This window comes from Pituophis catenifer, unplaced genomic scaffold (genome assembly GCF_029215685.1).
Source record: "Pituophis catenifer annectens isolate HBS135680 unplaced genomic scaffold, rPitCat1.0.hap2 SCAF_2, whole genome shotgun sequence".
Lineage (NCBI taxonomy): Eukaryota > Metazoa > Chordata > Lepidosauria > Squamata > Colubridae > Pituophis > Pituophis catenifer.
Genome location: NW_027256882.1, coordinates 255109011 through 255685726, shown reverse-complemented (window position 1 = coordinate 255685726; position 576716 = coordinate 255109011). Strand labels below are relative to the sequence as shown.

General features: G+C 37.9%; 5 protein-coding genes across 6 annotated transcripts; 1 reads left to right on the top strand and 4 right to left on the bottom strand.

The window, feature by feature from the left end:
• Positions 1–131672: 131672 nt before the first annotated feature.
• CETN3 (centrin 3) lies at positions 131673–137279 on the bottom strand. Its single transcript, XM_070935771.1, has 5 exons — positions 137109–137279; positions 135740–135875; positions 133873–133987; positions 133188–133379; positions 131673–132055 (listed from the first exon to the last, which is right to left on the bottom strand). Exons 1-5 carry the CDS (start codon positions 137123–137125, stop codon positions 132012–132014), a joined length of 504 nt encoding a protein of 167 aa, XP_070791872.1. The 5' UTR covers positions 137126–137279; the 3' UTR covers positions 131673–132011.
• Positions 137280–142786: 5507 nt separating this feature from the next.
• Positions 142787–152148, bottom strand: MBLAC2 (metallo-beta-lactamase domain containing 2). Its single transcript, XM_070935770.1, has 2 exons — positions 151623–152148; positions 142787–145612 (listed from the first exon to the last, which is right to left on the bottom strand). The coding sequence occupies exons 1-2, from the start codon at positions 152125–152127 to the stop codon at positions 145227–145229; spliced, it is 891 nt and encodes a 296-aa protein (XP_070791871.1). The 5' UTR covers positions 152128–152148; the 3' UTR covers positions 142787–145226.
• Positions 152149–161330: 9182 nt separating this feature from the next.
• Positions 161331–464341, top strand: ADGRV1 (adhesion G protein-coupled receptor V1). Its single transcript, XM_070935769.1, has 90 exons — positions 161331–161835; positions 193264–193448; positions 193731–193880; positions 195509–195604; positions 208827–208931; positions 210233–210346; positions 210686–211251; positions 213048–213318; positions 214137–214466; positions 217960–218136; positions 218685–218908; positions 223601–223727; positions 223823–224008; positions 225842–226022; positions 226733–226896; positions 227293–227416; positions 228228–228491; positions 231291–231417; positions 236329–236546; positions 237140–237865; positions 240219–240592; positions 241604–241780; positions 242781–242961; positions 247502–247704; positions 248082–248211; positions 249352–249426; positions 250223–250362; positions 250857–251466; positions 252362–252577; positions 253768–253983; positions 255318–255562; positions 256096–256277; positions 257157–257968; positions 258416–258625; positions 259328–259458; positions 261339–261438; positions 262318–262497; positions 263904–264067; positions 264595–264688; positions 265632–265710; positions 267535–267673; positions 268980–269121; positions 276479–276741; positions 277371–277546; positions 278734–278858; positions 279619–279785; positions 280193–280339; positions 281320–281427; positions 282906–283158; positions 283552–283674; positions 284603–284825; positions 285697–285901; positions 286971–287117; positions 299083–299338; positions 299809–300011; positions 301340–301516; positions 303530–303712; positions 304627–304806; positions 307175–307339; positions 308020–308137; positions 310468–310591; positions 312729–312867; positions 313458–313643; positions 315546–315778; positions 316619–316767; positions 319067–319268; positions 319972–320191; positions 321649–321888; positions 322230–322379; positions 323043–323516; positions 324177–324320; positions 324908–325079; positions 330120–330255; positions 330607–331454; positions 333237–333354; positions 334328–334499; positions 335271–335516; positions 337534–337941; positions 338451–338635; positions 338985–339231; positions 341399–341538; positions 342626–342786; positions 343636–343736; positions 387994–388110; positions 392637–392815; positions 406462–406619; positions 419155–419276; positions 442890–443081; positions 453471–453648; positions 464000–464341. The coding sequence occupies exons 1-90, from the start codon at positions 161331–161333 to the stop codon at positions 464116–464118; spliced, it is 19119 nt and encodes a 6372-aa protein (XP_070791870.1). The 3' UTR covers positions 464119–464341.
• LYSMD3 (LysM domain containing 3) lies at positions 167686–173845 on the bottom strand. The gene is made up of 3 exons (XM_070935768.1): positions 173703–173845; positions 172130–172417; positions 167686–170352 (listed from the first exon to the last, which is right to left on the bottom strand). Exons 2-3 carry the CDS (start codon positions 172400–172402, stop codon positions 169777–169779), a joined length of 849 nt encoding a protein of 282 aa, XP_070791869.1. The 5' UTR covers positions 172403–172417; positions 173703–173845; the 3' UTR covers positions 167686–169776.
• A 95979-nt stretch (positions 464342–560320) lies between the features above and the next one.
• ARRDC3 (arrestin domain containing 3) lies at positions 560321–575533 on the bottom strand. 2 transcript variants are annotated; one of them, XM_070938780.1, is made up of 8 exons: positions 574888–575533; positions 570651–570732; positions 568533–568680; positions 566061–566163; positions 565222–565478; positions 564950–565106; positions 564044–564198; positions 560321–562768 (listed from the first exon to the last, which is right to left on the bottom strand). In XM_070938780.1, the coding sequence occupies exons 1-8, from the start codon at positions 575165–575167 to the stop codon at positions 562712–562714; spliced, it is 1239 nt and encodes a 412-aa protein (XP_070794881.1). In that variant the 5' UTR covers positions 575168–575533; the 3' UTR covers positions 560321–562711. The 2 variants fall into 2 exon arrangements, with proteins under 2 accessions (XP_070794881.1, XP_070794882.1); XM_070938781.1 differs by lacking the exon at positions 560321–562768 and having other exon boundaries at positions 564105–564233.
• Positions 575534–576716: the final 1183 nt, after the last annotated feature.

Below are 576716 nucleotides of genomic sequence, written 5' to 3'. Positions count from 1 at the left end.
GTGGTGTGAATTAGTCTTCTTACATTGGATCAAGAATGATTGCTCGTTTCCCTTGCAAAGCCCCGAATTTGCAAGTTGTTTGGCTAAAATTTCTGTGACAGCTTGAAGAAAACTGATTTTTCTGACTATAAGTTTTGATTTGGGGGAGGAATACTTTCTTTCACTTTAAAAGCATGTGTTGGGGTGTGTGTGAAGAAATAGAAGAAAATGCATATGCACGTTATCAGAAAAAAATGTTGTTGTTTTTCCAAGGGGCATTATGACTAACTGGAACAGAGAAAGTAGACAAAAACACAGAGAATCAATATTTGTAGATATAATAGCAATTTTCATTTCTGAAAAGTTTCTTTATTCCTTTGCTCTTTTAAAAAAATTACAACTCACCATAGATGTTTCTTGCCATGAATCCACTGAACTGAATGGAACATAGCTCACAGTAATCCCAACTGGATATGGAAAGGACAGAATCCTCAGTGGATTGTGAGCATTGTCTTTGATTCAAGGTAAGGAAATGCAAAATATTTTTGAAAACAACGATTGCTAGATGTGCCAGTTGGTTTCTGTGGCTTGAAAGGACCCACTTTTCTCCATAAAGTGCATTATTCATTTATTTGATTTCTATAGTCACCCTTCTCAACAAGTGACTTTGCCTGGCATACATCATAAAATATTTAAACAATTAGAACATTTAAAAGAGTACACAATAGAATATATAGCACCATGTAAACCTGTTACTATGGACGTTAATGTAGCCAGAAAATGGGACCTTTAACTGTTTCAGAGATCCAGGCCTGGGCATACAACCAAGCCTTCACAGCCTTGCCAAAAGCCAACTGGGTTGGGTCATCCTTATATCTGAAGGGGTATTCCAGAGGGCAGGAACTGCAGCACAGAAGGAACATCTCCTTGGCTGATAAGACCAGGAATATGCCTGTAATTGGGAGAAGGCAGTCCCTAAGATGACCTTTCCCCAAGTCATAAAGCATTCTAAAGGTGATAAGCAGCACCATGAATTATATCCAGAAACACACTGGCAACCAATGCAGCTCACAAAGTAGTAGTGTTATGCGTGTTGAATATCCAACACTCATTTCTACCCATGTAACTGCAATCTGCACCAGTTGAAGCTGCCAAATGCTCTTCAAGGGCATCTCCATACAGAGTGCATTAGTCCAGGTGAGAGATCACAAGAGATTGAGTCACTTTTTCTGATTTAGAAACAGGTGTCCTGAAAGATGTGCAAAAGCCCTCCAGACCACAGCAACCATCTATGGCATGAAACATGAGTCAGAAAGAAGATAGAAAGCTGGGTATCATTGGCACACTGATGATACTTCACCTCAAACTGTTGGATCACCTTACTCAGCAAGGTGATAGTAGATGTTAATATCAGTAGATGTTAAATAGGAGAGAGAATTGAGCCATGGAGCCCCTCACAAAGTAGTAGCTGTGGACTAGATTTCTCCCTCCTATTAACACCAGTTGGAAGTCACTCCAGAGGGGGTCATTTCTTGAATCTCCTAGACCAGGGGTGTCAAACTCGCATCATCATGACAGCATCATGTGATATATCAGGACTTCCCCCCCCCCTTAGCTAAATCAAATGTAGGCATGGCTAACACATGATGCATCCGGCCTGCGGGCCATGAGTTTAACAGCCCTGTCCTAGACAAAAAAATTGCCCCTGGAAGTTGGTGGTTATTCTTTTATAAATAACTATTTGAAGGTGAAGATGAGAATGGCTGTATAAATCAATTTGGAAACTGAGGACACTATTTGGATCTTTATGCTGCAATTTTAATAAAAAATGAAAAATGTAGCAATGCTGCCAGATGAATCTCTTGGCCTTCTCAATGTCATAAGAGAATAAAACCACAAGCCTCATTTCTGAGAAAATGCCTTCTCTATCTATATGACCATAAAACTACAGGAAATGGGGGAATGGGGTTACGGAAAACATAAATTGGAGTGATGTAAGAGACACAAAGCCTGAGTCTTCCAAATCTCTTGGTTTGCTAATGATGTCTTCCTGTAGAAGGAGATGAAGGCTGATGGTCTTCACTGTGTTCTGGAAAGCCTTAAGCATTGTGAATGTTTCATGTACATGGGCATATGATCACAACTATGCTTAATCCCTGATAAAATATATGGCTCTAGCATTGAGCCTCTGCCATCCATGTGAAGCATGGATACATGAATCAAAGAAGACTGCACATATAGATGTTTATACACAAGTCCTTTCACAATTCTTGGAGGCATATGAGATCAGAATTCTCCGACATAGAAATTCATACATGAATTGAGACCCATGTTGTGCATGGCTTTCTGTTTATTTATTTTTAAAACGTGTTATGACTCTGTGTTGCTTTAAAAATACGACAATAAAAATGTGCAGTAAAAAAGAAAAAGAAAACCAACAATAATATCAAAACATCACACACAAAGAGCATTTATACCAGGTCCTGTGAATACAGCCAACTTTAATGTCTCATTTAAATAGAGGTAATACAAGGCTATATGAATCTCATGGCAAGTGATGTTCCAAGGCACAGACACCATACAAGAACTTTATGGTTCCCACCAGGTGGACATTGTTTAATCAATGAGGCCCAGAGCATGCTAACTCTGTTAGACAATGGGGGAAGGGGAAATAGAAACAGTGGGAAAAAGAAGCCCATGAGATAACCAAGCCTTATGCTTTGAAGTGCTTTATAGGTTATAACCAGCATTTTTAATTGTATCTGGAAGCTTACCAGCAATCAGTGCAACTAATGAAGCAGAAGTGTCATATGGGCATTGCCATGGCTTATCCATGACATAACTATCTGTGCTACTGCGTTCTGGACCAGCCGCAGCTTCCAAGTGGTACTCATGGATGTGTAGAGTGCATTGCAATAGATCAATAATGAGGTGGACCAAAGCATGAGTGTTTTAAGGGCCTTCTGATCAAGGAATGGGCACATCTAATGCAATATAGAACTTTGTACAAGGGCTCTCTTGATCACAGCTTCCACCTGCTGCTTGAGGGCAACAGAACAGATTTGCAATATGCAAAGTAGGCCATTTTATTCAGATCCTCCAAGCAAAGCAACAACCCACTAGTACTTCTGTGTAGGTATATGGGCATGTGTGTGCATAAAGTAATGAGTAAATGTAATGTGATCACACATATTTAAATGTTTAAACATGCTTCCGTTTTAGAGTCCTTTTGCAGTGCTGAGGAATGACTTTTCTGCAGTTATGTGACAATAGAATTAAAACGAAAGGTGTTACATGCATCTTAATATTGCGCAATGTGATCTCACTGTAAGTCCATTCCATTGAATCTAGATAGGTAGATATTGATAAAAAAAGCTATTATTTATCCCTTGTGTTACCTCACTTAATAGGCCCTATGTTAATTTCTGTTCCAATTGGATGAGGAATTTTAATTGCTCAATTATATATATTTTTTGGTTGTTTTTCCGTAGCACAAGAATAGAAAAAAATGAAAAACAAATAATATAAGCCTTGTCGTAAGAACAAAAACTGATACAATATTGGAATAATTCAGGAGAATATTTATAGAGGAATTTCTGGAGTGATGCGGTGGCCTAGGTGAAGATGCTTGCCTCCAACTCAGAAGGCTGAGGGTTCAATCCTAGGCAGGGACAGATACTTCTCTATCACTGTGCAAAGAGAAAATATCTGTTATGAATTTAGTGTAGGTATCAGGAAGGGCATCCAACCAGTAAACCAGCTCAGCTCCATTCAATCACCCTGGCTTCACCCCAAAACAAGGGATTACAGGGTAGTAAAAGTAAAAAAAAAAAATATCATAGAGGAATGTTTGGACTATTCAGATCTCAGCTTTCAGGAAATAAAAAAAGTCGGCTAATCTGAAAACAAAAAGTGTTTTAATATGGAGAAAACAACTCTTCTAAATAAAAAAAAATTCACAGTAGTATATCTGTACATCCTAGGCAGGAATTATGTTCTATAACAAAATAATTATCACAAATAATATCTGAAAGAAACATGGTGGGACAACAGCAAAATATTGGAATACAATAGTCTGGCATATTGTCTGGATAAAAGGCAAAACAACAACAACAACAAAAACAGAACAAGGAAAATATTGAATAAATTATGCCCTTTGCAGAGTATTGTGCTAATTTAGAAATATATTTTGAGTTTTACAATATAAAATTCTCTTGATGAAAGTATTTATCAACTACAGGTAGTTCACGACTTACATTTGTTCAAAGTTACACTGCACCGCTGAAAAAAGTGCCTTGTGACAATTTTTCACACTTACGACCGTTGCTGCATCCTCATGGTCATGTGATCAAAATTAAGGCACTTGACAACTGGCAGCTATTTAAGATAGTTGTACTGTCCTGGAGCATGTAACTGTCATTTGTAACCTTCCTATCTGGCTTCCGACAATCAAAGTCAATGTGGGAAACCAGATTTGTTTAATGACCAAATGATTCACTTAACAACTGCAGTGATTTTCTTAACCATTATGGGGAAAAAAATCATACAATGGGGTAAAACTTACTTAACAACTGCCTTGCTTAGCACAGAAATTTTGGGCTCGGTTGTGGTCATAAATTGAGGATTACCTATAATTTAACTTTTAAAGCAGACAGAATTCATCAATTCTCACCAAGTAGCTTTAATTTATGTTTGTTTTTTGGCATCATCTTCATAGCTTCTTTATCACCAATAGACCCTCCTCACACACCGGTTCTCTTCCACTCTTTCTGTCTTGAAAGTAGAAAACAATGTTTTGGGCCAACACAGTTTCCAAATAGTCAAACATCTCATCACAACTCCCAGCTACTCATTACTTTACATTTTCAAAGCAAAGCAGTGCCAGTGTGAAAGCAATAGGCAATCACTTTTAAATATGATTTTAATATGACAAAATAAATCTAACTCTGTACTAGGCAGGCGAGTGGCAGGGGATAACACGAGCAAAGGGAATAAAAAGAGCTCTGAAGAGCCCATACCAGTTGCTAATACTTAATCTCTTTAAATAATGAATTAGCTGCTCATATCTACTGTCGCTGCTAAGAGAAAGCACTTTCTTTGTAGAGTGTAGTAAAGCTTGAATACCCATGAATTATTCAATATAAAGTGTGCCACTTAAAATGCCCTCATATTGGAAGGCAAGTGTAAGATTATCTTTTGTCTGTCAGAAAGCATCGCTCCCAAGCTACTGAAACTTGAGGGGCTAAGAAAGGGAGCCAAGATACATCAGGCCAATTCAAGGTGTTACTGCAGTTCAAAGAACTTATCTTATTTAAACTGACCTTCACTCAGAAGCTGTGCTAATACTTCAGAGCTCTCTTCCCTTTCTCCACTCCCATCCTCTTCTTTCTGCACAATTCTTTCCTGGATTCTGCAATTCCAGCATAAAGTGCCAAACAATGCATACATTTAGTGATGCAACAAAGCAGTTTCAAGATTTTATTTGTTGTTTCCCCCCCCCCTTCTTTTCATCAACTCCCCCTTCCTCCTCCCTCAGCATAGAGTACCAGCTATTGATCCGCCAGTCTTGCTTACATAGAGAAATGTATTTCCTTACTCAGGTTTCTAACGGCTTCCAGAGCTAAGTGATGACCTTTCTTGTGCAAAAGAATTTGTAATCCACAAAAGTAGAGGGAGGGGGACACAGCTGAGTGCATTGAAGCTTGATAGCAATAAGCTCCATCTTCCCAACAATCTAATCCCTATGTATCCCAAGAGCAACTCTATTGGATAGAATTGGGTTGATTATAGAGCAGTGATGGTTAACCTTTTTGCCGTCATGTGCCAAAAGTGGGGGGAGTGCAGGGGGGTCGCGCGTGTGTGTGCCCACACCCATAATTCAATGGCCCCCACGCCACGACCCCCTGTGCATGTGCACGTGACCCCCCCCTTTCGTGCTTCCCCCGCTTTTGGCACACAACGGCAAAAAGTTTACTGTGGGCCTGGTAGGCCCGTTTTTTCACCCTCCCCAGGCTCCAGAGGTGTTTTTGGAGCCTGGGGAGGGCGAAAACAGCCTTCCCCACCCCCCTGGAGGCCCTCTGGAGGCCGAAACTAGCCAATTTCCTGACTTCCGGTGGGTCCGGAAGACCTGGAATGCACACTGGAGCTGACCTAGGGCAACGCTCACGTGCCCACAGATATGGCTCCGTGTGCCACAGATTGCATGCGTGCCATAGGTTCGCCATCACGGTTATAGACTAAACATGCATAGGTTTGTATTGAAAGTAAGATATACAAGGAAAAAAATTGTACAATCCAGGCATCCTGTGAAAATCATAACTTCTGTCTGCATTCAGTATCATAGTATTTACATATCTTATTATGATTTCGGTTTTAATTCCTGACTTAATGAATAGGTATCTCTTAAAATGTTACTCTGTTTTAGCATATCGTATCTTACAAATGATACGATTGTCCTATCCTCACTTTCACTTCTTTTAAGTTAGATTCACATCTTCAAATTCAATAATTTCCGCTAATTCCCTTTGCTTGTGCTTAATTTCATGACAGTCAGTCTGGTGTAGTGGTTAAAGAGATCAGGTTAGAGACTGGGAGATGATGAATTCTAGTCCTGCATGAATCCAGTTGGGTGACCCCTGGGCCAATCACTTTCTCTCAGCCATAGCAAGCAGGCAAGGGCAAATCACTTGTGAAAATGAGGCAGACAAAAATGCTTTTCCAAGTAGCCCCCAGTAAACATCTCAAAGGCATCTCAAGTTTAGTTCCATAAAGCAGCATCACCTTAATGATGCTTTTCTAAAATTTGGCAAATTTAGTTGGATGTTCAAACCATAAATTGAATATTGTCTTGTTTGAGATTATTGAAATATGATGACATTTTGATCATCTTTAAGGTAATAAAAATTGCCTTGAAGTCTTAATGATGAGAATTGCCTTTCAGCTTTAATAAATTACAATGCCATTAGAAGAATCACCCCTAACCTAATGGACTCCAAATAATATTGGGACTACAATATATGGGATTTTCTGGGTAGAGCTTACAGGAACCTATGACTGAATTCATTTGAATACCAAGTTGAAGAGGACTTCATTAGAAAAAGGCAATCCAAGTCCTACTAATAGTGCTACTACACTATTACAAGAAATAATGTAGAGTTTTCTTAAAAGGCCAAAGAGGTCATCTAACCATGATGAGCTTAATGAAAAATAACTTGAGACATAAAACAGGCTTTCTGGTTAGTTCACAAATTAATAAATATTTAAAATACACTATAGAATCTAGGCAAACTGTACCGTATTTTTTGGAGTATAAGACACACTTTCCCCCCCCTAAAAGAATGTGAAAATTTGGATGCATCTTATACACCAAATGTAGCCCTGCCCACCCAGTGGCCCCCACCTTTTGGCCTCTGCATCCCAGCAATTTACCTCCTTGCAGCAAGCAGCAAACAGCAAACAGCCCGTTTCAGCTTCAGCACAGCCTGATTAGCACAAGCAGTTGATTGCTGGATCGACCAGCAGTTGGATCGACCTCCTGATCCCTAGCTGCAGGGGTGAAAAGCTACCAGTTCTGATTGGTTCAGCTGAACTGGTAGCAATGGTGGCGGGTGATTCGGAGAACCGGTAGCGACGGCAGCGTGAGGCTCCGCCCACTCACCCGGTCATCATTCCTGGTTAAAACCAGGAAGTAACCTGTTTTTTACCCTCTGCATATGCGTAGAAGTGTTTGTGCATGCACAGAGGGTCTGCGGCGCATGTAACATGTGCATGTGCACTTCTGAACTGGTAGGGAAGGTAAGTAGATTTCACCCCTGCCCAGCTGTTTCAGGCTGCAGGGATTGCCATTGCCTATTGCTGCGTGGGCCTCCACTTAAGGAGGCAAATTGCTGGGAGGCAGATTTTTTTTTCTTGTGCTAATCAGGCTGGGAGCAAATTGCTGGGAGGCAGAGGCAGATTTTTTTTTCTTGTTTTCCTCCCCAAAAAAGGTAGGTGTGTCTTATAGTCCGGAGCCTTATACGGACTATAAGACGAATAGTCCGTATTCTGAAAAATACGGTAATTAAAATTCAGCCATCATAAAATTTTGGTGGCTGGATTGAAAGATAGGCATTTTTAAAAAGTGTTGCATGAGTTAAAAATGGCTTGATCCAGCATCAAAAAGACCTTAAAGATATCCCAAGCTCTGTTTCTGAAAGAGATCTGTTTCTACTAGACTCTTCATAGTGGTAAAGAAATATGGATCTGGTCTGTGTTTGTATCACTAGTATTTAATTATTAGTCTATACCGGGTATCTGAAACCTGTGGCTCTGGAGCCACATGCGGCTCTTTGGGCCCTCTGCTGTGGCTCCCTGTTAGACGATCCCACCACTGGCTGGCCCCACCCCTCACCCTCCCCTCTCAGTCACTCCTCACCTGGGCTGAGAAAGTAAGGGTGACAGCAGGGGATGGAGAAGAAGCCAGGGCAGAGACAGAGAGATACAGATGGGGGGGGCGGGGAGAGAGAAAGAGACATAGAGGGATTGTTGCAATATTTTCAGGATCAGACTCAATAAAGATAATAGAAGTTAGAGATTTAAATATATCTCTTTTTATTCATAATAGGCATTCTATATTCGCTGAATATTTAAGATAGAAGCAAGGAAAATGGGGAGGATGGCTCCTTTTATATACAAGGGGCGGAGCCAGGAATGGGAGTGGTAAATTATGAATACATTAAAGCTCAAGTAATAAGTTAACCCCTGATGTTCCATATATACATTATTTACACATTAGAGAATAAGGCATTTACATCTGACAAATCCCCCTCTAAATGCCGGTTCGTTATACAACACCAGTTACATTCAGATTCAGGACAATATAATACATATAATTTAGAAGTTAAATATTTGTGTTGTTTAGAAGGTAAGGGTTTTGTTAATATGTCAGCTAATTGTTCAGAAGTATCACAATGTATTGCTTTGATGAATCCGTCTTGAGATAGTTGTCTCACGTGCTTAAATTTTATATCAATATGCCTGGACCTTTGTCCAATTGCATCGGATCTAGAAATTTCAATGGCCGCTTTATTGTCTTCATGCATAATAAATGGTAAAGTAGGTTTCTTCCAAACATCTGTGATCAAATCATTGAACCATACAAGGTTATTTGCAGCTTTAGACAAGCAAACATATTCTGCTTCTGTGGTAGAGGTGGCTACCAGTTCTTGTTTACCAGTATACCAGTAAACTGGACAATTGTTCAATAGAAAAACGTAACCAGAGGTACTCTTTCTGCATGATGTATCACCAGCCCAATCTGCATCAGCATAACAAGTAATTTTTGGTTCTTTGTCATTATTGGGTTCCAATATTAAACAAAAATCTAATGTACTTTTCAGATATCTTAAAATTCTTTTGACAGCTTCCCAATGATACAAGGTTGGTTTGCTAACATATCTTGACAATAAATTGAGAGGTAATGCAATATCTGGCCTAGTCCAATTAGATATATAAAGGAGTGAACCTATAACTGATCTGTAAAATGTGTTGTCTTTAAACTCAGGGGAAGATTCATCATTGTTTCTAAGAAAATCAGTTTGCATAGGTGTGTCACATGTTTTGGCATTATTTAAGTTACATTTGTTTAGGAGTTCAATGATTTTATCTTTCTGAGTAAGTTTGAATCCCCTTTTTGTTTTGTTAATTTGTACACCAAGGTATTTATTCACTCTACCTAGTGATTTCAATGAGAAGTGTTCGTTTAACTTATTTACAAAGATTTCCCTGCTCTCTTTATGCTTTCCAATATATAAAATATCATCCACATAAATTAATACAAATTCAATATGATCATTACTCTTTTTTACAAAGAAACAGTTATCAGCAGTGGTGGCGTTGAAATCCATGGTCTTTAGTACTTTTACCAAACAATCGTACCATCTTTTGCCAGATTGCTTCAATCTGTACAGACTCTTATTTAGTAACCAAATTTCGTTCTTATTAGTGTATTGACTGTGTGGTGCTCTTACATATATTTCCTTATCTAATTTTGCATGTAAGTATGCAGTCTGTATGTCATATTGAAACACGTCTAGATTGAGTGCAGATGCTACTACAAGAGCTGTTTTGACACTCTCTGTTCTCACTGTGGGTGAATATGTGTCAGTATAGTCTTCTGGATATTTTTGTGCATAACCTTGTGCAACTAGTCTGGCCTTGTATAAGGTATTACCTCCTTCTAAATTCTTAATTTTATAAATCCACCGGGTACCTATAATTGTTTTATCCTTAGGTGCGATCGCAGGTGTGAATACATTTAATCCTTGTAAACTTTTCATTTCTTTTTCCATAGCTAGTTCCCATTTTTCTCTTTCTTCACGGGGAAGTTTCAATACTTCCTCATATGTATTAGGTGTTATTTGTTCTCCATCCATATGCATAATATAATCTTTGTATTTATTTGGTATTTGGTTTCTATTATTTCTAATATTTCTTTCAGGTTTGCTATGGTTGTCATGCAAATATCTGGCTTCCTTTTTTGTTAATGTGTCTGTCTTTATTTTATGCTGACTATTTGTCCAAGTTTTGGTTTTGTTCTTACTTTTGTTAATATTTTGATTTTCTGTTGTTCCTTCCTCGCAAGATATATTATCTTTGCTTTTATTAGGAAAAATTTCATTAAGGTGCAACTTAGACCAATTGGCCTGCTCATGAAACACAGCTGTTCTGGATACTATAAATTTGTTATTATTATCGATGAATCTGTACCCTTTGGTTCCAGTTTCGTATCCCATGAATCTTAATCTCCTGGATACGTTTTCTCCCTTTCTCCTCAATTGTTTAGGTATGTGCACGTCTGCAGTAACTCCAAATATGTGCATGTGTGCTAATTTAGGTTTTCTATTGTACATCACCTCATATGGTGTCTTATTCACAATACTGGACCATGTTCTATTTTGAGTGTAATTTGAATAATGTAAGGCTTCTGACCAAAATTGTTTGCCTAAACCAGCATCCTCTAATGTGCATCTAATCATGGTTTGTAGTGTGGAGTTCTTTCTCTCTGCAATCCCATTTTGAAAGGCAGAAAATGGATTGGACGTGAAATGTAGCATCCCTCTATCCTTTAACCATTGGGAGAATTCTTTAGACATGAATTCACATCCCCTATCTGTCATAATTTGTTTTATTCTGATATTATGTTGTGTTTCTATGCGTTTGTAGAATTCCTTAAATTTCTGAAAGGTTTCATCCTTGTGCTTTAATGTGTAAATAAAACCATAGCGACTGTAATCATCCACTATTGTTAGGAAGTAACGTTTTCTATAGGTAATTGATGGAGTTAATGGACCAACTAAGTCCATATGTACCAAATCAAAAATATTGTTAGTTGATCTGTTAGATTTTTTTGGTCTAGGACTGGTTTTTAGTTTGGTGGATTTACATACTGAGCATTCTAAATAATTTTCACAATTTTTTATTTTTACACCTTCTGCGTGTTCAGTCATTTTTTGTACTACAGGAAAGCTTGCATGTCCTAACTTCCTATGTAAGATATGAGCACACTCATCATGAATTGGTTTACCTATTTTTGGTTTCTTCTCATTGTGTGTATTTTTGTTATCATGAGTTATTTTACATTCATCATTGTCACTGTTACTGACATTTTCATCATCTGCTTCAATACAATCTTCCATATTTGAATCAATGTTATGTAACCATCTTTCTTTGGTTATCAGATAGGGTAGACCCCCTTTTATCATCACAGTGCCTACATTTGTTTTGTTCTTTTCTATAGTTGCTTTCCCCTTTGAGAAAACTATATTGATGTCAGATTCTCTGCTTAGTTTTATAGCACTTAGTATGTTGTGAGGTATTTCTGGGATTAATAATACCCCCTCTATTTTCCCTAAACCAGGCAAGGTCACATTTCCTCTGCCTAATACTTGAACCTTTTCTTGATTAGCTACCTTTATCACAAACTTATCTTCTGTAAATGAAGATAATATACTTTTGTTATTAGTGGTGTGATTTGTTGCACCAGAATCAATAAGCCAATTATTGTTCTCATCTTGTTGTGTTTTGGTGCTGTCTTGTTTATTTAGCCCATTTAGTGACCCAGATTTTCTCTCTTTTGAATTTTCTCTACCCCCTCTACTTTCTCTGTAGTTTGGTGGACTTCTATATTTGTGTCTATCTGTGGAAGATTGTCTGTAATTGTATTTGTTCCTATATTCTGGCCTATGTCTCTCCCTTGGGACTTTGGGACAGTCTCTTCTACTGTGTTCCCTGGATCCACAATTGTGGCATCTAAAGGCCTCATTATATTTATCTTGAAAGACTACTTTCCTAAAAGATTTGTGTTCTGTTTGGTTACTGGAACGATTTTTTCTTGAATTGTCTTCTGCTATCAATTTGTTAGATAGACTTTCTATTGATAAATATCCCAAATTAATGGTATCTAAGTGTGACATAAAGCTATCCCATGATGGATCAAGTGAATTGATAATAACACTTTTCATAGTTTGATCTGAAATCACTTCCCCCCTCAATTGCAGCTCAGCTCTTATTTTGTTTAGATTTATCAAATGTTCACTTATAGAAACCCCTGGTTTCACTCTAGAAGAAAAGAAATCCTTAGACATTCTTGTGGTTGTGGCTACGCTATCGCTGTGAAATAGATTAAACATGCATTGAATTATTTCTGATACAGTTAGGTTTGGTTTGATGCTATGATACATTGCAGGAGACACGCTAGAAATTATTATGAAAAATGCTCTATGATGTAAACAGTCTATTTTTAAAGTCCAAGGTCTTCTTGGAGGACTAGTTATAAAGAATAGTAAATTTTCTTTCATAAAAATAACCTGAAGCTGTTGGTACCACTCTTGTAAATTAATGCCATCAACTCTAAGTTTTGGGAAGTCACTGGGTAAGTTCCCCACATTATTTTGTCCATTACTTACAACCTGAGGCAGTCCGTGGTCTCTCAAGTGCAGGAAATTACAGAACGGCATTGGGATGCTTGTAACGAGTCTGCGCGGTTCTCTGGCCAGTTCAAGTCTTTCGGGGCCGTCTACGTAGTTTTGCACATGCGCGTTGCTCATTTCTTCTTTGGCGCCGTTGTGGAAGGTTCTCTCCATTTCAGCTCTCTCGATCCGCTCCTCTTCAGATGAGTCGGTCTCTGGCTCGGTTTTTGGGGCTTTGGTGATGGCGGCGGTTCTTCTCTTTCTCTTGTGTGTGCTGGCACTCGATTCTGTCTGCGGTGTAGGACGGAATCGGCATGGCTCTCTGGGCTCGGGTGTCGTCGTTTTCGAAGTCAGGATGGGAGCGTGCAGGTCTTGAGTTGTCGGTTTGATTGCTTGCTTCTTCGTTGATGTCTTAGAAATTTTCAATCTTGGCCCAAAAGCAGCAAAAAGTGTTTTCATTGCTGACTCTACTTGAGACTTTGTTAAATCGTCTTCACTTTCTGATTTTGGTTCATCTGAAGAGTTTGAGACTTCTTTTTCACTTTCTTCGTCTGATAGCGTTTTTCGCGCCAGAAATTTTGAACTGAGCGTTTTGATTGGCTCTGCTTCACTCTCTTTTGAAGTTCGTTGAAACCAAGATGGCTGCCGTTCAAAATTTCGCGCGGGGTCACATCTTTTCTTTTTTACAACTATTTTCTCAGTAGTCATTTCACTCACAGTTTTTTGATCTTTGGGTTTTTCTTTAATGATGTTTTTCTCTCTCGCTGCTCCGCTGTTCCTCAGCATCTCCTGGAGGTCCGCGATGAGGCTTTCATCATTCTTTTGGCTTTTTAGTATTTTTAATATTTCTGACCTGAGTTCGTTATTTTCTATCTCGATTTCTTCCTGGTCGTTATTTTCACTCATCAGTTCTTCTTCTTCAGTGGTGTATTCTTCGGATTCTCTCGAAATCGCATTAGTGGATTCGTTGATCATCTCTTGATCAGTTTCTATTTCTTTGCTGTAGGCCCTGGTGTTGGGCCTATCTTTCTTGGACATTTTTAATTACTTATTGAGTCAATTAACCATCCTCTGCTACCAGCTTGTTGCAATATTTTCAGGATCAGACTCAATAAAGATAATAGAAGTTAGAGATTTAAATATATCTCTTTTTATTCATAATAGGCATTCTATATTCGCTGAATATTTAAGATAGAAGCAAGGAAAATGGGGAGGATGGCTCCTTTTATATACAAGGGGCGGAGCCAGGAATGGGAGTGGTAAATTATGAATACATTAAAGCTCAAGTAATAAGTTAACCCCTGATGTTCCATATATACATTATTTACACATTAGAGAATAAGGCATTTACATCTGACAGGGATACAGAGAGGGGGGTGGAGAGATAGATCAAAAGGGTTTTGTGGTTCCCGTTGTTTTTTAGCAACCAGTTCTCTGCCCTAATGACCGGCTGGGTAGGTGTGGCTAGGGGGTCATGTGACTGGTGAAAGTGAGTGATGTCGAGTTGGCAACGCCCCCCGAGGTTTTGTGGCTCCCAGTGTTTTCTTTTCTGTGGCAAATGGGTCCAAATGACTCTTTGAGTGTTTAAGGTTGCAGAAACTCTGGTCTATATCATAGAAATTCCACAAAAAATGAAGTCATCTCCTTCAAGTCATGTCCAACATGATTTCATGGATCCAACATTATATTTCCTGGGAAATAATATGGAAAGGGTTTGCTGTTGTATTCTTCTGATTTTGGTTTTGGTTTTTTCCTTTTGTTTTGTTTTGCGTTCTGATTTGATTTCTATAGCTGCTCATCTCAGCAAATGACTCTGGGCAGCTCACAATTCAGAAACATACAATTAAAATGTTTAAAACATTTTAAAACAATAAAAAGCATAAAAACACTAAAACCTAATTTGAGTACATATAAACCAAGACATCTCACTTGTTAACAATATAGCTAGAAGGTGAGGCCTTTGATATATGCCCCAGATTCTTCTTTAAAGCCGGGTTTTTAAAGCTTTACAGAAGGCTAACAGGGGCCATTCTAATCTCTGAAGATTTTTGTTATATTAGTATGCAATTTACTCAAGTGGATTTTTTTTTTTTGAGTTTTTTGTTTGGGAAATAATTTAAGATGGACAGTAGCAGAACCCATGAATTAGATGCCATTAAACAGCCAGGTGTCATACTAGTTTAATATATTATTTATTGTCTTATACAACAATGTGAAATCACAGCTGCCAGTTCTTTAGCTGATGTTGGCCTTCATATGCATCAAATTCTTCCCAAGCACCTAAAGTAAAGGTAAAGGTTTCCCCCATCCAGTTATTTCTGACTCTAGGGGGCATGCTCACCTCCATTACTTAGCTAAAGGAGCCACCATTGTCCAAAGACATTTCTGTGGTCATGTGGCCAGCATGACTATATATGGAGGTACATGGAATGCTGTTAGCTCCCCACCAAAGTGGTACCTATTTATGTACTTGCATTTGCATGCTTTCTTGCTGCTAGGTGGATAGAAGCTGGGGCAAGTACGGGAGCTCACCCCATTAAACAGTGCTTGGATTTTGAATCCAGGCTGTCAGCTTTCCAGCTGGCAATCTCAGCATTTTTAGCCACAGAGATATCACGCTCCAATTCCAAGCACCTAGGATGTCATAATGTATTGGTGTGGTATATGTGCAGATCCAAGCAATGTGGCCTTTTTTAGTTGGCAGATGGAAATTTGATCAAGGCACAGATTTTCTAAGTGCCATATAAGAGTTTTTGTTATGGCACCCAGTGTGCTGATAATCACCAGAACTACCATAGCCAGTTTATGCCATAATCTTTCAATTTTGAATTTCAGATCTAGATACTTTCTGATTATTTCTGATTATTAATTATTCAGTTTTGTTAGATCACTCCATTCTATTTAAGAAGAAAATTGTGCACATTTCTGTTATAGTAGTCATTCATCTCACATTATTTCTGAAAATATTTACAGCAGAGTTTTTGAAATAGATCTTATTACTCTGTAACTAGGTATAAAAGGCTTCTTAACTAAATCTAATCAGAGAACTTCTAGTCCTTTAAAATTAAAAAAAACACTCCATAATTTTGCTCAGAAATAGACTGAAAACTAATGCAGTCCACAAAATGCAAGCTTACTGTGGTTCATCATTAAATTGCATGTAATAATCTTGTAGTCCTATTCTAGACCAATGTACTGATTCTGAATAATGTGTAAATATATCCCGCATACAATTTGTTGTAAGAGTATAAATAGGAAGCCTGCAGAATAGAGTGGCACTCTGCAGTGCCAAGTTATCACTATTCAGGTAAGGTTGCAACTGGGATATCAGCCAAAACTGATAAAAAGTCCTTTAACCCACAAAGGTCACTGGAGCATCTTACTACAATCAGCGCTGAGGTTTTTTGCTACACAAGTTAGAAAAGAGTATAAAATAACAGATATTTAACTACTGGTGTCAAGAATCAATTCTGGGAGACTGGAATAAAAAAAACAAGGGCAGAGGACAAGGTTTCTTTGGAAACATCAGTGCCCCAAAAAGTGATAGCAATTTGCAAGAAGTTTCCATCTTTAACCAGACTGCAGATCAATCTCTCACTAAATAAAACTTAGTTGGGTAATACCCTGTTTCCCCTAAAATAAGACATCCCCTGATAATAAGCCCAATCAGGCTTTTGAGTGCATGCGCTAAAATAAACCCCCCTTGAAAATAAGCCCTCCCTAAAAATAAGTCCGCCCTGAAAATATTTAAATGCATGCACAGCCGGTCCCCGCCATTCCCTCTGGTTAAGGTTTAGGGAGACAGAGCTGGAAATCAGGTAAGATGGCAAGAGGAGCCCCATTTTGCTTCACGCCCCCCAAAATAATAAGATATCCCCAAAAATAACGCCAAGCGCTTATTTCCAGGTTCAAAAAAATATAAGACAGGATCTTATTTTCGGGGAAACACAGTATGCGAGCCAATCTTTAGATTTGGAATGAAAGAAATTAACTTTCCTTATCCTCCTTGAAGAAGAGCTTTAAAAGAAAAGAAATTGTTTAAATTATATCACTACTAGAACAACTTTCCTATAGCTATCTCAGTGCAGTTGTTCCCTTTTGACTGGTTCAACTATCCTTCTTGATTCCAGCTATCAGTTCATGCTTTTTGTGTTCCTATTACAGATTCTTTGAAGCATGAGATCAGATAACTTCATGTCTACTATACAATTAGCCAATTCAAATCTTAAAGAAGCCAGAACAAGATTATCTTGCTTTTATTCCAACTTGACTGCCAAAACTGAAAATAGAAGTCTGACCATCATTACTGTCTGCCTGTGGGTGAAGCATCATTGGAGATCTGAGGCTCTATTAGGATAATTAGTAAACAAATGGTGATGTTTCATGATATTGGAAGGTACAGGAATAAATTGGGGAAAAGATTGTACATGTATCCAGTACTGTATCCAATGATAATGAGAGGCCAGTGCTCTTAAAAAGAAGGATACTGAAATCAATACAGATCCAATTTTGAACAAATAAGTGATTCTTTAATTATGGGCTGAATGTGTTCTAACATTAAGAAAGATATAGAAAAGGCCAAATTATTTGTTTTTAATAGTTATTTAATGTAAATAAATGAAAAGCCACCTTGCAATATAATTTATAAATCACCATTTATCCTCATTAGTTTACAATGCCTCCAAACTACTGAACAACTTACACCCCAATGGACCAAACTCTAATAAACATATATGTCTATTTTGTCTGGACTAATTTGTACATATATCTGATATATCCCATTATTCAGGATTGGCCCAATATATGCTTCAATTTAAGCCAGACAAGCAGGGGTGGGTTCTACTTACCTTTACTACCGGTTCATAGCGGGGCCGCGTGCACAGATGTCGGGGTTGGTGGCCGGAGCCTCCCGCCAATTTTATTACTGGTTCTATAGAATCGGTGCGAACCAGGGGCAACCCACCACTGCAGACAAGGGTGTATGCTCTTCCAAATTCACATAAAATAGACCACTGAATTGGCAGTAAGTGAAACTTTCTTTAATATCTGCAATGGGATTTAATCTTCAGTTATTTCTCGGATGCTTACCTGCTTTCAGAGCCACTGGTCTCATTGTGGACAAGCTATAAAATAAGGAAATTGGGGAAGGGGAGAAGCCACAATTTTCTTCAACCCTGGCAATCTGAAACCATTGTCTTGTTCAGTTAAATGATGGAGTTGGTCAGGCTGTTATCAAGCCAAACTGTAGGATAGCCAAGGCTTCATGTATACCAAATACTGAAAGTAGAGTTCCTACATGTTACAAAGAGGAGACATCTATGCACATGTTCTGGGAAATTCACCATTTGACACTCATGCACAAAACATGGTACAAAGTAATGGCAGGTTAGGCAACACAGAAGAAAAGGAAGGCAGATACAAACAAAGTACACCAACAGTGCGATGCCTATTCTATTTGCCTTTATGAAATGGCAACCTCATGAACTTCTTTGCAAAGCATACCCAAAGGGAGATGAACAAAATGAAAGATAGAAACTGGATATAATAATAGAATGATAATATTTTTGACAGCCAGCTTTATGTAGTGGTTAAAGTATTAGGAGTAAAGTATTAGAAAAACCAGGAGACATGAGTTCTAGTCCTGCCTTAGGCACAAAGCAGTTTGGTAACCTTGAACCATTCACTCTCTCTCTCAGCACTAGGAAGTTGGCAATGGCAGATCATTTCCGAAAAAATCTTGCCAAAAAACCTGCAGGAAGTTGTCTGTGGATCAACATTGACTTGAAAGCACAAGAGAAATATGTATTTGGCAATATGATTAACAACAACAAAAGAAAAAGGATTGGATCATGTTTATAGGTGATTAACCTTACTTCTTTCTCAGTACCAAAAGACAGTCTTCATTTAAGCCTTACTGTCACAGTTTCCCTTTAGTTTTTCCAACTCATGCTAAGTAGTTCTTTTTAACAGAAATAAGTAGCTTCTATATATCTAGAAGACACAAGATTTCGAAAGCTGGCCTAAAGTAAAACTCATCGTTTTCAGCTACAGTAATAAGAACAGTGGCCTTTTTGAACAGCGAGATGCTCAGATGGAAAATAAGATTTTTAATTGAAATATGTTTCACAGAAGATATTTGCACCTTTTGGGCACCAAGCCGCCTTCCATTTTTGTGAAGTTAAACAAATACAGGCAACATTTTCTTTCTTTCCAAAGAAACTGTTTGTGTAATTACGAAGCGTATGAAAAAAAGTCCATAGCAGAAGGATAGGATAAAATAGTATGGACTTCTGTTATGAACACCTTTCCTGCCTTTTAAAAAGTACACTTATTGCTAATTAATTTTTCTTAATTGGTCTCTTTTTTTTCTGCTGATCATCTTCTTCTATCCAATATGTGACTATATTTTCAGTCTGTTGCATTTATAATACTTCTTAAATACTGAAAATAACACATTTCCATTTTTTGTTGCTCAATTTAAAACTACATTGAAAACAGCTCAAAGGAGATATAAAGTGGAAATCCAGCAATATAAATGGATCTTAAGAGAAAGATGGATTTTTTTTTAGCAATATTTAGTTACACTGCCTTCTAGATCAGACTAGGAGAATATATTCTGAATGCAGATCTTGAAGAACAAAGAAACTACTCGTGATACCATATACAACTGGAGGTCTGTGAGCTCATCCTAAAGCACGTTGCACATTTTAGTCATTAAAAGGGACTCATTGCTATAATCCCATTTGGAGGTACAGCATTGGGACCTTGTCTGCCCATTTTTAAATTATTCTTTTGTAGAATGGTCTGTTTTTAGTTCTGCTTTTCTGAGATCACATTGAGAAAAGCAACCAATTAGTTGTGACATGGCAACACATGAAGAAGAATTTGTGTCTTTTGGGCTGCAAAAATAGCCCAGTAAGAACATTATAATATTTATTCCATGGACTGCTGATGGAAGCAGAACTTTCCTTTTTACCTAGTATGCTGTGCGCAGAACTGCAGAAAATGGAAAGCTATTTCTTGCATTTTGACTTCACAGTTAATAATTTTATTTGTCATTACACATAGATATATATGACACGAATATCATGTGTGAAGAACCCGTTTTATGTATTTGGCAAAGTGCCCCTCATAATGAATTTCAAAGCATGAAACACTCTTTGTTGGATTTGCTGAAACAGATGAAAGTAGCCACTTCTCTGGAATTTATTCTCTGTTCCTAACAGAGAACTGGGCTAGAAATCAATGACCACAGGTACATATGAAACCTATTCATACCTTTAGCAGGAATGAGATACTGATTGGTGCTTTCAAGTTTTTTAATATTCTCTAGATAAGTTCTTTTTAATGTGCAGCTCATTGTTTTGTATTGCAAATGATTCACAAAAGGACATGATAATCAAGATTAATTGCTTCTCTGTGGCACTCTGAGATGTTGAGTTTATACAGTCCCTAGACAGTGGCAAATCACACCTGGAGGCAGAACATTGGATTAATTGCATGATGCTTTAATCCTTTCTGTTCTATGATTCTACAAAAGTTTCTTGCTCTCCAATATTAAACTGTATCTTTTCAATGTATTAACATATCACATTTGCAGTGGAACTGGTAATATCCACATGTGATGATTTGGCAGTACATTTTTTATATTAAGAGAGTAAAATAAACTCTAACCTGGAGGTTATTTTTTTCTCTCCTCTATGGCTACTTATGATTTTGGGGATGTGTTTGTGTTTGGTTAAATACATAATCCCCATCTACCAAATCATTTCCTTCATAGTGCAGAATAGAGGAGGGATCATTTAATGACCAATTCTATTCTGCTACCATTTTCTAATTCTATTCCAATTCTCATACTGCTACCATTAGGTAGCTAAAAGGGTTAAGGCTAGAATAATGAAAAGACACATTGCTTGAGATTGTATTAGTATTATTTCCAGTATTTCTGGAAAGTTCTGGCCTTTTTGATATACCCATGTTTCCCCGAAAACAAGACCCTGTCTTATATTTTTTTTTTGAATCCCCGAAATAAGCGCTTGGCCTTATTTTCGGGGAGGTCTTATTATTTTGGGGCGCATGGAGCAAGATGGGGCTCCTTTTGCTGTCTTATCTGATTTCCAGCTCTGTGTTTAAATATTTTTGGGAAGGGCTTATTTTCAGGGGGAGGCTTATTTTAGCACATGTGCTCAAAAGCCTGATTGGGCTTATTATCAGGGGATGTCTTATTTCGGGGCAAACAGGGTAGTAATATATAATAATACAAATTGTTTCCTACTCTCTCTCTGTCTCTCTTTTCCCCCCTCTGCCTGCTTTTTGTTCTATTTTGCCAATTTTCTGTTTCTGATGCTTGTGTTGTTTAATAAATAAATAATAATAATAATAATAATAATAATAATAATAATAATAATAATAATAATAATAATTTTATTTCTATACTCAGGGACTCAGGGCAGTGTACAGCCTATTTAAAAACACAAAACAAAACAACAATTAAAAATTTAAAATCATTAAATAGATTAGGCTCAAATTAAAATCCCAGAAATTTAAAATACCCCAATTTAAAATTATTATGTTGATAGCCCGGCCTGGTGGAACAACAGGGTCTTCAGTGCGCAGCAAAACACCCGGAGGTCGGAGATCTTACGTATTTCCAGGGGCAGTTCATTCCACAGGGCTGGGGCTCCCACAGAGAAGGCCCTCCCCCTGGGTGTCGCCAGCCGATATAACTTGGCCGATGGCACCCTGAGGAGACCCTCCCTGTGGGAGCGGACTGGTCGGTGGGAGGCTATTGGTGGCAGAAGTCGGTCTCGAAGGTACCCGGGTCCTATGCCATGGAGCGCTTTAAAGGTGGTAACCAATAAAAAGGTATCTTTTTTTCTTTTTTTCTAGCTATCCTGAATGCCGTGTTAGCTTTCTCTGATCTCTATATAGGAACTGGGTGAAAACTAAACTGGAAATTACCCAAGTCATTTCCCACACTAAACTGGAAATTACCCAAGTCATTTCCCATTTTCCATGATCACTTTGTCCCACTACAATTTCCTCAAGTGAAAACAGGAGGTGAAAATGTTGCACCAAGGTTTCATTGGCTCAAAAACATGTGCACAAGCTTTCTGTAGTTTTGAGGCTATAAACAAAATGGTATTGCAAAGTGCAAAGAAAATGAAAGCATAATCAAAACACCTTAAGAGAAGACGGAAATATATACCTCATTGGAAACTTATATTTCACATTCCATATCTGATTTAGCAATGGTTTCCATCTGTCTGGCTTGGAGAGTTAGGGGTTGAGAGTGAAGCAACCAGTGATTATAATTATGGTGTTTCCCCTCTTCTTAAACCATCCCTGAATTCACAAATATAGAGATCCTTGAATGAAACTCATGCCATACCACATACAGTATCTGCTGTGAATATGCATCCAAATCTATTCATTTATAATGATATAAAACACATTTTCTCTGGGGTTTTTTCTTGAAATGATTAAGGGGGCTATGAAAAAATAAGTTCAACATAATAGGCTATTTTAGATTGGAAACAGGTAGAGGCATGGTTCTTTCTACCAAGGTTACTTCTGCACTCGTCCCAAATGTCTTCAAAGAAAAACCAGAAAGTCCTGTTGCCTTTTGAAAAAACACCTTTCGGACAACCATGACCTGGATGACTGAGAATCTCCATAGACACTTAATTCTGCACTCCTAAATAGATCACTATGAACACAATCTTAATTGAAAATGAAACATATTCTGGGTACTATCACTGTGGTACAATACTACTATATTGTCAAAGTCATTTAAGATGCAATCCTATTCTTCCTTATTGGAATGTGGAATTTCTTCCCATCGACAATGAGCACCACTCTGCTAGATTCTCATGATATCATCAAGCTTCTGTAGCAAATCAATTTCCTGGTTTGAGGTGACATAGAAAGAAGCTGTAAGAACAGCTCAAGGAATTGTGAGGTTGGCAATTTCCTGTTAGAGTCAAGGTGCAATAGCACTTTGCTACCATTTGTATACTCTCTATGTGAGTGTGTGTGTTTAAATGAATGAGTCTCCCTCTTTTCTGTGAAGTCAAGGTTCCATTATACCTAAATAACATGTCATGGCAGTTTTAAACTGTAAACAGTTTTATTTTTCCTCACTATTAAAACAAGTACAATAAGAGAATGATAAGGATGTGAGCGTATCTCTCAGTCCTGCCCCAACCTGGTCCCTTAAGTAAGAATGACTCTCAACTCCATTCAGTGTGAAAGGTTTACTTTACTAAAGGCCAAGTGGATCACAGTATAGCAAAGCCAGAACTGAAGTTCACACACCAAACTTTCCTGGTTAACTTTCCCCATCCAGTTCCTCCCCAGTTCCTCCCTCTTGTTGGTCCCTTATTGTCCAATTAAATTTGAATAAATTGTTTTGGGAACTGTCTCTTCAACAGTGGGCTGGTTGGTGAGCCATTGCATTTCAATCCCAGCACTTTGATCTTAAATGCTCTGTCTTACACATTGGCAAAAAGAATCAGAACACAAAATACAAGCTGTGTGGACACGACCCTCACACTGTCAAGGACCTTGGAGTATTCATATCTAATTATCTAAGTGCCAAAGCCCACTGTAACATCATCGCCAAAAAGGCATTAAGAGTTGTAAACCTAATCTTGCGTAGCTTCTTCTCTGGTAATATCACACTACTAACCAGAGCATACAAAACATTTGCTAGACCAATTCTCGAATACAGCTCATCTGTCTGGAACCCGCACTGCATATCAGATATTAATACAATCGAACATGTCCAGAAATATTTCACAAGAAGAGTCGTCCACTCCTCTGCTCGCTCTGCTCATATCACAAAATGCCTTATGCCACCAAACTTGAAATTCTGGGCCTAGAAAACTTAGAACTACACCATCTTCGGTATGACCTAACAGTAGCTCATAAAATTATCTGCTACAATGTCATACCTGTCAATGACTACTTCAGCTTCAACCACAACAATACATGAGCACACAATAGATACAAACTTAAAGTGAACCACTCCAAACTCGATTGCAGAAAATATGACTTCAGCAACAGAGTGGTCAATGCCTGGAATACACTACCTGACTGTGGTTTCATCCCAAAACCCCAAAAATTTTAACCTAAGACTGTCTACTGTTGACCTCACCCCATTCCTAAGAGGTCTGTAAGGGGCATGCATAAGAGCACCAGCGTTCCTACCATCCCTGTCCTAATGTTTCCTCTACTTGTATCTATTTTATGTATTCAATTCATGCTTATAATTATATAAATTACCTAATACATTCTTGATAAATAAATAAATAAATAAATGGTGTCTCTGGAAGATACAATGAGTAGTTGCCCCCCCCCCAACCAGCTTCCCCCCGCCCACATAGTTCATGGCAGACCAGCAGCTAGTGATTGCGAAGTTTAAGCATATGATGACAGTTCTGACAGTATTGATGTACGAAGTTCTGATTGGAAATAAAACAGTACCACATTAGTAAACTGGAGGAAAGTCTACTCAGTATTGGTGAGGTTGGCAATGATAAGGATGGTAGGGTAGGGACAAAATTGTTTGTGATGATTTGGAGGATAAGGCTAGTGGTTCACTGGAAGTGACAGACTTAGCTCTGTTTTTGCTGAACCAAAACTAGCCAACCAGATTTTTAACTGAGCATTGAGCTACAACTGGGGGGGATGCAAGTTCAAAAGACCCATTCTGAAATTTCATTTTATGGGGACCAATCTTGAGCTGATATGAGACTTACAAAAATAATTGCATAATAGTACTACAAATGTTTATTCCATACTCCCTACATTCAGTGAGACCTGCTCATTCATCAGGATGCTTGCATTTATACCTCTGGTGTAAAATAAAGATGACTACTTTTTAAACTTGGCAAGATGATGGTTGATCTTGACCCTCATCCTTTAGTTTATGAACAAACCTTTGGCTCTAGGTCTTATGTAAACATAAAGTTTTTGCAGAAGAAAGGAAGGATGTCACCTTCTGATTGAGAAGCTTTCTTTTTCATTTTTCAGAAGCTGCTTGAATTGCTCTCTTCATTTTGAGTAATCTCTCTTCTTCATGATTCCTACAATGAACAGAATGATAGCTTTGTAGGCTGACCTACTTCCACAAGTGCAATGCCAGATGTCTTATGCTTCAAAACATCCAAAGCAATACTAGAAGTACTATTACTATTTATGTAGTAATCAGCTGCTGCATTGTCTATTCTCATTTGAATTTGTCTTGCTTTTGACATAACTTCAGGAAAACAAATAGCAAAAAAGGGGGAGAGAGAATCAGAGAAATAAGCCCATAATACCTTACCTAAGGCAGAGAAATCTTTGTAAACTGACATCAATCAAATACAATCTTCGAAAGAAGAGAGAATGTTTGATCTCTACAGCGCTGTTTTGAGAAGACAGAATGCACTTCTGGGATCTCACTTTATGCCTGAGGTTAGAAGAATGTAAGTTTTTCTTGATAAAATGAGATTAAAAGAATCTCTTTTTTTTCCGCTCTCCCTCCACTTCCTATGGACAAATCTGTCAGATGTCTTGTCCTTCTATAGGGAATTTGGATTCTTTCAGTTCTGCAAATGCTATTCTGCCTACTCCAAATTTTCTTACATAAGTAGCTGAATGACCTTTGTTTTATTCTCGCTGGTTTCATGAACACAGCAACAATGAATGTAAGATTTAAATAGCCATCTATTGATTCTGCATGTGTAGTAGAAGCCTTAATGCTCCAATCTGAGTTTATTCATAATGATATTTTTTTTAAAAAAATTATTTTGATTATAAGTGATTTAACATAGACAACAAAACCATCACTTTCAATATCTTAAACTTTTTCTACCAACTGGAATTCGATGAATAGGACCTTGGAATCAAGCATCTTTGTGGATGCTATTCATGGAAACTTTGTGCTGAACAAAAAGAATCCAGCTTTCGGAATTTACCTTAAAATTACATTAATATTGCTGAGCACATTGTAAGCCGCCCTGAGTCTTCGGAGAAGGGCGGCATATAAATCAAATTAAATATATATATATATATATATATATATATATATATATATATATATATATATATATATATATATATATATATATATATATAAATTTTAATGCTTTTATCAATATATTTAAAGAAATTGGGGTTTTTTTTCTCACCAAATTCACTAGACATGAATAAAAGAAATTTTAACTCAGAGCTGAAGACTTGATCTGCTTTGCTTAGGTTTCCACTAGAGGAAAAGTGAGGGACATTTTTCCTTTTTTTAATGGGAATATTTGTTCTTTCATTCACTGACTTATTAATTAGATTTATATCCTGCCTTTCCTCTAGGAGATCAATGTATATTCCTTTGGAAACTTCTTAATATCTTAAATAAATATGGCTTGCAAAAATGTATTGCATTTGGAGTACTTCTGAATAGTATTCCAAATAATCTCTTCCTCAAAGATATTGTGTTATTTTCTTTCTAATTCAATTTTCCTTTTTCCCCAAAAATATAATTTTAAATTTTAATAGTTTCCCCTATTTTTTCAATGTTTGAATAATGGAGAGAATGGAGAGAAAAAGTGTAACTGAAATTCAATAAAAATACATAGTCTGTTAAACAAAGGGAAATGGTTTGGCTTGGCCTTAGCCTATTTATGAACCAAACCTTTCACATACTATGTACTTTATAATAATTTGGAACAGAACAGAATATGATTATTCCTATAAAGGTATTCAAATTCTTCTCTCTCTTTTTCCTTTTCTCCATTCACATATGAGTGTTTGAGACAATCATTATGAGCTGAACCTCAAATTGCATAGTTATGAGCCCAGAAATACATGTTACCCAGAATTACAGCTGTTCAGAATTTTGCAGTATAACTTTCAGTTCCAAAGACATATCAAAAGGAATGACTATCCTGTTTCCCCCAAAATAAGACATCCCCTGATAATAAGCCCAATCGGGCTTTTGAGCGCATGGCAATAAGGCCAAGTGTTTATTTCAGGGTTCAACAAAATATAAGACAGGAATTTATTTTCAGGGAAATACGGTAGTCCACAATATATTTAATGAGTATTTTGAAAAGTACATTGAAAAATAAGTATTTAGAGGTAGAAAGATATGAATTTAAGTACGTATTTAAATATGAGGTTTGGGGTCTTAACCTTAGTCTACACTGAGTCAGTTCTAACATGATCCCTTTCCTTGCTTATCTATGTATGCAGGAAGGCTTCATACCTGATAGAGTTTTTCAACAGTAGCAGGTGAAATATATGTTTCAGAAAAACAGATAAATACGTGTCATAAACAGATAAATACGTGGAGACAGAATGGATATCTGTATCCAGATTAATTTTACAAATGGATACCTCACTTTATAGGCAATTCATTTTAAACAGGAATTATTATTTTTTTAAGTTTTTTATTTTTTAAGACAAACAAACATTTAATACATCAATCATCCCTCCCCTGTGACATCTCGGTGTTGACTTCTTCAGTTCTTTTTATTCTTCTTGTTCCAACAGTTTCTTCTATCTTAATCATCATCCAAACCACTATAAAAGTTCATTCCTATAACCATATTCTTGCCATCAAATTTTTACACATAGTTATAAAATTAATCATTTATATCTCTTTTCCAACCAACAATAAAAATAATTCCATATTCTAAAGTATTCTGATTCTTCCCTATCTTTAATCAACAAAGTTAATCAGTTCATTTCTGCACAATCTAAAATCTTTTTTATTACTTCATCTTCCAAAGGTATTTTTAATTATGTTAATATTACTCTAAATGTTTGTCATGGCCCTGGGTGCAAACATATACATTTTCTTGTGTATTTATTCATTCATTTATCCTTTTTTTGCACTTGAATTTGATTGTATATTTAGTAGATGTAGACTGGGTAAATTCCCATTCTTACACTGTAATTGAGATCTAGTCAATCTAGGTTTAGTACTAGTCATGAATAGATTCCAGAAGATGAAAACATTTTCCATATATTGCTCCCTTTTCAGATAATGTTATCCTTGCCTTTTAGATTTAGATTTTCCTTTAATTTCTCTTAAATACACAGACACATTTATCCCTCATCCCACTGAGATCTCAAAGAGAAAATTACAATGAGAATACCCTGAGAAACAGGCATGAAACCATTTCCCCTACTCATCTTCACAGAACCGGCCTATTTTGACTAGCCAGATGCAGATAGCCCCCCAATCTGAGACAGCTGGTTGAGCAGCCTCCAGGGCAAAGCAGCTCCAAAAAGAATTTCTTCACCATGTACATCCAGAATCTCTGAGCTAATTATCAGGGTTGAGATTCTTAACTTAATCATCACTCTTCAGTCTCTAGAGTGTGAGAGAATCAAAGAAATAACCCCTGCCTTGTTGGACTGAGCACGCTGCAAAAGAGCAAAAGTCCAATGCAATTATCAGCTGAGCAACCTTGTGGTTGTGATGCAGAACATTCCCCACAGGGACATGAAATTAGCTGAAATTCAAACCAAAACCACAATGTTAAAGAAAAGAAGAAAACTCATTTGCAGAAAGCAAAGTGTTTTGTTCATTAAAAAGTTCCGAAGAGAGCAGAAGGATACTGCTTTCTTTGTTGTAGCATCAATTTGAACTCAGGTTCTTCTTACATAGTAAGAGTCTGCCTTTCATTGTACATGAACATTAGGAAGAAGACAGCTAGTTATTTCACCAGATGACAATAAAGTCTGTGCAAAGCACATAGAATTAAAAACAAACTTCAATGAAATGTATACAATATTTTCTCTTTATCACCCTCATTAACTTTCAGTTTGACAGGAAATCCTATCACTTAATTATCATTAGATTTTTAAAACTTCCTAGTAGATCTGCAAGCAGTCCAGTCCAGCAAAATAAACATCATTGGGTAGAACTTCTTTGTAGAAAATCAGTTTTGTATCATGATTAAAGACACTGGGCTCCACCATGGACTGTAGTCCTGCCTTAGGTACAAGTGGCCAAGTGACCTTAGGGCAGTCTTTCTCCTTCAAGCCTTAGAAAGCAAGGAATGGCAAATCACTTCCAAAAATGTTGCCATGAAAATTGTAGGGACTTGTGCAGGCAGTCAACAAGAGTCAAGGCCCAAAAGATGATGATAGAAGATGATAGATAGATAGATAGATAGATAGATAGATAGATAGATAGATAGATAGATAGATAGATAGATAGATGATAGACCTCTCTCTCTCTCTCTCTCTCTCTCTCTCTCTCTCTCTCTCTCTCTCTCTCTCTCTCTCTCTGTGTGTGTGTGTGTGTGTGTGTGTTCTGAAGGATCCTGCATTCAAGACAAATTTCCATATGTTTCTGTAGAGGGAATTAGGGAATCAACTCAAGGTAAAGTTGATCTGGATGGTTGGAAAATACAATCCTAGATAAATAGTCCATTTAAAAAAAAACTTCATCTACCAAAATGAATTTTAAGTGACTTGGAGAAAGACAGCACTAAATTGTACTTTCTGATAAAAATGCTACCTACCTCAATAGAAACTGTTTCTGGAGTTGTCCAAAAAATTAACTGTGTTAGGAAAATTTTATTTCTGTGTTCCTTTGCAAATGTTAACCTAGAATGATGTTTTTTTTTCTTTGCAGAACAAATCACATTACACTTATTACTATATCCCATCTAACTGGGAGAGCTTAGGTAGAAGGGAATCAATTCAAAAACTGCACACAAGAGAGAGGGAGAAAGAAAAGATATACAATCATTATATTACATATACAAATCTTTAAATATTTGAGGCTTACATAATCCAAAAATTCCATAACTAAAATTTAAATAAGAGTTCTACAGCCTTTCTAAGAATGAAAGGCAGATTTGAATATTGTAAATAGTGGCACTAAAGGTAAAGATAAAGGTTCCCCCACACATGTGTGCTAGTCATTTCTGGCTCTAAGAGTGGTGCTCATCTCCGTTTCTAAGCCGAAGAGCCAGAGCTGTCCAAAGACATCTTCGTGGTCATGTGGCCGGCATGACTAAATGCTGAAGGCGTACGGAGCGCTGTTACCTTCCCACCAAAGTGGTCCCTATTTTTCTACTTGCATTTTTATATGCTTTTAAACTGCTAGGTTGGCAGAAGCTGTGACAAGTAATGGGATCTCACTCCGTTATGTGGCGCTAGGGATTTGAACCGCTGAACTGCTGACCTTCTGATCTTAGCCACTGAGCCACCATGTCCTTTTTATATTGGCACTAGACCAGAACAAAGGAGAGGGGTGTAAAAGCCAAAGCAAAGCAAAGTTTAATTGAAATAAATATAATAAAAATAAAGTAATTAAAAATAATTGATATGATTGCTCTTTGTGTATCTGGTAAAGTTTCCCTTCTGTCACATTAACAATTACAATCATAAAATAAAGTTATCCAATATAAAACTGTTTCTTGGGTATAAAGGATATTTCCCTTCCTTCATGTTAAAAATTGCAGCAGCCTCTAAGTGGATTCCTTGAAGTAAACCTTTGGCCATAGATGTATTTCTGATCTGAATACTGAATGCTTTTGCCATGCTAGCACGACCAACATTCAGAACACTTTTCAAGGTTTCAGAAGGTCATTTGCTATAACATCTACTGACTTAAGTGTGAAACAGAAACAAGCCAAGCATGTCTTTTATTGCTAGAAAAGGTAAAGAAAGGGGCATATGAAACAATTTGGTTCCAAAGGATCAGCTAAAATATTTTAATGGGGAAAAGAAAACAACACTTTGGACACTTAACCCATGCATCACTGTCTACCTTAAGCTCTCATGGGTTACCATTCACTTCATCATATGTATAGATAAAGTGACTATATATCTGATGAAGTGGATTGTGTTCTGCAAAAGCTGGTGTGATAACTATTGAATGAGTCTTCAAAAGGTGAAAGATTATTGACTGTAAAAATAGCAAGACAATGGAATAATTAATCTCTGAAGAAAGGTTATAATATTTAGGGCCTCTTATATAGTAGAACGGGACATGGAGAAACAGGCATATGCAAGGCATAAAATATGCATTCTGTGTTAAATGTAACAAAGTCATCCTTTGAAACTGAGTTACTAGGATATTTAGTAATACTAGCGATAGCAATAGCTACAAAGGTTGATAGACTTAGAAGTCCACTAAAGAGAGAAGATGTCAAAGAAATAACAGGCAATAGAGAGACAGCAGAGTTCCCTAACTCATTCTTTGCATCAGTCTTTATGCAAAAAGAAACTATAGCCCAACCTACCAAAAACGTAACAGTAAAGAGACTTGAAATAAAAATTAAAATAAACAAGAAAATGGTAAGAGAACACCTGTTTGATGTTGATGAATATAAATCATTGGGACCTGATGGATTACATTCCAGAGTTTTGAAGGAGCTGGCAGATGTTATTTCAGAACCATTGTACCCTATCTTTAAAAAATCCTGGAGCACCAGGGAAATGCCAGAGGATTGGAAAAGAGCTGATGTGGTTCCCATCTTCAAAAAAAAGGGGTGGGGGAAACAGACCTAGGAACAGACCAATCAGCCTGATATCAATACCGAGAAAGATATCTGGAAACAAATAATGTCATAACTAGTAGCCAGCACAGTTTTGTTAAAAATAGATCAGGCCAAACCAATCTTTTTTCATTCTTTGACAGACTAAATTAGTAGTTCATTGAAATGCTGCTAACATAATATACTTAGACTTCAGCAAGGCATTCGACAAAATAGACCACAACCTTGATCAGGGGTTGGTTCTACTTACCTTTATTACTGGTTCGCAACAGGATCGCCGATCTGTGCCGCATGCGCAGATCGCCGATGATGACATCTGGGGTGGTGGGCAGAGCAGTGGTGGGTTGCCCCCAATTCACACCAGTTCTATAGAATCGGTAGTAAAATTGGCAGGAGGCTCCGCCCACCGACCCCGACGTCACCAGAATGCTTCTGCGCATGCGCAGAAGAGCACGCATGCGCGCAATCAAAGCAAGCATGCACGCACAGCCATATTGCGAACTGGTACTAAAGGTAAGTAGAACCCACCCCTAGGGCAGAGCCTCCCACTGGTTTTACTACCAGTTCTTGTGAACCAATCCAAACTGGGAGCAACCCACCACTAACCTAGATATATTAGGATAGACAGCATTACCACCAGATGGATTTATAACTGGCTGACAAGGCATACTCAATGAGTAGTCCTTAATGGTACTGCATCTACATGGAGGGAAATAAGCAAGCTTCCATTTTATGAGGGAATAGAAGGGGAACTCATCAAATCTGCAAATGACACTAAGGATCAGGATCCAAAAAGATCTTGACGGATTTGAACAATGGACCCTACCCAACAACATGGAATTTAATGTGGAAAAAAGCAAGGTTTTACATCTACAAAGGAAAAACCAAAGATACAAGTACAGATTAGGCAAAACCTGGCTCAAAAACAGTAACTCTGAGAGCGACCTTGGAGTCCTAGTGGACAATCATTTACACATGAGAAAGCAGTATGCAGCAGCCGCAAAGAAAAAAGCTAATATAATTCTTGGTTGTATAAACAGAGGCATATAATCATGTGAAGATTAATTCCACTTTATAAATCCTTAGTAAGACCACAGTAAGACCTGGAATACTGCATCCTGTTTTGATCACCAAATTACAAAGATGATATTGAGACTTGGGAAAAAGTGCAAAGAAGAGCAACTAAGATTATTAAGGGCCTGGAGACAAAAACATATGAAGAACGGTTTCAATAATTGGGTATGGCCAGTCTAGAGAAAAGAACGACTAGGAGTGACATGACAGCAGGATTCCAGTATTTGAATGGCTGCCACAAAGAAGAGGGGGTCAACTTATTTTCCAAAGCACCAGAAGGCAAGACAAGAAACAATGGATGGAAACTACTCAAGGAGAGAAGCAACCTGCAATTAAGGAGAAATTTCTTAACAGTGAAATTTGACAATTAACCAATGGAACAACTTGCCTTCAGAGGTTGTGGGTGCTTCATCACTGGAGGTCTTTAAGAAAAGTCTGGACAGCCACCTGTCTGAAATGGTATAGGGTCTCCTGCTTGAAGACCTCCAAGGTCCCTTCCATCTCTATTCTGATTAATGGGAAGTTAGATGCATCTGTGGAAGTGAATCTTTTAACGTTGGAACTGTGTATAAAGGTTCTGTATGCTACCCAAGATCAAATATATTATATCCATGTTTACCAGTTTTATAAATAGCTTCATACTTTACATATGGGCTTCCAAGGCTTCACATTGGTCCTTGTAAGATACTGCATTAGCCCTTCATCTGATTCAACAGGGCCGGAATCCCAACCCCTGGTCTGTGGACCAGCACCGGGCTGCAGAAACTGGACCGTACAAACAAGCGAAGCTCCATCCATGGGATGCAGGAGCACATGAAAGGAGGAGCCCCCCTCCAGTCCACGGAAAAGCCTCTCTCCATGGAACCAATACCTGGTATCCAAAAGGTTGGGGGCTGCTGCAGTAGGCATTCCATACATATGTGGGCTGATGGCGTGACAAAAGATTTATATCCACTTATATTCATTCAAACATATAGACACGTGTTCTGATATAAAAGCACAAAGTTAGCTGTTAGGATGCAGAGTAAGCAGGTTTCTTGATCCCCATAAATTATTGGACTTCTGCTCAGTTGTGTGCAGGTTAACTGGTGTGGTCCCTAAACTAATGGATCTAGCAAACTACTGTACTCTGCATTAGTAGCCACATAAAATGGGCAGAACATAAAATAAAAACAAAGGCACAGAATACAATATGAAGAGATTAGAAGAGGAGGAGACTCATTTTAGTAGTACATCAGAGAATTAGACTTTAATTATGATGCCTTGTAGAATTGATAAACAAACAAATAAACGTATGTTCCTGCTTCCAGATTGCTTCCAAGGAGGGACCACAACTTGCCGTAAAATAGTATTGAACATGGTGCTAGAAGGAAATGCATGTCTGCACTAGACTCCCAGCAGACACACCACAAAAGATGTGCATAGGATAAAATGAAAAGAGCACCCTGAGCCAAAAATGTAGAACTTAAAACAAAGTAGTTAGAAAACTGAACAATTAAAAGAATTGAAAGGAACCAAGCATTTTTTAAAATACTGCAGTTATTTAAACAGCCATGATAAGAAGCAGAAAGAAAGCCAGGGGAATGCTTAAATTATTGTCATGGGAAGTAGCAGGTCATGGTAATACATCAGCATCTTTTAAATAAACTGAATCCACAAACAAGATAGCAAAAGCAAATAGAGCTCGTATCATGACTATGCATGATATGAAAATGGAAATGGAAAGAGGCTAAATGTTTATTATTATTATTATTATTATTATTATTATTATTATTATTATTAACTTTATTCATTAAACATGAAACTCAGTCAACTGAACATTCAAAAATGCATCACAAATACCATTGACTGGTGCTAATGGTTGATACGGGTTCTGCCAGCGTCCTAGGTATCAACCAAGTACCTTCTTAAGATGTACGATGTTCCAAGTAGTGCAGTTTTTTGCAGTTCTGCAGTAGTGCAGGTGTTATTGCAGGAAGTTGGAATTTGCTGATGTATCTTATAAAATTCTTGGACATGGTACCAAGTGCCCTGATGACAATGGGTATTACTGTTACATGTTTCATCCATAGCCGTGTAGTTTCAATGGCCAGGTCGCGATATTTCATTATTTTTTCCAGTTCTTTTTCTTCGACTCTGGCATCTCCATGTACTGCGATGTCAATAAATAGTTTTGGTTTTTGACAACTGTGATATCTGGCATGTTGTGTTCCAAGTGACGATCCGTCTGTATACAAAAGCCCCCCAAGATCTTCACCTTCTCATTTTCTAACTTTTTCCACTTTATGTTCCCATGACTTTTTGGATACAAGTAAATTGTATTTTTTACATAATGACCAGTGGATTAATTTAGCAACTCGGTTGTGTCTAGCTTTGTAATCAGTTTGTGCGATTTTGCTGCATTCACATATGAAATGTGAAACAGTTTCGACTTTGTTGTTGCAAAGTCGGCAGTTTGGATTGTCAGTGGATTTTTGTATCTTTGCTTTCATGGCATTAGTTTGTAGTGCTTGTTCTTGAGCAGCGAGGATTAAACCTTCTGTTTCTTGATGGTTTCCATCTTAAGCCATGCCCTTGTAAAGTTGTCATCACATTTTCCTTCAATGTTTTTCAAGTGCTGTCCATGCAAAGCTTTGGTTTTCCGTCTATTTAATCTGTCATCCAGCTGTTTTTCCTTATATTCTGCCTTTGTTCCTGTTGTTTTTATAATGTTCTCCATTTTCACAGCCTGCAGCAATTTTTCTGTACTTTGGTTCACATAATCATTCAAACTTTGTTTTTCTTCTTCTACAGTATGATGGATTTGCAATAGTCCTCTGCCCCCTATTTTTCTTGGCAGGTACAACCTGTCGATGTCACTTCATTTTTATTTTATTATTATTATTATTATTAGTAGTAGTAGTAGTAGTAGTAGTAGTAGTAGTAGTAGTTACTTTATTCATTAAACATGAAACTCTGTCAACTGAACATTCAAAAATGTTCATTAAAAATTTAAAATGTTGTTGTTGTTGTTGTTGTTGTTGTTATTATTATTATTATTATTATTATTATTATTATTATTAGAATTATTAGAATTATTATTAGAATTAGAATTAGAATTAGAATTAAGTAATAATGCAAACATAAATATCACTTTTCTCCAACAATTGTTCTATCATATTAGTAGGTACGAACTGGCTATTTATGTTGATACTTTGTTCTCAATAATATTAACTACAAGACCTGTCCCTAAACCTAGAAGTAATCTTGTTCTTTTAGCACTCAATAAGGTGGGGACAATGCAGAAGAGGTGCTAATATGCTAAAAAAAAGAAGAACACTGAAAAGAGCAAGGCCAGCTAATGAAAGGGAATAATATAAAGGATGAAAAGAGGTAACATATAGATAGAAAAAGTCACTGTGACCAGGACCACAGAGAGGGAATTATGAAAATCTTTCAAATGAAGAGTGAAAGTGATAAAAGAAGAAAAAATTAAGAACTGTAGGTTTTATAATGGAAATCATGAGCACAAAATACCAGATGTGAAATGGAAAAAAAAATTCCCCCTCACCCAACAGGATAAATGGGAAAAAACTGTAGAAAACTCATCTCTCATTCATTTTGATACAAATGATAGAAGATAATTAACATACTGTATATGTTGCATTCAAGGTAAGGAAAAGGACAGAGAAGATGGTGCATATAGCTTGTAAGAAGATAGGGAACATTGTATGAAGAGCAGATTGGGTACTATCCCAAAGTCAGATATGATTCATCTGAACTCGAGACAATTTAAATATCTTTCATACACTAACAAATTGGTTTTGTCAGTGTTCTTGGAGATTTGACAGCTTCTCTAACAATGTCATTGGAAGGACAAACTGTCTATCAGAGCCCAGATTCTTCTCTCTTAAAATGCTATGTGCGAAGAGTTGAAGATTCATCTGCAGCTATTAAGCACCAATCAGATGGATTAACTAGGGGTGTCAAAATGACAAGGAGCCTTATTAAGCTTTTTTATTAGTCTTGAAATTGGTTTATTTCTTTTCTTGTCTGTAGATGAGGGGATGGGCTGGTTTCAAATCTTCTGCTCTTGCAACATTGATAGAAGATTTGGTTGCCTTGGAATGGAAATACAGTCCATTCCTTCCGCATTGGTCTCGAAATTGTTTCTTTCTGAGATTGAAGATTCCTGTTTTGGAAAGTTTCCACAACTTGGGAAGGAGCATGAGTCAGGCAAATCTGATGCAGCCCCCCACCCCACCCCGCCCAAGTAGGAGACCCTATACCATTCTGATAACTGTACAATCTCTTTTTAAAAATCTCCAGCACTGGAGCATCCACAGCTTCTGAAGGCAAGCCATTCCACTGGTTAATTGTTCTGACTATCAAGAAATTTCTCCTTAGTTCCAGGTTGCTTCTCTTCTTGATTAACTTCCATTCATTCTTCTTGTCTTGCCCTGAAGTGCTTTAGAGAAAAGGATGTCCACCTCTTTTTTGTGATAGTGTCTCAAATATTGAAATAGTGCTCTCATGTGACCCCAGTCCTTCTCTTTCTTACACTAGACATACCCAATTCCTGCAACCATTCATCATATGTTTCAGCATCCAGCCCCTTAAGTATTTTTGTTGCTCTTCTCTGCACTCTTTCCAGAGTTTCAACATCTTTCATCTAGCAGAGTGATCAGAACTGGACACAGTATTCCAAGGTACTATATAGTAAGGTACTATATAGTGGTACTAATACTTCGCATAATCTTGATACTTCTCTTTTGTTGCTGCATTCTGGGACTGCATTGGCTATTTTGACAGCTGCAGCACACTGCTGGTTCATACAAGTGATTTTTCCACTAGGACTCGGAGATCCCACTCACAGTTACTACTTTTCAGCCAAGTGCTATCTATTCTGTACCTGTGCATTTGGTTTTTCTTGCCTAATGTTAGACCTTACATTCTCAGCATTGAATTGCATGTTATTGGATAGGGCCCAGTGTTCAAGTCTATCAAGGTCTTTCAAGGTCTTGAACCTATCTTCTAAAGTGTTGACTATTCCTCCAAACTTGGTGTTATCTGCTAATTTGATGAATTCCCCTTCCATCCCCTCATCTAAATCATTTATGAAGATGTAAGGAATACTGGATCTAAGCAGAGCCTTGGGGTACCTCACTATATACTTTTCTCTATGTAAATGTAGTTCCATTGAGGACTACATGTTGAGTGTGGTTTTCCACCAGTTATGAATTCATCTGGTGCTGATGATGTGTATCCAACATTTTTCTATCTTACCAAGAAGTAGATTATGGTCTACTTCATCAAATGACTCACTGAAGTCCAAGTATATTATGTCCACAACAATTCACTGGTTTACTACTTTAGTCACTTTGTCAAAGAATGCAATAAGACTTCCTTGGCATTATCTGTTTTTGATCAACACTTGTTGGCTTCTAGAAATAGCTTTCCTTGCTTGTAGGTGTTCACGGATCTGTTGCTTGATTATCTTTTCCAGAACCATCCCAAGTATTAATATAAGGCTGACTAGTATTTAGTTTCCTGAATCCATTTTTTCCTTCCCTTTCTTGAAAAAGGAACCACATCACCTCTTTTCCAGTCCTCTGATAGTTTCCTGGTACTCCAGAATCTTTGAAAGATATGGTTCAGTGGTTCCGAGGTCATGTCTGCCAGTTCCTTCAGAACCCTGGCACGTAATCCATTTGGTGCTGTTGATTTGAATTTGCCTAAGGTGGACAGGTTTCTCTTACTATTTTCTTGCTCATTTACCTTATATTTCTAATCTGTCTTTGATGGTTCTGTTGTTATAAATTGGGCTACTTCTCCCCCTTTTTGTGATGATAGATGCAAAGAATGAATGAAGCACTTTTTTGCCATCTTCTTCCCTTAGTGGACCTATTGATTCCTTGATTTTTTTACATACTGTCCCACCCAATTTTACAAACTTTTTGCTATGGTTGTTAAGCTAATTACTGCAATTGTTAAGAGAACCATTTAGTTGTTAAGCAAATCCAGCTTCCCCCATTAACTTTGCTTGTTGGAAACCAGCTAGGAAGGTTGCAAATGGTGGTAACATGATCCCAGGACACTGCAACCATTGTAAATATATGCCAGTTACCATGTGCTTGAATTTTGATCACATGACCATGGGGAGGTTGCGGCAGTCATAAGTGTGGCAACTAGTCATAAGTCACATTTTTCAGTGCTGTTGTAATAACTTCAGTTCCTAAATGAATAATTGTAAGTCAAGGATTACTTTTATTGGGATGGATTCTATACTGAACATGTCAAATTTTAGCAGAATGAAAACTACATTGGGGACCATTTCATAAAGACAATTATCTTTGAAATATTGGGTCAGTTTCATAAATGTGGCAATAAACCATTGTTCCCTGCCAATTTTAAACTAAACTACACCTTCATTAAAGGAATATGGAATATTATTTTAGCCCTAAAAATAAGCACAGAGGAAACTGGTCAGTAACTATAATAAATATGTTTTGCTCTGTTCATCACTCCCCTCACAGCAGTTTCATTTGAGTCCCACTTTAGATTTGGAAATGCCATTCTACCAAAATTATTCTCCTGACAATAACCCCTCGCTTCTGGGTTTATTCACTTTGGACAGAAGAAAAAAATCTAAACAAATTAATTAGAAAGCCTTAAATGCAAAAAGCCACATCCTATATTAAACTTAATTAAGCAAATAATCCTGCTTGATCCCTTACAATTAAATCTATAGAACGAAAAGGAACATTCCAAGAAAGTCATCAATACCAATTGATACTATTAAAAATAAATCCTTCAGGCCATGATAAAATACCTAGAGTATACTTTGTCAAAGAAATATAGGGTGGACAACAGAGGTGGGTTTCAGCAGGTTCTGACCAGTTCTGGAGAACCAGTAGCAGAAATTTTGAGAAGTTCAGAGAACCGGTAGTAAAAATTCTGACTGGCCCCGCCCCCATCTATTCTCTGCCTCCCAAGTCCCAGCTGATTGGGAGAAAATGGAGATTTTACAGTATCCTTCCCCTGCCATGCCCACCAAGCCACACCCACCAAGCCATGCCATGCCCACCAAGCCACACCCACAGAACTGGTAGTAAAAAATTTTGAAACCCATCACTGGTGGACAGGGTTAAACTGAAAGCAGTTGGGCTTAACTCCACTTTCTGGGCTTGACTCCACTTTTTTGCTAGAAGTCATTCAAGAAGAACCTAAATGTCAAAATTGTTGAAGCAACCTCGCACAAACTGATCTTGGTTTTTTCCAGTTTTTGTGACTGCTCTTTATTTTCACAGACAACCATCCTTAAAGGAGAGAGGGGAGGAGAGGAGAGGAGAGGAGAGGAGAGGAGAGGAGAGGAGAGGAGAGGAGAGGAGAGGAGAGGAGAGGAGAGGAGAGGAGAGGAGAAGAAAGGAAAGGAAAGGAAAGGAAAGGGAAGGGAAGGAAAGGAAAGGAAAGGAAAGGAAAGGAAAGGAAAGGAAAGGAAAGGAAAGGAAAGGAAAGGAAAGGAAAGGAAAGGAAAGAATGCATGGTACCCTAAACTACTTCTGTTCATTTTTAAAAAGTGCCGAATGTTCCTGGTGACAACTCATTCTCATTTTAAGTTTCAGGTCAAACTACAAAACCTTGGATGCAGAATATAGTACCTTAAAGGTAAAGGTAAATGTTCCCCTCACACACATGTGCTAGCTGGGACAAGTAACAGGAGTTCATCCCGTTATGCGGCACTAGGGATTTGAACCACTGAACTGCCGACCTTTCGATCTTAGCCACTGAGCCACTGCATCCCAGATGTGGTGTACCTTTGTACCTTAGTAAGTACCTTAGTACTTAATACCTTAGCAAATAACAAAATTTATTTCTCAGAATTTTCAGGCTGGTATTTATTTAAATATGATAACTCTGAAAGAATAACCAGTTGTTTTCTAGAAATAAGAAAGATGAACTAGTGGATGAAACCATGAAACACAAATTGTATCTTATTTAAAATGGACTCCATATAAGACAAAGGAGTTGTATTTCAACTTAAGCAGAACTTAACTTAGATCTGCTTTTACTGGTTCAGCCATAGTGTTTTCATTTGGAAAACTTTACATCATAGCCTTGGCAGACAGCCAGATGTTCTCCTCCGCAGTCTGCTATTTTTCCTTTAGCTTGCCCAAAATAGCCACTCATAGATTTAGTGTCCTCAAATTACTAATGCTTACAGTCACGAGTGTTGTCAACTTTCAGCTGGGTAGCCAGAAATTTGCTAGTGAACAAAGAAATATGAGTGGAGACTCCATACATATTTACATTCCAAAGACTGGCATTTCATAAGGTATTTCTGGGTGAACTTAAATTGGCTGACAGATATAATTGGCCTTCCTTTTAAATATATTCACCTGCACACAGTTCAGATGATGGTGTTGAAAGCAGAAGTTTGTACAGATAGTCCTCAATTTACAACCATAGTTGGGACTAACATTTTTGTTACTAACTCTGCAGTTGTTAAGTGAGTTATCACATGATCAGTCTTGATTTTATAACTATTTTTACCATGGTTGTTAAGTGAATCACAGGGTTGTTCAGTGACTCCAGTTTCCCTCATTTACTTTGCTTGTCAGAAGCCAGCAGGAAAGGTGACTATTTATTTATTTATTTATTTATTTATTTATTTATTTATTTATTTATTTATTTATTTATTTATTATTAGACTTCTATACTGCCCTTCTCCTGAAGGAGTCAGGGCAGTGTACAGCCATATTAAAACACATAGAATTCAAAATTTAAAACCAATTAAAATCAAATATATAAAATGGCTCAAAAATTTAAAACATTTAAAACATACACACACCCCTTAAAAATTCATATTAGGCCAGTCCGGCTTGCTGGAACAGAAGAGTCTTCAGGGCGCAGCGAAACGTGCGCAGATCAGGGCTAAGATGAAGCTCTAGGGGGAGCTCATTCCAGAGAGCCGGTGCCCCCACAGAGAAGGCTCTCCCCCTGGGTGTCGCCAGTCGACATTGTTTGACACCCTGAGGAGCCCCTCTCTGTGGGAGTGTACTGGCCAGTGGGACGCTGTTGGTGGCAGAAGGCAGTCTCGTATATACCCCGGTCCTAAGCCATGGAGCGCTTTAAAGGTGGTCACCAACACCTGATTATATGACCACAGGAAGCTGAGATCATTGTAAAGACAAGCCACTTGCCAACTGCTGAAATCATGTTCACTTGATTATGGAAATGATCATAACTTTGAAGATTTTTTTCAGCACCATTGTAACTTGAACCATCGTTAAATGAATGATCGGACGTTTGACTAGCTCTCCAAGGTCCCTTTCAGCTCTATTCTGTATTCTATTCTATTCTTAGAAACTGTATTGATATCTGTGGCCAGGTGGCTTATTGCCGGCTGTGGCTTCCTGACCTAGCACAATATTAGCCCTTTATCCAATGACATCATTGCATTTAAAAAAGGGATCTTAACTAGAAATCATACAAATAACTTCTTTAAGAGAATGGAATCTTCAGAAGCTGTTGACTACACAGTTTCCTCTAGAACAGTGTTTCTCAACCTTGGTAGCTTGAAGATGAGTGGACTTCAATTCCCAGAATCCCCCAGGCTGGGGGATTCTGGGAGTTGAAGTCCACCCATCTTCAAGCTTCCAAGGTTGAGAAACACTGCTCTAGAACATGGGTGTCAAACTCGCCATGTCACATTGCCATCACATGATGTTTCGCAATGTTTTTTCCATTCGCGGAGCTGGGGTGGGCACGTCCTGTGCATAAGTCATCCGGCCTCTGGACTGCCAGTTTGAAAACCCCTGCTCTACAACATGCCATTATGCCACTTCGTAGCTTTGGCATTGCCTTAAAATAGTGTCCAGTCTCTCCTGCTGTTATTACCGGACATACCATTAGCTCAAGGTACAGTATTAAAGTGGTAGGAAGTGTTCCCTATGCCAAGGAAGACATTAGAACTCAGAGCCAGAAACCTGAAAAACATATTTATACTAGGCAGTTTCTTGGCTCCCAATGACAGTTTCAGAGTGGCTATGATAAAATGAAGGCAACCAAAATATATTTCCAGTTACCAAAGACTTTCTCCTCTGTTTATTCTGTAACAGTTTTATTTGAGCAGGAGTTCTTGACAAAACCACCACATTTGCATGAAGGCAAGACATCTAAGGAAACTGCCTACATGCTTTATTTTGTGTGTACTTTTTTTTCAACAAAATGTTCACACTATTTCTTCCAATAAGACTCAAAAATTAACAAACACAAAGTGAGAAACTCCATATAGCTCCCAGAGGGCTAAAATAGTTTAGTTGGCTGTGGAATACTCAATCTTTTACATCAGCCTCATGGCTCCAGAGTGGATTGATTTTAATTCAAATAATTGAAATTGTGTTCTAAACCGTGTGTGGGTGTGGGTGTGGGTGTAAGAGAGAGAGAGAGAGAGACAAAGACAGAGAGATAGAAAATAGTGAGTGAGAGAGAAAGAGAATACATATTTCATCATCAATGTCAGCATTAACATTAGGTGTACATATGGTAGCAGATACATATTTTCATGCTAGAAATAGAAAGTGGAGTGATAATTGGTCCAAACTATCTTATTAATAATTTCAAAAGAAAAAAATTGAGGAGGGAAAAGTCGCTATGCCTACCAAAATAAAATATTTTTACCTGGTTTTTTAAAAAAGGGATAATCTTGCATCATTGTTTTTATTTTATTTTTTATTTATTTATTTATTTGTCAAGAACGTATTAGGTAATAAGTATAAACATGGATTGGATACATAAATTAGATACAAATAGAGGAAACATTAGGACAGGAACAGTAGGCACACTGGTGCTCTTATGCACGTCCCTTACAGACCTCTTAGGAATGGGGTGAGGTCAACAGTAGACAGTCTTAGGTTAAAATTTTGGGGGTTTTAGGATGAAACTACAGAGTCAGATAGTGCATTCCAGGCATTGACCACTCTGTTGCTGAAGTCATATTTTCTACAATCGAGTTTGGAGCGGTTCCCTTTAAGTTTGTATCTATTGTGTGCTTGTGTATTGTTGTGGTTGAAGCTGAAGTAGTCATTGACAGGTAGGATATTGTATCAGATAATTTTATGAGCTACGCTTAGATCATACCAAAGGCAGCATAGTTCTAAGTTTTCTAAGCCCAGAACTTCAAGTCTGGTGGCATAAGGTATTTTGTTGCGAGCAGAGGAGTGGAGGGCTTTGGCACTTAGACCATTAGATATGAGTACTCCAAGATCCTTGACAGAGTGAGGGTCATCTACAAGGTCATGTCCACTCAGCTTGTATTTTGTGTTCTGATTCTTTTTGTCAATGTGTAAGACAGAGCATTTGTTGGTTGAGATTTGGAGTTGCCAATTGTTTGACCATTCTGACACAAAGTCAAGGTCTCTTTGAAGGGTAGCAGCATTGTCTGTGATGCTAAATATTTTTACATCATCGGCAAAGAGAACGCAGGTGCTTTTGTAAAACTATTTTTGTAAAACTATTGTAAAACTATTTCTTTCCATTTTCCCAAATTTGCTGCTAATGAATAGTAGTGATGGGGATCCTGATCAGCTTCCTGGTGGCAATTTCATCTGAGATTGAAAAGATTGAGATATCTTCTCAAAAGCACAAGAAGAAGATCTTGAAGGTGTTTCTTTTTCAAAGAGCTATTGAAATACAGCTGATGAAGCCTACTGACATGCCGGACTGGCAAAGTCAAATCTCTTCAGCAAATGAGGCAAGATGACTTGATGTAAGGTTTCACTCAAGCCAGTCAAATTGTTATTTTGGGAAATCATACATTTGTATTCAGTGTCAGAGTGTCACTCATTAAATCATTATGAGGATGATTAGAAAATTATCTTAATGAAAAAATGTTAGTCTGTACTTAGCTGCCTAAAATATGCTATTACTTCACTTATGATCAGATGGCCACTGATCATTTCACTAGGACAGTTATTCACTAGCATTTCCCTATTACAGTTCTTTAAGCAAAACTTGTTCATGGTTTAAACCAGAGGCTTAATTCTCCAAAAGGGCAAGTACCAAGTGAGCATAATTTAGCAATCACTAAAAAGAATAATGGCAAAGATAGCCCTGGGGATGATAACAGCATTAATATTTGAAAATTTAAATGATACAGATCTTCCTGGTAGGGAAGTACTGTGTGTGTAGAATGAATAAAGTTAATTTGGATTGATGTCAGTTTTGTATTCTGGAAAGATCCCTTCAAATCAGTGGAATTTAAGTCAGCCCCCTGAGACATGCCGCCTCACCCGGATCAGTTCTGCAGGAAAGACTGTCACTTTCATTCTGCCATTAAAACAACCAGGACTGTAATACTGAAGTGCCCTCCTCACCCACTGGCTCCCTCCCTGTTCTAAAACTTGGGATGTAGCCAAAAATAACTGACTCAGGCCCCACAGATTCTGCTGGATTCCATTCTAAGTACGGCTAAATCAGAAACCAAGATTTTCATTTGTCAGGTTCAAATTCTATTTGCCAGGGGCAATTAGATATAATTGCTAAAAGTTGGAAAGCAAGAAATTTCATTTGACCTGTCCTGAAGTACCTAAATTGGATTACTACCCAATTGTTGTGGAGGATCCTTGCTGCTGGAGGATTGCCAGAGATCAAATAAGATGCAATGGTCAATCCAATCAACTGCAATGGTGAAAGAAAACTTATTGTCACAGGAGACAAATGTCCTAGATCAAAGTTTCTCAACTTTGACAACTTTAAGATATGTGGACTTGAACTCCCAGAATTCTCCAGCCACCAATCTTAAAAATGTCAAAGTTGGAAAAACACTGCCCTAGACCTCTGATGGTGAACCTATGGCACATGTGCCACAGGTGGCACACAGAGCCCTCTCTGCGGGCACGCCAGCTGTCACGCCAGCCCAGCTCCATCACTTATGTGCACACGCCAACTGGTTTTTGAGTCACTGCTGCACATGCGCAGGGGGTGGGGCCTTCCCCAATCTCCACAGGTTCCACCCAGGGCATTCTACCTTTCTCTTCTATTTCTCCCACCCGTGCCTTCCTCGATCTCTGCAGGTTCCCCTCACACACACAGCATGCCCTACCTTTCTCCTCCATTTCTGCTGCCCGCAGCAACCTGGAAGCGAAAATGGGGCACAGGGATCTCTGCAGTTTCTCCCCCAGGGGCGGGTTTCAAAACCCATCACTACCAGTTCGCGCATAGGCGACACTTCTGTGCATGCGCAGAAGCTTCTGCCCATGCGCAGAAGTGTCCAGGTGGGTGGGCAGAGCCTCCCACCACCGCTGCTACCAGTTCACTCGATCTGGGGCAAACTGGAAGCGACCCATCAGTGCCCCTCCCCCAGTGCACTCTACCTTTCTACTCCATTTCTGCTGCCCGCATCAACCTGGAAGCCAAAATGGGGCACAGGGGGCATGCGCAGGGGTGGGGGCGCATGCATGGGGGTGCTTGCATTACATTTTGGGGGTTCAGCCATGCGCACGTGCATTTGTGCACTCACATGCATGCTTTGGGCACTTGGCACCAAAAAGGTTAACCATCACTGCCCTAGACTGACTGTAGTGCAAACCAGCATTTGTTCCCAAATTTAGATTTACATGTAGTACTAAGTTAGAAATAAACCAAGAATTTCAATTATGTTTTAAATTCTATTCCTTGATCTAATCTTGATTCAATGTGGATAAAACAAATCCTTCTCTTGTTTGGTTGGTATGGTGTGGATGACATGAACAGAAAAAATAACTTCACAAGGAAGCCTTCCCTCTTGTTATACGAAAGATGGTATTTATCTTCAGAGTCTTTCAAAAGGCACACATACAATGTAGGATTTTAGCATGAAAACGAGAGGATCGATCCAAGATAGTGAGAGATGATTGGCAGAATAAGATATTTTAAAACAAAGCACATTTGTAGAAATGCAAACATCCTCCATTCCGAGTTGTTAATTAACAGTGCATGGTTTTATTGTATATGTAGAACACAATGTATGTTTGTGTTATCTGTGAGTGTTCACTACTCGTGGGTTTAATCTGAACTGCAAACTACACTATTCATTCAATGTGTTGGATACCTTATCCCCATCCACCAAATTGTTTCCTGCAGGTGCAAAATAGAGGCAGCTTCACTTGTAATCCTACTTATCATTGCTATCTGTTGCTGTTCTGTACAAAAAATAGTTAAGGCAGGTGTAACCAAAAGCTACTCCTTTGGGATTATCCCTGCAAATTATGCCCAATATTCTTTCTAGTGTTTCTGGAAAATGTAGCATGTTTTGACAGAGAAAGATATAAAGTACTAATATAATAAAGTAGATACTTTCCTGTTGTTTATGACTCCCTGCTTTTACCTGCTCTGTGTACCAATGTCCCATATAAATGCCTTTCATGTTTGCTGATATGTAATACTGTAAATAAACACCAAGCATCACCACACACTTAAAATGATGTGAGGCTTTAATTGCATGTTGTAGCTGCTATCATGATTTTTTTGACTCCTTCCCTGCAAAATCTCTGCAAATTAAACGCAATTTGATGAAATAACTTATCTCGTTTCAGTACAAGAATTTTGCATGGGCATACATAGGAGGAATTAAAAAAAAGATGACACATGTAAACAAAAGGGTGTCAATCACATGGCTGTCACTTTGACTTTCTTTACTTTCTTCTGCAGATAGCCATGCTGATCCTCCATGTTCAACTGCATTTCAACTTCGCTTTATTTATTTTTTTCTATCAAACTGTTTCTGTTTCTTACTTAAATGGGCAAGAGCATGATGTACATCCAAGAAGTAGAGACATCAATAGAAATGGAATCTGAGAAGTGGCAGGCAAACCATAGGAACCAAAACCTGCTGTATCACCTGGCAGGATAGAGAAGGACTGTGCTAATTTTAAATATTATGGTTATCCCATTTTACAAAAACCTTTTTCTCCCATTTGCTGCCTCTGAGAGAAGGAAAGGTGCATCAGTAGCACCAGAGGCAATATAATCATCTCTCTTCTGTTCTGAGTAGACTTTGGATGTTGCAAATGATCCAATTGCTCCCTGGTTATATCATTACCAGATTCCAGAATGATCCCTTTGTATGTTCTCCAGTATGGATAATGGAAGCCCAGTGGCAGCAGACCTGTCTAGGATAGCCAGGAAATGACTTCTAAGGTGAGAGTCACCTTCTCTTTAGATAGATCTCCATCTCAGCCTGTACACAACAGTCTATGACAGACTCATTCTGGGAGCCACAGGGAAAAAAACTCAATATAATGTCCGCCTTATTTTCGACATCATTTGATTAATAAACTGATCAGCTCTGTTCTTCTTTATCTTATCTTTCATTTCAGTCTCTTTTTTTCTTTTTGTCATTGTAAATCATCATTTAACAATTTATTCAATCATCTCGGTCATAAATATATCTGCTTTTTTCCTACATGATGCAGCTGAGTAAAATGATGAAATCTCAGAACATTCAGACAATATCTCCAGAACCAGGAATTTGGGGTGATCATGAATTGTTGTTAAACTTAAGGTTCAGGTCAGTGGCTCAGCTTCCATTTAAAAATGGATCTTACCTCCTCTATTTCTTGAAGTTTGAAATGTGTTGAAAGCAGATAGAGAAAGAATAGGATAATATGGAAGCATTGTGGTGTTGCAGTATAGTTTATTGCGTAGCTCTTGTCTCTGTTTCAAGTTTTTTCTCTGGCAATTTCTTGTTTGGAGTATTGCAAATATATATATAAACTTATTTTATACAAGCACTTCATAAAGTAAATCCAAAACAGAATTGTTAGATTTGTGAGGCTGGGCAAGGTGATCATGTGAAATGCTTCAGTAAATGTTCAGCAGGTACATTGGCAGTCCACACACTGAAAGATCTAATTCAAAGTCTTTGAATGGACCATTGACACATGAATGGCTTGAAATCAGAGTAGAAGAAATGCCAACTCCCATATGTACTTCACTGGATGTACAATTTTAGAACATACCTTTACATGAAATTAAATGAGAAGATATCTCTTTTGCTGGGCTATTCTTATGAAAGATTTCTGCAGAATGACACACCTATAGTGACAATGTTGTCTTTTGGGAACCAAATATATGAAACATTTAGATTTTGATAGTTAAGTTTTGAAATCCAAGTTACACATATATCAGACGGACGAGAGATAACTCATTATTGTAACTCTGTTTTGGTATCTTATTATTTGCTGGATTATTCATAATTTTATCAGTTTGGTGCAGTGTTTGGGGAGAAAATATGCAATCCTATCAGCAATCATGACTGTTGATGCGCTGCAGCTCATCAGTTAACCGAATGCTTAATATACCACAGCTTAATCTATGGAGACAAAAGAAAATTTCAAGGAAAAACTAAAAGAACCTTCTTATACAATCCAGCAACAATTAAGAAGAATATTTACAAAGCAAATGCTACAGAGATGAGTAGATTTACTGAGGTCCATTATTATACACATTTACTCAATCTCTGACTTGTGAATTTATACAAAAAAAGGAACATACTTGTATGCTGAAGTACACATTTTCTGATATATTGCAAAGCCATTTACAACTTGAAAAAAGTGCAGGAGAACTGTACACTAAAAACCACATACCTTTTTATACCGGTACAAATCACACAAATCTTTTTTTGAATTTTGTCATATTCACAAACATGTGCAGAATGGTGCCAAAATGATCTTAAGGTTAATACATTCTTTAGCAAAACTGATATTGATAGATTCACCATTTGGTCTACTATCACTGAAGAGTTGCCACTGCATCATTCTTCAGGAAGTCTTTTAAATCTGAGAACTACTGTATTTACTCAAAGAAAGAAAAGATATTCTGGGCATAAGGAGAGTTTCCTATAATCTCCCCAAACAGATGGCATGGTTCTCCAACATGGGATCGAGCTCTTTAGACATTAAAAAATGGCAGTGTGTCCATTTAAAGTATGCATTCTATGCTACAAAAAGCAAAAAAATCTTTCTCCTTATTGTACATTTCCTGCCTTCCTTACTCTGCCACAAAATCTTTAGACAATTTGTAAAATAACACAGAATTTAAGGGGGGTGCTTCTTTAGCACAGAGCACAGCTGCTCAAATACTTATCAACAGAGTTGGCACTGCCCGATTAGCACCACAGTTTGATACAAGTCGCAAAAATAATAAAAGGAGCAGCTGCTTCTGTTGCCTGATGCCTTTATTTTCCATGAGAAAATGTGAAATTTTAAATTGGAATAGTACTCTTACTTATTATTCCAGTATGGATATTATAATCAAAACCAGAAATGCATGCTTAATCAAAGCAAGGTTGAATTTATAAAAACAAAAAGAAGGCAATGATTTTAAAAATGTGCTTTCATGCTTTAATTTAAACATTTGATTCTTCCCCCATTGTGGAGTCTTCTTCTAAGGAAGGATAGTACTCCACTGCTTAGATCTGAAGGGTGGAAGTGAACTTGGTTCTTCTTCCTTTTTTGCCCTCCATTAATGTTAACATCTTATGTCCAAAAAGGTTTTGCTGCTGCAGACCAAATCAACTGATGTTACCAAATATGTTTGTTGTGATTATAGTGTGTATATTAGTACAGCTAATTGTCAATCATTGATTGATAATCTGAACAGGAACCCAAACCTATCTAATAGGAGAAAAGGCTTAAGATGGTTGAAATAAGTGGACATAATTAATTGGTGTGCAAAACTCACAGGTCAGTAAAAAGGGAGCCACAAATTTCATTCATTAAGTAGGACCATCCCAATTTCTCTTGATTCATTCCAAGTTGCAGCTCTTCACATGATGTCACAAACTGTTCTGAAGAGTCCCCAAATTTTAATACCACTCTTCTATAGGCAGGATGGGAAATGGAATAGAAAAACAGGATTCTGTTCATGGTTTTTTAGATATATGTCCATTTTTGTATCCGTTAAGATGAGAAAATAGTAGGGCATTGAAATTATTTGATCAGTCTTTTTCTTACTACAAAATGGCATCTGGACAGATAGCTATAAAGGATTATATCAATAGAATAGAAAAGACTTACATAGATGTTCAAAGACAGACCACAGAGGCACAAATATTTCTGCATAGAAAAATAAGAGCCTTGAAGGGAATACAACAATTTATACAATTCATCACTTCTACTAGAGTGTGGGGCCAGCCGTCAGGAATGGGGTTAATTCCATCATCTGTTCCAGACTGAGTCTTCAATTTGAGAAGCTCCTCCTCTTCCTCTTGCTTCCCAGATTTCAGACTCAGTCGAACTGAACGGACAGACTTCGCTGAGCTGCCCATTCTTGACTGCCTTGGCAGTGCTTTAGCTCCCAGTACAAGGGAGCTCCAGCTTTTAGGGATAATTTTCCCTGTGGCTAGATTTCTTGGGCTGGGTATAGCATGGAAGTTTCAGGCCTGGGTATAGCACGGAAACGGTATTGGTCGCATTGGTTGATGATCTCTGGAGGGCTCGGGACAGGGGTTGTTCCTCTGTCCTGGTCCTGTTAGCTCTCTCAGTGGCTTTTGATACCATCGACCATGGTATCATGCTGCGCCAGCTGGAGGGGTTAGGAATGGGGGGCACCGTTATACGGTGGTTCGCCTCCTTCCTCTCCAGCCGTATGCAGTCTTGTTGGCAGGGGGGCAGAGGTCGACCCCAAGGTGCCTAGTTTGTGGGGTGCCACAGGGGTCGGTCCTCTCGCCCCTCCTGTTCAACATTTATGTGAAGCCGCTGGGTGAGATCATCCGTGGATTTCCATCAGTACGCTGATGATACCCAGCTGTACCCCAATGATGCCCTTGAAGTGATGACCCAGTGCCTGGAAGCCGTATGGATCTGGATGGGGAGGAAAAAGTTCAGACTTAACCCCTCCAAGACCGAGTGGCTGTGGTTTCCGGCGTCCCGTCATAGCCAGTTGACTCCATCACTGACTATTGGGGATGAGATCTTGACCCCTCAGAGAGGCCTCGCAACTTGGGCGTCCTCCTGGACTCTCAGCTGTCCTTAGAAGACCATCTGACGGCTGTGGCCAGGGGGGCTTTTTATCAGGTTCGCCTGATTTACCAGTTGTGTTCCTTTCTGGACCGGGACTCCTTACGCACAGTCACTCACGCCCTCGTCACTTTTCATCTGGACTATTGTAATGCTCTCTACTTGGGTCTCCCCTTGAAGAGCACCCAGAGGCTCCAACTGGTCCAGAATGCGACCGCGCAGGTAATTATGGGAGCGACTCGACGCTCCCATGTAACACTGCTCCTGCGTGAGCTGCACTGGCTTCCAGTGGCCTTCCGGGTGCGATTCAAGGTGCTGGTTGCCACCTTTAAAGCACTCCATGGGTATCTATGAGACCGCCTTCTGCCACCAATAGCCTCCCATCGACTGGTATGCTCCCACAGAGAGGGGCTCCTCTGGGTGCCGTCAGCTAGGCAATGTCGGCTGACAACCCCCAGGGGGAGAGCATTCTCTGTGGGGGCCCCTATCCTCTGGAATGAGCTGCCCCCGGAGATTCGTAGGATTCCCGACCTGCGTACCTTTTGTCGCACCCTAAAAACATTATTATTCCAACAAGCATGGCTGGCCTAAATAATAATAATATTTTACTATTTTAACAGGTTGTTTTATTAGAGTTCTCAACCAATTTATTTAATTGTTTTAAATTGCTTTTAATTTTTATATTGTCATGATTTTATTTCTGGCTGTACACCGCCCTGAGCCTTTGGGAGAAGGGCGGTATAGAAATTTAATAAAATAAAATAAAATAATAAAATTTACTGTCTCGCAGGGCTCCCAGGGACCTGATAGAGCCCTGCTTTACCAGCGCGAAGGGAATACAACAATTTATACAGTTCATCACTTCTGCCTTTAACTTTGTACCATGTTTAAGTGTTATATTCATAACAATCTTTCTTACAACAAACAATCAATATTCAGTTAAACCAACAACAGGCAAGTTTTTTGATTCCAAATTAACACTGATTTTTTTGAAGAAGTATCAAGAGGATTCCTATAAAATGACTATAATGGATCCCAATAAAATGACCATTTTGTGGCATTCACAAAATGGATTGCCATGGAGATGTTTCTAGTCACAAAACAGGATAGGGTAGATCCTAGTATGGTGGATCTATGCAGACATACAACAAAGAAGTAAAAATTGGAAGGAAGGCACACTTTAATACTTCCTCTGAGGATTATGATTTAAGCATTCAAGAAGAAAAAGTAAACCAATAAAAAAGAGGTAACAATATCTAAAGAGGTTTCTAAATCTGTTAAAGGACAAAACTTCAACAAAAGATGGATTTTCTTGAAATTAGAATATTAGATGATTGTTCTTATAATGGCTGGAGCCCCAGAAAGCTTTCAAGGAAATGATGTATTAATTGTGTCTGAGAGTTTGGTTGTTCTTTCAGCTTCAATTCTAGATTAATTCAATCATTACAAGGAACATTATAAGGGTGATAGGAGGGACACACCCAAGTAAATTTCCAGTTTTCAGAAATGTATACATTCACAAAAACTTGCATTGGGAAATTGAGTAAAAAGATAGGTGGGCAGTTGGACTTTGGATCAATTTTTTTTAAAAAATTTTTTTACCCTAACCCCAACCCTATATTATTTTTATAAATAATTCAAGATGGCAAACATACCTAATACTCCTTTCTTCTCCCATTTTCCCCACAACAACACCACCACTGTGAAATGAGTTGGGTTGAGAAAGAATGACTGGCCCCGTTGGCTTTTATGCCGAAAGCAGGATTAAAACTCACAGTCTCTTGGTTTCTAGCCTGGTACCTTAACCACTACACCAAATTGGCTTTTCCATTTTCTTCCTTCCATTTCCTCTATATCGACAATTACCAGACATAATACTCTCCACATGTACTTCTCCAGCTAACGAAGGAAATGTGAAGGCCTGGTGCTCTCTGAGCTTGGTTGTTGTCTTGCAGACAATTCATTACCAGGTGATATCATCGGTATTAGAAGGAAATGGGGTTTTCTCTCTGCTGATATACAGGTGGCTTGTTTCTCAGAGTTGGTGGGAGTGTTCTTGTGGTTCCTTGATTAAGCTATTGTTCACTATTTGCCTGAATTGGTAGCTCCTTGATTGGGGTATTGTTTATTGCTTGTTTACTGGGATATTGTTGGTCTAATATTAAATATTAATATTAAATTTGATGTAAATCTTTGCTTATCTGGGTGTTGATTGCTGTTAAATAGATAGTTATCCAATGAGCAGGCCTGGGAGAAAAAGCAGGAACCATTTTCAACTTTACTTCTAGGAATGCTGCCGCCTAATAAGAGGCACAATGACCTATTCCAACTTCCAAACACATGAGAAACATTATATTATTAAACCAATAATAAGGAAAAGAAAGAATTTATCATACATCAGATTCAGATGTGTTTAGAATCAAACACATCAGATGTGTTTAGAATTTGATAACTATTATCCATTAGTAAATCTCACTGGATTGTGAAAAAAATATGTATGGAAATCAATATTGAGGCATGATACACAATGGTTTTTTATCTGAAAACTTTGGTGGTATAGTAGTGACAAAAACAATACATTTCCATGAATAGTAAAATACTCCAAATATACATTCACTACTGTAATGAATGTTGATTTTAAGAGCATGAATTGCATATACACTTTTGTATATTATTAATCTATAGATACATAGATATACAACCAAGTACATGTCAGTATTACATGTATACAAACATTAATAATTTCTATAAAAATGTTTGTATTATTTTGTAATATTTTCTTTACAATTCTATATAAGATTTCTGAAACAATTATATTTTGCATATGTCTTACTTAATACATGTATTTTGGATGCCGCTTTCACATATACACTATGTAGTGCAGTATAACCAATTTTGAGCAAAATATGTTTTGTGATGGATATTAGTAGTATTATGAGCCTGTTTCTGTTTGAAGGCTTTTGGAGGCAGATTCCCATTTCACTTGAAAGAAATTAATGACAGCTGTCTCTGACATCTCTTCCACACGCAGAGCCCAAGCTCAGTGGAAACCTCTATGTACGAACAAGGTTGTGTTGCTGTGTTTGGTCCAGCACCCAAAATTTTTCAGGCATTCTAGAATTCCATGACTACTTGGTATAAAAGAGACTACAGGATGCATTAGTCCTCTGAATCCCTATTCCCCTTTTCATGCCACATTGCAATTGATGGAGATGTTTGCTTTTTCGAAGTATTGTAGACTGCAACACTTTTGACTATGTATTCTGTATTACTTAACCTTGATTATTACATCTGAAAGGGATACAGTGATAGAGGATACAAGGATGAAGCTGTGAGAAGTATAATGCAATATGAACTACATTTCTGAGAAATGTAGTATATCTCCAGGGAATTAACTACAGCTATTTTTTAAAAAAACTATAAATACTTATTTTTTTAATCTTTCTCTTTATTTTTCAGAGCTATATTAATTGGTATTAAGACTTTTTCTACTTCTGGTGTTGAGAATAGAATTATGATGTTGAATAGGGCAAGTATATTTCTTTCTGTGACTACAGAGAACCACAACCTGTTCCAACAAATAATGCTAAGCTAAATGGATAAATATTCAAATTGGCATGACAGTGACCTGTACTAATTTGATTATGTTACATGTTATTTTTGTGACAGAGATACAGAACTCCCATCAGCTTCCATCAGTTCTACTTCCATCAAGGAACAGAACTCCCAAGGACTTTCTTTCAGACAATATATACCTTACATAGTATACAAGGGCAGAATAGAGGGGTTACAGTTCATAATAATATTAATGGTTGACTTCCAAGCAGAAAATTAAAGAAGAGAAGGAAAAGGAGAAAGAATTTAAGGCCCAAAGACATCACTATCCATCAACTGTCCTACCATTACTACTTCATTTCTTGAAATGCTTATCTTCTCTGAACTAGCTGCTTCGAGACAACAACCTGGAATTTAGATATATATTTTATGTTCCCTTGTTGTGGTTTACTCTGATGTTTTTGTCAGGCCAGTTTCTGAGCATCCTGCCACCATGGCCTTTTTTTATCATTATTGGCACAGCTTTTTGGTACCTAGTTGAGTGGCAAGCTTACAGCTGTAAGTGCTGAAGCTGGTCCTGATTATTATATTTAATGTCCCAGGGCTGGTACTTGACCTGAGTATTTGGAGATTTCAACATATCTAGTTTAGCCTTTAGGGAGCAATGGAGAAAATGGAGGAGCTCATGGCCACTATTATATCCATCGGCTTGTTTCAGATAATATACTGTATGTTCCCATTTACCAAACTGGACATACCTGGAAGCTGTTTTGTTTGCCTGAGAAAAGTGCTCTGTAGATGGAGAATTAGAAGTGAGTCTTTTATTCTGAACAGATCACATTCTGCTTTGATTATGATGAATAACTTCAGCCCTCCCCCATAAAGGCATGGGACCAGTTTGAGGACTTTCACAGACTGACACTGGCCAGATTTGCTGATACATCAAAACTCTCAGTCAAGGTCTTGGTGGCAGGTTGAAATGACCAGCTGTTCTAGGTCAATGATTGATTGAACTCCTAGGCATCCCATAGCCAGCAGAGATTATTGAATACTAATCCACTAATTATGAATTACTCTAGCCATTATTAGAACAGGAAATTGTCATATATATAATAGTGTCTTGAAAATATCTTCTTGTTAATCATGAGCTTCAGTGATTTGCTCTTGCTGCACAAGTAACAAGATTTATGTCAATGGTAATGATGGTCATTCTTCCTATTTTCATCCATTTCTTTTTCTCACATTTCACTGTTTGAATTGCCTTCCCTGGCCACCCCTCCCCCCCGAATATTCCAAACTGACCATATAAAAATGAAATACAGAAAGCTGAAAAGCTCTGAAATGAGAAATGTCTTTTCCACCAAATATTTTGAAATAATAAAGGAACAGTCACAGATGGAACCTTTTTACTTTACTGTTCCTTGTAAACAGCTTTTCTTTCTTTTCATTTTTTTAAACTGTAAGAAATGAAAAGATGAATCTCATTTCTGGAACAACAAGTACTGGCTCGTGTAAGACCTTCAAGAGTTTGCTATCGTTTGTATGTTTGCTCTTTAAGAGAAATGCATATTGCAAATAAATTGTACACGTACAACAACATGCTGCTCTTCAAAGGGAAACTCAATTACAATAGTTGAGCATCATGGCACTGTCAGATTTTGCTAACAACTATTGGCCATTTGGTTGTGAAGCAGTAAATACTTGTTAAAAACAAGTGCCAAATAGCAAGAATGAAAAGAAACATCCTTTTATGTTTTGCAAATACTGGAACACACTATGCACTCATTCTCTTAAGGTATTCAAAAAATTAAGTGGCTTTTAGGGAGAGAAGGTTCATGTTTGCTACTCCCACTCTTTTTGGTTACTTTCCATGTGTTTGGGACAAGTGCTAGTAAAAAAAAAAAAAGAACGGTGTAAACCTGCCATGCAATTTAGGATGCTGATTTCCCAGGTTGTTCATTCATATGGAAAGCCTCCACAGACAGAAAAGGCCCTCCACTACAGATGGTTGCCCTCAACAAGAGGGCAATATAGGAGGGGCAGGGCTTGCTTTCATTTTCTCACCAGTCCAAAAGAAATGAGTGTTCTTGCCAATTTCCTGAATGCTCAAAGAGGACTTCTTATTTACTTGAAATACTTTTACTCACAAAATATTCACAAAGGGGTATTGCTTCTACAGCTACGGTACCATCATCTCATTAGTCAACATCTAAGTGCTCTTGCTTGCCTGTTGCACATACTGTATTCATTTTGTCTGCTGCTTTTCAGATTTTTGTTATATTTTAATGCCAGCTGCTACATGGAGCTCAGTGCATTCCCTTTTTCCTCTCATAATCACTCTACAAAGTAGCTGTAGAGTCAACATTGTCCAGTCAACATAATGACTGAATGGACATTTGAACCTAGATCATCTGGTCTGGTTTCATTCTAGCCAGTGTGGCTTAATAACACGAAATCCTGAAAATGAAGGAAAGAAAATACAGAAAGAATGCATAGAGGATTTCCTCATTTATAATTATATACATACCATCCAATCAATCCATTTCTATGCAATAATATTTTACTAAATTCATTGGAACATAATAATAATGGTGGTGGTGGTGGTGGTGGTGGTGGTGGTGGTGGTGGTGGTGATGATGATGATGATTAGACTATTAATAGACATAATGTTCAACATCTTCTACTCAGTTTATAAAAATCAGCATATTTGTTTTAGAAATTTAAAAGCAGTCCAAAGAGGGAAATGTGTAATTATATGGCTAGAGACTTCTGGCAAAAAGGATTGTTATCATTTTCAACTAAAAGTGAAAAAATAAAATTATATAAACAAAATTAAAATAGAAAAGTCAGTCATGAAAGATACATTTCATGTATAAACAACCTGAATAAATTTTGTAATGTGTTTTGTAAAGTTATTTTTAAAAATAGAGAAGCACAGAAGCAATAGAAGCACATCAAGAAACAATAGAGCCTACCCAAATTCAGAACCATAGTCAATATTAAATCAGTTCATCAAATAGCATTAAGTGTCCCACAAGAAAATGTATTTAGATTTTTTTATTATCTCCATAAACTTTACCTTAATCATTATCTTCTTGGCCTTCCTATTCATTTGTCTCCATAAATCTGAATCCCTATAATATTCAGAGCTCTGTTTGGTCTAGATTAGGAAGGATGTATCCCTGCTCCTTTACTACTGAACTACTATTTCCAACAACCATTGGCCTCGTTGGTAGACTCTTCAGGAAATTCTGGCTTAGCAAGAGCTGAATTTGCCAGCTCCTGAATTTGACAATACTTGCCTTGATTATCCTTCTGTAAACTCCAGCAATCTTAGGCTACAACTTCCAGAATTTCCACTCTGAATAGTAATAATTTTGAGAGCTATATATCTGGTACTCTTGGCTAGAAAAAACTGGGGCTGATTGACTCACTGGTTTTTTTTAAGGATTAAGTTTATTTCCTTGTACTGTCTCCTTTTCTTTTCTAAGCATAATGCTTAACTCTTCTCAAAAACCAAGCAATATTTAACAGATAGTAATACTATTCTAGAGAGTCAGTTTAGGATTAAGGTATTAAACTAGAAACCAGGAAACCATGTGTTCTAGTCCTGCCTTTGGCAGGAAGCCAGCTGGTTGACCTTGGGCCAGTCCCATTCTTTCAGGGCTAGAAATTATAATCTATTCCATTGCAATTCTATGGCTCCATATTATGGTGATTTTATTATGGTTTTTATTTTAATTTAATATATTATCTCCTATATAGTATTGTCCACATATCATATATATAAAGCTGATGTTTTATTTAACCTAAATTTGTATATCGGTGATTACATGACCTCTGTAGATGCCATATGCTAAATAACTATGCTAAATTAATACACTAAATAAATAATCCCAAGGAAGGAGGCAATGACAAACCACTTCTTGTCCAGGCATTCCCTGAGAATCAGACACAATTCAGTGGTGGGTTGCCCCCAGTCCACACCAGTTCTATAGAATCAGTAGTAAAACCAGCGGGAGGCCGACCCACCGACCCCGACATCATCAAAACGCTTCTGCACATGCGCAGAAGAGCGTGTGGGGGTAAGTAGAACCCAACCCTGACACAATTGAATGGAAGAACAAAAAAAAAAATCTACTGTATAACAGAATGAATAGCATAGCAAAAGATCCATCACTTTTTCATCCCAACCTTTTAGAAGCACTTCAGTTATATCCAACTTCCTGGCTGCTGCATGTCCCTCAAAATCAGCCTTTTCCAAGCCTGTTGCATTGTCCAGTAATAACTATGAATACAGAGGATGGAAATTTGATCATTTGGTTTTGACACAAAACAGAAAAGAGGTTAGCATCATGCACACAACATGGTTTCCTGCAATAGATTCAGTCCATCCACAAACAAGGATGTATACAGTATGTACTCAAAGAACAGTACGCCTACTTCAGAAGCAAATGAGGAACAGAACTTGTAGTTCTTGAATAATGTTACATTTCATTGCATCTACTGCCCTCCCATTAAAACAGAGGCTGTGCATACAATTATTTAGAATGGTGAAGCATATCTCTGCTTAATCCATTGCCTTCCCATCTCCACCTTTAAACTGTCCCAACAAGGCACTCATCCCTTGTAGAGTTACAAGTGTGTATGATGTTATCAAGGCTCCTAGCCCATGACAACCAAACACCACCCACTGCTGTTGCTCTTTGTACCTCATTTCATTCTCTGAGCAAAATAACTCCAGCAGAAACATTTACTTTCTCACCTTCCCTTTTCACATCCCCCACAATCTGTAAGAGCAGTGGTATGGAAACAACACTTGAAAATAAAATGAGAAAGGCCTGAGAACGAAATAATGCTGTTAATTAGAAGAGAACAAGGGGGTGAACAAAAGGTTATTCAATGTTTTTAATCCCATTTTTTCCCTGAAATGTCTTTCTCTCCATGTTTTCCTCTTTCCATAATACAAATGGACATCATCCTGCAGCCTTAGGGTATATATTTAGGCCTCTAAATCTTTCACCACCATAGGCTCAGCATCCTGGGTTATCATAAAGCTGATTTGTTAAGCACTATTTTACAAAGCAGTATGTCAAAAAACCAAAGGGCAGTAGAAAAAATTAAGGTGGAGAAAAACAAAAAGAAAATGATATGTATCAAAGAGGGAGGGAGGGAGGGAGGGAGGGAGGGAGGGAGGGAGGAAGGAAGGAAGGAAGGAAGGAAGGAAGGAAGGAAGGAAGGAAGGAAGGAAGGAAGGAAATGGATAGGCAGGAAAAAGAAGAGATATATGATGCCTCAACCTTGTTAGCCTCCCAGAAGACCATGATGCCATGGCTTTTGCCCCAGACAGTGGGGCTGGAATAATAATGGAGCCTTAGCCTTTGTGGGTATTTATATGTGTGATGTTGGCAATGAGTTTGTTTCTAGGGGGCTCAACTTGGTTTTTTATTTATTTATTTATTTATTTATTGGTTCGATTTATATGCTGCCCTTCTCCGGAGACTCAGGGCGGCTTACAATGCGTTAAGCAATAGCCTTCATACTTTTGTATATACCTGCTTAGTAGGGCTTTCGCCCCCCCCCCCCCAAGCGGTGTTCTTTTTATACAAAGTCAGCTTATTGCCCCCACAATCCGGGTCCTCATTTTACCTACCTCGAAGGGATGGAAGGCTGAGTCAACCTTGAGCCTGGTGAGATTTGAACTTGCAGTAATTGCAGGCAGCTGGTGCTACTTAACAGCACTTTGGTCTGCTGTGCCACCAAGGCTCTTACCAAGGTTTTACCAAGTTTCCTGGATTATGAGTTATAGTATGTTTTTATCTTTGCCACTTAGCGTTCCACTGGTTAGATGACCAGCCCTAGATAATTGTTAAATAAATAAAACAATGACTACATTGGGAAAAAATTGACCAAGTGACTTTCATGCCTGTTCCCCAAGTAATGAATGTAATAATAAGTGACAGGCAATACCCAGGCCTCTGATCTTCCATCTTATATATCTTTAAACCAGTTTGAACTAACCTTCAAATATAGGACATTTTTAAAGAGAGGATTATTATTGTAGTTTGTATTGCTGCCTGGTTTTCCTCTTAAAACCTGGTCAATTCCCACCCATTGGCCTCTTCAGTTTAACGATTTCTATCTTCCCCTGAAAAGGCAAGCATGAATCAGGAGGGGAGAATGGGGCTGCATACCAATTATATCTTTTTGCCCTCTTCCTTCCTCTTCCTGACCATGAGGAAGGTGGTATGTAGAGAAATTATACTAGCATTCACTTGAATATCTACACAAGAATTGGTTCAAATATGGACCCTTTTTATTATGGTCTCTAATAAAATACAGAATGGTTGTTAATAGCCACATGTGACCAGTGATCAATATTTGATCACTAAAGAAGAAATAAAAAAGTTCTAAAATATAGAAACTTTGAAGAGTACAAAAATATAAGGCATTGGGTTAGAATGTGCAGTCCTTCTTGCTTCTCATGAATCAAGAAAGAATCAGGACCTTCTAGCATTTCCATTTCCAGTGGGACTTCTATTCAAATTTCTAGGGATACACCTACTATTATAACATATGTAAATGAATGAATGAATGAATGAATGAATGAATGAATGAATGAATGAAAAGAAGTAACTATTCCAACCTGCAGCTGCTACAAGACACTAATAACTTTAATTACCTTTCAGCCATTCCTTGGGCATTCCCCTCTGTAGACAAAAGTCTAAATGTCACAATATTGGGTGAATCTAGTTTTCATATATAATGGAGAATAGTTTTCTTTCGCTAGTGTTATAGTTTCATCTACTAATTTAGCTGATTTTCTACATAGAAAAAAGAAGGTGTACTATCTCATTAGGTTCCTTTAATTAATGGGACCAAAGGGATTAATGGGAATGTCAATGAATGGGACCAAAATGATGGGCCTTTTCTATCATACCCTTTGGAACAAGATCCCCAGGAAGAACTGCATTACACCCCTAACCTGCTTTTAAAGTTCCTTTAAAAATCTGGATTTTCGTGCAGGTTCAATCTATATCAGGGGTGTCAAACTCAAGGCCCATGAGCCAGATCTGGCCTGCAGGGTGCTTAGATCTGGCCCGCAGGGCTGCCCTGGAAACAGCAAAGGACCGGCCTGCATTGCCTGTGCCAGCAAAAATAGAGGAGAGAGGGCCACATGTGGCCCTCCTGAGCTCTGGTTTTGGCTGCGATGGCCTCCTGCAACCCTCTGCCAGAGAAAACAGAAGTCAGGAGGGCCGCACGCAGCCTTCCTGAGCTCCATTTTCACTGGCAGAGTGCTCGGGCCACTACAGATGCCCCAACATGAGTGATGTCAAGATGGACACACCCACTCTGGCCATGCCCACCTGGCCCCCCCGAGATCAAACACAACCCTGATGCAGCCCTCAATGAAATCAAGTTTGACACACCTGATCTATGTGATTTACGCTATATATTGAAAAACCGGTATGAGTTCAGCTGTCCTAAGAGAGAGTGAGTGAGTGAGTGAGTTAGTTGGTTAGTTGGTTAGTTTGTTTGTTTGTTTGTGTGAGAGAAAAATTCCCTCACAGTTGCTGTGCCTATTAATGGCTTTTGGCTTAGACAATTAAATAAGCCAATCAGAGAGCAGCTCCTGGCTTTGAATCTCCCAGGCTTTTCTATGTCCTCCCCTAACTGCCATTGTGACAGTATAAAAGGAGATGCATGCCAGCAGAACTTCTCTTTGGGATCAGAGGCAGAGCTGAAGTCACTAAAGCCTCTTCCTTCTGAGGAAGAAAAGCCCAAACTCCAATCGCACAGAGCGATTGCACCAGAGAGCTGACAGGACACTTAAGAAAGAGAATGACATCTAATATTCCTTTTGAATAGACCTTGTTTTATTTTATGTAAATAAAAACAGTTTAGTGTAAACTGCTTGTGAGGCTCATTTGTTCTAGTAGATTGTAAAAGAGATAAGATTACAGTCCATTGAGGCCCCCTCCATCACAGTTTGCTTGCTTGTTTGTTTGTTTGGCACAAGTGAAACTCTGATTATAGTTTTCCCTTGCTATGAAGGGAAGGAGAAAGTTACTTTTCTGGTTTCTCTGTTTTCACACACTTACAGGTGTCTCCTCTGGGCAGTTCATAGACCCTCTGGAACATTGTACAGCAGACAGCATTGTGAAGAATGGAAATAAGTGAAAATAAAGTTCTTTCCATCAACAAAAACCCTGTTGGATCAGAATTCCTTTTTACTCAAGAAAGCACAATGCAGGATTTAAGCGACAGTTTGTTTAAGACCTGCTCCTTTTTTCAGCACAATAATAGAAGAGAAGCATGTCCAAAATTCCTCAAAAATTATATATAGGGCAAAAATAAAATTTACAAATATATGAAAAATATTTTTTAAGAAATCTGGGGATGTTGATCTCATTCACATGTAGAACTGAGCTTATAATGTGATGTGTTTGTTTTTGGTTTAAGACCAAAACAATTAGGCTTATGGTCCATTGATTGAGCAATGAAACCTTATGGCCCTTTTTTTCTTTTAAATGCCTCTGACGATCCAAGCTGAGTTGCCTGATCAGAAGAGGTTTTTTTTTTAAGCCTTTGACGATCCCAGCTGAGCCGCATGATCATCAGAAGCTTTTTTTTTTACTTTTAAAAGCTTTTTTTTTTTTTTGTAAAAAAAAGCCTCTGATGATTGTGCGGCTCAGCTGGGCATGGGGGGGCAGGGATTTTTGCTACCGGTTCTCTGAACCACCCGCCTCCATCGCTACCGGATCAGGTGATCCGGTCCGAACCGGGAGCATTTCACCCATGCTTATGGATAAGTCAGACCAATATGGTTTGCTCAGCCAAATATAGTTAGAAAAAAAATCCATGTTTACTATTGTGCTTGAAGCCATTCATTCAATAGGCAGAAGGAAATATCTTTATCCATAATTTCAATAACCCTGTACTCCTAATTATTTTGTTAGCAGAATTTAAATATATACAAAATATATGTGGGCAGTTCTAGGAAAAAGTAGGATATATTATTATAGAAATAATGCCTATATACACACAATTTGTGTATAAGTTCAATTTACAAAGGAACAATGAAGACTGGGAGCAGAAACAATAATTACATCAGTTCTTTCTCCATAATTCCAACTTCTTCTAAATTACATGAAAAGGATTCTATGTTTTCTACTACACATTTTTATAAACATTTTTATATAAAAATGAATCTAATTCCCAAGCAGATGATGTTCAATCCTGTATTGGGAATCTTAGTTATTGAGATATGATGTTTTGAAAGGCCTGTACAATTAGAGAATTTAATTTATGAAATCACCTACCATTCACTGGTTGTTGTATTTCTTTTTCCCCAGAGTTCCTCTGCCTTTGAAATATATTATAAAATCTGGAATGGACTAACTTGCAATTATTTCAGGTACCCTGGAACTGTTAGAAAAATCAGGAATTGCATCCAACATAAATACTACAGAGGTTAGCCAGCTCTATCTGAAAATAAAAATCAGTCCTTGTGTAATTTTTGCAGTAGAATCAATTTACATCATTAAGTAACAGATTAAATACTGGACCAGAAAGAGCTCTTCTGTTCTTATCAATAAAGCTTTACATTTCCAAAATGTTGGAAGGGAAAGTAGAAAATTGCCATAGGTTACCTCTTCTCTTAAACGAATAAGAAAGCTCATTTATTTGTTTATTTTAAAAAACTAATTATTGACTCATTTCCATAGCTAACTACTTTATCAATCAGAATAACATTAAATCATTTAAAAATAAGAATAGTTATATATCAAGTGTTTAGCTTAAAAACAATAGCTTATGTTATTGTTCATGTTCTGCTTGATTGAGCAATGAAACTTAAGGAGTTCCCAGAGGCAAACTCCATAAGTAGTCATGCTGTAGACACAGTGATCATTTGGAGACGCAACAGTGAGTGCTTAATTCACCTTGAGAATGGTATAACTAATGCCAGAATTATAATATGCTAAAAAAAAATAGAATCTTTAGGAGGGATCATACTAACATTGGCAAAACTATTCCCTGTGACAATTCATGCATAAATTAATACATCTATTTATTCATGGTAGTGATGATGTTATGTTGTTGTGTTGTGCTGTGCTGTGCTGTTCTGTGCTGTGCTGTGCTATGTTATTTGTTTGCCATTTGGATTTATACGCTGTACAATCCAGACTCTATTTGTGGACGTTGTATTAGAATAACAGTACTAATTTTCATCTGATTTCATTTCAACTGCAGTGATTATTGGATTATCTGAACTGAATCTCCAGTGTATTTGATGATAACTTCCATTGTCCATTCTTTCTGCCCTGTTAAATTTGCTCCATATCCAAAGACATCATTTTTTCTGCATTATTTTTATTTTCTCTCTCATGCAACGGCATGTGCACCTATCCATCCACTAGCCCCCGTCACTACAGAGTATGAGCTTGAAATACAAAAGATAATTAGAAGCACAGATTCCACAGAAAAACCATACAAAAACAAAAGGGTCATCTTCCAAATGACCTAATTAAAAAGACCTGGAGTGTTTGGCATCAGCATAATGGGTTTACAGACTTTTTTTTTAACCCTGATTTCCTGTTTTCAATCAGTTTATTTTAAAATTCCTACAAGTACTACAAGAATGAATTGGCATTTTATTCCCGCACAGTTAGACCTCTGGCAAATGCCTTTCTCAAAAGTTTCCCAACATTTGATTTACTGTCCTGCAGAAATCCGATGCTCTGAATTTCTGTTAATTTCAAAGAGAGACTCAGATGGTAGCATTATGTTGGATGGTAGAAACAACTCACATTTCTGAATATGGCTCCTTTCTGGAGTAAAAAAAAAAAAAAAGTCTCAGGGCTACTTCCAGCTCGTCAGGCCCCATGACTTCCTCCTCATTTCCCCTCACCTGTCATTTTGAACTGGTAAGAGGGATGAGAGAGAGAGAGAGAGAGAGAGAGAGAGAGAGAGAGAGAGAGAGAGAGAGAGAGAGAGAGAGAGAGAGAGAGAGAGAGAGAGAGAGAAGATTTTTTTTCAAATGTAAAGAATTATTGTAGATCCAGTATATATTGCTGCAATGGATACAACAAGGCACCCAGAATTCTTAACCTTTGAATTTGGATCCCTCCCCAGTTCAAATGTCTTCAATCCAGGTAAATGTTTGTCAGGTTGTTGTTGCCAGGAGGTTGAAGGTTTATTGGGTTTTGTATTTTGGGATTTTATTTCTGTTAGCCACTGGGAGTCACCCTCTATGAGTTGGGCAGCCATATGAATTTTCTTAATAAATAAAAATAAATAATAAAAAGCAAGAATGTTAACATCTTAAAACAAGAATGTACAATTTGAGGATCTGGGCCAAAAGTTCTTCATAATAACCCTGAACAAAACACCTCCAAAAGTTGACAATAGGATGGAGGAGAACCATGGTAATTATATCCAACATACTGAGTCCACTGGAAAGGGGCAACCAACAAATGTAAATTGTAATGTAACAATGCAGTGCAGTGCAGTGCAGTGCAGTGCAATGCAAAAATTTTATTTTCTTTTTTCCAATTTTCTTTTCCTTAGTCCTTCTAAAATCAGGTGGCTGAAAAAGTAGCACCCTATGCTAAAATATTACTTCTCTCGTGGACAGGCTTGGGTGCCTTGAACTGGCTTGTAGAATATAACATGATTTCAAATATTGAAATTGACAAATGTACATGCTAATAATCTGTTCAACATAGTAAATGAAGAAAAACAATTCTCATTAGCAAGCTATTGGTCAAAGGGGGGTGGGGAATCTCTTGCACATAACTTAATGGTTTGAATGCAATTTTTTTTTTAACCTATACAGTGTGAAAACTTATGCTATACAATTAGAAAGTCTGTATCCTTGTCAAAATTGCTGACACTTTCAGCCGCCTAGGAGTGCAAGAATGAAAAATCTTCTCTTAAAATGGGAAATCGTTAGTTGGTATGTGGGGGTGGGAAAGGGAGAGGAAATGAAATACTGAATGCAGAATTAAAGAATATTATAGCTTGTTTCAATTATGCCTGAAATCCATCCAGACTTCTAGCTCCAATGCAGCACTGGTAAAGACAGAGAATTGGAGCAGTGAGCCCTACAGAGAATTTATATACTTTCTTCTCATCTTCTCAACCTAGTTATGCAGAATAATAAGCTAACATTTTCCAAATGGAACATCATTTTTTAGATTGGCAGGGGGAAATCTTAAATACAAAATGCAATCTAATGTTACCATGTGGATTGTGAAGATCCACTGTTTCTAAGAAACCTGTTGAATAGCACCAGGAAAAAAGATACAAGCAAATTATCAGATTCCATTACTGGGCTCCTCTAATGTGGTTTAATTTTTATTCTAATACTCTATATTGCAATTCATTCCTTCAATTCATTAGCTCACTAAAATGTTATACTGATTAGGGTTCATATATCATGGTTGAAATTCAGCTTTTTTATTTCTCTTAAAACAAGGGTTTATGTAAGCGGCAAAGTCTAAACCAGAAAAAAAAAACCTGCTTTGTTTGGCAATGGAAATAATTATTTCACAGGTTTTAATTTTCGCTTTTCACATTTTTTAAACTTAGCCAGATGACTCGATTGGGGGCAAAATGAATAAAAAGGGGAACACGATCTGCCTGGTCTAATACATAAATATGTTTCCTTTGTAATATCATTGCAAAGTTTATTTTATTATTTATATGTCTGATCCAAAGTCCTTTTAACTCATATAAATCCTGCCTGTTAAAAGAATTAATGTTTTCCTTATGTTATATTTTTCCCTTCTTTTTTTTTTTTTAAAAAAAAACATTTTAATTGAGCTGAGCAAAAAGAAGTGACAACTCCTGCTGCTTTTCCTTGTTGACAAGTGTACAGGTGGTGAGGTTAGAAAGGTTACCAAAAAGAAATCATTTGTTTCTGCCCACACATCAGACTGAGAAAATATTTCTTGTCATAAACCTTCTTGTAATACTAACTATTGTAAAGAGTTCAATTACACCCTTTGTTGTGCCAGGGAGGGAGGAAGGGAGGAATGGGAAGGAGGGAGGGAGGGAGGGAGGGAGGGAGGGAGGGAAGGAAGGAAGGAAGGAAGGAAGGAAGGAAGGAAGGAAGGAAGGAAGGAAGGAAAGAAAAAAGAAAGAAAGAAAGAAAGAAAGAAAGAAAGAAAGAAAGAAAGAAAGAAAGAAAGAAAGAAAGAAATCAAATTACCCTATATGGACATTTATCCCAGGCCTAAAGACCTTTATTTTTTAAATTGAAAGTTTGATAACTTATTGTGACTTCAATATATATTATGAGCACCACAGCAAAAAACCTGGAAGTGCAATAAAAGAATCCAGCCCTAGGAGGTTTTTTTTTTTTTTTTTAAAAAAAGTCTGGAATTGGTTCTATTTTAAACTCCTTGGTTAATATTCATGGTAAAAATACCATGGAAATCACCTTCACATGACTCCTTTCTTTAGAGTAATGCATTTAAGAGAATCAATGTGATGTAGCAGACAGAAAGCTTGCCTTAGATTGGGATTAATTCCTTGTTTAGCCAAAGTTTCCAGAATGATCTTTGGACAGTCCCTATCACTCAGTCTAACCTAATCAAAAATACATTGAAAAATGCATGATTAATGGTGAGATACAGATGTAAAATCATTATTGCTGCTATTTTTTTTTTTATTTGATTTATATGCCACCCTTCTCCGGAGACTCAGGGCAGCTTACAATGCATTAAGCAATAGCCTTCATACTTTTGTATATTTACAAAGTCATCTTATTGCCCCCACAAACTGGGTCCTCAATTTACCTACCTTAGAAAGGATGGAAGGCTGAGTCAACCTTGAGCCTAGTGAGATTCGAATTTACAGTAATTGCAGACAGCTGGTGTTAATCACAATGCTATCAGTCTGCTGAGCCACCAGGCCCCTGTACCTGGTGGCATTTTTTTTAGAAAGAGAAGGAACAGCTGGAGGAACAGGGGAGATTTTGGTAGAAGTTTGAGAAAGGAACATTTCTCACTCCCAGAGTCTAATATTAAGGTGAGTTTGATGAGCGTTAAAAAGACGGGGTTCCATACTTTTAAATATATAACTTCTTCCTACGGAAGACAACCAAATTACTGATAGAAGTTGGACAGTAAGTAGCCAGTGGGGAGAGGGTACTTTCCAGCATGCAACATAAAGTGATAAATGTATGAGTATTTGCCTCTTGGACATAATAAATGGCTTTGTGCTGCTGTAAGAAATTCCTGACTCTCAGGAGACAAATTTGAGAGGAAAGATTTGAAACAAATCTCTGAAACCAAGTGGTTGAAACCAAGCTGGCTTAAATAGTCATAAGGATATATAGATGATATCTTCAAGGATATGAAAGCTGGATGCTACTCTCAAGAAATACAGGCCCTTGCTATCAAGTAAAACAAGGGCTGCAGGAGGCCACAAATGTAAATTTGATTTCGTGATAGGTTACCACCCACTTTATCAAAGACCCTGACAGTGAAAGTATTAGAGACACCTGCAAAGCAGAAAGCTGAGGTAACAGTAGAGGACTTCAATCCCTACATAAAAATAATGTTCAGATGTTCAGAAATTGCCAGATAGGCGGTAAGAGGGGTCACGCAAGAGCTTAGTTTATAGTCCTTGCTTAGCCACAAAAGGCATAACCTTGGTTTGCCTCAAGATTCATGAAGCTTTATCTGGTCAAGCTTCTAGGCAAGCAATCTGGAAAGATTGTTATAATTTAGGTAATGAACAATAAAGTTGCTTACTTTAGTTATTTACAAGGGCCTCTGGTTGCCTGCGCCTGACATACAGAGGAATCATGCCAAAAAACTCACTTTCTAAATAACCTAAATTGTTAAGCTATAGGAATGTTAGTGTTAAAATCAGTCAGAAGGAATTTCATGCTAGTCAGCTTAATGTTTCTTAATGGCACTTCGTTAGAAAAGTTTATCAAAACCCAAATTAACTAATAACATAAAGAACCAAGACTTGATGAAGGAAGATGAGAATGGATGTGATAGAAATAAATCCTGCCTCCCCAGTGTTCTAGAATTCTTTAAGAATGCCAACAGCCACATTAATGAAAATGACCCTATCCACATTTACACTTGCATTTTCAAAAAGCTTTTGAGAAACATCATAAACAAATGAAACAAACATATATTTTTAATGGATTAAGCAATCAGAATACAAAAAAGCAAAAACAAAAATGAATTGCAATTTTCTCAATGGAAGCAAGTAAGGGGGGAATCATTCAAGGATATGTGCTAGGACTAGTATAGCCTGAATTCTCAATTTATAATGCAGCCTAAAGGGTCTTCTTGTGAACATTCTGATTTTTTCCCCTTTATTTGTAGCATAACAAAGATAGAAAGATATTTGTTTCTTTGAAAATTTAATGTCTCCAGTCAGATAGCCATGCAAGCAGATTTCAGCTAATGCAAACAAACAGATCTATAGATCCCTTCTGTGTATGTTTCAGAGAAAGTTAGACTGTAATAAATTTTTTAATCTAAAAACCTAAGTGATTTACAAGTCAGAGGTTAACTTCTTTCTCTCAACTGTAGTGCTGCTGCTGCTAAAATGATATTGTGGGTATTGTTATACTAAATCCTCCAAAGTGTTAATCAAGAATTTCAACTAAACATAACTAGTAGCATCCTGAAATTTGCAACATTATTGGTCTTCTACCTGGGAATATATCTGCCTGGACTAGACCAGTGTTGGTGAGCCTTTTCGGCACCAAGTGCAGAAATGGGAGCGCATGTGTGCATGCACGCGCCCAAGCACCGGCTGCCTGGTCTTCTGGTTTCTGGCGCGCATGCATGCATGAAGATCAGCTGGCTGGTGCGCATGCACGTGTCAGAAACCAGAAGACCAGCCGCTTGGCGCACATGCGCGAGCTGGGAGGATGATCTTCTAGTTTCCTGTGTGCACATGCATACTATCCAGTTGGTCTTTGCTCATGCATGCGTGCCAGAAACCAGAAGACCAGGTGGCCGGTGCTCATGAGCACACCAGAAACAGGAAGAGCAGCTGCCCAGTGCGCGCATGCACACCGGGCAGCTGTTCTTCCAGTTTCCAGCAGACACACACACGTGAAGACCAGCTGGTTGGCACGCCGGAACCAGGAAGAGCAACGGGTGACAGCTCACATGCCCAGAGAGTTGGCTCTGTGCACCACTTCCGGCATGCGTGCCATAGGTTCACCATCACAGGACTAGACTAATCACTTATTATTTTATCGTCCTTGCAGAGTAATCTCTATACTGATTCCTTGTTGGTGGTCTTGAATACTCCTGGAACCTGCATCTTTCAACAAGCCCAAGACTCTGATTCCATCTTGCTTGCTACTTTTTTTCTTTCTTTCCCACTCCCTTTCTCCAAATTGAATTCAACTCCTTTATGCCAACTTCTTAGCTCATTTCACTTCCTTTTCTCTGTGTGAAAAGTTTTCTTTTCTTATCTGTGCTTTTCTCAGCTATTTCTCAGACTCAGGTTATCAGTCACAACTACAGTTTGTCTGGGTGGTCATGTGACAGGATGGCATTCAATATTTGCCTTCCACATACTGTCACACTCGTTCATAAATAATTTGAGCCTTGAACATGTAGCAAGGTAGCCAAGTTTGTACATGTTACTAAACTATTCCAGTTTGTGAAAAGTGAAAGTGATGATGAAGAGCTCCAGAAGAATCTCTTTAAATCGGGTGATTAGTCAATCAAACGGCAAATGTGATTACAGTTAAGAGAGTGCTAAGTGATGCATACTGAGGGGAAAAATTCTCTTTAAATATACATTAATAGGATCTTAGCTGTCTGTAACGAATAGAGAAAAAGATCTTGGGAACAATGAAGATGTCAACTCAGTGAACTGTAATTCTGCAAAAAAAAAAAAAAAAATTAAAATCCAGACTAGAGTCCATTTGGGAAGGGATTGAAAATACAGCAGATAATGTTGCAACGCACTTATACAGATCAGTGGTGTGACTATATCTGAAATACTGCATACCATTATGGTTGCTACATTTGAGAAAAGACATTAAAATATGACTTTTCTCAAATATGTTTGTTATGAGAAAAATATGGTTCCTTCATCTTAGAACAAAGGCAAGGATGCATGTTTGAAGTGTGTTATGTCATATATTGAATAAGAAAGTGGATGAGATGTCCTTCCTTTTTTGAAAAACTGGAATGTCCAATGAAGCTGATTGGGAGGAAATTTAGAACAGAAAGAAAAGGCATAGCACATATTTAATTTGTGGAATATACAACTACAAGATGTATTGATGGTCACTAACTTGGAGGAATTCAAAGGGTTTGGATAAATTGCTATGAGACGAATCTCTCATTATCATTAAAGAAGGAAAGTGTAGTGGAGGAGGTTCTTTGCATCCATAGTCATGAGGAAAAAAAACAAAGTGTCACTGGGCCAGTCACACTCTCTCAACCCATCTTAGTTTGCAAGATTCCATTCCAAAGAAAAATTAGAGCATGTTTTTCAACCTTGGCAACTTTAAGATGTATGAATTTCAACTCCCAGAATTCTCTGGCATCATGCTGGCTGGACAATTCTGAAAATTAAATCTGCATATTTTAAAGTTGCCACGGTTGAGAAAAACTGAATTAGAACATGGAGTTCTTGTGTGTGTCGCCTTGATCTCCTGGTGGAAAGGCGGGATATATATTACACAAACAAATATCCCCAGGGAAAAGAGAACATTGTTCTTGGTTGCAGGGAGGGGTAAAATGTGTGTTACTGTAGTGGCACCTACCGGTGTGTTTTGGAAATTATTGTGTAAAGCAGCACAATACTGTGCTTCATTGCACAATACAGTTCTGGCCAACTCTGCTAGTAGAAAAGCAGAAACCAAATTCCTTCCCAGTGCTGATAATAAAGAGTTGATACCACTTTAGCAAGAGATAAAAAGCTAAATAGGGTAAAGATCACATGACCAGAAAAATAACAGGAATACTAATGATGCCAAACACTAACAAGCTGTGACAAATAACCTAAAAATTCAATGGCCCTAGCTATCTTTTGCATTTGTATCTTGAATAGAACAACTAGATCAACTAGTTTAGTTTAGATCAACTAAAAAAAACCCCAAATCTTGCAAGTTGTGGGTCAGAAACGTCTGTGGATTTTCACTGGAAGTACTGAAGAATTTTCCATTCGCTAAAGCACATGTATTTACACCGTTATCTAAATAGTAACTAACATGATATTTGGTGGTATTTCAGACTGTTTGAGGATTAGTTATAAATAAATTTGTTCAATGAGACTTCTGAAACATAGGCTCAAGGAGACAAAGGGATGCTTTCTATAAAACCTTTAATTTCTGATCCAGGAAAGAGGCACAAGCAAGGGCCAGTTTCAATGTAAGCATATGGCATGTGCTTGGACAGGTACTGACTATAAAACTTTAAACCATGGGAAATGTTTATGCTATGCCTGCACCATTCGTTCTCTCTGCTGAATGAATGATTGGCGAGGTGCCTGGAAAAGAAGAAATGTGCAGCAAGGGACAAACTATCCCCCAGATAAGGTACAAAAGTATGTAAATTGTTTGCTTTATATTAAACCAATAACAGGAGGCTACATAGTATGCATGAAATCACCCAGTTAGTTCCTTGACCAAGCAGAGGACAGTTCAGTCAGTGGTTAATCCTATTCTTATAGTTATGCTGGTAGTATACTAACAATATCAGGGCTATCGGTTCTGAGCTACAGAACTCCGAGCTATCTGTAGGTGGCAACAAAGAGCTAGATTTTTCTGAATTTCTTTGCTGCTTTTACTAGGTCGGAGTGGGCAAATGTGACTCTTGTACAACCTGTGAACTTCAACTCCCAGAATTCCTGAGACAGCCAAGCTGGCTCAGGAATTCTGGGAGTTGAAGTCCACAGGTTGTAAAAGAGCCACATTTGCCGACCCCTGTACTAAATTGTCAAGATTTTTCCAGCCGAGATCTGGTAGCTTTATGGGATTGTATTCCAAGAAAATATACTTATGGAGCAGTTCTGATCAAATATAAATGTGGAAGATCTGTACTTCGGATCTCTTGCAATATTAATTCATTGATTGACTGTCAAGTCAATCAGCTGAATTGTTCCCCTAGTATAAATCACCTTCTAACTTATTTGTTTCATCAGAAGGTGATACTATAACCCACAATGGATAAATGGCTGCAAAAACTGATGGAGTTACAAATTGGCTGTTTTGATTAAAGAAAAAAACACAACTAACTTTATTTCTACTTGGAAACTGCTTCTGGACTTTGTGCTTGAGGTGGGGGAAAAAAATGAAACTTTGATTTTGGTTTTTTACCAATTAGATAGATTTGTTGTTATAGAAATAGCTAGTTTATATTATTATGAAAAAGTAAAAAGTTGAGGGTAGATGTTAATGCCTTATTTTACTGCTCCAAAGGAGTCAGAAGTCAATGCCTTTTTTTTTCTTTTTCTTTTGCTTTCCCCCACTACCCACTTCCCTTTTCCCTTCCACAATTTCCCTAATATTTACTTTTGTAATCTCTTGGTATGTCATATTATAAATTTTTATTATATACAATTTATATTTGCTGATAAAGAAATAAAGGGGAAAAATAACGTAGGGAAAACCTGGCTAGAGTAAAAACACACATAAACCCTACGAAGAAGTAAGAAAATAGATACTATACCTTTACAGGGAGGATACATAAGATGTGGGTGTGGCCTACTGATGAAAGCAAACGAGCTGGAAATAGATCTATATAGGTCTCCCACCTAGCAGGAAGAGCTTGCTGGCTGCTAGAAAAGAAAAAAGCCCAGAATCGAGTGGATGTGATTCTACTGAGCTGGGGCTGCAGAAAAACCTTGGTTACGTAGGGAAAAACTGGCTAAAGGAAAAACACACATAAATTTGCTCCCTTCTAATCAGTAGCAAGGGAGGGGAATTTGGCCCTGAATTTGTCACATGAAAACTTAGCTCTCTTGTCTTGATCCACCATAATTCACTTTTAGACTTTGCTTGAAACTCTGACATAATTGGACCACCCAACATTTCCCTCTTGCTGGGTAAGAACTCTAGGTAAGAAGCTAGTAAGGTTTAACATTGAGCAATTGCTCGTGTGAGATGTGATGGATTTGCATGATCATAATCATACTTTATTGACGTTAGTAACAATTTACTAATTATCAGCAATAGGTTTCTGAAAAACATTTTTCTTTCCATTAAGTTTGTTTCATAGTGCACCTCAGAGGTAGAACTGAATATTCATGTGTACATCAAATCACAGCTAATTTGGCTCATCAATTTTTCCCCAGACAGACTCCCAGCCCATCATTTTTGTGTACTGCATTTGCTCAATGTAGAAACTCTTCTTGGATCTTTTTCATTACATAGAAAAGGATGTGTTTAAAGCAGAAAGTTTTATCCATGGTTCTGGGTATATAAATCTCTTCTGAAGCTCATATTTCTACACTCTCTGGTACTGTGAACAGAAATATCATAGATGAGAATGAGAAGATGGACCATCTCTATAGAAAGAGAACTAAAATGCTTTGTTCTCCTAGCTTTCCCCTGCTATGGAGAGTCATTAGTTCTTTTGTGGTATCAGCAATCATTAGGGAGATCGATCAGAGTTGGCAATAACCCGAGCAGCATCATAACCTGAGCAGCACCCGGCAGAGCTCTGTTGGATTTGCTGAAAGTAACACTAAAGCAGCAGGCACACTGGAGAGCAAATCTACTGTAGAAAGCCATGGAAATCACTTTGGGGAAACGAGGCAGAGACAATAACAATTATGTAAACAACAGCATCTTTTAAGCCTGGGAAGCCTAAAGAATAAGAAAAAAACCTCAGATTGGCTCTTCCTTAATTCACCATAGGAGAGGGAAAAGGGAAGGTTTTCAAGATTCTGTTAATATAAAATATATGAATACAGTATAATTCCCATCAAATGTGGAATCTGTTTCTTGACTTGTCCTACTGATGCCTACCCATTATTATTTTTTTATTCCCTGGGTGGGGTTTTTTATCTTCTATATTAAAAACTGGAGGCATTGTGAGAAAAGAAGGCTGATGGGGAACTGCTTCCCTGGATGATGCTTTGCTGCTTGTAGTTTAAAACAAAAATTAAACTAATCAAGATGAGGAGAAACTTTTATGCTCCTCTAAGGAACCCAACAGAACAGTGCCAGTCATGTGAAATCTGATGCTGGTTCTGCAGTGTCATTAGAACAGTTGGCATCATCTTGGATCTACAGTATTTGCACACTTAACATACTTGAGAAAGAAGTTAAGAGCTCTGGGCACAAGAAGCTTAGAAACAAATAGTCAAAAGAAAATGTGCTCAGCCATTGATGAGCAACTATTGTCTGGAAATATAACCCTTTTGCAGTGCATGATTTGTGGTAACAATAAAGCTGATAGTTTCATAGAGGGTGAGGAAAAGCATAAGGGAAAGTAGTTCTGCCATTTGTCAGAATGGGTCTAAGTCTGTGGTGGGTTTCAAATTTTTTTACTACTGGTTCTGTGGGCGTGGTTTAGTGAGCATGGCATGGCTTGGTGGGTGTGGCTTGGTGGGCATGGCAGGGGAAAAATACTGTAAAATCTCCATTCCCACCCCACTCCAGGGGAAGGAAACTGTAAAATCTTCATTCCCTCCCCAATCCAAGTGAAAGTTACTGCAAAATCCCCATTTTCTTCCAATCAGCTGAGACTTGGAAGGCAGAGAATAGATGGGGGCGGGGCCAGTCAGAATTTTTACTACCGGTTCTCTAAACTACTCAAAATATCCGCTACCGGTTCTCCAGAACTGGTCAGAACCTGCTGAAACCCACCTCTGGTCTGAGTGCAGATGGAAGGTGATGTGGAGAAAGCAACAACTATCCCCCGACATGTCAAGTCTTATGCAGGATACAACTGTTTTTTAAACTAATCTGTTACTCACAGGTAGATTTAAGAGGAATATTATAGCACCAGCACTGAAATAAAATTCCACTGCCACCTCAGTCAGATTTTTATGTGAAATGTTGCCACCAGATCTGAACTACAGAAAACTGGCTGACTGCTACATGGTAATAAAACGTGAAGAGTTTTGTATAGCTTGTTGCTGTCATGAAGCAGCTGCCCTGATTTCTACAGCAGAAATCTGGTAGTCATAAACTTGATAGTCCCTGTTTTATTATCATTTATTTATTATTTATATGGCTGCCTATATCATGGAAAGTCACTCTGGCCTCAGCAAGCCAATAAAACTATGGATATACAAAACAATCATTGTCTAAAATTTTATATAATAATTATTTTTAAAAATGAAAAGCTATAAAAGCAGAACTAAAGAAAAAAAAAGATGAAACAATGTTAACAATAACAGAGCCACCTCAGCAATTTACTTGCCCCTAGAGTCCCCAGGTCTGCTGGCATAGCCAGGACTTGAGAGACCTCCAGAAACTCAGGAATGACGAGATTGACTTCATCTCAGGAAGGAGAAGACTACATAATGTGGGTGTCACAGCATTCTAGCCCACTGTCTAGAAGAGGAGATAAACAACTGGGTATCAGCAATGTACTGATGATACCTCACCCCACTAGAATAAAGGATGTCACCCAGTGGTCTCATATTGAAGTTGAATAGAAGAGGAGAGTGCGTGAACCCCTGCAGACTCATACAGTAGAAGCCAAGAGTGGGATCTTCCCTCCCCAATCACCATGGAGGAAGGACAATACAGTTCTATCCACTCTCAACCCTCTGAGTCAATTCAGAGGATTACCATGGTTGATGATATTGAAAACTGCTAAGACATCAAGTGAAGCAAGGATGGACGAACTAGTACCCTCACCCACATCACATCATCCAACAATGCAACCAATGTTGTTTCCATTCTATACCCAAATCTTAGTCCTGAATGAAAAGAACCCAGATGTTCTGATAATTATAATGCCCAATGTTTGTTGGGATTTTTGCTAAAAAAATTTCAACTCATAGGAGAATTACCAAGAAGCTAGGTTTAGATGTAAGAATTCATTGAAGCTTATATTGTACATAATGTTTTGAAGTAAGAACCTTTCCTCAGCACTTCTTTATTTTTTATTTTTAGTAAGAGTTATGAAGTAGCAACTGAAAAACATACTTAATGGAGAGGAATAGCTTAAGACGTCTTGCTGCTTGACTGTTCAAAATTGACCTCCACAGGAACATATTAGGGTGCTTTCCTCCTCTAGATTTTATGTGGTTCATATTTCCATCATAAACTGTTACACAAATAATGAAACAGCCTAACAATAATTCCACAAGTTTAGAAATTGCAATGAAGTGCCACTAATTATCTAGCTGACACAAAGTAAACTGCCTAAGAATAGTTGTTTATTAGTTTAGATGTTAGAAGTATGGGGAGAAGTAACATTAACAACTGATGTGTTTATTTATTTAATTAAATGAAGACAGAAATGTAATAGGAAATTATTTATGCAACATCCAATTGCTGATAAATTATTAATAAAATTAGAAAGATGTATGCAAGTACATCTTATATAAATTTATTGTCGTTAATTACTTGTTATTGTTTGTCAACCAGTTAGTACTTTTCCCTCAGAAAATGACCTTATTTTGATTTTAGTAAATCAGTTTTTTTAAAAAAAAAAAAAAACATGTTTTATGAAAGTTTGGGAAATATTCTACCTGGAGTTGCATTTGCCTGAGCTGAATAAATAAATAGATCAGTAAAACTACTAAAATCTCTCAACTTTTTGAATATCACTGAAAAGCCAGGCATGTAGTGGCAATTCATTGATGGATATCTGCAGGGATGATATTGTAAATATCATGACAAGCAAACATAATTGTGATTTTGTTTCCAAATGACTGTGAAAACAATTATGACCTAATGGCAAACAGGTAAGTTTTAAGTGAGAGAGCCAGTTTGGTGTAGGCTAGAAACTGGGAGACCATGAGTTCTCTCACGACCTTGACCACAAGGCAGTTGGGTGACCTTGGGCCAGTCCTATTCTTTCAGGTCTAGAAAAGAGCAATGTCAAATTACTTCTGAAAAACCTTGCCAAGAAAGCTACAGGAACTACAGGGACTCTCCAAGAATTAGGCACAATTGAACAGAAAAAGAAAAAAGTGTTAAGTATTTACAGTCAGAATGAAAGTCTTTCTCAATACTGTTTTAGAATCACTACCAATTATTTGTGAGATAACCACTATTCCAGGACTAAATGTCTTTGTTCTGCCCCAGCTCTGGATTCCCGAGGATATTGACACACACCAACGGTCCTTATCAATTTATTAAATAGCAAGAATAAACCAAAGTCCGGCAAAGGTTGGCAACCAGCCCAGAAAACAAGATACGATAAGACTTTTCCAAAAATGCTCTGATGATAATTACAAGTTGTTTCCAGCAAGAAACTTACTAACGGCGTGTGACTTAAATAGGCTAAGGGAGTGGCCAATTATCCTCAAGCCTTACTCTCAAGGAGACCTCCTCCTCCTGAGTAGCCACTCCTGCCTTTTGGTAGCCCTGCGTGCTCGAGCATTGAGAAGAGGCTCCTCCACTTCGCTCTCTCCACTTGAAGGAGCCTCTGGAAGTTCTGAAGGCCCTGGCTGAGTCTCTGCCTCTGGCACCACATCCACTTCAGCCTCCTCATTGTCTGACGTGAGCGCCGGCTGCGCAGGCTGCTGGTGCGACACCACACCAGCCTCCTCGTTGTCGGGATCAGCCACAATCCACGCAGGCCACTGGCAGGCCACAACAGTCTTTTAGCTTGCTAAGACAGTGTTCTTTATTTTTTTATTTAAGGGTTGTTCATTTTATTACTCATAGTTTGATTTTAAAATGTTCATTTCTAAATTGCTCTCAGATCCTGCCAGAGAAACTACAGGCCAGACAAATAATAAAATATAACTAAATAATAAGGCTTAGAATGACCTGTATGGCAATTTGCTTACTTCAAGCCATCAAAACAGCTGAGCCAATAAAATTTGCACATGAAATAATCTATAAACAAGTTCATAGATTATGAGAGCAGACCAAGACGATGGAAGCCAGCACAATGTGACAATCTTCAACAAAATGGCAACAATAGATCTATCTTTTTTTTTATTATTGGATTTTAAACAAAGATATAAAGACAATACAAAAAATACAAAGACATTACAAAGACAAACAGATTCCCACCACCTACCTACCCACACCATATTTTACATATATGTTTTGGTCATCATCAGAATATATATTGCTTTGTAAGTTAATATATGAATGATACATTGTCAATTCAGGTGTTTTAAATTAGAAATAATCTTGCATCTCCTCTTTATTCATTTCCAATTTTAAATTTTCTACCCTATTTTCTTTCATCTATATTTGTACTGATTTTCTTTTCCAGCCATTGATACCACTGGTGCCACACAAGATAGTATTCACTTTCTTGCTTATCCTGGAGTACCAGTGTCAATCTATCCATTTCGGCACACTCTATTATCTTTGAGATTAATTTGTCTTTGGTTGGGAGTTGGTCTGATTTCCAATTTTGCGCGAACAGTAACCGTGCTGCTGTCAGAATGTGTATGATGAGATATTTTGTCTCTTTGTTGTGCTGTGTTGTTATCATTCCAAATAAAAAGAATTCTGGAGTGTTTTCTACTTGTTGATTTATTATTTCTTCAATAGTTCCCTTTATGTCTTTCCAGTATTGTTGGGCCTTTATACATTTCCACCAGGCGTGGTAGTATGTCCCCTTTTTTGTTTTGCCTTCTAAATATAAAGTTCTTTTGTTGTCCAGTTTCATCCATTCTTTAATCCAGGTCAGTCCAGATGCCTTATAGTAGAGTTCCCAATCTGGTATTGCTAGGCCTCCTTTGTCTCGTGAATCCTGTAGAGCTTTGATTTTAATTCTGGCCTTCTTTCCCTGCCATATGTAGTTCATTGTTGTTTTGTTGAGGTTCTTAAAGAAATATTTTCTGGGGTGTATTGGTATCACTTGGTATAGATATAATACTCTTGGTAATATATTCATTTTTATTGAGGAAATTCTGCCCATCAATGAGAGTTGTAATCTACTCCAAATTTCCAGGTCTTTTTTGATTTGTTTTAGCAATTTGGTATAATTATCTTCTTTGATTGTAGTTACTTTTGCTGTCAACCAAATACCTAAGTACTTTATTTTCTTTACTATTTGAAGTCCTAATTCTTCTTCTAATTTTAATTTCTGTGTTTGGGTCATATTTTTCGTCAATACTTTCGTCTTCTGCTTATTTATTTTGAGGCCCGCAACTTTCCCGTATTCCTCTATCATTGTCATCAACCTGGTTCCAGATCGTATTGGGTTTTCCAGTATGAAAATCACATTGTCTGCAAAGGAAAGTAGTTTATACTCCTCTCCCCGGATCTTAAGACGTTCTATGTCTTCCTCCTTCCTAATTTCCGTTAATAAAACTTCCAGTGCGATTATAAATAATAGAGGTGACATGGGGCAGCCTTGTCGTACTCCTTTCTGAATGTCAAAAGTCTGTGTCATGTCACCATTTATTGCAATTTTGGCTGTTTGACAGGAGTAGATTTTTCTTATCAATTTAAGGAATTTCTCTCCGCAATTCATCGATTCGAGTTGTATTGTAAGAAAGGACCAATTTAAATTGTCAAAGGCCTTCTGGGCGTCGAGAGATATTAAAGCTATTTCCTTGTCTATCTTCTTGTCATAATATTCCAGAATATCTATAATCATTCTCAAATTATTTTTAATCTGCCTCCTGGGTATAAAGCCGTTTTGGTCTGTGTGTATGTATTTATGAATTATTGTTTTAAGTCTCTGCGCTAATATTGACATAAATAGTTTGTAATCCACATTGAGTAATGAAATGGGTCTGTAGTTTCTAACTTGGGTCGGATCTAAGTCTTCTTTGTGTATTAACGTAATAATGGTTTCTGTCCATGATTTTGGAATTTCAGCTGTCAATAACTCTGCGTTGAAGACTTGTAGCAATATTTCATCTATTTCTTGTTGGGAGTATTTATAAAATTCAGTAGGAATTCCATCTGGTCCTGGGGTTTTATTGTTCTTTTGTTTTTTGCGAGCTTCGGTCAATTCGATCATTGTTATGGGGCGGTTCAGGGTCTCTCTATGCTCTTCTTCGAAATGTGTAATATTCACTTTACTAAGATATTTTCGAATTTGGTCTTCCAGGACATCTTCCTGTCGATAGAGGTTTTGAAAGAATGTTTTGACTATGTTTTTCTTATCTAGGTGTATGTGGAGTAAAGTTCCTGATTCATCCTGGAGTTGGTGTATAATTCTTTTGTCTGTTTGTTTTTTTAATTTATGAGCTAACCAGCGTCCAGTTTTGTTTGCATGTTCAAAATTGGTCTGTTTTGCCATTTTTATTTTTTGTGCCAAATCAACTTTTGTAGTCAAATTCAATTTGTATTTAGCCAAATTAAGTTTTTGCTGTGCTATCTTGTTATTAGGGTGCTGTTGTAATTTAGTTTCCTCTATCCTGATTTCTTCCAATAAGTCGTTCCTGATTCTTTGTTTCTCTTTTTTTCTTTTTGCCACGTATGCAATGGTTAAGCCTCTAATATAAGCTTTTGCTGTGTCCCGTAAATTTTGTAACGACGTTTGGTCCTTTGTGTTAATTTGAAAAAATATCTTGGTCTCCTTTTCTATCATTTGTAGATACTCTTTTTCCTTTATAATACTTGTGTCCATTTTCCATCTTTTTTGTTTTCGGGAGCCTTTCCAAATTATTTTAATGGGATTGTGGTCGGCCCATATATTAAGCATAATTTCTACGTCGTGTGTTTCTTTACTTAGTTGAGGTGTCATCCAAGCCATATCCAATCTTGACCACGATTGATGTGGGCCAGAAAAGTATGTATACTGTTTGGTTTTAGTATTTAATTCTCGCCAAGTGTCATGTAAACTCATTTTTTGTACCAAATCCTTGAATGTTTGTGGCAGTGTCTTCCTTTTGATTTTATTCTTCCTGTTACTATAGTAGTCTTCTCGTGTGTTGACAATTGCATTAAAATCTCCGACGATGCAGATATTTTCATAATCCAGCTCTTTTAATTTATCGTGTAATTTTTTATAGAAATCTATTTGGTTTCCATTTGGAGCGTAAATGGCTACTAACAGTATTATTTTTGTTTCCAGTTTTACTTCTATTATTAAAACTCGACCCTCTTTGTCCACATATATTGGCTTTGTTCTTATATGGTCTCTAACATATATTACCACTCCCCTTTTTTTACAGTCGCCTAAGGATGTGTACATTACTCCTAATTTTTTATTTTCAAGTATTTTTTTCTATTGTTTTTTTATGTGTACCTCTTGTAATGTGATTATATCTGCTCCTGATTTTTGGAGTTTAGTGAATGTCTGATGTCTTTTGCTTGGTGAGTTTAGACCATTTATATTTATAGAAATGAGTTTTAGTTCTTCTTCCATTCCTGCTGTTGTTTATTTGTCTGTTATTTTAAGTTTTGTTGTGTTTCTTGTGACTCTTTGTGTAATCCCCGTCATTTCCTCCTTCCCCAACTTTCCCCTCTTCTGTTCCTTGTCCTCCTTGTTTGTTGCTTGCTCCTCTTGGTCACTGGGGTTTGAATCTTCTCTGCCTCCTCTGCTCTCCTGTTCTCCTTCATATCCTAAGTGTTGGTCTGCGAAGTCCTGGGCTTTTTCTATGGTATCAATTCGAAATTTTCTTCCTTCCCAAGAAATGAGTACTCCTTCTGGTATAAGCCATCTAAATTTTATCTTGAGTTTATTTAACTGTCGGATTAAGAAATTATATTCTCTTCTCCTATCCCTGGCCCTTCTCGGTACTTGTTTTAGCGTTAGAACTTCCCTCCCTTTGTACATAACTGTCTCCTCTCTCATCTTTCGGTATATTTCTTCTTTCATTGTTTTTTTTTCATAAATCTGACGTGTACTTCTTTAGGAAGTTTGTTTCTTCTTGCATAGTTTGTGAAGGCCCTGTAAATTTCATCGATACCACTTCTTATTTCATCTTTATCTTTTTGTGTCACCTCTGCCAAGATTCCGACCATGATTTCGCCCAAGTCTTCATCTCTCTGTTCTTCTATATTTTGGAATCTTAGGTAGAAAGATGCCTTTTCCATTTCAAGAAATGTCAATGCATCTTCGGTATCTCGACTCCTTATCACTTGTTGGTTCTCCATCTGTTCCAACTTGGTAGCTGTGGCTTCCGCCTTTTCCTCAACTTTATGGATTCTCTGTTCGTTTTCGGTTATATTTTGTTGAATTTTCTCTATTTTCTCATCTATATTTCTAATCTCATCTTTGATTTCCCCTACATCCAATCGCATTTGTTCATGGTTCCTTTTAGTTTCATCATGGTTGAGGGTCATCTTATCTTCCATCCTATTCATTCCCTCCTGGATCATTGCAAGGGCAGCTTGGATGTTCTGGATACCTATGGTAGTCTTTTCTTTATCTGTTGTTTCCCCTGTCTTCTGCTGAACCGGGGAAGCCACCAATAGTGTTTGAGTTGGAGGTATTTTCTTGGTTGATTTAACAATAGTTGGTATGCCTGAGGTTGCCATATCTATTATGCTTATTATTTTTGCCCACAATTTCATAAAATTCTCTCATATAATGTTTATAACCTGGATGCAGGATTATTTTTACAAGGTTTTTTCAGAATATTTCTAATTAATAATACGATATTGGGAAAAGAGCAAAAGGCAGGGGGAGAAGCAAGAAAAGGGGGAAACAACAGGGAAAATGTAGGCTTCTAACAATTCATTAATTACCTTATTCTTCAATTACTTACAGAATAAAATGTATTTTATTATAATAGTTCTAAAATATAATCAATATCAGTTTAATTATTATAGTTCTATCTGATTATTTAAATTAATTTACTGTATATGGATAAATTGATTAAATATAATTAAAGATGCTATGCTATAATTGTTTGATTAACTTCGAATAGACAAATTAGACAAACTGCTTAAGAGAAAAACTAATAAGTTATTAAAGGTTATTTTCCGGGTCCAGTATCTTATGATATATAGTATAATATATAGTATAATAAACTTAAATCAAACCAAGCATATATATATTGTCCATTAACTATAGTCTTTTATCTTTCTTGGTGTTATGTAAACTTATCTTTCTTCCAACCAAATACAGTTCCAAAGGTCTGGATCACCCTGTTCACTTTGATTATTCCACCATCCAATTTAATCTATAGTCCTCTGTGTTATTAGAATCCACGTCCGGTCCCAAGGGTGTAATGTTCAATATCTAATATCCTCTTTTTAAGTCCTTATCGTCTGGTTCATCAGATATTAGTCAATATTTAAATTGTTTAATCCAAACAGTTCAGTCTCTGGTAGTCAAATAGGCAAAGTCTCTCACACTTTGTACCAGTTTTGTATCCTAATCTTCACAAGAAGTATCACTAAAAGATAGTTTGTATAAGTCCACTCCAGTCAATTTTACTGGAGTTTATCCCAACTCTCTCCGCACTCTCCCACAAGCTATTTCTTTCTCGAATTATCTAGTTCAATCCACTCTGGCAACTCCGCGTCAGTAAAATCCAATACGATCAGTTTGTAAAGGTCCGTCCAAGTTCCTCTCCTCTCCTCCGATCTCCGGCACTCCACGCTGCACACACACTCTCTCCGCTCACTCCGATGCTGCACAGTCCGTTCTTGTTTTGTTTTTTATCCAATTCTCTCCACTCAATCCAGTCCACACTTATACAATCTAATGATAATATCCAAGTCTTTTTAAATTAGTCACTATTCTCGTCGCAGTATTCATAGGAATTACCTTCTTCCACTCTTCCGCTCTCACTGTACACTCAGCTGTTCAGATTTTGCGCTGTCACTTTGCTTTCAAAATGGCTCCATTCCAATCTATCTTCCGTCGCCGCTTATCCTCTTTCTTTTTTCGGGTTTCTCTTCCACCAGCGCTGCTTCTTACAATCAGGTAGTTTTTTGGGTTTTTCTAGATAATGGTCTTCTGTTGATGACCTCTTTTAGTTTTCAATCTTCGCTACCCTCTTATACAGTTATCAGCGCCTCCGGCCAGCCCCATAAGGCTGGTTTTTTCTCACTCTGGATTAAGGGCTTTATCTTGTACCTTCGGAGAAGTTGCGATCTCCTCCGAGGTCCTAAGATGTTCCCCTTTAAGCTATTGATCACTATGAGATCAATAGCGCCTGTTTTGGCTCCAGATGTGGGATTGTTAGGGACTCAGGAGCGGAGCTTCGCCCCTTTCATCCCTAACGTGCTGAGATCGCCCTGCAACAATAGATCTATCAATTAATCATGTTCATTATGGGATTTAGCACATCCAGAATAATCAGTAGTAAAAATGTTATGAAAGGAAAAAAGGGGGGACAGAATCCTTTTTGAAGCAGCAACCCAATTGTGTATCTTTCTCCCCAAGAGGTTCAAGTATCCCTCCAATGTATCTTTTTTATCTTTTTTGATGCTAGACCTAAATCTTCCCAGACATTTAAAATGATGTTATTAAGCAAGTTGATGTGGGCTGTTCCTGATTTTTACTGCAGAGGTTGTTTTATTGTACTCATTGTACATAGCATAATACATAGCTTTCATTAGATTCTTTATGCCATGCCTTTCTGATATCATAAGACGAAGGGTAGTAATACATATTTTACCTTAATAAATAAACTATAGTTTTGCTTTTCAAATACTTGTCTCTTCTAGCTGAAATTCTTGCAAGAACTCTTAAAAGTACTGATTGCAGAAAGCTCAACAGGACGTCAGCCCTGCTGCCTGTTTCAAAAATGCTCTTAATTAGGAGCATATTATGATGGATACAGATTGTAATTAATGCATAGTTTAGTGGTTATTCTTTGACAGGCTATACATTTTGTATAATTTCCTGGTTTGCTGTGCTGCAGAAGTGCATGCAGTCTTGTTTCAGCATCATCATGAACTTGGGGCAAGCAAGGACTACGGTTTTAGGGTTAAAGGCCACACAGCTGCATGCCATGGGCTTACCACAAAAGGGGAGGGAGAAGGCATGACAAAAATTACATTCATGTAGCTAATGTGAACAATCTTTGTGTTATTTCATTATTTCCCCTTTCTATGACATTAAAAGTATGGCTCATTAGCAGAACTGAGCAGAACTGAGGATTGTAGCCAAGACTTTGGGAAACTGCTTGCAGTTTTAGGGCTGCAGGATGTATACTCTAAGCCCAGTAGGATAGAACCACGGAACTCCTTTGCTCTCAACTAGGCCAATCTTTGCCATGATCCATGCCAAGAGCTCACTCCTCTCAAATTGAGCTGTGTTTTATTCACCTTAAGTGCTTAGACCAAAAACATTTAATTATGAATAAAGAGAATGAACAGAACAAGAGCTTCGCTGCACTCAAATGTGAGAAGAGCAAAGGTAGTCCTTGATTTACGACCAAAATACAACTCAAAATTTCTGTTGTTAAGTGAGACATTTATTAAGTGACTTTTGCCCCATTTTATGATCTTTCTTGCCACAGTTGTTAAGGGAATCACTGCAGTTGATATGTTAGTAACCTGGTTGTTAAGTGAATCTGGCTTCCCCGTTGCTTGTCAGAAGGTTACAAAAGTTGATCACATGACCTTGGGACACAGCAACAGTCATAAATATGAACCAATTTTCATCACGTGATTATGGGGATGCTGCAAAGGTCTTAACTGTGAAAAATGGTCATAAGTCACTTTTTCTAGTGCCATTGTAACTTTGAACGGTCAATAAATGAATTGTTGTAAGTCGAGGACTACCTGTATTTAGATCTTGCTACACAAACTAAAATCAGGGATTCTATAGGGGAGGGTCAAAAACGTCAAGATGGTGCCCATACCCATCCTAATAAAATCTCACACCTTTTTTACATTATACACCTACAAACATAAGTTTCATCTTCCACCTTGACTTTTTTGACACACACCCCTCTTTGGGCACCCCTGGATTGAGGCCTAGAGATGATATTCCCTGATGGTAGGGGCCTAGAAGTGACCCCCTCTATCAGATTCTTTTGAATCGACAGATAACATAGGGTAGCATTTCTCAACCTTACCAAGATGTATGGACTTTAACTCTCAGAATTCCTAAATCCAGTAATACTGGCTGGGGAATTCTGGGAGTTCAAGCCCACATGTCTTAAATTGCTGAGGTTGAGAAAATCTATTATAAGGAATTGTTGCCTTAAGTCACGGGTGTCACACTCAATCGCATCACGTGATGTCACGTGATGTATCATGACTTTTTTTTGCCTTTGCAGAGCTGGGGTGGGCGTGGCCTGCATGTGACGCATCTGGCCTGCAGGCCACCAGTTTGACACCCCTGCTTTAAGTTTTGAACATCATGGCTATTTCAGAGCTAAAACTGAATCCCCAAGAACTTAAGCATTTCAATTTTCTTTTTGAGGTTGTTGCATTTCTTACATTCAGGGACAGGCTTAAGAGTCGATTTCCTTTTAGCCTTTGGCATCAATAGTTTTCAAAAATTTTCAGCTAAGATTCCAAACAGAATTAAGCACACAATAAAGCAATAACAATTCCATAATAATTTCATTTAATCCCAGGCAGAGATTTACTGTGTTAATGATATTTTGACCCATTCTCTAAACTGGACTGTAGCAGAGGACAGAAATAAAAAAAAAAAAAAAAGCCAAGCACCAGTCTCAACTTCTATCAATCTTGGAGATACTTTAATTTTAATTTTACAGGTTGTTGCAAGCCAGAAGTCAAGGGAAATGAAATATTGCCTGATGACACTTTTAAAAAAAGAATAAGCATTCAGTGCTAAAACGGGTAAGGCCAAATGAATGGTTTCTATTTTATTCCCATTGTTTCCTCCACTAAAACAGTTAATAATGCCACATTGTTCTGCTACTAGTAAATCTTGCTGTTTGTCTGTCTGCTCCACCCCACCGCCTCTGCTTCTTTTTGGCTTACTTCTATCCTAGTTTGCAGCTCTAGGAATATAGAGTGGGAGAAAAGGGAAAGAGACAGAAATATTGTGCTCTGACCTTTAGTTGACTGTCTGCAAGAGTGAAAGGAGCTCCTGTGTAGAAGTGATCCTTTGCCCTTGCGGTTACTACACTGCTCTCCAGACTTTCTGGGGTTGTGGCTACTCTATTGTTCCAGCAGTTCCATGCATCAGATTGACTCATTTCTTGGCTATGGTCCTTGTGAAAAGAAGAGCCCATCTAAAACTTTAATTTTTGTAAGAATACTTTATACTTACTAAATAATTGTATGGGAGTACCGTACAATAATGACAGGATGAAAATGTTACTTGTTATATGTGGATCCATTTCTACAAGGAATTCTGAATTCACAGTTTTCACACAGAGACATAGCCTTGCAATCACTTTGTGGGTTGAAAGTTGGTGATTGGCTGATCTCTGATGATTGGGGAGTTCAGTTGCAATCTCCCTACTCTAACTCTATCCACACTGCTCTAACGTTGCCCGTTGAATTTATTTGAAATCTGTTTAGAACCAGGGGTGAAATCCAAATCAGACCGATAATACATTGTCAGTCTGGTAGTACAGGATTATATTTGTTGTATCACTAGATTAAAATAGTAGAACCTGGAAACAAATTTTGTTTTTTCACTATAACAAAAACAAAATTCAAGGCAGCCAGGCAGTTTTCCACAAACTTTTTCTTTCCATCCTTTTCCAGACTGTAATGTTTGTGGAAGCCCAATTTAGTGGCCACACACAGCCATTACTTTTCATCCTATCCCTTCTCCATAATTTGTAAGTTAACAAGAAAGTGCTTCATGACAGACCATACAGTAGTCAAGAAGTACAATAAATCTTTCCTTGATTGTCTCCTTTTGAAAGCACATACATATGGCAAAAGAGGTGAGTGAATCTTGTTTCCATTATGAAGGGCAAGCTCAAATGGAGATGTGGAGTATTGAGGGGACAGTGTTGATTTTCAAAGTCTGACTTTCCCGGTCTGATTACCGAAGTTAAATATCTCTGCTTTTTCTATTCTGCAATGTTGGGAATGTGGTGGGAACAGAATGGAGCAGGAACTCAGCTGGAAAATATCTCAGATAGATGAAATATTTGTCAAGGCATTTTCTCATGTGAATATGTCTATAGCTGGTGTATGCCAGGCATTAGATGAGGGCATTCGTTTCAACTCAGTCTCAAGTTGTTGTTTGTATATTTCTTTAAAAAGAAAAATTGCTGCATAAGGCAGAAGAAACAACAAAGCAATGTAAGTTTAAGAAAAGTGCCAAGCTTCAATATTTTTCAAGGTCTTTTCCCTTCAATAATACCAGGGTAGAAAAAGAACCTTGGAGTTTGTCTACCCCGCCCATCACTTAGGTTTACATCAATATATTATTTGCCCAAAAGACAGATTTTGCATTTTCTTTCAATAATATGCATATTGATAGCTTCACAATTCAAATAAGACAACTCAAATCTGCTATAACAGTCTTCTTTTCTTCGGTTGTTTGCATATTCAGGGCAAAAATGTGCAAAAATATTTTTTGAGGGCTATTTTGTAATGAAGAGACATGATTTAGTCTTCCTAGACTAAAGTAAAAAATTGTACTTTTTCAATTTTCAGATTTTACAGTGCAGGTCTTGCTCAAAAGTATATTAAGATGTATATTAAGAATCATATAGAGACACGTGCATTAAAATAGAATATGGTTAGAAATGTATGTGAGAACAAACCTTAATGTAAAAGTGAAACAGCAATATTTATGAATGAACATAATATAGGCCAAAAATTAAATAATTGAGTATACAATGGTGACTCAACACAGACAGATTTATAGCAGATAGATAGTATGTAGCCAAACTTCCCTTAGACATAAAAATGAAATCAGAGGCAGACATGCTACTTAAAGGGAGATGGAAAAGAGAACCTGTAATCATGTTCGATTTTTCCTACCTAAATTTTTCCATGTCTATTTCTGTTGAAAGTCATCTTGCTGATTTATACCCATGATTGTTCCATCTTATCAATATACTACTGAATCTTATCTTCTAAATACAATCCCCTATCTGTCTATTATTTATATATGTTTTGAAAAATACATAACCTAGAACAGAATATATTGTGTAATACCCTGTAATATCTCACTTATCACTTCCTTCAGGTCTAACAAGGAGCCACTGATTTATGTTCATAGGGCAGGATTATTGAACCATCTTTGCACCCATATAATAGGTCCCTCCCACATTTTGCCAAACGTTTACTAGAATTTTACTGGGAATTTTGCCAAATGCCTTGCCAAATCAAGATATACAATGTCCATCACAGTCCCATGCTCAACTAAATTGGTCACTTCTATCAAAAAATGTTAGGTTGGCTGATGCATGACTTGTTATTATGGACTATGGTGGCTTTTTCCCCTAAATGCTCAGAGATTGCTTAATAATATTTTTCAGGGTGTTGTTCAGTGTCAGAGTCAATCTGATTTATCGCTAGTTATCTAAATCTCCCCCCCCCTTTTCTGAACATACAAACAGCATATAATATAGTCTTTTTTACACTTCTGGTGCTATGCCCATCCTCTATGGATTTCTCTAAGATCATAGAAAGGGGTTTTGAGCTTGTGGATTGTCTAACAAGGCTCTGCAATCTTCTTCAAAATCTTCAGATGTAACTGACCAGATATGGGGACATAAACCCATTGATGTAGGTAGGTGTCCCCTAACTTTTTCTTTGGTTACTACTACTTCTGCCCCTTTGGCACTTGTTCTGTTTAGGTCCATTTGCAACCCCTTCATCCATACCCCTCAGAAGGAAATTTACAACTACAGTTTTCAACTATAGCTACCAAAACTCTGAGACCTCAACAAGCTGTCACCTCAATACATGAGAAAAACAGCAAATTGAAGAAGAGATTTCTTTTAAACATTGACATTGGTTAATCAATGGACATTTAATATTGGAAGATTTGGACTATTTTTTACTGATTCTTGCTTATAATTTATTACCACTTACTGTAATCAGAGTTTATTTTGGACATTTTATTGTTGTTCAATTCTGGTAAGCTACTTCTGAGCTTGTTTCTGATCAAAAGATGCTAAATAAATGATAAGGCAAATAAGATATCCACTGAGCAGAAACAAGAGATCCCTGAGAAAAATCAGTGGAAAAAGCTTTCCGTAGCACTGATATTTGATATAAGCAGCTAGCCTGCACACAGGCAATTGTCCTGCAGTAGTCTTCTACAGATGATGCTAAAACAATATATTTCTGCTTACTCAAGAACATTATGAGTGCAAAGTCTTCTAGAGCAGGATTCTCCAACCTTGGCAATTTTAAGCCTTGGTAGTACAGTGGTCTAAGGCACCCTGTTATTAAGCTGGTTATTAAGACCAGCTGCCTGCAATTACTGCAGGTTCGAAACTCGCCAAGGCTCAAGGTTGACTCAGCCTTCCATCCTTTCTAAGGTAGGTAAATTGAGGACCCAGTTGTGGGGGCAATAAGCTGACTTTGTATAAATATACAAAAGGATGAAGGCTATTGCTGAGCACATTGTAAGCCACCCTGAGTCTCCGGAGAAGGGCGGCATATAAATCAAATTTAAAAATAAAAAATAAAATTAAAAAAAAGCCTGGAGGACTTCAACTCCCAGAATCCCAGCAAAGCTGGCTGAGGAATTCTGGGAGTTGAAGTCCACAAGTCTTAAAGTTGCCAAGGTTGGAGACCTCTGCTCTAAAGCACTCAGTGGTAGGAATCCAGATATGGATTTCTCTTCTCTGAAATGCTCAAATTGGTCCAGTCATCTCTTCTTTCAGAAACTGAAGTCCATGTTCTTCTTTCAGGCTTTTGTGGGACAATTACTTTGCTTTTCTGCTTTTTTAAAAAATGAATTGTATTTTGAATTCATTGTTTTTAAGCATTGTTGGTTGGTTTTATTGTGCTGCCTGTGTTTAAACTGTTTTTATTGTTCTCTTGTAAACCACTTTGGGAGGAAGACGGGTGCAGAAATAAAATAAATAAATACATTTGTTTGTATATATTGCCATCTTGAGAGCCATCTGTTGGCAGAAAGGCAGGATATAAATCCCCAAATAAATAAGAAATTTCCTTGGTATGTTTCTTTCCAAGACATGCCGAATAAGACTACTGCTGCTGCTGCTCTCAATATTTGCCAGGTTTTCCATCATGGCCAAAATCACCTAATCACTGTATGGTAGAACCCACACAGTATTCCAAATATGAGTATTACTGTTAGATCTTCTTGCAGATTGTACTCTAGTTGTAATCCCAATTTTTAAAAAAGTCACTATGTCAATAGCCTAATGTTTTATTGCTTTGTAGTCTGCACTAGTAGCCAAGCAGAAACAAAATAATTATCACTATGTCTCTGTTTCATGTGGGAACAAAATCAAAAAGAGAAGTAATTGGATTTGAAGAATTTAGACTTTTTTAAAGAAAAAAATTAACAATAAAGCTATTAGCTCAAGGATATAATGGATGAATAAGAACATGGAATGATATACAAATAATTCACTGTTTTTTTGCGTGGATGTGTGGTGCAAACCAAAACCCACACCGATGATGAGGCACGACCACAAACCAGAAGCCAGACCACAGCTGCATCATTAGCCACTTTAAACCCCTCCAATCCATACATGAAGCAAACTGACACCCACCATGAAGATGTGGCATGACCACAAACGCGAAGCCAAACAACAGCAACACAGCTCACCAGCTCAAATCCCCCTGCAACTCAGACTAACCCGAGCACAACCAAGCCCCCACCCAAACAGAACACACCCCCAGCCAATCAGAGCACAGCCAACCCCTCATCCAATCAGAGCACAGCCAAGTCTCCAACCAATCAGAACACACCCCCAGCCAATCAGAGCACAGCCAACCCCTCATCCAATCAGAGCACAGCCAAGCCTCCAACCAATCAGAACACACCTCCACCCAATCAGAACACAGCCAACCTCCCACCCAATCAGTTCACACCCCCACTGGCAGTTAAAAGGAAGAAACAGCTGCGATCACACATTGCTCCTAGAAGCACGAAGCCGAAAACACCAGCCTGAAGATGAAGAATGAGACTTCGTCGAAACGTCGCCAAGACACTTCCAATTTTATGCGGAAGAAAACCCGAATAACCAAAGACCTACATACAAACACCCACGAAAACCTCAGAAAACATATATATATATATATATATATATGCAAAAAATTAAAATCTCGGGTGTTTTCCCGTGTCATTGTAAATAAGTTGGTTAAAATATTTAAAATTCTGGTTAAAATCCCAGCTTAAAATCTTCTAAAAATCCTTACAGAGCACTCTGCAAGGTCTTTAAAACCTCAGCTAAAATCCTACCAGTGACTTTAAAAGTTTTTCTTATAGCAACGTTTCGACAGGCTCACAAACGTTGCTATGAGAAAAACTTTTAAAGTCATTGGTAGGATTTTAGCTGAGGTTTTAAAGACCTTGCAGAGTGCTCTGTAAGGATTTTTAGAAGATTTTAAGCTGGGATTTTAACCAGAATTTTAAATATTTTAACCAACTTATTTACAATGATGCGGGAAAACACCCGAGATTTTAATTTTTTGCATACGCACACCCGCGAAAACTTAAGAAGACATATATATATATATATATATATATGTATATGTATATGTATATATATATATATATATATGTATATGTATATATATATATCTTAAATATTAAATAAATGTATTCCATATGCATATGGAATACAATTTATACAAACATTTATACAAACATAATTATTATAAATGAGTAAATGAATATTATGTTTGTTGTTTTGAGTTACTTATAAAATAATAAAGGCAAGATAAAAATCTAATGAATAAATAATGCTAACACACATGCTTATAAAATCTCATATCAACTTATAAAACTTTACAAATACACAAATTTACACAGAATAAATGACAATTATGCATATTGGTTAATTTGCTCCATTCCAGCCTACAGAATATCGAAAATGTCCAGATTGGTTCTAGTCAATTCAGAAGAACTCTAATTCATCTCAGGGAGACCAAGAATCTGCCCAAACTAATCTAAATTGGTGATATGATTAGCAGTTTCCTAGTTAGTAGAACTAAAGGGTAAAAATATGCTATCTATAAATTACTTCTGCTCTCAAATGATATTGTGACCTGACGAACCAGACCAGGAAGTAGCAGAAGGACAAATATTAGAGATTTATTTGAGCAAGCTAACCAGTTCTTGGTCTGAAAGCTTATAGTATTGGCTGAAGATTCTTGGTAATTATTAGCCTGTTTATTGTTGATTGGTAAGGATTTGGGAATAGGGAGTGGAAATTCAATCAAGTCTATAGTCTTTTTGGTTGCATCCCCATTTTTTTTTTCCTATTCAGTGCAGGTTCTTGAATATATATAAACTGCAACTAGAACAAGATGCTCTACCAAGATTTATTTGGAGAAAACAATGAATGAATGTATTAATATTAAGGGTGCCCTGAGAGGCAAAATAATCAGGTTGTCCACAATTGAGTGATAGTAGCCCCATCTCTTTTTCTTATGCATCATGCAAGTATATTAAAAAAAAGTGGTATATCTTTAATCACATAGTTGCAGCTACCAATTTGACTTCTTTTATAATGACCCCCTGTTGCAGCCCTGGGCAATGGATACATCTTTGAACAAGATGGTTCCAGGAATTAACTAGACCACATTTGCCTCCACTATACCAATAGGCTTCTCTTTTGGCCCCTGGCATGGCCCATTTCATACTGGTTATTGACACTTAAATTACCTTAAATTTAAATATACAATAGAAGCTAACAGTGAACAAAGTTCTAGTTTTAGACACAACATTTATTTCCATAAATGTCTGTTGCCTCAAGACTGGCCTTTCTTAGAAAATGAAAATGGAGAATAGCTGCATCCTTATACTTTGGCTGCAAATATATCTACTCTACCTGAAAACCAATCAAAATAAAACAAAGGTATGCAGAATTGGTACAGAAGAAACTGGTGGGGAGATTAGCCTTTTAAAGGGCCATGAAATCCTGGCTCTTCACCCAAGCATGGGCTAGGATGTGCTTGAGCTGAGAGGCTATCTATTCTGGTATTGGAGGAGTGTGAATTTTTGTTTAAGCAATGTTTTAATGGATGTTGTGAACCACTAGAATCCTATTATGAAATAGGTGGCCATGTAAGTCCTGTAAGTAAATAAATTAAATAAATAAATAAATGATGATGGGAAAATTGATGAATAGATAAATCCCATGGCAATCATTTTACTATAGTAGACATTTTGTGAGAGTGCCCACAAAATGCTCTCCAAATTCTAAAAGTGCCCTTTAGATTCTAAAAGAAATGACAACAAATCTCCAAGGACTGAATTTTTGGAACTATTGATCCAGCTGAAGACCACTGCCATTGTGGACCTTGGAGAAGGCAATGCTGTGGTGTCAGTGCTAGTTTCAGCAAGAGGATTCATTAAGCTTTCTGTGATTGGGATAATATAGCAAGGACAAAATTGTCCAAAATGGTTTTTCATTATTCACATGCAAACTTTGTGCTGTTCAGAACATTCCTCCAGGGACAAAGCAAAAAATATAGGTTCCCTTTGGGAAATACAGCAGCCAAGAAGAATAGGACAGGTTATTCTTCCAGAGCCCTCTGGTTCTCACAGCCCTTACATAAGGCAGATCAGGCAAAGCATCGGCAGTTATTATAACCATGGCCCTATATCAGGGGTGGGTTCTACTTACCTTTACTACCGGTTCGCAACGGGGCCGGGCATGCGTGCTCGCTTCGCTCGCATGCATGCCAGAAGCATTTTGGTGATGTCGGAGTCGGTGGGCGGGGCCTCCCACCTGTTTTACTACTGGTTCTATAGAACCGGTGCGAACTGAGGGCAACCCATGACTGCCCTATAAGATTAATTCTGAAAAAATGCACAGGAGTCAAATATGCCAACCAAAGTCAAATATGGTAGTGTAGTTGTTACAGCCTTATTTTGAGGTGAGGACTACTGTCATCCTGGACCTAAATATATACCAAAAAACAAAAACAAAAAACCTTGTAGCAGCCTAGTTCCTAGTATTCTGGGCAAATACCACTCTAAAGAATGCATAATTTCAAAGGACTTTAAATGCTTTGGACTGAGAAAAAGCAACAACTTTTCTGGGTGGTTGATCTTCCAAAGTGTTACAATCAACAAGAGTAAAAGTAAATCTTCACCTGTCACTTGGGCTCTACTCTTACATGCACTAGCTCAAAAAAGAGAGAGAGAGAGAAAGTTGCTTGAGAGACATTTTAACAACTTTACAGAAAAAAAAACACAACTAGCAATCAAAGAGAATGCCAGGACCAGAAGGAGCCATCAATCCAATGAGTTTACATGTCAGAGTTCCTGAGAAAAGGGGGAATGTGACTCTGTATCTCTCCTGCCTTCCTAAGAAAGCTGCAGAGTGGTAGCGAAGAAAACTATTTACTGCTACTTAGAAAAGCTCATTCCTTTGATAGGAGGCTTTTAACCCTGAGAATGGGGCTGGGGGGTGTGGGATGGAGGGATGGGTGGGTGGGTGGACAGACAACAGTTCGCCCAGGACTTGGTGTGGAACAGTTTTGAGGCTGTGAACAACATTTCCTTTTGTACATTCTGCTGTTCAACTCAGTTTGTAACAGTCAGTGGTCCCTCTTTTTATGCTCATATTTTGAAAGTGCAATTTTGACTTTAGTTATTCCATCAGGTTCCACTGAGAGTCATGGCTCCAGTTCAAAGAACAACAAAATTGTAAATCAATGCCATATTGGACCAACAGTAAAAAAAATAAAAAAATAAATCAGGATGTTCTAACAAAATCAGACAGATTTGCAATGAATGGTCCAGGCTTTCTGTCCCATCACTAAAGTAGAAAATGCCCTTACCCTCTAAATCAGGATATTTTAACAAAGAAAGTTAGGGAAACCAAGAGTAATTTCTATTCATAAGCATTGCAATTCAATTCTATGAGCCGCAGTGGTGCAGTGGTTAGAGTGCAGTACTGCAGGCTACTTCTGCTAACTGCTGACTGCCTGCAATTTGGCAGTTCAAATCTCACCAGGCTCAAGGTTGATTCAGCCTTCCATCCTTCTGAGGTGGGTAAAATGAGGACGCAGATTGTTGGGGGCAATATGTAAACCTCTTAGAGAGGGCTATAAAGCACTGTAAAGCGGTATATAAGTCTATGTGCTATTTCTAGTTTAAGTGCTATTGTTATAATAAGCACAAATTGCAAGATCATGTGTTCAGGGGTATTCTGTTCTTTCACCAGTATTTTGTACTAGATATAGTTAGCTGGTCTTCTAGTTATAATGAAATATAAAGTTGAATCTGAAAGCTTGAAACTCACTTCTATATCCTACACATACTTTAATAAAATGGTAACTTATATGGACATAAACAGATGTGGACTTTTTGATGCTCTCTGACAGTTGTTTGTTTGCAGATATTTCATTACCTGACTAGGAACACGTGAGTGTACATTTTGAGAGCAGTACACTCATAAACTAGATTAAGGACTGCTCTGCCCAATCATTACTGTCCCTGGTCATGGACAAAATGATTTGCACCCACTTCTCTCCCGCTGCAGATGTGGCTCTTTGTTCAAATATGAAAGCTCTGCATATAAATACCAGTAGCCACCAGAGAAGGAGCTTCCTTCATGGGGCCATTGGAAGCGACAGCCTTTCCCCAGCATCTTGACTCCAAGTGAGTTGTCAACCTTACAGGACAAAATAAAGGGAATGGTTATCTGAAATTTCCCCAGAGTTAAATAATTAGTGATAAATAAAGACTTTAATAGTAGTGGGGTATGCCTTTGTGCATGCAGAAAGCTATTTTTTGGCAGCACAGTTTACCAGATTTATATATATTGTTTACTATGTTATGATTATATTATATTATATTATATTATATTATATTATATTATATTATATTATATATCATATCATATCATATCATATCATATCATATCATATCATATCATATCATATATCATATCATATCATATATCATATCATATCATATCATATCATATCATACCATATCATTATATAATATCTGATGTACTGCCAAAAAATAACTTTCTGCATGCATATGCAATTACTATTAAAGGGGAACAATCTTATTTATGATTAATTATTAACGAATACAGTGGAGGCAGGTGATGCTTTTTATGTCTAAATTTCCTTTTTATGGAGTGGGGATCCTCTTAAATTTGGGGGCAATTTCTTTTGTGTAAATATGGTGTTTTCAGTAAAATGTATATTTGGTCAACATTGTAATTTGCCTGGAAGTCTTTAAGGTGTCATTTTAGGTCTAAGTCCTTTTAAGTTCCTTCAAAATATAGCCAAGAAGCAGAGAACAGACAATTAAGAGATAGTAAAATAGCCATCTTCAAGCCTTTGAAGGTTGCCACATCAGTGTTGTATTGGACTTTGTTTCAGATGCTTCACAAAGAGGGACAAAAGCAGAGGGGGTGACAAACAGGACAAATTCAACTAAACGGCCCCAGCACCATAAACAAAGGCTTCTCGATTCATGTCTCAAGGCATTCCTGTCATGCAGACAGAAGTGACTGTCTTCTTGCAGACAGCCAAATGTTTTATTGGTCTGCAGTCTCTAGAACAATGTTTCCTGTCCTTGGTAACTTTAAGCCGCATACACTTCAATTCCCAGAATTCCCTAGACAGCCATGCTCAAACAGGCCTCCGTGTCAGAGAGAAATGCCTTGTTTGTACTGTCTCTAATCCTTTTCATCTCATTGTTGAGAGCCTGGCTCCAGAAAGTGTCTCCATTTTGGATGAGACCTGTGCTGCCAAGCCCACAACCAGTAATGTGGAAGAGCTCAATGTATAACAGTAATCTCCCTGATTTTGTAAATCTTGGGGTCACATGTGCTATTTTCTACTTAGAAATCAATATGCTAAGTAAAAATACATAACATAGCCTGAAGTGATTTGAATAATTCTCATATGTATAAATCATACCATTTGCTAGAAAAGAGATGCTAAACTGCTCCATCTATTAAAAATTGTTGTTGCTTGTTTATATTTTAGAAACAAAGCAAATCACTTCATAAATACTCTTCATAAACAATGCCAGAGGCATGCAGTATTATTCAATGATATAAAAAATGGCTGCACCTTCTTGGTTTATAAAGTATTTTTGCATGATTACTTCATGGATTCTTATACTAACATAAACATGAGTAATAATATTGTAGATTTCCAGCTCATATATTTACTGGGACCCAGGAAAGACTGAAAGTTGTTGAAAAATGACAATAACTGCCTTGCTTTCCTCATAACTCAAGGAAACCTAATAAATTAAAGTTTAGTAACTGACTAAGTTAATGATATGATAAAATATGAAGAGAGAAGGAATTGGGTATATTGTTGATTTTATTGTCATGTGTAGCTTTAGGGATCTTGCACACAAATCTGTGTGTGTGCACAAGCAGCATATGTACACAAACACATCTGTAAAAAGGAAATAAAATATGACAGACCGTGAATAATATTCATATTTTAAGCCTACATTCAGGATTATCATTGAGTTTATTTCTTTTATTTGCATATGGAAATCAATTTCTGAAAAGGAACAATGCATTTTCTACTCAGACAAGCTCTGTTCATGCTCCTGATACCACTAAGATACCACTAAAATGAACAGAAAAAAACAGCATGCAAAGGATCTTGTTTTTTAAAATGTTGTTTCACCTCCATATTTGTTCCAAAGAAGAATGACCTTCCCAAGATTGGGTACTTTAGTCAGTGAATAAGCTAGAATTCCCAACCTATATCCTCTTTCTAAGATCAGCAACGATTTATTGAAAGGAGTTCACTGATTCATTATCCCTACTGACCAAGCCAAATGTTACAGTGCTGTTTCTTCTTATAGTGAAATGTAACTCCTGGGTGCACAGCTACAGTCTCAGACCAACTTATTAATATACATTATATTCTGTATTTGGGAAAAAATGTTATTCGTTGGCGTGCCAATGCACTCAGTAAATACCACTGGTTCCCTGTGAATGTCTTCTGACCTGGTGGTCTGAGCCTGTCACCAACTGATGTACATAATTCTCTCAGCACTGATCCATTACTTCTGCTCCGTATTAAGGGTCAGACCTGTGGTGTAAAGTCAAAGATAATTAGCAGCCCTATCAATAACCAGCTGCAGAACTGCTGCCCAAGTGACAGCCTAGGAAAATTGGGGGAGGGGGGCTTTGAAACACATGAAAAAAGTGGAAAGAAAAAATATGCCTTTATAGATTTAAGAGTCTGAGCAGCTGCTGTGGACTGTTGGAATAATCAGGAGACCTCCGTGATTAGCATGAATTCAGATGACAAATGTATACAGCTATTCAGAGGCTCATTAATTTGCATAGCATTCATGACATATTAGCGAAATATTTAAATGTCTTTTGTGGCAACAGGAGCTTGGGTACAGAACTCACATTGCTAATACGAAAGTGTGTTTATTAAATTATGAAGTGTGATCGCTATATCGCCACATCTTTTCTAGCAGATGAAGTCCAGCATGCTTCAGCACCAGAGCACATGATTTGTACTGATACTTTACGGTCAGACAAATATGAAGTCTTAAGACATGAGACCGGTTGCATCTTCCACTACATGTAGGCTGACAGCTCCCCCTTCTGGATAGATGATTTACCACATAGTTTTTTGGGGAGGGGAGGTTATATATTTTTTTTACTATCTTCAGGACTGAATGTAGTCTTAGGTAGAGGCTTTCATTTACACTGCATAAAGAGTCATCAGAAGCTTCTTTTTTAAAAAAAATCAACCATGATTATAGATGGTCTTTGTAATGCCACCCTCATTTAGATCAAGATATTTATAGAGCACAATGTTCAAGATATAAAAAGCCCGAATTACCAGTAACTTGTTTAAACAATTGCTTTGTTTACGTGTATTGACATAAAATTAGAACACAAAGTTTTAGAAATAGCTTAGTCAGAGTGCTTTATTCCACAACCGTAACTGAGTTACAACTGTAAGATAGAATTTAAGTACAGGGTAGTAGCTACTATTCATCTTGGAGAAGGTCTATCGATGTGGTCACTAAGAGTTGACGCTGGCATGATAGCACATAATCAATCAATCAGTAGCTACTATTCTAGGGAAACCCAGGACCAGCGTCTGCAGCAATGCGTCATTTGTTAAATGCTGGGTCAGCCTGCAAAGTTAACACTGGCTAGCTTGCGGATGGCAGTATAAGTTGATCTCTGTACTGTTATTTTCATTTTATTTTATGTTTTGTTTTTTACTGGTATTTTTATCTTTATATGTCTCCAAACTTTGTTTCTGGTGGTAAAGGTGGGGGGAATTACACACCTGCAAAAAAGATAAACAAGCAGCCCTTCATGGATTGGAACCGTATCCCATAGTGCAGTCTGCAGTGGCTGTAGCAAGGCGATATTCTATCCAGAGCAATGACATAGTAGAGAGAATGGAATGGCATTGCATGGAGAATAGTATGTCTATGAATGTTAGTCACTTCACTATCATTTTCCTTATACCACCAGCCTTTTGCCTGGTAGACATTTGGAATTACAAGAAGAGGGCCTGTCTGTTAAATACAAATAAGTGTCTGTATAAGCTGCAGTCTCACAGCTCTTGGGAAGAACTATTATGTCTTTGACAAGCTTCTTTTCAAACTGTCCCTTGAACACATAAAAAAAAGAATACAATCACAGGAAAGGGCTAGCATGCACAGATCCACTTTCCATATATTAATATAGTAATATTTTGCTGGAAAGATAAATGCTGGATGGGGCCCCTCTTGCATGCTACACTGACAGTTTAATGTGTAAGCCTGTTACAGATCAACTGCATAGTAACAATGATCCTTGGCAGTTGTAACTTTAAATAGCTGTCTATTTGAAAAGTAGGTTTGTATTTGCTCAGCCATTTCAAGTTACCAACCTTATTAAGGACAATGACCATATATGAATTTTTAAAATATTCAGTGATTGACAGCAAGAAATTATATATTTGATTCAAATTGGTTTAAAAATCGGAAGAACCCACAACAGCTTTCAGCCTAAAAAACAATCTATTTGAATGGCAATCAACTTTGGTTTTATTTTGTGTAACCCACTTTATACTTTAGATGTGGAGAACTTTTAGTAGCCTGCATTAAAACAAAATGTGATGAAAACAATGTGAGAAATGAAAGTGTACGACCACCCACCAAAATAAAATTGGGGCCAAAATAAAGGCAGAAAGGAGCAATGTTTGCAAGCCATTGACATTAGCAATGTTAATATTTTCCTCGTGCAAGGTATGTTTATATTTCAAATGGGAAATTATTAGTTCTACTCAGCACCAAGGGCAATTAATTCAAGGCTATAGATTCAGTATATTATTGGTATGAATAATTCAGTGCTAAGATGTTTAAGCATGATTTGTAAAATAAAGCTGCTGTCTTCTATTTTAAAAAAAAGTGTGGGAAATTTGATGACTTGTTGCTCCTCCTGCAGTTACTCCTTCTCCAATTGAAAAAAAAAACCAGCTTCTTAAAATTAGATAGAATAGTCTTAGCTTCATCAAGAGGAGAACAAATGAAAAATAGAATATTCAAAAAAAGTGTACTTTTCCAAAGACCCTTCCCATTTCCAATGGATTTTACTCTTAGTTTGGGGCTGGGGGAGTAAATTGCAAGGAGACAATGTCCATAGCACATGCTTAACTTTCCAAGTGAGAAAAATGGATCAGAAATGTTGGAACTCAAGTGTAACTCCAAATAATGAAATAAATTGGGCATTTCCAAATTCCCCGGAATTATGTTTCCAAAGGTAGCCTAGATTGTCTAAAATATCCAAGTATAATATATGATCAAGCTGCCAGAGAAGGTTGAATTTTTATCCTGCACTTGATTGTACTCTGAAATGACATATTTGAGATAAAATGGCCATAGCATTCAAGTATAGGATTGAAGATGAAATAAGTTTCCAGTTACATGAGGCTTTACCATCAGCCACTTCAAAAAAGTATTATTTAGAAAAGATCGTCATATTCTCACAAATAACAACATTAAACATAGTGTTGTGACTGAGTATAATAAAAACAGGATGACTTCTAGAAATTCACTGCAATGAACAGAAGAACCAAAATATGCTAACATGCCACAGCCAGATCATTGACAAGCAAAGGGAACATATCAGAAATAAGAGAACTTGTACATACGCAGTATTATTATAACTCTTCAGATAGCAATCCTTTTTTGAGAACGTGCTAGAATTTGACAAGCCAGAGGCGTAAAGCAGGGGTGAAATCCAGCAGGTTCTGACAGGTTCTGGAGAACCGGTAGCAGAAATTTTGAGCAGTTCAGAGAACCGGTAGCAGAAATTTTGAGTAGTTCAGAGAACAGGCAAATACTACCTCTCCCTGGCCCCAGAGTGGGGTGGGAATGGGGATTTTGCAGGATCCTTCCCCTGCCACGCCCACCAAGCCACACCATGCTCACCAAGCCACGCCCACAGAACCAGTAGTAAAAAATTTTGGATTTCACCACTGGCCTAAAGAACCAGAGCCTCATAAAGGGTAGACAAAGAAAGACTTCATTTGCAATCTGGAAGAGCTTGTGAAAAAAGTCATTTTCTCAGTTCTGACTTACTTGCTTTGAGACATCCACAAGCTATAATGAATAAATGAGCGAACAAATAGCACTCAGGATTAGCTGAGCTCATAGGCAACTCTTAAGAAGCTTTTCTCATATTTTATATTATCTCACATGCTTCTATCTACACTTTACAGGTTCCCTAATTTAAAAAATACTTAACAATCTTAGACTGTTCTTATGTTTGAACAGCCCTCTCAGTCCATCCTGCAGCAGAAGCTTGACATCTCTGCCCTACTTGAAACTAAATATAAAGTAAACCACAACTGCACATAACAGGGATAGGTCTAATTTGAAGTGCATTGGACTGCAAATACATTAACAGAGCTTTGAACTAGCCAGTATTTACTTGCTAGGAAGCCACTAATATCAATATCATAACTCTATGGCAAATGCTAATTTGCCAAGCCTCAGTATTGTAAAGAGTTCTTCAACTAATTGGGGTGGTTTACAAATACTGTAAATTTTTTTAAAAGGTGAGTGGATAATATTGATGGAGACTGTTTTCGAAAACAGAGTTTGCTTTGCCAATTCTTTCACTAAAATACAGACATGGACTTGGGAAAACTCTGTGCAATACTTGATTCCTAGCACATAAAATTGATCAGAAATTGAAAGGGAAGGCAAGGACTAAGCTTTTTTAGCTACTCATGAATAAGGTGACCAGAGGTCCCGCTTTTGGCGGGACAGTCCCGCTTTTGAGCAATTTGTCCTGCGTCCCGCGGCGTTTTAAAAAAGTCCCGATTTTTCATTCTGCCTCCTGAGTCCCGGCTGCCTCCTGAGTCCCAGCTGATGGCTAGAGGGAAAAAACCTGTTTAAACTCTTGCCGCGGGGCTTCAAACGGCCGCCCTACGTTGATTAGCTCGGCTTCCCCCTCTCAGCTGATTTGCGCAGGGCTCTGCTCTTGCTAAATTGCTCAGCAGTTTTTTTTTTCTCTTTGTGCAAACCAAGCTCAAAACGAAACTGAAAGTAAAACAGGCTGTTGGCTTTGCGGTTTGCTTGCAACGTTGGAAAATTAGGCAGCAGATTTATTTTCCTTTTCCTCACCAAAAAAGGTAGGTGCAATTATTAGGTATGGGAAATTATTTAGGGCAAAAGAGGAGAGTTCAAGATTTTAAAACACAAAAGAAAAAAAAGCTCTTTTTAACTAGGGAATTGTAATAATTGAGATACTATTAATTGTATACTGTGTTGAAAGCAGAAATGGTTAAGTTGTGGTTTGGAGGAATATATGGGGGAAATTATTTGGTTTATTATTATTGGTAAGTATAATTAATTGATTTGTAAGAAATTGGATTGCATGGAAATAATTGGAATATTCATGTTCATATTGATTAATATACAAAAAAGATAGTTATATAACTAATTGATTTATATTAAAATGTTGAATTTGTATTAAACAACTGTATTACATAATTACATAATTAAACAATGTGAGGATGGATATAAAAATAGATGACAATGGGAAGGGCTATAATATAGAATAGAAGGGAAAAATTGAATTTGATTAAGATTAGAGATGAGGATGAAGGGTAATATTGTTTTTTTAAAAAAATAGATGAGGAATAAATATGGCAAAAAGGAAATATAGAAATTGTAAATTTAATTGAAATGACTAAACACTGTTTAAATTTGTGAACCAGCCAAATATTCTGTTCAAAGAAAATACATTGTATGTTTGTATGTGTGTTTCTAATTATTGCTATTTATTCATATTTGTTCTCTTTTATTCTTTAAAGTTTAACAATTCATTCTTTATCTTAATATCTTTATATTTGTTTGGGGTTGGCTTTCTTCCCTTTCATCTTTTTTATTGTACAGCAATCTTTCTCCTCAAACCTACCACCTCTCTTTTCTTTCCTTCTTACTTTCTCTTCCCCCCACCCTCTTCTTCTCCTCCCTATTTCCTCTTCCTTTCTCCTTCTCCTCCTCTCTTCCTCCCTCTCTTACCGTCACTCCTACTCTAATTTCCCTTCCCTTCCTTCATCCCTCTCTATTACTGTATCCTTTTATGCATATGGACTACTCAGAGGGCTGAAAAAGTTATTTTTGATTGGTCCTCACACTTTTGACCAGTCCTCGAACTTACGACTGTCCTCACATTTTACATTTTTGCCCTATCTTGTCATCATGGTGAAGAGAAGCAGTTGTGAAATGAGTGACATGGTTGTTAAGAATGCTGCACGGGCATAAATGTGAGGATGGTCATAAGTGTGAGGACCAGTCAAAAGTGCGAGGACCTGTCAGAAATGACTTTTTTCAGCCCTCTGGTTAGTCCTTTTGTGCATATGGACTACTCAGAGGGCTGAAAAAGTTATTTTTGACTGGTCCTCGCATTTTTGACCAGTCCTCGAACTTACGACTGTCCTCACATTTTATGTTTTTGCCCTATCTTGTCACCATGGTGAAGAGAAGCAGTTGTGAAATGAGTGACATGGTTGTTAAGAATGCTGCACGGGCATAAATGTGAGGATGGTCATAAGTGTGAGGACCAGTCAAAAGTGTGAGGACCTGTCAAAAATGACTTTCCAGCCCTCTGAGTAGTCCCTATACACATAGCCATGGCCACCCGGTCACATGACCAGCTAGCCATGCCCACCCAGTCACATGGCCTCCAAGCCACGCCTACACAATAAGCCACGCCCACAATGGTGTCCCTCTTACCAATGTTAAAATCTGTTCACCTTACCCTATACACATAGCCATGGCCACCCGGTCACATGACCAGCTAGCCACGCCCACAAAATAAGCCACGCCCACAATGTCCCTCTTTACCAATGTTAAAATCTGGTCACCTTACTCATGAATGATACGCTCCTTAGAGAAAACAGTGGAAAAAATACTTTAAGAAAATAGTTTGAAAGTAAAGATCTAGGAAATATACATTTGACTTTTTTTCTTTCACCTATAGGAGTAATGTGTCAAGAGAGAGATATAAATCTCTCATTTTATCTACTGAGAAAAGCAAGTCAGTGTTTTAATCTAGCAGTCCCCTCTGTATGTGACTTGCTCGTGAAGTTATTCAAAGATGTTGGTAATTTAAAGAATTGTCAGTGTTGTCTCCCTTTCTTTCAGAAAATATTCTTCCTAAATGCATCATTAGGAAAACATGTCTTTAATTTTGGAGACTTTAGTTACAATCTAATGCTTAATTTACACTCACTCCAAACAAATGCTTGAATAGATATTGGATGCAACATTTAGCAGACATTCTTCTTCATATCACAACCCCCCTCCTTTTTTCTTTTTTTTTCCCATTTGTGCTCCCAGTGAGTGACTGCTAAGTGTGCAAACTCGATCATAAAATGTCACAAGGTCACTGGCTTTAGAAAGGCTAGATCTTGTACCGAACAAGTGTGGGAAGGGAAAACTTGAAAAATGGCCAATGGGAAATTGCGTGGAAGGCATTTTTATTGCCTGGTGTTTATAACTTGTACTATCTCAGGTCCTTAAAAATCCATCATTTTACCCTTGCAGCAAATGTCATTGTATAGTAACTAAATTACCCATTTTCCCAAGGAAAATATAGGCTGAAATGGAAAGGTCCACATCAGAATATTTTGGCAGACAGTGATTTTGTTTCATTGATTGTTTTTTTAGTTGGAACAAACCAGGAGAACCAGGACAAATCTGACAAACCAGATATAACCTCTATCTCTGACTTTAAAAAGGACTGTTTATTTTAATACAAGTAATTGATATTTCAGTTAAATATATATTGAATACATTAATTTTCCAAATTTTGTAAGCAGCCTAAAGAACATATATTTGTGAATGGATTAAAAATACAACAAAGAAACAAAACAACATACTGATTGTTGTAAAATATGATAGATAGATAGATAGACAGATAGATAGATAGATAGATAGATAGGAGACAAGACACACCCAGAGAAAAAGAGAGAGATGTGGAATATATTTAACAGCAGCACTAAATAACATTTCATTTATATGAGAAACATTTCATTTATATGAAAAACAGAAGCACCATGAGTACAAAGATGAACTAAGTTCTAGAGCAGTGATGGCTAACCTTTTTGCCATCATATGCCAAAAGTGGGGGGAGTGCAGGGGGGTCGTGCATGCGTGCCCACACCCATAATTCAATGAGCCCCACGCATGCGTGCACAACCCCCCCCCGCGCTCCCCCTGCTTTTGGCACACGATTGCATGGTGGGCCCAGTAGGCCCGTTTTTTCGCCCTCCCCAGACTTCAGAGGCTTTCTTAGAGCCTGGGGAAGGCGAAAACAGCCTTCCCCACCCCTCCCAGAGGCCCTCTGGAGGCCGGAAACGGCCCATTCTCCAACTTCCGGTAGGACCAATAGTCCCGTTGTTCGCTCTCCCCATGCTCCAGAGGCTTTCTAGGAGCCTGGGGAGGGTGAAAATGGCCTTCTCCACCCCTCCGGAGGCCAGAAACAGCCCGTTTTCCAACTTCCAGTGGGCCTGGAAGGCCCGAAAATCAGCTGGCTGGCGCTGGAGCTGAGCTAGGGCAATGCTTGCGTGCCCAGAGATATGGCTCCACGTGGCACACGTGTCATAGGTTCGCCATCATGGTTATAGTGCAATTGTAATAGATACAAGAAGAGGATAGTTTGTCCACTTGATATGAGTTTTTGTGTAATTACTATATATGAATATAGGAGGCAGTGTTTGTTTAGTCTGTCTTCCATACTATCTTCACTATAAATGGAAATTGACAGGGCATTACCAGATAATCCATAAATTCTTCCAACAATATGATACCGAGACTGGGTACAAGGCATATATAAATAACATGCTTACAGATCAGTGGCAAAAGATGTAATCCAGATTGGTAACCATATTCAGTGATTGTTTAATGACTCCAGAAGGTATTAATCTACAAGTACATAATATGTAGTCCTAAAAAGCCTCCAGTGAACACCTCAAAGACTTTGAAAAATTGGTATCAAATTGAAATATTTAATGTGATGAGGAACGTATTAAATATTAGACTGGAAAGTAGTCCTATATTTTGCATTTGTTAAATGTTAAAAGCAAAATAAAATAATAAAATTTAGTTTGGGTCCTGGTCTCAAGTACTTTTTTTTTTATGAAGTTGGCACCTGGTAAGATCCTCGAAGGGAATCTCTTGGTTTAGAAAAAATAGTGCACTCACTGTTTAATCATATAGCATGTATGGAAAATTGGGTTGTCTCTCAAGAGTGTTCAAAGCAGCAGCAGCAGCTTGTACATCTATTTGTACTTGATTTGAATTGCTCCAGGTATTCTTCTAAGTGCAGTTCAAAGCAATGGTTAAAATCTTTGGATTTAGCTTGGTCTAGCACAGTGGTTGGCAAACCACGGCTCGCGAGCCACATGTGGCTCTTTGGACCCTTGAGTGTGGCTCTTCCACACTCATGATGCTCTGGCCAGCTGTGGCTGAGCCAGGAGCGTGCGCACGCGCAGGGAGACCCTCTTCAAGTGAGCGCCGAAGCTCAGGAAAGGTACGTGCAGGGTGGGCAGCGGCTTGCTTAAGGAGGGTCTCCCCATGTGTGCGCATGCTCCCGGCTCAGCCACAGCTGGCCAGGGCATCACAAGAGTGAGAGGAGGAGGAGAGTGCAGGAGAGAAGCTGCCCTGTACCTATCTTCGCGCCACATTTGCACGTAAGGCAGCCTTTACTTCCTGCCACTTCAGGCTGGAGTTCGCAGCCTAGGCGGGGGAAGTGTAAACAGCAGCTACCTTGAGCAAGCCACAGCACTATTACACAGGGCTCCAAGTGATTGGAGAAGTGGCAGAAAGAGCAGCCATGGCTGCGCTTTCAGCGGGTAAGCAAAGCTGCCTCTGCTTTGAGGAACTTTGGAGAGAGGGTGGGGCAGGCTGTGGGAGCAGCCTGTCTCTTAGCTGGCGAGAATGGCCACAGCCTTCTCCTGCCCTCTCTCTCCAAAGTTCCTCACAGCAGAGTCAGCGTTGCTTACCTGCTGAAAGCGTAGCCCTGGCTGCTGTTTCTGCCACTTCTCCAACCACTCGGAGCCCTGCGTAATAGCACTGCGGCCTGCTCAAGGTGTTGCTGTTTACACCTCCCCCGCCCCCTCTTCCTCCGTCTTCTCCTCCTTGAGTTGGAGCCTCGTGGCATGACCGAGGCTGAGGAGGGGTGGGATAGTAGCTGCACGGATCCCCTGGTGCCGCCCTTGTCCCCTGCCCTGCAATAATGAAGCACTTTGCCAAGGAAAGCAAAGTCTCTCAGCCGGGTGGGAGGCGAGATCTGGCATCGCAGGCATGGGAGACTATGACAGCTGGGCAAGCCCATTCTCTCTTGGCTACTTGGAGAAAGCAGTGAGAAAGCAAAGGATAAGGAAGTTGGGAAGCCATGAAACGGGATTGAGGGAAGGGAGGGAACAAATAATTTAAGTAGTATATTGGTCTTTCCGTACAACGGAAGGAACAGCAGACTGGGGCTTCAATCCCTTCCCCCGGACTCTGGAGGTCTGGGCCATGCCAAAAGCCCGCTCGGGCGGGGAGACAGGGAAGCCCTGGACTGCCTATTCTTGCCAGCACCCCCCCCCCCTTTGCCCCCAGCAACAACAGTTCTCGTGCTGCCACTTCTCTGGCAGAACCCCCAGACCAGCTGGTGGGGCAGAGAGAGCGGGGGGAGAGAGACAGAATGGTTTTGTGACTGGGTAGGCATGGCTAGGGGAGGTCATGTGACTGGGTGAGTGAGTGACATCGAGTTGGCCACGCCCACCCAGGTTTTGTGGCTCCAGTGTGTTTTTTTTCTGTGGGAAACGGGTCCAAGTGGCTCTTTGAGTGTTTAAGTTTGCCGACCCCTGGTCTAGCATACTCACAGTTTCCCAACTGAGTCTGTGCATATGTTGTGACAATAAGGAATCCTTAATTTCCTTAATTTCACAACACATGGTTGGACTCAACCATGGAAAACTGAACATCCTAGATCCAAAAGCTAAATCCAAAAATGCTAGGGAATTCCTGGAAGCTTGGCATTCAGACAAATCAGCTATCAATAGAAGCATAGAGTTAGACCATGTTTATACACTATTCAAAAGAAACAATAAAAAAGCTAAGAAGGAAACAAAAAATTCAGAACACAACCTCTCCAGCAACAAACACCCAGAAAAGCAATGATTGACACCAGACAAACAATCAAGTACTATTGATGTTACCTAGTCACGTAATAAAATGTCTACAAACAACCAAACTCAGAGAGCACCAAGAGTTCCACAGTTCAATCCTGAACTACATCTATTCTCTTTTAGTGAAATAACAGAGGTGAAGCAGCTTTGGAATACTAAGCAAATGGTTATTCACCTTATTCTTTTTCTTCTCTCACATTACATTTAAATACATAATGACATTTCCTCAAATGGTTAGTGAAACCATTCAGAAATTATGTTTACAAAATTGTAACACTCCTTCCCCCCCTCTCTCTCCCTCCCTCTCCCTGCTCCCCCCCCCACAGCCTTTGCTTCTGTGTTAAATGCATCAAAAACAACCTCAAACATATAGTACATAGAGTCCCAATTTAACTCCTAAGAGATATTGAAAGAACCCCAAACTCCACCCATTAATAGCTATTCAATCACCTTGATTGTGATAATAACAAGGTAGTTAAAAATGTTTAAGTAGTAAATCCTTAACATTAATGTTCTTGAGAGTTCTTCTTAAACAATTTACAAATGAAGATTTCTGAAAATTAGAAATTATATATTAACTCTGCTAAACTTTCGACCTACCTGTCTAAAATATGTTTATTGCACTGCAGTCTGTATTCCTTTACAATCGTACAATCATTCCCCTTTTGTCTGACATAGTCATCAAAGAAAAAATCCCAATCTTTCAATATGTTATCTGTTTTAGATATTTGATGACAGTAATAGTTTCTCTAAACTAAATAACAGACAAGTCATTTATTATTTGTCTTGATTAATTCCTCTCTAATAACTGTATTAATTATATTCAGCTTGTTCTTTTAGCAGTCTATTACTGTTTATAGAAACTGGTACAATTTATACCAAGGGAGGTGGGAGAGCCTCATTAAAATTAAGCAAGCAAACAGGAGAGACATGTGTTGAACATAATTTACCATACAAATTTGATGCAAAAATATTAAATTCAAATCATAAATAGAATAGTACTAAACCAGAGGAAGAAACTTTTGCATTCACCCAAATGACAAATCACAGCGAGCATAGCAAAGTATTACTAGCTACTTTCTGTACTATCACAGTGGGTTTTCATATCACATTTTAAGTTGGCTGTGAAAAATTAAGTCTGTTTTCCTAGCTATTACCTTGATAGAATTTAAGACACAGCTGCTCATTAAAAGTTCCTGAACTACAATTAATCTGGAAACCTCTGATCCAAATTTCCTAAGCAACTACTAACCTTACCTCTGAAAACTTCATTCCAGGATCTTTGAAAGATATAGTTAAATGGTTCCAAGATCATGTCTGCTAGTTTCTTCAGAACTCTGGAATGTAGTTTTTTTCCCTTTCATTTCTACCTCCTTGTTTGATTGGTTGTTTTGGGATTAATGCTTGGTATTAGTCCTAAGGATCTTAAATTCATCGTCCCCCTCCCCCAGTTTTAGTTTAAAGCCCTTTGGATAAACTGAGCCAGTCTTTTTCCAAACACATTCTTCCTGGTTCTTGTGAGGTGCAGCCCATCCCTTGCCAGAAACCCTTCATGTAAGTAATACAGACTGTGATCTAGGAATCTGAAGTTTCCTTAAGCCACTAGTTTATTTCTAAAATCCTTTGTTCCCTTATTGGAAGTTGACCTTTTGTTGAAAGTACAGATGAAAACACTACTTGTGCTCCTACCTCCTTAACTTTCTTGCCAAGCTGCTCATAATTTCTTAATATTGTTTTCAGATTCATTGTCCTGCCATTTGTCCCCACACAAAAGAGAACAAAGGGATAATAATTTGTGAGCTTCATTATTTGGTAAGGCTTTCAGCCATATTTTTGATTTTAGCTCCAGGGAGACAACATACCTTCCTAGTTGATTGTCTGATCTACAGACAGCTGATTCTGTTCCCCTGCAAAGTAAATCTTCTATCACCAACACTCATCTTTCTTTTCCTGGGAAAGTCTGGGTACTTTTCTTCTTGTCACGGGAACAATTTATGATTTCCCTTCTCCAGGTGTCTGCATGGTTTCTTCTAGGGGCAGATATGATATCAATTGGTCAGCTCCAGTAAGACTACACTGGACTGGGCTGAACTAGACAGCAATGACATTGCTCTTGGTTGTTGCTTTCTTCCATGAGTGACATACTATATTTATATTGGTCTATCTCAATTAAAAACATCCCATTGGTCTGTAGATATTTCTCAGCCCTCCTTCTGATCCACACAATATCCAGGTCTTCTATGGAAGACTGGCTGGTTGCAATTGTTCTTTCTGTAGTCCTAACTATCCATTAGAACAGGGGTCTCCAGCCTATGGGCCGCGGCCCATTAGTGGGCTGTGAGCTGTTTGAAACCAGGCTGCAGAAACAGCAGGTGAGTAGGCATGCACACACATGCATCCCCACTTGAGCGAGCAGGCAAGTGAATGCATGCGCACTCCATTTGGGTGAGCAAAGGGTGTGTATGCATGCCATTAGTGCAAATGGATCTGCGTGTGCCTGCTGGCTGCTCACACACCCATCCCCTCCTCCCTCCCTTCCAGTCCACAAAACCAGAAAGGTTGGGGCACTCTGCCTTTAGAATCTGTACCTGTCCTGTTTGGTTGCTGTACCAAATTAGATCGCTATAGAAGTACAAATGACAGACTCCATAATTCATCTGTAAAATTGTATCAATAGCTCCTAAGGCAGCCTGAATTTCCTGAGTTGATGCAGGAACAACATTCTTTGTTGTGTTTTCTTAATGATATTTCTAATATTAGGTGTCCATTTCAAATCCTGAATGATTATAGAGCCAAAAACCTGAAGGATTCTACTGCTGATACTGTACAAAATACTGTATTTTTCAGAGTATAAGATGCACCAGAGTATAAGACCAGCTTAGTTTTTGGGGAGGAAAATAGTGGGGGGGGGATCTGCCTACCAGGTATTCATCTGGCTAGCGTCCTTAGTCTGGTCAGATTCAGCACATTAGTTTGCTGGCTTTTTATCCCCTGCTTGGAGATAAAAAACAGCTTCTAAGGCACAGTTGAGAGGAAGCAGTAATGAGAAAAGCAAGCAAAGCACAGGGAGATCACTTCACTCAGCTAGCGCCTAGTTAGGGCTGAAAAAAAGCTTCTAAAGCACAGCTGAGAGTTGAAGCAAAGCATGGAGATCGCTTCACTCGCTAGCACCTCGTTAAAGCACAGCAGAGAGTCAAGGGAGCAGGCAAAGCTGGGAAGATTGCTTTACTCGCTAGCACCTCGTTAGCGCATCATTAGGGCTGAAGAAAAGCTTTGAAAATGCTACATTCAGAGTATAAATGCACCCAAATTTTCAGCCTCTTTGGAGGGTGGGGAGAAGGTGCATCTTATTCTCCAAAAAATACGGTAAATAAAAGCTTGATATAAATTTAATAGTAACAAAAACTGGAGAATTGTCAGATGGGTATTGTTGGTTTTGTCACCAATGAGTGCATTATAAGAATTCTGTTGCTTCTGCTGGCAAAGAATTTTGCACACCGTAATTTTTAAATGTATAAAAAATTATCTTCTTACTTTGGAAGGGAGGGACAGCAGCATTTTGGCTACTTCATGGATTACATCTGGGTGATGCTGGCTACCATCTAGTGCCATGAGCACTGCCATTCTTTTGCAGCAGTAGTCAAGGGTAGAGCTGACTCATTATTGATCACTCTGTCTTGCCTTTCTCCATGCCTGTTAGTCTGACAGATAGGTCAAAGATTAGCAGGTGGTGCATGGAATGAATTAGAAGCCCTGCTAATGCTCCTATTTAGCACATCAGGAGACCTCCCTCCTGCTTCACCCTTGTCATTTCTTTGCATCTATAACATTACTTGGGCATTTTGTCAAATGGCTCCACCTGCCATTCATTAGATTCACCCGCACTTGCCCAGTCCTGCTACCCCGCACAAGGGAAGAAACTAGTGCTTGGTTATTTTTTCCCTACTAGGAAGTGAAGGTCTGTGGGAAGGCAAACAAAGTGAAAGAAATCCAACAATTCTTTCATTAACTAAATTAATTAATTAAGAATTAATTAATTCTTTCATTAGATACGGAATATCCCTGATATCCGTGCTTTCCGCCGTGCCCTCAAGACCCTGATGTTCCAACAGGCAGGGCTAAACATATAAACATGTGAATGATTTTTTAAATGTTATCTAATTCTGGGTTTTATTTAATTGACCAAACTAAGTAATAATTTTAATTAGCAATTTTATGATGTTTGTGTGTCTATATTTTTCTTGACTGTACACCGCCTTGAGTCCTACGGGAGAAAGGCAGTATAGAAATATAATAAATAAATTAATTAATTAATTAATTAATTAACGTTCCTCACATTAAAACTAAGAGCAGTGCCACTTGCTAGCCTCAGCACTGAGGCAGAACAAACCTCCTGGCAATAAATAGCAACACCTTTATTATTGCTTTTATATTGTTGGCTGTTTGGTGAGATTACTGAGCAAAGTACATGGTGGAAGCATTTATATAAATAAAACTAGAGAATAATAGTATCACAACATAAATACACATGCAGTCAGAAAATCTTTTTCCTGCCTATTATACATGGCCTGATACTGGCATCTCCAAAATTGAAGAATCATAGTAGTCTGACAAATCTAATGTGCCTTTTTTTCTCATTGTCATTGAGACCTAAAAATAATTGCCTCTGCTGAAAATGTTCGGTATGTGAATTTAATCTTCTAAAAGTATCTAGAATGGGAATATCATAATTTGAAAAACAGGAACAGCCTAAATTCCAAGTTCTTTCTCAAATACCTCCTGAGACATGACCCCACTGCTGACATACATTTTATCATTTAACCCTAGGCCATCATTCACATACTTGTCAATTTCCTATATCAATTAACAGATAATAGCGCTTTACTCACATATCTTGGAACTTGTCTATCTGCGTGAAAAGACATAGTTCCAATCTTCACAAGATGCTGGTTGTGAGGGGAATTACGTAAGTGATGGTTGTGAGGGGAATTAAGAATTATTTCTCACAGAAACCCTTCAGTTGGCATGCGTTTGTAGATCCATATCAGTTAGTCATCCTTTTGTGACACAAAATCTGATCCCAGCTTTCTCAAGTATTTCTTTTTGTCTGTTTGAAAATATTAATATCCCACCTTTAATCATATTCAGCAGCTCTGAAAAAATATTGGTAGAGCAAGTAGAGCAAGAAACATGCACACATACAATAGCCATGTCAGCACAGATTCAATTTACTGTCTCACAAGCACGGGAGAACTGAACTAAAAAAATAAAGAGTGGTTCATTGCAACCTGTACATAAGTTGTATATTGGCTATTGTGTTGAGTAAACTAATGTTGTTAAAAATGTTTTTTTTTTCCATTTCAAATTCATGCATGGGGGGGAGGATCATGACATTTTCAAAGTAGTAAATGATTCAGCCAACTGCATTTTCTCAAGCAATATATAGGTATTTTTCAAAGGTAACAATACAATTAATGTTAATTGACTGCTAACAGTATGTTGGTGTTTCATTATATTTCTTGTGATTATTAACTCAAAATAATCACGTCATTCAACATACAACAATCACAGTTCCTTTTTGAATAAAAATGAAGTTTCATTTTACTCCCTAGCATTTAAGTATACAAACCATATGGCTAAATTGTCTATAGGAACTGAAAGTTGTTCCTTTTTCATGCTGTGGATCTACATTCTAAGAAATGTTTGATTTTACAAGATTTCGTCATTTAAAGCTTTTTCACTGTTACAGTAAGAGAAAATCATAAGCAAGACTGATGCCCTCTGCATGGTGCCACCACATAAAATCTCTTTGAAATGTCTTCACTCCAGGAACACTAGTTATCCAGGCCAACCCTTAGTAAAGTATAAAAGAGGCATTAATCACGGATGGTGAAACAACAGTGGCATAGTGAAAATACATTCCTAGAATATGGACTTGTTAGAACTTTAGAATATTTTTAAAATCAATAGTTCTTGAGCCAGTTAGACCTGTAATGTGAAAAATATCTCAGATTGTCATCATTTTGTTTCAAATTTTGGTAAAAATGTCTAATATATTCAGTTTTAAAATATTAATGTTAAGAAATATAAAGGATTAATGAATGGAATACAGTTGCAGGTATATAAAAACAACACAATATGCAAATAGTAATGGTGGAAATATGTAGGATTCAAACTCATTAAACTGAGATTTAACCCTTTCAGGCATGCTCTTTTCCTCAAAAAAAGAGATACTGAAAGCAATACTGCTTTACCTAGTGGTAAAGGTTTCAGCCTTTTTGGATTTTGGAAGGCTGGTGAAATGTTGAGGGAGATATTCAGAATCTATTACAAAAACAAAATGGGCAGAAGTATTCCTTGAGACCATCAAGGAGTCTCAGACTGGTTCCTCTTTTATTCATTGGGTGAGGGGGGAGAGGAGACAAAAACACAATCAGACTTGTAAGATTCTATTAATAAGGCCATTTTTTTCTGTTTTGGCAACTTTAAGATGTGTGGACTTTAACTCCTAGAATTTCCCAGTCAACATCCTATAGATCTTACTAAGGCTTACCTCTAGTCTTCTTGTGGAGCTTTTTCCTAATCTGGATAAGGGCTGACAAGAAACCTACGGATTCACATTGGTTTTTTTTTTCTCCACCAAGTTCACTAATTCCTGTATATGTCTATGGAGATTCTCAGTCATCTAGGTCATGGCTGTCCTTAAGGTACTTTTTTCAAAAGGCAACTGGACTTTCTGAAGAAGAAGCTTCTTCAGTCCTGTATACTGTTATCTGGCTATTAAGGTTTGTTGAAGACACAGGGCAAGGAGCAATGCTCCCCAACCCGCTTCACCACCTTCACTAGCTCTCCTTATGTAAAATATATGTAAATTTTAAAGTTTAAAATCCCTCCTGCAATAAAATAAGGTTCAACTGCAGGGACAAGATGTTCCATTATCTAGATTTGTGTTGGCGAACCTTTTTGGGACCGAGTGCCCAAATTGGAACACATGTGCATGTGTGTGCATGTGCGCACATCGGACCACCGGAAACCCAAAGTCCAGCTGGCCGGCATGCACATATCTGTTTTTTGGCTGGTTTTGGGACCATTTTCAGTCCATTTTTGGGGCCATTTTCCAGGCCGTTTTCAGGCTGTTTTTTGGGTCATTTTCAGGCTGTTTTCAGGCCATTTTTCAGGCCATTTTCAGGCTGTTTTGGGGCTGTTTTGGGGCCATTTTCCGGGCCATTTTCAGGCTGTTTTTCGAGCTGTTTTTGCCTTGAAAAATGGCCTGAAAACAGCCTGAAAATGGCCCCAAAAGACAGCTTGAAAGTGGCCCAAAAATGGCCTGAAAAATAGCTGGAAAACGGCCTGGAAAATGGCCTGGAAAACAGCCTGGGTTTTGGCCATTTTCAGGCCATTTTCCGGCACTCCTGCACCCACGAAGACCAGCTGGAAGAGCAACTGCTGATGGCGCACATGCCCACATACAGGGTTCTGCGTGCCACCTATGGCATGCGTGCCATAGGTTCACCATCCCAGATCTAGATCCTGGAATGGAAAAAAAGCAAAAAAAAAAAAAAAAAAAAGTAGAATCAGCCATTGATGTTATTGTGTACTTGTGATGAGACTTTTAACCTATGTCTAGACAAAGATGTAAGACTGCATGGGTGCATGTTTTAAGCAATAAGTCGAATATGTTGAATTAAACTATATACCACTTTCTACTGTCTTTAAACTTGCAGAAATGTACTGATATGTTGACTTTTAAAGTTTGTTTCTATTGCCTGAAAAGTTGCTAGATAACTATACAGTATTGGAAGAAGTGTTAAATAAATAATAAATGCATCATTTATAATAAATGGAATCAAATGACACTTCTGTTATCCCTCTGTTCCAAATGACTTTTTAAAAATCTCATACCTGTTCTAAAGTTGTTATCATAAAGTGTATATAGGGATAAAAATACAACATATTTTCCTTTTTAAAGTTCATAAAAAGAAACAGCCAAAATTGCACTTTATTTTTTCCCCATTCCTTCCCTAAATATATACTATAGTTCATACCAGTTTATGCTTCAAAGACATTGCTCTTTTAGTAAGTTTCCCAATATGTAGCATTATAATGATGTAACTTTGAATGCAGCAAATTATACACCACACACTGTAACCAAATGCTCTTAAAATATACTCAAAGGATGCTAAATGTATCTTGGGCATTCTTTGCTAACAGTACAGTATTTAGTCATTGATATATGTTCTACCAAGTATTTAAAAATACTCAAGCCATTTAAGAGATGGCTGCAATTTCTTTTTACTCTTTGTTGTTGACGACCACAAAAACCAGTTGAAAGATTCAGCGATGGTACCATTCAGGAAGTCAAAAGTGGGAGAGAGAGTCTTAGAAAGCCAGAGCTTGTTTTGTTGTTTATTGGCTGCCAACAACCTGTGGTACCAAGAAACAGATTAAACTCGTGGATAAAAGGCAGCGCATTGACAATATGTCACGTGTGCAGTTGTAATTTTAATGTAAACAAGCAAAAGAGCAAAATCTGGCAATCAGCTGAAGTATGGAAAAAATATTTTTTTCTGGGTTTGTGGTGGTTGAAATACAGATTGAAACAAATTCATTAACAATATCAAGAGATACTTTAGAATATTCCATGTAACAAATCTTACATGCACAGGAGTCATGGCATCCTAAATGTTATCCTGCTAAGATTGGGAGATCTTGCCAGTAAAAACAGGACACATAAGAGACTAAAAAAAAAAAAAGTACTGACCTGCAAAGTGATGTTAGCAATAATAATACCTTTTAATATACATAAATTGCTATACATATATGACAGCATATTGGGTTGTATATAAGCATTTGTGTTCATTTACATTTTGCATGCTCAGTCCCCTGCTGCTTGTTTTGGTCCAATTCCTAATTTTTCATAACTGAAGAAAGAGATCCAACTGACATATGCAATATCTTTGCCTAACATTCTTTCCAAAAAAAAAAAAAAATCTTTCATTCTGTCATTTTTTTCAACATAGACCTTTGAAAGAACAGCTGAGGTTAAGTTAGAAAATAATTCCTTTATTACCCTTGTAGAACAAAGACCTCAGGTAATATAGCCAGGTTCTATGAACTGTTTATGATAAAACATAAATTCTGCTTCAGGTGGATTGAGTCTGAGTACTGATTGAAGTTAATAAAATATTATATGTGTTCCGATATATTATTTTATATTATGCTTCAATACTGATGTATCTATTTTATTATTATTTCTTAAAGTTGCTCTGGTCTAGGACCATAACAAAGGGCAAGGTTTCATTTTTTAATTTATCACCTAAAGAAACATGGATCATTTGAGATCAGTTCAGTACTGCTCCTCTTCTTCACTTGAACCACTATGCCACTAGGGCAGGCGTGGGCAAATGTGGCTCTTTTAAAACTGGTGGACTTCAACTCCCAGAATTCCTGAGCCAGCTTGGCTGTCTCAGGAATTCTGGGAGTTGAAGTCCACCGGTTGTAAAAGAGCCACATTTGCCTACCCCTGCACTAGGGCTCCTGGAGAAGGAATAGAATAGAATAGAATAGAATAGAATAGAATAGAATAGAATAGAATAGAATAGAATAGAATAGAATAGAATAGAATAGAATAGAATAGAATAACAGAGTTGGAAGGGACCTTGGAGGTCTTTTAGTTCAACCCCCTGCTTAGGCAGGAAACCCTACACCACTTCAGACAAATGGTTATCTAATCTCTTCTTAAAAACTTCCAGTGTTGGAGCATTCACAACTTCTGGAGGCAAGTTGTTCCCCTGATTAATTGTTCTAACAGGTATAAGAAGTAACATAATTAATTGTTCTATAAGGTATAAACAGTAACACAATCCATTAGGAATAGATCAAAAAGCTAGGATAAAATGAAGACATTTTCTTGGGTCAAGATGAATTGAACCAAGAGACATGGTGGCCTAGTGGTTAAAATACTGGGCTTGTTAACTGGAAGGTTGGCAGATTGAGACCCAAATACCATATGACAGGGTGAGCTCCCATTTTCACCTCAGCTCCTGCCAGTCTAGTAGTTTGAAAGCATGCAAATGCAAGTAGATACATAGATACCACTTTGGTGTGATGGTAACAGCATTGACCATGGAAGTCAATGCTGGCTCCCTCGGCTAGGAAACAGACATGAGCACCACCTCCAAGAGTCAGACATGACTAAAGAGGGGGAAATCTTTACCTTTTAAAAAAAAAAAAAAACATTTTTACAAAATGTAAATGCCCTACAGAGTTGGAATTTTTATTAGTTAGATCTCACTCATCTGTTGATGGGGCACACATTTATTTGTTTGTTTTAGATTTATATCACACATTCTTCTTGGATCAGAAACCAGCATACATAATTCCCAATTTTTACCCCAATAACAACAATAACCCTTTAGTGTAAGTTGAAGTAAAAGGAATTTGATTGATTAAAAATCTGTCAGTGAGCTTGCTGGCCAAAGATGGACTTAAATCTGGACTTCCCAGGATTTAGTCCACATCCAAACCATAGGTCCACGGTGGCCCAAATGTGACTGAAGAATTTCTCATGGATGGATTGCTTGTAGTTGCAGAATTCAAAGGAGAATATAGGTAATCATATTCTCTTAATTGTTGTAGTTGTTGGATTTTGTAGCATTGCTTTTAATCATTGGAGCTATGGAAGCAAAGATAGACAATAATTTTCTTATTTGCACCAGATGAGTCACTGGGAACTTGTTTTGCATGAGTGCTACATGGGTGATTTGGGTGGGTGAAATAAGCAGAAGCATTGCTCATTGCCATCTGTGACAAACGGTTACCAGATTTTGTCTAATGTGAGCATATGTCCACAGTAAGCGTGTACAGTATAAGTAGAACTGCATTATAAGAGCTCACAAAAATAGCAAATTATATAGCTATGAACCTCTTCAGAACACTGTCTACATCTATGGATATATATGCAAATGCATATGTTTCAGATCAAGAATTAAACTCTGAAAAAAATGTAAGAAGAAGGAATGTTTTATGTTCTTAAGGTAGCTGTAAGGGTTTTTCTAAAGCAGAATAATATTGTTTAATAGTAACAATGAAAAAACCTACAATCACTTTTATGTAGACTATTCAGTTCATCCGAGGAAGCCCAGTTGATATCACCCTGAGTGCCTTTAAGAGTCTAGATAAATACATAAATTTATCTAGATTCTGGATAAATACATAACCTTAAATAAATTTTAAGCAGTTTATCACATTTATCTTAGGCACATCCATTCAGCCTTCTTGCCCCAACATTAGGATGCTGGAGAATCGGTAGCGGAAATTTTGAGTAGTTCGGAGAACCAGCAAATACCACATCTGGCTGGCCCCAGAGTGGGGTGGGAATGGAGATTTTGCAGTATCCTTCCCCTGCCACATCCACCAAGCCACGCCCACCAAGCCATGCCCACAAAACTGGTAGTAAAAAACTTTGAATCCCACCACTGTGACGTATATGGACATGTGACCAGCCATTCCCTGGTCACATGTCCACATGCCCCACCTGAACCTTAAAGTGAGGCAGAAGGAGAAGCAAAATAAGTGAAGGCTTAATTTGTTGTTCTTGTTTTAGAAGACTGGAGCATAGCATTACTCTCTCGTTTTTGAAATGACATTTGGATGAGTAATCAATTGTTGACTAAATGACAAGACAGAATCTCCCCCTCCCTGCTGTGAACTTCCCTGCTCATTAAATTCTGCATCAGAATTCTGCTCAAGAATATGTAGACTCATGTTTACAATGTCTTCTTCAGCTCCATGCACAATCAACCTCATCCTTTCTTGACCTTATGCAATAGCTGGGCAGGCATGGCACTTTTTTTTTCACTGAATCAATGTTTCCTTAACATTGCATGGATATCTGCAAGGGCTTCAGTTGCAGTATGGGTAAGTCAATCAACTGACTTTATGAGTTGAGCAGTTCATAGTGTTTCCAAAAGAATAACAAATAAATAAATAAATTTTAGCAAGCAGACAGTGTGTCAATTGGTGATGTCCTTGCAACAGGAGCTGATATTAACAAACGAAGAGTAATCCATTGCTAATCATGTTCCTTGCTCAGATGCAAGGTAAAGGTTGTGAAAAGCACAAATTTGAGTGGCACAAAACACACTCTGTTTGGGTCATGTAGGGTGGACTGTGAGAGCACCCAAATTTAGTGCAAAGTAAGTTCTTTCTGTCTCCAGCATTGTACAATAATAGAGTTTCAAATATTTTTCAAGAAATTACAATTACTTCATGGTGGTGACTGCATGAGTACAGAAGAGAAAAGGGTGAATAATTTATTTATGTGAAGCTAATATATTTGAATTTTTAATTTCGATTTCAAGAATTGTACATTTAAATCCTTAATGTATTACTTTTGACTACTATTTCTGATGATAGAGTTGATGATCAGTTTTGTCTCGTCTGCTTCTCCACTTATCTGTAGCATCAACAACAACAAAACCAATGAAACACTCTGGTTAAGCTTTGTGCAGCACCATTTTGACTTTGTCTCATTTATAAAGTCTAAATAGTATTGGATACGTCTGGGACTTACTTGGGAAACCTTTAGGAATGTCCTCAGGCTATAGGTTAGATCAGGGGTCTCCAACCTTGGCAACTTTAAGACTTGTGGATTTCAACTTCCAGCAAGCTGGCTGAGGAATTCTGAGAGTTGAAGTCCACAAGTCTTAAAGTTGCCAAGGTTCGAGATCTCTGGGCTAGATCTCATTTCTCTGCCTTGGCAATTTTATAGTGTGTGGACCAGTGGTGGGTTGCCCCCGGTTCGGACCGGTTCTATAGAACAGGTAGTAAAACCAGAGGGAGGCTCCGCCTACCGGCCCCGACGTCATCAGAACGCAGAAGAGTGCGCATGTGCCTGAGCGAAGCAAACCCATTGCAAACCGGTAGTAAAGGTAAGTAGAATCCACCCCTGGTGTGGACTGCCTGAGAAATTCTAAGAACTGAAGTCCACACATATTAAATTTGCCACAGTTAAGAAACACTGGACTAGACTATGAAGTCTCCTTTTTTTTAGTACGTGTCACTCTCACAACACATGGAGTGCGATTTAATCACAGATTTGCAGCTGCCATGGCTTTGTTTTTTACTCTGCCCCACACCTATAGATGCCTATGGGTGTACATTTTCTAGAAACCACAGGCAACCTGACTGGAATTGAAAGGACTTTCTGAGATTGCCATCTCCACACATTTGAGTAGAAGCAGGGTGTGGAAGGCTGACATAATGCCACAACAGGGAGAAAGATGTAGTCATCCCACTTCAACTTTTATTGTAATATAAATAAGGATTTATTATAATGTAAATCACAAAGCAATTTTATCTTGACAGATATTATATATTGTTAAAAAAAATCTTGATGAATTTAGCAATGCATTTGCTTTTTCTTTGCAACTGCTGTGCAAGTTGGACTTTAGCCCAGAAAAAAAAAAAGATAGCAGCCTGCTTGTTTTACCAGGAATAGCTTAAATCTCTCTCTTCTCCCACATCTTTTAAGAGATCAGAAATGATAAAATACAAGTAGAAAGGATACACAGTGCCTGAACTCTGCCCTCCCTCTAAGGGGAAGCAAAGAGGCCCTTTATATAGAAACATGGTTTTTTTTAAAAAAATTAACAGATTAAAGGAGAAAACATGAAAAGGGAATACAATAGGTATAAAGGAAATATAAAAAAATAAAACAAATACGTAGATAACAAAGGATCCAAAACAGGGCTATCAAACTCCCGGTCCATGGGCTGGATGCGTCACGTGCTGGCCACGGCCACGCCCAGTTTAGCAAAGGGGGAAAGTCCCGATATGTCATGTGACGCCGCCGTGACGTGAGTTTGACACCCCTAATCTAAAATATCAAATGGACTACTAATATCTAGAGTATATTGTATACACATAATTCAAAATGTAAAAAGTCTTTCTGCATACAGAAGAGATCCAGAATGTTATGAATATATTACTTAATATATTAAGTATTGTGAACTAAAAATGAAGCTAAAACTGTCAATAATTTCCTGCATACAACTTCTTATGCAACTCAAAGCACAGGAATGCTGTAATACAGGTAGTCCTCGGCTTATGACACAATTGAGTCCAACATTTCTATTGCCAAGCAAGGATGGTCAGTTTTGCCCCATTTTATCACCTTTCTTGCCACAGTTGTTAAGTGAATCACTGCAGTTGTTAAGTTAGTAACATGGTTGTTAAGTGAATCTGGCTTCCCCATTTACTTTGCTTGTCAGAAGATTGCAAATCTGATCACATGACCCGGCGTCTACACTGTCATAAATATGAGCCAGTTGCTAAGTGTCTGAATTTTCATCACATTACCATGGGGATGTTACAATGATTGTGTGAAAAACAGTCATATGTCACTTTTTTCATTGTTGTTGTAATGTTGAACAGTCACTAAATGAATGGAAACACAAAATCAACTTTTTAAAAGAATTTTACACCAGTGTTAGCTGATTGTTTTGGCTTACTAATTTGTGTGTGTGTGTGTGTGTATGATTTCTTACTATGTATGTTATGGCATAGCAAGAGAGCAAGACTAGACTTGAATATATTAAATCTTTGCTTTTTGCTTCCAGTACTGCAGAGAAGCTTAAGAGTACTTAAAAATTTAGAAGTCTAGAAATTAATTAAAGGTTATTATGGTGGAAAACTCTGCATCTTTTAAGGTGTCAATGCATTGACAGAGTTAAAAGACCATACTATAAATTGTGTCAAATTGGTTCAATTATTGCTTCTTTAAATCGACTTTACAACAGCAATAGGTCCCCCTAGTGGATAAAAATTAAGAGATGCTGTCCTACTTCTAAATTTGTCTTCGCCAATCTACCATAACAACCTTGATTCTTGTATTCAAAATTCTCTCCCACTCACAAACTGAATGCATCAGGAGATTTAATTAAGCTTTCTGTGTCATTTTAATAATATAAGGCATGACATGCTATTTCTTTGGTGCAGAATTGCCTCATTAAGTGATCATGTCACAAAATCTTCCAGTCCACAAATACAAAATCTATGTTCTATGTATTTCATAACAGAGCAAAATATTCAATCCATCACATTGATATGCATCAAGATCACAAAATAGTATAATATAGTTTAAAATAAAATTAAGGCAATGACTACACGTTGGTATAAAAGCACTTGTTGATGTTATAATGGAATTAATATGTGTATTTATGCTAAATATGAATTCTGACATGATTGTGCCTGAAAAAAGAAAGAAGCCACTTTCTTTAATTTTGTAATGGGTTTGCCTCACAAATAATATGGGGAATTTCTGGATCTGAAAGCAAATACACAATTATTTATTATTATGTACATATATACATAAGATATACACTGACGTAGCAAGCATATGTTGCTTTCCTTTGAGAAGTACTTTCCATTGATGATCGAACAATTACTAAGGCTTGCTTCCTCTATCAGGGTGCTAAAATTTAGGGAACATTGCTCAGTTGTCACATCTAGAATACCAAAGACCAGGAAAAATGTAGTGATGTGTTCTCGTTATAGCTTTCATTAAAAGCAAATGTATTTAAAGCAAGACTTCCATATTTTTCGGACTATAAGGCACACTTTTTGTCTCCCCAAAGGGGGCAAAAATGTCTGTGCGTCTTATAGATCAAATATTGCCGAAGCCCTGCCCACCCACCAGCCATTTTTTTGGCCTCTGCAGGCCCTGTTTTCGGGCCTTTTTTTGGCCTTTTTCAGGCCCTTTTTTGGCTCATTTTTGAAGCTTTATTCAGCCTGTTTTTGAGGCTTTTTCAGCCTGTTTTTGAGGCTTTTTTCAGCCCATTTTTTGACTTTTTTTCAGCCCGTTTTTCCCAAAAAGGGGCTGAAAAAAGCCAAAAAATGGGCCGAAAAAGCCTCAAAAATGGGCCAAAAAAGCCTTGATAACAGCCCTAACCCCCCCCCAAACTGGCCAAAAAAGCCCCCAGAATGGGCCAAAAAAAAAAAGCCCAGGAAACAAGCCGAAAAAAGACTGGAAAAGGGCTGAAAAAAGGCCCGAAAAAAGAGAGGCCAAAAACTTTTTGTTGTTGTTTTCCTCTTCTAAATTTAGGTGCGTCTTATAGTGAGGTGCATCTTATAGTCTGAAAAATATGGTAATTTCCTGAATCTTTTGGCCTCATTTCAAAGCCCTTTGCATATGAAAACAGATATCTGGCAACAACAGTATGGGAGGGAGGGAGGGAGGAAGCAAGGAAGCAAGCAAGGAAGGAAGGACGGACATTGTCTATTTTGGCTCAGTCTCTGCCCATCTTTGACTTTATCATTGCCTAAACGTCCCTTGTCCACCTCTTCAATATTTTACATCCAAAAAATGTGATTAGCAAGAAATAAATAAATAAATCTGCCTTTAAAATAAACAAATTTTGACATAAACAGAAATTGCTAATTTTGTGAACTAAGAACAACATCTGAGTGAAAAAGGCTAGGAAAAAATGAAAACAAGGGAAAGCCATTGTTTATTTGAATGCAAAAGTCAATCTTTCAGACAATATTCCATGTTCAAGAATGTAGCATGCCTCAAACAAACATAATTAAACATAATAACCATGAAAGTAGGTATCAAGTATCACACAATTCAGTCTAAACCTGTTTAACATTTTCTACAGTACTGCAATTTACCAGAGAATTCTCTTTGCCAGAGAATTTAGATTTTTAGTAAAATGTTACTCCTTGCTTCTCCTTTGCAACATTTATTTTAACATACAGATCATGTACTTGAATATGTTCTTCTATATTGTTGAGAGAAAAAAAAACTAAATGCACATTCAAAATATAACAGGTAACAGAGCATTTTGACCTGCATCTCAAATTTGAAGAAAGCTCAGATTTAGGATAAAAGGCAATTTGACTGTTAAATCTGTCTCCGGCTTGATCATGAGAACCTTATATTTAAATACCTTATTTTAAAATATACCAATTATGCCCCACATTCCTTAGGAATATTTTCTATTGTTTTCATGTCGTTATTTTTAACTTCTATTCTGTCTAGTAGTCTCAAAAATCAACACACATACACACACATCCAGATTTAAATCAAGAGATAGTTTGAAATTTTTTATTTTCAGTTCTAGATAACTTTACAGAATAGTCACAGATTAGGTAACATACAAATATGTAAAGTCATGATAACATGAATCAGAATAAATATTTCACAGGAAACATACGGTAAATTGTAAGTGGCATTAAATAGTAAGCTCTGTCCTCCGAAATATCATTTTAGTAGTTCATAACAAATATATAATTAACATGTTAGTGTACAGAATCTGGTTTTGTTCAGCATCTTAAGTACCATATTGTACAAAGAAGGAACAATTTTTAATGTTTGAATGGATATTTTTTCCTCTGATTTCTGCTAATTTTTGACATTGTAGTAAAACTATCCAACTTGATTTGTTCATTTTTTCTTGATATAATACAGGTATGTGATAAGATCTTAAAATGCTGGCCTCTCATTTTTCTCAGAGATAGTTTTCTTTTGTAAACAGTGATGAATTTTTTCTGAATGTCCCTACAGACTTACCTTATTAGCAATTATTTTCAAATCAGTTATAGAAATAATGCTTGGAAAGTTTTGATGTAGAGTCACTATCAATGAAATGTTTGACCTTAAAAGTATAATAACAATAATTGTTAAAAAAAAACACTAACTCTGGTTTCTGAACTGAATAATCCTGGTATGAAAAATATTGTGTTCACTTGTATACTGGTTATTGCCTTATTTATGAAGACAATTCAGCGAAGAAAAAAAAGTCAATTTAACTGTAACTCTTCTGAAACTGCTTCCTCTGAGTAGATGGTGGAATTCAAAACTAACTCTGTCAGCCCAACAGGAGAAAGACCAACAATAGAGATTTACATTAAGACATAATACACTATATTTGGTTTGTATATAGTATGTTGTGTGAATACAGCCAGTGGTTGATATATTTATGTATTTCAGTGTGTACATAAATGTGTGTATGTGTGTGAGTAGTCTTTGACTTATGACTGTCTGTTCAGAGCCTGTTCAGAATGGTGAACCTATGGCATGCAGCGCCAACTCTGATGGCACGTGAGCCGTTGCCCCAGTTCAGCCCTGTTGCGCATACACGCACGCCTCCCGCTGGCTAGCTGATCTTCTGGTCTCTGCCGTGTATATGGGGAGGGGACACATGCTTGGGGGGTGGAGCGGATGCAGGGGGCCACGTATGCATTGTATTTGGGGGGTTCAGGCACGTACTTTGGGCACTCAGAAAAGGTTAGCCATTACTGATCTAGGTCCTGATTTTACCAATCTTGAAAGGATGGAAGGTTGAGCCAAACTTGAGCTGGTAAGAATCGAACTGCTGGCAGTCGGCAGAATTAGCCTGTAATAAAGCATTCTAACCACTGCGCCACCATGGCCAATCCACCTTCCTATTCAGAGGCCTCATGGTGCCATCCCAGAACTGGGCATCATTTTGGAAATGGCTGCAATTCTCACAATCTGAGAATTATGGCAGCTTCCAAAATGGTGTCCACTTCCAGGACAGTACCATATTGGAAAGGAAGGTCATGGGGCAGATTGCATGGTTCTTTTTCCTGAAGGTGATCTTGGAGATTCCCTCAACACATCAAGTGGTAAAAGAGGAAGTAAAAAAGAAATTCCTTAAAATCACAGGTCACCTTTTGAAAGCAGAACCAGCTGATCTGACCCATGGCTTCTCTGTAGGATGACATGGTGCTATCCCAGTGACCAGAAAGAGATGGACTAAAAAGACAGCACTAAGGCATTAATCAAAGCAGCACAAGAACAGGCATAAAATACCAGATCCATAGAAGCAAGATCCATAGACTGGACCCAAGGTACAGACTGTGCAGAGGCCTCAGAGATAGTCCAACACTTAGTAGCAGGAAAATTCAAAATTCAATTTTATGACTAAAAACCTAGGTAGGAAGATATGCTTTCTCATTATTAAGAGATTGCACAGAAATATAAACCTTTGTGTACTTCTCTAGATCACTAGACCCTTTCTTCAAATTTATTTCAAAATGGCTGTAGAGATGGTCAACTGCATTCATAAAAAACACTGCATTAATTTATAAATGTTAGGATTATTTTATTAAGATGATACATTTTTGTATGACTAGAATTACTTTATTTTTATAACCCCCCCCCAAATAACTCAAGGAAGCATTTTTCCTTAATTTTATCCTGCTGCTGCTCATAAAAACTAATGCCCTATACTCATGATGGCAAACCTATGGCATGGATACCAGATGTGGCACATAGAGCCCTCTCTGCTGGCACGCGCACCATCACCCCAGGTCAGATCTCTGTGGTGTTTCTTTAGTGAGGTTCTGTTTCCCTGCAAATGACGAAACAGAAGCTCATGAAAGGAAAAGATCTTACTTGTTGCCACGCTGCCGGTGTTGGGATGCCCCGCCTCCTGCTGGCCAGCTGGTCTTCGGGTCTCTGCTGTGCATGTCTGCGTGCATATCCGCACATGCGCCAATCATGCATGCTTTCACGCATATCCGCACATGCATGCTTTGTGCATGTCTGCGCATTCACACGCATCTTTCCTTTTTGGAATGCGCACACACGCAGTTTGGGCACTCGGTGTCTAAAAGATTCGCCATCACTGCCCTATACCTTTTTATTCCCTTTAAAATTCACAAATACTATTGAATCAATAGCTACACAATTGTAATGAAAATGAAATGAATGCAATGAAATCCACAATTCCACAACCAATTCTTGATTTAGAGAGAACCATAATATGGTTAAAGTGCTGGACTAGTAGCAGGTAATCGCAAATTCTAGTTCCCCCTTAGGTAAAAAGGTCAGTTGGGGCCAGACTCTAGATTAAATACTCCAACAAAGTTTATAGAATATAAAAAGAAGACTTTATTAAAACGGGTGTCTGATAAACTTTTATATAAAACTAAGGCCACAGCTAATGCTAAAATAATGTCAAAAAGTTTTATGATTTAATTTAAACATTTTATACAAAGCTATTTTACAAATGAGTACTCAAACAAACATGCTTATTCTAAAATTTAATGATATAAAATATTACCCTCTCAATACATATACTTTATATTTATTTTGGTCCTTTAACGATTTTTTTCATGGCTCCTGCTATAGATATTAACTGAAATAGAAATGTTGCAGTTCTGAAAACAATCCTTCCTTTTTGTATCAAGTTCGTTTCTTGAAATATTAAACATCACCAGTCATAATAGCAATAAACTCCTCCTGATTGACTGTTAAAAGAAAAAAATATATATGTACCACATTCTTGTTCAAAAATTTTTCACTCACATTAGCCTCTCAAACTTATTTCATTCAGTTAAGACATCTTATCTTGATATTTTTTCTAAAAAGAAGTAACATAATCTAATTTCAACTAGAAATCTTGTAGTGCATCCTTTTAATGGAGGGACAGTATTTAATAGTAGAGGGAACCAATTATTATTAAGAAATTAAAATAACATAACCATCATAAGGACCTCAAATTACTCCGAGACAAGTAATTGATTTCAATTTTTTTATAAAAATTGTTATGCTATATACAGTTACAACCATAAGTAATTACCACTAAAGATAGTCCTCGACTTACAACATTCATTTAGTGACTGGTCAGAATTACAACACAACTGAAAAATATGATTTATGACAGTTCTTCAAACTTACAACCATGCAGCATCCCCATTGTCACATGATCAAATTCAGATGCTTGGCAACTGGCCAATATTTATGACTGTGTAGTGTCCTGGGATCATGTGATCCCCTTTTGCAACCTTCTGACAAACAAAGTCAATGGAGAAACCAGTTGCATTTAACAACTGTGTTACTAACTTAACAACTGCAGCAATTCACTTAACTGGGGCAAGAAAGGTTGTAAAACAAGGGAAAACTCACTTAATAACTGTCTCACTTAGCAACAGAAATTTTGAGCTCAATTGTGGTTGTAAGTCTAGGATTACCTGTACCTGTCTTAGGCTTAGACATATTTTGTTGGCATTTTTGCTTTGTTGGTGTTATGCTAACACCATCACTTTTAAATTGAAAAGTAAATTTCATGCTTATTTTTCAGTTATTTATATTGTAGCAGAAGTTAATTCCAGTATATCTATTCATTCTACACAAAAGAAGAAAAACAATGGACAGACCATTGCCATCAACATATGCCAAGGAAATTTTCATTTTGAATAGGAAGAAACTACTGCTGTAGATTGTTTTTCTAAATACACTGGAAGCTTATAGGATTTGTGTTTTTTGGATATTAAATTATTTCCATAGGTCTCATCATGAAAATATTTCAAAGACAGAAAACAGAGTGCACAATTTTTTTTCTCTGATCCAAAATTTGAATTATACATATTCAGAACTTACTTTCTCCATCACCATCCTTATCGAATTCTTCAATCATTGCCCGAAGTTCTTCATCACTCATGTTTTCCCCGAGTTCTCTAGCTACACGACGCAGATTTCTTAAACTTATTTTACCTGAATCATCATCATCAAACAATTTAAATGCCTTGAGTATCTCCTCATGTGGATCTCTTTCAAGTATCCAGTCTGTCACTAAAATGGAAAAAATAAAACGTTACATCTTTTACAAAAACATTTTTTACTGCTGGAATTGTATTCTCCCCAGAAATAATTTTATTTTTGTTTCATACATCAACTTTATGACTTAATTTAAAAGATGTATTTTTACCATCAACCAAAATCAATCTGTACTTGCATGCACATTGGTTTAATCTCTAATAAAAGCAGTAAAATAAATCTATGGTTCTTATTACATACAGACATGGTGAGAAGTTATATTAAGAAAAAATATAAAATATTATAAGGCATGATTAAAGTTACATTTTCCCCATAAGTTAAATAAAATAATAGAAAAATAGCTTTCATTTTGAAATCCTGATGGTTTGTTTTCTCCTGCCTAATATATTAAAAAAGTCTCTTTGTCAATAGCTTAATGTTTCCGTATCTATTAAAATACATATAAATTAAACTTTGATTACCAATTATTGCTTTCTTATCAGTAATTTGTTTAAATTCCAACACCTACCAACTTCATTAAAGTCATCAAAGGAGATTTTCCCACTTCCTTCCCGATCATAATCTTTAAGTATCTTTAATACATCTGCCTTTTTCACATCAAAACCTAAGGCTCTCATTGCCACCTTCAGGGGAAAGACAGAAATACAACATTTCAATTTGGCACATAATAACTTTTCTTTGTAAATTAAATTTAGGTAAGAGGTACTATAGTAATAAGAAAACCAGAAAAAATTGGGAGAACACCATTAATCCATTATTTTCCAGGGACACAACTATTTATGTTCTAAGTGAAGTTCTTTTCACCTTGATATCAATAACAAATTAAATGTGACAAATAATTTAACTGATTAAATACATTTTTCAAATCTCTTACTTTACTGATTATGTAAGTAATTGATCAGTTCCAGGAGACTAGCAGGAAGGCAAATGTTCTACTCTGAGGAATCTAGCACTGCTGAATTCAGAGATAGGAGAAACCACCTAAAGACCTTTCTTCTTTCATTTCCTCTGATTTGGAGTCAGTCTGAAGGTAGGGGGGGAAGCAAGCATGATAGTATTTCCTTCTAACAGGATATATACATTACTGTAGAAGTTACTGCAACAATTAAATAAAAGCTATTCATGTATCTTAATTAGTTCTCATTTATATTACAATATTATTTACAGCATACCCTGCCAACATTGATAGCTCCTAGATGTGTGGTCTTCAATCCCCTAAATTTTAAATAATAACCAAGGTTAGTATAAATTCTAGATTGGTCCTTATATTAGGAAACTGCCATAGTTGGAAATTTTTGAAAAATGTCTACAATGTGAATTAGTATGCAAGATTGTAATTATTCTTCTGAAAAAAGTTTGATGAAATTAACTAAAAAAAATCCTGTCCTCCAATATGAATTCACTCACAATCTTAAACTATAATCTTATCAGTTATATAGGAATAAACCATCCTGAAGTCAGAGAGCCATATTTAGTAGCAAAATTGAATAATTTTATACTTCATATAGATTTGAATCTCAATTTAATTTGTGAGAAAGATGACAATACAAGTAAGGTGACTCAATATTGGTCCTTATATTAGGAAACAGTTTCTTTCTAGTGTTTTCTTCATTTTTAACATTTTTGACTGAAGTAGTGTGGAATTGAAATAAATGTGGGTCTGCTCTAGACCTCCCCCCCCCCCCCATTCTCCTAAAACCTTTACTGAATTGGGACTTAGTTGAATTGACAAAGCCTTAGTGTTTTACTTTTTGTCTCTATAAGATATAGTAAGGCTTTAAGGCTTTATTGCAAATATTGTTCTTGGCCATACTTTCATCTCTATACTTCAAAAACTCTCCTGTCTGTAACCTTTAACTGGGTGATAGGGCAAAGCACTTTGAAACAAAATACCTTAGGTGGACCAACTTATAGAATGCGTCCAAAATCCAGGACCCAGGACTCTGATGGAATTGAAATTTGGCAAACTTTATAAAACATTTTATGATATAAAATTATCATAAAGCATTTTATGACATAATACAAAATATCATAAAACATTTCTTGTGGTCAACTCTTGATGTTTGACTGTGTTATACAGGTCAACATGGAGTACTTTCAAGGCAAATACATCTCTCCCTGAATTTTTGAGAACTTTTCAAGAACATTAGAAGCTCTGACATAGTTGAAGAAATACCTCTGAAATGATCACCCAAGGAATCACAAGTTGTCTAATATAATATTCTAACAGCTTCACTTGCATTCTTGTCATTCCCAGATTAACATACAATTAACTACCTATTGTAGAAGTGCAATATTGCATATTTGAATACTAAGCCCAGTAATCCAAAACATTTCAAAACAAAATATTAAATTTTTAACAGAAAATGGATTGCCTTTAGCTCATGATAATCTATAGCATTATCTTTATCAGTGTCGAATAGTTCAAAAGCATCTTTAATTTCTTGCTTCTGTTCTTCAGTTAATTCTCTTCTTTTTTTTCTCTTGGTTTTTTCAACAGAAAATTCAGCTCTAAAAACAAAGAAAAATGTGTGTAGCCATTATACAAAAAAATCATTTGTCTGAATTACCAATTAGCAAACAGTGTGTCGATCTTGAACCCGTCTTAGTAGATGGATTTTATGGGATTTTTGATCATAAGCAAATGTCACTTCCCATGAGATCTGATTTTATATAATATCTAGCCATAAAATTCATATTTATAATATTAATATCCTTCACCTGAATTAAACTATACATATACTCCAAACTCTGAACTCCAGACTTTTAAACTTTCTGATTCACATTTACTTTGTATCTTTTGCATATATTAGCCTCCCAATCCTCACTTGCCCTGCTACTATGTATTGGCAATGCTAATTGCATTACTACTGTAACAAGATACATGGGAAGTTACTTATAATGTGATTATGCTAGTGAGTTTCCTACTTTTGCTTTAATAAGTATAAATATCCATTTTGCATCAACATTCAGTACTAAAAAAAATACCTTTTTGCTAAATTTGTGGATAATCTGCTAATTCTGATGAGATCTAGAATTTCCCATCTCTAATTCATCCCATTCCCCAAATCTATCTCTAATTGCGTCATTTGCCACATGATTGGTTCTACTGTTTTAAGATTTTCCCACTGACACTTCCTTTTAAATTACAACTACCAGCAGTTATAAAGTTGAGGTGTTTTCATGTAAATTGGTATTTTAAAGCTATCAATTCTGTGGATTGATTTTAAAAAAATGGGAGTGGGGATAAAGGAATTGCAAAATCTGATGGGCAATCATTCCAAGGTGAAGATTCCTCTGACTTCTGATAAACAGAAGAGCACATGCACGATTTTTTTTTTTTAGCAAAAGCATGGCAACGGTTTACACTGCCTTCTTAAGGAATTTGCTTCTCATTTTCCTTTCTAATCTACAGCTTTGGTATTTATTTCCCCATCTCCGTTCTAACCAAGTCCGCTTAGATTCTCTTTCGAGATTCTGAATCAACTCAGAATACAGGCAGAAATCATTAATCCTGCAATGGGGGGGGGGGCCGGGGGAGAGAGAAAAAAATGTGTAGAAAAACCCCTCAGCACAATAAACACGTGGGGACAGCGCTCCGCTCAGCTTGTTCCCGCAACCATCGCGCGCTACGGCAGATATCGCGACAAGCGTCGCACGCGAGGGGAGAACGTTACGTTACCATAGCAACAAGAAGCGAATCGTTACTTGCGCTCTCCCCTCCCTCCGAACGTTTGTACCCACCTCGTTACCAAATTCATTCTCCCGGTCTCCCACCCCTTGAAACCGGACACCAGGCGGGGGAAAAGAGACGTGTCTCTTGTAATTTTGGTCAACTAAACCCGAAATTCAGACTCGACAACAGCCTTATCTCAAAAGCGAGACGTAAACCCAAGTCTCTCCGCCAACAATGCCGCTTCCCTCTTCAGATTTCAGCTACAATTGGACGTTACAACGCCACTTTTGTGTGTAGCCCAAGGCGATTGGCTAAGCCGCTGTCAATCAAGCTTCAGGCCTCCCTCCTTGTCTACTATTAGGTTGGAAAAGCGCCAGAAACTACCCAGAAAACACTGCGAATTTAACGTCATAGTGAGGGTAAGATAGAGGAAGGCAAGGGGTGTGAGCAGTGGTGACGTAGAGGCCCCGCCTCTCCGAATTTGAACGGTTGGAGTTCCTGGAGTCCCCTTCCTATGGATTCTCTCATGAAGTTCCTGATTTAGTTTGTTAGCGTCTCTTTCCGTCTTGAACAGTACAACGGCTTTTTCGGGAGCAGATCTGTACTATTGTATAATGATACAATCAAAGAAACATGCGTGTTTTGAGCATACTGTATATGCTGTGGCTGGAATGGGTGGTGCGGGGTTATGCTTATCATACAGCGAGATAAGTATGTCTTGAAAATATTTTGAATTCTGAAGATCAATAGAAAATAAAGGGAAGTGGACAATGAAACTGATGCAACTGAGCTCAGTGTAAATTACAAATTAAGTGACTTGCACCAGGGATTAGATCCTAAAAGGAATTGGACTGGGACTGAGTTATGCTAAACACATGCACATTTCTATTACGCAACTGTAAAAATTCATTTTATCTTGCCTTTTATTTTACAAGACCATGTTCCAAACTTTTCCTTTGGGTAGAAGATTATTATTACGTTTTAAGGAGGATTGACGGGGCACCAAGAATTACATGACACATTTTATGCAAACCTTGCAAATCAGTGTTGTTTACAGGATTTGATACCAGACAAAATATCACTTGGCAGTTGCTACTATTTTATCTTCATTTTCTCTTTTTTGAGGTTTTTTTAAAAATCTTTTTTTTTTGTTTATCTTTTAAACTTTGTACTTTTTAAAAAACTAGTAATACTATATCAAGCAATTTTTTTTCTTTCTGTATGATTCAGGCATGCAGAGAAAAAATAGTTGTTGACTTACCAGGAAAAATCCTTTATTATCATCAATTAAAATAATCAGAAGTATGCAATGATTTGTACTTCCTAATCAACTACATTAGGAAGGATAATACAAAACATGAGAAAGGAACAAACTGTAAAAACTGCTTTGAGGCCATGAAGTTTTCTGGAGCAGAGATACTATATTAAGGATCTTTTTTGGTTATGCCAACATGTTGCTGTCACATCCCGAGCCCACTACTCAGGCAGCCCATAATTCCCCTTCCACTTGGCAAGTGGCATTTTCTTTCTCCCAAGCAAAAGCTTGTCATAAGGGATGATCTAAAGTGCTCTGGCAATGAGTTTGGGGATACATAGATATGAATAGTCATCGCTAAGTTCCAGTTGAACTGACAAGTCTGATGTAGTAGACAGCATCTTCACATAGTTGCGGAGCAATGGGCATCCGTGGTCATTTGACTTTGGTTCTGAGGAATGAGATATTCCATTATTTTCTCTTGTTGAACTCCCAGGAGTTTGATCGACCAGTCAATCAGGAATTCTGCTATCTGGTACATAAAATGTGTATACTGTATATTCGGATATAAAAAAGGGAGAAATGTTGACACATAAACATACATTTAAATAGGAAGAAGGAAATAGAAGGAGGAAGTTCTTTCCTGGCGAAAAACAACACTGACTTCAGGAAGAAAGGAAGAAACCTGAAGAAGCACAATGGCATTAAGCACTTTGGTTCAGGATTATTTCAAATTAGCTGAGGCAGATTAGGGGCAGGGTTTATTTGATAGGGTTATTTATCTGAGTAGTGTGCTCCCATGTTCCTGCAGTAATCTGGAGGATCTCTAGCAGCAGTATGCTCAACATGGAACATTAATAGTCTTGTTAGAAACAGCCTACAGCAGAAAATAAAGGCTAAATAAATCATAAAACAAAGATTTGAACTCCCAATCCCATCCCACCAAAAATTCAGAAAACCAGATGGTGGTTGATTTTCCAGCCACCAAATCACTGTCCTAAAATTGCCTTTAATTAAATTCTTTGAGGATAGCAAAACTTCCCAGCATTATTGCTAAAGTGCAATAATGTAAACTGGGGACAATACTGTTTGTATCAGTATGCTTTCCTCCAATTTAAGGCAGAACAGAACATTTAATATAGACCCCAAGAGCCCATAGTATGTTTATTAACCAGGGGTTTTATTTAATGATAAAGAACCAATAAAAATGTATGTGACACATACATGCATACATATTGCACATATTCCTGAGTATGAGTTATTTGGGTCACTCTATTTAGATATAACAGAACCCCCTAGTTGCCCTTTTAGATACTTAGCTTCTGCCATAAGCAATGCTGTGTGTTTTGTTGTTCAAGAGATTTGACTGAATCAACAGTGAAAATTTCTTCTTCCAAACACCCAATGCTGTCTAGAATTGCAGATGTTAAAGATTGATGTAAAATGCTGTGACTGAGAGCTATATTAATTGATCTTAATTGATGAGCCAAATCGGTTTAATTATTTTAAATTATTTTTATTTTACATTATATGTATGTTATTCTGACTGTTCACCGCCCTGAGTCCTTTGGGAGAAGGGCGGTATAAAAATAAAATAAAATAAAATAAAATAAATAAATATTAATTGAAGCACAGTTGACCCTTATAATTTCTCAAATCCACATCTTATATGAGGTATCTGAATTACTGATTTCAACATGAAGTCAAGCTCATTTTGCATTTAAGATTTCTTTCACTGATTTTCCAAAATTAAATATTTTTGTTCTTATTTCACAACTCAGATATATAATTATTAAAGTTCATTTTATGTTTCAATTCCTTATAAAGTATTAATCTCTGTTCCAGTCTTACATATCTTAAAGATGCTGCAATGCAGGTGCAACAGAGGCTGCTAAAATATTTGAGCCATTCTGTTATTAATGCATTTTTCAACTGTATACATTGTCAAGAAAATAGTATAGATAAGGGATATATATGCAGCACATAATCTTTCAAATGTCTTTAAAGCAACCATTAGAAATCAATTGAAATATACAGTACCTATGGTTTAAAAATGAAAGTAATTCATCAGAAAATGTTATTTCATATTTATTAGTTTCCCAAAATAATGTTTAAAATGAATAGTTATTAGATTTTTGAAAATAGTTTTGTAATCAATTTTAAAATTCTTTAACACTATTTGGTGTTGTCCAGTCATAGCCTTATTTTGATTTCAATTCTCTACATATGTAAATACAATTTTAGAAAATCATAGTTAACATGATACTAAACTATATTCCTAAAGCATGGAATTTGTCATCTTGTGAAGAGCTTTGGCTCTGTCAAGGTTGGGGCACAACCAAGAGGACAATTTTATAGAATCGGAAAGAAGCTTACTCTCTTAATTTTAAGAAATGCCTTCCAGAATATGAGTATATCATTTATTTTTGTAATATCTCTGTAGTTTTGAAAGGATAAATGAAAATGGAAAAAACATTTAAATTTCAACAACAATTTAACAAATGTTAATCTTTTATTTTGCCACACTTGAAGACCATATTGCAGCCTATCTTACTTGTGTATATACAACTGCATCAGCAGATGGCAGCATAAAATAAATTGTTCAGCACATATTCAACAGACTGGAATTCTGAAATCTTAAATGATTTCACCCTGCTTAATCTTTAGTAAGATTATTTGCTTTCATGGTGGCAATAAATATATATACCACTCAATTTCTATATAACTTTTGAGAACCAAGTTTTAACTTACTGATCTAGAACAAATGGACAAAATCATATATTCATTTTTAGGTATTAATATGACTTCAGCATAAGAAAAATTCCAATACCAGCATCTTTCATATATTCGGTTAAGCTCCTGAACCTCAAATAATTCATCCCAAACAAATTAATGTATATATTATGCACCTCATGTTGATTAAGAAGCATTCTCAGTATTTAGAATGGTTATCAAAAAGATAACACAGAAGATATTTTAAAAATATTAAATATTTTTTAGATATTAAAAAAACCAATCAGTTCAAAAGAACTAAGGATTTGATGCAAAATAACATTGTACTTAAAATTTTGACTCTGAAAACCCCTACATTTATATTATCATGAAATGAAGAGTTAAGCCATAATTTTTAAAAAGGAGATAACATGCAGTTGATTATACTAGCTTAATGTCATTAATTGTGTATTGCACTCTCAAACATTTGGGGTGAAAACTATTTTGTAATACTCAGATTAGTTTCAGTTTCAGTTTATTTAGATTTATATACCGCCCTTCTCCCAAAGGACTCAGGGCGGTGAACAGCCAAAGATAAAACACATACAATATAAAATTTAAAAAACAATTTAAAACATATTAGATAAATTTGGCCCATACTAATTAAAACACCCCTTTTTTAAAAACAAATTAAAATTAAACAATTAAAAGGAGTTAGGCCAGCCCAGCCTATTGGAATAAAAAAGTCGAGATCACGGTGGAAAGTGCGTAAATCCGGGATCCTCCGTATCTCCGTCGAGAGCTCATTCCAAAGGGCAGGTGCCCCCACAGAGAAGGCTCTCCCCCTGGGGGCCGCCAGTCGACACTGTTTGACCAACGGCACCCTGAGGAGCCCCTCTCTGTGGGAGCGTACTGGCCGGTTAGAGGCTACCGGTGGCAGAAGGCGGTCTCGTAAGTACCCAGGTCCTAAGCCATGGAGCGCTCTAAAGGTGGTAACCAATACCTTGAAGCGCACCCGGAAGACCACCGGGAGCCACTGCAGCTCACGCAGGAGAGGTGTTACATGGGAGCGCCATGTCGCTCCCATAACCACCCACGCGGCCGCATTCTGGACCAGCTGGAGCCTCCAGGTGCTCCTCAGGGAGAGCCCCATGTAGAGAGCATTACAGGAGTCCAGGCGGGACTACTAACTAAAAAGAAAATCAAGATTGATTAATGGTTACTGTAGTTAATACACTTACAATAAATGTAAAAAGGTCATATCTAATACAACAGCAAGATATGTAAGTCTTATAGAAACAAGATCATCCTGAAAATGATACAAATGATATCACTATAAGGAATAGCAGAATTTTGAAGAATCCAAAAAAGCTTCATTCTTATTTAATGTATGGACAAGTTTGGAGTGGGGGGGGTGCCCACAGTATGGAAATATTTATCAATTGCTTCATCCCTCTCTTTCGACTTTGCAGGCTAACAGTGTGTCCCTGGGATTTCTGCCATTTATTTCAATTTGTAAAAATGCACAAAACAATTTTGGAGATGGCAATTGGTATGCTCAAGCTATCATCCCCGCTCCACCTCCAAAATGTTGATTGTTTATACACCTATTGTTCCGCTTACCTCTCCTAAGGGAAATAAACATTTGCCTCTCATTCAAAAGGAAAGGAATAAATCAAAAAGAAAAAAAAAATGAAATCTTATTGGAGAAGCCTTTTGTGTCATTTTTTTTATTATCAATATCAATGATAAACAATATAACTGTTTTCTTGAAACCAGTACCATTAGTAAATTTTTATTAGTATGGTGCATTACAAGTTTTAAAAATTGTTTTAAACCATACATTACAGCAATATTCATGACCCAGTTAAATAATATCTCTCAAAGTGATATCATATCAACATGGCTGAACTTCAAATAACTATTTCAACTTGAGTTTTTAAATTATCACAAACAGATAAATACAGAATCCCTTAGTGGTTTCAAACTTTTTTTTACAAATAATAGTAAATGTATGATCAGTATCATTTTTAAAAATGCTTTCTTTCAGAATTAAACTTTATAATATAAAAATATTTAAAACAACAGATCAGATTCTATAGCATTCTCTCTCAGGGATAGTGTTTTACTAACCGATAATAATCACAAGTTGAACTGTGATCCAGTCCTAGGTTGAAACTTGAATAAAACTACAATTCAGTACTCACTAGGAATAAAATCTCACTGAATTGAGTAGTATTTATATTACAGTAAGGAAGGTACTTCCATTCTGAATATTTCTCTCAGTACATGTAATTATTAGCTTCAGTAGATAAGTTTACTCTGTGATACCTAATCAGATTGAAAAAAGACAGAGATTTTCTTTAAAATCAGCCAATTTTATAAGTAACTGCTTGTTTGTTTGCTTACTAACTTACTAAACTAATAGAAAAGTTTCAGATCAGTCCTTCGCCACAAGTCTGACAATTGAAGGATTCCTTACACTGAAGTACTCTCATAGTGAGAAATCAATACTTTGGTAAAATAACTTTCAAAACACTGTCAATGGGCAAAGGAAGAGGAAAGGACAGAAAGTCAAAAGAGGATTATTTTATCTATGGATAAAACTGTTAATGCCTCAGCAGTATTTCATAACAAAATCAGTTTGTAATGGTCCAGGCCAAAAAGTCAACCATTCTGTAGCAGAAATAAACAAGGCACTATAAACTCACATGGATTCCAAGATGGTTGAAAATCTTGATTAAGCAGGAATCAGATTAATTTTGATTGTGCTTAATACTGCAGCTGATACTGTGCTTAATTGTATTCAACTCGAAGAAGAAATCTGGTCAAAAAGGAGATGACTATGAGTACATAATATGGCAATATGCTCCTAACCTTTGGACCACACTTGTGGCTCCTCAGTGAAGATTACCCAGTTTCAATAGCATACAAGCAGCATTTGCTAATTTGTGATTGTACTACTAGATACCTCTTTCCTATTTTTCAAAGGTATTGAATTAATAGTTTTTCTTAGTATAGGCAGCAATTCTAGTGTTAATTGCCAAAATGATGCAGTATTTTAGAACAGGAAATAGGCACTATTAACTTTTTAAGAACTAACTGTACTTTCATAGGATACCAAGTGCTGAACACTGTGGTATTAAGACTCAAAGTGCTGCTTTGATCTTGGGGAAATATTGTGCAATAGAATTCAAAAAGAAAAAAAAAGTGTAATGGCACAATATTCAACTAAGTTACAGTTCTTACAGGAAACAGTCATTTTTAATATAATTCTTACTGAATTCCAATAATCAAATTCTGATGCAAGACACAAGTTCTGCATCCAAACAAGAGACTAGTAATATCTTAGAAAATATTAACTGGCAGAAATGTTTATTAGACTGGTTGAAAAAAAGCACAATGCAAATTGTGGAAAGAAGGAAAGAAAAAAAGTGAAAAGAAAAATGAAGAAGTATGAAAAATTAAATCTGACCTACATGTAATGTGCACCTGACACAACCTACCACCCACTATCAATTTGCTAGTTTTATATGCCATTTTGTTTACAACTGTTGTTTAATCAGCAGCTCACACTTACTGAAGTGTTTCTGCAACTGTGGTATTACAGGAATTAAGAATCTTGGATTATAGGTGCATGTTTTACTTAAAAATGGTTATACACTCACACAGCATTAGTTATATTTGAAAAGCAAGCAATATACTTAAACTATTAAATGACATTTCATTTGTTTTAAAACCAATACCTAAATGCAACACAATTCAAGAACAACAGTAACATAGAACAATATTTGATATGAACATTTGGTATTAACTTCAGTTTACATTCATCCCATACAATAAAAATTACTTAGGTACTTAGTGCATTCAACATGACAGTGGAATGTTCCAATAGCCCCTTCTTCTCACAACCCTTGCTTTTGTATTTCAGCCATTTAAAATATGTTTTCAATATAACTCCTAACTGAAGGCTGCATTAGAAAGATTGACAAAAGGGCAAAACTTTTATTTTAACAATATGTTTCAAAATGGTTCAAAATACAAACTAACTTATTTAGAACATCTGTCAAATAGCATTCAACATATGTGCAAACTCGCCTTTGAAAAGACACAAAAAAAGATGAGTAGCTTTGGCACAGCTACTGGTATGTAAATTGGCATTTTTAAAATATAAATTAATTAGATAAAAATAAGCATCTTCATGGCTATGAAGTTAAGACTATGAAGTTGTTCTAGAATTTGTTGCACGAAGTGCTAGGCTTGCAACCGATCTCATCGCACACATAGAAATCTTGTGACAAACCCCAGCATTTGAAATATAGTTGGAAGCTAAACGATACAGTCGTTCAGATCCAAATGTGTTAAAATGCCCTGGAAGGACTTTCTCTACAAGGCCCCTATTGACTAAGTCTATTAATCGCTGGCAGGTTGTAACGTAGTCATTTATCCGGCTGTAGGGAAGCCAGTCAATCATTGAGCCATCATATACAACATCCCCACTGAACAGAATCTTCCGTTCTCTGTCATGCAAACAAATGCTTCCTCTCGAATGGCCAGGCATGTGCATGACAGTGAGCTGTCTATCACCAAGGCTGATCACATCCCCTACAACAAGAAACAAAATTTTATGGACAAACCAATTTTCAAAAATGCAACCTTACATTTGTCTCTGTTACAAACTCATGCATTAAAACTGTAACTGTAGCCAAACAATGCAGGAAAACATATACTGTATTACTCTCCCCCTCCCCTGACAAAGATGAAAGCCCACACACGGTAGGAAGGATTCTGGGAGCATGAATACTTACCTTAGTTTAGGGTTCAGTGGAAGGGGGATAGTAAAACTATGAAGAAAAAAAATGATTTTTAAAGGTATTTTCCAATCACATCTGCAGATGAGCACCAACATGGCCAGGCTATAGTCCACTTCAATGTTTCACAATTTTAAGACACACTAACTTCCCCAACCTTAAAGCTGCCAAGATTGAGAAACACTGGTCTCCTAGAAGGTCCATCATATCATGCATGTTTAATTTCATCCTTATTTCTCATAATGATTTCTATGAGTTCTATTAGACTGGACAGCTTGTACTTTTCCTAACTCTGCTCTTTTCCATTACCTCCAACTGACAGCCAATTGCCTCTAGCTGCACTCTCCTTATTCATTATAAAAGAAAAGAAAACAACTGTCAACTTGAAGCCTATCTCTCCCAGAAGCCATAAGTAAGCAATCTACAATTGACTGAAGCTCAAATCACAATAGTAACATCTGACTTATGGTCTACAATATTTAGTTACATCAGTTCACTCAGTATTACTCACAAATCACAAAGTTTATTGAACAGAAAAAGCAGATTATCTGGACTCCTTTCAAATAAGATATAGGCTTGGGTATAGAATTAAAACTTGATGACCCCTGAGAAGGCTGGGATGGAAGGAGTATAATTATACTAGTCCTGCTGGATTTGTGAGTGGCCTTCAATATTATATATCATGATATCTCCCTGCAATTATTTAAGCATTTAGACATTTTGCTGTGAGAATTATTGGACATGCTGTATTCTTGATTGGTCAGTTCCCACAGTGGTAGGGGCATAAATCAGGACCTTGGCTTCTGGATTGCTGCACAGCTAAGCTGTCTTCCACCTATAATTTAACATCTACCTGAAGCCCCTGGGAGAGATCATCTCCAAAATGAATTGAGATATCAATAAATAGGCTGATGATGTTCAATTACATATTTTACATCTGAATCTGGGCAACATATGTGGCGAAGGTCCTAATTCAGTGATTGGAGGTTGTTAGGATATGGATATAAGAAACAATTTGAACTGAATTCTATCAATTCTGGACTTAGAAGATGACTTCGTCTATTTTATTTTGTTCAACTTTCTTCCTGGATATGATAAATGTTTTCCCATATCGAGTTGACCTATAATTTGTGGTTCAACATGGAATGACACTCCTACTTGCTGTGGAGACAAAGCAAGACAGTCAGTTACAGTGGCTAGGTGTAGCCTTATTTAAATCAGGTGGCTTTATTCACAATTATTTATGAAGCTGGATTTTTGTTATGTAAAATACATGGAATTGCCCTTGTAGATCATTCTGAAGTGGTTACGTAGTACAATATGCAACAACCCTAGTTAGCTGCATTCAGGTTCACTCATGTATTATCACTACTACAGCCTGCACTGGCTGCCAATGAGTTTCAAAATGCAATTCAATATGCTGAATGTCATCCTTAAAGCCCTAAATGGCTCAGGGACTGAATACTGTGTTACTACAACCTCTGAGTTGAATCCATCCATCCTATAAGACCTGGGAATGAGGACTAAGGGGTCCTGCCACCAAGGGAATGCCCTCTTTATAGAACCTAGACCAAGTGATGTTCTCCTTCCTTTGTAATATTCAAATCACATCAGAAAAACATTTAAATCCAAATAAGATCTTGCTATTCCCAAATGGTGATGCATCAGATGGACTGTTTATGGTTTTATTACAGTAAGTGATTTTTAAAAATCTTGTTATATTGCAAGCAACTTGGTATCTCTGGAAATGGAATAGCATATGAATTTATGTATAATAAAGAACTAAAACTACTATTTTTGTATGTAGTATACAAATATACTACACAATATAGCATATCTTTCATTATTCACATCTGTCAGTAGCAATAGTGGATATTGGCTAAAGTAGGGGTCTGATAAAGGATGAAAAACACAAAAGAAGGCAATGAAACCTCATCAATTAGATTTCATATTCACTTAATTGTGTATATTTTAGCAACTGAAAAAATTACTAAGTCATCATTTTGACAGTCAATGAGCTAAAACTACTGGCTGCTTGAATTAATTTCACAAGATTTCTTAGTCATTTGTTCTTAATCTCAGAAAACATTTTTCCTCAAAGTGGAAGTTACAATCTCAAGGCTTTATTGTGGCTAGTACAAAGGGATGTGTATACATAGGTATATGTGTATTTAGTCTGATTATTTTTATTTAGTTTATGGATTATTTATATTTTCTCTTACCTATTCTAACCTTTCTCTCTGATAAACCAATATATTTAAAGTATTTGGTATTATAATATAATAATATACCAACAAATTTATTATTAAAGGTAGATAATTTATCATGCCTCTTTCTCAAAAGAAAATACTTTGAACAGGGAAAAGAAAGTTTCAAATTAAGTTTCTTTCTGGCCATTTTTAGATATATATATTGCAGTTTTCAGTGCAAGCATTGAAAACTAATACCATTTGCAAGTAGACTCAGAGTCTAATGTTCCAACTGTGGACATTAATTCTTCATAAAACATGGATTATATAGGTGGAAATTAAATTCTGAGTTGGAAGCTCTGTCTCCTTCCTCTTCCCCTTAATACCAGCTTTAGTTCTATTACCCTGCCTTAAACCAGAGATCTTCATTGTATCCAAAACACATTACTATATTGAATCAGTCAGCTTACTGACTGAGATATTAAGTCACAATCTAAAGTATTTTATCAATTCATATGCCATAATTTAGAAATTTGAAAATTCACATCCAAAACAGATTACTATGCATTTCTTCTTGTGTAAGCTATTCTATGGGTGCTTCAGAGGAGCCACACAAGGTTCGATATAAAATGAGCAGCTATATAAATGTTATAAACAAATATATGAATAAATAAGTGTGCATCACCTGGAAATGTAAGCAGACAGATTGTGAATGCATATGTCCCTCTAATCTTAATGAAATGACTTTCTATCTGAGCTTTTCTTGCAATGCTTTTATTGGCTTACTCACCATCTTTGAGAATGCCATCTTCCCAGAAAAGATATAATTTCAACTAGTTAAAGCATAACAGATATTTTGTCTACTTTCAATGTTAATGGATCCCATAAAAAATCAAGATGGAAAAATTACTTCATTATACATAGTGGTAACCAGTAGCTTGCTGTATTATAGCCCTGACCATAATCTATTATGCATTTTAATGTTCAATTAACAAGAATGGTCAACAGATCCATTAATATTACTTTGGATGTACTTACATTTCATGGATATTATGATTCAAGTCTTCCCAAGATATTTGCTTACATATGTAAAAGCTAAAGTGTGTACAAAGTGGAAACAAAGTATGTACCCCACCATTGAAATACTGCTCTTTCCTCAAATATGGTACAAAATGGTTTAAAATTAGTGTGTGCCCTGAGATAGTTTTAATAAAGCACTATAGTGTTCAGATGCATGAATCTGTTCATACCTATTGTACTGATGCTCTATGCAGATGTTTATTTATACATGAAAACATATAAAGGGAGAGGGTTGGTGTCATGCTACAACATACATTCATAATTTTGGCATCATCATAATTAAAAACAGATGCTATGATTACAAAAGCACTGGTAGCAGTAATTTAGGCAAAATAAAGATGTTTCTAAGTCAATTACAAATGGTTGCAGCTTCATGGCAGAGAACTTGTGCTCAGACAGAGATATCCATATTCAAGCCACAAGCCACATCTCCTAATAGTCCTGGGAAAGACTGGAAATGGAAACCTTTTGGAACAACTGTTACTGTCAAGATAAAAATGAGAAAGGTGGATCAAAGGTATAATGCAGTTTTCTGCAATTTTACATTAAATATAATTAAGGTGGGTCACAAATAAGAAAACATCATCAAAAAGCCATAAGATTTTTGCTCCCAAATCCCAGCACTTTTTGTAATTCCTGAAAAGTTAACCTGGCCAGAGATAAATAGAAATGTAGCTAGGGGCATATTAAAAGTGAAATCTAAAATAATAGGTGTAATGAGCAAGTGAAAAGAGTCAGATTATCAATCTAATTTGGATTATGTCTATGTAGTTTTTCATGCCTATTTTATAAATTAGATATCAAACATATGGATTGAAATGTTAGTGAAGTGTTTTGGGTTGTAATATGTGAAGCACTTAATTGGAGGAAACATGCATAAAATGTTACTCCTAGCCTAGGCTATAATCTGTGGATAATATTAAAGGATTTTGGTTTCATTTTCTTAAATATAACCAGCTAGTCCAAAATGTTGATAGAATTGCAGAGTGGACAGACTGAAAAAGATGCTGAAAAAAAATCTCACAAAATGTTACACACACACATACACACTCAGTGTACAGCACAAATATTTGATGGATAAATGTTCAAAACTCATTGTTCATAGCAATGTTACTATTTGGCAAAATTATATTCCTAGACATTTTTCTCTGGCTGATATGCTTATTTATTCTTTTTTCACCCCACAACAGGGACGTCCTAGAGAAGCACAAAGTATTAAGAGTCTTAGTGAAATGCTCTACCATGTACTTTGTATATCACCCATTCTTCAGCAGATGCTCAAGATGTCCCCACCCTACCCTTTCTTTCAGACTCTGACAGTGCACATTCACATTTGTATGACCTTTAAGAGGCAGACATCCAATTTCAATGGCCTGTGCATGGATTTTACAAAGATGCTCTCCACCTGTCTTTTCAGAGATACATTTTTAACACCAAAAAGATAATTTCAACATCATGGATGAAAGATGCATTTAGCTCACACATTTTTTCTTTAAGAAACCAATAACACTGCTCTGTTTCTATGGTCCCTTCTATAATCTCCTTTTAAAACATTTTATAAAAGTACAAGGATCACATAATGCTGTGTTTTTCATTCCCATTCCACTTCCACTCCCCATATTTTCCTTCTCTTTTTCTTATATATCTATGTCGTAGTGATTTCAAATCTTGAGAGAATTTCTCCACCCTTTGCCATATCCAAAGAACTGGAGCTATAAAGACAGACTACTAATGTTATTATTTCCCTGTATCACCAGAAATTCCCTTCCTTTTACACTTTGCTACTGAAATGGCATAATACACCTCTCTCATGCCTTATTAATTCTGTATTCTGAACCAAAGAACATTAGGGTTCAAAATCCATCTGCCTCCATCACCAAACCTTTACGAATTAGTACCTTCACTACATGCACTGCACCCAAAAACCAGAACTTTCCGTTTTCATGTCACATGGCTCCAGACAATACTCTTGATTTTTTGGTAGGCAAATGATAATACCCACTATTTATTTTCAGTAACAGAAAAGTTGCTGGACTCGAACAGCCCCTCCTTTCTGTACAAATAATCCACTTCAGCAGGAACCCAGTAGGCATGTGCAATACAGAAATAACGCTGATGATATTCAACCCTGCCTGGTGTAAGCCTGTCCAATTTACTATGACATATCAGATATTAAAGAAAGCCAAATGCTGCAGGTGGCAGAGATGTTTTTTGAAGTAATAAAAAAAGGGGGGAAGACAATGATAAAAACACCCCTCCAAATGTATTATATTGCATGCAAGAAATCACTCAGCCTAGTGTTTAAAGAAATAATTAATCTGAAATCACTATATTGGCGTCCTTTGGTGACTTGGATGAGAAAGCGGCTCATAAAAGAAAGCGTTGGTCAATTCAATCAAGGCTGTACACCTGGTCACAACAGCTCGGTTCAGTTGGGGTACGGGAGCTGCCTGCCTTGCTCCAGAAAGGCGCCTGCAGAATGAGATGCGGGTCTCCCTTGCCAGCCCACTACCCTCTCCCCCTCCCCGCTCTTACCCTCCTGCAAGACGTGAGTCGGCTGGACGGGTCGCACTCGAAACTGCCTGGCCCTCCAGCCGGGGCTGGGCTGCCTCACCACCTCGCTGTCCGAGAGCCAAGTGACGGTCTCGTAGTTATCGCCGCGGCGCAGGGCTCCGGCCTCGGCGCTGTGCACGGCCACCTCCTCGAACTGATGCAGTCCGCCCGAGTGGTCGAAGTGCACATGGGTGGCGATGGCTAGCAACGGCCGCCGCCGCCGCCCACTGCTTGCGGGTTCCTTCTCCGCTTCGCCGAGACCGGCTCCCTCCTGGTCGCCCTGGGCCGGATCGGGATCCAAAAGCCCAGCCAAGTGAAGGTAGTCGGGGAGGCTGCGCAGCCCCAACCCCGTGTCGATCACCACGTCCCGCTGGGAGCCGCGCACCAGCCAGATGTTGGCCCGGTTGCCCGACTCGTAGAAGCGTTCTTGGATCCAGTAGATACCTCCGCCCAGAGACTTATGCGCGAACCACTCCAGCGCCGACATCACAGCCGGCCGCCAAACGAAACGCTGCGGCCACACGACCCGTCTCCTGCCTGCGGTGTTTGGGCTAGGATCGCGTGTTGCGAACGGCCCGGACGCGCAGCTTAGACGAGGAGGGCGGATCAAGGAGGAGGAGGAGCTGGAGGCGGGGACTGAATCACCAGCTCCTCAGCGTAACCCGAGTCGGCTTATCGGGTGGTCCCCCACCCGGCTCTTTCCCACTGCAGTAACGCGTCAGACGGAAGGAAGGGGGGCCGAGGGTTTGCCTTGGAAGGGGATGCGGTTGCACGTGGGGATTGCCTGCGAGACTGAAGATGCGGCTACACGACAGCTGATACAGCAAAAGCGCTCTGGGTTGTGCTAAAGAAAATGCAAGTCTCTCTCACTTGGTGTTTCCTAAGTGCAGTATTTAGGAAGGGATCTGGGTAAAAAAAAAAAAAGGGTGCTTAAACTCATGGATTTTCTGGATTTCATACGATTTTTAGATTGGATCCGCATGCAACACGCTTGTCTGTATTATACCAAAAGCAAAGGTGATCAATCTGTGTCCTTTCAGATCCTCTCTCTCTGTTTGGTGGGATATAAAGAACACAAATCCTGTCCCTGAATTAAGCATTGAGCTCAGAATCTGCAATTAAATGCAATACTATTTGGATTTTAAAGAACCTTCCATTGCCCATCTCTGATTAAATTCATTACCACCCCTTAAAACAAGGAACGGCAGACTAACGTTTATTACTGTCCTACAGATCTTAGATGCCTTTGCACAACTCTGTTGAAGAGGAATTACTATCAAAGTAAAAAATAAAAGCCACGTAAAACTGGCTGGAATGATCCAGCATTTTACTAAACAGTAGAAGAATAATTGAAAGAGACAGTCTGGCTAGTTAAATCACAAGGCTAGAAACCAAAATGTGAGTTCTAGCCCCACTTTAGATACTGTAAGCAGAATCCCCACCCCTTTTAATATAAAAAGCCCCCATATTAGCAAAGAAATGCCTCCCACCCATGGAAGAGAAAAGGCTTTCCTGAAGTTAAACCATTCAAGCACCTGATCCCTGTGATTGGATATTTAGTTTCACAAACTATTCATAAACGAAACACCTTCAGCTACAGCCTCCACAGAAGGCTAGAATTGATCAGATTAAAAAAGCAGACAGACAAAAGACACCTAAAATCTACATTCCCTACCCAGCTCCAAGGGCAGGGCAGGACCTCCTAGCCACAATAGACGTCAGGCAACAATAATTAGAATACTAAAAGGGCACACACAAGTACAGATTAAAGTACATTTCATAATGAACCTGGGCATCTAAATCACAACGCCCTAGAACCGTGATGGCGAACCTATGGCACGCGGAGCCATATTAGTGGGCATGCCAGCTCAGCTCTGGGGCGCATGTGTGCGCCGGCCAGCTGATTTTCGGGCCTTCTGGGCCCACCAGAAGTAGGAAAACAGGCTGTTTCCTGCCTCTGGAGGGCCTTGGTGGAGGGGAAGGCCCGTTTTTCTTTCTTACCTGGCTCCAGATCCTCTCTATGCATCTGGGAAGGGCGAAAACAGCCTTTCCCACTCCCTTGGAGGCCCCACGGAGGCTGAAAGGGCCCATTTCCCAACTCTCGGTGGGACAGGAAGTGACATTTTTTGCTGTCCCCAGCCTCCGGAACCTCTCTAGGAGTCTCTAGCAGCCTCTAGGAGTCTCTGGAGGCTGGGGACAGGAAAAAACATTACTTCCTGTCCCACCGGGAGTCGGGAAATGGACCCTTTCAGCCTTCGTGGGGCCTCCAAGGGAGTGGGAAAGGCTGTTTTCGCCCTTCCCAGATGCATAGAGAGGATCTGGAGCCAGGTAAGAAAGAAAAACGGGCCTTCCCCTCCACCAAGGCCCTCCAGAGGCAGGAAACAGCCTGTTTTCCTACTTCTGGTGGGCCCAGAAGGCCCGAAAATCAGCTGGCCGGCGCACACATGCGCCCCAGAGCTGAGCTGGCATGCCCACTAATATGGCTCCGCGTGCCATAGGTTCGCCATCACGGTTCTAGGGCGTTGTGATTTAGATGCCCAGGTTCATTATGAAATGTACTTTAATCTGTACTTGTGTGTGCCCTTTTAGTATTCTAATTATTGTTGCCTGACGTCTATTGTGGCTAGGAGGTCCTGCCCTGCCCTTGGAGCTGGGTAGGGAATGTAGATTTTAGGTGTCTTTTGTCTGTCTGCTTTTTTAATCTGATCAATTCTAGCCTTCTGTGGAGGCTGTAGCTGAAGGTGTTTCGTTTATGAATAGTTTGTGAAACTAAATATCCAATCACAGGGATCAGGTGCTTGAATGGTTTAACTTCAGGAAAGCCTTTTCTCTTCCATGGGTGGGAGGCATTTCTTTGCTAATATGGGGGCTTTTTATATTAAAAGGGGTGGGGATTCTGCTTACAGTATCTAAAGTGGGGCTAGAACTCACATTTTGGTTTCTAGCCTTGTGTTTTAACTAGCCAGACTGTCTCTTTCAATTATTCTTCTACTGTTTAGTAAAATGCTGGATCATTCCAGCCAGTTTTACGTGGCTTTTATTTTTTACTTTGATAGTAATTCCTCTTCAACACAGAGTTGTGCAAAGGCATCTAAGATCTGTAGGACAGTAATAAACGTTAGTCTGCCGTTCCTTGTTTTAAGGGGTGGTAATGAATTTAATCAGAGATGGGCAATGGAAGGTTCTTTAAAATCCAAATAGTATTGCATTTAATTGCAGATTCTGTCACAAGTAAATGCCTTATTCTCCAATATGTAAATTGTATATACTCGGGGTATTAGGGGTTAATTTATTCTTCCTCATATAATATATTCATATGTAACCACTCCCATACTTTGCTCCGCCTTGTGTATATAAAAGGAGCTGTATGCACCTCCTCCTCATTTCTATCTGCAATTACTCATAGAATATAGAATGCCTACTATAAATAAACAGTGTTATGTTTGAATACTTTATTCTTAAATCAATTATTGAGTCTGATCCTTAAAATTACGCAACAATCTGGTAGCAGAGGATGGTTGAATTGACTCAATAAAACTTTAGATATGCCTAAGAGAGAAAACTCCAGAAACAAAAGAGAAAGACCCAACACCAGGGCACACAGTAAAGAAATGGAAGCGGATCAAGAAATGATCGATGAATCCACAACTGCAATATCGAGAGAATCTGAAGACTGCACTACAGACAACGAGGAGATAATGGATGAAACTGATGACCAAGAAGAGAACTAAATAGAAAACAACGAACTCAGGTCAGAGATATTGAAACTCTTGAAAAGTCAAAAGGATGACAAAAATCTCATCGCGAACCTCCAAGACATAATAAAAAACAACGGAGCAGCGAGAGAGAAACACATTGCAACAGATGAACCTAAAGAATCAAAAATGGTGAGCGAATTATCTGTAGATAAGAATATAACAAAAAAGAAGACTAACAGTCCCATTCAAAATGTTGAATGGCAGCCATCTTGGTTCCAACAGACCACTAAGATGAGCGAAGCAGAGCCAATCAGAAAGCAGAATTCAAAATATCTGGCGCGAAAAGCCTTACATGATGCAAAAAACAAAAAAGAGAAAATTTACTCTTCAGAAGAATCAGACACAGACATCGAAGAAACTTCAATAGAAATGCAAATAGAATCAGCAATGAAAACGCTTTTTGCAACATTCGGTCCAAAATTAAGAATTACAAAAGAATCAACAAAAGCTAGCAACCAAGAAATAAAGAAAAGACAAGCAAGCAAGCAAACGTCTCAGAATCTACCCGCTTCTATCAAAACGACGAGAACACCGACGCCTGAACCCAGAGAGCCCTGCAAATACCACCCCACGCCACAGACGATCCCAGGAACCAACGATCTCAACAAGAATCATCTCAACAAAAAGAAACGAGCGCCTGCTGTCACCTGGACACCCAAGATCGAACCGGAGACCGATTCATCGGAAGAGGAACGCTACGAGGGAGCTGCAGCAGCGAGAACCTCTCCCGACAGCTCCAGAAGCGAAATGAGCAACGCGCATGTGCAGACCTACGCAGACAACTACGGAGGACATGAAGAGCAGAGAGAGCCGTTCAGACTCGTTGCAAGCATACCCACACCATTCTGCAACTATCAACACTTGCAAGATCACGGACTACCTCCAGTTGTAAGTAATGGATCTAACAGTATTGGGAATTTGCCCAATGATTTCCCAAAACTGAGAATAGATGGTATTAATTTGCAGGAATGGTGTCAACAACTTCAGGTTGTTTTTCTAAAAGAAAACTTATTATTCTTTATTACTAACCCCCCCCAAAAGACCTTGGACTCTAAAATTGGACTGCCTACACCACAGAGCATTTTACTTATTAATATCCAGTATATCTCCTGCTATGTACCATAGTATTAAGCACAATTTGACTGTCTCAGAAATTATTCAATGCATGTTTAAATTGTTTCATAGTGAAAGTGTAGCGACTACTACAAGGATGTCTAAAGATTTCTTCTCAGCTAGGATAAAGCCAGGGGTTACTATAAGTGAACATTTAATATCTTTAAACAAAATCAGAGCAGAGCTGCATTTAAGAGGAGAGGTAATTTCAGATCAAACAATGAAGAGTGTTATCATTAACTCATTAGACCCATCATGGGATAACTATATATCACATTTAGACACAATTAATTTAGGATACTTATCCATAGAGAATTTATCAAATAAGCTAATAGCTGAAGATAATTCAAGAAGGAGTCGCTGTAATAACCACATAGAACAGAGACAATATAAGAGAGTAGCATTCCAAGAAAAATATCGTGAATCAATTGAATGCCACAACTGTGGGTCTAAAGAACATTGTAGAAGAGATTGTCCTAAATTCCTTAGAGAAAGGCAAAAAACTGACTATAGAAGTAGATACCATAACAAACAATCATCCATTGATAGACATAGATATAGAAGCTCACCCAACTATAGAGAACATAGAGGGGGCAGGGATAATTCAAAAGATAGAAGGTCTGGTTCACTAAATGGATTAAACAAACATAATACATCTAACATACAACAGTCAGGGGACAATGATTGGCTCATTGATTCTGGGGCAACTAATCACACTACACATAACAAAAGTATATTATCTTCATTTATAGAAGATAAATTTGTAATCAAAGTAGCTAATCAAGAAAAAGTCCAAGTTATTGGTAGAGGAAATGTAAACTTACCCGGTCTAGGAAAAATAGAGGGGGTATTACTAATACCAGAAATACCTCATAACATACTTAGTGCAATAAAACTAAGTAGAGATTCTGACATAAATATAGTATTCTCAAAAGGAAAAGCAACACTAGAGAAAAACAAAACAAGCTTAGGTAGTGTGATTATCAAAGGAGGTCTACCATATTTAATCATAAAAGAAAGATGGTTACACAACATTGATTCCAACATGGATGATAACAATGATATAGATAATGGAGACAATAGCAATAGTGATAATGAGGAACATGAAACAATTCATAGTCACAAAGACACATCTATTAATGACACATCCAATAACAAAAAACCTACAATTGGAAAACCAATTCACGATGAATGTGCACATATTTTACATAGGAAATTAGGGCATGCTAGTTTTCCTGTAGTACAAAAGATGATTGAACATGCTGAAGGTGTTAAAATAAAAAATTGTAAAAACTATTTGGAATGCTCAGTATGTAAGTCCACAAAACTCAGAACTAGCCCCAAACCAAGAAAGGCAACAAGATCAACTAATCAAATTTTTGATTTGGTACATATGGATTTGGTTGGTCCATTAACACCATCAATCACGTATAGAAAACGATACTTTTTGACTATTGTAGATAGTCATAGATGACTATAGTCGGTACGGATTTGTCTACACTTTAAAACACAAGGATGAAACCTTTCAGAAATTTAAAGAGTTTTACAAACGTGTAGAAACACAACATAATATTAAAATAAAACAAATCATGACAGATAGGGGATCTGAATTCATGTCAAAAGAATTCTCCCAATGGCTAAAAAACAAAGGGATGCTACATTTCACGTCTAGCCCTTTCTCTGCATTTCAAAATGGAGTAGTAGAGAGAAAGAACTCGACATTACAAACCATGATTAGATGCACATTAGAAGATGCTGGCTTAGGAAAACAATTCTGGTCAGAAGCATTTCAATATTCCAATTATACACAAAATAGAACTTGGTCCAGCATTATAAACAAGACACCATATGAATTAATGTACAGTAGAAAACCCAAAATAGCACACATGCACATATTTGGAGTCACAGCGGATGTACACATACCAAAACAATTGAGGCGTAAAGGAGAGAACGTGTCCAGAAGACTTAGATTCATGGGATACGAAACAGGCACAAAAGGGTACAGATTTATTGATAACAATAACAAATTTATAATTTCTAGAACAGCTGTATTTCATGAACAGGCCAACTGGTCTAAAATACATCTTAATGAAATATTACCAATCACAAATTCAAACACTGAGCATCAAGATAAAATAGATAGAGAAGAATGCAACCACAACACACATAGAAACAAAAATAAAACATGGACAAACAGTAAACACAGAATAAGGACAGATTCGTTAACAAAAAAGGAGGCAAGATACTTACATGATAACGATAGTAAACCAGAAAAAACAATCAGATGTAACAGAAATCAAGTGCCAAGCAGATACAAAGATTATGTAATGTATATGGATAGTGAAACATCAACGCCAAACACATACGAGGAAGTATTAAAGCTTCCCACTGAAGAAAGAAGAAAATGGGAATTAGCCATGACCAAGGAGATGGACAGTTTACGAGAGTTAAATGTATTCACACCTACACCTGCACCTAAGGATAAAACTATTATAGGCACCAGGTGGATATACAAAATTAAAAATCTAGAAGAAGGCAACACATTATACAAAGCTAGATTAGTTGCACAAGGTTATGCTCAAAAACATCCTGAGGATTACACAGACACATACTCTCCCACAGTAAGAACTGAGAGTGTCAAAACAGCTTTAGTTATAGCATCAGCACTTAACCTTGATGTATTCCAATATGACATACAGACTGCGTATTTACACGCAAAACTTGATAAAGAAATATATGTAAGAGCACCTCATAGTCAATACACAAACAAAAATGAAACGTGGTTATTAAATAAAAGTTTGTACGGATTAAAACAATCTGGCAAACGCTGGTATGAATGTTTGGTCAAAGTACTCAGAACTATGAATTTCAATGCTACTACTGCTGATAACTCTTTCTTTGTCAAAAAGGAAGGTGACTCATTAGAATTTGTGTTAATTTATGTGGATGATATTTTGTATATAGGTAAACATAAAGAAAAAAGAGACACATTTGTGACAAAACTAAATGAACATTTTTCTTTAAAATCATTAGGGAAGGTAAATAAATATCTTGGAGTTCAAATCAGTAAAACCAAAAAAGGATTCAAACTTTCTCAGAAAGATAAGATTATAGAACTCCTAAACAAATGTAATTTAAATAATGCTAAGCCTTGTGACACTCCTATGCAAACTGATTTCTTAAGGAACATAGATGAATCATCCCCTGAATTTAAGGATAATACACTCTACAGATCAGTTATTGGTTCCCTTTTATATATTTCTAATTGGACCAGGCCAGATATTGCTTTGCCCCTCAATTTGTTATCCAGATATGTCAGCAAACCCTTAATGTATCATTGGGAAGCCATTAAAAGAATATTAAGGTACTTAAAGCACAGCTTAGACTTGTTTATTATTGGAACCTAATAATGTCAAAGAGCCCATCCTCACTTGTTACGCCGATGCCAATTGGGCAGGTGATACTATATGTAGAAAAAGCACATCGGGTTATATATTTTTTCTTAATGATTGTCCAGTTTACTGGTACACTGGAAAACAAGATTTAGTAGCCACATCAACAACTGAGGCAGAATATGTTTGTTTGTCTAAAGCCTCTAACAATCTTGTATGGTTTAATGATTTATTGTCAAATACTTGGAAGAAACCTTCATTACCATTTATCATACACAAAGACAACAAAGCTGCTATTGAGATATCTAGGTCTGATGCTATTGGTCAAAGATCCAGACATATAGATATAAAATTCAAGCATGTGAGACAATTATCTCAAGATGGATTTATTAAAGCAGTTCATTGCGAAACATCAGAGCAAATAGCTGACATATTGACAAAGCCTTTGCCTTCTAAACAACACAAATATTTAACTTCCAAATTGCAAGTTTTATATTGTTCTGAATCTGAATGTAATGGGGGATTTGTCACAAGTAAATGCCTTATTCTCCAATATGTAAATTGTATATACTCGGGGTATTAGGGGTTAATTTATTCTTCCTCATATAATATATTCATATGTAACCACTCCCATACTTTGCTCCGCCTTGTGTATATAAAAGGAGCTGTATGCACCTCCTCCTCGCTTCTATCTGCGATTACTCATAGAATATAGAATGCCTACTATAAATAAACAGTGTTATGTTTGAATACTTTATTCTTAAATCAATTATTGAGTCTGATCCTTAAAATTACGCAACAGATTCTGAGCTCAATGCTTAATTCAGGGACAGGATTTGTGTTCTTTATATCCCACCAAACAGAGAGAGAGGATCTGAAAGGACACAGATTGATCACCTTTGCTTTTGGTATAATACAGACAAGCGTGTTGCATGCGGATCCAATCTAAAAATCGTATGAAATCCAGAAAATCCATGAGTTTAAGCACCCTTTTTTTTTTTTTACCCAGATCCCTTCCTAAATACTGCACTTAGGAAACACCAAGTGAGAGAGACTTGCATTTTCTTTAGCACAACCCAGAGCGCTTTTGCTGTATCAGCTGTCGTGTAGCCGCATCTTCAGTCTCGCAGGCAATCCCCACGTGCAACCGCATCCCCTTCCAAGGCAAACCCTCGGCCCCCCTTCCTTCCGTCTGACGCGTTACTGCAGTGGGAAAGAGCCGGGTGGGGGACCACCCGATAAGCCGACTCGGGTTACGCTGAGGAGCTGGTGATTCAGTCCCCGCCTCCAGCTCCTCCTCCTCCTTGATCCGCCCTCCTCGTCTAAGCTGCGCGTCCGGGCCGTTCGCTACACGCGATCCTAGCCCAAACACCGCAGGCAGGAGACGGGTCGTGTGGCCGCAGCGTTTCGTTTGGCGGCCGGCTGTGATGTCGGCGCTGGAGTGGTTCGCGCATAAGTCTCTGGGCGGAGGTATCTACTGGATCCAAGAACGCTTCTACGAGTCGGGCAACCGGGCCAACATCTGGCTGGTGCGCGGCTCCCAGCGGGACGTGGTGATCGACACGGGGTTGGGGCTGCGCAGCCTCCCCGACTACCTTCACTTGGCTGGGCTTTTGGATCCCGATCCGGCCCAGGGCGACCAGGAGGGAGCCGGTCTCGGCGAAGCGGAGAAGGAACCCGCAAGCAGTGGGCGGCGGCGGCGGCCGTTGCTAGCCATCGCCACCCATGTGCACTTCGACCACTCGGGCGGACTGCATCAGTTCGAGGAGGTGGCCGTGCACAGCGCCGAGGCCGGAGCCCTGCGCCGCGGCGATAACTACGAGACCGTCACTTGGCTCTCGGACAGCGAGGTGGTGAGGCAGCCCAGCCCCGGCTGGAGGGCCAGGCAGTTTCGAGTGCGACCCGTCCAGCCGACTCACGTCTTGCAGGAGGGTAAGAGCGGGGAGGGGGAGAGGGTAGTGGGCTGGCAAGGGAGACCCGCATCTCATTCTGCAGGCGCCTTTCTGGAGCAAGGCAGGCAGCTCCCGTACCCCAACTGAACCGAGCTGTTGTGACCAGGTGTACAGCCTTGATTGAATTGACCAACGCTTTCTTTTATGAGCCGCTTTCTCATCCAAGTCACCAAAGGACGCCAATATAGTGATTTCAGATTAATTATTTCTTTAAACACTAGGCTGAGTGATTTCTTGCATGCAATATAATACATTTGGAGGGGTGTTTTTATCATTGTCTTCCCCCCTTTTTTTATTACTTCAAAAAACATCTCTGCCACCTGCAGCATTTGGCTTTCTTTAATATCTGATATGTCATAGTAAATTGGACAGGCTTACACCAGGCAGGGTTGAATATCATCAGCGTTATTTCTGTATTGCACATGCCTACTGGGTTCCTGCTGAAGTGGATTATTTGTACAGAAAGGAGGGGCTGTTCGAGTCCAGCAACTTTTCTGTTACTGAAAATAAATAGTGGGTATTATCATTTGCCTACCAAAAAATCAAGAGTATTGTCTGGAGCCATGTGACATGAAAACGGAAAGTTCTGGTTTTTGGGTGCAGTGCATGTAGTGAAGGTACTAATTCGTAAAGGTTTGGTGATGGAGGCAGATGGATTTTGAACCCTAATGTTCTTTGGTTCAGAATACAGAATTAATAAGGCATGAGAGAGGTGTATTATGCCATTTCAGTAGCAAAGTGTAAAAGGAAGGGAATTTCTGGTGATACAGGGAAATAATAACATTAGTAGTCTGTCTTTATAGCTCCAGTTCTTTGGATATGGCAAAGGGTGGAGAAATTCTCTCAAGATTTGAAATCACTACGACATAGATATATAAGAAAGAGAGAAGGAAAATATGGGGAGTGGAAAATGTCACTTCCTGTCCCACCGAGAGTTGGGAAATGGGCCCTTTCAGCCTCCGTAGGGCCTCCAAGGGAGTGGGAAAGGCTGTTTTCTCCCTTCCCAGATGCATAGAGAGGATCTAGAACCAGGTAAGAAAGAAAAATGAACCTACCAGGCCATCATGTGCCAGGAGCGGGGGTGGGTGGGGTTGCGTGCGCATGCACATGGGCACGTGCGCGCGTGACCCTCCCCGCCCCCCCTCTCCTGGCACGCGATGGCAAAAAGGTTAGCCATCACTGCCCTAGAACCACATAAAAACCCATCCACTCACCAGACTCTTTTGTCAGCTATCCCATAACTGATTACTATGTCACTTCGTGTCCGATTCCTAATAAATGGAATCTCCTTTCCTGCAGCCTGCTTCCACTTCATTTTTCCAGCATCTTTCTCCTGGCTTGGAACCGGACCAGATTTTACTTCCAATGGTACAAAGTCAGCTGGATGACCTTGAGCCAGTCGATTTCTCTCAACTCTAGGATGGAAGTAATGGCAACCACTTCTGAAATGGCAAGAAAATTGCCAGGAGTTAACCCTCACTCAAAGGCATGTGCATACACATGCACACGTACAAAAGATATGTCGATAAAATTGGCAGTGCAAAAGGACATTATCAGTTCTCTCTACCAGTTCATCACAACAGGGACATAAATGTTTTAAGAGGAGAATTTTATTAAATCTTCGTAATAAAGCTGAAGGGAGAGAATCACTGCAAACCAGAGTAAAGGAATTTAAATGGACAGGGACTATATTAGTGTCTGTCTGACTATTTACTTTTCTGTATAATTTAGGCAGCTGCCTATCTGAACCTTGTGAATTTAGCAAATGTAAAACACAAAAACATAGGAAATCATAGAAACATTACAGTGTAAATGAGGACTATAAAAGATATATTTAATCAATATTCCATACATTTTGGTGTGGCCCCACTGCCAGGAGAAAAAGCAAGTCTTCAAGGCTTTCTGGAAGGATGACAGTACAGAGTCGGGGCCATCTGGATCTCAGTGGAGAGAGATTGTGTTCCATAGCGCAGGCGTTGTGAATGAAAATACATAATGCCGTCTAAATCCCACTAGATGGCATTGTTTCGTAGAAGAGATTTGGTGCATGCCACCCTGTCAGATCTGATAGGTGAGGTGGACATAACCGAGGTCAGACAATCTCAAATAACCTCGCCATGTGGGGCATTATAGGTAGCCAGCAGCACCTTAAATTGCACCCAAAAACCCAGCTGGGAGCCAGTGCAGTAGTACCGTGTTTTCCCGAAAATAAGACCCCGTCTTATTTTTTTTTAACCCCAAAATAAGCGCTTGGCCTTATTTTCGGGGAGGTCTTATTATTTTGGGGCATATGGAGCAAGATGAGGCTCCTCTTGCCCTCTTAGCTCTGCATTTAAATATTTTCGGGGAGGGCTTATTTTCGGGGATAGGCTTATTTTAGCGCATGCGCTCAAAAGCCCGATTGGACTTATTATCAGGGGATGTCTTATTTTCGGGGAAACAAAGTATTTTGGGAGCATTCAAAGGTACACCCAACACTGCAGGTATTACAGCATTCAGAAGCTGATCCAATACATTCGGCACTGCTGCATTCTGGAGTAGTTTCTGAACACTGCTCAGGACAACCCTAAATCTCGTATAATAGTGTGTGTTGCACCAGAACAACTGGGAAAGGACTAAGGCATGAGTGACCCTGAGTGCAACCTTGCATGCTAAGAATGTATGCAGTTGGCGTACGTGATGCATTTATATAAAAGGGCTACTAACTATAGCTGTCCCCTGCTCAAGGAGGAACTGTTGAGTCCACAAATATCCCTAAATTGACAGAAGAATTGCATCCCCATCCAGATTCAGAATTCTCTAGACTTGGGAAGTTCTACAACTTAACGTCTCTCTGTCTTGCTAGGACTGAGTCCAGTTAGTGGGAAAGACCCTTGACAATACCATTTTTTTTTTTAATTTGATTTATATGCCGCCCTTCTCCGGAGACTCAGGGCGGCTTACAATGCGTTAAGCAATAGCCTTCATACTTTTGTATATTTATACAAAGTCAGCTTATTGCCCCCACAAACTGGGTCCTCATTTAACCTACCTTAGAAAGGATGGAAGGCTGAGTCAACCTTGAGCCTGGTAAGATTCGAACCTGCAGTAATTGCAGGCAGATGTGTTAATAACAGGGTGCTTTAAACCACTGTACTACCAAGGCTCCTTGAGAAAGACACAGCTGTATCACCAGCAAACTTATTGTATTTAACCCTGTGCTTGTGGATGATCTCATCCAATGGCTTCATATAGATGCTAAATAGAGGTGGGGAAAGTCAGGCCCTGGGGTATCTCACAGTCCCTATGGCCAGACTTTCCCTCCCCGCAACACTGACTGGAAGACCCTATTTGCCTGAACTGCCTCAGCACCAACTGGTTTTCAGAGGGAGTTTGCAGAATTTCTCAAGGCTTTACTTCAAGCTTGACTGAAACCCTACTCACACCTTTGGATGAGAGGGTGACAATGACTTTAGATTGGATTGACTCCATACACCCTCTTTCTGTCTGTGGATCTTAGTGGATTCAGTAGTCTTTAGAAAAGCTCAAGGAGATGAAACAATAGGGTTGAAAATGAAGATGAGTCTGAATAAACACATATTAAGAGTCCATACTAAGGACTACATCAAGGCAGGAAGAGTGGCAAAACTTTATTTTTCCATTGTTATTGTATCTACAGAATGCTAGCCAGTGGTACTCTTTAAAATGACTCATTACTGGCCAGAGAACAAGCAGAAAAACATCTGTAGGGTTCCTATGACAATTATTTTAGACATCTGATAGGAAATTGCTCAGATCTGATTCCTATTACACAGCCTATGGAGCTGATTAAACCACTGTATTGTATGACTTACGTTAGTTTGAGCCCCCCTGCTTCACTTAAGGAAATGGACAGGTTCTGAATATGCTATCAGTTTATAAAACCAATGCCCTTCCTTATTGATTAATCCTCTCTAGGAATATGATTGAGTACAAGTAGCCATGAATTCAACAAGTTAAACCACTGGTTTTATCAGCCTATATGAAGATAATAGTCTGTCTCCTCAAGAAATCATCCTTAGGTTTAGTGTGTTGGATAATTTCTGACCCATCTACAACCTCCTCTTGAATTAATGCCACGTGCATCATGACTTTTATCATGCAAATTACATAAAATATGTAATTTGTCAATCACATCACAGAAATTACATACTTAATGTCATTTGCTCAAAGGCCTAATGGTGCATGTGAGGTTATCATGTCTTCTGTTGGATATCTATGGACTATGTCATTCAGCAGTATTTATCTTTCAAAAGAGATAATTATCTCAGATTAATGCATCAAGCTAAAAACTAGACATTGTGAGCCCAAGGCATAGATTTTCTTTTTGTTTACTATAAAGAAATGAGACATTCACTTCTATCCTCACCAGTACAATATATAATGAATTATTTTGGATATTATGCTGACATTCTTCAGTCTCTCAGTATAATTGAGAATTTTTCAGTTATAGGACTTGAGTTGAGATTCCTATATACATACATTTTTCTTTTAGCGTTACAATTGAATACTGAACTCCCAGAAGATTGATAAATCTAGTAGGCAGGAATGCTGCTATGTAGCAAATGTGTCTGTGTGCTTGAAATAGAATTGAAAGAAAAATTTAGAGGTACTACAATTCAGAGAAAGTCCTGGCTTAGGCTTTTCCACTTTGTATTTCAAAACACCTCTTCTGATCACATTTTGTGTGGAAGGTTTTGTTTAATATACCACTCTTTTAATTTCTTGACAAGACTGTCAGTTTCCTTCAACAATCTGGATGATTTGGGGAATAATTTTGATTAGTACTCAGTAAAATAACAAAACATGGCTAAACAAATAAATCATAAAAATTAAGACTTGAATCTCCAATCCTGCCACAAATTCAGAAAAGCAACTGGGGTTTGGTTTTCTTACCAGTAGGGGATGCTGGAAAGGAGTGGATAGGGCAACAGGGAATCCACAACCCTGCTATGAAACTACTTGCATTAAATTGTGATTTCAGAAACACAGCCAGGTCTAAAGATAGGTTACAGGAGAAGTGCAATTAATGTTAATGTGCTTTCCCCTGACTTTTTCAATTTAAATATCATAAAATGTAGAGTAGGAAAAGGAGTTATAAAGTGTTATTTTCCATAAGAGGTCGAAATTAGTTCAAGAGCCAAAGGTTGCCCAACAGTATTTGGTCAGGCAATTCATGGTTTGCCCAATCTATGTACAGTAATTAGATTTGGCACAAGCCTTCCGTACTAAACCATGGGTCTTTTTAAAAGTGATGCCACTGTCATATTTTATGGGTGACATAGTGGAAAAGGGAAAGCCACTGTCAATTTCATCTTTCAACTACAAAATTTGGTAGTTTGCCAAAAAATTAAGACTGGTTGAAATTTCTCATCCCCCAATACAACTGCATAATAGACATGATAACTCTGAATATCAGTTCACCTTAAGATAAATCCTAGGATGCATTTTATAAGTAGAAAAATATTCTTGAAGAATATATATGATGGATTATATATTCTATGGAGTCACAATATTTTGTAACCCTTTTAATAATTTTAGGCATATAGAACAAATCTCAATTCCCCTTTGCATAATTCAGTGAGATAAAACAAAACTATTTCTATGTATATTTCTATCTGAACTGTACTTGATTTTAATGTATTTCTTTTTTCTTTATAAGTTTATTGTTTAAACTCTTTATATAACAATTTATAATTTACAATTCACAAGCTTTCTTTAGACTTTATGGAATAAATATATGACACTCAAACTCATTACTAAATATATGCATTCTACAATTCATATGGTTGATTCATCACTCTGAACAGAATTAGAAATATATAGGTATTTATTTATATTCTTTTTGAAATAATACTCTGGCCAAAGGCCTTTTGATAAATTCTGAAACTTACATAAATCTCATTTTGTGAAAATTTCTTTTCCAAATGACAATTAAGCTATTTCATATGCTTCAGTTATGTAGTATACTCACAAACCTGATATTCTGAACTTAATTGCTTTGTTTTAGTGGAATTTCTTAATACTCCAGGTTTTTTCTTTAACTTGATGTTATCTTTTCAGTCTTTTCAGTCCTTCACATGATGAAAATGTAATTTGGAAAAGATAAAAAAACATAGCAACACTGCATAAGAAATTATAGCTTACACGTTCTTGACCTTAGTTTCAAAACTGACTTGTTTAACATAATTTTTATGAAGAAACCTTCCATTTGTAAGTATACTACTTATTCATGAAACACTATAGATTTTTTCAGTTGTAGAAATAAGGCACAACTCCTGAGCTGTAAGACCCAAGCTGTTTAACCTATACTTATATTGTATCTTCCTTTAATATTTTCTTTTCAAACACCTTAATTCAAGTTATAAGAAAAGAAAAAAAAAAGTAGCATACTTGAGGTACTCAACTTCTGGTACTTCAAAAAGTGTAGATGGTTGAAAAACATTACTATATGCCACCCTATGTTTTATGGCATAGAGATCTTTAAAATAGTCTTGCACAGCTTATTATTTTCTTTGTTTTTTAGTTTTATCAGTCAGCCATACTTGACCTTCTAATGCATTCATGTGCCAATTGTAGAACATGTCTTTAAATTTTCAGAAAGATTCCATTTGTATTTCTTTACTTTGCAACTAGTTATATGCTAAAATGAAAAGAATGACCTTTTCCCTCTCTTAAGCATACACTTGTAGTACACTTCCAATAATGCCCTAAGGAACAATAGGTTTGCTTTCCAAAATAATATTGATTAGGTAGCTAGTGCAAGAAGACCATAAATGGGTGCAAAAACAATAGAAAAGTTCCAAATAAAAGATTTAAGAAGGAAATAAGCCACTAATACTGCATTTGTTTAATGGAAGGAATTAATGTATTTTTATACATTTTGTGTGGCTGCCATCCTCTAAGTCTTATCCATGTACAGAATTAGCTTTATAAAGTGCACTAAACCATAGCTGCTGAACCATGGTTTTCCACTTTAAAAAAATTAACTATCAAACCAAGTAAAAAAGGTTCTTTAAATTCTCCAATGGTTAGGTTAAAATAATATACCAAATGAAAGCCCAAGCATTTAATGGCTTAGCACAGTATTCAGCCCAACTGTACATGTGATACATTAGTGGCAATGGATTGTTTAACTTCCACAATGTCATTGTTATGACCTTGAAAGAAATCTGATATTAGATTACCGGTCCTGGTTTCCTGCAAGTAGCTAGTACTCTTTCACTTTAATTCTAAATCATTTATAACAGAAAATGGAGTTTGTGCAAACTGCTTGTGTAAACAGCTCTTCTGCATTTGAAGATATGCAGTATTATACAATACAACGAGCACTTTAGGAACAAAAAAGTTCAAAGAATGTAGAATTCTTTCACCTTTTTCCTGTTTAAGTTTTCATTCTCTGAAACTCACTGCAGTTAGAACAAAGGAATTATATGAATCATTGCTTCCTTTTCATTATATAGTGCTCTTCAAATAATTCAAACTGATTATCCTGTTGAGCAATACCAAGCAGTGTGCTTGTTTAGTAAATCTAATAAACCAAACTATTCCTAATTCCACTATACTATGATAGAAGGTATTATTCCTTGATATACATAGAATCTCCATACCATTAAAGCCAGACTAAACATTTTTAAGTAAATATGAAGTTTGCTGTAACAGACTTCTTAGATTGATTTCAGTTGTATTAATTTCAATGGCAGGGTGGCAGCTTAAATCCATATTTTAGCAGATCCAGATAAACTTTTAATTTTTCAATATATTGACAACTTTTCCACACACACAGTATATTATCATCAGAGATAGCCACTTTACAGTTCCACTCAGGACATGTTCATGCTTCTTTGCAGAATACACGGCAAGAATGCTCAGACATTTAGCATGTAAAACCAAAACTTAATCGTCATGAAATAGGCTGCTTTATCTCATTTTCTAATGGCTTTGACTGAGATGGTGCAACTAATGAATATTCCACTGTAGAATGATGACTGACATCCACTTTGACCAAAACTTCATAGTATAAAAGATAAAAAACAGGTGTTATAATGCCTACTACCACCATTATTACCACTGCTGTCCACCATCCAATTCCCCAGTCTGCACCATAATAAGGATCTTTCTGTCTGACAGGTTTACCATCTGGTTCAAAGTTCAATTGTTGGGTTGATAAAGCAGAAACAACTTCATTAAGATTTTCTCTTTTGGTAGCATTACACTTCACTATTTGTTCTATATCACGGTCCACTTCTTTCAAAAAGTTACCAGCTGTTTCAGTAGACGAGAACAACTCAGGTGCTAGTGATGAATCTGAGAATTCTGTGGAATATGAAGAGGAGGCAGATCTTGAATTCTGTCTATTTTTTGGAAAACAGTGTGTCTCCGTCAGAAGGCTGAACTTTTTAACTGGAATTTTAATAGTTCTTAGTGCAAAGAAGTCCTGATCTGTGATAAGATTGTTCACCCGTTTGATATCTGCTACCTGAAATGTTATAATAAAATAAATTAGCTTCATTTAAAAAGTTGACTGAATCACTCCTGTTACTTTCAACTCATTTTAAAAAAAAGAACCTGTTCTGTCAATATTGATACAAGTCTTGCTTTCACTATCAAACTAAATTATGTCAAAAAGTCAAACTGCAGATTACCAAGAATAACAAGTACCGGTTCTCCTTAGTTAACAGCTATTTTGAAGCTACTAAGTTTTTCTTTTTTAAAAAAAAAGTCAGAAAGGATAGAAGGGATGAATCACCATTTCTTGTGGGACAACTGTGGGAAATGAATCTAAAATAATCAGGATGTGGCTGTGTGTTCAGGACTGGTTCTTAACATGTATGTTGTTGTTCACTTGATTTTGACTCAGCATGTAGTATAAAACCAATTGTGAATCAAGGTTAAAGGCCAGGTCAGTTTGCTTAAAAATTAATGACTGAATAAAATGCCTAAACAATTACGATTTAATCATAGTTAGGCAAACCATGGCTTGAAACAATGGCAATCTGAGTCATTGTTTTAATTTAAAATGCTACACAGATATAATATTCCATTTACATCCAGTCTAAATGCATTTAGTAAACTAATACTATTATCAAACAAAAATAACCACTGAATGTAAGAAAGCCATCTGAATAAGGCCTTAATCTTTTGCACAAATAAGCATTTTACCTATAGTCTGCAGTAAAATTATTTGATCCTGTATATCTTGCACTTCATTTTTCATAGTTTAAAATCAATTAATTGTAATTAAAATCACAATATTTTATACAAAAATTCTTGCTATTTGTACAAATTCACATATACATACATACATACGACCACTAATAGAAATATTTATACAAATATGTACACACACACACTGACCACTAAGAGAAATATTTTAGAACATGAGGACAGGAACAAAACTCTTTTTTGCAATTCTTTAATGCAATCATTTCATTTCTTGGAAATTCATAGTTGTCTTCCACAATTATTGCACTGAAGCTAAAGACATGAGATAGGTGCTACCTCTGACATCTTCCTGCATTGCAAAACATTCTATTTTTTTTTTTTTTTGAGTCTAAAATTATGCACAGGACTAAACATTATTTCAGCTGTATTCAATATTCTTTCAAGAACATACAGCCCCATTTCATTATCTACTAGCCATCTGATTTAAGATAATTATACCATTGTATATTTCCTATTCTTAATTTTTTTTAGAAGTACGGTACCTTATGTATCCTTAAAAACTAATGAAAGAACTCTATAGTTTTACTTATATGTTTAAAAAGATACTCATCAATTTTTGATAGTCTTAATTTTCCCTTCCCCCCAAATGCTAAGTGCTAAATTTGGTAAGTTTAATAAAATTATTTTGAGTATCCCCTCCCCTTAATTCTGCTTATCTCATCAGGTAGCCCCATTAAAGTCCAACAAATAAAATATAACCACCAGCTGGAGGAAAGTTGACTTTGTATGAATAAAAATAAATAATTCTAATCCTATACAATCTTCTAACTTTTGGAATTTTCTATATCAGTTTCATTAATATTGTTAGAGAAGAAAAATATTGAAATTTTAGTAATTACCAAAATTTATAATTGAAAAACCATATGCTTCTAGTTGGCAAACATATACTGTATATTTGTACAGTCCAGAATCTAATACTGTAAGTAACCTTTTAAATTGTGTTTATTGCATAATTTTATTTAAAACATTCTACATTTATGTGTCTCTAACATATGATACAATTATATGCAACTGGAAAAAGAGAAACTTACTGAACAACTATACTGAAGAGCTAATGCATTTAATGTATCTCCTTCCTGTATATCTTTAGTTATAAACACAATATCATCCATTCTTTCTCTTGAAGTGCTTCTCCGAGTTTTCTCTTTTCCCCGAGGTCGCAGTTCATATATTTCAACTTCATCTTCCAAAACATCACTGTCAGAACTAAGATTGTTCCCAAATGGATATACGTGGCTATCCACTGAAGTGGGCTGTACAACAGCTGGGAGTTGGAAACTTAAAGTCTGGCTTTTTCCTGTCATTCTACCAGGAGAAATCTAACAGTGAAAAGAGAATGAAAAGAGGGCAACTAAGCACAAATATTTTTAAAGATGTATACACATTATTTCATTCAGCTCCCTATTGACATATTTATTCCTCTAGATAATAATTCAATGAACACAGATCCTTGGTTCATATTTTTTAAAAAAGATAATAGAAATAAACTGATGAGACAGCATTATTTCCATATAGGACTGGAGCTAGCTATAGCAGAAGAAAGCAGCTATTACAGAGTAAATCACGACCCAACTAGCAATATGATAAAAACTTTGTACTAGGATACATTCGAAACAGCATTAGACAGGTACCATGAACACTTGTTTGCAACAATCTTTGATCAAAATGTTTGAGAAGTCAGAATTCAAAATAAAGAGGCTTAGATAAGACATCTAAGGACACCCTTGTTAGTAACAAGTGTGATCAAAATAAACTGAATATATACACTCCTGCCTCCTGCAATTAGACATCAAAAGATTACTATGGATAAACAACTTCCAAGATGACCTAAAATCCCCGATATTAAATACAGGAAACCGGGCAATTGTTCCCTTCTTCTGGATCAAGGGCTGCACCTGGTCTCTGATGGCTATGCCACAGGCCCCTCTCCAAAAAGAGTTCAGTTTTTGTGTTGCAAAAACTGAAGGTGAACTTCATTGACACAACTATTATTGTAACCCTAGTTAAAAATCAAATAGTTGCTATGATGATTCACCGGTTGCATTTGTCACTATTTACATCTGGCAAGAAGTTCCCGACGTCTCCCGCAATGCTTTTGAAGCCTCAAGCACTTACACGTAGGCAGGAAGGAGGGAAATCCTCGGACCAAGGGAATCTCCAGATCCCACCACTATGGAAGTTATTGAAACAGTCCCACTAAGTAAAAGGCAAATGAAAACTCCCAGATGATAAACCTGTCATCTTGCAGGACTCCTCTTGAGCTTTAACAACAAAAAAAAAAACCCAGTAGCTGAAGCATTTCCCCACTCTAAGAATAGAAGGACAAGATACAACGTCCTGATGCCACGCATCAAAAGCCGGGAAACTGGAACAGGAAAATAGGATTCCAACAAAGAGGATGGGCGAGTTTGTGATGGAAAAAAAGCACCGGGGTCTGTGGCAGATCGGCAAAGCTGTTCAGTGCCCCCCACCCATCCCCCGCACCATCTCTCGCCCTCGGCATTTGACCAGCCCCCGCCCGACTCCAGAAATTATTTTTCTAAAAAAACTGCCCTCCTTTTTGTCATACATACATACAGGCAGACTGGCAAGCAGATTACTTACCAATCTACCCAGGAGCGGCCATTTGCGGAGGGCGCGTTTTTCGGCGCCGGCTCAACGTTCTCCGCGGATGCCACTATGAGAAGCCTGGGAACTGAAACGAAATACGGCCGCTTTGCAAGAGCGAAAGCGCCCGCGCGTCGACAAGATGGCGGCCACTCTGCTCGCCTTCCTCTCGTGAGATCTCAAAATCCCACGACGGCATTTTCCAAAATGGCAATACACTAGTCTCGCGAGATTTCGCAACTACTCTTTTAGAGAGTTTTCCTCTCCCCAATAATTTCGTGATATTTGTGCTTGAAGTATTCTCCGCCCATAGTGTAGATAGTCGTTAGTATCGTGATATTACAGAGTTTTGTATACTGTACATCAGTGTTTTCAAATTCGGTTATTTTTAAAATGTGTGGAATTCTGGGTGTGGACTCCACACATCTTTGCTAAATTGTTTTAAAAGCACTTATTACAGCAACCTGATGTGTCTGTCTATTTGTTACTACGCACAGGAAATACTGTGAAGACTTAGTCTCCGTTTCAGAAAAATAGTACCGTACCATGAAGCTGAAGAAAATGCAGAAGAGATGAACAAAGTAAATATAGGAACTAAAGCATCTCCCCCAATAGAAAATAATTATGATAGTTTTTAAAGCTTAGAAGAAGTGTAAGAGGATGTGTATAAAAGTGCACGGGGGAAAAACATGAATCTTTTAGGCAGGGTTATCTAGCGAAGCTGAATTGTGGAAAATTAAGAACAGACTAAAGGACTCTCTTAGCATATTGATGTGTAGCTAATATGCATTGCTTCTATCAAAATGATATTCAGTCAGTGAATTTAATGACAGCTACGGTATTATTTCTTGTGCTCAAGTTGCTGGGGAAAATAGTGAAGGGGATATTATTGTGCTTTATTTGCTGCTGGTGTCCTCATAAAAGCTTTGTGTGTATGTGTGGTGTTGGGAATACTCTTCAACATGAAATCCATATAGTTTTCTTGACATTGCCCTGTCTCTAACTGAAATAAAATATGAATGTTCAGCTGCACTAGCTGTTTCTTCCTTCTTTTGTTCCCAGGCCTCTTTTTGAAATCTGTACTTTAAACATTTCTAGAGTAAATTTTAAATTTTAGCTGGAATTGTTGGTTAATACAATGCAATTCCATTTCACAAGTACATAGGAAAAAGTGAACAGCATGTGTGAACAACTAGGAAGCCTACAAAGAAAATTAAATTTTATTTCAGTGGTGTAGATACACTTCTTGGTTGTTTCTGCAAGATTTAGCAAGATACATGAACCCATAAGCATCTATGCTACTTCATGTTTGACAGAGATCTGAAGCAGTTTTCATAAAGCATTCAACCACAATACTGTATTTAAAAAATGGACATCTAACATCAAAAACGTCATCAAAAAAGCACAACAAATGATATTCTTTCTGTGCCAACTCAGAAAGTTCAAATTGCCCAAGGAGCTGCTGATAACAGTTCTACAGAGGAATGATTGAGTCTGTCATCTGCACCTCTATAACTGTCTGGTTTGGTTCTGCAACCCAACAAGACAGACACAGACTTCAGAGGATAATTAGAACTGCAGAAAAAACAATTGCTACCAACCTGCCTTCCATTGAGGACCTGTATACTTCATGAGTCAAAAAGAGGGCTATGAAAATATTTACAGATTCCTCGCATCCTGGACATAAAGTTTCAACTCCTACCCTCAAAACGACACTATAGAGCACTGCATACCAGAACAACTAGACACAAGAACAGTTTTTTTCCAAACTTCATCATTCTGCTAAACAAATAATTCCTTCAACGCTGTCAAACTATTTACCAAGGCTGCACTACTATTAATCTTCTCATCGTTCCCACCACCCATCTCTTTCCACTTATGACTTTATGACTGTAACTTTGTTGCTTGTATCTTTATGATTTATATTGATAGTTTTCTGATTGCTTATTTGTGCCCTATGACTATCATTAAGTGTTGTACCTTATGATTCGTGATGAATGTATCTTCCTTTATGTAAACTCAGAGCATACAGTACGCACCAAGACAAATTCCTTGTGTGTCCAATCACACTTGGCCAATAAAAAAATATATTGTAAAAAGATAGTAACAAGGACATATATGACTTATCTGTGTAAATTATTGCAAAAATATAGTTTTATGACTGGTCAAAAAAGCTAATAGAAATTAGTACAGCAGCAAATAAATTTGAGGAAAGTAAATGCATATAATACCTTGGCACTAATTGTTGTAAATAATTATTTACCAGATCATTTTTTAAAAAGTTTTGGATGATAATGTAAAAGACAAATTAATTTCAACATTTCTTCTCTTTATAATTAGGATTTGTCAACTTTTGAATTGAAAACCAGAGGTGGTGTTCATCAGGTTCTGACCAGTTCTGGAGAACCGGTAGTGGAAATTTTGAGTAGTTCGGAGAACTGGTAAATACCACCTCTGACTGGCCCCGCCCCCATCTATTCTCTGCCTCCTGAGTCCCAGCTGATCAGGAGAAAATGGGGATTTTGCAGTAACCTTCCCCTGCCATGCCCACCAAGCCACGCCCACATAACCGGTAGTAAAAAAAAATTGAATCCCACCACTGCTGAAAACCCATCATGCTTGGATAGGCAAAGAGACCACTCTCAGAACTCAATTTAGGCCTTCTGACTAATTGTACCTATGCAAACTCCAGCGAGTAGTTTTGTTGCCAGAGAGTTTAAAAACAATAATATAGTTATTTCTTGCCTAATGTTAATTCTAGCATAGTTGCTTCTTCTGAATATGTATTGATTTTAGAGAATTATGCTCTCACAATGTTTGAGAAGTGTGCTTTAAACAGAATCTACAGTATGGAGTTAAATATTACTAGAGCTATGCACTTCTATACTAAAAGGACCTACCTCACTCCCTTCTTTTAACCATTTGTACCTAGTGACATTTTCCCATCAGTGTACAAAAGAGTATATTTCCAACTTGATGAACAGGACAGTAGCTGCACAACCTGTGAATACTAATGTAGATGCAGTCTTTCTCATTCTTGATGTAAATTACTTCATTTATCTGAATGCATGTTAAATGACTTAGCAAGGGCCAGTATTAATCACAGCATGACACCTGTATGTGCAAGTATTTTAGAAACTTACTCATTGTGAGCAGGATATAAAAACCAACAGCAAATGCAAAATCTGAATAAGAACTATGCATACTATTAAAACAACTACATAAAATGGAAATCAAAACAAAAAATTGCTATAATTCATTTTAGTTATCAACTCAGACTCTTGGGGTTTTTTTGCCTGCCAAGTTATTTTTGTGTTTTGTGAACCAAATTATATCCACTTATTTCAGCAGTCTTACATGTTTTCTCCTGCCAAATGGGTTAGGATTATTGATCAATGATTGGCAGTTACTTCCACAAATATATGTACCTACTCTACAATCCTAACAAGGATATTACCCTCAATCCATTACCTCTACAGTGAGCAAAAAATATTTTGGACATAAACTTTTAACTAGAGGCAAGTAAAAAATGAACAAGAATCTTAACTCATATTAATAAAATTGAGTGTGTGTGTGTGCTTTAATTCTGGTTTCACTACTTTTTTATTCTATTATTTTTCCTTGGTCATTGGAACTAATATATAGCCAAAAACATTCCTTAGCCCACCAAAAGCTTGCCTGCTCTTCAATGTGGTCTCTTAGTTACCCCCCTGCATTTACAAATATTATAAATGATTAGAATAAGTTGGTTCATACCTGCATACAGGTAAAACTGTTGACAAAACTATTTGACATAGTGTCACTGTACTATGAAGTAAGTTTATTTCCAATTAAGTATTGGATTAAGTATAGGAATTGCAACCCTGTGAGCTGTCCAGAATCATGTATATGAGATGAATGGCTTATATACATTTAGTACATAAATAAATAAATCTATATGTTTAAAAATATTTAATAAAAATATTGAGAAGTGAGAAAATTCCTAAATAGTTAAGTGCAAGGGACTTTTCTAACAATTTTAAAAGCTTTTTTGAGGGATTTTTAAGCAATTTGCTCCACTCTCATATTCTATTCTTGTGTTCTCTTTGTCTTTTTATTAGATTCATCTTTATGGCAATCTGCTTTAGAAGTTCTTAAGTTCTTTTCACATAGTGTCAGGAATGTTAATACCAGGATCTTATGATTAGACTTTCCATAAGGAAAAAGTAGTAACATTACTTATTGCACACAGGAGTTTACAAGGTCTTAATATATGCTTAACAGGATGGAATGAACTGATGGAAAGAAACAACAAATTTCTTTCATTAGTTTTGTCTAAGCTCCTGAATAATAAATCTTAAAAGCTTCAATATTGATTCAAAGAAATGAATGGCTGAATCGCTTTAGAAGGGTCTTAACAATTGGACAAATGCTTCCATGGTTACCTTGTGCTATGTAATGCGGTTGCCCAGCATTGTTGGTTTCCTCCCTCCACTGTTGAAGAAAAATAACAAACTGCAGGGAAGTGCCACACAGGGGGCACATAAACAAGAAGCATCATAAAACATCAAGATCTAGACAATCTGACACAGATATCAGATAAGCTGGTTTTATCTAGTATATTCAAGAAAAAACACTGCATCATCTAAATGGAACCTTTTAATAATTTGTTTAGGCCAATGTATCATTATACTTAAATGTCATTAATTACCACTTAACACTTGACAAATAAGATACTGTACTTTTTCAACTGAAATGTTTCCATTGATTGAAGAGTTTAGCTTCAGTTAATATTTTTACATTATTAATGGTTGAAATAAATTTATTTACAATGATAGAGAAAACTGAGGGAATAAAATCAATTTTGGTTTGCATTTTTATTCCATGTATTAAAGCCTAAAAATCCATGCACTGCAATTGCATTGGTCAGTGAATAAAGTACATTGTCTAATGGTGCTAAATATCTGACGAAAACTACAGTATGGTCTAAATTGGTCTGAATATCAGTTTTAGAGAACAAATAGAGGACTGGCCTGTGAGCTGCCAAGAATATATGACTAAACATTCACAGAATGTGAACTAGATGGTTTTTGGTCAGATCCCTATATGGTCAGAATGAAAAAATCCAGCAAGAGTTACAATACTATGCCTATACAATTCCATTCAGAAGTAAGTCTCATTGCAATTTATGAGGCATGTACCTTGTTAAGTGGATATATTTTTGTTTGGATATAATTTAAAATTGATACAGAGGATGCAAATAATTTAACAGAAAAAAGAAAGGATATTAATATTGTAGTGTTGAAAAAAGCCAAAAATCTATTATACCATCATTTATAAATATTGAAGATAAAAAATAGGTTTTAATGACAATTTTTGCACAATTATGATTAGCCAAATATTTCTTGTATTTTCAAACTGGAAATTATTTCAAGAAGATACCCATTTTTGGCAAGAAATAAATTGACAAACTCAAAGAAAGGGATTTTATAATACTATTTAGCATTATCTTAGAAGTTGGTACATCCTGAAAACTTCTAGCTAAACATTTACTTGCAAACTGGGGGCTGACATTCCCTGAGTACAACTTAAAAACTAAATTTAAAGTTTGCTAAATTAGTGCAATTCATATATCACAATTCAAAACTCTTAATCAGGTTTACTAATCCAAGTGACTGGGTGTAGACATTAAGTGAAAATCAAGCAAATCACGTTGTAGCTTTGTGCTACATACTAACACATTTACATCATTCTACACTGGAGCAAATACATCCAGGAGATCACTCCTAAAGACACAACTCCAGGGCACCCCTCCTCTGGGTCACTTTTTTTATTTTTCCAAAGTGCCCATCTCTCTCAAAGAGGGGCTCTGGGTGGTGTACAATATAATATAACTGATAAATAAAAAAACATATAAAATTAATGCTAAAAATAAAAAAGGGCTAATTTTTAAAATTATAGAATAATGACAGTTAAGCATCAAAGGTGGGGGGGAATCCTATGATGGCCATTTAACATTGAAGTATTACAGGTAGAAGGGGCTCTCAAGGAACTTGCTAACAAGGCTGCAGAGCCAAGTTTTGACCCCTTTGCAGAACACCAAGAGATTGGGGGCTTTCCTCACATCTGGGGGCTGGATGGTCCACAAAGCAGGGGCAGTGGCAGAGATTCTTTAACTACTTCTTTAATCTGCTCTGCCTTGTGAAGTACTAGATGGGATCTGTTGCATCCATCTGGGTGGATTTTTATTGCTAGCACAAAACCGCTTAAAATCAAGTAGCTAGTTATTCTTTCTTCTCCAAGTTTTGTTTCCTCCACCCACATTATTATTTCAAGTCCCTCTTTTCCCATGACTTCATTCATGCCATGCCAATAAAAGGAAAATAGGAAAGCCTTGAAAACAAACAAACAAACTGGAGGCTGCTGCTTTCAGTGTTGTTTTGTCTTTCTCCAAGACTTTTTACATAAAAGTGAAAGGAGTAGTCCAACTACCCCATTTGAACTTGGTTTGTTTTCTGCAGACACAATTCAATGGGGGATGGGACAACTGTCAGAGGGAGATCTTTTTTTTTATAGCAAAATCAGACATTTTAATTTTCATTCTTAAATAGTTGCTGTGGGGAACCTAGGATGAGGAAGGAGTATTATGTTTGTTCACCACCTTGAATTATTTAATAATAGCGAAGGTGGGAAAGTAATAAAGGCAGAATTTAAAAAAAAAAAACTTAAATTGTTTTTAGAGGTGTAAGTTGTCATGAACATCATATCAACAGGACTGTCTTTAAAGTAACTTTAAAGTAAAGAGTATATATTTGAGAGAAAAAGGGACTTTTTCCACCGCTGATTTTTAGTTCTCCATCCGATTTGATGTGAAGCAATTGCAGCATAAATTGCAGTGCTTGTTTCCAACCCCTAAATCTTTCCAGTTTCATTGGTAGATGGTGTTGTCCTAATTTATGAGTGTATTACTTTTTATAGGCAACATGATTTGATTTTTTTTCCTGGATTTGCTGCCATCCCATTTTAGCAAATCACTGAACCTGGGGAAAGCATCCACTGATTGGAGCACTGCTGCAGATAATGGACTGAATTAATGGATTTTTGCCATTCCTCTTACACTAGGGTAGAAATAGCCCAGAGAAAGGGAGGCATCTGTTTATTGGATTTATATATCTCTCCAATTCAATCCATTCTAGGCTGGACTCTCTTAAAACATTTGCCAGACTCATTGGACGTGAGATGAGATTGACATTACTTGTCCAAAGAAAGTTGTCCAAGATAAAGTTAGTACTGTATAGCAGTGGTCCCCAACCTTTTTATCGCCGCGGACCAATCAGCCTTTGATAATTTTACCGTGGCCCGCTGAGCGCGCGCAGGGGTGGGGGCTTTGGGCCACACGTGCGTACCTGCGCGGGGCTCTCTTCCCTGGAGCCTTTGCGCACGGCCCAGGAGCTTTTGCGCACGGCCCAGGAGCTTTTGCGCACGGCCCAGGAGCCTTTGCGCTGCAGCGTTCATGTCCCCCGGCCGCTGCGCGGCCCGGTGCCAGGTATTCCACGGCCCGGCACCGGTCCGCGGACCGGGGGTTGGGGACCACTGCTGTATAGCATAGACCTGAGAAAAGTTAACAACCACAGCCAGATATTCCCGTATTATTACTACAGTATTACATTTATTACTCTTACCCACTGAACACTGTAGGATAAGATGGGGGAGAGCCAACATGAGCAAAACAGAGCCTTGTTAATTCTACTTCCTCCTCCCTGGATAAGATTCTTAAATATGCTAGTTTGGAATGATGGCCTGTCATGAGTATCTAGGCCTGTTTCTTAATCAAAACCCTCTCGAAAGTTGAAAGCCAAAATCTGGAAAAGACTGTGCAGTTTTTCATTTGAAAAATATATTAAGGAAAGCTTTACGTAAGTGAAGCAAAGTTGGTTGATTGAGCTGTGTTTATATTTCTTTGATTTGCAGGCTGTTCTTGAGTTCATAGGCCTTGTTCATAGAGCAGGACCAGAAATAAAATTACAGTACAAAGTTTAAATATTTATGAGAGGAATCATCCAGTCGTGTTCATGATTGTGGCCCATTGTATTTTGCCTGACATTTGTAATCTGGACCCCATGTTTTAAACTGCAGTGCCTTTGGTAAAAAGCACACAGCTGATCAATTGTCTGGAAACTAATCCCTACAACATATTTGATGGAATTGGGTATGTTTGTTTGAGAAAAGAAAACCAAGAGGCTCTTACCATTGATATACTTAAATTACTTTTTCTTACAGACTTAGTGCGGGAGAGAATGAGATAAAATGGGGAGACAGCCATCGGTACAAAACCTTAAAGATCCTTTGCATATGTCCAGATTCTACTTTGACAAGTGGATATGTATTCCCAAATCCACTACTCTGATTTTAATTTCCAAGTGTCCCGAGCCTCCCCAACAGTAGCAAAAGGAGTATAAATGGAAGGGTGAGAACGCCAGTCTGCTCTAGGGAGGCCTCCAACTTCGCTTTAGAATTAAATTCATTGCAAAGCCGGCCTCTTTGAAGAGGGCGGCTGATTGGGTGGCCAAACTCTCCTCTCCCACCAAGCCGGCGAGGAGCAGGAAGAGGAGAGCCGGAGCGGCAGCGCCATCAGACACCCAATGAGGGCTCGCCCTGCGGGCATGCATAATACAGGCGTGTGTGACAGGGAGCTGCGGGCGGACGGAGCGACAGCTGGCTGGCAGGCTGGCAAGCGAGTCCACGGACGCTGATGTCAACACCTCTGAGTCTAGGTAGGTGCTTCGCGAGCGCCTGTGGATGAGAATCCCAGCTCCGCTGCAGAGGAAGTTGCGAAGTTTCTTTTGTTCCCTTGCTTGCCTTGAGACACACACACACACACACACACACACACACAGAGAGAGAGAGAGAGAGAGAGAGAGAGAGAGAGAGAGAGAGAGAGCATCTTTCTCTCCCAAGAGCGGCACCTGTTGCTATGGGGCGAGCGGGCTGCTTGGCTCGAGAGTGAAAGCCGGTCAGCTTTCAGCTCAGGTTGGGGAAAGAAGAAAAGGAAACCTTCCTCCTGGCTGAGCTACAAGCGCGTCAGAACAGTCACTGCCTTGCTGCCCCTTCGGCAGGTAGGGGAGACCGGCGCTCACGGCGCTTAGCGGAGCCCACTGCGGTGGAGTGGCTTGCGGGCGCGTGGCATCAAGCGCCGAAACCGACCTCCTGCAGCTGTTTTCAGGGGGGGCAGCTCGTTCATCTAGAAAAGCTGGCCACAGAAACCTCTCCTATCCCTTCTCTCCCTCAGGCTTGCCCCACCGAAGCCCCTTCCCCCCCCATCGCCTTCTCTGACCTTCGCTCTCCTCAGGCTTGCCCCAACGAAGCCCCTTCCCGCCCCATCGCCTTCTTTATCCCTCGCTCTCCTCAGGCTTGCCCCACAGAAGCTTCTTCTTCTTTCCCGCCAAAACCTCCTTTTTATATCGCCTCCCCCTCTTTTGTCCTACGGGCATGCCACCCTCCGGGGCTCTGGCGGAGCTCCGTCATCCGTCGTTGCCCCAGTCTCAACCCAGCCACCCACCCACCTGCGGCCACCCTCTGCCCAGCTGATCCCGGGACTTCAATCCCGCGGCTCCAGCTGACTTCCCTCAAGGCCTGTGTGTGCACTGCCGCCGGCGACAGCGGAGGCAACCAGAGCTCCGGACTTGCACGTCCTGCCGCCGGCGACAGCGAAGGCCACCGGAGTCCGAATTTGCACCACTGTACCTGCAGAGCTCCAGCACTGCTGCCGCCACTTCGGATCAATCCCCCCCCCCCCCAAACACACGCTACATTCCTATCATTGCTCTCAGGTGAAATGCATAGAGTGGAACCTCCCTGCATCAAACATGAGATTTTTATGGGGTGAGGATGTCTTCCCATTTTGCCGTTTCCCTCTTGTAACGCTACCATATTATCTAATTCTTAGCATACTAGAATATCCAGTTAGGAGCTGCACAGCACCTGCTCAGGCATCTTAGAAGCATTGTGGCTATTTATCAAAAAATGGATTATAAGGTATTTTGTTCTCAATCCACACAATTACTGACTGAGGCGAGACGGCTGCAGCAATCAACAAACTTTATTCAGAACGGCAACTAACTTGAAAACAACAACGGCCGCGCTTTTGACAGCTCCCTTTTATAAGAGCTGTCAACGCGGCCAACCAATCACAGAACAGAACAGAACAGAACAGCTAAACCATTTGGGCCAGTTGCTGGGGGGGGGGAATCCTTTCGGCAGATTTAATATTCAACATAAGGGATCATATTGCTAATAATCTGTCATTGCATCATCCAGATAAATGGTACTTCAGCTGCATTCTTGGTGCAATTTGCTACATGTTCCTTGTGACATATCTATCCTCAAATAAAGAGGAAAAGGGGGAAAACAAGTACTACATGTATATACCAATAGTGAACAATAAAGTCTGAACCTTATTCACTGCATATATTCAAATATGAGCCCTAGTAGCGCAGCAGACTAAAGCACTGTTATTAACATCAGCTGCCTGTAATTACTGCAAGTTCAAATCTCACCAGGCTCAAGGTTGACTCAGCCTTCCATCCTTTCTAAGGTAGGTAAAATGAGGACCCAGATTGTGGGGGCAATAAGCTGACTTTGTATAAAAAAGTATACAAGAGTATGAAGGCTATTGCTTAACGCATTGTAAGCCGCCCTGAGTCTCCGGAGAAGGGCGGCATATAAATCAATTTTTTTTAAAAAAGTTTCCTATTCTCCCTAAGGCTTCAACTCTTTATCACAGATGCAGTATTACACTTTGAAGGCTAAGAAGCATGTAACTTACTAGATGTGAAAGCTGTAATTTGTGTAGTGTGTCACACTAGATAGAGCTTGTCTCTTTGAATGAACAAAATAATGTGTAAGATGGTTAGGTTTTGTTGTAATTTCCTGATTTCATTAGAAAACTAAATTTGAATTTCACCTACATAAAAGTCCTGGGATCTACAGCCCAATCTTTTACTCTGCAATGTATTCAACTTAGTTCAATGATACTATCTAATATATGTTTACAGGATCATATTCCTAACTGCTTAATTTTGTTTTGGTCACATTGTGTTGAACTTTGATGCATGTTTCTCACAAAGAAACACTATATATTAAGTTCTGAGCATATGTATATATGAATACTTAAGCATTACTAAAATTGCTTATAAATGTTATCCAAGAGGTTATTACCAGGTCATGAGGATGACAAGTTCTAAATTTGTTCTTTTATGCTTGATAAAGAAATGTATTATTTTACCTGACTGTAAGTTTGAACCAAGTTTTTATTAGAGTATTTTCACAATCTGATCAATATCTCAGATAACACTCAGATGAAACAGAATATTAATTTGTCTTTATTGAAATAAAATGGAAAAAATGAAGTATGGAAAATACTTTAATTAAAGCAAAAATTCTTATGTGGAGAAATGGAGTGTTAATAAGCAGTTGTAAATTCAACTAAAAGTTAAATATCAGATTTCTATTGAGATTGGAAAGAGGCTGATAAAATAAATCGTTAAGACTTTGTATGCACTTTTAATTAAAAATGCAGACAACATGAAACATTTTGTTTCACTGTTTAATAACAAAAGCACATAGATACAATTTTAACCTGCAGCTAAAAAAATACGGCAGGGACTGTAATTAAGGAAAACTTTCCATTCCTGGAAATAAGTCTAAGTGAACTTAATGAGTCTAACTTTTGAATAGACATAGCCTTGTTGCAAATATTTAATGTGAACTGTATTATACCTGAGTTAGGAATAAAACATATTTTCCTCCATCTAAATTGTTTAAGATTAATCATTTGGAAATATGGGAGCCTATGTCATTTAGTTAATTTTTAGATTATCATCAACTTCAGGAAAAAAATGTTTTTCAAAGCACAAATCAGATGCATGTAAATTATGTGAATATCCTGTAACATAAAACTGACTACCTTGATGAATAGTTAAATATATATGGCTTTGGGAAAGCACCCATAAATGATATTAATGGAATTCTTTATTTCTTAAGATGCTGACAAAGATAGAATTTTGATGTGTTTTGAAAAGTTTAGTATGAATTTGGATAATATATTTGATATTTCTCATCAGTATCCATTATACAAATATCATTTTAAGAGAAGATACAGTATAGTGATATATATATATATAGGCAGAAGCAATAATGTTCTTCTACGAAGAAGCAGTTTGTTAAACTTGTCTTCAGATTTATATATTTGGGATTGTCTGTTGAACTATGTTTTATATATAGAAAACTAATATAATCACAAATTATTCTCGGTGGGTATGTATCAAACAAAACTGATTTATGATATTAATATATATTAATTCTGGCTTGGGCTAAAGAGAAAATATCTTCTCTCACCGAGTACATTGGCTCAATATAATGAATGTATTTCATTGTTAAATTTAACTTGACTGCTAGAAAATTATTTTACATTACAGTATGTATTATGTATGCCCAATTTTGCTTGAGGAAATGGCTTCTGAGATTGGTTAAAATAAATGTCTTCGTTGAATTACAACTGTTACTTCTATAAAAAAGGTCTGTCAGATCAAAATAAATATAAAATAAGGTCTGTAATAAACAATTTTACTATAATAATCCAAAGGTTTATGTATATGCATTACAATAAGAAAATTTTATATAAGTAACCTTACTCTTAGAATTTATTTATTTATTTATTTATTTATTAATCTTTGAAACAAGAAATTTTGAATAATGGAAATTCTCATTGTTTGAATTGCATTCATTGAAAATAATTTGCACAATATGAAGGCTTAAAAGACTCAGGGCTCATTTAAAAATGATTGAATAATGCTAAACATGTCACAGTTGCTTCTAAACAAAAGAGGAGGAAAAGCACATTTTGGAATATTGGCATTTCATCCAACTGTTGAAAATTGCTTTGAGTTTCAGAGCATCTGTAAGTTTATGCATGAAAATATTTCTTCAAAATATAATTCCCCATTTGCAGTATATATTAACACAGTAATATAGAACAGGATGGTGTACTGCAATTTGCTTAACATCCGGTTCCTAATGTATTGTTGGGAGTATTTTTCTTCAACTGCTATCACAAAGCTAAAGTATGTTAAGGTCTGAAAAAGTTATGCTCCATCAATATTAATCAGATTTTGCTAATTTATGACTGATGTCTCATTTGACCCATGAATTGCTCTTCTTTCTCCTTGCAGCAATGCAAAGTTACTCTGGGCTGCTCAGAGCTTTAGTGGAGATTTAACATGGCCTTAATTCAGCCATCTGTTACACATTTGGCAGACCAAAGTGATCTGAAGCAGTAGTCAGAACTTTAGAGATTTCTCACATGTTTAGAAGTTAGAGAAATCTTTTGAATCATTCTTTACCAGACAATGATGTAGAACAGAAAGGAAAAAAAAAGAGAATAATTCCCATGAAGTTGAGGCCTCACTGTCTGCCTTGAGCAGTCCTGAAAGGCAATTAGCATTTCAACCAGCCAATTTAGTTACATGCAATGAAGTACTCGGGCCTGTAATTTGCTTTTCTCAGCTTAGTGCTGTTGAGAACTAGACCTTGTGTAATCCTCTCAAAGTACCTTTATTTCCTGCATGGTTATTGTTGCTAGCCTTAAATAATTAATCAACAAAGAGGTTTCCTTGTCTTGAACTCCAGGGGTGCCATGAGGCAGGAGAAGCAAAGTAGTTGGCTAATAAGAGAATGATTATAATGATTAAATAGTAGTTATTAAATTGTGGACTAGATTACAAGATTTAGTAAGGCACTAAAAAAACACCAGTGATAAGAAGGTGGATATTTTCCAGATAACATTTCAAGCCTATATTTTCTTCAATAAGCTGCAATGCACAATACAAGCACATTACAGTTAAAAATCAAAATGGGCAAATGAGGCAGTGCAATTAGTAAAAATGAATGGAAAATATAAAATGTGATTGCATCTTAAGAAAGTCAGCAAGATGAAAACCTTCACTTTTTTTAACATACCGGTAATTGAATAAACAAATAAAATTTGAATACATTTCTTTGAAGTACATTAGGTTTAGAACTCCTGAATGCAACTACTAGCATTTGATTATACTTGCACAATTGCATTGTACTTGATAATGAGCTATGGCACTTAGCAAACATTTAATATATGTTTATTATAGAACTGGGTAATGAAACGTCTGAAAACAAACAAGCTCAGAGAATACCAAAGACTCCAGATTTAATATGAATTGTGATTCATATTATGCTTATTCATTTGGAAAGAATTAATTAACAGAATGTTAATTCTTCTGTTAGACAAATAGTTCTAGTCACGTCTTGCATAATGGAATGAAATATTATAAATAATTGCACATAGAATTTTAGGGGACGGGCACCGTTAGCCACTTGTAGTCTTTTCTACAGCTGCTAAATACAGCAATTGGAAGGTTTCCTCCATTTTAGTAACATGCTGGGGAGAATCAGCAGTCTGCCCCATTTACCATTTATGTGTATTTCATGTAGCATACCATAGCAGTCATTGCTTCTTTACGAGCAACCTTAGGAATCCTGAAATGAGTACATATTTTAAATAAGATAATTGGTTTGGATATTGATAAATTAATTTTTGTTCGAAATAATATATCTTTCATCTTTATCATCTCAGCATAGTTCTTCTTGGTGTTTCATTTTAGAAGCTACTGTAGAGTCAAACATGCCTCTACCATGAGATACAATCGTTGTGTTCTGTTGCAAGCAAATAAATTGAAATTATGACAGAATAGCAGTAGTGATCAACTATGCTACTTTTTAATCTTGCACTATTACCTGATAAATGACTGATTCTTGGAGCATCAGTTACTTAGAGAGTTACTGATGGTTTCCTGGGAAGATTGTGTTAAATTTCTGATAGAAAAATGATAACAATAAAACTGCTCCATGGACATTATAAAATTGTCTTTCTAAAGTTAACAAGAGAAAATTATTTTGTATAACTTGCCAGCTTTTATATATTTTCATGTATATAAATCCTAACATTCTGGAGATGTTTTTTCAGCTACCTTCAGCAATTTACGTAATGCACAAATTGTTTGAAATTACTTAATACAATGCATCCTATTGAAAATGTAGAGTTTATGCTCTAGTCTATAACCAAATATGGTATATACCAGAGGTGGCATTTAGCAGGTTCTGATCAGTTCTGGAGAACCGGTAGCAGAAATTTTGAGTAGTTCGGAGAACTGGTAAATAGCACCTCTGACTGGCTCCACCCCCATCTATTCTCTGCCTCCCGAGTCCCAGCTGATCGGAAGGAAATGGGAATTTTGCAGTAACCTTTCCCTGGAGTGGGAAGGGAATGGAGATTTTATTTATTTATTTATTTATTTATTTATTTATTTATTTATTTATTTATTTATTTGTTGTTTATATTTATATACCACCCTTATAACAGCCAACAGATAAAACACAAGAAATACAAAATTTAAAAACAGTATTAAAATCCAATTAAATTAATTTGGCCCACAATTAAAAGCACCCCTGAATTAAGACCCATAATTAAACAATTTAAAAATTAAAACAATTTTAAAAAATTAGGCCAGCCCGGCTTATTGAAATAAAAACGTCTTTAGGGCACGGCGAAAGGTGCGAAGATCCGGGATCCGCCGTATCTCCGGGGGCAGCTCATTCCAGAGGGTAGGTGCCCCCACAGAGAAGGCTCTCCCCCTGGGGGCCGCCAGTCGGCATCGTTTTACCGACGGCACCCTGAGGAGCCCCTCTCTGTGGGAGCGTACTGGTCCCACAGTATCTTTTATTTTACCCCTGGAGTGGGGTGGGAATGGAGATTTTATAGTATCCTTCCTCTGCCACGCCCACCAAGCCATGCCATGCTCACCAAGCCATGCCCACAGAACCGGTGGTAAAATTTTTTGAATCCCATCACTAGTATATACATTGGTTAAAACTGTAAGCTACAAGTATTTCTTTATGTATGTTTTAATGTGTGAAAATAACAAAGAATCACATGGAATCCTAAAGACCAGAAGATTTATTAGCATATAAACTTTTATGGAAAACTGAAATTGATTGTGGTCCATAACAGCTGATGTAATATCTGTTGCCTATATATAAAGTTACAGCTACATACATAAATCCTATCCTGCTGTAATGATATATAACACAGAGTTGAGAGACAGGACTATATGATGCCTATGGAGTGGTCAGATAAGACAGGTCATAACCTGCAGATGCACAGTGGGTGTACAAGATCGCTTTCTGCCACCGATAGCCTCCCACCGGCCAATACGCTCCCACAGAGAGGGACTCCTCAGGGTGCCGTCGGCCAAACAATGTCGACTGGCGACACCCAGGGGGAGAGCCTTCTCTATGGGGGCACCTGCCCTCTGGAATGAACTGCCCCCGGAGATCCGCATGATTCCCGACCTACGTACCTTTCGGCGTGCCCTTAAGACTCTTTTGTTTCAACAGGCTGGGCTGGCTTAGAAAATGAATTTTAATTGGGTGTTTGTAGTTTTTAATATAAGGGCCAACTTTTTAATATATTTTAAATTGTTTTTAAATTTTGTGGGTATATGTTGTCTTAATATGGCTGTACACCGCCCTGAGTCCTTCGGGAGAAGAGCGGTATAAAAATTTAATAAATGAAATTTAATAAATGAAATGAAAAGGGACCCTCCCTAGCTTTTTAGATTGTAAGGGAGATGGCTGGAGGGTTGTACTTTTAGGCTTGCAAGATTTCTACAATAAAGTAGAATTAGCTCATCTTGTTTTATCTTATTTGTACCCTATGACTATCATTAAGTGCTGTTCCTTATGATTCTTGATGAATGTAACTTTTATGTACACTGAGAGCATATGCACCAAGACAAATTCCTTGTGTGTCCAATCACACATGGCCAATAAAAAATTCTATTCTATTCTATTCTATTCTATTCTATTCTATTCTATTCTATTCTATTCTATTCTATTCTATTCTATTCTATTCTATTCTATTCTATTGTCATATTTCCTATGTGGTTTACCTGGGAAGACTAACATCTGCCAAAGTAAACGATGGAAATATCAAAATTTGGAATTACTGAGGTCAAGAACAGATTTTATTTTAAAAAATTGGAGTACTAGTTGAATGGTTTAATAACCATTAAATGTGCAAATTAAATGGTTTAATAGTTTAATATCCATTACAGGTGCAAAACATTCTCTCCCAGAAACCCTTTACAGGAGGCCTCAACTTTGCTTATGGGTTACAGCCTTTCAAGGCATTTTGGAGTTGTCTAGATCTAATTTTTAAGACACTGTCCATAATTGGAATAATTTTATGAAAGTTTGGTTTAATATATTTTGCCATTTTTCATATGTATATCTATATATAGAGACATATTCATATATGACATACATATGCATATGTATATGTCACAAATAAAATATAAGGAAGAATTTTTGTTAACTGAATAATTGATGTCATGGTTATTAGTCTCTTGTTGCACAGCAGTAACTTTATAGTTTTAGTAAGATAATAGAATTCAAGTACTGTAACTCTAAACGGGGTTACCTTGCTCTACAAGGATTGTGTTTTCAGGTTTATTTTAGCAAGGTATTTAGTATGGGAAGATATTTGCTTCATCTTAGGTAAGTTCTGAAGTTAAAAGATCAGCCACCTTAGTTCTTTAAAGAACAATGACTACATTGCAAATTAATTTGATTTTTCTCATACTTTACAAGGACAGCAATTTATATTCAAAAGGCAAGGTTTTAAGTTCAATTAATAATTTCAAAATTACAAATAAGATGCATTTCATTTCAACAAAAAGTTATCACTTTAATAATTTTTATGCTACCTGTCTTGGCTCATTCTTTACTGAATTTCAAATTGTTAATGATTAATATTAATTTAGATTATCTTCCTGGAAATAATAGAAATGAGAATCTTCTTTGCTGACATGCAATTATTATTTTTGTTTCTGACTGCTACAAAGCTACAAACTATAAATTTACACACAGTCAGCCAGAATTTCCATTTTTATCCACCTATTGAGTTTTTCCCAAGGACTTGAGATAGTTGTTGTTTGATGGTGTTAAAGGTATTATCACAAGATGTAAGCTGTTCCAAATTTTTTTATTATTATTGTTGTTATTTTTTGCACAATCAGCCGGTATTTAGACTGAATTTGCCATTTTTATCTACCTAGGATAGGCAGATATTTCATGGTGTTAAAGGTATTATTGCAGAATGTGTTTCAAGTAAAACTGCCTTTTGCAATTGACTGATGGTGATTTTGTCAGTGCAGATGGTATTCAAGTGACTTTCCAGATGTTCTGGGTTGCACCCAAGATGCCTATTTCTATTAGTATTACCTTTGTTTTCTTTTGCCACTTAAATTCTACTATTTGCAGATCTTTGTGTCTTGTTATCTAGTTTTCTTTTTTATTCTGCTGATTCCAGGTTCTGCCAGGACAACTATTCAGATTTTTTTTTTCTTATCAACAGTTGTTACGTCTGAGGTATTATGTGACAGGTGCTTGTCTGTTTGAATTCTGAAGTCTCAGAGCCCTTTATCTTTTTCATTTTCTATTACTTTGTCTATTTCGTGATCTCACTAGTTCTTGCTTGCAGGCAAATGGTATTTCTTGCAGATATTCCAGTGCACCATTATTGCTAGCTTGTCATGCTGTTATTTGTAGTCAGTCTGTATGTTTTTCTTATTATATGCACCAAAATGTAAAATTACATCTGCTACATCTGATATTGGCCTTCACATTCATCAAGTTCTTCCTGGGAATGTGGATATTATAATGTATCAGTATAGTATATGTGTGGATCCAAGTGGTGTGACCTTTTGTGATTGACGGATGGAAATACATAATAAAACAAGCCCATCATCCATGTTATACATCCAAAATAATGAAATTGATAATCAATCAAACCAATTTCTGGGTAGCCCAGTAAATCCAGTAAATAAGGGAGAGTGAATAAGGGACATGAATAATGCATAATGAGTCCCATAAGACAATTTAATGGCTGAGAAAATAATTCCATTTGTGATAATTCCAGTGGATTTAATATATAGATGTTGATCCAACTAATAAATACCAGAGGAAATCCATATTAAAAAAAACTTGTTTCAAACATTTCCATTAAACATATCAAAATCCTTTTTCATGTCTAGCAAAACTATGTAATAATATTAATTAAATTTGGGTAAGGCAATATTCTAATACACAATGGCAAACCAAAGTAAAGTCCTTAGCAAAATAGATGTACAATACATCTGTATATCTGTATTATATTTAGAATGACTATGATAATTAATACATGCAGTACATTAAGCATTCTCTCTCTCTCACACCCAAAAATCTTCTGACTCCATTACTTCAGATAATTGAAATAAGTTATTAGCAATTAAGCAAAATACCTATAGATTTGATTTTCCACTTCTTTTGTATATATATTTGACTAGCCCACCCTCAAGAAGAAGGCATAACTTCTAAGGGAGAATGTAAGATTCAAGTTTAAAATTTACCTTTTATGCCCCCATTTCACTTTTGCCTTCTTTTGTTTCAGGGATGCCCTCTGTCTGTTTACTAGTTATACTTCTTTTATCACTAATTATCAGTTTGATTTCTGGAGAAACAGAAGTAAAGTTTACAGGACAAACAGAATTTGTAGTGAATGAAACAACTACAACAGTTATACGTCTTGTTATTGAAAGAATAGGAGACCCAGTGAATGTCACAGCAATTGTATCGGTAAGAAACGTTTCCAATCTAATTGCTCTAATAGCAAATATTTATATGGTTTGCTTTCTGAAGTGGAATTTTTTACTTAGAGGCAAGCAGATTCACTTTTTCTTGATAATATGCGAAGGCTAACTTTGATAATTTACTAGAATGAATGGCAGAAATATATGTTATAATCCAAAGGAAATATGTCAGACATAAAGATGTTTATTTTAAGAGTGTGATAAGGTGCGAATGAGCAGAAATAAAATGCATTTGTTTTTAATTTCTGTATGTATATATGTATTGCAGATTCATGGTGAAAATACAGGTGACTTTTTTGATACATATGCAGCAGCATACATATCCCAGGCAGAAACAAATCGAACTGTTTTCATTTCTGTGTGTGATGATGATATTCCAGAGGCTGATGAAACATTTATATTTTATTTGACATTACAGGTAGGCATTATTTTTTCTACATTACATATATACATTCACACACACACACATATACTGTATCTGTCTGTTGTGTGTGTATTGATATTTTTTAAATGTTTTTTCTTACTGTCATTGTGTACAAGCTGTTCTTTATTGTCTCAACCATTCTCTTTAATCTGAGGGGGGGAAACCCTCAATTTTCTTGAGAGGTAATTTTAGAGAAAGTTACACTGATATAAGGATCTTTTATCTTCCTTAATTACAAAGGGAGTCTACCTATCCTTCATTGTTACAATGTCTCTCCAGCAATCTGCAGCCGTACTAGCTTCTTATCTTCAATTTAATATTTAGGAAATTAAAAGTCTTTATGAAGAAAAAGGAGGATGCACAGCCAGTGAATTTGTGAAGTAATGGACAAAAATGGAACCAAAACAAGAATATTAAGAGTAACTTACCACCTCAGATCAGTAAAGCCCCAGAATACTGTGAAAAGTATTTCGCTTTAGTGATCTGAGATGGCTTCTTTGACGAGAGGCAGATGAATGCTAGATTCACCTCCCTCCCTTCTATTTTAGAATAGAATCCAAAGCATTGTAGTCATCACCTCCCAGTCAAATCCCCTCATAACTTGTATTTGAAATATTTTTTGGTACTGATTCCCCACTTTAAATTGATTGTTTTTAAAATAAGAACATTTAAAATTTGACCTTCCTCAATTTCATACTGACCTATAAAATTTTATACCAACAATCTCATTCAGTGTCTGAATTAGATAGAAAAAGAAAATTGAATCCTGATCATTTGCAAGCATCTCTTTACCTTCCTAGCATATTTATCAAAATATAGATTTATTTGTCTGAGATGACAAAATACACATGTCTATAATAACTTAAATCATAGGCAAGTTTATAGTTTGATGTTAACTAAAATAAATTATAAGATTAATTATGACCCACTAAGTTGTTTAAAACGTGAAAATTAGAGTAGTTGATTCTCAATTCAGAAAACCCATTCAAAAACACTGGGGACTTCTTTTTATTCATTTATTATTATTTATTAAATTTGTTTGCCACCCATCTCACCATGAGGTGATTTTCATTCTGTTTTGTTATTCTGACCTCTAGCATAAGGAGATTCAGATCAGTGCATATAGATCACTAGTTAGTATGAAGTAATTACTTAATGAACTTCATTATTATCTAATATGCCTTTACGTTTTTCCTTTAACTAAAGTAAAATTGATCAATGAAATACATAATTGCTTTAAATATAATCAGTGTGATCTCTCTCTATTTTTTAGTCATAACTGCAAAATATTTATTTCAGTAGTGTTTCACACAAAAGCTGTTCAAGTTCTTGAGGAAAGGAATGCATATTTTTCATCTAGCATCTTATTGCTATGGTATCATTAGCTATGATTAATGATTGTCAAAGTTTGAGTCAGACACTTTTTTGTTTAACCAGACTGAGTCTATAGGATTTGAGTTCCATGAAAAATGCTTTTGCAGTATTTCCTTCATTTGAGTAGTTTCCCTGGAATGTGTCACAAACATTTGTTTGCTCTGTAAACACAGACATTAGTTTTCTCCTGTTATATAGATGGGCTTGCTTACCTTGATTTTCTGTTTTGTCTGCCATGTTTGTTTTAGAAGCCGCTTCAAGAAGTAAAGCTTGGATTGCCTAGAGCTGTAACTGTAACAATTTTATCAAATGACAATGCTTTTGGAATTATTTCTTTTGATATGGTAAGTTTTCATTTACTGCATCTATTTACTTAAATTAGAATGATAAGAAAATCTCTCGGACAGAAAATGTGCTTGCTTATTATTTCAGTGTATATCCTTTTCAAATGAAAAATCATATTTAAGTTTATAAATAGAATATATAAATGGAATATTTTAAGCTGCCCAGAGTCACCTACCGTATGTGTGACTCTGTAATTTTCTTTAATAAATAGTGTGAGAAATACTGCAAATTCATCAAGCAAAATCACATCAGTAAGAAATAAATAATAGCACACACAGAACAGCAACAAAACAGAGTAAAAGCCAAACATTTATTTGAATTTTAAAAAATAAATGTAAGGAGCTCTATCAATACAGCATTCCAGAGCTAGTAGCTGTCACCAAAAAAACCCCACTCTTATTTCCCCAGTAAAAATTCCTGATAGTTTCATCTCAGAAAGGAGAAATTTTGTTTAAAATATTTTGAAAATTGACATAATAATGGACATTCAAAGTATTAGGATTGATAGTTTATTCTCAAACCTTAAATCCTAGTTTAGCCATAAATGTCATATCTACTCAGTCAACAGCAGGATGTTGCTATTTGAAAGTTATTTGTATAAATGCATTCTTTCACTATTTAAATTAGCAGTTGTTTGTTTTGGAATTTAAGATTGGATGTTTACAGTTTTCTTCAGCAACCATAGGTCTTCAGCAACCATATCTAAAATTTGTTACTACTGGTTCTGTGGTCATGGCTTGGTGGGGGGGTAATGTGACTGAGTGGGCGGGGCCAATTTTTTTTTTAACTTTTAAAACCATTTTTTCTACAACCTCTTCGGCAAAGAGGTTGTAAAAAATGCTTTCAAAAGGCTCTGATGATCCCAGCTGAGTTGCCTGATCGGCAGAGGCTTTTTTTCTTTTAAATGCCTCTGACGATCCAAGCTGAGTTGCCTGATCAGCAGAGGCTTTTTTTCATTTAAATGCCTCTGACAATCCAAGCTGAGTTGCCTGATCGGCAGAGGCTTTTTTAATCTCTTCAGAGGTTGTAGAAAAAATGCTTTTAAAAGCCTTTGACGGTCCCAGCTGAGCCGCGCGATCATCAGAGGCTTTTCTTTTTTTACTTTTAAAAGCATTTTTTCGGCCGAAGAGGTTGTAGAAAAAAATGCTTTTAAAAGTTAAAAAAAAGCCTCTGAGGATTGTGCGGCTCAGCTGGGCATGGGTGGGTGCAGGGATTTTTACTACCAGTACTCCGAACCACCTGCTTCCATCGCTACTGGATCGGGCGATCCGGTCTGAACCGGGAGCATTTCACCCCTGATACACACACACACACACACACACACACACACACACACACACACCCCTACCTATATTATCCAGAAGGCTGGCAGAAGGCTGCGGAGTGGGTCAGGAGTGGGATGATTCAGTTGGTCTGTCCAATCCCTGAGTCGAATTGTTTTGGCCACGCCTCCTCTGGCCTCCATCGCCTCCAGTTTTATTCGACTCAGTGGTTCTGACCAGACGTCTCTCTGAGTCTCTCACTCCTGATGGAGCTCAACATTTCATTTCTTTGCGATTTCGGCGCTGTGCGAGCTGGCCCCTTCAGTTTTAGGCTGAAAACGCCACCGACGCGCTGACGCTGCCATGCCATCATCAGCTGAGAGGCGGTAGTGGTTTAAGTGCGCTTTGGCATTTCGCCGCTTTTACCCTGCCGGGGGTTGCTGCAGCCGGACGTTAATCAAAGGAAGATACCACCGATCCTTCTGGCTCATCAGCTGAGAGGCAGTAGCACAATCCTGTGAGTTTCGCTTATTGCGCCACCGACGGCTGCTATCGCAGATCTGCTGCAGCCTGTCAGTTTGTCAGCGGCCATTGCCCCCACGTCACCGCCGCCAACGCCGCAGCATTTGCCGCCTCATAGCTGAGAGGTGGATACAGCTATTCCGAACGATCTCTCTCACCGATTCCCGATATATCAGCTGATAAAGAACTTAAAATAACGCTGGATATTTATCCGTTTCGGTACATCGGGTCTTTGGGTGAACCGTCGCCTTCTGAGGCAATTTGACAACTGCGGCAGCCATTTTACCTTTAAAGGAGCGGCATTCCTCGTGGGGCGGCCATTTTGTTAGCGAGGAATTCAGCGGTGGCCATTATACTAATGCAGCAGTTATCCTGCTGAGCGATATTTGTCTGGATTCATAAGCAGCTTCTGGTGCTGGCATTTTTCAGTTTCTGAGACAGCCGCCCAGCATTTCCTTTGTGGGCAGGCCACTGCTGCCACTGCTGAGCCTTCCTTTCCAACATGGCAGACCAGCCTTCTACCAACAAGGCTAAACCTGGCCGCAAGGCCTCATCTAAATCTGCTTCAGGCAGAAAATCTCACCAGCCATCACAAAGTAAGATGCAGGATCTCCAAAGGCGACAGAAAGCATTGGAGCACCACCATCTACAAACGGAAAAGGTCAGAGTTGATCATGAGGACAACTCAATCAGTGCTCCATGTGATCCCCAAGACCAGGGGTTGGAGGATGACCCTGACTTATCCAGGGCCCTATCTCCTGAGACACCGGACCAACAATCTGCCGGCTCTCCATTTGATAAAGACAGGTCAAAGGGGGATCCCTTTGCTTGTTCGATCGCACCTCAGGATCCTCTTCCTGTCCCACCAACAGCTCAACATTCCACCACTTCGGAACTGGAGGATCTTTCTGAGACGCTGCAACAATTGATTGCCAGAGCCATTTCGCATGGCATTGCTGCTGGCATTAGAGAGCATCGCTCTGCTTCATTAATTTCAGAGAGCCTCCATTCTAGGCGTTCCCGAGTCTCTCCTTCTGCCAGCCTAACTGGATCACCTGACTGGTCCCCAACGAGATCAGGCGGCAGCGCTGACCTCAGATTGGATGACGAGCCACAGAGGGATACTGACCTCTCTGATGACGAAGGTGCCCCTCCAGATGTTCCGGCCTTCACGGACTTATTTCCCCAGGGGCTTTTCAAGTCGCTGCTACACAAAGCCAAAGTCACATCTGGTCTTTTGGACTCTGTTTCTGATCCAGCATCGACTTCTGTTTCAACCGGCCATGGTATCTTTTTGGAACCAGTTGCCGAACAACTTTTCATCCCAGCCCCCAAATTATTTACGGATGTCGTCTGAAAGCAATGGTCCAACCCTGTTTACCTTCCTACACCTAGTGGTGCTGACCGTCGTAACTATAATATGGACCCTTCCTTGGCTAACGTCTTACAGGTACCTACAGTGGATGGCCCTGTGGCTGCCCTTTCTTCTCCTTCCCCTTACCTCTCAGGGGACTCATCCGAGGGCCTTAAACCTGAGGACAAGAAATTTGACTTGTCATTTAAGAAAACACACCAAGCCTCAGCCTGGGTGATACAGGCCGCTACTGCGGCATCTTTCTTCTCCCGTTCATCCCTATTATGGCTCCAACAGTGCAATCTCATTTACCTACACAAGACGCCCAGGTCCATCAGGACCTTAACAAAATAATTGCTGCCACTCAATTTGCTTCCAATGCCATGCTCAATGCAGCTAAGTACGCCTCTCGGGCAATGGCATCATCAGTCACCTCGCGTCGCCTGTTATGGCTGCGCCAATGGCCAACTGATCTAAAGCCAAATGGCGCCTCGCTTCAGCCCCATATATGGGGTCTAAATTGTTTGGTGAGTTTCTCGAGCCTTTACTATTTGAAGATAAGGATAGAAAGAAGATACTGCCTTCTGTCACCAGGCGGGCAGATTGCTGGGCTACTCCCTACTACTATAGGCAGCCATCTCGCTTCTCCCCTCAGGAGGGTACTAGTCAGCGCCCGTATTCACAGGGCTCCTTTCTTAGTCAGGATTGGAGTTCTTTTCGGCACAAGCCAAAGTCCTTTGGTCCTCCAAAAAAGGTCGTTTCGTGGAATTGGTAACTGCCAGTTCCGCCGCCAGAAGTGACTCACCCCTTAATGCTCCCACAGAGGGCAGACTGAGCCTCTTTGTAGACAAGTGGACCTGCATTACAACTGACCAATGGGTCCTTCACACCATCGAATTCGGACTTCCATTGGAATTCCTTTCCAGCCCCCCAAACCACTTCGTACCATGCCCTGTCTCCAACTCCCATCACAAGCGCAGGCTCATGGAGCTTGCCATTCAACATCTATTAGATATCAATGCTGTGGAGGAGGTTCCTCCTGACCAGTGGAGACAGGGATTTTACTCAATCCTATTCGTGGTACCGAAACACTCTGGGGGCTGGAGAGCGATACTAAACTTAAAATCTCTGAACACTCACCTAGTCTACAGGAGGTTCAAAATGAACACTCTAAAATCCATTCTGGAAGGGATCAGGCCCGGGGACTTTCTAGCCTCCATAGACCTCTCCGAGGCCTACCTCCACATCCCACCGGCGTTACCTCAGGTTCAGCTACATGGGGCTCCATCTCCAATATTGTGCCCTTCCATTCGGCCTGGCATCGGCCCCGTGCAGCTTCACCAAGGTTCTAGTAGCCTATCTTCGATCCGTCCCGGTACGGCTTCAAGCCTACCTGGATGATATTTTGGTCCAGGCATCCACTCTCCAGAGGGCTCATGCTGATTTAGATCTGACTTTATGGGTTTTGCAAGACCATGGGTTCTTAGTCAACCTACCCAGGAGCCAATTAGAACCTTAAACCTGCCTGACGCATCTCGGCACAATAATCGACACTCAGGCAGGGCAAGTGTTCCTCTCTCAGGAGAGGAGAGACAATCTCTGACTACTGATACGTCAAATCGTTCGGGAACCGACAGTGACCAAGCTCAATCTTTCGAGAATACTAGGGAAGCTGGCATCGTGCATCAACATTGTGCCTTGGGCTCGGCTCCATGCACGAAGTCTCCAGTGGCTCCTGCTACCGCACCAACGGTCAAAAACCGCGGCTTCCCATACCAGGATCAGGGTTCCCCTGTCGGTTCGCCGGTCATTGCACTGGTGGCTGTCCCTGGCCCTAGACAAAGGGTGCATGTTCTCGGACACCCAACCAATCCTCATTACGACAGACGCCAGCCTGTTCGAGTGGGGGGCACACTTGGGCTTGCAAGTAGCCCAACGCTGTTGGTCTCCCTCGGAATCCCAATCCAGCATCAATCTACTGGAGCTACGAGCAATACGCATGGCTCTTCAGACTTTCCAACGGACTATACAGGGGCATCACATTCTAGTCCTTACCGACAACGTGGCGGCGTTGTTCATTGAATTTAGGAGAAAAAATAAGAAGCAGAAGATAATACAGAAAATAAAACATTTTCCCATTAGTGCATTGTTACTTAATAAGTCTTATAAACTCTGGTACTACTCTACTCTTAAAAAATGTTGATATAATGTGTTTACAGGAGGTACACATAAAAAAAGAAGAGAGTAAATATTTAGAATATAAAAAATTCGGTCAAACATTTGATTCGCTGGCAGAGAAAAAGAAAAGGGGGGTGGTAATTTACGTAAAAAAAGGAATTGAAGCAGAATTGAAATTCAAAGATACAAAAGGTAGAATCCTCATGATTGAAATTAAGAAAGGGAATTCCAAGGTATTAATAGTGGGCATTTATGCCCCAAATAAAAAACAGGGAGAATTTTTTAAGAAACTCCATGAACAATTAGTGAAAATGGCATATAACGAAATCTGTATGATAGGGGATTTCAATGGTATTGTGGACCCGGAGAAGGATCACAAGAGCAATAAAGAAAAAAAAAATAAAAGGACAAATCTACCGAGAGCTTTTTTCGAGTTAGTCGATGAACTAGATTTAATTGACATTTGGCGTACCTTGCATCCAAACGATAGGCAATATACCTTCTTTTCAAATGCACAAAAGTCGTGGTCCAGGATTGACATGGCATGGGTTAGTAGGAATTTGGGGTTAGAAATCGGAACAGCAGTAATTAACCCAAATGATTGGGCAGATCATAATCCGCTAGAAATTAGATGGAAGCTTGCTCAGAGGAAATACCAACGGAGGTGGAGGTTAAATGCTAAATTATTGGGCGATAAAGACTGTATACAAAAATTCAAAGAAGAAATAAACTTCTTTTTTAAGGAAAATGAAAACAAAGGCACATCTCGCGCAATAGTATGGGATACAATGAAGGCCTATCTGAGAGGAGTCGCGATTTCATATACTGCACATAAAAATAAAGAAGAAAGGAAGATTCTGGAAGACTATTTAAATCACATAGGAGAATCAGAAAGAAAACTCCAAGATAACCCAGAAGATGAAGCTGCCAAAGAAAATTGGATGATGTGGAAGCATAAAGTAAATATTATGGAGCAAGAAGAGCTGGCACAAAGAATGAAAAGAACGAAACAATATCTTTTTGAGAATACTAACAAATCGGGCAGGTGGCTGGCTTATAAATTAAAAAAGGAAAATGAAAGGGGAATAATCCATACCTTAGAAGACTCTAAGGGCGAACTATTGTCTAACGAGGAAGGAAAACGGGATAGGGTGAGAGAATACTACGAATCCCTATACAAAGAAGAGGAGATACCGGATGACAAAATAGAACAATATTTGATAAAAGCAGAGCTCCCACAAATAACTGAAGATGAGAAAGAAATGCTCAACAGAAAGATTACAATTGAAGAACTAAAAACAGCCCTCTCCAAATTGAAAAATAATAAAGCTCCAGGACCTGACGGATTCCCAGGGGAAATATATAAAAAATTAGAAGAAATACTCCAACCGAAATTAGTAGAAATTTTTAATGATGTATTGTTAGATCAAAAAATCCCAGAGTCATGGAAAGAGGCGCATGTTACACTTGTGCCGAAAGAAGGTGCCGACCTAAAACAAATTCAAAATTACAGACCAATTTCGCTCCTAAATACTGACTACAAATTATTCATGGGTATAATGGCAGAAAGAATGAAAAAGATTTTAAATAATTGGATATACAAAGACCAGAACGGATTTTTACCGGGGAGACAAATTAGGGATAATTTGAGAATCGTGCTAGACACACTAGAGTATTATGAAGAGCACCCCGGAAAACAGATGGCTCTGATCTTTGTTGATGCTCAAAAAGCATTCGACAATCTAAATTGGAAATTTATGATTAAACAAATTGAGATTATGAAATTCGGAACAAATTTTGAAATGATGATTAAATCTATATATAATAACCAAAAGGCGAGCATCCTGGTGAATGGGGATAGGACCAAAACATTCCAAATTAGTAAGGGAGTAAGGCAAGGTTGTCCCCTATCCCCCTTATTGTTTATTTTGGCCCTAGAAGTTCTTCTCCGGAAAATTAGATCTAACGAGGAAATAAAAGGTTTGAAGATCAGGAAGGAGACCTACAAGACGCAAGCATTTGCGGACGACGTAGCTTTAATCCTTGAAGACCCCATAGAATCGGGACCTAAAGTATTAGAGGAATTAAGTAAATACGGAGAGGTGGCAGGCTTTAGACTGAACAAAACTAAAACCAAAGTATTGATCAAGAATACAACTGAGAGTCAGAAGAACGAGATAGAAGAAGCATTAGGATTACAGGTTGCCAAAAAAATTAAATACTTAGGAATTTGGATTACATCTAGATGTTCGACCTTGAAAGACGACAATTATATTCCCCTAATTAGAAAAATGAAACAAGACCTAGATAGCTGGAAAAAAATAAAACTATCACTTTTGGGCAAGATAGCCACAATTAAGATGAACATCCTCCCCAGAATATTATTCTTATTCCAAAATATACCGATAAATCTAAACAAAAAATTTTTTTTAGAATTAGACCAAATCATTAGAAAATTTATATGTGAGGGAAAAAAACCGAGATTTTCCATTAAAATTTTAAGGGGCAAAAGAGATATAGGCGGATTTGGACTCCCGGACTGGGAAACATACTACAGGGCAGCTAAGCTAGTTTGGTTAAGAGACTGGATCACCCTGGAAAACGAGAGGATTCTCACTTTAGAAGGCCATGACTTGCAAAAAGGCTGGCACGCCCACATTTGGGACACGGAGAAGAAAAGGAAGACACATTTCCACAGACATAAAATTAGAGACTCCTTGGTTCAAACATGGACTCAGATTAGGCAGAAATATTACAAAAAAATTCCAAATTGGCTCTCAACGATGGAGGCCCTGACCCACCCAAATAGGTGGGAGAGGGAGAAAATGGGCAGATACAAAGATATTTTGGACGAAGGAGGGAGGCTTAAACCAAATGACATCCTACGAGAGCAAGGAATAATCCTAGATTGGTGGACCTATTCACAAATAAAATCCAGATATCAGAGAGATAAAGAACAATACGGTTTAGAACTTGGACCAAATGGATTGGATAAAGTCCTGATGGGAACAAATAAAAAGATTCTGGCAAAACTATACAATTATTTATTAGGCGAGGGTAAGTTCGAAGATGTCACAAAGAACCAAATAATTGCATGGGAGAAAAATATAGGGCGTGATATAAATTTTGGGGAATGGGAGGAGGCATGGAACAGAAATCTTAAACTTACTAGAGCGGTGGCATATAAGGAAAACCATTACAAAATGTTGCATAGATGGTACCTAGCCCCGGCCAGACTAGCAAAGATATATTCCAATATACATCCCAACTGTTGGAAATGTGGCCATGGTCAAGGCACCTTCTTCCACATGTGGTGGACATGCCCGGAAGCGAAAGGATATTGGAATAAAATTAGGAGGTGGTTACAAGAAATAATTGACGAAGATATTGAACTAACACCAGAGATTTTCCTCCTGGGAATAATAAAGAAACCATATAGAAAGGAAATGATACATTTAATGATCCACATAATTACAGCCGCTAGATTGGCATATGCACAGTACTGGAAAGAGAAAACTCAACCACCAGAAGAGCTTACAATTAAGAAAATACTCGAGTGCGCAGAGATGACTAAATTAACTTATGAATTAAATGATGAGAAGTCAGTTTACTATATGGTATGGGAAAGGTGGTACAAGTGGTTGCATGACAAAATGAAAGAAAGATCTAAAGGTGTATTAAATATTGGTTAAAAGTGAGTTGAAATGTCACCAAATACTATTTATGTAAATAGTTAAAACACTGCACATCCGATACTAATTGAAAATGTTATCATATTTATGTACTTCATGTTTTATGTTTCTGTTTGAATGTTTGTTTTTCCTCTTTTCTTTTTTCTATTTTTTATATTTTTTTTTTGTTTTTTGTTCTGTAAAAAACCTCAATAAAGTTTATTTAAAAAAAAAAAAAAAAAAAAAAAGAAGCAGAAGATAATACAGAAAATAAAACATTTTCCCATTAGTGCATTGTTACTTAATAAGTCTTATAAACTCTGGTACTACTCTACTCTTAAAAGGATGATTTAGCATTAAATATATTATATTATAAATATATAATTTTTATTTATTTATTTATTTATTTATTTATTTATTTTTCATATTTGTATACCGCCCTACTCCCGAAGGACTCAGGGCGGTGAACAGCCATAATAAATACAAATACATATAGAAGTTAAAAACTATTAAGAAACAGATTAAGTAATTTAGGCTCAAAGATTAAAAACATCCAAATTTATTTAAAGAGGTTTAAAAGCCAGTTTAAAAGCCAATTAAAAAGGGAGAGTTAGGCCAGACCAGCTTGTTGGAATAGAAATGTTTTCAGGGCACGGCGGAATATGCGTAAGTCTTGGATGTTTCGTAACTCCGGGGGAAGCCCGTTCCAGATGGCAGGTGCCCCCACAGAAAAGGCTCTCCCCCTGGGGGCCGTCAGTCGACATTGTTTGGCCGACGGCACCCTGAGGAGTCCCTCTCTATGGGAGCGAACTGGTCAGTGAGAGGCTATTGGTGGCAGGAGGCGGTCTCGTAAGTACCCTGGTCCTGAGCCATGGAGCGCTCTAAAGATAGTAGCCAAAACCTTGAAGTGCACCCGGAAGACCACTGGGAGCCAGTGCAGCTCGTGCAGGAGGGGGGTTACATGAGAGCGCCACATTGCTCCCATTACCACCCGCGCGGCCGCATTCTGGACCAGTTGGAGCCTTCGGGTGCTTCTCAAGGGGAGCCCCATGTAGAGAGCATTACAATAATCCAGGCGTGAGGTGACAAGGGCGTGAGTGACCGTGCGTAATGAGTCCCGATCCAGAAAGGGATGCAACTGGCGAATCAGGCGAACCTGATAAAAAGTCCTCCTGGCTACGGCTGTCATATGCTCTTCAAAAGACAGCCGTGAGTCCAGGAGGATGCCCAAGTTGCGAACCCCATCTGTGGGGGCCAACGACTCGCCCCCAATAGTCAGAGATGGTGCCAACTGACTATATCGGGACGACGGAAACCACAGCCACTCGGTCTTGGATGGGTTGAGTCTGAGTTTGTTCCTCCCCATCCAGATCCGTACGGCCTCCAGGCACCGGGACATCACCTCGAGGACATCATTGGGGTGGTCTGGGATGGAGATGTACAGCTGGGTGTCATCAGCGTACTGATGGTACTTCACCCCAAAACCACGGATGATCTCACCCAGCGGCTTCACATAAATGTTGAATAGAAGGGGCGAGAGGACCGATCCTTGTGGCACCCCACATATAAGGGGCCTCGGGGTCGACCTCTGCCCCCCTGTCAACACAGACTGCGACCAGTCAGAGAGAAAGGAGGATAACCACTGTAGAACAGTGCCCCCCCACCCCAACCCTTCCAACCGGTGCAGCATGATATCATGATCAATGGTATCAAAAGCCGCTGAGAGGTCTAGTAGGACCAGGACAGAGGAGCAACCCCTGTCCCAAGCCCTCCAGAGATCATCAACCAATGCGACCAATGCTGTCTCAGTGCTGTACCCGGGCCTGAATCCCGACTGGAACGGATCTAGATAATTCGATTCATCCAGGTACCGAGGCAGTTGTCGTGCAACCACACTCTCAACAACCTTTGCAACAAAGCGAAGGTTGGAGACAGGACGATAATTTGCTAACACAGCTGGATCCAGGGAGGGCTTCTTGAGGAGGGGCCTCACCACCTCCTCTTTCAAGACGGTGGGAAAGACACCCTCACTCAAAGAAGCATTTATAATCTCCTGGAGCCAGCCTCGCGTCACCTCCCGGGAGGCCAGTACCAACCAGGATGGACACGGGTCCAATAAACATGTGGTCGCATTTAGTCTGTTCAGTATCCTGTCCACGCTTTCGGGAGTCACAGGATCAAACTCTTCCCAAATAATATTCTCAGGACCTGCCCCTGTCATCTCCTCTGGATCAATCCAGTCAGAGTCCAGCTGTTCACGAATCTGAGCAATTTTGTCATACAGATATTGTACAAAATCCTCAGCTCTACCCTCCAAGGGGTCTTCCCGCGTCTCTTGATGGAGCAGAGAGCAGGTCACCCTAAACAGGGCGGCTGGGCGATTATCTGATGACGCAATAAGAGTAGAAAAGTAGTTACTCTTCTCTACTCTTATCGCCACTAGGTAATTCTTAATATGAGATCTTACCAGTGTTCGGTCGGATTCAGAACGACTAGCCCTCCAACTGCTCTCTAGGCATCTTTTCCGGCACTTCATCTCCCTCAGCTCCTCAGTATACCAAGGAGCCAGGTGAGACCGGCGCCGGGTCAGAGGCCGCAAAGGCACGACTCGGTCTAAAGCATCAGCCGCCGCCCTATCCCAGGCGGCCACTAAGTCCTCAGCCGAGTCGTGTGCTAGAACCTCAGGAAATGGCCCAAGCTCCATCTGGAATCTCTCAGGATCCATCAGGCGCCTGGGGCGGAACCACCTGGTCGGTTCCGCCTCCCTGCGGCGGGGTGTGGCGGTTCGAAGGTCCAGGCGAAGGAGGGAGTGATCTGACCATGACAAGGGTTCAATCACTATATCCCCTATCTCGAGATCACTCAACCACTGTCCAGAGACAAAAACAAGGTCCAGTGTGTGTCCCCCCATGTGAGTAGAGCCATAAATTAACTGGGTCAGGTCCATAGTCGTCATGGAAGCCATGAACTCCCGAGCCACCTCAGATGTCTCGCCAACTGATGACAGGTTAAAATCCCCCATGACCATAAGCCTGGGGGTGTCAACAGCCACCGCGGCTATAACATCAAGCAGCTCAGGCAGGGCTGCTGCCACATGGCAGGGAGCCAGGTACGTGACTAGCAAGCCCAACTGCACCCTATGACCCCACTTCACAAGAAGGGACTCACATCCAGCCGTCTGAGGAACAGTGGCCTCCCTTGGTCCAAGACCTTCGTTAATAACAACCGCCACCCCTCCGCCCCTCCCCTGAGACCTTGGCTGATGGAAAGCACGGAAACCTGGTGGGCACATATCAACAAGGGGGGGTCCCCCTTCCTGGCCCAACCAGGTCTCCGTAATACCCGCCAGGTCCGCACCCCCCTCTTGAATAAGATCACAAATGAGGGGGGCTTTATTTACCACGGACCTGGCATTGCACAGCATCAGCCGAAGGCCTGGGGCCCGAGGTTCCATACAACCTGGGGAACGAGAAGAGCTTTGAGGGTTGGAGCGCGCCACCGCTTGTAAACAGCGAGGACGCACTCCCGTAGGATGATGTGGCCCCCTGCTTCTGCCATATCTGCCCCTCCCACCTACAGTATCGATGTTATGGGCATCTGTATCGTAAGATCTAATCATCTCCTTGACCCCAGAGTTCACACCTCCCATGCCACGCCCTACGGCTGGCCCAGATACCCTCCCCCGCGGGTCTTCCCCCGAACCCACGTAATCTACCCCCCTCCCAGAATCCCTTAAAATCTTATTAAGAAATTTCCCTAAAAAACCCCATAACCCTCTTTTTGCTGTATGCCATCTCTCCAGACTCCAAAGTCCGTCATCGAGATAGGCCCTCAATAAAGAAGAGGGCTAGACCTGCGAGAGGGGGGCATCTCGCAGTTTGAGGAGTTCTCCCAATGAGTACATTTTGTAGCTATATAATTTATTTATTATATTTAATAAATCAGTAAGATATATAAATAATAGAGTACTAATTATTTGTAGCACATGTTTTAAGTAAAAAAACAGTCATTAACAATGTTGAAATCTTTGATATATTTGATTATCAGAATTAATTTGTTGTTGAAAAACAGTACCTCATTATTGGATGAATTCATAAACTGAATTAATTTATCACTAGGAAGATGTACATGTGTAAAATAGCCTTTTATATATTCGGTTCCCTAAATATTTCATTGATGCCTGATTTTTTTTCTCCCCCTCCCCCCAATCTTCAATCCCATATCTGAATTTTAGCCTGCCTTAATTACACTGACTGAGCCCAGAGGTGATAATGAATCTGTGCCTTTTACTTTAGTTAGAGAGAAGGGAACATATGGGTCTGTCACTGTGTTCTATGAGGTAAGCATGCTGAAATAGGTTTACCTTAAAAACATTATTTTGAATAAACAAAAAAGTTTGAATCATTGTGGTAAATGAATTTGACATTTCTTAAATGAAGTAGAGCTTGCCATTTCCAAATATTCCTACTTAGTAGGACTATTTTCATTTTCAGGATAGTCGCCTGACCAGATCACTGTAATCAGATCATTATTAATATCTATCCTGCCCTGCTGAAGTTGGGTTTTGATCTCTTGGAGCATTCAGCACGATCAGGGAAACATTGGTCCTAAATTATGTTATTGGAACAATTATGTTATTGGAACAATAACAACAGAAGATTTTCAGGGCAAGAATCAGTTTTTTCAGGACTAAAAAACATACTGAAAAAGACATATATTGATGTAATAATTTCACTTGTGTTCTAACATTCCATGCTGGACTTGATAAACATGGTCTTTCAGCCAAAGCTACAGAGATTTTATAGTGATCTTGTTTGGAGCTATAAAGTCTGACACACTAGTGGTTTTAAATTTTGCTCCTTTTTTTGTCCAGTAAGGATCTTAAGAGATGAACAGCTTTTAGAATTGGCAGATTAGTTCAAAGTCAGTTTTTGCCATTTGCAGATATGGAATCTAATAACTCCTATTACGTGAATAGGTATTTGGAGAAATCCTTCTTGGCTGTAGGCATGATACATTTCAGAATCATAAGAATTTCATTCATTTCAGAATGATAAGAATTTTTAGGCAAATGCTATAAAAATATGTCACAAATTAACTACAAAAGCATAAATAACCAGTTTTTGATAGATCCACATCAAATTTATATTATCCTTCTGAAAAAACAATTTCTACCTCATAAACCCCGTAAAAAGGACACATAATAATTAAAACCCTTCTTCCTTCTTGTATTTTGAGTTTATATAGGGTTTGGTATGAGTTCCTCAGTATAGTATCCGATTCAAACTACCTACATGTATTAAATCCATCTCCTGATTCTTAATGTATTAGAAGAAGACTTGCCATTTTTATTTTTGTTTTGTTTGTTGTTCAGCAACAGTTGAACGTGTACAAAACTACTTTGTGGATAAATATGGATAAATATTTTAAACTACTGTATCTCCACTTCAAAGAACCATTTCCTAGTTTTTTTGAATAACTGTTATTGATGCAGTTCTCAGGTTTCCTTCAGAAATGATTGTCCAGACATTTTGGAGATCTTGTTTTCTGAACATTTTAATTGTTGAAATTAACAATATGTATTTTTAATTGATATAACAACTCAGTACTTCTATTAAACATTTTCAGCTTTCTTCATAGGTACAAGGTGGCCCAAATTCTCCTGTAGAAGATTTGAGTCCAGTAAAGGGAAATATAACTTTTTCACCTGGCACAGCTGTCTTGATTTATAACTTATTTGTTCTTGATGACCAGGTAAAGATATATATCAATTATATTTACCCATTTGATCAATTAGTAAATTAACAAAAAAGATAAAAGAAAATTTAGTAGCGGAGTTAGAGATTCCTTTGGAAGGCGGTTGGCTTGCTTGCAAAGAAGTTACAGTCTTTCAGTTTTTACCATCAAGCAATCCTTGTAATTAATGTTTCACAACTTTTTTGAATCTTCAAAGGAATTAGGTAGCTGAATTTAGTGGCAAGAAAATAAAGCAAAACCATTTAAGAAATGTTTTTATCTATAAAGTACTAATTACATGTCTCTTAATGAGAAATATAAATTATGCTTTAGTAATGTATATCTTACTTATTCTAGGTATCAGAAAATGATGAAATATATATTATACATTTAAGAAGCGTGGAAGGAGGAGCTGAAATTAATTCATCAAGAAATTCTGTTGAGATTATTATTAAAGCAAATGATAGTCCAGTGCTATTCACTCAGAGTATTTACATGGTACATGAAGAAGATGATATAATAGCAATCACAGTAGTTCGAGGAAAAGATGATAGTGGAAATAGAATTGGACCAGATGAAAATCAAGTTTCCATATGCTACATCATTGTAACTGGGAACTCTACACTACATGCACAGCTTAACTTAGACTTTCTAGATCTACAGCCAAATACAACTATTGTTTTTCCTCCTCTAGTGCATGAATCTTATATTAAATTCAAAATCCTTGATGATGCCATACCAGAAATTGCTGAGACGTTTCATATCATGCTACTTAAAGACACTTTGCAAGGAGATGCCATTTTGAAAAATCCATCAATTGTCCAAGTTACCATTAAACCCAATGATAAACCATATGGAGTACTATCCATAAATAGCATCTTGTTTACTCAGACAGTTGTTATCAATGAAGATCAAATGCTGAGGTATTGTATTACTTTCAACATTATATTGATAATATCAGAATATATAATTTTAGTTTATAATTTAACTAATTTTTCTTAAATACTTTAATTAAATCATTGACGTTACTTTAATATCAGTGGGGTTTTTTTCAGAATTTTCTAATTTTTCTTTTACAGATTTGTAAAATGCTATTCTTATTTTAGACTATTTTAGACTGGCTTTCATGAAAATGAATGACCATATTCACAGAAACACAAAAATGTCACATAAAAAACAGGAAAATGGGTAAATTAAACATTTTTTAAATTCCAGTCTTTAATCATTTAGAAAGAATATTGAAGTCAGTGGCATTATAATAAATAAAGGGCTCTCTACAAATGATAAAATGTAGAAGGTTTTGTAAAGAGAACCTTTCTAGAACATCTTAAAACATGGTGAAAGTGGGATAGATTGATATTCTCCTTCTCTGTGTTTGGGTTCAAAGCTATTTAAGACTTTAAAGATAAAACACAATTCTTAAAAACAGGTACTGATTTAGGCCAAGAAATAAAGCAGTTAAGGGTGTTGGGAGGGAGGAAATCAAGGCTATTGAAACCATATTATCCCAAGGGATCAAGATAGCAACTGAATCGTGTGACCTGGACCTGTTCCTTTTTAACATTTGGCACTCCCCACTGACTGTCAATCAAAGCAGTACAGTTTTATCAAAGTAAGTTTAATGAGATTCTATTTGGTGCATCAGCTTCAAGAGATAGTACACTTTCAATTCAACATATAAACCAGACATTTATCAAAGCATATCTAAATAGGCATGTCTGGGTCAGTTGATGATGACACAACATGGAGATGACTAAATATGCATCACAATGTTGCAAAGTTACATACTTGTATGCAATGTTAGGATACAAGTACAAAAGGTGAGATTTCTGTCATGCAGTCCCAATTCATGATTCATTATTCCTGATTCACTAGCTTTTTTATTGAATAGCTCTGCCTATCATAAATAGTCATAAGTGAAAAGCTAGAAAATTTTGGGCTCAAATACACAGAATGATTGAGAGGATTTTAAAGATTAATATTCAGTTGAAACCAGAACTTCTCCAACCAGGACTGATGCATAAACAGAAAAAAGCCATGGAACATTTTTTTTTTTTGTATATGATAACTGCAGCAAGATGGAAAGATTTGGCAATGTCTACAACAGAGGAAGGTTTGGTGAAGATGATGGGGCTTTCTGGATGGCAAAATTGACTTGTTTGATTAGAGAAAACACTATCTACATTTATTGGTGACTGGAAACCCCTTTCGTTAAAAAAATGAACATGATTAATGGCTTTATGATTAGACAAGGTTGATTATGGAAAGAAGAAAGTCATGATGTAATGTTAGAGAAGTTAAAATACAACTGACAGATCAAAAGCCACTTCTTTATAGCTTTTCTTTTTCATCTTTTTTACTTTCTTTTTTGCAGTTTTTTATTTCTTTCTATTTTTCTTTTCTGCTCTATTTAGTTTTATTAGTTCTTATTATTGTTATCAAAATTCTCAATTGTGTCTGTGTGCATTCATAGTGGAAAAACAGCTTAGAGCTTCAATGATGTAAATGGAAAGTAATAAAACTGTGCAATACTTTGTAAGAGGCTTTGGAAAATACAGCGCATACCTGAGACTCTGCCTTCGTGTTCTAATATGTTCCACAGCACCTCTTTCAAATCAAATCTGAAGCATTTTAGAGATCTAGAATGGAGTCAGTACTGCAACTGGTACCAGTCAATGTTACAGATATTACTCTTATTAATTTTTTGTGCATCGTGTAGGTATGAAGGCATCACTGTTGTAAGGAATGGTGGAACACATGGAAATATTTCAGTTTCCTGGATTATAACTCGCAATAGCACTGATCCTTCACCTGTGGCAACAGATCTCACTCCAGACTCAGGGGTATTATATTTTGCTCAGGGGCAGTTATTGGCATCCCTCCATCTGAATATCATTGATGATGATGTCCCTGAAGAAGCAGAGCCATATTTGCTTCAAATTTTAGATCATACAATACAAGGAGGGGCAGAAGTGAGTGACCCAGCTGAGGTAAGTCTGCATTTATTCTTCTAAAAAGCTGAAAGCACTGAGGCAGTGTTTGGGTAAAAATAATGCATCGAAAAATAATGCTTAGAAAATAATGCTAAGATGTACCCAAGAATAGCATCTTACTTTTAATCTATAAAATGATATTTACTGGGATAATATTACAAGGATTATAAATTGTCCTGTGCTTTCCTGTAGTAGAGCAGTTCTGATCTTGAGAAAGAAATGTTTTCTACCATGAGGGAATCCTATTTTTGGAAATTTACCAAAAAACAATAGGGACAATAGAATAGAATAGAATAGAATAGATGGGATGTTAAATTTTGATGTAAATTGCGTAGGAATGCTTAATGCTAAGGTGGATCATAGCTATTTTTCAATATCTGCAAAAGTTTGCCTGCTTGCTAAAAAGTTCTTGTTTTTAGTAACATGGTGTTAAGTGATGTTTTACTCTTAGAGAGTATCTAAATACCTTTAGTTTGTGAACAGTACATTTAAGAGTATAGTAATAAAATTATATCCTTAAGGTTTACATTTAAAACCTTTCTTGGTGATATGGCCACTTACGTTGAATTGCTGTTAGTAGCTCAGTTCTAGCCAGAAGTTGGAATATTGGAAAGCTCTGGATTGATTTCAATGTCTCTCATGCGCCTTCATATTAAATTATGAGCTAATGACAGTCAGAATAGCAATTGTTGAGTTCTTAGACTTTATCATGAGATAGCTAAAATATCAATTAGAAATATAAATGATGAGAAAATATAATTGGGATTGAATTAGAAATTTGCTTTTAACAAGGATTTTGTTTGTCCTTCTTGTAGCTTTTGTTCTACATTCAGGACAGTGATGATGTTTATGGTGTAATTCAGTTCTGTCATTTGGAGAATCAGAGGATAGAAAGCAGCCCAGATGGACGCTTTTTGTCCCTTAGCTTTGCAAGGCAAAGGGGAACTGTGGGAGATGTGAAGCTCTTTTATATTATCATGTATATTCCTTCTGGACCTGTGGATCCTGAACGAGCTAAAGAAGGTGTTTTAAACACTTCCAGAAGAAGTATCCTCTACTTTCCAGAAGGAAAACCTAATGACACCATTAAAGTACCAATAAGAAATGATGCATTTCTTCAAAATGGAGCCCATTTCTTAATACAGGTATATAAATTATATGCATAAAAGTCACAAATAAATTGTGATGCATAATATGTCACAACTGTTCAATGAGATGTATCAGCATGCCATGATTTGCCATTCAAGTGATCTGTGCGTTCCTAATATCCAAGCAATTATTATTTTTTTAAACTTACCATATGAGAAAGAAATCATTAATTGTACTTCCCAATATACTACTCTCCTGAAAATCCTGAAAATTTTCATAGGACTTATGTTTCGATAAAACTCTACAATTGATGAATGGTTATGGTTATGGGTTTTGTTTTTGTTTTTTGTTTTTTTGTAAAAGGGAAAAATTATGTGTGAAATTCAGAGCAAGTAAATTTGAAGAAAATGGGAAGGGAATGGGGGAAGGGATTGAAAAAGTGAGAATTATTATCACAAGGATATTTTGAATGGATTATTTCTTGATATATCTCAAGAGTTGTGATACCATTGTGGTCTTGTATATATGTTAGGACTCTTCTTGATTTCCATGTATTATAGCCAGACTGTGGTACACAGAGAGATGGGAAGTAGAAAAAAAGTTCCAGGTTTTCTATATCAGTGAAGAAGGCATTTCCACACAGCTCCATTTCTATTTCTAGGTCTCCTCAAAATGTATGGAAGTCAGCCATAGAATTGTCTTTACTCCTGAAAATTTTGGAACAAGCAGCACCATAACTGATCAATGTTTCCTCTCACTTAGGAGTAGTGTAAAAATTACCATCCAGTCAACATCCTGCCTCATAGGGTAAAGAGGAAAAGAGAAAGAAAGAAAAATAAATTGTAAAATGCCCCTCTCCACCTCTTAAATACATGTTTTCTGCATTTGTCTGCAAAAACCCTAAGCTATTGGTATGAATTAAAATTGTCTAGCGCTCAAGAGACTTACTGCCAACGAGTAGCAAGATATCTTTCCAGGAAAATAAGGAGTGTTGTATTGGTATACTGATAATATTCAATTGTACATCCCTGCCCTGGCAAATTAAGTGATGCTGTGGACATCCTATCCCGGTTTCTGGAGGCTGTGAGGATCTGGATGGGGAACCATAGCTTTTAACTGAACCCTGGCAAGACTCAGTGACTTTGGATTTTGAGCCCCTTTGGTTCTGGGACTAAACCATCTTTGTTACTGGATTGGGTTCACTTCCCCAATCAGATCCTATGTGCAATCTGGGGGTCCTCCTGCACTCACAATTTCTGCTTGACTGATTCAAGGTTGTCTCAGCCTTTCATCCTTCCAAGGTCGTTAAAATGAGGACCCAGATTGTTGGGGGCAATATGCTGACTCTGTAAACCATTTAGAGAGTGCTGGAAAGCACTGAGAAGCGGTATATTAGTCTAAGTGCTATTGCTATCGAAAAACAGATGGCAGTTGCGACTAGGAGGGCCTTTGCACAACTTCATATTGTGCACCAATTGCATCCTTTCCTACATCAAGGGGACCTACTCATGGTCACTCATGCCCAGTTACTAGTTTGTTTCCAGGTTGAATTCAAGGTGCTGGTAGTTGACCATTAAAGCCCTTCATGGTATGTGATTGGCTTATTTGAGGGATCCAGCAGGGAGCACTTGTTATGGGTTCTGTCACCTAGGGAACTATATTTGGTGGCAACAGGCCTTTTCTACTGTGGTGCCTGCACTGTGGAATTTTGTCCTCCCTGAGATGAGGTTGGTCTCATCATTGTTGAGCTTTCAGAGATTCCTCAAGAACTGGTTATGCCAGCAGGCTGGGGACTCGGGGGACAGGTAAACTAGTGAGGTAGCTCCACTATTTTTAATTCCTTTTGTCTATTATTCTATGCTTTTGTTTGTTATTTATTCATTTATTTGTATCTTGCATTTATTATTTCTACAAATAATGCAAAGCAATAAACCCTCCACCTCCTTTTTTCTCACAAGAACAACCTTGTAAGGTGGGTTGAGGAGAGAGAGAGAGAGAAGGAGAGAGATCTTAACAACTAGACCAAACTGGGTCTCAGTTTTTAATACTTTTTAATTATTTCATTGATTAGATAGATAGATAGATAGATAGATAGATAGATAGATAGATAGATAGATAGATAGATAATGATAGATAGATAAATTTGCAATGTTTTAAGTGCTTTTCAAGCAACAAATGGGAGGGTATTCCAAAGGTATCAGATTTCCAGTATTGTGCAGGTGGATTGAATCCATTCAGCATGGTGGAGGAGGCTAGATGCCAATACCTCTACGATCCGGTTACCCTTAATTACTGGATCTTCACCCATACTGGATAGGTAATACTTTTCCTCTATCACTAATGCAGGGAGGAACTGTTGAGATTCCTATGAACAGCATTAAATCCACTTTACTTGTCATTTGTGCCTTGAGTGAGAATTTTTGGTTGATGATCCATGTGTTTCTTGTCTATCCACAATATTTTCAGGACTCTTCTGTGACAGCAAAATTTAAAAGTCTTAATAGTTTTCCTATCTTGCTTCTTTGTAGTACAACTTTAACTTCCATAGAATGTCATAGGGAATACCATGGCTTGAATGAGTCTGATCTTTGTACATATACAAGTAGTACTCCACTACTTGTTCATTCATTTAACAATGTTTTACAACCTGTATAGCACTTCTGACCATCACAAAACTTGTGGGTCAGATTATTGCAATCAAGATGCTTGGCAACCTGTTCAAATTTATGACTGGTCCCTAAGTGTCAGGCAATACTATGATTGCCATCTACAGTGACCACTTTGCTCAATGACTGAGATTATGGGCCCAACTGTGATAATAAGTCAAGGACTACCTAAAGATACATCACAGCATTTGACATGCTTGATAGACCTTTCTATAGGCAGTGAAGCTCATAGTGACTTCTTTTGTATATTCTTTAGCTTCCTCAATTATCTAAGAAGCACCTACTCCTGTACCATATTCAAATTTCCAGGCTTATTTCTATTTTATATTTACTTATTTATACAAGTCACTACATGGATCCATCCAGATTTTCTGCTTGGCAAAAATGTGAAGTGATTGGCTACTTCCTTCTTTTGAGATTGCACCTGGCTCCCAATTTTCTATTTAAACATTTATAGTTATAAGCTTTTTTTTACTGGTCCCTTCATCCCAATGCTATCTAATTTTGACACTGCTTAATTTTTTTAAAACCAAAAAATGTTGTCTGCTATTCATAGATAATTTTTAGATGACTTCCTATTTCTCTGTTTCTTTGTCAGTGTAGCTGATTCAATATTAATTTGTGCTGCTTGTACAAATATAGTGATCGTGCTGTTAAAAATCTTTAATTCTGAGAAAGTTAGTAACATGTCTGTTATAATTAAGATAATTAAGATAAGCTTGATTTTTTTATTTTGGGATTAATTTTTTTTAATATATGGAATATTCATATAGCAAAAACTAAATCTCCAGTATCATAAATAATTCTAATAAGTAACAGCTAAATATGTTCTATTGCATGTCGATTAATAAGAGAAAATTTTTAAATCTTTTTCTTATTTCAGCTGGAAAAAGTTAAATTACTGAATATTATTCCTCAAATTCCTTCTATAAGTCCTCGATTAGGTGAAATCAAAAATGTATCTTTAAGAATTACGCCTGATATAGCAAATGGAGAAATTGGCTTTATCAGCAACCTTCCAATAATTTTACCTGAGCCAGAAGATTCTCTTTTTGCAGTAGTAAGTTAATTTTTCTATGCCTTGCTCTTATAAATTAAGCACAGTATTTAGAAAAAATAGCATATACCTTAATGCGGGAAAGTTTTGTAACAAGTATCTGAAATATTTCTACTGTAATCATAGTCCAGAAAGGAATGATTATTTTAGCAAGTCTGAATCATAGTTTTAAACTTTAGTTTAGAATTCATTCTTGATTATGAAAAACCTTGTGAGCATTTAAAATTGTGAGTTTTGTAGGTACAATAAAAATTGTACTTTCTCACTTCAGCTAAAATCAAGTGCCACTTAACTTTTTTTTTGTCTTATAATTTCATGGTGATGATCAAGCTAACAGTGTTTAAAGGGCTACTTTATCAATGCTTTTTATTTTTTATTATGCACAAAAAGTTGCAGGGTAAATAAACAAACAAACAAACTGAGGACAGATATGTATGTACAATATGTCCTCAGTTTCAGAACTATGTTGTGAAATTTTAGATTGGTTCAGCTTGGAAAATCAAGTGTTTGATCAAAGATATTCAAAATTACAAGTTTGGTATTTGTTCTAGAGCTCCATTCCTTTGCATCGAGATGGGACAGATGGACAAGCCACTGTATACTGGAGCCTAACACCTACAGGCCTCAATTCAAAAGCTGTGACTATTGATGACATATGGCCTTTTTCTGGTTCAGTTCTGTTTTTATCTGGACAAAGTGACACAGCAATCAACATTACTATTCAAGCTGATGACATACCTGAAATGAATGAGACCCTAACATTATCTTTAGACAGGTATTCTTTGATAATTTTTAAAAAACAAATTAACATAATGCTTTCTCCTGATGCAGTAATATAAAAGACTTATATAAGACTTAACCATAATATAATAGATGGCACATATATAAACTGTAATTTTCGGCATACTAACCTTGCATTCAGTCCAGAAAGCACAATGGGATTCATTTTTCAGAAAATCTGAGAACTGAAGCAAGCAGTTGGCCTAACTGGAATTAAAAATAAATAAATAAAAAAGCAGTTACAATTACCCAAAAACAATGAAATGAATATTATAATCATTTGCCTACCTATCATTAACTTTGCTAATAAGATTGTATAGCAAAACAACTTTTTTGCCATTCATCTTCACCTTAAACCTCTTCAAAGATTCAGTCTACTTTAAAATAAAGAATTATTCATATCTGCAAAATTCACAAAGGAACTTAGAAATTTGCATGTCCTTGAGAAAAACATGCCAGGTATCTTTCCGTATCTCTGTTCTCAAAGGGAGAATGTTTACTAAAATAAAGCTTGATGTTCTGTCTTCTGCTGCCCTATAAGGCAGATTCTGAAATATTGCTTATAAAGAATACCTTTGTCCTTTCCAAAGACAGAAAATTTTAGCAATGTTTTACAGGCCTGCATTGTCTACAGAGAGTATGCATTAAATATATTGCACTTTTTTTTTTCATAATCCATGCCAATGAGGACAACAAAGCATTTTGAATGCCATATGAATTAACATCAGAGTCACCCTTGTGAACTAGCCACCTGACTGTTAGCTGATCACAATTTAATTATTTTCTTGGAGAGGATATGTTTAGGTAGAGTTTGTGGCAGCATCCTTTAATAAGTTATTTGCTGTTTTTTTACATTTCTGCAGAGTAAATTTAAGCATTTTATCTGATTAAACTTTCTTTTACTTTACACTTGACATGAGCCTATATAGTTTAGTAATTTATAGATATATACATTAACTTAATATTACCTAATTATTATATTATACTTTAGGAACTATATTTTATCATTTAGCTAACCTTGTAGAAACATACCATTTTACTTATAACTTGGTCATTTTATGTTGATCTTTGACTGAAATAAAGATTGTTGCTCTTTTCTGTTACTTTATGTCTAATTTGCTTATAAAGTGTTCATCATCTGATTTGAACTTGTTTAGTTGAAATAGTAACAAAGCAAAGTTTCAGTCAGATTTCCTTCTCAGTCATGCCTGATTCTGGGATAATCTTGAAAATGTATTCATTTAATTATATGCTATAATACTGAGAAACAGACCGTGCTGCAGTCTAACATCATCAGAATAAAGATAATTATTGGGTTACTAAAGTTATAGCAGAAATGAAATTGATAGACACTGTTAACTAAAGATACATGTCATTAAGCTTTTAGCTCAAGTATGGTATAGCTTTTAGCTAGATATCTTATAGCATAAGTTAATTTCATAAGAAATAAGATGTAAATGTATATATTGCTTTGCTTTTATCTAGAATCTAGATCTCCAAGACTATATTTGTTGTATGCAGTTTTCCCATTTATCGTTATGTTCTTGTTTCTGTACTGTGAATGTGTAATGATTACCGGTATGTCATCTACATAGATGATACATTCTATATTTCTAAAATGCTTTCTCATCTTCCTCCCTCCCAGATGAATCCTTAATTTTCTGTGTTTTCTTAACTGTTGTATTTCTAAAGGTTCTCCTAATGTAGTGGGAGCTCACATTTCTAGGAAAGAATTCTAACCTTCTACATGTACAGATATAACAAATCACAGAAATAGAGACAGCAATTTATAATTAATCAAAGGAACTGTTGTCTTACAATATTAGGGGTAGGATTAAAAGTTTTATTTCATTTCAGATTTTTTAAAGGAAAAAAATCATTCTTTGTTCAGTTCTAACTTTTTGTTTTTAGATGAAATTCTTATAAGCTTGGAAAATGTTTTTCTAATTTGTATCATTCTTATTATTAATTAGCACATCCACATACACCCATCAGTACAACGTTAGACAAAAGCAACCTCTGTCTTTCATTATTTTACACAATCAGTAGGACTGTTTAGTAGATTGACAGGTGCTGGAGGCAATACACTTATGCACAAAACAGACTTTTTTATCTGATCCAAAGCACTGAGTACTTACAAGTAGTCCTGAATAAAATTGTACTCAACTGCTGGGCTTCTCTGCCTGAACACTGTACTAGGGCAGCCAGCAACTAACTCTTTGAGCAATGCTGTAATGAAGGGCTTAAAGAGTCCTTGACATCCCAATTGGTCATGGGGTCATCTGAATTACAAGTGCAAATTCCTGAACCTCTTGCTAGCATTGCTGGAACAAGGATTCCCATAAATAAACAGTAGGTCTCTGAAAAGTGCTGTATTATAATCTTTCATTTGGTTTCCACCATCTGAAGAGCTCTCATACAAAGAACTTGGCCAACAGTGGTTTTATTTCTGTCCCCCATTTCTTTCTCTCTGCATTGACAGGGTAGAGACAGAAAGGTTTGTCGTGTACTTTGGGTAAGTGCCGCAAGCTGTGTCTTTGTTTTCAGTGAACTAGCTTTTTTGTTTCGGAAGTGGTTGGTCTGGACAGGAATCTCCTTTGGGTTTTCTTTCTGTCTTGCAAGCCTTCTCAGGGAAAGCATGCTATTTAGTGCCCCTTTGTAACATGTCTTGGTGGATTGAAAGCATTTTGGGGGGAGGGGGGATTTTAAGAACAACAACAATAATGGGTGTGAATGCATGGCTTGATGTTTGAAGATAGTCCAGTACAGTAGATGCCTTGAAAAACCTGTACCCCAAATCTCTTTTCACTGAGCTGTAGGAACCAAGTATGTAAAAAGAGTTATTTACATAAGCCTTTAATCAAATTATACGTTTTCATTGCAGCATTTGAATCATGCACAGCACAATTCAATGACTGCTGTTTATTTAGAAGCAAAATGGCTGCATTCAGTATGATTTGTCCTTAGACAAAAGTGTACAGGTTGCAAACTTAGCAAAGGAGCCTGCACACATTAGTACAACAGGCTTTTAAAACAGACTACTGTTACATGTAGGTTGTACTTTTTTATACAATCTGGCATATAATTAGGAACCTGAAGTAATGTTTAACAAGATTTAAATTAAATACTTGTACACAAAAGTCCTGGCAGTGAAACAATTAAACTCAGTTCTATTTGCCATGCAGCTTTACTGAACTGGAAGCAGTCAGTGATTAAAATTTTTTCCCCTCTTTGGAGTGTCCACAGATTAAGTACAAGTCAAGATGGCAGCTGCAGTTGTGTGCCTAAAACTTCACCTATTTTTTAATGTGTATTATACACATGGACTCCTCTGTTTTGTTATGTAATGTGGAACCTGTTTTCTAAAATCCAAATAATCCTCAGAGGGGATTCTATATGTGATATTGAATACTGAGAAATATTTAATTTGATTACTGTCAGTATTAGCAGACTGTTTTCTTACAAATTACACTGTCAGTGTAAAAGAGATTTTTTTTTCCTTAGGCAATGTTAGCATACCTTTCGTAGAGCAACAGTTTTATCTATCCTGAACAAGCCTTTTTTTGAAGGGTACGGGAGAGGGCAAAAATCTCAGTTGAAGGTGGTGAAGTATAGAACCGCCAATGCTTAAATAGTTACAGTGACCATATAATAAAAGATAATCCTTCACTTTAGAAAGTTCTTCTTTAGATTTATTTATTTTTCAAAAATTTACTTTTGTCCTTTATTTTGGTCATTTAACTTTTACTATACAAAAGGTACCATTTAATGCACAGTCTTTCACATTAATGAACTGAATTTTTAAAACTAAATTTACACATACTATTTGATTTTAGATTTTTTTTATTAGAATACAGTTTTTGGTTTTGCTCTTGAATTTTCTTTTGTAAAGCATTATGCTATGAATATATGTAGGTAGGTGTGTGTGTGTGTGTGTGTGTGTGTATATATATATATATATATATACTTACTTTTCGTAGGTTTTATGTGTGTTTTTCTTTTAGCCAAGTTTTTCCTATGTAGAAAAATCTTTGTTACGTAGGAAAAACCTGGCTAAAAGAAACACACACACACACACACACACACACACACACACACACACACATATATATATATATATATATATATTTCTCTTTAGCCAGGTTCTACCTACGTAAACCAAGATATTATGTAGCCCTAGTTCAGTGAAATCACAATTCACTAGTTTCTGGGCTTTTTTTTCTTCTGGCAGCCAGCAGACCCTTTGCTGCCCATGGGGAGACTAAGATAGATCTATTTCGGCCTTATAAGGCCTCATCAGTTAGCCACACCCTCATCTCATGTATCCTCCCTGTAAAGGTACAATATTTGTTTTTCTGTCTTTTTCGTAGGTTTTATGTGTATTTCAACTAGGGCTGCATAATATCTTGGTTTACGTAGGTAGAACCTGGCTAAGGAGAAATACTCATAAAACCTATGAAAAAGAAAGAAAAACATACATACATACATACATATATACATACATACATACATACATACATACATACATTCCTAAATTTCTTATGAACCTCTTTTGGATTTTTCAGGTTTGTCCTTTATTTTTTTTCCAAGAATATATGGTCCCTATATTTGCACTTTACCATAGACTTTGGTCCATTTAATTGCAAACAATCTGCATATTCCAGATGTGTTCAATTTTTTTCTTCAGTGTGAATGTGGAAAATCAAATCCTGAAATCTGGATATACTAGTCGTAAATTGATCATTCCAGAAAATGATGACCCTGGAGGGGTGTTTGAATTTGCTTCATCTTCCAGAGGTCCCTATAGGATAAAGGTAAATATTTATATTTGAATTTGAAGAGAGCCATATCCTATACAATACTGATCTTTTGCATTCCATTTTTTAAAAAAAATAATTTTATTTTACAGGAAGGAGAATCTGTCGAACTCCGGATTATCCGTTCCAGAGGAGCACTTATGGAGCAATTTCTACTCTACACTATAGAGCCAAGAGACAGCAATGAGTTCTATGGAAATACAGGGGTCCTGGAGTTTAAACCTGGGGAAAGAGAAATTAAAATTACTTTGCTAACAAGGATGGATGAGATTCCAGAGGTAAAAAGAGGAGGGGAAAATTATTGATGTCTCTTTTAGACTAATAGTAACCAATACTGTTTAATTGATCCTGTTGGGTTTCAGAAAGAGCTTGGGATTGATCTTGAGCTGGGATCTGATCCATGGCTTAACAGGCCCTCACCAGTGGCTGAATTAAGGGGTGTCCATGGTCTTGGATTGTGCTTTGTGGCCTCTCTGTGTCCATAAATCCCAAAACATTTTCTCATCATTCTGACTTGCTCTGACTTGCTTTGATTCCAGCTAGGCATGTCCCTAAGAGATGACTAAGACATGTTCTTAGCTAAGAAGGTTTGAATCTTTTGAACTTGAGCAATTTGAAATGCTACACAGGTAGTCCTAACTCAGTAATCACAATTGGGACTAGCAACTCCTTTGCTAAGTGACACAGTTGCTTACTGAAACATTATGTCAATATAAAAGGCTTATAACCTCATTTCCCTTTGGTTATTAAGAGAGTCAACTCAGTTGTGAGCACGATTTAAAAATGTACTCCCATCCTCTCTATTAACTCTGCTTGTCTCAAGCCAATTTGAAAAGCATACAAATAGCAGTCAAGTGGCTGCAGAATGCAGCAATGATTGTAAATACAATTTCTAGTTGGTTTTGGTGGAGGAAAGAAATCTAGTGTGGTCAGATCCTAGATTTCTGTGTTAGAGGTACCCTGCAGGACTCTATTCTCCCTCCAGTCTACATGAAACTGCTGGACAATGTCATTTGTTGATACAGAGGCAGTGATGATACTCGGTTATATATCTCCACCCTAGACCAAACAGGTTTTGCTGTCAGGTTTCTTTCCCAGTGTCTGGAAATTATGATTTACCAATTGGATTAAGTAGGAATTGCCAATCCCAACATTTTAAAGTTATTTTCTACAACTGAAGAGAAATGTGTTGCTGATTTTAAAGCTGAGTGCATTTTGAAATACATTCACCTTTGTTGTGCTAGTCTTCCTTTAGTTAAATGTTCATGGTTTTGCAGCCAGAAAATACCAGTAGGAATTCACCAGGCTAGAAACCAGGAGACTGTGAGTTCATCCTTCCTTGGACATGAAAGCCAATTGAGTGATGTTGGACCAGTCACTCTCCCATAGCCCAACCCACCTCACAGGATTATTGTAAGAAAATAGGAGGAGAAAGAAGTATTAGGCATATTTGCCACTTTAAGTTATTTATACAAATAATAAAGGCAAGATATAAATAAAAATTAAATCTATGAAAGCATAAATATTGCATAGGATTTTATTTTGTCAACATTTTATGTGGAATTAAAATCAGCATTCTCGATTAAAACAGAATGTCCATTAAATTAAAATAAAATTTTACACAAGCATAAAATGGCATTTTTCCCCCTGTGTATTTTATGTACTGTATATTTGCAGCATAGTATGAGTAAAATGATGAATAGGATTTTGTGCATGTGTAAAAGGATATAGGACATGGACAGATTTTGTCCATTATATTGAAAATTCAAGACACTTAAAATCAAAGGTGTAATAATAGTATTATCTAGACTATACAGTGTACAAAAATAGGATATATCTTACTAATTAATCTATCACAGTATTTTTGCTTTATCTCTTCCAAAATGTAACTTGATATCACTGAAATTGCACTAGGATTGTACTGTGGCAGAAAAAAGGGGTGAATGAATCATTAACCATTTTGAACTTGAATGAAATATATGTGAATGCTGCCTTTCTAAAACCAGTAGTAGTAAATGTTCACGTTACTTTGAAGCACTCATTCAAATATCTATTCATTACTATGTTGCTAGTTCTGTCCCTATTGTTCTGATTCAGTTTCCCTGTTCTAGTTAGATGAATTTTATTCAGTGCTCCTCAGTAGCCATGGTGACCTGCCAAGTAAGCTGGGAAATGCTACAAGAGTCAACATCACAATTCTGAAGAACAATGATCCACATGGAATTATTCAGTTTGTTGACAATATGATGACAGTAACAATAAATGAAAGTAAAGGGGAAGACTTCTATGCTGGTAATTTTCATTGTTTTCTTCATATAAAATATTTTCATAAATGAGAAAGTATATGAGTATACTTTTAATAAGTAAACAAAACTGTTAACCTTTCTATTATTTATTTACTGAAGTTCATTTTTTCTGTCTTCTACCTGAGTCATAAATATTACAAGAGACATTGTGACACAACTTTAATTAACATAATTAAACTACACTTTATGGATTTAATATTTGCCACTGGATCAGGAGTACAGATATCTGGAATCAGTTTCATGAGAAGAGTTGATTTGAATTGCTATTTCTCCAACTAGACCTTGGCATTCCCAATCAGCACAAACTATTTTTACGTACTTTATTATGCTATTTTTTTTCCTTTCTGTATTATGTATGGTATGAATCGAATCACTATGCTGTACTGGTAATACCTAGATTTATGTTTTGCATTATATTGTATGTGAACCCAATCATGAGGGTAACAAATCATAGTCATAGCATTTAAACTATTAAATTCATTATTCAATTGTACAACACTGACATCCAAAGTACTTTTTAATGTTCATTTTGTAGACAGAATAGTAATATGGACAATTTGTTCATTGTTTCTAATGTACATTTATCTATGTGATATTATAACATTAAAAATCAAACCTCATTTATCTTAGTTTTATATTAAGTTTTTCTTACCTGTCTTGGATGTTACCTGATGAAGGTATGCTTGTGTTTCAAAGCTGTTTTTAAAGTAATAAGAAACCAAGGAACCTTTGGGAGTGTGAGTGTATCCTGGGCAACGGACTCAATTTCTACGAAAGATATTTTTCCAGATCGAGGAACAATTTTTTTTGGAAATGAGGAATTTTCAAAAGATATCACCATTTATTCAGTTCCTGATGAGGTAGTCATTTTTACAGTAATTGTTATTTGTGGAAGAGGGGCAAATAAATTTATAACACAGGAAGATGATTATAATTCCAAGAGGAGTAACAATAAATTACCAAGTATTCTCTAAACTTAAGTGTAAAAGATCAAAAAAGGTATACCTGCATTCTTGAATGAGGACTCGGTTGAAACATTCCTTTTAGCTGATTGGGTGAAAACATGAAATGGAATAAAAAAAACAATGTATGCTTTGGACCATATTTAAATTATGTCTAATACCTATATAAAATGTTTTATCAATCATAAGATTTAAATTTCATTATTATTACTATGCAAGTAGTCAATTAATGAGTGGCATCTTGAGGTTAATTTAATACTATTAATACATACATTTTGTGGTTTTTTCCCCAAGATACCTGAAGAAATGGAAGTATTCATAATTAGTCTTTTCAATACTACAGGCGGTGCTAGCCTAGGAAATATAACCACAGCAACAATGCAGATCATCAAAAATGATTGTCCAGTTTACTTTGCAGGTTAGTGTCATTCTACTAGCTTATGTTTAAATACAAGAATAGTAATGTTATAGGAAGCTCTGGAGCCAAGAGTGAATATTTAGAACTGTATGAGTTGTGCTGAACATTATGTTCCACTGACCTATGGTTAGGAACATTAATCATGGTTTATTTAACAAATCCTTAGTAAAATAATTAAAGCCTGATTTGTCTCTTACTTCTCCCACCTCTTTTTTTACTTTAAAAATCTGTTTTTGCCTTGATAGTAGGAGTAAATATCTGTGACTTTTAGATATTATGATTTACATTTTTTTCATGTGTGTTCCCCTGAGTTTATTATTGATTCCTGATGACTGTCTGAATGAATCCCTGCAGTTTTCTGGACAAGATTTTTGGAACTGGTTTGCCATTGTCTCCTTCCTAGGGCTGAGAGAGTGAGACTGGCCCAAAGTCACTCAGCTGGCTTCATGTCAATTTCTCATTGCCTTTAACCATTCCATCAGACTGCCTCTCTTACAATTTTTACACACCTCAATTAACATGGCCAATAATAAGAATTATTAGGAAGTATGGTTCTACAACATTGTCAAGAGCAACAATCATCAACTTGGGGTTAGATTTTAGATGGGGTACAAAATCAAACAAGAGCAAGCTAGAAAATCACCAAAAGTAGATTTTTAACTATGATTGACATAATCAATGTTTTAATGTGATATCACAAGCTAGGCATTGAAATTCATATAACAATTATTTAATATAAGTTTTTGAAAAGCAATGTATGAATATTGATGTTTTGCATGCTTTTACACATAATGACTTAACTATGTTTCAGATCCTGTTATTCTGAAGGTTCACGAAGGTGGCATTGCAGAATTTGTAGTTGTAAGAAATGACTCTGGTGCTGATGCTGTTTCTGTTTTATATGCCACTATCGATGGAAATGCCAGTGCTGAAGAAGATTTCATGTCTTGTGAAAAAAATGGAGTGCTTTGGTTTGATATTGGAATAAAAGAACAGAATATAACTATGTTTATCCATGATGATGATATTCCTGAATCAGATGAGGATTTTTATATAATTCTCTTCAATTCTACAGGTTCAAATTATTATTTAACCTATATAAACTAATCAACTGTTGTTTCTTTAGATTGTTTTCTGCCCCCTGATATTATAGGCAGTTAAGGATGCTTAGGCAATACCTTTTGACATTCTTCACACTAAAGTGCAATATTTTTTTTATTTAAAAAAGTTTTTTTTATTTTATAAACAAACAAACAAACAATACATAATCAATCATTCAATATATCTTCTGAATACATCTTTTAAATCTTCTTTTTGCTCCCCCAATATTTATCATATCTTAAAATTGTAAACAAACAAACAAACAATACATAATCAGTCATTCAATATATCTTCTGAATACATCTTTTAAGTCTTCTTTTTACTCCTCCGATATTTATCATATCTTAATATGGTCATTTCCTTTATTATAACATTTCCCCCACTTTTCTTACTGCTCTATTAATACCTTAATCTATCTTTTAATTTTATTAAAACTTAGACAACCATTTTATCCCCACATAACTTTCAACCCCCCCTCCCCACCCCCACCCCCGACTTCCCAGAGCAAAAACAGGGTATAGCATTAAACTAAACATAAGCTAAAATATACTAACTTGCTACAAGATTCAAAACTCCCTCACCCTCTTTAACTCCTCTTTTAAAAATTGTTCATCAGCCTCCCCTTTTAAAATTCTAATTTAAACATTTTAAAACTTTCTTTAAAGCATATTTTTTTAAGAAAAACAAATTATTTTGTATCCATTCAATTTTAAATTAACCATTTTAGTGCTTCAATAAGTTTTTTTTAAAAAAACACTTCAATAAAATATTCTTCAGAATATAACCGTAAAGATACTATTAATCCATTGAGTTAAGTTATTTCTAACTCTTGAATTCATTCTTCAAAATATCAATTTCAAAACTTTCAGAAAACTATCCATTAACTTTAAAATTAACTATTTTAATACCTCAGTAATTTTTTTAAAAAGCTATCCATTTTTAGTTAAACATTTTTACTTAAACGTAAAAAAAATGCTAATTTCAATAGACTTTTCAAATTTATTATTAAGTTCCTCCCCAAAAGAAATTAATCTTCAATTCTTCCTTTCTTTCTATATTTTTTCCAATCCTTCTTCTTCAATAATACTTTCTCCTTCAGCATTGCTCCTCCCCCTGCTTCTATTTTCGAAAATTTTTGAATATAGATTTGAGACTGATGCATCTTTGAAAATCGCTCTCTTCTAAAAGTTATCTCCTTCAATTTGAAACCTCCATTTCGACTCTTCCTGCTTATATAATCAGTCACTTCCTTCCTTAAAAATTGATTCTGTCTATAAAGCCAAGAACTGTCATGATAAAGTTTATCAGTCTGCAGGAAAGAGTCTATTTGCTGCTTTTCAGTTAACTGCATAGAAGCCTCTGCCAAAACCTGTTTTCAGTGTGCTAACTTCCATCCTGATCCTGACAGCCTCTTTTCTCTGCCCCAAAGACAAATTAGCTTGATTTTCTTCCTCTTTTCCAGCCAGCAAATCATTGTTGTTCTCCAGATTATAATTTTGAATAGTTCTTTCAATTGATTCCAATATAGCAGAAGTGTAGAAATTTAAAAGTTCTTGTAAAACCTTTACAGTCACAACTTGTGAATTTGCTGGCTCATATAGTAATGATCCTCCATCCTTGATGTCAGCCATATTTCAATTTCCACTTTAAATTTATTCAGCTATCAGGTCAATAAGTCCAATAATTTTCCACACAATTTAGAAGTATAAAGTAGTTGGGGTCAATACCATAGTCTTTTTCATTTCACTAGCACTTTAAATCTTTTTCTTGCCATGTAATCCACTAGCTTTTACAATGTTGCAGCTTTAACGATCACTTTCACTTGTAAGTTTCGTTTTAACACCCTTAAGCGCCATCTTTTTTCTTTCTTTTAAACGGAGTTAAAGTTTAATACTTGCATTTTCTGTTTCCTGATTTTGCTCTGCCAGGGTCCAGGTTCAAATTTTCTCATAATCCTTAAAATTGCACTGCTGGTGTGGTCGCGACCCCTTGTTCTGCATAGAGCAGAATTGTCCCGGATCCGGAGCACTGAAGGGCTTTCAGGGAGCTCTCACCCTGCAAAAAAAAAAAAAAAAAAAAACTGGGGGTCTAGGGGAGCTCTACCCAGACCCTTCTGCTCTTCTGTCCCCCTTTTTCCCTGGGGGAGAGTTTCGAGCCGCTAGACAGCTGATTTTCGCTGTTCTAGCGGCAAACGGAATCACGGGGCTGGAGCTCCTAAAGGAGCATCCATCAGGGAACGCGGAGCCACCAGAAGTCCCAAAGTGTAATATTTTTAAAGCCTGTGTATACTACAGTCAGGTTATTTTCCAAAGCACCTGAAGGCAGGACAAGAAGCAATGGATGGAAACTAATCAAGATACTTAGTGGAAACAACCTAGAACTAAGGAGAAATTTCCTGACAGTTAGAACAATTAATCAGTGGAACAACTTGCCTCCAGAAGTTGTGAATGCTCCAATACTGGAAGATTTTACGAAGAGATTGGACAACCATTTGTCTGAAATGGTATAGGGATTCCTGCCTGAGCAGGCAGTTGGACTAAAAGATCTCCAAGGTCCCTTCCAACTCTGTTATTCTGTTATATTTGAAGCATATGTTTAGGGTTATTTATAACATAGCTTGTTCACTACTGTGACTAAAGTATAAAATAAATTGTATAGTATTGTCTGGTTTTCTATTTTTATGCCTTTTGATTTTATAACCTACTTGGATAATATTCTCCAGCTACAATTCTATCTGTTTGTTTATCTATCAACAAAATCATTGTTTTTTAAGGAGACACAGTTGTTTACAAACCTAGAATGGCAACAGTAATAATTGAAGCAAATGATGATCCAAATGGAATTTTTTTACTTGAGTCTACAGGCAAAGCACTGGAAGAAGGCAAAACCAATGACTTTTTGTAAGTAACTTTCAAGTAAATATCCTTTGCCAATTTCACTAAGTATTTTAAATCATACTTTGACATATTTTTCAGTGTGACTTACTTTTTATGATAGTTTATATAGCATGCAAATTGTGTCAAAAACAATTTCCATGTCCACAGTTAACTAAATGAAGAGTTTTAAACATTCACAAGGCAAAATTAAAAATGCAACTGTAGCTGGAATCTTTGCAACCTTTACCCATTTTTGGAAGTGGATATGGCTATAACTTTTTGCCATTTTTCTTTGAATGACATGATTGCACAGACTACAGCTTCTGGACTCCACAAAAACTTTGTTGAGGGTTCCAAATCTCGAAATGTTGCACCCAAATTGTAATTTTTTGCAATAGTATAATGGGAAATTATTAAATATATGAGGAATCAATTTCATTATCAAAATGATATTTAATTAATTTGCTGACAAAGGGAGATCAATCACTTCATGTTTCACTAAAACATAGAAAAGAATATTAAAAAATTAGGATGCAAGAAATTATGACACAAAATGTAATGAACAAAATGGGCATGGGGATCGCAACACGTCATGATGAATTATCACATGCTAAACCTGTGCAAAAATATAGCAATTTATCAAGAGTTTTTTCCCCTCTGACATTGGTTTCTCTGCTGTCTTAAGAATAAGGTACTTTCAGATATTATTATTATTATTATTATTATTATTATTATTATTATTATTATTATTATTATTACGATAAGCACAAAAATGTGAAATCACAGCTGCCAGTTCCTTAATTGATGTTGGCCATCATATGCACTGCATCATATGAGTTCTTTCGAAGAACTTAGGATGTCATAATGTATTGGTATAGTATAATGCAGATCCAACCAAAGTGCCTTTGGTAATTGACAGGTAGAAATTTTGTCAATATGCAAATTTTCAAAGTGCCGCCAGTGTGCTGATAGCACTCCCTCTTCAAGGGATTTGACTGGTTCAGAAATATAACATATATAAACAAACAAATAAGAAAATACATTTTCAGGTTTCGGATCTTGATATTATGTGATTTGTCCAAGTTTTTGTCTTCTACTGTATTATCTCCTGTATTGTCATATCAATTATCCACACGTTTTCAACCATTGTTAAATCTGATCTGTTACAAGCCAAAAGTCTATCAGTTTGTATTTGGAATTTCCACAATATTTTAACCTACTCATTTTCAATGACTTTTTCAACTCTGTGTCCCCACCAATTCTTCATTACTGGCTCGTAATAATTTTTACAGATGAATAATTATTCTAGTAAATAATGTTGCTGACAGTGTCATTGATTATAATTAGTTTGTGCAATCTTCTTGCAGGAGCTGAGTATACTGAGTATCTACTGTTTCTTCTGCTTCTTTGCACAATCTGCACTTTTCTTTATTTGATGATTTTTTTAATGTGGACTTGATTGTATTAGTAATTACTATTATTGCCATCATTATTGTGTTGGGATTCCTTTATTCTGAAACTTTTTTGAGAGTTTACACTGCTAAATCTGAAAAGTCCTACTGGGAGATTTTTCATGTCATCCTTTAGATTTGAATAAAATCCAAAAAGCAATGAGCAATGATTGTTCAGTGAAAGATAAGCATAGTGAGAAATATTGTTAAAAATACAAATCTTTATTGATTTATTATACTGATTTTATAAAAATAAGAAGAAATTCTTATTATAAAGAAATTTGAAGAGAAATATTATCTAGATTATCTATTTTAACATACTGAATGGAAACACTGACCAACATACATATTGCTTTGTAAACTTGCTTTAAAAAGTTTTTTATATTAAGAAATATTTTACCTGTATTTTCATTTATGAATATTTATGTTAATATGAATGTGAAATCAGTCTGGCATGTAAGAAAGCTTCTATAGTTTCAGATGTTAAATATATTATTAGTGCTTATTCATGGGTACACCCTGCACCAGCAGTTTTAAACGTTTATTTTGGTTTAGATGATCACTTTTGTTTTAGTCCAATTAACTCAGCAGGAGGTGTATACTTTTTAACAAGTGGATTCATAGATGAAACAAATACCATGTTTCCCAGAAAATAAGACAGGGTCTTATTTTCTTTTGAACCCCAAAATAAGGGTTTGGCTTTATTATCGGGGGTCTTATTATTTCGGGGGTGCAGGAGGCCCTGGACAGCCTGTGCACTCACAGCCGGGAGTCCGGCAGAGAGAGGCTCCCTTTGCGCACTGCCATCAAACCCCTCTCCTCCCGCGGGGTGTGTGTGTAGAACGAGAGCGGCCCGAAGGCACCAAGCCGTGTGAGTGACTGTAGCCACCCCCTGCTTGCACACCTCCCAGGTCTTACCTCGTCAATGTGGACAAAGTCGGTGAGCACCAGGTCCTTTAGGAGCTCGTAGCCAATGCTGCTGGCGCCCACCACTAGCACCCGTGTGGAAACCATGACCTGGGCGAGCTTTCCCTGCAGGGTCCAGCTCCAGCCATCACCATAGAGTGGGAAGCACACTCCCAGAGCAGCCACTATCCTGGCTGGGGTTTGGAAGCCGCAGAGGCAGAGTTTGGGGGAGAGAAATAAAGACTTCTGCTGTTTCTGCTTTTGGCTGCATGCAAGGAAAGCAGCAGAAGTCTTTCTTTCTCTCCCCCAAACTCTGCCTCTGCGGCTTCCAAACCCCAGCCAGGGCAGTGGCCACTCTGGGAGTGTGCTTCCCATTCTGTGGTGACAATCGCTGGAGGCCTCCCCTTCCCCCCCGCTCCTCTCTGCTCCGATTGCCTGACAACTGACTGACCAGAGTGCCCTCTGGCAAGCCCGGGAAGCCCCTCTGCCTCGGGAGTCACCAGACTGGACGGCGATCAGGCCAGACTCTTCCTGGGGAAGGGAGCCTTGTGGGACCCTTGCCCTCCCTTCCTTCCTCTTGCAGGTCCAGACATAGCTTGGCCGGCCCAGCCACTGCCAATGCTCCTCACCCGTGGTTGAGCTTGGCTGCAGGGGGACGCTGGGCCTCTGCAGGTGGCGGCGGCAGTAGCAACACCTGCAGTGTCTCAGCCATCCCCGATGAGACCTGCAACTGCTGTTGTCCTCCGTGACTGCCCACTACACATGGAGGCCTCTCTGCTGCCAGTGGCCACCCTGCCATGGAAGCCCCAGGGTGGCGATGCTTGCACTAGGGTTGCTGTGACGGGCACTCAATCCCGCGGGCTATGCGGACATAGTGCCTGGGCGTGGGGACGAGAGCGGGTGGGCCACCACCATGGCACAGGAGTAGGAGCAGGTGCTCGAGGTCTACAGTCAGTGCCGCGGGTGGCGAAAGGGGCTGTGGGTGCAGGAGTTTGCAGGGATATAGCTGCCTTGGGAGGGTTGGGGGGGTGACGGACCTGTGTGTGTGTGAGGGGGGCTTATTTTTGGGAGAGGGCGGATATTTAGGCCCACCCCAAAAATCAGGCTTGGCCTTATTTTCGGGACATGTCCTATTTTTGGGAAAACACAGTAAGTTAATGAAACTCACTGAAAGAGAGTCTTCCTTGGGTTATTTAAAAGTGGGGTTGCCGTTTTTGGTTTCTCCCATTTCTTTTAATATGATTTATAGTAAACAAAATAAGAATGCTAATCGTAGGACAATATCTAAAATGTATTTTAGGCCAATGTCTTATGGAATGGAAAAATGCTGCTTTTATTCATGATCAGAGTTTAGATGGAACACAGGAAAAGTTGAATATTTAAGATGAATTCCACTCAATGTTTTTATTGTTAAATCAGTGTTGAATTACATTAAATCAATGCTAAATCAATATTGTTAAATATTGTTAAATCACTTGGCAACTTTAAGATGTGTGGACTTCAATTCCTGGAATTGCCCAGCTAGCTTTAGTTGAAGTTCAGACATCTTAAAATTGCCAAATTGGAGAAACACTGAGTTAGATTATGTCCAAGAGTATCTGTAGCAGTGGTGGGTTGCCCCCGGTTCTCACCGATTCTATAGAACCGGTAGTAAAACCGGCAGGAGGCTCCGCCCACCGACCCCATCAAAATGCTTCTGTGCATGTGCAGAAGAGCATGCGCAGGAGCGCACACGTGGCCCCACTGCAAACCGGTAGTAAAAGCAAGTAGAACCCACCCCTGATCTGTAGGGTTGCTTAGACAAAGAAGCAACCAACAAAAATTCTTCAAACTGAAACATCTTGCTTGATTTTGTGTGTATTCTATTATACTACTTTACCAGATGACTTTAAAAAACAAACAGAATCTTTATAATTAGGAAGATTCCATTAGATGATGTTGTACAAATTCCTGTTGTAAAACATAATCCCTTATAATACATTTAAATATTCCAAGTCCCAGCTGTTTAAGATTATGCAAACAATCAGATGCTAATGTAAAAATATCAAAAGATTGCAGTATATCACCAAAAGATTTCAAAATAATTATTTCAAAATAATCTGTATATTGCTCAAATGCTATATCATAACCCTGTGTAGCATTACCTGGGGAGGGATACCAGAACCCATCCAGCTATTTTCATGTCCCAAGTACTGTGTGTTTAAGACAACAATGATACTATGGCTTGTTTATAATGGTAAGGAATCTTTTGCTTGAGGAAACAAAAAAGAAAATTCTCCAAAGTCATAGATTGCCTTTTGGGCACATCTAAAGTAGCTCTTTGGATTACAGCCAGGGTTTTTAATGACACTTTTTTGATTCATTAAATGTTCATACTGAGCTCCTGTCTTTGTGAAAACTCAAAGGAGATAATTGTATATTCCCAATTTGCATTCCATTGAAGAGTTCCTATAACACTGGGAATATCACATATGTTCATACTATTCTTTATTGCTCTCTAAAAATATACTTTAGATGGCTCATGTAGAGAATTGAAAAATGTAAGTCTGAAAATAGTTTTCTTTGTTCTACCATACAGGATCCTGAGGCACAGAGGCTACTTTGGCAATGTTTCTTTGGTCTGGCAGCTATTTGGCAATAATTCTGCTTTAAATCCAGGACAAGAATTCTATGAAGTGTCTGGAACTGTATGGTTCATAGAGGGTGAACAGTCACAGCCTATAACTCTTCATGCTATTCCTGATAAAATTCCAGAATTCAATGAATTTTATACCTTAAAACTTGTGAATGCTTCAGGTACATTTGCATATTTGGTGATCTATTTAATGTGCCACTTCCTGCTATGATTGTATGTGGTTTAAAAACATGCATGTGGTAAAAATACATTAAACACATATTACATGAGAAAAGATATATCATGAACCTCAGAACATACTTTCTGGTGTGGTTGCTTGAGTTTTATTTGCAACCTTCATCTTGAAGACCCATTTGGATTGGCTTTTTGATATGTTGCAGAAAAGGAGCCTCAGAGGACATGGTTTTGTAAGTGGCAGCTCAAACTGAGGAAACCTTTTTCTGGATTCCTTCTTGTCTATCATGGAGTGGTTGGGCATAATGTATCAGGGTTATGCAGTCCCAATGCTAACAAGGACTGGAGCCAGAAAACGTTTCATATGTAATAACTCCCTATTTAATCATATTGTTCACTGGGTGGTCTTCGACCAGCTAGCTGGTCTTTAGACTTGCTTACCTCTAAAGATACTGTAAAGATAACAATGGGAAAAAGAAGGAGCATACATCAGTAATACTGATTAAATAAATAGTTAAATAAATAAGCTGATAAGATTGTGTGTATGAGTTATAAAAATAATTTCTTGGCTTTCTTTTAGGTGGCCAGTTATCAGAAACCAACCTTTCTGTGACTGTGATGATCCCAATGAATGATGATCCGTATGGAGTGTTCATCTTAGATCCTCAGAGCCAAGACAGAGAGGTAGCAGAAGACATTCAGTCTGAGGATGACATTTCCTGCATTACCAGTTTTACAGTATGGAGATATCAGGGAACTTTTGGAACTGTCAGGATTGGCTGGGAAATATTATCTAGCACCTTCAGAGAAGGATTACCTCTAATGATTGACTTCTTATTGCTTGGAAAATTTACAGATTCAGTTAAGTCAAAGCCTCACATGCGACGGCATCACACTGGAACAGATGCTTTATATTTTAGTGGTGAAGAAGATGCATATGGGATAATTGAGCCAGACGTCCATGTTAGTAAAAACAGTATACTTAGTGTCTTCACATTTTCAGCATGGGTACTTCCTAGTGCCAACAACGATGGATTTATAATAACAAAGGACAATAGTAATGGATTAATATATTATGGAGTAAAAATAGGCACAAACGAATCCCATCTTTCTATAGGGTTCTATTATATGCCGTTGCAGTCTAATAAGACATATATAGCTAAGATCACAATTATGAAATACTTGGAAGAAAATATTTGGATTCACCTTCTGATTATGCTCAATAATGGCACTCTTGAGTTTTTCATTGATGGCAAACCTGTTCCTGGAGGCATTAAGAGTCTCAAAGGAAAAGCAATTGCTGATGGTAAGCAATGTGTTAATTATTATTATTGGTTTGTTGCGCAGTCAGACAGATGTTTAAACTCGATTTGGCATTTTTGTCCACCTGTTGAGTCCTTCCCAAGGACTTGCAAGATGCTTTTATTAAATACTAATTAAATATTAAATAATATTAAGGGTATTGTTGCATGATGTAAACTGTTTTAATGTAAGTGAAGCTACCTTTTGCAATTGATAGATGTAGATTTGCTCCAGATATTTTGTATTTTTTCCCAAGGCATTAATTACTATTGGAGCTGTGTCTGTTTTATTTTGTCACAGTGGTTCTATTTCTGTTATTCTCTGTAAACAACAATATGAAATGATAGCTGCTAATTCTTTAGTTGGATTTGGCCTTCATACTCATAAAGTTCTTCCCCAAAACCTAACATATTGTAATCTATCAGCATAGTATATATGTGGATCCAAGCAGTGTGGCCTTTTGGACATTTTAATGAGAAGATTTTCAAAATGCCATCCAAAGGTTTTTTTAGTATGGCACTTCGTGTGCTGATAACAGTGTGACCACCATGGATAGCTTATGTCATAATATTTCAATTTTGTTTTTTAGATTTTTTGTGAACACCATTTTTTGTCTCTTATTCTACTATCTCCTGGTATTCAATTAATAATTAATAATTAATTAATTCATTATTTAATAATTCAGTTATCATTATCATTATTACTGGTTGGTTGCACTGTCAGCCAGATGTTTAGACTGGAATTGGCATTTGTGCTTTCCAAGAGAGAGGAAGGGTTTTTCTTTATGGTGTTAAGGGTGTCATCACCAGATATAAGCTGTCGCTGTGAGGTGTTTTGAGTTCTTGTAACTGAAATTTGGGATGATCAAACTCCATTGAGAAGTGAAATTGCTGAAGGAATTACATATTTTTCTTTCATTAGATAAAAATTCATCCCCATTCATTTAAAATTACATAAATATATGGTTTTTATTATACAGGTCTGAAACAGATACTTTCTGTGCGATAAGTATTTGCTTTTTAAAAAAATGGATTGCAGAGTTATATTTGTCTAATGCTGGGGTAATTCATTCCAAACTTCCAGTTTCAAATAGCTAACTTTGCATTCTGGCCAATCTATTAGCAGTAGGACGGGAAAAGATTTTACAACTTTTTGTTATGACTGGAAGTGTGGTATGTATACCTTACAAGCTTTGTCAAAATGTCTCAGTATAGATGGAATTTAAATCAGTTTGGAGTCAAACGGCATGAGGCAGAAGCAGCTTAAATAGTAAGCATGGATATGTCCTAGGTAGTAGCAGCTCCTGTATTTAACAGCACCTGTCATGAAATACCTCTATATGCGATCTGTCTGAAAAATAAGGATGCTGCCTATACCTAAATCTTTTAGTAATCCAGAAGGATACCATAGCAAATAGATACCATCACAACCCAGATGCAAAATATTCTATCCACAAAGAACTCTTTAAAAGAAAACTCTTTTCTTAGAGCAAATTTTCATATTTCACATTTTCTGGTGAAATATGAATGTTCAGATGCAATAGATGGAGAATTAAATTGTACCTACTGAGTGCATCTCATGATACACCTCTTTCAGTAGGAAAGCGTATATCCAGATTATATCAATCCACTAAAACTGGATTATAAACTTCTCAGATTTTCATTCTACATCAGAAGCTCAGCATCAAAAGACTGATCTCTCCTGAGGCAGATCATCCTAGCCACTGGTCATACTAGTTGCTGCACCACTAATTTATCTTCAGCCATCTATGTCCAACACACCACCTCTCGGGTAGGTGGGGAAACCTGGCTGGTGAAGCAGAACTTCGTAGCTATAATTTAGCAGGATAGTAATAAAAGCTACAAAAAAGTTCAGTAGGTCCTCTTTGCTTTTTTAAGATGGAGGAGAACAGCCTTTATAAATTAATTCTTGAATCCTGTTTATTGCTCCCTTGAAGTATTTTAACAGAAACCAGATTTTTACAGTATAGTAAACTTTACAAATCACAAACATGTAAGTTCATTCAATTTACAGATTTTCATTTTTGCTTTTTAATAAATCATATTTGTTATGCCTAGTTCTATTGGGTTCAAATAATGGCCAGATAAAACAAATGAAAGCAAAACATTATTCCATGAAGTTTGAGCCAGAAAAATCTGTTTTAACTACACTGGACTGGTTATTACATAAAGATTAATACATGCATTTAATTTTAATTACATTGAAGTCAGCTTTCCTGTTTTAGATAATGAAATTCAAAATGAGTGATTATGTATAGTACTAACCAATTTAATTTTGTAAAACCTAAAGTTGGAACATTAAAAAACAATATTTATTTGTGGGTCTGTTTTCCCTAGGACCAGGAATAATGAAAGTTGGTGCTGGAATAAATGGTGGCAGCAGGTATAAAGGATTGATGCAAGATGTGAGATTTTATGAATGTAAATTAACAAAGGAAGAGATCAGTGAACTTCACGCTATGCCGGCAAGGTCTGATTTGTATCCCATCTCTGGATACTTAGAATATCGACAAGGAGAAAGGAATAAATCATTCATTGTTTCTGCCAAAGATGACAAAGAAGAGGAAGGAGAGGAGCTGTTCATTCTAAAGCTTATTTCAGTTTATGGAGGAGCACAGATTTCACAAGAAAACACAACTGCAACATTAAGAATCCAGAAAAGTGATAATGCCAATGGATTATTTGGTTTCACAGGAGCATGTATTCCAGAGGTAGAAAAATCCTATTAACATGATCCATGAAAATCCTTAATTCAAGCCTAACCAGTATACATACTAGATATGTAGAAATACATAATGTATTTTCATTTAGCGATTGCCTCTTTTAGGGCTGTTTCATCACAATAGTGATGAAAAAGTAACTTTACAATAAATCTCTGCGTTTATGACCTTCACAGAGCAATAAAGGAAAGCTGAAGTAAGGTCATAAACACAGTTGTGGCTTCACTTAGTGATGCTTTGCTTAATAACTGAGTTGCCAGTCTCAGTTGTGTTGCTAAACTAGAACTAATCATTTTCTTTTCGATGTCAGCCTACCCAAAGCAATATGGAGATAATGATACTGACCTTGCAATCTTGATAGTACATTGCTATCAAAATGCAGTCCTCATGTTGCTTAATCTTGTTAGCATAAAAGTCTTCATACCAGCAACATCTAATCCTGGAGAAATATTGGAAATGGTTTAGCAGTTATCTGGGGAACTGTTAATTGGAAGTCATCTTATAAACAGGTATAAAGCAAATACACCATGGGGAAAGAAATGAAATTAAGATAGAGGATTTAACATGGGCAAACAATGGATACAAGGCTTTTTTCTACTGAGGAAAGTAGTATTTTTGTTTCTTACAGTAGTTCACAGATGATTATTATACAAATTCTGACTTTAAAAACAGGTGCCTCCTTTTCTTATTTTCCTTCCATTTTTTCCTTTTATTTCATATATTTTATATGGTAATCTTGCTCATGAGAAATGTCTCTCCATTAATCATTGCTAAAGTGCTTAGAGAGCTTTTAGAGTTGATGAATGGGGCAAAATAACTATTGAACAAATGAACATGTGTATAATGGGATTTCCCCCCCAAAATATGAATGTATGCATTTTAAAGCTGAATATTGTTTTTATTGTAAGATATCAATGTGACTACATATTTTATTTCCATCCAAACCTCAAAATTTTCAAATCTGTTTATCATAATGTTTATTGCAATTCTTATTATTCGTAGGTCTCTAATGAAGGTTCTACTGTATCTTGTGTAGTGGAACGCACCAGAGGGGCCTTGGATTCTGTTTTTGTGTATTACACTATCTCTCAGATTGATTCTTATGGGGTTAATTATACTGTTACTGACTTTGCTAACAGTAGTGGAATGGTAACATTCCTTCCTTTCCAGAGATCAGAGGTAAATCATACATTCCTTTTCAAGTTAATAATATAATTGTTATACATTGCTGCTTTGAAATTTGGATAATATTTTTTTCTATCTATTTTCCAGAATTTCGGTATGTTTCTGGCTTTAACTGAAGGTTCATTGTACTAGTTATCGATGTACCTAATTTGTAGTTATTTTTATTTATTTACACTTGAATGAATGATGAATAACATTTAGAGTGTAAATGCTATAAAATCTTTTCAAAGAATAGGAAGCATTAGATAATCTCTGTAAGACTTTCATCATATTAACACTAAATTTTGTGTATTTTTTAAAAAATTAAATGATTGTGATAGTTAGGGAAGTATCCTTTGACATCTGTATCTTCTATGATTCTAAACATTCATCTAAAATAACTTGCCTGATATTCATTTTAATGTTCTTTTATTAATGTACAAATATCCTTAATTTTTCCCAACCCTTTTAAAATCACAATAGAGTTTTTAACTGTATTTTTGCATGCTTTATTTTTTTCTGTTTATATTTCTTCTAAGTATTCCTAAATTTGAATGATATTTAATACTGTATTTAATAGTTTTGCCTTATGTTGTTCATTTTTAAATTTCTCCTTTATCAGCTTTTTAAATAATGCTTTATTTGCATTAGTTTTAAAGTATTGAGATAGGATAACCTAGGGGTTTCAAACTCACATTGTCATCACATGATGTATTGTGTCTTTTTTCCCTTTTGTTAAACCGGGGGTGGGGGTGGCCAGCATGAGATGCATCCGACCTGTGGGCTGCAAGTTTGACAACCCTGGTTGTTGACCAATGAGCTCTTGACTCTATTAGAAAAACTTGTCAGGTTAATATGCCTTTAAAATTGGTTATAATATATTCTTGAATATATTCAACAATGTTTATGTAAAATTTTTTACACTTTTGGATTTGCTTTTTTAAAATGCAATGACAATACTTATATTTAATTTGGGTTTCTGTCTGTATCTTTATCTTATCACTTCCTGCCCCAGGTTCTGAATTTGCATGTACTTGATGATGATATACCTGAACTAAAAGAATATTTCCAGGTGACATTAGTATCTGCAGTTAGCGGGGATGGAAAAGCAGGTTCAACCCCAACTAGTGGAGCTAGCATTGATCCAGAGAAGGAAACTACTTACATCACTGTCAAAGCTAGTGATCATCCCTATGGTAATCATTATAGAAGTAGTGTTCACACCTTAAATTTCATACTTAATTTGTACAGATTATTGTATAATTATTCACATATAGCATTCAAAATGCAGATAGTTGGTATATGCTATAGATAGTTTTCTGGTCTGCAATGTAATGCTACATTCCTGTGTTAATATAAGACTATTGAATTATTTAGCATTTTTCACCCAATGCTATATGTTACCAAGAATAAAACACCTGCCTAACTCTCACAGCACTTCAGACAGAAGACTAAACATACTTAATGTGGAAACCTTGTAAAATTACAGCTATTGTTCTACTAGCTATGCATCCTACTGTATTTAATAAAACAGGCATAAATTGTACTATCTAGCAAAAAATTTCCTAAACCATGCTAATTTAAATAAACTATTATATTTAGTTTTATATATGGTTGTGTCCCATCAAAATCAGTGACAGGATGTAAGAATATTTTTAAAGCTGAATAAATATATCAGGAATCATTCTTTGCTGATTAAAAGGGGCATTGGTCCTACCTGAATGCCTTTTTTCAGTGGCTGCGGAATAGTCCAGGAATGGATTGCTACAGTCGGATCTGCCTAGAGACTGAGTCATAATTTTTTGGCCACACCTCCCCGCCTCTCTCTCAGGCCCAGTTTTCTGTGGTGTCACAGCTGAAAGAGAAGCTCTGCCAGAAGATTAGTGCAAGTCCGGCTCCAGGCCCACGAGTACAAGGGTGGGGCTGGATTATTCCACAGCCACTAAGAAAAGGTGTTCAGGCAGGACCAACGCCCGCAATGTAGCTGCCAAATAGTCTAGGAATGGGACATACAAAAAGCCTGGCTGTCCTAAGGGTGGGTACCTGATGGGTCTGGAGCCCCCAAGTCCAAATGCACCCTCCTTCCAAATGAAGCCTCTGCGGATGTGAAGACATCCAATTTATAGGATAAGAGCCTTGGTGGCGCAGCAGACTAAAGTGCTGTTAAGTGCTGTTAAGTAGCACCGGCTGCCTGCAATTACTGCAAGTTCAAATCTCACCAGGCTCAAGGTTGACTCAGCCTTCAATCCTTTCAAGATATGTAAAATGAGGACCCAGATTGTGGGGGCAATAAACTGACTTTGTATAAAAAAGAACACCACTTGGGGGGGCTGAAAGCCCTACTAAGCAGGTATATACAAAAGTATGAAGGCTATTAACGCATTGTAAGCCGCCCTGAGTCTCTGGAGAAGGGCGGCATATAAATCAAACCAATAAATAAATAAATAAATAATGCCTGATGAAAGGTGAAGGAGTAGTCCAGGTAGCCGCCCTGCAAATCTCCTCAAGGGAGGCCTGCGTGGCCCATGCAGCGGTGGTAGCTGTGCTTCTTGTGGAGTGCACAGTGATGCGCCTGGGTAGAGGCAGTGATTGCGCCTCATAAGTCCTGGCGATACATGGCTTTATCCACCGGCCAATGGTTGAGGAAGATACCTTGGTGGCTAACTATGTTTTGAAAGGAGACAATGAGAGCCTCAGATTTCCTGGTGGGCACCATCCTCTTAATGTAGATCCTGAGGGCCCTCCTTACATCCAAGGTATGCCACCTCCTCTCCAAGACATGGAATGGCCTTGGACAGAAGTTTGGTAGTATGACCTCCTGGGCCCTATGGAACCAGGAGTTGACCTTGGGGATGAAGGAGGGGTCGAGTCTCAGGATCACTTTATCTGAATGGAAAATGCAGAGGTCTGCTCTGACAGATAGGGCTGCCATCTCGGATATGCGCCTTGCTGAAGTAACAGCAACCAGGAAGGCCACTTTTAAAGTCAAATATCTGAGGCTTGTTGTCCGCAGGGGCTCAAAGGATGTCTCAGTCAGAGCACCATGCAGAAACCTGCGGATGATGGGGTGGTGCGCTAGAGGCTCACTTTCGGTACCTGACAAAACAGTAGACAAGGCTGCCACGTGTCATTGAATAGTGCTGTGAGCCAACCCTTGTCCATGCCCTCTGAGGCAAGTGAAGCTGAAAGCTGCTGCTGTAGGCCCGATGCACTGCCCTTAGTTATTGCCTGTGAAATCAGGATCTGAATATTCTTGGGCAAATCAGACAATTGGTCCACAGTAAACCTTGACGCAGCCGCAGAGGTGCTCTGAAAGGTCTCTGGCACATGGGCCCTGATGTGATCGGGCCTATATGCCACTCATGCTATTTGGCAGGCAAAAGGATCAATATCTCTAATTTGTTCCCTACCTCCATCGAGGCTGGAGCTGGGGATAGCTCACCATCGCCCTCTGGTGACCAGGCCTGTGGTGAGTGAGATGACTGCTGTTGCAGTAAAGGGCAGGAAACAGAATGCTCACTATATAGTGATTGTTTTTCTATCTCAGCCTGCTTCTTCTCTGCCTTGGAGACCTGCTTTTCCAGGGCCCTTTGTCTCCTGTCCAAGTCTTTAAGTGCTGCCTTGGAGAGCTGCTTGCCCTTGGTACCCTTGTGGGATTTGCAGAATGCCTTCCTGCACACTGAGGCCACAGCTTCCATATCCTTAGATCGTTCCACCATTTTAAATGTGGCAACGGTCATGTACTGTGACTAGGCTGCTCCTCAAATCCGATTAATGCCGAGCAATGGAGCAGGGGCTGGCTCGTGGATGAGATTTAGCAATGGTGGCTGTGCCGGTCACACCAGATTAGCCAGCGCACACGCGAGCAGGCCTGGGCTGCTCAAACGAGCGGCAAACCTAGGGCTTGCCAGTTTCTGCACACCCCTTCTGAGCCTAGGGGACCAGGCACAAGCAAAAAGGCCAAGAAAGGCCCTCCTTGGGAGGACAGGCGCTAGCGGCTCACTTTACAGCGGCGACACGCTGATTGATGAAAGGCTACGCTACAGCTGACTGGCGGGAGCCTCTGAAGAAGCTGCTGTTACAGTAGTAAATGCAGCGCCACGCTACCGCTATCCCCTTACCTGGCGTGGAATGCCCGCTAAAGCGCCATCTGGAGAGTTCAGGCACGTGGGAGGGCGCCGATAGTAGTGATCAGCCTCGCAGCACGAGAATCAGGGCCACTTGACAGGTGACCTCATTTGAGCTGCTTGAAGGTGCCGGCAGCTTTGTCAGCTGAAGCTGAACTAGCCAGCATGAGAATGCCTGCCTTTGGAAGAGCAGGTAGACCGAACGGATCAAAAAAACCTGAATCCAAGAAGTCTAGGAATGGGTTGAAACGCAGAAACTGCCAATATGTCTCTTCTCAGGCCGACTGAGTCAAAAACTGGGCCTTAGAGAGAGATGGGAAGGTGTTGCCAAAAAACTATGACTCAGTCTCTAGGCAGATCCAATTGTAGCAACCCATTCCTGGACTATTCAACAGCTACAATGGAGAATGCATTGTCTCTCCCCCTATCCCCAAAACAAATATGTGTCAGACACAGATTTAACAGTTAAAGGGATAAGGTGGTGGGGGAGGGGGAAGGTTGCAGCTTAATTAATGGAATCTATAGGGAAGGACATGTTCCTGAGATTGAAGTGTCAATTATTTAGAGCAGTGTTTCACAACCTTAGCAACTTTAAGATGGCTGGACTTCAACCCAGCTTTGCTGGCTGGGGAATTCTGGGAGTTGAAGTCACTATCTTAAAGTTGCCAAGGTTGAGAAACACTGATTTAGAAAACATAAATTTGGTCTGCAAAAGAGGCCATTAGAGACTGCCCTATCAATGCAGTGTTATAGATTTTTGGGTAACGCAGGCCTCTTCCATCTGTGTGCTTGTAAGGCCACATTAGTATTACCGGCTATTGGGTTCAAATCAGGGATTCACATTATAGAATGAAGCATCACTGGAGGATGCAGTGATGCAATTTCTATTACTGTTGGAAGCATCAGCTATATCCAAGAACAGCAGCAAGTTGTCCTATAGTGAGTTGACCATGACGAATTGTCCCACGGGGAGTTGGCTGTGGCGAGTTGACTGCGACAGGTTGTCCCATTCTGGGATGTAACTTCCTGTGGCTTGTTTCCTGGCTTGTGGCATATACAGTATATTATTTATTATTGTTTTGCTCTTGGAATAGTTGCTTTATATCATTATAGATAGATATTGTAGATAGATGTATACATAGATAGATTTAATTAATTCTTATAAATAATTATTTCAATAATTTATACAATTCATCTCTAAAAATCAGCAGACAATAGCGCCTACTTTTCCATCTTTTTTCTTTCCAAGAGAGAAAATAGTTTTCTTGAAATGAGAAAACATGGAAAAGCAGACACGGAAAAGCAGACACTATGTAGAATGTCTGCTAATTCTTAGTATAACTATTCACTATTAACCTATGCCAACTGGAGAAAGCAGGTAATCTTTTTTGCTGGAATTTATTGTCCAATTGCAAAATTGCATACTTTAACATATTTTCCCATAGCTACATGCAGATTCAGTATGATTCAGATTCAAATGTAGCCCTGTCCAAATGGACATGGATCTTTATATATTAAATTTATGTATCAGAGACAAATGCATTTTTATTAATGTTTTTTGCCTGCACTTAAGGCTAAATAATACAAGATATATTTTTTCACCTTTCAGGTTTGTTGCAGTTCTCTGTTGGGGAGCCTCCTTCAGATACTGATGAAATCATTCTTTCAGCCACGACAGCACCCCACATTACTGTCAAGGAAGAAGTAGGACAAGTCAGCTTGCTTGTTGTTCGAGCACAAGGCTTACTTGGGACAATTGTGGCACAATACAGAACAGTTGCACTAACAGCATTCAGCCCTCAAGATTATCAGGTATATGAGCAGCTCTCTAAAAGGGTTGATAGAGGCCAGTTAGCTTCATCTGTATGAGTTTATTATTTAAATAGTACAGTATATCCGATGTGTACTTACGGTATCAATGTTTCAGAGTAAAGGAAATAGTTGGGATTGCTGTCCCTGGTACCTATGGGATTCTTGCCTCAACTTCTACATTTCATGACTGGATTGGCCAAAGAGTTCCTTAGGCTATTGGTGCCTGGGGGTTTTAATTTGACACCCTTTGAGGCTAAGTTCAAGGTGGCTCAGAGGTTTGTGGCCTCCATGGCAACCATAGACCGGTCCCAAGTAATTGATGGCTTGACATATGGTGGTCTCATGTAGATCTTTTAATAGATTTCTTCCCCTTGCAGGGAATTACAGGGACCTTGGGATTTCTGCCAGGAGAAAGATACAAGCACATTCTTGTCAACATTACAGATAATGCTATCCCTGAGCTAGAAAAGGCTTTCAAAGTAGAATTGCTGGATCCAGATGGGGCAGGTAAAGGTTTATGGAATAATACTAACACATTATGTCTCTTTGGGGACTGAAATTTATTTATATTTAATTCATTCTGGCAAAACTCTTTTCAAAAACAACTTGAATTTCCTTTAAAAACACATTAGTTATTAAATTTTCTTTTGAAAATATTAGCTGCATATCTTCACTATTGTTAAACAAAATACTCCACATAAATTAGGTACCCTATAGTATATGTTGTCAGCAGAGGTGCTATTCAGCAGGTTCTGACAGGTTCTGGAGAACCGATAGCGGAAATTTTGAGTAGTTCAGAGAACCAGAAAATACCACCTCTGGCTGGCCCCAGATTGGGGTGGGAATGGAGATTTTGCAGTATGCTTCCCCTGCCACGCCCACCAAGCCACACCTACAGAACAGAAAAAAATTGAATTCCACCACTGGTTGTCAGGTACATGGTAGAAGAGTATGTGTCAAAACCCTCATTTTATCTGACACGTGTTTATCTGAAGCAGCTCCAAAACGTGAAATAACAAATATTCAATAGCTTTGTGGAAATCCCAGAATCTAAGCCAGTTCCTATAGTTGACTACCTCTGATGCTATGAAAATATTATTGCACAGGAACTTCTTTGCTGAATGTATTCTTGGCTGATCTTTAAAAAAATATAACCTGGTTAAAAAGGCAGCTGAGACACCCCCAGGAAATTCCTGTACAGGCTGTATAGACTAGACTGTGAAGTAAAAAAAATCAAGAAGATGAAAGCAATGTGAAAGCACTTCTGCTTTGTTGCAAAGAAAACTGCATGGAATTAAGCTCAGTTTGAGGAAGTCTACTCTGTAAATAAATAAATATCCTTATTTGTTCTAGCATTATTTCCAGAACTTACTAATTCAGAGAATTTTGATTTAGAGATTCTGCCTTTTACAATTTCTTTGCTTTTTTCACTTATCAAGTATCTGTCACTCTTAGTTAAAGATAGTTGATACAGGTAGCTAACAAAAAAAAAGCATTATTTTTGGCTTTTAGTAATTTTCCTTAAGGTTTTGAAATTCTCTTAATTTTTTTCAAGTTTATCTTCATTTGCTTTTGTCCCAAATATTTTGAAATGCTGTCTATCATTTGCATTATATATGTGTATTATGTATCTTTGTCTTTTTAAAGTTTCTGAATTCTTTAATGGTGGCAGTGGTAGTGGTGATGGTGATTTCTACTTCCTTCCTCCTGTCCATCAATATGGTAAGCAGTGATTTCTGGAGTTTTCCCCACTCTCAGAAGTATGGTTCACTGTTTTAAAACAGTGTTTTTCAAATTTGACAGCTTTTAAGATGTGTGGATTTCAACTCCCAGCATTCTGGCTGCAGAATGTTAGGAGTTGAAGTCGGCATATTTTAAATACTGCTTTAAAGGAAACTGTACAGTAATGTACAATCATAACTTAACTTAGCCTTTTTTCCCCCTTCTTATTCAAAGCTGGCAGATTGTTTATTTTCAAAATATATTACCAGATTTCTTTCCTAGAGACATCAGGAGAGCTGTCTGTTCCAAAGACACTTTTCAGATCCTATCTTACCCCTGGTATGGAAAGAAAGCTCTCATGCCAACTAGTCACATTTCTGTCATGATGATTTATATATAAAATAGTTTTAAAGACTTCTCTGTCCCCTAGTTCTTCCCCAGACCCAGAAAAGGCAGGGAAACTTGCTGAATGAGTTAAGCAACTGAGTTGGAAAAAGGGTATCTCTGAAATACCTCCATTAAGTATCTTCCAACCTCTGGAAGAAGATTTTCAGTGTTAGATGAATGTTGTGGGAAGACAGTGGTAGAAAAGCTGCCTTTGCTAAATAATATTTGTCTCAACCTACCTGTGTGTTTAGGGTTGCAATTCAAAGCTTTTGGGAAAATTAAGTAACCATACTTCTGTTTCAGTTCAATTGCATTTATTTTGATACAGGATATTAAACTTTGGATATTATATGTGATCCAGTTGTTAGAATTAATGCATGATATATATTTTTGTCCTTGATATCAGCAGGCAATCTGGGAATAGCATCTCATATCATAGTGACTATTGAAGCCTCTGATGATGCACATGGGGTGTTTGAGTTTAGTGCTGAATCCCTCTCTCTCAGTGGAATGGAACCTGAAGATGACAGAGGAATCATCTCATTTGAGGTCTACAGATGTAGTCCCATATACTGCTCTTGAGTTTGCATACTTTACTTGTTATAGAAATCCTCCATGGCTGTATTCTTTTTTTTCAAAGATAGGGTTTCTTTTGCTGATAGCTGTAGTTGTCATGATCTCTATCCCCCCTCTCTCTAATATGGAGGGATACTTGGGTTTTATGACAGGAAATTGGAAATACCTTATCTTTTACTCATTTATAGCACTCATATTAGTGATACTCCAGTTCAGTATCAAGATGCAAGACTGACAGGATAATTATATACAAGGATCATGAGATAGGGAATTATGGCTGTATGGCAGAAATGTTATAAAAACTGCTGAGTGCCTAAAATCTTGTCTCAAATTCATTTTGCTGATTAAAATTGTGAAGATGCATCTGTGTAATATGTAAAGTGGCATAGGAACCTTTTTCTAGCTAACTGATTTAGTTATTTGTCTTACATGATACACTAATGATGAAGTATTGCTTTGCTTTTCAGGTTATTAGACATCATGGTGCATTGTCCCAGGCGATGTTATATTGGTTCATAGTGCCAAATGATACTGAAGATGTGACTGCAACAAGTGGCAACATAACATTCCATGTAGAGCAAAGGAAAGCAAATTTAACTGTACATATTTTGCCTGATGAAATTCCAGAACTAGACAAGACATTTTCAGTTTATATCATTAACGTTACACATGGGCAGCTTGGAGTTCACACAAATGCTACATTGACTATTCTTGCAAATGATGACCCTTATGGATTATTGATTTTCTCTGAAAAAAATAGGCCAATTAAAGTTGAGGAAGAAACCAAGAATGTCACCCTAACAATAGTAAGGTTGAAAGGTCACTTGGGAGTAGTCAAGGTTACATATAGAACCATGTGTGATGAAGATGACTCACTCTATCTGCTATCAAATATTGCAAGGGCAACATTGGGAGAAGATTATCTGCCCATTTCAGGATTTGTAATCCTTCCAGCCAATGAAAGTGAAGCTACACTACACCTCCCTATTCTGGATGATGATGAACCAGAGCAATCGGAATCTGTATTTGTTGAGCTTCTTGGTGCTACTTTGATAGGAGAAGTCTATCATCAGCCAAGTAAGTCTAACTCTGTCTTTTGTTCAGTAATGTTTAAAGCATAACCCAAAATTATATTTTCTTTACAAAACTATATTTAGCAACATTATACATGACTAAAATCACTTTGATTTAATGGTTCAGGTACTAAGCTTGGACTGAGAAAATCTAGTCCTGTCATAGGCACAGAAGCCAGCTGGTTGACTTTGGGCCATTCTTTCTCAGCCCTAGGAAGAAGGCAATCATTCTGAAAAAGTTACCAACAAAATGGATGGACTTGTCTATGTAGTCATCAAAAATCAAGATTAACTCTCTCATTTACACACTTTCACACACAGCCATGACTATTCTGTGTCTTGGGTTGTTGTTTTTGTAACTATGGCAAATCCAATTGTAAAAACTGCTGCTGATTAATGACAGATTCACTTTACTGTAAAACAAAAGTTGGCTAGTAGAAACAATTGAATAATAGAGGAAAGTATTGAAGCTAGAGCAGAGCATATAGACTGAGATGTGCGTATCCTCACCACATTTCCATAACATAGATACCACATTGATAAAGAAATGGAATTATTTCTATTAGCCTTGAAGTGACAAGATCCATGCTGGTATTTTTAGAAATGATGTCTGATCTGGTAATAATCCAATGGAAGTAAGCCATGAATATTGCTTTAGTCCTGTATTCCCTCACCCTCTACATTTATCTTCCTCTCTCTGTATATTGAACATGAATGGTTATTTGGACTGTGCAGGTAACATTGCTATAATTATTGCAAATCAGAACAAATGTCCTTCAAAAATCATTGCTTATCTTTCCACAACAATAGATATAAGGTTGTTATTTTATTGTGAAATTCTAATGTATTGCTATTGTAGAAAATAAATTGGAAATCCTTCAAATTATTCTGTATTTCAGTTTCAGATTCTCCTCGCCTTGGATCTACCATTTATACAATTGCTCATATAATTATCAATGCCAATGATGATGCTTTTGGAACATTACAGCTCTCTGCACCAGCTGTCCAAGTACCTGAAAATTATATTGGACCAATAATCAATGTCACAAGGACTGGAGGAATCTTTGCAGATGTTTCTGTGAAATTTAGAGCAGTGCCAATTACAGCAACTGCTGGTAAGAGAGTGAAGAGATTACAATGCAATGGCAAAAATGTACAACAGTGTACATATACTTTCGCTATAAGCAAATGGCAAGAATACTATACAGTAGAACCTCTGGTCATGACCATAATTTGTTCCATAACTTTGGTCACAACCAGAATTGGTCGTGACCCGAACCTAATTATAGAAATTTGGTGCTTACAAAAAAAATGGTGTGGAAGGGGAAATTGGCCGCGGGGAAAAAAAATTGTGAATTTTTTGGTTGGAACCCAATTTGGTCATGGTCAGAAGTGTTCGTGATCAAGGTTCTACTGTAGTATCAGAAAGCCTTATATATGCCTGCATGTCATAGAGTCCTTAAGCATGTTCAGAATTTTTTTTTTTTGGTTATTTGAGCATTTGTTGCTCATCCAGTTCAAACTACTGTATATCAATGATAAAATGGAGTTGTGTTCATTGATCTGTTCCCATCACTCATTTTTGTTAACTGCTTCCATACATTGAAGCAAAAGATCTGAACTGGGGAACCCACTTTAAATATATGGTCAAGCTTCCCTCTTGATGCCATCTATCTCAATGTGTAGATGAGGCAGGAAGCCTTTTGTGACAGGTGACTGAAATGTTTACCTACCTACTTTATTCTGATATCTACTAATATGGCTTTATAATGTGGTAAGATATAGAAATGTTTCAGCATGGAATAAGCAAAAGAAAAACATATAGCATAGCAAATACGGTCCTTTGCTGAATTCAGGTTTACATGATCATTCTGTCACATGTTTTAATTTAAATTTGCATGTAACCTGTTATTGTGTTAATTAACCTGAGATGGTTTTCCAGATATATTGTTCTCATGGTAAAACAAATCAGTTTGATGATAAGGCATGCCAGCTTTTGAAAAAAAACAATTCAGAGCAGACAGTACCAATTATCTATATGCACACTATTTTGGGTACCTGTTTTCAGTAGACCATGTATGCTAACATTATCTCTTCAAAGAAAGTTTGGGTTGTAGCAATATGAAATATGGAACGGCTAAAAACATGAATGCCAAATGTTTTTATAGGATAAAATAGTTGGTATTGTTTCAAGCATATTCTTCTCCAACTTTTCTCATAGATTCTGCTCATCAGACCTGAATTTCAAATAATATAAAGAAATAGTATCATAATGTTTTTGAATAGGCATCTTTGTTATACACAGGTGAGGACTACAGCGTAGCTTCCTCAGATGTTGTCTTACTAGAAGGAGAGACCAGCAAAGCAGTGCCAATTTATATAATTAATGATATTAACCCTGAAAGAGAGGAGTCCTTCCTTGTGCAACTGCTCAATCAAACAACAGGCGGAGCACAACTCGGGAGTCTAACTCAGGCACTTATAACTATTGAGGCTTCGGACGATCCATTTGGATCTTTTGGTAAGGTGGCATTTAAATATTAATAAAACCATCTATGAATTTAAAAATATCACATTAAATTTAATTAACAAATTTAAATCTACCTTTCATCTCAACAATATTTCTTTTCGTAATATTTTATCTTACAACTGGCCACTTCTTCCTTTTTTGAAGACACTTTCTCAGAAACCATGATAAAGTACTGTAGATTATTGTCAGTACTCTCACACTGGACTTTACAATTTAAAATTTAAGACTTAAACTAAAGATTACAGCCCATGTAATCCCTTTTTATCTCTTGAGAGGTACTGTGACCCCAGAAAGAAGACTTTAGTGCGTCTCTCTCTACTCCCCTCTCTGCCTCCTTTCCCTAAATCTTAATCTGGTGTCTTGTACACTCTGTGATATCAGATATCCTTTTGTGGTGTTATATAAGACTTTACAAAAGCAAGATGAATACAAATCAAAAGAGAGAGGGGAAGAGCAGACCCTATATTAAACCTACTTCTTAGTCTACTTCACAGTGTTCTGGTGAAATTAGAGTGGAGTGGAGAATGGAATGGAGAGTGGAGTGGAGTGGAGTGGAATAGAATAGAATAGAATAGAATAGAATAGAATAGAATAGAATAGAATAGAATAGAATAGAATAGAATAGAATAGAATAGAATAGAATAGAATAGAGCTGGAAGGGACCTAGGAGGTCTTCTAGTCTAATTAAAAGGTTTGTATTTTTCCTATTCACCTCAAGCAATTAGTAATCAAATTAGAATATAAATATTTAAATGCAGTGATATTAAGGGCATAGACCATTGCTTATTTTTGTTAACCAACAGTTGGAGAAAGATTTAGCCAACTAGCATTCTGGGCCAGCATGGAAATTCTTCAATACCATTTAGAATTGGATTTGAAACATGTTATGAACCTTTTCATTTTCCTATTCTTCAAGTTCCATTAAAGAGAGATTATTAAACAAAGACATTTGTAGAAGATTCATCAGTACTGTCTCTACCTGAATGTCATCATATTCTGTTTTGTGGACTTTGCTGCTGCCTCTTGCTTGAATGAGGATGAGGTTAACTTGGGCAGCAAAAATGCAGGTGCTGCATCTCTGATGCTGGGTTTCCACTGATTCCCCCACTTTTGCTCTAATGCAGTTGGAGTGGACAATACAAGCGTTGATTTTTAATTTAGGAAGACCTATTCAAAATTATAATATGCAGTAGATTTAAAAATCTACTGATTATTTTCCTTTGATTATAAAAATTAAATTTCTATTTAAAATACGTATTAAAAATATGTAACAAACAGAAAAAATAAATTACAGTGGAAAAAAAATTAAAGTTTTATGTTGTTAGTTTTCCAGACCACTAATATAGTTGTCAAAGAACCTGAAGCCAATACACTGCTGATAGATCTGCCAGTTATTCGCAATGCTGGAACACTTGGCAATGTGACTATTGAATGGATTGCTACCATTGATGGGCAATTTGCTGCCAGTGATTTGAAAGTCTTCTTAGGCAACATTCAATTTTCCCCTGGGGAAACCATGAAGAACTTGATATTAGAGATTCTGAATGATGATATTCCAGAAATTGAAGAGGTAAGCTGAGAAATAAGACAAAACGTGAAAAGAACTATATGTGTGTGTGTGTGTGTGTTTTTAAAAGTCTTGTTTATAAAAAACATAAGTACAAATATTGGACTTGTGAAAATGCAATGCTTTGGAATAATGGTGATGATAGTTATAATAATGATAATAATGCTATTGAAAATGGAAATATCCATTGATTTGTGGGGAGAGCAGGAATCAGAAAACTTTTTGCTAGGGTAAAATAATTGCTGAATTCCCAGTTCTCGAATGCTGATCTCTAGGTCTCTTACCATCTAGAACAATTTTTCAAAAACTACACTGAGCTGCTGCAGGGTGGAAATTGTTTCCTTGTGTATCACTAAAACTTTCTTGAGCAAAGGCTTGAGAGAAATTTACATTTTAAATTGCTACTACCTTGAATCTCAATAAGAACTTACATTTTGTTTAGGAATTTTGTGGCCATGTTTAATTTTGGAATCAAACCATAGAGCTAATGATATTTTTCTGCACCAAACTAAGTGTTTGTCCGAAATACATCACAGATTATCAGAGTGGAATTAACCCAGGCTTCCAATGGAGGTACTATTGGACTAGACAGAGTGGCAAATGTTGTAATTCCTGCCAATGATAAGCCATATGGAACAGTATCCTTTCAACAAAACTTGTATCATATTCAAGAGCCATTGGAGAGAAGTTCAACTGCAAACATAACAGTAAAGAGGAGGTCTGTTTAATATCCTAATACTTTACTAGGTTATGGCTAATAACTACTTTGTTTCCCTGTAACACATTATTTATGGCAATATATTACAATTTACAGTTTAGAGAAAACTCTGTACATAAGAATGAGGCAATCTTTTTGAGTAAACCAACACAAACTCAAAAACCTGAACTGTAGGAAGAGATTCTAAAGTATTTTTGCTTCTGAAATTGCTTGAGGCATGTAAAAAGTTTGCTGCAAGGAAGAGAATTCTGCAGCTTATCTCATGAATGTTTCCTCAAAGCAGTAATTCCTACTGATTGTAATATTATTTTTCAAATAGCATGCGTCATATATTAATTTTAATTAAATGTATCTATGTGTTTGTGCATATTGCTGATTTGTAAGCATTAATAGATACATAACGAATAAAATATATTAGATATATTTTAGATATAAAATATATGTAATATATATTTATATACCTCCCATAGATGTAAAATCACTCTGCCAGCGAAAACAGGCTCCCGAGCTCCATTTTCATCTGTGACGGCCTCCTGAACCCTCTGCCAGTGAAAACAGAGCTTAGGAGGGCCACATGTGCCCCCCCCGCTCCATTTTCACTGGCAGAGGCACCATGGGCCAGTCCTTTGCTGTTTCTAGGATGGCCCATGGGCCAGATCTAAGCACCCTATGGGCCAAATCCAGCCCATGGGCCTTGAGTTTGAAACCCTTGCTATAAAGTATCCTGTTTAAAACATAAGAGTTCAAAACTATGCTTTGTTTATATATTTTTTGCATTCCCCACCCCGTCAAATTTAATTATAACAACTATAACAAATTTAACTATATCAAGAAAACTCTTTTAATCATTATTTAATTTGTCATTTATTTAATTTGTAGTGGTGGAAGATTTGGTCAGCTGAAGATATTTTACAGCACTTCAGACATGGATTTCACAACTCTTGTACAAGAGCAAGGGCTGGATGTATTATGCTATTATGAAGCACCTATACAAGGAATTCCAGATGAGAGTCATGTGACCAGAGTTAATCTTTCACTAGCCAATGATTCTCTCTACACTTGTGCTATTCTTTGTTTGAAAGAGCAGGCCTGCTCAGCTTTTTATTTCTCTGGTACTTCTGAAAGTCCGTCATGTTTTTGGGCGGGATCTTGGAGTAACTCAATAACCAACAACACAGGATTCTGGATATACAAGAAAAATCTTACTACTTTAACTGCTATTTTCAGTACACAAGCAATTGCTAATAATGACTATGAGCCTGTTACCAGCCAGTGGGTGATCATGGAAGAAGGAGAAGAATTTGCAAACCTCACAGTCTCCATATTACCTGATGATTTTCCGGAACTGGATGAGAAGTTTGCCATTTCTTTGTTACAAATTGTGCTGATGAATGTCACTGCCAGCATTGAAAATCAACCAGTCGTAGGGCAACCAAACACCGCTACAGTTCTCATACAAATGAATGGGGATGCTTTTGGTGTGTTTGTAATTTATAGCATCAGTTCCCATACAACTGAGAATGGTCTTTATGTGGAAGTACAAGAACGGCCTCAGAATACAGTGCAGTTGATGATACATAGAACAGAAGGTAGTCTGGGACAGGTGATGGTGGAATGGAGCATTAGTGGTGGCACCGCTACCCCAAATCTGGATTTTATAGGTGATGGAGAAGTCCTGATTTTTGCAGAAGGTAAAGAATTTGAGAGAATCCTCTAATGGAAACTTAATATGCTACTATCCTGAACAATCATTGCCATATATCAAGCTTTATAATGACTTACAGGAAGATTGTAAGGAAAATACACATGACATCTCTCTGAAGGTTATCATCCATAAATTATAGTTTGAATTCCAGCATTTTAAACTCATTAACTATAGATATTTTATGCCACTTGAAATGTAAAGTCTAAAAAGGATTTTATACTACTTTTTTCAAAATTCATAGGAGAATTTTAAGACACATCATTGACAAAAGGAATATAAAGGAACAGTTTTAAGTAGTACGGTATGCCAGAGTTGCTTTGTTTATATGCTTGTATTTAGAAAGTTTCTTTGTTTATCTAAGTGAAATAAGTGTTGTTCTAAACATTGGAAAGGTTGCTACATAATCATAAAGTGCTCTAATTTTTCTTATCAGGTGAGACAAAAAAGCCTGTCACTTTGACTATTCTAGACGACACTGAGCCCGAAGATGATGAAAGCATTCGGATCACTTTGACCCACACTGAAGGTGGTAGCCGTATTTTACCCAATTCAGATACTGTCACAGTGGTGATTTTAGCCAATGACAACGTAGCAGGAATTCTTAGTTTTCAGTTATCCTCAAGATCTGTAATTGCTCATGAAGGTGGGTTCATCTCCATTTTCACTTCCCTTTCTTTGTGAGCTAGTATTATTAGGCTTTCTCTCAATTTGATCAATTTATTGTTTGGAAAAACAGAAAGAAGAATTTGATCAATTTATTTGCCTTCGTTTGATCGATTTATCCCTTAGAATTTTTTTCTATCCCTAGAAATTAATATTGTGGAATAATATACAAATGTACAGTATGTGAGTAATTGCACAGTTTTATACTTCTGCTTATCACCAATTCTCCATATTCTGACAGACCTCAAAACATGAATGAAAAAAAGGCTGGAGTTTGTTATCCTTGATGAAATATACTGCAGTTGTATAGTATATACAACAAACATTTACCTTAATACTTGAACAATATATGGTGATGAACATTCTTTGCATTTGCTGATAATATTTTTTCTTTTATTTAACTCAGCAATTCTACAGTAGCTATTACAGTTAAATAAATGGTAGGTAGGTAGGTAAGGAGATAAACAGATGAGACATTGCAGTTTTTTTCTTATTTACATATATTACAGTCATTTAACAGCAAATCAAGATAATGGAAATGATTAATCAGAAAGGCATATATTTATCTTGGAAGCAAATTAATGGAAATTCTAATTGTTTAGAACTTTCTATTGTCTTAGGTGCAAATAAGATACTGGCTTTCCTTCATTTCTTATGATATTATGTGTTCTTTCATTTCTAGGAGAACTGTTACAATTTCATGTGCTAAGGACTGCACCAGGAGCTGGCAATGTAACTGTTGACTGGGAAATTGTTGGCCATAATTTGGAACAAAACTTTGAAAATATTTCTGGCACACTCTATTTTTTAGAGGTAGTTACCATTTATTTGCTTCAGATGCCATAATAAAAAGAAAGTGTGAATAGTTGCACTTGATTTGAGAACAGATGGACAACTTTATTGCCTTATTTGCAATGTAAAATTATATATATCTGCTCAGATGTAAGCCATATTTAGACTAATGCAGTGGGACTTATTTCTAAGCGTGTAGCACTGTACCTTTTTCCCTAGCTGTTTTACAAGCCCACTAAGCTTTTGCTAGAATAAAATATACAATAATATTTGGATATTAATCTATATAAGCGAAATACCACTCATGCATCATCACAGAATCTCCAGAACCATAAAACCTACAAACTTGAAATTTGCCACATATTTTCCTCTTGGCTTCTAGGTGCTCACTAAGAAAGGATTTTTTAGAAATGGCCATTAGAGCATTAGTATTTCCTATATAATGATTAACCCGTTCTGGTGCTAAGGAGTTCTATTCCCCATCCCTACCTGAAAAGAAATCTGTTCCAAATGCAAAACACAAGCAGAGGAGAGGAGTTCAGATTCAGTTTCACAGCAGCAAACAGCTTTACTATAGAACAGTTGAGCTAAGCCATGGCCAGGTTCCTTCCTCTCCCCTTCTTGTTCACACAGCAAATACTGTTTCACTTTCCAAATAGCCCTCTGATGCTACTCCCCCTCCCCACCTGAAAAGAAATCTGTTCCAAATGCAAAACACAAGCAGAGGAGAGGAGTTTCAATTTCAGTTTTACTTTCACAGCAGCAAGCAGGGAATGGGGAGGCTTCTGTGGGGCAAGCCTGAGGGAGAGAAGGGGATAGGATAGGGAAGGCTTCTGTGGGACAAGGCTGAGGGAGAGGGGATAGGATAGGGGAGGCTTCTGTGGGGCAAGCCTGAGGGAGAGAAGGGGATAGAAGAGGATAGGCTTCTGTGGGGCAAGCCTGAGGGAGAGAAGGGGGATAGGATAGGATAGGATAGGATAGGATAGGATAGGATAGGATAGGATAGGATAGGATAGGCTTCTGTGAGGCAAGCCTGAGGGAGAGAAGGGATAGGATAGGATAGGATAGGATAGGATAGGATAGGATAGGATAGGATAGGATAGGATAGGATAGGATAGGATAGGCTTTTGTGGGGCAAGGCTGAGGGAGAGAAGGGGAGAGGAGAGGCCAATAGTAACTACTCATTAATTTTCTAGCTGTAAGTGTTGATTTATTAAGCCTGATCATACAGTTTAGTAGTGGAACATGGGTATTCAGCTAGTCTGTTATATCCTAAAACCTGCAGACTCTGCTAAATTGTGAATGTCACAGTAACTTTGTGCCCATGTGGAGCCTTTTAATAATGGAATGTTCTTAATAAGGAATACCTTTCAATGTATCTCTCAGAAAATGGTCCAGGCTAGTATTATTTTAATAAAACAACTTAGTAGGTGAAAAGGTGATTTGTAGAAATGAGTTTCAATTTTCTTTCAGGTAGTCCTCAATTTACAAACACAATTGAGCCCAAAATTTATGTTGCTAAGTGAGACATTTGTAAAGTAAGTTTTGCCCCATTTTATGATCTTTCTGGCCACAGTTGTTAAGCACTCATTGCAGTTGTTAAGTTACTGTAGTAATATGGTTGTTAAATGAATCTGGCTTCCCCAATGACTTTGTTTGTCAGAACATCACATGACCTCAGGACTCTGCAACCATCATAAATATGAACCAGCTGCTAAGCGTATGAATTTTGATCATGTGACTACAGGGTTGCTGCAATGGTTGTAAGTGTGAAAAATGGCCATAAGTCACTTTCTTCACTGCCGTTGTAACTCTGAACAATTACTGGACAAACATAAGTCGAGGAATACCTGTATTATTATAGTTGTTAAATAATTCTCCTTTTTTGCTTTAACAAATAGGGGTCATTAAATGCAACAATTTATTTATACCTGCTGGATGATCAAATCCCTGAAGAAAAGAAAGAATATCACATAATTCTGCATAATATTAAAACTCAAGGTATCTGTCTTGTAGATATATAGCAAATCAAGATTTGGTCATATATGATGACTAAATTATTTAATATTTTGTAATCTGAAGATGAATGTATTAGCAGATAAAATCCATCAGTCTGAAATGCCATGAACAGTCTGTCTGTCTGAGTTAGTCTGTTCACAGTTGCAAAGAACCATTTAATGCTTCAGTCTAACAGGAATATTGGATCAAACTGAAGTCCTATCGGGGCGGGGGGGGTCCGTGCTGCTCTCCGAGCTTGCTTGTTTTCTTGCAGACGTTTTATTACCCAAACTAGGTAACATCTTTCAGCCCTCCTTAGTAGCACTGATGAGGTTACCTAGTTTGGGTAATGAAACGTCTGCAAGAAAACAAGCAAGCTCAGAGAGCAACAAGGACCCCTGATTTCAACTCTGAGCTACAAATATTCTCCTTTAGTGGTCCTCTAAGCCAGAAACTATGGTAATCTACCAGATTTTGAGGACAATTGTTTTATATACTATGGGGGAAATTATGTTCAGAGACAATTTACTTTTGATTCCAAAAATAAGATACGATGTCTGATAATCATCTGATAAACATAATCTTCTTTATTACTTTTTATGATATTTTATCATAATATGATATAACCAACTAGTCATTTTCTCTAGCCCAATAAGTGATTATTTTATGTGGGAAGAAGGAGGAAGGTTGCCATGTATGCTGTCACAATCATTGTGCACAGACAGCAGAACAATGGAATGTAAAAGTTAATATATCATGGTTTTATGAAAAACATATTGGAATATCTTGCCATATACCACCAAACATTTTTTCTATTAAATTAAAGAGCACTTTCCTATGGAGAACCATGCTTTTTAACATCATTTTTAAATTTCTTTTTAGGCGTCACTTCTACTGGCAGTGCTATTTTGGACCATCAAGGACATGAAGCAGTTTTGACAGTAGAGGCTAGTGATGAGCCATATGGCATTCTGAATTTTGCATCTTCCTCTAGAACTGTATTAATCCAAGAGGAAAATAAGACGATTCAACTTTTCATTAACAGAGAATTTGGATCTTTAGGTTTGTATAGAGAAGAATATAGGCTCTAAAACATATTTTTCTATACACAGCTTCATTATTATTACTTTCTTACCCATGATGTTTCACAGTATTATGTCATAAATGCAGAAGAAAATGCATTAACATCCAAATAAATAAATCTGAAACTCTGAAAAAGGAATATACACTGCTCAAAAAAATAAAGGGAACACAAGCAGAAGACAACCGAGATCTGAATGAATGAAATAGCCTTATTAAATACTTTGTTCATTACATACAGTAGTTTTGTGTTCCCTTTAGTTGTTTGAGCAGTGTATAAACTGCTGTATGTAAAGAACAAAGTATTTAATAAGGCTATTTCATTCATTCAGATCTCGGATGTCTTCTGCTTGTGTTCCCTTTATTTTTTTGAGCAGTATATTTTCTATCTAAGAGCTAAATTGGTTCTGAGTAGGTATATTAGGTACCATGTGTCAATAGTGACTAGAGTCTGTTCTATTAGCACCCAACAAGCTTTCTTTTATTCTCATACATAAATATACTGAAGTACACTATTCTCCAAGTAGTTAATTGCAGTGTTGTAAATGGCTTTTCCTTTCACATGATAAAAGAAATGATGGAAACAGCTGGGAGAGTCTTGTTTGAGAATTGGTGAAATTTTAATTTAAATAGTGGGTTTTCTAAACTTTTACTAAAATGATAAAAATAGGAGGGATTTTTATGGAAGGAATGTCATAAGGACATAACATAGCAAAAAGACAGTGCTTTTTTGCTTTTTGCAGTTCTAACCAGCAGAATTCTGACCATTCACTGGCCTGCCCTAACATATAAGGAAGAAGATAGACAGTCCTAGATATCAAATACCTAAATATTTGCACATGTCCAAAAACTAGTATATTTTATACTGTAAAATTTATATCCTTATGTGAACATTATGTCATAATCACTACATCTCACTTTGCTATTAAAAGAAAGCAGATGCAAAATATAGTAGTCATTTTTTAAATGCTACACTTCAGCTTAGCTGTAATTTTCTAAGAAACAAGAGAAACAGCAAGCTTAGAAAAATGCAAACATTTGAAAAAAATGCACAAAGTTGTTACAGAAAAATCCGAGGCTTTTTTTTTTTATTAAAAAGCATCCCAGTAGACATGAAATACCATGCTCCATGAGCATGGATACTGAGCATGATATGATTATCAAAATCCAAGTATAATGGATAAATAAAAGAAGCATCTTGATACAAGTCAAAGATGTAGCTATAATGCTGGACAGAAACTCATTACCCTGCCCTTTTATCTGCATGTCTCACATCTCTGATATTCATAGATACGTGATTATACAAATCATTATTTGATGTTTTTGTTTGTTATAAAATATAGGTGTATTTAATTATAATCATATCTGAAAATCTATATGTTTACCAGGTGTTGTCAATGTAACCTACACAACAATTTCAGAATTTCTTGGTTTAAAGAATCAGACAGAAGGGGCATATGCTGAACCAGGAGTTGATTATATACCTATATCAGGATCAGTTCTTTTGGAAGAAGGTGTAACAACAGCCACCATAAATATTACTATTCTAGAGGTAAATTGTAATTCTGCTCAGTAAAGGAAAAAAAAGAGTTTGATTTTGATGAATGCAGGATTTAGGCCATAATTTCTAATGTTCATGGGAAAATTCTTTGCTCTATTGGTTGATGGAAAAATCCAAGAGGAACAGTTAATCACAAAAAGAGAACTTAGATTTATACAAGTGGAATAAATCTGTTTCATTACACTGGTTTCACTACCATGTGCCACATTTTATAATCTTTAAAATGAATAATGCATTGTTCCATATTTTTTCTGTTTCATTTCCTGATTACAGTATTTGTAGTAAATCTTGCAGTTGGAAACAAGCCTAGCTAGTATTATATTATTTTAAAATTTGTAATATTTCATTTGACATGCATAATATGAAAATTCTTCAAGCCTAGTAATTCCATTAGGAATGAGGATGATGGTAGTTAGACATAGTGCACAATAGATAAGTGCAAAGTAAACTACTGCTAATTTAAAAGTAATTTTCAAGTGGACAATAACATGAGCCTGTGTTGTCTTTTTGTTTTACAGGATGATATTCCAGAAATGCAAGAATATTTTTTTATTAATCTAACATCTGTGAAACTAGTCACACACCCTTTGACATCTTTTCCTCCCAGACTTGGTAGAAATCTCACAACTTTCTTTTATGAATTCTTTATATCTCTCTGTCAAATTTATACATTTAAAAATTATTTTGCACAAATGTTAATACGTATAAAAATATTCATTACTTTCTTTATGCAAACTTTCAAAATATACTTTTCTAAAAAAGATAAAGCTAACAGTAAACTTGTCAATGGCATTTCAGAAGTAAATTTAATTAGTCACAGATAATAAAAAAACATTTTTATTAGTTACAATAGTAAATCTTGCTTATTGTAGAGGAAGAGTATTCTGATGCATGCGTCCGCATTGCTGTTCTACAGTAGGACATCTATTAAATCAACCAGTGGTTACTTTATTAAAAAAATGGCATGTACCTCATGTACAGCATTAGTACATATCTCATTCATGTTCTCTGCAAACATCAGTGTGATGTAAGAGCCTTGGAAACATAAGGGAAGAAAACCCCAACATTTGCTTCAGGCCCAAAAGCTTCCAATTTATAATTCCTCATAAACTTTAGGCTGGTATATTAGATTTGGTTTTGTTCAATATTTCCAAGACACATGATGTTTCCTATTACTGGTGCTACAAAAATGTATAATCTAATATTATCAATTTGAACTTCATTTTGCATTTCTATAGAACTGACTGAGTTAATTCACTGCAAGATAAATAGAAAAAATGTGCCAATAGGATTCAGATTGATAGCACAGAAAATATTTAGGAATATTTGGATTTCTATCTTCTGAGTAATTTTAATTACTTAAAATTAATTAATTAATTTTATTCATTAATATTTACTTTTTTCCAGGAACATTTGGGAAATATTATACTTAGTTAATATTATTAAGTAACAATTAGCATAAATTGATATTACAAATAATAATTTACCATGTATATCTAAGCGTTTACTTATAGATCCACATTACTATGCAAAATAATTTTCTTGCTATTTTTAGACGTGGATGGTTTAACAGCACAGATAATTATTGATGCTAATGATGGAGCAAGAGGAGTAATAAGTTGGCAAAATACAAGGTAAGTTTAATTTTCTGTTCACATTTCATTTTTTTCAATTGTTAGTTTGCTCAGCTGAAACCTTTTATGACATGAATCATGATGGCACCAAAGACAGTAGGAAATGTAGTCAGCCAGTCCTGGAAGCCAAATATTGGCTCTAAGTAGTCCAGAATAACCAAAGTATCTTTATTAGGAATGTACCTATTTAATTTACATTTAAGTGCTACAGGCAGTTTCAAGGATCTCAAAGTGTAGATAAGATGGCGGCATTAATTAGAGTGTTTTACATATATTAAATATTGAGAACACATCTATACAAGAGAGAGAAATGCTACTTGAACCAAAATGGAACCAGGATGTTGGTCCATTCCAGTAAAGTGACAGAGTAGCTTTAAACAGATCTGTGGGAGAAGATCACCAAATACTGGGCAACATCCAGCTGAGAAAAGTGTAGAAAATACTATAGAATATCCATCAAGACACATTAGGTAAAGGGTGATGAGGACTTTAAGGAGATAAGTAAGAAAAAAAGCTTATGAAAATGCTAACACAAATGGTAACATTTGAAAAAGGATGTATGTTATAAGCATTTCTGATGAATCAGATTATAAATTAGAGTAGCAGGGCTTAACAAATTCTGACCTTAAAACTCAAGAAACAGGCTGTTAGATACTGCATTTCAAAATGAAGGTCACAAAGGGCAGAACCTGCTGGACAATAGGCATGCAATTTGGAGAGCCAAGTAATCACCCACTTCTAGCAGAAGAATAGCAGACTGAGTCAGGTATCTTAGAGCCTGAATAGGAAAAGAAAAGCCCTCACACATGCATAAAGTTAAACAAATACCCATAGGTGTAATATACCAAGCTTCTGGCATAATCAAGCTCCAAGTCTCCAAGCTTTATGGGAATATCCTTTGAAAAATATGCTTTTATTCAGTTGGGTCCATCCACCAGTACTGGTGCTGAAATTTTCTGTCTTGCATCATTTTCCAGGCCCCTTAAATGTGCTGTAAAAGTCTGGATTTTTTCAGTCAAATTTATGTCAGCTTCGTGGGAATGTAAGAAGGAGAGAAAGAAAAACTCTTTTTTTCCATTAAAGAATCTCCCAAATTCTTTAGTCCATTCATGGGATAGTGGCTGTACTATCTTTCTTGGAGGCTTTAGCAGCAATACAGTAACTCATTCCTTTATCACTCACATTTGGAGGACTACAATTCATTCTATATGAGCTTCCCTTAAAGATACAATTTGTGCAAAATTCAGCCTCCTTCCCTCCCCCGCTGAATGGTAGAAGATGCTATAGCAGGATAATGCCATTTTGGTGTGAGCTTCATTAAGTAGCTGTAGGCTTTTGGATCAAGAGTTCCTTGTCACTTCTGAAGCCCTTTGTAATTTGGATATTTCTTACTTCCAGAGTAATATGGCCAAGTAGAATCCAGCTGGTTGACAAATGTAGACTGGGAAGGGATGCTATAGATGACTGTACCAGAGATGTTAAAAGGGTGGGCGTCCAGATGCAAGCTTTCTTAGTCATTACCCCTTCAGCCTCAACAGCTGTTCCTCTGAGTTAAAATTATACCTTCCATACTATAATTTACTCTCATTTTGAAAAGCAATAAAATACATTTTTCCATATTGCCTTTGCACATATTGGATGATATGACTGTGATAATTAATGAATCAGGGATGCTATCTTGCTTTTGATAAATTAATGTTTTGCTTTTATTTTGGATGTCCATTTATTTTAAGACACCTAGAACTATTTGATAAGCTAGCCAATAAGGATTTAATTTAAATGATTTATTTAAATAAATAGGTAACTTTTCTTTTTTTCCTTCAGGTTTGAAATAAGTGAACTGAATGTAAACTTAACATTAGTGATATTCCGGGACCGAGGATTGTATGGTAATGTGTCCTTATTCTTGTATGCTCAGAATCTGGAAGCATATCAGGGACTGGACTTTAATCTTTCTTCAAGGGTAAGAACAAACCATCACAGAAAACCATTTTTCTATAATATCAAATGTTTTATTTCAGTGAAAAGTGTAAGCAATTGTACCCTGAATATTAGGGCTGTGGAAGGCTTTAAAGTTTATTCCATTTCTTCAGTAATACACTTTTCAGTTAAAAAAACTTCAGTATGACACTTGTTGATAAATGCATTTATATAGTTTATAAATGCATTTATATAGTTCTTTAAAAGAGCCTTGGTAGTACAGTGGTCTAAAGCACCCTGTTATTAAGACCAGCTGCCTGCAATTACTGCAGGTTCGAATCTCGCCAGGCTCAAGGTTGACTCAGCCTTCCATCCTTTCTAAGGTAGGTAAATTGAGAACCCAGTTGGGGGGGCAATAAGCTGACTTTGTATAAATATACAAAAGGATGAAGGCTATTGCTTAGCGCATTGTAAGCTGCCCTGAGTCTCCGGAGAAGGGCGGCATATAAATCAAATTTAAAAAAAACAAAAAACTTCCAAAGAACAATTAGATGTTAGGATGTGTAACTGAGTTATATTTATTGTATGTATTTTATCATTATGAGGACCCAGATTGTTGGGGGCAATATGCTGACTCCAGGGGTGAAATGCTCCCGGTTCGGACCGGATCGCCTGATCTGGTAGCGATGGCAGCGGGTGGTTCGGAGAACCAGTAGCAAAATTCCCTGCCCTCCACCCCCCAATGCCCAGATGAGCTGTGAGATCATCAGAGGCTTTTTTTTTACTTTTAAAAGCATTTTTTTCTACAACCTCTTCGGCCGAAAAAATGCTTTTAAAAGTTAAAAAAAAAGGCCTCTGATGATCACGCAGCTCAGCTGGGATCGTCAGAGGCTTCTAAAACCTTCGATCGAAGAGGTTGTAGAAAAAAAATGGCTTTAAAAACCTCTGGCGATCCCAGCTGAGTTGCCTGATCGTCAGAGGCTTTTAAAAGCATTTTTTTTGCAACCTCTTAAGGTTGTAGAAAAAATGCTTTTAAAAATAAAAAAAAAAGTTGGCCAGGCCCACCCAATCACATTACCTCCCACCACCACCAAGCCACGCCCACAGAACCAGTAATAACAAATTTTACATTTCACCACTGGCTGACTGTAAATTGCTTAGAGAGGGCTATAAAACACGGTATATATGTCTAAGTGCTATTGCTATTATAAGATGACGTGTACTTTTTTTGAATATTTCTATAGCTGCTATGTAAAAGTCACAAAGAATTTACATTTTTCTGTACATTTTTATGCATTGCTTTTCAACATACAGTATTTAAAGTCATTTACACTATGTTTCATTAATAGACTCTTTGTTTTGCTGATGGAGAAAGATATAAATATATTGATGTTCAAATTTTTGATGATGAGATTCCTGAAAGAGATGAGCGATTCCAGCTAATTTTAACAAATCCATCCCTTGGATTAGAATTGGGAGAAAATACTACAGGTAATATTAATTAATTTGAAATTAGTATTTTGTTTTGTGTTTGCTATGGATAGGGCGTTGGTCCTACTATGAACGCCTCTTCTCCAGTGCTGCGGAATGGTCCAGAAGTGGGTTGATACAGTGTAATCTGCCCAGAGACTAAGTCATAATTTTGCTGGCCACGCCCCCACTCGTGTCTGTTGGGCCCAGTTTTTGGTGAAGACAAGCCTGAAAGAAAAGCTCAGCCAGAAGTTAGTAAGGACCGGCTCTGGGCCTGGACCATTCCGCAGCATTGGAGAAGAGGCGTTCACGGTAGGACCAATGCTCTTTCTCCCAATGGACTGCGGAATGGTCCAGAAGTGGGACATACCAAAGGATGGCTGTCCTAAGGGTGGGATGACGTGGGGACTGGAGCCCCCGGGGCCAAATAAGCCTGCTGAAGGATTCTCCTTCCAAAAGACGCTTCCGCAGAAGCGTATACATCTAATTTATAATGCCTTATAAAAGGCGAAGGAGTAGTCCAGGTGGCCGCCCTGCAAATTTCCTCGAGGGATGCTTGCGTGGCCCATGCAGTGGTGGTAGCTGCTCCTAGTGTTGAATGCGCAGTAATGTGTTTGGGAACTGGTAGTGACTTAATTTTGTATGCTCGGGCAATACACGCTCTGATTCAGTGACCAATTGCGGGAGAGGAGACAAAGAGAGCCTCAGACTTCCTGGTGGGCGCAGTTCGCTTGATATAGATCCTTAGAGCCCGTCAAACATCCAAGGTATGCCACGCTTTCTCCAAGACATGGGAAGGCCGAGGACAGAAGTTAGGCAATATGACCTCCTGGGCTCTATGGAACCAGGAGTTCACTTTGGGAATGAACGAGGGGTCAAGCCTCAAGACAACCTTGTCTGAATGGAATACACAAAGGTCGGCCCTCACAGAAAGGGCTGCCAGCTCAGAAATGCACCATGCCAATGTGATGGCCACCAGGAATGCCACTTTAAGGGTGAGGAATCGGAGGCTCGCTGTCTTCAGGGGCTTGAAAGATGGTTCAGTGAGTGCCTTCAGTACTCTGGGTAAGTCCCAGGTAGGATAACAGTGAACAACCGGAGGTCGGATGTTACTTGCACCCCGCAGGAACCTGTGGATGATTGGGTGGTGTGCCAGTGGCTCCCTGCCTGCAATCGACAAGATGGTGGAAAGGGCGTGTTGATGGTGTTGTGTGCTAGCCCTTTGTCGAGGCCCTCCTGCAGAAAGTCAAGCACCTGTGGAACAGAAGCTGAAACAGGTTTAATATGGTGCTGGGCGCACCAGGCAGTAAATACCTTCCAGGTTGAATTGTAAATCCGGAGAGTTGACTGCTTCCTGTCAGCCTGAATGGTCTGAATGACTTTGTGAGAAAGGTTCTCCTTCTCAAGAGGATCCCTTCAAGTGCCAGGCGGTCAACTGGAGCCACTGAGGCTCCGGATGAAGCAGGACCCCCTGGCTGAGAGAGATCCTCTCTGGAGGAATTCTCCAAGGCCTTGACGCGGATAGATTGAGTAAGTCCATGAACCATGGTCTCCGAGGCCAGTAAGGGGCCACCAGAATGACCTCTGCGCCTTCCGTGATGATCTTGCAAATCACTCCCGGTATCAAGGAGAAAGGCGGAAAGCTGTAAAGGAGGCCGGGAGGCCAGGCGCAGCGGAGGGCATTGGTCCCTTCTGCCCCCTGGGTTGGAAACCTCGTGATGTAGCAAGGAAGATGAGCATTCAGGCGTGCTGCAAACAGGTCCACTAGTGGTTGTCCGAACCAGATGCAGATGTCCAAGAAGATGTCGGGGTGGAGACCCCACTCGGCGTTGTCCACCGTAGTCCTGCTCAGGAAGTCCAACTGAGCATTCTTTGTGCCAGTGATGTGCTCTGCCTTGAGGGAGCAGACATTGGCTTCTGCCCACCTGCCCAGACTGAGGCTTCTTTCATTGACGTGTGCCTTTGCGGCAACGTTGTCTGTCAGTATGAGTATGCAACGTCCCGGACCAAGCACTGAAAGCGCTTCAGAGCCAGATGGATCACCCTCAACTCCAACCAGTTTATGTTGTTGGTGAGGTCCTGAGGTGACCAACGACCCTGCACTACTTGGGAGTTGAGGTGGGCTCCCCAGCCATAAAGACTGGTGTCCGATGTAAGAATGATCCTTTGAGGCTCTTGTATGATGGAGCCTTTGTCAATGGCCGGTGATGCCCACCAGTGTAGGGATCTCCTGACAGTGAGGGGAACCCTGACCTTCACCAGGGAGTTGGAAAAGCCCCCCCCCATTGGTATGGTAACAGGAACCATTGAAGGCTCTGAGCGTGAAGCCGAGCCCATGGCACAATTTGCATGCAAGAAACCATCTTGCCTAGTAACTTGGACAGCGTGGCCAAGGGAACCTTGGGGTGTTGTTGAATCAGAGTTACCAAGTTCCTTATGCTGTCCCTCCTTTCCTGGGACAGGAAAACCAGCCTCACCTTATCCTGCAGGATAAGCCTGCAGCCTCACCCGGGATAATCGCAGGTGGGCTGCAAGGGCGGCTAATACTTTCGTGAAGCAGCATGGGGCCGATGCCAGGCCAAAAGGCAAGGCATGGTATTGGAGGTGGCGACCTGCGTAACAGAATCTTAGGAACCTCCGATGATCTGGTAATATTCAAATGTGGAGGTAAGCTTCCGAAAGATGAATTGAGGCCATGAAATCTCCGGGACGAATCCCTTGGAGCAGGAGTGGGCAAATGTGGCCCTTTTACAACCTGTGGACTTCAACTCCCAGAATTCCTGAGACAGCTTGGCTGTCTCAGGAATTCTGGGAGTTGAAGTCCATAGGTTGTAAAAGGGCCACATTTGCCCACCCCTGCCTTGGAGGATTGACAATAGTGAGCACATCTTGAACCTCCTGTAGACCAAATGGGTGTTGAGGGCTTTGAGGTCCAGGATTGCTCTCGAGCTCCCCTAGCGCTTCGGTACAACAAACAGGATGGAGTAAAATCCCTGCCTCCATTGTTGTGGTGGAACTGGCTCTATAGCCCTGATGTCTAGGAGGTGCTGAATCACACGCTCCATGAGCTCCCGCTTTGAGTGGTTGTTGGAGACAGGGCAGTGCACAAAGCGGTTGGGTAGGCAGGAGAGAAACTCCAGAGATAGTCCTTGACGGATGGTTGAGAGAACCCAACTGTCCGTTGTTGTGAGAGTCCACTGGTCTACATAGAGGCTCAACCTTCCTCCTATGGGAGGATTGGGAGGTAAGTCATTTCTGTCTGCGGAACTGGCGGTTGCCAGATCCGCAAAAGGGACTTCTTTGGGTGCCAAATTGTCATGAGCGGTCACGACAGCCCTTTCGCTTCAATGCACAGGAAGGTCCCTCCCACCAATGCCTTTACATGCAGGTCTGGTTGTCGTGCTGGACCCTGCATGTAAGGGCCTTGGTGGGAGGGACCTTCCTGTGCGTTGAAGCGAAAGGGCTGTCTCCTATAATAAGGAGTGGTCCACCTGTCCGCCCTCCTGGCTACTGAAAGCAGCACCTTTAGCTTCTCCTTATCCTCTACCAGAAGAGGGTCAAGAGACTCTCCAAATAATTTGCATCCCGAGTATGGGGAAGAGTCCAGCCTCCATTTGGCTTTGAATTCTGCTGGCCACTGTTGGAGCGATAATAATCTCCTGGAGGTGACTATGGAGGCTAGGGCCCTGGAGGAGTATTTTGCAGCATTTAATGTCGCATCCGCCGAGAATTGAGCGGCGGCTATAATTTTGTTGAGGTTCTGATGTAAACGGACCTCATTAGATGACAATCTGGCCTGTAATTTTTGGAGCCAGATGAGGGAAGATCGATTGAAAAAGGATGCTGTAGTGGAGGCTTGAATGGCCCAGGCAGCCTGGTGTGTTTTTGGAAGGATAAATCCAATTTCTTCTCCTCCGGCTTTAAGCCTTCAGAGGGGTCCCCGGCCAGATAGGGAGAAGGGGATGCAAGAGCAGCAACCAAACCATCAACAGAAGGTACCTGTAAGAGTTGGGCAAACGACGGTGCCATGTTGTAATTCCTTCTGTCCATATCACTGGGAGTGGGAAGAGATGCTGGACTGACCCATTGGTTGTGGACGACATTGATGAAGAGCTTGGGAGCAGGAATGTAGAGTTGCTGAACCACAGGCTCAGAGAATAGACCATGTCCTTGCCCCTCAGCAGGCTGGAATTTGGTTGCTGAAACTTCCTCTTGAAGTCCAGAGGTGACCTTTGCCTTAAACAGTAAGGACTTGAAGAGGCCTGAAGGAAAAAGACAGGTAAATGCTGGCACATCAGGAAGCGCCCCCTCATCATCTGAGAGATCCTGTTCTGTATGGGCCTCCTCCCCCAGAAATAAACCATCACTACCCCCCCCCCCCGGAATGGTAAGGTGACAGATCGGGTGGCTCGGTTAGACTGGCAGAAAAGTGGTTGCGCGAAGAGAATAAGAGGCAGAAACAATAGAAACTGCTCTCTGATGTTGGATCACTTCCGCAATGCCCCTAGAGATTGCCTGTGAAATTAAAATCTGGAGATTTTCAGGCAAGTTGGATAATTTGGGTGCGGGGGCTTGAGATGGCTGAATAGGCCTAGGATCCTTTGCTGCGATAGTGCAAGCGAAAAGATTCTCTCTTCTGACATGTTTTGCTGCAGTTGTTCCATGTGGTAGTGGACCAGCATTCTCAGGTGACCAGGCCCTTGTTGCAGGTGCTGCCTGTTCTTGATGCAATGATCTGGAAACTGAGTGGTAACTGGCCAGTGACTGAGTTTCCAGGTGACTCTGCTTTGCCTGCGTTTCAGCAGATTTCTGCTTGGGCTCCTTCCTAGAAATCTGCTTGTCTTGGAGATGTGGTGCGATTTACAGGACGCCTTCCTGCCCCCTGAGGTCCCGGGCTCCTCCCTGGACCTGGGTTCCTTCCTGGACCTGAATTTCTCTGCCATAATGCTTAGGAAGAATCAAGGAGACCCAAGCTGTGGTGGCTATGCCTGTTCCCAGGACTTAGCCAGCACACCTGCAAGCCAAATCAGGCTGTTTCAAGGACAGCTTGCCTAGGCAAACCTAATAATTGCCAGATCCTGTGCAACTCCCCCACCCCCAAAGAAGCCGGGGCGTCTCAGCGCGTTGGTAGTAAAGTGTCTCTGGGTGTCCAGGAGACTTTAAGCCGCCACCGCAGCACTTGTGAGCCAAACGGTGGAATGAGGGGGGGCAGCGCAAAAGCGCTGCATTTCAATTAAGGCCGGGGCCTGCTCCTCAACTGACGAGGAGATCGGGCGGGTGGGGTGCTTCATAATGGCCGCTATCTAAATCCCCAGAGTCAAAATGGCCAATCCGCAATGGTGGAAACAGCAGTGAGTTGGAATTGGATGGCGCGAAAGTGGCTCATCCTCACAGGCCGCCCTGCTTGAATAGGATGAGGGCGCTTCAGCCGAAAAGCTGGCCAGCCAACGTCTAAGAGCGCTGCAGCTGCAATCTTTGAAGGGGAACGATCAAAGCCTCCCTTCAGAGCAGAATGACTAGCGGCGAAGCGGCCTGGATCGCTGTAAAAGTTTGGCGGGGCTGTCACCTAAGCTGAGCCTGCCAGCACAAAACTCCAACTAGGGGCTGAAATTATGGAAAAACCTGATCTGATAGACTGTCCAAACGTCCAGAAGTGGATTGAAGCAGGAGCAACGTGAAAACGTGTCTCTGTCAGACGACTGAGTTGAAAACTGGGTCCAACGGACATGAGTGGGGGCGTGGCCAGCAAAATTATGACTCAGTCTCTGGGCAGATTGCACTGTATCCACCCACTTCGGGACCATTCCGCAGTCCATTGGGAGAACAGGAGGCTTTATTCTCAGTTACTCATGCCCTGGTCACCTCCAGAATAGATTACTATACAATAGCATGTTCTACATGGGGCTATCTATGAAGAGCATCTGGCAGCTACAGGTGGTGCAAAGTGTGCTCTTCAATTAGAACAGGTAATACCTCTATTCTGTGAGCTGCACTATTCAGGTTCTATTCAAGGTACTGGTGATGACCTATAAAGACTCTATGGCAAGGTGCCATCAAGGCTGGCATGAGGTACATGTTATGGCTCCTGTCCACAAAAACACATCATCTGACAGGCCCAAGAGGAGAGCCTCTTCTGCCACAGTACCTACCCTTGAGAATATCATTCCCTCCCCCCCACCCCCCAAGGTTAGGCAGGTCCTGATCTTGCTGACCTTTTGGGAAGCTCTCAAGACATGGTTCTATCATTATGCTTGGAGACCAGTGGTGGTATGGAACATGTTAGACAGCTGTGTGATTAGTGACTGTATTGGCTGCCCTCTCCTATTAAAATTTTTAATTGTTTTATTTGGTTTTTAATTGTTTTATTTTGCTTGTTTATTTCTATTTATTATTTTCTGTTTTTAATCCTGTGAACCATCTCACATAGCTACATAAATTGAATGAATGAAAGAGTGAATGAATAAAGCTAACATTATTAATAACAGCTGATACTTGTGCATTATTCTTCATAGTTATAAGCAATTTACATAATTATTTAAATTACTGATAGTTAGCAATGATTGGCTGGCAGTTTGTCATATTGTTTTGTAATTGCCTATATTGTGCATTTTTTTAAAAAAAAATAACATTTAACATGTAGGATCCACCCTGGCTAGGTGCTGAAAGAAAAGAAAAAGCAATAATTTATCCTCCTCTTTTACACACACACACACACACACACACACCATGTGTGTGTGTGTGTGTGTGTGTGTGTGTGTGTGTGTGTGTGTGTGTGCATAGCACACAGAAAGTAAACGGTTGTGCAATTTTTTGTGGGTTCTATTGTTAAAAGGTTTCAGTTCTTTTTAGTATTGATAGGACAATATAACAGGACAATATGAAACCTGTTGACACTTAAAACATTCTTTTCACTTTGTAGTTCATAATGTAGAAAATTAGGTAGATTTCATATTATTTAAGCAAAACTAATAGAGTCAGTAGAGTAAAACCAGTAGAGAAAAATTTATTTATTTATTTATTAAACTTATATTTATTTTGAAACTTTTTTCTTGTTTGATGTAACTTTGATATACTGAATTTTAGTTAAGTTCTTCAGGACTATATTTTTCAAACCTTGCAAAACAAAACTGGAGCACAAATTTTCATTGTAGGTATTAGAGACAGAAGTCTTGATTTATTGTTATTATGATTAACTATTTATAATCTACATAAACTTTGTTATCTTCCACAAATTTACTCAATATCTCAAATATATACTGTACCTGAATTTAGATACCAATATTGATAATAGTGTGATTTATTAAATTATATAGAATCATTTCCCAATGAATGTATGTTGTGTATTAAGGTAATCATTTCATTTATTGTCTGTTCAAAGCAACAATTACTATTCTGGCCAGTGATGACGGTCATGGAGTTTTGTCCTTCAACAATAGTGAACATTTTTTCCTAAGGGAACAGACAGCACTCCATTTAATGGAAAGTGTTGCGATACTGAATATTATCAGAGAACCACCTCAAGGAATATTTGGAACAGTGACTGTCCAATACATAGTGCGAGAGATAAATTCTTCTGAAGCATCAGTAGATTTGACTCCATCACAGGGCTATATTGTTCTAGAAGAAGGAATAAGAGTCAAGGTAATATGCAACAAGTAGTTTCTACAAAATGTAAAAAAAAATATTGTAATATTATTTAAGAAATAAAATACATAAATTGGTTTATATTAGTAAACGTATATTACATGTATATTGTACTACTTGCCTTAAGGACCAATTTTACATATTACAGAGGATGATTGTACTGATTTGGATAGTAGGCAGAAGAGATTTAGACATTCAAAATGTTTTGCCCTTTCAAAAACAAAGGTTTTTTAGCTGACAATACAGTACACGTTTAATTGGAAATATATACAAAAATAGCAATTATATTTTATTGGACACCTTCTTTGGCAAGTTCTGATGAATTATTACAAATAGTTGGAAAAGATGATATTTATCTGCTTCTGTTTCAAAATAATAGTGCTTATTAAGAATATCTATAATTGCTTTTGAGATGTGAAATTATTGTAGTTTCATTGTTGATTATAGATCCAAGATTTTGATACTTGATTTTAAATATAATATTTTGAAGAATACAATTTTTCTTTTAGGTTATAACAATGACAGTTTCTTCAATCCTAACATGTCCTCCTTGATTTCATTCCATGTCTTAATGTAATTATACTGGTATCCAATATTTTAATACTAATATGTTGCCTTTTATTCAGAATCTGCATATTAGTGCCATCTTGGATGCTGAACCAGAAATGGATGAACATTTCATCGTTACACTGTTCAATCCAAGCGGTGGAGCCAGATTGGGTGCAAGAACAGAAACATTGATCACAGTGTTGCAAAATCAAGCCCCTTTGGGACTTTTCAGTATCTTTCCAGTTACAGAGAGGTAAATATTATGCTAGGTCAGAAATTAATTTGTTAGTTATATATAAAAGTTAATGTACTTTAGTCTTTATTCTCCTTAAATTTCTTGATATTTATAATATAACACAGAAAATGGCAAATGTCAGTTACAGATATCAGAAGAATGTTAAGATAATTAGAATAAATAGCAACTGTAAATGTTGATAGTAATTTTTTTCATTGCTTATTACCAATACATTTTCAATGGGAGGCAGTATACAAATATTTTAAATACATACATTAAATAATAGTTATACATTTAGTTGTTTCTATATATTGACCATCTTTTCTTTAACAGTAGGCATTTGGAGATTTCATTAATGTTTCCCAACTTCAGTTTTTATTCCTGGCATTTTATCTGTTTTTATTATTGATGGAATATGATTCCATGTCAGTTCTATTAAAATAAATCTGTGTAATTCTCTGTTTTGCTTTCTCTGGATGCCATGGCAAACAATGTGCAGCATAAACTAGGAATGTGAAAAACCATTCTGGAGATGCCTTGTGCTGCAAACAAAGCAAACCTACTGCTCAAGAGTGTTGAAATGACATCTCTTCTAAATGGCTTAACTAGTTTTGAGGCTCCCACTTGGACCGACTACGTGTGAATGCATAGAGTAACACAGCTTTTAGGATGACTGGTGATCAACCCCGGGGCAGTCCTGGAAGAACTATCTGTGCACATGCGTGGCCAGAGACAAAGTTGTGAGACCCTTGTACTGGCCTGATTCCATTAGTGCTCCACTCAGTTGACAAAGCACTCTCCAGATATTTTTGTACAATCAGTTCTATATTTACCCAAGCCAGTGACATTTATTTCCAAAGAAATATCTACAGTGTTATCTTTTGAGTACACTGTGAAAATTCTAAAGAACCACAGATTACATTTCTAAATGTCTTGCTATAATTTATAGAATATTTACATTATAATTAGCATCTATTCTCAGAACTACTATGAAAAAGTCTGCTATTTTAACATCAGAATATGGCAGATTATACATGTGGTGAAAAGCAGTACAAACAGTTTTACAAACAGTATGCCAATAAAATACCTTCCTTATATTTTTATTTTATCATTTATTTAGTTGTATATAGTTGTATAGCACTTAAGGAAATGAATCTGAAAAAGGAGCACTATTTATATATTTATAAATCTTCCATAATCCTTAGGACAAATTCTATTATAGCTGAGGAAGCAAACACTACAGTCTACTTGAAAATATCTCGAAGCAATGGACTCAATACATCAGTGAGTGTGGAATGGGAAACACGACCTGATTCTGCATTTGGTATAAGTAAGTCAATTCATGGGCTTTGATAGGTTATACAGGATAGGTTTTTATAACTCATGTATTGTAATTTGATTGATTCAATCACAAAGAAATAAAGCCCCTTCCATAGACAATGACTGTATCCATCCAAAATTGGCTTTGTGCCTTTTTGTGCCTTATATATATGTCTTGGGATTCTATGTTGTCCTTATAGCATCCCAAGAAATATATAAGTCTTGGAAGCTGAATCAATTAACTACTGGATTAGCTTTCCCTGTAGAAAAAAATCCAAGAAGTCTGCTGTTTTTTTCTTCTTGGGCTGTAGATCAAGCAGTTTCCCATTGGAGGTGTCCATCTGATTCTCTTAATTTCCTTTTACCTGATCCCTTTCTCTCCACAATGTGGCTTTTAAAGGTTTTTTTTCCTTACCTGTCTTTTTTTCTTAGTAGTTACAATATGATCAGAGAAGTACAAGGATAGGTGCCAGTTGTTTGCTTCTTTGATTTTCTCCCTGTAGGCAATTGGAGTAATTTTTTCCCTGGGAGGGTACAGCAGTGAGAGGCTAGTGGTTTTGTAGGATTGTCCTGCATTGTTTCCAAGATTCTGGAATGGTTTGATAAGCAGCTGCCTGTAGACTTGATTCTATTTGCCTCTTTTCTTCTAGGTAATGCAATTTTAGCAGCTCATGGTCATTAGGGATAAACCCATTGGTCTTTCAATATGGACTTTCTTTGTTTTATGCCAATATATGCTGTTAATAGTGTTAATTTTCTTTTAATTGCAGAGGGTGGGTTAAGTGTTCTGGCCATTTTACAAAGTTTTGAGGAAGAATCAATATCTAGCTGGTGTTTCTTTATGGAAGGAGACTTTTTATATGGTTTATTGTTGAGAACAAATCCAGCTGTAAAGTCTTCAATATATCAATGGCGGGGAGTTTTTGTTCCTGTTGAGGTAAATACTGTAAAAAATCAAACTGATATCAAAGAATATTGGATCATAGCACTGTTTCAAGCTATGTGATACACAGATAGACCTTGTTTAAAAACCACAAATAGGACCAGCAATTCAGTTGTTAAGTGAAATGGTTGCTAATTGAAACCATGGCTATGCTTATATCCCTCAGCTTTCCTTTGCTTTACAGACTTGTAAAGGTCATAAATGTGAGGATTGATTGTAAAATTAGTTTTTTCATCACCATAGTAAATTTGAACAGTTGCTAACTGAGGCAATAATTAAAGGAGGGCTATCTGTAAATCTTATTTCAATAGAGAGGAATGTTAAATATTTTGTCTTAAAATAATTCATGGATTTTATTAATTGGATAGTAAAAAAAAGCTATTGGTTTACTTTTTGCTTAGGAATTCAGTATTGAGAACCCTCATCATTGTACTGCATTTCAAATCAATGGCTCCTCCTACTTAGTAATTACTCATGGTGGAATAAAAGAAGATAGACCATCTAACAACACGGTGTTCTTGTTTACTTCTGGATTTCATCTGCTAGAGGTATTGTTTCATTATCCAAAATTCCTTTCAACTTTTTTATGACACACATACTTGAATTGAAAAATCTTCTTCCTGATAATATCAAAGATAAATTAATTAAAGCTATGAATAATGAATGCTAGCACTTCTTTAAAAAGTATAAGATGAATTTATTCCTACGGGAAAAATAACCTTGTTCTGCAAAAACTTCCAAAAAGTGCAAATATTTTTTCAGTCTGGAGTGGCAGTAGTATAACAAAGTTATTTCAATCTTAGAACCAATGAGTAGGTTTAATGAAAAGCCACAAGGCAGCAAAATGTTCTCACTACTTTTTATGGAAAAACTGTAGGAATAGGCCTGAGCTTCACTCTGCAAAACCCAACCTTAGTTTTTGGTTTTGTGAAACATACTCTAGAATGCTATTTTAAAAAATAATAAATAAAAAGAATAAAGTGTTAACTATGCTTGTGAATTTGACAGCAAGATGAGGAATGAATGTGACTGGAAATAACAAGAGGGGGGTTAGATATTTGAGTGATTGGGAATTTTTATAGTTCATCTTTCTTAACCACTCATCTCCCTCAGAGATGGAATTCATTTTCAGACAAGCCAGTTCTATATAAAAATATGGAGTGCATTTTAATCATGATGGTATCAGTTTATTAGTGTGTAATATCAAAAGTGTGACAGAACAGCTTTTAAAGTAATTCCAAGGGAAAACTCAAGGGATTCAAGGAACCTAATTTTTTGAAGAATCAGGTGACAAAAATGAATATTTGTATAACTGTTCAGAGGGAGGATATATATTTGTGAGAAATGAATATAGTCAGTCAAGAAAGGCACAAGTTCACAAAAATAAAGCTCCAAGTCACAGAAAATCTAAGAACCATTTTATTTACATCATGTTGCCTTAAGTCACATTGCTATATTAAAACAAGTGAGATACATTTTGAAGGTTGTATTAGATACATATGACTGTATTTCCTTTTCTTTCTTTCAGGTACAGTCTATATTGGTGCCAGCCACCAGTGATATAAAATATTTCAATTTGAATCAAAGGCATTATTTGATTATTGCAAGTTGTAGACCAGAATCTAAATCTACCCAGGTTAGGAGAATCTTCATTTTATTTCCTGTGTTTGCCTTGTTTGTATATTTACCTAATATATTATCTAGTAACATATTCAGAACCTACACAGCCTTGTGAATTCTTTAAGGGGATGCATACAAATCAGGCAGCAAATTCAAATGTATATATTTGAATCATATGGTCACTGGAAATATTTGAAATTTAGACTTTTTTCTACTTTTATGTTTCTATTGCACATTAATAAATGCAACTTGAGTACCATCTACATAAACATGTACCTGGCTGTTTTTGCATCCTCCTTCAGGACATGTTTTTGTATTCATATCTGCAAATTACTGTTCTTTGTTTAAAATGATGATTACATATGAATCAGCTGAAGTGATAAGCAATTAATGGTTAGAAACTTTTCTCAGTTGGAGCTTTGCTTTAAATATGCTCCTAACCTTCAGTGATTCTTATTACTGTGGCTGATCATGCATCTCATTTCTGGATGAATCTTGCACTTTATGCTTATATTATTGAGCACCATATCTATATTGTGGCATATAAAGGTTTAATTCAAGCTCTGGTTCCCCTGTGCCAATGAAGACTCCAAACCATTCTATCTTTCTGCATCCAACATACCTTCATCCAGTGGTGATGCTTCCTCTTTAGCAAGATCTATTAATTAATACTCAAATGTGCAAAGTAAAATGCATGTCTGTCAATGTAAGCTCTCCAAAGATTGTTGTAGTACTTGAACAGAGACTTCACATAGAGACGTCAAAAGTGATGTTTTATGGACTGGAAGGGAAACAAAGTTTATTATCTTAGCACATATTTAATTGTATACATTTTGCATACATTTCAGAAAAAAAGTGCTTTTCAGCCTTGAGTTGTTTTGAAAAATTTCAGTCAATTAATGAGTTATATTTACAGTCAAAAGCCCCCCCCCCAACAATAACACCTTCAGAATTCTCTTTGCTTTTGAGGTGCAATAAAAGTTCTGGTGGTGTTCTTGAACTTACTTTCCAGTTGAAGGTAATTGAGAATTCTGTTGCTATAACAGCCCTGTTTTCCTTTTCTGAAAAAAGAGCCATGGTGAGAGGTTCCTCAGGATATGTTCTTTTCAAATTTAATTGAAGTCTGTAAGCTTGCAGACTGCCAGAGATGATGATATATTGTAAAAACAAAGCATTCACACACATACCTTGGCCAACCAGTAATGAAATAAGTGCAGAAGTGTCATGCTCCACCACGATGATGATGATGATTATCTTTTCTTTCAAAAAGAAAATTTAAAGCCAATTATGTAAAATTATATGGGACAAATTTAAAAAATTGCTCTTCCCGTGAATAATTCCTATGTCTATTTATTTATATACATAATGAACAAGAAATATATTCTGTATTCTATATTTTCCTTATTCCATACCACGTGTCATATTTAGGACAAAGATAACATATTTGATTTCTTCCAATTTTAGTTACAACTAGAGCTCTTTTGCATTTTACAGATTTTCCAGTGGAATAATGGCATCTTTATATTCCATAATCAACTCTCTGTGAATGGAGGTTTGAGTCTGGATCTTTTCCCCAGGGGAAGTACAACATACCTTGTCATTGTCCCTTGTGAATCCATGCATACACCTCTTTTATTCAAGTGGTCAGAAAATGATTTTATAAGGTTTCAAGAAGTGCCAATCAATGGAATAACACAAGTCAAAGCTGTCGTTTCTGGATCTGACGTCTACCTAATTTTTGCAAAAGGTACTCATATTTGATAGAATTACATTAAATATGGAAACTGAAGCAAGAAAAAACTTTTAATGATTCTTATAATTAAGTTATTTTGTTTATTAATGATCTTTTGATAAGATTTTAAAAAGGCCAACTATGTAAAGTTGATGATATATATTGGTGGGATTGTGCTAGTTGTTTTTTCCTTTTGTTTCAAAATTTGTCAATGGTTTCTTCTGATATTAGGGACATAAGACAAAATTATTTGTAATGAATAAATGAAGGAAACACGGTTCTAGTTCTATAATCCACAGTGTTTCCTAAAATGAACTCGTTTATTAGATGTTACTATTTATTGATTATGAGTACATTAATTATAAATACCCGTATTCATAGAAAGCTGTCTGATTTTACTCTCCATAGAGCTCAACAGTACATGTGAAATTTTTATCTGGGAGGCAGGGCAATTTTCCTTCAGATATTTTCAGTCCATTTCCATCACAGCAGTAAACGCAATCCATACTTCTTTCCCACCTTCAGGTTTAGGTAAGTATGCCAATTATCTCTAATACTGCATTAATTCACACATGATTTCCCACCACCACGTGAGATATAATTTTCCTGTAGGAAAATTGTATACACCATCATCATAAATAATACTATTGGCCTTTTGGATGCCGTGAGATGTACAGTTGGCCATGATTTTTCAAAATAAGCACTTGGAGCATTTGGATATGGATATTACATGCATCATAATGGCATTGTCAGATATAAAATGGCCTTTAAAAAGTCATTATATTTGTGCACTTTGTTTCTCAGCCTAATATCATTAGTAATAGCAGAGTCATTCTCACAACCCAAACTTCCTGAGAGAAAACAAATTTACAGAACAATTTTTAACATGTATCTTAATCATGTGTTCAGAACTGCTGATTTATAGTAGACAAAATTACTTATTTTTGCCACAGCAAAATTATGAACCTTTGTAGCCTCAGGAATGTCTTGGGCTTGCTAGGGGAATAAAGATTTTTGTTGTTGATTGGCAGAAAAATGAGAGCATTCTGCATTTGTTGCAAAGTACAAACATTTCTTCCCTCCTTCAGGAATGCTTTGCACAGTTGCTTGCACAAAACTTTCCCTGATTGTCTAAATGTGGCTGTGCATTCACAATCGCTTTGCTATATTTATGATATCAACAAAAGTGTTGTCTACATATATACATTCAGATGAATGATGTGGTAAACCTTAGAAGCAGCATCCAGAAGGCATGGTTGCTTCAAGGACTGATGTTTATTCATTTCAGTGCCCTTTTGGAGCACCCTTTTAAATGCTTTGTACATTTTTAAAACAGAAAGTGCTAAATAAATGCAAAATACACCTTGAACAAAACCAATTACATATTTTTAAAAATTATTTAACATAACATGTTAACATTTTTCACTAACATTCTTATCTTCTTTGATTCTTGGTGCAGTGCATGTACTCTTTGCTAGCAAAGATAAATCAGCTCTGTATTCCTGGAACTCAGAAATGAATCGGTTTTCGCTGTTGCTAGAAGCTCCTTCTGCCAATCATATTTCCAGTATCAACGTAAAGTCTCTTAATTCTAACAAAAGTCTCATTGTTGTGACTGGAGATTCCTATTCCTATGTTTACGAGCTAGCTGCAATTTCAAATCAGTCAGATTTTATACCTAGGTATGATTTTATTTTTTTATATTGATTATGAACATATTGTTACTTTAGTTAGTTACAGTTTATAAAACAATGTTACAGTCATCATATTATTGTTATTTCTTTTGCTGTAAAGATTTGAGTTCCTAATATAATTCCTTCCATGTTCTGAATCTTTCACTTTCTAGTGAAAACTCTACAGTGAGAAAATGATAGTCAAATCAACAACTGAAAACACTACCTTAGAATTATTCAGAAATATAGGAAAGAATACTGTCAAAGCTTATAAACAAAAAATGACAAAATTAAAGATGATAATGGAATATATAGTAGCCTAGAAAGGTGATAGAAGTCTGCTGACTAGTTTTTGATTGACTAATTGATTGATTGCTGAGAGATATTTTTCCTTTGGGATAAAACTGGATAAAGTTTAAAAACAATGAGATTGGTCTAATCTAAATGGAATGCAGTATATGTTATTTGCTTAAAATATGTATGAAGTACTCTACCTGGCAAATGAATGGCATGCTAGAGTAATATGGAGACAGAAAGCTGCCACTCCGCACTGCTACATACATAGTACATTTAAAATCTGTTTCAGTGTGTGGAATAATTTACCAAAACTGACTATAAAAACTTCAGGATTTTACAGATAGGAGGAAAAGGATAAATTATTCTATATAAACGTAGGTCTACTTGCTTATTGTTGAATTGACCTCACATGTTTCCTGTAACACTTGAGTAAATAGCAACAACAAACTAGTAACTGATAGAAACTGTTTCTTTAAAGAACCTAAAATTACATTTTTTTTCTGTATCAAAACTGATTTTACTTTGTCTCAGAAGATCAATTGTTTAATTATAAATATGCTGTACATCTGTGTTTTTATGCTAGTTCAGGTGAACTGATATTTGAACCAGGAGATAAAGAAATTGTGATAGCAATCAATATTTTTGATGACACAGTCCCAGAGGAAGAAGAATCTTTTAGAGTATGGTTGAAAAATCCAAAGGGTGGTGCAGAAATAGGTCCTAATGGTTATGTGACCATAGTGGTACCCTCTAATGATGATGCTCATGGAGTTGTTGTATTTGCCCAGGTAAAATTAAAATATTAAATTAAGTATTTTTAATAATAATCTCCTGTTAACACATATGGAATGTGTGTATAGATTCATATTTATAATGTTGTAAAACACTACACCAGTATCATAAACAGCTGTCTTAGTAACATATCTCACCATATTATTCATTCGTCTTTGGATAGCAAGATGGATGGTATATAAAAGTAACAATAAATAAAAATAAAATAAATAAAAATGCATTGGAACCTGCAATTTCCCTCATCTTTTAATTGTGAATTCTGTTGTGATGGCTTATAAAATTAAGAAAATGTATTGTTTTACTAATCAGATTTATATCCCAGCTTGCCCAAGGCAATTTAGTAATTTACACTGATGACAATAGATAAAAATACTGCATTGTTAAATTAGTTTGACAGATCACTGGTTCAAGGATACCTGAATCCAAGTCCAGCAATCTGTTCGCTACCACATAATGGTGTCATGATGGGTGCGAACATCTTTATAAAAACTGGCCTAACTTATTTATTGTTTATTTCTATCATGAAATTAAATATAAGGAACTCAGTTTCTTCACTGGCCGCATTTCAGCCATACCAATTTTCTCTGCTGTAGAAGGTTGTCAAAATGGGAACCAACATTTCTCAGGCTAGATAGAACTTTTAAGTAAACATTGATCAGAAATCTCCTAATCTTAAGGCCAGGAAAACTTTAGTAGAGCTACAGGAATTGATTTCAAAATTTTGCAGTAGGCAGATCTGTATGCATATGGAGAAAGAAAGGAAAAAAAGCTTCTATCTATTGTGGAATAAAGCCATATCACATCTTTGAGTGTAAGTGGATTTCTGAGTATGGGTTAAATATCTAGGGAGTATAGTCATATTGCTGTGCCTGAAGTGAAGATTTACTGCTTTTATTAAAGCAAAATCTGATAGTCACACCTTTTCAGTTTATATTATGATTTTAACTATTTTTATACATTTTTTAATATATGGTTATTCTTTTTTTGTTAGTGTTTAAAGAGCAGAAAAACAAGATATATATATATTAAACTATGTATTATTTTTCACCATTGGTATGTTTTTAGAATTCTTTATTTAAACAAGCAGAAGAAATGGAACAGGACACCTTGATCACCTTGAATGTTGAGCGCTTAATAAGTACATTTGGACATGTTATAGTACACTGGGAAGCTAGCGGGAGTATTAATGACATATTTCCAACTTCAGGGATGGTATGTATTTTGCCAAAACTTTAGCTATTGAAACTGCCAACTGGTTTAATTGCTAATGTATTACTGATTTAATTAAATAAGAATGAAATTGACTAATATTAATTTAGAAGTTTTCTTCCCTCATATTGTCCTTTAATTTCTTGATCTAAAATTTCAAAATCATTTTGACTTATGCAAAGAACTTTTCTTCCTTTGCTTTCATGTGGCATTCTTCATGCCACATGATAACTTTATCTAATTTTCTTTAAAAGAAAAAGCAAAATTATGAAAATTAAAATGTAAAGCAAACTAGTAATTTGTTTGATCATAATCATAATAGTAGTATTGTTTAATATTCTTAAATTAATGCAATAAGGCCATTAAGCTAACCATGTTGTTAAATGAACCCATTATCCTAAATGGGTGTCTTTTGTCAGAAAATGGCAAAAAAACACTTAAAATGATCATAAATGCAAGCCAGTTGTCAAAGCGCCCAAAATGCAATCATGTGACCACAAGATGAGTACAGCAGTTGTAAATTTGAGGATAGGTCTTGACAGGGGTGGGTTCTAAATATTTTTACTACCGTTTCTGTGGGTGTGGCTTATTTTGTGGGCGTGGCTTGATGGTCATGTGACTGGTTGAGTGTGGGCAACTCAATGTCACTCATGTCAAGGGGTTCCTTGCCTGGCCCCTCCCCTCCCAGCCATTCCTTTTCACACCCAGCCTCAACGTATCTGTAGTTCTGTAAAAATGTTGTTCACCTTTTTTCAACTTTATTATCTACATACTATAGATGTACTTTCATGGACCACTGAAAAGAGGAAAGGGCTCACATGCTTTGCTCAAGAGTGTGATAGGCAACAGGCTTTTAAGGGGCTGCCAGAAGGGGGGACAATGTATTTTCCAAAGCATTAGAAGGCAAAACAAGAAGCAATGGATGGAAACTGAACAAAGAGAGACGTTAATTTTTCTCCTAAAACTAAGGAGAAATGTCCTGACAATGTGAACCAATATAGGTGCAGAAATATTTCAGTCATAATTTCAATATAAAATAGCCATTTGTGCATATTGTTCAAAACAGTAATTAGTATTATGGCTGATGTTTGACAGCAAGCGTAAAAGTCAAAGATCACAAGAGGGCTTCTTTCTCTGTATGTATACAAAACATCACATACCAGGAATAGTATATTAAGATGGACTTATGCAACCTGATGTACAAAATAAACAGACACATATTTATGCTCTGGACTATAGTCATTGAATGCATGTAAATCCCTGAAAAATATGTGATAGCCCTGGGCAAAAGAAAGGCAGTAAAATCACTTTAGATGTAGGGACAGTGTAAAATATTAATACATGATAAATAATGGAACAATTAAAAATAATAGCACAGAGGGTTTTTTTCTCTCTCTCTCTTCCTCTTTCTCTTCTATCTCTCTCTCCTTCCCTCTTTCTTTCTGTCTGTCTGTCTGTCTGTCTCTTTCTGTCTCTCTCACTCACTCACTCACACACACACACAAAAACACACACACACACATACACCTGGTCTGGGCACAAAGTATCTGTTACAGAAGTTCTCATTTTTCTCTATAATATACCTCATACTAATCGATACCGTATCTCTCAACTATGTAAAGCCTATGCATGTTTACTTGGCAGTAAGCTACTCTCTTTCAGTGGGAATTACTCCTAATAGATACACATGATTGCAGGCAAACAGTTAGCTCAGTTGTTTAATAGGCTGTAAACCTTCTACATTAACAAAATTTATACCTAAACAACAGAATATAGGAGCAAAAAATCATAGCAATAGTCTGAGCTATGCTTTTCTTCTTTAAATGGAAGTACTATACTACCCATTTTAACCAGACATTAAGACTCATTAGTTTGGAATACTAGTATGGCTTGCACTGAACCTTGACAGTACTTGTTTTCCTTACAAACTAGCTCAACTTTCTTTCTTTAAATCTTCTTTTTGTTACACACCGCCCGCTTCGTTTTTAGGGAAAGAGAATGGACTGGAGGGGGGGGGGGGCTTTGGAAATAAAAGCACAGCAAGAGAAAAGGGGAAAGTCTGGATTCTGGACTATAAGCCTTCCCTGAGCCGGGAAGTCTCTTCATTCTAATTCTTCCCAATCCCTTCCCTTCCCACTCTTGAATCCTTCTTCCCCCCCTTCTTTTGCTTGAAACTCCTTTCAGGGTGGGAGGGAAAACCAAATAAAAACAGGAAGGAGGCAAGGACAGAAAATGGTGCATGGCTGCAAAACAGCCACTTTCTGGGACTGAAAAGTTGAGGGGACCCAAGGAACCAGCCGGGACTAAGAAGACCCCCGCTCCCACCCTGCCTTCTTTTTCTCTCCCTGTCCTTGCTCTTCTCTCTCCCGGGAAGAAGGGAATTAACCTTAAAAAAAAAAAAGAAAGCTCTGCTGCTGAGCAAAGAAAGCAGTAGCTGGGAAGGATGTTGCTACGGAGTTAAAACAATGAAAAAATTGCCCTTCCCCTGTTCCTACGCTCCCTCTTTTTCTCCCCACCAGTTTCTTTTAGCTTTGGCTCTGGTGCCAAAAGAGAGAATTCTCTTTTGTTTGTGAAGTCCCCCTCCTTTTTTCCCCGCCCAGCTGGAGAAAGACAGGAGAGGACTGCTGCTGCCCCTATCACTCCCAGTGCAGTATCTGCATGCAACGCCACTGACCAGCAGGGAGAGGGGAGCAAAGCAAAGCAAAGCTTGCTGAGCTCTCCCCCATCACCTGCCACCCCAAATTATGCCCCACTGCGAGACGCGCATTTTACCGGAGAGTGGCAGCTGTGGGTCATCTCTCAGCCATTGAGTGCAGGGAGTGCGAGGCAATTACCTTCTCGCACTCAGGAGAAGTTTTTCTTTACTTTGCAAGGTTTTTCCCTGCACACAACGGCTGCGAGGCGACCTGGAGCTGCCAGTCTGCGCTCTGCCAGGCGAGCAGCAGAGCGAGTAAGCCAATGATCTGCCGGCTTCCTGTAATCTGCAGTTTACTCATGAGCACCATGCTCACGAGTAAAGTTGCTCACGAGTAAACTTGCTCCACGAGTAAACTAGTAAACTTGCTCATGAGTAAACTACAGATTAGAGGCAGCCAGCAGATCGCAGACTACCTCCTGCCTCCGTGCGTCGAGGCCGAGCAGCAGCGTGAAGAGCACGGGACGGGAGGCGCAGGAAGTGGTTGCCAGCAATGCCCTCAGGTGAAGATGTTGTGGGAGGGGAGGCTTGACCCCCCCCCTTAGGAGCCCCAGTTTACTCGTGAGCACCATTGGCATTTCTCCCTGCCTCTCCCGGCCAATGTTGCTCATGAGTAAACTGCAGCTAAGGTCTCCCACGTGCTTCCCTTGCAGGCCAGGCTAGCTGGGGGAAATGCACGGGAAGAGCTCCAGTGACATGATCTTCTGTGCGCTCCCCTCCCTCCCTGCGCGCATCGGTCCACCACCTGCTGCTGGTATCACCCCTCCACCAGCTCTCCCACCCCCACCCACACGTACCCTTCAGCCTTACCTTTGCCAGCAGCGGTAAGCAGAAGTATGGGGAATTAGAATTAGAATTAGATTCTTCAAGTAGTGGCTTGGCGGGGCTTTGCTCGCATGCACGCCAAACTTACTCTCCCTGCAAGCCCGTTAGCAATCTGCCCAGCTGAGGTGCGGCAATCCACTCTGCCGCACCTGTCAGCTGAGCTAAACAAAAAAGAAATAAAAAGTAAGAATGACGCGGGGGTAGGGGGCAGGAGAGCCCAGCTCCTGGACAAAGAGAACCGGTTCGGTGACGTCATATCGTCACGGCTACCGGCTCGGCCGAACCGGGAGGAACCCACCACTGGGTCTTGAGTAGTTTTTTTTTGGTGGGGGGGAGGAGGTTGATTGTAACTTTGAATGTATGAGACATGCTTTTATATAAATTGTGAATTTACTTTGGTTGAAAAAGTGCTTTCTGTGTGATGTTACTTCAGTCCTTCCTAGGGGAAGTAAGTTGTGATATACACTATTTTTTAGAAATCCAGTATCAATACCATATTTGAGGGAAACAATTAAAATATAAATTTATACTACAATGCATACTGATACGATACTCATACTCATACATACTATAGTATACATACTATAGTATATTAGTACTATATGTATATAGTATGTATGTATATAGTATAGTATGTATATAGTATGTATGTATAGTATGTATAGTATATAGTATGTATACATACTATACATATATATAGTACCTTGGATCGTGTCAATTTACAATGCTGTTTATGAGTACCTGCAGGAAACTATTTAATATTGTTGCACTTATTTCTTAATAAGCATGGATTGATTGTATAGAAAATGGACTGAAGTGGATCTAATTTATTGAAGACAAAATTGAATGTCACTCAGATAATACAAATTATACAATAGCACTTTCTTACTTGCTGCTGCATAGACTCAGTGAAAATTCACTCATGAAGAGGAACACACCCCTTGAACAATATGAGTTTGGGTATAAAATGGCAAGAGATGACTTTTAGGAAATACCCAGATTTCTTTTCTAAATTGAAAGTTTCAGTATTGCTGTTTGGGTAAAGAGGTTGTGCTTACTCTAGAAAAAAATTCTAAAATGTTATGAGGTTCCCTTTATAAGTACTCAAGATTATAGTCAGTTGCCATTGCAAAGGATTATTGCAGGAAAAAGTGTGTTTTTTATTTCTTCTGAATGCCAATGCAACTTAGAATTTTAATACAAAAAGCAAAATAAACTTTGTTAGACATAAGAAAAATCCAAAATCATATTAGCATACTCTTCCTCTCCAACAACATAAAGTTTCTATCCGGTAAACAAAGCAAAAGTTGCATATTTAAGCTATGGAATTTGCAATAGTCTTAATAGGAAATACAGGAATAAACTGCAGATATTAAAATATCCTCTTCCTAAATTTGAGTAAGGTAGTATCTGATATTTCAACTTGCTTCAACCTGCTTTCTTCAAAATACGTTGGACTACAGTAGGAGTTACAGTCCAGCTTCCCTGTAAGTGTGAGATGTAAATGCCTTATTCCCTAATGTGTAAATAATGTATATATGGGACATCGGGGGTTAACTTATTCTTTGGTTCCTAATGTATTCATAATTCACCACTCCCATTCTTGGCTCCACCCCTTGTATATATAAGGAGCCACCTTCACCATTTTCCTTGCTTCTATCTGTGAATATTCAGTGAATATAGAATGCCTGTTATGATTAAAGAGAAATATATTTAAACCTCTAACTCTTATTATCATTATTGAGTCTGATCCTGAAAATATTGCAACAAGCTGGTAGCAGAGGATGGTTAATTGACTCAATAAATACTTAAAGATGTCTAAGAAAGATAGGCCCAACACCAGGGCCTACAGCAAAGAAATAGAAACTGAACAAGAAATAATCAACGAATCCACAAACGCGATTTCGAGAGAATCCGAAGAATACACCACTGAAGAAGAAGAACTAATAAATGAAAATAATGACCAGGAGGAAATCGAAATAGAAAATAACGAACTCAGGTCAGAGATATTAAAACTATTAAAAAGCCAGAAGAATGATGAAAGCCTCATCGCGAATCTCCAAGAAATGCTGAAAAACAGCGGAGCAGCGAGAGAGAAAAACATTGCTAAAGAGAAACCCAAAGACCAAAAAACTGTGAGTGATATGACTACAGAGAAAGTCGTTATGAAAAAGAAAAGATGTGATCCCGCGCGAAATTTTGAATGGCAGCCATCTTGGTTCCAACAAGCCTCCAAAGTGAGCGAAGCAGAGCCAATCAAAATGCTCAGTTCAAAATTTCTGGCGCGAAAAACGTTATCAGACAACGAAAGCGAAAAGGAAGATTCAAACTCTTCAGAAGAACCAGAATCAGAAAGCGAAGACGACTTAACGAAATCCCAAGTAAAGTCAGCAATGAAGACGCTTTTTGCTGCATTTGGGCCAAAATTAAAAATTTCCAAAGCGACAACGAAGAAGCTAGAGAACAAGCCGATACCTCAAGACCTGCACGCTCCCATCCTGACTTCGAGAGCGACGACGCCCGAGCCCAGAGAGCCATGTCGATTCCGCCCTACACCGCAGACCGGATCAAGTACCAACGCACACAAAAGAAAGAAAAGAGCAGTCGCCGCCATCAAAACTCCTAAAACCGAGCCAGAAACCGACTCGTCTGAAGAGGAGCGGAGCGAGCGAGCTGCAATGGAGAGAACCTTCCACGACGACGCCAAAGAAGAAATGAGCAACGCGCATGTGTGAAACTACGTAGACGGTCCGGAAAGACTTGAACTGGCCAGAGAACCGCGCAGACTCGTTGCGAGCATCCCCATGCCGTTTTGCAATTTCCTGCACTTGCGAGACCACGGACTACCTCAGGTTGTAAGTAATGGACAAAATAATGTGGGAAACTTACCCAGTGACTTCCCAAAACTTAGAGTTGATGGCATTAATTTGCAAGAATGGTATCAACAGCTCCAGGTTGTCTTTATGAAAGAAAATTTGCTATTCTTTATCACTAGTCCTCCAAGAAGACCTTGGACTTTAAAAATAGATTGTTTACATCATAGAGCATTTTTCTTAATAATATCTAGCGTGTCTCCTGCAATGTATCATAGCATCAAACCAAACCTAACTGTTTCAGAAATAATTCAATGCATGTTTAATCTGTTTCACAGCGATAGTGTAGCTACCACTACAAGAATGTCTAAGGATTTCTTTTCTTCCAGAGTAAAACCAGGGGTTTCCATAAGTGAGCATTTGATATCTCTAAACAAAATAAGAGCTGAGCTGCATTTGAGGGGGGAAGTGATTTCAGATCAAACAATGAAAAGTGTTATTATCAATTCACTTGATTCATCATGGGATAGTTTTATGTCACACTTAGACACCATCAATCTAGGATATTTATCCATAGAAAGTCTATCTAACAAATTGATAGCAGAAGACAATTCAAGAAAAAATCGTTCCAGCAATCACACAGAACACAAATCTTTTAGGAAGGTAGCTTTCCAGGAAAAATACAATGAAGCTTTTAAATGCCATAATTGTGGGTCCAGGGAACACAATAGAAGAGACTGTCCCAAAATCTCAAAGGAGAGACATAGGTCAGAGTATAGGAGCAAATACAATTATAGACAGTCTTCCACAGATAGACATAAATATAGAAGCCCACCAAATTACAGAGATAGTAGAGGGGGTAGAGAAAATTCAAAAGAGAGAAAATCTGGTTCACTGAATGGACTAAATAAACAAGACAGCACTAAAACACAACAAAATGAGAACAATAATTGGCTTATTGATTCTGGGGCAACCAACCACACCACTAATAACAAAAATATATTGTCTTCATTTACAGAAGATAAATTTGTAATAAAGGTAGCTAATCAAGAAAAGGTTCAAGTATTAGGCAGAGGAAATGTGACCTTGCCTGGCCTAGGAAAAATAGAGGGGGTATTGTTAATTCCAGAAATACCTCATAACATACTAAGTGCCATAAAACTAAGCAGAGATTCTGACATCAATATAGTTTTCTCAAAGGGGAAAGCAACTTTAGAGAAGGACAAAACAAATGTAGGCACTGTGATGATTAAAGGAGGCCTACCCTATCTAATAACAAAAGAAAGATGGTTACATAACATTGATTCAAATATGGAAGATTGTATTGAGGCAGATGATGAAAATGTTAGTAACAGTGACAATGATGAATGTAAAATATCTCATGATCACGCAAATACACACAATGAGAAGAAACCAAGAATAGGTAAACCAATTCATGATGAGTGTGCTCACATCTTGCATAGGAAGTTAGGACATGCAAGTTTTCCTGTAGTACAAAAAATGACTGAACACGCAGAAGGTGTCAAAATAAAAAATTGTGAAAATTATTTGGAATGCTCAGTATGTAAATCCACTAAACTAAAAACTAGTCCCAGACCAAAAAAATCCAACAGATCAACTAACAAAATTTTTGACTTAGTACATATGGACCTAGTTGGTCCATTAACTCCATCAATCACTTATAGAAAACGTTACTTCCTAACAATAGTAGACGATTACAGTCGCTATGGTTTTGTTTACACATTAAAACACAAGGATGAAACCTTTCAGAAATTTAAGGAATTCTACAAACGCATAGAAACACAACATAATATCAGAATAAAACAAATTATGACAGATAGGGGATGTGAATTCATGTCTAAAGAATTCTCCCAATGGTTAAAGGATAGAGGAATGCTACATTTCACGTCTAGTCCATTTTCTGCGTTCCAAAACGGGATTGCAGAGAGAAAGAATTCCACACTACAAACCATGATTAGGTGCACATTAGAGGATGCTGGTTTAGGCAAACAATTTTGGTCAGAGGCCTTACATTATTCGAATTACACTCAAAATAGAACCTGGTCCAGTATTGTGAATAAAACACCATATGAGGTGATGTATAATAGGAAACCCAAATTAGCACACATGCACATATTTGGAGTCACTGCAGACGTACACATACCTAAGCAGTTGAGAAGAAAGGGAGAAAACGTATCCAGAAGATTAAGATTTATGGGATATGAAACTGGCACCAAAGGGTACAGATTCATTGATAATAATAACAAATTTATAGTCTCCAGAACAGCTGTGTTCCATGAACAGGCCAATTGGTCTAAATTACATCTTAATGAAATATTTCCAAATAAATGCAAAGATACAAAATCTTGTGAGGAAGGGACAATAGAAAATCAAAATATCAACAAAAATAAAAACAAAACCAAAACTTGGACAAATAGTCAGCACAAAATAAAGACAGACACATTAACAAAAAAGGAAGCAAGATATTTGCATGATAACCATAGCAAACCCGAAAGAGCTATTAGAAACAATAGAAATCAAGTACCAAATAAATACAGAGATTACATAATGCATATGGATGGTGAACAAATGACACCTAATACATATGAGGAAGTATTAAAACTCCCTCGTGAAGAAAAGGAAAAATGGGAAATAGCTATGAAAAAAGAGATGGAAAGTTTGCAAGGATTAAATGTGTTTACACCTGCGATTGCACCTAAAAATAAAACGATTATAGGTACCAGGTGGATTTATAAAATTAAGAATCTAGAAGGAGGCAATACTCTATACAAAGCTAGATTGGTTGCACAAGGTTATGCACAAAAATATCCGGAGGACTACACTGACACATACTCCCCCACAGTGAGAACAGAGAGTGTTAAAACAGCTCTAGTAGTGGCATCTGCACTCAATCTTGATGTATTTCAATATGACATACAGACTGCGTATTTACACGCAAAACTAGATAAGGAAATATATGTAAGAGCACCACACAGTCAATACACTAATAAGAATGAAATTTGGCTATTGAACAAGAGTCTATACGGATTAAAGCAATCTGGCAAAAGATGGTACGATTGCTTGGTAAAAGTACTTAAGACCATGGATTTCAACGCTACCACTGCTGATAACTGTTTCTTTGTAAAAAAGAGTGATGATCATATTGAATTTGTATTAATTTATGTAGATGATATTTTATATATAGGAAAACACAAGGAGAGAAGAGAAACCTTTGTAAATAAGCTAAACGAACATTTCTCGTTGAAATCTCTAGGTAAAGTAAACAAATACCTTGGTGTACAAATTAACAAAACTAGAAGGGGATTCAAACTTACTCAGAAAGATAAAATCATTGAACTTCTGAACAAATGCAATTTAAACAATGCCAAACCCTGTGACACTCCTATGCAAACTGATTTCCTTAGAAACACTGATGAATCTTCCCCTGAATTCAAGGATAATACATTTTATAGATCAGTCATAGGTTCACTTCTTTATATATCTAATTGGACCAGGCCAGATATTGCATTACCACTCAACTTATTGTCAAGATATGTTAGCAAACCAACAATGTATCATTGGGAAGCAGTCAAAAGAATTCTAAGATATCTGAAAAGTACATTAGATTTTTGCTTAGTATTAGAACCTAGTAATGATAAAGAACCAAAACTTACATGTTACGCAGATGCGGATTGGGCTGGAGATATATCATGCAGAAAGAGCACTTCTGGTTATATTTTTCTATTAAATGACTGTCCAGTTTACTGGTACACTGGTAAACAAGAACTGGTAGCCACTTCGACCACAGAAGCGGAATATGTTTGTTTGTCCAAAGCTGCAAATAACCTTGTATGGTTTAATGATTTGATTTCAGATGTTTGGAAAAAACCTGCTTTGCCTTTTGTTATGCATGAAGATAATAAAGCAGCCATTGAAATATCCAGATCCGATGCCATTGGACAAAGGTCCAGGCATATAGATATAAAATTTAAGCATGTGAGACAATTGTCTCAAGATGGATTTATCAAAGCAGTGCATTGTGATACCTCTGAACAATTAGCTGACATATTGACGAAGCCTTTACCTTCTAAACAGCACAAATATTTAACATCAAAATTATATGTCTTATATTGTCCTGAATCTGAATGTAATTGGTGTTGTATAGCGAACCGGCATTTAGAGGGGGATTTGTGAGATGTAAATGCCTTATTCCCTAATGTGTAAATAATGTATATATGGGACATCGGGGGTTAACTTATTCTTTGGTTCCTAATGTATTCATAATTCACCACTCCCATTCTTGGCTCCACCCCTTGTATATATAAGGAGCCACCTTCACCATTTTCCTTGCTTCTATCTGTGAATATTCAGTGAATATAGAATGCCTGTTATGATTAAAGAGAAATATATTTAAACCTCTAACTCTTATTATCATTATTGAGTCTGATCCTGAAAATATTGCAACAGTAAGATTTTATTTTGTACTATAGCTAAACAAAATAACATTGAAAAGAAAACCAGCATTACCAATTCAATTATTGGTTACAACTTGTATATTTCCAGTACTACAAAAGTATCTTAGATATACTTCATTTGTTTGTTTGTTTATAAAATGTATTTGTTGCCCATCTTACTGAACGGTATCTCTATGGCAGTGATGGCTAACCTTTTTGCCATCGCATGTCAGGAGAGGGGGGGGGCGGGGGAGGTTCACGCATGCGCATGCCCACACCCATAATTCTATGCATCCTGCCCTGCTCATGTGCGTGCAATCCCCCTCCCCCCGTGCTTCTGGCATGCGATGGCCCGGTAGGCCCGTTTTTCTTTCTTACTTGGCTCCTCCTCTCTATGCATCTGGGAAGGGCGAAAACAGCCTTTCCCACTCCCTCGGAGGCCCTCAGGAAGCCTGAAAGGGCCCATTTCCCAATTCCCGGTGGGACAGGAAGTGACTTTTTTGCTGTCTTCAGCCTCGAGAGCCTCTCTAGGAGTCTCTGGAGGCTGGGGACAGCAAAAAATGTCACTTCCTGTCCCACCGGGAGTTGGGAAATGGGCCCTTTCAGGCCTCCGGAGGGCCTCAGAGGGAGTGGGAAAGGCTGTTTTCGCCCTTCCCAGATGCATAGAGGATGTGGAGCCAGGTAAGAAAGAAAGAAAAATGGGCCTTCCCTCCCTGCCCCAGGCCCTCCAGAGGCAGGAAACAGCCTGTTTTCCTACTTCTGGTGGGCACAGAAGGCCCGAAAATCAGCTGGCTGGCACGCACATGCACACCAGAGCTGAGCTGGCGTGCCCACTGATATGGCTATGCATGCCACCTGTGGCACGTGTGCCATAGGTTCGCCATCACGGCTCTAAGGGCTTACAATATTATTTACAATTTATTTATGTTTTACTATTACATTGCAAGTAGTTGAATAAGCATAGATAATTATGTAACTTAAAAAAAGTAATGACTTTTAAAAGTCATTTTAAAAGTAAGCAATATTGATACGGCAATTTGATTAGGATAATTTGATTAAATGTTTCCTTTAATTGATACAAAAACTGCTAACTTTCACTTGATTGCATCTTAAACTGTTGTGTTAAGCCAACAGTTATGTAACAAATATAAAGTTGTATATTCTCTTGTTAAATTCTCTAGGTGGCATTTTCAGAGGGTCAGGCTTTGTCAACAGTAACATTAACAGTCCTTGCAGACGTTATTCCTGAAGCTTCAGAGACACTGATTATAACTCTCACTCATATTAGCACCGTGGGCATTCAAGACCCCCAGAGAGGAGCCATAATTGATAGAAGTCGAGCAAAAGCTATACTTACTATTCTGCCCAATGACACTCCCCTTGGTGTAGTGGGATGGCACACAGATTCTCTTTTTAATAAAGTAGAAGAGCCTGAAGGTGAGTCAGTTCTGAGAATATCCTAGAGAAATTCAAGTATATATTTCCAGATTTTTTTTTAAAAAAAAAGGTTTTCTGATATACAATGTTGCAGTTACATCTATAGATTTTAAAGAAAACATTTCTGAGTATAGTTTCAAACATTTTATGTAGAGTACAATATATGAGTAGCAAGAAATATGAGTTATAATTTTGTATTTAAGTGAGACATTTCACTGATTTTTTTTAAAAAAGCATTTGAAATGTTTGAAAAAACTATGTTTAGAAAAGTGTGCTTACAGTTTTTTAAATTTCTTAATTTTTATCATAACAATTTTTTTCTTGATCCTAGAGAAAATGCAATTTATGGAAGTAATATGAGTTATTATTATTATGTAGTTCATTAGCTATAATCATATTAGTTTTGGTTGGAAAAAACAAACTCAAAATAATATATATATTCATTAACTTTAATATTGTTTTTTTCCTAGGGACATCAACTACTATTACTTTACATATTTTCAGAGAACAACCATTTGTTGGTGATATTAGTATACACGTAATATCCCACCCTATCTTTTCACTCCCACTTGTTAATCAAGCCATTGAAAATGAAGATTATAGATTGGAAAACAAGACCATTATTATGACAGAGAATATAACATTAGTTTCAATTAATGTAACCATTTTACCAGTGAGTATTTGAAAGTATATAAATAGTTTGTAAAAAGCCTATATGTGAATGACATGAAAAGTGAAAATACTTTTCTGATTAATATTTCTGCATAAAAGTAGGATAGTACTCAATAATTTAATGTTATCGTTCCCAATACATCTAAATCTGAATTAATTACATTCCCTGTATTTAAAAATCTATTTTTTCACTGTATTTTAACTTTACAGTATATTTCATACTTCAAATGTTATTTACGCTAGTTGAAAATTCCCAAGTTGATTAATGTTTGAATATTATTTATGCGTGAGAAAAAGTTCAGATATATCTATGTGCTTTATGATTGATTGATTGATTGATTAATAAACCAGTTAATAAATAGAAAACTTGCTGGTGTATTGCCCTCTATAATTTATAATCTCAACAACTTCTAGATTTTATCTACATGTTCTCTCAGTAAATGATATGGACTAGTCTATCATATTTATGAAGTACTATTAGTAATAATAATTTATTAAATTTATGAACGCCACTTTGATGTAGTGATTAAGACATCAGGCTAGAAAACAAAAGACAGTGAGCACGTGGGCAGGAAGCCAGCTTGGTGGCCAGTCATTTTTCAGCCGTAGGAAGGAGGCATTTGTAAACCACTTCTGAAAAACTTTTCAATACAATTCAACAGAACAAAAATAAATTCATATGCTGCCCAACCTCCAATGATTCTGGTTTCTATTAAAACATTCCATGCTTATTTTCTGATGCTACAATTTTGTACAATCTCTGCTGCACCTCATCTGGATAGATTTTCCTCATTTTTGTGAAGGCAAAGTGATTCCAATCTAGTATATTATGACATTTCTCTACAAGCCATATCATCTTTTGGGCCAGACAAGGCTTAATTAAATTCAAACAGAGGATTTGAATTCAGTTTCACAAAGTGACAGGGCCAAAATCATTTATTCCTATTATAGTGCAATTGCAGGTTTGATGGAACAGGTAGATACAATCTGGGAGAAGCTGTCCTTAGACAATCTGAACCCTTTATCTGTAATCTTGAACCTTAAATTAATGAATTTAATTTATCTTTAACTTTTCCTTAAATGATATACAGATATACAGAGAAGAACAGATTTTGATACAATGAAATTATATTTTCAGCAAAGAAAATATAATTTTTAACAACCATTTGTTTTTAAATAACTAATCTTCTTTATATTAAGGGAATTGGTTGCTTGGTCATCCATGTCTTTACTTTCCATTGAAATAATTGTAACTTGAAATGATTTCTCTTACTAGTCTATCCAAAATCTGAATCTGCAAAAGAATTTAAAACATTTTTTATCTTACAGGATAATATTCCAGAATTACAAGAGGGATTTTTAATCAATATTAGTAGTGTGCAGTTACTGAATTCTTCTCTTACTAGAGGGCAACAGAGCATGAAGAAACTTGGTTTAGAAATAGCTGAGATTTTAATTGAAGAGAATGATAACCCCAGAGGAATATTTCAGTTCAATATTAACAAGGTGAGAACAAACTGAAACATCTCAGTATCAAGAGCAGTAGAAACTATTCTTATTCTAAGCTGACCATTTCAAGCAGTGGGGAAATCTGAACCGTTTTGCCACTGGTTTGCTGGCTGCGCATGCACGCTGCATGCGTGCATGCGCAGTGCGCACCAAACACGTGCTGCACATGCACACATGCGCAATATGCCCTAGAAGGCTTGGGGAGGTAAGTAGACAACGAGGGGGAGGAAATCAGCTGTACTCTGGTAGTAAAAAATGCTTTTAAAAGGTAAAAAAAGGTTCTGACGATCACAGCTGTGGCGGTTGATTTTCGGAACCTTTCCCCCCCACTTTTTTAAAGCATTTAAAACTACGGGTTTACCAGTAGTAAAAAATGCTTTAAAAAAGTTTTTTAAAAGTTTACCAAGCTCACAAGCCACAACTGTGATCATCGGAACCTTTTTTTTTTAACCAGTTCTGATGATCACGCGTCACTCAGCTGATCTTCGGAACTTTTCTGTTTTTACTACCGGTTCGGTGAACCAGTAGCATTTTTTACCACCAGTTTGGGAGATCCGGCCTGAACCGGTAGCATTTCACCCCTGATTTCAAGGTATGTAGGTAATAATACATAGGTTAAAACGTGAAATTATAAATCTTTTACTGATGCTTAATATGCCCATTGCTATTATGTTTTCCTATGATATAATGAAGCCAAGTGGTTCATAATTATAATTTTTCCTATTTATTTATCTTAACCTGAATATAACAAGATTAGTTGACAAATACTTGCTAAGCATCTATTGATCCTTACCACTAAAGGTCTTGAATCTTATTCATTCAATCAATTTCATTACAATCTGGTGACTTTCAGCAGTTTACATATATAATACATGCTATATAAAATAATTAAATATTATTCCTGTAAGATCTAGGAGGTTGGTTACTAGATTCTATTTAGAACAGGCATTTCTACAGGTACTCAGATGCCAAACCATAAAGGTCAAAACTAGCAGAATAATTTATACCTGAAAATCAATTGTCGCTCTATTTAGGTCTATAAATTCCATATTATGTATTTCGAGCATTGAGAGCCGGTGAATTATTTGTAATTTTTAAGTAGTCTTTATGGGCAATCCAACCTAAAGTAGGTTGTAGTAGCCTGTTACAGTGGTAATGAGGGTGTGAGTTTTAGCCTACCAGGTAAGGCCACAAGTGGAGCATTATTTGAACTTTGGTGAAGGCATTTCTACTTGCTATTCTACCTTCAAGCAGGAGCTGTGAGTGTAGATGGACCCCCAATTGTGAATCTGTTCCTACATTTGCTTGTGAGATAACAGAAGTAACACTACAGTTGATAGAGAATCTTAATGTACAAACTATAGTTACATCTTTCTTAGATTAAACTTCAAGCTGTTCTCTCCCATCCAGACCCTTAAAATCTCCAGGCAGTAAAAATAGAATATCAATAGTATTTCACCTACCTCTCCATCTGTTCCCCTCAATAGACAGATTAGGCAGATATCCAAAGAACAGGTGGCACAATACAACATTGACAGATTCTTGTCCACTTCACAGTATTCGTAGGCTAAAAGGATTTCTGATAATATGCCATGATAAAGAACAACCACTATCAAAGACACTCTCCATACATTTAAATGAAGAAATAGAAAAGCTGTAGCATTTCTCATAAAATATGCCATTAATAATTAACTCATAAAATAGGTAATAATAATTAACTAAATAATTAAGTAGAAGCTTTTATTAAGGGAGGAAGCTCTCAACTATTTTGTGAGAAAATCCAGAGGGAGAAAGTGGGTCTATTTATGTATGTGATAAATGCGTTTGTACTTTTGTTATTACTACTCTCACTTTGGCCTAATGATCCCTGAAAGAACAATTCCTAACTCCTAGAGATATCCTATTATATATAATATATTATTTATTATCTCTCGCTCTTTCTCTTCTTCCCCCTCCTCCTTCTGAAATACAGGCATTATTATATTTTTAATAAAATTGTTCTCTTTCAAGGATATGAACAGGACAGTGGCTGTTTATGAAGTACCACCACCAGATAATATTCTGAAGCTGTCCATTGTTCGGAAAGCAGGAACATTTGGATCAATAAAACTTGATTGGGAAGCCACACCTGCCTCTGCTAGTCTGAAAGACTTTTCACCATCATTTGGAAATCTTATATTTGCTGATGGACAAGTATGTAACATATTGACAAATCATCCCCTCCCCACATTTTTTTATCATCTTATTCTTATGATTATAGTATGTTCCTTTTAAGATAATTGCTGGCTAATAATCACAGGATGCTTTTTCCCTTTCTTTTAAGTACTTTAAAGCACATGTCTATGCATAAATATTCAAAAATAAGTGTCATTGACTTAGTGAGGTAACTGAATAGATTTTAGCCAACAATGTTTGTGGTTCTAATACAGGGTGGCAAATAAGTTCCTTTTTTGATGCTTGATTGCGATTGGAGAGTCACTAACATATACTCATAAATGTATTATACTATGCATACCATTAATTGCTGCAAAAATGAGAGCCTTATTGAAATCTGAGTAATGTTCATATTAAAAGTATTGGGCAACCTACCAAACTTCTGGAAGTCGGTGTAACTCTATTCATATTTTTTTCTGAGCAATTTTTCTGTTTTGGATATATTATCCAATGCAATTAAAGTAAAGAAACAATGCATTTTTATATAGATACTGTGTATTAAAAATTAATATTTTATTTCTAAATGTGCCAGTGAATCCTGCTACATGTAGGGGTTTTCCTACTTCTTTGACTAGGTGGACTTTGCTTCAGAACCTGTACGGAAATAGCTTGTAGCACCTTGCTGCTTGTCTTTAAAGGACAGTGGAGACTATTTTGTAAAAGAGTTTTGTGGTATGTTTTTAACTGTTTATGATATGCATTATGCCAGACTTGTCTTCTTTGAGGTTCCTTTTATCTATTTATTTATTAACCAAATTTATATATTGCCCACCTCACCTGGATTTTCATTTCCATTTCTATTTTGCCTCACAATTAAATCTAAATGACTTGAGCTTGAGCATGCTCATGGTACTTATTTCATCTTTGTTTTTATTTTTAATTTATTTCCTAAGGTTACAGGAGTGATAGAGATCACTATCATAGATGATGATGAGGTTGAATTTTTGGAAATGTTCACTGTTACCTTACTCAGAGTGACAGGTGTTGCAAGACTAGGTGATGATGTGCAGGTGATGGTTACTATTGCACCAAATGATTCACCTGCTGGAGTTTTCAGCTTTGAAGAAAAACATGTAAGTGAAAGTAAGATAGTATATTTATTGCCATATACCCTTTGATCACTTGCAATTGCAAACCTTAATAGATAGATATGTCCAGCTAGATGTCCCAATCTAGATAAGAACAAAAGTGGTAGTAGATATAAATAATAAGCAGCTGAAATTAGCCAAGACATTTCCAAGAGAGGACATGTTTTCACAATATACTTCATCCAATGCATGGGGGGGGGAGGGCGGGAGGGGGGGAGAAAGAGAGAGAGAGAAAACCCATATATACATCACCAAGTAGATATCTGAAAGCAAAATGTCTATTTAAAACTACTCCATAAATCTCAAAATACATATAATGTTGGATATTTTTCATTGCATCAGATGTAGATAACCAGATGTTATTCTCCTTCACATGACTATATACAGAGCAATTGATTTTTAGGAACTATCCAGGTTCTGGTACAGAATATTTTCAGGAGGGGATGTATAAAGGCTTTTGTGATGGAGGGGGCCTCAATGGACCATAACCTTATCTCTTTTACAATCTACTAGAACAAATGAGCTCACGAGCAGTTCACACTAAACTGTTTTTATTTACATAAAATAAAACAAGGTCTATTCAAAAAGAATATTAGATGTCATTCTCTTTCTTAAGTGTCCTGTCAGCTCTCTGGTGCAATCGCTCTATGTGATTGGAATTTGGGCTTTTCTTCCTCAGAAGGAAGAGGCTTTAGTGACTTCAGCTCTGCCTCTGATTCCGAAGAGAAGTTCTGCTGGCAAGCATCTTCTTTTATACTGTCACAGTGGCAGTTAGGGGAGGGCATAGAAAAGCTCGGGAGATTCAAAGCCAGGAGCTGCTCTCTGATTGGCTTATTTAATTGTCTAAGCCAAAGGCCATTAATAGGCACAGCAACTGTGAGGGAATTTTCTCTCACAGCTTTCACAATGGTATACACATCAACTTCCTTTAAGCGCTTTGAACAGACAGTTATAGATTCTTTACATGACTTCTATCCCATTCCCCTATCCCAAGGGGGATGTAGCTCTGGATAATTTTCCTCAATAAATAAATGAACAAGTATAATTTTTGACTCATTTGTTAATTGGGTTTTCTTTAGTTAGTTTTAGGGCTAGTGTGGAAAACAGATCATGTTTTAGATCATGTGTATAGAAAAATATTGAAAATTCCAAAGAATTCACCAACATCTAAGCACCACTGTAGATTATCCATCCTTCCTTAGTGTTTGTGTTCAGATTTAAATAAGGGGAGCTGTTCTACTTAGTATAATAGTAGCCACTTAGCAAAATCTAGAAAAAATGGTGCAGGAAAAAAACTCTTTTTTTCCCTGGCAGGCTCTGTTGATAATTGGGATACCAAAAGAAGTGTAAGCTATTTTAAGGACCTCTAAGTATCAACAATTGATTGTAAAAGTAAAATTGAGATTAGGCATATTTTTTTAGGAGTTTAAGTATAAATTCCACATGAGTTGGTTTCAAAGCTGGCAACTCTCACATTGGATTAGCAGAAGTGATACCACATGTTGTATGCAATAGTTGTTTTATCAAGTGATCGTGTTTATCTAACAGATAGACCTGTGTTTGCACATGAAGGTGATAAATGGGACAAGAGAATAAATAATGCTGCTGCTCCTGGAAGCAGAATTATTACTATAGCTTTTCATATATAACAGTTTTGTTAATGAATTTATTGTGAAAGAGGATGTTTGATAATTAAACACAATTTGTAGGTAGAATTCTAACATAAATATATTTTGAATCATCCTCAAATTAGTCTTTGTTTACTAATTGGAACAAAAGAAAGATACTTATGTTCACATGAAAACGTCACTGTACTATACTGAACAGACTCAATGTTTACTTATTATACTTATAATTTATAATTCTTAAGGATATAGAAGAAACAATTGGATTGCTTTATAATTGTAGGCTTTATTTGAAAAACCAAAAGAAAAAATAAATGGTCACAAAGTCTACTTTATTTCATTATTTATGTACTACAATTATTTTATACCGCTCTATGGTACAGCTCTGGGCACTGTGCAATAACTATTGCTATTAATGGGCTTCTTTGAATGACTGCTTGTTTGAATCAAATCATTTGCCACATTACAGTTTTTAAAAAGGGAATATGAGTAAACAGAGAAAGTCCCTTATGCAAAGATCCTCTTTAGTCTTTTATTGAGAGAGGCTGCATGTGTGCATCTCTCCTGCTTGTTGGCAGTTTCTGGCAACAGGTACTCACAGGTATGCTGCTGGTTCCAGCAATGGATCAAAAGTGCAATGTGTGAGACATAAAGGAAGCTCAACACTGACATATTTTGCTTGTTATTCAATATTGGTCTCCCTAATACCAATGCTTTTCTTGTTTCAGGTAACAGTGAAAGAACCTCAGTCAATACATGATCCCACAGCAAATGTCTTTCTTACTGTAAGTCGAAGTTCAGGAGGCCAAGGAGAAGTCCAGATTCTTTGGAAACTTGAGGAGTCAGCTAGCTATGATCTCACTCCTCTCAATGGTACTCTTTTATTTTCTGAGGTACAGCCCCTTTTTCCACCTTACTTTTTAAATTTTGTGTTATTATTTATTGTTTTATTTTAATTCAAGCTTATGTATATATGTCATATTTTATGTATTCTCATTGCTTTCCTTTTCATTGTTCTATTATTTTGCTTCTGTTTTGTTTGCACTTCTCTTCATTTCTTTCTTTTTATTGTTGTAAGCTGACTTGAGTAGCCCCATGGCAAGATAGGTGGCAAATAAATTTAACAAACAAACAAATAAATTCATTTCACAAATAATTTTTTAAAAACTGCATATTTTCTGTGATTAAATAATCTATCAGATTTATTCAAATAAAAAATATTGATGTGAACCTAACATATTTGCACTGTTAGCCACATGTAGAAAGTAGAAATGCAAATATACAATTATGAATTTGATATGACTCTAGTATCCTAAGAGAAAAGCTCTTATTTTTTTCCCCTATGTTTTAGTGATTTTCTCCTGTTTAACAACATTGCCCACTGGATATATTTCTTAACAGGGTTAAAATTCTATGCTTATCTCCTAAAAGATATTAATTTAATTTAGTGTTTTCCTCTTTTGAAACTAATTTCATTTGATGATTTCAATTTCATTTAATATTAAGTTTTCCTTTTTCAGTAAACCAAATTATAACTCTAAAATATATAATAATCTTTTCCAATTTTATGCAGATGGAATGTCAAAAAACCATAATTTTGCATGCAATTCAAGATGATGTTTTGGAAGGTGATGAACATTATTCAGTTCATCTGGTGTCTACTGATAACACAGAAATATCACCTGTAAATGGTAAACACACTCATTTAAAACAGCATCCAAAGCTGTAATTGCAGCAATGCCAGACAGGTTTAATTACCTTTATTTTTTTCCTTTATCTGCGGTGCTTAGAAAACTATGGGATGCCATGATTAGATTCAAATAAAGAAAATACAGGGAATGTGGCTTGTTGACTTTATTCACAAGTTCTCCCATGTTAAAAGATTAATTTGTACTATATCGGAATGGTAGCATTTTTGAAAAGTGTTTAATTCTTAAATAGAGGTGGTTTTTTTTACTAACTAGTTACATTTACTATTTGAGGCTTTGGAAAAAAAAGGTTGAGGTTAAGATTGTTTTTCAACTATAGATGCTGAATGTTGTCCTGAATATTGGCTTTGATTCCAATATTTCAGTGCCCAACTGTACTGCAAACAGAAAGAACAAGCTTTTGATAAGTAGATTTATTGTGGAAGAATTAACAAAACCATAATGAAAGAATTTGCATGATTTTTATGTCTCAAATACAAGCGTTATTTGAAGAGAAATAATGGTTTAAATTCTTACATCACACTCCCACCCACAAGGTTTTAATTGACTTAAATTACTTTATTATATTATGTTACATTATTTAAATTAAATTTAAAAAGTGGATCAAGGAAATTCTGTGGATATAGTAATCTTAAACTTCAGTAAGATATTTGATAAAGTAGACCACAGACTATTGCTTGGCAAGATAGAACAATGTGGGATAGACAGTACCACATCAGGCCCTATACAGCAAGATGCAGTTCAGTAGTGAGAAAAGATCCTGCACTTAGGAAAAACCAATGAATAGGTACAAAACAGGCAGTATCTGGCCTAACAGTAGTGTTTGTGAGAGGAATTTAGGTGTCCTGCTGCATCAGCGCTTAAATATGAGTCAGCAGTGTGCTGCATCTTTCAAAAACGTCGGTGCTGTCCAAGGAAGGCCGTGATAGCTATCTTCCAATATTTGAAAGGCTGTCACAGGGAAGAGGGGGATGATTTATTGTCCATAGCATCTGAAGACAGTACAAGAAGCAATGGGTGGAAGCTCATCAGAGGGAAATCCAATCTGGAAATAAGGAATTTCCTGACAGTGGGAAGAATTAATCAATGGAACAGTTTGCCTCCTGGAATTGTTGGTGCTCCATCACCAGAAAGTTTTCAAGAAAAGATTGGACAAACATTTGTCCAGAATGTTATAAGTACTCCTGCCTTGGGTAGGAGGTTGAACTAGAAGACCTCCAAGGTTCCTTCCAGTGCTATAATTCTACGATTCTGTGAAAAATTAGTTACCTTACTAGACGAATTATAATTGGCATAACTAGAAGTTACTCCTTGGACAGAAGGGACAGTTTCACCTGTCCTTTGCTTTGGAAATAAACTAGACCGGTGGTGGGTTTCAAATTTTTTTACTACCGGTTCTGTGGGTGTGACTTGGTGGGCGTGGCATGGTGGGCCTGGCAGGGGAAGGATACTGAAAATCTCCATTCCCACCCAGCTCCAGGGGAAGGATACTGTAAAATCTCCATTCCGTCCCTAATCCAGGGGAAGGTAACTGCAAAATCCCCATTTCCTCCTGATCACTGGGACTTGGGAGGCAGAGAATAGATGGGGGCGGGGCCAGTCAGAATTTTTACTACCGGTTCGCCAAACTACTCAAAATTTCCGCTACCAGTTCTCCAGAACTGGTCAGAACCTGCTGAAACCCATCTCTGAACTAGACATATAGATTACGGTAGTTTTAGCTGTTTTTATCTGGCCTGTTGAGAAGTTGTTCCTATAGGCGTAATGACTAACATCTTCAATTAGAATGAGGAGAACTAGTTATAAATCCACTTTCAACTATGGAAGTTCATTAGTTTATTTTGGAACAGTCACTACTTTATAGCCCAAATTCACAAGACTTTTGTTGTATGATACAAAATCAGAGAAGGGAATGATATGTACACCACCTTGAGATCCTGAAGAAAAAGCAGAATAGAAATTTTAAAAATAAACAACTATATAGCTCTGGTAATTAACATATGTTGAATTAGTTTTCCAAATAAAAATATAGTATTGTATCCTGAATGTAGCTAACATTGATTATGCTGGGTAGGTATATTGGGAGACTAATCCAATACAGTTGGAAACCATCCAATTGTGATCATTAAATATTGACAGTTAATAATGGAACTTTGCTAATTTACTTTTTTTAAAGAACTTGATGGTAATATGTTGAGAATAGAATGAAAACATGTAATTATGTAATAGTTATCATTATTGCTTTGTGCTATGATTTTAAAAAAAATCTAGCATCAATCAACTTTTATTGGCAATCTCTTTTATGTTTATAGGTATAGCAACTATTACTATACTGGCAGATCAAGGAGCTTCTGGAGTTGTTGGATTAGCTTCACAATCCACCCATGTCCTGATTGGGGAACCCGTAGGAAAATATAATGGAACTGCTTTTATTAGGTAGGCAATAATTGAATTTTGTATCTTCGTTGTAAAAATCATTTGTAGTTTGTGTAAGTATTTAACCACAACTCTAAAGGTGTGTCTTGATAGCAATTATCTGCTTTAGGGTCATTAAAATGCTCCAGGTTTTCAATGTTGGTTCCTTTATCCTTTGGTAGTTTTTGGTATATATATATAAAATAATTGTAAATTTTCCCATTTATCATAAAGAATTCTAAGTACAGGTAATCCTTGAGTTGCGAATGTAATGGAGCCTGCCCATTCCATTCGTAATCCGAGGATTCGTGGGAGTGAATCTCGTACCTTGAACCTCCTTTCCCCCACAGGTATTTCAGGGTGGGGAAGGCCATGGGGGGGGCCTAGTGATGGAACAGGCCACTTGCCTAAAACCACTCAAGACCTCCTCAACCCACTGAAATATCTCATGTTCCCACAGTTGCTTTCCCTCTCCCCTCACCCAACCTGCTGCACTGGGTCACTTACCTTGTGAAGATCGACCAAGCAGTCCCCAGCCTCTCAGCCACATGCCCCTCTTCCGCAAGCCTTGCCCGGCACATTGCCAGCTGAAATAGAGCTTCGGGGGTGGGTGGGGTGGATCTCTCCCCCCACCCAAATGCTCTGTTCGGGCTCCAGAGGCCTCACCCGGCACGTTGCTGGCCGAAATGGAGCTTCTGAAGGGTGAATGTTGAAGAGCCACTGCAGTTGTTAAAGGGGAACAACTGCCATGGTGCTGCAAGATTCGTAGTTTTGGGACTTGTTAATAAACGCTAGGGGGTGTTTATCACGTAACTTTGAACATTTGCTAAGGGAACGCTCATAACCCGGGGAGTACCTGTATAGAGCTTCTAAAAACAACTATGTACAATGCATGCAGAGGGACACTCAGATATAGTTATTGTAGACACCAGGCTATCATGGAGACTGGGAGATCTAGTCTTGCCTTAGGCACAAATTCAATTGGATGACCTTTAGCAGACATTCTCTTCAATCCTAGAAAGAAGGCAAAAATGTTGATGATGGGCAATGCACAGCCAGGCAGGGGGAGGCCTCAAGTACAGAACTAGCCTCAAATCCTTGCACAGCCTCAAAGAGTCCAGAATTGATCCTTCTTTATCTCTATAAACCTTATCTATCTATTCCCAGGTGAAGACTGGCATCTCTGGAAAGATTCCTATATAATAGGCAGAATGTAATTATAAGTAACATCTGGTTGCTTGTGTCTGACAGTTGCCAAAATAACTGTAGAGGTTTGCTAAGTAGTTGCTAGGAAGAAAATATGCCTATAAATTCATTGGCATCTATACATGTTTTGGTATAAAATCTTCAAAATTGTTGAGAATGTCTTACATTAACATCTAAAAGGATAATGCTAATTATTTCAAAAATTAATTATTGTAATTACCAATAAATATTTAAATATAAGTTAATTACATTTATTTTAATTTTTTACAGTCTTTATTTCTTTTTTAAAATAGCATATTTGAGGTCATTACCTCTTTTGAGGGGAAAAATGTGTTTGAAGCATATGGATCATTCAAGTTATACAAGTCATACTTTTAAAACAACTTCAGGATGAAAGTTTGAAAGGATGAAAGCTTCTTAAAGCAACTACAATATGAGCCTGAGAAATGTCATGCTTGATTTAAAGAGATGTAGGCAGATACCACATGGTTTTTTTGCATATGTTCCAAAGTACCTTTTTATTTTGGTAAAAATAAGAACTATCCTGCTAGATGAGAGAATGTAGCAGTTTTAAAGAAAATCTGGCCTAATATGCTCATGACACAACATATTATTGTTTTGGAAAAGTTCTTTCCAGTGATATCTTGTAATACAAAACACCATCAGAAAACTGTAGAATTGGTGGTTTACAACTGCAAATCATACGTGTGAATTATTAATACAAATAAAACAAAATATTTTTATATTTCATGGTTGATTCATATAAATTTAGATATGGCTGTTGAATATACAGTAAACTTATTTAGAAAAATATCAAGTTATTTTGTTATTATTCAGAAGGAAAGAAGAAAACTGTGCAGAATTGGTTGAAGTATTTGTACTTGATATCTGGGAATGGTATTGGACCAATACCGAGTAATATTTTAAACATGATCATTTATTTTTTTGGCAGTCTAGTTCGTGGGCCAGGGATCTTTGGAGAAATCACAATCTCCTGGATTATAACATCACCTGATCAAAAGGAATTTGCTGATGTATCAGGAACTGTCACCATGAGAGATCAGCAGTCTGCTGCTGTTATACTGATTCAGGTATAAATTGTTTCCAGTAGTCAGTGCTGACTTGGAGACACAAGTACAACTTTAATATTAGGAATGGAAGTCCTTTGTTCTTTTTTTAACATTTTTGTTTGCAGTTTGTGAAGTTTGATCACTACTAACCAAATGATTTGAGTCATATTTATTTATTTAAATTTTCAAGCTTGACTTTATTTTATGTGTTACTGCTTTTAAGTTGCCTTTGGTAAGATTTTTTGGGAGGTATTTTTTTTTAAAGGAACTCAGAAATCTTTTAAAGAGGAACATAAAATATTGTTATGCATTTCCTGGTGCAGTGCAGCACTGGTAGAGAGTCTTGCCAGCATATTTGTATTGGTAATGTTAACATATCATCCATAGATAATAGCACTATGTCTGCTGTGACAGTTGGTTTTCTAAGATAAGGAACTTTTTGCTATACCTTATACTGCCTCATTATTGTTTGACAATTTACCTTTCCTTAGAGGATCTTGTTATTCAACTATATAACTTGACTCAGACTTAATAACAAATATCTGTTATTCCACGTAGCATAGTGAATATTTTTGTATGTTTTTCAACTTAATGTGTTCACTCTCATCTAGGCTCTCGATGATGATATCCCAGAAGAAAAGCGACACTATCAGTTTCAGCTGACTGGTATTAGCAATGGCGGAATCATAGATGAGGCAGCCAAAACAGCAAATATCACAATGGCTGCTAGTGATTTGCCATATGGACAATTCACATTTTCTCAAGAAGTACTGCAAACAACAGAAGAAGAAAATTGGGTAGGCAGAGTTTAAATCCTAATTTATTAGAACAGCTTTTCATACATTGTGATTTAAGTTCTGTCTTGGAGATTAATGCCAAGGACTATAAGACAATAAGTGTTCCAAATATTTAATTTTATTTTTAATTCTATTTTAATTTAGATATCAATTATTCTCTGTTTAATTAAATTGTGTTTACCAGAGAAGTTTCTGAGATATATTTTTCATGTTATATTGGGGTGGGGATATTGCATGAGGGACTCAAAAAAGAAAACATACGGCCTTTTAGTTTTCTAGTAATCTTTGGACAATGGGCAAGTTTTACATATTGGTTTAAAAATACATTTATTTCAGTCCAAAATATAGTGGAAGTTGCTAAGGACCTGGTTAAAACTATAAAATCTAATTCTTACCAAGAGAGCTGACAAGTAGAATTTTGTTTAATACTTTAATATATTTATATATTTTTTCCTTTGCAAAGCATTTCAGAGCATTTACCTCAAAAACAACAATGCTAACAGTACTTTAAAGCAGTGGTTATCAAATCACGAGTTGCAGCAGAGCAGGAGGTTGCTCTGATGATGTTGAATGATGGTCACATTTAACTTACTTCCTACTTTGCTTTTGTAGACTTGCAGTGGGTATGCAAAGGCAAAGTGAGAAGCAAATCCTACAGCCCTGTAATTGGTGGATATTCCCAGTTAATGATGACTTCTAGCTTAGCATGCAGTAGTCATCAGTCCTTTATTATAGCCAAAGACCACAATTCTGCTTGCAGTGTTATTTCTGTCTACAGGAATGTATTGTTAGAGAAGTTCAGTATTTTTATCTATTATTTTAAAGTTCTAGTCTTTCAAAATGAAAAAAGGGGAAAATAAGAGTAAAACTAATGTTCTACTATTAGTTTGATACAAAAAATAAACCTAACTCAAGAAAATAGATGACTATGTATAGCTCACTGAGTTGAATATTGATTTATTGCCTAATATAAACCCCAATGAAATTACATAAAAGCTTCCAAAGATATCAATAAAGAGCTGAATTTTCAGTACCCAAAATACCCAAAAGATTTAATGATACCCAATTTCACATTTTAATTGCATTGTTAATTGTATCTTTTATTGTTTTATGAATTCTTGTTTAATTGATGATTTTATTAGCAATTTTGGTAGTGTATTAAATAGATATGTCTTAACAGATTTTCCTGGTTAGTGACTCTAAATTGTTGTTTTTAATTAGGTTGTGTTTTTATAATATTATGAGAAGTTTCTAAATACAAATTGTCTCTGACATTTTGATATTTATATATTATTTTGAATGGTTCTTATATATGGTAGCTTGTTGAAAAATACACTGCAAGATAATAAGTTGTTGTTATTATTTTCTTTGTAAGGGTGAGAAAGGTTATGCAGTTGCTTAGCACACCATCTAGTGTTCAAAACTGTCCTAATACTCAACTTATTTTCAGACCCCAATTTCACCCAAAGTTATTGATGTTGGAATTAAATTTATGAAAGTTGAAATCATTCCTTATTTGGAATCAATTTCAAATCATTGCATAATATGAATACATAAAATATGTACTATTATATCACTTGCAACTTTGCAATGTGCATATCTTCTATTGGCTGAAGGTAATCAATGTTTATAACACACTATAAGAGTTTTACTTTAGATCAAAGAACAATAAACTGCAACAGTCCAAATGGTATGTTTTTCTACTCTACTAGAAAATGGATATCAGAGTTAAATTATGTTAGTAGAATTCAATAACATACATTTTTTAAATGCTTTTCCTGAAGGGGCTTGGACTAGAATCCTTGTGGTCCCATCTAACTCTAGAATTCTTTGATTCTGTGCTTTACCTTTAGAGAAATCATGAAGGTTCATTTCATCTTAGAACAAAATTGTCTCCAACAGGCAAACGTCACAGTTATCCGTTCTCATGGATTTTACAAGCAAATTCACCTTTTGTATAAGATGTTGAATGGTACTGCAGTGGAAGGCTCAGATTTTGGTGTGACTTCAGAAGAGCTTATTTTCAAACCCACTGAAACTGTTAAAACTATTTATGTTGAAATCTATGACGATGATCTTCCAGAAGGTCCTGAGGATTTTTCAATAGTAATTACAAAAGTAGAATTACTGGGAAGGTAAAAAAACAAAAGCCATCTTATAGAACAATATTGACCAGAGTCATTAAATATAAAATACTGTGTAGAAAATCTTGGTATCATAGTTGATTTTGTGATCAAGATCTAAAGTAAAATTGAATTTAACATGGATGTATGTTATCTTATATTTCCCCTGCAAACCAGAAATGTAAAACCAGGTTCATTCTAGTAGTAATAACTTGTAATTTGGTGCTATTGCTGAGTCAGTTACAGGTACTCCTCAGGTTATGATAGTAATGGGGACCAGCATTTCCACTACTAAGTGATGTCATAAAGTGTTATACCATGTGACCACATCGCTTAGCAACACCAATCCCAGTATTCCCATTGCCACTGTAACTGTGACTATATGAGTTAGTAGGAAGAGATGGGACTTCCAGGCAAGCAAGTTGGCAGGTTAGAGATGCAGGTTGGAACTATATGAGAAGGGAAGCGCTTCAGGTGAATGCTAGGGAACGCAGATGGGGATTGGGGCTGTGGGTAGGTACTTGGGAGTGTGACATGGTTGGTGGGTGCTAGGAAGTGCAGGTAGGTGCTGCAGGCGGGGGTGGGTGCCACAGGTGGGCATAGGTATCATAGAGGGTTCCACAGGTGTGGGTGTGCTATGGGCAAGCAGAGTGTGGCAGCAGTAGAGGGCGGTTGTAAATGGCTGGCCTGAATGTTGATCACATAACTGCAGGAGCTCTGCAATGGCCGGAACTTCAAGAAGCATTAAATTCATTTCTTCAGCCCCATCATAATGAGTGAATAAGAGCATATAGGGACATGAATGTACTGCCTTATTTATTTATTATTTTTCTCTTCATATACTTTTGCAAGTGGTTTTGATTTTACAATAAAAGAAAATGGATTGCAAATTGACCAGCCACCTGAGATAGGAAATGTTTCAGTAATGAGAATCATTATATCAAAAAATGACAATGCAGAAGGCATCATTGAATTTGATCCCTCTTACGCAAGTCTTGAAGGTATGATAGTTCCTACTGCATTATTTCATTTATTTATTTTATTTTAAAACATTTCAGGATCCAGCAAGAAAAACATTCTTCCCCTGGCTAAAAAATACTAACCACTTTCTGCCTTTTCTTTTGTTTTGGTTAGCTTTTAAACAAAAACAACAATAAAATTGGCTTTTCTTTTTTTTTTCTTTTTGCATTTTGATCCATGAACACAAATTGAATAAAAGAAAAAAAGTATGAAGTAAAGGAAACAAACCGCAAAGAAAAAAAATAAAGTGAGAAAAGGTATAGTGGATGGAAAATAAAAATAATCAGTAAATAAACAGAATTCACTATTTCCAGCAGAGACCCTTCCAGTGAAGATGGCCAACTGACCAGTCCAGAATGCTCCTTCCAGACCAAAGTATTTTCAATTTACAAATAAGCAAGCTCAGTTCCCTAAATTTATATAATTCCTGGGTTAGAGAGAATCCCTGAATCACCCCACAAGATCACCATTCCATACAGCAGTGGTTTGCAAGGAAATTCTGAAGCAGTGCTCTGAAGTAAGTGGGTGAGCTGTCCATAAAGGTGGGGCTGCAATTACTTTGTTGTTTAAAAAACAATTCCCATAAAATATAACATTCCTTATTTCATGAATTAAATGAGTATTTAAGATTTATTGAGCATATAAAATCAGACTCATATCATCTTGAGAAATAATTCTAAATCACTGCAGACCATTATTTATCATTATTATCATTAAAACAAATGCATGTGAACTTTAAAAAAACCCGACAAAAAGTACTAAAAACAATCAACTAAATAACAATATTAAATTATCCCATTGTACTTAGTGAGTGATTACATGAAATTATTAATAAATATTCAAATTGTTTCTGGTTAGTATGGTATTTAAATCAAATATTATCCCTTAGTAAACATATTACATTGTTGCTTTTCAGAGGTGGGTTTCAGCAGGTTCTGACCAGTTCTGGAAAACCAGTAGCGGAAACTTGTAGTAGTTCGGAGAACTGGTAGTAAAAATTCTGACTGGCCCCGCCCCCATCTATTCTCTGCCTCCCAAGTCCCAGCTGATCGGGAGGAAATGGCGATTTCGCAGTATCCTCCCCCAGAGTGGGGTTTTACAGTATCCTTCCTCTGCCACACCCACCAAGCCATGCCACATCCACCAAGCCAAACTCACAGAACTGGTAGTAAAAATTTTTGAAATCCACCACTGCTGCTGTTGGTTTCCCAGTCTGTTATTGTAGGTAAAGTGTCTCTTTTATAATGTGAGCCAAATTTATGCTTTCGGCAATCGTATATTTTAATAAAATTGTAATATATTTTATTTATTGTCTTGGAAAAATTTCTACTAGAAAAAACATCAAGTTTAAATTCAAGCTTTGTTGTTAAATGTTTTTGAATAATGCTTTCTAGTACTTCTGAATGTGTTTACATGACTACTAAGTGAAATATAATGTTCTTTCTGTATCACATTTCCAACTTTTATTTCTATATGTTTTATTCCTTTTCATACTAGTGCATTATAGAGGGATAATTGGCAAGCAGACAGTCAGGAACAGGGAGAGAGGAGGGAGGGAGGGAGGGAGGAAGGAAGGAAGGAAGGAAGGAAGGAAGGAAGGAAGGAAGGAAGGAAGGAAGGAAGCTCCAATTTTCAATGCTTCCTGGCAATTTCCCACAGGAAACTCAGTGGGGAGCCAGAATTAATAATATTAACCTGTTTCTGTATGACTAGATTTTCTGGCCAGTTTGGGCTTTTGTTCTAAGTTCTACATTTCTAGTTCTACATTTTCCATTTTCTGAACTAATAGATATATTACATAGTTTTTGTCTTTCTTTACTGTGGACCTGCCTGTAAATAAGGCAGTCCTTCTGAGCACAGAATCTGGCAAAGGAAGCAATAGGCCTAAATATATCCATGTAATGTATGGGACGGGGGTGGGGGGGGAGCCTTCATATACAATTCAATATACTTAAGAACATTGGTTCATATATGCTACACATATAAAACAAGCTGAAGTTATCAGATTTCAAGGATAAATATAATTTCCATAATTATAATTGTATCCCAGTGATTATATTTGTAGACAACTTTTGACACAGGCTAAACATCTAATTTTATGAACTTGAGTGAATAACAGGGCATTTATGTACAATTTATATAATTGTGGCTTTTTATACAGCTATAATTTTGCGCTCTTTTAAAACGAAACTTCCTGGCTCTTAGAAGCTTACTTAAAAGTTTAGAGGCTTATACCCGAGTAAGACCTTGTAATGCATCCTGTGTTTTGTTTTGTTTCAGTGGAAGAAGATGTTGGTTGGATAATGATTCCAGTATATCGAAGGTTGGGCAGTTATGGTTTTGTGACAGCGGATTTCATATCTAGAAGTATTTCAGCTCTTCCTGATGGGATTGATTATATTATTACAAATAATTCAGTCATTTTTCATCATGGCCAAATACAGAGTTTTATAAGCATTTTAATCATAAATGATGAAGAAAGGTAAAGCTCTTTTTTTTTTTTCATTCACTACCCTACAATTATTCAAGAATTACATTTCGCAGTCAGTGGCATCCATAACCAAATCAAAAAAACTTGATAGACAACATTGGTCGCATTATTATGTATAAGAGCTATGGTGGCTCAGTGATTAGATTACAGTAATGCAGGCTGACTCACTGCTCACTCCAGGAATTCTATTCTGAACAGCTCAAGGTTGACTCAGCCTTCCATCCTTCTGAGGTCAGTAAAATGAGGACCCAATTGTTGGGGGCAATATGCTGACTATGTAAACAGCTTAGAGAGGACTATAAAGTACTATGAAGCAGTATATAAGTCTAAGTCTAAGTGCTATTGCTATTGCTATAAATACAGTTAATTAGAGTGGCCATAAAACTACAAAACAAAAGATTGTTTTATTAAAAAAATAAATTTAAATCATATGGCATTTCATTGCTTACCTTATTTTTCCAGGACAGATGTTTAAATTACAATGTCTACATATTTTTTCTAGAAGAATTAGTGGTGCTATTATCAATTACTTCTTTTTGTCCTAATCTACAACTTTAAATACTTCATGTATAATAATAATACTAGATTTTTATGAATATGAGCTGTAAAATTACTGGATGTTATATTTCAGTGATATATGGGGTAGTTGTAACTCTGATGACAAAGTGTGTTTCATTCTTTGGTTTCTGATTAGAGAAAATGCTGAGCAGTTTGAAATCCAGCTAAGAGGTGCCAGTGGGGGAGCGGTTCTGGGACTTCACCTGGTAACCCAAATAACTATTGCTAAGAGCGACTCTCCACATGGGATTGTCCGCTTCCTCAATGAAAGCCAAATCATTCTTCCCAACCCTAATGTTTTATTAACACTGTCCTTGGTACTTGAAAGAGCTGGAGAATTGATAGGAGAGTCTCAGGTATGTCTATTCTCTCTTTCTGTTTGTTTCCTTCTCTTAACTCCTCTGCCTTTAATTAATTAATTAATTAATTAATTAATTAATTAGTGTTTATTTAATTTTTTAAAAAACTGTTTTTAAAAACATTTTCCAGTTCAGATACAGAAAGGAATTGGTTCTGCTGATCGTTGCTTACCTTTATATGGGTTCAAGGACAACCTGTAGCTCTAAATGGACTAAGAATAATTTAACCTCCAATTTTATTATACACGTGTGTTACCCATGGCAAAGAACCTTGTGATATTTTTAATTTCTCAAACATTAACAAAGTATGTTAATAATAAATAGACTGAAATATATGCTAATATGTGCTAATATATGCTTAGAAAGGAAAGAGATGAAAGTAAGTTCAATTTGATAAGATTTCACTCTCCATCCAAGCTCTAAATTATTATTACTATTTAATATTTATTTATATCTCACTTTTATTATTTACTAAATTCATAGGTCTATTGTAATGCTGCTTCCTTACATTGCTTAAATGTTAATAATTTTGGAAATGTGTAATCTTATAGAAAAATGTATGCATGGAGGAATGAACTGTATTTTAATTGATTTTGTATGTATAGATAAATTGTTGAATTTTTCTATTCTGATTGTTTTAGTTTATGACCAGTGAATACATTTGCTTCTTTGTATTTGATTTATGTAGCTAGTTTCACTAAAGAGTACCAAGTTACAAATATAGATTTTTATGTAAACTCATGCTTCAGATAGGTCAACGTGTCTTGATTCTACCTATAATATATCCCACCCATTCATGCAGCAATTTTATAGGGGCCAGCAAAATTTCTTGACCTGAAAATGTTTGCCTAAAGTCTAACATAGAGAAATGCAGTTTTAAATGAATGTTTGTGGATTTCAGGCATACTTAGCAGGAACATATTTAAAATATCAGTTATTCTTCATTTTATGTCCTATTGCAAGATGGATGACAATTCTTGTTTTTATACAGAAGGGCCTTATATAACTTTATGGCTTGTAATGATTTATCTTGTAAAAGAGAATCAGTTCCTTTCCTCCAAACATTATGCTTTTAACCAGAATTTGCCTGAGACAATTATTCTCTTCACTTTTATGAAGGTTATTTTTTATTTTGCTTCTCTTTTAAAAATTGCTGATTGGTAGATTTTGATATAATTTTACACATATACATATATTGTGTTTCAGTTTTGGCAATATAGGTGGCTCATCAGTTAATTAATTAAAATATAAATAAATGAGTTCATTTCTATAATCTAAAGACGGTTAACCATTTAGCAGATTAAGTGAGCAAATGGACACACTTTCTCTGGGAATACCTACAAAAGGTATTCTTCATATTGCACATTGACTAATATGTACTAAGAATATTTTTTTTATGCTGTAGCTTTTTTAAGTTATCAATAATGCTTTCTTAAAATATATGTCATCTGCAGATTAATTGGGACATTTTAGGACCTAATTCAGAGGTAATTTTACCTCCTCTGAATAGTGACATCAGTGACCCAGTAAATGGATCGTTTTATTTTGCGGAAGCAGAGGGTGGCTTGCGACATATCATCTTGAAAATTTACCCTCATGAAGAAGTTGAAGTTCAAGAGACCTTCATTATAAGGTTGCGTGCTATGAGGGGAGAAACAAAACTAGATCCCAAGGCTGCCAATATATCAGTAAAAGTAAATGATTTTATTAATAATAATAGTAGTACTCTTTTGAGGCTTTACTGTTATTTCTTCTATTTCTTTATTATTCTTTACAGCATCTTTTTATTAATACTACAACATATAATCATAAATGAGGAGGTTATATCTTTTTTCATATAAGAAAATAGTTTTGAAAATTTTGAGCTTTTTTAACACGGGGCACAAGAGTCTAAAGGTCATTGAACTTATAATAATGAGCACCATTACAGCACACCATTTAAAAAGAAAACATATAATTAAAGTACTTGAATGTTCTGTGTACTGTATCACTAATTAGGAAACCCAAGTGTAACCATTACTTTTTCTTAACCTAGATTTTAAAGTTTGGTGATCCCAATGGGATAGTACAGTTTGTTCCTGAATCCTTATCTCCAAAGATTTTTGAGGAACCATCAGCATCTGAAGGTCCACTGAATATTGTGCTTTCCATAAAGCGAATTCAAGGAATTATGGGGAATATCACGGTATTTGACTTTGGTACTTAGTTGTTTGTCCAATATAATTTAATTACGAGTGAAGAATTAAATCAATGGGAGATAGAGATAGATAAATAATAGATTACAGATAGATAGATAAATAGACAGACAGACAGACAGTCAAGTCAGTATGATGTAATGGTTAGGAGAAGGGACCAGTTAGTCCCTGTCCTAGATTTGGAATAAATCAGTCCATTTGGATCAAAGAGTTATACTGAAATAGATTAATTTGAGATATTTTTATAGAATAAGTAGGTAGATACATAGGTGGTAGGAAGTAGAAAAATACATTTATATAGAGAGTGGATATCTGTTTACCTATGAACATACAATATATGCAAGCATATGACATAGAGAAAATGAATATGGTAGGCCATCTATGTTAGATTTCTGAACTTAATGAATATTTTGTTTTTAAATATTTTTTTTCTAGTAAAATGTTTTCAAAGGGATGTTTGTATGAACAACAAAATTTAAGAATTAATAATGATGTGAGGATTTCAGAGGAACTTAAAATATGCTTGTTTGTTCTGAGGATATTGTTTTCAAATTGTAAAGTCTGTTACATCTAAACTATATAAAATTTCATTTCATTGGGACTTGAATATATTGACCAAAGCTTCTTTGTTTCTTTTAATTTAATTGTTATAGATTTACTGGAAATTAAGTAGTGATTCTGATACTACAAATGATTTTATAACTATGAGAGGTTCTGTTGTGATTCCTGATCTACAAAGGACTTCGAACCTTGTGATTTCCTTGTTGCCTGATGATGTTCCTGAAATAGATGAGCATTATGAGGTGCAGCTTACTTCAGTGGAAGGAGGAGCTGATTTGGATCAGGAGAAAAGCATTTCTAGATTCATGGTGGTTGCAAATGATGACCCATATGGAGTATTTGCCTTATATGGTGAAAAACAGTCAGTACTAGTAAAGAAAGATCTCAGCCGGCATATCCAGATTAATATTTCTCGGCATGCAGGGACTTTTGCAGATGTAATTGTAGAGTACCAAATTTCATCTTTCAATGAAGAAAAAGTAATCATACCAGCCAACAGAATGGGAAAGCTACACATTAAAGCAGGCTCCAGTTATGGATTAAAAACAGTGCCAATATACACCCAGGTCTGTTATTTCCCTCCCCACTGAAAGATCCTTTTAAGTCATGACTGTAGTGTTTTGTAATCAAAAATAGTATTTTATGACCTATATTTTTATTAAGTCTTAGTTTTAATTTAGAAAAGCAGAAGATTCCTATTTTAAGATACATGAAGGAAAATGCACAGTTCCTGCACATGCCAGGTTCTTGGGAAGCCACTTTTTGATGTTGAAAGATGTATCTCAAAACTATTATCCACAGTCCCTAACAGTCATGTATATCAAAGAATGTGGCTAGGTTGCATTTCCTTAGCCTGTCTAGGTAATAAAGCTTAAACAAGATCATAACAGGTGACACTCTGCATATTCGAATGCTCACAATGATAACAAAAACAAAAGCTGTGTATTTCAAAATAATGTGTTATAATAATATGGTGCAAAAAATATGACATGGTACTTATAGATTCTAAATAAATAATTTTGATAAAGTTAAAATTTGGTAGCCTTAATTTGCTGGTATTTTTCATTACTGTTGCTAATGTTGCTTTCTATTAACTTCGGGGGAAAACTTGTAAAATTACATGTCTAAATAAGTCTTGCTTGAATAAAGCATTTTAACGTCTTATTTGAATGCTAATCTGTAGATGTAATTTTTAATTACTATGTTTTGTGATTATAAATTTCTAGGTATTTATTTCCCTTGACATGAATTTGACCCTGGAACTGATCAATGTAACGTTAGTTAATATTAGTGCCAATATTGCGCCTAAAATATTAGAGACAGCCAGGTTGGTCTCTTTTCCAATTCCCAAAGAAGCTGCCAATTCTCAGGTAACTAGATTTATAGTTTCTAACAACTTAACAACCAGTGGAACACATTTTAATTTATTAGACTTAACTGGCTGCCAGATGTTGAAAGACCTGAATAAATTATTTGTACCGTATTATAAAATCTTGATAATTTTTTTTTATTTTGTTTTTTTATTTCTCACTACATATTTAGGGGCAATCACATTCATGTATTTTTTTGCATCACCATTTTTCTCTCTTTGCAATTTGACAGTGGTGGGAGGAAAATCTGGTCATTCCTGGCTTGCAAATATCAAGCTTCAGGTTATTTTAACTAGGTATTATAAAAAAGTCATATATTATATTTCATTTCCAATTGTCATTTGTTTTATAGTTGATATATATTTGCTGGTGAATTAAAACAAATATATGTAGTACATTTAAAATGAAACTTAAAATTTCAAAATATAATTTATTGCACAAACAATGCAATATTTCTATTTCTTGAAATATTTCTATTACCGATAGCAGCAGTATCCCATATACAATTATTCAGTGCACATGCCTATAATTTTAGTTTGGTTAAGCTGTTGCCATAATTTCTAACAAAAACAGTATTTTCTTTATAGGTTGCCTTTGATTCTATTATCTTGCGACTTATCAATATTACAGCAGGAACAACTCAAGCTCTTATAACTCGTAAAGGAATATATGGCCCCATTGTAGTATCTTGGAATTCTGGATATCCACTGGGGCTTATTCCACTGTACCTTCACCAAGGCAGTACTATACCAGCCTCTGGTGAGTGCCATCATTTTGCTAGTCTTGCGGACAGTAGGACAGTTCAAACACTTTGATAACAAAGAGAGGAATAAAGAGAGAGAGAGAGAGAGAGAGAAAAGAAGTATGCTCAAGATTCAAGGGAATCATTTTACCATGAACTCTTTTCGTACCTACAATTGTTTTGTTTTAATAAAAAAAAATGTAACCTCCCCCCCCCCCCTTGATTATTCCCTATCTGAATTTGGTTCATCGCTCTCTTTTCTTAACCCTTTTTTCCCTTAGGAAAGTAGATAGTTAATTTTTATATCCAGGGCATACTTCACTGTACCTTAACATAACTTGATGTTGTGTAAAATTTATGATTTCTGGGATGTATACAGTGTAACTGTCTTTAACCTTTCCTTTTAATCTGCTGCTCAACAATGAGCAAACCTGCATGATGAATCAGCGTTAAAGGGTCTTTTCTATTTTGGTGCCTGTAGCATATTTTTGAATATAAAAGATAACAAAATACAAAGACCTGCAAATAGGGCAAATGTGTCAAAAGAAAGCAAAGGCAGTACCAATAGTAACAGATGCCTTGGGTGCAATCCCAAAACAATAGAGCAATAGAGCACTTGGACACCATTGGCATTGACAAATTCACCATCAGTCAATTAATAAAGTTTTGTTTTTAAAAAAAGAAAAAAGAAAAAGGCAGCTTTAGTCAAAATAGCTTACATATTGCAACAATACCTCTAATACCCAGAGCTGTGGAGTCGGGAGATAAATGTTCCAACTCCGACTCCGACTCCGACTCCTCAGTTTTTTGTACTTCCGACTCCGACTCCGACTCCCCGACTCCGACTCCTCTGTATTAATATGCGAATGTATTTTATACATTCCTTGAAGGAAAGAAAGGCAACATACATGTCATTACCACAGGACTACTGGCTGGGAAGCCAACAGTCTACTGTATTGAACAGTTTAAGCAAAAGACAAACACAATGAAAACAACAAAGTTTTATTAATTTTTTTTTATTAATTTAATTAATCAAGTTGCTGGATAGTAGCAGCAGGCATAAACATCAGGAACAGGAACTTTACCAGTTCAAAAATACAAACCACATTATTTGGTTGTTTTAGAACAAAAACAAAGCTTATCTATATGAACCAAAAACAAAATCTGTAAAACCTAGAAATGGTTTATATTAATCTTGAAATGTAGTTATAGGCTTAGCAAATGCAAATCAATTCAATGTAGAGTTCTAAGGAAGAGAATTGCCTCTGCCAGATCCTCTTTCATAGAGGCTCTTAAGTCAGACTTTATTATTTTTAGGGCTGAAAATAATCTTTCGACACTGACTTGGGTGGGTGGCATTGCAGTAACTATTCTGGCCACATCACTAACGATCTCTGGATAAACAAGGATGGCTTCTTCAACAGTAAGTTTTGATGAGCGATCATACTTTTCAACTTCTTTTAGTGCTTTATAAAACTCCTGTTGGAATTTTTTTATTTGGACATTTACTGGTTCTGTAACGCTTATGCGACGTCGCTTTCCTTTAGCAACTTCCATTTTGACTAAGAAGGAATCAAAGTCTAATTCTTCGTTTGAAGAAGATGATTCTGAGTTACCACTATTGCTTAAAAGAACTCCATCCTCCTGTGGAGGTATTTCAGGTCGTAATCCCTTCATGCGAACTGCTACATCATAGAGGGCCTTTTTCCCAGTAGCAATCTGTTTACTGTTCAATAAAAGTCGGCTCATTGGGTCGACATAAATAGCCGCTAACAAGATTTCATTTTCCAGCAAAAGACTCTCTCTTTTCATCATTGAAGATGCAATGCCCTCAGCTATTAACCCTCCATTTTTGTTCAGGCGATATAACAGGCTCTTCCATTCCAAGAGGAATTTACCCGGGGTTAGATCATCACATTGCAACCTCTTGGTGACAGTGAAGGGGTGAGAAAGAAGGTTCTCCAGCTCTTTTGTTTGTGTCCACTGGCTTGCAGTTAATGCAAGATTTTCATTGTCCATTTCTTCTATGAAGTCTTTAAGTTCAAGCAAACGCTTCACCATTAAATAAGTGCTTCCCCAGCGAGTTGTTTGATCCAAAATGGCTCCTTTTCCTGGACGTCTTTTCAAAATTGCATCTGTTTTTGGGGCCCTGGCTGCAACAGTTACTTGCCGTAATTTGCCAATTAATGTAGCTGCATGGCGATCTTTTAATCCATCTCTTATGGCAAGTTGCAGTGTATGAACAGCACATCGCATATGATGAATAGTAGCAAGCTTCAATGCTTCTTCAACAAAGTTGTCTAAAAAAATGTCAGCATTCTCTTCAGTTTCTAAACTTTCTCTAATACTTGCAGAGCTGTCTTCCTCTAAGTCTAATATCTGTTTGATACCTTCTTCATCTGCCTTCATCTTCTCAATTGTGCTCAACATGTTAGAAGCGTTATCTGTCACAACACATAAAATCTGTTCCTTTTTAATTTCAAAATCTTCTAGAACACCCTCCACTAACTTCTGAAGGTAATCACTGGTGTGATGTGCCTGAGTGTCCTTTACTCCACAAATCTAACATTAATAGCGAAATAATTGACTCTGTGACGTGTGCATGCATCCATTTTAAGGAAGACAAAACGTCCTTTCATAACTTTCTGTAGTTCTTCCTTTTTACATTTGGCCTCCTCAATTATAAGTTTCCTTATACTTTCTCTTTCCAGAGAAACACCAAGTTTTTTTGCCATTTCTCCATTTAGGCCTAAAAAGGCTGTCTGTGAAAAGAAGGATAGTGGTACACTATTCTTTACTACCATTTCAATAATGTGGTGTTTGAATTTTTCTGGTGTCATCCTTATGGTAACTTTGTCAGATATAAAGAATTTTCTTATTTGTGATTGTTCTCCAGTAGATTTCTGAACGTTTTTTGTCACAGAAGTAGATGCAATGTTTTCATTGCTATCTTTCTCATTCACGGCTTCTAACACTTTGGGATGAAAACGCTGTAAGTGTCTTTTCAAATTTGATGCTCTTGTAGGTGCATTTTTATCAGGCCCACTGAAACTGCTAATTTTTGCATCACATTGTTTTTCACCATCATCATCTTTTCTAATACATTGGCACACGTAATGTTTTCCATCACTTGATAATGCAAAGTGCTCATAAACAGTAGACTTTGTTGTGTTTGTTGTTAGCAGTCTTTTTGCCATTGTTTAGGATGCCTCTTTCCCTAAAATATAAAATATGTTATACTAACTGGCATATAATTAGATTTTTAATATCAACATACACAGTCTTGTAAGTTGTACGTACATGGCTTTATACAAACAAATAAGCTATATATCCCAGCACTAAACCTAGACATGATTTGTCCTATACAATATAAACACTTACAGTTGAATCCAAGAAGCTGTTCCACCAAGTTCTTCTAAGCCAGTGGTTCTCAACCTTCCTAATGCCGCGACCCTTTAATACAGTTCCTCATGTTGTGGTGACCCCCAACCAGGGGTGGGTTCTGTGGGCGTGGCTTATTTTGTGGGCATGGCTTGGAGGTTATGTGACTGGGTGGGTGTGGCTAGCTGGTCATGTGACCGGGTGGCCATGGCTATGTGTATAGAGGGCTGAAAAAAGTCATTTCTGACAGGTCCTCGCACTTTTGACTGGTCCTCACACTTATGACCATCCTCACATTTATGCCCGTGCAGCATTTTTAACAACCATGTCACTCATTTCACAACTGCTTCTCTTCACCATGGTGACAAGATAGGGCAAAAACGTAAAATGTGAGGACAGTCGTAAGTTCGAGGACTGGTCAAAAGGGAGAGGACCAGTCAGAAATAACTTTTTCAGCCCTCTGAGTAGTCCATATACATAAAAGGATACAGCAATAGAGAGGGATGAAGGAAGGGAAGGGAAATTAGAGTAGGAGTGAGGGTAAGAGAGGGAGGAAGAGAGGAGGAGAAGGAGAAAGGAAGAGGAAGTAGGGAGGAGAAGAAGAGGGTGAGGAAGAGAAAGTAAGAAGGAAAGAAAAGAGAGAGGTGGTAGGTTTGAGGAGAAAGATTGCTGTACAATAAAAAAGATGAAAGGGAAGAAAGCCAACCCCAAACAAATATAAAGATATTAAGATAAAGAATGAATTGTTAAACTTTAAAGAATAAAAGAGAACAAATATGAATAAATAACAATAATTAGAAACACACATACAAACATACAATGTATTTTCTTTGAACAGAGTATTTGGCCGGTTCATAAATTTAAACAGTGTTTAGTCATGTTTAAAGTTTAAGCTAACAATCAGAGTTACAAGTTTTTATAGCCTTAGCTGAATGACAGCAGTTTTTCCAATGGTTTACAGCTTCAGTCTTGAACTATTGACCCTCCATTCCCTTCACTTATGCAAGTGTCTCTAGTCCTGCAAAAAACATATTTACTTAATCCCTTATCAGTGAGAGGCTAGGTTACCCATGGGCGCTGCGTTCCCTGTAACAGCAGAACACAACACTATGGAAAGTATAAGTATTGCCACTCCTAATTGTGCGTTGCGTGCCTTATAGTGAAGCACATGAAAAGCATGCTTCTTCACGGTCACTTAACGTGTTCATTTTGCGGTTACGTGAGGCACTGCATGCATTGGTCTTTATTCTTACAGTAGAGAAGTCATTAATTATAACTTTTTGTGAATTGGGACATTTAAACTTGCTTTTTTTAAAATTCCAATCTAAATTTAGTAGGAGTCGGAGTCGGAGTCGGTGCATTGTTTGCCGACTCCGACTCCGACTCCAGGTACCCAAAATTTCCTCCGACTCCGACTCCTCGACTCCGACTCCGACTCCGACTCCACAGCACTGCTAATACCATCAAACATCAACATCCACCTATCCCAAGTCCTTGGAAAGGACTCAATAGGTGGATAAAAATGCCAAATTCAGTCTGAACATCCAGCTAACTGTGACAAACCATAATTTATTAAACTTGCATGCTGCCTGACTGGCAACAGCTCATGATTTAATACTATTGCTCTCCAACATTCCAGTAGCTTTCCATCCATCTTTTTTCCCTTTTCCTTTTAGGCACAGTTACTTTTTCCCATGGTGAACAAAACAAAACAATTTTATTGCAAATTATTCCAAATGCAAATACTCCTGAGGTGTTTGCTGTACATCTGGCCGCTGTGCAGAGTAATGCATCTGGTGGGGCTTGTCTAAGGTAAGAAAGCTATCACTCAAGGTGAATATTTGGTTCATCAGCCTAATCCAACAATAAGGATTCCTCCCACCCACCCATTAATTAATTGACATTCATTATTTCCTTCTTCTGTCTAAAATAAAGTTATCACATATCTGGAAATATTAATAATTATGGAACTAAAATACACAATGAATAAATTTATGAACTGATATTGTCATAGAGTTCTAAAACTGCTTCTTCAATTTGAGCAGTCTCAGATGAACCCAATATGCTAATGTTTTTAAATGGATTTGTCTATTGAGGATGAGTTAAAACTATCCTGCCTTTATCTTTCCACATTCAAATGTTATATATTTGTTTTTATTTCAGATCAGATTTCATTATTGCTGAGATTGAGCCAATGGGAGTCTTTCAATTTGCTCCTAGCTCAAGAAACATTTTAGTGAGGGAAGGTGTGCAAACAGTCAGATTAAATGTACAAAGACTTTTTGGTTATCAAAGCAACCTCACAAAGGTGTTCTATCAGACCACTGCAGGAAGTGCCAAATCATTAGAAGACTTTGAACCTGCTCATGATGGAGAACTTGTTTTTGGATTCCTTGACATTAACACAGTGTTGGAAATCTTGGTAATTGATGACAGCATTTCAGAAGGGGAAGAAATGTTTTTTGTGAATTTAACATCTGTGAATGTTTTAGATGTTCAGGACCTTAACCCAGCTCGGAATGCACGTCTGAATCCAGAATTTAGCATTGCATCAATTACCATACTGGCCAGTGATATCCATTATGGAATTTTAAGTCTTGGACCAACTATTATTTACACTGAAGAAGACAGCAATAACATTGCTTCCAACACTATTCTGATTCATATCAGAAGGACTCAGGGATTTGTGGGAAATATCTCTGTAAATATAAAAACTTTTGGTGCAATAAATGCCCAAAGTGGGGCAGATACATTTCCTTTTGAAATTGTCCCTGTGGTTTCTAATCTTACCTGGGCAATCGAAGGGAAGGACTTTGAAGAGATGGCTCTGTCTGTCACATTATTGGATGGGGAACGAGAAACCAAAGTATCTGTCACAATTCTTGATGATGACGAACCTGAAGGGGAAGAATTTTTTTATGTTGTTCTTTCTGAACCTCAAGATGGAGCCCAGATTACAGAAAACATAGATGAATATGGGTTTAAAGGTTTTACCACAATAATTATCAAAGGTAGACATATTTATGTTGTTTTAGTATATAAGCAAAATGCTGAGTGGAAAGAGAGTTTCCTTAGTAAAATAGTACTGCTGTGCAAATAATAACTCTAAGAAAAAAAAACATGTAAGAGTGTATTCCACAGTTTGTCATATAAATCATATACATTCTCTCAGTTATCTGGACCATCATTTTCCAAGTAATTGTGACTGAAGAGGAAAAGAATTCTTGATAAATTTCTTGCCTTTGACAATATAGATTGAAATGGAAACAGTGGCATTAGCATGTTTTCTTGTTGGATGTAATTGTAATAATTGAAGGGAAATGATTATGATGATAACAGTGTAGAATTCATATAAAGGGTCTGTTGAAAAGATCAAATTTATCTGGTCAGTTTCATGTACTAGATAATGTAAATTAGGCTTTTCAAACCAGAAAGGACAAATAAGGATAAGTTCAGTAAGGAACATAGATCTGAAGTTGATAATTAAGCATTTCCTTTGGGTTTAAAATTCAGATCAAAACAGTATACACACACACACACACACACACACATAATTGCATATTAGTAGCTTTGTATTCTAGTAAATTTTGAGAACAGCTGTAATGATGCTATATGAGATTTATATTCTCTTATATTACCAACATGACTAAGAAATGAAAGACTGTTCTTTTTATCTTTCCTTGTGTGAGGGATTCAATTCATAAAAGTTATGCCGGGACATATATTTTTTTTACTTTTGGAAAAAAAAAATTAACAGTCTGGTTATCTCATCATGTCTCCTTGGCTAACATTTACCTATGTTTGATCACATATATTGTTGGACTGGTAAGAACAGAATGTTCTTTCTAGATATCAGTTACTTTTGTTTAATAGAGTGGTGTAATTTCCAATAATTAGCTAGCATCTGAATTTGTCCTGGAAGATAATAAAATGAAGTTAATTTAAATATGTTCCATTTAAGATCAAGAATGCAGGTTTTCTGTTAAAAATTATGTCTTTTAAAGTAAGAAATTAAGCAGAACTCAGATAAATCTTTATGAATCAGTTACTGTCAGCAGCATCTGCAGCTCCTCATATATGTCAAAATAATGAAAGAAGCATCACAAGCTGCACATCTTTGTGGCATATGTGTGATTCATAATATGAGTGGAAAAGTGGCAGGACTTGAACTGTTATTCCTCAATGCTGCTTGCACCATTCTGACCATCCACCCTTACCCAGGAAAAGATTCTGATGGTTACTATTTTTGTTACGATCATAACAACATAAGCCAATAATTTGTGAGCCATACAGCTCTTGCTAAAATAGTAAAGTAGACAATAGAAAATAGCATTTCAAATTGTTGCTAGGAAAATAACACATCCATGTCTTAGCAAGGAGTCAAGCATAACTTAAGAAAGACTTTATCTTTCTTAGTGATATATTTCCCAAAATTGGTAAAAGAGCCCTTTTATTTTCCGTAGTGCCTTATCGTATTAATATTAATTCTATGTCAGTTACTTTAAAATGTGTTGATTCAATAAACAAATGCCATTATATCTGTGTTGTGATTATCATATCAACAATATTCCATCCTATTGCATCTTAAAATGCACATTTAATTCCAACAGTATTAAATAGCCCATTATTTTATATAAAATAGAGTTTCTCCCTTTATATTGTAATAGCTCCTCATTCCATGTGATATCCATGTGATATCATGTAATTATCTCATTTTGGGAAATAATTTTTAAGGAATTCTACAATGTAATAATTTAGTCTTGATATTTTGGAATGTTCTATTTCACATTTAGGAAATGATTTTCAGAATGGAATTCTAGGATTCAGTGAAGAAACTCAACGTAGTCTTATGCTTGATGAAGATTCAGAAAAGAGGAAAGTAGAACTCGTTGTCTCCCGACAGCCAAACAGGTGCAAGCAGCAACTGATAGAAAGTGTTATCTTCATTTACAGTAATGCATTGTGTCAAATCAAGGATTATAATTGTAAGCAGGATCGGTGTGACTTGATCTTAGTATTAAGCCTTTTAGAAGTTCCAGTAAATTACAGCAAACTGGGATAATTATCTCATAAATTTAGAATATAAGTCAATCAGTATAACAGAACTGAACAAAAATGAGAAAAATAAATTTGCCCTAATTCATACACGTAATAACCAACATGTAAAATTAATTTATCTGCAATGTGCACATATTTACCCTTTGGTGCTTTCTTCAGGAAAGTACAATTTGGCAAGAGCTTGTAGATTCAGATGGCATTTGATCCATCTCATTAATAACTTTTAAGTGCTGATCATATAATTCATTGTATTATATTATATTGGTAAAATCAAAGACAGCCCACTACTATATCAGGTCATTCATATTATTATGAAAAATTTGATTCGAAAAGCATTTTTTAAAGATTTGAGATTGAGATCTTTGTGTTTTCAAAAAATGGAGTGTCACATTATGTGTGAGCTGTGTGTGTGTTCACTCTAACCCTTTCTGGTCCATGCTATGCATCTCATGCCACCTGCAAGAATGCTTTCATCCCCTTGCAGACTCCACCTAGCAGTATCCAATTTCCCTGCTTGCTGGCCTGGGATTTACAACTTCCTGTTGGCTTCCCCATTAACTGGTTGTGGAAGTCGCAAGAAGTTGCCTTGCCTAATGACTATGGGATTCAGTTAATGATAGCAACCTGGATTGTAGGGATTGCCATTGCTAAATGATGCGGTTGCACTTTATGACTTAGCAATGGAAATAATAGGTTAAACATTGTTCATTTTAAAAAACATACAATTTTGCTGTGATAAGCAAAAGAACAAAACGGATGTGAGGATAAAGACTTTTCCAATGGCTGCCTGCATCAATGCAGTTATTTTGGTTTGCTTTGTTAATAGGGCTTTTGAAGATGTGAAAGTGTCTTGGCGTGTGACTTTTAATCAAACATCAGTTGTCCTGCAGAGTAATGGCACCAATCTGGCAAAAGAACTGATAGCTGTCACAGGGGTTACCACTTGTAAGGCTGGCCAAATACAGTGTATGGTTTCTATTGAGATCCAGCCTGATAATGTGAGTACTTATAATGAATTAGTCGCCTCTCCTAACTACTCTCCCACAAAATATACTAGAATGTGGTCAAATGGTGAGAAGCTGGAGAATATTCCATTTGCATTATTATATTTCTGGTATATTGGCTGTGAAGCAGCATACTTTCTTTACTTAGGAAAGAATCCTCTATATTGGATCTTCTCTTTTGTGATCTATATGAGATTACAGCAGTGGGAATCTGTCCACTAATGAGGTTCTGTGTAGAACATTGGAAAATTGTAGGATTTTAGACATTGTACTGATACGTCCTTTTTTCCTTTTTAAGTAGCATTTATATTCCAAAGTTCTTTAGAGCTAACTATAAACGGTATAAGAAGGGTTTCCATTAGGTATATTTTTTAAAAAAAATTCCACAAATCCTGAAGAGAGTAAATGTTAATTTTTCTATGTACTTAGAAAAAAAATGAAGAGAGTTATCAATTATACTTGAAACAAGTTTGAAAAATACATAAAAGTAATTAATATTTTTTCCACTGAAGAGTTCATTTATACATGTGTACTTTCCTAGAATACATTTTAATGATTCACAAATAAATTACATGAATGACAGCAGGATTTCTATCCAGATTCCAAGTAACAGTTGTTTTTATAAGGCCAAACACATAGTTCTATGATCTGGAAAGCTCACTGCATAAAGTATAGCAAAATTGCACTAGTGAGCATTTTTAAAAATTATATATGCCCTTTGATTGGAAAATGTCCAGTTGTTTGATTGTCCATTTTGATTATCAGGTTGCTGAATCAGAGATTTGTTTTTTTGTGGAACTCTATGATGTGGGGGAAGGAGCAGCTTTAAATGAGAGTGCCAGATTTGCACACATTATAGTTCCAGAGAGTGATTCTGTGCAGAAGGATCTCATCTACTTTTCTGTGGGGTCTCGTCTAGCTGTGGCCCATATGAAAACCACTTCAATTAGACTCCAAGTGGTTAGAGATTCTGACACAGCATTTACTATCTCAGTTGACTACAGAACTCAGGTAAGACAGACACATGAATATATTTTGCAGTACAACTGATAAAATAAGCTGCAGCTCACAATAACTAATGCTTTTTAATTAAATTAAATTACCAGACTTCCGATTTTTCACATTAGTATATATTTGGTGATACCCTTATTTCTTCTCTAAAAAAATCTCTCATACAAAGTATTTTCATATTTATTTTTTGTTGAATAGTTGCAAGTTAGAGTAGTGGTTTGTAATAGCCTGATAACTTTTTCTCTCATTCTAAATGTTGAATAGATATTTTACAATGAAACAAATCAAGGGTATATTTATTTAATAAACATTTGCCTAAAGACTAGTTTACCTCTTTTATTAATAGAGAAAAATAGTGCATATTTGGGATTCCAGAAGTTACAATTGAAATCAATAAACTGTAGATTTCATCTAACAGTGGCAGTCCTTTAAAAACTTGGTGCACATATAGTTGATTTGGATTTAGGAGAAGTGGTTTCAAACGCTTCCAGCAAAGTTACTAATTTAAGTGGCTATGAAATAGTTATTATCTTATAGCCTTTCATGGCTGAGGATGTTCTATGAGGGAACAACAAAAATTGAAACATAATTATGCACTGGATTGAATGAAAAAAAATAACTGCAAGATTATTATGTTCATAATAAGTGAAAGATTGCTCTTCTGAGTTTCACTGTGGACATTTGTCACTGTGGGTCAGCTCCCTCTTTCTGAATTGGGATATTTAGGTTGCAAAAACTGTCTAATGGTTTTGTGCAGCCAAATATGGTAGCTAATTCTGATGGATTCTCCAGGTGACAATATCGAACAGAATTAGAGTTTGTTAGAAGCCTATATTTTTCCTTTCTTACCTTAATTGAAGTTACTCTATCTTTGACCGTTGAACTCATCCTTGGTCCTTTGTGAATTAACTGCTTTTTGCTTTTGCCAGTTCCATCACTCAAATGGAACAGGTGGTGTCGCATTTAAAATAGCCAGGAGAAAGTCTTTTTTCTAGCTCCCTTGCTAATTCATCCCTATAAAACTTTCCTCCAAGCACTAGGTTAGCAGTGTTGTTTAACTGAAACCTGGGATATAGGTTGAAAATTGACAAGACAGTACACTTTTTAGTGGTTTATATTTTATACACTGATATTCCTAAGAATTATTCTAATACTGAGAAAGAATTAAATCTGGATTCAAATAAATATATATATCTCTTTGGAGATATATTGTCGCTAGGATTAATTCTGCAGTTTTTCTGGCTGAACTATTATACTGTTATGTATTACAAACTATATTATTTTACCTGGGTACATGTGCACTACAAATATGCCAACTGAACATATGCATGTAGGTTCTTGTGATACTAAAACATGAATATGTAAGGGAAATCCTAGGGTGCAAATGTAGGTTGACTCTGCTTAGTTGCTGCAGGATTAGGTTTCATTCTGAGTTGGTAAAAAACCTCCATGTTACTAATTCAGGAAATTTCCCTCAATTACTATTGTGCAAGTGACTAGCTGCTGAGGAACTAGTAATACCCTATAATAATACAAATAGCTGATAAACTGGTGAAAAATAACATCTGTATATGTTTGTAAAATATAGCTCCAGCCTTCTTTTGCCTACTGAAGACAAATAATTTAAAAATACATACCTATCATCTAGGTCTCAATTTCAGTCTTCATCTCTTGCCTACCCAAAGTGATGCCTAAAGCAGTTAATTTTACTTTTGGAAGACTTCTCCTTCAAATTAATACTGCTCTGTTAGTGAAAGCAGAGGGGTACCTAGTTCCTCAATCATTTTACCAACGATAGTGGACAGTTTAAAGTTTTGAAAATTCTCTCACTTGATGATACGGATATTTTTTGCCAGAATACATCTGGGCTAGATATATGGGATTCTAGAACACAATGTTACAGAGTCTCTATCACTTATTGAAGTCTTTAGAAATGCTGATAGTTTGAAGTAAATTTGTTCTTATAAATTGCAACATAATTAATTTCTTACCTAGACATTCATTTCCCGATTTCCAGGAGCTGTTGAGACCTGAACCTTTTGGTCGTGTAATCATATCTCCTGCCGTTTCCGGACAAGATTTTATTGCATCTGAAGGGACATTGTCTTTTGAATCTGGACAGAGAAATGCTCTGCTAAGTATAATACTCAACCCAAAGAATGGATATCTGAATTTATTTCCTAAACGCTTCCAAGTTATGCTGTTCAATCCTACAGGTGGTGCCAGAATTGATAGCATCTATGGTATTGCCAACATCACCATCGTCTCTGATTCAAGCTCTCAAGCAATCTGGAGTCTGACCGATCAGCTGTTTCAACCACTTGATGATATTATTTTGAACACAATTCTCCAGCATCTAAATATCAAAATAGTCACAGAAAATACAGAAGAGCAACTTGCTGCTGTGATGTATATCATAGATAAGGTCCATATCTTGTTCTCCCTTCTGCGATAATTAACGATTTCTTAGAATTAGGAAATCTTAATCTATTTTTTTCTCTGAGAGATGAAGCCAGAATAGTAAAAGCTTTGACCCAATGATTACTTTGTTTCTAAAAATAGAAATTTATGCACATTATTGTATATAGGTTTCATAAGCAGTATTTGCTCACTTAGATGAAAGTTATTCATCCAAATGTTTAACTGAACTGAAGTGGAATGAGCAGATGATATACAATATCAGTGTTAAATTCCAATACATCGTTCATGACATAAACTATCTTCACTAAGTATTCAAGATTAGTCCTCCATGAAGTTTTAGATACAGCTATTATGCAAGGGAAGAGCTCCACTGAAATAAATGGCACTTACTTTCAATATTTATTAAGGATGTCTTTATTTTATGTTTAATATGCTTAATTCATCAATTATTCCAGTATAAAAGAATCAAGCCATTTAGACACTGAACATTTTTTAAAATATTTGCTTCTCAAGGTAATATCGGAAGGAGAAATACTGGCACTCGCTGATCGAAACAGGAATCTTTTGTATGAAATACTGTGTACACTAGCTAATCCCAAACGCAAGGATACTCGAGGCTACAGCTTCCTTGCTGATATTACAGAGAAATTTGCTTTTTCTCTTCCTGTTGGTGAAAAGTGTGGCTCACAGAGTGAAAGGTACGGCATTTTCTATATATTAGAACTGAGTACATGTTAAAGTGATGTAAATGTTAAAGATTATTTGCAGGTCTATGTATCTTGGTATGCAAGTGAGCAAATTGTTCAAGATGTCTAATATCCTATAAAGTGAATCCTTTAGCACTCAAGATATGTTTTTTATTTCACACTTAAGAGTTGAACTAAAGCCTGAATATATTACTAATGAATTAATATTTGACATATTATTCATTTTATTGCTGATGAGCCAATACAACTATGAGCAGGCATGAGCATCTACTGCACCTTTTTCATTGCAGATAGTAATTTTCTGATTACTTAGCTTGTTGTTACTGTTCTTTTTTAACAGAGGTAAAACCTTCCTTGACCATTGCCCTTATATTGTAATCACATCACATCACTGGTATCCACAACAAATCAATGGGCATAGATTTGATGGAAAAGATGGGGATTTCATTAGAGTTCCTGACCATTTGTTAGAAGTTTCTGCTTCATCCCATTCTAATGATACAACCTGTAGGTTCATTCAAGTCACTGAATATAGTAGCCAGCAATGGTTTACAACAGATGATAGAGGAATTGCCCTAAAAAATAAGGTAAACTATTTTTTTAGAACAATATCCTGTGAGTTTTGTTTCCGTTAGAAATGTCAAAGTTCCTTATGTGGTTTTCCCAATCATCTTGCATCCAAGTATTCAATTCTTTGTATTTTACTACTCTCATAAGATGGGATTGCTTTTGTTTCATTTATGACATATTGGATTTAAAAATATTTTATTGTAATTTCATCTGAATCAGCAGCCATACAGTATTAGTAGCAGACTGCTGTTTTCTAGCTTTAATGGCTTCTTGACATCAACTACATGATTTGGACATAGAAAGTAGTAGGAATATTTGCTTACAGTTGGCAAACAAATATACTTGTGCAGAATATCAAAGAAAACTGTTGCTAGATGAACATTATTCTCAAAGAAAATATTGAGCATGCATCTTTTTAATCCTGGTTTGTCCTGCTATATCTTGATTCTCATTATTTGTATAATGGCTTTTCATTGTCTCATAGCCTCTGATTGCATTCTGGGCCTGTCTTAATGTAGCAAGCCAATCTAGTGCCAGAATGTGTAAGTCAGTTTCACAGATGATTAGGGAGCCATTTCTTTCTACTGACCTAGCTATTAGATTTTATAACCTCAACTGCTCTGTTGGAGACACATTTATGAACCTTATGTAGGATAAGATGAAAACTATTATTGAGGAAATGCTAAAATCTGATTTTGAGTTCCATGAGCAAGTCTGACTGACGGTGTGGATTTTTAATGAGATTTATTCATGAAGATCTATTGACTATCTTAAAACATTTTATTGGAAATAAATCAATTGATTTGTACAATTTAGGATGATGCAGTGCTGCAAATTCAAAAGAAAATATATGATTCAGAACACCCATGGGAACGCACCTGTCAGGAACACCTTAAAACATCTGTGTTTTCTGGGTTTGCATAGTTGATCTCTACAGCTGTCATACTATTCTAAGAAAAGACACATTTGGTTTAAGGTGTTTCTGACAAATGGCATATGGATGTCATGCATATCTTGAAACGCATTCCTGCCTTGGAATTCAAAGTGCTACTCAGCAGAATTACTTTCATACTCATATTTCATGCATGTTTATTCAGAGCTGCTGTTTACTTCAAGGAGAATCCATGTAGAGATGTATGTATATAATTATAGCAGAAAAAACTTATATTAATGTAAAAGGATTCAGTCAACAGTTTTTATACATAAGGCTACCTTGAAAACCCTTTGGAAACTGCATCTGATTAAACACATGGCAGTTGGATTGTCATGGACATAACAAATTTTGCTTATGTAACATCTGCATGGTTATAGCTGTGTTGGTTATCAGTTTCCAAACATAATTCAAGGTGCTGGCTGACACTTTTCAAAAACCATAAATAGCTTAGAGCCTCGGGGCTGCCTACTGTAAGTGGAAGCATCCTATCTAATAAGATCAAGGAGAAGGTGATACATTAAGGAAATGTCATCTTCAGGGACTTTATTCTCAAGTCTTCTTGGTGATATCCCTCTTCATTTTGGAATAACCTCTTCACAGGACTGTTCCATCTCTATTAATTTCAAAGAACATTAAACATAGCTCTTCTGGATAGAGTAGATGGAATGTTGACTGCCCATAAAGTGTGAGTTCTTTTTATTGTTGCTGCAAGAATTTTTCTTGAGTTTTTGCTGTTTTTTGTTATTTCTAGGTTTTTAATTGTATGAATGGAAAGAGGTGATAAGCTGCCCAGTAAATTAATAAATAAATAAAATTTTAAATTATATGATTTTACACTTGCTTGGTTTATATATCTCTTAAGGTTCTGAAGATTGCATTCTTAAAACAAATTAATAATATTAAGGACAACCGGTTTATGTAATATGGCATCCATAAGATATGGATCGAAATCTTGACATTGTCTGGGATGGAATTTGGGCCTCTTTTTTAGAAAGCAAACACAAGGCTGAATGATATCTCTTCAGAAGAGTAAATCTTTGCATTATGAAGTTCTAGTCATTGTATCTTAGGAAGGATAAAGGAGAAGTATTTCAAACTGATACCTATTAGAGAATTGGTATCTTTTCAAGAGTTACTGATGGCCTGCTTGGCATAAGATAGATTTGAATATTTAGTGCAAAATAAGAATCAAGTATAAAATAAGATTCATGAATATTTTAAAAGCAAAAAAAAAATCTTTTCCATTTCAGGTTTTTTCAATGAGCTTGAAGGGACAGAGTCCAGTTCAGCTAAAAGATAATAATGAGGTCATCTACCGGATTTATTCAACAGACAGTCATATAATTCCTCATAAGTCTTTGTGTCTTGTTTGGAATCAGATTGCTGAAAGGTATATTTCTAATTCTTTGTTTGCGTGTCTATCCACAAACAAATACATCTATTAGTTATGTGCTGCTGTGCAGATGTAAAGTGAAAGAGAGTGCTTCATAGAGGGTGTGAGTATATTCACTGCATCTGTTGGTAGCTCTTTAAAGAAGCTGTGCCTTTTCCTCGGCTCATACAATTCTCAAGAGTTCCAAGAAAATATGGAGGTGCTGACAGTAGAGATGTCTGACCAGTTCTGGGAAACCTGTAGCGGAAATTGAGTAGTTCGGAGAACTGGTAAATACCACCTCTGACTGGCCCCGCTCCCATCTATTCTCTACCTCCGAAGTCCCAGCTGATCGGGAGGAAATGGGGATTTTGCAGTAACCTTTCCCTGGAGTGGGGTGGGAATGGAGATTTTACAATATCCTTCCCCTGCCATGCCCACCAAGCCATGCCACGCCCACAGAACTGGTAGCAAAAAAATTTGAATCCCACCACTGACTGACAGGGTGAGACAAGTTTATTGGAACTATAATGCCTTCTCCTTAATGTGTTCCTAGTCTTGAACAACTGCCTTCTACATGGCTAGTATATAAATTTAGAGAAAGGTGGAGTTTCATTAACAAGACACAATCAGATTTCTGCTTTGGTTTGAAAACATACACATAGACATGTAATATATGTTCCTGTATATAGTGGTTTATATATATATTTAAATCCCGATCAAGATTTTACATATTAACCCACTTATATTCAATATGTTTGAGTTTACCTGTGAGGCACTGGTTGATAACCTACTGAGAAAATCTGTTTTAGGCTTCTTGGGTCTCAGAAGTCTCCTACACCCTTACAAAACTATGCTTTCCCATAAAGTTTGGCATCCATCTGGTTAAATTCTAAATTTTGTCTTGACTTTATATTCCTTGTGGCCAAATCATGTATTATTCTAGGTAATAAATTCCACAAAACAAGGAACTTTATTCTGATTTATAAAAGCATTTTGGTTCTGTTATAGACCAACACAATTCTTATGTTTGTTTACATTTTGTGACATTATTGATCAAGTTAAGAAATAATAAATTAACTGCCAATATTTGTTCCCTTTGTAGTTGGCTGTCTAATGCTCAATTCTGTAAGCTGATAGATGATTCCTCCAATTATGTGGAATGTTCCTGTTCACATATGTCAGTTTATGCAGCTAGTGCACAGACAGACAGCTTCTCTTCTTACAACGAAGCTTTCTTTTCTTCTGGTTTCATCTGTATTTCTGGTTAGTTATGTTACAGTATTGTTGTTGATTTATGTACTGATTTAAAAAGATAATATTGGAAGTTCCTTCAGAAAATCACTATGTAATCTTTATCAAGAGAAAAATGCAAATAAAAGATTTCATGCTTCCTTAGGTTATTAGCCGAGGAAGTCTCAATTGATATACCTTATTCCAGCTAATTAGAATTCACTTCTATCTAAGTAAAAGTGGATAGATTTTGCCCAAAGATTGCTGCTCAGATTTCTGAGTTTATTTCTATACACTTAGGGCACATTCACACATATTTTAGTTAGGGTATTTAATATTTAGATGTTTGTCTAAGATAAATATATTTGTCTAAGATAAAGATAAATGTAATGTATTCTGGAAGGATAATAGTAGAAAAGTGATTGAAATTCGTAAGAAATGGAATTTGTTTAGTTATTAAACCACTGTCTTCCAGAAGTAGCCGAATAGCTTGTTAAATTAAATAGTTCTGTGTTATATAGTTACTTCAATATATAATCATACAGGTTATAAATTCCAGAAGAAAAATTTTCTATAAGATATGTGTGAGTGCAACAGAAGTACTTAGAAACAGGAGAAGAACATAACTATCCACAGAGCTGCAAGTGGGAGCAGAAATGATTAACATTACAGTTTTGCAACTTAAACTCTGTCTCTTTTATGCTTGTGTTGTGACATTGCTTTGTGGCATTATGACCTTCTATTATACATCATGACCTCACGTTGTTACCATTTGGACAAAACCTTGTCTTGCTGTGAATAACTTGGACTGCAATTTGTGAAATGACCTGAATCATTTGGCTGATTGAGTAATTGAATTCTACTTTTGATTGGTTAAAACAGGATTCATCTTGGCTATATTTTCATATTTCTTATGTACCAGAACATCAATGTTTGCTGCTAAACTCCTCACTCATATGATGGTTGCCTGCTTGGGTACTCAGGTAGGAACATGTTTAATTTAATATAAAGCTTTCTATAACCACATTATCCCATGTACTACTTTACACCCAGTTTCATCCTATACATAAAATAATAGAAGGTCTAGTCCAATCCCCTGCTCAAGCAGGAGACCCTGTTCCATTCCAGACAAATGGCTGTTCAATCACTTCTTAAAAACCTTCATTGATGGAGCAACCACAGCTTTTGGAGGCAAGCCATTCCACTGTTTAATTGTCTACATATAAAAATTCATTATGTAAATAGAACACATCACCTACACATTTCAATTTGCCCTACATCAGTTTCCAGAGGTAAATGCTATTGGTTGTTGGAGTCACATTTCCAAATATTTAAAACAGCAACATTTTCTACCTTGCCCAAGCTCAGTGATATTCACTTGGAAAAAGCAAGGAGAAAACCACAGGAACAATATCTTTCTGATCAGAAGGAGAATGAGCACTTGATGTGTGTGCTGTACTTTTGAACATACCACCAAACATTTTCATCTTGTGTCAAAAGTGCTATTTAAGTACCATTTCTGAAATTTTTCAGGCTCAGTACAATTATTTCCTTGTTTAGGTGAGTTACAGATATTAGCTATCAAAACCAGCAGGTGGCAGTGAAACCTTTCCCCTGGTATATTAGAAATTTATTTTCCTAGTGAAATGTTTGATTGAGGCAAAAGATGGAATGCTACTTTTCAGTGGCTTAGTTTTTCCTTGAGACTAAGTAAATTGGTTAAATTGTCCAAAACATCAGCTATAGAGCTATAAAGTTTTTTGTGCATATTAATTTGATTGTGGATGAACAAAGGCTAATATTCCATAGATTGTAAATTCTCCTTTATTTGAATTATAACATGGGTAATTTTTGTGTCCTCTCTATGCTTCTTCAAGCTTGCATACTTAAGAGAAGATGGTTTATAATAAGCTCATCAACTTCATTTTTTAAATTTTGAGTAATCAACATTATATGAATAGCATCTGAAATAAACAGCTCTGTTTATTTAGTATTTTTACCATAATACTCCATTTGTTTACAGTTTTGGCCTCTCAAACCCCCCATGCATTGCGTTTTTGCCCTCCCCAGCCCCTAGGAACACTCTGCAGGCCTCCCAAACCCTCTGTGCATCCCATTTTTGTGAAAAATGGACCTGTTTTTAGCAAAAACGGGATGCGCAGGGTGGGGTTTCTGGAGGCCAAAAATGGCTGTATTTGATGTATAAGACGCACCAACATTTCCACCCTCTTTGGGGGGGGAGTGCATTTTATACTCTAAAAAGTATGGTAGTTTTCAAGATTTGGGTTTCTTGTTTGGATTATCTCAAAGGGCAGACATCATGTGACATGGTAGACATGAGAATGGAGGGATGTTTGCATTATCTGTCTTTTTCTGTGTTGTTTATTTTTCAAAAACTACAATGACAAGGAATATATTTAGAGATTTTCTTGAGTTTATCTAACTGTTTTTCAAATCTGAAGCTGGCACAGAGATGTGCAAATGTTGAGTCTTTAGAGGAGTGGATCCCATTGTATTTTTCATCCCATTGCTTCTAGGTTTTTGGTAAAATACCATACCATTTTTTTTATCTGTACAATATTGAGATTTCCAAATCTCAGCAAATGTTATCAATGGAAGTTGGAAAGTTAATGGGCAGAGGGAAGGGGGGGAGTCCAAAGTCTCATTTGCTGCTTATACTAACCTGAGTTTATTAAGTAATTATTACACAGAATGCAAAGACACAATAAAGAAACAAACTAGGAGAGCACTTAATTGAATTTTGAAAAGTCTGAACATTTTGTTACAATAGGATATTATGTGGCATTTACATAACACCTTATTTTCAGCCAATTTTTAATACATCTTTCTAGCCTACTGAGAAAGAGTATGAAATGTAAACATCCTGAACTTAGTTGCTGTGAAGGATTTTCTCCTGGGAGGTTTTTTTGTTTTGTTTTGTTTTGTTTTACCTTTTTCAAAGGGGGACTTTGTCCCTTCAACAGAAGTGCTTACCTTGGCTCTTTCCCATATTTTATGTCCTCAATTTTAAAATGTGCAGGCAGAACTGATTGCCAGAACACTGTTGCTTGTTCATTAATGTAACTTCTAACAATTGTTCCTTAAATTTTCATATATGTTGTTATTTTATTACTTCATTTAACATAATTTGGAAAAATTCATGGTATTTCCATTGAAACGTGCTGCAATTTATGAGACAATATTTTGATGGAAACAAAGTTTTAAATATGATAATGAGAAGTGTAGATAATTTTCAGTACAAAGCTATACTACCGCAGATTGCTTTCATTGTTTTTCAGATATAATATATGATTATACAGCACCATTAGTCTTGTTAATATTATAAAGTTTTGAATGGCCAATACTGTCTCATTGCTTGATTATAGATCTCCTTTTCACCTTTGATTAATTTTTATCATAATAAGCTGAAAAGTAAACAGCAACAACTAAACTTACAAAGGTAATGGAAAAGGGTTTGTTTTACGTACTGTGTTTCCCCAAAAATAAGACCCTGTCTTATATTTTTTGAACCCCGAAATAAGTGCTTGGCCTTATTTTCGGGGAGGTCTTATTAAAATGGGGCTCCTATTGCCATCTTACCTGATTTCCAGCTCTGTGTTTAAATATTTTTGGGGAGGGCTTATTTTCAGGGGGAGGGTTATGCATGTGCTCAAAAGCCCAATTGGGCTTATTAGCAGGTAATCCCTTATTTTAGGGGAAACAGGGTATATGTAATAGCAATATACTGTTCCTCAAAATTTCTGTAAATTGCTGTCAGAATTTTCTGTACTGAAGGCTTCAAAATTGACTGAACAACCATTTGACCAGGAGTATAATATAAGGCAGTGAGGGCTAACCTTTTCTGGACTGAGTTCCCAAAGAGCGTGTGTATGAACCCGAACCCCCAAAATGCAATGCACATGTGGCCCCCACGCATGCGCCCTGCGCATGCGTGAATGGCCCTCCCCCTGCCCCATGCATGTGTGCGCAGCCCCCCGCATGTGCCCCGCCCCACGCATGTGTGTGTGCCCCAGCATGCACCACCACCACCCCACGCATGCACACGTGGCCCTCCACAAGCACCCTGCACATGCGCAGCAGAGACCTGATGACCAGCTGGCCAACAAGACGCGTGCACGCATGCGTGGCAAAGTTGAACTGGGACGATGGCCCACAGAGAGGGTGCTGCATTCCACCTGTGTAACGCATGCCATAGGTTCGCCATCTTGAGTGGGGGGTTGGTCTAGAAGACCTCTAATGTCCTTTCCAGCCTTATGATTCAATGTTCTATATAAGTTTCAGAAACAGTGTGACCAATTTACAGGTAGTCCTTGACTTACAACATTGATTTACAATTTACAACTATTAACAGTGGCCTCCAAAAAAGTCACTTACAGTCTAAATTTGAATGTACAACTGTCACCCCTGCTCCACAGTTATGCAACTGCAATTTGGGCGCTTTGCAGCAGCTCACATTTACAATTAGTTGCAGCATCCCATAGTCATGTGATGACAATTTCTGAAGGTTTTGCCAATTTCTGGTAAAAAAAAAAAAATCATTTAGCTGGATTTGTACTTACAACCACATGACTTGACTTACAACCATGGTGGAACTGCAGTTAAAATGATTGTAAAATTGAAGCATACATCATTACTTGATTTATAACTGCAACAACTTGTAAAGGAAATCCTGATCCCAATTGTGTTTGTAAATTGAGGACTACCTGTATAATTTAGTCACTGAATAAAAATTGCACCCAGTTGGTACAGTTCAGACTTATTCATTCCCAGACAGCTTACTCAATCAACTATGAAATCAGTAGTACTTAATTCAGTCATGTGTAACAAAAGTTTCACTGACATCAGTGTGTCTGCCCTAAATATGACTAAATTTGGATCCAATCCACATGACCATAGTTACATGAAGTCAGGCATCTTTGGGTATCAGGCATTCAGAAAATCATGTCTTCCTATAATTCCTGCAAATTGTTATTCTGCATAGTAAATTCAGATGCCATTGTCTATAATTTTTACTGATTAGAGCCCCCACATGTAACTTTTTAAAGCAACTAACACATAACTATAATTTATAAACTCTACTGGTTAGAACCATCTTATATTTTAAACAGCAAACAAAATAAGAGGTCAACTCTTTCTATGCAAATGTCATACAATAATAATAATCAGAAGCAATGAGTTATCAATATGTGTCCACATTTAGTTATCTTAATGGCAGGCCACACTAAGAAGCATATATTTTAATATTACTAATCATTTCATGTTGATAGGTGTGTGAAGTCTCATTAATAAAGATTGTGTGCAGGAAATCAAATTTCAGTGATAAAATTAGAAGTCCAGTACTATTAATTTCAAATGATCAGCTTTTATTCTTCTTGTTTAACAGAATTTTTCCTGTTGTCAACATATCACACATAGACATGCGTCATGAGCAAAAACAATTCTAATATTCTCAAATATAGTATTCAATGAAAAGAAAATGACTGAAAACATTAAGGCAGCTTAAACAATTTTTATATTTTATATTATATTTTTGGTTATATGAACTATTTGTGACTGAAACTATTAGTAACTTGAGTTTTGATTAATGGTGCTTCAGCCACTTCAACATTTTTTAAAAAGTTGCTTAACCAGTGAACTGTAACTGGATACTGTGCTAAGTTTGCAGATGATACTGAAGTATTCTGGGTGATAAAATCCAAAGGTGATTGCGCTCCCCAGATATCTCCTTAAACTGGGTAATGAATACTCAGGCAAATTCCATTTAAGAAAGTATAAAGCGATACACATTAACTTCCCCCCCCCCCCCCGACCCCATTTGTCTTACTTAGTGATGTTGGCATAATTGTCTGTTAGTAATAAAAAAAATATTGACATCACAGGGAATAGTTCAGAGAAGATGTTGACTCAGTGTGTGGCAGCTGTGAGAAAGGAAAATTCCATTCTGTGGATCATTAAGGAGGGGATTGAAAACAAAGTTGGCATTACAGCAAAGCTTTTATTCAAATCTATGGCATGTCTACAGCTGAAGAGCCATTCTTGGTGCCATATTTGAAACAGATACAATAAAGGGGCAAAGGGGCAATAAAGAACCATCCAAATGATGGGGCCGGGGGAACTCAAGGCTACAATATTTGGAACTCTGGCTTGAAGAAAGGCAACTTAATGGGTTCCTGACCACATTGTAAATCACGCATGGTCTGAAGAAAGTGGACAGGGAGAAATTTTCCTTAAAACACTGGACTTGGAGCCAGACAGTGAGGCTGATTGGCAGATTCACAATGGACAGAAGAAAGCACTTCTTCCTGTAGCACATAATTAACCTGTACAATTCATGTTTATGGACTCTAACTAACATGACTTTAAAGAGGTTTTAAATACATTCATGGAACACAGGTCTATAAACAGGTTTCATCCTCAAAGATTGTGCTGCTTCTAGATAGGGCATAGCAGATCTTTGAGTACCAGTTGCAGAGAACAATGTTAGGTGAGGGATAGACTTCAACTCCTGCTTATAAGCTATCCAGAGACAGCTGCTGGATACTGCGAAAAATAAAATGCTTGGTGAACCCAGGTCTTGGCCTGATCTAACAAGGGTTTTGTTTTGTTTTTTAATTCTCATGCAGAAATGTCTGTGTGCATGGATGCACATGTATATCCACAAGCATACCTATATATTATTATTAATTATTATATATTATATATATTATTATATATTATATATTATTATTATATATTATTGGACCCGTGTCCATCCTGGTTGGTACTGGCCTCCCGGGAGGTGACGCGAGGCTGGCTCCAGGAGATTATAAATGCTTCTTTGAGTGAGGGTGTCTTTCCCACCGTCTTGAAAGAGGAGGTGGTGAGGCCCCTCCTCAAGAAGCCCTCCCTGGATCCAGCTGTATTAGCAAATTATCGTCCTGTCTCCAACCTTCGCTTTGTTGCAAAGGTTGTTGAGAGTGTGGTTGCACGACAACTGCCTCAGTACCTGGATGAATCGAATTATCTAGATCCGTTCCAGTCGGGATTCAGGCCCGGGTACAGCACTGAGACAGCATTGGTCGCATTGGTTGATGATCTCTGGAGGGCTCGGGACAGGGGTTGCTCCTCTGTCCTGGTCCTACTAGACCTCTCAGTGGCTTTTGATACCATCGATCATGATATCATGCTGCACCGGTTGGAAGGGTTGGGGGTGGGGGGCACTGTTCTACAGTGGTTCTCCTCCTTTCTCTCTGACCGGTCGCAGTCTGTGTTGACAGGGGGGCAGAGGTCGACCCCGAGGCCCCTTATATGTGGGGTGCCACAAGGATCGGTCCTCTCTCCCCTTCTATTCAACATTTATGTGAAGCCGCTGGGTGAGATCATCCGTGGTTTTGGGGTGAAGTACCATCGGTATGCTGATGACACCCAGCTGTACATCTCCACCCCAGACCACCCCAATGATGCCCTCGAGGTGATGTCCCGGTGCCTGGAGGCCGTACGGATCTGGATGGGGAGGAACAAACTCAGACTCAACCCATCCAAGACTGAGTGGCTGTGGTTTCCGTCGTCCCGATATAGTCAGTTGGCGCCATCTCTGACTATTGGGGGCAAGTCATTGGCCCCCACAGATGGGGTTCGCAACTTGGGCATCCTCCTGGACTCACGGCTGTCTTTTGAAGAGCATATGACGGCCGTAGCCAGGAGGACTTTTTATCAGGTTCGCCTGATTCTCCAGTTGCATCCCTTTCTGGATCGGGACTCGTTACGCACGGTCACTCACGCCCTTGTCACCTCACGTCTGGATTATTGTAATGCTCTCTACATGGGGCTCCCCTTGAGAAGCACCCGAAGGCTCCAACTGGTCCAGAATGCGGCCGCGCGGGTGGTAATGGGAGCAATGTGGCGCTCTCATGTAACCCCCCTCCTGTGTGAGCTGCACTGGCTCCCAGTGGTCTTCCGGGTGCACTTCAAGGTTTTGGTTACTATCTTTAGAGCGCTCCATGGCTCAGGACCAGGGTACTTACGAGACCGCCTTCTTCCACCAATAGCCTCTCACCGACCAGTTCGCTCCCATAGAGAGGGACTCCTCAGGGTGCCGTTGGCCAAACAATGTCGACTGACGGCCCCCATGGGGAGAGCCTTTTCTGTGGGGGCACCTACCATCTGGAACGGGCTTCCCCCGGAGTTACGAAACATCCAAGACTTACGCATATTCCGCCGTGCCCTGAAAACATTTCTATTCCAACAAGCTGGTCTGGCCTAACTCTCCCTTTTTAATTGGCTTTTAAACTGGCTTTTAAATTGGGTTTTAAACCTCTTTAGATAAATTTGGATGTTTTTAATCTTTGAGCCTAAATTACTTAATCTGTTTCTTAATAGTTTTTAACTTCTATATGTATTTGTATTTATTATGGCTGTTCACCGCCCTGAGTCCTTCGGGAGTAGGGCGGTATACAAATATGAAAAATAAATAAATAAATAAATAAATAAATAAATAAATAAATAAATAAATGCTTAAACTTTGGTTACTTTGTCTTAACTAAATTATTTCATAAAGATGGCCTTTGAAATCAGTCCTTTTAATTTTATATTTAAAATGTCACCTCTACCATACTTTCCAAATTTAGGAAAAATATGAGCTTCTTTTCATTAAAAATATATATATTAAATTTTTATGCCACCCATTTTACACTTACTATATAAGTAATGTTTTCAGTTCTTACCATTGTCTCAGGGAGAAACATACATTTGGTCCTCAATCAGGTCATGTGATGTCCACTTGCCCACTGCTTGCGTGGAACCATTTCCACTCCCCCCGCCCGCTGGTCCACAAAGCCAGAAAGGTTGGGGAACTCTGATTTAGAAAGTAATCACTGATCAATAGTTATATTCATTTGAGATCCAATTCCAACTAAGTAGGAGAAAGTAGCATGTACTCCAGAACTTTTCATAATTTGATTGTTTTCTAATCCATCCTATTTGTTACGACTATAAGAGAAATGTGGCTTCTAGCATTTGCCTCTGAGCAAGCAAAAATGAAGAAGTGGGTGAGACAGAAGACACATTATGAGAAAAAATATTTTTGCAGTATCTTTCTCTCTCTCTCTGCAGTCACTAAACAAGAAGTACCTGTACTTATTTTAAAACCTCAGCATGTGGTAGCACCTACTGAACTTAAAAAAAACCTAAGTAGGATTGGTCTTAGTTAGGATTTTGGGAAGGGGAGTTACTAGCAATTCTAGGGCTATAAGCCAGAGTGGGAAGTTGAAAAAATTTCCAACCCACCCACCCACCAAAAACCCACCCACCCAGTGGCAAACTACTTCTGTAGCATTGCCAAAAAATTGAATTGGATATGGATATACTGAGGTTAATATCCTTACAACACTTATATCCTTAGAATACTTCATTATTTATAATGATTAGGGGATTGGAGGCTAAAACATATAAAGAACGGTTGCTGGAATTGGGCATATCTGGTTTAATGAAAAGAAGGACTAGGGATGACATGATAGCAATGTTCCAATATCTCAGGGGTTGCCACAAAGAAGAGGGAGTTGAGCTATTCTCCAAAGCAGCAGTCACCAACTGGTGGTTCATGGACCACTGCTGGTCCGTGAGAAAATTTTAGTGGTCCGCAGAAAAAAAAATGCATTTTTTATATTACACTAAATCAGGGGTTCTCAAACTATGGCCCCTGGGTCAGATATGTGCAATGAATGTTTGTGTTGCTGCAGAGAGTCTCCCCCTTCGGGGTCTCTTTGTGTGGGTTGGAGGGGGGGAAAAATTCCAACTTGGGGTCTGCTTTAGCTTCCTGGTGTGGAGCTTTAGGCAAAGGCTGGAGGCAAGTGCTGCTAGTGGTGAAGAGCCAGAGGGCCCTGTTCCAGTGGGACTGTATCATGGCCTGGAACTGGCTGACCATCTCAGCCAGTTGAGCCTCCAGATGCCGGCACCTGGCCTTGCACTCCTGCAAGTCTTCTCTCTGCTTGGAAAGCCTATGCTCATACTCCGCAGTGAGGTGCTTCTGATGAGCCTCCTTGGTCAGATCCAATTTGAACTGAGCCAGCTGTTTTGCCAACTCTTTCTCATGGTGGCTGCTTAGCTCCAACAACTGCTTCCTGTTGGGGCCCTAAGGAGCCCGGGTGGGCAGGCAATGAGTGGGTGTGAGGGGAGGGGCAAGTAGAAGCTGGTGAGGCACCCCCTGCCGTGAGTGACATCGTGTTGGCCATGCCCATCCAGTCACATGACCCCCTAGCCACACCCACCCAGCCGGTCATTAGGCAGATCATATTAGTGGTCCACGGAATTTAAAATTATGAATTTAGTGGTCCCTGAGGTCCGAAAGGTAGGTGACCCCTGCTCCAAAGCACCTGAGGGCAGGACAAGAAGCAATGAATGGAAACTAATCAAGGAGAGAAGCAACCTAGAACTAAGAAGAAATTTCCTGACAATTAGAACAATTAACCGGTGGAACTTGCCTCCAGAAGTTGTGAATTCTCCAACACTGGAAGTTTTTAAGAAGAGATTGGGGAACCATTTGTCTGAAATTGTATAGGGTTTCCTGCCTGAGCAGGGGGTTGGACTAGAAGACCTCCAGAGTCCCTTCCAACTCTGTCCTATTCTATTCTATTCCATTCTATTCTATTCTATTGAAATAAATTATTGATTTTCATAATAAATTATCTGTTATAGAATTTTAGCTTGATGCCTATCATGGCTTCTTCCTAGTCTTCTTCTATGGATGGCAGTTTTCATCATGAAAGTATACAGCTAATATTCTCAGGGTGATAATTACTGTGAATTGTATGGATCCTGCCTTAACTAAGTGTTCTAAGTCATTGCACGTACAAACATAATTGTACATTCTTACCTGATGTAATTAAAATTGAACACCAATATTTTAGAATTAAGGGGAGGAAATCTATTAAAAATTGGGCTACAGTTACCGGAAGGTTCTGATTTGCTCATTATATCTCTTTATTTATTTATTATTATTTTTTAATTTTTTAGGAAGGAAAAGAAGTATTAATAACAAATACAAATAAAACAGCATTGAGTAATTTATATTTCCGGAAATGAAGTTAGCCTGTTAGATGTGTTTTCTTGTTGTAAATAGGTCCAATTACTGCACTCTTAATTATATTGTTTAAGCACTCATTAAATGTGGCATAATTTAATGGGCTCATATTAGTTAAAACCATCATTATAGTATTACTATGGAGAAGGTTTTCAATCTTGTATTTTTCCATATACTCTGCCTATTTCTGGTTGTCTTAAAATGTTCAGAAACATCTGATCCAGCTAACACAAATGCTATAATTTCATGTTCTTATTAAATTTTTAAATATTTAACTTTCTAATTGGGAAAGTTCATCTGTTTCTCTGATCTACTGGCCTTTTGTAATTATTATATAAATTTCCTAGATCATTCCTAGGCTAACAGATAGAATTCCACTATATCCTTTTGTTTTTCTTGAGAATATTTTTTCCTTTGAGCATATCTTATTACGCTACATGTTACTATCCAAATTGTATTTATTGTGTATTTATAATTGTATTTAATTGCATTTATTAATTTATTTTCTGCTTTTTTTTTTTGTTTCTTAAAAAATTAGCCAATGACTTTAGTAGTCATTGGCTATAAAATAAGTAAGCCAGACCATTATAGTGAATTTTCCTCACTTTCGCTGAAATTTTGGGACTGAAAGTAACGACTCCTAATGAGTGGAAATATTGCCATTGTAATTAGTGTGAATAAAACATTGTTTTGTAAGTGAGAAAACCATATGGCTCTTATTAGAAAGTTGTATTCAGCATTATACCTCAGAAGGCACTAGAATAAATCATGTATTAATCTTTCAATTAATATCTCAGAATGATGGACTGGGATTGACAGTTACTTGAGTGTGTCCAATGGTTTGGGTACACCCAAAAGACTTTTCTATATAGATATCAATACTAAGCTGTCATGCCATATATTGTTGCCATATATTGTTATGAGTCAAAGCAGAAATATGTTGGCTTCATTTTTCCTTCCATGAACTGTCAAAAACTATCTGAATTTTTTATAAAATCATATGCATAAATATAAATTTAAACGATTCTCTGGAAAGATTAGAATTTGGGAAAGGTTATATTCTTTACAAGCATAAGAAACAACAGCTGCTACTGCTGCTGCTCCTTCCTTCCTTCCTTCCTTCCTTCCTTCCTTCCTTCCTTCCTTTCTTCCTCCCCTTCCTCTTCTTCCTCTTCCTCCTTCCCTTCCAGCACTGTCTCTAAAAGAGAAAGAAAAATTCTACCAGCTATTACTCTAGTTGTTTCTATACTGAAATTTGGCTCTGTCTGAAAACGTAATTGCTTTATCTGATAGTCTGATGGGAGATGAGCAAATAGCTCTCCACTCCTGAGGTGCCACACAGAATTGGGTTAAGAGAAGTTCTTAATTTTGAGCTTCTTGTCATGATACAGTTAATAAAAGTAGTTCTCAATTTATAACTGTTAGTTTACTGACTGTTCAAAATTATAACTGCACTGAAAAAAGTGACTTATGACTGGTGTTCACACTTACAACCATTGCTGCATTCCCATGGTCACGTGATCAAAATTCAGGCACTTGACAACTGGCACATATTTATAAAATTTGCATATCCTGTGATCACGATTTGTAACCTTCACAACTGGCTTCCAACAAGCAAAGTCAATGATCACATGATTCACTTAACAACTGTAGTAAAAAAAGGTTTTAAATAGGGCAAAACTCACTTAACAACTGCCTTGCTTAACAATGGAAATTTTGGGCTCAATTGTGGTTGTAAATTGAAGACTGCCTGTAATTAGATTTAAAATAGATGCATTAATGTTGATATGCTAGAAAGAATATTTGATGAAATGCAGAAAGATGCTGAATAGCTTAGGAAAAGAATGTTTGAATGTTTAAAAAGGATCAAATCTCTTCAGGTAAAAGACACAACAACATCCAAGCCAATCACTTGCTGTGGATGGACCAATGTTCCTGCCTTTCTGCAGTAGATGGGTGGCGTCAGAGAGTTCCATTGTAACCAGGGCTTGACCTGACCATGACAAGTTGGATACCAAAAACTCCCCCAATTCCAGATCACCTACTCAATGCTCCAACAGGAACACCACCAGATCCAGTGTGTGACACTGTTCTATGGATAACCTGGGACAGGTCATATATAAAATAACAACAGTCAACCTCGCCCTGTAGATACTGGCTATTAATGTATTAAGCTTCATGTAAGCTTCAAATGAATGGAGAATATTCCTGAGAAGAAAGTTATATATTTGTTCAACTGTTGTGGTTGGAAGGAAAATGGTGAAAGAAATGAGAGAGAGAATAGTGACAATTAACAAAGTTGTTAGGTATGATATAGACTTTCTTGTACTAGTATACTAGTTTACATTATGTAGTGTGATAAAAAGACATGGTGTCTTTTTAATCTATGAAAAACTGTTACATTTTCTAATACTTTCCATCTTAACTGTTTTGTAATGAAATCAGACTTAACAATTTCTTTGATAAAGGATAGCCATTTTGGGATCAGTGATAAAGAAATATAAGCAACAGCAATTTTAAAATTTTCTGTAATATATTTGTCATATATCTTTATTCATATATATTTAACTGATTTCCTTTGATCTTTGAAAATGTGGAAGCAGCAGAGCCTGTAGCTGCAATTGTGTGGTTTAAAGAATTTACAAGTTTAAATTTTTACAGTTGTGTAGTCAGGAGAGTATTTAACATAATTTGTTACAAATCTAACAACAATAAATCACATTTAGGTTTTTCTTATACTTATTATCAGATTCAACTGCACGCTATACGAGCAGGACTAAGAGGAAAAGGGGCTTATTCCAAAACAGTATTATGAAGGCAGTGTTATCTTTTTGACACAGTACCATATGTATGTTTTATTCCACGTCCCTCTAGCTTCAGGATAACCACACAGATTCTTGAACTCACAGTCTGTTATAACAAAAGTGGCATTAACATGCAGAGTTCCCTATCTGGCTATATTTTGAACAAGTACATATCTTGAAGATCATGAAGTTATCTACACAAGTGGTCTGAAAACAACTGAAGTTGATGTCTGCCAATCAGCAGCAAATCACTTAACATCCTCTCTTTTATAGGGACAGCAAGATGACTCAGTGATTAAGATCCTGGGCTTGTCAGCTGGAAAGCTGGCAGCCCAGGTTCGAGATCCAAGTGCCATATGATGGAGTGAGTTCCTGTCCTTGCCCCAGCTTCTGCCAACCTAGCAGTTTGAAAACATGTAAATGAGAGTAGACAAATAGATACCACTTTGGGGGGAAGGTAACAGTGCTCTGTGATATCATGCTGGCCCCATGACCATGGAAATGTCTTTGAGCAGCACTGCCTCAATGGCCTTGAAATGGAGATGAGCACCACCTCCTATAGCTGGCAATGACTAGAGTAACAAAATCCCCAGTGACTCCTTTACCTTAATATTTAACCTCTCTTTTATTGTGTCTTGATTTTCACTCTTTACATTATGTGCAGCTTCCTCTAGTAGCATCCAAAAGTAAGATAATATTGCAGTTTTTAAGAACATTATGCTTAACAGTGCACAGAAGCTGTTGTTGCTTGAAGGACTTTTCAAACAAACAAACAAAAAAGGTAGAGGTAGTGGAAGAGATTTAGTGTCATAGTCATATATTGAAGCAAGCTTTCTCTTAATTCTCCACTTTAAGGGAAATCTTGTTTAGAGCTGAATCCCCTATACTACTATGTAATGCAGGATCTTTTGTTCTGGTTGAACAATTGCTGTTTAAACAAGTTCAAGATAGGATAAGGGAATATGGTGTATGTGAAAGAAAATTCTGTTTAATTCAGTTGGTCTTCATTGAACTGAAATGCATAAATGCATAAATAAACAAAGTCACTTGGTGTATGCTTTTCTGAAACCAGTTCTTTCCCTACATTACCTAAGTGTAATTTAATGAATTCAAACATTTTTTTAAAAACAAAACAAAATATAACCTTGTGATGAACTCCTGTTTGTTGAACCTAGTTAACCAAAGATTATAAAAACTGAATAAAAGAATGTGCTAAAGCCAGCCAAAATATCTTTTGAACGTCATGTTGTTAATATTTGCAGTTAATGTGATTTTCTAAGTCGTGAATCACTATGTAGAGAGCATCCCAAAATTTCTCCTTCCCATGGCATATTTTTTTGCATTCTTAACTGCAGCCATATTTAAATTCACAGTAACTTTTTCTGGTCTGCTTCTGAGTGTAGCTTTGTTATACCAGTTGTAGAAGATAAGATACTGTGTGAACAAAAGATAAAGGGAGAATCTTAAGTAATGGATAAGACTCCACCATATCATTTGAATAATAATAAAGTACATGTAAATATAGGGATATCTCAATCATCTAACTATAGGGGAAAAATCTAACCAAAATAACTCCATACAATAGTTGATTTTGCATATCAAAAGATGACTGGGAAGCAATGATAGAAATTGATAATATCTTGATAAATATGTAATTCTCAGCTCTATATTTGCTGAGTTAATGAAGAAATTCAGTAATAAAAGAAAATTTAGTTTCTTTTGTTCATGGATTCTCCTTATTTCCAAAATGAAAAAGTATCTTTTAAATACCTTTTAAAATAATTGAAGAGCATTTGTATAGGATAGGCAGCCAGTGTTATTGAAAATAATACTAAGCATATTGTTTAGGACTTACAAGTGTGTATTTGTGACCAGATGCATTTTTGCTTACCCCATTACTTTGTATGGTCCACCTTGCATGCAATAATGGATGATGTTGTCCTCCACCCAACTCCACTTCAGAAGTACTGGCTTCCATCCTAAGATATCTTATATTCTTCCTAGTGATTACTTTACCACAATTCATTCCAGCCTAGCAACACCCCTAACTCTGATTCTACAGCACTAGGCATGTCCGTCCCTTTCCAGTTGGCTGCCATTTCTCCTAGGCTGCTGATGGTCATCAATTTATTGATTTATTTTTTTATTTTTCTTCCAGTAAATTAACAATAACTCATGGAGTTCAGTAAATGTTCCTAGCCATCATAATATCCTACTGCCACTACACATATGTTCCATTCTGACATCTCTCAATAGATTTATGCTCGGATGGATTTCTTTCCCATTCTATGCCCGCTGTATTGCAATAATTCCCTTTGCTTAAAAAATACAAACAAAACCTTAATTGGCAACATATGAGTTTTGGAACAAAGCTGCAGAATTTCAGGTAATGCGATTTCTTTCTCTGAACTCAAATTCCCAATTCAGCATTGCCACAAATTTCTATGGACTACGGTAGAAGAATGAATGATAGAAATGTCCCCTTTACTTTAATCATTGTAGCATACTGTAGAAGGAACACTGGTCCAATATCAAGGTGGGCAATGAGGAAAAAGTCTGAGTGTTAAATGGGAAAATATGGCAAGGGGATGTAAGAGCATCCTTTCTACAAATTTCTGTGAAAGCAAAGGAGAAAATGGGGACAACTGAAGAGAGAATAATAACTAAAAGGAGAAGGCAGGCACTGATAGACCTGCCCATTCAAGCAGGCCAACCAGGATTCCCATCTCTGAAGCAAGAAACAGAAGAACAACTAATCATCATCCCAACCCTATTCCAAACCATTGCAATCTCCCCATAAATTACTAACAGAAATGTGTCTTAAAAGTTTATAGTAATTCTTGAGATGAGCTCTAAAATACATTTTATTTATTTATTTATTTTATTTATTTTATTAAATTTCTATACCGCCCTTCTCCCGAAGGACTCAGGGCGGTGTACAGCCAGAAATAAAACCATGACAATAGAAAAATTAAAAACAAGTTAAAACAATTAAATCAATTGGCCGAAAATTCTAATAAAACAACCCATTAAAATAGTAAAAATATTATTATTATTTAGGCCAGCCCTGCTTGTTGGAATAGAAATGTTTTTAGGGCATGGCGAAAGGTACATGCTTTCTAGGTATAACTTTTAAACTGTGTTTTATATATTTCCACTAATAACAATGTCTAAGTTTACTACTATGATTATCTTGTCTTTGAACATTATATCACATTTAAGATTGCATCTCTATAAACGTATTTACTGGAATATAGATCTCATTGAATTCAGAGATACTTGTGAGAAAATATAGTTATTCCATTGCATAACAGGCAAAGTAGCTTAAAAGACTGTAAATATAAGAAGATGCCAAAATCTACTGACCCAAATATTGACATTGATCAATCTGCTGAGTACAGATGTACCTTTGTACTTATTTAAATAGTTCACATTAAAGTCTAACTTGCATCCATTCTGTGTGTGCTTCCAAAGGGATCAAAATGGTAATGTATTCAACTTCTAGGAATAATAAGCTAATTGGCAAAGAACACTAAAACCTTTTGGGTTTATATTTATATTTGATTTTTTTTAATCAATAGTAATAATAGAATAGAAACATCCAAGAGACAGCATCTTCAAAATGTATTAAACATCCAGTTTTGGAGCTTACATCCTTTTCTCTTCTGGGCTGAGATTCTCACTGGTAAAAAAGCATCATCATCAGAGAATTAGATCAGCCTTCTCTGCAAGCACATTGCAGACAAGGAAATGTATAAATGTATTTAATTCTGTAAGAAGGCAAAACAATAGGCTTCACCTTGACTGAAGCTTATGTAAAAATATTAAACATTTTTTACATTAACAAATTGTACAAGAAAAGCCTAGTTTTAGATAAGTCACAACAGAGCATGAGAGCAAGTTCAGTGTAGTGATTAAGCCATCAGGCCAGCCAGAGACCATGAATTCTAGTCTTAGGCTTGCAGACATCTGGGTGATCCTTGGCCAGTCACACTCTCTCAGCCCTTGAAGAAAGACAGTGGCAAGCTATTTTTAAAAAATCTTGCCAAGAGAAATGCAGGGAGGAATCCAGGCAGTTGCTAGGAGTTCAATACTGTCTTGAAGGCACAGAAAAAGAACACCTGTTAATTTGATCACATGTTGAGATCTGAATAAATGGAATATCTGTTTTCCCAAATCCCATAGTCAATAGTGTCACTGGTGAGAATTAGATTGCACCTTTATCTTTCCAGGAGACCTGAGTGTTTAGGACGGGAGGTTTATGCATTAGATTAGTTCTGATTTGATGGGTATGAGAGATAGAACATTTTCCTTCACAGGGCAAAACAAAAATCAGTGTCACAAAGACACTTTACTTTTCAATTGTTCTATACACTTTATAAAATATAGGACAACAGAATAAAAAAAGAGAGAGAGAACTAGAAGGAACAAGGAAGGCTCCCTGAGAAAACCAACCATGAGACCTGGATGGTCTTTCCCTAATTATTATCCACAGTGGACCTTTTCCCAACAAATTCACTTTTACGTCTAAAGATTTTGATTCTTTGGGTTACCAACATAATTTCTTAATAAAACACTGATCTGCAAGATCTTGTGGCTATAAAGCTACTCCTCGTGTTGCAGGATTAACCCAAAGTTTATTAATTGGAAATGTCTTCATCTCAGTTTTATTTCTAAGGATAGGATGAAAAGAGAAGTTATTGTACAAGTGTAAGCACCACTTTAATAGACGCCAGGAGGTTCTCCCTTTCTGGTGGTAGTCTATCATAGTTATCTTTTGCTAAGAACCTTTGAATGAAAACCAATCTCTGCTTTTAAATTTTCCCCCTCCCAGTTTGCAAGAAGCCTTTCAAGCTATGGAGTTGGAGAAAGCTTCAAATTAAGGAGAGGTAGTGAAAGACAATTTTATTTCTTAATATAACTCAAAGGAAGACATATCTATTTAGTCAGCTATCATTATAATTACTTCATTATCTGTTATGTATCCACAGATCATTTATTCATTACTGTATTTGATTCTAGAAGACTAAAACAAGAATTGTAGAAACACTGTATTATTTTAAAAAAATATAACCTGTAGACAGTGTTTATTAAAACAGCAACCAAAACAAAACACAGGAAAAAAAAAACAGGAAAAAAATCAGCTGTTCAAAGTGGGTGAATTTGGGCCTCCTTTCATGGCCTTAGATTTTGTTTTAAAGTATTTTTCCTCAGGTTTCAGTGAACTGAAGTGTTTAATGATAAACAGAGTGATTGTCGCCCAGATTATATTAGCACATCAAGTATAATAGTCTCAACATGATCTTCAAGGTGATTAATAGGGAAGTTCTAATTTTATAGACTTTTGGAGCAAGTTATATTTAAACTGGAGTATGTCTGGATAGTAGGAAAAATGTTGTTTATCTTGACTTTGGACTATTGTTTAACTATTGCTGTAAGTCTATTATTTATTAAACTTACATGAACTTTGATCAGACGTCTGAGAAAAAGGCCACATGGCTTTTGTTGGGAATTATAATTGTCTGTCTGTCTGCCTATCTCTGTCTCTATATCTATATCTATCTCTCTATCATCTATCTATCTATCTTAGCATTGGATAGAAGAATCTTAAAATGTCCTCACTAAATTATGTATTTAAGCTTTTATGATATTTTTACTACGGTGTTTCCCCGAAAATAAGACCCTGTCTTATTTTTCTTTTAACCCCGAAATAAGTGCTTGGCCTTATTTTCGGGGAGATTTTATTATTTTGGGGCACGTGGAACAAGATGGGGCTCCTCTTGCCATCTTACCTGATTTCCAGCTCTGCATTTAAATATTTTCAGGGAGGGCTTATTTTCAGGGGGAGGCTTATTTTAATGCATGCAATTGGGCTTATTATCAGGGTATGTCTTATTTTCAGGGAAACAGGGTATCTTTTCATTAATCAGTATTTAAAATATGATCCTGAGTTTAACATCAAGTATGCATATACACCAATACTGGTATTCTTAGGACCCATTTTGTCTGTCATGTCCTTTTGTCGCAGAAAAATTAAATTCAAATTACGTATAAGGTATTTTCATTCACTGTATGATAAAATATGCATTTATTATTCTTAAAAAATACAATTTTCACAATATACCCCTCCAAAACCTTTCAACCACATTCTGAATATCAGGAGATAGTTTGAGGAAGGGAGGGGAAGGAGTGAAAGATAGACAGCTTCAAATAGAACATTAAGCAAGAAATATCCATTGTGTAAACTTCTTTCCTCATCTTGACATCTAAATCTCTTTTTGTGTGACTGACAAGTTTACCTATAATCTGTCTACAGGGCAGCAAGGAAGCGTGAAAATCTGGCTCTCTTCTTGCATCACTCTACATGAGCTAGAAAGAAGTTTTGAAGTAGTGAATCCTAGCCCTTTAAGTTCCTTACATGATTAGAGACCTGGAAAATCAGACTTCTAAATAGAGGACAACATGAGTAAAACATGGTCTGGGCTGCAGATCATAGACCATTAAAAAAAGTATACATCCAGATAGGGCAGAGCTAGTGGGCTTATCATTATCTGCATTCTCTTTTTGCTTATTCCTTCTACATACACACAATAGGTAGGTCTCAGCTAGGACTTACATCTATTTGTTTTTTCTGGAAGATTCTATATTGGGGTAAAATGCAATTGTTGCTTGGTAGGCACTTGATAGACTTTACATTGTAATATCAACTTGTTGATAATATAAGCATTAGGGACATCCCTCCAATTGTACAAAGAAAAAAAAGGAAGCTGTGGCCACTAACTCTAGCATTACAGGGCACAGGTTTGTTTTGGATTTTTTAAGCTCAAAGTTCTGTCAGCTTTAGTTTAAAAAAGAAAAGGAAAAGAAAACAATTCCCTTTGATTGCTCTGATCCACCCCTTGCAATGTTCCACAAGCACTTTGTATTTGCCAGTGTATTGAAGACATAATTATTCAAATAGGTGGGGGGAAATAGTGTCAGATGAATGTTAGAATATGTATTGTATGTAGCATGAGTAAGTGGGTCAACAGAATGACAGGATGCCTAGGAAATTTCTGCTTAATCTCTGTTAACTGAGGACACACTATAGAACTATGCATTCTCTGGAACTCAGATCTATATTTATTTTATTTTATTTATTTTATTTTATTAAATTTCTATACCACCCTTCTCCTGAAGGACTCAGGGTGGTGAACAGCCACGAGATAAAACACATAAATACAAAAAATTTAAAATGAATTAAAAACGAATTAAATAATTTGGCTGAATTTAAAATACCCCATAATTTAAACAAATTAAAATTTACATTTAAAAATTTACATTTAAAAAGGGGAGAAGATTTAGGCCAGGCCAGCTTGATGGAATAGGAAAGTCTTAAGCGCGCGACGGAAGGTGTGCAGATCCGGGATCCTCCGTATCTCTGGGAGGAGCTCGTTCCAGATCGTAGGTGTCCCCACAGAGAAGGCTCTCCCCCTAGAGGCCGCCAGTCAATATTGTTTGGCCGACAGCACCCGGAGGAGCCCCTCTCTATGGGAGCATACTGGCCGGTGGGAGGCTATTGGTGGTAGCAGGCGGTCCCGTAGATAACCAGGTCCTAAGCCATGGAGCGCTTTAAAGGTGATAACCAGAACCTTGAAGCGCACTCGGAAGACCACCGGGAGCCAGTGCAGCTCGCGCAGGAGAGGTGTTACATGGGAACTCCAGGTTACTCCCATAACCACCTGCGCGGCCGCACTCTGCACCAGTTGGAGCCTCCGAGTGAACCTCAAGGGGAGCCCCATGTAGAGAGCGTTACAATAGTCCAGACGAGAGGTGACGAGGGTGTGAGTGGCTGTGTGTAAAGAGTCCCGATCTAGAAAGGGATGCAACTGGCGGATCAGGCGAACTTGATGAAAAATCCTCCTGGTCACGGCCATCAAGTGCTCTTCTAAAGACAGCCATGAATCCAGGAGGACGCCCAAGTTGCAAGCCCTTTCCGTGGGGGCCAATGATTCACCCCCAATAGTCAGCGATGGCACCAGCTGACTATATTGGGACGTCGGAAACCACAGCCACTCAGTCTTGGATGGGTTGAGCCTGAGCCTGTTTCTCCCCATCCAGATCCATACGGCCTCCAGGCACCGGGACATCACTTCAAGGGCATCGTTGGGGTGGTCCAGGGTGGAGATGTACAACTGGGTGTCATCAGCATACTGATGGTACTTCACCCCGAAACAATGGATGATCTCACCCAGCGGCTTTACATAAATGTTGAACAAAAGGGGCGAGAGGACTGAACCCTGCGGCACCCCACATATGAGGGGCATCGGGGTCGACCTCTGCCCCCCTGTCAACACAGACTGCGACCGGTCGGAGACCAAGGAAGAGAACCACTGTAGTACGGTGCCTCCCACCCCCAACTCTTCCAACCAGTGCAGCATGATACCATGGTTGATGGTATCAAAAGCCGCTGAGAGATCTAACAGGACCGGGACAGAGGAGCAACTCCTGTCCCGAGCCCTCCAGAGATCATCAACCAACACGACCAATGCCGTTTCCGTGCTGTACCCAGGCCTGAAACCCGACTGGAACGGATCTAGATACGACGTTTCATCCAGATACTGGGGAAGCTGTCGCTCAATCACACTCTCAACAACCTTCGCAACAAAGAGAAGGTGGAGACTGGACGATAATTAGCCAATACTGCCGGGTCCAGGGAGGGCTTCTTGAGGAGAGGCCTCACCACCGCCTCTTTCAAAGCAGCGGGAAAGACACCCTTGCCCAATGAAGCATTTATAATCCCCTGGAGCCAGCCTCGTGTCACCTCCCGGGAAGCCAGCACTAACCAGGAGGGACACGGGTCCAACAAACATGTGGTCGCGTTCAATCTGCCCAGAATCCTGTCCATGTCGTCTGGGGTCACAGGATCAAACTCATCCCAGATAACATTCTCAAGACCTGCCTCCGTCACCCTCGCTGGACCTACCCAGTCGGAGTCCAGACCGTCCCGAATCTGAGTGATTTTGTCATACAGATATTGAACAAAGTCCTCGGCTCTTCCCTCCAAGGGGTCCTCCCACGCTCCCTGGTGGAGCAGAGAGCAGGTCACCCTAAACAGGGTGGCCGGGCGATTATCTGATGATGCAATAAGAGCAGCAAAATGGATACATTTTGCTGCTTTTATCGCCACTAGGTAATTCTTAATATGAGATCTTACCAGTGTCCGGTCTGTTTCAGAAAGACTAGCCCTCCAACTGCTCTTTCTATATTAAAAACAAATGCTTATATCATTATAAAACTATTTGTCTCAAAGATGTGAGCCAATTCTTCTTTTGTGTTGGTTATCCAAAAAGTTGTTTATACAGAACTGATTCTTGGTGCTTCTTTTTGTGTGTCTTGCACACTTGAATATACATATTTATAAACCACCAAGGGGAGCCATTGGTCAGTGTAGATTCATATCTGTTGAAGCCGATTTCCCTTTTTAAACAACAGAATTTGACATCTCTTTCAATCAGCACTAAAGAGAAGAGCCCACTATGAGGCACTCTTTACCCATATTCTTATAGCTATGCTAAGCCAATCAGACGTGTTGTTCCTTCATTCATGTTTTCCTTTCAGTAAGTCCAGAAATGCTATTCTTTCTACTAAATGCCTGTTAGGAACAAAATACTGTGAAACACTTCTTAAAATTCTTCTGTGGGCTGTTCTATAGTTACATCCAAGAAATGCCTGAATATATGATTTTTGATAGAATAAAAAAATTCATAATAGTTTCTAAAACATTCATTATTTTAAATCAATCATTCTGGCAATGTTGAAAAATCTCTCCTTTATAGCTTTAAAGCTATACATTTGTACTTGTGACATGAAAACTTTATCACATAGCTTTCAAACGTTTGCATGCCTAGTGCAGTCCAAAAAGTACTAAGAAAATGCAAATATCTAGTCAGTTATGTTTTGAGGGTTAGAGGTCACTGCTCTTGTTCTTTTGGATGTCAGGCTGCCATATTAATGTACTTCTGTTTCTGATGAGCAATTAAGTATGCATGTAAATGTAAAATAATAAATCCTCAGCATAAAGATGGGTGGATATTGAAGACCTTTTTTCTCAATAGAACCCGGTTCTAGAATATCTCTTCCCTGCCACACCCCCAACAATGTTGGTTTTACTTATCATCCCAAAATCATTTTTGTTTTTCTCCACATTTTCAAATTTTAATATTATTAATTTCTCCTTCCTCTTTGCGTAGTATTGCAATTTTTTGAAAGATTATTGTTTTTGTTACTTCTATGGAAACTATTTTGACAAAATATTAAACCACACATGACCAAGCCCTTGTATTGATGACAGTGGGAAAGTTTCTCATTTCAGTCAATTGGTTATTAAAATTATTAACATTGATGTCCCATGCTCATATTTCATCTAGCTACATCCAATATTTTGGGCAAAACTTCCTTTCTTCCCTAATTCATCTTGGCCGGTGTTTCTTCTAACAGTTTTCCATCCTTCTGGAATAAACCTGAACTCAACTGGGAATGGTAGGCTTCCAGGCAGAATAATCTCTGCAAATTAGTTGTTTCTGTTGTACCAAAGGAAATGTTTGGTGCAAGTTGCATATTTCAATTTTGTATTGTGATGAGTGTCTCTTAGATAAAAAATGAGATGTATAGTGAAGATATGCTCCAAATATTTTCTGTTACATTGGAGATCCAATTCAATATTTGAAGTTTTAAATTAATTTCTGAGTTTTATTTATACTTGCTTTGTTTTTTTGATTGCATAAGCAATTATATTAGTGGAATAATCACTACGAGAATTCATATATTCAGGTTGATAGAGTATATGTCTTTATAGCTCTTCTGATACATCTGAGCATTGTTTTCATGGGCATGTGGGTGTTAATTTGGTATCAAGTTCTGAAATGGTTGCTTCCAGCCTATCTTGTAATAATGTAGATAATATTAATGCAATCCTATGCTTAGCAAACATGTATATGCAAAACAAACACTACACACCTTTGTGAACATTAATACATGTGAATCTAAACTGGTATAAGACACTTTAAAATATGTCTGTAATCCTTTACTGAGGTACATTTTAAGGTAACTTATTCTAAGGCACTGTGCCCAATTTTATTAATAATGTGCCTGGAACAAGGTATCCTTCCTTTCTTTATATACATGGGCAACTGTGCTGGGAGGAAAGGAACCTGGTGATGAAATGTGTGTTGTATTATAACACAAAATCCCTAACTTACCAATATCAGGATTCAAGTACATAAAGGTGGATTTGAACTATGACATCATTGTACATGTCATCATTTTGGTGTAGTCTCACCTCTCTGCAAGGTCCATGTAGTTCATAGACTTTAAAGGTATCCTGGTATAAAAAAAAATTAGGAAATATTACAAGAATTACACAACTTGGAATATGGTGCTATGCAGATCTGGTTCAAGCTAGAAAGTGCTAGCTGTTTAGCAAGAGGCCGGGAAATTTCACATGTTTGGCATTCAAAATGCAGGGGAAGAACCTCAATTTTTTTTAATGCTATGTTCGTCTGCAAGGATGTTTGTTGCATTTCTGCACTGTAGAGCATAGCATTCTGGTTGGCACAATCACACTAGACTAGGAAAAGGCTTCCTGTTGACAATATGTTTAGTCTATTCTATAGCATTATTATTACATATACAACAATGTGAAATCACAGCTGTCAGTGCTTTAGCTGGTGTTGGCCTTAATTCATTTCAAATTCTTCTCAAGAATCAAAGATGTCATAATGTATTAACAGACTATATGTGTGGATTCTTTTGTAATGAGGATGTGGCCTTTTGTAATTGATAGATGGAAAATTTGTCAATACACAAATTTTCTACATGTCTTGTCTTCCACTGCTGTTTTGGTACAGTACCCAGTGTGCTGAAAGCTATGGGACCATCACTGCTGAAATCTTTCAACTTCAACTTTCAGATCTTGATACTTATGTTCTTCTCCAATTCTTTGTCTTGTGTTCTACTATCCCCTGATATTGCCACATCAATTATCCACAATTCCTTTTTCTCAGCCAGAGTTACATCTGATGTGTTATGCATCAAGATTTTACCAGTTTGTATTCAGAATTTTTCATTATTGATATATCTAATTTTAAAAAATATTCATGTGAAACATTTTTATTGTAATAAGAACTTTGTAATAAGTGTAGTTTTTAGAATTGTTCTTCTACATGCCTAGATTGTGTCCCTTTCCCCTGACCCATTCCTCCCCATCCTGGCCTTACTTGAGCATTGATGGCACAGTGTTTAGAATGAAGTACTACAGTGCTGCAGGCTAACTCACTCTTTCCGAGATCAGTAAAATGAGAATCCAGATAGTTGGGAGCAATATGCTCACTCTGTAAACCGTTTAGAAAGGGCTGTAAAGGGCTGTAAAGTGATAGATAAATCTAAGTGTTATTCCTACCTGAAACCTAACCAAAATATTTATCTATCGGGACATATTAGATAGGTTCCAGAGGTTTACATAAATATAAAGGAACTACAGTTTACCAAAAGAAAGGATGTAAATAGCATTCAACATCCATTGGCTTGCAAGAAGCTATTTTGAATTATTTGGCTCTTCTCTGTTTTTCTATTCTTCTCTGCCTAAAAAGAAACAGTTCATGTAACTATTCTGAAGATTATTTAAAACAAAGGTAAATGCAAATCGGTGAAGCCTTGGTAGTTAAACTTAGAAAAACCTTTTGCGATATTGTGATTCTGCTATTGTGAAAGCTCTTTCTGCCCCATTCCTAACGCTTCAGTGAGCCTCCATTTTTTATTTGTCTGATATAATCCAGCACATGGTCTAAATCTGTGAAATGCATTTGATCAGCATTTTCATTGGTATTGTACTGATGTCAGACAAAAAACCCAGCTAATCAATACTTTTTATTCCCTCATTTGATCTGTGTCACCCAATTATCTGTCAAGGTCATAAAAGATATTGGGGTTTTAGTTGTTCATTGATAGGTCATCACTTTGGAAAACTATCCTAATTCGAGTTCCAGCATTTTCTGAGAAATTACGAAGTGGTGTCAGGATCAACATTCAATTGTATAGCATAGCTGTGTTGAATGGTAAAATATATTTGGTTGATAATCGTTAAACATTTCAGCAATACTGTGCAAACATAATTAAATTGCACTGTTCGTTATTTTTCCAAAGAAATCTGCATTAGATCCTCACAGCAATTTTATAAGGTAACTGAAACAGTGATTGATAAGATGAGGTCATCCAATAAACCTTGATATTGAATTGTAAATTGAGCCTGGGAATTGCACTACACTGAAAATCATTCTCCTATATAAGCATGTGCCTTCAGATTAAAAGCATTCTAAAAGTTTCAAATGCTTTCAAATTCAGTCAGAAAATTGACATAATTCTTTCAGCATTTAAAATGACTATTAGGTTGTTTTCACAGATTTCTTTAAAAATATTCTAAATCTAATGTGGATCCATAACATAACAAGAACAAAATAAATACAGATTAAGATAGTGGCTCTGAAAGGTTAAATCTGTGTCACATAGCTTTGCTGCACAGTACAACTAATGCTGCCATGAAATACATTGCTCCAGTATGTTTATCCCAAAAGCATGAATGTTCTAAAATTGTCTGCTAGTTAGCAGATTCATTACACGGGCAGCTTTGAAGACACAGGCTGCATTCTAAATCTGGGAACAAAGCTACAAGGTAGAGAGAAAGAGAAGATGCTGCTGTGGCTGGAGCAAGCCAGTTTGAGCCAGCACAGTTTAGCTATGACAGAGAGAGTAGAGGAGGGCTGGGGGAAGGGCAGCCCTTGCTGGGAAAAATACATCGCTCAGTTCAGCAGCAGCAACAGCAGCAGCAGCCAGCTTCTGAAAGCTCACTGTTGGAGCCCTGTAGGATAGATTAGTTCCTCTGAGGATTGCTGGCTGGCATGATTTTTTTTTTTCAAGGTAGAAACAAGGTAGCAGCATCAGCATGCAAAGAACAATTTGAGTTTTTAAATGAAAACTCCTGGGGTTGGTTTTTGCTGTGTCATTTAGCTTCTGCTCTGTAGTGATGTAATATTTGCACATTGTCTTTAGTAGTATGATTTCATACCCATCATCTCTTTAGAGAAGGCAGCATCAAGGACACAGTTGAAACATGTGGTGTCCCATTAATTTGGCTCACAACTTGCTCATGTTTAAGTTATTCTAGCAATTGAGAAATCTGTGTTTTGCTCCTTTTACATGACAGCAGATGAGTTACACTATATGTTCTATATAGAGGTTTAGTCATGTAGTCATAATTTGGGATATGTTCCCGCTCTGGTTCCCAGCCAGTTTAAAGACTATTCCTATAATTGCCCACATGCCATTTTCAATTATTAAGCAAATTATACCACCAAACATTTTTGTAGTTAGTACTCTAAAGGAGATTCATATGATTACAGGTAATCCCCGGGTTATGAATGTTCCCTTAGTGAACGTTTGAAATTTCACGATAAACGCCCACTAGCGTTTATGAACAAGTCCCAAAGTTATGAATTATGCAGCACCATGGTAGTTGTTCACTGTTACAAATGACCACAGAGGCTCCGCAACAATCATCCCGCCTATTCCCCCCTGCCGGGTCTTCACAGGCACTTCACCTGTGGAGACTCACTTACCTTGAAAATATCTTCTCTCTGTTTGGTTTCTTTGCCAGCATTTGCAGAGAAACTAGGCCTAACGTACTGCGAGATCATGCGAGATCAGTAGCACAAGATCTCATGCTACTGATCTCGTGTCATCTTGCACTTTAGGCATCTATTCTCTGTGAATTGAGGCCTGGACATTTGCAAACGGAGGGAAGGCTTCGGTCCTTCAGGCCTTCCCTCTGTTTGCCGTTTCCTTGCCAAAGCCTGCAGGGAGATTCCGTTCATGTAGGCTTCGGCAGCCCTTTGCAAGAAGCCTTTGTTGGCACCAGTGGAGCTTAGGAGGAGCGGGCACGTCCCTCCGAAGCCCTGTTCCTACCGGCAAAGGCTTTTTGCAAAGGGCTGCTGAAGCCTACAGGGACACAATCCTCAAGTGCTTTGCCAATGAGAAAGCAGCCCTGTAAGGCCGTGTGCACAGCCTTCCGGACCTCCTTTCTCACCGGAGATCAGCTTGATGAGGCCTCCAGCAGTGAGAAAGCAGCCCCATAAGGCCGTGTGCAGCCTTCCGCAGCTGCTGTCTCGTCAGAGATTGCTTGATGAGGCCTCGTCAAGCCCTTTGCTGATGAGAAAGGAGGGAGCAGGCAAAGAAACAGGCTGGAGAGGACTTCATTAAGTCACCTGGCGAGGCAGGATGGGGGGGGGGAAGCAACTGTGGGGACCTCAGGGGGGAGAATGAGGTATCTGGGTTGTGGGAGTCATCATGTGGTCTGAAATAGGTGGCCTGTTCCCTCACTGAGCCCCCCCCCGGGCCTTCCCCACCCCAAGCTACCTCATGTGCACTTATCGTGCATTTACCTACGCATTAAATTAGCGAATGCAAGGGCAAAAGCAGGGAGTGATCTCGTTCAAGGTATGAGATTCACTCCCATGAATTCTCGAGTTACAGTTGGAATGGGCAGGCTCCATTACATTTGTAACTCAAGGACTACGTGTACTATCCATACTGTCTAAAAAATCAGTCTACATTCAGTCCATGAAAAAAGTACACTGGGTAGGAATAAACTAGTTATTAATAATGAAACTAATTTGGTATCTTCTTAGAATCTCCAAACTTTCAAACCCAAAGCCCCTCAGTCTGACTGCAATGGAGTCTCAGCCTGTTTCTGCCTATCAAAACCCAAATAGCCTCCAGAAAACCAGGAGCTTGCTTTAACAAAAGCCTGCCACTTTTGTCCTTTTTCCTTCATCACAAAGATTTATATGCAAATTGGGCCCTTCTGAAGCTCTGAAAGTTTCAGTTCTTCACCAGTACTTGGATAATACTTTAATGATAGAGATAATACCTTTAATTATCTTATCCTGAAACTTTCGAACACTTTTATTAATTTTAGCATTAAATTGGTTTGTTAAATATGATTCACCTTGAACTGTTTTTAGAATTTCCAGCAAGGGCATTAATTTTTAGTAGCAGAGTATTTTATCTAGTTTTTTTTTATTAACCTTTTGTATTCTAGAAGTTAGCTTAAGTCCAAATTCAGAGTTCAACATGGAATATAGTCTGCATTCACTTTTGTCCTTTTGTACTTTATTCATTGTTTGCGGGAAAACAGGATTTGGAAAACTCCCAAGGCAACATCAATCTGTTTCCTACACATATATGTATAGGAAACTACACTGTATTCATGTAGGGAAAAAAACCATGCAGTCCCGGTACAATGACATAGTATTACACATAACTTTGTGTTCATTTTGCTGACTGGTTATAACACTGCAGTCAGGCATTTATCAGCTAGAAACAAATGTATTATTTCTCTACCACATCTTGATTGTTTATTTGATAAAGGTCAGACTTGTAGTTCACTATTTTACAGTAAGGGAAGTTTCCCAAACAAAAACACCAGTGAATCATTCTAATATATGCAACCTTTTATCAGGAGAACAGTATTTTTACACTGGAAAACATTTTTGGATGCATCCATTGGAATGTTAGAAAAATATATTGCTAGAGCAATAATTCTTTTTTACTTAGAAGTATATAACATTTTTTATCATTTTCTTAAATAAAATTGTTTTCACAAAGAAATAAGTTTAAATAGGATCTCAGTTGGATAATGTCTAAAAGTGTAATATATCTAAAACTTGTGGTTCTTGATCCTGAATACTAAACAAACTTTGTTTTCATGATTGCAAAATAGGAGAAAAAAGTTTTTGTAGTCAAATATCTAGAGTATTAGATACTAATATAGCAAGCTGCAAAATCTGTATGATACATAGTGATATGTATATTAATGCATAATACATATACAGATTTAAGATTTAGAAAATTATGACATACACAGATACAATTGTATTAAATCCAGTGCTATTAAGTTAAGGAAGAAAAGATTATTTTCAGACTTGAAACCAGCCAACTAAACAAACCACGAATCATCGTTTTGAATGTTTTCAAATTTTGGATTGATTGGTTGTTGAGTTTTAGCTCTTGTGGCTTACAGGGATTTTTCAAATACTAATATGCTTTAGTTGGCTTGCTTGGGCTTTTCTGAATGCTGTTGTGCCTTGTTAATGTTGAATTTTCAAAGCTAAATGCTAATTCACAGAGCTTGATAGTATCCAGAAATGTTTTGTTTCTTTGTTTCTTTTGCTGTGGTGATGTTAATATTGCTGTAACCATCAGGAGAAACATTTTTGTTTTGTTTTGTTTATAGTAAAATAAAATAAAGCAAACAAATCCAGCAAGGAGCAGTAGCATATCTTCTTTTTGTTGGGTTTTAGCTTGTCAAGTAGAGGGGGAAAAGTCTGCTAAAATGCTTGCTTTTTCTTAAACTTATACAAATTGACAAACTGGTAGCTCATAATAATGATTACCTCCCACTAAGGGAGCATTTACAATAATTAAAATTAGAAAACAATGGTTATTGAATGTTTCATATGGGCCCACGAAAAATAACACACACATTCTGTTTATGTGGATACCTACTAATGAGCTGCAAAGAAATATTTCAATTGTCATAATACTGACAACAACAAAATAGGAATTATATGAAGATATCATATGTGTCCTTCAAAAGCACTAGGTAGTATGCATTTTTATATTACCTGCCCTTCTCCCAATTTTATATTATAGGAAATCTCTTTGGTAAGTTATTAGTAAGGAGATAAATGGCATAATGAAACTGATTGTCCCAAGCCTAGCCAATGTTCTTGGCTTTCACTGGAGCTGTCATTTCCTTAAAACCACTAGATAAAATAAGCAGCATGTCCAAGCAAATGAGGCTTACACCTTCTTCAGGCTATGCAATTTCTCCTAAATGGCATAAAAATAAAACCGCTTTTTCATAGTTTTTGTGTATCAATATGGTACTTCCAACTTGCAAATAGCAATACAAACTACTCAGTTGGAATAAATAATAAATGTTATATTCCCCAGTTACATTAAGCATGTCTCTTTGTCCATATATGGTCAAATCATATTAAGAATACTATCCTGTAGTTCAACTCCATTGATTTTACTGTTGTTCCTTCACATGAATTGCACATAGGACTGTTCCATTAGCAGTCATTTAATAGGAGGTTTGTGGGTGGACAGATTTGGTATCAATGTTAGCTTTTTGCTTAAGGTTGCTCACAGCTTGAGGTAAATAATTACTTTTGGAAGAAAAAAAGGTAAACCTTCACTTGGTGTGTTAAAATCCTAAAAGCTCCCCTCATGCTGACTAGTAAGCAACATAAAAAACAAGCCTCACACAATTCATCATAATGCCTCTAGCAGTTGAGCATCAAGTACACATAAACCATGAGAAAACTAGATCTTAAATATAGTTGCTTCATTGTTATTGTGACTGAAGATCTTACTGGTTTGTTATTAAGCTCCCATCTTGTACATCATTTTGTGTTTGTTTGATCATTCAGGGACAAAGGAGTCTATTTTCAATTTACTTAAGAATTGATGCAATGCTGGATGGATTCTTATTGATTAAACAATAATGCTGCAAATCTAACATTAACCTCTGTTTAGAAAATTGTTTTTATGTGGTCAAAGTCAAATGACTCCTAAACTATTGATGTAGATAATTAATTTTATAAATCTGATATACGAATTGAACAAATATACTTTGAATGCTGATGGGAATAAATATGATTTCAATATGAGTATACTTAGAATCTGGTTGCAATCTGTAATGTAAGTAGTATGATGCAGGTGGAAGAAAGATTTGGTGAAGAAAAGAAAATGAAAGGGATCTGAGAAGTTTTTTTCAACCACATTAACCAGGATTACATTGTAGCCACCCAAAAGACAACAGCTATTTTGTGGTGCATTAATAGGACCATAGAGTCAATTAGAGGTAATTGTTTCACTATGCTCAGGCCTCACCAAAATCCATTTAGAGTATTGTATCCAATGCTGGGCACCATAGCTCACAAATGGCAGTGACAAATTGGAGTGATTTCAGAAGAAGGCAAACAAATTGGTGAAGGGCAAACTCTTATCAGGATATTAAAGGATGTATGAAAGTTTAGTTACAGAACGCACAACTATGGGGCAATATAATTGTTTTCCAAGTCCAGTTCTGGTCAGAACTTTAAAAAATAAGCTTTAGGTAATCCTCCTGTCCCACCATTTATAGATACAGTAAAAAAATAAAAATAAAAATCCCAGACTGTTCACCAACTATGACAAAGTTGGGAGTATAGGAAATTACAGAAGTCTTGGCACATCTGGAGGATTCCAGATATTAGGGTCTGATTTTATCAGTGGAAGCATTTGAATTCATGATAATTGATTACTTACTTGATAATTAATCATGTTTAAACCTTAAGTAGTTTAATTTCGCTAAATCAAAGATAGACAACTTGTGGAATAGGTCAGATGTAGTTTAAATTTAATCTAAATCTACAGTGTTATAAAAAGTATTACAAATTCCTGCCCATCATAAAGCTATTTAAGATATTTTTTATTATTTTATAGATTTTTAAAAATATTTGTCAAATATCTGCTAGATTATAGGTGTATAATGTTTTATGAAGTAATGTTTTAGATTCATTGGATGAAGTAGAGTAATAATAATTTGATATTAATTCTTATCTTATATATAATTTGTATTATAATTTGTATCTAGTGGTTTAGGAAGGAGTGAGAATGTCTTTATTAGATTCCTTTTCAGCCAATATAAGGTAATTTAGTGATAGAAGAGAATATTTGTAGCTCAGGACTGAACTGTAAGGTCCTTGGAGCTCTCAGAGCTTGATGCACTGATGATGTTACCTAGTTTGGTAATGAAATGTCTGCAGGAAAACAGCTATGCTCAGAGAGCACCACGGACCCTAAAGAGAATTTCCAGGCCACTAATGCTCATAACTTACAGTATAAATGCTACATATATACCAGGGGTGGGTTCTACTTACCTTTACTACTGGTTCGCATCACGCCCGTGCACTCTTCTGCGCATGTGCAGAAGCTTCTGCGCATGCACAGATCACCTATGATGACATCCAGGTCAGTGAGTGGAACCTCCCACCGGTTTTACTACTGATTCTTGCGAACTGGTCTGAACCGGGGGCAACCCACCACTGATATATACTCATAAGTAAATCCCTCAAAATTTGATGGATCTCTTCTACAGGTGTTCAAAGTAGAAAACTATGAATGTGAGACATTTGTCCTAAAAAAATGAAATGAAAATAATCTGTTTTCATTACCATAGTCTCTGTGACAGCCATCTCATTTAAAGGTGAATTATTAGAATGAAACATTTAAGATTGTAGTCATTGTGTGTAATCCAAACTACATTTACCAGTATATAAACTCTCCAGAGCTTAGTAAAATGATTTTTGTAGAGAAACATATAGAAGAGAACCTGCCTATTTTTGGTAGTTATTTCCTGATGCCTCAGTCTCTGAAAGTGGATGCAACATTTTTTAACCCAGTTAAATCAAAAGAATCCTACTAGCAATCCTATAAGTTTAGCTACAAGTTATTTTCATTCTGTTTCATACACCTAACCTAAAAGCAGAGTCCATTGAGTCCCTGTGACTCACTGTATTTTCCCTATTTGCTCTTTTGCCATAGAAATACCATTGTGCCTGGCACTACATTTTGCATGTTCCTTCTTGACTTCTTGAAATTTGAATCAAGTATCTTAAAGAAAGAAAGCATGTATTACATAGAACTACTTGACTATTTGGTTACTCTTTGTCAGCATTTTTAAAGGAGAACAGCAGATTTTAAATTCTAAGTTTGGCTTTGTGTTATTCATCTTAATTGTTGTTTACAGCCAAATTGTCGGTAAGTATGAGTATATAAACAATGTGTTCAGTCCTTCACATCTAACTGCAAAAACATTTTTATTGCCAACAAAGAACAGAAAGGACACACCATTCTAACACACTGTCTAAACAACTGTTCTTTTAAGAAACTGGAAAATGTCAAGAGTTATAGAAGACATATACATTGTCTGTGCTGCTGCTACTATTTTTAATTTATGAAAGAAGTATATAGGTCTGGGCAAAATACCATCATTTTTACAGTTTCTAACTCAAGAGTTCATGGCTTCCATGACAACCATGGACCTGACCCAAGTAGTTCAGCGTCCAACTCATAGGGGGGGACATACACTTGACCTCCGCGGCAGTGGAGACATGATCTGGAATTAAGGGGTATAGATGCTTCTCCCTTGTTGTGGTCAGATCATTTCCTGCTGAGGTTGGACTTCAGGGCACCACTTCTCCATCGCAGGGAGGTGGAGCCGATTAAGTGGTTCTGCCCCAGACGCCTAATGGACCCTAAAGGGTTCCAGAAGGAGCTTGGGAAGATACCTGACTCCCTTGTCCCTTGTCCACAGTCCAGCCGAGACCCTGATGGCTGCCTGGAATAGGACGGCATCCGGGGCACTGGGCCGGATTGTGCCTTTGTGACCTCTCCATGGCGGTGGATCCAGGAAAGCTTCCTGATTTACCGAGGAGCTCCGGGAGATGAAGTGCCAGAAGAGATGTCTAGAGTGACACTGGAGGACCAGTAACTCCGAATCTGACACTCATAAGAGCCTATATTAGGACTTATTTAGTGGCGATACGGGCAGCAAAATATTTGCATTTTTCCGTACTTATTGCATCCGCTGATTCACGCCCAGCCACCCTATTTAAGGTGACGCACTCCCTCCTTGATGTAGGGGGAGTGGAGGAGCCCTTGCAGGGTAGAGCTGAGGAGTTTGTGCAATTTCTGTTGGATAAAGTCGCTCAGATTCGGATGGACCTGGATTCTGATTGGGCAATTCCGACCGAGATGACGGGGGCAGGTCTTAGTCCTATTGAGTGGGATGAATTTGAGCCTGTGACTCCTGAGGAAGTGGACAAGGCTGCAGGGGCAATGAGTTCCTCCACTTGTTTGTTGGACCCATGCCCCTTCTGGCTGGTCTCAGCCAGCAGGGAGATGACACGAGGCTGGCTTCAGGCTTTAGTTAACACATCTTTGAGGGAGGGGTCCTTCCCGCAACCATTGAAGGAAGTGGGAAGAAGCCTTCCCTGGATCCAGCCTCCTCAAGAAGCCTTCCCTGGATCCAGCAGAATTAAAGAACTTTTGTCCAGTTTCCAATCTACCCTTTGTGGGAAAGGTTGTAGAGAAAGTGGTGGCACTTCAGCTCCTGCGGTCATTGGATGAAACAGATTATCTGGACCCTTTTCAGTCTGGCTTCAGGCCTGGCTACAGCACGGAAACTGCTTTGGTCACACTGATGGATGATCTCTGGTGAGCCCGAGATGGGGGTCACTCCTCCATCTTGGTGCTACTTGACCTCTCAGCGGCTTTCAATACCATTGACCATGGTATCCTTCTGGGATGACTAAGGGAGTTGGGAGTGGGAGGCACCATGGTATGGTGGTTCTCCTCCTATCTCTCTGGTTGGTCACAGTCGGTGTTGGTAGGAGGACAGAGGTTGACCCCTAGGCCCCTCATTTGCAGGGTGCCTCAGGGCTTGGTCCTCTCTCCCCTCCTATTTAACATCTGCATGAAGCCGCTGGGTGAGATCGTCCGACGATACAGGGTGAGATATCAACAATATGCTGATGATACCCAGCTGTATATCTCTACCCCGCGTCAATTCAGTGATACAGTGGATGTGATGTGCCGGTGCCTGGAGGCTGTGAGGGTCTGGATGGGAGTCAACAGGCTCAGACTTAACCCAGACAAGACCGAGTGGCTGTGGGTATTGCCACCTAAAGACTATGTTGATTGTCCATCCTTGATTCTGGGGGGGGGGAGAAATTGTCCCCCTCAGAATGGGCTTGTAATTTGGGTGTCCTCCTTGACTCACAGCTATTAGAGCAACATCTGACAGCTGTGGCTAGGGGGACCTTTGCACAAGTTCGCCTGGTACACCAATTGCGACCCTATTTGGATCGGGACGCTCTCCTCACAGTCACTCATGCCCTTGTCACCTCATGGTTAGATTATTGCAACATGCTCTACATGGGGCTATCCTTGAAAAGTGTTCGGAGACTACAGTTGGTCCAGAATGCAGCCACGTGAGCTATCGTGGGTGCACCTAGATACACCCACATTACACCAATTCTCCATGAGCTGCACTGGCTCCCTATTGGTCTCCGGCCACAATTCAAGGTGTTGGTTATTACCTTTAAAGCCCTACATGGCTCAGGGCCAGGTTATCTTAGAGACCGCCTTCTACCACATAGCTCCCAGCAACCGGTAAGATCCCACAGAGTTAGTCTCCTCCGGGTCCCGTCAGCTAAACAATGCCGGCTGGCGGGCCCGCAGGGGAGGGCCTTCTCTGTGGCTGCCCCAGCTCTCTGGAACCAGTTACCTCCTGAGGTACGGACCACCCCCACCCTATTGGCCTTCTGAAAAGCAGTGAAGACCTGGCTTTTCTAGCAGGCCTGGGGCCGTTGATCTCGCTGTTGCGATCTTGTGAGATCCGGCCATGAATGGTGTGAATGGGTTTTAATATTTTAATTTTTAAATGTTTTTATAATGATTTTTTTTTAAAAAAAAAAAAGCATTGTAAGCTGCCCTGACTCTCCGGAGAAAGGTGGCATATAAATTGAACTAATAATAATAAATAATAATAATAGTAAAAATGATCAAACTCATTAGTGTTTTATTTTTAGATAATTTTACTGCATTGTAAGATGTAACTTATACATTATATTATGGGTATAGGGATATTTGTACAGAATTAACTAGAGATTTTTAATACTATGATGATTTAGGTGAAACTTTTAACACTATGATGATTTAGGTGAATTAAACTTTTAAAGTTAAGGAAAAAGTTTATATCAAAATTAACTATGCTTTCTGAAATGTTAATGTTAATAAACATAAGGTTACTTCCATTGTATATCTAGAGCTAAGTCAAAACTGAAAAACAGCTGCAAGTGCGTTGAAAATTTTTATATAATAAAGATTTCTATTTTAATCTTAAAAATTATCAAACTCTTTTGTGACTATAGTACTTAAGTCTTGCAAAGTTATGTTGGTTTGCTAAGAAATATTCTTACAATTGCTATTTTTCTGCACCTATCCTTGCTAAATCATTGGGTTTTTTCCCCTTCTGGTTTTTCTTACCTTTTAGAATATATTGTAGGAAAGGTTATTTTGAAGGTTAGTTTTCTGGGAGAAGGTATTATTTTCCTTATACCCATGAAAATAAATATACTTACACATCAAATCTTCCCAAATTGTTCAGTTCAAATGTTTCAAAATCATATGTTTGAATTTTTTTTCCTTTTTTTTTCCACAACTTGTTTGTAACATGTTCCAGTGGGCTAATATAGCCGAATGGAGAACACGGCCCTATTCTTGTTACTAGGTTATTTGTTCCAAACAAGCTACCAGCATGGTTGCCCATTTTTCCTTTCCGGATTCCTTTCCGTCAGCTCGAAGCCTGACTAGACTCTCTTTCTTCCTGAGGAGATTTCCCACATCTTTCCGTTGGTGCGAAGCCTAGACACACTCTCTCTTTTTCCCTAAGAGATTTCCCAGACCTCCCCTGCGGGTCCGAAGTTTAGTCAGAGCCCTCTCTTGCACTACAGATTCTTATTCCAACAGTCACATTCCTTTCAAAATGTAGGCAAACCTCTATTAGGTATTTCCCACATTGCAGTCACACACACACACACAAGGCAACAGTCACCTTCCCAAAAGAAAAAAAAATTCTACTCACCCAGCTCAGTTCCATAACCCCCCACAGTTCAAGCCTCTTTGTTAGGCGTTCAGGGCAGGCAGAATCGGAGCCTGCTAGCAAATGACCAGATCAAAGTCACTGGATAAATTTTTCTAGGAGTGCTCTTGACTTCGGTACTGGTCCAAGCTGGTTTCTTCCATCTGCCTTTAATGAAGGCCACCAAGCCTCAAAGCGGCTCAGTTTGTGGGAAGCTGAATGCAGCCATCTTGAAGAAAGTATGCCTTCAAGCCCCACGTTGGGCACAAGAAATGTAAGATCCCAAAATATACTCGAGTCACCAGAATGCCAAAGAGAGAGACTCAAGACGAGGCTTTCAAAAAAACCAGATTTTATTTATGGCCAAAAACAAAATACTGGGTGGGACTATATCCAGAACATACAGATACAATCATGTGAGGAGATAGACACACCTTGGGGAAGGTATGGCGTCCTTTTATACCCTCAGAGATGTCAGCTTAGTACCCAATTCTGGCCTCCTAATTTAGGTTTGTGTATTCCTTGTTGCCCTGCAAGGGAATAGAAACTTCCCAATTAGTCTTATCTCGTCCTTGAGCATTCCTTTGTTTTCTCAATTGGCCAGTTGGCCCCCTGGTTCTGCAAGGAACGAGCTTATACAGATCAAAGGTATAAATTAGGGCTGAGGTGTAAATTATCCCTTGGTTAATGTCTGCAGTTCCAACTGAGATACCTACCATGCTCTTAGATGGCACAAGAAAAACAGGAAGAAGATTGATATGGGTTCAGGTCAAATGGCAGAGACAAATACCAGATGCATTACAGAGGCCTAATAACAATATGTTTGTTAACAGGAGATACAAATACAAATACAAAGGCACAATATATGTGTTACAGGAACCTAATGGTTACAGAATAACAAGTTTTTACTAAATCTAGTATATCAATATTTTATATTCTATCCTTATTATTGTTTCCCTACACTATCATATATACCGGTATAAAAATATATATAGTTTATATATATTTATTCCACAACATTAGTACAAATTAGTACAAAAGTTACAAATGTGTTCTAAATTTGTAGAGATAAGATTTCTACAGAATAAAATAATGCATACATGGTCAAGCTGAGAAATAGAAATTGGGGAACAGTGGTGAAGAAAGAAAAAAGAAATGAAATAAAGTTGAGTTGTTTTGAGTTGAGCAAAGAGATGCCATAAATTTTTTCTTGTTGTTTTCACCTAAAGATAAGAACAGTCTGTATTTATTTCCCTCAAATTGAAACTTTGCAATGTACGTATTGTACATTTATAGACACAAACATTAATATTCTTATCTAACTAGAATGATCTGGAAGTTATTCTTTGATTTCAACAAAGTGTTTAAGTACATTTTTAAAAAAAACGATGTAAAGATATTTTGATGGTTTGCAGACCATTTGCGCTGAGGGAATCTTGTTCGACTCTGGTAGTATAATTAGTATTTCCCCATGTTTGATAGTGTTACAGATATCGTCCCAGGATGGAAACCATTTTGAATAAAGCCACTTTTGCAATTGACTGATGGTGAATTTTTCAATGACAATGGTAGTCAAGTGGTGCTCCAGTTGTTTTGGAATTACACCCAAGCCCTCTACTACTATTCGTACTATCTTGCTTGCTTCTGCCACAGTCATTCTCTTTCTATTTGTAGGTATTTGTATTTTATTATCTTCTCCAGTTTTTTCTCTTCTAATCTGCTATTTCCAGCTATTGCCACATCCATTATCCAGACTTTTATCAACCGGTATTATATTTGTTATATGTTTTTGGTAAGAAACAGCAAGGATTAAAACGAGGTTTGGTCAAAATACATTTTAATAATGTATTTTTTATTATTAAAGAGTGACACAAATTAGTGATACTGCTGCTATATTTGAAGCCATTGTTAATGGAAACAGAAGCATTAAGGAGGCTCTATTTTAATAAGCCAAATTTATGAAGTATAGTAGAAATTCATTTGCTCCATGTTCCAAAACCAACATTAATCACAGTATGGTTTGCACATGCTGGTATTTCTGTCTTTTTAGTAAAATTTTGTTTTAACTCTAAATAATAAAAATGAAATGAAAGCAATGAAGAGAGATCTGCAGTGTTTGAAAGTGTCTAATTCACCAGTATTGGCTCCTTAACTAATTTAGTTGTTCGCTTATTTTAATTTCCTACTATCTCCAAAGACTGCAGAACATTTTACAGTGACAAGTACAAAATACAAGATGGGAAATAAAAGAATACCTCATTGTCTCTATTCAAGAAACCCATGTAGTGGAAGCTGAGAATGTCTCTACTGGGAATTTAGGGATCTGCTGCCAATCAGAAGAGATATTTGAGATCCAATATGGACCATATTTCTATCATTGTATAAATCAGATCTGTGTATTTGGTAGAAATTCAGATTGGCAAGAAGGCTCTATAATGAATTTTATTACAAAGAAAGTAGATGGAGTAGCTTTTACTCTATTTTACATAACTAGACAAATTTACTTTAATGCCTAGAGGAAAGGAATAATTTATAGCAGGAGAGAATCCTCCAGATTAACAGAATCTGAATTACTATTTTAGATAGGAGCAAGATTTCAATTTTAAATTTCCAGATTTGGGTTATTTCAAGGCCTCAAAATGCTTCTTAAGATTTAGGATTTCAATTTTTCTTCCATTTATTTATTTTATTTATTTATTTATTTTATTTTATTAAATTTGTATACCGCCCTACTCCTGAAGGACTCAGGGCGGTGAACAGCCATAAAATAAAACATATAGATACAAAATTTAAAATAGAGATAAAACTAATTAAATAAATTTGGCTGAGACATTTTAAAACCCCAATAAATTTAAAACCAAATTTAAAATTCCATTTAAAAAGAAAAAGTTTAGGTCAGGCCAGCTTGATGGAATAAAAACGTCTTAAGCGCGCGACGGAAGGTACGCAGATCCAGAATCCTCCGTATCTCCGGGGGGAGCTCGTTCCAGATCGTAGGTGCCCCCACAGAGAAGGCTCTCCCCCTGGGGGCCGCCAGTCGACATTGTTTGGCCGACGGCACCCGGAGGAGCCCCTCTCTATGGGAGCGTACTGGTCGGTGGGAGGCTATTGGTGGCAGCAGGCGGTCCCGTAAATAGCCAGGTCCTAAGCCATGGAGCGCTCTGAAGGTGATAACCAAGACCTTGAAGCGCACCCGGAAGACCACCGGGAGCCAGTGCAGCTCGCGCAGGAGAGGCGTTACATGGGAGCGCCACGTCGCTCCCATCACCACCCGTGCGGCCGCACTCTGCGCCAGTTGGAGCCTCCGAGTGCTCCTCAAGGGGAGCCCCATGTAGAGAGCGTTACAATAGTCCAGACGGGAGGTGACGAGGGCATGAGTGACCGTGCATAATGAGTCCCGATCCAGAAAGGGACGCAACTGGCGAATCAGGCGGACCTGATGAAAAATCCTCCCGGTCACGGCCGTCAAGTGCTCTTCTAAAGACAGCCGTGAATCCAGGAGGACACCCAAGTTGCGAACCCTCTCCATGGGGGGCAATGCTTCGCCCCCAATAGTCAGTGATGGCACCAGCTGACTATATCGGGACGTCGGAAACCACAGCCACTCGGTCTTGGATGGGTTGAGCCTGAGCCTGTTTCTCCCCATCCAGATCCGTATGGCCTCCAGGCACCGGGACATCACTTCAAGGGCATCGTTGGGGTTATATTTTTAATTCAACCTAAAAAGGAGGGAAAATACTTTTTCCATAGTAATATTGTTGGAAGTAAAATCCAGTCCGGTTCCAAGCTGGGAGAAAGACACTGGAAATAAAATGGAGGCAGGGTGCAGGAAAGGAAGTTCTATTTATTTTGAAGCCAAAAACTAGTGACAGCGGCATGTTGGGGTGGCTGACAAAATGGGATTGAGAGTAGGTGGGCTTTTATACATTCTTTGGAGCTTTGTGATTGAGATGCCTGTTCCTGTGCAAGAATATGTCCTTCAATATTTTAATGGCTGTTGCCAGATTCTTATGGGATCATGTAGAGGTCATGGCTGGCTCGACAGGCAAAAGGGGAAGTGCAAATCCTAGGTGTTTGTCGGAGCTAATCTTGTCAACTTTGGCTCCTTGCCTGTTATGTTGCTTATTTGGAGTATCTTTGCTTATGAATGGATTGGCCCCATTAAATCTCCATTCCTATTTCAAGCTTCTGCTTGAGGCTGTTTTCTTATGGAAGGAAGACTGGGGCTGCTTTCTGCCTTTGTTAAGATTTTTCTCCTTTAGGGGAAATATTTTATCCTGTCTCTTTTTAACATTAAGCATAAAACATATCTTAATCTGGGGAGGGAGGCCTTCCTATAGTATGAATTTTGAAATGTTTTTGCATTAAATATGTCTCTGATCATACTTCGAAGCATTTTGCTATTGGATACAAAAGTGAACAAGCATAGCATTTCTGTTCCCATCTCTGAACCTTTGATGGGAACTACACCAAGGATGTTGCAGCTGAGTCCTTTGTCCTCTTTAACAACAAACATGACTGTTAGCTTTCACAGTCACTAGAAGGCAACCTGTTAGAAAATCTGATGTTAAAACAGACAGTGGATACAGATAACCTTGTCAAAGGAGGGGGTTATTAATCTACTACATATGAAGGAAAGCAGAATGTAAGCGGGTTGGAACATTTTTTCTATGCATTGAGCTTGTTCTTCAGACACAGTACAGGCAATCCTTGACTTACAATTGTTTGCTTAGCGAGTGTTTGAAGTTCCAACTGAAACAAAAAAAGAGACAACCTGGATCCAAAATTCTGATGGTTGCCTCCCCCCGCCCTGTCCCAGTCATGTCACCGCACTTTGAATATTTGCCAACACAGCTGCATTTATGACCATTTGCAGCATCCCACAGTCACCTGTGACTGATTTACCACAATTTTGATGAAAATCAGAAGTTATTCCTTTTTTTTTTGGCAAACTATAGGTTCACTTAATGACTGCAGCATTCACTTAACAACTTGGTATTTATTTTACAACCAGCATGTTTTCTTAATTACCAATGCAAAAAATGATGAAAAATTGAATCAGTCACATGGTAGACTCATTTTACAACTATTATGACTTACAATTGCAATGGACAGGCTCCATTATGGTCATAATTTGAGGACTATGTGTAATGCATGGCTAAATTCTTTATTTCAATAAACACTATCTATTTGTATTTCAAATTGTCTTTTCCCAAGTGATAATTTCTTACCTGTAAAATGAAGCCCGACAATAAAGATGGCCCCAAGTAGACTCTTCCAAACTCTTGCTTTGCAGTAATAAATTCTCCCAAGCTATACTGGGTTCCCTTCTTTTCATTAAGTGAGATGCAGCTTACACTTTTCATTAGTCCAGGCTGTAGGTTATGCTACTAGATAGAGTTCCCCTAGGTTCTTAGTCTGTAAATCAATCCTTTCTTCCTTTCCCTTCCTTTCCTTTCCCTTCCCTTCCCTTCTTCAGGATAGCCTTATTTCTTCAAAACACAGGTGTGAAATAAGTAAAGCAGGGTGATGGTGGACAGAATCAAAGTGCAGTGCTTCTTGTTCCTCTTCCTGGAATATCTTTTACCAAGGAGCCCCAAAGTAAAGCACACAGCCTAGGCAATTCATGTGTGCCATAAGTGGGAATGTGCTACTGCAGTTTTGTGATGCTCTATCCTGTCTGCCTTTGGGGGCTTTTCATCATCCCTTCCTTTGTGGTGAATGAGGAAGCTGCCATTGCTGTTTCAACCTCTCCCAGACAGCCAGAATGTTGACAGTGGTTTCAGTTGATACAAGTAGAAAGATAACCAGAGCCCCCAGAAAACAATACTCAACAGCCCACTAGTAATTCCTTCAGATGCCTTTCTTTCCCATCTTCTAGTGATTCCTATTTGTAGGGCATGGAGGAGATGGACCTGGGAAGAAGAAGGGGAGTGGGGTTTGCTCCTTGCCTGCCTTCATTTTCATGGTCCTGGCTCAACTGCTTGCCACCTCCCACAAAGACCTCAAACCCTCTTGGAGAGAAAGCTTGAAAACAAGGCTTAGCATGGGTGAACATGCACCAGATGTTTGAAGATGGGGGCTGGAGATGGCATGAACAGATTAAGCAGATCTGAAGCCTTGTCAGACCTTGGTACTTCTCTTCCTGGACAAATGCTTATGTGTGCAAGCCTAAAAAAAAATCTGCAGATGGGCTGGCAGCCCCACAGAGGGTCGCAGCCTACAGCTTAAAAAACCCTGATTTAAGTTTCTATTGAGTAACACATTGCTTTTTGAAATGTTTCACTTAATAGATCCTGCCTATTACATAGATCCTTGGTTGGTAGCTTTATTTTAACAGAGTATAAATCTTGAGAGTTACTGAACATGGATAATCTAGCAGTTATGTATTTGCATAAATCATTCAGGCCAAAGTGCAGTAAAATATTTTGTTCAAGAAAAAAGTGCATATTCAAAATAGTATGGTGGGGAGCTTGACTAATACATACATGTTATGAATTGTGAGTCTGATACCTTCCTTAACATTGTGAATAAATTTTTAAACTAATGTCACTATAATTCTCTTCTAGATATCATTTCTGGCTTCAGCTTACACAAGTCAACAGCTCTCTGAAGAAAGTTGTTCTGCTTTGGGTTCAGTTACCCACTATCTCTACCTTTGTCAGTTCAGTTGGATGCTTATTCAGGTTAGTAAAAATTCTGTTTTTTAATGCAGAATTTTGGATCTGATTCCAGGGTTTATGCAGCTGCTGTCCTTTTGCTTTTGGATAACATTCATTTAGCACATATTTATATTTAGGAGCGATTTTTTTTCTACATAAAGAAGCATAAATGTTTCTTCTTCTCCTTCTCCCTCCTACTTCCTCATCCTCCTTCTCCTCCTCTTTATATCCCATGTTTGTTTTTTACAACTGAAAGTATCATACTGTATATAATGGTACATACAATGGAATGGTATATATTGTATAATGTGTATGTGTGTATATATATATACACACACACACATATACGCCACACACACAGCAGATTTAACTTTAGCAATAATCTAGCAGTCATGTAACTGCATAAATCATTCAGGCCAAAGTGCAATAAAATATTTAGTTCAAGAAAAAAGTTTAAAGTGTGGTATATGCATATTTTTATATATTTATGTGGGGGTGTGGGTGGGTGTGGGTGGGTGGGTGTATCTCTCTCTCTCTCTCTCTCTCTCTCTCTCTGTGTGTGTGTGTGTGTGTGTGTGTGTGTGTGTATCTCTCTCTCTCTCTCTCTCTCTCTCTCTCTCTCTCTCTCTCTCTCTCTGTGTGTGTGTGTGTGTGTGTATGTGTATGTATGTATGTATGTATATACCATATATAATGGTCCTCCTTCCTATTTCCTGGAAGGGAGAGAGTGACTGGTTCAAAGTCATCCAGCTGGCTTTTATTCCTAAGGGAGAATTAAGAGCTCTCAGTCTTGTGGCTTTTAGTTCTGCATCTTAACCAATATACCAAACTGTCTGTTGCCTGTGTACAGTGATGACTCCTACTGTAATCACAGTGTTTATTTCCTATTAACTTATGTTAAAAAGTTGCTGCTTCCTTACCTCAAACACATATTTTCCTTAGCCCTCATTGCTATTGTAAAAATATAGAAGACTCTTTTCTTTTTAAAGGAACAACTGGCAGATACAAAGAGTTGCCCATGCTTTATCCACAGAACTCTGGATCTCAGTACTGGACGTTTCTAAAGAAACACATTCTGCCTTCTATATCCTCAATTTTCATATTGTTCTTAAGGAAACTGGCTGAATTTATCCATCTAACAACCAGAGGTCAACTTGAAGGAATATTTACATTAAAATCCCCTATAGCTAATGCTATGTATAATCCTTTCCAAGGCTCAGGTTATTTGATGCTTTATTCCAATTCTCCAATTAGCTTACATAGTGGATTAATTTTTCTTTAAGTTATTAAAAAAGCTAAACCCAAATCTTTGGGAACTGATATATGTAAATCTGTGATAAATAGAGAAAAATGTATTGTAGTATGCTTAATATATGTAACACTTCATACTAACAAAATTGATTAGTCAGCATCATATATTCTGTAACCCAAGTCGTAATAAAATAATTACATGCTTTATATTTGTAAATAGGATAGGTCCTTACAATTCTGGATCTACTTTTGCTCTTTCTTTTAAAAAATAAGGAGAATACAGATTACTAAACAATTCTGCAAAGGCTCTATTGGAGTCTTCTAGGATACTGTTTGATAGTACTTCTCTACTGAGCCTTTGTATCCAGTCTTGAGAATTGATTGTATCTAGTTTATCCATGGTCTTATGCCTCATAACAGCTATTCTGCTCTGTAATGGAGGGGGTGCTAATTACATTCAAGCTTCAAGGATTGACTGCACATCCAGTTGTTTTTTCGAGTCTTCTTCACTATGGACTATAATGTGTAATTGGTCTATCTGAACTTGTGAGAGCAGCTTCCTCTTAATTATATTGAAGTGTTGATTTACTAGCTGTTTCTCAGTTAGTGAAGTTGCAAGTCTTCTGTCCATCCATGCTTTTGCATACCTTTCATTTATTTCCTCTTATTAGGTCTGTTCTTATAGTAGTATTCCATCAATCCCAGCGTCTCTTGTCTTATCCATGAATTATGTGTTTCATTCATCCACTTATTATCAGATTGTCCTGGTTCCTCAACATCTGATGTGGACTTTGTTCATCCTGGCAATGTCTGAGTCGGTATGACTCTCCTAGTTCACACCACTTTCATATTTTGAGGTAGGCAGGTGAAGCATTAAGGAGTCTTTACCCTAGGACACCTACTGATAAGGTAGGTACTATCCAGGATTTGAACCCAGGTCTCCTGCATCAAAGATGGCATTCTAGTCACTATACAATCCAGCCACTATACTCTCTTTCATACATACATACATGCATGCATACATGCATTCATTCATACATACATACATACATACATACATACATATATATATATATATATATATATATATATATATATATATATATTCAAATAAAGTGAAAGTTATTTCTGATTTACTCCTCGACACACTAGAAATTTCTGCATGAGTTAATTCTTCTAGCAGCTAGGAAACTGGCTGTACCTTTTTGTGTCCACACAACTGGTTGTTATTATTACACCATAGCAACAGAAAAATATTGCTAAAGTTAGATCTTCTGTTTGTATTTGATCTATTTAATTCTAGAATACCAAAAGATGAGAGGCGTATAGTTATCAAGATTTAAAAAATGACATTACATATCAGGAATGTACATATAGGAAATAGCAAACAAACCAAGTTCACAAAGTTTGCAAGGTCCAGTTGGGTCTGTATTATCATTTATGCAATAAGAGATAAGAAGATACGTAGCTGTGATTAAATAATCACAGAAAACAAGGGTAAGGACACATAGTACCAGTTCTTAGAAAACTGCATGGCTAAAAACCCTTGTTCTAAGAGGTAGAATTAATGGGATCATGGCTCTTTTACTAAATAGAATGACAAAAATAAATTTCAGGATTCATCTGTCTGTAGCTGAAGCATGGCCTAGTTTTATTTCAAGGTCATGCTGTAAGATGCGTTCTACCTAGCACTTTGTTCTTTTAATGTCACAAAAAGAAAACAACATAGTTATAAAATGAACGCAGGGCACAGAAAGCTCCATAGGCTTATTAAAATGATGAGCTGCTAATAAATACATATACGTGCAGGCAAACATATACCTACCCACACACACACACTCACACACTCACAGTGTGTTATTTAAAATGTCCACTGCATCATTTTTCCTTGATTGTATTAAGAAAATGTGTAGCCATTAATTTCCTCCTCTGACCTTTTGAAATGTTTGCCAAGGTACATTTAAACAATTGCCTATTTATCACTAAATGTTGAATTCTCAGGAGGCATGAGCTGGATAAATTTTTAGATCATTCTTAAGTTAATGTATTGGGAATAAATTCAATGTGACTTAATACTTCCTGCTTGCAAATGGTTCATTTAGGAGAGGAGAAGATTTGAGCTTCAAAAGTTTTGGGGTTACTTTACCACCAGCGGTTCCTTTATAAATCCTTTTAAAATTATTATTATTATTCTGTGATGTCTAGCAGAAGACCTTTTTTAGCAGTTGTCAAGTATTGGCATTGTTTCATTTTCTCCAAAAGCTCTATACGAATAGGTTTAATGATATGGGCACTGATGTAATCAGCAGTTCTATGTGTGATTCAGAATAGCCCTTACATATTCCAGTCTGACAAATGCAGACAATCTGTTTTGCATGTTATGCAAATTAACTGCTAATTCTGCAGTTCAGGTGACAGGGATAAAAATTAAACAATACATTTCTGTTTGTCTGATCAAAATTACTCTTTTTTTACACTGTGTTGCACAGTGGCATAAAACTGTCATCTTATCCAGAGAATGCAGCCCAGCACAAGTGTCTCCAGCAGATGGCTATCAACCCTGCAATGAGTGGGGGTCTAGCCTCTCATTATAGAGTGATGCCTTTGGTTTCATGAACATTTTTTTTCTTATTAATACGTTTTTCTTAATGTTCATTCAGAACGAAACTCTATGTTTGTTTTGATTTATGACATTCATACCATTCTGTTTCTCTGGGAACCCGAGGCAACTTATAAGAAGGGAGGGAAGGATTCTCTTTTCATTTTATATCCTTTCTACAGTTCTGTGAGGATGTATTGAAGAGGTGCCTGACCCAAAGTGGTGACTTGAACTTATTTCTCCTGAGTTCTAATAGTTTATCTGTTGTACATACTGCCTTTTGGTTTAACCTATAAGAACCACTGCTTTTATACAGTAGAGGCAGACCCAAGGATATTTATATTTGATATCAACTGGTTGCAAATATAGATTGCCACTCCTAGACTCATATTTTTTATTTTTGAAGAATAAAAACATCAGTAACTGAGCTTAAAGATGCTTGGGATAAACATATGTCCATCATCTGACAAAAATCAAAAAATAAAAATAATAATTAAAATAATTAATTAAAAAGAAAACAAAAACAACAAAGAAAAAACTCAAAGGACAGACTCGATGGACTGCTAGGTTTTTTTTCTGCTGTCAGTTTTCTGCCACTAATTGGGTTGGATGTTGGCATAAGTATATTTCTAAAAAGTTGTTACAGAACTGTTAGTAAAATACTATTAAACATATTGATTGGTTCTCTGTTATTCCATAGGCTGTTAATTTTTGGTATATCTTGGTGATGAACGATGAACACACAGAACGGCGTTATCTAATTTTTTTTCTTTTGGGTTGGGGTCTTCCAGCCCTAGTTGTGATACTATTACTAATTATCCTGCGAGGAATCTATCATCATAACCTACCACAGATTTATGGCCTGATTCATAATGACCTGTAAGTATACACATTTATTTGTTTATTTTTTAAATATATATGCTGCCTATCTCACCTAGAGATGACATACATAATACATGTATAGTTAAACTACAAATCCCCTCACCTTACATAGCTAAACTAGTTCAGAGAAAGCCAATTTTAAGAATCATAATCTTTTTCCTTTCCTGTATTTAATACAAGAGGAGTGGAGTACATGACATTCTGCTCATCTAATATAATAAAGCAGAAGAGAAATAATGGCAATGTGAATAACATTGAATGACAGGAGTCATTTATAAATGAATCTTCTTCATAACTATAGACATTTGTAGAATTCTAAGGCCTACTCAAATGCAATTTAGAAATCATGACAAATGGCCACTATCAGAAAATCCTTCATGTCCATATAGAAAAATGGAAGTATTATAAATAGGGATGTGGCTGTACTTCCAATACGAAGCAGAAAATATTATTTGGAGGAAGTGGGGTCGTTCTACCACCAATTGCATCTGTTCCTGTATGGTTCCATACAGATGCTCATTTGAGTAAAAAAATTGAATGTGGCAAGTTGCTTTGGACTTCTTGTTGGAACACTGTTTGTACCTGCTTAAATCAACAAGTTAAACAGTACCTAGGTTATAATATTTTGCAGCTTTCTGGCGTTGCTTAACAAAAATATCACTGGGCAATCAGAACTATCATAAACATTCATGAAGATTTAAAGACAAAATTAACTAATGCTCATCTGTCATATCATTTTCTCTTAAAATTATTGAATATTTATATGTATTCAAAGTGTCTTAGATACATAGAAATGCAATTTTTTGTTATTTGTCAAAATTGTAAGACATTATTATTGGATTTTCTGCTATATTTTAAAGGAATACATTTTCTGATTTTGCACATCACCTGTCATGGTAGAGTTTCTAGTCAAAGAAGCAAAACATACACACAAATCATGTACACAAGTGTTTCTTAACCTTGTTCACTTTCAGATGTGTGGACCAGTGGTGAAATGTAAAATGGTGGGGGGGTATTTTTGCTACCGGTTCTCCGAACCATCCGCCACCATCACTACCAGATCAGGCGATCAGGTCCGAATCAGGAGCATTTCACCCCTGGTGTGGACTTCAGCTCCCGTAATTCCTCAGTCAGCAAGGCTTGCTGAGGAATTCTGGGAGCTGAAGTGCTCATGTCTGAAAGTGACCAAAGTTGAGAAAGACTGATGTTCACCAAAAGCGGATCGCTGAACATGCAATGCATTGTGAATTTGATTTATGTTGAAATCAAAATGTGCTTAATACATATTTATTTTTGGACACCCTGACTTAGATTATTTATTTTGCAAACTGCTAAGAGCTAGATACCATTCTTTGTAGTCTTTGTGCCTCTCTTATTGATGGGATTCCACCTGCCCTGACTAATATTTCATAGCTGAGCTCCAACAGGGTGAGTCCCATCCTTCCTTTTGTATAGGTAACAATAGTCTGTCAAAATCACTGGAGTTCTTTTTCTGTCACTCAGGTGGTTTCTGTAAAAACAATTATCTTGAAAAAATTTTAACCTTTTTTCTTTCAAAGAGAAAAGGAAGAAAAATGTGTATAGCTGTTTGCTGTTAGTAGTTTCTAATTAGCATTCTTCTTTTCCTCTTCCTGCATTCCAATTGCCCTGAGGCCTGTGATTCATTTCACAAACCAACATGCTATATTTTTGTCTTGTTTCAGCAAAGGCAACTTTGTTGATTCCTGCATGCATTGTCATAACTCTTAAGTCAGAAATCAGCATTCTCACATACATATCTTCCTTTGAGTACAATTTTTGAAAGCAACCAGGATAGAATTTACTCTTCCTCCTACTAGTGTTTTGTGCAGTCCAGTACCAGCAGACCAGTGGTGGGTTGCTATTGGTTCGCCCTGGGGTGAACTGGTAGCAGTGAGAGGCTCCACCCACCGCCTGGACGCTGCTGCGCATGTGCAGAAGTGGTGAGTACCCACGAGTGAACCAGTAGCGACGGGATTTGAAATCCACTACTGCAGCAGACTCTTATCAGAGTGCCATGCTGGTGGCCTAGAATTATAAAATATTGATAAAAATAATGTGAATTCCCACATGCGCCATTTTTCTCTGGTCTGTGAGTCAGTACTACAAGTACCTACAAATTTCTGGTAAATCTTCTACAGACTAATTGACAATCCTTCTGCCAGCTTCAGTTCATAAGAAGCCAAGTTCTAAATAACTTGAAGCAATCTATTAAGTACATGATCCCATCCCAAAATTATCTTTAGACCCTGAGAACCATACTTCTTACAGATTCATCTACATTATCTCTTTTTTCATTATGTTTCATTCTTTATTGAACTCAGTCATTGGTGGTCATCCTTTTCTTTCTCCATCAGAAAATGTTTAGCTAAATGAGAGCAGCTATGTTCGATAAATAAGATACAGTATCTTTAAAATCCATAGACTATGATCCATAATGGGTCTTATCAACCAAAAAAAGTTGCTGGTTACATTTATTGATAGACCTTTATATCTTTATTAGAATTCTGAGTATTTTTTTAAAATTTGAATTATCAGATTAAAGTAAAAATAGCTCAAATTAAACAAAACTCCTGAAAATTTTATGGTAATGTCTTGGTATGTTAATATTAGTATTGTTGTTGCTCTTGGTCACCTTGTCAGTTGATAGTGGATTTGGCAGTCTGATCTATCAAGTACTTCCCAGGAATTTAGGATAAGAAACCATGGTTGTTTGGTGGTGTTAAATATATTGCTGCAGGATGTAAGCTGTTCCAACTAAAACTGCCTTTTGCAATTGACTGATGTGCTTTTGTCAATGCTGATGGGGTTCAAGTAGTGCTCTAGTTGTTTGGGGATTATTGTTGGTACTACCTTTGCTTTCTTTTGCCACAATTCTACTTCTACTTGCAGGTCTTTTTCTTCAGTTCTTTCAGTTCTATTCTACTGTCTTTGGGTTTTACAGTATTCACATCCAATACTTTTCTCTTTTTTTAAAATCAACAATTGTTAAACTTGGGGTGTTGTGTGGCAGATGTTTTATATTTGAATTCTAAAGTTCCATAGCACTTCGGTCTTTTTCATTTTCTAACATAACTATTTTGTAGTCCCACCAGTTCTTGCTTGCTTTGTCATTCTGTTGCAGAGGGAACATTTGCTGTCTGTTGCTGTCTTCTCAGATCTGCCTTCGTATGTATTTGCTCTTAAGGCAGCCAGAATTAGCCTCTGTCATTTTCTTCATTTTCCTGCTCCTAGTCTTTCCTTGATGCTCTTGTTATCTGCTTTGCCTGCTTGTTTTTTTGTAATGTACTAGCCATGTGATAATTTGTTTTGCCATGTCTCTTTTCTATTCTACATTTGATCTTTCTTATAGGCCAATTTAGTCCATTTGATATTCAGTCCGCATTTGTGGTGTATTAGATTCAGTGATTCTTATTCTCTGTCCTTCAGATATTCTTCTGGTGCTCTTTTTTCTTCTTCAATTGCTGGGTGTACTTGCAACATTCCACTCCTAGACTCCTTGGTAACTGGTCTGTCAAGATTGCTCTGTGAATAAAGGGCATTATCATTATATTTCTGGTCTTCTTATCTAGGGCTTCTTGTTCCGTTTGAGTCCAGTTCACTATTCCAGTTGTATATCAACTAGACTTTCCCAGGGATTAATCAACTTGATCGTATTTTGTTCACTGAGTTTGGATTTTAAAATCTTCTTCCATAGGGCATCTTGATTCCTTCAGTTTCATTACTTCCCCTGTTGACGGTCAGGGTAGCACATTTGTCCTGTCCAAACTCCATTGCAATATTTGGCTGCATATTAGAGTGTTGACAAGCTATTTTATTTCAGATTGTCCATCTAAAGGAGGTGGAATATCCTGACATATGTTTTTGTTGTTAGCCATGGCCTGACTTCCAGTTGTTTAGTATTAGTATTAGTATTATTTAGTATTATTGACAGCAGAATTAATGACTAACAGTGCTAAGCATGAGTCTCCTTGAAAGTTTCCTTTCTTGATATTAACCTCTCCCAGTCTATCACAATGACCAGCAACTGTGTCTTCCATTGTGCCATTGATCTTTGCACAAAGTTTCTAATGTTTCAAGTGACTCCTGTTATTTCTAGGCACTTGGTTGTCCAATCATGTGGCAGGGAGTTAAACACCTTCTTGTAATCAATCCAAACTATATTAAAGTTGGGCTTCCTTCTCTTGCAGTTTGCTAACATTATCTCATCAGTTAAGAGCTAATCATTTGTTTCTTTGTTGCTTTGGCAGTTTCCTTTCTTCATAAGTGGAAAGAGCTTGTTTTCAGTTAAATGCTGTTGGGCTGCATCAGCTACCACACCAGTTAGCAATCTCATCTTCTGGGATATTGTCATGTTTTTCTCAGTCATGTTTGTAATTCTGTATTTATATATTTTGAAATAATTCTGTAATTATGTTTAAACAGTACATTTTAGGCAAAGGAAAAAATCCTTTTACAGAAAAAAAAAATCCAATACAAACAAAAACATAGTGTGCCTATTTAATCCCCCATGGGTGCCTGAATATGGCGGCAACCACCATGACTAAAGCCTAGAATGAAGTGGATTCACTAGAAATATTCCCAGTAGTAGAACTAACAGAAGTTGCACCTGTTGCCTTTTCCTTGTTTAGTAAATGAAAGTAGTGCTGTGTTTGTTTTAGGCACCCCATCCCATCCCATCCCATCCTATCCCATCCTATTCTATCCTAAATGAAAGGCAAAGGCAAAAAAAATTATACATTGGATAGTAACAATGGAATAACAAAAAAAGAAACAACTAAAATGGAGTAAAACATAAATAAAAACATTGTGGGAAAACTTTCCCGTATGAGAGTCTCTGCTTCCTTTCTGTTTATTTCTACAGCAAATGACCACAATAAAAATACATATGTGTGTTTGTTTGTGTGTGTGTATGTGTGTATATTACCTTAAACATTATGGGGTAGTAACTATCTGAATCCTTTCATCTATTATTGTTATTAGTCTTATAATATTTTTCCTAAAAATGGTATTTCAAATGTGTAAATTCACCCTGTTGCATAATTCAGAGTAAATATGGGAGCCATTCTTGTTCATGTTCTCCAATTTTAGTCTCCTAGTCTGATAGTGGTGTTCCAAATTTGTTCTTAAGCTGTCAGTATTAATGTATATCTTAGTAAATTGTGACTTTTTTATATCAATATTATGGCTTTCTCACCTATGTATACGTTTTCATGAGGACAATATTATGTTCTGGATTTCCTATTTTTTATAGCGCATTTTGCAGCTTGACTTAAATGCCACAATTGAAGGCTTTTCTCTAATGAGTGAAGTACATATTGATTTATTTTTACGCCAGCAATAATGAATTGTGTTCCATCCAATGCAGTTTCTAATCTGTGTTGGATGATCCTAAACATTTTGCTAGTTGTGAAATTACAGGTATGGTTTGCATAATCTATTAATCCTCCTTTTTTTGGTATTGGAACGAAGATTGACATCTTCTAATCTGGTGGCCACTGTGCTGTTAAAGATAAAGGTTACCCTCGCACATATGTGCTAGTCATTCCCGACTCTAGGAGCAGTGCTCATCTCCATTTCAAAGCCGAAGAGCCAGCACTGTCCGAAGACATCTCTGTGGTCATGTGGCCGGCATGACTAAACTGCAAAGGTGCACGGAACGCTGTTACCTTCCCACCAAAGGTGGTCCCTATTTTTCTACTTGCATTTTTTACATGCTTTCGAACTGCTAGGTTGGCAGAAGCTGGGACAAGTAACGGGAGCTCACCCCATTACACGGCACTAGGGATTCGAACAACTGAACTGCCAACCTTTCAATCAGCTTCTTAGCCACTGAGCCATCCCACCTGCTCTACTGTGCTGTTAGCATAGCTTAATTATAACCTTTACTGATTTCTCTTCCGTCACCTGCCAAATTTCAGGGGATATTTCATCAATTCCTATTGCCTTCCAATTTAAAGATTGATCTAAGTGCTGATCTAAGTTCATCTTCTATCCGCATGATTTAGCTTTTTTCAAAAAAAGAAAAAAGCCTGTTCTAAAGTGGAGCCTAAATCCAGATAATTAATTGCTCTTTTCATTTTGATAAATATTTATGAAACTAATTTGGATGGCTGTTTTTGCTTGCTTCCTAAATCTGAAGCAAAATTGTCATGGATGAATTGATGGATGGATGGGTAGGCAGACAGAATGATAGATTGGTATCAGAATCAGAGCTTTTACACGTAATCGGATTTTCCATTGCACTAAAAAAAATGTATTATTTCATAAAAACTCACAATTAAAATTAAATGATTTTATGGGCAGTCATGCTAATCTCAAAAGTTTTTTTTAAATAAATAAATCACCCTGCATTATACTATTCAGATCAACGCTCTTGAGCAATTGATATGGTACATCTGAGAACTGTTTGTTTTGACTCATAAAGCTGCTGGCATTCAGAACAGAAGATCTTTTAAAGAAAATCCCCTGTTCATGCTGTATTAGCATTTAAAGGGCTTTCCAGGCTTTGCAAACACATTTTAGAGAAGAGAAACAAAAACAACAATCTCTAAACAATAACCAAGGGAAATCCAGATAATCTGGTGCAATTTGGTGTTTCTTTTTCTTTCATTTAAAAATAGATCTATACAGGAAGATTTATTAAATGAATTGCATGGTTTCATACCCAGTGAATTTTATATTCTAACTCTCTATTCGATAAAATTATGAAGTGTTATCTCTGAATTTGGAGATAGTTTTTTGTTTATAAAAGAATATGCCATGTGCAGTATCTTTGGTTTCCAAATAGTGCAGCTGCATAAAATATATGTTTATGTTATTCCATTATATTCCAGAACTGAGAAGTAACACAGTGTCAGCCTGCTCCAGAGACCAACAGTGATAGAATGAGAGACAGAGTTAGCTCCTTTCCTAGCCCATAAAAAGTAATGGTAAAGTGTTCAGGTACCATAATCTGAGACAAGTGATCAGATCAAAGTAGGGAAGGATAGGAATGGTAAATCCAAGAAAGTCCAAGAAGTTCACTATATTTAAGTCCAAGAATTTCATTATGCTTGTTTTAAACATTGCATTTAAACAGCAATTATGGTATATAAGATAATGTTTGATTCATTTCCAAGCATCCTGGATTTAATTCCTTTTGCTGACTTGGCACCTGGACAAGTCAATATGCCTTCAACTAACCTCAAGGTTGAATAGAATCCAGATAGGCATTGGTAGGCAGAAGATCTTTATTTGGGGATTCAAATTAATCCCATCATTAGCAGGGACAACTGTTCCATCTTTGTGACCTCTTCAAGAATTGGATCACTTATCTAGGAAGGCTGTATATGTAGAAAGGGCTAGACAGAGCAGAGATTTATTTCCAGCTTGTGGAGAGTATTAAGGACAGCAGAGGAAGGGGCTGATTAAACCTTCTGTATATAGAACAACTATATTGTTCTTGATTTCTTTTTCTTTTTCCTGAACCCACTTAATAAACTACATGGGAATACTGAGGAAAATAAGAATGACCCAGTGATGGTGACAGCATAGCAGGGTCATTATTCACACTGCCTAGTATTCAGCTGCCTAGTAAAAGTTCTTTAGGGTAGTCATTGCTTTTGTCAAGAATCATCATAGACCACCTGCATGAGGAGCACATAGTTGAAGCCAATTGTAGATACAGCTTTTCTTTTTTTTAATTTTCTTTCCACTCCTTCTCTTCATTATTTCCTTCTTCTGCATCATTGTGGTCCACTGGATAGAACACTCTACCCAGTCCTCTGAATATAAGCAAACATCTTTGAAAAGGTTCTTCCTTGCCTAATCCTAATGTAGATTCATTGCAATTACTTACAATTTATGGTTATGCTTGGAATTCTTTTAAGTTTGGAATGAGGAAAACCAGTTTTCTTTCCTGAATTATAGCGTCCAGCTCCCTCATTATTCACCATCCTAGCTGTGGAGGATACCCCAAGCTACTCTTCTCCAGCATAGGAATTTACCATGATTATTGCAAATTTGGGGAATATTTATTCCAAGTATCCTGTGGATATCGGTTTGAAAAATGCTGGTGTAATTAATTTCATTTTCATCTCAATCATCAGTTAATTAATTTGAACTTTGGCATCTCCCTTCCTCAGTATTGTAAACGAAGCGTTCCTGCTGTTAAAATGTTACCTAAAAAACCCAAAAGTATCAAGGGAATTTCATACATGTGTTTTACTAACTAGTTTTGTTCTGTCAAGAATATTCAGGATTTATCTTCTGTCTACATTGAAATATATTGATAATATATAAGTTTAGTTCAAAGATCTTGACTAACAACACATAATCTTTTACTTTGCTTCTGGGCTTAGAACAAGTGCTTGCAAAGCACTGGTTTTATTCCTATAATTTTGGTATAAACAGTTGATAAGAAAAATAGGAAACTTCAAGAGGGAATTTTGCTAATCTCAATATTTTTGTTTTTCTTACTTTCCTAGAACCTGCCTTATGAGTTTTAAGTAAAAAAAAATCAGTGCACACACTTTAGCTATAACAAATGTGTTGCTTGTTAACTACTTTGAGGGTTTTTCAGGGCAATTTATATTTTCCAGGGGAGTATCAGATCCCTACTGGTGTCATAACCACATTAGGTGAAATTTCTAGTCCCGTAAATTTGAAATGTAGGCAGAGTTGTGTACTTCTATTGCCAAAGTAAATACATAAGCTCTGTTCATACAAACTATTGTACACTGAGGATCAGGAATTTTCTGCCATTCGCCAGCCATCATTGCTGATACAAACTGTGCAATTTTACAAACTTAATATTTTCATCTGAAAGTTGAGTCACGGCAACTGGAGTTCTTCCCTTTTTTCATTTGAAACATCTTGCTTTTTATCCAAGTAGCTTCTTCAGTCTGATATAATACTTCATCAACATAATACTTTTATCTATTCACTGTTTTCCTTGCGAACTGGAGTGTACAAGTCACAGAAATTTTTTTGTTCAGAAAGTTCAAAGATAAAATGGGAAAGGAATTGTTTTTCTGTGTGGCAGTAACTATTGGTTACTATTCAATACCTGTCCATAACATCAATGTCTAATCTTTGCTGATTACCTGAGGAAGAATAAAGGTAAAGGTAAAGATTCCCCTTGCACATCTGTGCTAGTCGTGCCCAACTCTAGGGGGCGGTGCTCATCTCCATTTCAAAGCCGAAGAGCCAGTGCTGTCCAAAGACATCTCCGTGGTCATGTGGCAGGCAAGACCAAATGCCAAAGGCGCATAGAACGCTTTTACCTTCCCACCAAAGCGGGTCCCTATTTTTCTACTTGCATTTTTTATGTTCTTTCAAACTGCTAGGTTGGCAGAAGCTGACACAGGTAACGGGAGCTCACCCCATTATGCGGCACTAGGGATTCGAACTGCTGAACTGCCAACCTTTCGATCGACAGTGTCTTAGCTACTGAGCCACTACGTCCCTCCTAGGAAGAATAACTCAGTAACTATAGTAATCAAACTACATTTTGGGAAACACGACGGCATTAACTAGGCCAGACAGATGTATGATACCTGCACAGTCCTTCTGAGAGCAAGCAAATATCTACAAATTGTTTATTGTGTTCACAATAAAATAAAAAGTTGTAATTAATCTAATTACTAATAAACTTTTATGATTTTAGCAGACATCACTTTATCTTTGATTTAGATGTTAGTTTGTTTTGCAGGTAAGAGCACAGTGGTGGCTGCTAAAATCATGGAAGTTTGTATCAAGCATTTGTATGAATATTTGTTGTTTTTTTTTTATTTGATTTATATGCCGTCCTTCTTCGGAGACTCAGGGCGGCTTACAATGCGTTAAGCAATAGCCTTCATATTTTTGTTTATTTATACAAAGTCAGCTTATTGCCCCCACAATCTGGGTCCTCATTTTACCTACCTTAGAAAGGATGGAAGGCTGAGTCAACCTTGAGCCTGGTGAGATTTGAACAGTAATTGCAGACAGATTGATGTTAATAACAGTGCTTTAGTCTGCTGCACCACCAGGCTCAGTATTAGTATTAGTATTTGTTCAGCAACACTATGCAGCACAAACAGCCAATAAGAAAATTTGGTTGATCAATCCTTATTTCCTGCTTATCAGCTGGAAAAAGAAGCAGATGTAGCTCTTTTGATAAGAGGACTGTGATTCAGGTCTCTGCGGTAATCTTTAAATGGAAGATTTTAGGCTATTTATAGTTGAACAAAAACTACTGTATTGCATTCTGAGATATTATATTGTAAAACATATCATGGCAATTGCTTTAATATGTGAACTCACTAAGTACAACAATAAACTTACTTTCATATTATAAAACAGTTATTAAAACAGAATACCCAAAACTTTGATAATTCTAAAGAAAGTATCACATCTTAAACAGTTCCCAACTTTAATATGCGGTCAGCAAAAACAAAAACATATAGACACTCAAATAACATTTACTTATATTATAAGTTGTCACCACTCCTCACTGAGCAGCACAATCAGGTCAGGGATTTGGCATGCAATGGGAGAAATATGCAACTGACATTGCAAATAGGAAGGAAAGGCCCACGCAGGAATAGGAGATAAGGGTTGAAAATAGTCATGCGCACACATTGGACTGAAAGCAGGATATGCATAGAGACACAATATATGACAGATCCAATAGAGCCCCATCCTGGAGTATATATATAGTCACAGTGACAGCTGCCAGAGTATCAACATAATCTGGTTTTTCTTTCAATCATTAGCACTACCTATTATTAAACACCACCTAAACTTTAGGGTGCAATAAATCCATAATATAAACTGTGTAAAACAATATGCTGGGTATTTCACAAACAGGAAATTCATAATGGTCTGAAGAATATTTGGACATCATAATTCTCTCTCTTTACAGCCCCCCTTAATGTGTTTCAGCCAAGTCAGCATAGAATCCTAGCCAGTATATTTGCAATAATAAAAATGTCAAGTAATAAACTTTGTGCTTGTCCACATTTTATGCCTAACAAAATGGCACCATTATAGTATTATGAAGCTTGCTATATTCTCTGCAATGCAGAGGTATGGTAATATACATTCTTGCAGATGAAAGCTTGGTTTCCATAGATGACTACTAAACTTGATCTTCCACATACGACAGAGTTTCCTTCCTTCTTTCTAAAATGTTTCATATTCACACATATGCTCAGTATATTTTTCATGTCCGCAAAGTAATAGTTCTTGAGAGTTACATACAGTCCATTGAGACTTAGCATTATTAGAGAAAAATAGGTCACTTTCATAAGAGAGCTCGTTATCATCTATTAAATAATTCTGGTTAGTGATGTGAATCCTATGGTGACCTCTGACCTTTGCACTTGCTAAAAAACTGGCTTTTCCAGTTCTGGAGATAGGTCTGCTCAGCATGGCTGCCTGCCTTTGGAATACACTGCTTATTTTTCAGAAAGCTGTAAAACTGGATATTTTGGGAGAAATTTCTGTACATAAGAACTAATGAACCCAATAATGGTTTTGACCCACTTTATCTTTAATTTTTTATGTTAGCTTAATTTTGTTATAATTTATAATATTTTCTAACTTATATGTAATGCACTTTTAAGCTATTATTATTTATTCTGTTAACTGTTATCCACCAACATACTCAAATAAGCAGGATACAAATCCCATAACTAAATCGAGATTCAGAGCACTACAAGTTCCCTTCTCTCCCATAGGGCATGCCCAGCCATAATATATAACTCACTGCCAAGATAGCTCAGACCCTTCTATGCAATAGGTGGATATATCAAAGTGGATGATTTGTACATTTAATTAGTACAATAATTTGTTTGCATCTGCTTTTGTTCATATTCTTACATTCTAAAAATAGAAACGCGGCTGGAAAGGCCGCCACCGAAGCCGCGGCTCAGCTGAGCTTCGTTTGAGTCTGTGCGGCTTGCTGGCTGTCGTTGACAAGCAATCCACAATTTTAAAATGCAGGAAGAAAAGAAATTTCTCCAATGTGGTGGTTAGGGAATCCAATGAAGGAGGTAATTATGTCTCTAAAGGCCGGACTGAGTAAAGAACTGGGGCTAGACAGGAAGAGAAGATGTGTTTAAACAAATTCTTACTCAGTCTCTGGTCAATCACATGAGGATTAACCCCATTCAATGGACTCTCTAAGCAGCACAAGGGAGAACAGCTGTGCCGCATGATTTAGATTCACTAGAAAGCAGGATTTCCTGCTTTCTAGTGAATATAAATTGCGCGGCACAGCTGATCGTCGGAAATACTGATTCAGACGAACCAGTAGCTTTCTTTTACTATTGATTCACCTGAACTGGTAGCTTTTATTACTACCGCTTGACCCGAACTGGTGTGAACCGGTAACATTGCACCCCTGGTTGTAAGTCAAGCTTTTACTGATCAGTATTGCTCATAATTAGTCAGAATTGAGCAATGGGGAGATATTCCTAAACATTTTGTGGAGATTCAACATTTTTATTATCTAATGAATGTACAAAAGGGAAACAGTGGAGATGCTAGAACATTCCAATTGCTTATTTTTCTTTCTGATTTGAAAAAAGTGAATGTGAATCAATTGGCTATTGAAGTTGGTAAGGAGTCAGAGGTTTATAGAAGTTTAAAAGAACTGCTGTGGCTCAATACCTAATTCAGTCCAAAAGTTCTTTAAATACAATTAAGTTTTGTGAATCAAATAATGTTACTATTGGCATTCTATATTTTAAACTACGTAAATAAAACTTAACAGTATTCCGATAAAGTAATCAAACAGTACATTTTTCTAGAAGGTAAGATATTCCTGGACTATGTCAATTCTCATTTATTTTTATTTTTTATTTTTCATTTTTTTTATTTTATTTTTTTTTCAAAAATTTTATTGCTTACAAGTGGATTTGCACAGTGTTCTTACATTTAACCGAACAGCTTGTTACAGAGTGTGCAGAAATCTACTGATCTACTGAAGCTTCGGTGAAATAGACAATCCAGTTGTTAACGACAGTCCTCTGCAGTAGAGCAATTTTCATCTTTTGCGTTAAAACACCAATTCTCATTTATTTACCTCCAAAGAATCCACCATAATTGGGTTTACAGGAGGCAAGTATTAATGGTTTTTGAATGGGTGAGATCTAGCCCTATTCACTTCTCCAACTGAAAAAGGAAAACTAGAGGGAGGAAAGTTATTACAAAAGGCAATCCACAGTTGTTTTATCTAAAAGGAACCTTTTATTATATGCCAATCATTTTTGGTTTAATATATGGTTTTAAAGAAATTTTAAAGAATGTGTTAACCAATGATAAATTTACAAAATGCATATTTTTTTAAAATAGTGCTACTAAGTTTGACATTAGATAAATGTATATATAGGAGGGTTTTTTGAGTGAGTAACTTTTTTCTGTTTGGGAAAAGTGCATTTATAAAAACTTTTATCATACTCTAAAAAAACTTAATCCCATTTTGACAATCACTGTCTCTTATAAATTCAAGATATATAAGATAATTAAATACCATTTGAATTTCCTTTTTACTCTCGAAAATCATATGGTTAAACAACGTGTGTGGGTGACTTCCACATTCCAGTCAAAGTTCCTATAATATTTGATAATGACTCTGGTTTTTTTTTCCCTTTCAGGTGCTTCATTCCAAATATTTATGCAGCTCTTTTTACTGCTGCCCTGGTACCACTAGTATGCCTGGTGGTAGTGTTTGTGGTGTTCATCCATGTTTATCAAGTGACACCCCAGTGGAAAGCTTATGATGATGTATTTAGAGGAAGAACCAATGCAGCAGGTATGAAACATGAACTATATTGAATTAAGCCAACAACTTAGATTTCTCTAAGTTTTAGGCTCTCTAAATATATTGCCTTTTTATACTTTCAATAATTCTATGTTGAGTATGGTAAAAATGTAATTGATGAGATATTTTGGCCTGAATGTGTAGCAATACACAATGCTTTATCAGTTGAATTTCCACTCACCCTTCTACGGAAAAAGTTTCTGCTTATTTCTATTGTGAAAAATAGAACTAAATTAAGACTCATCAATAGATATATTTTGACCTAGATCAATGAAAGTTAACAAGACCTAAGATTGTCAAGACTAATTTCTAAATTGATTGACTTTAAGGAATGTACTGTTAAAGGAGAACTAAGAACGCATTCAGTAGATTCCTGTCTGCTTATTTATGCTGCATAAGTTATAATGAATTGATTAACCTTACTACACAGACGAAGACCTTTAAGCCTGAACTGAAGGTTCGAGGTAGCTTGCACATTTGTGTTGGAAAACATTTGCAGAAAGCAAATATCTTCCAAAGGGAGAGATTGAAACCTCCTTGAAGCATAAAAAATTGAATTTGTGCATTTTACACTAGCACAAATTGAAAAATAAAGGTTCCAAATGAGGACTCAATTTTTAACAGAACCTATCTCATCTGGCATAAAAGTACCTTAAAACAGTGTTTCTCAATCTTGGCCACTTTAAGGTGTATAGACTTCAGAATTCCCAAGCCAGCATGGCTAAAACTCTCAGGATTCCCCAGCCACTCCATGTGTTTAACGTTGACAGGATTGAGAAACACTACCTCAAACTTTCTTGCAAGTATATCATATCTGTCTGCTCTGCCTGGCAGCCCTTCTCCAGATGTTCAGCAGAGCATTTGTCCTGCTGGGCTACCTGAAAAGCCTTTTCCTTATAAAGCATGATGCCCTGCTGGTGGAAATTACTATACAAATAATTTTTCCCAATTACTTGTATAGGGATTATTCTCTATACTATTTATGTTGTTTTGTATTTTCTGTTATGGATTGCACCAGAGAAGCTAAACCAATTTTGTTGTATATATGATGTACAATAACAATAAAAGCTATACTTTACTATACTACTATAGCATGGCTAAAACAGTCTTCTACAAAACCTCCCAACCATCACAAAGCATGTTTTGACTAGCACTTAGCCCCCCCAAAAAATATGTAAAGAAATAAAACCAAAACTGCTCCTAGACAAGATACACTTTCAATCTAAATCCATGCAGAATCTTTCTCTAGATGCCCATGCTAGACCAATATAAAAGCATGTGATGATTCCCAGCTGTCAGAACTTTTCTGGAGATGGATTGAAAATAGCCCTTTGGGTTGCATTTAGAAAACAATAGGAAGTCAGTGTAGATGCTGAAGTGATATGAGTGACTGTTCTCACATGGAGAACAGGTGGAAGGAAGGGGAGGATGGCTGCAGTGTTTGATAGAGGACACCTGTTGGTTTTGAATGTCACTAGGATGTTTTCAGATATAAGGCTCATCTCCTTGTAAAGGTCAAATCTTTGTGTTAAGGTTCTCCTTTTTTATTATACGGCCCTTTGGTTTTAATGGTAGCCTTATAATTTTTAGTCTCTTTCATGCTTTGCTGATGATATATTCCTTGCTACATGCGGTCATCCTTTTGCTGGCTTGGCAGCATAAAAAGGTCAAAGGATGCCATTTTTTAACATGCATTTAGGCATTTCAGGATGAGGAGAATTCAATGTGTCTTCTCATTTTTGATAAATGATATAATTGAGATAATTAGGTTAGACTTGAGGTAGCTACATAGAGAAAATATGTGTGGGGAAGGGTTGTTAATGAAGCAGATATTTCACTCTGGTTCTTGCATATTTGAACTATGCAAATCCAAAACTATTAAGTGCACATTTAGAAGTATGGATTTAAAAATCAGTGTCCTTTATTTTTTGTCTGTCTAATGGTATGTGGGGAATGGGAAACAAGAAGAAGAGCCACATATGAAAGAAACTCTGTTAATATAACCTTGCAATAAAGATACAGCTAATATTCATTGTTATGCTTCTTGTCTGGACTTCCTCAAAAAGCTAACACTGGTTGATGGTGGAATCAACACTATCCCCAGCTCCTCAGTAGTAATAAATCAGCAGATAGCAATGATTTGCCAGGAGTTGATAGTCAGATATAGTCACTGATGGTTTTGAAGGGATATTGTTAAATTTTTTCTTTCTTCTTTTAGATATCAATCATACATAGATGTAAATAGAAACTGGTAAGAGGCTGTGTTTGCACAGTATACAGACCAAAAACATACCAGCCATCCTGGCATGTTGTTCAGAACCAGCCCTTGTGGTTAACTCATTCTTCTGTACATTATGTAAGTCCAGAAAAAATGGATTTAGTAAACTGTGGTTGAGCAACCATGCATGCAAATATGTGAACACAGAATGGAGGTTTCCTCTAGTAAGGATACTGCCTGGTGACTTGACCACTGATGTACTTCTTATAGGAATTTAGCTGTTTAATCACTCCAGTCATCTCTTTCTAACAGTGAATGCATTTTGCAACCTGCTACAAACTAAATTATACAGGGTCAGTGGGCTTCCCCATCTTTTAGAAGAAATAACACTTAACTAGAGGAAGTAACACATAGGGATTTTAAACAACAAAAAATTCAGTTCACTATGAAGCAGTATGGACATATGTTTCTGGGAAAAGTTTAATAACTCAAATAATTTCTAAATCTCCATGTATTTTAAACATTTTAGTCATATTTTAAGGGTGGCATTTGCTTCACTTATACTCCTCTAAATAACAAAGTAGTTTTGTTTATGTGATATTGTATACATTTAAAATATTAGGGATCCTATTATTATTTGCATTTGTTTTACTTTAATCCCGTGTGAGCCTATTTCTACACATGGGAGGAGCTTGCTAGTGAATTTACTGTTGGCATAAACCATGGACCCTGAAATGCTTTGTTTAGTCAGAAAAAAAGCTAGCATGACGTAATCCTAAATCTACTCTCACACACATTCACATATTCCTGTAGTGCAATTAAAATGGAAATTCCGGTTCTGCTGAAATTAAGTTGGCTAAGAATAGCAGTGTACACTATGATATAAAGGGCACTTCCAAATCAGCAGCTCTTCATAGTGTGACTAATTTTTAATACTATTAGCTGCCCCTGGTCATGTATTGATATGGGCAGCCATATAAATCAAATAAATCTCAGGGCATTCAGATAGGGCTTTACATATGAATAAAGAGGATTATGCAGAGATCTGAGGGGCAAACTTTGATTCATAGTGTGTATAGATGCACATATAGCACTTTACAACAGTACATTTTTTTCTGTGGTTAAATGGTAGCAGTGGCATGATTATAGGAAAATATGTCATACTTCCAATAGATGCTATGAGCAAGTTTGTGTAGGCTCTGAATCAGCTTTAGCTCTTGATCTCTCACAGCTCTACCTAGGTATATCAATGCTTTTGTTCATTTTGTAAGATATACTTGAATAATAATTCTCATGACTTTTGTTGTCACAATAAATATCATGAGGCAAAATGAATTATGACCAATTAGCCATCAGTGGCAAGTAAATAAGATGAAGGAGAGAGTTGCTAAGTGAATCACATCTGACCCATTTTAAAATCAACATGTAGCATGGTGTATTAATATGAAACAATGTTGATTAGATATGTGGTGTCTACTGGCTATTTTTTAACAGAAAAAGAATTGCTTGGCAATTAAAGCCATGATGTAACGCACATCTGCACTCTAACCACTGTGCTACCATTCCTCACGTGATTATGAGACTGACATTAATTGATCTCTATATATGTTTGCGGGTTTATTGTGGGTGACATGCAACATGTTTCAGCCAGATGTGGTATTCAGCAGGTTCTGACCAGTTCTGGAGAACCGGTAGCAGAAATTTTGAGTAGTTCGGTGCACTGGTAAATACCACCTCTGACTGGCCCTGCCCCCATCTATTCTCTGCCTCCCGAGTCCCAGCTGATCAGGAGGAAATGGGGATTTTGCAATAACCTTCCCCTGGAGTGGGGAGGGAATGGAGATTTTATAGTATCCTTCCCCTGCCATGCCCACCAAGCCATGCCTACCAAGCCACATCATGCTATCAAGCCACGCCCACAGAACCGGTAGTAAAACATTTTGAATCCCACCACTGGTTTCAACCATCTGGAACTATTTTTTGTTCAGCCATTTTCTGTAGCACACATATTTCTAGACTTTTTTTTTTTGCACGCTATGACAAATTTCTGGTCAAGTAATCATCTAGTGGATCATACTGCTTTTCAGCAAGGAACTAGATATTTTCCCTCACTTAAAAATTATATTGACCAACTATTAACTTTGCAACAGTTATAAAGAATTTCATGGAAGGAATTCAGTGCCTCTAAGCAAAGAAAGGGTAAACTTTTGGCAGTAATAAATATTTTCAGAGAATGGCATCTTCCACAAGGAAGATGTAATTTATTAGGAATGATAAACTCTGGCAACAATCCAACTCATGCATACATATTTTTGAATACATTGGATGATTTTAAATCTCAGTTTCCATTTAGATGTTGCATGTTCATCAAATGAGTGCTTGTTTGAGTAGCTTCTTAAGAGTGCTAGAATTTCATGTGTGGAAGATGAATGTTTAGGATATTTATATATGTATTATAATTAGGTCTCAACTTACAAGATAATCATTCTTAAGTGGCTTTCAAGCAGTATAAACAATAATAAAAGCAAATTGTTAAAATAAAAAAAGAAATGTCTATGATCCTTTCCACAGGTTAGAAAGAATAGTAATCCAATTTATAGGCTTCTCTTAGTTTTGCCTGCCTATTAGCTTCTGTCTTCAGGGTGTACTTCTCACAGTACCATAATCAACAATTGTCTGTGCTTTATGAATCTGGGGAATATTTCAGAACTGGCCAAGTCTCATGTTCTATAGAAGTTGTGAAAGAGACTGAAAGTTCACAACTCTAGTTGCTGTCATTCTATTGATTTGGAAACTTTTTTCTATTATATGCAAATTAAGTTAAATAATTATATCATGTTCCTACCTCTGAATCTCATTAATTCAGTATACTAGAAAGTGAAAGAAGAAAGTGACAACTGTCTGCAAAAGAAATTTGGACCAATTTATTTTGCTACACTATTTTTAAAGAAATAGGGCATTTCCACTAAGACAACTACAGTCCTTTTAAATAGATTTTCAGCTATTTATTCTCCTATGTTCTATTGCTTCATGATTAATGTATGTACATTACATTCACATGATTAATGCATGTATGTAAAATATCTGCTTTAGAAATTCTTAAAAATAAAAATGTAATAGGTTTAGTTTGCAGAGTTCCTAGAAGGAAATCATAGACCAGTAGCATAAAATATTCCCCACATGTAATTTCATTGCTTCCTTCTGGCTTGGGCAAGTAGGGCCTTAAAGAGAATAAAAGCAATTAGATTAGGCCTTTATCACCATCTTTGGTCTGGTTTCTCTATTTTATAGCTAGTTGATGTTGAATAGTTGATTTAATAAGTCCCCAAATTAATATCTTCCTGTGCAATGCTTATTTTGCTCCTTGGTTATTGGATAGGTAAGAGCACTAAAATAATTAGGGAGCCAGTTGAAATGTATGTGATGTAAAACTAAAGTCAGTAAAAGCTCATTTATAATATTGAAATTGGTTCCGCTGATTTACCCATCATGGTTGACTTTACTGTTACCCACTTCAGAATGAAGTCACGACAGGAGGCAATCACTTCACTCCCAGTCAGGCAAACTTCACTTGCCCCCATACATGGACTGTTTTATTTCGGGCTTCGTAACATATGTATAACATATGTGAGCATATGCAATTCAGTGGGGTGACTCTGCTAAGGTATCTTTTTTTCCTAACCGCTTTGAAACTGCAGATGAATTCTAGCATGAAACACTTCCTACAGAAAAAGGGGGAGATACCAGGAGTTGGAAGACGAAGAGCCAGTGGCGGGTTCCAACCGGTATTACCACAGTTCTCTTCGCGCATGCGCTTTGCGCAAGCACATTAGGTTTCTGCTCAGCTGAGGTGCGGCAATCCACTCTGCCGCACCTATCAGCTGGGCTAAAAAACAAGAAATAAAGGTAAGTTTAACATGGGGGCGGGCGGGAGGGCCCAGTTTCCAGTCAAAGAGAACTGGTTCAGTGACATCACATCATCACCACTACCGGTTTGCCCGAACCGGGAGCAACCCACCACTGCAAAGAGCCATATAGGGCTGGTCAGGAAAACAGCTTTTTGGATTGTATCTAGTATAAGAATTCTGGTTTGAAATATGTTAGCCAGCCATTGTCTCCTTTGGGACATATGTGTAGTAAAGTGTTCATAGGAATGCATTCTGTATCTGTATTTTTGAAGCTTTCTCGAGGTATATGAATAAATTGTCTTTGCAAATTAAAGCCAATCTCCCAGAATACTACAAAGTGGAATTGAAGGCTGGAATATAAGCCCTAAATTTTGCAGTGTTATCACACTAAATTTCATTATCAAACATTTGCATTGTTAAAACCAAACTTCAATACAGAATGTTTTCTGATTCCTGGAATAATAACATTAAAGTTACAAAAGCATATTCTTTAATTATCTGGAAGGTTTGAGTTGGTTCAAGTTGTTTTCTAAATTAGTTGGATGTGTTTTCTGCAAAGCATTTTGTTGTTTGCCAAGAGTTTTAAAAATATTTTTATAGGAGCCAAAATAGTAGCTAAAAGAAAACTCAAGCAGCTAACAGCTTGAGCTGTAATCAGTTGCAAAAATGTAAATTATGATATCTCTCAATATGCATTTCTCTTGTCGTCACTTATTCTCTCAATTTACACTATTTGTAGTAGATCCAAAAGGGAAGCACAATTATTTACTTCACTTACTCCAAATTGCTGTCCTCCATTCTGTTTTTGTTATTTTAAAAAACTTCTAAAGTTTGGTTAAGGCTAGTCACTTGTAATGTGGATATATATTAAAAAACTCATGCAGATAGCTTATGTATTAATTGTACAGTTGAGTTTTCTAAGTCTCATGTTCATAAGGATTTATTTCAGCTGCACAAATATTTTTGAAAAAAAGAGTTTTATTTTCCATACTTCTGTTCTAAAGATTCTCTGACTTTCAGTAACAGAAGTAACACACTCTCATAGATTACATAATGTTTATAGATGGGAATGATTTATGTACATATTTCAAGATTATAAATGTGTATGCTGAATCATAAACAGAATTCAAGTTGGGTAGTGTTGGTAGCATAAAATTATTCATTAACTATTCATTAATCCTTTTACAAATATTCACATTCTGATACACTCAATCTAATTTTTTATCTATAAAATAAAACAAGATGTTCTTGCTTCTTGAGCTAAGTAACTTTTGGAAGCCAAAGCATTTGTTCTGAATATTATTGCAACTGAGACAACAGATTGCTAATAAAACAAAGAATTATAGCAGTATCTAAATATAATTGTCAAAAATATTACACCTTTTTATTACAGTTTTAGACCACATTAATTTATTCTTACAGTTTCTTAAAATAGATGTGAAATTGTAGATCACTTTGAGTTTAAATGAGATGCTAAATGAACACAAAATTGCATTATCTAGGATATTCTAACACTTTCTACTAATAAATGTGGTTTCAGGTTGCTAGCATTTCACAATATTTTTTTTTGCTTGATATTAAACCATAGTATCAAGATTTTGGCAAGAGTGAATGTAGGGACCTGGTGTTGCAATTACTTGCACACGATACTATTTGTTTTTCCACCTGGGCTAATTTTTGAAGAGTAGATTTTAGAAAAGTTGTAGTATTAGCTAACAACCGGAATGCCTTTAGTTATTCTTTCTTACTATTTCTGATTTCTTTTTCCACATTGCATAACATTGCCTACTCAAAAAGTAATAGCATAATGGGTGTAGGTGAGTGTGTGTATTGACTCTTTGGTTGAAAAGCATTTATTGGCTTAAAAATGCTAATAGATAACATAAAGAATATCACCTATAGTTACTAACAAATAGTATACTGAATTTATTGTTTCATTGGTTTCATTGTTCCAAAAACACTAAGCCAACTTAAATAAACCATATTCTGATTTAGGAATATATATGAATCTATCCAGCATTGCATGAAATCATACCTTGAATATCTGTTGTTATAAGCAATTCAACAGGATGGGTTTATTTAGATATACATGTCTACTGCATTCAACTAGTTTTGTTGGCATGCCAAATAGCCCTGTACACAGACAATAAGAAACGTATTTCATTATTTTGTTAATGTCTCATTGTTAAATTCAACTAGGCTTTGGAATTCCTATCTGCATCACTTCTCTACTTCCAAAATAGCTTCCCTGCTTCTCATTTGTTTTCCATTTCTCTTTCCTATCATACTCTATTATGCCTAAACTCCACTACTGCCCTCAAATTTTCTCTTTCCTTCATCTGCTTTCATTTGTTGTATGTTAAAACTTTACTATAACTTGAATGTCAGGCAATTGCAGCTTCTGCCCATAGTTGTCACTCCATCTACTATCTGTTGCCATCTTGTTCTAGTTTTCACACTGAAATTTCAAGCTTATGCTAACTGGTAAGTCATATCAGTACTTGCTTTTCTTCTACCCATCAGTCAGTTCATTTCCAAAAACATGTCAATTCTGACAGACCATGAAATGTTATACTGTTCACAAAAATCTCTATTTTGTGTGCTGGATTACTGTAGAACGTTCCCTTTCAAAGCTCTGTAATAGTTGGAGTTAAATTAGTGGTGTTCCACTACTTGCAGCTTCATTGATTCTAATTTTCAGAGGCCTTTGTGCTGGTGTCCATTTAATCTGAACACTGCTGCTTGCCCATACAATGACAAAAATCTGCTTATACACTCCAGTTTCTGCCTGGCTCATGAAGAAATATTAAAGGATATCCCCACATGCTAATACTATCTGCTTCAATGAAAAAAGACCTTATTTTTACTCTGCTTGTTTCTGCAGGGAGAGCAGTCATTGTAAGCGGATTACTGTCATATGTCACAAATTGACTGATTCATCTATATCATAGTAATTCTGGCCATCTTAAGGAAGAGCACTACCGATAGAAGAGAATATTTGTAGTTCAAAGTTGAACTGTGGAGTCCTTGGTGCTCTCTGAGTTTGGTGGTTTTCTTGCAGATATTTCATTACGAAACTAGGTAACATCAGAGACCACTAAGAACTCCACAGAAAAGCTCTAGTTTGCAAATCTATTCATTGCTAACCATGTATTGAGGGGGGAAACGTATCTTTCTTTGTTAGACTAGACAACAGAGCAGGTTCTCTAAGATACTAAATTTCAATTTCAATTTTTCAATTTAATTCAATTTATATGCCGCCCCTCTCTGAAGACTCAGGGCAGCTCACAATACATTTAAAATCCTAATAAAAAACATTTAAAAATTTAAAACATTAAAACTCATTCATACCATTCATGGCCGGATCTCGCCAGATCGCAAGAGCGAGATCAACGACCCCAGGCCTGCCAGAAAAGCCAGGTCTTCACCACTTTTCAGAAGGCCAATAGGGTGGGGATGGTCTGGACCTCAGGAGGTAACTGATTCCAGAAAGCTGGGGCAGCCACAAAGAAGGCCCTCCCCTGCAGGCCTGCCAGCCGGCATTGTTTAGTTGACGGGACCCGGAGGAGACCAACTCTGTGGGATCTTACCGGTTGCTGGGAGCTATGCGGTAGAAGGCGGTCTCAAAGAGACCACCTTGTATTTGTCATTTGCTCTATTATTGGCACATTTATACTTCAATAAACATCAGAAGGTGACGCAGTATTTTTCTCCCTTTGATTCTCAATATTGTAGTTTTCATTCCATGTTTGCTTGTTTAGTTGTTATTTACTTCTCTGATTTCTTTGTTTCTCAGTTCCTGAAAGCTCCCCATTACTATAATCAAAGTAACATAATGCCAGCCTGATTTACCCCCCTCAAGGGCAGACTTATCCTTCCTTCATTCCCAAAAGCTTTACTGAGAACTACTGCTTTTCAGAAACCCAGTAAAGAGGGATAGTCTAGGTTGCTGACGGAAAGCTGTTATATACTACATTGTAAAAATCTTGTAATATCATTGTTACATTAACTATGGCCCACTATACTCCGCAAGGCATGGCCAGATATTTTCAATTTTTCAATACCATTTTGTTCTTAGATTCCACCATTACACAGGAATACAGCCCAACTCTCATACATATATGAATGCTTTATGCATTGTCTTCTAACTTATTTCAGGATATTGATTAGTTTATTATTACATAGCACCAATGGCCTTAATTCCTTCATGATACAGAGGCTATACAAGATTCACACTTAAAAAGAGAAACTGAAACAGAATACATATGTATAAACGTTCGCATCTTTAGGTTCCATCATTTACCAAGATGATGAAAGTAGTATGCTGTTGTGCGGCAATATTCATTACAATGCACATTGAAAAGGAGCAGGCTTCATCACAAACAGCATAATGCTGCTTTCATCAATCTGTCCCATTAGACAGACTCTACCCTCACTCACCACCCTTCTCCCAGGATTTTGCTGCATGTACATTTATAGTGAAAATAGTTGAAAACTGCTGTAATTGATTATTGCCATAATTCTACAAGACAAAATTTGCTGGGAACATTTCAACTTGGTTCATTGGCATAAATTTGATTTGTATAAAAGTATATGCTCGAATTCATTTCAGTGTATATGTATAGCTTCATATAGTCTTATTTATCTGAACTCTAATTGAAGATATGTACAATCATCCATGCAATCAAAATCCATCATATTTTTTTCCCAATGAGACATAGGAAGGCTGCCTAATAAGGAATTAGACCACTGATCTCTTTTCTATGCTGACCAACAGACAATCTCTAGGGCTTCAGATGTTCTTTCTCAGGTTGATCTGCAGATATCAGAATATTTTTTTATTTCCCTTTTCTTGTATTGCACCAGATAGATGGATAATCTCAGTATACACTGAAAATTAAACGCAGAAAGTTAAAAATAGGAATTCCTATTCCCCATAGATTTCTTCAGGAAATAATTTACAATGTCATATGGCTGCAGTACAGTGCAGAAGAAGAAATACCTATCCTAGACAAAGAATCAAAGATGTTAAAGTTTAAAACATCCTAAAGAAAACATTATTTTCATATAGTCTGATTCCTTAGACTCAATGCTTGTTTTGATAATGCTTTGTGTCACAGAAAGAGATGCCAAACCTTCCAAAAAGTGTTAAAATTAAGAGCATGCAAACAGCTGCTGAGAATAGGATTAAGTATATGCATTGACTCATCTCTAGAAGGGGATTAACATTTCAAATGGTGTAAGAAGTGTATGAAATACCGGATTCAAAGAGTTCCAGTCAAATGATCTGGATGGCAGCACCTTGAAAAACATCTATGTGAAACCTGAAGAGATGCTAATTCAGAATTGACATTATGAGGCTAGACAGATAAAAGGTTTAACTAGGTAACTGTTCACATTTTATGCTGCAAACATTGGAAGCAAGAACCAGTACAAGAAGATTTAGCAATGTTTCACTTCAACCTACCCTTGGTTTGTGAAAAAGATAAGCATTGATTTGCAAAGTTTCATTCTTATGATGGCAGTTGTACTGAAAATCTTGAAGCAATATTTTGTTATTTTGTTGAAAGACACCTATGCTGTTTGTTACTAAGTTCCATATATAATTTATTATGAGTAAATATGTAAGTTTGAAAACTGATTAAGTTATGAACTTCCTATATTTAATTATCCTTTCAGGATTTTTTAAAAATAGTGTTAGTCACTGTAGAGAAAGAGTGACATTTTGCAGAATACCTGTACAAATTTAAACGTACATAGCTGAATAAATAAGAACTTTGGATCTGCTCTGAGTGCAATGTCAACTCCAAAGCTCAATCGTGTCATTTAACTTTGCATTTTTCATGGAATAAAGGAATCTAGTTTGTTCACCTAAAAACCCTTCCTTCCTTTTCTCCCTTCCTCCCTCCAAGGCATAGAAACCTAATATCATCTCATCAGCTCTTTGATTATTGATTATTTATTACACATCTACTCATTCAACAAGTTTTAATGCTTAAATTCCAGTACTGTTGTACAAAGCCAAACTATGCTTTATCCAATTAATAAATGTGGTGTCTTGCCTGGACTTTTTTTAAGAGAATAGTAATATAATAGTAATATAACCTCATCATCTGCTACCAGAACTGACTGATTGATTGATCTTGCCTTCAGTTTTTTGGATGAGCTTATCTACTGAATAATCCATCCAAATAGCTTTAGGGCTTCTTCTCCAACTCCCAGTCAGCTACCTTCAGCTCTAACAGCGTACTGGAAGGGAAAGACTGTGCCTAGCCATCCCAGATAGGATTGATGGTCACAGAAGTACTGATAAGTTAAAATATCTTCATAAACTGTTGATATCCAGGCTATTTTTGCAGAGCATGTCAATATGATAAATTCATGTTTTTATGATTTCTAGAGATCCCATTGGTTTTGTACTTATTTGCCCTCATTTCCATGACATGGCTATGGGGAGGACTGCACATGGCTTACAGGCATCTATGGATGCTGATCTTCTTTGTCATTTTCAACAGTCTACAAGTAAGTATTTAATATATTTATCATTTAGTTTTTTAACAAAATCAAAGCACTGTATGTTTAATTATGTGAACCCTGGAAAAAGGGCAACTGTGTGAGAAGGAAAAGTTGTACATCTATAAATAAAAAAATAATATGGCTGGTATATATTGTCACACAACTTGAAACACATGCCTGTACATATTCCTTAATATAATATATGGTTCTGATGAAATGACTAAACACTTCAACAGTATAGGAATAAAAAACATAAATGTTTGTGTACCTATATTCATTCTTGGAAATAGGGTTCAGCTAAACTTAAATTTCAACTGGGAAGTATTTTTCTACAAAGTAATTGAAAATAAAGTCTACAGTATGAAACAGTGTAAAATAATCTTCATGTGAAATATAATTTAAAAAATTTTATTGAAATATTAAACATTTAGGTAGAACTTGCATGTTAAAAATTTAACTTGCAAAAAATTATGGGTTTGTGCATGCAGAACATTTTTCCAAATACTTGTTATAATGTTTGGATCTCTGTCTTGTACTCAACTGAAGAACAAAGAAAAAGGAATAGTATGGAAGTAGCTTCTTTTTTAGCAAGTGTGAGTGGGGAAATGTTAGAACTGTAATCATATTTAACCAACTAATTGGATAGATTATAGATTGGAGACATTTTAATTAAACAAAAAAACTTTTCTAATTAAACACCAACTCATTTTTAAGTCTTAATTATTTTGAATATAAGTACTTATAAAATTGACACATGGCAAATATGATATGAATTTCCCCCTTGCTGTCATTTTAGAAAATGTTTCCTAAGAAACTACTTGGTGCTATATTTAAAGACATCATTAAATAACAACAAATTATGTAGATTTTTCCCCATCACCAAATTTATATAAAATGAAAAGAAAGTTATAATTGGATTGAGTAATTGAAACAGTCACATCAAATGCACTACATTTCAATCTTAAATTGGTGCCTTCTAGCTGTTGGACTTTAACTACTATTACACAACTCACCTGAATGAGATATGTTACCCAACATAACTTGAGGCCACCAAAATTAGGAAGGCTGAACAAATTAGCAAAAATCAGCATTGGTGCTCTCCTCTGTGCATTTGCTCAAAATTGTCCCAATGATTTTCATGGTGCTTTTAAAAAGTAAAATGGAATCATACGTTTTTAGGGGAAACAAATCCTGCCAAAGTGAATTATTTTTTTTTTAAATAGAGATATATAAAATTAGACTTTAGATCTAAAGATTGCAGTCTAAAATCTCTATGTTACCACTGAATTGGCATGGCTGGAAGTGATGTATTAACAAGACTCTTGACTTGTTCACTTCCATTAACATTGGATCTTGGCTCTAGTGATATAGCCTATAGCAATTTGTGGAATTATATTATGGAACAATAAGTTTATTTCTTAATATAGGCATCAGTAAGCATTATTTATTTTAAATTGCATTTGTTCCACACAAGTATGTTGAGACTATATTTTGCTATCATTCAGTTCCTTGTGTTCTTGGTTGGATTTTCTCACTCCCAATTTATTTTATTTGTTTGTTAAATTTATCTGCCACCTATTTTGCCATGGGGCTGCTGTAAGTGGTTTACAACAATAAAAACAAAGAAATAAAAAGAAGTGTAAACATAACAATAGTAAAGTAATGGAACAATAGAATAAACAATGAAAAAAATACAATGATATAGTGGGCATCCCATATGCACAGCCTTTTTTTTTTTTTTTGCCTCTGCTGTAATGGCCAAACTACAACTATTTAGCAAATTATATTTAAAGGGACTTCAAATGACTTGCAGGAACAGTTCCCAAAATCTTGGAATATAATGGAAGCTTTTGAAATGTATACTTTTAATGCAATTTCAAATATAAATACACCAAATAATTAGTTTATTTAATTATACAGATTAAATGAAAAACTAAACCTAGACAAAATAAAAAGATTTGACTGGTAACCCTTCCCCCCTAATCTTTTAGATAAAATTATGATGAACAATATTATATATGTTGGTAGTCTGTTGCTGCAAATCAGATGTAGATTTACCTTTGTATTCACTTCTAATTAGAAGAATGGGAAGTTAAATGACAAATGTAAGAACAGCAAGAAGGGAAAATACTAAATTCATATATAAATCAATTGGATTTGAAATGCTGCAATAAATCAGCAACAGATTTTGATTGACTGTGAAGAACTTAATGAGATAATCAACACAGAATGCAACTGTAGTGAAAAACAAATGTACAGTATCTAGAAGAGAATCAACAAACTACTGAGCTCACAAATATCCTTTGTATTTTTTCTTTACCTCTTCTGAGTTGATCAAAGAGCCTTTCCTTTAGAATATTTTTCCAAAGGAAGAAAACTTTTGGAGAAATATTTATTTATTTACAATCATATCTTGTCTTTCATTCAGGAGCTCAAAGCTGTATACAATGCATAGGCCTCTGTTCTACCGTATTTTTCTCATAACAATAGCCCTGCAAGAGGAGTTAAGCTGAGAGAGAATGACTGATCTGAAATCATTAGTGAGTTTCTAGAATCTGGTTTTCTTTATATATTTATTTGTTTCTTAGTTTTTTTGCTGCCCATCTCATTTTGAAGTAACTCTGGGTGGCTTATAGCATAAAACATTAAAATCATCAAAGATAAATATTCCTAACACAATGAAATGAAAGTACAATGAAAGTAAAATCATAGTTACAAGATGGGGAAGGAGGGAGCTAGATGGCAGGGAGATGGGATTGGCTCTTAATTAATCTACCACCTCTAGTGTGATGTTCCCCAATTGGACCCACAAGCCATCTGGCAGAGCCAAGTTTTAAGGCTCTTGTGGGAGGTCAGAAGGGTGGGAGCTGATTTTAGCTCAGGGAATAAGATATTCCAAAAGACAAGAGACACATTCTTAGTTCAATGCTTTAATGAATCAGTAATTAGAATGGAATGGAATGGAATGGAATTGCACTTAATCTTCAGGTGCCCAAGATTTATGTTTGAATGTCCTGGGTTTTTTTACTGTACAGTCATGCATAGTGGTGTCCAGCTTCTCTAGCATCTCATGCTTCAAACTGCAATATCAAGGAAAAACAACAGGAGGAAAATTCTTTCCTGGCTTTTTTGCAATTATTACTTAAGGAGACATTTTTCCTTTGAGAAATTTTTGGAGAACTTTTCCCTTTTCTTGAAAATATTTGGCAATGCAATCTGCTCAATTTCTCTGCTGACAAATTTGCTGGCAAAATTTGAAAGAGCAATTATATCCAGCTATCGTTATATACCATTATATAAATATATGGTTGAACCGTGCTAAAATAATTTCCATAGCATCACTGCCTTTACTCTCCAGCATCTTAATTTGTAGATGATTTTTCATATCTGCTGACCTGAAAATGTTAAGAACAAAGAGCAAAAATCACAATCCACCTATTGCCTGTCATGCAATAGAAAAATTTCACTTTTTTCTTCTTCCTACAAATGGCGGATAAAATTGTGTGTTCCACTCCTACCCAGCCACATTCTACTTTCTCTTCATTTTGTGGTCATGTGCCTAAGTAAATAAAGTCCTAATAATTTCTGTGAGGAAGAGCTAAAAAGGCACCCTTCAAAAACCTGAAGCACAACAGCATGATGAGCCAAAATATTCTGCATATGATTTGGCATGGTTTCAAACATACCATAGCAGAACGAGAAGTAAATTACACTAGGTCTCAAACACAATTAATTCATTGAAATATAGAGTTGTTTTCAAACTGATGCAGAATTCTTGCGCGGGTATTCTTGTGCAATATTACAAATAATTCTTTGTGCTGCATCTCACAAAGAATCCTGCAAAACTGAAAAAGGCCAACCAAAATCACAGAAGGTCAGAGTAATTCTCCTACAAAGAAAGGTTTTGACAACTGGGAGGTGGGGGGGTAGTAAAAAAAAGGGTAGTACAGTGATTAAAAATATTAGATACTAAATTCAATAAAGCTAAATGATGGAAAATTTGGAAGAGATGAAAAAAGATATAGCAAGGATGCCCACCATGGACAGGGTTGTAAAAGACGATCCAACAAATTCTTGGAAATGAACTCCTAATCATGATGAATGTACTGTATATGAACTCCAGTTTAGCAGCATGTTCCTTAGAACCAGCAGTTGGAGAACATGAATTTAAGGATGCAACTGGGCTCACAAGCTGATATGTTGGGCTTTGATTGGACAGTACCAGAAGAGAATGCAAGGAGAAGGATTTTTGCTCTGGGCTATATATTTTCTATGTTTTACCACAGTTTATTGTCAAAGGATTATGTTCTATTTAAAATGGAAAAAGAAGCTACTGACTTCCAGTGACAACATCTGGGGAGAAGAGGAAGGAGAAAAATGCTTAAGATAGAGATTTTCTCATGAAGCTAAACTATGATTTAGCAATCTGTAGCTGAGGATTTAGCATTAAGGGAAGGAGTTTATCCTTGGTTTACCATTACATCCATTACATTACATCCAAATGCAGCAAATGTATTATAAGCAAAGTGAACAATCTAGGTAAATAACCATAAATAACCTATCGGTAAATTTAATGAACAGCCTTTTTGTGTTTGAACACTGATGTATTTTTCATCTCACTAATTAGCAGCAAGTAGAGTGAACTTCAGGGATACGATCAGCATAGGAAAATGTCTACTATACTGTAAATCATACTTTGCAAAATAAACATGACACTAATATCCAGCCTCTAGGGCATTTTTCACAGATTTAATTTCAGTTTTTACTCTTTTTGTTACAAAGGGCCAAAGAAATAAATTTACAGGATGCAATAGAAACAAATTATTATATTGTTTAAAAGTTTTGTAGGGAAGCATGTAACCTTCCACAGTCTATATAATGTCTTTAATCTGTCCTGGTAATTTTTATTTCTTCAATATTTGATTTTTTTAAAAAAATAGATTTTTCAAAATTATTGTTTATTCTGCATTTTTGCATTCTTTCCTTTTCTCCTCTGCTTCAATCTGGCTAATATAAGAAGCTAAACAGTAACTTTCTTAACTCTTAATGCTGCTAAGAACTATCTGTTTTTAGATTCATAACACAGTCTGATATTGTCAGCCTTTCCGGGTAAATCATACATGAAACCTAATTCTACTTTATTCTAAGGCTTCATTAATAGAATATTGCAAGACTGAAGATACAAATCACTTGTAGCCATCTGAATGATGGGGAGGGAGGTCCTTCCTAAGTTTCTTCCTTTGACTGTTAATCAACTGGGGACTCCCCTCCCCACTCTGATGGTTTCCTAGGCTCTCAAGTAGACTTTTACATACTATTACAGATAGATAGTGAACAAGCAAAAAAGCTAATTATTAAAAATAATTAAGAAAAAAGATTAAAAATAAAAGAAACTGATGCTCATTATTACATTTAAATACACTGATCTAATCCCAGTTGGAATATTTTGTCATAAAAAAATAATTCTGTTGGAAAAAGCAATTAAAGCCCCTTCTGCAGGTCACTGGCTTAACTCTCCTTATGAGTATTTTTTCCATTTCTGTACAGTGCCCAGTTATAAGAGGAAATCTGTAGTGACCGGACAAATATGTGCTTGGTATAGACAGTGTTTTCCAGCCATGGGAATTTGTATAAATATCCATTTCTACTTCTAGAATTTCCCAGTCTGCATGGCTATTATCAGCAATAGGTTGTTGGTCCCCACACCTGGAAGTGGCTAAGATCGGAGAGCCCAATTATAAAAAAGAAAGCTATATGGGCAATCCTGTGTGCACTAAAGCACCTTTTTGCCTTGGATTCCAAAACAGTGCGCAGATTTAAAGTTTCTTCATTTGCATTTAATGAGATTTAACAAATATGAGTTTCATTTTATTTAAGTCACAGTGTCATACATACTGCTAAATAAACTACAGAGGGACTCTACATGCTACAGTAAAGTTATTTAGTGATGAGTGTGATGTTATCTCAGGGTTATAAAACAGGAATGTATTACCTTATTATTATTAGTTTGACAGTTCTTCAAAATCATCCTAATTAAAAGATGAATGTTAGTGTTATTTCTAAATTTAGCATTGACCAACTCTCAACTAATCACATCATTACTCCCTCCATCTCTCATTTTTCACCATTTTCACCAATTTAAATCACTTTATCGGTTGGAAATTTTCATCAATGTCTATAATGTCTTCATCGGGGTGAAATCCAATTTTTTTCCCTACCGGTTCTATGGGCGTGGCTTGGTGGGCGTGACAGGGGAAGGATATTGCAAAATCTCCATTCCCACCCCACTCTGGGGACAGCCAGAGGTGGTATTTGCCGGTTCTCTGAACTACTCAAAATTTCCACTACCGGTTCTCCAGAACCTGTTAGAACCTGCTGGATTACACCCCTGGTCTTCATTGACCATAAAAGAACCCAGGAGAGACAAAATATTCATTCACAAAATTAATTCTCCTGAAAGAAGTGAATATTCCTATTCTGCAGTTTTTGTTCTTGTTTTAAATTGCAATTTTTTTCTGGAAGGAAGTTGAAAAGATATTCACTTTTGTCTAGATATATACAAAAAATATAAGGATTGTCTAGCTAGATCAAATCAAGACTTTTTAATCCTGTTTATAACTATAATGATTGGGAGATGCCTCTTGGATTACCCAATCAAATCATGAAGTTGGTAGCAATTTAAGAATATGTTGTGTATAGAGTTTGATGTTGGAGAAGCAAAGTTTCAGTGTTCTACTCAACCACAAAACCCATTGGGTAACCTATGCACATTATTTTTCAACCCAACCAATCTAATAGGGTAAATATAAAATTGGGATAGACTGGACATCTTGTGCTTACAGTAAAATATATCTAGTGTGGATGCACTTCCTTTTCATCAGAGCACATGAGTGCTATGAAGGTATGAAATATGTCTTTGCATTTGCCTACATCACTGAAGTCTATTGTTACTGAGCCTTTTTAAAAATAGGTTTCCCACCGCTATCTAGATATTATCCTTAATAAGTATAAGTCCCAAAGGGACCTACTTATAATAACATTGTCAGGAAACTATTTCCTTTATACATCATCTGAGGTTGAAAATAATCTAATTTTTCTTTGGAAAGTGTTGTGCAACCAAAGAGGTCAGAGCAGAGGAAAAGAGCATTATGTTTTCATTATTTTGAGTAAAATGTCAAGTGTTGCTTGTTTGCTTTGACAAAGGTCAACTGGATTAAATTTTTAGAAAGCTCTAAACTAAATTGTGCCATAAGTTCATCAGCAATTTAAATCTCAGAAATGTTGTTTTCTGGTTGTCACGGTGACATGGGAAGTTTTAGTTAGTGATAGTCCAAGTGATAAGCTTAAAAAGAACTCCCCCCCCCTTTATCCTTGTGATGCCTTTTTTAAGGAAATAACAGTTAGCTATTATTGTATCATGTCGGATCTTTTAATATTTTTTACATATCTGTGGGATGTGTCTATATTCTTAAAGCATTTCCAGAAAAAAGAGAGGGATATAATACGGTACATATATTGTTCAACAGATCCTTATCATTAAAAACATGGTGCCAGCATTTTTTCAAACTCTAGACTGGAAACAGGCATTAAAGGTTACAAGAGTTTCTGATAAATAGATTTATCAGAGAAAGTTAATGAAGCAATTATGAAAGTATTTCAGCAGTTGCTATATCTCAAATAGAAGTCCTACATACTATGAAATAAATATGTATACCGTTTTCATTCATTCTTGAATGAAAAGGAAGTGGCTTAAAACCACTTTCTTTTGAGTGGCAGGGCAATTTCAACCTAATTTTTATTTGGGTAAGGCATTAGCGTGGTTTCAGGCTATTTTCTTCTGACTTCGTAAGAACTTACGAATATGCATGGATGTTGTTTCTAAGGCATTGGGTCCCAAAATACATATAAAAATCAAATTAAAATTAAACATTTTTTAGATTTATATTCCACATTATATTCTCCCTTCATTCTCTGTACAACAACTATATGAGGTAGGTTGAGTAGAGAAAAATGCTTATTCATTTCATGCAATGAAGTGCATGAAGCAGCAGGCAAGTGAACTTGTGTTAGTCCAGACTTTGTAATGATTGCTACAGAATTAGATAGTTGTTTTGCCATTCTTAAATTTTCCAAGGACTTATTTCACATTTTCTGAATCATTGAGGAATAGGTAGTGTTTGGATAATATCAGAAAAGTTAGTTCCTGCTTTTTATGAATGTCCGTGTCAACACAGAGATACGTCAAGAAGTGAAGAAAACAAGCTTATACTCTTTCATTATTGAAGCTGTGGAATTTTTTTTTGTAGATCAATCTGCAAAATAGAAAGAACATTTTTGGATAACTTTTGTTAAGAGACAGAAGAAAACTGCAGTTTAGAGTTGGAGAGGGTCAGAAATTTACCAGTACATGGAACAACCTCAGGACTGAAATCCAGACAGGTTCTGGAGAACCGGTTGCTGAAATTTTGAGCAGTTCGGAGAATCGGTAGCAGAAATTTTGAGTAGTTTGGAGAACCAGCAAATACCACCTCTGGCTGGCCCCAGTGGGGTGGGAATGGAGATTTTGCAATATCTTTCCCTTGGAGTGGGGTGGGAATGGAGATTTTGCAGTATCCTTCCCCTGCCATCCTACCAAATCAGGCCCACCAAGCCAGGCCACAGAACCGGTAGTAAAAAAAATTGGATTTCACCACTGAACAATCTCATTTCTTTTTGTTCTGTTCAAATATTTTTTTCTCATGTCTTCAGTTCTTTACTCACTTCTGATTTTTCATGATCTGAAAATCCATTATCATTTTTCCAGGATGGTTAGCACCTGATTCTTTGAGCTCTTGTAAAATTGTATTTGTGTCATTGATGGTGGTATCTATCCATCTTGTCATCTATTGGCCCTTTTTAATAGTCCTCAGTTTTTCCAATCATCAGGGTTTTCTTCAATTTACTATTGCCTTTGCATCATGTCCCAATAAGCTTTGGCTTTCTTTATTTGTGCTTCCATTGAGTAGCATAGTTTATTCATTTTATTCAATTTATATAAATGCCCATCTCATATCTGCTTCATTTTGCACTACCTGAAGCTTCCAAAACTCTCAAGGAAGCACCATGTAGAGCATATTACAATAATGCATACAGGAGGTGACCAGGACATGAGTGACTGAGTGGAGAATGTCCTGGTTCAGGAATGAGTGCAACTGGTACACAATTCAAAATTGTGCAAAGACATCCTAGCCACAACTGCCATTTGGTCTCTGAGCAGGATCCTGAGTCCAGAAGAACCCCCATATTTTATACTAGGTCTTCTGGGAAATACAACCCCATCAGATTCAGTTACCTTATTGCAGGCCAACCTGGCATTCAGCAGCAACACCCAAAACCCTGGGCCTCCAAGGGTCCATTGACCAGGTATTGGAATAGAATTCAGGAGGCTAGAGCACAAAATTAGAACAAAGCATTGAGAACACATTCCTCATGAGTGACCTGTATCCTATCTCCAATCATATTTCCCCATACACATCAACACTGGAATATTTTGACCCACCCCAAGATCTCTTCCCTCCCCCCTTCATAACCTCCAGGACTCAAAACAGGGGATCCACATATCATCATACTCTAACCAACATACCAAGGGAGGGATGAGTAATGCCTTGGGCTTTTCAGCCTTTGCTCTCAGCACCTCAAGGTATACAACAAACTAACTTCCACTCCCTGCAGTAGCCAACAATCCACACAACCTACCCCACCCAGTCTCTTACTTCATCTAGTGCTGACTGATATGTTCTTGTTCTATATGGCCCAAAGTATTCTGAACAATTTTTTCTGCCATCACTTTTCAAAGCACCTTAGCTAGAAATGGTCAGTGCCATTATGCAATTTAAATAGCTGCAATTACTACATTAATCTAGTTGGGTAGCTAAATATAGGCTTATTCTCTTTTCCCAGGAAAGGTCTAAATATAGATCTTTCCTGTTATCCCAGGAAAACAGGTTCTTGCTTTGATTCTTGTATACCTTAATAAACAATATGAATACTCTTATTGTTCTAATGCACTCCACTACATATAGAATTACTTTTTATGTATTTGCTTTATGTTGAAGGAAATGCACAATAAAAATAAAACAAATATGTAATTAAAAATAGACCAAATGATGAAGAGAGATAGGTAGGCAGACAGACAGACAGCAGTGTTGTGCATGGCTTTTCAGAATTAGGTTCTAATGAGTTCATCGGGCTTAATTCCCATCTGAATTACCACTGAATATATTGCTATCTTAGATATTACTGAATGTAATACATTTCAAAAGAAAAGAAAAAACAATTAGGAGGAAAATCAGTAGAGTTTATTGGTTATATACTGTTGAGTGATAAAATATTGATATCCTTATGCCATCCAGAGAACTTTATCAGCTTGGTGAGAAATTCAGAATTCGATTTTTAAAGATTACAATACCCTCAGACGCTTGTTTAGAAAAATATTTTCTCTAATTAACTTTCAAAGGTTGAAATGTGAGATAGTGTTAGATTTATGACTCTAAACCTGACATGATATTTAGTTATTTTGCTTCTTCTCTCTTTAGCTTTGCTTTCATAAATATTACTACCAACTAAGAATGAATTGACTATAAATAAATCTTACAAATCCATTTCATTCTATTCCTAGAAGGTTTTTTTAATATGGATCTAAACGTTTAAGTAACATTGAAATGCATTTTGAATCTACTTTTCACATAAAACATGTGTTTTAAATCTTAATTTTTAAATGTTTCTAAATATATTTTATTCCAAAATATTTGTTTACACATAATTATTTAGAGCCATTTCATCAGGCTAGAGTTCAGCATGGAGACAGAATTGGACACAGTTTCTGAAGAGCTGCTTGATCTAACAGCAGTTTGTATATGATTGACTGTTGTATCCTCTTATGCTAACTTTGAGTTTGGGTTTGGGGGTCACTGTTTTGCAGTGGTTCTTTCTCTGTATCCAGTTCCAGTTGGTGTTGACAAGGGTGAAAAGTGGCAGCTGCAACCCCTCATTTGTGGGGTGCTTTTGTCTAACTGCTATATGAAATTACTGGGTGAAGTCTTCTGTTAGTTTGTGGTCAGATATCATCAATATGCTGATGATACCCAAATTATATGCTATATCTCAAGGCTGACCTAGTGATAGTATCAAAGTCCTGACTCAATCCCTGGAAGCTATGCATGCCTGGATAGGGAGGAACAGACTCAGGCATAACCTTGACAAAACTGAATGGTTTTGTTTCACCCCTCTGGTGCAAGGGACTCTTTTTCTTTCGTATTTGATTGGAATGCACTTCCTCATGCAAACCTACGGTGCAGTCTGGGTGTCCTCTTCAACTCACAGCTCCTGCTCAAATGTAGTTTGTGGTCAGGAGTCTTTGTTCAGATTCATCTTGTCTATCACATGCACCTGTTTCTGGCCCAGGGGAATCTTTAGGCAGTCACTCATGCTATAGTCATCTCATGATTGGATTATTATAATGTAGTCTACATGGGGCTATCCTTGAAGACAACTCAGAAGCTAAAGACGATCGAGAATGCAGCATTGCAAGCAATGATGAATGTGTTATGATATGTGCAACTGTCTCCATTATTTCACGAGCTGCACTGCTTGCCAGTTGGCTTTCGGGTGCAATTCACGGTGCTTGCAATCACCTATAAAGTTGTGCATGGCATACAGCCTGTTCTCCTTATGTTTTTACCTGCCCGATGAATCAGAGTGAAAACACTTCAGGTCCCATTAAGTAAACAGTGTCATGTTGCGGGATCTAGGAAGTGTGCCTTCTTGGTGATGGCTGCAAAGATAGTCACAAAGAGAAAATAACAAATATTTTTTTGAGATGCAAGCTGCATCACAAAATTAGGAGTATAAATATAAAATGGAAAGTTTAAGTACACTATTATTGACATCTATGCATTAACCAGTTCCAGATTTAGTATTAAAACTATGAAGAATGTATTCCTTAAATATTTCACTGTCACTTAAGGCTAAAGATATATGAAGCAGTCTTAAATTAAATGAGGCCACCAATCCACCTACTCTAGCATTATATTCCAAATAACAGCTTCTTCCCAAAGTCCCCTTTATAGGACTTTTTGCATTATCTTCAACCATTTAACTGGAGATATTTCAGAGAACCATCTACATGAAGAGCACTGTATGATGGAAATATATAGCTAACACAGAAACAAGTAGTAGGATGCTCCTTCACATGCTTGTAGAGGGATGCCTTCATCTTTACCTTGCATATCTATGGTCTCAATCTCTCTTCCCATCTCTAGGGATATTTTAGTGTAGTTGTTTATGACAGCAAATCATTACTGAGAGTAAGAGTTGCAAAGAAGGACCATATGCAAATGGTTTGTTTATTATTAAGTCCATGAGTCAGATACTTTAATCTGTGTAAAAAGCCCCCAAACCATTCACCTTCAGTATGGTAGAAAAGAGAATATTTTTATTAAAAAAAAGGGGGGGAAATAATTGCTTTAGGAAATTCTCATGAGTGAAAAGCCGAATTCTTATATTTACTATAGTAGCCAGGGAATATATGCTAGTCTAAAGAAAAACATTAGAAAGGGGATTCGTTCTATTGGCTGCATCCAACCTTGAAAGATAAGCAGCCAAAGAAAATTTAAAGCTTTGTAGGAAAACCACTGCAGTCCCTTTCACCTTCCATAAGACAGTAAAGTTACCAAAAGAAATTTCAAAGCACCTTGAGAATGAAACAGGAAAAGAGAACTTGGCTCTCAGTGAAAGAGAACTTTCAGAAAATTGGACAAATTTTGCCAGTTTGGTAAGTACTCTGAACCTCCTTTTAAGGCTTTCATTAAAGCTAAAGGTTGATTTGAGTTTAGAAGGGCTGGTAAATGAGATTTCTGAAGTGAATAAACTTTTTCTTAAGTATTTCAGAATACATTTTGAAGATTCTATATAACTTATTCCTTTGAAAATTTCATATAACATTAGCTATAGTATATTCACATGGATTGTGAAAAGAACAAAAAGCCTCCTGGACTTGTCCCAGTGTTGTGCATTGCAGGACCCATGTCATGTCATTTATACATTATGCAGATCCATGTATAGTAGCACTTAGGTAGAGCAATGTCCATGTATTTTTAGAATGACAAAACCAGAGTTGTGAGAGTTGTGGTACAATCCCTATTCTTTTGTCATGATGAATCATACAAGCTCATACTGATTGTAAAAACAGGGAATTGGGCTTAGACCACAATAATGCTCTACATTATTACCGTATTTTTCAGAGTATAAGACGCACCTACCTTTTTTCGGTTTTTTTTTTAAGTTTTTTTTTTTTAGACAAACACACATACAAACATACAATGTATTTTCTTTGAACAGACTATTTTGGCTGGTTCACAAATTTAAACAGTGTTTAGTCATTTCAATTAAATTTACAATTTCTATATTTCCTTTTTTCTATATTTATTCCTCATCTATTTTTTTAAAAAAACCAATATTACCCTTCATCCTCATTTCTAATCTTAATCAAATTCAATTTTTCCCTTCTATTCTATATTATACCCCTTCCCATTGTCATCTATTTTTATATCCATCTTCACATTGGTTAATTATGTAATATTACAATTGTTTAATACAAATTCAACATTTTAATATAAATCAATTAGTTATATAACTATCTTTTTTGTATATTAATCAATATGAACATGAATATTCCAATTATTTCCATGCAATCCAATTTCTTACAAATCAATTAATATTTACCAATAATAATAAACTAAATAATTTTCCCCTCTTATGTTACTCATTTTCACATCTTACTCTCCCAATAGCCCACATAGTTTTGCCCATATAATTCTCCAAATCACAACTTAATCATTTCTACTTTCATCACAATATATAATTAAAAATATTTCAATCATTAAAATTTCCCTAATTAAATTTTAAAATGTTCTAGCTGTTATCCAAGCTATAATTTAATCCTTTTTACTTTCACCACCATATACCATTAAAGGTATTTCAATTGTTACAGTTTATACTTATTCATATTTCTAAAAAAAAATTAAAAAAATAAAAATTTATCATTGTCTAGATTTCAAAAATACAAAGACAAATATTCCAATTATTATTCATTTCATTTTTACAGCCATAATTTCCCATTTATTTCTTACTACTATTCATATTTCAATTCTAAATATGTATAACATTTTTCTCTTTCATTTCTTTTTCTTTTTCTCTCTTCCCATTTTTATTTTTGCCTTTTTCTTTCTCCTTTTTTTCTTTTGTGTTTAAAATCTTGAACTCTCCTCTTTTGCCCTAAATTTCCCATTGGTTGCACCTACCTTTTTTGGTGAGGAAAAAGAAGAAAAAGTAATCTCCCTCTGCCTAATTTTGCCTCGTTGCAGCAAACAGCGAACAGCCTGCTTTACTTTCCTTTTCGTTTTCAGCACAGCTTGATTAGCACAAGGGGAAAAAAATCTGCTCCAGCAATTTACCTCTTTGCAACAAGCAGCAGAGCCCTGTGCAAAACAGCTGGAAGCAAATCAGCTGAGAGTCAGGAGGCTGATCCAATCAACTTGTGCTAATTAGGCTGTGCTGAAGCTGAAAGGAGCTGTTTTTTCTTGCTGTTTGCTTGCAAGGAGGTAACTGCTGCGAGGCACAAACCAAAGGGTGGCGGCCAGTGAGTGGGCAGGGCTACATTTGGTATATAAGACGCACCTACATTTTCACCCCCTTTTAGGGGGGAAAAAGGTGCATCTTATACTCCGAAAAATACGGTACATAGATTCACCAAACACACAAAGGATCTCTAGGAGTTGGGTTAGGATCCTGGACAAAAGAACAGAGATCATGAGTTCTAGTTCTGCCATAGTCATAAAACCCAGCTGGCTGATTTTGAATCAGTCACTCTCAACCCAACAATGTTGTTGTGGGAAAAATAAGAGACGAAGAACGTCTGCCACCTTGAGTTATTTGTAAAAACAATAAAGGCAGAATACAAATAAATAAATGAGTAGATTTCTTTGTTAGTCTGTGAAGTTTCATGATGAAGGGTTGAAAATTTGAGACACTTTTAGCTTTGTGAAAACTGAAGGATGTGATTGCACTCTGGAAACATGTGAGGGGATATTGGCTAAAAGATGATCAAGATTTGTGAGAAGTGATAGGTTACCTTTAATAAAACTGAGGGTTCAGTGTCATATTCTGCAGGTATCACATGGAAGCATCATGGATGTTCTCCATGTGATGACTCATCTGGCAAGCTTTATCTTATGGCCACTATGTGGAGCAGTTACTATGTGTAATCAGTTTCAAATGATTTTAACAGTGCTAGTGGAGTGCCTTTCAGGATGAAAAGTTCCTCCATTCTTATAATTTTTGTCCATTCTTTCTAGTTTTTTCTTTTTGTTTACATAGAAAATTTGCTTGTCTGTTGCTGATCATAAAATTTATACTCACTGCTTTGCAATACATACAGAAGCACGTAGCAAACAAAACAGAACAACCAAATAAATTAAAATAGGTAGAAAAGCAGATAAATAAAGCAACAGAACAATGAAAGCTATACATTTAAAACCTTTAATCTTAAAAATGTGTACTAAAACTAAAACAAAGTGGCTAATTGAACTTTTCTGAGGAGTGTCTTCTACAATCTACATTAATCTTTTTTTCAGAAATTGTGCTTGTTTTCTGAGGTTTTCCTTGCAATCCTCTCACATATGAAAGTGTTTAGAAGAAATCAGAAAGGCTTCTGAAATCTGAACAGATTGTAGAAGGCCCTTCTGATTTCCTCTAACCATTTTCATGTTAGAGCCTCAGAAAATAAGCACGATTTCTGAAAAAAAAAATAATGTAGGAAAATGGTATATCTCTTAACTGGAGTGTAATCATTAGGAAGGTCTTGTGAGAACTCTCAATGCCAGTGATCTTTAATTATGTGTAGGACCGGGATTTTGTAAACGTCTTAAAAAGAATTATATAGCATGCCACTTTACTGGGTTTCAGCATCATTCTATTCTGATGTTCTTGGAAAGAGGCTTCTGGAGAGGGGAGATAGGAACCTGCCAAATCTTTGGAGCAAGGCAGCTATGGGCAGTTGTGTTTTCTTTGTCCCAGTAGGCATTAAAATTTAAGGGAAGGTACCTGGAACACGCCCAACCTATCTCACTGGTAGAATGGGACAGAAACCCTCAGGGAGAGGAAATCCCACAAATAACCTGGTCCCATGACATTTGAAGGTGATTAGCAAAATCTTCAATTTCACACACACGCACACACCAAAAAATCCTGTAAGCCAGTACAGCTATTATAGCAACAGTGTTAATACAAGTAACCTGTATAGCTCCCAGAACTGTGCACGCCCTGCATTCAGGACCAGTTCTGTTTTTCACATGATTTTCAAGAACAGCCCCATTGAAAAGTGAGTTGCAAGATCCAACTGGAAAGTGACTAGAAAATGAGTAACCATATACAAGGTTTCCTGTCCAGAAATGGGTACATGATAGAATGGTCTAGTCCATTCTCAACCATGGAAACTCATTAAAAAGTATGCTAAAACTCCTGCAACAATAAATAAGCTATTGTGGACTAATAATGAAACCAGAATGACTTCTACTGGGTTTTATGGACAAGGAATAAGAAAAGAAAAGAAATATGGGGATGAATATTGTGTATGGTAACTATGGCAAAATTATTGTATAAAAATAATTGGAAAAGTAAAGAAATGCCTAAACGAAAGATTGAATTATAAAATTAATTGAATTTTCAGAAATAGTAAAGTTAATCAGTTTGGTCAGAGAAAAGAAAAAAAAATATTTTTCTGAAAGATTGGAAATCTTATATGGAATTTTTGATGAAAGAAGAAGAAATGAATTGATAGTTTGGGGATAAAAAAAACAGGTTGGAGAAACATTTAAGACGATAATCAATAAAAGGGCAAAAGACATAATTCTTCTATTTCTTGTTTCTTTCTTTTTTTGTTTTTCATATTTTATCTTTGTTCTGTATATTTTTATTAAATTGAAAAAGTTATATTTATTTTATTTATTTATTTATTAAATTTTTATACCGCCCCCTCTCCCGAAGGACTCGGGGCGGTGAACAGCCAGAATTAAAAACACACAATACAAATATTAAAATATATTAAAACAAAATTAAATTATCTTAGGCTTCTCCAATTTAAAACCCCGTTACCCATAAAATTCACCCAATTAAAAATTTTAACCCAGCCCGGCTTGCTGAAATAAAAAAGTCTTCAGGGCCCGGCGGAAGGTCCGGAGGTCCGGGATTAGTCGTATCCCTGGGGGTAGCTCATTCCAGAGGGCGGGTGCCCCCACAGAGAAGGCTCTTCCCCGGGGGATCGCCAGCCGACATTGCCTGACAGACGGCACCCTGAGGAGACCCTCTCTGTGGGAGCGTGTTGGCCGGTGGGAGGTTATCGGAGGCAGAAGGTGGTCTCGTAAATAACTGGGTCCTAAGCCATGGAGCGCTTTGAAGATGAGAACCAACACCTTGAAGCGCACTCGGAAGACCACCGGAAGCCAATGCAGCTCGCGCAGGAGAGGTGTCACGTGGGAGCGCCATGTCGCCCCCATAAGTACCCGCGCGGCCGCATTCTGCACCAGTTGGAGCCTCCGAGTGCTCCTCAAGGGGAGCCCCATGTAGAGAGCGTTACAGTAGTCGAGGCGGGAAGTAACGAGGGCATGAGTGACCGTGCATAGGGAGTCCCGATCCAGAAAGGGGCGCAACTGGCGTATCAGGCGAACCTGATAGAAAGCCCCCCTGGCCACGGCCGTCAAATGCTCTTCTAAAGACAGCCGTGCGTCCAGGAGGACACCCAAGTTACGCGCCCTCTCTGTGGGGGCCAATGTCTCGCCCCCAATAGTCAGCGATGGCACCAGCTGACTATATCGGGACGCCGGCAGCCACAGCCACTCAGTCTTGGAGGGATTGAGTCAGAGCCTGTTCCTCCCCATCCAGACCCGCACCGCCTCCAGGCACCGGGACATCACTTCAAGGGCATCGTTGGGGTGGTCTGGGGTGGAGATGTACAGCTGGGTGTCATCAGCGTACAGATGGCACTGCACCCCAAAACCACGGATGATCTCGCCCAGCGGCTTCACATAAATGTTGAACAGGAGAGGCGAGAGGACCGACCCTTGTGGCACCCCACAAACCAAGTGCCTTGAGGTCGACCTCTGCCCTCCAGCCAACACAGACTGCGACCAGTCGGAGAGATAGGAGGAGAACCACCGTAAAACAGTGCCTCCCACTGTTATAAATGAATGAATAAATAAAACTCACTATATGTCCTTGGACCAGTTTCTCTATCTCAGCCCAACCTATCTCAGAGACTTTTCATTATAAAAGAATGGAAGGGAACACAATATAGGTTGACTTGAGTTCATGTATAAAAGGTGGTATATAAATCCATCAATCTCTTTGTCTCTGTTTCTCTGTCTCTCTCTGTCTCTGTCTCTCTCTCCAACTTTCTTCCATGTGTTTTCGCTGTTCCCCAAAATATACTTTACAACATGGCTCTTTCCCAAGAATATCTATCTATGTTTCAGTGAAGCATTGGTTTCCTTTACATCTTCACTTGGAACTATGGACTGGTAATTTTTTATTAGGAAATTAATAGGAAAGATCAAAAATGTAGAGAAGCCTTTATTGCATCTCTCTCCTTATTCAATCAGTATTATTTGTCAAGATTTTAAGGAACTCCAGAATTTTCTTTAATTCTGTATAATTTTTGACCCATTTTTGAAACACTGGCATGATAAAAATTAACAACACATTATTGCTTATGGCTATTCTGAATGTATCCTCAGATCCTCTAAATTCACTCATTATTTTTCATTAACATCCAGTGCATTCTTTTGATTCATGCTTATGTAAGTAGCTTGGCAAACCACATCATCATCCATCCTTGTACATCTTACCCTGATCAAAACATGCATGCAATTATTTTTATTCATTTGCTTGGAAATTTTTTTCTTTCTCTTGCCTCTGTGCTTTTAAGTCCTTTAATGAAAAGCCTCCTTTGGGCTTTTCCAGTCGAGAAATCTGTATAAAGTGCTGCAATTACTATTTATTTAAAGTATCTGCCATGTTATGAAAATACCTTTCATTCCGTGTAAAATATAATAACACATAAATTATAAACATATTGAATAAATACTAATATTTAAATAAATAATAAATACTGAAATATATGAACCAGTGGACATGGATAGTAGAATATTACTAACATGATATAGCAAAAAATATCCTGAAAACTAATCAAAGTGATTTATGCGAAGAATCGTCACTCCATTCTTCTCTCATTCTGTATTTATTAAGGCTTTTAAGTATATGTGTGTGTGTGTGTGTGTGTGTGTGTGTGTGTGTGTGTGTGTGTGCTTTTTTAATTGAACATTTATTAACTCAGTTCTTCATATGAAGGCAAGTGAAATTTTCTTATTTTAGGTCAAGCACTGCGGTAAATAGTTGCTTCAAGCATATCAGAGGTGCAACTTATAAGGGATTGGATTGAAAAATCTAATTGGAAAGATTTAGTATGGCTTTTTATATGTATGCATATATTTTTGTATGTTCTGGGACTTAAATGTTATTTTTAAAAAAAAATAAAAGCAACTTTTTAAAAACCCTACCTTACATTTCTTAGAAGACAAATTACTGTACTCCAACAGGGATCAGTCTTCACATTAATGTTAGCTAAATATGGCAAAGGAAAACTGCAAGTTACTACATACTATTTAGGAATAATGAAATGTAAGCTAAAATGCACATCATGAATATATAAATAAAAGTAATATTAACCTGACATAATCAAGGACAAATGCATGCATTATTTCCTTCATTCTCAATCCATCTAGGGATGGAACTGCTAATATCTAATCTGCTTCCCTCCTGCCTCTCATTTGTTTTTTCTTAGTATGCCCCCTTTCTTAGTATAATTTTGTTCTTTTGAATATCACCTTGACTCACACATCCATGGAGTTGTTTGCTAGCAGTGTGAGTAAAATATAAGCCAGGGAGGAAATGTGCAAGTGCACACAAGTCCTACCCTGTTTTATCAGGATTCATGATTATGGGAATTTGTTCAATCAAACCCTCTTACAATTTCATGCAAAGAGTCACTGGGGGCAGATTTTGCACGCAGGCCCAGAAGGGGATGACTAAATATTAGGTGAGAACTTCCCTTACAAGTGGATCCCGGTATGGCATATATATACACACTCATGTGCACGCAAACTAATAACTTGTTTAACCTGCCCTGTGTATTCCATAAAGCTTTCAATGATTTCCCAATCCATCTCTTTATTTCAAGTACTTTGGCATGAGTTGTTCCTACATCAAGAATAGGAACCTAAAACCTATGACCTAATTTGCCCACAAAAGCAAACTATTTCAGGTTTGGAGCAGGGATGGGTTCTAATTTTTTTTTACTACCGGTTCTGTGGGCGTGGCTTATTGTGTGGGCGTGGCTTGATGGTCATGTGACAATTATTTAGGATTTAGCAGAGGTACTGGTCTACCTGGCTGTACCGATCTACCCATTTATTTTTGCAGGCACTGGTCTACCCATTTATTTTTGCAGGCACTGATCTACTCATGTATTTTTGCAGGCACTGATCTACTCATGTATTTTTGCAGGCACTGGTCTACTCATTTGGGTTTTTTTTAACACTGATCAGCTGTAAGGCGGCCCTTTGAAGCCCCGCGGCAAGAGTTTAAACAGTTTTTTTCCTTCTAGCCATCAGCTGGGACTCAGGAGGCAGCAATAGATTGGGGGTAGGGACAAATAAAAGGTAAGAATAATGCGGGGGGCAGGGGGGGCAAAACCGGTTTGGTGACATCTTATTGTCACCGCTACCGGCTTGGTGGAACCAGGAGGAACCCACCACTGGTTTGGAGCCACAGACATGGTCACTGAAAGCCTGTACCACCCCCAAAGTATCAGCCATCTGAAACATTTGCAAGTGCTCCTTGGGTTGGGCCCTTTCTTCTAAAGAAGAAGTATTTCTCCTTTAAGAAAAACAAAGATGAATCTATGTATTATTTTCTGCATGCCAACCAAACATAGGCATCTAGCAGAGCATTTATTTGTTTGTGTATTTATTTATTTATTTAAATTTGTATGGCACCCATCTTTCTAGAAACAGGTTACAGACATTCAATTAAAATTCACCATAAAGCATTAAAATAATAAGGAACATAAATTTAAAATTCAATTAAAATGATTGGTAGATTTTGGTAGATTTTTCTCCATGTTCATCTGCTATCTGGAGAAAAGTGAGGTGGGTGAGTGGTATTTCTTTGCATTAAGTAAGAATGAAGAAGAATTCCAATTTAACATGTGGGAAATAGTTGCATGGGGCAGGTATTAGTGTTTCTGGTCCATTGAGTGGCTGTCACAAACATCATCCAGTCCATGAAACCGGAAAGGAACTATATGCAAATCTCAGACATGCTTCAGATCCTACCCGTGTCCTTGATCATCCTCTGGAGGATTATTTCCCAGTACTGGATGAAAATATATTAGCAAATACTATTACTTATATAAATTAAAGAGATTATATAATGCTTTTGAAAAGAAGTTACATTTCGGGACACTTAATCAGTAATAAAACCAATAGACTGTGATTATTTTTGGCCTTTTGCAATGTTTCTAATTGGGAGTAGAAACCAATCTTTGGGTGGTTCTAGAATTAGCCACAAAAGTACTGTATAATAAAATATTTTATTTAGAAGTATTGAGGATAGATGCATAAATTAGATACACTGTATCTTCTCTGTACTGTAACTACTAGTATTTCATAGATTTTGAAGATGTCATTCTGCAGTAGATAGCCCATAGCGATGGAATTTTTTAGAACAGTTTCAACAACAAAATGGCTGGAAAAACTGCACAGATCTAGTTGTGGTCTGGTTTATTATATCAGAAGTAACTGTGATTTACAAGTTTGGACTCAATTCTGGCAGTTTCTATGCAGATTGTTAAGGTTACTCTTTTTTCCTATCTCCCTGCTTTTAATCCACCTTTGCAGTTCGAAGCATAATATACATAATGTTTTTCATACATAATGCTACTACTGATAATTACAAGAATAACAGCATGGTATCCTAACTGTAGCATTTAAACCACAAAATATATCTAATACATTTAAAAAATAAATCCAAAGTACTGCCAAAATATTCAAGAAGGCAAAATCATTACTAATTGATTTTTAACTTTTTTCCTGCTTTTTGTAAAAAGCATAAATGATAATGTTAACTTTCTGTCTCCTCTATGGGAACAGTTCATGTAGTATTTTACAATTTGGGACTGCAAGGGATTATATTTAAGGAAATAAACAGTGTGAGTATGAATTAAAGACCTATATGTGTTTTTTTTTTATGTTCAAAGAATTGAACTTGGTAAAGTTCTTGGTAAAGGCATATTGCCTATGTGAAAGAGTCATGCAAAGAAGTTGCTGCTGCTGGGAAGGGACCACTCTAGTTGGACTAGGGGTGATATGATAGCAGTGTTCCAATATCTAAGGGGCTGCCACAAAGAAGAGGGGTCAACCTATTTTCCAAAGCACCTGAAGGCAGGACAAAAAGCAATGGATAGAAACCAATCAAGGAGAAAAGCAACCTAGAACTAAGCAGAAATTTCTTGACAGTTAGAACAATTAACCAGTAGAACAACTTGTCTCCAAAGTTGTGGGTGCTCAACACTGGAGGTTCTTAAAGAAGGGATTGGACAACCATTTGTCTGAAGTGGCATAGGGTTTCCTGATTGAGCAAGGAGTTGGACTAGAAGACCTCCAAGGTCTGTTATTCCTTAACAGCTTTCTTCCTCAAAAAGACAATCAGGAAGAAGCTGAACGAAAGGATCTAGAATCCAGAGCCTCAGTGTTATGTTAAAGGTGACTTTATGACAGTTGCTGAATGTTAACAAGGTTGCAGGGTACAAACTGCACAAGCAAAATTTTAAATGCATGCATTTTATTTTCTTGTATGTTTTGGTTATATTATGAACCTATAAATGGGAACAGTTTGCTGTTAAGATGGTGCAGAAATATTTTAAAATATTTTAAAATAGGCAATAAATGTAAAGGCGAAACAGTTTTAAGATAGAGCTTATTTGAAGCTGAAACATGCTCTTTAAACCCTAACCAGTGTTTTTATGATGTTGAAATTACGGTTTGAAACTAACAGGTCAGTAAAAATACTTGAGATATTATCTGACAATAAATCATTGCAAGCTTGGCTCTCTATCAGCTGCGTCTGATTTCCTTGCTGTTAGGTTGGAGCTGAACCATTGTTCTACTTTTGCTTTGCTTCAACAATAAGTGATTTTAAAAAGAAACACATCATCTTAAACTAAACTACCCTATTATGTTCATGGAGGTTATTTTCCAGGGCAATAATTTATTCTGACAGCTTCTCTTGTGTTTTAATTTACATTATAATTATATGGACAGTCATTGGTCGGGATTCTGGGGAAAAAAATCTTGTTCTAAATCTTGATATCCTGAATATATATATTTCTTAAATGTGTTTTGCATTAAACATATGTGCATTTCATACATAGATGCCTGAATTTTCCTGACTCCCTCTTCTGTCTTTTAGGGTCTTTATGTCTTTGTGGTATATTTCATTTTACACAACCAACTCTGCTGCCCTGTGAAAGCCAGCTATACAGTTGAAATGAATGGAAATACTAGCTCGGGTTCTACATTTTTCACTCATGGAAGTGGCATGCCCTTGGCAGGGGAAGAGATCAGCAAATCTACTCAAAATCTTATTGCTGCTATGGAAGAGGTACCTTCATTATTTTACCTTTACAAACAAATATACTAACACCTCATATATAGGTATGTTTCCACAGTGATTTTATTAATTGGTAAGTTTTACAACTTACATCTCAGTCAGGAGCTCAAGAGTGGCATCCAGCAAACATTCTCACATATTTTTCTCACAACCAGAACCCTGTGAGATAAATTAGACAGGGAGAGTAGCCAGCCCAAAGTCACCCAGTGAGTTTCTGTGGATGAGGGTAGACTAGGGTCTTTTTACATACAAGGTCAATTTCTGATCAAAAAGGACATTCAAAATATAAAATGTTTAGTAAAGCACAACTGTAAATAATAAAAGATTTACAGTGCAATGCTGTAGATATCTCCTTTTTAAATAGTTCATAGTTGAATATTTGTATTTCTAAGACATCTCACTGGATCCAGTGGATCTTATCCCAAAGTTTTTGATTTAGATTGCAGTTATGTCCTCAATTGCTTGGTAGAGTAGCCCCCCTTGTAGTCAGTGGGGTTTGTATCCCAGCATATAATATCAATATTAACAGCTGCACAAGAAAGAAGTTTAAATAACAATGCAAGGAACAACAGCAGCTTTTCCTTTCTCCTTTATAAGCCAACCAAATATCTCATTGGAAGAATGTATTGGGCTCTTGTGGGATTTCTATTGTAATGATGCCTTTACTCTGGCCGAACTTCATGCTTACTGTCATATGAATCTGAGCAATTAGTTTCTGTTTGACCTTAATTCACAGGTCAGGAGAATGAACAAAACAAAGAAGGTGCCACCTTCTGTCTCCAGGCCATTTCAGGCTTCATATAAACAGGTCATTGGATTTATCTAGAAAATAGAGCTGTAAAGTATACATGTCAGAAGCATCATATGTGTATTATTTTCAGCAATTCTGCTCTGTTTCAAAATACTACCTCCATTCCATTTCAAAATGCAACCCATTCACACCCTATTACAATTGCCAGATTAAGAAATTTTAAAAGTACAGAAAGGAACTGTGAGTCAGCCAAAAGGGAGAGAATATGCTCTTGATGGTGGAAAGTTGGTTCTTAGAGAACATCCTAATGGCAAGTGGTCTATAAAATAATATGCATACTGTTAGATCGGCGCAGGGAAAGCAAGACGCGACCAGCTCTGGTCCAATTCAGTACTTTAATCAAGCACAGGAAAAAGACGAGCGGCTGGGCTGCCGGAGCTCTTTTATACGCTCCGGCAGGCTCAGCCGCCCAATGACAGCTCTTTGAATTTCCCGCCGGAGGATTAGCCAATCCCCGGCGGGTGCCCATATAAGGACATAACACTCCTCCCTCCTTAGTCTGAAAAATGTCCATCACAGTTAATGTACGTGACGAAGTCACGCAAGTAGGCGGGGCGCCTGCTTGCCCGAGATGACCTGCGCAGTTCAGTCTGAGCTCTGCCGCCGGCCTGTGCTGGCGGAGCTCCTGTCCCTCCCGGCTCCCCGGTGGGGGTGGCCGGGGCTCCGGCCGTCGAGTGTGCGGGATCCGTCCCAGCACCTCCGGCCGCAACATCTGGAAGTTCGTGCTGGAGTCGCTGGTCCTTCCCTCGCCCGGAATGGCTGGAACCTCGCGGCTGGACGTCGCTGCTGTCCGGTGGGTGCCATCCGAAACCCGGTAAGTCCATTGGTGTTTCGTTGGGCTTCCGTGGCTCCCGTCGCTGTCGCTGTCCAGTGTGGTCCACCTCGCCGGGGTGGTGTTCATCTCCGCGGCTGGGTTGGTGCTGGTTGGCTTCGCAGGGTTGGTGCTGGCCGACCTCGCCGGGGTGGTGCTGTTCGACCTGGTCTGGGTGGTGTGCGCCTCCCTTGCTGGAGTGGTGTTGGTCGACCTTACAGGGTTGGTGTTGGTCGACCCGGTCTGGATGGCGGTTGGGGTCTCCCTCGCCGGTCGGTTGCTGGCCGGCTCGGGTTGCGTGTTGTGCGCCTCCCCCGTGTGGTTGTCCCCGGTCTACTTGCCTGGAGCGTTGGTCTCCCTGGCAGGGCTGTTGTGTGTACTCGTCGCTGGAGGGGTGCGATTCTCCCTCCCTGGGTGGGTCCCGGTCTACTCTTTGACTGTTGTGGCGGTCCCTCTCCATGGAGTGGCGGATGCCCACCTCGCCGGGTTGGTGATGCCATCCCTCTTGCGGCAGGTCCCGGTCTACTGCTCTGGATTGCCGATGGGTGAGTGCATGGTAATGTGCTTGGCCGGCCTCGTCGGGGTGTCGGTGGTCTGCCTCGCCTGGGTGTTGTAGGCCTGCCTCGTCGGGGTGTCGCAGGCCTACTTCGCCGGGGTGTTGTAGGCCTGCCTTGCCGGGGTGTTGCAGGCCTACCTCGTCGGGGTGTTGTAGGCCTACCTCGTCGGGGTGTGGTAGGCCTACCTCGTCAGGCTGGTTTCCTTCCGATCCCCTCCACCTTTTCCGGAGCTGGTCGATGTGCCATCTACAGACCTGTCCATCTTCCAACTCGACTCGGTAGGACTTCGGGCCGGTTGTGCTCTCTATTCTCCCCTTTAGCCACTTCGGAGAGCCGTTGAAGTTAAGCGCAAACACCGGGTCTCCTATGGCGAAGGCGCGGAGCGGCCGGCTGGCCGTTGCTGTCACTTCGGGGTTGTACTGGGGGTGCAGCTGGTCCAGGGGTGACCTCAGGCGTCTGCCCATCAGTAGCTCAGCTGGGCTCTTCTTGGTGGTGGCATGCGGGGTGATGTGCTGTTTAAGGAGGAAGTTGTCGATCCTCTCTTGCCAGTCGCCCGGACTCATCTTGGTGAGCGTCTCCTTGGTGAGTCTCACCATGCGTTCCGCTTGACCGTTTCCGGCTGGCCTGTAAAATGCGGTGAGGGCGTGGCGGATGCCCTGTCCCGCCAGGAACTCTTCCATGGCCTTGGACGTTAACTGTGGGCCATTGTCTGAGACTAGGACATCTGGCAGCTCGTGCGTTGCGAATAGGCGCCTGAATGCCCTGATGGTGGCTTCGGAAGTGGTAGATGACATGGGGATGACCTCTAGCCACTTGGAGAAAGCGTCCACAACAATTAAGAGGTAGTGCCCCTGCATAGGACCCGCGAAGTCAATGTGGATCCGTGCCCATGGGCTGCTGGGCGTCTCCCACTCTGACACTGGGGCTTGGGCAGGGGCGGGATGTACCACTTGGCACGGGTCACATCTGGCGACCCACTCTTCAATGTCCTTGTCCAGGGATGGCCACCAGACGTAACTCCGTGCCAGTCCTTTCATCCTTACGATGCCAGGGTGTCCGTTGTGGAGCGTCTCGAGTGTCTTCTTCTGTAAAGCGCTGGGAATCAGCACCCGGTCTCCCCATAGGATACAGCCTTTCATGGTGGACAGCTCCTGTTGCTTCCGTGCGAAGGGGCTGAACTTTTCTGCCGGTTTCTCTGCTGGCCAGCCTCGCAGGACCCAGGATCTCACTTGCCTGAGTATGGGGTCCCTCTGGGTATGGGTGGCCACATCTGCTGACGTCACTGGGCAGTCTCTGTCGGCGTCGATGTGGAGGAGGCTCATGGTGGGTGCGGGGTCTTCTACTGGCTCTTTGGATGGGCACCTACTCAGGGCATCTGCGTTCCCGATGGTTTTGCCGGGCTTGTGAATGAGTCTGTATGAATACCCGGCAAGGAATATGGCCCAGCGTGTCATCCTGGGTGACATGTAGCCGGGTGTGGGTTTGTCACCCGCTAATAGTCCCTAAAGTGGCTTGTGGTCAGTGATGACCGTGAAGTTCCGGCCATATAGGTACTCATGGAAGCGCTTGACTCCAGCCACAATGGCCAAGGCTTCCTTGTCCAGCTGGCTGTAATTCCTCTCGGTGCTGGACATCGTTTTAGAGAAGTAGGCGATGGGTGCCTCTGATCCGTTGGGGAGCTGGTGGCTGAGGACTGCTCCAATCCCATATGGTGAAGCGTCGCAGGTCAGCAGCAGAGGAAGCGTCTCGTGGTACTGGATCAGCACGCTGTCGGAGGATAGGAGCCCCTTGATGGTCTTGAAGGCGTTTTCTTCCTCTGTCCCCCATCTCCACGGAACCGCTTTCCCCAGCAATCGATGGAGTGGCTCAGCGGCTGTTGCCTTCTGTTTAAGGAACACCGCATAAAAATTTAGCAATCCCAAAAATGCTTGAAGCTCGGCTTTGTTTTTGGGGGCTGGAGCTTCGTGGATTGCCCTAACTTTAGCTTTGGTGGGGTGGATGCCGGTGCCATCTATGAGATAGCCCAGGAACTCGACCTCCTGGACCCCAATGATGCATTTGTCCCTCCTCACTCTCAAACCCTTCTCCTTGAAGCGCTGCAAAACTTGTTTGAGTCGCTCAAGCAGCTGGGTTTTAGAGTACCCGGAGATCAACACATCATCAAAATACGGCACCACCCCTGGAATGCCTTGGAGAAGGCGTTCCATCATTGATTGAAAAATGCCTGGGGCTGCGCTGACTCCAAATTGGAGGCGGTTGCACTTAAATGCGCCCCTATGGGTGACAATCGTTTGTGCCTCCGCAGTTTTTTCATCCACTGGCAATTGCTGGTAAGCCTGGGCCAGGTCCAGTTTTGCAAATATTGTCCCACTCCCAAGTGAATGCAGCAGGTGTTGCACCACTGGAACTGGGTATGCGCTCTGCGAAAGGGCCTTGTTAATCGAACATTTATAGTCGGCGCAGATGCGCACAGATCCATCATGCTTCATGGGGGTCACAATGGGTGTCTCCCATGCTGCATGATCGATCGGTTCCAACACGCCCTGGGCTATCAGCTTATCTAGCTGAGCATCTACTTTGGGCCTCAGGGCAAACGGAACTCTGCGGGGCTTAAGCCTAATGGGGGTAATTGTCTTATCAAGATTAAAGGAAATGGGCTTCCCCACAAATTTCCCCAGCTTACCGTCGAAGACTTCCTTGAACTCTTCGAGGAGGGTGTCGAGTTCGTCCTGACGAATTTGGTTAACCCCTACTATCCCGAGCCCTAGTGGCTTGAACCACTCCATGCCTAGCAGGGTTGGGCGGTCGTGCTCGACGATGGTGATGGGGAGGTTGCCTTGGAATTCTTGGTAAGACACGTGGAGCGAGGCTCTTCCCAGGACTCCGATGTGGTTTCCTCTGAAATCCACCAGCCTGGAGCGCAGGGGTCTCAGGTCCCTCTTGCGGACGTCTGGCTTGATGCGTTTTAAGTTTTTCCAATCCATGATTGAGTAGATGGAGCCAGAGTCTACTTCCATGGAGCATGGGGTCCCTTCGAGCAGCACGGTCGCGTGGCACTTGGTGGCGGTGTTGTCGTCGTCGGAGAGGTGTATTGTGGTTTGGTGTACTGCTCTCCTCCGGTTCCCGTCGCTCTCGCCCCGTCTGGATTGGTAGGAGGACCGTTTGGATGCCCTCGCGTTGTCCTCCCGGTTTTCGCGAGGGCGGTGGCTGGAGGGCTCTGGGGCTGGTTCCTCAGCTCTGCATGCCTCTGCAATGTGCCCTCTCCTGTTGCAACGCCGGCAGGTTGCGTCTCTCCATTTGCAGCTGGCTCTGGCGTGGTCCCCTCTGCAGCTGGCACAGCGCTCCCCCTTGTAACTTTTTTGGGCGGTTTCCTGCCTTGGGGGTCTGGATACCTTGTGTACGGTGGATTCCTCCTCCGACTCTGATCCAGCTGTGGAATCCTCAGTTGATGATTGCGTTGTGGAGCGAATCTTGTGGATTCCCTTTGCTCTGCTTACTGCGGCAGCCGCTTTCTCCGAGATTTCGGATGCGGTGGCTTCCTCCACCACATCCTTGAGCACGAGTTTCTTCCTGCTCAGGAATTTCTTTTGCAGGCCTCTGTCCCTCATGCCGAAAACCACGCGGTCAGCGATGGCGTTGTCCACGTGGTCGAACTCACAGCTGGCTGCGATTTGGCGCAGGGCGGCCACGAATTCTTTGATGGTCTCACCTTCCTTTTGATCCCTCTGATGGAAGGTGAAACGGTTCGCCACTGGTGTTCCAGTTGGGGCATAGTGCTCTTCCAGGATCTGCAGCAGGTCTGTCCATGGCACTTCTTCGATGTCTCGTGGTGCTACGAGATCGATTGCCATATCGAGGACTTCGGAGCCGCAGTTGGCCAAGAAGATGCCCTTTTTCCAGTCATCATCGGCATCCCTGATGTTGTTTCCTCTCAGGTATTGCCGAAATTTGACCACGTAGGATTTCCACTTGTCCTTCCCTGGGCGGAATGGAGCAAGGGCTGGCAAAGTGACTTCAGCTGATGCCATGCCTCTGGAAATCCCTACGAAGTGATTCAGTTGCTCAGTGACTTAGCTCTATGAGGTTGGCTTCGTGCCACGAGGTTCGTCGCTTGGTTCTAGTCCTTCGTCGCCAGTGTTAGATCGGCGCAGGGAAAGCAAGACGCGACCAGCTCTGGTCCAATTCAGTACTTTAATCAAGCACAGGAAAAAGACGAGCGGCTGGGCTGCCGGAGCTCTTTTATACGCTCCGGCAGGCTCAGCCGCCCAATGACAGCTCTTTGAATTTCCCGCCGGAGGATTAGCCAATCCCCGGCGGGTGCCCATATAAGGACATAACACATACAGCATTTGCACATTGCCATGTTGCCATAGCTCATTATGCTTATTGTCTTAACTAACATTTAAATTGCTGGAGCTAATTAATCCAGACTCCAAGATGACAGTAACTGGAATCTTTTTCTTGCAGCTGGGCACAAATAGACTTTCAAAAATTATCCACTAAATTTGTTGGCAAAGTAGCTTGGAATAGGAAATTTCTTTAACCAACTTCAGGAAAAGAAAAACTCTTCAACATTTTTTTAATGGACTGGCTGTTCCTTCTTGATGACAGTTGCCTCACTATATAAAAAAAAAAAAGGAATTTCTTAATGACAACCTTCCTTGAATTTAATTGAAGTCCTAGAAGCCAGAAAAATGATTACACCATGAGAGGCAGCACATTCTCTCCGGCATCTTGGCCACCTCATAATAAAAGAAGTGCAAGTATATGACCTTCCACCCAAAAAAACTTCTTTTTGAAACAGAATTTGCTTTTAGAAGTTCTTTCATCACATTGAATGAAAGATTGTTTCTGCCCAGCTAGAGATTGGGGGTTGAATTAGGATTGCTGATTGATTGATTTGATTTGATTTTAATAATAACTTTATTGTCATTGTATATGTATACACAGTATAGCCATACAACGAAATTCATTTAACACCCAAAGACCAGGTCCAACACACACAACAATCCCCAAACACATTCCCACCCACCACAATTCCCCACCCCTAAACCACCCAAACATCCACACAACAGACCAAGTAATGCTGTCCAACAGCTCACTGATGGTGGCCCTTTAGTTCATTGTTGAGTGCAATTATAGCTCTGGGATAAAAACTATTCAGAAAACGTGTGGTCCGAGTTTTAATTGTTCTGTATCTTCTGCCAGAAGGCAACAGTCCAAAAAGATTGTAAGCAGGATAGGAAGAGTCTCTGAGAATGCTATGCAACTCCTCAAACAGCGAAATTCGAAGATGTCATCCAGGGCTGGTAGCTGGAGCCCGATGATATTCTGGGCAGTTTTAATGATTCTCTGTAGAGCTTTTTTGTCCGCTACAGAGCTGCTCCCATACCATGCAAGAATGCCGTATGTCAGGACACACTCAATGGTGCTGCGATAGTAGGACAGAAGTAGATGCTGAGATAGATTTAGATAGATAGATAGATAGATAGATAGATAGATAGATAGATAGATAGATAGATAGATAGACTTTTATCCTACCTTTATTATTATTAAGAGTATGTATGTGTATGTGGCAAGGGCTGAGTACCATTTCTTTATGGATTTTGTTTGCTACTTTCAGCAAGAATTTCAATCAAGTACATTGCTTACCTTCCTTCTGTATGGCCTTTATAGTTCAGTAGAGATTTGAATTTGGGATGACCATGTCCCATGCCAAATCGTTGTACATTTATTCTATACTTGTAGTAGCAGGATCTGTCACAATAGCAGTAAATCAGTGTACAATACGTGGATGTTAATTATAAGCCATGCTTGGCAAAAATTGTGTTTATTGACTATTTTAACATTTCTGCCAGTTTTGCCTAGCTAAACATGTGTTCTTTGTTTTTCCTCAGACAAGCTCCTTTTTCCTTAAATATCATTAACAGAACTTATTTAATTTTTATTTTAATAACAAATCCATCAAATGCTCCACTGAAGTAATACAGCAGCAGAGAATAATAAAGCTACTCAAAATTATTTTAAAATAATTTTAGCAATTTTTATTTTATTCAAAAGAAAGTTAAAATACAAAATTCCAAGAAATTTAAAACAACGAAAACAAGATACACAAAACATACAAGATATTTAAAAAGTGTATTTAAAAAAGAAAAAAAGAACATCTACACGTATTACCCCTCTCCTGGTTGAATACTGATTAATACATTGTTACAGTATTAGTTTCCACGCCTTGCAACCCCTCCCCATTTTTAAAAAACTAGCAAATCTATTTGCATACTATTGGTCTGTCTTTCTATATGCTACTGTGTTTCCCCGAAAATAAGACCCTTTCTTATATTTTTTTTGAAACCTGAAATAAGTGCTTGGCCTTATTGCCATGTGCTCAAAAGCTCAATTGGGCTTATTATCAGGGGATGTCTTATTTTGGGGAAAACAGGGTATATTAATGACAAAATATTTAACCGAAAGAACAATAATAATGAAAAGGACAAGATTAGAGTTTCAAAACCTTCTGTTAGCAAACTGTTATTGTAATCAATTTATAGAAAGTTTACCGTGGCCTCTTACCTATCCCAAATCACCCCAAGAGTAAGAGTAATTTATCCTAGATCATATATCCACTTTCATTTTTTGATATAATTTCTTATCAGTTTTTGTCTAGTTAAATATACTACATTCAATTTCTACAATCAGTCTGTCTTCCCAACAAAGTCCAGTTAAAAGTGGTTTGCAATTAAGAGTAATAAATCCATTCCTCAATCTTTCCAAGTCCTCCTAAGAAAAATCAGTTTGTCACTTCTCCATGTCAGGCTTCTGCTATTGCAAACAAATGCAGACTTGAAGTTCAGAGAGTTGTATGGAATCAACTCAGTTCTACCTCTGTACAGTACATTTGATATCTCTTTTATCTTTGAATCTTTAAGATCCCCTTTTCAAATGGGTCCATGTCCATCCAAAAGTCATTTTTGGATCATTCCCAAGTGTTCCCGTTCAAATCCAGGGAGCAACATTACCAGAAAGCCATCTTAGGCAGCAAAATCAGCAGATTACCGGTAAAAGAGAAAAATCTCCTTACCATTCAGCAGCCATGTTGGGGAGCAGCTCCTCTTGGGGAGGATCCAATTATGTAAAAATAATTCTATTACTAACCATGCCTTCTGAAATAGTCATTATAGCAGAAAGCAAGATTTAACCATCCTCTGAAAAGCCATTAAAAAGGAGATGACACTAGGCTTCCTTAGGCAATAACCAGCACAAGGTTATTGTCACAGAAAATACCTCTTCTTGCTCCACACTAATTACCATTCCTGAGGTATTCAGAGATGCAGGAGGGTCTTTGACTTTCATCTCAGCAGGCAATCAGTGTTGGCTGAAATAGAACCAGAGGGTCTCAGACGATAAGGCAGCCTTGTAGTTGCTGCTACTGTCATGCTGACAGCTCTGACTCTTTTTCTTTGAACATCTGTTGTGGAGTTACAGAATCCTCAGTAAGATACACATAAATCCAAGGCCAGTTTGATATCAGTTATGCATTCCATATTTTATGTATTTGTAGATCTACCAATTATTATTTCACAAAGAAAGTAACTTTCATCTTGTATACTACATTATTATTTTATCAAGAACAGTCTGTGTATCCCTAAAGGAATTGGTGGCTAGACTTAGAGAAACGGCCTTCCTTTGATAGTGGTATTTTTGGCAATATCAAACCTTAGTCCCACTTAATTTGTGGGCCTAACATAGCCATTAGGTAAAGTATCATTAAAAGTCCAGAATTCTTATTTCTCAATACTGAACTGATTTTTACTGGGAAAGGAGAGAGTTTTGTGGAATTGTGTAACTTAGGATCCAGCATAATTTAACCAATTGGGATACAAAATGCACTTAGACAAGGAGATGGACATTTGCTATTTTGGCATTGGGAAATGCCATAATCCATAAGGAAAAATCTGTTGCTCTAATTCTTTTGACTGCATGCATTGCTAGGGCCAGGATATTTGGGGTCAGCCTATTGCATCTAAATCAACATAATATTTTCCTCAGTTGCCAAAATAAGTAAATAATGATGAAGGCATCATTTGCTATTTGAGGGATCCTCTAGACTAGCGAACCAATAATACCATTAGGAAGATAACACAGAGTGCTTTTTTTGTGGCACTCTGTATAAAACAACTGTATACTTAATGCTTTTTCTAAAGATGCCAGCAGACTGGGAGAGGACATCCCCAAGAACAGGAACAGAGGCCAGGACTGTCTTTAAGCAAAGCCCACAGAATGGCAATGCCTATATAGCTGCTGGAGGATTTAGGAACAGTTCTTTGATGGCAGATGAAGAATCACAAGAGTTTGATGATTTAATATTTGCTTTAAAAACTGGTAAGTATAATATATCCTCCTTTCTAAATATTCAGATGTGATTTTTTTGCAATTGTATTCTGACTAACTATTTACATCAAAGTAAAAAGTCTGTCTTGTACTAAACTTAATATGCATTTTATTTAAAGAACAAAAAAGCAAATTGAATGAAAACACATTTAGCCTATATCAGGAACTAGAACATATTTTCTTATTGTAGTTTTGAAATTTAGGGTGAAGAAGTAAATATTATTCTTATATGAACCACAAGCTACTATTTCAGATATAGAAATGCTACCATATATCCAATTTATATGGCTCTAATTTCACATTTACAGTACATGGAAGCAATTGCAGATGAATCAGAAATATGGTAATGGCCTGTGCAATTATGCCATCTTGCTGAGTTAGGCTCCCCAAAGCTATTTAAAGAAGAAGATTAACTATCGTCCAAGAACCAGATTAAAATTAATTCTAAGTAAAAGATGGAGAAAATCCAGTCACAGAATGTGAAAGTATGCCAGAGAAGACACTGTTGGGATTTCTTGGACATGCAGAAAATGAAATTTATGGATTTCTACAGGTCTTCTAGAAGAGTGGCAAGTCAGCATTCCACTCATCAGATGTCTTGCACTTCACAGTCAAACATATGACCACTAATACTTTTGGAGGCTACATCATTTGCCAACCTCACAGCTATCTTAATTTGAAGGGATAGGTTTTCAAGCTTACAGATATCAATATGACTACTGACTTCAAAAGAGCACTTGTATTTCTAGTTTGTATACATCTTGGTTACACACAGCAGAATACAAGCCAAGCCTGATTATGTTTTGCATGGATCACTCAGTAGCATAACATTTTCTCAGACTTACTTGTTTGGAACATTGATAGTTGCACAGTGAGACATGGCAGCAAATGATATGACTGTAATACTGCTTAGAAAGGCATAAACTGACACAAATATATGTATGTGTGTTTACTGTGTGAAAAGGATAAGTGCCAAGTTATGTAACTTTTTAAAAAGTGCTAATTAAACTAGGGTCAAACAATGAGTGCCCTGAAGAAATATTTCTAAAGTGCTTTGTGTCACATAGGCAGAAAGACTAGATTGGCTACCTAAATTCATCTTAAACTTGCTTTACAGGTATTGTGAGTTTCTTAGGCAAACAGGCACCTGGGAGACCTTTGAGCCATAATCTGCATTTGGTTTCATTGGTGTTCTTAGAGTAAATTCAGATAGGCCCTTGTTTATTCATGAAACTTTCACAGCTGAACTATAGTGTTTCATTCCTTGCTAAACAAAAATGAATAAATAAATAATTAAAATTAGTTACTGTTTAAAAGAAATACTAAATGAAAGGAGAAACTCTCAGTTCTACTAAAGTTACCAAAATGAAAATAACAGTTAATTGTTTGTGCTTCCCATAAAAAAATCTTGTTGGATGTGTATAAACATGAAACAGGTGAGAAACTACCAATAATATAATACAGGTTTTAAACATAAAAAAAGTCAAGATGAGATTTAATATTCATTTACCCTCTGGAGTAGTAGATACCACCACACTGATTTTGCAAGCCCAGAAGATTGTAAACATACTTCAGATTTATAATTCCTCATTTTTTAACATTGGAAAGCAATGTTAAACATATTTCTCCAACGCGCTGCTTGGAGAATCCAAAGCTTCGGGTTATTCAATAGTCGAGTAGCCTACACTGAGTGTGTTCCTTTAAATTTCTTCTTCAGACACGCCCACTTGCTTGACAGAGCCTCAGTTTAGTTCACTCAGTCGAGCCTGTGACACTGTCTGAAATTTTCTCCACTTAGTGACTTGACTATTGTTTCTTCTGAAGCTTTGGATTCTTCTCTAATAACAGCAGCGGTGAGTGAATTGGGACTGCATAGCCAGGAAGATCTTCTTCTTAAAGAGAGCCCGTTTTCCTCCCCTGCTTGCCGCCGGCGTGAGGGTTGGTTCCCCGGCCTACCGGCAATACCGCCCCCGCCATTGACTGGCCTCCCTGGGCGGCGTGGAGTTAAGGCCCTGCTCTCAGCGGCACACTCCATTTCCAAGTGTTTTCTCAAGGCGCTGATCTTCTGAGGCATTGAGCGCATTAAAGACAGCCGCAGAATTGTCATTTCGCCCGTTGCTACGTGCGCACGCTTTGGCGGCGCCCAGCAGCCGTTTCTCCGTCGCCTCATCAAGATTGCGGGCGGCGCTGGGAGTGCCTTTGGGACTCGCGCGCCCTGTTTTTACCCTCGGGCGCTGAGAGCAGAGTCCTAACAGCTCGCGCCCTTCTCTAATACACTGCTGGACTGCTCATCGGCGATCGCCTGGCAAGGGATCGCAAGCATTCTCCTGGCAACCGGTTTTTTTGTATATTCGAGGGTTCGCGCCATTTTTTCCCTGTCAGAACTTCTGGCGCGCCAACGGCTTCCTATTCTGCCCGGCAACTAATTACACAGCCTCACCGTTAAATTTGATTGGACGTTTTATTCTGCTATTCTGCCCGGCAACTGCTTACACATGCGCAGTTCTTCGCTTCAGCCTGACTGCTAATCTGCCCGGCAACTGCTTACACATACACAGTTTTTCAATTCAGCCTGCTGTCAAAATTAAATGGGACTTTGCTTCTGCTATTTTCTTCCAACTCTGAAACGAAGTTTCAAGCCTGAATTTTCTACTTACCTTCTTGTTATTGGATGTTCCAAGACTGACCTTCTTTACTTACCTTCTTGTTTACTGACTGTTACTGTTGTTTTACCTTAAAAAAAAAAAAAAAAAATCTATATATATATATATAAGTAAATATTTAACTACAGAATTTAATAAGGCTCACCTGATTACGATGGCGGAGCTTGAGCTCTCTTCTGATTTTGAAGATGGTCAGTGCTCTCCAGAAAGGCCACTTCCAGAGAGGACACGCAAGGCAACTATGAAGCGTTCTCATCATCAATCGTCCTCTTCTGCAGCTACTTCCTCTAAAAGGTCGAAATCTTCTACTGCATCTGACAGAGACGCTTCCAGGAGACACAGAGCTCTGGAGAGACAATTTGAAAAGGCACGTAAGCAATCCCACAGGTCCAAGGCCACGAACCTGCCTTTTACTACCTTGACTGTGGCAGAGGCTGAGGCTCTCCCTTCACAGGAGACAGCTAACCAACAACAACTCACCACACCTGCCCAGCCTGAACACGATTCGGGCTCTGCTCTGGGTTCGGCCCTACCTATGGGACCCGTTGACCTTTCTTACAAGACCTCTCTTACTCACAGAAGGCAACCTGAGGCGACATTTACTCCAACTGCAGCCGGATTACGCGCTGTGGTCGCAGCGCCTCCAGCACCACCTGCGTATGACATTCAACGCCTAATTTCTGACACAGTTTCCAAAACCTTAGCGGCAACCGCTCAGCAACCAACTCACTATGTGACCTGGCCCCAGGCGCAATTCCTTCCGCCTCCCCCACCACCACCTCGCTTAGCTCATCAAGCGACCAGTCATTACCAGCCCACCTTGCGTCCGGACTCATCCCATCATGATTACGGGCGCAGCGGCGAGTCGTCCTCGGAAGAAGGTGATGCGGAGCTTCAAGACATGGAGCTATCGGAAGACGAGGATATGCCTCCCGACAAGCCCTCCTTTTCTGGCCTCTTCCGACCATCGCTATTTAAGTCCCTTCTACATAAGGCTAAGATAGCAACTAGACTAGCAGATCCATCGACGCAGGTAGATCAACAGGATCCCCCTTCCCATCACGAGGCCCTGTTTACGGCGCCAAAAGCGGAGGCAGATTTCATCCCGTGTCCGCAACTATTCTCGGACGTGGTTCAGCGTTCCTGGGTTTCTCCTGCGTCTCTCCCGGCACCTACAGGTCTGGACAAGAAGCTATATTGCTCGGCACCTAGCTTGCATGACATCCTTCAGCTGCCAACCGTGGATGCTCCGGTTGCCAATCTCACCTCCTCATCTGTCATATCTGGTGACGTAGCTGATGGTCTGCGCTCGGAAGATCGTAAGGCAGAGTTCACCTTTCGACGCACACATAATGCGGCTGCATGGGCTGTCAGGGCGGCTACCTCGGCTTCCTTCTTCAGCCGAGCTACGTTGATATGGCTCCGTCAACTTCAGGAGCGTCTTCCGCCTGAGGACTCCCGCCTCCATAAGGACGTTAACAAACTGGTGGCGGCTACTGAGTATACGGCGGATGCCTCACTTAATGCTGCAAAATTTGCATCTAGGGCCCTCGTGTCCTCGGTTACTTCGCGCCGTTTACTCTGGCTAAAAAATTGGAGAGCTGACGCAAAATCCAGATGGCGCCTGGCCTCAACACCGTATAAAGGATCTCGTCTTTTTGGAGACTCCTTAGACCCCATCCTTGTCGAGGACAAGGATAAGAGGAAGGTCATGCCATCTTCCTATCGGAGAGTAGATCGCAAAACCTCTACATACTCTACCAGGCAGCCCTTTCGAGCAGAAGCCGGACCCTCGGGGTCCTTCGCCTTTCCCTCCAGATCTTATCCTCAAGGATTCGACCGTCCCTTCGACAGGCCCTCCTTCAGGGACCGCGGCCGGAAGCCTCCAACGGCCAAAAGACCTTTCCGCGGAACGGGAGCCCGTTCCTTCAGAAGGGGAAAGTGACTACATTCACCTTCCCATCGGCGGCCGTCTGCGACACTTCCTCACCCAATGGGAGGCCTCAACGACGGACGCCTGGGTTCTGCAAACTATCCGCCTTGGACTTACCCTGGAGTTCCATTCTCGTCCCCCTTCTCGCTTTATACAGTGCCCTCTTCCATCCAATCTACCCAAGCGTCAATTGATGGAGGCGGAAATCCACCACCTCCTCCAAATACGGGCCATAGAACCGGTTCCCCCTCAACATCGGGGGACCGGATTCTATTCAATATTCTTCCTGGTCCCCAAAGCATCAGGGGGTTACAGGGGCATATTAGATCTCAAGAGGCTGAACGAGTTTATCATCTATCATCAGTTCAAGATGGAGTCTCTACGCTCAATTCTGGCGTCCATTCGACCTTCAGACTGGATGACGTCTATAGATTTGAAAGAAGCGTACCTCCACGTGCCCATTCGACCTTCACATCGTCGATTTCTCCGCTTTGCCTACGACAACAGGCATTTCCAATACAGGGCTATGCCCTTCGGCCTCTCCTCTGCCCCCAGAACCTTTACGAAGCTCCTGGCAGCAGTAGCGGCCCACCTACGTCTACAGCCAGTGCGGCTCCACTGCTACTTGGACGACATACTGGTTCTCTCTTCCACTCCGACCCGAGCCTCCCGGGACCTGCAGATAGTGTGCCGTTGCCTTCGCCAACATGGCTTCTCTCTCAACATCCCGAAGAGCCAATTGCAACCCACTACACGAATCCTTCACCTGGGCACCGTAATAGATTCGGTAAAGGGCCAGGTATTCTTGTCGGCGGACCGCTACTCCAGCCTCCAGTCCTTGGCATCTCAGGTTCTGTCTTCCCGACGTGTGGCATTGCTTCTCCTGTCCCGCCTTCTCGGGAAAATGATCTCCTGTCTGCTGGTCGTCCCTTGGGCGAGGTTCCACTCTCGCCAACTACAGTGGTTCCTCCTGCCCTTTCAGAGGGCCAGACGGAGCAACTCATCTGCTCGGGTGTCTCTTCCGCCAGAAGTCACTCTGACCCTCCACTGGTGGACTTCTCCGAGACTGATGCGCGGCTGTTTCTTTCAGAATCTGCAGAGACTTGTAGTAACAACGGACGCCAGCCTCTCAGGTTGGGGAGGTCACCTTCGCTCTCACCTTGCTCAGGGCACCTGGTCTCCAGAGGAGCGCCTCAAAGGGATCAACTGGCTGGAACTGCGTGCGATCCGTCTCTCTCTTCTTCGGTTCCAGCAAATGGTGGCGGGGCATCATGTCTTGATACGCACGGACAATGTCACCGCAAAGGCGCATGTGAACCGCCAAGGAGGAACACGATCGAGGCTACTTATGGAGGAGGCGACTCTTCTACTGACCTGGGCAGAACAGCATGTTCTATCGCTGGCAGCAGAACACATCGCAGGGTCATCGAACACCGAGGCGGACTGGCTCAGCAGGCAGCATCTGGACCACGCCGAATGGCGTCTCCATCTGGCCCTGTTCGCCGAACTCGTTCGCCGGTTCGGCATGCCTCTGGTCGACCTATTTGCCAGCCGCGAGAATGCACACCTTCCCAGGTTCTTCACCAGGTACCCATGTCCTCAAGCAGAAGGGGTCGACGCTCTCACGTCTCCCTGGCCGACGGGTCTCCTCTACGCCTTTCCACCCCTTCCTCTCCTTCCCCGCCTGATTCGCAGGATAGTAGCAGAAAGGGCAAACGTTATCCTGATCGCACCCCACTGGCCTCGAAGGACCTGGTTTGCGGACTTGATGGACCTATCGGTGGCGCCTCCGTGGCGGATACCAGACAACAGGATCTCTCTCAGCCAGGGGGTCATACTGCACCCAGAGCCCCAGTGGTTGCAGTTGACCGCCTGGCGCTTGAGAGGATCCGACTGAGAAAACGCAATGTGCCCAAAAGCGCTATTCCCACTATTCAGGCCTCCAGACGACCGTCTACTTGCCGGATTTACGACGCGTCTTGGACTTCCTTCTGTGCCTGGTGCACAAAGTCGCACCTGGACCCTACGTCTGCCTCCGTTCCTGAGGTTCTGGGGTTCCTACAGGACGGTTTCGATAAGCGCCTCGCTCCCAACACGCTTCGGCGACAAGTTGCCGCGCTGAGTACTGTTCTATCGACTCCCGGAAATCTTCCTCTCTCGCAGGATCCGGCGATTCGCGCGTTTTTAAGAGGAGCAACCAACCTACGTCCACCAGCCGTCCATCGCTACCCATCCTGGGACCTGACTTTAGTCCTGCAGGCTCTTTTACGCCCTCCATTCGAACCCCTTGCATCCGTCAGCCTCAGATTCCTGACCCTCAAGGTGGCTTTTCTGGTTGCGGTTACGTCTGCTCGCCGCATATCCGAACTTGCGGCCTTGTCTGTGCGACAGGACCTCTGTGTTTTTCACACGAACCGCGTTGTACTGAGACTGGACCCTTCGTTCCTACCTAAAATAAACTCTGCCTTCCATCGGGCCCAGGAATTGATCCTCCCGGACTTCTGCCCGAATCCTCGGCATCCCCTGGAAGCTGACTGGCACCTTCTGGATGTCCGCCGAGCCCTTCGCAGATACATTAAGCGGACAGAGCACTTCCGCAAATCGGAGGCGCTCTTTGTTTCATTTCTACCCGCCTCTATGGGCCGGAAGGTCTCCTCTACGACTATCGGGAGATGGATTAAGTCTTGCATCTCCCGGGCATATTCCTCGAAGAACAAACCGGTTCCACCAAGGATCCTCCCTCACTCCACCAGAAGCGCCGCCACTACGGCCGCCTGGGCCACTAATGCCTCCGTTGCTGATATCTGCAGAGCGGCTACCTGGTCCTCATTAAATTCCTTCATCAGGCACTACAAAGTAGACTCCTTCGCCTCGGCTGAGGCGTCCTTTGGTCGCCGTGTTCTCCAATCTGTGTGTCCTTCTTCAGACGCCACTCAGCAGCCAACCCCCCCTATCTGAACTTGCTTGGGTACATCCCGAAGCTTTGGATTCTCCAAGCAGCGCGTTGGAGAACGGACGTTGCTTACCTGAACGTCCCTTCTCGACGCGCTGCTGGAGAATCCAACCCACCCAGCCTGGCTGCTGCGGACTCTTCCCTGACAACTTACAACGACCTCTCCTTCGTGAACAAAACTGAGGCTCTGTCAAGCAAGTGGGCGTGTCTGAAGAAGAAATTTAAAGGAACACACTCAGTGTAGGCTACTCGACTATTGAATAACCCGAAGCTTTGGATTCTCCAGCAGCGCGTCGAGAAGGGACGTTCAGGTAAGCAACGTCCGATCTCAGAGTTTTCTTTTTTGACTGCAAGTTGGGCTCAATTGACAGAGTAGCTGTTCTTAACAAGACAGCATGAGAGTCCAACTTTAGCATTAGTGCTGAAAATGTTTTCTCAAAAATCATAGTCCCAGTGTGAAGTCATTACACCATCTTACAGGGCCCCATTGCTTTAATTTGAGACCACGCTGCCCCTAAGAACTGTTAACTATCTTGTGGTAAACACTTCTAGAAAAAAACTTAACTGGTCTGTGCAGTATTAAGTTGTTCTTCCATAGAGGACTTTAGTTTTATTTTTTTTAAAAAAAGATTATCAAATCCTTAGGAATTCATTCATGGCATGAAAAAGTATAGTCATGTTATAATTTGGATTTTAACAAAGCAATAAACTTAAATAGGTTATTTGTTTAAGCAATCAGCAACACAACAAAACCGGACATGTATAAAATGGGAAACAGCAGGTCAATCCATTTGGCTTTGTCTGTTGTTTCTTTATGGTAAAAATGAGTCAAGGAACAGAAGGGACCTATGCTCTAGGAAAGATTTGTGTACAGTGATACTTGGTTTTATAAATTAGAAGTTAATTCACTGCTTCAGGATTTCTATTCTCTACCCTCAAATTACTGTTTGGAATCTATCCTGATCAACTCCCCTCACTGACAGATCTTTAGAAGGATTTCATCATCATCTTCCATTTTAATCTTCCCAGGCCTTCAATCACAATTCTTTTTTTCCTTCTCACTAAACAACTGTGAAGAAGGAAAGGATTGAAAAAAGGAACACTGCTTGCCTAATGATAGCTGTAGGAACCTATCTTGTAAAGCATATTTAAGTCATTTGATGGGATGAAGAATATTGTAATTTGATCATGTCATCTGCTGTGTCATAGAATTAAAAACAGACAAATAATCCCTGTTCATGTATAACAAAGCAACTTAATATGCCACATTTTCTGTCTTATATGTTTTATTAATTGCTAGTTTTAAAAAGTGGTAACATTTGGTTTCCTGCAAATATAACATGTTCCAAATGCAGTGAGCCAGGTTTATTGCTGGTACAGCTCCTTTGAAACCTATGCATTTGCAGCAGAAATAAATTTGCCCAGTCCATTGAATCTTTGCAGCCCTTGCTCATTTGTAGCTGGTTTTACTGGCAAGTAATGTCTGGAATTAATCTCTTTTGACATTACCATGTTTAATTATGCTTGCATGCACTTCTGCCTAAATAGGATTTGCAAGTCTTGAAATGTCTAAGTAGGGGTTGGGCAGTTTTTAAATGTTTTATTTACTTGTCCTAAGACCAAAAGCACAGTATGTTCATGCAGGCAAAGCAATCAGTTGGTGCCACTAGAAGAAGAGATAATGTGGGGGGTGGGGAGGAGAAATGTTTCCACCTTTGTTTGTTCATGAAGAATTCAGACAATGCTAAAAATGCTTATTCCATCGTCCTAAATAGCTATGCCAGAAGAACTGTACCTCTATGGAGAAAATATGGAAGCATTACACTGATAACCCTACCCATCTTGATGTAATGTTGGTTCAGGAAATCTGCCCACCTACAGTAGTACAGGGTTAGGTCAAGCTTTCTAAAGTAGCATAATTGTAAACTGTGATTGTCATTGATGCATGGAGGTCCTGTCCCTCATCATGTAGATGTTATCTTTGTGAGGAACTCCATTAGCAATTGGTGAGGTACACAGAAAGAACCCAAAGAAGCAACCATCATCCTTAGTTTCTTTCCACACCTTGGAGTTTTACGTGTATATTTAATAATGTGTATTCTTTTAAAGACATATAGTTTCATGAAACTATACAAAAATGACTCTTAAGGGACATGAAGCATAGAGGTTACATGAAGAATGTGTGTCCAAATGTGTGTGTGTGTGTGAGAGAGAGAGAGGGAGAACATTAATATAAATTAAGACTGGAGTTAGGCTATAAAATCTGAATGATGAATAAAAAAATATAAAAATATCTAACAGAGTTCCAGAGATTTGCAAACCTTAACCCTAATATAGTCAGCTTAAGTCTTTAAATATAATGAAGGCAATATTGCAGTAGTAGAATTAAATATGTAAAATCACAGCACTTAATGTGATATTTGTAACTGTGGTTTATGGATCAAAAATTCAGTAAGGTAAATGATAGTTAAAAAAAAGATGATTCAGATGTAAACTAGAAACAATTTATGATGTTTTATGTTTAATGCCTAAGATATTTTAAATTGGAGGAATCTTATATATTAATTTTAACAAGAGTTTAGCTTTTATAAGCCAGCCACATAATTTTGATACAACTTTTGAATGATATGTCACTAAATCATGCCAGAATGGTTAAACCACTAAGAATAGGAAAGCTGATATCATCCTCATCATCCTCATCCTCCTCATCATCATCAGATAAGTGTATTCTATAGAAGATATGTTCTCGTTTTCAAATCTCCCAAATATTCTGCTTTTCTTTTTGTGTTTCAGGTGCTGGCCTCAACATCAGTGACACTGAATCATGTCATGGCAGCCTGGATGGAAGTACAATAGCTAATTCCCAAATTGTTGAACTTAGGAGAATACCTATAGCAGACACTCATCTGTAATCCTTTCATCTTTTTAACATGCTGTACTGCATTCTACTTTTTATACATGTGTTTTCTTTGAACAACGACAAAAGAATCTCACTACATAGAGCTCTGTAACAGAATGCTATGAATTATATGATTAAGGAATTAACAAGTTTTGTTTTTTAAATGAAATAACCTATTTTTTTTACAGTAAGCTATAAACAACTCACGTTTTAAACCATTAATTTAGATGAATCTATTCTATCAAGTCAACTAATTTTTAAAATTAACTCCTATGTGTATTTCTGTTTTAATAAAAATTGATATAATCAATTTGATGGAGATTGTGTGTTTATCTATGTGTGCTTGACCAGGAAAGATTTGATTGTTATTAAGCTTTAATCTATTTTATTCCTACAGATATTTGCTTTGTTTTCCTTTTTTCCCCCTTTGCCCACAACAGAGTGTTATTTTTCATTCTAAACAAGAGAGAACATATAATCAGAAATTCACATGCAGAGATGCTAACCCCACAGACAATTTGAAAACACATCTCCCAGTATGAACTAAGACTAGAGTAAAAAAAGAAAGGCCTACAGTATCCTATCCACGATCCTTCCTGAGTATAGGATCTAAAAAAACCCTCTTTAAGGGAGATGGGTGGTTAAGAAATAGGAGAATAAATAGATAGATCAGATAGAAGAGAGGGAGGGAGGGAGAGATAGTTTTTCGCATTTTCAAAAATTTTGTTGCCTTTAAAAGAAAAAACTTCATATATAACTCAGTGTAGCTTAGAGCTCCAGGTGAGTACAGAGTTATTCTCAAACTCCTTCATGGATCATAAATTGTGAGAAGCAAGGATCTAAATGCATTTCTGTATTGGTTAGAAATGATTTTATATAAGGAAGTGTTTCTGCCCACTAGAGTTCAGAAATGCAATTGAACTGGCATACTTAAAGTATGTTTATGTAGTAAATGATGACATAGAGTCAAGAATGAATGGTAATGATGAATTTGTAACAAATACTAAAGTGAGTTACTATTACAAAAAAAGTGTTTTCAGGTACTTTGGTTACATAGAAAAAGATAATTAATTATTAGTTAAATTGCAAAACAATTGTATGAAAAAAGAGTGGGAAAGATTCAGGGAAAAAACCAAGAAAATCATGGTTGGATTGAGTTGATGAGATTATCAAACAACACAAGGTCATATTTTAAAGATAAAAGACAATATATGAATCAGTGTGCAGGGTGGAAGCAAGGAGATTTTTATAAGACTAGATAAAAGTTAGGGAGAAGTACAGTGAATGGTATTGATTTAAATGAGGTTGAGTTAGTTTCCCTTTGCTTTTTTATTATATATGGCCTTTATTTTCTTTTGTTCACTGTTTTTCACACTGGGCACTTCCCCACAGACAGTTAACGTGTATTCCTCCCATCCTTGAGGCAGCAGAAAACTAGGTCAACCTAATTTGCCCTGCTCCCATGGCTGATCTTTAGATACACAATAAGGAGGCCAGGGAGTGGCATTGTCCTTACACATATAATAAGTGGAGATTCACGACAACAATTGGTGAATGTCCTAATTTTCTTTCCTCTCCTACTCAGTCCCTAGCATGCAAGAAAAATAACCACCAATTGCTCCTTGAATGGTGTGATGGTGCATAGTTGGGAAGTGGGCAAAATTCCTCACATCATACCATTATGTTCTTATGCCCTACTGAACATTCATCTGGATTTGGTGAAGGACGGGGGAACAGGTCTGTTGATCTGGGAGACTGATAATCCCACCTCTCTCTCTCTCTCTCTCTCTCTCTCTCTCTCTCTCTCTCTCTCTCTCTCTCTCTCTCTCTCTCTCTCTCACACACACACACACACACACACACACACACACACACACCTGAAACAAACAAACAAACCTTGGGTATATCCATCAATCTCTTTCCAAATTCCAGTAATCACATATAGAGTCCTCAAGAATAATGTTTTTTTTAAAAAAAGTTCAAGCCTTAACTTCCAGGGGCTAGCGAGATCAATATTCCCATGTCAAGGAGGAGCAAGCAAGCAGCTGCCAGCCTGTCAGTGGTGTTGGTAGTACTTTCCTCAAAAGCCCTGCTTTAAAACTGTTGCCTACTGGACCAGGAAAAGTTGCCCTCTAATACAGGAGTGTCAGACTCAAGGCCCAGGGGCTGGATCTGGCCCGCAGGGTGCTTAGATCTGGCCTGCGGGGCCGCACTGGAAATATGAAGGGCCAGCCCATGGTGCTTCTGCCAGTGAAAACTGAGCTCGGGAGGGCCATGCACAGCCCTCCTGAGCTCCGTTTTCACTTGCAGAGGGTTGCAGCAGGCCGTCCCAGCCGAAAATTGAGCTCAGGAGCCTGTTTTCGCCGGCAGAGCACTTGGGTCTCCAAAGGCGCCCCACAATGAGTGACATGCTGACCACACCCACCCTGGCCCCCCAAGGTCAGACACAACCCTGATGTGGCCCTCCATGAAATCGAGTTTGATACCTCTGCTCTAATATGTTCTCCCACAGACCCATAGCCAAAGCAGTGAGGGCACATTTTAGAAACATTCTTAAAGATCCATCTCTTTTTTTTTGAACTATTACTATCTGGCAGACGGTACAGGATAATAAAAACAAGGACAAACAGGCTGAAAAACAGCTTCTATTCCAGGGCAGTAACCATATTGAATTCTACTATATAGTGCAATATTTTTTTTTATTATTTTTTTATTTTAATTTGATTTATATGCCGCCCTTCTCGGAGACTCAGGGCGGCTTACAATGCGTTAAGCAATAGCCTTCATACTTTTGTATATTTATACAAAGTCAGCTTATTGCCCCCACAAACTGGGTCCTCATTTCACCTACCTTAGAAAGGATGGAAGGCTGAGTCAACCTTGAGCCTTGGAGAGATTCGAACCAGCAGTAAATTGCAGGCAGCTGTGTTAATAACAGGGTGCGTAAACCACTGTACTATCAAGGCTCTTATTATATATTAATGCAATTATATATTAATGCATTATATATTAATGCAATATTAGGGGTTTTCAATTCAGTTGTATAAAATGTGAAGGATGTGTGTTTGTGTTTTATTTTTATAGTTATAATGTACACTGAAGATGGCATTTAATTTCGTTGTATGAGATGCAATGACAATAAAGTAAACTAAACTAAACTAAAATCTGAAGCTGAAATATTCTCACCTCTTTCCTTGCAGTGCCCCCATTCCAGTTATTGTCCCTGGTCGGCTTCTATTTAGAGTGTAGCTGTTACAACTACATGCAGATCCCTCTATTCCTTTCCATTTTTGCTTCTTCTCTACTGCTACCCTGATACACATCCTGAGACATTGGTATAATACAGGTAGTCCTCAACGTAGAAGCACAATTGAGCCTCAAATTTCTGTTGTTAAGTGAGACATTTGTTAAATGAGTTTTGCCCCATGTTACGACCTTCCTTGCCACAGTTGTTAAATGAATCATTGCAGTTGTTAAGTTAGTCACATGGTTGACTTTGCTTGTCAGAAGGTCACAGAAGGGGTTTGCATGCCCTTGGAACACAGCAGTGGTCATAAGTATGAACCAGTTGCTAAGCATCTGAATTTTGATCAGATGATCATGGGGATGCTTCAAACTGGAGAACAGTCATAAGTCACTGTTGTACTGCTGTTGTAACTTTGAATGGTCACTAAATAAACTGTTGTAAGTCAAGGACGACCTGTAATATTTTTCTGATTGCCCCATGCAAGAGAGAGGAGGGAGGGAGGGAGGGAGGGAGGGAGAGAGAGAGAGAGAGAGAGAGAGAGAGAGAGAGAGAGAGAGAGAGAGGGAGAAAGGCAGTATGTACTATCCCCAATTGTTCTTTGGCATTGGCTGGCAAAGCTTTATCCAGATGTCAGGCTCTTCTAAAGCTGTTTTAGCACTGTCATAGTGAGCCATGAATGAAGTGAAAGTATTGCCTGTACATCAGACTAGTAGAGCAGGAACTTTGTGCCATAGTCAATGTAATACTACTGAAGTTCCTTGCCCTATCATGTGTACTAGCAATGATCAGCCCTTATGGGGGCAGAGGTGATAATGAAATCCACTTGTGATTTGCATGTACTTGAAAATCCCTCTTCTGTATGAAATAGCTTCAATGACCTAGACCTAAAGGTACTTCTATGAAATCAGATTGAATTATTTGGCATTTGTCAATGTGTCTAGGGCTCATCTGTCCCTTAAAAGACCTTTACACGAACTTTTGTTCTGATGGAAAATTTTGACACAATCCAGTTCTCTTACTCAATAGCTATGGAAGGAACATTGGCCCAGATAGTTGAGTGGCCTGAAATTCATGCTACAACATGAACTGACCATTATTATTAACAAAAAAACAAACAAACAAACAAACAAACCAAAAACAAAAAAACCCCGATATCATTTTCAGTCAAAACACAGAGTACAAACTGCTTTGATATTTTGTCATGGTACACAATTGAATTGTTTAAAAGATCACGAAGGCTTTGCCCCTGGTATGAGTGTGTTACTGCATGTAGTATACACTGGTAATTTTGCCCAAGATTAGCTGAATAGCTGGCAGTCAGCTTTTAATTTCTCTCACCTCCTTAAATGAGTCAATCCATCAAGTAAAAATTGATTTCCTGCTATACTAAAATGCTACGAGCTGCTTAAAGACATAAAGAACAAAGAAAGAATTATATAACAACACTACAAATGTTGGGTCACAAACCTAATAGGGAAAAAATCCACAATAAAACATAGTCATAAGAGTAGGTTTAGTGGTGCCTCTGCTGCTGGCTTTCTCAAAAACTAATACTTCTCCAAAGAATCCTCAGGGGATATTTTTAAATATATTTTATTAACATTTAATAACAAGTTTATGCAATCATATTTCAGGCATGCATAACAAATAATCCAGAGAGTTATATGCAGATCAAAGTCAACCAAATCACTGGAAATCTTCTCTGTTTACAACACAGTAGCTCAACACTGCTGTTCGTATAATTGTTACACACAGCTTTCTGTGACATTTTCCAAGTAAACAGGAGGCATTTGCGATACTTCTAAATTTCTAATCAAACACACATCTGAGGTAAAATTCAAAGGGGCAAGTCATAAAACAGTGGCAACAAGGAGAAGCAGCTACAAGACCAGGAAGGACAAAAATGTTGATTCCAATTATTCATACATCTGCTTAGATCAGGGGTGGGCAACTGTGGCCCTTTTACAACCTGTGGACTTCAACTCCCAGAATTCCTGAGACAGCCAAGTTGGCTCAGGAATTCTGGGAGTTGAAGTCCACAGGTTGTAAAAGGGCCTCAGTTGCCCATCCATGGCTTAGATCAAGGCTGTCAAACTTTTGGCCCACGGGCCGGATGCGTCACACACTGGCCATGCCCACGCTCAGTTTAGCGAATGGAAAAAAAGTCCCGATACGTCACGTGACACCACCATGATGACACAAGTTTGACACTCCTGGCTTAAATCAAACTGACAACCTAAAACCCAAAGTCTTCCAGATGTGTTACATTCAAGCTCTTATTATCCCTTGACAATGGCCATTCTGGCTGGGGATGATTAGAGTTGATGATCAAAACATCTATAAGGCATGCCATTACATACCACTACTTTAGCCATATATCCTTCATCATTTGAGACAGTCCAAAAGTCTCTGAGTTCTTTTGCACACTTTCCCAGCCACATCAATAATTAGGATCCCCTGCCTCCTATTGTAACTGTGGTCTCTATAATAGCATGTCAAACAATGACATTTTCAATAACATTTTCAGGTCCTTTTAAAGCTTGTATGTTAGTCCTAGGACACAATTTCCCTTTGTCAAGGTGGCACTAGTGTGGAGTTGAATATAACTCACCCAATGGTGAAATCTAAAATTTGTTACTACCGGTTCTGTGGGCGTGGCTTGGTGATGGAGTAATGTGACTGGGTGGGCGTGGCCATTTTTTTTTAACTTTTAAAGCCATTTTTTCTACAACCTCTTTGGCGAAGAGGTTGTTAAAAAATGCTTTCAAAAGGCTCTGACGATCCTAGCAGAGTTGCCTGATCGGCAGAGGCTTTTTTAAAAACCCTCTACCAATCAGGCAACTCAGCTTGGATTGTCAGAGGCATTTAAAAGAAAAAAAGGGTTTTTTTCTTTTAAAAGCCTTTGAGGATCCCAGCTGAGCCGCGCGATCATCAAAGGCTTTTTTATTTTTACTTTTAAAAGCATTTTTTTGGCTGAAGAGGTTGTAGAAAAAATGCTTTTAAAAGTAAAAAAAATCCTCTGATGATTGTGCGGCTCAGCTGGGCATGGGGGGGTGGCAGGGATTTTTGCTACCGGTTCTCCGAGCCACCCGCCTCCATCACTACCGGATCGGGCAATCCGGTCCAAACCAGGAGCATTTCACCCCTGAACTCACCCTAAGCACTTTTATGCAACTTGGGTGGACCTGAAGGATCACCACATCTTTAAGCCTTCCACTTGAGAGCCATAGCAAGAGGCCTTCATTTTGTATCTGTTTGATGAAAAAAAAAATCTGCCCTTATCTGTTGGAACCAACTTCTGCAGTTATTGCTATTATTGTTCATTTTATTTTCAGGTGCAGATGGCAGATGGATATGCGTATCTCATGTTACTTCTGTGACATTCATTTACATAAGATTATTTTTATATTACTTTTCAATTAAAAAAAACACAAAATGGTTTGAGAGATATTTGTTCTGCATTTGAGTACATATCTCTAGCTGGCAGCCCTCAGAAGCAAATCTTCAGGAAATATTACCATATGCTCTTTCATAACCCTAAGCTGGAGATGTAAACTGGACTGGGGCCATACGACCCTCTGAAAAGTTTGGTTTCCTGCTATTATAATGCAGGAAACCTCAAACAACAGTAGTTTAAGTGCTGAACAAGTTTGACATGATATAAAAAAAAGCAGAAAACTCCTCCCACAACCAAAAGTGGGGGCGAGGAGAGGAATGAAAATCAGTGTCTCTTCAGCTTTGCATTACCACTTCCCTACTTGCAAACTCTTTGCCTGAAATACATGTCAAGCAATGTTTCTAATCACCAAAAGATTATCTATCCCTTACATAAGTGAATGGGTGAACCATGTCCTTTGCATACTCCAAAGGAAATTCTTCTTCATATAACACATTTGCATTTTAGCACCAATAGTGATCACAGCTAAAGATCATGGGGTTTTTAATAGAATAGATAAAAGGTAAAGGTAAAGGTTCCCCTAACACATATGTTGCTAGTCGTTCCGACTGTAGGGGATGGTGCTCATCTCCGTTTCAAAGCCGAAGAGCCAGCGCTGTCCGAAGATGTCTCCGTGGTCATGTGGCATGACTAAATGCCAAAGGCGCACGGAACGCTGTTACCTTCCCACAAAGGTGGTCCCTATTTTTTTACTTGCATTTTTTACGTGCTTTCAAACTGCTAGGTTGGCAGAAGCTGGGACAAGTAACGGGAGCTAACCCCGTTACGCGGCACTAGGGATTCGAACTGCTGAACTGCCGACCTTTCAATTGACAAGCTCAGACAAGCTTAGCCACTGAGCCACCATGTCCCTAATAGAATAGATAGAATTAGATAAAATTGCCCATGGGATCTTCATGGTCATAGACAATTTGCCTGTGCCCACCCCACACCAGGGAAAAGGAACATTATGGGGGCTGCTATCTGAGGCACCTAGATGGCTGTTCTTGGAAACTGGTTGGAGACTTTTTCTGTAGGTGAACAGAATTGGGGTTCCTGGGAACTCAGCAAACATCAATCTCTTCACTGGCAATGGATGTTAATGTCCCTGGCATTAGGAAGGCTGAGTGTTATTTCTTTTGATGGATCTGGGCTATTATTTTCCAGAGAATCTGCTTCATCTACCAAGAAAGATGCCTGCAGCGGATTCATGGAAGAAAGGAAATCAGATTAACCCTGTCACCGGTGTTCTGAAGAATTGCACTATATGCCTCTGCACTTCTTATAGGTGACGTTCCTGTAACAGCAACCAGATGTTTGCACACTTCCTCATTTATGTGCTTTCTCACAGTGCAGAATCTAGAGGTTTGTACATCACTGTTGTGTGCTTCATTTATCAAGCATGTAAAAGAAAAAGTCAGGTAAGGAATTGACAGCACCTGGCTATAATCAGTCATCACTTCAAGCATTAGGGGACTACACAAAGTTAATTATTGCCTCTCCATGAAAAAACAACCCATGTAATTTAGTTTAAGATTACTTAACTTGAATGTTCCTCATTGGAGGACTTCTTATGTATATGCCAAGTACTATTCTCTACAAACAAACATCAAAAAACATGGTTTTGCATGGGGCTGGCAGAGGGGAATAACAGTTATTTATCCTACTTGTTCTTAGGAACTCTAGCTCAACTCGTTCCCGAAAAAAATGGAACAAACTTAGAGCTAGGGCCAGGTTTGGTCTGAATTTCTATAATTATTAACTTTAGTCTGGCTGTTAGGATTACTCAGCAGTTCCAGAGGAGGAAAGACAGGCACTATTTATATGTTGCTCTTTAAGAAAAAGTCTCCATGTTGCATGGTTGCCTCAACAAACTGTTGGTTGAAGAAAAACATCTGCTTTGGAAACTGACTGAGAATTTTCCCCTCAACATCCACCCACTGAGGCCTGAGACAAAAATTACCAAAAAAAAAGGAGGAGGAGGAGGAGGAGGAGGAGGAGGAGGAGGAGGAGGAGGAGGAGAAGGAGAATTCAAAGGAATCAGGACACAGGAAAAACAAATATCTAATTAAATTTCAAAATGAAACTAGCAAATACAAAGTGGAGTTCTCTGGATTTGTTAATCTTCAAAAAAGGGACTATTCTCAGAATGTTTTGCTTTTTAACAATACATTCTACTGAAGAGATTCTGCATTTTTAAGATACCACATCTTTTTCCTTTGATAAAGGCTCACTTCCCATATACTATTGATGCTGCCATAGTATTACTCAAAAGCGAACAAACAATATGTGACAGCTGTCAGACTTAACTCTTAAAGAATGATTGATCAATGTTTTGTAGCATTGGACTACAAAAAGTACAAATAAAAAGTTACAGAAAGCAGGAACAAGGCAGACAAATTTAGAGATGAGCAACATGTTCAAAAATATCAAACAGAACAGCTGTTTCCGAGTTATACATCTGAGGCAGTAAAGCTGGCATGTTTGAAGGTTTGTTCATGTTTTTTAAAACACATTGCTAATAGAAGATTTGCAGGTTCCTGACTAATCCTGTTTATTGGATTAGGACTAGCTAAAATGTACAGTTCTAACCTCTCCTTTCTTCCTCTTGCCAAATGTATTATCAATTAAACTTTTGCAAAGAAACAGTCCACCCTATACCTCAGGAAATAATATTTTCTATTCTATTCTATTCTATTCTATTCTATTCTATTCTATTCTATTCTATTCTATTCTATTCTATTCTATTCTATTCTATTCTATTCCATTCCATTCCATTCCTATATTCTAGTTAATTATATTCTAGTTAATTATAATCTATAATTATTAGATATATTAGAGAGTCAGTTTAGTCTAGTGATTATGTCACCAGGCCAGAAAGTGGGAGAGCATGAGTTCCAGTCCTATCTTAGCCATGAAAGCCAGCTGAGTAACCTTGGGCCAGTCACTCTCTCTCAGCCCAACTCCCTTTACAGAGTTGCTGTCATGGGGAAAATAAGAGCAGGAAGGTGTGTTGGAAATGCTTGCTGCCTTGACTTATTTGGAAAAAATAAAAGTGGGATATAAACAAACAAACAAACAGTAACCTATTATGGGAAAAAAGTACATAGACTTGGAAAAGTATGTGGTGGTTTCTCAGCTGCTAAACAGATATTCACTATCAGCCAGTCCCAAGCTTCTTGGATGGTAGGTCTGTGCATATGGTATTATGCCCTGGCCAGAACTTAAGAGTCTGATTATCTCTGACAGACAAATAGGTGCTGCTGTTCTTCTTTTGCCTGGACTATGTACAAGGTTTCCTACAGCATCTCATTCAGCAGTACTTTGCTTTAAGGTCGGCCCTGAAACACGGTGTTCTTCTGAGCAAGGTCCTGTGACACCAGAGGGATATGACACCAACAGCAGGATCAACAGCCACGTCATTATAGTTGCAAAAATGCTGTCTCAAATTTAACAACAGATGATAATTTTGTTATTTCAATAAAATACCAGTTGGACTGCTAACAACTTCAGTCCTATATAGGGTCTACCTCAACTATTTCTTTGCTTCTTTATAATGGGCTTGGATCAAAGCATAGAACAGGATAGTCAGTTGTACATGACGGCTATCATCACTAATTCACTATCTGAAACTTTGCTTTATAGAAGAAACCATGTTACCTATTCTTCCAACAGTGGGATTATCTCTCTAGCCTCAGTTCCATGGCAAATAGAGAAAACCTTTAATTTTTTCCATGATAAAATGCTTGTGAGATGAGTTATTTCCTAGGTTAGGCTGAGGGATAATTGATGGGTTCAGATTTACTCAAGGGGTATCCCAATTGAAGATGAACTTGAACATGGATCGTCCATTCCTGAGAACAAATTAGAATCAGTGTCTTCTGAATCCAATTCCCTAACCACTACCTATTATACTAGCTTTTAAAGTATTTTTGGATTATTGGATTCAAAAAAATTATTGGATAGTTGACTTGTGCTCAGACTTCTAGAATGTGGGAGGATTGGTCATGCTCTCCATCCTTCAAAGAAAAATGTATAGTTAACATCATTGCCATACATCATTAAACACTTCAGAAAGAATTATAGGACTATTGCTTATATAAAGGCTTCAGGGATGCCAAACTCCTAAATAAAACAGAGATTTTTTTAAACATAGTTTTCTACAGGTATGCAAATTAGAATTCAGATCTGGAACTATAAGAAACAAAGCCGAAATTCCTCCCTGCCTAGCTATCCTCATAGATATTCGCCATTAATCTGAATCCAGAATTTTAGGATCTCCTGCACTCACTATCTGTGTTGGATTCTGTTAATGCTACATTTGTTAAAGAATGCACACATGCTTTTTAGTAGAAATATGGACCAAAAGTATTGCATGCATGCTATATAACATTGCAAACCTATTAAAATATCTAGTGGTTTCTTTTTGCTTCTGCTCTCATTTGCCCTGGCACTTACGGTATTTAATAGATGCTGTTCCCAGCAATATCATGGGACACACCAATTTTCTAGGGATTACAATATCTTGCTGTTATTTAGGATCAAAAAGGGGGGGAAAAGTGGTTTCTTGCCAGTATCTATTCCGAACCAGTATGAAGTGCTTACTATAACAAACAAGAAAAGTATGCAATGCTGTAAATTGTGTTAGAAATAGGTAAAAAACAAAAGCTAACATTAGTGATAGTATATTGTGCAAGACCGGGAGACTGAGTCTAAACGATGCAACATTCAGAGCCTCCATGTAATCTTTGACTTTGTCATTTATTGCTGTAGGAAGTTTCTTGTTATGTATAATAAAAAATGAGAAAGTATATCACCCCCATGTTGGTGTTTAACTTTAACATGTTACTACACACACACACACACACACACACACACACACACACCACCTCAATTTACTAAGTAAACTTTTGGTTTAAAGCTTTAGCAAAAATAACTCTAGCCTGAAAAAGTATGCAATAAAAGAATTAAAATGGTGCATATGAGTCATATGCAGGACTGGAAGACTTTGGAGGTTATTTAATCTTCTGCCCTGATCCAGGATCTGCTGACTACAACATTCCAAAAGATGGCGATCCAACCTTCAGTTTTCCATCTGAACAGTTTTTATTTTTTTATTTTTCTTTATTTCCAACCAGTCTTTTTCCAGAGGTCCATCTAATGATAGCATAATCCAGCTCACATTTTGGTGTCTTGTCAGCTAGGATCGGGATTAAAATAATTTAACAACCAGTCCTCTGTCCTAATGACCGGCTGGGTGGGCATGGCCATGGTGGGCATGGCCAGGGTGTGTGATAGGCAGCACTCAGCCTCCTGCACCCCCCTGAGAGCAAAAACAGGCTGCGGGGGCGGGGGCATACTGCATCCCACACACACCCCGTTTTGGGCCTAGGAGGTCTCCCTGAAGCCTTTTGGAGTGAAAACAGGGCAGCTTCCTCCCTCACCCCACTTTGGGCCTAGGAAGCCTCCCTGAAGGCACCCGGGAAGCAAAAACGGGACATGGGGGGTGCACCTCCTGCACCCTGTTTTGGGCCGAGGAGGCCTGCCTGCATTTACCTGGGAACCAAAATGGGGCGCGTGGGGACTCCTGGAAGGGGCGGGGTGGGAAGGGGACCAGCCAGCAATTTAACTACCGGTTCACCTGAGCCAGCCTGAACTGGCTGAATATCACCACTGATCACACAGGAGTTTTTATTTAATGTTTTTACAAAATCAAGATACACTATGTAAGCTACATTATTACAGTCAACTGAAATGGTCACTCTATCAAAAAAGGAGTTCAGAGTAGTTTGGCATGATCTATTCGTGACAAATCCATTGCCAAGTAATGCTTACGAGCCAAGTGTAAAATCATCTATTTCAAATAATAGTGGTGTTATCCAGATCTTTTCTTCTACCCTTCGTTTTGAAGACAGGAAGAACATTTGTGTTTTCCCATTCCTCCTTCCATCTTCAATGACTTCTGAATGATTTTGGTTACCACCTTTAGAGCGCTCCATGACTTAGGGCCTGGTTATTTACAGGACCGCCTGCTGCCACAAACGGCCTCCCACCAGCCGGTAAGCTCTCACAGAGAAGGACTCCTCCGGGTGCCGTCGGCCAAACAATGTTGGCTAGCGGCCCCCAGGGGGAGAGCCTTCTCTGTGGGGGCACCTACTATCTGGAATGAGCTCCCCCAGGAGATACGGAGATCCTGGATCTACGCACCTTCCGCCGCGCTCTCAAGACCTTTTTATTTCACCAGGCTGGACTGGCCTAACCTCTCCCATTCTCTTTTTAATGTAAATTTTAATGTAAATTTAAATTTGTTCTTAACCTGGGGTTTTAAATTTGTCTTGGGCTAAATAGATTTAATTCGATTTTACTTCTGCTCTTAAATTTTTGTATTCTATGTGTTTTATCGTGTGCCTGTTCACCGCCCTGAGTCCTTCGGGAGTAGGGCGGTATATAAATCAAATAAAATGAAAATGAAATGAAAATGAAATTTTTCAAAAGGGAATGTTCTCAAAGATAACATGTGGGGGTCTTTCAAGATTCTTGGACAGAGGTGGGCAACTACCACAACTTTATGACCTGTGGATTTTAATTCCCAGAATTTGGCTCAGGAATTCTGGAAGTTGAAGTCCACAGGTTATAAAGTTGTCATACTTGCCCACCCATGTTCTTGAAGGTAATTAGTCTAGTACTGGAGACTAATTAATTTTATTCGTAGTAGCAGCTCACCCTAATCATCTTTTTACATACTTTAGACCAGGGGTCTCCAAACTTGGCAACTTTAAGACTTGTGGACATCAACTCCCAGAATTCCTGAGCCAAATTCTGGGAATTAAAGTCCACAGATCATAAAGTTGTGGTAGTTGCCCACCTCTGTCCAAGAATCTTGAAAGACCCCCACACGTTATCTTTGAGAACATTCCCTTTTGAAAAACCATTCAGAAGTCATTGAAGATGGAAGGAGGAATGGACTGCTTTAGACTGTCAGTCCCTCCCTTTGTCAATTGTTCTGCTTTGGGGAGAAGGCTGAAAATAAGTAGGAGTGGTCTGCCTTCCCTCCATCACCTATTATGCTATCTTCTCTAAGTAGCAGATTCACCACTTCCCTTTTCTTCATTGCATAATTGACATAGCTAACATGTTTTGTTGCTTTGACTTGCACTCACAAGCCAAATATATTTTCCTGTTTTACCCTTTGATTTTCTTTTGTGTGTGTGTGTGTGCAAAAATCGACCAAAGATATTTGCTGATATAATTTAACTTATTTAACTCTTTCCTCAGTTAAAAGTCATCTATGCATCCATTACTATATCCTAAGATGACCTCATTAGAACAGGTTCAATTGTATTTCTGATATCTTATTTTTGAGAACTTCCCTGTGCTCCTTTTCATTTTAGGATTTACACCTAGTACTTCTCTAAACCTGTTGAAGTTGAACCTGCTTAAATCTAACATGCATATATGGCTGTGCACCAATTTTGTTTTCTGCAGTTATCTTGAATCCTTAAATATGTAGCTTTTGATCATTTCCCTCAATAAATAGAAAGAATCTTTTTGACTCATTTGTTTAATTGGGTTCTCTTTATCTAGTTTTAGGTCTTGTGCAGAGAATCGATCATGTTTACGATCATTAGATCACTGTAAGACAGTGTTTCTCAACCTTGGCCATTTTAAGATGTATGGACTTCAACTCCCAAAATTCCCCAGCAAACTTGACTGGATAGGGAATTCTGGGAGTTGAAGTCCATATATCTTAAAATGGCCAAGGTTAAGAAACACTGCTGTAAGAGATCCCCAGTACGAGTACTTCAAGTCTCTCCATAGTGAAACAGCATTCATGTATGTGGGTTTGCTGTCAGGGGTGGGTTCCACTTACCTTTACTACTGGTTCGCAACAGGAGTGCACACACTTCTGCGTGTGCACAAATCGTCAGTGATGACGTTGGGGTGGGTGGGTGGAGCCTCCCACCGCCATTACTACCAGTTCTCAAGAACCGGACCGAACCGAGAACAACCCACCACTGGTTTGCTATCCTTCGATGGTTTGCAGAAAGGGGTAACTGTACTGTTAATGATCGAAAGAAACTCAACGACATAGAGCTCTTTTGAGTTATGTAGTCTTGGTAATAAGATTTTCCTTTTTGTGATTTAGAAAGAGTCTCCCTTACTGCATACTTTTATTTGCATGCAGACATAAAGAGAAAATGCTGATACTGAAATAAAGGTGTTTACATCAAGTGAGAAGCAAGCAGGACTGGGAAGGTTATAGCTAAGATTCTTTCATTTTCTAACTAACACCCTAAGTTAGTTGTAGCTGCCAATTGCAGAAAGAAATGCAGCACTCTTATCTTCAAAGTATTAGCCAACAGCCATAGCTTTAATCTAGTATATGATACATAGCTAATTGGCTGCAAGGGTTCCTGATAAGGTTATCTGGAAAGGTTAAATTCTCTTGGATTAATTCTTACAAATGGGCAATGGAAATAGATCATCATTTTTATATCTTTCATTTTATATCATAGATCAGGCGAATAGGAAAAATTATTCACATAGCTTACATAGGCAACAACAGTATTAAATCATTAAAGTTCACTGTCAAGGTTTAAATGTGCATAGATACAGAGTGGGTTTCAGCAGGTTCTGACCAGTTCTGGAGAACTGGTAGCGGAAAGTTTGAGTAGTTCGGAGAACCGGTAAATACCACCTCTGGCCCGGCCCCCATCTATTCTCTGCCTCCCAAGTCCCAGCTGATCGGGAGGAAATGGGTATTTTGCAGTATCCTTCCCCTGGAGTGGGGTAGGAATGGAGATTTTACAGTATCCTTCCCCTGCCACGCCCACCAAGCCACGCCCACCAAGCCACACCCACAGAACCGGTAGTAAAAAATTTTGAATCCCACCACTGCATAGATACCACACTATATTTAGTTAATCTTACCACAATCCTTATGTAGAAATTACTTGCACCTTATTTTTCTTCCATCACTGGACTAGGGAGCTGTATGTATGTAGAGTGCCCAGACTGTCCCATTAGTCTCCCAATCTGACCTTCTTAGCTTTAATAAGGTGACCATTGTATGGCCCCATACCGATTCCTAAGGCAGACAACTGCAAAGAGCTTCTTCATAGCTGTGAGATCAGAGCATATGATTGGACTGTCACAACCAAATATTAGCCTTGTATGACAATTAGCTGCACCCAAGTGATATGCTTATCATTGCCCTTGGTAAGTAAGTTAACCTTGTCTCTTTAAAGACACACTTTTGCAAGGCACAGGTTAGCCTTGTATTCCTTTTTAATTGGGGTAATAAAATAGTATCTATTGCATCGGAGGAGTTTCATTTTGGTTTCGAACTCTAATCATTTAAGTAGAGTCCTATCCAGATAGCTGATTGTAGAAAACTCAGAAAAGCAAAATTTTATAAAACTTTCAGCCTGGATTTGGAAACAGAGCACTCCGAAAATGAACACAATAAATGGAATTATTTAGAACAAGAAATTCATATTCTGAAGACTTTGAAAATGCAGCAAATGGTTTTTGATCAGCCAACTGAACAATTAGGAACTTTTATATAGAATTTTAATAAGTGGTAACCCCGAATTTAATAATACCAAAATTCTATCCACATTTATTAAAAACCAAACAATACTAAATTTACAAATAGATGTAGTTAGAATCAAACCTGTTAGAGGAATCCATTCAGATCTACAGGAAGTGCCACCTAGATCAACAGGAGAATCTCTATGGGATGCGGAGGCGGGGGGGTTGAAAAAAGTAAAAATGGTAGTCATGATCATAAGATTGAAGCCCCACCCACCTTTTGTATGTGCACCGCAGGTGCAACACATGTAAAAGAGAGAATTTTGATTATTATGATTTATTTGACACATAGATAGCCGCCCCATGGATGCTCTTGAACAGAAACTTTGGAAAGGTTATTTAATAATGTGGTTTAATGATAATGATATAGTTAAGCAACTTTTCTATGTGTGTCACACATAGACAGAGAGACACATATTCACTCCAGAAGATCACAGGTTTATTGTAACTAGATTCTATGGATTTTTATGCTAACTCATGAATGGTCTAAGCTCTATTTTTAGCATCTTTTATTACTATGAGGAAGAAGGTACATTTTTTGTTTATTCTAGAGTATATAGTTACTTTGTAGGGAAGCTATCAGGGGTGAAATTCAGCAGGTTCTGGAGAACCAGTAGCGGAAATTTTGAGTAGTTCAGAGAACCAGCAAATACCACCTCTGGCTGGCCCCAGAATGGGATGGGAACGGACATTTTGCAATATCCTTCCCCTAGGGGTGGGGAGGCAATGGGGATTTTGCAGTATCCTTCCCCTGGAGTGGGGTGGGAATGGAGATTTTGCAGTATCCTTCCCTTGCCACGCCCACCAAGCCACGCCCACCAAGCCACACCACACTCACCAAGCCATGCCCACCGTACTGGTAGTAAAAAATGTTGAATTCCACCACTGGAAGCTATGTATTATAGATAACTTGAAATACAAAAGTCATCTTTAAAATAATTTGTATTAAAGACTTTGATTACAATAATAAAAGGAAATGCAAACTAAACTTAGAAAAAGAAAGGTAGAAAGTAAGAACAAAAAGTGCAAGAAAAGATAAAGAAAAAAAAAGAAATAAAGAAGTGACTTCATCTTCATCATACGTGTAAACAAACGTAATAACTCTTCATCCCTAGGGTCAATTTGGCCAAGTGGTTATGGCACCAGGCTAGAAAGCTGGAGACTGATTTCTAGTCCTGTCTTAGCCAACTGGGTTACCTTAGACCTGTCACTTTCAACCTTGAAATAAATAATAAAATAAAATAAAAATGTTACAAACAAATAACTCTTCTTTCTATAATCCATCCCTTATCTATATCCAAATACATACATACTATTTCAGTATCAGCAAAAAGGCTGTAAGGGTTACCAGACCTTTATACAATAGAAACATGTCTTATTTTAACCTTGGTCAAACACACCAACATTATATACCTTCCTTTTAGTTCTAACACTCTTGATTTTTAATTCATTCATATGTTGTCATGGTATCCTATCACAACAAAATCCTGCAAAATGTGAAAGTTATTTTGAAGCTCTTTCATTTATTTCAAAGTGGATGGATTGCAGATGAAATGCGAAAAGAATTGGGGGGGGCAACAAAACAAGAACATTAGAATAAATTCTAATGGGTGAAAAATGATGAAAAACAACAGTTAGGGAAAAATGAAACAGTTTAGGAGTAAATATAAATAACTATTCATAAATATGAATAACAATAACTATGACTTAGCAAATTGAACCCATGAAACACAAGGAGTTGGGTGTTTTAGGAAACCTTTTATCCTTAAAGTATGGGGTAAAGTTGCATAATATTTTTAAAAGTTGGAAGATTAAAGGTATTACCTTATCTCAGTGTCAAACCCCAGTTGGGCTAGTTTAGGGAAGCAATAATTACATGGAATTTAGTAAGGCATCTTTAATGCCAGTTGGGGTACAGTCTTGGAAACCGCAAAAGGAATTTGCCATTCTCATTTATAATGAGCTAATTAAAGTAGAAGAGCCAGTTTAGTGTAGTGGTTAAAAGTTCTGGGCTAGAAATTGGGTGACTCTGAGCTCTCCACAAAAGCTAGCTGGTCAGTTTGGAACCAGTTCTTCCCTCTCAGCCCTAGGAAGAAGATAATGGCAAACCACTTCCCGAAAGGTTGCCAAGAAAATGAGGGATTTGCCATATATTTATTTATTTATTTTATTAGATTTATATACCGCCCTACTCCCGAAGGACTCAGGGCGGTGAACAACCAAGAAATAAAACACACAGATTATAAAATTTAAAAACAGTATAAAAACCTAATTAAATAAATTTGGCCCGGAACAGATTAAAACACCCCTAAAGTTTTAGACAAATTTAAAATTTACAATTAAAAAGGGAGGTTAGGCCAGGCCAGCCTGTTGGAATAAAAAGGTCTTGAGGGCACGGCGGAAGGTGCATAAATCTGGGATCCTCCGTATCTCTGGGAGGAGCTCATTCCAGATAGCAGGTGCCCCCACAGAGAAGGCTCTTCCCCTGGGGGCCGCCAGTCGATACTGTTTGGCCGACAGCACTGTGAGGAGCCCCTCTCTATGAGAGCGTACTGGCCGGTGAGAGGCTACTGGTGGCAGCAGCCGGTCCCATAAGTACCCAGGTCCTAAGCCATGGAGCGCTCTAAAGGTGGTAACCAAAACCTTGAAGCACACCCGGAAGACCACTGGGAGCCAGTGCAGCTCGTGCAGGAGAGGTGTTACATGGGAATGCCATGTCGCTCCCATAACCACCCACGCAGCCGCACTCTGCACCAGTTGGAGACTCCGGGTGCTCCTCAAGGGGAGCCCCATGTAGAGAGCATTACAGTAGTCCAAGCGGGAAGTGACGAGGGCATGAGTGACCGTGCATAAGGAGTCCCGATCCAGAAAGGGACGCAACTGGCGGATAAGGCGAACCTGATAAAAAGTCCTCCCGGACACAGCCGTCAAATGCTCTTCTAAAGACAGCCGTGAGTCCAGGAGGACACCCAAGTTGCAAGCCCTCTCCGTGGGGGCCAATGACTCGCCCCCAATAGTCAGTGATGGCACCAGCTGACTATATCAGGACGCCAGAAACCACAGCCACTCGGTCTTGGATGGGTTGAGCCTGAGTCTGTTTCTTATATAGTTGACAGAATAAGGCTACCAGAGATACGGCAAAAGGAGGACATGTTCTCCTTTTTGTCTTTGTGCCCTTCATCTGGCAGGCACAATCTTAAAATCAAATATTGTCTGGCTCTTTGAACGTCCTTTTTTTTTGGACCATTTTCAGAACAGTAGTCAATTCAAACTTTCATGTATTGTGACCTTGTAGATAGTCTGCTTCTTTCTTTCCGTCATCCGTTGACAGATTCAATAGGTTAGATTTATGTCATGTCATTTATTTCTTGATCCCAACAATCCGCTTCAGCCAGACCTTTCAAATGTATAATCAGTGTATTCTGCAGATCACATGACTGATCTTTATGTTTCTATGGTGAGTTTTGAAAAGTCACCATCGCTTCTACATTATTGCTAGCATACGTTCTTAAAGATTGGCTGGAAAAATATTGCAGTTGAAAAAACAGACTTTCTGATGATAGAAACAATAATTTCAAATATACATAAGTCTAAATGCTTTTATTTATTATTTATTTTGTTTGTTTGTTTTGCAGTTTTACATTGTAATTTTTATTGCATATTCCAAGAAAGTTAGTGTCTTTTCCTTCTCGTTCCCTCCTTTCCAATTTCCCATGTCCTCTTTTGCCTGTTTCACTATCTAACTCAGGGGTTCTAATTCAGCAGGTTCTGACAACTTCTGGAGAACCGGTAGCAGAAATTTTGAGTAGTTTGGAGAACCGGCAAATACCACCTCTGGCTGGTCCCAGAGTGGGTTGGGAATGGGGATTTTGCAGTAACCTTCCCCTGCCACGCCCACCAAGCCACGCCCACAGAACTGGTAGTTTAAAAAAATTGGATTTCACCACTGATCTAACCCTAGCCAAGTACAAAGGATTTACCTATAAGTCATGTAGCCTGTCCTAGCAGAAGTCTGACAGACACACAGCCTACTTTTGTACATCCAAGTGAGTGGAAAGGGACGGCACTTCTGAAATCTTTTGTGGAGAAATTCAAAGATCTTGTCAACTGCATTTAGCTTGGAGGGCCCCAAATGCTAGTCTTTCTAAAGGATTTTTATTTATTTATTTATTTTAATGAAAAATAAAATGTGGTAGGTTAAAAAATGTCAGAAACTTGGATAATTTTTAAAACTGGGACCAGAACTATGGATCAGACCAAATGACCCATAAGTGGCACTCCAATTGAGCTTTGGGGCAGCGGTACCTTAAACAAATCTTTCCATAGTTTATCAGTTTACTTTTCAAAGGATAGTCTCCGGTGGAAAAAAATGATTTTCTGAAACCACTAAATATAAACATTATCAACATCTCTGTCTTGTGTTCAGGAAAAGAAAAAACTACACATAAACACATTTCCTGAATTTTGAAACCACCGGGTAATAAAAACAAGAGGTTATTTGAGGGCACTAGATGATTTCTTCACAATGGCATTCAAAATGCTGACAATGAATTGGGGATTGGCCAACAATAAAGTTGTTAATAAAATCTGACCTCTGGGAAAGAGCAGTTGCATATGATTGGCTGCAAATATAGCTATCTTAGAGGACCTTATATACTTAGAAGGTTGCAGACATACTGTATGTTCATCTATATGGAAGATCCTATTGAAATCCAGGAAATATACTGTACATACACACATACTGGTTTATACTCCATACCTTTCCAATTGTTATAAATTCTTGCTAGAATATATTTTGGGAAATTGGAATGTGTGGGATATACTTTCATGTTAACCTACTTAATTCTGTTTTGCATGATTTTAATATAAACTACCTTGAGGTTTCGTTTGTATTTAAAAAAATGACAAAATACATTTTTGATACAATAGTAAGTAAACAGATTTCATGAAATGGTTCCCTTAAGTATAATAAAAGACCACCAGTATTTTTAAATACCCCACCTTTTCAGACACATCCCACCCAGAAACAAAAAGACAAAAAGAAGAAACATAACACGGCTAAATTTTCCAATCAGAAAAACAAAACAAAACAAGCAAATAAACAAACAAAAAATCCAAAAAATATCTTTGTTGTTTCTGTATTTATATGTATATATGTGTGTTTTTCAACCTCAACAACTTTTAAATGTGTGAACTTCAACTCCCAGAATTCCCCAAGCAGGTCTCCAGTCTAGTTTTAGCCAACTAATTTTGCACTTCTCTGAATTTCTAATCAATGTCTATTCTGGAAATCACAAGATTACAGAAAGCTGTGATAAGGCATTTTGAGTTGGATCTTTTTTATGTTACTTGTCCCAGTTTCTGCCAACCTAGCAGTTCGAAAGCACATAAAAAATGCAAGTAGAAAAATAGGGACCACCTTTGGTGGAAAGGTAACAACGTTCCGTGAGCCTTTGGCGTTTAGTCATGCCGGCCACATGACCACGGAGACGTCTTTGGACAGTGCTGGCTCTTTGGCTTTGAAACTGAGATGAGCACCGCCCCCTAGAGTCGGGAACGACTAGCACATATGTGTGAGGAGAACCTTTAGCTGTTTTATAAAGGCAATTTGGAATGTTTAAAGTGTGAGGAAATTTTGGAGGCATATGGGGCAAATTAGCAATTATTGTCCCTTTATGCTTTTTATGTATTTTGATATTGTCCTTAGTTTCTGAACTACAGACTGATTTTATTGCACTATAATATTAAGCAATTTACTTTTTATTTTTTTTTAAAAAAAATACAGACTTGGGACAGCCTAAGGACTAATCTAAATATGTTCATTATCATAATGGTATTGACATGCAAATTCTTTCATGGCATTTTTTTTAGCACAACTAATTTTCCAAAAACCTATTTAAAAAGAACAAAAGGCTTTGCTTCACTTTTCTTGCAAAATAAGCAAAACAGAATGGAAATGTCAGCCATAAGAATATATTCTGTTTTAACTAGCAAATCTTTAATGAGTCACTTGCTTGTTACCAGTTTGATTTTATTCTCTATTGCTCTGGGATTTCCTTATTATTATTTTTCTTGCTCAGAAGAAAAATAAAGTACTGCCACTGGGCTATTTCGTAACATCAGTAAAATAACTGCAGAGAAGAGTGTTTTTTGGGTAGTGACAAAGGAGATGAAAAGTCCAGTTCTGATGCTCTCACTTGCTTTGTTCCTGTAACTTCAACAAGTACTTTGCATTAATTTTTTTTTTTTTAAAAAAATCCTTCTCTACCTAAAGTAGAAGCTTCAGCAAGCTTTCCTTGTGCGTGTTAAATATTCTGAGAATCATTGGAGGGAGCCCAGTGGTGATGGAGCAATTCATTCTATTCCACCCACAGAATTGGCTCTTATGTGTGACTATGACTGCTTACAGATCATCAAAGAAAAGATGGAAAGAGAACATAGATTTGAGTTTAAAGAGTCATTCTTTTTAGAAACAGTAAGCATACATTAAATATAAATACCACACTAGGAAAACAGTAACTCAAGACTGGATCTACACACTATGTCAACTTCCTCACTCAAGGAACACATGCTAATCTGCCTCCACCTCCACTGAAAACAACCCTGACTGTTTTTAGCAAACATTTGATTATTGGCCATTGCACTTGTGGTATGCTGGTTGAGGAAGACGAATGTTGTTTAGATAAGCAAGGAAAGTCAACTTGAGCCTTTTTCCATAAACATGGTGAAGATATATTAGAAAGGGTTAAGATTGAGTTTGCTGGTAAACTAGGATTGTGATGCTGACAAGAGACAAGAAGGTAAAAAAGATATTAAGTTATTTCTACTCCCAAGGACTGCTGGGTCAGAAACTCACATAGGTAGTGGAGCTTGCAACTTTAAGGCTACTGATTGTCCTAACAGGTGAGGTATTTTTCTAGCCCTTCCAACTTTTCTTGTAGCTATGTGCGTCAAGCTTAATTTCTAAGTTATGTATTATTTATCATATGGTTACTGAATAGGAACCACATTTTAGAAAATTACCATTATCTCGGTATTTCTCAAATGAAAGGCTTCCAGTGTAGATCCTGTCAAGATAACCCAGGTATCTGCTGAACTTGCTGTCAAGCTGATGACCAATATTAAGGATTCAATTCTCTGTTTATTATGGCTCTTTTGTTATTAATCCAATATAGGGTAAAATCTAATGAAGTGGTTCCACTGTTGGAACTCTATCCTTTGGTGGACCAGATTTCTCATTCATATGAAAAATGTTCGGTCCAGAAGATCCAGAAGCAGATAGTGAAAACCAACATTACACTGTTTACCGTGAGTCATATTCATGTTCCTTCAAGTAAAACTATTAACAGTCCTTTTTGAAACCATTTCCTGTTTTGTTAATTCAGGGATTCTGAGAGGACAAATCTGGCAGTGCAATTAAACTTTTTCTATCTATACCTCACACTAAAATAGTATTGGTATTGTTTTTATAAACATAGGCATACCTTGGAGATATACGGAGTTTAATGCCAGACTACCAGAGAAAACAGGTATCACAATAAAGTGAGTCATAATTTTTGGGGTTTCCCAGTACACATAAAAATTATGTTTACATTACTGTGGTCTATTAGGTGGGCAATATTATTTTGCCTAAAAGAAATGTACATATTTTAATTAAAATACTTTATTGCTAAAAACACTAATTATTATCTGATTAATAAAAAGAAAAAAATTGAAATATTGCAAGAATTACCAAAATGACAGAGAAATGAAAATTATAGCACCAATAGGCATGCTCGACACCAGGCTAAAGCCCCAATTCATAAAAAAACACAATATCTGGGAAATACAATAAAGCAAAGTGCCCAAGATATTCCTTCATTTTGATTTATAAAGTATATAGAACGATCAATTGATTGATTTACTTATCAAATTTATATAGTTGCCCATCTCACCCAAAGTGACTCTGGGCAATAAGCAACAAATTTATTTACTTGAGACTCAAATATATTGTTTATTTCATGCATAACATTGAGTTAAAAGGAGTGGATGATCGCATTAATTTGACCTTGCCCTTCCTGAAGATTTATATTTTGCAAACAGCTGCATTACATAACAAGTGAGTCTGTTCTCATGAAAGTTCATTATGAACATTGCAGGAGGCTGTTGAGTGATATTTTAATATACTGGTAGTTGTTTTTTTTTTTAAAAAAAAAAACAAGTTAGTGACTCTCTCTAGATTGGACTACAATTCCTATCCCTGTTGGCCAGGATAATGAGACTGATTAACCACCGTTGTCTGGAGATATACACGTTAGTGTGTGCTCATATTTGCTTGAGTGATATTTTATACTCACAAAAGTATGCTAACATGACACATATTAATGTAGGAAGAGATTAATTTTACAATTTATTTATAGGTGATGGATTTAAAAGTGTACACCTTTGTTTGATATTTACCATTAAGAAATAGGCTGTTCCTATACCTCCCCTCCCCCCCTTTTTTTTAACAAAGAAGTGATACCTCCTGCCAATTTAACAAGTTGTCATATTTATTTTCTGGTTGTGCTCTTCACAGATATGTGACAAGCAAATCCTAGATCTTAATTGAATTTTCACATGTACAAGTTGAAAAAGCTCTCCCTTCCCTCTGACAGCAGCAAAAGTCAATCTCTGTGTAGGTAGGGGAAAAAAAGAATGAATAAAACAGAAAGGGGTGGGAGAGAGTGTGGTGGGCCATCTTTTTTCCTGTATAATCTCATAGGCTTTGTTGGGGGAGTTAAGAAAACCATGGAATCTTCTTTTTGATACATGCATTTCTTTTTTTCTTCTGACACCTCTCTTTATCTCATTTTCACTCTTTTTCATATTATCTGGTTGTTGGGGGTTTTTTTTTTGCTTCTAAGCCACAGAGGTTTGCATTGTTGCTTTCTCCCTAGAAATCTGACCTGATCAGTTAAAATATTTGGCTCAAGCTTATCCATGGTCCTATGTACACAGGCTGCCTTCCCACCTCTACCTCTATCTAATTATGTGAGCTATACTCTAGACCAACCTTTCTCAACTTTTTCACCCTGGAGGAACTCTTGAAATCATCTTCTATTCTTGGGAAACCATGGCATAAAAATTGTTACCTTTATAGGTAGCACTGCACAGTGCACAAAGTTCAAAAAGTGATTTTATTTTTAGTTTTTGCTTTATGCTCTCTCCAGGAACCCTTGGTGGAGCAGTGGGCTACAGCTGAGTAGCAAGGCACAGGAGTTACAATACGAGTGCCATCATATTGCAAATTTCAAAAATAATGATGTTTCCTCCCCCCTCAATCCTCACAAAAACCCTAGGCCCTTTCACAGAACCCTACGGTTCCACAGAGGCCCTGCTGAGAAAGGCTGTTGTAGACATGAATAGTTGGGCAAGCATTTAGATCACTTTTTTTTTCCAGAAAATGATGAAATATTTTAGTGGAATAGAAGTGGTGACTGCAACATGTCTGGTTCTAAGAATTCTCCTTGAAAAACTAGACCAGAGCAGTCTGACCAAAGAGTTAATGCAGTGGCTCCATATGATTAGAATGGTATTCTATTGCCTTTGCATCTGGTTTGCTACCAGACCCCAAATCATCTCTTGCATATAGGTAATCGTTGTATTTGCTTAGAAACATTTTTGTCCTTCCTGCAATTGTAAAAATCATTTTCTCAAATGATTTACAAATAAAACAATATACATCTTTTTATTTATGTATTATTAGATTTATATGTCACTCATCACAGACATTTCAACTCTGGGAAGCATATACTAAACAAACAAATAAACAAAAAACAGAACAAGATAAACAATTCCAATTAAAATCAATCAGACATTCGTATCCACTCCATTCAGAATCCCAATCATTTTGGCCAAAATATCTGAGGAAAAACCAAGTTTCTGATTGCCTTTCAGAAAGGCCATGGTGAGGGCCAAACATATGTCAGGGGACTGTTTGAGAGGGAAGATACCACAATGCAAAAGACATACTTCCAGGAGCACGCCCATCCTACTGAAGTGTGTGGGACAGGCAGATAACATTTGGCAGATACAATCCAACAAACAACTCAGTTCTCTTTCATGTAGACTAGAGCTAATTAAGTGATAACCAAGACCTTGAATTGGAGCCATAAGCCTACAGAAAGCCATTGCTGCTCTCACAGTAGTGATGTCACCTATGCTACAGTGTTCTAAACCAGTTGTAGCTTCTAGATGGTCTTCCTGGGCAGCCCCATATACAGCACATTGTGTAGTCCACTGAGGAGTTAACTAGGGTGTGAGTGATAGTGAATAGGGCCTCCTAATCCAGATACAGATGCAAGTAGCACACAGGACAAAGTTCTGCAAAAGCAAGCCGCCACCTGCTCTTCAAGCTTCACAGCAGGAGCTGTGATTCCAGGAAGATCCCCAAATTCTGTGCTAATGGGACTGTGCAATCCATCCAGAACCAAAAATCTCCAAGATCCAGGAGACCCCAAAACTACAACACCTTGATTTTGGCTCAGTTGAGCCTGAAAAATAATAAAGAATATTGATAACATGTGTAATAGTAAAGTCTATTGGAATCCATTTTATTAAGCTAAATGCAAATCAAAATATTCAATAGGATCAAACCCTTCATCTGTAACCAAAGCACCTAGCCCACGTTCTAGAATCCAGGCAGAACTCACAAGTTATTGCCAGCTGCGCTTGTCAGATTGGGGCTCAAAATTGGCAATACATGCGACAGGGAAGCCTAAGAAGTTAAACATCAAAAGAAGAACTCTTTATCTTGATTGCAGGAACATTTGAGTGTAACAGAACACCAGATGCCTCTGGAAAAAGATTAAGCAGAAAGGTTTCAGCTCTAATAACCAAATCAGGAACTAAAATTAGGGGGATTGATTGATTGATAAGATTCATAGGCAGCTTCATAAAACAAAACCCCCCCAAGGCAGCATGCAACAACACTTAAAACATTAAAATACAAAGCTATCTATACTGGCAATGCATAGAATATGCCAGCTATTACTCTGGAGATGTCCACATTACTGGTATGTTATTACAGCAGTGGCTGGGTGACACTATCAGCTGCTAATATAGATGGTACTACATTAAAATGATAAAAAGTAAAATCAAGTTAATAATTAAAATTGAATAAGAACATACAGAGATGTCCATTAAGTCCAATTCAGAGCAAATGCAAGATGAACAGACCAGAGCCTGCTTGAAAGCTAAAATGTAGAACCTTGGCAGATGTCACTTAGAACAGAGTTCCATAAAATTGATTTTAAGACATTACTGATCCAATCCAGTGGTGAAATGCTCCAAAGTCTGCTACTGGTTCATTGTGCACATGCATGCACAGTGCGTGCAAAACATGTGCTTTGTGTGCACATGCGCAGTGCATGTGCACACAATGCACACTCTGCACACACATGCGCCGTGTGCGCCAAATGCATGCTTCATATGCAGGCGCATGTAGGCGCTACCGTGCAGCACTGAAAAAGGAGGCTTAAGAAACCTTTTCTAAGGTAAGTAGTACAGCAAGGGGGGGGTAACAGCTGTGCTGCGTGATTTAGATTCTCTAGAAAGGAAAATTTCCTGTTTCCTAGTGAATATAAATTGCGCAGCACAGCTGATGGTCAGAAATACCGGTTTGTCTGAACCGGTAGCATTTTTTTAGTACTGCTTCGCGCAAACCGGTAGCTTTTCATCCCTGATCCAATTCTATTCCTTATATTCACCAGTGTAACTTAATTCCAAGGCTGTGGAATGATGTCTATCAAGAGAAAGTTTCCCTGCTTGGAGCTTCCAAGAAGCATTGCAAGACATAGATTTTCTACCTCTTTGCTGATTTATTGCTTATCCATTAATTCTTTTGTAAAGCGGTTCAGGAAAGTGGTTCAAAGTGTGGACAGAGCTCAAGGTTGACTCAGCCTTCCATCCTTCCGGGGTCAGTAAAATGAGGACCCAGACTGTTGGGGGCAATATGCAAATAAGGCTTTGATCTTGTAAACTACCCAGAGAATGCTGTAAAGCGCTATGGGGCTGTATATAAGCCTAAATGCTATTGCTATTTAAAATATATTTAAATAAATTTATTTATTTATTTATTTTTATTTTATTTATTTTATTTCTATACCGCCCTTCTCCTGTGGGACTCAGGGCGGTGTACAGCCAAGATAAAACATAGCAAATAAAATTTAAAAAACAATTAAAAAAACAATTAAATAATTTTGGCCCAAGTTTAAAACAACCCAATTAAAACTGAATTCAATTAAAAACTGAGAGGATGGGATCAAGCCAGCCCGGCTAGATGGAATAAGTGTGTTTTCAGGGCCCGACGAAAAGTCCGGAGGTCTGATATCGTGTGTATCTCAGGGGGCAGGTCATTCCAGAGGGCAGGTGCTGCCACAGAGAAGGCTCTCCCCCTGGGGGTCGCCAGCCGGCACTGTCTGGCCGACGGTACCCTGAGGAGGCCCTCTCTGTGCAAGCGAACCAGTCGGTGGGAGGCTATTGGCGGTAGAAGGCGGTCTTGCAAATACTCCGGCCCTAAGCCATGGAGCGCTTTAAAGGTGGTCACCAATACCTTGAAGCGCACCCGGAAGACCACAGGAAGCCAGTGCAGCTCGTGCAGGAGAGGTGTTATATATGAGCACCCTGTCACTCCCATGATCCCCCGCGTGGCCGCATTCTGGACCAACTGCAGCCTCCGGGTGCACCCCAAGGGGAGCCCCATGTAGACAGCATTGCAGTAGTCCAGGTGGGAAGTGACGAGTGCTTGAGTGACCATGCGTAGGGAGTCCTGATCCAGAAAGGGACGCAACTGGCGTATCAGGCGAACCTGATAAAAAGCCCCCCTGGCCACGGCCGTCATATGCTCTTCTAAAGACAGCCGTGCATCCAGGAGGATGCCTAAGTTGCGAGCCCTCTCTGTGGGGGCCAGTGATTCGCCCCCAATAGCCAGTGATGGCGCCAGCTGGCTATATCGGGATGCCGGAAGCCACAGCCACTCAGTCTTGGAAGGGTTGAGTCGGAGCCTTTTTCTCCCCATCCAGGCCCGCACGGCCTGCAGGCACTGGGACATCACTTCAAGGGCATCGTTGGGGTGGCCTGGGGTGGAGATGTACAGCTGAGTGTCGTCAGCGTACTGATGGAACTCCACCCCAAAGCCACGGATGATCTCACCTAGCGGCTTTACATAAATGTTGAACAGAAGGGGTGAGAGGACCGACCCTTGTGGCACCCCACAAACAAGGCGCCTCGGGGTCGACCGCTGCCCCCGTCAACACAGATTGTGACCAGTCAGAGAGGTAGGAGGAGAACCACCGCAGAACGGTGCCCCCCACCCCCAGCCCCTTCAACAGGTGCAACATGATACCATGGTCGATGGTATCAAAAGCCGCTGAGAGATCTAACAGGACCAGGATAGAGGAACAACCCCTATCCCGAGCCCTCCAGAGATCATCCACCAACGCAACCAATGCCGTTTCCGTGCTGTGCCCAGGCCGGAAGCCGGACTGGAGCGGGTCTAGATAGACAGCTTCATCCAGGTACTGGGGAAGCTGCCACACCACTACACTCTCAACAACCTTCGCAACGAAGCGAAGGTTGGAGACTGGACGATAGTTAGCCAAAATAGCCGGATCCAGAGAGGGCTTCTTGAGGAAGGGCCTCACCACCGCTTCTTTCAAAGTGGCGGTATTTAAATACAGAAACAACATAGTATCAATCTGCTGAACACATAATCAATCTTTTATTATAGGTAATGTATTTCTTATACCCTGTAATTTTTTTTTCACTTGGTTTTTAACCTAATTTATTTTAAAATAACACTTTGTTCTTATGACTGCAATTACATTTGAGAGGGAATGAATTTATTTACAATCCTACTTGTTAAGAAGTCCTGGGGGCAGTCCATGTGAGTAAGTTCATGTATATTGTCCTTATAAATCTTATGTTTCCCAGACACAAACTAAGAGCAGGCAATGCATGAGTTCCATGCTTGAAGGACCTACATCTAGTGTTTCTTATTGACTCATTTCAGAATATGATGGTTTGGTTTTGATCTACTTTTTTAAGGTAGTTGGATTTGATTTGCCCTATGATAAGATATCTTAATGTGTTTTTTGGATATTTATTAACTCTGGTTTTGTTTTCATCCATACTGTTGCTCAAGTCTTCAGAATGTTTTGCAGCAAATTGGAGTCATGTCTAGAGCATAAACAGATTGCACAGTAAGCTGAGTAGACTTTATAAGTAACGTGAATAATAGCAATAGCAATAGCATTTAGACTTATATACCACTTCACAGTGCTTTACAGCCCTCTCTAAGCAGTTTACAGAGTCAACATATTGCCTCCAAGAACCTGGGTCCTCATTTTACCGACATCAGAAGGATGGAAGGCTGAGTCACCCTTGAGCCTGGAGAGATTTGAACTTCCAAATTGCAGTCAGTCGGCAGTCAGCAGAAGTAGCCTGTAGTACTGCATTCTAACCACATGAATGAATTTCTATCACTGCATTAATCCAGCAATAATGTAGTAAATATAATTCTACTGAAAGATCCCCCTTGAACAATGTACAATATGTGTGCCTGTATCTATTCAGCATATCCTAAAAGCCAGTTTGATCTAAAGATGTAAGCACCATTGCTAGAAAGAAGAGATCCTGAATTCAAGTCCTGCCTTAGTCATGAAAGCCAGCTGGGTGACTTTGAGCCAGTCACTCTCTCAATCCAATTTACCTCACAGGGTTGTTGCTGTGGGAAAATAGAAGGAGGAAAGTATGTTGGATATGTTTGCTGCCATGTATTTGTAAAAATAATAAAGGTGGAATACAAATTAAGCAAACAAACAAACATCAGGCCAGGCCTCCATCAAGACTTCTGTCTCTTGGAAGCTCTTGAGCCAACAGAGGAAGAGATGCAAATGTTTCAGTGCTATTCTGGCAAACAGAAGAACTGATGGATCTAATCCATTGGTTGTTTATTGCAAGCTGATTGAAAGAAACAAATATGCAAATATTTAGGAGAGAGTGATTTTTTTTCCCAGAACAGAACAAACACAAAGTAGATAATCTGGTTTTTAAAAGAGATGTCACTCCCACTCCTTTATTCAATGTAAGAAAGATATGGGAAAACTATTAAAACCAAATGTCTATGGAGATTCTCAATCATCCAGGTCATGGTTGTCCCAAAGGTGCTTTTTCAATAAGTAAGTTGACTTTGCTTTTCAACAAACAAAATCTAGTTGCCTTTTGAAAAAGCACCTTTGGGTATTAAAAACAAAGCCCTCTTTTTATGAGCCTAGAAAGTATAGAAAAAGGTACATCGGACCAATATTTATATAAGGCATATTTGAAGACTTAGTTCTTTTTAATTTACTTTATGTGGTTAAAGGGGAAGGAGGCAGACCTGTGTTCATTCAAATACCGTTCAGTCCTGAGTAGCATGGCCAAGTACGGAAAGTGTAATCCACCATAAGGATATATGAAATACTAGTAAGTCTTGTTTTTTTTTTCTATGTGACCCTTGAATTACAGCTCACAATATATAGATTGAAATCTAAGTATTCAATGGACTTTGCATTTTTCTTATTACTGAACACCATTTTTGTAAATGGCGAAACACACTGAAATCACATTTAAATATATCATTTAAAAGAAGAAAACAAAGTTACAATTATATTAAAATATACAGCATTAGAAACAGGGGGATTATTTAAGAGGATTATCTTTCTACTACAACAAAAACAGACCAGAAGTATGCATCACAAATTTGCATTCTTATGGGCAGAGCAATATTAATATTCTGCTGTTGGAAGGAAAATCCATCTGGTTCAGTTCCAAGCTGGGATAAAGACGCTGGAAACAACATGGAGGCTGATTAGAAAGAAAGCTTATTGAACAGAACCACAAAGACAGTGTGCAGTTCTGGATCAGCTGACAAAATGGAGTTTTAAGTGGGTGGGTGTTTATACCTTCTGGATTCCTATGGGGGGGTCATGTAGGGGTTATGTAGGGGTCATAGCTGGCTCTATAGGCAAAACAAGAAATGCAAAGCCTAGATGTTTGTCTGAGCTAATTTTGTCAACCTTTTGTTGCTTATCTAAGGTGACCAGACGTCCCGCTTTTGGCGGGACAGTCCCGCTTTTGAGCAATTTGTCCCGCGTCCCGCGGCGTTTCAAAAAAGTCCCGATTTTTCTTGAGCCCCAGCTGATGGCTAGAAGAAAAAAAAACTGTTTAAACTCTTGCCCGGGGCTTCAAAGGGCCGCCCTACAGGCAATCAGTGTAAAGCAGTTTTTTTTCCCCCTAGCTAAGCTTCAGAAATGAAACCGAAACCAAGGTCTTTGGTGCAGCGTGACAAAATGAGGCAGAGACAGATTTATTTTTATTTTTATTTTTCCTCCCCAAAAAAGGTAGGTGAAAAACTGCAAACAATGGGAAATTTAGGAGGAGAGTTCAAGATTTTAAAACACAAAGGAAAAAAAGCTGTATTTAACTAGGGAATTGTAATAATTGAGATACTATTAATTGTATATTGTGTTGAAAGCAGAAATGGTTAAGTTGTGGTTCGGAGGAATATATGGGAGAAATTATTTGGTTTATTATTATTGGTAAATATAATTAATTGATTTGTAAGAAATTGGATTGCATGGAAATAATTGGAATATTCATGTTCATATTGATTAATATACAAAAAAGATAGTTTTATAACTAATTGATTTATATTAAAATGTTGAATTTGTATTAAACAACTGTATTACATAATTACATAATTAAACAATGTGAGGATGGATATAAAAATAGATGACAATGGGAAGGGGTATAATATAGAATAGAAGGGAAAAATTGAATTTGATTAAGATTAGAGATGAGGATGAAGGGTAATATTGGTTTTTTTAAAAAATAGATGAGGAATAAATATGGCAAAAAGGAAATATAGAAATTGTAAATTTAATTGAAATGACTAAACGCTGTTTAAATTTGTGAACCAGCCAAATATTCTGTTCAAAGAAAATACATTGTATGTTTGTATGTGTGTTTCTAATTATTGCTATTTATTCATATTTGTTCTCTTTTATTCTTTAAAGTTTAACAATTCATTCTTTATTTTAATATCTTTATATTTGCTTGGGGTTGGCTTTCTTCCCTTTCATCTTTTTTATTGTACAGCAATCTTTCTCCTCAAACCTACCACCTCTCTCTTTTCTTTCCTTCTTACTTTCTCTTCCCCCCACCCTCTTTTTCTCCTCCCTACTTCCTCTTTCTTTCTCCTTCTCCTCCTCTCTTCCTCCCTCTCTTACCCTCACTCCTACTCTAATTTCCATTCCTTCATCCCTCTCTATTGCTGTAATCCTTTAATGCATATGGACTACTCAGAGGGCTGAAAAAGTTATTTTTGACTGGTCCTCACACTTTTGACCAGTCCTCGAACTTATGACTGTCCTCACATTTTATATTTTTGCCCTATCTTGTCATCATGGTGAAGAGAAGCAGTTGTGAAATGAGTGACATGGTTGTTAAGAATGCTGCATGGGCATAAATGTGAGGATGGTCATAAGTGTGAGGACCAGTCAAAAGTGCGAGGACCTGTCAGAAATGACTTTTTTCAGCTCTCTGGTTAGTCCTTTTGTGCATATGGACTACTCAGAGGGCTGAAAAAGTTATTTTTGATTGGTCCTCACACTTTTGACCAGTCCTCGAACTTACGACTGTCCTCACATTTTACATTTTTGCCCTATCTTGTCACCATGTTGAAGAGAAGCAGTTGTGAAATGAGTGACATGGTTGTTAAGAATGCTGCACGGGCATAAATGTGAGGATGGTCATAAGTGTGAGGACCAGTCAAAAGTGCGAGGACCTGTCAGAAATTACTTTTTTCAGCCCTCTGGTTAGTCCTTTTGTGCATATGGACTACTCAGAGGGCTGAAAAAGTTATTTTTGACTGGTCCTCACACTTTTGACCAGTCCTCGAACTTACGACTGTCCTCACATTTTACATTTTTGCCCTATCTTGTCACCTTGTTGAAGAGAAGCAGTTGTGAAATGAGTGACATGGTTGTTAAGAATGCTGCACGGGCATAAATGTGAGGATGGTCATAAGTGTGAGGACCAGTCAAAAGTGTGAGGACCTGTCAGAAATGACTTTTCAGCCCTCTGAGTAGTCCCTATACACATAGCCATGGCCACCCGGTCACATGACCAGGTAGCCACGCCCACCCAGTCACATGGCCTCCAAGCCATGCCCACACAATAAGCCACGCCCACAATGGTGTCCTTCTTACCAATGTTAAAATCTGTTCACCTTACCCTATAGACATAGCCATGGCCACCCGGTCACATGACCAGCTAGCCACGCCCACCCAGTCACATGACCAGCTAGCCACGCCCAAAAAATAAGCCACGCCCACAATGTCCCTCTTTACCAATGTTAAAATCTGGTCACCTTATGCTTATCTGAATTTCTGCCTTGACCCAGTCTTTCTGAATGGATTACCAAATCTGCATTTCTAAAAGCTGGCCTCCTCAGTTTCTGCTTGGGGCAGGGAAACTGGGGCTGGTTTCTGCCTCCCTTAAGATTTTTTTCATTTCTCCTTTAGGGGAAATATTTTATTCTGCCTTTTTAATATTTCCCAAAATATTTCATTCTTCTAGGAAAGGGATGGGTGGGCTTCCCGCACTGCTCTGCCTATTCCAAAGTGAAATCATGCCTCCTATTCTAGGCACTCTGCTGACAACAGATGGGCAGATCTTCACTGCCCTTGCTGTTATTATCCAGCTAATTCTATGAGAGGGAGGGGTGATGCCTCTGATTACAGAAAAGCTTGTGTCCATTCTCATATCGGTAGAAATGTTATTGGCAGTTGGGGATTGATTATTGATCAAAGTGGGTTGATAGAGTATATTCATTTCTACCTTAATCCCCACCAACAAAGTTTCTTTCAAAATTCTCATTTTGGAAGAAGTACCCAACAGAGGGGCAGGAATGTGACTGTGATCCAAATCTTCACTCTGGTGCCAGGATCCTTGAAAGAAACTCTGACATAGCCAATGGATCTTGGGTTCAGTTATCACACTGCTGCTCTCTCTTTCTTACACTTATTTCACTGATCTCAAGCAATAGGATATCTTTGGCTTAATTATTAGCATTTGGGCATAACATGATTTTACATGAATAACAGCATTTCCCTCAAAGGCATAATTTCCTTAGAAAGTATATATATATCACAGGATAGATAAATATTGGTTTTGCCTGTTAGCCTCCTTGCTCCTGTTCCTAATTCAATAGCAGAAACCCATGAGTCATCAGATACCAGTTCTAACTTGAAAGCCTCTATGAAGTGCTTTTTGCTTAGAAAACCACAACTTGATACTGTGCAGGGGCACGTCATGTCCGCTGACTGAACTAGGAAGATGAGTTATAAAGATACAGGAATATACAGAGCTCACATCTATCACTGCACGTAGTCCTGAGGCGTTGGTCTTTCTTTAGATGCATTTTGTGAAAGATCCTGTACATGTTTCAGTAGATCATTATCTAGGGGTTGATAATAATAACACATTAAAATATAAACAAGGGCTAGTTAATGAAGTGACTGTTAATGAAGTGACTGTTAATGAAGTGACTGTTAGCTGACTTTCAAGCAAGTTTTACCTGAAAAATCAATGTGTTAATGGAGGTATCTATGTTTTATAAATCTTGGACAGTTAGATCATATTGCGTCTGAACATCTTCTCTAACTTGTTAAGGGGTTCATTAGTGAGTGGAGAATAACTACATAAGAGTAAGCGATAGTGTTGAGTCAACTGAAAAAACACCATGGAATCTCCAAGGCCTGCCATAATGTTTACAGATATAATTGGGAGAAAGCAATCAAAAAGCAAATCATGCTTTTTGTAATATTATTACAACGTATTATTCTGTGGCTGTCCTCTGGCCGACTACCTGTCTATAAGTCTTTTCAAAAGATTTTCAGGCAGAAGTGACAACAGAAGTAGTTATCATCAAAAGCTAAACTGGGTCTACAGAGGCTATATTGGGTTTAAAGGAGTGACCCAGGATCTGAGCCTTTGATTTGTGGTTATATGGATAACACTGTATGATTCCAGCGGATGTAGGTGAGAATATGATGATAAACTTATTGCTTTCTGACCAGCTGGGGTGCGTGTGCAAGCACACTGTTGCAATATTTTCAGGATCAGACTCAATAAAGATAATAGAAGTTAGAGATTTAAATATATTTCTCTTTAATCATAATAGGCATTCTATATTCGCTGAATATTCAAGATAGAAGCAAAGAAAATGGGGAGGATGGCTCCTTATATATACAAGGGGTGGAGCCAGGAATGGGAGTGGTAAATTATGAATACATTAAAGTCCAAAGAATAAGTTAACCCCTGATGTTCCATATATACATTATTTACACATTAGAGAATAAGGCATTTACATCTGACAAATCCCCCTCTAAATGCCGGTTCGTTATACAACACCAGTTACATTCAGATTCAGGACAATATAATACATATAATTTAGAAGTTAAATATTTGTGTTGTTTAGAAGGTAAGGGTTTTGTTAATATGTCAGCTAATTGTTCAGAAGTATCACAATGTATTGCTTTGATGAATCCGTCTTGAGATAGTTGTCTCACGTGCTTAAATTTTATATCAATATGCCTGGACCTTTGTCCAATTGCATCGGATCTAGATATTTCAATGGCCGCTTTATTGTCTTCATGCATAATAAATGGTAAAGTAGGTTTCTTCCAAATATCTGTGATCAAATCATTGAACCATACAAGGTTATTTGCAGCTTTTGACAAGCAAACATATTCCGCTTCTGTGGTAGAAGTGGCTACCAGTTCTTGTTTACCAGTATACCAGTAAACTGGACAATCGTTCAATAGAAAAACATAACCAGAGGTACTCTTTCTGCATGATGTATCACCAGCCCAATCTGCATCAGCATAACAAGTAATTTTTGGTTCTTTGTCATTATTGGGTTCCAATATTAAACAAAAATCTAATGTACTTTTTAGATATCTTAAAATTCTTTTGACAGCTTCCCAATGATACAAGGTTGGTCTGCTAACATATCTTGACAATAAATTGAGAGGTAATGCAATATCTGGCCTAGTCCAATTGGATATATAAAGGAGTGAACCTATAACTGATCTGTAAAATGTGTTGTCTTTAAACTCAGGGGAAGATTCATCAATGTTTCTGAGAAAATCAGTTTGCATAGGTGTGTCACATGTTTTGGCATTATTTAAGTTACATTTGTTTAGGAGTTCAATGATTTTATCTTTCTGAGTAAGTTTGAATCCCCTTTTTGTTTTGTTAATTTGTACACCAAGGTATTTGTTCACTCTACCTAGTGATTTCAATGAGAAGTGTTCGTTTAACTTATTTACAAAGATTTCCCTGCTCTCTTTATGTTTTCCAATATATAAAATATCATCCACATAAATTAATACAAATTCAATATGATCATTACTCTTTTTTACAAAGAAACAGTTATCAGCAGTGGTGGCGTTGAAATCCATGGTTTTAAGTACTTTTACCAAACAATCGTACCATCTTTTTCCAGATTGCTTCAATCCATACAGACTTTTATTTAATAACCAAATTTCGTTCTTATTAGTGTATTGACTGTGTGGTGCTCTTACATATATTTCCTTATCTAATTTTGCATGTAAGTATGCAGTCTGTATGTCATATTGAAACACGTCCAGATTGAGTGCAGATGCTACTACAAGAGCTGTTTTGACACTCTCTGTTCTCACTGTTGGTGAATATGTGTCAGTATAGTCTTCTGGATATTTTTGTGCATAACCTTGTGCAACTAGTCTGGCCTTGTATAAGGTATTACCTCCTTCTAAATTCTTAATTTTATAAATCCACCTGGTACCTATAATTGTTTTATCCTTAGGTGCGATCGCAGGTGTGAATACATTTAATCCTTGTAAACTTTCCATCTCTTTTTCCATAGCTAGTTCCCATTTTTCTCTTTCTTCACGGGGAAGTTTCAATACTTCCTCATATGTATTAGGTGTTATTTGTTCTCTATCCATATGCATTATGTAATCTTTGTATTTATTTGGTATTTGGTTTCTATTGTTTCTAATATTTCTTTCAGGTTTGCTATGGTTGTCATGCAAAAATCTAGCTTCCTTTTTAGTTAATGTGTCTGTCTTTATTTTATGCTGACTATTTGTCCAAGTTTTGGTTTTGTTCTTACTTTTGTTAATACTTTGAATTTCTGTTGTTCCTTCCTCGCAAGATATATTATCTTTGCTTTTATTAGGAAATATTTCATTAAGGTGCAATTTAGACCAATTGGCCTGCTCATGGAACACAGCTGTTCTGGATACTATAAATTTGTTATTATTATCAATGAATCTGTACCCTTTGGTTCCAGTTTCGTATCCCATGAATCTTAATCTCCTGGATACGTTTTCTCCCTTTCTCCTCAATTGTTTAGGTATGTGTACGTCTGCAGTAACTCCAAATATGTGCATGTGTGCTAATTTGGGTTTTCTATTGTACATCACCTCATATGGTGTCTTATTCACAATACTGGACCATGTCCTATTTTGAGTGTAATTTGAATAATGTAAGGCTTCTGACCAAAATTGTTTGCCTAAACCAGCATCCTCTAATGTGCATCTAATCATGGTTTGTAGTGTGGAATTCTTTCTCTCTGCAATCCCATTTTGAAATGCAGAAAATGGATTGGACGTGAAATGTAGCATCCCTCTATCCTTTAACCATTGGGAGAATTCTTTAGACATGAATTCACATCCCCTATCTGTCATAATTTGTTTTATTCTAATATTATGTTGTGTTTCTATGCGTTTGTAGAATTCCTTAAATTTCTGAAAGGTTTCATCCTTGTGCTTTAATGTGTAAACAAAACCATAGCGACTGTAATCATCCACTATTGTTAGGAAGTAACGTTTTCTATAGGTAATTGATGGAGTTAATGGACCAACTAAGTCCATATGTACCAAATCAAAAATATTGTTGGTTGATCTGTTAGATTTTTTTGGTCTGGGACTGGTTTTTAGTTTGGTGGATTTACATACTGAGCATTCCAAATAATTTTCACAATTTTTTATTTTGACACCTTCTGCGTGTTCAGTCATTTTTTGTACTACAGGAAAGCTTGCATGTCCTAACTTCCTATGTAAGATGTGAGCACACTCATCATGAATTGGTTTACCTATTTTTGGTTTCTTCTCATTGTGTGTATTTTTGTTATCATGAGTTATTTTACATTCATCATTGTCACTGTTACTGACATTTTCATCATCTGCTTCAATACAATCTTCCATATTTGAATCAATGTTATGTAACCATCTTTCTTTGGTTATCAGATAGGGTAGACCCCCTTTTATCATCACAGTGCCTACATTTGTTTTGTTCTTTTCTATAGTTGCTTTCCCCTTTGAGAAAACTATATTGATGTCAGATTCTCTGCTTAGTTTTATAGCACTCAGTATGTTGTGAGGTATTTCTGGGATTAATAATACCCCCTCTATTTTCCCTAAACCAGGCAAGTTCACATTTCCTCTGCCTAATACTTGAACCTTTTCTTGATTAGCTACCTTTATCACAAACTTATCTTCTGTAAATGAAGATAATATACTTTTGTTGTTAGTGGTGTGATTTGTTGCACCAGAATCAATAAGCCAATTATTGTTCTCATCTTGTTGTGTTCTGGTGCTGTCTTGTTTATTTAGCCCATTTAGTGACCCAGATTTTCTCTCTTTTGAATTTTCTCTACCCCCTCTACTTTCTCTGTAATTTGGTGGACTTCTATATTTGTGTCTATCTGTGGAAGATTGTCTGTAATTGTATTTGCTCCTATATTCTGGTCTATGTCTCTCTCTTGGGACTTTGTGACAATCTCTTCTACTGTGTTCCCTGGATCCACAATTGTGGCATCTAAAGGCCTCATTATATTTATCTTGGAAGACTACTTTCCTAAAAGATTTGTGTTCTGTTTGGTTACTGAAACGATTTTTTCTTGAATTGTCTTCTGCTATCAATTTGTTAGATAGACTTTCTATTGATAAATATCCCAAATTAATGGTATCTAAGTGTGACATAAAGCTATCCCATGATGGATCAAGTGAATTGATAATAACACTTTTCATTGTTTGATCTGAAATCACTTCCCCCCTCAATTGCAGCTCAGCTCTTATTTTGTTTAGATTTATCAAATGCTCACTTATAGAAACCCCTGGTTTCACTCTAGAAGAAAAGAAATCCTTAGACATTCTTGTGGTTGTGGCTACGCTATCGCTGTGAAATAGATTAAACATGCATTGAATTATTTCTGATACAGTTAGGTTTGGTTTGATGCTATGATACATTGCAGGAGACACGCTAGAAATTATTATGAAAAATGCTCTATGATGTAAACAATCTATTTTTAAAGTCCAAGGTCTTCTTGGAGGACTAGTTATAAAGAATAGTAAATTTTCTTTCATAAAAATAACCTGAAGCTGTTGGTACCACTCTTGTAAATTAATGCCATCAACTCTAAGTTTTGGGAAGTCACTGGGTAAATTCCCTACATTATTCTGTCCATTACTTACAACCTGAGTCAGTCCGTGGTCTCTCAAGTGCAGGAAATTACAGAACGGCATTGGGATGCTTGTGACGAGTCTGCGCGGTTCTCTGGCCAGTTCAAGTCTTTCGGGGCCGTCTACGTAGTTTTGCACATGCGCGTTGCTCATTTCTTCTTTGGCGCCGTTGTGGAAGGTTCTCTCCATTTCAGCTCTCTCGATCCGCTCCTCTTCAGATGAGTCGGTCTCTGGCTCGGTTTTTGGGGCTTTGGTGATGGCGACGGTTCTTTTCTTTCTCTTGTGTGCGCTGGCACTCGATTCTGTCTGCGGTGTAGGACGGAATCGGCATGGCTCTCTGGGCTCGGGTGTCGTCGTTTTCGAAGTCAGGATGGGAGCGTGCAGGTCTTGAGTTGTCGGTTTGATTTCTTGCTTCTTTGTTGATGTCTTGGAAATTTTCAATCTTGGCCCAAAAGCAGCAAAAAGCGTTTTCATTGCTGACTTTACTTGAGACTTTGTTAAATCGTCTTCACTTTCTGATTTTGGTTCATCTGAAGAGTTTGAGACTTCTTTTTCACTTTCTTCGTCTGATAGCGTTTTTCGCGCCAGAAATTTTGAACTGAGCGTTTTGATTGGCTCTGCTTCACTCTCTTTTGAAGTTCGTTGAAAACAAGATGGCTGCCATTCAAAATTTCGCGCGATGTCACATCTTTTCTTTTTTACAACTATTTTCTCAGTAGTCATTTCACTCACAGTTTTTTGATCTTTGGGTTTTTCTTTAATGACGTTTTTCTCTCTCGCTGCTCCGCTGTTTCTCAGCATCTCCTGGAGGTCCGCGATGAGGCTTTCATCATTCTTTTGGCTTTTTAGTATCTTTAATATCTCTGACCTGAGTTCGTTATTTTCTATCTCGATTTCTTCCTGGTCGTTATTTTCACTCATCAGTTCTTCTTCTTCAGTGGTGTATTCTTCGGATTCTCTCGAAATCGCATTAGTGGATTCGTTGATTGTCTCTTGATCAGTTTCTATTTCTTTGCTGTAGGCCCTGGTGTTGGGCCTATCTTTCTTGGACATTTTTTATTACTTATTGAGTCAATTAACCATCCTCTGCTACCAGCTTGTTGCAATATTTTCAGGATCAGACTCAATAAAGATAATAGAAGTTAGAGATTTAAATATATTTCTCTTTAATCATAATAGGCATTCTATATTCGCTGAATATTCAAGATAGAAGCAAAGAAAATGGGGAGGATGGCTCCTTATATATACAAGGGGTGGAGCCAGGAATGGGAGTGGTAAATTATGAATACATTAAAGTCCAAAGAATAAGTTAACCCCTGATGTTCCATATATACATTATTTACACATTAGAGAATAAGGCATTTACATCTGACACACACATTTATGCATGCACACACACGCACCCACACACACACTGGGTCTAGTCTGACCTGGTATAAATACAAGGAACTGGCCCTCAGCCCTTTGCTTGTCAACAGAGGCATGCCTCCTGCTTAGGCTTTACCTTCTCTGATTTCAGATTGTTCCAGGTCCAGCCACTGACCTCAAAAACCCTGAGCTTGGGAATATGACACACCTCCATGTCTAGACATGAGTACAGCTGCCTGAGACCCGGTCTGGCACAGTTAAGAGACCTGAGCTATATATCTTTCTCTTAGTGAATTTGGATTAGATCAAGCCAATAATATCCAATCCCTAGTCCAAGAAATTCACAGTGGCATGTACTGCAAAATAACATTAGAATAATTTTCAGCATGCAAATCATTTCTGGTCTTCTCATCCTACATAACAATAGGTAATGGTAAAGGTTCCCCTCGCACATATGTGCTAGTCGTTCCAAACTCTAGAGGGTGGTGCTCATCTCCGTTTCAAAGCCAAAGAGCCAGCGCTGTCTGAAGGCGTCTCCGTGGTGATGTGGCTGGCATGACTAAACGCCAAAGGCACATGGAATGCTGTTACCTTCCCACAAAAGGTGGTCCCTATTTTTCTACTTGCATTTTTTACGTGCTTTTGAACTGCTAGGTTGGCAGAAGCTGGGACAAGTAACGGGAGCTCACCCCATTACACAGCACTAGGGATTCAAACTGCTGAACTGCCGACCTTTTGATCAACAAACTCAGTGTCTTAGCCACTGAGCCACCACATCCCTACATAACGATAAGTGTCAGTAATTAAATCTAGCTTCCAGGTTTAGCTGAAATTAAGTGATTTGTCTAGAGATAGCCAATATGTTCATGGTTGAAATGGAATAGATTCCTCTTCTCCTCAGAGCAAGTCAACTGCTAGATAAACTTTAGCCAAGAACAACATGTTCCAAATACCCACATTGTTATACTGGGACCAGGAGCAGATTTAGATGAAGTGCTGATTTGCTCATCTTTTCATTTAAATGGGCAATGTTGTCCGTTTCACAGCTTTGATACCTGCATCACCTGCACACATGATTTATTTCTGTCACTTAACACTACGCAGATGTATGCAAGGATCTGATTATAATTATTCAGAGGTACATGGTTTGGGAAGTGGTGAGGAATGGCTCCATTTTTAAAATATGTATATTTCAGCCCTGGAAAAAAGACATTGGGAGAGAAATGCCAGGAAAATTCAGGAAAAAGGAGGAACAGGAAAGGGAACATGATATTACTGAAGGAAAAATCAAATACTGTAAATGTGATGTCCTTGTTATTTGTCAGGAAAGAATATTATAGCCATACATATTATTATACAAAAAAGATTGAACATAAAAAGCAAGCAATTTTTTTCTTTCTTTTTTTGAAACAATAAATAGTGCTTGCTTATAAAAGCTCATTTTGAAGATTCTACTATTTAAAGCTCACATAACTATCATCACTACCAAAGAAAATAACAGTGGCATCAGGTTAAATTGAACAATTGTTGAAGCAGAGAGAATTTGCAAGCAGCTGAGGGAAAAATGAGAGCCAGTTTGGTCTAGTGATTAAGGCAACAGGCTAGAAACCAGGAGACTGTGAGTTCTAGTCCTGCCTTAGGCATGAAAACCAGCTGGGTGACTTTGGGTCAGTCTTCCTCCCTCAGCGTAACCCACCTCACAGAGTTGTTGTTGTGGGGAAAATAGGAGGAAGTTATGTTTTCCACCTTGAGTTATCTATAAAATAATAAAGTGAGTCTAAAAAGAGGAGACATTCACCGCTGGAGATGGTTGATGGGATAAGAAGGTCTCATCCTGTGCCATCTATTTCTTGGTTCTAGTTTTTATTTAGCTTTTAAAATTTTAAATATTTTTATATTTATCTTTTTACTCTTTGTAAGGCCACCCAGAGTTGCCTTATTGGAGATATGGGCAGCATCTAAATTTAGTAAAATAAAAAAATAAAATAAAAAAAAATACGGGAAATTTAGTGGAGAAGCTCGAGTTGTTAAAATGATAAAGAAAAATTCTCTGCTCATTTTCTGCTATCCATTTTTCTCTTCTCCCTTTCTCTTTCTGTCTTTCCTTTGTCATCTTCTCTTCCCCAGGCAAGACTGACTGCTTTTGTCAGAACTCTGCTCTTAGCCATGGCAGAGGCCTTTAGAGATTGTCTAACTCTCCCCTAAATCATGTCGTTGATAATATATGACACAGGACTGTTAATTCAGACATCTTTCAATGCTGGTTCTGGAATAACAACTATGAGATACTCTTCATATTATGCATGTCTTCTGTTAAGTTACAATGGTACATTCCTTCACTTCAAAAAATATCCATGTGCCAGGAAACTAAGACCAACTGCAATTCATAACTTGTATTTTTATGTAATGCTGCAAATACTGCATGTCTGCTGCATTATAAATAATAAACACTGCCAATTTTTTGTGTTTCCTATATAATAAGAGTTTTGGGACAGGATAGAGCAGGGCTGTCAAATTCGTGGCCTATGGGCCGGATGTGTCACACACTGGCCATCCCCACGTCCAAAGGGGGAAAAAGTCATGATAAGTCACATGATGCCGCTGTGACGCCCCAAGTTTGACACCCCTGGGATAGAGGATTTCATCTAAGATGCGACTTCTGTCTTCCTGTATGAGTTTTGCAGCATTGTCTAAAGTTCTGGAAATAGCTTAGAAAATTCAGGAATCTTTTTACCATCTACTATGCAATCCGCACAGATTCTATAATGCCCTAAGTCATCCTCTAGCAGTATGTTTTGATCTGTGGAGACCAGCACATGTTGAAACATCTCTTGCATCTGAACTTTGAATTTCAGGCAATCTGGCATGATATGTCATTTTAGAACATCTAAAATGGCAATCACCTGAACTTCCACACAAGGAAAGTCTCTTCCATTGTACTAGAAGAATTCAGTAATAGAAATTGTCAATTGGACCAATGCTTTTTTATTCAAGGTACTCAGTTAAATAAAATTCTAAGAGTTACTTCAGCACTTTACCCATTTCTGCATTCCCATTTTCAATTAATACCCCTACCTAAAGGAAGAAAAAAATATATACTGACATACAATACAATGAGAAAGCAGTTCAGTAAACTGGATTAATTCTCTGTTGTTGAAACTTTGCCAGACTTAAGAAGACCCTACCTTAGCGTGTTTTTGGGAACCCTCCTACTTTGGACTTGGATATGAATAAGGATTGAAGATATATCTATATTGATTTTCTGTGAAAAATAATGACTTGTAACCAGTATAATTCAGGCCACACAGCTGGTTCTTCATTACATATTTTTTGGCCAAGACAGGCTACCAAAAACAAGTTTACATAAAGATTCCAGGGCTAAATGCTAACTTGTATGCATGAAATAGTTATCAAATGTTCCAGAAAGAGTATTTATATCTCATTGTTTTAATGGAGAATGTTTATCAGGCTATTTAATGTGGATGACTATGTTTATCCCTTAATGTTAGAGACATACAATGATAAGAGTAAAACAAAATTCTTACCAAGATCCACCCATCATTCTGCCACAGTATCTGGGAGAACAGCCACATTTTCAGTGCATTTTGGAACATCATCAGGGCCTAATATATACCGGTAGGACTTAATATGCACATAAGACATTAATCCTGTTTCATTGGTACTTCTCATATTTTGTCACCGGTCCATATCTTGATTGAAAAAAATTGGGTATGATTATGCATCACAAAATCTAATGGGGGATAAATACATAGATTTTTGTGTCTCTGGCATTCTACTATTAGGCAGTAAATATGAAAATATCCATTTTGCGCCCTTCCTTTGAAGTAGCTGGCTGGCAAAATATTAATTCAACTAATGAAAAGTATTTATCCCGGTATTTTGTTTGGTTAGGTACTCTCAAGCCTTACCTGTTTTCTTTAGCCCATGACAGCTTTCAATGACCAAACCGGTTTTTGAAGTCTGATCTTAGTACATGACACAAAACTGAATACAGACTTTGACAAAAAAGATTGTTCAACCTTCTAATAAGAAGCAGAGGTAACAGTAATAATTGTGAGTGTCCTTGGCATATAGGACAGTTTCTTCTAAAACAGTTGTCCAGAAGAGATTAGTGGAATAGCAGTGAAAGTAATTAAAAGATTTTTCTTTCTTTTCCATTTTTTAAAAGATGAAATAAAGGGCATATCTCACCTACTAAAGATTGAGATCAATGCCAAAAGAAGCATATTAATTTTTGGATGGATATCAAACATAATATGGCTATCACACCTGGGGAGCAAAAATCCAGACAACCACTAGATTGTGGTTATTTATTATTATTTAACACATTATTTATTTTTTCTATATAAAGAATAGAATAGAATAGAATAGAATAGAATAGAATAGAATAGAATAGAATAGAATAGAATAGAATTCTTTATTAGCCAAGTGTGATTGGACACACAAGGAATTTGTCTTTGGTGCATATGCTCTCAATGTACATAAAGAAATATAAAATACATTCATCAAGAACCATAAGATACAACACTTAGTTATAGTTATAGGTTACTAATAAGTAATCAAGTCATATGAGGGAACAAATAAAACAATATAAATTTTAAAAATACAAGTAACATGGTTATAGTCATAAGTGTGAAGAGAGAGGTACTAGGAAGGATGAGAAGAATAATATTATGCTAATACAGCCTTAGTAAATTATTTGACAGTGTTGTGGGAATTAGTTGTTAAGCAGAGTGATGGCATTCGAGGAAAACTGTCCTTGTGTCTAGTTGTTCTGGTGTGCAGTGCCCTATAGCGTTGTTTTGAGGGTAGAAGTTGAAACAATTTATGTCCAGGATGTGAGGGGTCTGTAGATATTTTCACAGCCCTCTTTTTGACTCGTGCAGTATACAGGTCTCCAAATGGAAGGCAGGTTGGTAGCAATTGTTTTTTCTGCAGTTCTAATTATCTGTTGAAGTCTGTGTCTGTCTTTTTTGGTTGCACAGCCAAACCACACAGTTATAAAGGTGCAGATGACAGACTCAATCATTCCTCTGTAGAACTGAATCAGCAGCTCTTTGGGCAGTTTGAGCTTTCAGAGTTGGCACAGAAAGAACATTCTTTGTTGTGCTTTTTTGATGTTAGGTGTCCATTTTTTGACGTTTTTGATGTTAGGTCCATGTCCATGTTAAGTCTTGAGATTGATAGAACTTAGAAACTTGAAGGTCTCTACTGTTGATACTGTGTTGTCAAGTATTGTAAGAGGTGGTAGTATAGGAGCATTTCTCCTAAAATCTACCACCATTTCTACGGTTTTAAGTGTATTTAGTTCAAGATTATTCTGGTTGCACCACAAGGTTAGTTGTTCAACCTCATGTCTGTATGCAGATTCATTGTTGTCTCAAATCAGACCAATCACTGTTGAATCATCTGAAAATTTCAGTACTTTTAACAGAGGGATCTTTTGAGATGAGGACATTGGTGTATAGCCATGATGGCGAACCTATGGCATGTGTGCCACAGCTGGCATGCAGAGCCCTCCCTGTGGGCACACAAGCCATTAGCCAGCTCAGTTCCACCGCGCATGCATGTGCGTGTGCCTCCCGCCGGCCAGCTGATTTTCAGGATGGGGGGGCCCGAGATGCATACAGGAGACATGTGTGCATGCGCAGGGGGGTCACGTGTGCATGCATGGGGAGGCGGGGGTCATGTGCGCATGCACAGGGGGCAAGGGGGAGCACGGGAGGTGTGGCGTACCCCCCATGGCCCATTTTTGGGCCCAGGAGGCTGCAGGGAAGCCTGCTAGGCCCAAAACAGGGCATGGGTGGGTGCGTCACGCCACCAACTGGCCCATTTTTGGGCCCAGGAGACTGCAGGGAGACCTGCTAGGCCAAAAAGAGGGGGCGGGGGAAGCATGGGGGAAGTCACGTGCGCATGCGCAAGGGGCGTGGGGAGCATGGGGGGGTCACACGTGCATGCACAAGGAAGACCACATTGGATTATGGGTGCCGGCACAGGCGCGTACTGTCGCATGCATGCTTTTGTCATATGACGAGAAAAAGGTTAGCCATCACTGGTGTACAGAGAGAAGAGAAGTGGAGAGAGCACACAGCCCTGGGAGGCTCCTGTGCTAATTTTGCAGGTATCTGTTGTGATTTTGCCTAGCTTCCTGCCTGTTAGGAAGCTTATGATCCATTTACAAGTGTGGTCAGGTACAGCTAGCTGATTTAAAGAGATCCACAAACACAAGGTAAAAGAAATGATATGTGTCTGAGTGAATATTCTATAATTGGCTGATTAATTTGATCAAACAAAACAAAGTTATAATGGAAGATCTTAATAGAGAGCAGAACTCTCTGATCTGTTCCAAAAGTTGGAACATTGGCTGAAAATAAATTTTGTCTTGTGGTGTATTAGCACAAAAAGCTGCCATGCGGGGAAAAAAAGGGAAGAGGGTTGATGCTTATTTAGAATCTTTTTTCTTAACAAAAGAACCAAGATTCTTACAGCAATTTATAAAGTTATTAAAGACACCTTTATAAATGTATTATCTCAAACACTTTTGTGCATCCCAGTTCACTGTATAAGGTGTATGGAGATAATGAAAAAAAGGATGAAGAGAAAGGTGAGTAATAACATATATTTAGAAGTGACCAAATATGACAGAACACCAGGTGGAAGACAAACAATCTTGAATTGAATAGCTACTTATTACTTTTTGTGTAGTAAGAAACCTTGGCCTTTGTTTAATCCTCAAAAATGGTATTAAATCTCCTGAACAATTCTAGCTCAGCAGTTTTGAGAAGGAGCTGGTCTTTAATCTCCTTTTCTCACTCTGATGTCAGTGACAGTTTGTCCTGGGGAGTTAAAACGCTGCTTCTCTGAATTTTGAGTATTGCTATTAGCAGTGTGAGACTGTGCTTGTTTATTGCTTCTGAGGCAATGTCTCTCAACCTTCTCAGCTTTAAGATGTGTGGACTTTGTGCTGGCTGGGGAATTCTGAGAGTTGACATTCACACATCTTCAAGTTGCCAAGGATGAGAACTACTGCTCTAAGGCATGGGTATTGTGAAATAATATTAGAATATTAGAGGCCTCTCAAATATTTCAAGTGTAAAAAGATCGACATGCAATACTTTTGCTGAAAGAAAATGAGTCTTTTGATCAATTTGTCTCATTTTAATATCATAAGAAATATATTTAATACTGCCTATATCAAATATTTTGAAACAATGAGCTGCTTTAATTAATACCATTTTGTATCCAAATATTTTTTAAAAAATGTGCTGATCAGTAATTTTTTACTTGGGATGATTGCAAGGTGTCAATTGTCCAGGCAAACAGGGATGTAATTTAAACTTCCATCTGCAAATCATCCAATAGGTCTTGCAAATTTAGCACCGAGAAAAACAATTTAATTTGGCCAAAAGAAAGCCCAAAGCATTGGGAAAGAAGTTATATATATTCGTAAAAAGTACAAAGGTTAGGTTCAAAAACAGCTGAATTCTTATTCTGCAATAATCCACATAACCTTTAACATTGTTAACATGATTATTACATTGTCTTTATGTCTAATATTTACTTTTCCATACTGTATTTTAAGCATCACTTTTACACAGCTTGTCTGGATAAATATTTGGGGTACAATTCATTAGAGATAAGTACAATGTAAACCCATTTATTTTTATAAGGAACATTTAAGCAAAATGTTAATGCTCTCACTGAAATCAAGAAGCATTAACAATGAATATTATCTTAAGCTGGACTGTACTCTTAACAGGGAAAGTCCTCTTTTCTTTTTTGCTCATAAAAACTCTTTTTAGAGTGTAGAGTACAGTCTTGCACTCACTAACCTCTTGCTGTTGATTAGATTATGTTGCACAAGTTGAGGCACAAATATTTAATCAGACTTTGCTGCTGCTGCCAACTCTCCCAGTCCTGTTGCTCCATAGCAAGGACTCTAGTGTTCCTGCATTAAACAATCACCTTCCTCAAAAACAAAATGCAATCTATAAACATTCCGCCTCATTTCACTTCCAAGCCCTTTGCAATGAAAGCAAAAGCTATCTCTGTTCCCCTCAGTGCTTTATTTAGAAAAGATTAATTCAAAGCTGTGAAATAAAACTGTGTTGAGTGACAGTTCCCAGAAGAACAGCTGCCCACATTAGATTTTCATCATTGCATGGCCAATGAGATCTGCTTCAGGTCAGTTTTTTCCACTGGCACAATGCCTCAAGGATGAGAATTAGGGTTCACCTTCTGACAATTCCCATTCGTTCCTAGAGGCCTCATGAATTAAGAGCTGTGATAGCATCCAAAAGAAGCTACTTACCTCATGCTTTGAAGTGAAATCAGGTTCTTAACTAAAAACCATAGAGATCAATGCATTATGATATTTGGGGAGCTAGTATCTGGGATAGCATGCACTACAGTAATTGCTATTGCATATGAGCTATGAAATATAAAAGTCTGCAGTGATGAAAAAGTCCGCAGGGTTGGGAAACCTGGTGATCTGGAGAAGTCACTTTTGCACTCCTTAGTGTTCCATCCTACTTCTTTTCTAGCACGCTTTGCCCATCTCCGTGAGGGACTCTGGGCATTGTACGATGAAATGTTAAAATATAAAAACAGCATATAAGAATTTTAAAGAACTAAAGGTTCAGGGATGATTGAACCCTCTTGAAAATTAGTTTAAAAGGCTGGGCTCTCGGGGTGCCAACTAGCCTCAAGCAAAGCTGCAAAGCCATATTTAACTCCTTTTCGGAAGGCCAGAAGAATAGGGACCTGCCTCACCTCTAGGAGGAGATTATTCCATAGGATGGGAGCAGGGGTGGGTTCTACTTACCTTTACTACTGGTTTGCAGTGGGGCCACGCGCGCGCTCTTCTGAGCATGCGCAGAAGCGTTTTGATGACATCGGGGTCAGTGGGCAGAGCCTCCCACCACTTTTACTACCAGTTCTATAGAACTGGTGCAAACCGGGGACAACCCACCACTGGGCGGGAGCATATGAGTATACCACATCTGTACACTCCCTCTCTTCTAGCTTGCCCCATTCAGACAATTTGTTATTTGTTGCAATTACACTTTACAGCATGCCTACTCAGTATTGTCTTTAGTCATGTTGACTAAGAATTTTGGAAGCTATGATCTTCATAGTTTTGGAGACTGTTCAATTCATTCGTTCTTTCTTTTTTTCCTTAGTTTACTTGGTAGCAATCTTGCACTTTTTCTTTTCTTTCCTCTTTTCCTCTGAACTTCTAAAAGACTTTGGATGTGTTACAGAATAATGTTGCATTTAAGAGATTTTCTTTTCACTTGTCCTCACCTTCTTTAGGATAAGGAGGCAAATATAATTGCAAGACAAACCTCTGCCTTCTTCAAAGATGCATTTCAAAGATTCATAGTGCTGATTTTAGGGGCCAAATTCTAGGTTTATGCTTGGTAATCCTATCTGTATAGTTAGTAGTCTGTATACTGGTAGTCCTTATTTAGTGGCCACAATTGGGGCCAATAACTCAGTCATTAAGCAAAGTGATCATTAAGCAAAACCACAACTTTGCTTGCTGTCCTACTTCAGCTTTCCTTTGCTTTACAGATCTGCAAAAGACAAAAATGCAAAGATTGATTGCAAAGTTACTTTTTCATCACTATGAAAGTAACTATGAACTGCCACTAAACAAAGCAGCCACTAAAGAAGGATTATCTTTAATAATCTTACATCACTCTTGGAGTCAACAGATATGCTGATGGAAAATCCAGAATTCCCATCCATAAAGGCTACTGCAAAGTTATTATTAGACATTTGTTTTGCAAACTGCAGTGGAACAGATCAAACTTTCCTACCGGAGGCTGGCTGCTTACTGTGCTTAGTCTTCCACTGAGAGAATCCAGAGCCTGCCAATTGCATACTAGGCAGATGGTCATGTAACACAACTTGGCTATAACCATGAAACTACTTGGTCCCCAGAAGTTCTTGTTCCTGTAAGTGAATAAACATATCATAAAACCAAAGAAACAAACCCTGAGACATCACAGAGACACCTAGCAGGCACTGTTGAAAGGAAATGGTTTCATAAAAGGTTAGAACATTTATTCTTAATTAAAATGAGGCATAGAAAGCATTGCACTAAGATTAAATTAAATTAACGAGAGCTAGTTTGGTGTAGAGGTGAATGTGCTGGCCTAGAAAGCAAGGCACTGAGTTCTAGTTCTTTCTTAGCCATGAAAAGTGGCTGGGGGAATTTAAGCCAGTCATTTTCTCTTATCTAACCCACCTCAACAGGATAAAGCCTACAAATATCTGGGCATTTTAGAGTTGGATAAATCAAGCATGGATAAATTAAACATGTGGTTAGTAAAGAACATATCCAAAATGTGAGAAAAATGCTAAGACAAATTTGAATAGTGGTAACACTATCAAGGCCATCAATACCTGGGCCACATTATTATATGATACACTGCTGGAATTATTGATGGATATAATTTGAACAGGACACTTTGGACCAAAAAGCAAAAAATCTAATGACTATTCACTGTATATCACATCCCCATCATTATATTGATAGATTATAAGCAAAAACAGGACAAGTGTTCATAGAATTCGTCTCTTTCTGAAATGCTTCTCCTTTCAATAAAGGAGAATACTTGTATCTCAGGATTGAGATGAGGGGTCCTTGGTGCTTTCTGAGCTTGATTGTTTCCTTGCTGATGTTTCAGTACCCAAACTAGCTAACATCATCAGTGCTGAGTAATGAAACATCTGCAAGGAAATAACTGTTACGAGTAAATGCCTAACTGTGTATACACCATTGCATAGACTGATCCACTGACTCCTCCTCCCTCACTTAGCCCTTCCCATAACCCCTCCTTACCTTGACTCCACCTCCTCCATATATAAGGCTGTGCACAGAAGTCCAGGACCAGTTCCAAATGAGTACCTAAAAAGAAAGAAATGGAGTAAATAAATACATTGAACTCAAAGCCTATCGTGTCTGTGATTATTGGGCAAGATCCTTGGAAAACTTACTTTTCAATAACCAAGTTCAGAGAGCACCAAGGACCTTTCCTTTCTCCTTTCAAACTAAAAAGAAAATTATGACTACATTAGAGAAACTCTGACTCTTTTAAAGCAGAGGAGCACATCTTCAGGTTCCAGAACTTCAGGTAGCCAGCTTCAGAAAACCATGAGAGTGGTCTCCAGGATGAGTTATCAAGTGATAATTTTTAATCTGAAAAAAAAAAGTAGAGAACTAAAGAATAATACTAGAAATGTTTAATTATAATTAGATGTAAATGAAATGAAATCAACATTTTTGTGATGGCCTCACCCAATACTTTTGGCAGTAAATCTCCAGCCTCTGATTCAAAGACTGAACATGGCTCTTGCCCCAGAGAGAGCCACACATCCTCAATTAGACTACTTAATTATAATTTAACAAGCCTGCAGAACATTTATCCCAACTCTTTTGAATGAGTTACAACTGAACTAACCAGAATTTCCCCAGCACTGGATATAATAGAGAACTTCAGGTCCCTAGTAGAACTTCCCAGAATAAATGATGTCACTTTTTGCCTTCCTTTTTTAACGAAGTGATATTTTTACTACCTGCACTGTGATTTCATCAGTTTTTCCTGCCCTGATAAGTCTTTTGAGCCTACAGGGAAGGGTAGGGAAAGAGTATAATGAGGAAGGAGATAAATGAAAAAAACCAGAAGCAAACTTTCCCACCTCTTTTATTAACTGACAGATCTGCAGGGCTACAGCGTTGATCTGTCGGTTTATTTCTTCTTTATAATGCCAGTGTCTTGGACTTAATATTAATACTGTTATATGCTTTTGACCCTCCTGATCAGAGATTAATTGAAACTATTTTACAATAGGAAAAAATACCCTCCTCCTCCTTCTCATTCTTCCCATGTCATATAGTGCCCTTTCCCACAATTACTCTTTTTTGAAGTAATCGAGTGGGCCATTTTAAGCAAGCTTAATGTGACTTGGAGTTCGGCTCTAAGTCATGTTTGCATACCTTCCATCTGTATTATTACGCAGGCAGTTGACCTGATTTCAGTAAGAGCACTTGACCCCATGTCAGGCAAGAGGGAGAATTCTGCATTCCACTCGTCTGGGGTGAATAAAATAGAAGGCTCCATAAGAAAAGCCACCAGATTTGAACCTCACACCTCTTAATGAGCATTTCTTTTTCTGTTAAATGCAGGTGCTGTTTTCTTATAAGGGGCATCCTGGTACAGCATGTAATCACAACAAAGCACACCGTTTCCCAGTTTCGATACCCTCTGGCAATTTGAGTTTCAAATGTCTAATGTGAAGCAGAGATTCTATGAGCAAACAGGGTGACTCACTGTCTGATAGAAAACTCCAGGCCAAGCTGGTAAACAATCTCAACTGGTCCTATCTGGATTTTCAAAGCCTGTAGAAAGATTTCACTGAGAGCATATTTTCTATGGGCTCTTGCTGAAAACCCAAATGACTGATTTTCTAAACCAAACTGTTTTTCAAATTAGATTCTGTATTGAATGACAAAAAGGTCACCGTAGAAGTATCTATTCATTAAAATGCCACAAACATCCTAATACGTTTATAGTATTATGCAATTTTGAAGATTGCATAAACATGGTTTTTCATAAGATCTGACTGGAATCAGCCAGTTCTCAGAATCTTGTTTTCTGTGAAGCATGTGGCTGTTTAATTCAAAACTGCCCAAGCTTTTTGCACTGTCTATATATTTTTTTTTTTTTACTTTTTCTGGGGTACTTTAAAATTCAGTAGAAGTATCCTAGAAAGTCCTTCTCTCATCCACCATGGGGAGGAAATTTGAGGCAGATATTTTTTTTAGTACTACATACTGAAATTTTACCTTATTTTACCTAACACACAGTACAAACATGTCATGGAAATATTTTTCGCCTGTTATATCCCTTGAAGTTGCCTTCATGTCAGCCATGTACTTTCCCTTATTTTCTGACACCATCCAACTTCTGTTAGACTTTCGGCTATTCTGCACAATCCTCTAACTATGGCTTGCAAGGGCCCCACTACCATCTGTAGAGAAGATGTCCTCCTGACAGAACCTTTCTCTGGTGACTACCACATGAAACAGTAGAAGCAAGCTATCTCAATGGGGAACTTTCTTTGAGGAAGAAGAACAGTTTTATTCTTCTTCCTCAAGGAAAAAAAGTCCAGTTGCCTTTTGAAAAAGCACCTTTGAGACAACTGTGACCTGGATGACTGAGAATCTCCACAGACATTTAGATTTAGAAGCAAACTAAATCCATCCATTTTTAAAGTAGCATTTTCCATTTTCTCCTGACAAATGATTCATTCATAATCTTGATGCTGATGCAGCCCAGATTAGCATCTGCTTAACTTGTATTTAGCTTCTTGAAGCTACTGAGGGCACACGTCCTCCTCTAAGGGTCACCATGTACTGCCTTGCATGGCCATTTGGGCTTTGGCTAGATTAAAAAAAAATATGAATACCTGGTTTCTGTGGAGACATCTGTCCATATAGTATCTTATTCTCATTTACAAAGTGCTGTTCAGGCAATGGAAATATTCCTTATGTACACTTATTCTAGAAAACTACTAGTCTTATTATTAAAGATGTGTTCAGTAGCATCTCAAAAGACCAATAGAACTGTCTTTTTCTAAAGTGGGGGAGGGGTGAAGGGTAGATCTGTTTAAAGCTGGGAAAGAGATGAATTACTAGTTCTATTTCAAATGAGCACATTCAGTGCTTTCTGCTGCTTCTGCAGACAAGGGGTTTTGCATGGTTGTGCTTTTTCACTCTTTAGGGTGAGTGATTGGTGATGATTTTTCCCAGCAGCTGCTAACAATATGTGAAAAGAAAGGACTCAAAACAAAGAAATCTACCCATTGCTACCCTGAAACTGTCTTGAAGTAAGCTATAAGGACCAGATCGCACACAAACTCATTGCTGAAACAGATTAAAACACCAATATATGGGGTAGCATAGATTATTTCAACATTTTTTTTTCCTGCTAACTGAAACACTGAAGAAATCCTTAATACAACATGCAGAAGAGCCCTTAGTCACCTTGGAGGGAAGTCAGGTGACTGCCGGCTGCCTGAAATTTGGCAGTTTGAATCTCACCAGGCTCAAGGTTGATTCAGCCTTCCATCCATCCAAGGTCGATAAAATGAGGACCCAGATTGTTGGGGGCAATATGCTGACTCTGTAAACCACCTAGACAGGGCTGTAAAGCACTGTGAAGCGGTATATAAGTGTTATTGCTATTGCTATTAAACAAAGAAAACATAGGTGGACAACAAATTTCATGCCAGAATAGTTCTCTATTAGTTCAAAAATAGCAACTAGTGTATACAGTAAAGTGAAAAATGTCATTACATTCTCAAAACCAGTTGTGATTTGTTCCACAATTAATCCCTGGTCACATTATATACTTCTCCTGGTGAGATCTATAATAATCTAACAGCTCATATTTATTGACTGGGGCAATCATAGTTTACAGCAGGGATGTCAAATTCAAGGCCTGGGGGCCAGATCCAGCCCGCGGGTTGCCTAGACCTGGCCCGCGGGGCTGCCATTGAAACAGTGAAGGACAGGCCTGCACCTCTGCTAGCAAAAACGTAGGCCATCGCAGCTGAAAACGGAGTTTGAGAGGGCTGCGTTCGGCCCTCCCGGACTCCATTTTCACAAGCAGAGGGTTGGAGGAGACCATCGAGCAGTTGGCAACAGAGCTTTGGAGCCCGTTTTCGCTGGCAGAGTACTCGCGCCACCAAAGGTGCCCCCAAATAAGTGACATCTAGCTGGCCACACCTATTCAATAATCAAACACAACCCTGATGCGACCCTCAATGAAATCAAGTTTGACATCCCTGGTTTACAATGTAGCTTAACATGCAGTTCAAAGGCTTGCCACATGAGGCATCCAATTCTGAGTTTTAGCAATTCCATACACCCTAGCTGGTAACGAGTAGAGTGCTAGCCTAGGAAAAGAATCCTCAGCATTGAAACTTCTAGGTAACCTACAATCGCTCACTCTCTCCCAGTCTAAACAATCTCCTAATGTTATTGTTAGCCTAAAAATGAAATGCAGTATCTGGGCAAAGTGATCATATTCTTTTGGAGAAGGGGCAAATATAATCTGTTTAAAAGAAGAAGAGTGCAACTTGTTTGCCCCTAAGAAACAGAATTTTTAGCCTATTCCCCCATGACTGTGGCCTGTATACTCTGTCTTATTATATCCTAGGGTTGTGATGGTGAACCTATGCCACGCAGTGCCCTCTCTATGGGCACGTGAGCCGTCGCCCCAGTTCAGCTCCACCGCACATGGGTGCGTGCCTCCCGCCAGCCAGCTGGTTGTTGGGTCTCTGCCGCGCATGTGCGGGGGGCGGAGCGTGTGCGGGGAGTGTGCAGGGGCCATGCACGCATGCATGGGGCATGTTGGGGATTGTGCATGCATGTGCAGGGGGCACGTGCGCATGCACAAGGGTTGGGCGCAAGTGCATGGGGGCACACTGCATTTTGGAGGTTCGGGTGTGCGCGCACGCATTCACGAGCACACACACTTTGGGCACTCAGTTCGGAAAAGGTTAGCCACCACTGTCCTAGTGTATCAACCAACCAGTCAATAGCTTGTGAAAATGAGCTAAAAGGCCTTTTATAAGCAAATTGAGAGTATTTGTAGCATGGACAATAGTAGTCTGTCATGACTCATGATCTGAAGCAACAGATTATTTTTACTGTCTCCTATTGTGCGCTTGGGAGGGGATGTTGATTCCTGCAGGCTAAGCTTCAACTACCCTCCTCTGTATTTATATCTGTGTTGAATCAAACTGACAGCAAACAGCACTCCTTACCGGCATTGTTGATGTTACCTACTTAGGGTATTGAAATGTCTGCAAGAAAACAAGCAAGGTCAGAGAGCACCAAGGTCCCCTGAATTGAATTAGATTCCCAGTGTCTTCTTTTGGATACAGAAAAAGTACAGAACTAATTTGTACACATTGCAAGACATGTTTGACTGGGAACAGAAAAAGCATTTACAGGCAATGAGGATTAAGCTTGCAGGAAAGATGCCTGTAGCCCTGTTACGTTTCCCTTATATATTGCCCCCAAATCTAAGGCTCACTGGTGTATCAATATTGACTGAAGGTGATACTGAAGAGGGCATGTACATGTGGAAATGCTTCTGTCAGACATTTAGTTCTCCTCCATAAGATCCGAACCATAGGATCTCCTGCCATAGGCAAGGGGGTTGAACTAGAAGACCTCCAAGGTCCCATCCAAGCCTATTTATTCTATGTTCTACCGATTGGCATCATAGATTAGTTCTGAAACTGACGCACAGCCAGCCTTCTAAAGCAGAGAGGCGGTTCGGAGAGCGCCTAAGGCAGGGCAAGGGAGGAGGCGTTTCCGCCTGGCAACCTAAAAGCATTAACGCCACAATTTTGCAAGTTGATATAAGAGAATCCTCGCTGGTGATCGGCGAAGCACTTCAGGCGCTTCTTAGCCGCCTCTCTGCAAGCTGGGCTGCTCTCTTGTCTGCAAGAGCGCGAAAGTCCCGCTTTATCGAGAAAAGCGTCTGACGCGCGGAAAAGCAAACTGGATTGAGGTGGATTTGGGAGAGACCGGTTTACTGCGGCTGAGGAGTGTCTCTCGGCCGCTCGAGATAGGCTGTCCGGGAACAGCTGAGAGGCTGGGAATTCCATTGGCAGAGAATTCAGTGAGTCAGCACTGAGTCACCTTTCTCTACGTGACAACGGAAAGCACAGGGCCGCGCTTAATGGGCTTGCGCAGCGTTCCAAGGCGGGGCTTTAAGAAGCGCCGACAGGCGCGAGGCCAATCGAATGGCCGGGAATGCGAAAGCGCGGAGTGGTGGGGGGGGGGGGCGAGGGAAGGGGGCGGGGGAGGAGGAATGAGCGGCTGATCGGGGCCTCCACGTGGATCTCGGCCATTCGGAGGAAGCTCGCTGTCGCCCCCGTTGCGATCGCGCGCAGCGCTCCCCCCCCCTTCTCGCCTTCCTCGCTTTTTCATTTCCAAATGAAATGGCAGGAAAAGGGCGCTTAGGAACTCGAAGGCAATGGCGGGAGGTCTCCATTGGATTTTTAGCTCAGTTTCAGGAAGGACAAAAAAAAAAAAAAAAGGCTTGGAATTGCGGTGTGTTTTGCAATGTCAAAGTGTGGGGAGAGATTATAAAACCGGCCGCGTCAATTCCAAAGCAGGCTTAAAACTACTATTCGCTCTCCTCCCCCCACCCCCATCCACGCCAACTCACACACGTGTACAATACATCTTTTGTTCATTTCCTGTCATCCCCCAACGCCGGTGTTCATACCCTCACCAGTCCCCTGCATTCACACACCAGAAGATAGCCTGAACTAAAGAAGGAAGCTCAACTGAAGGCAAAGCGATTCGTATAAGATAGGGGCAATCTAGTAAAGATCAGTTATCGCTACTAGTCGACTGGATTGTAATATTTAGTATAGATCTCGTAAAATTAGTTCTCGCTATAAGATTATAAGTGAATTCACAAATTTTTCCAAACCGGGTTTGCTACACTTAGTTAATAGCGTTTTATTGTTGTGTGTGTGTGTGTTAATTTTTTTAAAAGCATTTCAATCTCTTCCCTTCCCCCCCCCCATGCCTTTTCTTACAGCATGGGCTTTTTTTATGCATGTGGCAGCTCTCTAATTGTTATGAATATCTCCCTGGTTATTTTCTTATGCTGCAATTCGTAATGATAGTGTGATGTTTAAAAAATGGTTATAAGCTGGCCTAAGTGGTGTTTTTACACTAAAAGCTTCCATAGATGTTTGGATAAATTTTAAAAAAATAACTAAATCGGTTGGTAAATTGAATGCACACAGACTACAGTCACGTTGGAGATAAAAAGCTTTTATGTTGTGTTGACATCATTAGCATTTGTCCTTTGTTCCTGCAGAAAAATCGGTACTTCTCGAAATACATACTTCGCTATAGTGCACTTTCAAAAACTCGGGTTCTGTAGATTAGTTTTAATTTTGATTTTAAAGAATCCAGTTTTAAAAAGAAGACAAAAAAAATCCTTAGCAGCTGCTATCAGCACTTTTGAGTTGAACAAGTAGCTGTAGATGTTTAGGCTCTTATTTTGGCATGAGAAGACTTGACTTTGGGTGTCTTAAATTTAAATTACCTTAAATTTACATCAGTTATCTCATAAAAAGCAGGTTGACAGATTTTTTTTTTTAATATGGAGAAGGGTCAATGGGGGGGGGGAATCCTTACACACACACTGAATTAATCTGAAAAAACATTTTCAACTACCATCACAAAATGAGCACAAAATTTTGAAGAGAGATTTTCTCTCATGGCAGTGACATTTTGTTCTTTTCTTTTCCTCCCAATGTTCCTCCAGTGTGTTTTCAATAAATAGATCAGTGAATCACTCATGTTCTTTTAATTTATTGTGATTTCACTAACAGCACACAAATTATGTCATGTATTTTTTGTAATTCCTTTCTTTTTTATATACTAAAAGCACAATTGTCCATTGATTGATTGATTGATTGATTGATTGGACTCCTAGATCCAGGGGTGAAATTCACTTACCTTCCCTACCGGTTTGCAAATGTGCACATGCAAAGCCTTCTGCGCATGCACAGAGGCTGAAAATTGTCCTAAAAATGGAACATCATGACGTCCGTGTGGATGGGTGAGGTTTTGCGCAGTCAGCCTTACCGTATCGCACGATCCGGAAAGAACCGGCTGAATTTCACCCCTGGCTGGATCCCTTGCCTCTGGTCTTTGGTGCTACCTCTTCATCATACCTCTTCAATCCTTAGTGATTTCCTGTGTTTACTAGCAAAATCAGTATGTTATTAGTTACTTTCTTACAGTCCAAAAGTTATGAAGTTCTGGGGGAAAAGGGAGGACTAGCTTATATTGTAAATTTAGAGATACTTTGAATATAGTGCATTTCTTTGGGGGACATTGTATTCACAATGGCAGTTTGGATGCACCATAAACTTTTATGATCATCTGGAGAAAAAATGGAGCAAAATGCCAACTGGGTACTCACCAAAGGGAAAGAAGTATAATTTAAAAAAGTCATTATGGTGGCTATAACCATATGATTAAAGTCCCACCCCCCTTTTTTATGGACGTTACACACAGGAAGCATTTGAAAAAGGAGCAAGGCTTCAAATGAAAGATCATGGCCACTATCTTGATTGCTTTGATCCTCTACTCTCCGATGCCCCTGATGTGAGCTATCCTCACGAAGACAGCAACTGTTTTAAAACAATTCTGATGGCTCAGTGGTTAGAATGCAGGGTTGCAGACAAACTCTACCCATAGCCAGGAGCTTGATCCTGACTGGCTCAAGGTTGACTCCACCTTCCATCCTTCTGAAGTTGGTAAAATGAGGACCCAGATTGTTGGGAGCAATATGCTGACTGTGTAAACTGCTCAGAGAAGGCTATAAAGCACTATGGAGCTCTATATAAGTCTTAAGTGCTATTGCTAATTGACCATAGAAGTGGCAACTATGGGAACAAAGAGGGCAAATTATGATTCATGCAATAGGATGTTATAACACAAATGCCAGTTATATATTTGCATCATGTATCCTGATGCTTGAATGTAATTGCATTTGAATGATGACATCATCATAGATATTTTATAGTTATTATAGTCCGGAATACTAGGGACACTGCTGAATCCTAGATTTCATCCTAACCTGCAATTGTGTTTTAGTGAAAAACAAATCAAGTAAAGAAAGATGTAAGTATTGTGGAAGCAATGGGAAACAATCAGTGGTGGGTTGCCCCGGGTTCGCACCGGTTCTATAGAACCGATAATAAAACTGGCGGGAGGTTCCACCCACTGACCCTGACATCATCAAAATGCTTTTGCACATATGCAGAAGAGCGAGCAAGCGAAGCAAGTGCGCGTGGCCCCGTTGCGAACCGATAGTAAAGGTAAATAGAAACCCCCCCCCAGAAACAATGTTCAAAATGCTATTACTGTTAGCATACGTGCAAATGAGAAAATGTAAGCAAGATTTTGTATCATTGTACATTGCAGATCAATGTAACTGCAATGTAAGCAGTTACACTGATGAGCAAAAAATGGTAGCAAGATACCAAAAAGAATGTTAGGTGGAACAAATCTCTTAATTATGCCTGGACAATACTTAAAACCACAAGAACTGGCTGTAGACTTTTTTAAATTGTAGCATATATTTCTTAGACTGGCCAATATGCAGTCTAAGAAATGGCCATCCAGGTCCAAGAAGACCCAGGATGGCTCTGTAGTGGTTTCCAGCAAGTTTTAAAAGTTAGAAAACTTCCTTCGTTTCTTGAAAGTCTATCCTAGTGAGAAAAACAAAATAGAGCACAGACTCTGACAGAAAAAGTGTATGATGATGATAGTAGGGAATGCCAGAAGAAGAATGAGAAGGAGGAGGAGGAGAAGAAGAAGAAGAAGAGGAAGGAGAAGGAGAAGAAGAAGTTAGAATTTGGGGAGCATATGATAAAAATATGTAAGTTTCTTAAGTGTAAACCAATTGGGGAAGGGATTAAGCCACTGTTAGAAGAATTATCCTTCTGGGTTCAGCTCCAAGTGGGGAAAAAGACACTGGAAACATGGAGACTGCTTGGAAAGATGGTTTAATGGTGGACAGGATCACATGGTTTGAGTTCCTGAACAGAAAAGGGGCAAGATGCAGCGAGCCCCGGGTTTTATGCCCTCTCTGGCTTTGAACTTCTTGGGGCCCTGAAAGAGTATCCTGATTGGTTGTCAGACTCCAAGGGGGTGGAGGTCTTCGCTAACCTTGCTGGCTGATATAATCTTCCCAGTTGCCATGTGGTGAGTTTCTGTTTCTAGATGGGTCCTATTGTGTTAGTTTCTGTTGCTAGATGGGTCCTATTGTGTTGCAGATGATGGTCCATTGACAAAGGGTGGGGAGGGGCAGGAAGGTGGGAGCTGCTTTGTCTTTAAAACATGTTTCTCCATTTTTCAACCAGGAAAATATAATATTCTGCCTTTTTAATATTTTCTAAAATATTTCATTCTTCTAGGAAAGTGGTGAGTGCTAACTTCCTACACCATCATAAAAAAAAGGCATTTTCCATTGCTGAAGTATTCTCACCCACCCTTGAGTGGGCAGCAAACTACATCAGCAGGACATTTGCTGTTCCACTCTGATCCCTATTTTGCCTCTGCTTGCAGTCACTCCAGTTATCTGACTTCTTTCCATGGTAATGGCTGACAAACCCTGTGTGAATTAACCTATACAAATCAGCCCACAATTGTGTTTGTTTGGACAGAGTATATAGTGTTGAAAAACTGGCCTCAAATGAATTTTTGTACATACTAATTAGATGTTTCAAAGAAATTGTTTGAGAACAAGTACTCCAAAGTGTTTAATGTTTTATTTGTGAATACAGCATTTTGAAGGCAAGGGACAACTTTAGCAGGAGTGGCCAGGATCCCACATGGGATTGCCCTTGAAGATTCCAGAAGCTTCACTGGAAGAGAATGCTGCTGCTGCCTTCTGCTAAAGATTGCTGGTGAGAACAAATCATGTCATCTGCAAGTTTCAGACTCACATTTAAAACTATCATAAAAACGGGGGTGGGGGGGAAAGTTATATTAGCATAGTGAAAGTCTCCATATGTCCTTAGTTGAATATCCAACATTGGCTTTATAAATTCCAAAAACATACATTTGTTTGTATAAATCAACTTATAGACTTACTTAAGACAGCAACAACAGCAAAAATCAAGCTAGTTGGTTAAAAACATGAACATTAGAAAATTGAGAACTATTTGTCTGTCAGTAGCAACCTCCACCCTTCTCTCCCTTTGGAGATCAAGTTCTTGGTTCCCAGAACTTGAGCCTCTATTCAATGTGCAAGATGAAATACATAGATTTTTTTTGTCCTGAATTCAAAGAAAGCAAAAAAAAAAGCAATTTATGAAACTTAACTTGGCTGAAACAGTACTGCATTATTGGCTTCCCCTCTTAGCCTTTAGAGATTTCCTAACTTCTGAAGACGTCATTAGTATGAGAAAGTTGACATTTAAGTGAGACAGAGGAACGGGAAGCTCTTAACCATTTCATGACAAGAATGCTTGAAGAAATGTTTGTTTGCTGTCATGTTATATGGTATATCATTAAGTGAGGGTTTTCTCATGTTTGTTTCACAGTCCTGTGGATTATATGCAGCTTGATATAATGCCTATTTATTCAGAAGAAAGGGCAGTAGTACATAGGGAGCTGACTACCCTTAACTTTAAAAGGAAAATAAGAATGCTTTAGAATGCCAATAAGAATTTGCAGAGTATGTGGCTTGTAGCCTGTACAATATATCCAACCTATGTTTTGCCTCAAGGAGACATCAAAGAGATGTTCCTTCATAATAGACTAACAGAATGCAGTTTTGGGACACTTGTTAAAAAGAAAGATGCCAACAGAATAGAGACTGAAGTGACTTTGAAGGTAATCTAATCTGATCCTAACTGAAGCAGGAAATTACAACTATAGAACTATGGTAGCTTCCCTCGGCTTCAAATCTTCAAAGAAAGGGCAATTCTCTTCTATTCAAGTTGATCTCTTTAAAAATAAATAAATAAATCTAAAGTATAGAAATATTAGAATCCTTGGGTCTTGTGAGTTGACATTTCTCTCTGAGTTTTTTGTTGTTGTTTACAACTGGATATCTTCACTAAGTATTTCATTGTTTTCTGATCACTTTTCTCCCTCCTCATAGGAGGACTTTAGTTGAAACTAAGCTTTAAGATCAGGTCTGCAAGGCAACTTACAAATATATTCTTCTCAATATAGCTATATAAGTTTTTTGAAGTACATCCTTTTTCTTGTAAAGAGATTCTCACCTTGGAAAATCATTCCATTATCAGAGTCTCCAGAGAGTTGTGAGTTTTTCCCTGAATGAGGAAGGTATTTCTTCAAATGCTTTACAAGTGGTTTGATCGGGCTAAGAGAAATTAACTGACCCAAGTGAATCCAATGAATTTCCGTGATAATACATGGACTTAATTTAAGCCGCGATCTAGTTCTCCTAGTTCATTCTATGCAGGTTTGAATATAATCTACCCCAAATATTAATATTAAATATTATTGTGAAAGCAAAGATTCTGTTTGTTGGAACCCCCTAGCCTAGCCCCTCTTTAATTATTATAAATATTAGATTGGCAATGGAGATTGAGATTCCCATACCACTGAAAGCCTAATTGGTTGTTGATCAAGGTTAGAATTTTCTCTTTTCCCTTTGATTGATCAGAAACTCTCATTTCTCACCTTTCCAGCCTTAATTAGGAATTGTCTCATTCAGGATATTCTTCAAGTAACAACTAAATACTTCGTTATGTAGGATGAGGCATCAGTGGTTCTTAGACCTATTCAATTATGAAGCAGTCCTGGAACTGCCTTAAAAATGTAAACCCACCAAAGGTAGCTGAAAGTAGTAGCACTAGTTCTATTATGAATGTAATTCCCAAGTATCCAAGAATGGGAGCATGCTTTTTTCAATTCATATGTTACAAATGTGTGTGTGTGTGTGTGTGTGTGTGTGTGTGTGTGTGTGTGTGTGTATCAGAGGTGGGTTTCAGCAGGTTCTGACCAGTTCTGGAGAATCGGTAGTGGAAATTTTGAGTAGTTCGAAGAACCGGTAAATACCACCTCTGATTGGCCCTGCCCCCATCTATTCTCTGCCTCCCGAGTCCCAGCTGATCAGGAGGAAATGGCGATTTTGCAGTAACCTTCCCCTGGAGTGGGGAGGGAATGGAGATTTTACAGTATCCTTCCCCTGACACGCCCACCAAATCACACCCACAGAACCGGTAGTAAAATTTTTTGAAACCCACCACTGATGTGTGTGTGTGTGTGTGTGTGTGTGTGTGTGTATGAATGAATTACTAAATTTAAATGCAATTATTTTCACCATAGCAAGAAAGTCTGGGTGAAAGTCTAGCTATTTTATCTACTCCAAAATGTACTGCGTCTGGATAGTTTTAAGACTTTTTTTTACTGTTGATTGTAGTTTGGTTTGATTTTTTATCTTTAAATTAGACTTAAATTTAAATAGAGTACTGTTTCTGACTTCCTTTCAATAATCAATAGCTTGTCCTTTGAAAAGGTAGATAGATAGCCGCAGTATTTTTTTACCTATATCTCCAGACATATTTTTAAGGCAGATAACCTGTAAGTCTGATGCCATTCTTTCTGTGCCTTTATTTACACTGGCAAACATCTCAGCCTTTTTTTTTTTTTAATAAAAGTCGACATAACCTGTTTAACCACTTCCTCTTTGCAAATTTCTGTTCTAGCTTCTATGTTAAGCAAAAGCAAGGTCTTTTTTTAATTTTTCTATTAACAAGAGAGAAGTAATGCTAAGGGAAGTTTAATATGGGAAAAGAGATCTAACTACTTAAGAAATTTTAGTATAAATGTTAAAGTGTTCATGGTTTTAAACAATGTTTTCAGATTCATTGGTGTTTGTAAACAGGTCCATTGCAAGGTCCCCAAATCAATGATGGGGAATATTTTGAGTACTGATTGCACAAGCTAATATATTTTAAGAGCTCTTATGCTGGCAAAGCCATTGAGTGGTGAAATAAATAAATAGCCTACATTTAAAAGCTTTAATAATGATTTCAATATTTGAATCCAATTTAGAAATTGTTTGTTAATAAGCAGAATGGAAATGTCATGCTTATGAAAGCAAACTATTTGGTTTAGGCTTGATCTGGAGAAAAGTGTTCCTGTTTGAAATACACAGCACTATATCATACACCCACACACATAAACACGTAATTATTTTGTGGGCCATAGTCAAAGAAGTTTAGAAGCCAAAGCTTCAGTCAGAGAACCTCTAGCAGAATGTTATGATAGGTACAGAGATTTGGCTGCAACCGGAAAGAAGACTTTAATACTAGAAATGCATGGCAGCAATTTTTAATGAGTAATTTTTTTTTTCAGCTGCTAGGCATTTTGAGTCAGTTCTTTGTCAGAGCCATGGAAGAAAGTTTTAAGCATTTCATGAATCACCAACACTATTTCCTGAAACTTGTTGCTTTTTCTTAGGTCTCCCTCCCTTGAAAAGAATGCAACACTCACTGTCTTTTTAGTCAGTGAGTTCTTATACATTCAAGAATCCAAATAATTCATTAATTTAATTCTCCTCTTGCAGAAGCTCCCCATGTGTATGATGTCATAGCCAGTAATACTGAAATTGAATCCACTGGATCAGTTTTACACAGATATGAAATGAGGCATATTATAATAGCAAAGCAGTATCTTTATCGATGTGCCAGTTCTTCTGTGGCACCCCTCTCCCCCGTCTGACTGATGATAAAGAGAGATTGCATCGTTTTGAGGAGAGAAACTCAGAACAGTTTTGACCTTGGTTTGTAGAAAAGGCAATGGAGAAGAGTGCTGGCATATCTGATTGACTGCATTAATTAACATGGGGTCTGTTATTCAAATTGTAATGAAACAATTGTGCTCACAAACCATGATTTTTAGCAAAGCTTGCATATAGTAAATTTTATTCCTTTATTTCAAGCCAACATTAGTTCCACAGAATATTAGGTGCTTTGGGCGAGACACTTGTTCAATATACTGCACTAATAACTGGGCTATCATCAGAGTTCACTGAAGTGTGATGCAGTGGCCTTGAGCAAATTGAAGGACAAAGGTAGAAAATTTGCATTAGTTCTTACCTTCTCCTAATCAATTGACTACATTAATAGAAGACTAACATATTTATTTATCAAAGTGCAAATCTATTTGCAAACTTCTAAATTACCAACTGTTAATTTAGAGTAAATGATTATCTACATATGCAATGGGAAACCTGTGGCCCTCTGGTGGTTTATGCATTTATTAGATGTTTATCCCACCTTTATTTTTAGTTAACTCAAGGCAATATTTATACTTCATGCTCCTGTCTCTTATTTTCCTCACAATAACCCTGTGAGGTAGGTTGGATTGAGAGAGCAGGACTGATCCAAAGTCAGTAACCAGCTCTCATGGTCTCCAGGGGTGTCAGACCAGGGGTGTCAAACTTGCGGCCCATGGGCCAGATGCATGAAGTGCAGGCCACGCCCACCCCCATTTTAGCAAAGGGGGGAAAAGTCACGATACATCACCTGACGACAACGTGATGATATGAGTTTGACACCCCTGCACTACACCAAGCTGGTTCTCTGTTGCTAATGACACCCATCATGACATAAACTGTAATGATGTTACACATATAAAGATTTTGTATATTTATAAGGCACTATATTGTTCAAGATTTTACTCAAAAATATCTTGTTATTTTGTAAAGTGCTAGGTTTTCCTCACCATTTTTAAAAGGGAAATTGTTTGAAAGCTCATTTAGTAATATGCTCTTTGGGAAGAAAAAACAAAGGGAAAGAAAATGTTTGTGTTTAAAAACAGACTGAATTAGTTCATAAAGTATAAATTTTAATCAAAGGGATGTCAGTGACATGAAACAAGAGGCCATGTATGTTTGAAGCTGTGACATTCCCCTGCAGTGATTGCATTGATTTCCATGTTCCTCAATGACAGAAGAAAAATAGCATACCCTGACAGCACTTATTAATAGTTTGAGCAAATAATTATAATCCTGGTAGTGTAGGATGTTGAATTAATTAGGGAAAGGCAATCATATCCTCCAGGCAATGGTCTTAGACTTGGAAAGGTAATTTGCTTATGATTAGGAGACAAGAATAAATATTAAAAAAATGAGTGAAATGGCAACATGTCAAAGTTTTTTTAAAAAACTATGCATAAACTGGATAAATGAATGGGAGAGAGTTTTTCTTCTTTTCCTAAGACTGGAGCAAAATGACTATGAATAATTAGCTGAGGTAACTGTACTGATGGAAGAGAGGTACAGTGTATATAAAAGTCTACACATCCATGTTTAAATGCCTGGTTTGAAATTGTTTAGTGGGGAAAAATAACAAAAATGTACAATAACATGTTTTTATAAGTGTTCACACACCCCTTATAAGCAAGGGTGTGGCTGTGTTCAGAATTCACATTTACATTCAGACTGATGTTCAATGGTAGTGCACACTTACCATCAATTAAAGTGACTCTGATCAAGACCATTCAGTGGTTGTAGTAGAATTTTTCTGACATTTACTCAATTGCCACTTATCGCCAAAACCAAGATCTACGAAGAGCTTACAAAGCATCAAAGCAATCTCATTGTTGGAATGCTATACCATGGATGGCAGCCATCAACAAGTGGAGAAAATATGGCACAACAACTTGATATCTGCCAAAAATGGATGAAAAAAACAAGAAAACTAGTATGAGCGTGTGTTTGTTGCAAAAACAACACTGCATCAGCAGAAGTTCACCATATCCACAAGTGAAGTATAGTGGTTGCAGTATTATACTTTGGGGCTGCTTTTCTTCAACTGGAACCGGAGCTTTAGTGAAGTGCAGGAATTATGAACAGTTCCAAATATAAGTCAGTTTTGGCACAAAACTTTAAGCCCCTGTTAAAATGCTAAAGATGAAGAGGAATTTCACCCCTCAACACAACAAGGGCCCAAAGCATACTGCCATATCAATGGAATAATCCAGTGCTGGGATTCTCAATTTTTTACTACCAGTTCTGTGGGCGTGGCTTGGTGGACATGGCTTGGTGGGCATGGCAGAGAAAAGATACTGTAAAATCTCAATTCCCACCCCACTCCAGGGGAAGGTTACTGCAAAATCCCCATTTCCTCCCGATCACTGGGACTTGGGAGGCAGAGAACAGATGGGGGCAGGGCAGTGGTGGGTTGCCCCCTGTTCGGACTGGTTCGCAAAAACAGGTAGTAAAACCAATGGAAGCCCCCGCCCATTGCCCCAGATGTCATCATCAGTGATCTGCGCATGCGCAGAACCAAGGTGTGTGCACTCGCTTATGCGATCCTGTTGTGAACCGATGGTAAAGGTAAGTAGAACCCACCCCTGGGGCAGGGCCAGTCAGAGGTGGTATTTACCAGTTCACCGAGCTACTCAAAATTTCCGCTACTGGTTATCCAGAAGTGGTCAGAATCTGATGAATACATCTCTGGAATAATGGCTTCACCAGAAGAAGTTCAAAGTTTTGGAATAGCTCAACCAGAGCCTAGACCTGAATTCATTTGAGAATCTGGAGTGACCTGAAGAGGGCTGTGCACAGGAGATGCCCTTGGATTCTGACAGATCTGGAACACTTTTGCAAGTAAGAGTGGGCAGAGATTCCCAAGGCAAGATAGGGTCCTATCCCAAAAGACTGGATGCTGTCTCCAACAAAGCTGGTGCTTCAATAAAGTATCAGTTTTAAGGGAACGCATACTATGTTACTGTAAACTTTTTATTTTTCTCCTGAAATATTTCAGATGTTTTTCAATTGAATTGAATAGCTTATGTATTAAAGGTGGAAAAAAAATTCTAAAATGATTTATCTTGGTCTGGTTGTTTTTTTACATCTCAAAATCTTGATACTTTTACAGGGATGTGTAGACTTTTTATATCCAATGCTCCTGTGGATGTCCAGATAATCCTGACTTTCATAGGTCAGTATTTCCAGTCTCTGAGTAATGGTAAGGATCTTTGGAATTACATTTCAATAGTATGAAGACTCCTCTCCTGAATAAAAAGGACTTTTCTTCCATATATACTGTACATGGAGTTTGCTATTCCAAATGTGGTGGGCACCAATTTAGAGTGAACATAAAAGATATACAAATGTTAGGTTTGTCCTGTTCCAATGGGTAATTTTATTTAATTAATTTTATCTGCATACTGGCCTAATAAGGATTGTAACCATAGCACTGAAATTGGAAAATATCTAATCCTTTTTGTATTTTTTAAAGACACTTCCCTGCGTGGATAAGGGTTTAAAGCCAACTATAATGTTACCAGATGAGACTGGCCTGTTTGGGCCTTATAGTTAATTAAATTAAATGCACCACTTGCTTCAAACAAGTTTTAATAGGAAGAAATGGACTAGAACAGTGATGGCGAACCTTTTACTTACCAAGTGCTGAACAGGAACACGCTTTGCGCCCTGTGCGCACTTGCGTGCCATCCGCAGTAATGCACGGCTCCTCCCCACGTGCTTTGCGCGCAATCTCACCATATGCACATGCGCACATGCAGTGCATGCACGCAAACACTTTGCGCATGCATGCACAATCTCACACGCAAGTGCAAACACGTGCACGTGCGCAGGAGAGCTCTGAAGACCAGCTTCGTCCCCTGAATTGCGCATATGCACAACAGAGGATTGCGCATGCGCAGTTTCAGGTGAGCTTGGCGACGGCTCGTGCGCCTGGAAAAATGGTTCTGCATGCCACTTCTGGCACACGTGCCATAGGTTCGCCAACACAGGACTAGAATATTAAAAAATACGTAAGGTCACAACCTGAAGCAGAGTGCTGTGGCAAAATATTATTGTGTAGTTTGAAGAACTTAAAAGATCATTTGTACTGTATTTTTAATCTCACTTTTTCCACAGAACACTGTGATCAATAAAAGCATAAAATAGAATGTGCCAATGTATAGAATTATGTTAAATCAACATTAGGAATCCTTGGTGCTCTCTGAGCTTGGTAGTTTTCTTGCAGATGTTTTATTACTCAAACTAGGCAACAAACACACTGATGATGTTACCTACTTTGGGTAATGAAATGGCTGCAAGAAAACTACCAAGCTCGGAGAGCACCAAGGACCCCTCACTTCAAATATTCCCCTTTATCGAAACCAACATTAAAATAACCAAGCAGCTTTTGATTTTTTATTACTTGTTTGTTTTGATTTGATGTTAGTTCCATCTGACTCCAGAATGACTCTGGATGCTCACAATATAATAAACAGAATTAAAAAAAGATAATTAAGAAGATTAATTAATTAATAATTAAGGGCCCTCTGCAATGTCAGTAAGATGTGAACAATACAGATCTTGGGGGGGAACCTCATTCCAAAATGCAGGCACCTCAACACAGAAGCCCAAGCTGATAGAGGACACTGTTCAATTGAAAACATCCAGAGCATGTTGATTCTGTCATATTGGGCAGGCAGACATCATGGGAAATAATCAGCCTATACATAAAGGGCTTTGTAGGTCATAACCAACAACTTAAATCACACCCATGAACAAATCAGCAACCAGTGCAGCTCATGGAGGAGGATGTTATATGGACATAATGAGGCTTGTCCCACTGCATTCTGGATCAGTTTGAAGTTTCTAAGTGGTCTTCAAGGACAAGCCCATATAGACTTCTTAGTGCGTTCATATTGGAGTACATCTGAACTTGTTTCTTGGCTTTGTTTAAATTTTTAGATTTGTCAAGTTATTTTCAAGGAAATAATTTCTTGCCTGATAAATTTTAAACTAGTTCATAAGGCCAAATATTGCAATATTGTACTATGAGCACATTTTAAGGGAAATTTATCAAAATGCAGAAGTTAGCTGAAAGTGCTTGCTTAAAAAGAAATATGTTACACACAAAACGCTCCCACAGAGTGGGCCTCCTCAGGGTGCCGTCCGCCAGACAATGTTGGCTGGCGACCCCCGGGGGGAGAGCCTTCTCTGTGGCGGCGCCCGCCCTCTGGAACAACCTCCCCCCAGAGCTACGTACAATAACAGACCTCCGGATTTTTCGTCGGGCCCTGAAAACCCATTTATTTCAACTAGCTGGGCTGGCTTGAGTCAAATTTTAAACGGATTTTAAATTGGAATGTTTTAATTACGGCCAAAATTATTTAATTATTTTAAACAGTTTTTTTAGATTTTGTATGTTTTGTATGTATGTCTTGTTTTTACTTTGGCTGTTCACCGCCCTGAGTCCTACAAGGGCGGTATAGAAATTTAAACAAATAAATAAATAAATAAATAAAAACGCACAAAACCAGACACTTTCTATGAAAGCAGCTATTCTCCTTTTCTTTCTTCAAGCTGTATGAATCCTTGCCCTGTGCGGTATCTGGATGATGGCTGTGCCCAGCTGGTTTTGCCTCTCCTGGCAGTGAGCAGATAACAATTAAGATGACTCAGAAAAAAAGGGGGAAGGAGTGGAAACTAGTTCAAGTAAATATCACTCTGCTTTCATCAGCAAGCCCTTGTGAAACACCATTACACAACATGGTAACTTAGCATTTGATTCCATTTTGATCTGTTTACAAGAAAAGTTGTCAGAGTTGGTGATGGCACTTTGACTTGGAGCTATGGATACCTATATAATTCTTTACATAGTGCTGCATGTAAGAATAGGAAAAAACATAATTACTGATTTAGAAAATCTTAAAGGTAGAATTGGCTATTTCAGCCATCAAATGCAATGATCTTCTTAGATGTTCCTGTATAGACAGTGACATATTGCATGGATAATCCTGACAAAATGAATACAGATAATCCTTGAATTGCAGTCATTCATTTAGTAACTGTTCAAAGTTACAACAGCACTGAAAAAGTGACATGACAGTTTTTCACACTTATGATTATTGCAGCATCCCGATGGTCACTTGATCAAAATTTGGATACTTGGCAACTGGTCCATATTTATGACGATTGCAATGTCCCAGGGTTATATGATCACCATTTGTGACCTTCTGACAAGAAAAGTCAATGGGGAAACCAGTTTCACTTAATAACTGTGTTACTAATTTAACTCCAGTGATTCATTTAACAACTATGGCAAGAAAGGTTGTAAAATGGGGCAAAACTCAATGACTGTCTTGCTTAGCACAGAAATTTTGGTTTCAATTGTGGTCATATGTCAAGGACATAGTTTCCTACTTATGAAGTATTCATAACATTTTCTTACTTATTTTAAATTTAATAAAGCATTTATGTTTATCATATAGCAGTTAATGTTTTGGGCAAGAATTGGGAGTCCCAGATTCAAGAAGCAGGGTATATTTAGTAACTTTGCTTTAATCATTCATACTTATCCTAATACACCTTATAGGATTGTCACTAAAATTGTAAAATCACACAACACATGGTGCCCTGATCTTCCAAGGAAAAGATGATTTATAAATACAATAATACAGTTACTCATGTCCTGGTAATCTCAAGGCTTGACTTCTACAATGCACTGTACATGAGACTGCCCTTGAAAATCACTTAGAAGCTTCAGGCAGTACAGCAATGTGGGCAGTAATGGACATGCCTTAGTATGTCCAGGTGACATGTTTGCTCCATGTATTGCACTAGTAGCCAGTTTGCTTCCAATTATAATTCAAGATGATGGCTTTCTGCCAGGCCCATATATTTTGGCAGAAATGGCACAGCTTGAGTCCCTTCTATTAAACAATCTCATCTATCTGGTCCCAGGAAGAATATCTTCTTTGTTTTAGTACCTGTCCTTTGGGAAGAGATCCCTCCTAAAAATCTATGTGGCTCCCATCTTGATGATGTTCCTTAAGGTCTTAAACACTGGTCATTCTCCCAGGCCTTGAGGTGACATTGATGGGGTTACTAAAATGTGCGTGTACTTTTTTTAAATAACTGAAAATAACTTATTAAAGTAAATACAGTTATTTTGTATTGTCATGTCATACAGTGAGGATACAGATCAGAGGTGCCCCTGACAGCCACTAGGACTTTAGGCTAAACTGGGAAGTCAGAAAATACCCAGAAGAAAAGGGTAAGGCTCTTGTGTACTGGTACTAAGAAGACGTGGGCATGTCCATGAAGACATCAAGAGTTGATCATGAGTTAAATGACACTTTACTTAGTAATACACTGGATTTCTATAACCTGAAATTTGCATCTTCTCCATCAGTTGATTCCACTATTCCATTAATTATATGGAACCATGAGAAGTTTTAGAATGATGAACTAGCAAACACGGAATGCTTAGAAATGTAACATTTTATGACCTCATTTAAGGATTAAGTGCTAAATTCTAGTGTTAAGAAAGAATCCCACTCATTAGTCTTCAGAAGTGATTGTCTTTACCCTTTTCTCAGCTGAAAAATTAGACTACCACTTTGCTTTTTCCTCATTCAGCATAATCCCAATTATTATGCAAAATCTGCTAGAACTATCATTAGATGGGGAAATCACCTTTTCCTGGTAGCTTTGCCAATTCAGGAATAAAGTCTCTGATTAATCAGAGCAGATCAAGTTCAATAACCAGAAATTCTTGCTGGATTGATAAATTTCAAGAAATTAATAGATAGCTTGAAAATAGAAAAACAGCAGGTGAAATGCTTTGGCTGGCTGGCTGGCTGGCTGGCTTGAATGATTAGATCTGAAGCTTGAAGGAAACACTATGTTCTCAGCTATCCATTGCCTGAGCTTTTTGAGGCTCTGGATCCAGAGCTAACTAATCATAACTGAACAAAAATAAAGGCAGGATTAAAACTGAATGAATGAGGGTAGCTAGGGTGGCTTTCATATTCCTTTTCTTTCCAAGGCTTTTGCTCTTATTGAGGTGCTATATTCTTGAAAGAGAACGTAGCAAAATGATGTCAGTCTTGTTAAGAAATATCCCTGTAGAGGCTATTCTCAATTTTCAGTGCCTTAGAGGTCAGTTGTTGCAAAATGACAAGGCTGTTGCTTGAAAACCAGTTTTTGACACTAAGAAGAAATTCACAGTAATAGAAGCATTCCGCTCAGGAGGATGACATCTCACATTTCTGCAATGGGTTTATATCTTGCTTTTCCTTTTACAGTTCAAGGTGCATGTAGAGTGTTTCTTTCTTCCACAGGATCACCCCAGTAAGCCAAGTTGGTCTGAGAGAGAGTGACTAGCCCAGGAAGCTTTTGGGGGTGAAGGTGGACTTGAACGTAGCTCTCCTCATGTTCCATCTAATACCTTAACCACTATATGGTATTATTTCTCATTTGCTCAGTTATAACGCATGTGGGTAAGCCATATGTTTTCTTAATAGAAATGTATGAGAAGTATGTCACAGCATCCTACTACTTCGACCCTTATCTGATGGCACCATTTTAATTAGGTAAGACAAAGGTACATTATTATCAACCGTAAGGGCAAGCTGTATCATTGCCTTGGCAGACAAGGAGAAGAAGGCAACTGAAAATAACAGAGCGAAGATGCATTTTGCCAATGATCTAGTAAAAGTCAGGAGGAAAGATCAGGTGATGTAAGTAGTGTTTCTGAGGAACTCCAAACTTACCCTCTCTTTCTGCTTTAAAACACAGAAGATCACAATTCTGCTATAATCATCTTGGGTTCCTTAAAAAAAGCAGGCCAAGTAAACATCTGTCCAGTTGAATATTGTACAGGCCATTTCAGACTGTACCTAGATGTATGTTACCATGCTTAGAACTGTCTACTTTCCCTTTACTTAAAAAGAATTTTTAAAAAATAATGAAACAATCATTATAATAGCTTTTTTTAGCCAAATATGCTACTTCTCTTATTTGGATATTTGATATCATGTCATTCATTTCCAAATGTACTAGAAGTTCACTTAGTGGTGAATGCATTTTATAATTGGATGGTAACTGTCACATTAATTGCTATTTGAAGTTCTGTTCCTTATAAAAATTCTAGAAGTACTGAGAAAACAATGGGGGAGGGATTTAAAGGTAAAAACCAATCTTCAAAAACCATGCCATACAAAAGGGGAATGCTTGTATACATGGCATTGTTCTTCAAACACTACAATCTTCAACAAAGCCTGCAAATACATGCTTTTTTCTTTACATTTCAAGGTCCTGAGTGTTAGATTGGCGCAAGGAGAAGAAGCTGCGACTCAGCAGAGGTCCGTTCAGCACTTTATTCATCTCATGCGGAACTGCCAGCTGAGCTGCCGAGCCCTCCTTATATACAGCTCCGGCAAGCTAGCCGGCCAATGACATCCATTTAAACTTCCCGCCGGTGGATTAGCCAACCACCGGTGGATGCCCATATAAGGACACAACACCCCTCCCCTCCTGGTTCTCAGTCTGTCAATCCGTGGCTGACATAGGTCACGTAGTCGCGCAGGTAGGCGGGGCGTCTAATAGCCCTACTTGACCTGCGCAGTTCAGTTCTTGCTTTGTTGTTGATCCGGACGGGTCAGGCTCCTGCCCTCTCCAGTTCCTGACGTGGAATTGCCTGGAACTCGGCCATCGAGTGTGCTGGGTCCTGCCTAGCGCCTCCAGCTGGGTTTGTTGGATTGTCCTGCGGGTGGCGAAGTCCCTCTCCCTGGCTGGGATGACGGAGACTCGGCCGCTGAAGTTCGCCTTGGACCTGGGCTGGGCAGCTGAACCGCGGTAGGTCCTTGGGTTCTTTCCTCCTTTCTTCGGATGCCCGCTGTGCAGTGTCTCTAAGGTCTTCTTCTGTAGGGTGTGTGGAATCACCACCCTGTCGCCCCAGAGGAGGCATCCTTTCATTGTGGAGAGTTCTTGTTGTTTCTGAACGAACGGACTGAACTCTTTGCCCACTCTCCCCGTTGGCCGGCCCCTCAAGATCCAGGACATGACTTGCCTGAGGGTTTTTTCTCTTTGGGTGTGCTTCACCATGGTGGTGGATGAAACTGGGCACAACTGGTCATCATCAATATTGAACAGTCCGAGAGTGGGTGCCAGGTCTTCCACTGGTTCTTGGATGGGGCATCTGCTGAGGGCATCGGCATTGCAGATGGTCTTGCCAGGTCTGTGTATCAGCTTATACGAATGGCCAGAGAGGAAGATGGCCCAGCATGTCATCCTGGGCGACATGTAGGTGGGCGTTTGTCTCCTGCGAGGAGTCCCAGCAGCAGCTTGTGGTCCGTCACGATGGTGAACGTTCTTTCGTATAGGTATTCATGGAAGGGCTTGATGCCAGCTACAATGGCCAAGGCTTCCTTGTCCAGCTGGCTGTAGTTGCGCTCAATCGTGGACATCGTTTTAGAAAAGAACGCAATGGGAGCTTCTGCTCCATTGGGAAGTTGGTGGCTGAGGACAGCCCCAACTCCATATGGCGAGGCATCACAGGTCAGAAACAGGGGGAGTGTCTCATGGTACTGCATGAGGACACTGTCCGAAGAGAGTAATCTTTTGATGTTCCGGAAAGCTGACTCTTCTTCCTCACCCCATTTCCACGGGGCCTTCCCTAAAAGTCGATGGAGCAGCTCAGCAACTGTGGCTTTCTGTTTTAAAAAGGCACAGTAAAAGTTCAGTAGTCCCAAGAAAGCCTGAAGCTCTGCTTTGTTTTTGGGGGCTGGAGCTTCATGAATTGCTTTTACTTTACTTTTGGTGGGGTGGATGCCTTTGGTGTCAATTAGGTAGCCCAGGAACTCAATCTCCTGGACCCCGATGACGCACTTGTCTCTCCTAACTCTTAAGCCCTTCGCCTGGAACCGCTGCAAGGCAAGCCTGAGCCGTTCCAGTAGTTGGGCTTCCGAGTGGCCGGAGACCAAGACGTCATCGAAGTATGGCACCACCCCTGGAATGCCTTGCAGAAGGTGTTCCATCATCAATTGGAATATGCCTGGGGCAGCGCTGACTCCAAATTGGAGGCGGTTGCATTTAAATGCGCCCTGGTGAGTGACAATAGTCTGAGCCTCCGCAGTTTTTTCATCAACTGGCAGTTGCTGGTAAGCCTGGGCCAGGTCCAGCTTTGCGAATATGGTTCCACTCCCTAGCGAATGCAACAGATGTTGCACCACTGGGACTGGGTATGTGCTCTGCTGTAACGCCCTGTTAATGGTGCATTTATAATCAGCGCAGATGCGACAGATCCATCATGCTTCATGGGGGTCACAATGGGAGTCTCCCATGCAGCATGATCAATCGGCTCCAATATGCCCTGGGCGATTAATTTGTCCAGCTGGGCATCAACTTTAGGCCAGAGGGCAAATGGAACCCTGCGGGGCTTTAGCCGGATTGGAGTAATTGTTGGATCTAAATTGAATGAGATGGGTTTCCCCAAAAATTTACCTAGGCTCCCGTTGAAGATGTCCTGGAAGTCCCCTAGGAGCTTGTCGAGTTCGCTCTGTCTGATCTGATTAATTCCGCCAATGGTGAGCCCTAGAGGCTTGAACCACTTCACTCCAAGAAGGGTTGGTCGGGTCTCCTTGATGACTGCTATGGGTAGGTCACCGGAGAAGTCTTTGTAATGGACTCTGGTCCTTCCCAGGATTCTGATTGGATGGCCTTCAAAATCCACCAATTTCGCTTGCAGCGGCTTGAGGTGGCTTTTGGCAATCTGTGGCTTGAATTTCTTGAGCTGAACCCAGTCTATAATAGAATAGGGCAATCCGGAGTTGATCTCCATGGAACATGGTGTCCCTTCCACGTGGACGGTCACGTGGAACTTGTTGGATCCCTCAGCAGCGGCGTGCACTATGGTGGTCTGATTGACCCCTCTGCTCTTCGCGTAGCCTTCTCCCTCGTGTCTGGGGTATTGGGACCGTCTGAATGACTTCTGGTTCTCGCAGTCGCAGGTTCTGGGAGCCTCCATGACCAGTTCTGCCACTCTGCACGCCTAAGCGATGTGGCCCTTCCTCCTGCAACGCCTGCAGGTCGCATCCCGCCAGTGACATCTGGCGCACATGTGATCCCTGTTGCAGCTGGCACAGCTTTCCTCTCGTCCGTCATCTTGAGGGTTTTCCCGCCGTTGGGGTCTGAGGACCTTGTGGACGGCCATTTCGGCTTCGGACTCTGACCCCGTGGTGGTCTCATCTGATGAAGGTTGGGGATTCTTGTAGATCCTGTGGATCCCCTTAGACCTCCTCATAGCAGCTGCTGCTCTCTCTGACGATTTTGCAGCTGTAGCTTCTTCAATCATATCTCTCAGTGAGACCTTCTTACGGCTGAGGAGTTTCTTCTGGACAGAAACGTCCCTCATCCCGAAGACGATCCGGTCTCTCAGTTGGATGTCCATGTTCTCAAACTCACAGCTGGCTGCGATTGTCCGAAGCGCAGATACGAAGTCCTTAACAGATTCGCCATCCAGTTGATTCCACTGGTGGAAATCAAACCGGTTGGCCAACGGGGTGCTGGTTGGAGCATAATGCTCTTGCAGGACTTCCTGTAGTTCAGTCCAAGGCATCAGCTCAATGTCCCTTGGTGCCACGAGATCCATGGCCATTTCCAGGACCCCGGAGCTGCAGTGAGCCAGGAACAGGACTCTCTTTCGGTTGTCGTCCACGTTGGTGAAACCGCTGCCCGCCATGAATTGTCTGAACCGAACCATGAAGGACTTCCATTTCTCCTGGTTAGGATCCAACGGAACCAACAAGATCTGTGGTCCGGACATGGTTCTGTGGTTCAGTTTCAGTGACTTCGCTCAAGTGACTCAGCTCTTGGTAGATGGTGGCGATCGTGCCACGAGGTATGCTGTCGGTTCTTTTGTGTCCTTCGTCGCCAGTGTTAGATTGGCGTAGGGAGAAGAAGACGTGACTCAGCAGACGCCCGTTCAGCACTTTATTCATCTCATGCGGAACTGCCGGCTGAGCTGCCGAGCCCTCCTTATATACAGCTCTGGCAAGCTAGCCGGCCAATGACATCCATTTAAACTTCCCGCCGGTGGATTAGCCAACCACCAGCAGATGCCCATATAAGGACACAACACTGAGTTTATTCATCATTGCCACCACTCATCTCCGTCAAAGCCTAGCTTTTGGTAATTCTCCCTGGTCTATAATTTCATGGTTACAGTAATTAAAAAATAGACATATAATCTATGAATTTTATCCAAATGCAGACCCGATATTTCTCTTCCTTGGGGACTTAGTAAACGTCAGTTCAAGTGCACAAAAATAGACTGTACAATCCAGTGGTGGGTTCTAAATTTTTTTACTACCGGTTCTGTGGGCATGGCTTATTTTGTGGGCCTGGCTTGATGGTCATGTGACAATTCTTTAGGATTTAGCAGAGGTACTGGTCTACCAGGCTTTTAACTGCTTGCAGAGCTATATTGGTCTACTCATTTGTTTTTGGAGGCACTGGTCTACCACCAAACTGCCTTTTACCACTGATCAGCTGTAGGGCGGCCCTTTGAAGCCCTGTGGCAAGAGTTTAAACAGTTTTTTTCTTCTAGCCGATCAGCTGGGACTCAGGAGGCAGCAATAGATTGGGGGTAGGGCCAAATAAAAGGTAAGAATAATGCGGGGGGGGGGGCAGAACCGGTTTGGTGATGTCATATTGTCACCGCTACTGGCTTGGCGGAACCGGGAGGAACCCACCACTGGTACAATATTTGGACTGCTGTACTTAAGACTGAATAAATAATTGTGTTCGCTACAAGAAAGATTTGAAAAGAAATACAATTTCACAGAGGAAATTGTATATGGATGGGATTCATAATGTGACTACACCTGAGGTTGAACATGTTTCTTCCAAATGTACTCATTGATCCAGTTGTTGGATGGCATCTCAAAAGCTGTATTCATATAAGATATCTAACTATGGTTCAATTAGCTTTGGTCTACACATTTAACCCAGTTCTTTATATGCATGAGACACTGAATCATAGACTAACCAGGCAGCCTGGAAGTGTTAATCATGTTGTACTAAAACTGGTTGAGTTGAGTGTGTTGCCTAAATGCAGCCATACATTTAAGTCAGTATGACATTTAACTCTGAGAGTTAGTAGGTCAAATCAATTTTCATTTACAAGGGATTGCTGATACCTCATACGATACAATACAATATACACATTTTAATACATTATTTTTAAAATAAATGTTCAGCCTAAGTTTGAAATGTGGACTTTAAAGCAAATGCCATTTGTAGTTTAACAACAAAACATACTTAATAAAACCATAGACTAACGTGCTATTCATACTCAGCTAAAACATTCCTAGAAAAAAAAGCTTTTTTAAAATTTATTCCTAAAGGCTTGGAAAGTAATCTGCCCACATCCAAACACTTGAATTTGCTTCATGCCCAATAATTCTATTAAAGTCTAGTAAATGGATTTTGCAGCTGAAAGTCAATCTGGATGTTGCTGTTCACCAACAGTACGTCATTTTTTGAGTCTGCATAGATAGTTGAACATAACATGCATACTGATGGCAGAAAGATCAGATTTTGAACAATCCATAATGTTGGGAAATTTAAAACAAGCTTGAAACTGCTTGTTATTCTGCAAGATTTTCTATCTGATTATCAGTAAAGGTATGATCAATTTTTTTTTAAAACCTGTGCCCAGTGCTAGAACTGATTAGAGCTGCAATCTAAAAAAGTAGTTTCTGCAGACCAAACTACAATAAAAAGTGGTAGCACCTTTTGCTTGCATTCTATATTCCTTGGTTTATTGTAGCTGTGTTTCACTATTGCACTATATTCAACATTGAGATTGTCTGTCCATTTCTGCCTTACCCAGTTATAATAGAAAATATTACCTGTTCATTAAGGGGAAAACACGCATGAGAGGGAAGCACACTTCTGAGATTCAATGTTCAATAGGAAAGCCTTTTAACTGAGCATCAGTTTTGATTAGCAGTTGAATTTTGAACACACTACAAAGGTAGTCATATTGTCCTGCAGTGGATTCATCCAAACTAGATAGATCAAGGGAGGACATCCCAAGAGACTTTTATGGCCTGAAGCAAAAAGCAAAAGCATATTTCCTGTCTCCATATAACCTGAGTACAAGTTATTATTTTTTTTAAAAAGATTGCTGATGAAATAGAAGCAACCTAGAGGCCATTTTAATGTGTAAGATGTACATTTTTCTTCTCCAGCAGAAGGAATTCAGATGGGACCGCTCCTGGTATCTTCTAGCACTTGAGCCTGAGGTAGTTGCTTTACTCTGTCAAAAGCTGACAGTGTTGGACATGGGATAGTGTTTCAAGGATCCCTTCTTACTTACTTACTTTATTAGATATATATCCTGCCTTTATTATGCACAACTCAAGGCAGTGTATGTAATACTCCCTGCTCCTGTTTTCCCCACAGCAACACACTTTTGAGATGAGTTAAACAAAGAGTGTGAATGAATGAAAGACACCAAACAACTTTCAGGCCAAGGGGGACTAGAACCCAATGAGTTCTAGTCCTCCCTTGGCCTGAAAGTTGCTTGACCAATATCTTAACCAATCACCAAGCTGACTCTCTCTATAATCCTTGAGAACTAAAAGTTTGTAGGGGAACAATTACTAGTTCTTTAATTCAATAACTTTTGCCAGTTACAACCATGATTCAATGAGATAAGAAGACAACTGGTAGGCAATAATCCTCTGATTTCAAGAAGACCTGGAATACGATGAATGGGAGTTTCCTAAAATCTTAATTGTTGTTCTAGATCTACACATAATCTTTCCATAATATTTTTAAAGAATATTGTACTTCACAATGTTTTATGTCTTTCCTGCCTAGTTGAATCTGGAAGGATGGGAGCAAGGATTTCTTGGTTCAAGTTGTAGATCATATTCAAACTCATAATGTTGCCCTAAATGTAGCTACCAGCATAAGTCCCAATGTCATTCCAAGAGTGATTGTGTTACATTATCTTTAGTGACCTGATGTTAAAGTTAAATGGGTTCTTATTTAAACATGTCTAAAAGCTTTCATGGAATATACTGTACCATTGTTCAAGGGAGTTATCAAACTGAATATTTTGTTCTTCCTGTTTAGGTGTAAATGTCTTACTTAACAACAGAAATGTTGGACTCGGTTGTCATCGTAAGTCAAGGACTACCTGTATTTAGAAGCTATAGGATGGCTGTGATATAACTTTGGCTTCAAATACTTGTAGATTACCAAGTATGTAATTACTTAGTGCAAAAAAAAAAAAAAAAAAGTATGGGAGCAAAAAATAATAATGCGGCAGCTACACTTCTTCTGACCTGTCTGTACTGAATCTTCCACCATTCAAATTCATTGCAAAGAGTTTAATTCATCTTTATTATTCATCTTACTGTGGGTTGTTTTTTTGTTTTTTGAAATTTTTCCTGATGAGGGAAGGCTCCAGTCCATTGAGTATATTAGCAAGTTTTACTCATGTTTTCCAGCTTTTTAATATTCTTCTTGAGGTGTGATTAAAAGAATTCTATACAGTATTTCTGGTATGGTCATGCTATAAAAATCCCAAACAAAGAACTCAACTTTTAAAAAATAGCAGCATATAGTTAATGTCTTTTATCAGCTACAATCCTTAGTCCCCTTTTGTTGGTTGATATTAGTTACAATAATATAATGATACAATGATAGTGTTATACATCATCATATACACAAAATCTCTTTCCCTCCCTCCCTCCCCCCTCTCTTTGTGTGCATGTGTGTGTGTGTGTGTAGGCACAGTTATGAGCATGTATATTGGCCTAACATGAAGTAAGTGTGAAATTGAGGCTTGCTTGGCTGTGATGTAACAGTCCTTGCAAACTTTTTGGCCTTCCTGAATGACATTGAATCTTGACAGCTGGCATTTGCTGCCTTTCAACATGTGAAATGCCATCATGGTTAGCAATTATTCACTCCATTTCCTTGCAGCATACAAATGTTATTTTCTTTTGCTTTTCCTTTTTCTTTCTGGGTAGCTTGCTCAAAATATTCCCTTTTACTTCTTACATCTTCAGCTGCTGACACTTATTAGGCACCAGAGAGACACAATTATTTTATGCCCCCTTTTCTACCCCAAGCTTTAAAATTAACACCCTTCACTGTGACTTTGCTTTTTCTCATGTCAACAGGTTACATTACAATAGTGAAGACCAAGGATAAAATGAAACCCAGAAAACGTTGTTAAGTCATTTGGTCAAATTCAGCATTCTGAAATACTCCCATAATAATTATTGTTACCTCTGATCAGAAATGTCACCATATTTAGAAAGACATGAATTACAGCAGGAGTGTCAAACTCAATTTCATTGAGGGTTGCATCAGGGTTGTGTTTGACCTTGGGGGCTGGGGTGGGCATAGCCAGGGTGGGCATGGTCAGGGTGGGAGTGGCCAGCTTGATGTCACTCATGTCAGGGACGTCTGTGGCGGCCCGATTGCTCTGCCAGCGGAAACAGGCTCCCAAACTCTGTTTTGAGCTGCAATGGCCTCCTGCCACCCTCTGCCAATGAAAACAGAGCTTGGGGGAGTTGCATGCGCCCCTCCAAGCTCCGTTTTCACTGGCAGAGGGTGGCAGGAGGCGGCTGAAAACAGAGCCTGGGAGAGCCGCACACAGCCCTCCCAAGCTCCATTTTCACTGGCAGAGGCACTGCGGGCCAGTATTTTGCTGTTTCTAGGGTGGTCCCACGGGCCAGATCTAAGCACCCTGCGGGCTGGATCTGGCCTCCGAGCCTTCAGTTTGACACCCCTGAACTACAGGAACAAAGCAACTGCTACAAGATTTTTTTTAAAAAGGCAACATAGTGTCTAAACTTGGGTTAGGGTCCCTGTTTCAACTTGCAAGAACTGTATTTTGTATCCCCAGTAATGAAGCTAATGCTTGTACTTGGAAGCCTGACAGTGATGAGGTCATTTCTGTCGCTGAAGAAAGCTGTTTCAGGAATCAGAGATGGCGTGCCGTTTTCAGATGGAATGTGACCCGAGCAGCTTTTTCTTTGATGTGTCTTCTGCTTTGTCCTATAAAATGGAGAGTTTACTTGTCTTATGAATAACTCCCCCATATTGAAAAGATCCTGTTTCAGAATCTGCTGCTTTTGTAAACTTTGAGACAGCTACAAAATAAGCAGTGGATTTAGAAAGGTATCTTCTATAATAGAAGGCATCTATTTCTTCTTCAGCCGAGTAAATTAAAAAGAAAGAAGTGATGCAGTATTTCCAAATTAAAACGAATAGCTACAGTTTGACCCCTCTTGCCTGAACTAGATGTACCTTGTAAAAATCAAGCGAGTATTATTCATCCCCACCCCCACATGTCTCCTCCTGTCTGTTATGTGGAGATTTGCTACATCTAAAAAAAAAAAAATCAGGAAAAATATTCAAGTAGCCCAAGTCTTATATAACTACACTGCCTTTGGTATGACCTAAGGGTAGCTCATAAAATTATCTACTATAGTGTCCTACCTGTCAATGACTACTTCAGCTTCAACCACAACAATACACAAGCACACAATAGATACAAACTTGAAGTGAACCGCTCCAAACTCGATTGCAGAAAATATGACTTCAGCAACAGAGTGGTCATTGCCTGGAATGCACTACCTGACTCTGTGGTTTCATCCGAAAACCCCCAAAATTTTAACCTAAGACTGTCTACTGTTGACCTCACCCCATTCCTAAGAGGTCTGCAAGGGGCGTGCATAAGAGCACCAGCGTGCCTACTGTCCCTGTCAGGGTGGATAAAAATCAATGATTTTTTTAAAAAAAAAAAAATCAAAAAAATCATTTTTTTTATTTAAATCGGATTTTTTTAATTTAAATCGGATTTTTTTGATTTTTATCGAATTTATTTTAATAAACTTTTGGGGTAAAAAATCTATCGTAAGATAGTTTTCTATTTAAGATACATAAATAATTTAGTTTATTCAGCATGAAATGGAGCTTAGTTATGTAGCATGAGGCTGTATATTCTGCAACACTGGGACTATCGGTGAGTCAACAGTGGGTCAAAGGAGTAGCAGAGATGACAGTTGCTCTTTAAAAATTATGATTTAAATCGAGTTGATTTAAATCAAGCCTTTTTACTAGTGATTTAAATCATGATTTAAATTGTGATTTTTTTTTTCAATTTATATACCGCCCTTCTCCCTGAGGACTCAGGGCGGTGCACAGCCAGAATTAAAAACATGAAATACAAATATTAAAAACAATTAAAATCTATATAAATTTGGCCCAAAATTTAAAAAACCACAAACCAATTAAACATTTAAAAATTTTAAAAAAATTCTTCCTAAGCCAGCCCGGCTTGCTGGAAAAAGTGGATTTTAAGGGCACGGCGGAAGGCACTGAGGTCTTGGATTCTCCTTATCTCTGGGGGCAGCTGATTCCAGAGGGTAGGTGCCCCCACAGAGAAGGCTCTCCCCCTGGGGATCACCAGCCTACATTGTTTGGCTGATGGCACCCTGAGGAGGCCCTCAGGAGGTCGTCGGTAGCAGCAGGCGGTCTCGAAGATAGCTAGGCCCGATGCCATGGAGCGCTTTAAAGGTGATAACCAACACCTTGAAGCGCACCCGGAAGACCACCGGGAGCCAGTGCAGCTCGCGCAGGGGCGGTGTTACATGGGAGCGCCATGCTGCTCCCATCACTACCCGTGCTGCTGCGTTCTGGACCAGCTGGAGCCTCTGGGTGCCCCTCAAGGGGAGCCCCATGTAGAGAGCATTGCAGTAGTCAAGGCGAGAGGTGACGAGGGCGTGAGTGACTGTGCACAGGGAATCCCGATCAAGAAAGGGCCGCAACTGGCGAATCAGGCGAACCTGATAAAAGGTCCCCCTGGTTACAGCCGTCAGATGTTCCTCCAAGGACAGCTGCATATCCAGGAGGACTCCCAGATTGCGAGCCCTTTCTGTGGGGGCCAAAGACTCGCCCCCAATAGTCAGTGATGGAGTCAACTGACTATATCGGGATGCCGGGAGCCACAGCCACTCAGTCTTGGAAGGGTTGAGCTTGAGCCTGTTCCTCCCCATCCAGATGCACAGCCTCCAGGCACTGAGACATCACTTCAAGGGCATCGTTGGGGTGGCCTGGGGTGGAGATGTACAGCTGGGTGTCATCAGCGTACTGATGGTATCTCACCCCGAAGCCACGGATGATCTCGCCCAGCGGCTTCACATAAATGTTGAACAGAAGGGGCGAGAGGACCGATCCCTGCGGCACTCCACAGACGAGAGGCCTCGAGGTCGACCTCTGCCCCCCTGCCAACACAAACTGCGACCGGTCGGAGAGAAAGGAGGAGAACCACCGCAATACGGTGCCTCCCACCCCCAACTCTTCCAGCCGGTGCAGCATGATACCATGGTCGATGGTATCAAAAGCCGCTGAGAGGTCTAACAGGACCAGAACAGAGGAGCAACCCCTGTCCCGAGCCCTCCAGAGATCATCAACCAACGCGACCAATGCCGTTTCCGTGCTGTGCCCAGACCTGAAACCCAACTGGAACGGATCTAGATAAGATGTTTCCTCCAGGAATTGTGGAAACTGTCGCGCGACCACACTCTCAACAACCTTCGCCATGAAGTGAAGGTTGGAGACAGGACGATAGTTGGCCAATATTGCCAGATCCAGGGACGGCTTCTTGAGGAGAGGCCTCACCACCGCCTCTTTCAAGGCAGCGGGGAAGTAACCCTCACTCAATGAAGCATTGATAACACCCTGGAGCCAGCCTCGTGTAACCTCCCGGGAAGCCAGTACCAACCAGGAGGGACACGGGTCCAGTAAACATGTGGCCATACTAAGTCTCCCCAAAATCCTGTCCACATCATCGGGAGTCACAGCATCAAACTCCTCCCAGATAACATTCTCAAGACTATTCCTCGTCACCCTGCCCTGATCTACCCAGTCAGAGTCCAAATCCCCCCGGATCTGAGCGATTTTTTCATACAGGTATTGTCCGAAATCCTCTGCCCTGCCTTCCAGGGGATACTCCCGCACTCCCGGATGGAGCAGGGAGCGGGTCACCCTAAACAGGGCGGCCGGACGATTCCCTGATGATGCAATAGAGGCGGAAAAGTAATTAAACTTTGCCGTCTTTATCGCCACTAGGTAGGTCTTAATATGCGACCTTACCAGTGTTCGATCAGATTCAGCGAGACTGGCCCTCCAACCGCTCTCCAGGCATCTTTTCCGGCGCTTCATTTCCCTCAGCTCCTCAGTAAACCAAGGAGCTGCGCGGGATCGGCACCGGGTCAGAGGCCGCAAAGGCACGACTCGGTCCAAGGCCCCACCAGCCGCCCGATCCCAGGCGGCTACCAGGTCCTCGGCCGAGTCATGTGCTAGATCCTCAGGAAATGGCCCAAGCTCCATCTGGAACCTATCAGGATCCATCAGGCGCCTGGGGCGGACCCATCTTATTGGCTCCGCCTCCCTGCAGCGGGGTGTAGCGGTTCGAAGGTCCAGGCGAAGGAGCGAGTGATCTGACCATGACAAGGGTTCCATGTCTATATCCCCTATAATAAGATCACTCAACCACTGGCCAGAGACAAAAATCAAGTCCAGAGTGTGTCCCCCCCTGTGGGTGGGGCCATGAACTAGTTGGGTCAGATCCATGGCCATCATGGAAGCCATGAACTCCCGAGCCGTCTCAGACGTTTCACCGATGGACGGCAAGTTGAAATCACCCATGACCATAAGCCTGGGTGTATCAACTGCCACCATGGCTATCACGTCAAGGAGCTCGGGCAGGGCCGTTGCCGCGCGGCAGGGAGCCAGGTACGCAAGCAACAAGCCCATCTGAACCCCATGACCCCATCTCACAAAGAGGGATTCACATCCGGCAATCTGTGGCACAGTGGTCTCCCTCGGACTAAGACCTTCGTTAATAATAACCGCCACCCCCCCGCCCCTCCCCTGGGCCCTCGGCTGATGGAATGCTCTGAAGCCTGGTGGGCACATCTCAACCAGATCGTGAATGAGGGGGGCCTTATTTACCACGGACCTGGCATTGCACAACATCAGCCGAAGGCCCAGGTCCTGAGTATCTGAGCCACCTAGTATCCGAGGGGAGCCTTGGAGACCGGGGCACTCAATAGCTCTCAAACAGCGAGTGCGCACCCCTGACACGTGATATGGTCTCCTGCTCCCGCCATATCTGCCCCTCCCATCCACCGTGCTGATGGTACACCCTTCCTTGGTATAGCCCTCCATCCCCTCCCCAATCCCTCGTCCTGCACCCTCCAAACCGTTGCCCCGTGCCAGGCTCGGCTCTGACCTTAGTGGATTCCCCCCCCCATCCCCTTTGGTCGTCCTCCCAGTTCCCCTCAAAAAATTGTTAAAAGACCCCCTCCCCGAACCCTTTAAAATCTACTCGATTTAAATCAAATCCACCTTGGTCCCTGTCCTAATGTTTCCTCTATTTGTACCTATTTTATGTATCCAATCCATGTTTATACTTATTACCTAATACATTCTTGACAAATAAATAAATAAATAAAACTTTGGAGAAAAAACCAATCCTGATTTCCCTAGACTCCACTTTTTCAAACTGGAGAACATCTTAGTCTAATTTAGTTTTAAATCCCAGAAGCCAAATCAAAAGGCAAAAGTAGAAAATTGGCTGTGTCTTAATGTCCTTTTTCTCCCACTTAGTTTGTCACTGAATCATGACATCCTAAGATTCCGTGGAACATAGTTTGGAAAAAAATGGTATTAGAGTGGCTGCACAAACAACACCAAAATACTGAAAGAAACCCAACGTCACTGTGACATCCAGCACAGGGAACGAGAAGCTGCAGCTGCTGACAAAGTTTACTGGCAAGCCTTGTGCTATGAAGTCTCCCCTGGCTTTGAAAACAGGCTCCTCCAAAAATGGATAGAAAACTGAATGACATCTCAGAATGATACCCACAGTTACTTCAACAATGGACTTCAGTGTTCCTACTGTGCTAGACTCTGTGCTTCCAGGCTGGGACTGTAGAGACACCTCAGTGTCCACAGATGAACTGCAGAAATGCCTTCTTTGAAACATTAGGGCTTCAAAACATTATACAGTATGTATAACATACAATCGAAATTTAGACTTTGTCAGAGTTTTTTTCAGAAATTAAATCCAGAAAGCACACACAGGCAGACTGATGCAGCAGGATTCATTAACTTCTTTATATACATATAATACATGAAGATAAATTTACTATACCAATATAGATTCTTCTTCAACGTGGTAACAGTTACAAGCAAAACACAAGACAGGAGAGAACAGTTAGTTTCATTTCAGCAGAGCAGAGTAGTTTCAGTTTCTCTGCACAGACTCAGAAGCTGCAGACTAAGACACACCCTGGCTCCAGTCTGTCTCAGCTCCTAAACAGCCCTCATTGGCTGACTTAGTGGCTATGCCTATTCATTGGCTGATCTATTCCAGTTTATGAATATTCATACTCTGACAGACTTTCAAACTTTTATCTTGGTTCCATTACTCAGTTAAATAGTAATACTGTACACTGTATCATTGGCAGTGTACTGGTTAACAAAAACCAGCTTCTTAACATAGATTACAGGTAGTCCTTAACTTATGACCACAATCAGACCAAAATTTCCATTGCTAAGCAAGGCAATTATTAAGCGAGTCATGCCCAATTTTATCACTTTTGCTGTAGTTGTTAAGCAAATCATTGCAATTGTTAAGTGAATCTCATGGTTCTTAAGAAAATCCAGCTAACGCCATTGACTTTGTTTGTCGGAAGCCAGCTGGGAAAATCAAATATGACCCTGGAATGATGCAACCATTGTCAGTTATTAAGTACCCAAATTTTGATCATATGACTGGGGATGCCACAATGGTCTTAAGTGTGAGGAACAGTCTTAAGCATTGGTGAAATCCAAATTATTTTATTACTGGTTCTGTGGACGTAGCTTGGTGGGCCTGGTATGGCTTGGTGGCAGGGGAAAGATAGTGCAAAATCTCCATTCCCACCCCACTCCAGGGGAAGGATACTACAAAATCTTCATTTCCACCCTACTCCTGGGGGAAGGATATTGCAAAATCTCCATTCCCACCCCACTGGCAAATACCAGAGGTGGTATTTGCCGGTTCTCCGAACTGCTCAAAATTTTCGCTACCAGTTCTCCAGAACCTGTCAGAACCTGCTGGATTTCACCCCTGGTATAGGCCCACTTGGGAATTAGATATCTCAACATAACACGCTGTGTACTATCATTTCATTTTCTGCCTATCTAACATATTGTAGACATAGAGGTGATTCATGTCTGTTACCTATCAGTCAGGCTGCTCATGGGTTTAGTATTCTTCTGAAAACGTGCTATCCTCATATAGTTGGAAGGGACCTTGGAGGTCTTCTAGTCCAACCCCCTGACCAGGCAGGAAACCCTACACCATATATAAAACATAGCTGACTGATCATGAGCATGGAGGAGCAATATAGGTGAAGCAGAACTGAACAACTGACTGAAAACAAGCTCCATTCTTTATTAGTATTACAAAGGAATGGAAGTACCAATAATGACTATGGCCAACAACCCTGGGAAGTAGTCTAGATAGTAGGCAAAATGGCCTAGGCATGGCAGAATGGTGCCAAGTTCCAAAAATTATAAAAAAGACTGTATTTGTCAACAACCCCTGTTGACTGAAGGAGCATTTCACAAATGTAGGAATGGGGTGGGGCTTCTATCATGCAGTTGCAGCCATTATCTTGATATTTTATTTTTCCTTTCAACTTCCTTGTCAAAGCTTCCAAATTGTCTTAGAAGCCAGTTTCTGCCGTTCTTGAACTGTGGTGGCACAGTGGTTAGAGTGCAGTACTGCAGGCTGCTTCTGCTGACTGCAATTTGCATTTCAAATCTCATCAGGCTCAAGGTTGACTCAGTCTTCCATCCTTCTGAGATGGGTAAAATGAAGACCCAGATTGTTGGGGACAATATGCTGACTCTGTAAACCGCTTAGCGAGGGCTATAAAAGCACTGTGAAGCAGTATATAAGTCTAAGTGCTATTGCTATTGCTATTCTCATTCAGTTCTTTATATTGTGAGTGGGAAATTGTTAATCGCATATTAGTCTATATCTGGAAAGTCCAGTCTTTGGCGTAAGAACAATGGATGGACTGATAAAAGTAAGCAAACCTAAGTAAAAGTAGTACAGTAATTGAGCAGCTGGGACAACTGAAAATAGTGCTGAGTTTAGCTGCCATAAAATGTAAGTCTGTTCCTAACAGTATTCTTTATAGAGCTTTTAGTATCAATTGCTATCATTGCTGTTAGGAAACACATGAAGTCTTAAATGAATAGACAAGATTTAATGCAGCCTTTGGTGATTATATCGCTGTATCTGCTTTGCTCAAGAAGTTATTAAGGTTTTCTTTGTAATGCTAGTAGTCTGATATTTTAAAAAGACACCTGAAACAAAATGGCTACATCTGAGAAGTTAAGCTTAGTTTTTTTTTTTAACTTCCTGGAAAAAAAAAAGTTTTACTTGTAACTTCTGCTACAGTTTTAATAATTAAGGATAGTGAAATTGTCAGTATATTAGAAAATGCAAAAGTTCGGCTTTGTGAGATTCATATAGCCAAATAATTTCTCTTTCTCTTTTAGACAATAAAAGAGAATAATTTTCTTTTTCTCTCTGTTCCTTGATCCAACTATCCATCCGTCCATTTCTCCACAATAGAACACAAATACTGTACAATTATTTGGGTCTTCCTGTCACAATTGGTAATGTCAAACCAAGGTTCTGAAAATAACCTTGGGGGGGGGATACAAACGATTCAGGCTTCTAAAATCAGGTTATGAATAGGTATGATTCATCTTTCTGTTACAAGGAAATGCATGTTCACTATTATCACACAAGAAAACAAACAGGTTTCTTATTTGTGTAAAATGGCTCTAATAATCTCCCTCATGGAAAAACATTACATTCCAGTGGCACTTGAATTAGGTCACGTCAGATTATATTGGTACCTGGCTAGTACATATTTTAGCATAGCATTTGTATTTACACGTTCTGTGTGAGATGTTTGGTCCTCTCTTTCAGTGGAAGTAGTAGTGCAGGGGTATTAAACTCGATTTCATTTTGGGCCACATCAGGGTTGTATTTGACCTTGGGGTGCCCAGGGGCATGGCCAGAGTGGGCGTGGCCAGCTCAACATCACTCGTCGGGGGCGCCTGTGCCAGTGAAAACAAGCTCCCGAGCTGTTTTTGATTGTGATGGCCTCCTGCAACCCTCTGCCAGCGAAAATGGTCCTTTGCTGTTTCCAGGGTGGCCCCACAGGCCAGATCTAAGCACCCCGTGGACCGCATCCGGCTCCCGGGCTCTGAGTTTGACACCCCTGCAGTAGTGCTACATGAAGAATAGATATCAAGGGAATTTATGGGGGATGCTATTAGCATGCAAGAATTAGTGGGATGGATTTGCACTAATGCATGGTTTTTTTAAAAAAATCTTTGAACACTTCACTAATCTATGATCTTCAATCAGCTCTGCTTGATTTCTCTGATATCAAACTCCTGTGTTTATTTTAATGCACCAATACAAAATCATAATCCCTACCATTCTATTAATATACAGTAGTTGCCTGTGCTCCCAGCCCTGCATATAGTGCACTACTTTAGAATTATTTAGAATTAGGTTACACTGTACAAAAACTTTCTTGACATGTGACCTAGTAGGAAATTAATGACTTTATAAGGGAAGAAGATGTGGCTCCTATTTCTACTTGGTGTTAATGTTATTAAGCTCTGAAACTTAATTGTAAAGAACCCTAAAAAGCAATGAAATTACCCTGGAATTTGTAATCAAATTCTCTATAGCATAATTATATCTGGCTAATAATGAATATACTGCCATACAATTCATTAATGCATATAAATACTCAAAGCTATTACCACATTTTAGTCTTATACAAGTATATTTTATATTGCACTGAACAATGATCATTTCAGTTTTAACATGGGGATCAGTTTAACCTAGAGATTGTTCAAAATGAAGATGTTTTTAAAATCTTAAGGACAGAAAGTGTCATCATTTTTGTTAGTAATAGTGCTCAGTATTTTATATAAGCTACATACACCCCCAATTTTAATTTAATGCTGTCACTTCTGAATTTTATATAAATCAAGTTTGGCAACTGCAACGTTTATAAAATTTTGACATGACCATGCAACAGTGCAATTTTTAGTTGTTAACTTTTAGAGTTTCTAAGAATCATAAATCTGAAGTACAACTGGAACTTGCAACAAAATATTTAGGGTACTTTATGTCAGCCAAACATAGCTGCTTCCAGAATACTAAGGAATTTGTTTCAAGCCTTTTAGCACTTTTGACCATGCTGTTCTCAGTATCTTCTGCCTCTTAAATTCTCTTTTACAGTGTCTTCCAAACTATACTTATTTTGGATTGTCCATACCTATACCTTGTTTCAAGTATGCATGGAACCATTTTTACTACATATGTAGTTTTGCTCTTATTTTACTACTAGTAATTTTTATAATACAAGTTTCTTAATGTCCCCTATATTTCTAGCTCATATATGCAATGGTTATACAGATACTTAACTGTTCAAATTAACTATTTTGATGTGACCTTCTACAGTCGCATCAATTTATTTTCCATTCTCATAGCGATGCAGAATATGGTACCTACAGAAAACCAAACATAAATAATATTGCAAGGCCAGTCAGTATGTATTTATATACTTTTCAAACTCCCATTAAGTCCGAACTGGCAACATAAAACCTTTTAAATTCAATGCTCAATAGCTGATGGAAATTACACAGGTATTAAGAGGATTATGTTGGATATTCACGAGTTAGATAAGGGGTCTCCAGCCCCTGGCTGCGGACTGGTCTGTGGCCTGTTAGGAACCTTGGTAGTACAGGGGTTTAAGGCACCCTGTTATTAAGCTTATTAAGACCAGCTGCCTGCAATTACTGCAGGGTTCGAATCTCGCCAAGGCTCAAGGTTGACTCAGCCTTCCATCCTTTCTAAGGTAGGTGAAATGAGGACCCAGTTTGTGGGGGCAATAAGCTGACTTTGTATAAAATATACAAAAGGATGAAGGCTATTGCTGAGCACATTGTAAGCCGCCCTGAGTCTTCGGAGAAGGGCGGCATATAAATCAAATTAAAAAAAAAAAACAACTGGGATGCACAAGTGGCAGGTGGGCAAGTGAAGCTTCATCTGCGCATGCGCAGGAGCTAGGTTGCGTGCAAAACCATTCCCCTCCCTGGTCTGTGGAAAAATTGTCTTCCACGAAACTGGTCGCTGGTGCCAGAAAGATTAAGGATCACTGAGCTAGACCATTGCTCTTATTATGTGAACTAATATATACTCAGAAGCTTGGTTAAATAAAATAAAGGTGTGGATAAACCTAACATTCTTTAAAAGCCCAGTGAGGGCCTATGTAGTAACAAGTCTACTACATCCAAGATGACTAGAAGGGTCAAACTGTGACTTCTTTGCTGTGAGTGTTACAACTGCAGCATATAATTTCAAGAGAAGGTACTTTTTGTTTCTTCAGATGAAAACCATCAAATAAACTTGCTTTATATAAAAAAAGTTTATTATCCACAAGGAAGAGCAATAGGAAAAATTAAATTGTTTTCCACAATTTGTTTTCTTGAACAGAATCTACAGAGACATATTCAGCACCAAACTAAAAACAGAAAAAAGAAAGAAAATATAGTACAAACAGCCATTGAATATAATCTATAAAGCAAACATTAAATATTGCACTTTGTTTAACATTTTGGACTTATCCCCTCTTTTTAATTGTTATTTTGAATACTGGACTACAGCTCAAAATCCAATATTATACAATGTCCAGACAATGACCAATATTTCTGAAGTCAGGGATAATAGTAATGCCGCAAGTGTGAAAAAATTAGTGTTTGCAAATTTTAATCTGATCACAATATTGGTACATTGAAATGCCAATTATTACAATATTGGTCAATCCTGCTTCAATATAGAACCTTCTATCATACTGTGATAAATGTAATGCTATGCATAACAATTGTTCCCTCATTGATTAAAACAAAAAACAACAAAAAACCCACCAAATGCCCTTTTATGCCTTTATTCCATTAAAGTATATTTTAATATTCTATGGAAGAGGGACATTCACAAAATTGTTAATGCATTTTTTAAGCTCCATCACTCATTTTTCTTATTATTCCATCATATGAAGTTTGCTTGCTAAAGGTCGAACTCATTTAAAAGAATCACTTAAAACGCGATTCATTTTATACTGTTCATTTTTCACCCTGTTAATATTCAACATGAATTGTTGTCCATGTTTTCTTAAAGGCCACTTGTGGACAAGCCTATCCTACTTGTTCTAATCCTCAAGATAGGCTTTGGGATGAGCTGCACCAATCCAAAGCTGATCTATTGATAAAATCAATACTTGGTCAGCAATGTATGAACTCAATTCTTGCCACTTGAAAATTAGAATAGTTGTTTTGGTAAAAAATGAGTCGAGTTTTCCAGAAGGCGACAGTTGTGACTTTTTATAGCATTTGTGCTGAGATTCCACCCCAATCACCTACTAGTCAATTCCTTGTAATGTTACCCATCCTCAAATTAAGCAAAGCAAGCCTGCTAATTATATCAACTATTTTACCACTAGAGTCACTTTCATTTTTAGTAGAGAATGTATTTGAAATAGCAGTCCCCAGAAAATATGTTCTAAAATATCTTAAAAGACATACTGCTCACTTGAGATGCCCTCCCTAATCTGACTAAAATTTCATTATAAATTTTTTACAAGTTTCTGGTCATGGGCTAACTATATATAAAAATAAATTTACTTTCCCTACCCATACCATCTAGCTAAGAAATCCCTATGTGAGTAACTTTATAAATCATCTACAACTTTCCTTCTCAACTCTTGCTCATGTTTGGTGCTATTGCCTACACGGGTCTTCCAGGAATTTGGCCAAACTGTTAATTATGTTTCATGTTTTGGCTAGATAATAAGAAATGAGGATGTCTTAATATATGTATGTCCCTTTTCCAAGTCCCCCTTTTCAAAGAAAACAAAGTAACAAAAACAAAAGAGGGAAAAAGAACTCAACAGTGCAACATAAACACAAGTAGCATTTCAACATTTTGGCAAGTGATGAGTTCACCTGAGATTAAGTGATTTTAGGCAGTCTGTAACAAAATTCTTCTCTGCAGTAATAGTAGAAAGGCAACAAATGCTTAAAAAGGAAGTAAGATACACACTCCTGACAAAAAATCCTATTGTTTACTTTTGTTACTTTCGCCCCTCAAATCTGTTGCTTGTCTACTATAGTAGGCTGTGAAACATACAGCAAGGATTGGTTGAAGGCATTTGATGTTTGTAATAAATCCACAAGAGGATCCAAGCTGAAGAGGTGATGCATGGATCAGTCTTATTGGGACAATTCTGAGCATGTGCATATGCAGAAAAAGTCCAACCTATATTGTTTATCTAAATAAAAAAGTCAGTGCATTTGTATCAAAGTTTTCAAAGCTTTCTTTTGCTCCTTGTTGTGCGGACCACAAACAAGTTAGAAGAGGTTAACAGTCCAACATAAATGAGAAAAAGCTGTAGTGACACTGAACTGCACAACAAAAGCATTGAGCATGTGCAAATTTTCAAATAAAAGGAGAATGTTATCCCTCTTGCAACATGGTAAGTATTTTGACACATGTGTAGGCTATTAAGGCTGCTCTTAGTATGTGCCAGTATAGAACAGAAAGAGAAAGCCCAGGTCTTCAAGCATGTAGAGCAGTCCTATGATGTTTGCTGTAGACTTCAAAAGCATAATCACAGGATGTTTCATTATTTCTCCTTTTCTTTTAGGCAATAACTTCCTTCCAAAGCCTGTTTCTATAGGACGTCTTTATCCTGAACACAGTTAAAATATGATTCAGACCCATCTCAACATTTTTGGGAGACATTCTTTCAGCGAGAGGGGCAGGATGGCCTGTCATCTGAGGTCTGATCTGGATTTGGATCAATCTAAGTAAAAGAGGAACAAAAAAAAGGAGACATCTTTAAAAACAAGGAAGAAACTATAATACTTTTTATGGTTGGTTGCACAGAAGTTGAGACTGAATGATGATGTTTTAAATTTACACGCTGCCTGATTCTCAGCAATCCTTAATTATTTCAAAATATTCAGAGTTCTTTCATTTTTTAAACTTATATGTATTTTAGAACACACAAAAACATTTTGCATTGAACACATCAAGCAGGGAAACAGTTGGGTGAAAGAGAATAGCAAATTTTAGTGCTTGGTTTCTAATATTAAATATCCTAATGTTATAATTATGACTTTTCTAAAGAACTTCAAATAATACTGAATTCCATACTTTTATAGACAGTGGCAATGATATATTTTGGAATGAAATTAAATGAAATAATGCATATTTTTAAAGCAAAAAGAGACAAAATCATTTTTTCAATAAACAATATAGTAGGATCTTCTTTCAGGAAAAAAACTATCCAAAATGAATAGAAAATATATTTATAGTAAGATAATTTTAAATAGTAAAATATTACCAAACTCTTTTTCTTTTGACAGTTGCAACTTTAAAAAAAGCCCAAATCATTTTTCAGTTTTTAAAAAAGTGTCTTTTTTATAAGAAAAAAAATTAAGACAGGATCCTAAGTTGGTCAATTCCTTCATTACAAACAACTAGCGTGGTATAATAAATGTGCTGTCCAACTGTCAATTTGGACAATTCTTCAATAAATGAGACATTAAAAATGCTAATTCTTAACTACCGGTAACTTGCATACATAGTATTTAAAACAGCATTTTATATTCAATTACAATAAAAGAGCTTAAAGCAAGCACAAACCATTTGTTTGCTTTGAATTTTTTTCATAATGGGTTATCTACCAGGCCAGAAGTTGTAGTAAAATTAAATGGGGCTTGGTATTCTATTAATATATAAATACTTGTATATTATACAATGATTAAATACAAAGTCCTTTGTTAAATCTTAAGTACACTTTTAAAGAAATAATTTCTATTGATTTAAATTATGTTCTTCTAAGTTTAATAAAAGTTGCAATTTCAGATAGAAGATAGGCATAAATCTAGCAAGGGGAAACAATTATATAACTCTGCAAGAACTATTTGAAATAGATAACACAAAGCCACAAAGTAGATATTACATAATATGTAATATGCATTAGTTCTTTGTAGTGGGACATATTTAAAAATTAAGAGAAAATACAACATACTTAAAAATAGAATCCTGGAGCTTTAACTACTTATCATCTTACCTCAGAATAAAGTGGAGGAGGCAGGAATCGAAACTCTTGGATGTAGGCGAATAATGGTCCTTGAAGTGCTCTTTCAAAGTCATCGCAAGCAGTTACAGGTGCTAGACTGGACTGTCTTTGCTCCTCAGTGACCACTTCTGCATAGCTAGGAGGTGCTGAAGGGAAAATTACACGCAGTTCGAACTATGTTCTTATGCATGTCAGAACATATAACATGACAGGAATATTAAACTTTTGTTTATATGATTTGTACAAGGCAGAGATAACAACAATTTCAACTGTTATCTGGTAGTTTTGGTAAGTAATAACTAGGTTATAAAATCTAAAATAACTAGGTTAAAAAATCATGTTTTATAATGGTACAACCATTAATAATTTAGAGAACTCTCCAAGAATAAAACTAGCTACAGATGTTGGTGAGTTTCCACATTGCCAAAACCCTTGTTTTGTATTACCAGAGTTTACTGATTAAACCATAACTGGCTGGTTTGCAAAAACCAAGTAATCAAAACCAACAAACCACTTGCCACAAGTGCTGAGCCTTTGTCAAATCATCAATATTAGGTAAGAAAAAACAATATAATCAAGTTATACAGATTTGGCCAGTTTTAGTGGTATTTCTAACAAAAATCAATGCTGCAATGTCACTGAAATTTTGTAAATGTTTTCTATAATTATATAACTTAACAGATCTGGGACTCTGTTCTACGTTTTCACCCCATCCCCAGAAAAGTCTGGGTTTTCAATCATCTGGAATAATATACTGGAATTACCTAATGAAAAAATCTATTTCTATACTGTTTATGCAACATTATTATTTAGGACAGTACTAACTACTGGTAGATACTACTAGAATAAAAGACCTATAGAAAATCACAAATAATTCAGAATGTATGGTTAAATTACCTTCTGGTCTTTCATGAAGACCAAGCCAATTCATATTCATGCTACACTGGCTGCTCACGCTTGATGTTCGGCTGCCAAATGAGTGTAAAGGAATAGTACCAATGACAAGTGGTAAATTAAGAAATAAGTCCATTGCACCTGGAATATCCACATATACCTTGAAAAGAAATAACAAGAAATTACTCAAAGCCCAATCAAAATACTCAAAGCCCAATCAAAACCTACATATATTGTATTTTGTTAAATATTAAAAGATTAAATTAAGTTCTTACCATTAGAGAATATTCTACACGGATTATGCTACAATCAAGGATGGATGGGGACACAGGTGGAATTTTTAACTGCTTGCCATTCCAGGTTTCTGTCTTCCCTGATGACAAAGATTCCCCACGCAAATTGGCAACCAGCTGTTTTACTTCCTTCATTTTCCCTTTAGCATAGAATGCTTGTGTTTGATAAATGGCAGCCTTTGGCACTACCATTCGAGATGAGCAGTTTTCAATCTCTGCAAAGATCTGAATTGGTTCACCTTGAATGAAATCAAGAATAAATACATCAGATGGAAATCATGAATCTTTTAAAATGTAAGCATTACTACACATTGATTATACTATTTTTAATAATTAAGGAAATACAAGAAGCCACAGCAATGGCAACCACCCAATTAATGTAGACTGACCCAAACACTAACCAGAAACAGATCTGGTAAATCTGTACCTTCTGAAAATCCAAGGGTTACAGGGTGGGAAATTAAAAAAAAAATTCTCCAGGAGATAATGGGCAAATATTTCTATATTGTATCTAAGAAAAAATATGGACATTTTCATTAAGTCATCAGGAGCTCAGTTGACTGGAGTCCAAGACAACTGGATAATTTTAATGTGAATTAAAATTCAAGCCAACATTATATGTATCCATGCAAATTTTGTATTTTAATTACTAAAAAAACCTTGCACATTGCAAGGGATCCAAACTGTACCATATGTATTTTTATAATCAAGTAATCATAACATTTGATGTTAACATGCAAACCACCCATTAATAGGCCACTGCACTTTATTTACCCCAGAAGAAACCAAACATTGAATTAAATTAATTAAATGTTACATACCTGGGGTATAGCCCTTCCTTTCAATTTTGGCACTTAAGGATATTGGGCCTGAGGTACAAAACCAGCAACAGAGAGTCTTTTCTTTTGTGCCTGCTTGGGGTGACTGAAATAAAAACAAAACAGCAATTAAATTTTAGCTTAGTGAAAATGAAGTAGTTTGAAGGGAGATTTTGACATAGTAAATTTCTTGTTTATTTATTTATTTGTTCGATTTATATGCCACCCTTCTCCAGAGACTCAGGGCGGCTTACAGTGTGTTAAGCAATAGCCTTCATACTTTTGTATATACCTGCTTAGTAGGGCTTTCGGGGGCCCCCTAAACGGTGTTCTTTTTTATACAAAGTCAGCTTATTGCCCCCACAATCCAGGTTCTCATTTTACCTACCTCAAAAGGATGGAAGGCTGAGTCAACCTTGAGCCTGGTGAGATTTGAACTTGCAGTAATTGCAGGCAGCTGGTGCTACTTTAACAGCACTTAGTCAGCTGCGCCACCAAGGCTCTTGTTAAGACATCCAAAAGAAAAAAAAATAACAACCTATCATCAGGATTTGGTTGAACTGTGATCTGAGTTGCTGATTCTATTATTGAATCCAGATCAGCAGCTATCAGCACAAGATGGACAGACCTGTTGTCTACCTGGCTATTACTGTATATCATTAACACTACAACAAACAAAAAAGCCATTGTCTAGAAGTATCTTAACACTTCTATGGCCTTTCCTTTTATGAATAAGCTAATAAGATAAAATATCTATATAAGTAAAATGAACTTTGTCACTATTAATTCTACCATGGAACTAATTCAGAAAAGTATTACTCAATTAGCAATTTTTCAATCCTTTAATTTTATTGAAATTCAATTATTAGAATTGAAATTCTAGTTTTCAATTATTCAGTATCTCAAGTTTCTGCAGTCAGTGTACTAGCACTGAAGAAATTACCCTGCTTAACATCTGTCATCCTCAGATGGATCCTACAGAACCACTGTCATTCTATATAGATGGAAGTAAACTTAATAAATTAGTAGATGGGAAGCTTCCCATCTTATTGAAAGTATTTGGCCTAACAATTCAGACAAAGACCAACGGCAGCATGATCCCAACTATATTTATTTGAGTGCAAACTTCACTGACTTCAATGAGGTCTGTTTCGAAGTAGATAAGCTTAGCAATAGGGTCACTGAAAATCCCAAATCAGTATGACAATGTGGTTCAGCTGAAGGACTTCATTTTAAATAGTACCAGATCCTATTCATATCTACCCAGAAGTTCCACAGTGCTAAATCAGGCTGTGATGCCTTGCTACCTGAGAATAAATTTCACTAAACTTAGTAAGGCTTCTTATACAGAAACACAAGGACGGGCTGCCTGCTTGCATTACCAGTCAAATAAAAACGTACTGATCAAGTGGAACTTGATTTTGGACTAACAACATTTGGACCATACTGTTACATGATGGAAGTACATCTCTTCGATTTATGTTTTAAACAGTGAAGTTTAGGATCAAAAAGCAGTTTAACTGTTCTTAAATTGAATTGTCAATTAAATGTTTAGTGAATCTTTAGCTCCAAATTACAAATATATTTCTTAAAGCTAAATTGCAATGGAACTTATTTCTTATAATCACAGACTTGTCCTGAAGTATTTAAATCATTTAATTGAAGTTGGCCTCATTTAAGCATTTATTATATGAAGAGATACCCCAAATGGTCCATATTCTTTAACACCATTAATTTAAGGTTGTTGTAGTCCCTGCTCTAAATCCATCAAAACTAGTAGCATCATCTAATAGTGGTTGGGTGGTTCCAAAATACTATTTTTTTCAAATTATGTATGAAATGGGCTTTATCTCAAACTTACACAATCCACAGAAATATTCCTGCTGATTGTGTTGGGTTTTAGACAAGGCCCTATATCATCCCAAATAGGATTTTTATCCAAAGCAAAAGAACCCTGTTTCAATGGACATTTTCTCCCTGTGTTTCATTTTCAAATATTTTTAAAGAACAAATAATGGTTTTTGATCAGATTGAAAGAATCTTAAATCCCTGATATATTAAAATAAGTATGTTAAGATAACATACAGAATTATGATCATTTCTCCCCACTCGATATGTAAATTATCAGTAGTATAATAAAGAATAATGCACTGCAGTACAATTTTTTAAAAGGAACATTTATTTGCCAAGCTGCAAATTCTAAGGTGAAATTTGTTTCATCAATAAAACTGTCCCATATAGAAATAAAGTTAATCTTCATTGGAACAGTTTAATATATTAAAAACAAGCAGCTTAAATATTATTATTACTCAATATGCTACCTGGGTATTACATTGCATATATCTTAAGCATTCCATTGATTTGATTATTGTTACTTTTATCTATATGTATCTATATATATAATTCAAGGGCCATGTGTGATGTTATTTTAAAAAATGCTGCTAACAAAGAATTAGTAATTCTATCAATTCTTACCAGTAATGAAGGAGTGTTGATATCTATATGTTCAAAGACTGTAAATTCCTTCTTTAATTTTACTGGTAGAAGCCAAGGCCTGTGCAATTCTGCTTTCACCCAATAGCGCACACTGCCATGTCTGCCTTCAAATGAGGTAGCAAGTGGTCTGTTCAGGACACAAATGTCAAAACTAAATAAATCTTTAGCTCTGTTGTTGTTTAACGTAAATATACAGACAAAGTAATAATTAGTAAGTTGTACTGTACTGTTAATGCATCATAGTATATAATGAAATGTTTATTTTTAAGATTCCATGTTAAATTTGTTTGGGAGAAATATCTCTGTAGTTGAACTGATTGTTAAACAGACCTACAAAGTATGACCATATTGTACTAGAATTGCACTGAAATATGCTACGAGGATACAACTGCCCAGTATAATTTGGTTAAGCAGAAGGACTTACATTTTCACTCTTAAGTCCCATTTAGCAGACTGGGAACTGTAATTGAATTTAATGTGCTCCAGCTTGAATATATTGGGAATCAAGTTAAGAGATATGTTAATTTTAGAAGAGATCACTTTTTAAATTTAGAAAAAGGGAAACCATGAAATATATAGGAGGGCCATAAATTGCTTTTGCAGAGTTATTTTCCAAAGGTCTCAATTTATATATGAGAATTATTTAAACCAGAGACTAACTTTTTAAAGATGCTTTTAACTTTAAAGACATCATGTATAAAAGTGTACAAAATATATTCTTTTAATTCATGTAATGTCAGGCATTTTAATATTCCAGATCTGTGCCTTTCATTACAGAGAAGAGAACAGAGTTCAGGTTTACAAAGTTATTTTACTTCCTTCCTTTCAGTTAGTATTCTTAAATGAAAGTTACTATGACGATCATTATTGAGAATTGCAGACTTTTCTATATTCTGGTCTTTACTGAAAATAAATATGTGCTCAGTCAAAAATAATTTATTTGCATTCCCTGGCACCTCCCATTAATGCATTTATGCATTTCATCCATTTAAGTTCATAATTATGTTTAAAACATATTGATTAAAAACAAACATTATGAAATGATGAAGTTTCCAATTACTTCCATACTAATTCAGAAACATATGAATTAAATAAATTATCTTACTTAGTTTAAAAGTATATATTTCTACAACTTCTAATTCATAAGTAGTCTTAGTTGAGATATTTTCACTGAATATATTTGCTAGTGATAATTATATCTTTAAATCAAACTCCAGAGAGTTTGTAAAATATTCTAGTTGGGGTAATTAAATTTTGTCACACTGCCTCTTTGGGAAAAAACCCAGTAGGAAGCAATGTAGCCTGCAAATTCTACACAGGTTACTAGATACACTGCATAATTTTAAAATGTGTGACAATGATGTATCATATTGCTAAAAGGTTTTCTATCTCATAACAATGTACAACTTCTTTAACAGAAGTTTCTTTTTCCTTCTTTCCACATTCTGGCTTTCATTATAAATAATTATCAAATAATTCCATTTTAAAAATGGGTATATTTCCATGTAATTCTCATTCTATTTTTCTTTTCCAGTATATTACTAATTTAAAATATTTTTAAAATGTTTAGAATGCATCTGTGCTGAAATAATGGCTTTTTCTTGTTTTGACCTAATCTACTTCATCTGCCTAACTCTTATATAATCTGTTACTTTATAAATCAAGAGCCATTGCTAACATTTATATTTTCCATATCACTCATACAATTTTGTTCTACGTCTTTTTAACAGGTATGTTCAATGGAAACAATCAGCAATGTAGTAAGTTTTAATTCAACAGGAAGCAATGCCAATATCTCTAAAAGCCTAGTGAACTTGTTTGAAATTAAATATGTAACAACTGAATAAATGAGCCACGTTTTTAAGGTCGTTACTGGTAGGACAGCAGTTGTCCTGATTTTTCATGATTTTGCCACTTTAAATCAAAGCAACCTCTTGTTTATAAGGACAATGTCCCTGTAGCATATTTTAGTGCAATCTGAGTGACCATTGAAAAGGGTTTTTTTTTTCCTCCATCCTATTTCTTTCTTTAAGTTGCTTTTTATAGATTTATTGCAGGGTGACCCAAATGTCATGGCTGAGTATTCTATATACTTACGTCTGTGGAAGCTCAAAGCTGAATGCATATTCATGCCGTCCTGAATGAATGATATGGAGGCCTTCTTCAGAATTATCATCATCTAGAAAGGAAACATTCAATATTCTAATTCACCTTTAAGTATTTTTCTCCTATCATCCTATACACCTGTCACTGGTGACTCTGAAAATATATATTTAACAGTAGTATAGTTGGTAAATTCTACATATCTATCAGAAAAATCTTTTTTTTTTTCAGTTTGTTTCTCACAAGCCAAAGAAAGAAGATCCAAGGTTCATTTAAAAAGGAATTTCTTTCCGACTTAGACTTTGCTAGTATTACCATAAAAGGGATGGGCAAATTTCTGCTCTACACTTATGAACCGGTTCTTTCTTTCTTTCTTGGAATTACACTGCAAATCCAGATCCTATCCTGTCCTCGGAAATAGTTTTCTCAGGCCAGGGCCCAAATCCTTTATAATGTAGTCCTAAAAGATGAGAAAATGTCCTAGGGGAAAATAATACTATTGGCAAGACCAGTAAATAACTTCTCCCTGTTAACATAAAAAAAAAAAAAAGAGCACTCCCGGTTAACAAGCCAGAGAGCACTGTTATTGATGTCTTGGAATTGAATTATTCAGGCAAGGAGTGAATAAAATGTGTGACAATGGCCTCTTCCTCTACAGCTTTAGGAAGAGCTGCTTCTTTGCCATTCTCAAAAATTATACATATAGGATTTGGCACGAATTGAAGCTTACAGATCTGGGCTGCAAAAATCTGGACCACCACTAACCACACGACTTCATTCCCACTGGTATAGCTGACGGCATCTTCAAAACCCCCGTTCATTTTACACGCGGTTTATTTTATTTTTTTAATTTAAAAACCAACTATACAGATGCCTAAAATCGTGTTTTTTTGACATTTGGTTCACACTGACCCTGTCCCCATTTATTATACTGAAAATCCCACCCCCCCTTCCGCTTTCCTCCCTCTCATTCTGCCAGCTCAGCAGTTTCCCTTCAGCTTTCGGAGTAGCAGCCGCCGCCGCCGCCAGGCTGAGGTAAACAACTGCTGGGCTGTCAATCACAGACTAGTCTCGAGCAGGAGAGGACCGGCCTAAACCGGTGCGAGCAGAACCCCAGCCAGCCGTTCATATGCATACAGTATACATTGCTCGCCCGGCCAGCCTACTTGCTCAGCAGCTCCGCCCCTCCGCCTCGCTTGCAAACTGGAGGCGTCATGAAGGACCGAGAGAAAGGAGCAAAGGAAGAAGGAACTGTTCTGGCGTCCTCGCCTTCTGGTTGCCATTCTTTGGGCAAGGATTGGCAAGACCGGTTTGGCCGTTCTGTGAAAAAGTGACCAAATTTGGGCAGAGTTTATTCGCCCCCCTGGTAAATTACGCAAAAACGTAAAGAAGTACAAATACCGGAAAGGGGAACGGGGGAGGAAGAGAAGAGAACCGAGGTTCCTCTTTGCAAGCCTACTATACTTCACGGTTTGCTTTGGAGTCTTGAGCAGTTGATCCGGATCCCAAATCATTAGATAGGATGTAGGAATCCAACACCCGCCCTCCCCTTTTTATACTTGGTTCCAAAGTCACGATCCTGCGGAATGAGAATCGATTCTGCCATGAGAATCGCCCTAACGATCTGTCTCCCATTTTAGGCAACAGGGAAGGAAAGCTGGCAATTCTTCGGGCAAACTAAAAAGATCTTTCGGAAGCGATGGGCTTTAACGCCCAGCTAGGACTCGCTGTTCACGACACCAGATTGTGGGTTCAGGATTGCGAAATCGATACCCAAGCAAAAGTAGGGCATTTTTCATGATTGTTGCTGGGGTAATTGTATTAATAAACGCAAAACTTGGTGAAATAAGATGGCCTTTGCTATGAAGGATTTTGAAACCCACCCCTTCCCCGAAAATCGGTTATGCACATCCTTTCCTTGCAGGCACACAACGCATGAGATCCTCATTTAAAGTCCACCCAATTTACAACCGAACTGAAAACGACGTGGCAACAAGCGCTTGCTGCACATCTATGCACGCACGCTTCCCTCCAAAATAAGCCCCAATCGTGCCGGCGTAGTAGAGAATGAAACCTAGGCAGCCCTAGATTCTAGGCTACCCAGAAATTGAAATTGAAGCCGCAACCAGCAGAGGTAGCGGCTGAGGAAGACTTTATTGCTAACTCCCAAGCATACGCCAGGCTTTTTTTGCGCTGGGCCAAGAGTTTCTTATATTGCTGCACGGATTGCACGCACACAGCAACGCCAGCCTCGCGTGGCCGAGGACAAAGGACCGCCCTCCACCAAAGCCATCCAGGAATACACATTCCGACAGCACGCGCAACTCCACTTGAGGAGCAGCAGAAGCTCCGCGAGCTAACGAACCTCGGCTCTTAGTCCCGCCCCTCTTTATCGGCTCCCCACCTCCCAATCAAGAAGTGGCATTGCCTTAGCAACAGCCTAACAAATCTCTCCGGGCCAATGACTGTATGAGCGCTGGGCGTGGCTTCGGCGAGCATGCTAGGCTGCCGGGTTCTTTCCTGTCTGCTTTCTCAGCTAAGCCATCGGAACTCCCCCGCTTTGGTTTTGGGGGGTCAACAGCCTTCGAAGCCGGTCGCCGTCGGCATAACGAGGCGGCGAAAAATGAAGAAATTGAGCCACCCCGTAGAAGGACAACTCAGCCTTGTATACGGCTCGGTTACGCGTATGGGCTTGGGTCAAGGGTCCCGACCCTACGAAGCGTAGATTACCATCGGTCTTTGTTTCTTACAAATAAATACTGATTTGAAAACCCACCCTTATTTAATGGCCACAGAAGCAGGTGCAATCACAAGGGCATCTGAAAAGCAACTGGAAATCGTTTTCCTTGGGTTCTAACCTGACTTTTCCCGGGAACACTTACACACGTATTTGTGCAGTTCAGTGAGGGGGGGGGGAATTTTCAAGCCTGCCATTATTAATGGAAGGGCTTGCGTTTTGCACAACCGCTGGAGGAAAGCTGTATTTTGTTCTCAAAATGATTCGCAATACGCAAGTTTTGCCTTCTTTCTATACCTTTCAGATAAGCTCCCTCCTCAACATCACTTACATTTGGGAGCAATTCCATGGAACTTCTTTCAGATAAAAAAACAAAAACAAAACCCTAACATGCTACCGAATTAAGGCGAATCGTCTAACCTCTCTTCTCCTATCTGCAGCAAATTTTCTGCATATATATCTATATATATAAAACCAAGAACAAGCCAAAATTACATAACCTGCTTTAACATTTTCTTGTGCTAGGAATTAAGTCATCGCCACCACCTGACGCGCCTAACCAATCTGCTGTGAGGAGCGCCACCCCTCCCTTCTCCCTAGTACCGGTCCCAAACAGGATTGAACCGCTTTTAACAAAGGGTGGAAACTTCAGAAAAACAACCTTAGACTCTGCTATACTTCCACTGACACCATTTGAAACAATAGATTAACAATCTGGAGACTAATTTACCCTTCGATAAAGTATTTTCCCTTTGCTAATCTCTCTCCCTTGGCAGATTTCTTTGCATTGGCACCGTCAGGTTCATACATCATAGAACTCCTCAACTTAGAAAGGATGCCCTACTAATTCAATATGAGGGTCATTTAAGAGTGGGGTTCCCCTCCCCAAAATAGCTTTCCCTATGTCTCGACGGCTGAAGCATTACAGAAAAATACGGCGAAATTTACCAACTTTTCCAGCCTCTGTAAATGGGAACACGGATCTACACGTGGGGTGCTGAAAGCAAGTGTCAAAATAAGCCGCAGGGAGCCCTTTCTCTATCAACAATTCTCTTATCCTAAAGACATCACTGATCTGCTCGCAAGCTCTCAAGAGTGGATTAATAAATCAGTCTTCACATTTTTTTGGGTCATCAGATACTTAAGAACGAATTCCAACATATATCCTTCCAGAATCAATAATAATAATAATAATAAACCCTACCAGCCCTTTTGATCTACAGTGAAAGGATCTCTATAAAAAGAAAATGGGGGGTGGAAAAAGTCTTTATGGAAGCACTTTATTGCAGCTACACCAACGATCCCGGGGTTCCTTCCTTAATATAACCTTGATGTTTTTCACAGCTCTATACGAAGCTTAATTCTGAACTTCGATGCAGGAGAATAAATTCCCTTGCATTAAGGAGCTTCTTTTGAATAACTACGCTCAGGATTAAACAGTAGGTCTAAGGTTGTCAGAACTTCACATTCAAGAAATAAAAAAATAAGACTTACCTCTTTCGTGCCCAATTAAGATATCCTTGTGATTGAAGTATTCTACTTCTTCAGTGTAATTCTGTGTGTAGGCAGTGTTGGAGCCAGCATTTCTAGATTCAGTCCAGCGTACTTTCGCATGTCCCCTTGCATGGATTTTAAGTGATCTGACTCTAATTTCTCCAGTCACTTCTAAATTCACCCTTCCTGAGACTGTATCCCCGCTAGAATAGACGGGAACATTGCTGTCATTAAGACAGTCAAAGCTTATTGTCAAACTCTTCACCTTTCCCAGCACCATGTTACTAGTTTTTTTTTTTTTAATAATAAAAGTCTATAAAAATACACTATAAGAAAAAAAGGGGAAAGGAAAGTCAAGATCTCATATAAAAATGCGATCTTCACTTGACACTGATCAGTTTCTCTGCTCTGCGAAAAAGGCTGCAGGCAGGATCAGTGTGATCTCTACGAGCACTTCATCGGGGATTTCTTCAAAAGTACCAGCATTAGATGCTGCTCGCAGCTCCTGCCCGCCAGCTCTGTGGTCTCTCTACAAAGACAAGTAGTCTGCCGCTGCCAGCTCATTTTAAGCTTTGTGGAAAACAACCACAGTGCGCATGCGTGGCGCTTTGCTCCTTTAGCGTAACAGGGCTGCTGTTCTCCTAGTTCCTTGGTGGAAGGAAGATGATTCACAGCGTAGGTGCTTTGCCTTTTATAATGCTTGGGAAAGAATCGCTGTTTGCTCTAGAATGTGAAAGCAATCATTGATCAAAGCACGGTTGCAAGTCTGAACTCCAAACAGGTGGTACGTGTTAAAAACCTCAGCGTTGCCAAACTGAGTGATTGGGGAAAGGAAGAACGTAAAGGGACAAATCTCTTCTAAAGGATCTTCTGAAATAGTTGGGGGGACATTGTGTCATGGTGCAGTGAGTTTAGCATTTGCAGCTTTCTCCCCCTCCCCGTAACGATTTAACTAAAATTAACTGGAAAGTAACGAAAGAATTGAACGTAGTAGAATGCATCAGTTTAGCAGATGGAAGCATAAACCAGCCGTAGCTAGATCTTCACTTCGGTCAAATTTTGGTTGGAATTTCAAACGAAAAAAAAAAAAGACCGATAGAAACTAGGAACTGTTCTCTTTATTCTCCTGCTGCTATTAATTTCCAAACCTGTATTTATTTAGTGCATGGCTCCAAACATGGAAATATTAAAACACCCCACTGTTGGAAGGAGTCTTTTTAAACAATCCCAGAAGTGCTATTCATTAGAAATTTGTACTAATTTGAAAATGTAATTCTCTTATGATTTCACCTCTCATAAGTATCATTTTTTAGTTGTGCCTATTTCCAACAGAGCAAATCCCATTTATAATAACTGGAAATAAGAGAACAGAGAACCAATGCTAGGAAGAGAAAGATTCATCAATCAAAACCTTTGAGTTTTACCTATGACATATGGCACAGTGATAGTTTGGGGGGGGCTTCAATATAAAGAAGAGAGAAGCACAATCATCTTTATTCCCAAAATGCAGATCAAATCAATTTGATCTATAAACCCTTCCTTCTTGTCCCAGCAGAAAGATGTCCAACTTAGCTTTTTTCTAGAACACGAATGCATGACATTGTCCTCAATCCAACCAATTTCTTCCTCTTCTTTCTTCATGCTGCTTCTGCCAGTCATTGATAGCAGAAGATTTTGGGTGAAATAAACTGGGGTAAACAGCTCCAGTGCAACCAGTTCTTTGATTCCTAGGAGCAATTGCCCCATTGAAGACCGGATGATAGATCTGCTGCCACTAAATGGCATCAAAGGAGAATTCCCTGCCCCTCCTTCCCCAATTTCTAGTGCAG

Bases quoted from the DNA above. Each gene is read 5' to 3' on its own strand.
- CETN3 (XM_070935771.1), bottom strand. The intron at 133,988-135,739 runs GCAATCCATTTT...TTTCCCCTGAAG, and splicing joins TAGATTATCATGAGCTAAAG to GTGGCAATGAGAGCCTTAGG. The intron at 132,056-133,187 runs GTAAGTTCTGAA...TTCTTTTAACAG, and splicing joins TAAGGATGGTGATGGAGAAA to TCAATCAGGAGGAGTTTATT.
- ARRDC3 (XM_070938780.1), bottom strand. From the start codon at position 575,167: ATGGTGCTGGGAAAGGTGAAGAGTTTGACAATAAGCTTTGACTGTCTT. The intron at 568,681-570,650 runs GTAAGTATATAG...TGTCCTGAACAG, and splicing joins AGCTTTGAGCTTCCACAGAC to ACCACTTGCTACCTCATTTG. The intron at 566,164-568,532 runs GTAAGAATTGAT...TTTTTATTTCAG, and splicing joins TCAACACTCCTTCATTACTG to TCACCCCAAGCAGGCACAAA.
- LYSMD3 (XM_070935768.1), bottom strand. From the start codon at position 172,402: ATGACAGGAAAAAGCCAGACTTTAAGTTTCCAACTCCCAGCTGTTGTA. The intron at 170,353-172,129 runs GTAAGTTTCTCT...ATAACATTTCAG, and splicing joins CTCTTCAGTATAGTTGTTCA to GTAGCAGATATCAAACGGGT.
- MBLAC2 (XM_070935770.1), bottom strand. From the start codon at position 152,127: ATGTCGGCGCTGGAGTGGTTCGCGCATAAGTCTCTGGGCGGAGGTATC. The intron at 145,613-151,622 runs GTAAGAGCGGGG...TTCTTGTTGTAG, and splicing joins GACTCACGTCTTGCAGGAGG to GGGATGTGATCAGCCTTGGT.
- ADGRV1 (XM_070935769.1), top strand. From the start codon at position 161,331: ATGTCGGCGCTGGAGTGGTTCGCGCATAAGTCTCTGGGCGGAGGTATC. The intron at 249,427-250,222 runs GTAAGCAGTGAT...TGATATCAGCAG, and splicing joins TCCTCCTGTCCATCAATATG to GCAATCTGGGAATAGCATCT. The intron at 335,517-337,533 runs GTAAGACAGACA...CCCGATTTCCAG, and splicing joins CAGTTGACTACAGAACTCAG to GAGCTGTTGAGACCTGAACC.